Genomic DNA, 576,716 nt, shown 5'->3' with positions numbered 1-576,716 from the left:
TATGAACCCCACAGAGTGTTACAAGTGATATTGGCCCCAGTCATCCTCTTTATTTAACTTGGTTTACATCAGGTCAGCAAAGCAAAGAATTCTAGTGCTAACCTGCTCGGCACAGTCTATTCAGCTGCACGTGGAGGCTGTTTATTGCCTGTACACAGTTACTTTAGTATTACTGACATAAAGAATATAAACAGGAAGGGAGATGTGCCAGGAAAGCTGCTGTACGCTTCAGTTGTCCCCAGAAAATGGAGCAATTTTTCAGTATCAGTCCGAGATGCCCTATGAAGTGCGGAGCAACCGTGATCTTCCTCGATCTACATGAGCAGGATGATGTGCTGTCTTTGCTCCGTCTTCCCATGTGGCATGTCCTGGTTTCCCTCTGTGCCCCCTGGCTACACCATGTCATTTGAGGCAGATTCATACATCAAGCAAAAGGATATTTATGAACTTCTGTTAGGTCATTTCCCTTTATAAGTAAATGTCCACAATGTTTTGTAGGCCAAATAGCGTATTTTATATGGTTGTCAACAGCATCCCAGAAAAAGCTTTTGTCAGTTAAAGGAATCTATTGTCACAGTACAGATAAATATATACTTCAATTTCTTGAAAGTTATATATCAGAAAATATTTTCCAGAAGAATAAAAATATCATTCTCAAGGCAGATAGAAAAGAAATAAGATAATTTCCTTTCCATCAAATAATAAAAGTATAGAAAAGCATTAAAGTATTTATGTCTGGAAAGACATTTCAATATAAAAAATTTACCCATTTTGGAAAATCTATAGGCGTGGAATATATGAAACAGGAAAGAATTACACTGTCTTGAACATCAAATTTAACTTTCCATTAGCTTATGTTGATGATTAAATTATGCTGATGTGAGGGTTATTGTGCCCTTGAGCCAAAGTTTAACAGTCCACTTACAGTCTAGTAATAGAGATTTTAAGGAATGATGATTCTGTCATACTGCTGGTGTTATAATAGATATATTTGGATGGCTGTTCACACACAAATGTATTTAAATGAAATGAGCATCATATCAATCATGATCTGCAACACATCTTGGATTTTTTCTGGCACTTTATCTATTCAAATTACATCTAAATTATAAATACTGTGAACATCAGCAGTTAAAGTAATATTAGCCTAACAACAAAGGACATAGCAGAAATATTTTGTTATTTCACTGTGACCTCCAACATCATTGCATTTTATGATGTTATTGCCAGAACTTGCCTCTCCATTTTCACGTTGTAGAGATTTCTGCATTGTTCTTAAAATTCATTACACTGCAGAAGCACAGACCTTTGTTGAGAGGTGACATATCATGTGCCTCAAAACATAAACTTACTGACTGTATGGTCTTATAAGGCCCTGAAATCAGGTGCCCGATATTAATAATTGCCAGATAATAATAATAATAATTCAACTTGAACATTACAAGGCTTTTTAAAGTTTTTTTTAACATCATAGATGTGAGGCATTTCATTCACTTCACTTGGTTTGACACTTCACCTGTTTGTATCCTTCCCTAGTGATGTTTCCTTAAACAAAGTTTTCTGAGGTAAAGTGACGATGACTAAACTCCAAAACTATATGCAGTAGCAGGTAGATGCCTTGAAGTAAAACTCCTTTTTTTTCCTAAGGACATTTTCTGCTTTTTCCCATTTCCAAAATTATGAAGGGAAAAAAAAAAAAAAAAAAAAAAGTTCCTTCAAATGACAAAGACTTTATTAACAGAAGCTGTAGATAAGTAAAAATGATTCATTAACTAAGCTTCTGAAAATCTGTCAGATGAAATATAAGTGTTTCCACATACGAAAAATCATAAAGTTTTTGGAGTAAGCCAAGCTGTTCCTCTTATTAAGTGTAACATGATCTGTGCAACTCAGCAGGGAGGATTCCTGGGGAAGAGTACAGGAAGCATGACCTGTACAAAGTCATCATTTCTGGAAAAGAGTAATTTAGTACCTCGAACCAGAGGTTGTGGCTGAACCATAATGTTAAATGTTCTCCAATGGAGCTCAACTTTATGAATTTCTTTCTGAACCCATTTATACTTTGACCTCCATGAGACCTGTGGCAATGAGATCCACAGTTTAATAATGGAGAAATAGTGACAAACGGTTCCCAGTTTACCTTCTCCACACAATATATGCTTTTGTGAACTTCCATTGTCTTTCCCTTCAGCTGTCTCTTCCCAGTCTGAAGACTCAGATGCTTTGTCTGTCTTTACAATTCTGCTTTTACAGCACCCTGTGGCAATGAGTTCCACAGTTAAATAAATGAGAAAACAAAATAAAATAATTCCCAACTTTCTTCTCCACACTATTTACAATGGTACACACCCTTATGTTGTGTTTCTTTAAATTGTCTTTTCTAATCTGAAGAGTTTTGGTCCATTTTACAGGTAAGCTTCACTTTTTAATAGGAGTTTGCTTCAAGCCTTTAATAATCTTTGCTACACTTCTCTGTGCCTTTCTTAGTTCTTTGTTTCTTTTTGATAAAGAAAGACTAGAACTTGCAGAAGTTTTTAAGTTAAAGGCATGCCATGGATTCTTAGTGGCATAATGATTGCTCCATTTGCTTTTCATTCCTTTTCAAAAAATCATAAACAGTCTATTTGCTTTTCTGACCATTGTGGAGCATGTGATGAGCTTTTCAGAGAACCACACAGTAAGATCTTTTTTTCTGAGTGATTTTAAGCAGCTTAAAGTCTATCAATATGCATATATTTTTCCCCATGTGCATTGCTTCTCACTTACCCACACTGAATTTCATCTGCCATTTTTCCACCTAATCATTCAGTATTTTGAGACTGTCCTGTCTCTCTAGGCAACCAGTTGTAGCTTCTACTATAAGAATATTGTTTCAGAGGCAGATAACAGGGGTCAATCATGCAAACCCGTTGTCATGTGAGAGAAGCTAGTTATTGTCTTTTCTGACCTGTAGTCAAGAACCAATGATAAGGTACATACATCTATCCCCTTTAGATATGTATCCTTATGGCCTGATTGATATAAAATACAGATTGATACAAAACATACAATTTTATTCAAATTACACTTTATAATGAAATGTACACAATGAGTTAACAAAGCCAGGGTGAGAAGGGAGGATTTACTTCTTGCTAAGGCAAAAATTGTTTATCAGCTAGCAAAGCAGATAAAATGACATCTGATTTAACAAAGACACATTAGCATTTCCAAGGATGTGGATTAATCCACTTCTTTGGATTAAGAGACATGACAAGCTGTCTGTCTCTTGCAGAAGGAAGACATAAAAAAAGTTTTGGGGAAAGAGATTATATGTCTGGAACCTTGGAGGATTTCAAAGGAGAGATTGGCTATAAAAGCTAACATGCATCACCAAGACAGGGTGCTCTCTAATAATGCAACATGAGGAGCATGATAAGCAAAAATAGAAAATCCCTGACAATCACCTTGTCTGGACAACTTATCACAAATCACCTATATATGAGAAAAAGGAAGAAAAAGATAGCTGTTTCTCAGCTGTTAAAGCAAGCAGGTTAAGCACAGTTTTTCTTTCTCTCTCTCCCCTCCCCCCACCTCCCACCTTCTTTTGTAAACTTTTGTAGCTGTTTTGCTTCTTTTCCATACTGTAAATAAACCCACTTTTTCTGCATTTTACTTGCCATGGTTTGAGTTAGATGTATGGCAGAGTGAAATGCAACTGCTAAGTGAGTAATAATAAGACATTCCTCACACAAATAAATCTATTAAACGAGCTTCCTAAGATGTCCATGACAGAACTCAGACCCCCAGGATCTTATTCCAAGTATCCAAAGCACCAAAGCGTGTGCTCATTTTCATCTACTTAGAGCAGATGAGGTACTGAACAGCAGAGATCTGAGCACAAAATCTTGGGTATAACTTTTGCACCACTGAGAAAACTGCTGACCTATCCCCGCCTTATGTTTCTTATTCTTCAGTCATTTCTAATCCTTACAGGAGGGCCTTCCTTCCCTTTTATGCTTTTTGAAGTCTGTTTAAACCCAGGTTGAGTATTTCACGTGCATCACTTGCCCACACACTCACTGACCCTTTCTGATACACCTGTGTAGTGTATTTTACTTCCAGGTCACCGGTTCCACAGTGTGGAATATTTTTCCATGTGTTTATTCATCCTGCTCTTTATTATAGTTTTTAACAAGCTGCCTGATATGGAAATCTGGTCTATAATCCTGAATTAATTCTCCAGACACTTTTCGAGTTTAAAAATCCTGTTTTTCTTCCTCCATTCTTTGAATCAGGTTTGCTATAAGCAGTAGATTATACCTGTTAGAAATTTCAGTTTCATTTTTGAGTGTCTCATGAACTTTTGACTAAATGTCATTAATTCCATCTTTCTCTGTTTTTGTTTTCAGCAGCTTCACAGAGTCTTAAATATTTGAGATAAGAGTCACAATTCTGGTCAGAGTAGAGATCTCATGAGCTTCCTTTTTGACCACATCTTTCAGGCTAGTTCCTGACTAGATACATTCAGTGACCAGAACATTTGTGTGCTGAACTGTAATATTTTATATTATACACCACGTTGTCTGAATAAAACAAAAATCTTTTCAAGTGAATTAAAATGCTATCTTAATATAAATTAAAGGAACCTCCTTTTCAAGCTAAGTGAAGAGTAAAAAATAAAGCTAAAATATCATCACCAATAAGCAGAGATTAATTAATTACTTCACTAACTGTTTCTACATATGCATCATCCAAAGTTGTTAGATCAACCACAAGACACCTCAGCAACAAGCTTAGAATGCCGTTCTCTTTCATGTTCTAAAGCGTCACCAAAAGATGTTCAGTCAAAAATCTGAATTCACAAAAATATCAGCCTTCATTATGAAAGCCTAGGAAGTTCAATCTTTCACTACAGAAAGCTATAGATGCTTCTGTACGGTGAGTTATTCTGTTTCTTGTTGTAGTAGAACTGTTTCCTGTGAGAGGACATAGGCCTCTAATTTCTCCATCTTTTTATTGCCATCCTGAGGTGAGACAACAGGGTTGTTTAGGAAATTCAGGGAAGGGGTTAATTTTCCTCCAAGCCTGAACACTCAAGAATATTTTTGTTTCACCGTGTCTCGGTCTTCTTACACAGCAGAGAAGACTTTGTAAATTTTTTATTTTAGTCAAAATGACACAGTTACCAAAAAAATAATATGGTTTGGAGATGAGTATATAAGGGTGAGTCACCTTTCCTAAAATGCATCTCTGTTGCATCACATTTTGGAGGTCTCTATCTCTCCAGTGAGAGCTTCATTCTCTTGAAGAAGACTTCAGCTGGCTTTGTCTAGTCACTGAACTTCCGACTCAAGTGAGATGAACGGTGTTCTGCTCACACAGTGCTGATGGATAAAATGACCACTTTAACTTGTCTAAAGTATGCAGCAAGAGCATTCTCTTCTGGCCATATGTGTTCTCTTAACACCAAAAAAATCATTTAAAGATGGATGAGATGAACTGTAGATTGCATAGTTGTGTCTTTATTAACTAATAGAAAAAAAAAGCTTAACATATTCATGAAGATTTGATGATATTTTGACCAAATTAATTCAAACAATAATCCTTTCACTGATTGCTAACCATAGATAGTGGCATAAACTGAAAGAGATTTTAGAATTAGTATAAAAAGAACATTTGTATAGCAGCTTCTTGCCAGGTAAATGGGGAGAAGTAAAATGGCACGGCAAATTGGCAGAGAAACAGCCAGATTAAGTGTGAAAATTGAGGCTTTGTAGAACAGTCCTTAGATGAGAAGTTATTTTCTCTTTTTTTTTTTTTTTTAAATGAAAAATGTTAATGAATTTCTAAGCATCTGAATCAAATACAAATATAATGATTAAATATACAAAGCAACCAACCCCTCAGATTAAAAGCGTTTTAGCAGCCAGCCAAGACAGATATAAACAGAGGCATTATAACTACTGATGTACTGAAGAAAAAAGTACCTAGTTTCCACTTTTAAGGAGGTTATATAATGGCATACGAAACTGATTGATGTGCTGCACAAGAAGCAACATATCATCCTTCTAAGCAGAAGGATTTTTAAGCATGTTCATGTGTTATTTTACAATGCAATCCATCCAGAGCCATTGTAATTCTCAGACCTGCATGAATTTTTACTGTAAGGCCTCATACAATTTTCTGGAAATCCAAAATTATCTAAATAAATTATTACTAGCTGATCTTCCTCTCATCTCAAAACTCAAAGTGCAGTTACTATACAAGTGATATTTTTGCTTCTTATGCAAAATAGCTAAAATAGAACAAAAAAGAACCAATATAGATATGAGCTAGGTTTCATTGCTCTAATGTCACAATGTAAAGATACAACTGGATCCAAGCTAGTAATGTGGTCAAGGAGAGAAAGAGGAATTATCAGAGAGTAATTCTCTTGGCTGAGGTGGGTATCTAACAAAGGGCAGCTCGATCTCCCTTTGTGGTATCCATTTCTCTCCAACAATTATACTGGTAGCCTAAGGAAATTACCTGCCTCTAGCTTTTAGATATCTGAATTTAGGTGAGATGAAGCATGCCTTTATTGACTGTTACACAAAGGCATTGTAATTAAATGAAGCGAACAGATGAAAGTGGGTCAGTGGGGACAAAGAAGATAACAAGAGTCTAATTCTTTCTAAGGTCATTTTACAAATAAAATCAAACAAAACAAAAAAAGCAAAACAAACAAACAAACAAAAAAAAACAAAAACAAAAACGCAGACTACACTCCAGTCATGGGACCATGTTACTTACCCTCTATACATTTTGCACTGACATGATGCCTGGTCTGCTTTGGTTTTTACTGGTGTTGCACTACTACAAAGGTGTGTTGCCCTTCCCTTTTCCCCACCAGCAGGTGAACAGTAACCCTCTTCGTGCAGAGATTATGTACAGAGTGTATGGTAGTGGGCATGTGTTGTCAGCATGGGCTCACCGACTCAGCTTCCAGGTCACAAGCAGGGAACTAACGGGGCTTGCCTAAGGCAAAACATTTTCACTGCTTTGCTTCTCGGGGGAGAAAGCTATTTATCATTGCATCCTCAGAACAAAATTCTGTAACATGGGGAATATTACAAAGCAATAATTTATAAAATAACCTTCCTGACTCTTCTCATGTAATTGCATACTCCCCCTCTCTAAAGAAGAAATTGTGTATAAATAGATTCTACTGGTTTAGCCACGGATCTCCATTTTATCCAACACCGTGCAAACCTCATTCTTCCAGCTGCAAAGCTCCCCTTTTCTTTTGATCCTTGCACTTTGTCTTTGGTCACTTATCTCCCAAACCTTGCCCCCTCTGCCTTCCCAGGTTCCCTCAATGTCTTAACATTACAGCTACAAGGAGATGGAGACTGCAGCTGGAGAGGGGATAGGAACACACAATTATACTAAATGTTCAGTACAGCTGGTATTTAGACAAAGAATTTGCCTGCAGCCAGTAGGAGAACGAGGTAGATTAAATTGGTTTGAAGTTGTAAAGAAGTGAGTGACATTTTTATATTTTAATTGAGACTAGCAACTAGGAGAGGATAGGAATGCAAGAACAGGGAGGAGACAAAAAGAAAGAAAATAAAACAGTAACTTACAGGAAAACTTGAATAAATAAGATTACTTTTTAGGTTCTGTATTGTAAAGCAGGAGATTATAACAGGATGAATATGAGAATTTGAAGCTAACAGGAAACATAAGCAGGACTTCAATTATAATATGTTTGAAATGACCTTTTTGTCCTAGAGTCTGCAACAGAGAATAATCTGTCAATCAACAAAGCTAATTTTAAAAGGACATTCTGGGTATTACTGTTATTTAATGTACCTTGTTTAATATCCTGGTTTTTCATCAGAAGTGATATATCATGGGTCAGATTCCATTTCACTGCACATGCTGAGTAGTCATTCCTTACTCATTGAGTAGTAGTCATGCTGATTTCAAGGAGACAACTTAGCAAGTAAGGTGCTACTCACTAAAGCTCAGACCTGGCCAAATGTTTTTGTCTGTCCATCCAGTCAAGGTGCTAAATGTAATATAGGAAAATATTTAAGAATTGTGCCTCAAAACCTTCCAGTACCCTATTTGGCTTTTTTATACAGAGGCACTGGTGTACTCTGAGGTTAAATCACGGAGATCGTGGACCAGATTATTTCTATCCAAATTTAGCCATGTACAGGAGATCACTGAGAAAAAAACCCCTAGCCAACCAGAGCTTCTCCATTACTCATGGAGGGATGAAGGTTTCAAAAGGGCTAGATTCATATCCAGTGTACCAGTTGCACCTCTCAATTTTTTCAGAATGATAGCGCAAGTTCCCAACTATGCCAAATGGTGTCTGTTAAATGTCCACAAAGGTACGCTCTTTCCATTTAGTGTGTTACGGTTCTGTGTTGTTTTTAATACAAACTTTTCTCACATATCTTTGACATTTTTAATATCATAAGCTAATGCTAAATTTTATCCATTAAGTATCCATAATATTAATGCTGAAATATTCTATTTGCCTAACTAGTTTGTTATAAGAAGATCCACCACATTTAATTGATGTTATCAGAACATTATGCACCTGGAAACTAAGAAAGAAAAAATTGCCTTCTGTGACTCTCACTACCTGAAGAATAAACTTAGATGGCCCCTGTGGTGAGTTGACCCTGGCTGGACATCAGGTGCCCACCAAAGCCGTTCTATCACTCCCCCTCCTCAGCTGGACAAAGGAGAGAAAATATAACGAAAGGCTCATGGGTCGAGATAAGGACAGGGAGAGATGAGTCATCAATTACCATCATGGGCAAAATAGACTTGACTTCGGGAAAATAGACTTAGTTTATTGCCAATCAACCAGAGTAGGGTAATGAGAAATAAAACCAAATCTCAAAACACCTCCCCTCCACCCCTCCCTACTTCTGGGGCACAACTTCACTCCCAGATTCTTTACCTACCCCCCGCCCCAGCAGCGCAGGGGGACGGGGAATGGGGGTTGGGGTCAGTTCCTCACACATTGTCCCTGCTGCTCCTTCCTCCTCAGGAGGAAGACTCCTCACTCCTCCCCTGCTCCACCGTGGGGTCCCTCCCACAGGAGACAGTCCTCCATGAACTTCTCCAACGTGGGTCCTTCCCACAGGCTGCAGTTCTTCCCGAACTGCTCCAGCGTGGGTCCCTTCCCCGGGCTGCAGTCCTTCAGGCACAGACTGCTCCAGCGTGGGTCCCCCGCGGCGTCACAAGTGCTGCCAGAAAACCTGCTCCAGCGTGGGCTCCTCTCTCCACGGGTCCTGCCAGGAGCCTGCTCCGTCGTGGGGTCCTCTCTCCCCGGGCTGCAGGTGGAGATCTGCTCCCCCGTGGCCCTCCCTGGGCTGCAGGGGGACAGCCTGCCTCACCGTGGTCTTCATCACCACGGGCTGCAGGGGAATCTCTGCTCCGGCACCTGGAGCATCTCCTCCCCTCCTTCTGCACTGACCTGGGGTCTGCGGGGCTGTTGCTCTCACATGTTCTCACTCCTCTCTCCCAGCTGCCATTTCCGTGTGCCCCACAACTTTTTTTCCTTCTTAAATCTGTTCTCCCGGAGCCGCTACCACTATCACTGATGTGCTCGGCCTTGGCCAGCGGCGGGTCCATCTCGGAGCCGGCTGGTATTGGCGCTGTCAGACACAGGAGAAGATTCCAGCAGCTTCTCACAGAAGCCACCCCTGTAACCTCCCCGCTACCAAAACCTTGCCACACAAAGCCAATACAGCCCATTATATTAAGCACCTAACGTGTGCATTGAGTCTTACATTATGAGGGTTTTGAAGTCTCCAACTTTGACAGCCATACAGAAGAAGTAACTGTGTATAGCATTTAATAGTATCTGACAGATTTGTCAATGGGCTTTCTTATGACACAGGAGCTTTGGAACTTACGTAGTGTGGGATGCACTTTTGGCAAGAATGGCCACCTTCTGCTCTTCATTTCATCCCTTATTATCACTGGCAATGCAAAGACAACTTCATTGATCACCACTCTGACCAAAGAGGTACTGAAAGTGCCAACCTTGCACTTTAATTGATCTGACTTTTGTCACTCCTTCCTCTTTTCTAAAATGCATTTACATCCTGTAATTCTTATTGCAAGTCATATCTCCAAATGATTTCTTGTGGTTGGAATCTTAAATTCAGACATTCTGCTTTAGTCAGAAAATGTGTTGACTTTGGCTCAAGTCACAGTGAAATTGTCATTATGGTTTTGATGTAAGCACCACTAGCTAGACTGTAAACACTACAAAATTTTCTTTGTACCTTTATTGTATATGTTAGGTGCAGAGATAGAAATAATCTTTACTTTGCAGTACTCAGGTGTTTCAGGGACTTTTTATCTGAATACTTTCCTCAGCCAGAATAGGCATTCTTATTAACAAGATTATCAGTCTTTCTTTTTCAAATTATCTTTAATATTAGTGTCTGAAGGTAGAAGCAATGGCAAATATGCAGATGCAACTATTTATCATACCCTACCACTACGTGTTTGAAAATTTCTCATCTAGTAAATCAACATAGATTAAACTACATAAAGCAAAGTGTATTTATGAAGAAGATTTGACCTTGACACATTGATTCCAGAGTTTCCTAAGGCAGTGAAACATAATACTGGTTTAATGGACTTAAATAAAAACATATGGTGGAGGTTCATACATATAAAAGAATTTGTGACAACTGACTAATAGTGGCAATGTTTTTTAACTAACATTGTTTATTTCCCCAGCTGGTGGATTTTTATCCTTGTAATCTCCACAGTCACACATTGTGTCTGTGTGCCTGGCTTGTCCTCACAGGAAGATTTCTGTAGAAATCGGACGGTGTGAAGTGCTAATGGCTTTCCGATTGACTAGACTTGTTTGAAACTAACTTTTGAAGTAATATTGGAATCCAAAGTTCTTCCACCGCTGTAAGGTAGCATTAGTGCTTTTTGCTGGGCTACAAGCATGTGATCATTTGAATATTTCTCAGTTAATTTGTAAGCTCTTTGTGGCAGAATTGCCCTTGTTTGTGCATATCCACACAAACAAGCAAATCATCATAGCCATTTGTTATGGAGGGTTTTTTTCCCCACACTCTTTTCTAATTACGAAGTGATGGCAATTGGTTTTGACATGGTGAAACGTATTAGTTCGAGTAGCAGCAATAACAAAGGTGTTAAAAGTATTCTTCTGTATGCTCAAATGGGGGTAAGGCATAATGTTTTACTACTCTGTAGGGAGTTATAACATGCATTTTAAATGTAAAGCTGCAGCGAGCAGTTTAGCAACTATCTGAACTCTGGAGAACAATAAAGTGCTTGTAAACTCACTTGAATAAGTTCACAACCTAAAGGGAAATAGGGAAAGTGAGAAAAAATTTTGAAACATACTCCAATTACTACAATTCCTAAATGCTCACAGATGTTACTTACGTTTAGAAAGTCAGTTCACCTTACCCATGCCACCTAATATACTTTTTAGCCCTTTCCTTTTAGAATCAAAGGAATGCAGACAAACATTTGCAAACACTCGCACAATTTGGAATGTAATCTGATACATCATGTTATAATCCTCTGGGACAATTCAGTGATGGAAGAATCCTACTACAGTGCATAACCTGACTGGTTTTCCCCTTTTGATCAGTGCGTTCACATATAGGACAGGAAATAATTGTGTTGCACAGGCACGCAAAGAGTTTGTTAAAAGCTAAAAAACTAATTGTTGTGGGTTATCTCCTGTAGGCAACTAAACGCTGCAGTCTGCCTGTGTCTTTCTTGAATTGTGGGGGCCAGAACTGGACACAGTACTCCAGGTGTCGCCTGGTGAGCGCTGAGTAGAGTGGGATGATCACATCTCTCTCTCTGCTCGTAATGCCCCTGATATGCAGCCCAGGATCCAATTTGCCTGCGTTGCTGTAGCCCCGCACCGCTGACTCGTGTTCAGCTTGTTGCCCACCAGGACCCCCAGGTCCCTTTCAGCAGGGCAGCTCCCCAGCCCCAGCCAGAAGCCAGCCTGTACTTGGCTGTTTGGTTATCTTGTCCCAGGTGCAGGACCTTGCCCTTGCTACAGCTGAACTTCACACAGTTCTTGCTCGCCCACTCTTTCAGCCTGCCCCGGTCTCTCTGTAAGATGGCTCTGCCTTCTTACACGTCCACCTCACCACCCGATTTAGTGTCATCAACAAACTTGACGAAGGTGCTTTCAATCCCAGTGTGCAGATCATTTATGAAGTTGAACAGCGTAGGACCCAGTGTTGATCCCTGGGGGACCTCACCTGTGACAGGCTGCCAGCCTGAGTAAAAACCATTGATCGCCACCCTCCGAGTGTGGCTGGGAAACAGTGTTGAATGTTTTGCTGAAGTCCAGGTAAACAATATCCACTGCTCTCCCTATGTTGCCAGAAGATGTTATTTTGTTGTAGAAGGTGATCAGGTCAGTTAGGCATGATTTGCATTTGGTAAATCTGTGCTGGCTTTTCCCAATCACCTGCTTCATTTCACTTCTAATAGTTTCTAAGAGGACTCATTCCATTACTTTCCAAGGGATCAAAGTAAGACTAATGGGCCGGTAGTTTCCTGCATCCTTTTTGGGCCCTTCTTGTAGCTGGGTATGACATTTGCCCTCTTCACATCATCAAGGATATCCCCTGATCTCCACAACTTTTAAAAGATTAAACACAGTGGACAGTTGCCTTGCAAAAAATGTCAGCCACTTCTCTTAATACCCTGGGGTGAATTTCGCCTGGGCCCATAGATTTATGTGGGTTCAGCCCTTGCAAGAGGCCACAGACCAGCTATTCCTCCACTACTGCTGGGTCGACACATGAGTTGTTGTAGCTACTTGATCACATGAGCTGGGGTCCAGCTATGCCAGCAAAGGCAGAGGCAAAAAAAGGTATTGAGAACCTCCGCCTTGTCAGTATTAGTAGTAACTAGTTTCCTTGCACTTTTTAGCAATCGGCCTATGTTTTTCCTCTGCTTCTGCTTACTGCTCGTGCATCTTAAGAACCCTTTCTTATTGTTCTTGACATCTCTGGGCATTTTCAGTTCTAGCTGAGCCTTAACCTCCCTGACGGCATCTCTGCATGGCCCAGCAAAGTTCTTGTAGTCCTCGACGGGACTACAGAGAGACTACAGATTCTTAACACTTAACCATGAAGGCAAAGAATCACCTAGTTAGAAGTTGGTCCAGTGTCTCTAGCCAGCCTATTATCTTGTCTATGAGGATGACTTGTTGGATGAGTTCCTGAACCACTCATGGAATTAACAACTTAAAAGCATTGGATGTGTGTACAGGCACAATCTTGATACCCAGCTATATCACAATTACAACTAAGGAACAAACTTGATTTTCATACTTATAACTTAAATCCCATTGCTCATCACACTTGTGTAATCCAATTTGTATACAAGATAAAAAATGGCTTTCATAGAAGCATAGCCTCATACAGGTTGGAAAGGACCTCTGAAGACTGTCCAGTCCAACTCCTATTCAGATCCAGCTAGAGCAGGATCTTCAAGGCCTTGTTCAATTCTGTTTTGACTGCCTGTAAGGATGGAAAGCCTACAATCTTTTTGGCAAAACAATGCTTGACTTACTGATGTCTAATCAGAATTTCCTGTGCTGCAACATTTGACCATTGCCTCTTTTCATTATCACTTTGTCCTTCTGAGAAGCGTCTGGCTCGTCTTCTCTGTATCTCCTCCTATGTAGTCAAATGCAGCAATTAGATCATCCACTTAAGTTTTTCTTCTTAAAATGGAACAAAATCTCAAACCTTCTTGGTCGTCCTCCATGGGACTCCTTCCAATACGTCAAAGTCTTTCTCGTACTGAGAAACCCCAAACTGGACAAAGTACTCTAGATGCAATTGCACAAGTGTCAGGGTGATAGGAATAATCACTGCCCTTCCTCTGCTGGCTACTCTCTTGCTAATACAGGCCAGTATGCAGCTGGCCGCCTTCACCTCAGGGGCACACTGCTGACTAATGTTGTTTGCTGTCTGCCAACACTCCGCAGCGATCTCCTACACAGCTGCTTTCTATCCCATCAACTCCCAGCTGCTAACATGGTTATAGCTCTCCAGGTGCAGGAGTTGGCATTTGCCTTTGTTGAACTTTCTGAGATACCTGCCAGCCCATTTCTCCCACCTATACAGCTCACTCAACACATAGTAAACCTGCCCTCCAGCGTTATCATCTACAAACTTGTTAACATCCTATCCCGTTGTCCAGGCCACTAACAATCATGTTGAATGTCATCAAACACAATATCAGTCCCTGAGGGATGCCACTCCTCATGACTAGTCAACAGCTGGACTTTGGATCCCCTATCCCAATATTTTGATCCCAGAAGTCCACCCAGTTTTCCAGTCAATATTTCATCAATATGGCTCTAAAGATACTATGGGAGAACATGCCGAATGCCTTGCTAAAAGCAAGGTAAACAGCATCCACTGCTCTCCCCATGTCTACAAAGTCACCTGTCTCATCACAGAAAGCTGCCCTCATCATCAGGCTTCTTCCATCCCTTGAAAAGGCACAAACCCACAAAGAAGTCTTCTGCTTACATCTTTGAACACATCTTTCAGTGTTCTCCAAACTGATAGGCAAAATTTGATGAAAAACCACTGATTTCCTTCACTTTCCAATCACTTTGTTTTAGTTAACTGCCTTTTTATGCATAGACTCCTACTATGATATTGGCAATTATGTCATTAAAAAGATGTAAGTAAATTATAATATGTGAACTATTTATTTAAACCTCCTAATTGAAAAATATTACCATTATTTCTACTAATTATAAAACATGCAATTAGTCCTGTAAAACTGATTAGTAATATGCCAAGAAAGATTAATGACTTTCAATATCTTGCAGTATTGAAACAGATGTGACATTACTATATTCAGCAAATTTAGTTAAATACTTGCTACCGTCTTGGAAATCATTCACACCAACCATTATTGTGTTATCACATTTTAATGAATAAAACAACTTTAGTTTTTCTATCTTTGTGTGTGCAATAGCATTTTCTCATCATTTTATTAAGTTTTTAATCAATAGTATAAGGCTAGTTTTGGAAGTCAGGACTATTATTCTCCCAATATGATTAAAATTCAAAAGCTTCCACTCTATCTCCATTAAGAGAAAAAGGTTTTTGTAAATAGTCACCTTGCTAAAATTTTGTGTTATCTTGGACTGCCCAATGTCTTATAATTTGCATTGCCTAGTGTAAGAAAAAATGCATAGGTGTGTCTTGGAAAGATAGCCAACCAGCCAGCCAACATAGTCAGTGAAAAATGATGGCTGAGCTTATTTCATAGATCTTTAAAGTCTGGCTTTTGATAATTATTCAAAGCAGCTGTAACCCTAAAGGTCTAAGTTTCAGGTGGAAACAGAAGCCATTTGCTGGATAAGAGTAACTGGAAAAAAACTGTTTGGGCTAGGATAAAGAAGGCTCTTTCTAAAAAACAAGCCATGTTCTTCAGCTTAACCAACATGCTGCCAAAGGTGAAGATCAAGAAAATCTGAATAAGGAGGACATATTGGGGCTTTTGGTTATAATGAAAAATAGTAACTACTCTTACAATGAAAGATAGGAAATGATAGATCTCTTTATTAAAACTACTGTTTTGTATGGACATTTTGCTACTAAATATTTCATGTGGAAATTTCCACATACCTAGATACTATTTTGAAACAAACTGAAACAGATGGATGCTGACATATCCTTGATAATTATCTTGTCTTTAAATATGTAATTGCTTGGTTTGCTTTGCAATAAAGAGCACCTTTTCTGTTATCCAGTCAACTTCTAAATGTTAGAAAAATTTAACAAATGGCCAATGGCCACCTGTGTTAATTTCCCATAATTTGTTTGAATATCTGCAGCAGTGTTGACTGATAACTTCAGTAATGTCACTGGCTACTGTAACAGTTTTCCTTGCATATATTCTATATAACATACATTAAAAAATCTAAATATCAGTTATTTGAAGGTACATTCCACAACTACTGCTTTTATTTTCCATTAACTTGTGTTGGCATAGGGTTTTGTCCAGTTTTTCTGGTTCAAAAATCACACTCAATGTATAAAATTTCTGGTTTATATGACATCTCTAAAAACCTATGATTTTTTTTATTTAAAATTTTGTCACTTTCTGAAAATTAGAATTTGGTAACAGCTCACTGTGTGTGCACATGCTTAGCGCACTTACTATAGAGTTATAGAATTTCTTTCACAGTAAGTAAATTTGCTGTTACTGTTCTTTCCCTCCTTCACAGAATGAAAGTTATATTCCTTTGCAGCCATATAGAATTCCATACCTTTATATACAGGACATCCGTTCTTTGATTTAGAAGTTCATTTTCATCCTAGAGCTACTTCTTATTTAATATGCTGCACTTCACAGAGCTTTTTAAAAATGTGTTTCCAGCCCATGGTATATATTTTCAGGTGAAATTATATTTCAGCTACCAGCTCTGTGAATTCATAAAAGGCAGAGGGCTTCCTAATGCCATAAATACATAAATACATGTACATGATTTAGCTGTTCAGATTGCCTGAAAGGAACAGGAAAAAGCTATTGTTTGCTGGGCAAAGGTTGAAGCGGTTAAAATGCATCATGTTTCATTGAGGAACCAGATGTACTTGTAAACACATTTACACTAAAGATGGAACCATATTTTGAGAATTTTTGTGTACACTTGAGCTTTATGAGCTTGAGATTTCCTAAAGGAATTGAACTACAAAGGCTTGAAATATATTAACAGCAGTTTCCTTTTACTTCTGCAGTGGTACTCAGTGAACACCAGAGGGGTAGGAGAACAAGGGCAAAAAAGGGAGAACTTGAAACAGAGTAAATTTTTGTTCTTACATATTTGTTCAAAATAACGCTATAGATTTGTGTGGAATAACTGCTGACGAGGTCAATACGTGTATGCTCTTTTGAAAATTTCCTCCTCTTTCAGAATATTTTTCTTAATATTTCTGCTTCCAAACTTTGTATACATAGTTAAAAGAGAAAATAGGCACATTCACTATGACACTCACACACACTCACTCACAGATAGAATATATATATACACACACGTGTGTGCGTGCAGAGAGATAATCAGGGAGAGACAGACAAAAATTATATTGAATGGTAAGTGGAGTTAGTAAAACCACCTATTATCAGAATTGCTCAGCTTTCTGCAATATGATCTGAAACCAAGGTACAGCTTTTAGCAGAGCCAAAATTTAACCCTCAAGCTGAATTTCTACAATGTGTTAGGGATTTTGCTTATTTTACTTTTGGTCATGCAACTGGACTTTTCAAAGAATTCAGGGAAAATATACATTTTTATACAAAAAAAAAAAGAAGTAATTTTTACTCTAAACATTATTTTCTACACTGTTTGAAGCAACAACTTGAAGGTGACAGGATAGTTTTGTTATTAGGGATGTTGTGTCCTTTGTTTATTCCATGAAAATATTCCCCAAGCTGGTTAAACATTAGGACTTTACTATATACTACATGACCATTCAAATCAGAAATCCAGTTTGGAAAAGTAGGGTAGCCTTCCTTGGTCTTTCTTTGTTTATTGGAAGGAAAAAAATCTAAAAATGTTTACAGAATATTCTGACCACTATTTATTGTCCATCATCCCACAGATCCAATTGTCTGTGACTTCAAAGTATCCATATAGTTAAACAAAAGGAATCAAATATATATGATTTTGTAGCATCAGAAGGAATGATAATAGCACCCTCTGAGATACCAAGTTAATTATCCTCCTAGATTTCTAACAGGTTCTGCTCCAAGAACTTGTAACTTTAGCTCCAAAACAGTTCCACTTTATTCCCAGGTGGCAAGATTATCTGCTCTGGGGAACTATAAACTTTACCCTTTATTCCTCCTTCCTGATGATTTTATTTCAGGAAAAAGATTTTTGATTATTTTTTTTTTTTTTTAATAAGGCAAAAAAACCCAACCTACAAAGTACAACTGTTAATGAATATTGCATGTCAAAGACTGAGATTTTTAAATCGATTTTGGACAGGATACTATCTCACACTGAGACATGTAAGCCGCTTAAAGAAATATTTTCCAGAAATACATGTCAATACACATCAATAATCTTTCTTTCTTAATTACATTTCTTTAATTATTATTATTGTATCTTTCCATCTGCACCAAAACAAGTGTTTGTAATAGATGGTTTCCAACAAAATACAACTCTTTGGAGTCACCTGTACTACTTACAAAAAAAATGACTAGATAAGGAAAAAATTTTTCTCCCCAAGCAAATATTCAAAAGTCTACTGGTAAATGCTTATCATGTACTTCTTCTCCCAGATGGGCTCTCCAGTTTCTTCTCTCTTTCCAGTAGCAGATTTCCATATACTATGGCTTTAACTGTACTTGATTTTCACAGACTTCTAGGAAATAGGGTAGCTTAATGGCATCTGATTTGCCACTGTGGTGAACAGGAAGAGGGTGGATTCAGAACAGGAGATCTAAATTTAGATATGCCTGTTGGATGTCTTATACAGACAACAGAGGTATAAGATAGCATTATAATCAGTGATGATCTAGTCAATACATTTAGTAGAGCCTATAGGTAGATTCAGTTCCCGCTAAGGTGTGCACAGGTATGAAAAAATAAAGGCATGTAGTGCTCTCTGAGGTGTCTTAACGTAACTGAGGGAACCACATGATTCTGCCAGTTACGGCAAAGGCTCTACAAGATACCTCCAGCCTTCTGGCAGAGCAGCTGGCAGGCAGGCAGGGTGCCCTGAGCCATTACAAAGGAAGCCAGAGACCTGCACGTAGTCAGTTAAACCCAATCTCACCAGTTGATAGAATCTTTCCATTTTCTAGGGCCTCTGTTCAGTGGCCTAAACATAGGCTGTAGTGTCATTTGAGTCACTGCTGGCTGTCTACAGATGCTGCTATATAGCAGAGCAGGTTTCACAGAATCACAGAACACCCGAGGCTGGAAGGAACCTCTTGAGATCATCTAGTCCAACTCCCTGTTCAAGCAGGGTCAGCTAAAGCCGGTTGCCCAGGACCACATCCAGCTGGGTTTTGAATATCTCCACAGATGGAGACTCCACAACCTCTTCAGGAAATCTCTTCCAGTGTTTAACCATTGCCAAAGGAAAATAAGTGTTTTGGTTTTTTCAGACGTAATTTCACGTATTTCAGTTTGTGCCATTACCTCTTGTCCTGTTGGTGGGCACTACTGAGGCAAGTCTAGCAACCTCTTCTTCATTGCCTCCCATCACACATTTATAGCCATTGACAAGATCTCTTCCCCTTCTCTGAGCCTTCTGTTCCCAGGCTGAACAGCCCCAGCTCTCAGCATCTCCTTGTACAAAAGGTACTCCGGTCCCTAAATCATCTTCTTGGCCCTGTGCTGCACTTGCTTCAGCAAGTCCATATGATTCTTTTACTGGGGAGCCCAGAACTGGACACAGCACTCCAGATGTGGCCAGTGCAGAGACATTTCAGAGAGGCATCCAAGCATGCTGATTCCCCAGCATAGACCTGAAAGATTTCTCCATAAGGTTTCCCATAATCCATTTCTGCCAACCCATCCAGATATCCGGGATACCATAGGGCATAGAAGCATAGAATCATTGAGGTTGGAAAAGACCCTTAAGATCATCAAGTCCAACTGTTAACCTAACACTACCAAGTCCAGCACTAAACCATGTCCATAAGAAGTACATCTACATCTACACGTCTTTTAAATAACTCCAGGGATGGTGACTCAACCACTTCCCTGGGCAGCCTGCTCCAATTCTTGACAACCCTTTCACTGAAGAAATTTTTCCTAAAATCCAGTCTAAACCTCCCCTGGCACAACTTGAAGCCATTTCTTCTTGTCCTATCTCTTGTTACTTGGGAGAAGAGACTGACGCCCACCTCACTACAACCCACTTTCAGGTAGTTGTAGAGAGCGATAAGGTCTCCCCTCAGCCTCCTTTTCTTCAGGCTAAACAACCCCAGTTCCCTCAGCCGCTCCTCATACGACTTGTGCTCCTGACCCTTCACCAGCTTCGTTACCCTTCTCTGGACACGCTCCAGCACCTCAATGTCTTTCCTGTAGTGAGGGGCCTAAAACTGAACACAGGACTCGAGGTGCGGCCTCACCAGTGCCAAGTTCAGGTGGACGATCACTTCCCTGTTCCTGCTGGCCACACCATTTCTGATACAGGCCAGAATGCTAATGGCCTTCTTGGCCATCTGGGCACACTGCCGGCTCATATTCAGCCAGCTGTCAACCAGCACCCCCAGGTCTTTTTCCGCTGGGCAACTTTCCAGTCACTCTTCCCCAAGCCCGTAGCGCTTCATGGGGTTGTTGTGACCCAAGTGTAGAACCCGGCACTGGGCCTTGTTGAACTTCATACAATTGGCCTCGGCCCATCGATCCAGCCTGTCCAGATCCCTCTGTAGAACATTCCTACCCTCCAGCAGATCAACACTCCTGCCCAACTTGGTGTTGTCCACAAACTTACTGAGTGTGAACTCCATCCCCTCGTCCAGATCATTGATAAAGATATTAAACAGGACTGGCCCCAATACTGTGCAATAATGGGCAAGCCGCAGGTCTGTACTTCCCCACTGAGGAAACAATGCCAAATGCATACAGTTTATGCCACGAGTTTCCATAAAGTAACTTGATGTTTTTTCATGAAAGACAGTAAAAATGCAAAAAACCAGATTGTCTAGCATCTCAGGTAATACTAAGCTCTCATGCCTGAGCAACAACAATTTCAGATCTCTTCTCACTAACATTGGAGGTGAGAGAGCTGAGGTAGGATTCAATTCTCTAAACACACAGCTAAGTTGGTTGCCCTAGGATATCCTACCTGGCTTACGGTTGTGTCTCTAGAAGCACCATGTGTCATCCGTAAATTCATAATTGTATATGTCAACCCAATGCAATTCCTTCAGTTAACATGGATCTCAAAAATATCTCTGCTTAGCCAAATTAATTTTGTCTCCCCGCTTGTATGTAGACCCCTTGTTTCTTTATCTCCCTCAATGTTTAGTTTAGAAGTCATCCTCGCATAGCCATCTAGAGCTATAAAACACAATAATCAATAAAAAGGTATAAGGAGACAACTGAGACTTGGCCAAAGTCAGAAAAACTAAAAGGCAAAATAAGTATTACATAGGAAGGATAAATTCTTTGAAGTTGTCATATGTATACACGCACTGGAGTTTTGTACATGAAAGATAACACTGCAAAGAAAAGTGAAATTATACTAACAACACAGCTTTAAGGTAAGCTAAGAGTTATCTGGGAAAAAAAGAGGCCATAAAAATATTGATTAATTTTATAAGCATATTTTCATACGGATCCTTTTCAGTCTGCTTTATATTCAGCGATAGCACTTTGGAAAGGTAGGAAGATACATGAAGAAATGCAATGCCATTGAAACTGAGCATCAGCAGAGTTAGAACACTGATCGGGGACTTAAGTTATCATCTATGGGGTTGATTGAGTCACTAATTGTAGTATCAAGTGTAGGATGTGCTTCTAGAAGTACTACAAATTCCCTCCTGCTGGCTGTTGAAGAGACTTAGAAGTCTAGCAGTCACATTTGGCAATGCAATCTAAACATAAATTGATGGACAAAAAGAAAAGTATCATTTTGAATACACTACTAATACAATGCACTAGCAGGGACATTTGTGTGAGTTTTTGTGGTGCTCCTGAGACGCAGACTAAAAATGCATCTGCAGAATGTAGTAAGTATGCAGAAAAAATATTAAAGGAACGTTACTTAACTTCTACTCAAGGTCATTCAAAGTATACGCTGAGATATTCAACTGTGTCAAAGACTTCTTTGAACCCAGACCTTTGATGACGATATAAACACTTCTTTTACTATCAAAGTTATGTTAGAAAGTAGCAAATCTAATGAAGAAATTTGTTTCTTCATTTAGAAAATTCTTCCCAGAGGGTCTGAGATTAAAGACAAATTGTGTGCTTTTTTGTCTCTGTAATACACTTTCCCCAAAAACAATACATGCAGTACATGCTTCAGTATAATCTGTAGGGTGTTTATGCGTAATATATGATATTGTTACCAAATAATGTCTTAACATTTGAAAAGAGTGTTTTTCAAGTTCTTTGAGCTGCTGAATGTGTCTGAAAATAGTCCCTCCTTCTCATGCCACACAGCAATAAAATTCATTGGAGAAAAACAAATACATTGATGTTCTATTGAAAAGAGAATGCTGTGTGATCCACATGAGGAAGCAGTCTTGAAAATATATTCTGAATTATCCTATGTAGCACTCATACAGTTGCATAGTCCATCATCAGACTTTATCTGGGAAAGACAGGAGCTGAAGATATTAAAATTTAAAAGGCACATTTGCAGAGAATATGTAATGAGTTCAAGAAAGATGATTGCAGTCAACTATTGTACAGAACATGTGTAATGAAAAAATCAGGACATATTTCAGGAAGAGATAGAAAGAGTAAAATCTTTATTAATACTCATAAAATCTAAGTGTCAGAAAGCAGCATAGAAATCAATGAGATTAAGCAAAAGTCAAAAGGTAGATGTCAGGGATTTCAAATGCAGATACTATAGCATAAATGGAAGAATGTGCAGATTTTTAAAGCAAGCAGAGCAAGTCAAGCAAAAAGGTGTATAGTGCGAATAGTTGGCAGCTGTAAGTTCGCAAGGATAGGGAGAACAGAACTAAATACTGTTCTTCCCACACATAAATAAGAACTTCTTATATGTATTAACTTTGGGATAAGGGGTAGGGAGAACATGGAGGTAATTAATAAAAAGACATATTTAAATAGAAAAGAAATACATTTCTTAATACATTCTTAAATACAATTCTAAAATGAGGAGCAAATTTCTACTGTAGACTGAATGTGTTAAACTAGACCTTTAGTATGTCAGTGTAGTTCCATTACCTGCATTAGACCCAGGCGCTCATGTGGAAACAATGTGGCTGGAGAAAAAAGCAGCTCTTTGCTCACCAAGTGCTGTACAACACCTGCCAGCTTGGCAGTACAGATATAGCATGACAGTTCCCTTTGCCTCTCTATAAGTTCATACCTTATATCTCTATAAGTTCACGCTTATATCTAAGGATCTGTTCAAAAAAGCTTCATGTATCTTGAAAATAATGCAGTAGCATTAAAAGGAAGATTTCACGCAAAACATTAAAAAAAACCCAGAACAATAAAAAATTATCCAGATGGTAATGTCAGGAAAACCAAATTCTTCGTTGTCCGGAATTGGCAAGAACAGACTAAATAACATCACCTTAAAGTTTCTTTACCTAATGTAAAGCATAGAGAAACTCAGAATTTTCCCCCCAAAGAACAAAGATTTGACAAATGGAAGAATTTTAGAGGGCCAATGTTAATATATGTAAACTTATTATAAAGAATAATATATTAAAAAAGAAAACAGCAAATTCATGAAAAGAATAAACAAAATGTTACAAAGCAGTATCAGTGAATAATACTGCTTTTGACTGGGAAAATATCCCAAGGGCTCTGCCTAGTCATAAATACTTCAGCTGCTTTCATCTTTCTATGATACTTGAAATGGCAGAATGAGTGCATTGGCTGCATGCTGTTCAACAGTAACAACACAGGCAATCCATAATATTCATCCAAAGGACCTGGCAGACCATATATTTAAGGGTAGATTTTAAATATGGACAGGCAAGCTGGGCCATCCATTTTACTGGGTCAGACCCAGTTCTAAATGAAATCAAAGGATAAAAGCCCCTAGTGTTTACTAGACACGAGATCAGGTTTGCTGATCAGAAGAGCCACAAAGATCAGAATAGGAGTCTCTTCTGTAGAAACTATTGATAGACCGGTGCCGTTTCCTGCACTGCTGGAAAATGGTGTCGCACTAAATTCCCCAGTTCACAGCTTCACCACCAAAGACCTTTCTATGTCTCTATTATATTTGAGATATGATACCAAGGAATGAAGGACATGAGTCCTTCTTTCACAAATGTATTTCCAAAAATATCAAGATAAATGTGTAAAAGTGTTCTTCAGATTTGCTTAGAAGGGGCACTGGAAGGTGAAGATCAGCTTGAATTTAATCCAGTATCATACTGACAACATTTTAGGGAATGCTACTCAGTAGATGGGCATAAATGATATCTACTGCAAGGATGTGTAAGCAGTAAATTCACACTTGCAAATCACTTCAGGATCTAACATTGTAACACCAAGTGATAAAGTAAAATGTCAAGTTTCACTAAGTTCAGAGCTGCAGAACAGGGAAGTTCAAAAAGGTGTGCTCTGACCCAAACATTATTTTGATTTTAACATATTCTGAGTTTCTTGTTCCAGTGGGAGGTGAGGTCCCTAATATCATAAGAAAAATGAGATCTTGGGAAACAAGTTGAACACGTGGCTTGACTTGGTTTGAATGAAATACAATTCATATAGCCATTTCTAGAGAATAAAAGGCTCATTTCCAAAATCTTGGTCCATGGGGATAACCTTTAATAGAATGGAATTCTATTAGCTCTGAAACTTTTGCTCACTTTAGAAACAGCCTGTCATCAACCGTCTCTCGATTAAAATCAATGGAAAAGGCTCAGGCTTTTGTGCATGGCCTATAGGGGTAAAGGTTGAAGGCCTTCTCCACTTTTTTTTTTTTGTGTGTGAATTTAATTTGTAATTAGAATATAAATTCACTGGTATGTTTTAGTTCTTTCATGCTTCTGCAGGGACACAAAGCAACTTTGAAACCACCTGCATTGACAAACAGCCATAAACTTAGTTGAAGAGGCAAGTCATGGCACGCTTGCAGCTGCTTTTGTACTGCTGAAGGACAGCGATAAGTCTCACCCTGCGTTTCTAGTCATTGTGTCAGCCCCAGGAATTGTATAACAAAGGCTGAAGAGTATATATTCAACTATACCACAACCTAAGAGATTGTGGTAAATGTCAGAAATAAGAGCATCTGGGAAAAAAAAAATAAAATCATTTAATCAAGTGTTATGCAAAGCATAAAGAAATATTCTCTCCAGTTATTATGAAATATATACAGGCTTTCCTCGCTTCTCCAGTTTTATCATCTGCACAGCTACCTGACGAGTTTCTGTTTCTTCAGAAGAACGTAAGCTAAGTGGTACAAAAACATGCCACATGAAACGGGCAATGGAGCCGACTCTTATCTCAATGTCTTTGACAGGAAAACTTATCGAGAACTTTAGAAATTTTTTCTATGAATCAACGCTACTTCATCAATAAATGGAGAGGGTTCTGCTCAATAGCAATTTTTAAAGTACTTTTTTCATTATGATTCCTTAAACTAAGATAACATTTATAAGCATTGCATTAATAATGATTCCTAGAAGTAAGCTTCTGAATAAATTGTCTCTGTTATAACATGTTGCAGAGAAAATTACTCTGAAATACTCAATAAATTATTTAGTAGCAACCTTTAACAATGTGGTTGAAGTGATGACTTTTAAACAGCTTTCAGTCAGGAAAACTTCCTTTGCAAGTGGAAATGCCAACCTTTGCAAAGATCCAGCCTTTGCATATAGGTTTATAATGTATCTTGTGGGTGTGCACAACTAACATTTGCACACACTCAAAGCTGGAAAATAAGTGGTCTACCCAGGATAGCGTGGCACCATGCCTGCACCAGCTGAGACCAGATGCACTGCCACACCACTGCTCTAGGAACAAGTTTTTTCAACCCCAAATGCTGTCAGGTTGAACTAATGTGTGTCTGCTATATAGAGCAAAAATATGCCTTTTGTTACACAGAAACCATATCAGATATGCTACTACATATCCCTACTACATTTTTTTTAATTTAAAAGCATATACATTAATTAGTTTATGATTTAAAATTGGTTAAAACCTTGGGGCCTTTTAAGAATTTTGGCATCTGTGTCAGTCTTTATTTTGTCCCAAACGATCATAGAAATGGAATAAAACAGATGTTTAGGCTTTCTGTCATTAACATTCATTGAAATTTTTTGCATAAACTATATTTGAGGAAATTAGGTTGTAATTTAGCTTCTCCCTCATTGTTATGATTACATAAACTGTAGGCAGGTCAGGCGAACAGCACGTGTAACTCATCAGTGTGACTACTGTGGCAACGGAGGGAGCAGCTAGTCACCCTTACCCTCTTTTAAAACTAATTTGCATGCAGTAATTCAATTTGCTTCAATGAATGACTACTATTAATGTGCCAAGAATTCTGATCTGTAGGTTTTTCATTCAACTGTTGCTGCTTTTTAAAGGTTCTGTGGCCAATTGCTTTTTGGGCACTTGGGCATGAATAACACTTTATAGCGCTGCTGCCTTGTCAATACTGCTTAAATTACTCAACGTCAGGGAAGGAACTGAAACAGGAGTACAGGGGAAATCTTTCGATGCAAGAGACAATAAACCTGTCTGCAGAGACATTAGAACTGTCTTTGCCCTCTCTTTAGACTATAGACTGCCCTAAAAGCCTGGAGAAATAATATGAGGACAATAAAAATGAAAAATCCGATTAGTCCAACTTGGGACTACAAACAGTAAAATAAATTGGTGGCCTTTTTTTGCCACTACTGCAGGAATTAGTTAAGTGACCACTTCCAGGTTATAACATGCTTGATTTCCTCTAAAGGTCATTAGGTTTGGCATAATCATAACAGCTGCCCATTAAATTAATGATGAGCATTTCCATTCTAAGTCAAATTTTCATCAAGTTTTGTTTCTTGAATGATATGGAATAACACAGTATGTTAGATTCATCATGTTACATGATTTCGTATTATTTTGTGGTTTTTTCACTGAATATTTATTTTATATATCAACTTATTATGCGTTATATATAGCCATTTGTATTATGCATATGTGAATCCATATACAATATATATATACTAGGTGAATTCAAGCTGCAACCAAAGCAATAGTTCAAGATTTTTCTTCTATTCAGTATATCTATTTTCTTTGAGGAAATTTTTACATTTAATTACATTTTGAAAACTCAGAGTTAATGAAATAGCTATCTGGGAGACTCAGATGAAAAGGCTGATGATTATATAGTTGTTACTGCTTGATAGTCCAGATGGTGCTATTAATTATTATTAATCATCTATATAGTACTATGAACATAAGTGCCATTGTATGAAAGATAAATTCTCTGTGCTCTGGAGATCATAATAACAAGCCACACAAAAGAAACAAAGACAAAGCATGGGATGCATGGGGAACTGTAGAGAGAGAATAGTGAGGAGTAAAATAGGAAGATTGCCTAGAAAAACGAGTCCTCCGAAAGGATTTGAAGGAGGAGATAAAGGTATATGGTCTTTTCACAGGGCTGCCAGAGACCTTTTAGGTCAGCTCCCTGCAGACAAATCAAACATGAAATCACTTTCATAAACTCTCCAAGTTCTGTCTTTAAAGCATTTGGGGGTGAATTGCCCTCAGTACTTGTGCCTGGAAGACTGACCCAGAACTGTGCTCTGGGAGTTAGAACCCGTCTCCTCATTCCAGCTTCAGCTTACTCATAGCCAGTTGATAGCCACCTGTTCCCATGCCAGCCTGATCTTTTACCTTAAAAAATCGTTCTCTCTCACATGCTTGCCCCCGTGACATACTCATATACAGTAACAATATCTCCCCTCATGTTTCATTTTGCTGGATTAATCTCTTTTCCTGAGAGATACGCCCTTGGTTCTCCTGAAAAACCCTACATCCCTTTTCTCCAGCTGTTGTGACTTCAGTTCATCTTTCCTTAATATGTTGACAAAAATGGAACATGATATTGGAGTTGAGATCTCACCAGGGCCTTTAAAATGAGGGAGAGGTTTCACCCTGTCAGTTCAGCTCCTGGGAGCACATCTCCAGATACACTATAGAATCACCACTGGATTTTCATGGTCGTTTCTCTATGATAGGAGATAGCCATTCTGTAATCCTGTCACAACTAGTACAACCAGTCATTCCCCGGAGAAAGTGTATATCCTAGCAGAAATTCTTCTTGTTACTCCATACATTGGGCTGCTTCAGCAAGTGGACAAAATCAGCCCACAGGAATACTGTCCGACACTAGTCACGCTATGGTCCCCAAAAAGCCCTAAGATCTGGCTGACTTCTTCCTCTACGTACTGCACACAACTGCAAGAACATGGATGATTCTGCTACCTCATCCAAAAGCGTCATCCTCAAAGGGCAGTAGGAACTCAGAACTAAATAGAAGAATCATCATATGCAAATTCTCTTAGCACAATACCATACTGATCTGGTTTTCCTGACTTTTTAGTGTTGAGATTTCATTGTTTGCTAGAGTCCAAGCATTGCTTTCACTGTGAATCCTTCCTTTCCGTTGCAGGATTCTCTATTTCCTCTCTTCTTTCTTAAGGAAATGTTTATTTCCTCCGTTGGGTCTGTTCCCCTTCTTTAGGAAGTTGTTGCCCCTATTCCTTAAAGAAACAGATTCCCACATCCTTAATCCTGTTCACTTCAATAACCAGTTTCCCTCAGTGTATCTCATCATCTCGTTTAATATTGAATCTCAGTTACCAGCATGTTCCTCTAAGTCTTTCATTGGATTTGCGCTCAAATCCAAATCTCATTGTAAGTGCTTTTAGCAGTCATAGCTTTATCACAGTAAAACTTCTATTAGATTTTTACACTGTTTCTTTCCGCTGTTGGTTTCTCAGATTTTAAGCTTGTTACCTAAATCAGCTCTGCTGCCTCATTCGAGGGTAGCAATTAACTGCTTCCCGCACTCTCTCACATGCTTAACTGCTTCTGTTCTACTCACAGCATGGGAAACCTAACAATCCCTGCAAGCTGTGAACTACAGCCACCCTATCCTTACAAAATACAACCAGGTCCTTGGGTCTCACCCTCACAGTGGAAGACACAGAAGGAGACTGGACACAGCGAACAAAGGAGGGTACAAAATTCACCACAGTTCCATGTCCATACATCGAGTTCTCAATGACTTTGTCACGTATAAGAAATCAAGAAATGAAGAAGAGTGGAAAGGGAAATTCTGTGTGGCTACAGAAGACGTCTAAGAAAACACCTAGAGAACTGAAATTGGAAGCAATTTGAGGATCTCGCACAGAATGTGGTTCTTTCACATAAAATTCAAATTGTCATAAGCAGAAGAATGATGTGGACTATGTCTATTTATGACTATCAGTGATCTCTCGTTTACCACTTTGTTCAGGTTGTCATTACATACATATTTAAGAGTTGCTTACATATGCAAATACAGAATCCCTCCGTGAATAAGTTGTAAACCCTCTAATGAGGTCTTGATTTAGGCAGAGCATTGCAGGAATTTGTTCCAACCAACTTCAGTGTTGTAAGCCACATTTACACTTATTTATATAGCTGCATCTCTGGTGTATCAGAGCCTTTCTCAAACATTAATGAACAAACCTTTTGCTACTTCTCTGTAAAGACTCTTAGGTCTCAGCCCAGTGCCTTAACCACAAAGCCTTTCATAAATCAGGTTGGATTATGAAGAGCTCTCTCAAGCCTTTGATTACAATTCAAAATAAATGGGTCATTTAAAAAGCATTAAAAAGATCAGTTAATTTAAATGTTTTATTCTTTGCTTCCTTGTTTCAGTTAAGGTCAAAACCAGAAGCACGAAATTCCTTAAAGAAACGTTGTGATTTTATTCACCATTTGATTAAATAAGTTCCTGACATGCTACTTATACAGTGTTCAGTGTTTCCTATTAGAAACAAGTTAGTGGTACATGCACATACTGTTACTGATTTTAAGGGTTAGCCCTTGCTGTTAGATTTATCTGTGACTTCCACTGGGCCATCCAAGGGTTATAGCTATATATTTCAGAGATTTCTAACAGCTGTCTTTGAGACCTGTGCACTAGCATGTGCTAATTTCTGCTTTACATACAGAAGAGTACTAAATACTGGCTCCAAAAAACTGACTTTGTTTTGAAAGTTTGAAACATATATGGAAGAGTTTTTCCTTACCAAGCATCAATGTATGTATGTAGGTATATATCTATACACCTACTTTTATATCTAGATGGCACTGCCACCACTCTAGCCAGGGGAGAAATTCATTTAGGCTTCCCCCTAAGGACCATTCAAGGGACACTACTAGGGAACCTGCTCCCTGAAGAATGCCTTAGTCTATCAGTTCTTGGTTATTTTAAGGGAAGAGACTTATTTTTCCAGGGGATTCGGGAAGAAGACAGACCGATGGTTTAGGCCACTGTATACAGAAATTTGGGTTGCTTTTTATTTGTTTGTTTATTTTACTTTGTCATAGGTACTTCTTTAATAAGTAGCTTGTGTTTGATCCTTATTAAGACCAGCAATGGCTAAAATACAGCCACTTCTATAAAGATTATGCTTTCATTCATTTATGAAGATCAGGCTTTGTTTGATTCTATATTCATGGTACTAAGACAAATGCAGAGATTATGTTGTCTCTGCTTCTTTCACAGACTAAAATGTCAGGTATTAGGATGGATCACTGGCAGTAATCCTTCTGTACCTATTATTAGCTGTTATGCAGAGTGGTCCCAGGAAGCAGCAATACAACCGTTAAAGCAAATCAACATGCTTTTAGTTTCATGGTCCAGAAATTTACAAACTTCTAAATTTTTTGTGTGTTTTAGCATTTGTGAAAATGTCAGTGAAATTTTCCTGGGCGGTTTGCCATGGAAGAGAAATATCATAGATAGCACAGTTAAAACATCACTAATAATGACCGAAGAGCTTGGTACAGCTTGGCCCCTATGTTTGAGGGTCTTCCTGGTCTAGCAACTAGTGACCTGTGTTTTCCATAGAAAGCAGAGGAAATGTTGCCACTGTGAATAACATGGCTGTGAGTGAATGCTAGTAAAATGTTTATCACACCAGCTTTATTTTCTTTCTCTTTGTTTTGAAATACATAATTACATTTGGGTGGGTGCACACACCGTCATGCAATTTTAAAACCTTTTAAGAAATGTTTACACTCTCAATAAAGGCAAAAGGTGTGATATTAATTAAATTTCTTGTTGCTATGTGACAAAAACATAACTGACTTTTTATTGTGGTGTTAATATATAGTGTTGTGGCATTTCAGTGGCTTGCATATAGTTATCAGGTATTAATTGCCATCTGTGAAAAAGTAATTTTATTTTGTAGAAAAATCAGTCAGTGTATCATGTCACACTGTTTTCATTTCTGAAGTACATTGTTGCCACCAACTTCCAAGCTGAAGTAGTAGTTCAGTAGGAATCTTCTGTACATCAAAAGAAGTGATGACCTTGCATTGTTCAACATCAGGTTATTAGGATTCAGCTACCCAGATGAACTGGAGATGTCAGTTTGGAGACATGTTCAGGTGTAGTAATACAAAATATATTGGTATTACAAGAAACTAACATCAGTATGACTTTGTAACTCAAAAATGAGTGCACAGTCCATGAACTTCACAGCCAGGCAAGGTGCTATATGATCATAATAAAAAAGTAATTACTTCTTCTAGAAACGGTGTGCTGCTATACATTTTTATTGTAGGATTTTAAGGAAAAAAATACTGTATCCATTATACAGTACCATTCAGTATAAAAATGACTCTCAAAAATTATAGTTATATTTTATCATCAATAGTTAAACATGAAACAAATGAATATATTTTTTCTGTGTAGAAATAGAACACTGTTTTCCTTCACTTACTCTTTCCTCGTGATCATTTTTCACATAAAAGCTGCCATTTTTAAATCAAGCTCTGTAATAGAATGGCTTTACATTTGACATAAAACTGCTTTTTACCTATTTTACACTTCTTTTTTTTTTTTTTGAGAAAAGGCCAAAGCCTACAATTTTGTCATTGTAACTCAAACAAAAAAAATCTTCAGATGTTATCAAAATAGTACAGGTAAAATTTTGCATTACAGTACTGCATTCTTCATACATTCATGGACATGATAATTAATCAAGGTTTTAGAGATATCTGGACTTCACCTTGAGGTCTGTGTTTGCCCAAAACACTGTATTACACAGTGATGCTACCCAGAGTTTTCAGTAACTCCAGTCAAAGCAGCTGTGTATAAAATGTCAAATTTATTTCTGCATGCACAGATTGACAGCACGTATATGATTCATCTGTGTGTGGGCAGTAACCCTTTGTGGTGTGTTGCCTCTGGTTGGACACCAGGTGCCCACCAAAACCACTCTATAACTCCCTTTCCTCAGCTGGGCAGGGGAGAGAAAATATAACAAACAGCTCATGGGTCAAGGTAAGGACAAGGAGATCACACAGCAATTACCATCATGGGCAAAACAGACTTGACTTCGGAAAAAATAAAAAATAATTGCCAATTAAACCAGAATAGGATAATGAGAGATAAAAACTAAAGCTTAAAACACCTTCCCTCCACCCCTCCCTCCTTCCCAGCTCAACTCAACTCCCGATTTTCTCTACCTCCTCCCTGCCAGCGGTGCAGGGGGACGGGGAAATGGGGGCTGGGGTCAGTTCTTCGCCCCTTGTCTCTGCTGCTCCTTCCTCCTCAGGGGGAGGACCCCTCACTCCTCCCCTGCTCCACCGTGGGGTCCCTCCCACGGCAGACAGTCCTCCATGAACTGCTCCAACGTGGGTCCTTCCCACAGGCTGCAGTTCTTCACGAACTGCTCCAGCGAGGGTCCCTTCCTTGGGGTCACAAGTCCTGCCAGAAAACCTGCTCCAGCATGGGCTCCTCTCTCCACAAATCTGCAGGTCCTGCCAGGAGCCTGCTCCAGCGCGGACTTCCCATGGGGTCCCAGCCTCCTTCGGGCATCCCCCTGCTCCGGCGTGGGGTCCTCTCTCCCCGGGCTGCAGGTGGAGATCTGCTCCCCCGTGGCCCTCCCTGGGCTGCAGGGGGACAGCCTGCCTCACCGTGGTCTTCATCCCCACGGGCTGCAGGGGAATCTCTGCTCCGGCGCCTGGAGCATCTCCTGCCCTCCTTCTGCACTGACCTGGGGGTCTGCAGGGCTGTTTCTCTTACATCTTCCCACTCCTCTCTCCAGCTGCAGTTTCAGTTGCACAGCAATTTTTTTCCTTCTTAAATCTGTTCTCCCCCAGGTGTTACCACTCTCTCTGACGGGTTCAGCCTTGGCCAGCAGTGGGTATGACTTGTAGCCGGGGAGGCTTCTAGCAGCTTCTCACAGAGGCCACCCCTGTAGCTCCCCCGCTACGAAAACCTTGCCGTGCAAATCTAATACACCCTTCTTTGTGTATTTCTCATGTTGGACACTGGCCCCAGATTTAGCTCTATAGGACAGGAAATACCACATCATTCAGGGTATTTAGCAATAGTAGCACCAGCTGGGAATCTTGGGGATCTAGAACATCAAATCTGACCTATAAGTAGAACATATTGTACTCAGTACCATAAAATGTCATGCTGAAATTCAAGCCATTTCATTCAACTTAATCCCTTTCCCTTTCTCAAATTTATCCCTCCCTCAATGGATATTTCAAATTTTGATATAGGAACTTTACTGGGGTGGAGGGGAGGGAGTGGGGGGGAGTGGCAAAGATGAAGCTGTGAGACAAAAATCTAATTCTATAATTCGCTGACCTAAAAACAACTTTTATTTTTTATTATACACTTGCACTTTTGTGAGGTTCCTAAATATGGAGATTCAGCTTTTATGGGTTACATTTCTGACTTTTTTTGCAGGCTTCCTGTGCAAATAATTGAATTTGAGTCATCTTCTGCCAAATCTTTAATACATGTATTTGAAAGCTGGGACATTAAGGTTTGCACATTTTTACAAAGGTAGATACTAAACATTGCAGATATGAATGTAGGAACCTAACATAAAACTAACATTTCATGCTTCTTGCTATTTTCCATTAGCTGTGATAGTTATTTTTCAGTAAAGAAATGTGTTGATTCAAAATTCCCATCTTCCTATAAATAATTTTTCTTCTAAAGAAGATGCCCATTTTGAATCACATCCTTCCATCATCCCTCACTTCCCTGTTACTGTAAAACAACACTAATACAAGTCTGGGGAACAAACCAACCAAGAATCCTTTGCACCACAGCCCTTCCAAGGAACACTGGAGAGAGACCAAAGAAATTTTGACAAGATTGTGTTCCAGGCTGCTTGATCCCCCAGTTCAAGCAAACAAAAATATGGGACATTTCCAAACAAAATAGCAGCCCAAGTTTTTTCACCTCCATTTAGGACTGCACTGTGGACCTATTTGTACGGAGGGGTGCAGCCTGATTCAAGTTAATGCAGTAAACTGTCCATGAAACTGCTGCATGGCAAGGTCCACGTTTGCTCGACATGAGCCCGCTCAGGCTCACGGCAGTGCAGCTACATGAGGTATGCTACGGCCAATAAGCTCTCCACAGAACAGTGTTTTCCTCATTCACTGAAGGGCCTTCTCAAGAAGAACAGATCTTTCCCAATCCTCCCAATAACCATGTGTGTTCAAATTCATTTTTGGAGTAATATTTTTACTTTTGAAAGTCCATTTTATAGTAATGTTATTACTGATGTAATTTCCAAGTTGGCAAGAAGAGAAAACATTCCTTCCCGAGGAATTATTGCTCGGCTGATGTAAATGGTATTACTTCAGTGATTCAAAGAAACTGCATCAGTTTATAACAGTAATGGCCTACCTGCTATGGTCAGCCACTTCTCTCCATTTCATTTCTTCTTTATTTGCATGCTTCTAATTGCAACTAATCAATGTGTCATCATTATTTCTCCACATAGTTCAAACTGTAAATTCCACCGGTCCCGAAGCCTTTCTTTTACCTACAACTCAGCTGTATTCCTCTTTTTATTTTTAACCTCTGCCTTTCAGTCTGATCATAATAGTTCTTAAAGTGAAATTTATGATTTTTATACCATGACGGTTTTTATAACTTTTTGGTTCAGTCTGATCTAGAGACAACAAACCTAGTTTCCAGCCAATGACAAAATATTTTTGTTGGCATCCCTTGTGTTGAATTATTCAATAAAAATGAAGTTTTTAATATAATCTTGTGGGAATTATTCTCATGTTTTGTTGTGTCCTGCAAGAGTTTGTACAAACCAGCCCCTGTATAGTTAGTAACATTATTTGGAGTCAACAGTGGCTAACATCTGCATTTTTACCTCATTTCCACTGAGAAATATCTTTAATCCCTCAGAAACAAATTGTAGATCATTAATCATAAAACTGACTCTTCAGAAAAGCCATGCACTTTCAAAGCCAAGACGCTAAACTCTTTCATCGGACAATATGACTTCTGTCCAACTCATCTGAGTAAAAATTTTGCTAAAAGTACATTGCTGCTCCTCCTCCATAAGGCATCAGAGCCTCCTGCCATGAGGGGCAGTCTGGACCTTTTTCTGGTGGGTACCAAAGAACAAGGCCCTGTTGCCTAACTCCTTGTGGATCAGAACCAGAACATTTTAATTTCTCAGCTCTTTAGATAATTTATTACAAAGGGAACTGAACAAATCGAGGGACACCACACTTATCTAAAAATCCGATGAACTTTAATGTGGTCTGAGCTTTGCCCCAATATGCCCTGATCCTCCTAGAGCTCAATGATGGGTGCAGCCTACTTCCCTAAACAATATAAACTTTACATCCCCACCATCTCTTGCAAACTAAAGCACCTTGCAATACGATTAGAAACATGAAGCCCGTTATATAAAATAATAAGGCTGGACAAATTTATCAAATTGACACTATTTCTACTTAGTTTCAGTACAACAGTCCTGCATCTGTTCATTGCTTGTGCGATGAAAAAATGACTATGTTTTCTTGAATGCTTTTCTCTAAAGAGATCCATAATGCTCAGACAGCACTTTTGTTTGGAGTAGTTGCCATCAAATCAATTCCACCTTCATCGTTAGTGATTTTCTTGTTGCATCTTCAGATCCAATTAAACCAATCATGCCTTTTCAATTAACTACAATTACCTTAATTAGATGAGAATAACAACAAGAAAAAAAGGAAAACAACTTCCAAAGTTAATCAAGTTAGTGTATTCTTATTTACAGACTGCAATCAGGCCTCTGCATGTTCCAGTCCAGTTTCCAACTTCAGCATAAACCGACCTCAAAGAGCTTTTAAACGACAGTAGCAACATACAGTCAGCTCAGTTCGGAGAGGGAAGTCATGTGGGTTTTATTAAACTTAGAGATGAAACAGTGTTCCCTGACACGTAGATGTAAAGCAGGTAACTTTCCCTACCCAGCCAGTGGCAGGTACCTGACCCCAGAGCTACAGCCTAGGCTCTGGAACCTACTATTTATCCCGTTGGCAAAGATGAGTGGCATATCCAGGAGGATGCCTCATTTCATTTTAGGCTCAGGTTAAAGTTATTTAAATCTTTTGCAACTATGAGAATAAAACTTATTTCAAATTAAAGTCAAGAAGTCAGTCAAACTCAACACCGCCCCCCCAAATCTTGGCCATTTACTCCACGTTCATAGCTTGCATCACGCAACTCTTCTGTCAAACCTGCTCTGTGAATCCGGCACTTCCTTCCTACTTTTTTATTTTCTTTCTACGCATGCATACCTTTCTCCTTCATATCCCAGTATTCTTTCATATAAATTACTGCAATATCCTCAGCTGTCTTTTCTTTCTGCTTTTCAAACACCTAAAGCACTGGTTTGGCTTCTCTTGACAGTAGCTTCCTATAGAATATATAATCTGTCTTCTACTGACTTGCCCGGATCAAGTTCCCTGGAGCAAAAATTACTTCCTAAACCTCTTCCAGGAATGCTATTGATGACTCCTGTGTTTTGTCACAATAAAAAAAAATTAACTCAGAGAAGATTTGCCGCAGTAGAAGACAGACTTTTCCTTGGGGACAAATTCAAAAGCTGTTGAATATTTCCAAAATTAACCCATTATCCAAAACTGTATTTTTCTTCCCGTGGTAAGGTTTCCTTCTTCACATCAGATCAAAATGAGAACAAGGCAATTTGAGGAAAAAAATGAAAAAGCAAATGAAATTTTAATAAAACAGCCTTTGCCTGGAAAAAAAAAGGGTGCAGGGGGAGGGGTGAAATAAAGGAAAAAAGACCCATGCTAACCAATGGTAATTACCGATGATAATTACAAAATATACTGTGGTCACATAGACAGTACATAAATTCATACCAGATAAAAAAAAATGCAGGCTGTCCAGCCCCTCTTTCAGTAGATCTATGTAGAAGCTCCGAGGTGTCAAGAGTCTGTATATGAACTTTTACCACTAAGAAGTTACTTCTCTGCAGTTTGAGATAGCAGTAAGAAGGGTGGAAATTTATATGAAAATTGAAAAATTCTTTGATGCTGATGAAAATGATTCTGAAGAAAGAAACTGTAAGGAAGATACAAGAGACAGACAAGTGTAGCTAATATAAAGGAAAACATTCACTCTTCTTTAAAAGATAGGCAGTATATTTTAAATGAGAAATCTGGATTCTCTGAACAAGGCAAATATCTCTAACACTTAAGGTAACATGTTAAAGAAAGAAGATTAAGTAAGCACAAGTTGATGGCTTTGTAAAAAATTTGAGATTTCCATGTGTTGCTATAAATTGGTATTGTATTATTTTAGTCTTTATTTTAAACATATAATCGGACTCTTTTTTCCCTTTATAGATTTCACATGACTGTAAACTCACTGAAACAATGGAAAATAATAGGCACTCAGTAATTTTGGAAAACCTGATAGTTCTTTATTTAATAAATTTAGATAACTAGATGAGGATTTGGACATAATTTTTACATTATTTTTAGGAGTAATTTCCATAGAATTGAAATAATGTCATTTATACTCAGTCCTAAAGCCAGTTTGTTACAGGTTCTGCACCCAACATCATGTATGTTGTTTGCTGTTTGCTACTTATATGTCAGTTTACAGGAAAAGAAAGCACAGTTCATGTTTTCTTAAATGGCCACCGATTTCTACGGTGTATTTTTAATGCAACAGGAGTTAATAAAGCCTGAGTCTTCATCACTGTCTTGGAGCACTGCTGTTTCTTGTGAATACACTCTGCATTCACTGACTATGAGTTGATCCATTTTGAAGGGCAGTTCTGAAGTACACAGACTAGATCCCTCTTCAGTGGATACTAAACTGGAAGCTCTGCTCCTGAAATACGTTAAATACTTCCTAACTCCCAATGTGGAAACATAAATATCCAAAATAACAAATGATTGCCTTCAGACAGCTTTGACTGAGAGGCAAAGTGTGCTGGTTTTAGCTGGGATAGAGTTAATTTTCTACATAGTAGCTGGTACGGGGCTGTGTTTTGGATTTGTGCTGGAAACCGTGTCGATAACCCCGGGAGGTTTCCGTCACGGCTGAGCAGCGCTCACCCAGAGCCAAGGGCTGTTCTGCTTCTCCCCCCACCCCACCAGCGAGGAGCCTGGGGGGGCACAAGGGCTTGGGGGGACACACAGCTGGGACAGCCGACCCCGACCGACCCGAGGGAGATCCCAGACCGTAGGACGTCACGCTCCCCATCTCGAGCTGGGGGAAGGAGAAGGACGGGGGGACGTTGGGAGCGATGGCGTTTGTCTTCCCCAGTCCCCGTTGGGCGTGATGGAGCCCTGCTGTCCTGGGGGTGGCTCAACTCCTGCCTGCCCAGGGGGAGCCGGAATGGATTCCTTGCTCTGCTTTGCTCGCGTGCGCGGCTTTTGCTTTACCTATTCAACTGTCGCCGTCACAGCCCACGAGTTTTCTCACTTTTACCTTTTGGATTCTCTCTGCCATCCCACTGGAGGAGGGTGAGTGAGCAGCTGGGGCTCAGCTGCCTGCCGAGGTTAAACCGCAACACAAGATGACAAAAAATATTACATACATGCGGTGGGGATGTTCAGTTCATGAGACTAATCTAAGCCTAGGCTGGAGCACAACCCCCAAATCATGTATGAAGCAAGAGGTGGGTCTCAGCACTGACAAATTCAATACAGGGATCCAGTGAACTGCACTGGATCACTAGGTAATGGAGACATAGCCCAAGTTTGGGAGTATTTGGGCTGATGAATTGGATATGAGATTGTCTCGTTCCCACAATAAGCTGAATAAAGAATGGGAAGTAATATGAGATGTAATCCAAACTAATACAGTAAAGCTGTAACGCGTATTGCTGTGATTATGATGAGACACGCTGACGTTCGTGCGTATCCATCTTCTTCTAGACTATCCATTTCTCATGGTGGCCTTTGTCTCCTTTCTTTCCTGGAGAACATCAGCAATTTTCTTTGATGGCGCTGAAGCTGTCTGAAGTCAAACAGACAAACAATGTTTCCCCACATCTTTTCACCCAGGATCATGTCCTTACAGCATGTTCCATTAGCCAGTACTAGGCAGATTTTATAGCACAGCTGGTAGGATAATAAAGCTGCAGAATTTTCAAAAGATTAATTTGTTACAGTTGAGATTAAAACAATTAGCTTCATACTACTACCGGCCCAACTAGTATGCTGCAAGCATGTAATTTCCCTCCATCAAACATAAATCTTGACAAAAAAAGTAGATGCAAGATTGAAAATATATGGATGCCTTTATGAACACTAATAAGTGGGGAGAAAGCCTATGAAAGATGCATTCTGTATTCCTGAAATATTTCCTTCATTCATGTGTGTAGAGAAGTTTTGCCCGCCTTTCATTTTAAACATTTATAGCTCACTACCAATTTATAGTAATTTATAGCCCAATGCCAAGTACCAATTTCTTTAATAACTCAAATTAAATACAGTTATCTTCAGGAGTTTCTTCCAAATTAGTGTATGCTTTACTTGTAGGCATTGCTTATAGAATGGGAGGAGGAGGATGAAAATCAGTCCCTAGCCTGATTTGAAGCAATTTCAAGCAATTTCAAGAAGCCCGTTCTTTGAAACTTTCTTAGAACTAGCTTGTTGGAATTACTTTTATGCACTTATAATTCATTGAAGGAAGAAACTTCATTAACTTTCAGCCAATTTTTACTTTTCTATGCATCTAGACTCCTTACAAGAATGGCTAGGAACTGATTTAGCCACTCAGTACTCCCACAATGTAAATACAGGGAAAGAGAAGATTGGGGGGAGGGGGGGGTGGTGAAAAATTGATATAGATACATGTTTTCTAGTGAAGGGAAGGAAAGGATTTCTAGATACTTTCTGACCTACAAGGGTGGATCCTAAACCCAATTTATTTTGCAAATGTTATTTTTATTTGTTTTTCCTCAGCTCAGGTTATTCTGTTAAACATGACAATGAAGAATTAATAACACTAGCTAGAGTCACTGTAAAATTTATGCCCGAATCTCTGCCATCAGCATTCAACACTGAATTGTTCTTCATTTTTATTTTCATTCTTGGCTTCACCTGAGCAAAGATGAGTAAACTCTGCCAAATTTTATGTTGATATTGGATGGAAGGCAGATGTTCATGGGAAACTAAGTTGAGACTTCCAGATTTATTTTGATGGAGAATAAATTTCATTTTCATTGTTTCCCCAGAGTAATGGTCCACTGCAAGAGTTCAATCTATAATGTCTCCCTTCCTCTTTTATAAGATATATGTCTTGATGGTGATATTTTAATATAGAAGTGTAAAATATACCTTAGCAATGACTCGCACCATCAAAAACTGAGTAAAAAAATTTGGATTAAGATACATAACAAGTATATATGCATGTTTTTCTGACAGCATAGCTTATGACAGAGCTGTAGAGGTGAACTTGCTTTTCCAAGTTTCTTTACAGCCTCTGAGAAAAGGTAATGTACCATGTTGGTTGGTTGGTTGGTTGGTTGGCGAGTTGGTTAGTTTTCTCCAAATACACTGCTTCCACAGATTTATTTTGTGATACTGCATGCCTTGCGCTGCATAAGTGGAACCTATTTTAAATCTACTGAAGGAGCTCAGAATCAAACTTTCTTTTCTGTTACACAGTAAGGAACAGTATAAAATCCCCTGACCTATGAATGCTACTTCCATAGCATCTATCTAAATTCTCAGCCTAGCAGGCACCATAAAAGAAATGTTCACTCCCCAAGTGCCCAATCAACCCAATCTGATTCCAAAAGTAGAGGTCAAAAAATCTGAACAATTTTTTTTCGTCTATCAAAGTAGAGGAATGCACATGGTGAGGCAAGCATTCAAGTAAGACAAACAAGGAATAATATAGAAACCCAAGGCCATGTAAAAGACTTATCTACACTTTGTGTAGTACAGGTTTGTGTACTTGAGCTATTATTATTATATTATTTATTATATAGCTATATTAGCTATTATGTAGCTATTATTATACTACACTTTGTGACATTTTACATTGCCACATCCATTTAAGCTGACAGGAACAGACAGCTCAAGAAAGAGGGAGGCACTCTGGTTTCAGTTTAGAACATACATACATAAACACAAACACACATCTCCCAAAGCTAATTAGCGGTGTGACTTCTCATCAGCGTCACAGAAATCACAGAAGTACCTCCCCAATGTGTATGTGCTTTGAAAGGCAACAAAGCCTCCCAGGTGCATAAGCGAGTCTAGACAGAAAGAACTGGTAACTCAGAGATTTGGCAGAATTAGCTCCTCAAATCTGTAAAGCAATGAGTTATCGATCACTCAAAATTAATATCCTCCTTTCCACCCCTCCTTAGCTACACCTGAAACGAAGAAGTGCAGTAAGTAACTCAGTGAAAGAAAAGGGCCAATTAAATCACTAATTCTAGGTTTTGGCTCAATCAGACATGCTCTCTACAAAATGTCCCTGCCTCTAGGTAGGTTTAATAATTCTAATATCTACATGTTTCTTCCTCTGTTCTTTCCCTGCGTAGATGAAATGCATGGACTGTTTTCCTCCAAGGACGTGCATATCATAGTTTCCATGGCACTGTTTGCTTAAAGTATAAAATGCATTTGGCCACACTTCAAACAGCATGTCATGTATTTCATCTTTCAGCCATTCTGAAAAATGAAGTGCATGAGGTCTGGTAACGATGAGGATGTTTTTGTATATCACTCATTCAGGTGAAAACTGAAAAGGTGAAATCAAGTGTATAGCAATTAGGAAATGATGCAGCAAGTAGATGTAATCAGGCTGACAAAATGTCACACCTCAGACCCATTTTTGGCTCATTTAGAGATCAAAGAATGGCCCAGTGCAAGACATGACAGATAATAAACTAAAGCACTTTGACTAGTTTTGACTGGTTTGCAATAGCTAAAGATTAGAAATCAATTTTTCATTGTATTCTCTTTTCTTTTGATTCCAATTTTTTTTCTCAGCGTCTGCCGTTTAATGCAGGCTGTGTGCCAAAACCGTCTTAGAAAGTCTGCTATGCCAGATGTCACCCTTTTGCCCTTTTGCTCTCTCTGCAGATTTTCTTTTAACAGCATTTGAAACTAAGTTAGTGAGCATACATTTTCCAGTAAAAGAGGCATTATGAATAACACCTTTTGTGTTTCTGAATAACACCCACAAAGTGCAGAACACATTATACGTCAACTATATCTTTAAAAAGGTTATTCTTAACTCTTAGCTATGTGGAATGTATCTTAATAGTGTCATTCTTTTAAATATATATAACAGCTACGATGGAAGCTAATAAGAAGGGTTAATAAAACCCACAGAGACAGATTTTACAACATTAATTTGACCTGTGCAGGGTAAAGACGAGCTATTTCATTTTACATACTTGTAAGATTTTTAGTTTCTTGTATGCAAGAGGTCTATTCTGTTATTTCCAAAGGAGAAAACCCTTCCTCTTTGAATTCCTTGTGTAGGAATAGGACTGATTTTCTAAGGGTTTTTTTCCTTAAACTGTGAATTTCTAGAAAGTAGAAGTAAGTGCGCATCGCTTCTCAAGTTATAGGCATGAACAAAACCATTTTATTTTCATTAAAAGAAAATGAGACACATATAAACCCTAATTTTCTCAGGCCTCTCCCATTCTTCAAGTGTCAGGCACTAATCAAACAGTTAAAGACTGTTTTAATATGGGATGGGGGGGTGTGTTCTCTCTTTGTAGAAGAAAGAATGTTAAAAATTTGTTTGAATTTTTAAAAAATCTCTAAATATTACTGTGTACCTCGTTACAGTGAGGACTCGGACTCACTTGGTCTGGTGACTGCAAGATGACTGTTATGTGTTGTCATGAGGAAATGCATGGGCTGTTTTTGTTGTTTGGGGGTTTTTTTCAGTAAATGTTGGGCAGAGATTGACTGCTGTGGGTCACTCCTTCTTTAGGATTAACGATGCAACAAAACAAAATGAAACAAACAAACCAAAAAAGCAAAAAAAACCCAAACCCAGCCAACATATCCACAGGCTGCTTCACTAAGATGAAGGGACTGTAATCTGAATAAAATATCCTGGTTATACATACAAATTGGTGGACGAGAGCCTGGAGAGCAGCCCTGCAGAAAGAGATCTGGAGGTTTGGGTTGATGGCAAGTTGAACACGAGTCAAGAGCGTGCCCTGGCAGCCAAAGGGGCTGACCGTGTCCTGGGGTGGCTCCAGCACAGCATCGCTGGCCGATGGAGGGAGGTGATTGTCCCCCTCTACACCACCCTGGTGCGGCCCCACCTCGAGTTCTGTGCGCGGTTTGGGACACCTCAATATAAGAAGGACATCGGACCGTGAGAGCATGTCCACAGGAGGGTCACCAAGATGGTCAGAGGCAAGACTTACGAGGAGGGGCTGAGGTCACTTGGCTTGTTCACCTTGGAGAAGGGAAGGCTGAGGGGTGACCTCATCGCCGAGGGGTGACCTCATCGCAGTCTACACCTTCCTCACGGCGGGCAGCGGAGGGGCAGGTGCTGATCTCCTCTCTCTGGTGACCAGCGACAGGACACGAGGAGATGGAATGAAGCTGCGTCAGGGATTGTTCAGCTTGGACGTTAGGAAAAGGCTTTTCGCTGAGAGGGGGGTCGGTCGCTGGAACAGGCTCCCCAGGGAAGCGGTCACAGTTCCAAGCCTGTCAGAGTTCAAGCAGAGTCTAGACAACACTCTTAGTCATATGGTTTAATTTTAGGCAGTCCTGTGAGGAGCAGGGAGTTGGACTCAATGATCCTTATCGGTCCCTTCCAACTCGAGATATTCTATAATTTTATGAAAATATTGAAATAGTCAGATAAATTAAAGCCACTGAACTGTAACTGTGGTATTGTTCACACCAGGTCATGGAGCCAGTAGTCTGAGCTAGCTGTCCAGATTCCCTTTACGCTCAGTGGGGAGAAATAGGCAGTTTAAGGGCATGCTTTATCTTAGCTTAAAATCTCATTACAAAACAGAGCAGAAGAATTATTCCTACACCTTTTTATGTCTATTAGCTAAAATGAAACCTACACTGGTTAGTTCAGACATAGCCATCTACACAGTAAGTTCCAAAGCCATGTGTGAAGACATTGATTCCTGCCCTGGGAATCCCACCAGCAGAGGAGCACGAGTCAGCAACACCAGTGACACACTCACCAATACCAGAATTGAGGTGTTTGTTAGGGAAACTTCACTGCCACACATATATGTACCTGGAGAATTTAGGACACCACAGGGTTCAGAATGGGTTTGCACACGTAAATTTCTGGGTAAGTGCTGAAAAACAACAAATCACCACCTGTTTCTCTTTATGCAAACCATGTATGTTACCCTCCATTGACGTAAAAAGGTGACTTTATACTGACTAATTTCAGATAGAAACATCTATACTGCAGGTGTCTATAGATTAAATGAATCCAACTCTTGATGTTTGAGTTAAACACAATGAACTACCTCAGGAAATTTTTCTGTATTGACAAAAGCAGGAACCTTATTCTACTGAATAATAAAGTATGTGCTCTTCAACCTCTGCTAATGAAATATGAACTAGTGTAGGATGATGTCCAATGTAAGGCCATCCAGAGTGTACCTGAAAGGATGCCATACGGGCATGTGTAAGTCTCACCTTGTTATTTCTGTCACTTTGGTTTATTTTTTTTTTATATATTACATTTTGGTGGATTTAAGAGAGCAGTGACATATGGAATAGATATGAAATAATATGTAATTTACACAGTGTTTGAAGACTGAACCTACTTCAGGGAAATAAAGCCAAATTTAAGTTCTAAATAGATAGAATGCCAATATTTTTATGTAAAGTAAAAGGACATGTTATTAATGACATTATCTGTAAAACAGTCTCATTTCTACAACCAACTATGATAAAAATTGTCCTTAAGTAAACATGTAGAATTGCTGACTTATGTAAATTTGTATTTATCTGTAAATCAGCACTCGTTTTTCATAGGCACACGCACTCTCCCTCATCTTGAAATTGTTCAAAAATTTTTGTGACAAGCTTTTGAAAGTTTTCAGTGAACTCTGCTTTGAAAATAGATGTGATAATTAGCTCTTGGAATTCATGTTTTGAATCATGAAAAGCAGTTTAATAGAGCAACAAGTAGTTGAAAATATTTTTTGAAAGGTCAGATCACTTCTGTGTCTGCTTCGTCTTTCTTTTTTGTAAGGATATTCCAAAAAATGAAAGGCATTAGAACACTATTTACTTTGCTAAGAATAAATGTCAAAGTCATACCTAAAGGAAGAACACTAAACTTTTTACTGAAGGCCAGCTGCCAAAATGCAAATTAACACCTACAAAGAAATATTGGAAAATTCCCTTTAATAGTAACTAGACAAATATGAACTTAAAGGTTGATGTCACACAGAATGTTCACTAATATAAACTGATACATGTTACATGGGAAGGCACAGAATTTGATCTTCACAGTGGGGAAAATTCTGCCTTTTCAACTTTTAGTATTGTTAATTTCTTTTAATACTTTGCTAGATTTTAACACCAGTGCTTTGTTTTCTGTAAACCTGTCATATTCAAGACATCTAATACTGGCCAGCTGCCAGAATGCAAATTAACACCTCCAAAGAAATATCGAACCATTTCTCCTCCCCTTGTTATTTCGCATTATCACTATGGAACAATTTTGAATTTTTGCCTGTCCATTAAATTTCAGGTCATCATTGTAAAAAAAGATTCCTTTTGACATAGTCCTTCCCACACCACCTTCTCCTTCAGGAATTTTTTCTGCATCAGCTGTAAGTGAATGTCAGTTTAAGGATTAAGACTTTCACACACATATAGAAATCTTGTTCTCTTACAAACTCAGTAACAGATTAATAAACACTACCCTTTAATTATAACTAAAAAGAACTAAATCTGAACCCAATAACCTTTGTTGAAAAATATAGTCATTTCCAAAGTTCAGACTTTCTCCAGCAGGACAATTTAAAAATCTCTCTCTGGTTTGCAACCACAGTAGTTTAATTTGAGGTATCTTGTATGCAATAACAGCTAGTGAAGGAAGCTTTCTTTAAAATGCTATCAAATTTCATGGTTCCAGTGTGTGCTTGTGTGACATGCTCTACTGCAGAATGGAAGATGGTTCCCTTTGATAACCAAATCTCTTAATGCAGTATATTATTGCATTACCAGAAAGCTAGCAAAAAGAGAAAAGCATGAAGAACAACATTCGACTGCCGTTTAGCAGAGACATACTCATGTGAAGTCATGCGGCTAATCGTTCCACATGTTACTGGGATGTGTCTGAAAACAAATTTAGTGATTATTTCATGGGATAATTTAATTGTTTGGACACTTTTTTCTTTTCAGGCACTAAAATTTAACTGCAAGCATTGATTTACCTAAACCTGTATTCTTATCCTATAATACATAAATCTAGCATAGCTTTGTGGCTTTTTTTTTTCTTTGTTGTTGTTCACATCACACCTGTGATGTGAATTTCCTGGTAATAGGGAAAATCACACTAACCTTCCAAATACAGAGTAGCATCCCCATGAGGCCTACTTTATATCTTTTTAAAATTACTATTAGTCTCAGTCAATAATCTGGAATTTCACATTCAGTTAGAAGTCCTTTCTATCCAGTTCATACAAAAGAAAAAAATTTCCTTTTGGGGGGGGGGGGGGGGGGGGCGGGGGATGGCTAGTGGGTGGGTGGTAGCTTGATGATACATTTTTAAAATCCATTATTTTAATTACTAAAAAGCTTAATTCTGAATTATTCCTTCATATCCCTGAAGTTGAGATGCATTTCAAGGAAGCAGGTGTCAGAATTTAGCTCACCTAAGACTCTATTTCAGGAACATACTCTTATTGTACCTACCAAAATAAAGGTGTATTTTCACACCATTCTTTATTTCTTATTATGCTATATCACCTTTGCTTCTAACATTAGTAATTTTTAGCTGAAAATATTGTTCCAATTTTGGCAAATCATAGCTGAAGTTTAATTCAGCTTTTGCCACCCCTATAGTAAGACACAAATAGAAAATAAGACACACATGCACAACAACCCCTACAGCAGTTGAGAAGAAGAGAAGTGGGTGCCTTGGGAGATTTTGGGGAAAACAAACTTGTTCAGCTATTTGACTAGTTGATTATTTATTTAATATCCAGCTCCAGTACATTAAATTTATAGCATTAAGTTTCACAGTATGATGTGTTCAGTTATACACAACAAACAAACAAAACCAAAAAAAACCCGCAACAAAGCAACAACGCTGTAAATTGACTAAAGGCAATCAGATTAATGAGAAGACCAGAAATGGCTAGTGTATAATATAATTAAGCACTTTTTTACCAGGGAAATGTAAAGAGGTTACTTTAACACTACACATATACACAAACACATATTCAAACACACACAGTTGACAGATACCAAAAATGTTCTTCTCCAAATAAAAATAACAGCTGAAATTAAGGAAGTTTCATTATGCTGTGTTGGGTTGTTTGTGGGTTGGTTTTTTTTTTTCCCCAAAGCTACAGATGCAGCATTTAGGCTGAAGCTTGTTAATGATCGACCTTCAGTATATGAGTTTTTTAAGCTTAATCTGTATAAGATGTCATACAGTGTTGCAGAAGCAATCTAAATTAGAACACAAGCCATCAATACATTGACTGATTGGCAGTCTACAAGCATGATGATCTCACTCCATAAGAAAAAGGTCTAAAGCTTCAGCAATGTTAGTAAAAAATTACCACTGTGAAACAGCATTCAAAGCTAACTGCATTTGTTTTGCATTCAGAGACACAATTTGTTCTGTACAGCCTTTTTTTTTTCCCTTATGGCTTTCTTTTTCTCTCTTTTTTTTTCCTTTTTTTCTTTTCTTTATAGCAAAAACTGGTAAAATGCCAGGCGTCTAATTGGACAGTAAATACAAATAATAATAAGATGTTTCTTCTAGAATATCAACTAATCTGTTGAAGCTAGATTTAATATTTCCTAAAATTCTTTCAGATGCAATGACTAGCAGAATGCTAAAAATGAGATTAATTATTTAACAACTCAGTGGGAGTTCTTCATTAATTAACTTAAAGACATCTACCAAAGTCTTCATTTTCAACCTATACTCCCATAATACATATGTTTATTTGCATAAAATACTGCAAAGAAACAAAGGTACCTCAAATAATAACCTTGCATTTGTTATTCATGTTGTTATTGATGAAATCATGTTATGGAAAGTTATAATCACATCAGTGACTTTTGGCATCAGTGGTATTCTCAAACTCACTGCCGAATTTTGTCGATACCTAATCCTCCATTTGAAAATTCCCCCAGAATTTATAGGTCTCACAAATGAACTCTATAGCATCATCCCAACAGCAGGCACCCGCTCAGCACTTGTCTTCTGCCTAAACGTGTACAGTACAACCAAGTCCTTCATTTACTTATATTTCGCCCCGGCAGAAATCACTAGAAAACACAGCTGGAAAAGGTGGAGTCGGCAGCGGTGCTTATGATGCTCCAGCCTCACTTAGTCCACAAGTTTAAAGGTTATAGCATTCATGAGGGATGTGTCCAAATCACCCCTGCCAAAAGGAGTTTGAAGCCCCACTCCAGGGAACGGCCTCACCAGTACCTGCGTGACCTGCACGGCTCTGTCTGCTCTTCCTCTTGTGAGCGATCCACTTGACAAGGAGGAGACATCAAAATGCAAGGAGAGATCATGAAAGAATGATTTCATAGCCTGGTGGTAATAGCTCTGCTGGGAAGAGCAGACCTAAGTCAAAGTCAGTGCGATGGTGAATACGGTGTATTTAATTCCAAACGGCCCCCTGGCTGCATTTCCCTATGCACTAAAAGTATCTCGGCATCAGTCACATCATTTTCCTTGTCACTTCCAACCAGTTAATTCCTCTCAGCGTAACAACTGTTGAGAATTTTCTACACTTACTGTAGACCCAAAGACCTAAATTTTCTACACTCACCGAAAAGGAAACCCGAATTCTTAACACCGATAGTTTGGAAGGAGGCCTAGCAACCACGTGTAGCATTATGAATGTCAACGTCGCCGACCTAACCTCCATTTAGTGAATCACTCCTGAAGAGATTAGTGAGACAAAAATCAGGGCCAAGATGCACCCTAGCAGACCCAGAGGGTGCTGTCTTTACATCTTTGATAATGACCCTGGAGATGACAGCAGTGGTGCAAAGCTGCACAGACTTCCGGGAGGGAAATGTTGGAGGCTTTAAAGGACAAAAGAGCCCAAACTGTAGTAAATAAAATCATCGAACGTATCTCACTGCTAAGCTGAATGCCAGTTGTGGCTGTTGTCCTTCTCCTACCCTGAGTACCCATTCCATCTGAGAAAACACCTACTTCATATTTCTAATGCTTTTGCTTCTCCATGGCAATTTTACAGGGAAACTGGGGTGATCCTGGAATCTGACTCATGAGCCTTTCGAAGTCCATCAGTCATCGTGGACAAACTTCCACCACAGGAGCAACGCTCCTCTCCTATTCTTCCTTTGCAAGTTTTATCGGGCCGCGTGGAACTATTCAAGGCAAAAAGTTCCATAAACCTAGAAACATGAAAAAGTTTGTAATATGATTTTTCAGTATCTCTGTTTAGAATACATTGAAAACTGGAAAATACTGTATACAATTCTTCAAATTTCATAGTAGAATGTAATGAACTTTTTAAAATTTTCACCAACAGCCACCCTGAAACTCCAGGATTTGAAAAAACCACGAATTAAAGCCCTAACCTCTTAATTTTAAATTCTGCAATAGCCTTTTTTTTTTTTTTTCAAGGCAGTCTTTTATTTTGAGGCAATTTTCCAAAATTAATAAAAAAAATTTTTAAAAAAACAATTTCAAAAAAATTACTTTGTAAGAAATCACTTCTTTGATTTGGCACTTAGAACATTATAATATTCAAATGTAATGTTTTGATAGAGAATTTTCAAAATAGTACTTGTATGGGATAAAAACAGGTAAATGCATTAAAAATATTTTCATTCATAAATTTTTATATTGGGTAAATACACCACACTAAACGAAATGAGTTTTACCTAGCAAAGTTTCTAAATGAAATACTGAAGAAGTGTTCTATTTATAGTACAAAGATAAATATTTCTGATATGTTTAGACTTTTAAAAACGTTTTAACTTCTACATTCAATGCTCGATATCACTAACGTGATAGAGGTTTCATTGCTCATTACAAGCATTCATATATTCCTTTGGCAAATATCAACGACAGTTCTGGGAGATATTAAGAGAAACTTAAAGACCTACTACAATATTGATTGTATGCCTGCCAGTCAATAAACGTGACCGTCCCACTCGGCGCTCTGGGAAGGCTGTGCTGCCATATATCCTGCCATACCACTGCCAAGGTCACCAAGCTCTGGGCTAGAGCTGACAGCTAGCTGGCTAGCAACTCCTTGGGAGGAGCGCAGGCTGCAAGAGGTTTCTTATTAAACTCCAGAGACATGAAAGTTTCCATGTTACAGACTAGCCAGGTTTTTGTGATAAATTATTGAAAAAAATTAGATTTAGCCATGGAAAAATACTTCCAACTAAGACGGATCGCTAAAGCATCCAGTGGCAAGAGCAAGGCTACCAACAGCGTACAGTGTACTTAAGCTCATCCTAGATCAAACCAGGGAGCAGAATAAATGACGCGCTATGCAGAATGACATCTCCGTGTAGGTACACCAGCAAACAACTACTTCAGCTATCTCTTCATAATAAACATGGATCCCTACAATCACAATGTTCTTGTCAGTAACCTGAACTCAGACTGGGTTCAGGCTGCCTGAAAGTCCCGCATAGAAGCTAATGTCAGGGCATTTTTTAGGAAGGAAGGAGCTGCGAAAGTTGGGAATCCTCTGAAAGAGTTACAGCTGGCTTTTCTGCCTGATTTTGACTTTGCTGTTTGGTTAAATGAGCTTCACAGAAGCAGCTAAGCCAGCCTCAAAGTGATCGATGCAATCTTCAAGTGCAGATTAGGTGTCATGCCAGAAATTGTCTCTCCTCTCCTCTGGCATTACCAGCGAATTCATCTCCAGACCAACGCTGAAGGTTTGCCAACATGGTGTGCAGCTGGATTAATTTATCACTGAACATGGTCTGAAAGCAATTCTTGTGCTATGTTGTAGCTAAAAGATGAAAAAGCAGCGCTATCTGTCATCACTGGAGATGCAGAGGTTTTCAGAGAAGTGAATGTCAGGTGTAAGTTAAGAAAATCCAAGATTTCCCATGAGATACACTCCGGAAGACTGCAAGCTATCCAACTATAACTGTAATACGAGATCAAAGGTGAGTTGGAGTCTAGCTGCGATGTATTTTCAACTACTACTAACAACAACCAAGGAAATCAGACCAAATTTATTCAGAGCAAATGTGTTAATGACTTCAAATGCCAAGAACGTGTCAAATGGTAGACTTAGATAAATTTGTGGCCAAAAATGGAGCTGTCGTAACCAGACAGTAAGGATCTCCCAGGAATTAAAATTGCTAATGGCATTTTTGTTGAAATAGAAGTAGACGTCAAGGAAGAAGCAATCCAGAACCACAATAACAAACTGAAACGATTACTAAGCATGTTCCAGTAACAGCTTGCATTCTGACAAGCTGAAACTGAGGACACCTGAACTCTTCTGTTTTGGTTATATTGGTACCTAGAGAAACTGAAAGACTGAAAGCTGAGACACATTGTAATAAATAAATAAAATTCAATAACTTATGGGAATGGTACAATATTTTTCCATAGTCTACCCATCCATCATATTCAAAAGCATCGGGGAAAAGCCACTGCTGAATTCTCTAACTCAGCCTACAATGATACAACGAAAAGGTAAGTCAAAGAAAAGTGCCGTGAGCAGATGGCATATTGCAGACCAACACAGAGATGCTTTCCAGACAGCAGTACTGTAGCACAGGAGACAAGCTTTATCCATGTGGTACAGTTGCTGTGTGTCTCTCCAGATGGCACCATACAACCCAAAAAGACTTTGTTATGAAGCTGCTCCATCCATTGAAACAGTGCATACTCTAGAATTTAGCATCCAACATTAAAGGCAGTTATCACCTACTGCCAGCTTATTTGTGGATGAGCTGTGAATGCAAGACAGCCCTAAGCAGTAATGTAGGAGCTGACACTGAGACAAGCAAACATTTCATACTTAACATAAAACAATATGCACGGAGCAAGCCAAAAGTCATGACTACAGGCCATGAATTTGTTGAAGATGTATATTGAACAGCACGAAATGCACAACTGTTCAGACATCATAAAACTTTCCAACCTCATTAAATCACAACTTGGTGCTGAAACAACTACGGCAGACATCATTTTTACAGGCAGGAGTTCCACTCTATGTTTAGTAAATGCTCTTATTCCTGAAAGGTTCTCATGGACTCAGAGTTGGGAACCAACTGAGAAACTTCAGGTACATTTTTCAAGTGTTTGGCATAGACATCAACAACAGAAGAAAACAGAAATTTGTAGCTGCTATGTGTGCTTCAAGATAGCTACACTAGCACTCACACAAAGCAACGATGAAAGATTAATTCTGTGCATATAATATAACTAGAACTCAGGGCAGAGGAAATGAAATCAAGTATGCCTGCAGAGCAAAGGCGGGTCAAACGCCAGAGTGGCGTCAGTGGTTATAAACTCAAACAGTAAGTTTTAGGAAATAACAGTAAGTTGTTCAGTAAATACGAAGAACTGGTGGTCACGCCAAAATAGGCTGCTGATAAAGGCCGTGTCCATATGATACCATATTTACTAATCACTTCTTGCCCCATCAAGTCAGGCAACACTCACAGAAGATACAAGGCAACTAGACATTGCTAAAATAAGAAGGAGTACCTAAGTGAATGTAACTTGGAAGAAGGAATCCAGGATGAAAGGCAGCAACAAGAAATCAGCCTTGCATGCACATAGCCTGAGTGCTAGCTGCAGTTTTCACCTCTCTGTAAAAGGTTCTTTCATAAAGAGCATATCCAATTCTAAAAAAAGTGTAGAAACATGAGGCAGGACACAGGCTAGTACTGGCTGTCTGCTAAAAAGGAAACAAACAACAAACCCCAAACCTTAAAGAAATACTGAATGTATTACTATGAATGATATGAGCATAAACACAACGTGAAGTAAGCTTAACTCGGTTTGTAGGTAAGCTATTATTGCAGCATAATAATTGTTGCTATTTATTATTATACCACAAAGATACTTACTGGTTCCTGCGGAGATCAGAGAAAGGAACAGCATCATTCCCAGAATGTTGAAATTTACACTAACAGCAAAGTATTTTAACATGCATTTTAGCTAAAGCCAGCAACTAATCCCCCCTTTTATATTTCTATATTAGGAACAGTCATAGGGGAGAATTACATCATCTGTGACCAAAACTGTTACTATAATCAATGAGCATTTGGATATTCCCTGGCAACTGCACTGTGCAAGTCTCAAGACACTCCCATTTGTTTACAATAATGTGTGTGAAATTACAGTGAGGAGATAGTCATGCTTAAATTTTCCTTTTTAAGCAAGGTTCATTAGGATTGGGTAGAAGAATGTGAAAGTAAAAACTTGTGGGTGTTAGACAATAAAAATCATTTGCAGTCTCTCGGCAGCAGCTTGGAAATAACAATTTCTGCAATACCGAGTCATGTCAAATAATCTACCATCCATAAAAGACACAGCACTGAATGCAAACTTGCTGAATCTGGGAACAATTAAACCTGTCAACTAAACCTCACACTGCAGGCCTGAAAGGTACAATGCGCTCCAACACGGAGCACATGCTCTGCAGCTTTTAATGTGCTCCCTCCAGATGGATTTGGTCAATTAAGTAGAAGAAATGGTCAAAGGCTTTCACAAATTTGGTCGGTTCCTGGATTGCAGCCTCCCCACTGGAAAGTTCAAATAGTCAGTGTTTGCTACTTGTTCATCAGATAATTGAGCTCTATAAAAGGGCTTCTGTCAATAAAACATGCTTAAAGCTGGCAGCAGTCCCTGGGTCTAAGAAATGGAAGTGAAGAAAAATCCAGTTCTGGGTGATCATTTCTAGAAGCCATGCCTCAGGATGTGGAGAGGGGGACCACCAAAAAGACAGGAAAGTTTCACAAGGATTTAGCAAGCCTTGGTTAAAACCTTATGTAAGGTCCTGATGAATCTCCTAGGGATTTCCATAACTGCACAGTAAAAAACAGTTCTTTTTGAAAAAGGTGCTATTTTTTGCTATGCTACCAGCCTAATGGACTGCTTATCATCTCTAATCTGGGGGTTTTTGACAAGTAAAAATGTTTACAAAGTTGTAAACTACAAAGAAAGTTTCTATTGGAAAGAATGCTTCTGAAATGGGGTACCTGTAGCTTACAACAATGATATGTTACCTGATAGTTTATAATAGCAGGAGTCCAGAAATTACAAGCCAGAGGAAACATCCCAAGCCTAAAGTCTGTTCTCCTGTTTTGTCTGACCCTACACAATGTTCCCCATGGGAAAAAAATGTGATTTGAAGACACAGAGGCTGGCTGAGGGCTGGGAAAGAAGTTATTCTCTCTGGCTTTATCTCTTTACAAGAAGAATTCATTCCTAAAGAAGAATTGTATGAGGGAGTATCAAATCATGCCCTGCATTTTCAGAATAAGCTATAGCACAGTTTAAAATGAAATGTATAAAGTGGAAAACCACAGGCAGCCTAACCTACCTTGGGGCTGGTTCCTTCCTAAAAAAATCCTACATGCATGAAAATGGGAGGTTTTTGGAAAATTGTCATCTGCTCCTCCTTTGCCTTGGCAAGAATAATGAGAAGATGAATAATTAAACCTGTCCTTGTCTAAGCCTGTGAGTATCATTATGAATGGGGACAACTCGAGCCTTTCTAACTACATTAGGCAGAAGAGCAACCCGAGGCAAGCAGATCTGGCTCTACCAGCTTGTGCTTAGGGGAAGCTCCAACACTGAAGAAGCCAGATATACCAGCAGAAAGATGTGACCTTATTGGAACGGAGATCAGTTGATTGTCCCTGTTAAGCCTGTTCAAAGCCATTTCCAATTACAATGTTCTAACCACTTTGCTTAATGAAGGAAATAACAAACATTTCTGCCTAGTCCTTGGATTGAATCAAGCCATTCTGCTGGGAGTCATTCAGATCTACAGAAGAACTTCACCTCATACACAAGAATATCCACATGGCCTTTTCATTTCTGGGAGTGGAGAACAGGATAGAAAAACACTATGAGAAAGGCTGTGCTCAAGGTCTGTCTTTTTGATCTTACCAGAGGAAGCAAGTATTCAAAAACAGGCAAAACCAGATCTCTGTTGAGTTTTCCTAGTCTTGTATATTACCATTGAACTCAGATTATCGTGTCCTGTGATGCAAAAGATACAGAATTCAATGAAATAAGCATGAAAGAGATTAACTAGTTTGAATCTCCCATGCATATACTGTGATGATTTCTGCCTATTGAGCTTCCAAGTTGAGGAACAGTCAGCTGTCTGATGCCCTCAAGCAGGCTTGGCAATCACGGATCATATATTAGGCTATGTTATGGAGATGAAAGTGCCAGGTTTCAAAGAAATATCTGTGTGCTTAACTGCTACTCACACTAGCATGAAATGCTTGCAATAGAAATGAAGTCACCAAACTTTTTGGGTTCCTTAAGGAAGGGCATGACCTGTAGAAAACTTGCTTATTGTTTATAATTTTGAGTAAACTTAGAACAATTAATTTTCCTCCATTGACAGCATTTGACATTTGTAGTTTAACACCATTCTGTTATGAAGCTGGATAGTACCTGACTGAGGTGATCAAAATCTTCCTTCCATTTAAGTAAGAGCACCTAAAGGATGTGAACTGATATGGGAAAATATTAATACCAGGACATAGTAATATAAAACCTTGGGAGGCAAAACTGCTGACTGTCTTCCAGCTCAACACTTTGATCAGCCTGAAATGATGCTTTAAAGTTAATGCATCAGTCATGTTAAGATTTAGTCAGATTTATGATATTCAAGCTTTCTTTATTCCACAAGAAGAAATTCCCTTTTCTCAACATTTTAGATAGATACAGAATTATTGTACAAGCTCTAAAACTTCGTTTCTCTTTAGCAGAACCATGATAGCATTAAACATGGCATGAAAACATCATTTATGGTAGACTAAAAGGTATTAGATTACAGATGTGTTAGTGCCAATGAAACGACATAATAGAGCTTGGCAAAATGAACACAGTCATAACACACATCTTCCACAACAGTTTCCAGGTAGCGGAGAAAATAAATCTATTTTAGGGTCCTTACTAAAGACTTATAATAAATAGGTAAATAAAAAGTGTAAGAGTAAATTTTTTCTGGAGGCAATCTCTCCTTGTATTCAAAGGGGACAGTGAAGAAAGAGAAATACGATGGCTGGAGAAACAAGCCCTGAGAACCTCACATTATGAACATTTATGGCTAGGAAAACCATTTCTAAAAGACAGCTTTACTTAATCAGCTACCTGTGTATCTTTTCATGCTGCACATAACATTTCCATCAGAAAGATGCATCAGTACATGTCAGGAAACCATCCTGTGAGTCCTCACAGATAACATTTCCTGACCAGCTCTAATCCTTTTAGTTCCATGCAGAATGAGTTCCCAGCAGGCTTAGGACCACTGCAAATGTTATGCTGGGTACAATGGAAAGAGGCAATATGCAAGTGTTCTATGATGTATTTCAATTAGATCACAATTATTGCAGTCTAAGTCCTATCAGGAATAATTTTTTATTTAAATTATTCTCTTATTTACATCTATATGATGAAGTGCCCTCTGTTGATGTTAACACTTTCCCTTTCATACATGTACTTTACCCAAAGTATCCATGACTACCCTGTGAAAAGGGGGACACTGCAAAGTGACCTTGTTGATGATACATGTTTAATTTTATTATTTCTACTACTCAAACAAACTCTAACAGCCCTTCAGTTTCAACTGAGACCTAATTCAAGGCTGTACTCATGTTCACCAGCCCCCACTCGGTTGGGTTTTAATCCAAATTTCCCATTTATTAACCATTTTTAATCCATAGGTATATTTTGCAATTTCTAATAGTAGAAGACCAAAGGGCTGGAGAACCTGCCCTGTGAAGAAAGACTGAAGGAGTTAGGTCTCTTCTCCCTGGAGAAGAGAAGTCTCCGGAGGACCTCATCACAGTACTCCAGTATTTAAAAGGCAGCTAGAAAGAGGACAGAGGCGCTCTCTTCACAAGACCTACATGGAGAAGACAAGGGGTGACGAGTACAAGTTGTACCAGGATAGGTTTCATCTCAGTATAAGAAAGACTTTTTTTACAGTGAGAACAATCTTTCCCTGGAACAGCCTCCCCAGGGACATGGTCGAGTCCCCGTCACTGGAGGTTTTCAGTATGAGATTGGGCAGGGTGCTAGATAATCTCATCTAGGCTCCCTTTCCCATGAAAGGTTGGACCAGATGATCTTTCGAGGTCTCTTCCAACCTGGGCTTTTCTATGATTCTGTGATTCTATGATCTTCAATACAGGTTTAAAATGGAATGAGTTTTTGAAAACACGGTAACAGACACATTATACTAATATTACAAGCAAATATTATTGGTTTAGCCTTCTTAGGCTAAGAAAGCTGCAATAAATTTTGATTGTGGTATGGGAGGTCCCTTTCCTTTTTTTTTAGTGTTTCACCACTAAATAATAGTGTTAAAGGTGCCATTATGTAGCACTGAATCACTTCAGAAAAAAACTCACAAGTATGATAATTCCTTAATGTAATGGAGGTGACAGATTTTTTTCAAGCAGTTCTATAAGGATCAGAATTTAATCCATCATCTTTTTAGATGACAATAAGTGGCAATTAATGCTATCATTTTTACCAACTAGTTTTAAACATATGCATAGATGTTCTATTACCAATTTAGAAAAAGCAACTTCACAGTTCACCCAAGATTTTCTGCCTGCTCCTCAAGAAAATGAACATAATTTTCTTACATTCTGTAACTTGTAAAATACATGTGGTGGCCTTCCAAAAGTTTCCATCTGTCACTGATGGAAGGTTTTTCATATATATCTGAATAGATATACATTATTCAGCCAATAATTTAGTACATAATTATATTAAATTTAAAGAGGAATAATCTCAACAAGAACAAGAAAATAGATTTTTGTCAGACACCTGTTATAACTGTCTGTAAGTCTATACTATACAATAAACTGTAGAGGAGACCAACTTCACCCAAAATGGGTGCACTACTATAGGATTTATAAGTGACAGACAATGATGAAATAGAACACTTTTTCCCCAAACCAGCTGCAAAAGCACCTTGTAAAAGATAAAAACATCTTCTGACTTTTTCAATTTAGGTTGCATTTTTTATAATTCTGATGAGTTATTTCAATGTGTTTGTATGACTCATGCTACAGTTGATGGAGTTCACATATAATTTAAAAAAAAAGTACTTGTTAGAAATTGGAGAAAATGAACTATAAAAGGACATTTTGACAAGAACTTTGGGAGTTATTGCCTTTGGGACAGAATAAAAGAAGTTCCTGGGGATATTAACATTGGAACTGACAGCGTCATTCAGCAATATGGAAGTTATTAAGCAATCTTTCAAAAGCTTGGGTTTTTTCACTGGAAGCTGCATGAAAATCCACAAACTAAGCTTAGCAAAGAGCAAGAAGAGAATAAAATCTAATTTGAGTGGATAGATGTCAATGAAACCTGAAAGAAATCAGCATGGATTAGATGACTGTTAACACTGAATATTAATGCCACATTGACTTTCAAAAGGAACATAACACAAACAACTTTGGGATAGATTAATATAGTCACAAGGTATTTTCTTTATATCCTTGTCTTTCTAAACCTTCTATAATACTACATACTTTAGCAAGGAGGAAAACGCAACCAAAATATAAGACAATCTGATTCTGGGGAGAGACTAGACTGTGTGTATGTCATTTCAATAAAATAGTATCCCACCGGATCATAAAAATGTTTCAGGTCTAATTTAGATGACACAACTGGTTTCACATCAGCAAACAAGATATCAAGTAAAAGCAAAAAGTTAACTCTATTGTTAACATAATTCATATGTAAAATTTGTAAGAGTAGACTAATGAACACTGTTGAAACCATATAAACGGGACACCTTGAACAACCATTTATCAGCATTTTTTCACTAACCTAAACAGTAACAGCTTCAGACAACGTGTTCTAACAGACTTAGTACTCAGGAAATGTCACCAAATTCACAGGTTAGCCAGAAAGAAGTAAAGATAAAAGGAGGGAAGCAATCTAATGCACACCAAATTTTAGAGATCATAAATCATAGCGAATGGGGTTCTCTTTGTTCTTCGCTTATCAGATGTCAACTGACTACCAGGTCAGACTGCATAAATGTGTACGGAATGATAAGAACAAGGCTAGAAGTTCTGTTCTTCAAATAAGGTAGCTATTGCAAGAAAGGGACAAGGTGCGTCTTATGATGTCATATTCAGTAACACCTCAGAACTCAGAAAGGACTGCAAAAACTGTATTTCCTTAAGAATCAGGTCCCATGGACTTGTGCATCTCGTTTAAGTGTTGCACAGCCTGAGCCTTCCTCTACCATGGGTAAGGTTTCCTTTCTCCAGAGTTTCCCTCTAGTCTCAGGGGCCTGGGATTCCTGAAAACAAATCACACTAGTAAAGACTGAGTAGAAGAATGCACTGACTACCTCAGCCTTTTTTTTGCTACCAGATCCCATTCAGCACTGTGCTCCCATTTCCCCCAGTTTTCATTTTCTGCTTATATACCTGGAGAAGCCCTTCTTATTTCCCTTCATATCTCTCACCATATTCAACTCTAGATGAGCTTTGGTTTTCCTAACCATCCCTTCTCTCTTGGACGGTATCTCTATACATCTGGGTTACCTGACCCTGCTTCCACTTCTCGTATGCTGCTACTTGATAGTAGGAGATGTCAAGGAAAAAGCTGGGCCTAGGATTTCTAACTCCAAGACAAAGATTAAAATATTCCCTCAAGTAAGGTTTCACAACCCTGAATCAAGAATCAAATGGGATGCTTATTCCATGAAATAAATTATGGTGTAAAGGACCTTGAGCTAGTTCTACTTAGACTGGCATGAATATATAGTGGAGTGCAATGCCATGCAGAGATAACAGCTTGAGTCCCACGAGCATCATAAAAAATTAAAGCAGCAGCAAATGAAAGGTTGAAAACCCTGCTTCTAAATACAATTAAGTAGCTTAGGTGCCATGTTGCCTTCATATGCATATATTGTTTCAACTTTGGGAGTTAGCTCCATTGGCACTAGCTTTGCACATATGCTATGTTTTGGTATAAATATAGTACAAGGCAATTACTTTTTTTTTTTCCCTTGCACAAAACAAAAACAGAAAAAAGACAAATTTTCATACATACACATCCTTTTACCCAATGCTTAGAGGACTCATTTGGTGAAAAACTCAAGCTCAAGACTTCTGACTTAAGTGATTTGGAATGAGAATTTGATCCCACATGCTTTTAGCATGCCCTAAATACTAGATTAAAATAGACAACAGGGTTAGGTTTTTTCTAAGTTTTTCAGTTATTGCTATGTCAGAAGAAAAAGAAGTAGTTCAAGCCTGGTTTTGAGCAGCTTCTAATAGCACATCAGACCACTTCAATCAGCTTGAAATCTGGCTGCTGAGAGTGGTCCCATCCTAAAAATTCTCTTTCCTGATGCCTCTGTTCTCCTGACGCTTCCTGCCACACTGCTGTGCGAGTGTCTGACCAAGGAAAAAACAGACTATTGTTTTTAGGGATATCCAGTGCCTTCATTAAGCTCAATGTCTAGGCATAGTTACAGTCACTGTAATCTGGCATAAATCCATCCTTCTGCCAAGTACAGAAATGCCCACAATGGCCTAAAGTAGCTGTTGCAGCCAAGACGAGGAGCAACTACCCAATGCTATCTAGGTGAGAGGCGTTGGGGGACCGAACACCTCCCAGGGAGACACCTGTGTGTATGTTTCTTTATCTTCCATAGGATATTCAGACTTCCAGCTGACTATCAGGAGTGTCCAGAAAGAGGACTCCAGGCTAGAACATAGCCTGCCTCACAGTGAATGGGAAAGAAAACCACAGTTTCGCCCGTGGGAAGGGTCCTTAACTCACAGCAAGTTAGATTTACACAGAAAACTCACAAGCCTAAGCACTTCTTGTTGTGCCTAAGACCAACACTCAAGGCCTCAGCAAAACACCCTTTGCATATCATAACTTGATGGTTGCCCACATTCCTCTCTTGTATTGCCTCTACATCATTTCTGCTGCTGCCCATTCTCCTATGTATCATTAACCACCTAGACATCTAGCTTATTTGAAATGCCCATCCACGGGCTTGGATTTTTTTCTCCCTTCCTCTTTTAAGTCTGTAGGGTCTGATCTGATAACTCCACAAAATACATCATCGGGGGAGGGAAACTCATTCATATACAACACAAACAGCACTGAAGGGATTCAGCTGAAAGAGAAAGGTTTCCAACCTGCTCCAACAGATATTTAATACTCACGTGTGAAGCAGAACTTCAACAGACAAGATCCATATGAATATACGTCACCTACACAATACTCACTAGTTAGATGGAAAAGCTGGAGTCTAACCGTTGCTACAAATCAAACAGAGCTGGGGGTCGCACGGGGTCTTCTGCATTTCATAGCACTCTAACTACAAAGAAGAAAATTTGCTCTCACAAATATATGCAGCTGCTAGTACTGTGTGTGAAAGATAAAATATAGTTTAAAACTAGCGTTGTAAGCACTTCTAATGCAAACACTCTCACTGGAATTTTTTACTGCTTTGCTCTCTGCGAACATTTGTTGGAGCGCGTATTTACCTCCCTAAATGACTGCAAATAAAAGTGGTGGTGAACACCACCTCCAGCAAAACAAATTACCAGCTTGCATGTGGAAGAATCACTCCGCTGTTGCATTTCCCAGCCCTTTGCCACTTCTGCTTGTAAAGACATCACTGTTCTCACTTTTCTAGTAATAAGAAATTATTATAGAGTGTACACCATAGTGCAGGAGGACTGATTGAGTAGAACTGCTGGAGAGCAGAACTTATCAATAGGCAGCAGTGACTGTGCCACTTACCTGTCCGCTTTTGAAGTCTGTTAATCTTTTCACGTAATGGGAAAAAATGTTATCGAAGTACTGCTAGTGCATATACACAATTTCCTTCTCTTTCTCAGTCTCAATCACATACACATGCGCAGGCACACGTGCACGCGCACGCACACACACACAGAGCATTCCTTTCTTTGCTCAACTTTGATTATGACAGCTCTTAGCTGAAATTCTCCACAGTATTTCCCCAGTTAAAGGCTTTTCAGGAGGAATTTCATTTGTACAGGCTGAAAACTGGCAGAAACTGTTGTCAGTTGTCATCCACAGAATTTCTTGGTCTTGCTCATTTTTAAGCCATTATTGTGAAACCAGTTAAAGGAAATGGAAAATCCCAGTCTTTACAGTTCTTCACTGCTTTTTATCTAGTCATTGGTCTCATTGGCATTTGCTACTTAGAAATAAATGCTTTCATTAAGAGGGAATAGATTTTTTTAGCTGACTAGAATCTTTCAGACTGTAATTTTAATGTACACCTTTATTCTAAGAAATGAGTTTCTTAAATAACATCTATTTGCTCTCTGAAAGCATGCTAACAGTCTTATACAACACACTCCATTAGCATGGAAATGGATTTTTTGTGTGTAATTTACTTTTCTGCCACTGTATTACATTATAGCTGCAGTTATCAAAAAGAGACTAGAAAACTCTTGTTGCACTTTAAAGTGTGTAAGATTCCAGCTGGTTTTTTTATTGTACTTCTAATGTGTGTTTTGACTAACAACATACTTTGTAATAAGTATAAGTGTATATGTATAGCAATACCCAAATATATTTAAATTTTTCACATTTTAGAAACATTTTAAGAAATAAAAAGTCAAAATTTTGCAAGAAGCATGTGAATATAATGAGCATTTCAGACAGATTCATTAGCATACCATGAAAACATTAAGAATTAATATTCCAGGAATGATGATAGGATAAAATAATAGTAGCTAAGAATGACAATATTACTGTGTTCACCTGGAGCTATTTATTGCTAACATGAGTTCTTAAAAATATACATCATGGGAAACAACTGGCAGTAAGCATTTGTCCCCGCTGACTTTCCTGGTGCTACTGTTGGCTGTCCTCAGGTTTATAGAGGCACCTCCAAACTGGAGCTATTCTCTACATCAATGACTCGCTCTCGTTTAGAACCACCTACAGATTTGCTGAATGTTGCACTCTCTGACATCAACCTGGTCATCAAGATGTTGAACAGCGTGAGGCCCAGTACTGACCTCAAGGTACAATGCTTATTCACAGCTATCGGATGGATGATGGGATCCTCCAAGCCCTTTTGAGCCTGTGTACAATTTTCAAGCCACTTAATAGTTTATTCTTCTAGTCCAGTACATTGCTTCCAGCCTAGCCATTCCAGCCCAGTTTCCATGCCATCCTTATATTGCTTTGTTAAATTGAGGCATCTAAATTGCACATGTACATGTGCAATCATTATTTTAGATTTTACTGCCCGAGTCAACTTGCTATTTAGGACTTTCAAATTCCTATGCCACTTCTGTCTGACTCATAGGCAACCCTGATCCTTAAATTTGTGACATAAAACTGAGGTTATGGCATTTCCATGTGAAATACTGGTGAAATACCTGTAGAAAAAAGATTTCATCCCTATTCCAAGAGATTACCATCACTGAAGAGCTATGGGTGTAAACAGTTCACTGCTTTAACCTGCCTTGTACTGAGGGGGGCATACCTACCACACTTCATGCAGCAATTATGACAAACGATACTGCTTCTGAATTTTCCAGTAGCTAAGGCTTTAGTTAGATATATGAGGATTAAAGTTTATGAGATACAGCTACTACCTGCAGATTTGTGAAATAAATAAATACCTAAGATAGAAGACACTTCCAAATACCTGGTCTCACTGTAAGCAAACATTTCAGCGTTGGGGTTTCTTACAGTAAGCAAGGCATCAAGAATTTCCCCACTCTTCACCTTTAAGGAGGACAAGTTACTGCATAATGTCTGCTGAGAGCTTTGCATAGGATTTAATAAAAGCAGAGTCAGGCTCCTTCTGTATGAAATGTTCAGCAGCTGGTAGGGAGAAAGTGTTCCAGAATGGTCTGCTTTCGTTGACATTCCTGATATTTCTATTTCTGATACATGTAAAGTTGCTGTGTATACATTGTGTTTGTGCCACAAGCACTCTTAGGAGACGGAGCCAGAAGCACACTCTCAAGCTTCATACGCCAACATGAGAAAAATCAACTCAATTCCCAACACCTTGTAAACCTGCCAAGGTCAGGAAGACCTTGAGTTATATGCTGCTGTGACAGTTGCATACGTTAAAGGTGTTTGTTATGGCAATACATATTTTTCATTTTCCGTTCGTAGAGAATAGCTTGTCCATATAAACAGAAGGTGAAAAAAATATTAAGTTAGCATTCTTACTGATCAATATTTTTCTTTGCTCCTTCTGCACCTTTAAAAATTAATTACCCTTGAGCTTGTTCACCTTCAACCATATGCAAATTAATGAGACAGAGGCAAACGTAACAATTGTTTGTTGTTCTCTAAGCAGTGCAGAGTACTGTACAAGCCATAGCACACACCTTTTCAGTCCAATTCTCTATGCAGCTGCAGATTCCTCAGCGCAATGTGTTTTGAGACTTAGAAGCAGAATAAATATTAGTTTCAGTGAAGCATCCCCTTTAGCAACTTCAGAGGGTAGGAACTGTGTTAGAAAGGAGAATGTGAATTTTCTTCTGACACCGACGCAGAGCGGGAGCATCATCAGAGGAAAAATCAGAAGTGAGGCTTGCTTGGGATGAAGTCATCTTCATCAACCAGGTCAAAAAAAAAAAAAAAAGACGACTGAGACTCAAGTATCTCTGGATCCAATTGCCTCATCCCTGTTTCCTCTCCTTCCAGCTCCAAGATGGCTAGCTCTTCACCTGCGTCTCTACCACACTGGCCTGGAAGGGCTCAGTAGCTTGGGTTCAGCTTTTCAAGTGTGCTGCTTTCTCTCACCACATAGCCCATTGGGAACCTCTGCTCAAGGCAGCAGCGGTTGACCCCCCGAGTTACCTACTTCTGCCCCACCAGCACAGTCCCAGTCAGGATCCAGAGCAGACCCATGCCTGTGCCTCCACACACGAGTGGGTTTCTGAGTGAGAAGCTCAGCAGGAGCTCTGGGAAGAGCCATCTCTTGTCCATCCTTTTTCTCTGGAGGCTAGACACTAGAGTGAAGAGCACCTGCAAGAGGAATTAAAACCAATCTTTTGATCGCAGAATCAAAAGGCAGAATGTCTTTAGCCTTTTGGCATACTCTCCACACCATGTCCCAAAGATGGAGCTGCACAGCCTGTTTAGAAATGGGCTGCAAGCAGCCCCGTAAAGTTCAGGCACTTCACAAACCAACCCAAAGATACCGAGCTTTTTCTTGAATATAACCTTACAGACTGACTAACACCGCCTTAGGCAGTCTGCAGTGATTAAAACACGTCCTTACTGCTTCAGTGTAGGGCACTGTAGCAGTCTGCAAATTTTCCTATGGCTTCAAAGACTTTTTTTTTTTTTTTTTTTTTTTTGCCACGTACTCCATCGACTGTGAGTCCTGTTCTACGCCTGACAAAGGCAAAAGGCCTCACCGGGCAGTTCATGCCAGACCTGGGGTTGTGTTTAGAGCCCAGGCATGCCCAGGGACTGCGGAGCCAGGCAGCGCTGCCAGCAGCCCTCTGACAGCGGCGGAAAGTGTCCACAGGATGCAACGGGAGAAACCTCCAGCCTGGGAGTGGGTGACCTTCGCGGTGTTGTAGTGGTGACAGGCAGAGCGGGTGGGGAGGCTCACACCGTGGGAGTGCTCCTGCAGAAAGACATATAGCGGAGAGAAAATAACTAATTTGTAACGCAAGGACTTCGTAAGGAGGTGAAGACAATAGCAGCAAAAAGAGAGCATTGGCTTGAGGGCCAGGTCTCTCGCTTCTTTAAATCAACACGTCTCCATAGATTTCAGTGAAACGACATTGGTTTACCTCTCTTGGGTACCTAGTTATTTCTACAGTAGAAGAAAGGCTTAATAAATATTATGGATTGTATTCTCACCCTGTATAAATTGTTACAGTTCCCTTGATAGCAGTGGAACTACACTGGATTACAACAGACAAAGGTCAGGCTCAACCATACCGAAAAACATTCACCGGGTGCTTACTGAGCTTTTGTGGTTCAGCTTCCCTGCATAGGCACTCTCACTGCATAAAGCGCTTTGAGGAACTGGGCTCCCTACATGAAAAGGGGCTAACATAGTCTGCAAAAGGCATTTTAGGATCTTTATGGAAGCTTGGTGCAGAATAGATGTTGTTATTTACTTGTGCAAATGTAGATGTATCTGCTCCATGTAGAATGCCCTGAGGACTGAAGAAGATATTATTTGCATTTAGTTCATTGTGCCTGATGTAGAATTAAAGAAAAAAAAGAAAGGTAATAGCCAGTTTGTCAAAGTGAAATTTTGTTACAGCTGTCAAAGTTTGTAAACTACATCAGCTGCTCAGTTTGAAAAAGCAGCAAAAGGCTATTTGCAGATGTGCCTGGGCTCAAATGTTCATCCCTTGTGACGTTATGTGAGCCTGAACTGTACTGACACAATCACATTTTTCCATCTCACTTCACAGATACATCTGCAAGAGTTAGGATCATTTCTGTAAACTTATGAAAACTGTGTGTTCCGCCTTGAGATATTACTTGAGGAAGTCACTCATATATTGATTCCTGATGTTGCTGGTTTTAGCAAGATAAGACTTCTAATCCATCTGCTGAATGTTACGCTGCCAAAGATTAAACAGCTGTCATGCCCACCCCCCCAAATTAAAACAGAGAAAAAAAAAGAAAAAAAAAAGATTAGTGTGTTGGTGGATTAAGGAAGGTTTATTTTCAGAAATAAGCAAAAAGCAACAAGACATGCTATTTTCTGTGTCAGCACCAACTTCTGAAGCTTTAAAGACCACTTCTGTCTACAAAGAACAGAATGGAAAAAACCCAAGCGTGTGGCATCACTGCCTATAAAACCAGCAAAATTTCACTCAAAGCAAATGAAGGGCTTTACGCACCCTGCTCAGAGGTGCAGCCTGTTACCTCTTTATCCCCCTCTGTTCTGAAAATAAGAATGTGTATTGGGTTTGCCTGGCAAGGTTTTGGTACCTGGGGGGGCTACAGGGGTGGCTTCTGTGAGAAGCTGCTAGAAGCTTCCCCCATGCTCGACACAGCCAACGCCAGCCGGCTCCGAGACGGACCCACCACTGGCCAAGGCTGAGTTCATCAGCAACGGTGGTGGTGCCTCTGGGAGAACAGATTCAAGAAGCGGAAAAAGTTGCTGTGCAATAGAAACAGCAGCCGGAGAAAGGAGTGAGAACATGTGAGAGCAACAGCCCCGCAGACCCCGGATCAGTGCAGAAGGAGGGGAGGACATGCTCCAGGCGCCGGAGCCGAGATTCCCCTGCAGCCCGTGGGGATGAAGACCACGGTGAGGCAGGCTGTCCCCCTGCAGCCCAGGGAGGGCCACGGGGGAGCAGATCTCCACCTGCAGCCCGGGGAGAGAGGACCCCACGCCGGAGCAGGGGGATGCCCGAAGGAGGCTGGGACCCCACGGGAAGCCCACGCTGGAGCAGTCTGTGCCTGAAGGACTGCAGCCCAGGGAAGGGACCCACGCTGGAGCAGTTTGTGAAGAACTGCAGCCCGTGGGAAGGACTCACATTGCAGAAGTTCACGGACAACTGTCTCCCACGCTGGAGCAGGGAACGAGTGAGGAGTCCTGCCCCAGAGAAGGAAGGAGCAGCAGAGACAACCTGGGATGAACTGACCCCAACCCCCATTCCCCTGCACTGCTGAGGGGAGGAGGTAGAGAAAATCAGAGAAAATCAGGAGTGGAGTTGAGCATGGGAAGAAGGGAGGGGTGCAGGGAAGGTGTTTTAAGATTTGGTTTTATTTCTCATTACCCTACTCTGATTTGATTGGCAATAAATTAAATTAATTCCCCAAGTCAAGTCTGTTTTGCCCATGACGGTAATTGGTGAGTGATCTCTCCCTGTCCTTGTCTTGACCCACGAGCCTTTCGTTATATTCTCTCTCCCCTGTCCAGCTGAGGAGGGGAGTGATTGAGTGGCTTTGGTGGGCATCTGGCATCCAGCCTGGGTCAACCCACCAGGGAATGATACTGTGAATCTGAAAGTCCAGTTTGCTCTAACTAACAGCTGTGAAAACCCACAACACTGTCTGATAACAGTGAGGTTGGGTCAGCCTGAAACTAGTATAAGTAAGCACAGTTTTGCTTGTTCTTTCAAAAGGCACTGAAGAAAAGAAGGTGTTTCAGAAGGCATAGTGGGATCTCAGGAGAGAGAAGGAAGAGAGAAAAGTGTTACTTGGGAGCCTGGGAAGAGTAAGGAAGCATCCCCAGCAAGGAATGTAAGAAATTTTAAGTATCCAAGGTAGGGAAGAATGTTCATTATCTTTGTCATATTTGTTTCCCCAGTGATTATGGAATGGAAAGTAATGTGATCAGATTTCTCTGTCTAATGAAGTAAGCAGCTGAAATGAGCTCGTGTGATGAATTTGCAGTAACTGATATTTATATACATAATACACTAATGTGTTTTATGCACATATATATTTTCTTTGCTGACACTAGTTTGACAGAAATGAAATAAAAAATGCACAATTGTAAAAGTAAGAATTATACACAATATATAAAGAATTACAAAATAGCTGGAGTTTCAGATCTGTTCTAAAACTCTAAAGACCTTCATCCTCCTTGGTCACAAGTACTTGTAACTATTAATATTTAGAGATATAAACCTTGTCATATAAATATAGTTGCCTTCATGTAGAATGAAAGTATATGTGCCCAGAATTACTGACACACACACTCATGCATATACAAACACAGCATACACACTAACAAATCAGAGCACTAAAAATTAAAAAATACCCCCATACTCCTGAGAATATTGCCTTTAGTCATTGGTGATGAAGCTGCATGCATATAGATACAGGTGAATGACCAGACAAGCTGAATAGACCAATACATACTAAATCAGTAGAAGAGTTCCTATTGACTGCAAAGGTGTGGAACGGATCCATACTGTGCGTGCAAGAGAAGCCTAGCAAGGTCTTCCAAAACTTAAAACTGGGTATTACTAACTCATCCTAGCTTTTCCCTGGCTTTGGTTTTTCACTTGTAAGAGGTTCCTTTTTAAGTGCATCCATGTCAAGACACAGAAAGAAACTGGGTTTTTTCTTGGTATCAAAGTCTGTTCCATCATAGAAATTCTGATATAAAAAGAGATGCTACTGTGGATTCATAGGATGGACCAGCATTTCCCTCTGCTGTTTCTGAGGACCTCTCAATTATTAATGGGCTTTGACATCCATCTTTTACCCTGGAGCGGTAAGGAAGTATTTCACAAAGAGCGATACTGAGACAGCAAACTGAGCAGCTTGTTCAAAAAAAGGTCCGAGTGAAGTGAATATAAGAATCCTGGTCACCTGTCCAGTGTCCAGTGCATTATCTGGGTATTATAGCCTAGATTTCAGAACTAGATTTGGCATCTGAATACTGACTAAAACTTAAGGAAGTTCAGACCGAGATGGAGTTTGATTGTTTTTTAAGAATGCAGCACCTTTAGCCTCCAGGATCAGACACTGAAGAATGGAAAAGAAATGCACTTATTATATCTATGCTTTATTGTAAAGATATATGTTCCATTTTCTGCAAGTTCTTCTGGGTATAAGAGAAATAGAAGTTAATGGGATATGTAAGCATAAGTAACTGCAATTATACATTAATGCTTTAGAAAGACTGTATGTGAAGTCATTGCATTAATAGCATCACTTAACCTGAACATGTTTCATTCTCCTACTTTAACCTTCAGATGTGTAGATTTAATATATCCAACTTTTTCAACTGTCTCTGAGGTCCTACTATAGTTTTCTTGTAGACACGGGAAACTGTTATGACCCTTTTAAGTCGTAAGGTAATTTTCTTCAGACCAGATTATGCTGAACAAATTATTCTCTTTTTTAACATGAATAACTTTAATAATTTCAGTGGCACTGCACTGAAACTAGAGTGTAGCTTTTTTAATTTGAACTACAATTATCATTTCTTTAATATAAACTGAGATAAAAATCCAAGGAAAGGTGAAATCTTTACATCTTTTGATTTTTATTTTTTTCCCCATTGGTTCAAGCCTAGGGGAACATTTCAGATTGTAATTATTTTGTAGGGCACTCAAACATTTCTATTGCTTGAAAAGACAGAAACTCATCTTTCCTAACTATAGAAAGCAATGCTGCAGTTTGCATTAATTAAAGTCTGCTGTAGTTATGCACTTTATAATTAGTCTTTGTATGACTCACAGAGTTTAAATTTCCATTTTTGTTCTGCATCCAAATGTAAAAAGTCCCAAATAACACAATACTCTAGTATTCTTTTTAGATAGTAGCACCCACTTGCTAAAATTCACTAATACGAATTCTGCTTCAGGACTAAACTTGGCCTTTCCCACATTCATATTCAAAGCAAGAAGACAATAAATAAACAACAGACAATAAACCCTCTAAAGCAGTCAAGAGTGATCCCAGAGGGACTTGTGGTGAACATCCCATTTCATACTATTACAGGGGAAACAAACTTTCCCTTGTCATCAACATATGAAAATCTGCACCAGACTTCCAAAGTTTACTCATGAATTCTAGGATAAGCCTGAGTCCAGTTGGAAGGCACAGTACCCTGTGGACGTGTTACAGGCAAAACCTGGGACAGCCTCAAGGCATCTGTGAATTGTGTGCTTTCTGATCTTATGTTTTTATTGTGTTCTTATTTTCTTCTCTTGCTCGACACTGAAGATTTTTCAGCTCAGTGTATGAGCAGCAATATGTATGTCCCTCAAGGTCATTAGAATTACAGAAGTTGTTGCCATCAAAGTTTGTCTTGAGATACAAGTTTACTTTACATGCTTTAAGATTAGCCTTGAGATCATCTTCCTAATGTCTCAGCCACCCAGCTCTGCACCTTTATCTTTCTATCAAAAAAATGGGATGCTCCCCTCCGGCACATGAACTATATGACTTTGCTGTCTCATCTGAGATATGATAATTAGAGTGTCAATGTCAGAGCTTTTACAGACCTGCACAGCTTCAGTACTAGTTATCATATTTTGCCACTTGACACTAGGTATTTGCTAAAAACAGCATAGGTGGAAATGAACGAGGCATTTACATAGCAATCTGTCCAAATCTTGAAGCCATAAAACTATGACAACAGCAGCATAATATTCCCATTCAAAAACTAATTTTGAATTCAGTCAGTGGCTGGCACTATAATTTACCAAAGTACTGCTAGCCCTGTTGATATACTTTGCGATATCATCAGCAATCACCTCATTTCATTACCAAGATAACAAAACTTGTTGGCAGCCTGAGTCACACGTTATCAGTGGACACTACAGGGGCTGTTACAAAGCTGCCCTGTCCTGTGGGAAGCACAAAGTCTGGGCCTTGGGGCTTTTTGATGGACTGTGAGATCACAATGCTTTGTAGCAAAGCAATCACTGGTCAATAGGATATCTGCAGGATATGAGCCATTTTTTTTGCTTTTACAAGTTTCAAGAATATGGAGTAACACATGCTGACAGCCATCCTTAAATTTGTCCATCAACACTGCATCAAGCACAGTGCTCGGGCCAATATGAAGTCAATTTAACTTATTTGAAAAAGCAAAAAAGATTTCAGAAAACAACTTTGCTTAATAAGATGAAACCTTCTTCGTCATATAACGGAACCAGATGCTGCTGATCTACTAATCAGGGCAGCCAAATGGACTGTCCACAAATCAGAGCAATTCATAACATCAAAGACTTTGGAAGGATTATGAAAAATCCCTTAAAAGTTTTGGTTTTCCTCAAGGTGCTTCATTTGAAATATCCGGCTAGCAAAGAACGTCTGTCATGGCACAGTCAGAATGGAATCCATGCTGACTTCTACATGTCTTTCAACTACTCTGCAAATTAACTAGTCAAACAATTTAACAGAATTGGCATGCATCATTCCAGCAGCTGCTGGATTCTACCACTCATCTGAGACTGATAATCTCCGTCCTTCATAAGCCAACCAGCTGGATAGACCCTTTTTTTGGAAAAGGTCAAGGAAGGGACAGAGTGGGCATCTGCTTATTCATTCTAAACTAGTCCAGTTTAATTTCTGTCAAAACGGTGACTTTATTTTGCTACCACTGTTCTAAAATGTGTCCTGAGCTGGTATGCGTACAGGGCCTAGATCCTTTGTTTAGAGTCACGTTGCCCTTAGCCTTGAGTCATCTATCCTGTAGTGGGAGATGCCACTAATCTATCATATTTGCATATGGCGTAACAAATGGATACAGATATAGATTAAAACCTACAAGATTAATATGTTCAGTTCCCCTCTAGAGTAAAGGGCTATTTGCAAAAGTTATTGTTTGCAAGCCTTCTATCTAATTAATAGATTTGGGGTCAGAAAATGAAGTAGATGCTGAACCTAGAGAGTCATCTGACCTGGTAGAAATCTGTTCAGGTTCAGCTATCTTCTACTGAATTGTAAGCAAGCCATGCCTTTATGCCCACTTGCAGGGCACTGATTAACAGGACTCCTGTGGGAAGCCAACTATACATACTCAGTATTGATGCTCACAACTACTATTCCTACAAAGAATGGGGAGAAGACATGATCCCAGGTTGCGGTTTGTAACTGCTGGAATGCTAAGTGGGCAACACCCAAGGCAGTAAATAGAAACCCCATTCTTTCGTGCAGAACTTTGGCTCTTAGACTTTTACTTCTGAATTATATAAAACTGGGGTACAGTGACCGATAGTCTCTTCATGGCTAAGGCAAGGAAGAAAGCATGAGAGAAGACCTTTGATTAATTTTACAGAATTTTACATCAGATGTTCACTAGATATAAATCTGAAATAATTTACAGAGCAAAACACTAGGATTCCTGTTTTGGAACCGAGTCTTTTGCAGACAGACTGCAAAGTTTGTCTTCCTCTTGGTCCCGTACAAAATTCTGACCCTATGAATGTTGTGCTTTTTGTTATATTTATTTATTATATATATTTTTTGTTATTACAACAAGTAGCACAGGTTTAGGTACCTAGGAAAATCATTGCTTGAAATATTGAGAAGTGAAGGTGTCTCAAACACCTAGGCATTTTAGGCATGGTTTTCCTGCATTGCTCTCTTGAACTCAGTTTCCCAATTTCCATCTAAATGTCAACTCCAAGATCCTTGGCATTTTCTTGAATAAGTCTCCTGAGCTCCCTATTATCATGTTGATAAAAGATATCTGTAAACATCTTTAAAATGTAGTTAAGCTTATGATGATTGTATTTATCTAGAAATGAAGATATAAGTATCTTAAAATTAAAAGTTGAATGATCTGCTCGCCGGAAAATCAAAACTTATCTAAAACGTCTCTGCAGCCTCATTTGAAAAGCTTGTAAATTCAATCATATTAACTTCTTAAGCTCAGTATGAAAAATAAACCTGAGAATTGCAGACGTGTTTAGCCTACAGAAGAGAAGGCTCTGGGGACACCTTACTGCAGCCTTTCAATACTTAAAGGGGGCTTGTAAGAAAGATGGAGAGACTGTAGCATTAGGACAAAGGTTAATGGTTTTAAACTAAAAGAGGCTAGATTATAGATTACGTATAAGGAAGACCTTCTGTACCACGAGGGTGGGGAGACACTCGAACAGGTCACTCAGAGAAGTTGTAGACAACCCATCCTCAGAACTGTTCAAGGCCAGGTCGGCTGATGCGGCTGATGCTTTGAGCAGTCTGATCTAGTGGAAGATGTCCCTGTCCATCCATGGCAGGGAGGTTGGACTACATGATCTTTAAAGGTCCCTTCCAACTCAAACCATTCTGTGGTGCAGCTTTATCTTATGGGATTCAAGCACTAGAACTAAAGGAATGATTTCCTGTTCTGCTGAAATAGGATAAAATAATGTTCAGAGGGAGATCACTGTGCCTTAATCACATTCTGAACATGTTTTCTTCTCCCTCTGCGTGGATGTCAATGGCTTATAGTTTCTTGTGTTCTAAATAAAACTCCATTGTATAACGGAATGCTTTCAGAAAGTTACTTAATTAAAAAGTACATTAACTTTAAAATAAATGTCATTAATAACCTTTTTCGCCTTTTAATCTCACAGTGAGACAAACATTTTAACACAACGAATGTAAAAATATGGAAAGTTACAAGCTCACAGTTCTGATTCTAGAAGCAGTGCTGTAGGGCAGCGACATTTCAATTTAAGGAGACAGCTATAGTGACACACTGTAGGAGGAAACAGGAGCTCTAGCACACTTACTTGATAAGCAAAACTTATATTTATATTTACCATTTCACTTTTATCTGACCAATGATAGGCAAAGTACTCTAGGGCAAGAGAGGTGCAGTAAACTAAAAACAATAATACAGACATGCTTTGCTTATTTTTCTTAATCTTCCCTACATTTCAGATTTAATTTTGCTTGTCTATTCTTATATTAACTCACCATCCAACTCTGTAAATCCCAAATAAGCACTAGTAGCAGATGTTCAACATCTTGCAGGTCAAATTCCCAATACAGGAAGAAATATTGACAGGGTTTCAGTACTTTTTCATGTGTAACCCCTTTATAGAAGTCCTGGAACAGAGGTGGAAAGAAACAGCGCTCAACTAATCCTCTTTCACAAATCAAAGCAAAACACTTCTAGCTGACTTGGCGTCAGTGGATAAATTATGACTTGGGAACAGACTTTAGCTAGCAATCAAAGTACGGTGCAAACTCTAATACTGATCATACGCTTTCTTCTATTCAGAAATTTGTATAATACTACTAACAAGAACACAGCTTGTCTCTGAAGAGTGAACAGTGGTTACACACCTACAAATACCAACGCAGACACCATCTTGTAATGTCTCCCAGAACATGTATTTTCACAATGTTTCCTAAGAATGAATTGGGTGAAGTGCAGTTTCTTGGGAAAATAAATATGGATACACATTCTGATTACATCTGTTACTCCCTTTTGAGTTGTAATGGACATTTAGCTGGTAGCAGCAAAATGAGCTCTGGAATAAAAGGATTCACAGATGTTTGCAAATAGTTTGGTTATTTTGCCTAATTGCTCCGTATCTGAGCTCTTAGCCTTCATACAGTCTAAACGGAAAAAAAAAGTTAGAGAAGCATTGCAAAGGAAAAGAAAAAGGCATGCATGTTTTCTATACTAGTATCCTTCCAGAAAAAACTAAATATGAGCAGTCCCTTTACTCACACTAATAAAAGAATCATTTAAGCAAATACTGGTTAGTAGAGTCTGACTGTGAAAGAGAAAATATGTTTTGATAAAAATTTATTTCCACATGCAGTTAATGAAGAGGTACATCCATTTGTTTATGCAGATATATTGCCTGTTCATTAACCTTCAGCTCCACTTCTTTGAACTTTAGCCTGCAGAGTCTCCATACAGAAATCATTCTCCACATTGTGTTTGTGAGAAGTTCCCATATAGAGTGGCCTCTTGGGCATAACTCTGCTTATGCGTTCTTTACCTGCAAGTATTTGCGTATCTCTAAATTAGCTAGGCTTTTTTTGTTTTTCTGGATGCTTCTTTCATGGACATGATCATGAGCAATGAGATTTATTTTTTTTTTAATTTCATTAATTATTTTTCATTAGAATTCTTAACCCATAAAATAGTTATTCTGTATGTGAAGAGTTTCTTTACTATTGCTTTCTTTAAGTACACTACTACGTACAGGAATGTCATTGTTCAATATACCAGATATGATCTCTCCATAGAGAGATTTTTAAACTAAATACATAGGTTTTCAGTTATTCATTTTGACAATCCAGTGACATTTCAGTGACAAAGGAAGTTAACATCATGAATATTTTTTGTATGCCTTGCAATATTGTCCACCATCCATAATAGAGCACTGAGCATTGATTTTGAGCGCTTGTAGCCCAGGGATACATATTTTTCAAAGAAACTACTTGGTCATGTTGAATAATTTCCATTCTACCTACAGTATCTGATTTGCTTTAGAGGCACTTACAGCTCTGTCAGTAAAACTGAGATTGATTAAGACCACAGCATAGGAATACACAAGGCACGAAACCATGTAATATACTGAGTCTTAACCCTTTTATCCTTCAGATTGTTTTCTTTCACTTAATTTGTTCTCATCTAGATAAAAATCAAACCAATCCATACAAGACCCCTCTTAACCCCAAAGTCTCATTCTGCCCTCCAATTAATTCCTTCTTCAACAGTTTATCTAGCTGACTCTTCAGTTAATTTAAACTTCTTGTTAGCATTCAAATCTTTGACATGTTCCATATTTCAACAAAGTGTTTATAGACTGACTTACAGGTCAATGTCCTATTTAACCACATTGTATGACCTTTTGGTTCTAACCTAGTCACCGATTCAAACTGCTTTTCTGACAAGCCTGTTCTCTTAGTCTCAGAATTCAAACCACTTTATGCCATTCTAATTAGCCACTGTTTAATTCCAATCATTAAAGGCAAAATGTGTCAAACAAGATAATTTACCCTCAAAAAAATACCCCAAACCTGTTGCAGTTTTTGCGCTTTTCTTGAATCATTTTGACAAGGTGAGAGCAAAAAAAGGGTGATATTTAAAAAAAACAAACCCCGAAGAGTCTTAAGTAGAAGGAGTAGATACACTTGAAGACACAGTTCACCTTGTTTATGTAAGGTATTCATCAGTGGACTTCTTCCCCCCCATCATGTTCCAACTGTGCTCTGAATCTCATCTTGCTTTGCTGCAAGTACCACATGGCTTATAACTTTGCAGCATTTGACTTTATGATACACTAATACTGAGATGAACAATGTCAGGTTAAGTTCATCATGTAACTAGATAATTGTGTTTTCTTACATGGATACACAAGAATTAAATTTAAAAATGCAGTAATATCCACAGGTACCAACACTGTGAGAGAAAAAAAAAGGAAACAATGGTTTATATTTGTATTTTGTTAAGAATGATTATTATTATTATTTTCAAAAAGTTGAATTGTATAATAACATTCTTGGAAAAGCTGAAAAAATATTCTGAAGACTATGAAAAAAATGAAAACTCATGGATAAGGAAATAATCTGGGTGACTGGCTAAGCAACAGAGTGAAAACTAGGAATAGTGAAAATAAAATTTAAAAAAAAGGGAGAGAGGCTTTTACACCAGTGCCAGTGAGAAGGGAAGTTTATCATGATCAACCTGATCAGTAGGGTGAAAATAAGAATTATGGACTGTGACCAACAAAGAAAAACTAGCAGAAAGATTACTAAAATAAAACAAGTAGAAGCTAAATACGGGTGTAAGGAGTTCAAAAGCTTTAAGTGGTCGAAAAGCATTTGCTGACTGACTTGCCATATTGTTTTGTTTCCAAATAGGTGACTGAATTAGTTAAACTATGTATTCCAAATAATCATAGATGAACCAGTCATAACAAAAGTGACTGTCATGACACTCATGCTTCTGGGCACACTTTCGAACCCCCTTACTTACCGATTTTCACAATACGAACTTGTTCCGTCTGAAGAAAAATGAAGTGCTGCCACCTGAATTGAGAACCACTTCCAACCCTGACTGCTGCCTCGGGTCTGGTTCCCTGAGCTTAGGGAAGGTGCCAGGTACTATTCCCAGTTTAAATTTTTTTGGTGTGCAGTGTCAGCCTCGTTCGTTTGCGGTTTTGGTTTCCATTCTGCAGGGAACCACAGCTCTCTAATACGCTGTCCTCAATCAAGGGTGCAGCCAGCTGAGCACCAGTAGCTGAAGTCCAGCTCGGCTGAAGAGTTAACTTCTGACCGAGCCCAAAGGCAAAAAGAAAGTATAGATAAAAACAGAAGCGGGACTAGGCTATCCAGAAAAATATAAATAATTCTCCCTCCTCTTCTATCATTTTGGTGGGGGTTTTTTGGTCTTCCTACTTATTACTTGTCTCAGTATTCATTAACTGTGTTCTATAGAAATTTCCCCATTCCTGATTTATAAGGGGGTTGCGTAGTGCAGCCTTCCTTTTTCCTTTGCCTGGATAATCTCATACACAACGAGTAATCACCACAGTCTCTAAAAAGACAATTTACAGACCTGCCTCTGTAGCCCAGACCTGTCTGCTTCTGTCCATATTAAATTTCTGTCCTCTTCCTCTAGTTTTCTTTTGTGGGAGACTATCATCTAAAATTGGTGTAATCAAAATAAAACATTTAGCTGTTTTCCCTCCAAGATAACCCTGTGATTGGCCTTCGTATGGACAACTGAAGCATCCTTTGTCTGCACTGTCAAATCCAGGTTCTCTTTAAGTCTTAATTTTTATTTTTTTTTTATTTTTAATGTCCAACCACTCCCTGCTGGACCCTGAATTGGATCCTATGTTTTTTACCAGTCTAGTTTAAATCAAATTTTGTTAAATGCAGATGGGACATATGGTCTGTTAAATACAATTTCTCTGATGCCATAATTAATTTAACCCTTCTAATCATTGTTAACTGGAATTTTACCTGAAGTTAGCAAAAGCTGCTTCACTGTGAATTGTCAGCATGATAACCTTTGGAAAATCAGAGAACAGACCAAAAAAAAAAAAAAAAAAAAATCCATCAAAACTAATTAACTTATTTAAATAAAGTTATAAATATCCATTTATGCCATTTTATTTTTTCTTCTTTTTGAACGATCCAAACTGCAAAATTTTAAAACCTGTGTTTTCCCCTAAAAAATATTTTTGTCTGAAGTCCTCAATGAAAAAAACCAACACCAGAATGGTTTTTCTATCAACTGCTTTAGTGTCTGGGTTTGTTTGACCTGAGCAAAGGAAAGACTTACTGTTCTCTAAGCTTGGGTATTAACCTATTCTTATTATTTCTATTCACAAGAAAAAGTACTTTAGAACTGTAGGCCAACTACAAAAATCTTACTTATTAATTTAGTAGCTGCTCTGCACTGTGAGGTACTCTACATCTAGCATTACAGTCATGCATGCTGGTGATAAAGCTTGTTCATGATATTTATCTAAATACTCTTTGCTTAGATTATATTTCAGTATCCAGAATTTGTTTTTCCTTTACAAGAAAATCCTCTTGAAGTTACATATCATAAAGCAAAAACTCAGCTTAAATTCAAACAAGATAAACTGAATATAAAGAAAATAATCTTAAAAACAACAGCAACATTGTCTAACACACTTAGTCAAGATCAATACTGTAATACTGTGTGTGCTATTACCGACAGACAATCCTTCAGCTTTATGTAATCCATTCTCTATTCTTCCTTTTTTTTTTTTTTTTTAAGCTATTAACATGGCAAAATTCCAGAAAGTCCATTTCTTGTTCCAGATGCTTCATGTCACTTTCTCTTCATACTTGATTTATATTTACAATACCTTCATCTGCCGTACAGGTCTCTCTGTTACTACCATGAGTTACTATACCCACTGCTATTTCTTTCTATTACAACATAGCTACCAAGACAGAATTTTATGTGAAATAAATTTTCCTCTCCAACATTCCTCAGTAATTTTCTCCTGGCTCAACCACTTCCTAAATCTAGCCTTTAGTATACATGGAATATTTCGTCTCTCTCAGGTTAATCTGTCCAGGCATTTACCTTTGTCAGGATCATAAAGTTTTCTGAGATCCACTGGAACAGGAGATACATTCACTCCTGAACTGTTGTACAACATGCCCAAATGAAAAGAAGGTAAGAAATCTGGATATCTCTTCATTACTTTCTCTTTTTTTCCCTGCTGATTTTTCACATACTTCTTTTTCACAGTGGTGGGATTTAAAATTGCTTTCCTTTTATACCTGAAATACGCGTCTGTCTTGAAGAGTGATGGCCACAGTAGGAATATGAAAAAATATGACAAATGAAGTGAAGGACAAAGAACCTAATAGCAAACAATGTATTTGATATGTTGATATACCACAGTCCACTACACAGCAAACACAGAGACAGCATAGTAGAAAGTTAATGAGCTAGCAAGTGCATCTTGTATTGGCATCTCAAACAAGAGCACTAGTCTGAATCAAATTTTTCTCCCAAGGTTTTAAGCAAATAAATTTTAAATGCAGTTCTCTGTGAGAGCATTAATTCTTGCAGAGTGAACTATCTTTTTTTTTCCACACGTTTCAGCAAGAGCTGGGCTCTGGCCAATGAAATATTAATATACCTTATAAAAAGACAGTTTTACAAGTAATTAAAACTAATAATTTCTCAAATATATTTCAATGGGATTATATTAGATGTAATATGTGGAACAGAATAGAAGAAAATAATGTGTGTATAGATACATTGGTTAGCCAGGGACCTGCCTGAACTTGAAAACCTGCTGCCTTCAATGATACTCAATAGCACGTGTGCCACTGGTGAAAACGGACAGTCCATACCCAGTCTAAAAATGCAGAAAAGAGCTCAGTTGAAAAACTTCATATGAAAAATCACAAACAACAGCTATCAAAAGTTGACTGAATGTTACAGACTCAAATATTAGTGTCTCACAGTCTTCTGAGCTTTTGTTCCCCACTAGGCACCATGAAGATCTGATTGAAGACAATCTCTTCACTTCTAATTCGTAATCTTTCCTCTCCATAATTTTAATTGGAATAAAACACTGCAATCTTTTGCAGACGAATAAACTTCAAGTCTTTGTATATGATTACATTTATTTGTTAGAATTGTGTGTCTACTGTTTTAATTATGTGATTAAGAAGTAAGGTAGGTTTCATTAGACAAAAAGAAACACTATTTGTTAAATGACCCCCACCATTTTCTCAGCTAAACGATACACATACAAATCAGGGAGTTTGTAACATTTCATCTGTTCTGACTCTCACAGCTCATTTTAAACAGAATTTTACTAAATACATAGTTCTATATATTCCAGCACAAATCCTTGGGGAAAATTTAATTGCTGAAAGTCATTAAGGATTTGAAAATTTGACTCAAATTAAGTAATAAACCAGAACAAACTAGACAGAGGGCAAACTTTTTGTAAGAAATACATGTCTATAGTTTTCAGAAAAATCATATTTAAAATGCAATTTGCTAGGTAGGTAATATCCCAACGCCATCCTGAGCAAGGGAACTTCTTATATATAAATCTTGTTATGTTAGACTTACGAGCTACGTGACCGTCAGCACATTTACATAATTGATCACGTGAGCTGTGCTTGGGTTCCCAGTGACTATCTGCCGAGTCTTTTCCTTCAACACTGTGATGCGGAGAGTTAAAAATGAGAGCAGACAACACAGTTGCTTTAGGGTGAAAGATCTGAGAAGTATCAGGAAAAATATTTCTTGAAGTTAGAGATGAGCATATAGAAGACTATCTTCTCTTACATTAAAATTGTACTACATAATTTTCATTTCACTGATCACTTCCACAGAAACAATGAAATACTATGTCAATAAAGTTAAAATGTTTAGATTTGAGTTTCGAAAGTGGCTCATATTTTTCAAAATATACTTCAAAAGATTTTGTTACAATCATAAAGCTACAATTCAGACTGTTTATCAGAGTTATTTCACATGAACAGACTGGGATAACATTATTTGTTTAACTAGTTTGCGCTGGTTGTTTCTTTAGCTGGAATGATGAGATCAGGGCAGCGGGAAACACTATCGTCCACCTGACCACTCAACTCTTTCAGCTGTTATTGCGTTGAAATTGGGATTCTCTTGCCACCAAGTCTGCAATAATCCAAATTTAAAATCATACCTAATGCAGATTGTTAGGTTGTTTTTGCAAAGGTAAGTGTGTATTCAACCAAGGTGGGATTAAGATAACTATGGGATTTGTCCTGTCATTCACAAACTACCACGGCAAAGTTTAAATCAAGATTTAGCACTGATGGTAGGCTTTTTGTGCCCAGTGAACCCCCGTGAGCACACAGATTTGGTAGTGAAGACAACAGCCAACACATGATTTCCAAAATCACTGTTAAGCACAAAAAAAGGAATAGTTGGAGGGAGCGCATGCAAAAAGCTTAAGATTTTAACACTTTGCCTCTAATTTACATGCTAGATGTAGCTAATTATTGCCAGAGGTTACAGACTGGTGAAATTACAGAAGAGATGTGGTAAATGGAAAAGACAAAATGAGAAGCTGTACGTGGGTAATGAAGAGACAGCGGTAAGCCAAGGCACGGGATGAGGCAGTGAAACAGCTCCCCTCCTACACACGGCCTTCAACTACTCCAGGAGGTAGGCCGTTCTCCTTCTGACGCGTTAATATTGTTGCCAACAAGCAAAATAAACTTTCTGTGTCTATCAACCCTCCAAGCCCATCATACGTTGCCCTTACGATGCCGGGGCTGGCCAAGGGGTGCTGGTGGTGAGGACAGGGGCACGGGGCTCGGGCAGCCGGGCAGTCCCTCACCCTCCGCAGGCCATGAACAAGCTTCAAGCAGAAGCATTGAGGGGTTTTCTTTATTTATGGGGTTTTTTTGCAAGCGGCCATAACTCCACTTAAGATTCCAGGAAGTTTAAAAGTTTTTTACATTTTCAAGATACTTCCATCGGACAATGTGCGCTATTCACCAGCCCATGCTTCCAATATTGTAGTTATCGTGCCCTGAAACATCTCAACATAACAGGACAAGGCAGTCATCTTGTTCAGTAAATAAGTAGCAAGTATGTAGATGATTTACATAAATATTGCTACATTTATGGTACCATTGCTTTCTGATCATGTTAAACATGAGCTAAATATATGAAATTTCTATTGTGCATCTCCCTGGGAGACACAGACTTAGGAGTTTCAAAATGAAACTCAGAAAAAGCATGAATTCTTACCTGGTTTATATTTTGCGGCTATGAAATAATGATTTCTTGAATGCGCATAACAGAATTACTCACAGTTCTGTAACACTGCAATCTTCTAAAACTAAACACTGAAAGTAGGTCAGAAGACATGTCTGTGACTTGTCATAAATATCTATATTTTCCTTACATCAGGAAAAGAAAGCTTCTCTTTTCTATCATTGCAGCTTTTTCTCTCTAAATAGAATACTAACTATCTGCATTAAGGGAATTGTCCTATTCCTACTCAAGCATTGGCAGATCTTGTAATATGCTAAACCTTGGATGAGGCCCATCAGTTTTGATTGCAACGTAACAGTGTAGATTTTCCCTTGGTAACTAATTAGTTTTATTCATATACACACCTTTCATGCATGCAGATAGAAATGAGTAAAACATGTATTTGAACCCATTCATAGGCTTAAGGGCAGATTATTGTAAATAAACACTGCTCATCAGTTCAGTTTCTTCGATTTTCTTAATAGGCTGATGTTTAAAGGGCTGGAACAGCATCAGTGCTGAGCGTGTGCTTTCTTAATTAATTATAATTTTAAACTTTGCAGTCTATAATTAAAGAGTTTGAATCTATATGCTAATTTAAATGACATATATTTTTATATTTCCATTCTGAAAGGATGTGTTTATGTTTCAGACATCAACTAGGCAGCACACAGTAAGTTTTAAAAAACATAATATAAAAAATTAGAAATTCCAAGATGCTGACATATTTCATATTGCATTTACTTCACGGAGACGCCCCCAACAACCATGGCAAGCCTTCCACCACATAGCACTGAGGGGGAAAGAAGGACTCTGATCTGTTACTCAGGTACATGCAATTCACAAATCTGTGGGACAAACAGATGTTTTGTTTCACCAGGATCTGCTGGGAAATTGCAGAATTGCTCCTTTGACCAAGGCTCTCTTCCATCTCTACCTTGTATGAGTGCTTGATGTGATAAATAGTGTTGCTTTCTCCAATATATTTTCTGATTTTTTAAAGCAATGTTGCAAAGGCTTCCAAGCCATTACAGCTTTTACTTCAAGGGTGTTGCTGACACTGCTGATGAGGGAAACTGCAGAGACACGCACTGTTCATGGGAACGTGCAGGGGAGGTCAGAGGACCTGAGGCAGCAGCGGGCAGAGGCTGCCTTTTATTAAAAACACTTGCATTCCTCCTCTGTGCAGATACATCCAGGCTAGAACTGTGGGGTTTGGGTTTGTTGGTTGTTTTGTGGTTTTGGTTTGGTTTGTTTTTTTTTTTTTTTTTTTTGGGGGGGGGGGGGGGGGGGTGTCGTTTGGTGGTTTCTTGTTTGCTTTGTTTTGGTTTTTTCCCCAAGGAAGAGAAAAGAGAAAAATAACCCCAAAGGAGGGAGGGTAGAGGCACCCGGAGCAGGTTAGCAAAACCTGCAAATGCGTAGATCAGAGAGTAGGAACGGCTTTGTCCTTGTAAACCTCAGGAAGGTTTTTGAAAGGCAGTTGTGAAGGAAAAGGACAATGTCATTGAGTCACTGAGGAAATACTCATGGGAAAATATTCCATATTGATTTTTAAAAGTGCAGAGATTAAGGAAATTCTGAGAAAAACAGAAAGAGATACTTGTACTAAAGTAAGGACAAAAAAAGGTGGTATGAACACAGGATCAAATGCACAGATCATCTAGACCAAGACCCAAGAGCCTTGTGAAAGCCATGAACAAAGTTTCTGCTCAACTTTTAAAAGATGACATTGGTTTTTTGGACGATACAGGTTCACATCCTTCCTGTGGAGTAGATACTAGCTTTTCTGCAAAACAGACAAATAGTCTAACAAAGGAAAACTGAAGCATAAGTAGGAAGCATGGAAAATAGCTGTGTTTAGCAACTGATTCCAGCAGATGGTGCAAAGAAGAGAGAGGTCTCCATACCCCAGAAGAGAAATGGCTACCAACTGCCTTACGTTTTATCCATATAGGTAAATGAAGTGAGTCTAGGACCATTCATTCCCTGGTGTTGATACCAATGGCCCACATTCACACTAATAAATAGGTTATTATTCCCCAAATTAGGGTCACTGCATTCAAACTATCTAGAACAACGGTCAGAGGCCCATGTAAACTGAACTCTGGGTGTTGCTTGAAAAAGTATTAATTTTCCTGAGACAAAACTATGCCTGAGACTCTTCCCAGGCACTTTTAATATACTAGGATTGATGCAATCTTAGAGACTAACTTTCCTACCTTTGTTCAATTTGGGCATTTCCTTGTTCAGTGCAATCTGGAAATCTCATTCTTCTTATTTGTTGAATAGGGAGCCTGGGTATTCAGACTGAAGATGTTAATTCACTAAAGAAGTAGTGTAGCACCTGAAACCTTTTGTGAATGTGTGTGTGCAAAAGAAAGAGAGAGAAACAAATGTGCAACAGAAATTAGACTCACTGTGCCTAAATGATAGGCTAAAGATCTTGTGCTGACTGCTAGATGCCTAAATCACTCTTTGGATTTATCCGAAACTGATTTAGGGTAAAAAGTTCCATTAACTTTCAATCAAGGTAATGCATTTGCTTGTGCATTTAAGCATTTTAAGTATTTTTATAAAATCCCACCAGATGTGTTCAGTGTTTTTTAAAAACTTTCATCTGCCTGCCTCTGAGAAGGGTCTGTTTCAAAATGCAGCTTATTAATAGAGAAAAGCTAGAGGAGGTAATTTTCTTTTTTTGTTCAGTTAGCAAAAGAGCAATTATGTTCAAACTTAGTGTCACACCCTTGCAGTGATTTTCAGTAGTGGCTAGTGATTTCACAAGTCAAGCATTTCATTTCAGATGCCTTAAAAGAAGAAAGACCTGGTTTTCAAAAAGCATTAAAAAGTCAAGCCCTGAAGAACAGGCCATTCCACACGTGGCACACAGTTATTGAGCACTCAACACCAGACTTGGAATTGTGCCATAAGGCAATCCAAGTAAGTTTAACCAACTGTAGAGAAAGAACAAAACCCCTTATTTTTGTTGAACTTGCTAGGCACTACTGTGTTTAGCAAGGATTAAAAAAGATTTCACTTACTTATATAGTTAATTCTGGATTTAGTTGCTAAGATCTAGAACAAACATTTTGAAATATTTTCTGTGAACATTTAAGAAATGAGAAAAGTACATATCGTTCCATTTGCTCACATAAAACTACTAATTTCAAGAGTAGTCAGCATGAATGGGATCTCTTAATGAAAAGCTAACAGTAATCCACAAAAGAGCTAAGACAAAAGACAAGTTGCCTGGACTGTGAACTTTATAACTCACCTGTAGACTGATGCTATTCAGAAGTTTTCCTTGTATAAAATGTGATGTAATCAACAGAATTCTGTATAATCCAGCTGATACATATGAGTTAAAGCAAAATATTTAAATCTTCTTTTCAACATTTCTGTGAAAAAATCGACATTAGGTTTGGTGGAAAATATTTTTTAAAATCTTAAAGGCATTGTCTCCAACTGTGAACAATCTGTCAAGAAAGAAATCAGCACTTCGGGAAACCTGCTACATAATTTTGTGGGATCAAACGGAAGTTCAAGATCAGTCTGTGTAATAAAATTCAAGCAGAACTAGGAGGTAATTTGGCCTTGATCTTGACTTATCTAAGTTTTTTGATAGCAATCAGCTGTGCAAAGTACTAAATCATGTGAAAAAAATCAAGGCTCAGATTCACGGAACTTAACTGAGGCAACCAAAGGTTCTTATAGAGTCACTGTAAGCACTGAGGTCTTTTCTGCTTATAGAGCAGGACTGTCTCCAAGGGGCAGTTATTGTTATCTTTTAGGAGAGAAAACACACATTTTTATTGTCAGAGAGTGTTAGTCTCTGTTTACTCAACACTTTATGTCAGCTAACACATGAAATGGACGATTAAAAAAAAGAAAAAAATGAGAGAGGAGAAATTAATTTTATCCCAACTGTTCTCCAAACATCAGGCACAGAAGATATCTTTTTTAATATTATTATAACCGTGTGAGAAGATAATACCCTTAACAGACATGTTTTTCATGAAGAAAACTTGAAAGATCATACTGCGGCTTTTTTGTTTACCCTCTGTCACTCTAGACCTCTGGCAGGAGGAAGAAACATCTTGATAATTGCTCAAATAAAGTGCAAGGCATTTTGTTTAAAGCCTGAAGTGGAGGTTTCCTTAGTCATAATTTTTGTCAGCATTTGTGAGCTTCTCTATTTCAAGCTTCACCTTGCTTCTATTTTTAGACATAATTGTTCTTTCCCTTTGGAGACTTAACAACCTTCTTTTCACTGAAAATAAAGCCTTAACAATCAGCTGACCTCACTACTAGGCGTTAGGTAATGCTATTATAGATTCTGCCAGGCATTTACAGAAATTTATTTCCCGTTGTGGATATTCTTTAAAAAGGTTTTTATCTTATCTTGGCCACAAGTTGAAAGAGTCTGTAGTTGAGAGCTCTGTGGCAAAAGATATTTCAGCTTTCCTCTAGCACTTTGTTCCTCAAGTTTTTATGTACTTCCCTGAATATTATTTCTACATACAATATCCACTGCTCTCCCCTCATCTACCGAATCAGTCATTTCTTTGTAGAAGGTTATCTAGTTGGTGTCAGCTCTTCAGGCTTAGGAAAGCCTTAAGCCTGCACGGTGCTATTTTGTAGGTGAAAATACTAGCCATTCAGCTATCATGGAGCAGACAGTCAATCTCAGCACCTTTTTTGCCTCCGCCAACTTAAGCACAATGAATCCCTGTGCACCTTGCAGGGAGTCTGCGTGGCAGAGGTGGCGGAGCCCATTTCAGGGCCCGAGCAGCCTCAACATTAGGGCTTCATGTGTGTTGACCACAGTCACTAACTTCGCACACATATAGCAATCTGCCACCTGAATCTTTGTAATCTTTAACAGTGACGCTCATAAAGTGTAAAATATCATCATAATAATCATTAACGTTGGTATCAGTCTTAATGGTCATTTCTCACAATGTTTTATGAGGGTGATGTTTTTTCCTCCTTAGAGTAAGAGAACTGAAAGAAAAACATTTCCATTTACCAGATTTTTCAGACAGATACTGTGGGCCAAGCATCCCACAGACAGGAGCAGCCAACAAAGAAATAATTGCTCCCAAAAACATAGGGTATAGCACAAGTGAACAGAAGTTAAGGCTAAACATTTCAGACTTTACTCAGCTGTTTGCTATTTACAAACTGAGTCGTCTAAGATGTTGCTGTTCAAGTGAGCATTAAACATTTGTATAGATAATGAGAACATTCAGTTACATTAGAAAGGATGTAAGATAAGTACGGAATTTAAACTTTCATGCCTCAGGGCACAACACTAACATTAACTGCCTGGGGTTGGAAAGTAATTTCCCTTATGGCAGGTTATTCCAAACTCTTCATTATAGGAAGTATAACTTACTCAGCCCTGTCGGGAACAGGTTACTGGACAAATGGACTTTTTATCTGAACCCTTAAGATATTTCATGTCAGATTCAGAAGGCATCCATTCATAGTGAGGGAAGAATGCAGGAGAATAAAGGAAATGCATTTCCTTAACTACAGGCTCATCAAAAGCAGGTTAAAAAGTTAAGTACTATAGCCTGATCTTAGATCCTGAGGCATCACAGTCCTACAGAAAACTCAGGACCATTTGTGTGATTAACCCTTGTAATCAAATGGATAAAACTACAGGGAGTGCTAAAAAAATGCTGTTATATGTTTCATTTATTAATTGAAATGTGTATAAGAAAAAAAAATACGAGGGTGGTACATTTTAGCTCTCAAAGGATGTAAAATTCAATTCTGACATTTAATAGAAGGATATGAGAAAAGGTTAGATGTTAAATAAAATGCTGAGACATTTGTGAGTGGGATGAGGAAGATAGTACATGGTGCGGTGGGATAATACAGTTCCAACAAGTTACCACAAATGAAACATTTTTTTAAATTAAAGTTTTTGTCGCTGTATGATCAGGATAATAGATACAGCTGCTGCATTTTTTAAATATTCTACACCTTCAGGTTTTTAGTTACTAAATCATCCAAAGGTAAGCCACTCATCCAATAATACTCTTAATAAATTCCAACCAAGAAGATATTTGGATGGTGACATAGTTTGAGTATTGGCAATATTTTCTGTGTAATGTTCTGCTTAAAAGTCTCCTGAGGTGCAGTTACATAAAGCAGCTTCTGGCTTATCTTTTATTTCACAAATTAAAAAACAAACAAATAAACCCACAGCATTCAGGGGCATAACAGATAATGTTAGAACTTCCACAATAGGCTATATGATTTTTTTTTTTTTTTTTTTAATTCAAAAACACCGGAAAACGCTAGGTGAAATTAAGTTTGTAGTTGTTGCACCTAATTTAATAATCTACACATTTACTTCACACAAAGGAATTACTGAAAAGGAGTACAGATGCAGGGGTGAGGATTTCGGCTCTGCTGTCTCTGGGGTTCCTGGTCTATTCCCTGAGCCACCGCCATGTGGTTTTCTTGCAGCCTTTGTCCTCTAGTTTTCTTCAAGAACTTTAATTTATTTCTGCACAAAATCACAGCCTCAATAGGATGGTTAGAAAGTGCTGCTACATATTTTTTACACAAATCCAGTCTCTGTGGCTGAAATTGGCTATTTATGGAAGAAGAACATTTTCTACAGTATTTGCCATTAGTATGGCCTCATTACATTTTTTTACAAGCCTATACTGCCAGAGGAAACCTTTAGCTCTAAAAAGACTCATCTTTCCCTCCCACCATACAGTGGTGGAGGGCTAAGCTGTCTACTTGGAATTTTCGTTTTCACTGATCTTTTTCTTTCATTTAGATTTGTATTTTATATCACAAATGGTACATTTGTGCATTAATTATGAAAGACAATGAATGATAGTGAATGACAGACAATCTTGCCACCAAGAAGGTAGACTGTGATCTAAGAAATCCTGGTTTTCCTCCAAACCTATCATGATTAACTTCTATGACCTTGGACAAGATGCTTAACAGACCATGATAAGAACAACAGACCGTGTTGATGTGGGGAGGAAGAAAGTAATAATTTTCTTGATCATAAAAGTAATGATAGTAAAATATTCCAAAGAGAGAGGATTATTCCATATTAGAGCACAATACCAAAGGATCACCCAAGTTACACAGGAGCATGCAGGTTCATCAGCGGCTAGACTCCTGAGCAATACGCCTACAGAATGATGCCTCTGACAGCTATTTTACTTGTAATATCCTGGAAGTGTTCAGAGCTCTTTCTGATTTTAGTGTGGTAAACAAACCTAAAGATATGAAAAAGATTTGTGAAAACCAAAATTCTGCATAGCAAGAACTGGTATCTGTCATCACTTGACTTTACTATGTTACTTTGAGTTCCTATGACTTAGATGAGATCTTTCATTTCTGGTGTTTCCTTCGTGTTAATACTTGAGGAGCCAGGCAGCGTAAACTGTTTACTACCATGCAATCTATTGTCTTGGCTTTACCTTCTTTTCCTTGGATAGTTCTGCACTAAATTATCCATTTTGTAATGGCTTCACCCTGAACAGCTAGTGCTTTGTGCATGCCATGACAGATTGCTTGTCTTCATGTGGCACCATCCAGGTATGTTATCTTAAAGGACGAATAGATGGAAGAAACGAAACTCAACAGATCTTCTGCTACGGTGTTTCTTTATCACAGGAAATCTGAACACCTAATTGAGGATCCTTATATGCATTAGATGACCATTCATTCCTTGCACCAGCTTTCCACTTTCTCAATTGGCATTTTGGTTTTCTGTATGAGGCTGTGATGCTTAGACATTGCTGAGGTACATCATAGCTTTGCTCTATCACTCTCGCAGATGCAGTTCCTCATGTCTGCTAAGAGTACCAGCTCCTGATCAGCTTACAACATCTTTCCTTGCTCTACAAGTGCAGTCTGGCACCCACTCAAGACAATGATATGTCTTGGGCCATAGGAAAGGTATTTATGTGACTCCTCATACATTAAAAAATCAAATTTTAAAACATCCTGTCATCCTTTCACTTCTTAATGTCCTACTTCTTGCTTGTGCTCATCCTTATTTAACTCTTATGAAACCAATTCCCTATTGCATTGCAGATGTGAGCCAGCACCAAAACACCAGAAGGCGTGTTGCTGAAAAGGAAGATGCTGACTTAGAAAGCTAATCGTGATGACTTGAGTCCACAAGAATTTTGCCACTGATTTCATTACTGCCAGAAGAGGCTTCTCATTGCATGTTTCGCATCTGAAGGTTGGAAATCAATTATATCAATAAAATAATACCACCTTTAAATATGTGGTTGTGTGTGTTATTGCCGCTGCTTGGTCCTTTCTGCTTTGGGAATACAGGTTTGCTCTTCATGCTCTGGATACTGAATGATCTGTTACGTTATCTTACTCAAATGCTTATGATTTCATTGACCTATTCCCATTCACTGAGCTATGTGATGATGTAAAATATCATGCACATTAATCTGATGCCAATATGTAGCAAAATAGCTTCTTTTACAGGAACCAGGTTCCTTAGATGCTTATTACAGGAAAGTAACATGTAAATGAGGCTACTGTAATATTGTTAGGTTTGCATATAAAGAATCATAAGTCTGAAGGAAGTAGCTATTGATGTAACTGCCTGCCTGCCCGGCATCAAAGGCACCACCAAGTTTACTAATCAATCACAGAATACCTAATCAGAGAATGTATAAAGCAGCTGATGTGGATCTCAAGGTCTAGTTAATTCATCCCTCTGTCTCAAAGTACAAACAGGCCCTGATGATAAAAAATTGTAAAACCTTGCAATGAAGAATAATCTATTCCAATATTTTATTATTTCTAAAATTCAAATGTTTCTTTCGCCACGTCTAACCTAAAACTCTTACTGTTGCATTGCAAGTCTGTTAGTTCTCCTCCTGCACATGATGGACTTGGAGAACCAATGATTCTCTTCCACTTCACAGCAACCTTTCATGATTTTGAAGACTGTGCCGCAGACTCTCCAGACTAAGTGATAAACCCAAGTTCTTCCAACATTTCTCATAGGTCATATTTTTCTGGTTTCTCTTCATTTTTGTTGTTTCTCTCTAAAGACTCCATTTGTCCTTCATTTCTTTCTGAATCTGGTGCCTAAAATCATATTGTAGATGAATGAAGCAGGAATATTGTTTCCTGTGTTTACAGTCTGCACTGCTGGTTACAAAGTGTGCTATTTTCCTTATTCACAGCAGCATATTGTTCATTCATGCTCAACTACAATCCACTATGATCTCCAAATTTTCTTTTAACTTAATCCAGCATGTGTATGGGTAATTATTCCACTAGTCTCTGCTCACCATTATTGAATTCAGATCACTGCAGTCTAATACCATTCTCCAAAATGATGGCAGTCTTTACAACCATTGTAACATCTTCAAACTGAATAGGCATATTCTCTATTCCATCATTCCATCATGAATATCTTATATATCTGCATAAATTCATAAATATTTATAAATACATGTATGCAAATATAGATGAACAAATATTCCTTGAGGCATGTCACAGTTGCATACTTGGGACACTTAAACTTTCATAGCTTGTATAAGCTTATGTTATAAAGAGCTGGGCTCCACACAGACAAAGGAGCCCAGGGGAGCAATGGCAGCTGGGGGAAACCAAATAATACCACGACTTAGCTCCACCGTGGCTATTACAGGAGCCAACAGACTGTGAAAGTCCCAACCTCACTGGCGTGAAGGAGCACACAAGCCCCTGCACCAGCCCCACGGGGGACAACCAACACCAGGAGTGAGTGGGGAGGCTCTCTGGGCTGCCCCACAGACTGGTGACACTGCCCAGGGGTACGGGGTTTGCTGTGGGGTGCAGGGAAGAGCATTTCAGTACTGCGCAAGACTTGTTCTGGGCTGTTTAGGGGACCAAGGTCAGAGAAACGAGGGTGCTTTGGGGAGGATCAAGTGTGGGAATACAGAGAGAGAAGGGTATGAAAGGAGCCAATTTCACATGAACAGGCGCTGGTCTGTCGCCGCCTGAGCCTGATCAGAACAGTCTGTCTCATCTTCTCATTAAACTCCATTTCTAGCAATTTTCCTGGGTGCAGAGCTCCCTGGGCTGTCTGCATGTGCGGGCAGGGTCTGAGTGCCAGGCACCCACTGGAGGTGTCTGGGGGCTGCTTTGTCTGGGTGCCAGCACATGGGGAGACTAGGATTCTGTATACCGGGCAAAACGGGTGTCTGAATCTGGGGGCATCCACACTGTATATATTTCCCACTTAGGTATTTTCATCCTGATCAGCCAGCAAGAGGAACAGGATGAGGTCACCGGTGCCATGACGTGAGTACCCAGTGGGTTTGTCTATGTTGATGTGCATGGCCAGTCGTGTGTATATGGATGTAACATACCGTGTGTGTATGTGTGCGTGTGCGTGCCCGGGGGAATGCGTGCTTGGCCTTGCTGCTGGATGGACGGGGGAGATGGAGCTGCAGCAGTCTCACCTCTGCCGGGCTGCAAGATCTGGCACCGCCTAAGAGCTTGCACCTTGGTTCTACCTCATCTGGAATTCTGTTCTCGCGTATCTCTGGATCCTTCTTCTCCATTGGCAAACAAGGTCCGCGGTCCTAAGGAACTTCAAAGAAACTTTTTGGAAATGTAGCTGATGCAGACACATTTGGCTGTATCTTTAGACAACAGGAATAGAAAAATATAATTAAGATAATAACCGAGGAACAAATGCTTTTGTTTTTTGTTGATAACTCTCTGGCACTGGTTTTGCAGAACACATACTTGTGAATCAGAACAACCAACCAAATTTTCCAGCTTGTCAGTATATGTAAGAACTTCTGCCCAGTTGATACTCAAGAGGAGGGGGAGGGAGGGACTGAACTAGTGGAAAAAAGAGAAATTAAGACCTGAACAACCGAGAGAAATAAAGCTGATCTAATCTGGTTTTGTTCTCCTTCTTTTTATGTTTGTCTCTTTCTTTGTCCTTTCATGTATGTGTGTTTGTATCTTTGTCACCAAAATTAATTATGACTGCAGCAAATTTCTTGAACTCATTTCAGTTTTCTTAATTAATTTGGAAAAAAAAATTGCAAACTACTGTTTTCAATCACCCTATGTCAATCAAAATAATTGTGAATTTACTGCAATTAACACCCAAACGAACTGCATTAGTTTTAACTAAGATGAGTTCAGAGACCTATGGAACAGCTTTCTGGAACAGAGAAAGATCATGGCACATGTAGACAGTAAAGTGTTCAGTTAGTCTACAGAGCTCGAGCATTTAAGAAGGTGGTTAGAGAGTAATAGAGAGTTTTCATGGTGATTGAACCTATCACCTAACCAATACACAGATGTGTGTCTTCAAAGAGCTACGGACTTATTTTCACCTTGTCTGAAGTTCCAATAATTGCATGGTTTTAGCTGAAACGTTTAAAGGTCTTTTGCGTGATTTGTTAAATTTTTAAAGTACTATCCTATCTGAAGTAAAATTCAATAAATATGAAAATAAGCTGGCTCATATTAATCTGCAGCTGAAAATGAGTCATTTTGCAAGTTGTTTTCACTTATAATGTGTGCAGAAGCTTTACTGCATATTCACGGAGCGTATTTATAATATTAATTATATATTTATAGTATTAATTGTACAGTATTTATTATCGAATTACATAGTTTCAAAGAAATGTGGCAATCAATACTAACTACTATATTGAGAAATAAATGAAACATTGTCTTCAGATACTGCAATATAATTTGTATATTTTGACCGAATATCTACTTCAGCAAGATATACAAAGAATGTTTATATAAAACACTTCTGAAAGAGAAATTAAAAATAAGTAATAAGTGCTCAGTTTAATAATAAACACAAGCTGCATTAAAAGAAAAAGATCTCATTAGCTTTTTGAAAAAAAATTATGACATATACGATTAACTTTTCAGCTGCTGAATTACTGATTCTTCAGTACTAGAAATTATAGGACAATCCAAAGCATGTTACATAGAAGCATAGAATCGTTTAGGTTGGAAAAGACCTTTAAGATCATCGAGTCCAACCATCAACCCAACACCACCATGCCCACCAAACCATGTTCTGCAGTGCCACGTCTACGTGTTTTTTTGAACACCTCCAGGGATTGTGACTCCACCACTTCCCTGGGCAGCCTGCTCTAGTGCCTGACAACTAACATTTCTGGGTTTTTTTTCATATCCAATCAATGATAATAATAAAGGTTCTGTTCAGTCAGTAAAACAAGCTGAATGTAAAAGATTAAAATATTTTATTGAAGGTTTTAATAATTTCTTATCCAGAGAAGGAGAGGTACAGACATAGTAAGTCAAGTATTTTACTGCTCCCGGAAATGTTGAACATTCAAACCTTCTACAAACAATTATTTCAAATCAAAATAATGCACAATGCACTACTGTTTGAGATTTAAAAAAACCCCACCAAGCAACAAAAAAAAACAGAAAAACTTTACAATTATGGTGGCATTTTAACATGAAGATGTTGCATGTATTTGCTGACACGGTACCTGATACTAAAGAACACTTGGCAAAGTTCTTACAGGTGATGGTATGACCACTGCAACTCTTCCCAGTTAAAATTCACTTCAGTGTTTTTCTGTCTGAGCATTTAGATCACTCCTGCTCTCTCTGGAGTGGTTTGCGCTCTGGAGGTAGCATTGGCTGTAACTTCTGCCAGCGTTGCGGAGGCCAGAGGATATGAGTAGCTCGAGCATGTAGAAGTCCAAGAGAAACCTGCAACGAAAACACAAACCAGAGAGATTATTGAATGCTGCAAATAAAATAAAATGCAGGAAGTACAAAGCACATGATGATTTGTCAGAGCAACGAGAGAATACAATGGAGAGAACTTTGCATGCACGAGGAGTGTCTCGTGCATGTAATGAGAGGAAAAGAAAAACTGCTTCAGCAACAATTTCTTTTTATTGATAAAAATTTCGTGGAACTCAGAATAGCTTGCTGAAATGCACTGGCTGTAACAAACATGAACTAGGAATGTTTTTTCTGGTCCAAGAAGAACAGTTGGTCCAAACAGGTGAGGCGTTCCATAATCCACCTAAAGCTTCTGGTTATTAGTTATTCTGGGTACAACAGAACAAGGTTCAAGTATTTATTCTCAGTAAGTTAAACAGAGCCTGTGTCTCAGGTTTGAGCTATGTACACTAACCACACCAGGACAGTGGCTTTTCTAAACATGCTGTGCTTTTTGTTTATCACTGTCCTTCAAAATTCCATTTTGTCTCCAAACAAAAATGGAAATTACTGTGAATCGTAAATATTTCCCCAAGGATGAAAATGTTTTTCTGATAGAATTACTTGAAACGTATCTACAAATCAAATATTTTTGAAGTTCTAGGACTACTTACACTTCATTCATATGTTTTGAAAGCATGTTTTACTGTCTTATTATTTATTATTGTTTTACTTCAATAATTTTACTTCACTAATGTTTTACTTCAATAAATCAAAATAAAAGTCAATACTGATGTTGCTCACAAATGAATCACTTACAGGTGGCATAGTTTAGAAAACTGAATTGCTTAGAAAACCTTCAGAAAATTACAAACAAGGCTTTTTCCAAATATGGTATGAAATGACTAAACTAAGAATAACAGAATAGAACAGTCACATTTTCAGATTGAGATAATAAGATAGGCCTTCAATGTCCATACTTATCACTGAAATTAAGAAATTTGGTATGGAGTTAATCTCACTTAATTTGAAAAGCCTGCAGGATAGACTTCTGCATCTTAAATTATTTGTTTGGACTTGTGCTGGAGACAACAGTGAGTAATAAGCTTCCCACCAACTATAAAGTATCCAGTGCCAATAGAAAAGTTACAAACAGGACAAAAACATGGCTAGAAATAGTGGAATGTCTCTATATGTGAAAAGATTAAACAATTCAGACTCCTGAAGAGACAACAGGGTCAGAAGTCTATAAAATTATGAATGGCATGGATAAAAATGCCGAGGCTTTATTTGCCCATTATGTCATTATTTCTCATAAGAATGAGGAAACATCAGATGACATTGTCTAAAAGTATTTTTAAAGCCAACAAAAAGGAAATACTTCTTCAGTGTGCACGATTACATCATACTTGCATACATTATAGAGGATACTGAAGACACCAGAAAAGAATAACAAACTGTTTCAGAAAATAATAGTAGAAGCAAAGTCCATCACACATAACTGAACATGAACAAAGTAACGGTGTAGTCTCTATACTCCACATTAGGAAACACTGAGGAAAATCCTATACTTGTTTTGTTCTTATGCTGCAATCATCTGGTATTGGCTGTTGTCAGAGCCAGGAGCTAAATGCATTTCTGGTTTGAACCTGTACGTTTCCTGCTTAGATTTTTTTATGTAAACTCAGTTCTTCAGTTCTATCCCATTTCTCATCACAAAAAAAGTGATTTCAGTAAGCAGGTAATTCAGCATTTTATGCAAATAGACACCAAATAGGCCCCTAGGAATATCTTCAGCTAATTTTCTTGATTTAATTTCATAGGATTAATGTATATTCACCAGTGTCTCTCTGTACTAGATAATCAAATCAGTGAAGCTGAAGTGGTCTATATCTAATTCCATATTCTGTAGCTTGATGAAGCAGGTGCTGAATTACTTGAATATAATTTGGTTACTTAATAACCCACGATATCTAAAAGAATCTGAAGTAGATCACCAAAATTGCAGTCTAGCAACATATTTCACTTGCTTGATCCTTTGCAGAGATCATTTGTTTCCCAGATCTGTTGCAGCTTTTTTCCTACATTTAAGCAAAGGACAGGCTGCTAAGTGACAACTCTTTTTTGATGGGATTTAGCTACATTTTTTTTAAGTCTTGACATACTTCTGTGTACTTTGTTGGATATTTATGGAATTCACAATGTCCTTTATCTTAATTATCCCATAAAGTGGTCTGCAAATGTAATATTACCATGGGGATTTGTTCCCTGAGTATACAGCATGATGGCACACACATTACAGGCTGGTGCCAAAATATAAAACCACAGCAAATCCCACCACTGCATATAAAATGTGACAGCATTAGTGCAGAGAAAAATGTTAAAATACTCTTCTCAAACACAAATAACATCCCATTTTCAAAGCTCTGTGTTTTTCTCAGTGCATTGCTCGTTACTGATGTCAGTAGGAGGTCTGCACACAGATTGAGAATATAATAAATGAATCAAAACTTGTTTGAAACTGAGGCTGGGAATAATTTTGCCCAGAGGATTACTTCTACTGACCATCATCTGACTTGAAACTAATAAAGAAATATCCTTCCTATAAAGCTGATTTACAGGACAACATGACCAGTGTTAAAAAGGAAAAATGGGTATTGTTGGGTGATGGAAGTCTTTACTAAATAACAAATGACATTGATGCTATAGGGCTTCTTTTATAATAACTTAAAGGCTCACTTTAAAAACACCTTGATGTTTGACTTCTGCAAACAACCTTAATAACTTTTGTCCATTGCCTATTATTATTATGTAGTTACCACAGCAGCCATGAATTTCACGGAGGAAGAACAGAATCGTTCGCAGAGAATAACCTGCCCTTGTTAATGGGCTTACCCTTGTCAAGGTTAGGTATGGACAAAGGGTGAACTGAGAGGCTACACTTTCTGTTGCAATACTGAAATACTGAAATAATCTCTTAAAAAAGATTAATCAGTTCCCTTACAGTCATTATTTACTCTCTTTACTTAAGAAAATAAATTTACCAGCCTGAAACACCATAACTATAAGAAAAATCAGTACTTTACAGGCACAGATTCTTTGAGGAACGTATTTCATTTACAGACATGAGTAAGAGATGCCAGCAATCTAAATAGTTGATTTTTATTTCTACATTATGATCTATTTGTTATTCTTGCTGTAGCAACAACAGACGCTATGTTGAATTCAATCCATACTATTCTGCCTAACCTGAGCTGTTTGGGCGTTAATTCTATTTTTTTTTTTTTAATCTTTGAATACTTAATTGAACAACTGAGAAGTCATTCTGTAAACACAGCAATTTTATCTGCAAAATAAGTTTTGAATGAATAATACTGTTTTGACACTGTTACTGTGATAAAAGCATATTTCCTCGGAGTCTGCTTGTTGTTAGTATGTTAGTTGTATGGAGACTGATTAGTTTTGGCACTACATTAGGGAAAGATAAGCCTAAGCTTGATAGTGCTATCTGCAGTGGTATTTACAACTATCTTGCTCATTCTGTCCTAACAGGTTGGGATAAATGCACCTTTATTAGAATAGAGACTTATATTACTATCACCTCCCCCAGTTCCAAAATATGTCATTTTAAAATACTCATTGATTTACAGACCGTACTCGCCACCTCTTCTTGTCTGTTTGCCATTTGACACCTTCACTGTCTCTTAGCATGATGCCTTTTCTAATCCCAAATCACAATGGGAAAACCAGCATGCAGACCGTGCAAGAATTCTGTACAGATGTAGTATGCAGTGGCGCACACCAGAATTTCTACGGAAATCCAGGTCTTCAGCTCGGATTTCAAGAACACGAAAAGTCCAGATTAGGATGTGACCCTAACGAGAGTATTCTCAACTTTCTCAGGATATGTGAAGCCTACCCAACCTGCTAAATTCAGGTACTGCTGAGTTGTGAGTTCACTTTACATTAGGAGCATTCCCCACAGATTTATCTTTGCTGCTTTTTTCCTTGAACCTTTGGTGACTTTGCTCTAGCTTAAACAGCCAAGATTTCAAATTCCGTAACAACATTAAACCAAGAAAGTACAGCACCACTGAATATAACCTGAGAAATGGCAATGCAGAACCGAAAACACCCAAGCCTTTACAACTTTTTCTAAAGTTAAACATCCTAACTAGTCAGTTTGCTAATTAGAAGTAATAATAAAACAAAGAGACAAAAAACAATGCAAGAATGTTAGTTCAGCTGTTATTGTAGCCCTGTAAGCCAGTATTGCCATTGCCAGTTACACACTGCAGACCTTGTACCAGCTCTGCAAGGCCTCAAGATTAATTCCTCCGGCTTTGTCTGAACTTTCCTTGCCTGCCTGGAGTTTTGATTTAGCTTGTTTCGCTGCAACAATTTTTCTAATGATCAGGTGACTACTGACTAACGTGTTACAGTTTTGCTTTTATCGCTTATATTTGTTTATATTTGCATAATCTTGCGGTATAATCAAAGTTTTCACATATACAGTAGAAAGTAATTATTCTGTGTGGAATGAAATATTTACGACTTTAACATAATAATGTGGCTTACAGGACTATAGGCATGGGATAATAAAGACAGGCTTATAAAAAACCTAGCAATGGTCATTAAAAAACAACTGACTGGGAGCTGGACAAAAGGGTTTTAAGGCTACCAATGAGGAAAAAAAAAAAAAGTGGAGAAGAACAAGGAATGCACTAACATATGTAATAAAATATATAATAAATACAGATAAAAAGTGATGCTGCCCATCAATAAAGCAAGAACAAGGCAAAAAAGGAACACATTAGAAAATATGGAACTGATAGTGAGGAAGAAGAACAATCAGCATCAAAGCCCTCCCAGTGAAGAATTCTGGATGCCAACAATGCACTAAACCACCCTTTTCCCTTCTTCTTGAGGACGGGTGCTGCTCACTTTAGGACCTAAAGGGGCAGCGTAAACACTGAGAAAAGGGTAGATACTTGAAAGTGTCTCTGTGACATTTTTAAACTGTGTTTTAATGAGACTTATTGTGCATTAATTTGATAATTTGGAGTGCAAATGGTAATAAATATCACTGTACCTAGACTAACCATATTAACAGTCTAAGAAAAATACTGCAAATTTACAGTTTTAAAGCAGCTGTGAATCAGTGGCTTCCCGCATCAGGTAAGTATGCTTTTTTTCATACAACAAAGTTCTGACTGTAACATTATGTTACTGCTGGTTTTCTAACCGAGACTACATAAAGTCTTGTTAAGTGGTGCAAAATAGAGAAAAGTTATCTTTCTTTTCCTCGCTTGATATTTCTTTTCATATTTTTCCTAAACAAAAATGGTGATTTTGACGAAACCTTAATAAGCATATTTTGGTTTCACTGTTTCTTCTGCTTCCAAAAAAACCCCATTCAAAATCAGAAAAAAAGAAAATTAAATAGGCTATTTGATTATCTCCTTGCAATGTATTTTGGTCTGAGGGGATTGTGCCTGAAATTTAACTTAGTTACTTCAATAAAAACATGGAATATACATGAAACATTTACATCTTTGTGATAGAAGGTCCTGTGATAATCATATTACAGAATGTAAAATAACGTAAGAAATCTGGGAATATCTAGATCAGTCACAGAAGATAATAATAAGCAAATGTAATAGGAAGATAATAATAAAGCACAGCAGTAGTCCTTAACATTGGATCAACACAGCGATCCTCTCTGAAGGTGTACTTGAATAAGTACTTGAATACAAATATACTTCTTCTGAAGAAGAAATACTAAAAAATACTATCTGAAAAATGATCTTGTTTCATTATGTTTAAGCCTAGAAAAATTTCAATATTCATTTGTATTGTTTCTCCTGGTCTCATTAATAAATGTTGAGATTGCGCAAATCTTCTAAAATATCACTGGAAGAGAACAATAATAGCTACCCAAGGAATGACGAACAGAACTAAATTACAAGTGCCACAGATTATGACCTGGGTACTTGAGAAATATCATCAACAGCCAGAAGAATCACAATTTTAAAGGCATATATCAGCCTCTGGTTTTGAAGAGTCACTTTTGCTTTAGTCTTTTAAGCTGAGTTATATTCTGGCACTATTGCACAGGCCTTCCAAATGCCATGGCCAATGATAAAACATGCAAATACAAAAAAATTAATGTTCTCTCAAACCAAAAAGAGAGAAGAAAATACGAACAATCACAGTGTTTCAAATTATGCTTTCTATTCTCTAAATTAATATAGTCTCATTACATTTTTTTTGTTCATATGCAGGTTAGTAAAGAAGCTTTATATACAGCCTTTCACATGCTCAACACTACGGAACATCAGTTGTACTAAAAATTTTCTTCTCAAATTTACTGTTTCATAACGCAAAGTCATTGGGGATGGGAGGGAGTAATTCTGTAGCAGTAGAGGTCTGTTCAGACTATATTTTGCTGGCTGGATACCTGCTACTCCCCACAGAGGTTCTGAAAGGTGCCAATACACATTAGGTGAAAAAGCCTCTAATAGGGAGAAATCCTAGGTGATTTATAGATGGCACCATAGGAGCAGACATATAGCTTTAATGAATTTTTCCAGATCTAGTAGTTCATAGCGCTGCTACCTATTTCCTAGTAGCTAATTAGCTGTAGTTTGACTATACTGAAATTCTGGAAGATTGGGAATGACAAATTTGCATGGAGGTTGAAAACTGTGCATAAAGGGACCAGGCTAATGAGAAAGGAAAGAAGAAAGTTCTTAAATATTCCAGCCCCCAAAATCTCAAAGAAAACCTCAGGATAGAAACACTTAGGCAACTATGCAGTGTTTCAGCTATAATACTAACAAAAATATATAGCGTGGGATAGCTATCTCTGTCAAATTAGATTGCTTGTCTTTAAGAAAGGTTGTTGCATTGGGTTTTGATATTAGACTGTAGGTGTAAAATGGTCTCACAGAGAATTCTCCCAGTAAATTAGTCTCCTCAAAAAATCTATACTTTAATAGAAAGTAAACATGATTGCTATTACATTTCATTTTCTGTACATGGTTGAACTTTGAAACAACTACTATCAAGTGCAGTAGCAGGAAAAAGGCTCAATAAAAATAAAATCCGGTGGATTACAGTAAAATCCCAGAGAAACCACTTCCTCTAGTAGAAATATCTGGGATAATGAACAATGGCAGAAGAAACAAATATCCTTGACCTCCTTCTTGTATGAATGTAAGAATAACACAAAGATGAGAATCAATAGATTATTTTGTAAATAAACCCATACCACAGCAGATGTTCTTTAACTTATAGCAGCTCACTGAAGGTTAGCATAACAAGATGCTAACTAGCTCATGCATACAAAAAAAGTGATAGATTCCTTTCAACTACATAGCAAAAAGCTAGCGTCTTCATCATTCTTTCCTCTCGTAACTGAACAAATCAGACCTAATGGAGCCATACAGATCTAGTGACAAAGAAAAGAAAGCAGCCCATTAATTTTGTTAGTAAGTGTTCCATTATGGTTCCATTAGTTTGATAGCTGAAGCAGCAGCTCCAGCTCCAGATAAAACCTCCCATATGTGTTTTCTTTCACAGAGCTACTGTATAATCAGTAAAGGTCCTTATAAAGTTATCAAATTCAGAAGTGTTCATTTAGATATAAAATATATTATAAAAAAACCTGAAAATATATAAATTACAATTATTTTAAGAGTTTTAAACAGCAAAAATAGATACTCAAAAAGACAGATACTACCCATATATGCACAGACATAATCACAAAATAAGATGTAAAAGAGGGAAATATATTTCAAATGCAATGGATGATTCCCAGAACGAATAAAATTTGCATGTTAGCACACAGTAGCTATCTGAAATTAGTATAACAATTGTGACTGCTCCAATCCAACATGGTTTTGCAATTTAAGCTATTCATATCAGAAGATGTGAGCACAGTCACTGCATTGCAATAAAAGCTCAGGTTATTGATTGAATTGAAAAAAATGTAATGTATTAAATATCAAAATAACTGGGTTGCATTCTCGTTTGTTCTATCATGTCTACGTGCCTACGTTAAACCTAAAGTTACAAAGAGGTAAAGGAAGGAAATGATCACTGAAAATAGAATGTGTTTCACGTATGAGATTTTTCTACAGTTAGGTGTGAAGACAGAGACTAGTTAACGTTGAACCATAATTTACATTCATATAAGTAGTGCAGATTTACAGGAATTCAGTATAGTGTATTTTTCATTCAATTCATGAAGAAATCAGCTGTCAATGCCATTGACAATTAAACACAATAACAGGCTTGGTACAAGTATTCTCTGAGCTGAATTCTATCTTGATGCATTTTCTTGGAATTGTCAAGGATATGTTATTGAAAGGGACACTACAGCTAATTAACTTCTTCCCTCCTTCCCAGTTTCTTCTGTGTTTTCTAAAGACACCTTTTTAAATTAGAGGTTAGCATGTAACACAGCACTACCACTCTTTTATCTTCAGTAAGTATAGCATACTTAGAAATTATTCTTTCTTGCTTATGATTAACAGAACCATTATGCTAAATAGGTCTACAAAGAGATTTACAAACCAATCTATTATTTATTTTAGATTTCTAGTAATAAAAATGGTGAAAGAATTTGCTTAGTGCACAGTATGATGTGCTTTGCATGCTGCATACACATAAATACCATTTAATAGTTAAAAGCTTTTTAATATTTCACTGGGTGATGCACAAAATTCCTAGACTAAATAGGATTGTCACCAAGTCATGTAACTCAACAGAAGAACAAAATGCGCTAATAGCTTTCATGAAAGAGCCCCACATTAAAAAGCAGTAATATATTTGCAATTCAGTATTTTAAGAATTGATAAACCAAGTGGCAGGAAACAATTATTAAAACACATTTATTATCTTCGCATAGAAAGTATTAGCTATATCCCAAATCTATGCATATTAATTATTCAGGAATAGATAAAAGCCTTCAAAGTGAATTCCTGTTCAGCAATGTATTGTGTCAGTGCCAACAGACGTTTTTCAGCTTACCACACTGATATTGACTACGTGCGTTGTCTTTCTTGACTGAGTACTTAGCGCGCTATGCAGAAATGTTATACGTATACAAATTAAGTTGATCTCCAGTTTTGTTCTGTTGCGCCTGTCATTAATTCAGAGTTTCATTCTAAAGCTTTGGCAAACGCAGCGGTGGGTGCAATACCGTTTTGGCAAACGGTGCCACAGGCACAAGGGAAGGAGTCGCAGAGCGGCTCCCAGAGCTCACACGCTACCCGGGCAGGGACCGCACTCGTCCTCCCACTACACCGCTCCTCCGCACTCCCAGTTCATCGCCCCAGACCCAGTTCATCGCCCCAGACCCAGTTCATCGCCCCAGACCCAGTTCATCCCCCCAGACCCAATCCGTCCCCACAGACCCAATCCATCCGCCCAGCCTGGTGCTCGAGCAGCCAGAACCATGCCCTCTGCTCCGTCAGCCCTTCCCTGCCATGCTCTGTGCTTCCAGGAGAGCCGGTCGGAGGAGGCGTCCCGGCACTGCTCTGGACACGGAGATTTACTGCGACGTTCTGTGCAATACTGGGGAGAGCCCCGGCGGATTCCTGCTCTGCTTCCACCGCACGCTCACGGATAAAGCGGGCCCTGATGATGAGTGGCAAGTATTGCAAAGCTGAGCAAACAAGCTAAGATGACAAATCAAATGCCACCGAATTTTCAGAAGTATGACTGTGCCGGGGATCATATGCACGCAAGCTGGGAGAGATGATATTTCAGACTCATTCAAGGTAAATAAAAGGAAAGGAAGGAGTCCTACTGTCAGAAGGAAAGAGTAGGCTTCCATTTCTAGATACACTCAAAATCAAAAGCAGAAAGTGATGTGAAAACCCCCACGGATTAGTTACCTCCTGCTTCTAATTTATATTCTTCATACTCTTTCCAAAAGCTCAGAAAAACACCTGACCTCATAGGTCAAAAATCAGGGCTATTTATGAACATACGGAAGTATCGACACTAAGCGATGTCATGGAGAACATCCCATCCCGCTGCTGCCTCGTCCGCGCTGGTAGGAGCAGCTCCGGCTTGAGCGGCTCCATCAGTGAGCACAGTGCTGGGACAGCGTTGGGAGCAGCAGACACCGGGAGTTTGGGAACGTTCCTTACCTTAAATTTTACGTGGCTGATACCTGGCAGTCAGTCAAGATCATGTTACAGTAATTATCAAATGCTGAGGTAAGAAAAAAACCCAGAAGACAAAGGTGGCCAGCAGTAGCCAGAAAAGTTAATTCAAGGGAATACGTGAGAAAATACCTTTTAATTAAAACAAAGTGGTCCAACACCTAACGAAATTACAACTGTTACTGGGCAAAGCAAGCCTTTTCTAAAGCTAGAACTGTTCAGAAATTTTCAGTGACGATAGCTTGTGTATGTTCAGCAAACAGATCTGTCAGCCTACTCACAGCTTCTCCATTTTTTATCAGACATTTCAACAGTTTTAGTCTGATACAAGTGAGGTTGTTGCAATAATGTTAATAAAATATTTTTTATTTTCTCATACCTTAAAAAGACGCCTGTTCAATAGACTATTCCACTTAACTAAATATTTCAAAAAATCCTGCTGCGAGGTTTGCCTATATTTTCTTTTAAAATGGCATACAAAACCAGTTTGACTTACACAAAATATGCTGTTGGCAATATGAGCTATGAAAAGCAATGGGGAGTAAATATTCAATGAGCAGCTAGGATATCAAAATGTCATTAAATAGCTGCATGATATGTTATTAAAATTATAAAAGACTTTTTAATAGAGGTCTTTGTGTGAGGATGGCTAGAGCTCATCTAAAATGGTAAATTTCATCAAGATAATTGTGTATACGTAATCTCCCTGAGTTGATTTACTGGAAAAAATCTACATAAATACTTTAAATACATACAAAGATTTTTCTCCCCCTTATAGCTATAATAATAGCTATGAATTTAAGAATGGTTAAATACTTCCTCTCTTGTCTTTATCTGATTTATTCTGAATTTCTGTTAAAACTACGGAGAAGAGATTAAATGTACCAAACCCAGCTTTTACTTTACTTGAAAAAACTATCTCCAAACATTCTGTTTTCCCTAGTAAATCTTACAATTATTTAGCATTCTGTGTTTTTATGATACTGTGACATTTGTCAAAATACAAGGCTGCTTGGTATAATTCAAATCATACAGCTACTCTTTCACTTCATAACAGAAATTATGATTAAATAATTGACACTATATACTTATGAATATAATTTCCACATCCTACATAACTAATCCTCTTCATATTCACATTTTTTTTTTCTTTAGTTCACTCCTGATTAGCTTAAGATAATGGCATAACAGGTTTTGCTGCGGAAAAAAGCTTCGCAAAAATAAAGCAGAAGTATAATAAGATTCATATCCTTAATCAAATACTGTTGCAGTTCTTCTACGCAATCCTGAGTCTACAAGGTTTGCACACCTCGCATGTGAGATGATTGTTTAATTCTCCACAGAAAACTCCCTCGGTGGGGAAGCATGCATGCTTATGGAGAAGGCAATTTTACGGAGAAGTGACATGATGGGTCAAGTCACCAGGCCTGGCCCCCACCTGGCAGCCCAGGTAGTCCGATCCAGTGGAGGGGCAGGGGACCAGCAGGCAGGGTGACGCAGCTCCCCTTCATTTTGGGGACATCAGAAAAACTAGGAAGGACAGGAGGAGCCCATACATAAGCTTCCTGACCATTCCACTAGAGGTCCAGTTAATTGGTCTGAACAGAGGTACCTTCTGCCATTTGAGGTGTCCCAGGAAACCTCTACAGGCCACGGTGCCTCCTCATTCAGAAGGGCAGAAGCTTCTTCAAAGTCCTGTGCTATACCTTCCAAAGGCACAAAAATGTCTCAGATTCACTAAGATGCAGGAAAAACTTTTGTAGACAGCTGGAGTTCTCCCACTGCTCTCTTTGAGACCTTTGGTATTCTCCTTGGCATATGCTCACCAATTTTTTTTCAGTTTTCCCCCTTCTCTCTCGCCTTCTTTAATATATCTTTGCATAATGAGACAGGATACTATAAACGAAATAACTGAGCCACAGGCTGCATCCTTTCAAAATAAAAAGTTACCTTCCTCATAAGCTAAACACTAACCAGATGTGATGGGTTGACCCTGGCTGGATGCCATGTGCCCACCAAAGCCACTCGATCACTCCCTTCCTCAGCTGGACAGGGGAGAGAAAATATAACAAAAGGCTCGTGGGTTGAGATAAGGACAGGGAGAGATCACTCACCAATTACCATCATGGGCAAAACAAACTCAACTTGGGGAAAATTAGTTTAACTCACTGCCAATAAAATCAGAGTAGGAAAATGAGAAAATAAATCCAAATCCTAAAACACCTTCCCTACACCCTTCCCTCCTTCCCAGCTCAACTTCACTCCCAGTTTTCTCTACCTTCTCCCTGCCAGCGGCGCAGGGGGTTGGGGAATGGGGGTTGGGGTCGGTTCCTCACCCGTTGTCTCTGCCGCTCCTTCCTCCTCAGGGGCAGGACTCCTCACTCCTCCCCTGCTCCACCGTGGGGTCCCTCCCACAGCAGACAGTCCTCCATGAACTGCTCCAACATGGGTCCTTCCTACGGGCTGCAGTTCTGCCCGAACCGCTCCAGCGTGGGTCCCTTCCCCGGGCTGCAGTCCTTCAGGCACAGACTGCTCCAGCGTGGGTCCCCTGCGGGGTCACAAGTCCTGCCAGAAAACCTGCTCCAGCGTGGGCTCCTCTCTCCACGGGTCCGCAGGTCCTGCCAGGAGCCTGCTCCAGCGTGGGCTTCCCATAGGGTCACAGCCTCCTTCGGGCATCCCCCTGCTCTGGCGTGGGGTCCTCCAGGTGGAGATCTGCTCCCCCGTGGCCCTCCCTGGGCTGCAGGGGGACAGCCTGCCTCACCAGGGTCTTCATCACCACGGGCTGCAGGGGAATCTCTGGAGCACCTCCTCCCCTCCTGCTGCACAGACCTGGGGGTCTGTGGGGCTGTTTCTCCTACATGTTCTCACTCCTTTCTCCGGCTGCAGTTTCTATTGTGCAGCAAGTTTTTCCCCTCTCTTCAATCTGTTCTCCCAGAGGCACCACCACCATCACTGATGGGCTCGGCCTCGGCCAGCGGTGGGTCCGTCCTGGAGCCGGCTGGCATTGGCTCTGTCAGACATGGGGGAAGCTTCTAGCAGCTTCTCACAGAAGCCACCCTTGTAGGCCCCCCAGCTACCAAAACCTTGCCACACAAACCCAATACCCCAGATTTAATCCACTCCTTTACCATCAAGAGCTATATTTATCTCAAGGAAATATTAAGACTCGCTCTTAAGCTATACAGTATGAGCAAGAAAGTAGTGGAAGATTAATGAATTCAGTTGCCTGCATATTTAATAAAATATTCTCTCCTAGTCGTAATCAAGCCATAGTTCAGCAAAGCATGTGCTGAACTTTAAATATTCAAGTAAAACACTTGAGCACATTATTAAATTTAAGTAAAATAAAATAAAATGAATACAATCTCCAGCTGATGATCCAGATTTATTAACTCTTTAAATTACTCAATTTTTCAGATTAAATGTAGCTATTAAGCTATTTTAGCAAGATATAACCACACAGGACTGCCAGGTCATCAGTACAGGAAAAGGATTAACACATTTAGGATCTGAAAGATCTAAATGTTAAAACTTAACACCACTAAAACTAATTCATTACATGGAGCTCTTTCACTTCCAGTAAGAAAATCAATGTAATTAAAATTCCTTCTAAGTGCTTACCTTTGTAACACAATCTCATTCAAAATATGTTGCAAATCCAACAGGTATTTTGTACCTCAGTGTTTTGGGGGACAGAAATCACATTTTTGGTCAGCAGCAGACAGTATATCCATCACCATTGCTACAATGCCTGGAGATCCAAGTACTGTCTCTGAAATTAGCTGAGGAGACGGCAGCAGCGAAATGTGCAGACAGCACAGTCTGATACATTTTCAGCAGTCTGCTTTGGAGAAAATATAGTTCTGTATGTTTACTGAGCTGCTTTTTCTGCTTCAGGATCTTAAGACTCAAAGCAGATGAAAATAGTGATCCATATTTTAATGAGACCATTATGAATAGTTCATCTTCTACCTTGTTTTAGAGTACTAAATTTCCGTCAGCTATAGGTAAAGCGATGGAAAGATGGCTTTGCAATTGTTTTGCAATGGAGGTCTGGCAACATCCTTGTAGCATCTTTGCTCTCCCACTACTGCACAGCTTAAGCAACCCATTCTGAGCTTGATAAGAACTCTACATTCTTGTTTCCAAGATATTTTATGTATTTTCTTGTTGAATGAGTCTAATGCTTATTGTTTTTGAACAGGCAAAACCCACCCCCAAACCTGCAAAGAAACGCTGCCATGCTTTCTTCCAAATTTCCCACAGTGACCTAAGTTTTCATGCTGTCTGGAGTCACATACAGCCAGAGGTGAATCTGAAGCTGCCTTGTCCTCCAAAGTCTCACCATCTGGTGGTATGACCACTAACCCATTTGAAGAGTGAATCAATCTCAAACTGGAGGCTGCCACACTGTATGTTTGTAGACATGAGGATGTGATTTTAACTATGAGTCAAATACATATAATGAGTCAAAATCGTGCTACTCTAAATGCAGCAAGAAGGTGGAAGTTGGTCTCTCATGATAAGGCAAAGTGTGATTCTTATGAAAAGTGAACAAATGCAGGGCCAGATTCTCAAGAGAGCTGGAAAGAAAAAAAAAAAAAAGGAAGAGGTAGATAGCACCAAAACTTTGGATGGGAGTTTAGAGTTGCTTGAACAACTTGCACTCTGTAATTAGAAGACTTTCTCCCCAAACTTCAGTAATGGTATAAATTCAGTGAGCATTAGCTGCAACTGGAAAACATTCCCAATTAGTCCTAATATATTAAGTAAGAGGGTAAGAGCTTCAAACTTATACTGAGCAAGAATAACCTTTAGCATCCATTGCAACAGCACACTCCAATGTGGCAACTGCTATGTTCTACAGCAAGGCAACTCTCTCTGCAATCTCAGAATACTTTACATCACCTTTCTTCATAGTCTCTGCCAGGTCTCAGCAAAAACTGACTCACTGCTATTGCAAAGCTCTCTGGTACATGTTTGTGTAAGGAACTTTTTATGTACAGATCGTATCTGGATAGTATCCTGGTGCTTTCTTCCCTGGTAAGTCTGGCTACAACTCCTGAGTGAATTCTCCTCTGATGCCATTCTGGCAGTCCTGTTACCCTTCCCACGTTTGTGCCAAGAAAGGGGAGGACCTCCAGCTGGCCTCAGTTATTCATCTTCAAGGCTTCCTAGTTGCTGGCTGGTAGCATCCCCTGGTCAGAAGATCCCACCAACCTTCCTCCACTGCTGGGCAGAGCAGCACCCATCTCTGGTTCCCACTCTCTGCTGCCACGCTCCATTATACAATGGGAAGGGGATCCCTTATAAATCCCCAAATACTTCAATGACAAAGGGTGGAGAACAAGGCATAATCACAAGCAGAATCTGGATGACAAGGAATACAGAAATCATTTCCAAGACAGATTAATTTCCAAGTTCAGCCAAAAGGTGAATTCTCCAACAAAAAAAGGCTAAATTCTGTGGCAACTGAACAGATATTTAATTCTCTGGCCACAGAACACCACCCTAGATTAGACCTTGATTGAGATTAATGGGGCATGTCCTATCTCCCTTGTTACTTTTTTAAACCTCATCTAGATTCAGGAAAGCCATCTCACCTGTCTGATTGCAATGAAAGCAAATTGCTATGGTCATCTTTTCAATCATAAAGAGTAAGGCTTTTTAAAGACACCTTGAGATTCTCCTCAACAGAGACATGAAATAAACATGAAATTTGTAGAACATATATTGCATGTACTCTAGCAAATATCCTGAAAATATATCAGAAAATAGAAAACAATAAAAGTGGTTTATTCTCAGGGATAATATTTCAGCTGGCCTCAGTTATTAGCTTTAGTGCTTAAAGAAGCTTTAATGCTTCTTTGTTTTTCAAATGTTGAGGTTATAATACACTCAATTTCTGTTAAGTAAAATTTAATCTTGCCCAGACCCTATGACTTTATGTTTATTTAAAGTTCTTACTACCCTGTGCTATGGCATTACTATCAACACTTCTTAATCACTAATACTCATTTCTGAAAATGCTAAACCAAGCCCTCGAGCTGATGAAAATGCTAGACAGGATGTACATCGAAATATACGTACACAGAAATCGAGACATTCTTTGAAAGTCAACATCTTCTCAAAGCCATGACAATCAAAAAATAGTTCAGTCTCCACTTACCATTCTTTATTACATTATACACACTCATTTACGGAAGTACGAAACATACGTAAAATGTTCCTTTTGTTGAGCGTCATAGACATGAAGTTACTAAGGAAGAGATATCAGAATGTCTAGTATGTCAAATTGCATCTTACTTTAACTAAATTTATTGCTGCTACACAAACAAGGTTGAGCCTATTTGATGATTATCATTTGAGATCTCTTATTTAGAACCATGTCAAAATTAATCCCTATTTAATGAATTTTTTTGAAAAGGGTTTCAAATATCAAAATTCTGAAACATGCTAATTAGAACTATTTGTAAGTAATTAAAAATGATAGCTTATAAATAAGTTGTGATTGGATCCTAAAGCCATGTCAGAAATAGTGCTCAGATGACAACCTGTCAGATAATTTTATGCTTAATACACGGGCCCTGCTGATCACTAGAGAGTGACATTTTTACTATTCTCTTAAAAAAAGAAAGTTAAAATTGCTGCCGTCACAAGTACTTTTTCCCTTCCTTTTCCCTCCTAGTTCACAACACATTGACATCATCCACCTGAACACTAGAAAATCATTAATTACTCAGTTTGTGTCCTCCAACTTCTCCATTATCAAATGCCACTGTTACAATGTAAGAGAGCCATACATTGAACACGTTCATGAAGCCTTAATTTTTCTCTGTTTGACAGAGACACTAACATGATGAGCTATGGCATTTCTGTGTAAAATCCTTTTTGGATTTGGACTGTGTCACATTGTATCAGTCAGGAGTCAACAAGTTTGTCATGACATCTCACCCATAGGGAAAGCTTGGGTGTGAGTTCTTGTTTTGTTTTGCTATTTTAAGAGTATGGCAAGGATTACAGTAAAGGTTCTGAAAACTCCTCAGCCTTCAAAGTATAGTATAAAAACTGTCTTTAAAATAGATACTTAGATATATGAAGTGCCCTTTATTTTTCATAAATAAGCCACTTGAAGCTCAGAGTGTTTAAAAATGTGCTTTCTAACAAAAACGTCAAAATTATTGTTGTTAATAATATTTATTTTTTATTCTACAGAAAGTCAATTAGATGAAAATAAAACAAATTAATATTAAATGTAGAAATAAAAATAAGAGTATCTTTATGAAACAAACCAGGGACAGTGATAGAAAAATAAAAATTAAAACCTGGTAATTTTTTTCAAAATTGCTTGATTATTATTATAATGTTTAAGTTTTTTTAAGAGACTAATTCTTGCCATTGGTGTCTCTCTCTGCTACCCAGGGCCAATAATATACATCTCTGTTCTTTTTAAATAATGATACGTGTTGCATATAAAAAGCCACCCTGAGCTGTGAATTTCTTAATGTCTCAGTTTCAGATGTAATTTGAACATCGACTGGAGTCCGGAACCTTTCCTCAAACTGATTAGTAACTTACTTGAAAGCTAGTTGCCGTAAATTTGAGCAGACTGTTCCTGTAAACCAGTGCTATTCGTCATGTATAAGGACACCTGAATCTGACCCTAAGATTTATTTCATTTCCTCTGTAAAATGAGAGATTAAAAAAAAAAAATTATGGAAGATTGTAAAATATGTATATGTCAAACTTCACCTCTTGAATCTTACTGGTTTCAACTATTAATTTACAGAGCAGCGTGAGCAGCAAGGCTTAACAGTATTATTACTCTGACATAAGTATATGACAGCCTAATATTGCGCTGCATTTTGCTTTTGATGAGGACTATTATTTCCAATAGGCATAATATGTAACAATACCACAGCTTGTCATGACTTACCTGAGAATCATGAGAGCTTGCAGCAAATACATGAGATTTATGAATGTCACTAGTACACAGGCACTGTTTTTCATGGTACTTAGTGAAGTGCTAGGTAAACATAGTCCTATTCATCAGGAAAAAAAATAGGAGGAAAATATTTAGTGGAATTTTAGGTTTTCCAAGAAAAAAAAAAAAATCCCCCCGTCAAATATTTTGATTTCTATTACAGAAACGTGAATGCTACTAAAAATTCTTTTCAGCATTAAAAAGTGTTGATGACCTGAGGGACTTGTTTAGAGAAGTTGTTTATCTACCAGAACAAAGCCTTATGCAAACAAGGAAGAACACTTGTTCCCCCTGAAATTTCTGAATCTCCTGTCCATTTATATAAGACAAGATATGAGTAGTGAGCAGCCAATTGCCTCACAGGCATTAGACTCAGACAGCTATTAGAATATAGTGCAGACTACTGTAAAATTTACAAGCCTGACACAGAGCTTATTAGATTTAAGGGATATAATTGCATTTGTTTCAATGGACACTGGATTTAACCCTACTGGTATGATCCAATGTCTACTGAAGCACATGGAAAAATACCTACAAAAGGAATCATACGCAGGCCCTATTCAGAGCTCCTTGGGTGGATGAAGAGAGAGATTCAAAGATTTTTACCACTATTATCCTTGGCTTATACTGTAGCATTTTTTCCTAATTCAAGGATACTTGGTTTTACATAGGGAAAGTTCCCTGGCAATCACCAGGGAACAATTTCAAGTAATTTATCTGCATTTGGAATACATACTGCAATCTCACCTTCTTTAGAGAGACTGCCTACATGAACATCGATCTGACCCAAAAAAGAGGTGCTTGCATGCTGGAGGGATAATAACTCAAATACCTTAGGGTTTTTGATTGCCCCTAATTAACATAATTCATGTCCTGAAGTGAGACATAAGAAAAAGACTCTTTTAACTTGACAATTATTACTCTGTGCTGAAGTGCTCTGATACCCAAAACACAAATGTGACAGAGCAGTGATTACTGATTATAGTATTAACATTATTTGGAGAAGTTTAAAATACATACTAAATTTGGGAAATTAAAGTTAGAAAATTGAGTTTAAGAAAAGATCTAGGTATAAGACTTGAGGTTGAATGAAGACTGAATTGTTTGTTTACTAGACCCTCTCCCAACATACTCTTGAAATCCTGTGAGAACTTCAGCAAGCTTGGATTCTCCCACCTAACTCAATAGCCTAAACTGAAAATCATGCTAAGCTCTGCAGACAACCAGTGCAAAGACAGGAGGACCTTGACACAGTGATGTAGACCTGTAGTAAGCTGTACCAGTCTTCCCCATTTGTCTCCATTGACTGTAGATGGAGGCTAGGCAACTGTGCTATTAATTTGGGTGTCTCTGTTCAAGGCTTACAATTAGATTAAAAGAATCTGGGCTTTTATATTGACTTCAAAATCATGTAATGTTCTCCATTAAAAACCATCTGTTCAAAAGACATGCTCAAAATAAATGCAAGACATCATCTGACATTAAATTAGCTTCCTAAATGACTTGATACTAAATTTAGAGCGGACAACAGCAAAGCTCCCTTTGGACTTCACTGGCCCAGGACCAGTATATAGTAACTGATATTGCTTTTCCCAGTTTCATGAATAATTTGTGGGGTTTTTTTGTCAGAAAAATCTCAGAAGTTCTTCTTTTTAAACTGCAAGCTAAAGAACAGTAATAACTGCAGGTGGATTACTGAGTGTAGGTTACGGGGTTTGAAATCTTAGTGACCTTGAGTAGAATCAGGTTCCAAATGCAATTCGTTAAATACTATTATATTACATGACAGCTCTGGGAGTGAGGGAATATGAGAATAGAAAAAACCAAAGTCCCTTGGGGTAGTCAGATAAAATGTAGCAGAACCTGTCTAAATAACACATTTGTTATATCTAGTTTTGTTGCTTTAAAATGCTTTGCTCAGGAAGCTGCTAAGCTCAGTGGAAGAAATCACTTCATCTCAGCCATCACAAAGGCATTGTTGTATGCTGCCTCTGTTCTAGCCATAGCAACGTACTGCCACTGAAAACTAAATTTAAAAAAAAATAACAAAAATCAGTGGTGCAAAGCTAGATTAAGAATATTCATTTCAGAATTAAAACATGACACATTAAAACCAAAGAATTCTTGGCTATCATGAAATCACCCAGTTTTCTCTTTTTTAAAAAACTGTCAATTTAACCTCAGTTCCCAAGTTTTCTTTTTTAGATTCCACTTCCATTGCAGTAGATACGTCATGTTTTCTCTGTGGGACCACATCTGAAATGAGTCAGTCGCTCTATACTACTCACAGTCAAAAGAACTTCATCTAAAAGTACTTTAAGATTGGATCTTTTGTGTGAAGCCTAAGCAATCTGTAGCCAGTGAAGAATAAAAATATATTGAGGATTCACTGGCAGAGATGCAATCGTGAGATGCAGAAATATTGCTGGAAAATATCAGAAGCTGGTGTGCCAGGGAAAGTTTGGGTTTCATCTGCTTTTAGAGGATTCTGTCCAGCCTACGTACTAATTTTATATGCCAGGGTACATAGATAGGAAAAAAAAGTATCATACACAAAATTCATCAAGGACTGTTCTAACATAAGAAATGGCTAATTTTTTTATTTAAAAAAGCATGGCTAATAAAGATATATTTTTATTTCATTTTTAGATACATGATAAAATCAGTGTCAACTTCCTAGTTGACAATGGAGCCTAGTTTTACTCCAGGTTAATAACCATGTAATTCTTGTAGTCATTCATAGTTATAATTGTTGTATATGCTTCTATTAAGCTAACAGGGACTATAAGTTTCATTTTTCACAATATATGTTAGGTTTAAGTAAACTAGAGGTTTCTATTTTCAGTTTGAAATAGAAAAATCAAGTAAAACTGAGAAAAAAAGAAGTGGTTATACTTAAAGATTTATGGTGGAACTCTGTTTCTGCAGGTAGTACATGAATATTTTCTCTGAAATGAAGTGTCCTTGATATACTCTTCTTGCACTTTATACTGTTCTGTGAATTATAGAAGAATCCACAGTGGCTGTGTATGTTATTTTGGGAGAGTTACTACTCTCCTTAGAAGCAGACTGAAGTAAGGAAAACTGAATCATCCAATCAGTAGTCATTTGGTACCATCATAGAGTTGCCCAAGGGAAAAATGAAAGTTCAACTTTAAAATTATCTTGAGAAATAAGCCTTCAGAAAGAGATGTAAGCCAGGTTAAAAAGGATCAGGACATTATTTCTACAAAAGCAACAACAATGGTCAAGCAGACCAACAGCTGAGACTTTTACAGCTAATTGGAACAAATGATGAAGTTCCTAGAATACTGTAGCCTTTCCAACTGAAGATCAAAGAAAGGCTTGTACCAGCATGTATTAAACATAGGTTCAGATTTTCAGGTGATTTACTGGTTTTTTACTAAGTCACGCATCAATATATGCAAAAATTCACTCCCCCCCCCTTTTCTTTTTAAAGAAAAAACTTTAAAAAAAAATGTTCCATTTAATAGGTCACTAACCTTGGTATCTACAGAAGTCGTAACATTTTTAAAAGAGTAATAAGAGCTAAGACATTAAAGACTGTAGAAAGGCTGGCACTGACCAGAGGATCCAGTGCAGGTCTTCAGAGTTCCTCAGCTGGGGAAGCCTCAACTTTTTGCAAAGAGTAGACTGCACAGCAAGGCAGCTATCACGTCTCATGCATCAGGGAGTTCTCTGTTTAACAGTGCTACTCATCTCTTCAAGGAGGCAAAATTTTAGGATAATTTGGAAATGTTGTTCGATCTGCAAATTAAATTGCACTTCCTATTTCACAAATACCAAGAACTAAGTAGAAGTCACCTTCACTTTTTCTTTTTCTATTTAGTGTTACTTTTGCTGCAAGAGGCATGTAATCCACAGCTTTCTTGTGCCTGACCATTTTTATTTTTTGATCCATTTTAATTCACTGTAATAATCAGTCTATAAAGACCAGTTTCTTAGAGTAAAGATGACGGGCATCTCTAGACTCAACTAACCTAAGCCTAACAAACTGCATGACTGCAAACTCTATAATTTCCTATGTACCTCCATGTCACCCACTTTCATGTTGTCCCAGCCTGTACCTTCATTGGGAACACAGCTTTGCTCTTATACAGAGGAAAAGGTAACAGTAAATTCAGGAGCACATGAATTCATGGATCATTGCATGCATAGTAAAACAGAACTGAATGTAATCTGCTGTCCAGGGAAAAATATGATTAAATACCTTTAGCTACCATTTCTCCAAGAACAATCTTGGAAACTTTTGTGTCTCTCTGGACTAAACAAACCTTCAGTTTCACAGAAATTCTGAATGTCCCTGGAAACCCTAATAAAATCATAATTTCTATTAAGCAAAGACAAGGCTTAAGTGATATCATTCCTTAAGAAATAAACTAAAGCTAGGATTAAAAAAGAAAATGACTGGATTCTCCTTTAATCTAATCTATTCGTTTTATCTGAGTCATTGAACTACGCACCCTTCCAAACCAATTTTAAGTTTTAAAAATAAAGCACTGTTTCAGTAGATTTGCTAGGTTCAGATTCAACACTTTTATGGTAAAGTGATGAAGAAGGTCTGTGTGTAAAAAGAGGTTCCATTAGAAATGTTTTCTCACAAACATTTAGAATATTACCTCGCACGTCTATACCTAGAGGCAAGAAACAGTAGCTATTACAACGGGTAAGTCGTAAAGTATTATGAAATGCACTATATTAAGAACTGTAGCAAGCATTAATATTTTCATTTTTATTTTAAACTATCACGCAAAGTTAAAACTCTTTTTTTTTTCCTAAACTGCAAAAGAGATCCTTTACCTTGTCAAAGCAAAGCTCCTTTAAATAGTATTGTAATATTGAAATCCTAATGCCAGTGTTGCTAGTTTATATGCAACTGGTGGCCATCTGACTGAAGCCAGTTGCAATATGCCTAATAAGGACTGATCAAAGTTTACTACAGTTTCCTGAATTATTTGTATAGAAACTGCAAAAAAAAAAAAAAGTATTAAATTTCCAGAATATCTGTAAACTCTAACAATATGTTTAAAAAAAACAAACCACAAAGCTATGCAGTCTGTCCAGTACATCCAGCACCCTCTAATTTCTCATTTAGAGCAGAGAGAGATCCAATCGAACTTGCTGGCTGGAGAGTGGATTTTGCAACCATGTGGCCATGAAGGAATCATATGACGCTCAAATGGCTGCTAATTGACAGTGTGGGATTTAATTTAATATCTCAGGACTTTTTACAGTCAGAAGCGAGCCAATATAAATAAAAAACAGATAATCAAAGTCAGCAAGACAATAAGAAACTGATATTGTCCCCATTTGGTGGCCTCTAATATGTGTCCTGAAGTTTCTGTTCTCTAATAGAATAAAAAGAACATCTTTTTCTTTGCCTGAGACACTGAAAATGACAAAGTGGAGCAAGCGAAGAAAGAGCATGAAATAAAGCAAATACAGCAATATATGAAAGAAGATAATTTCTCAAGTAACAGTATGCAATCTTGTGCTTTTGACAACTCAAATCATTTTGAAGAATGAGTAATTTATGGCCATGAAAGGGCAAGCACTTTCCTTCATTCATTTATTTGTTTTATTCCCCGTAGGATACAGCAAATAAATAAAATTACTTCTAAAAAGCCATTTTCCATTGCTATCATTTACGCCTTGGGGAAAAGAATTCAGAAAATCCTTCAGCTTATGAGCAAACCCACTTACTGTCATACATTCCTCCCTTTTCTCACTCTTTGTAATAAATTCAACAATTTTTTGTGATGTCACAGATGTTCTGAAGAAAAGTAGTATTAACAGGTTTATTGTGGCACAAATTTAGATTTTTAAGATTCTTTAAATCATTAAAGCTGGGGCATTTGGACAGCAAAACAATAATTATTTCTCCTATTTGGGGAAATACATTCTTCTCCTTCTTGATTTGGAAACAAGTCCTGTATATCCTGGAAAGCAGGATCAGTTCAAAACATTAAAAAAAAGGAAAAATCTTGAAAGCTATTCAAAACATTAAAAAAAAAGAAAAATTGTGAAAGCTATTAAAAAAGTAAACAATTAGCAACTTGTATATAATTCAAATTATGTAAGTTTAATCATCAGAATCCAAATGTAGAGCTATTTCCACAGTGACTTACTGCATATTAATTAACAAGGTTGAATATTTGGTATTTTATTTTAGCAGCATCACAACAAAGCATAAGCAGTGCAACCTCGCACAACAGTCTAAACCCATTTAAAGCATTCAGGAATATAATTTCATAATTTGACCACCCCCCCCCCCCAAAAAAAAAAACAAACCCACAACAAAACAAGAAAGAATGTGTGTGTTGCAGCTAACTCTAGGCACTACCTACTTAGTCTTGACTCCCTTTACTGTTAATGGCAGCAGAGGTTAGGGCCCTGCTGAATCACTGTCTACAGAATCCCTTTATCTTTCTCTTTTTCCACTGACCATAGATGCACCCTAAAGGGATTATCCTAAAGCTAGCCTTTGGGAATACCCAGCAATGCCTTTTTTTAGCCAATTTTCCAAGCAGGTGATTACAGCCAGAGGTTCAGGAGTTCCTATACATTGCAATGCAAATGTAGAAAAGACAAAAATATATCTTGTTAAAAGAGAAGTTAGATAACTGCCTAAAAAATATACTATTCCTAAACATTGGCTGTGGTCATAAGGGACTAGATGTCCAGTAGTAAGTAAATTGGACCTGCTGGGTTTGGAAGAAATAACGGTACTGCTTGATGAATGCAGGTGTTCAGGAATTAAACTGTTGATCTTCATCTACTTATCGTTAGTACACATCCCCACAAACCCCCTGTGCAGGTTCTGTGACATTCAGTAGTTCTTCTGTGCCAGTTTTCCCTAAAGCTGATTATTTCCCAAGTATTGTTCATCTACTCTTCTATATCAGGCTATTATAATTTACCATGTGTAGGCCAGTTCTTGAAGATCATTCAGAAGCTAAAATGTGCAGAAACCATACATGATCCTTACATGTAGCAGTGGATTAATCTGAAGTAAATATGTTCTATTTTCAGTCTGTGTTATCCCTGGGATCCTGTTTATCTATCAGTGCAGTTAGAAGTGTGGGTTAGCATTCATAAACCTAGAAACGATCTTGGGATACAGCAATTTTAGCTGCTGCCTCTCCCTACACTTCTCACAATTGTTGCAATTCATTGATGATTTTACCATCTGTCTCAAAAGCTAAAATACTTGGTTTAAATATATAAAAGCGAGACAGGCAACTCCATTATTACATGCAAAGGCATCTCTAGCGCTGTAAACACAAGCTTAAAACTTCCCACCACCTTTGCAGTTCTACCTGTGTTAACAATCGCGAGACTAGAACAGGCTCGGCACCAGAATGGCTTAATCTAGGCTTTGTTGTGGCAGTGCAAATTCCTACAAAATGCCTCCTCGATTATGTTAAGGTTCTTTCCAAAGGAACTGCCTTACTGGTTGGTACATCCCTTTGAAACATTTCAAAGAAAAACTGGGAATTAAATCATCAGTTGCTATCCATCTCACTGCTGATTAATCTTTGGCTGAATTAAGAAAAGATGCTGTGTATGCAAACCCCTTTGCTGCTGTCCCATCTAAGTAGGGATGTGTCTTGTTAACGCAGTCCTGTAGGTCGGTTAAGTTAAATGAATCCTTATCATTACCTTCTTATTCCTATATGTTGTAGACAAGATTTGGTCAATGTAATATCTGACAGTCAATCTATATACTGAATTTCTTTGCTTTTGGATATTCGAGACAAAGTTGGTTTCTTCTTTGTTCCTCCTTCTTTTCTTTTTTGATGATGTAATATACCATTTCTTTTTCTGCTATAATGTCCTTCATTCCCAAATTTTACCCCTACTTCCTTTTATTCAGTTAGTGAAAAATATTAAGGAATAGGCGTATTTGCATTTGATGATATTAGCACATTTTACTGGATTGTGTGGTCTGTGTTACTGCGATATATTTAATTCTTCTCTATTATCTAAAACATGATCGTCATGCTTTAAGTCAGGTAAGTATAATCAGAAAAGAAATCAAAGGAACATGCTAACGTGCAAGACCCTTGAAGTGTCTTTTCTCTTAACAGCTCTTTTCCATGCAAAATTTCAGTGTAACACTGGGCATTAAAGCATGCATAATTTTTATACATCATATTACCACATGATGGGCAGTTGTGATGCAGCGTGCCAAAAAAAGAGGGATAACACTGTATGAAAAATATCTATAGCATTTTCAGTGATGTTGTTCTAGCAGCACAGAAATGCAATCTAAACTCCTACATCACAACTTGACAAAAATACATTCAGTTCAATTTTAGAATAAATTGTTTCTGGAATAAGATTATCTGCCACATTTCAGCTCAGAAACATTTCTTGATATCTAAATTCCATCTTTTCACAAACGCATTCTGAGAAAGTTTGGCAGGCTTTTAATTACAGAAGCACAGATATGTCTCTAAAATAAAAGTTTGCAGTATTCAAACTTCACAGGGACCACTTCATTTAAGACTCTGAGGGTGATATCAAATCTGAAATGACAGTTATGATTTTCAGGCATATTTCCCTCTGTAACACATACATTCTTCACACTTTTAAAAAAATGAAGGCACAGTTACAGCTGCTGCCTACTGATCTGTGTGCATGGAGCAGCACATCAACATATTCAGCTTATCGGAACTGTTTGCAAGAGCATGTTTGTCAAGCAAAACTATCTCAGAGCATTAGGGAACTGACGTCTCAGTTGGATTACTTCACTAACTCTTCTATAATAGCGTAGAAGGGTTATTTTAACTGAGACTATGCAAACAAAACCAAAAAATTCTCACAGACTGTTAAGCGACTTGGAAACCTCAACACTGTGAAACCTAAAATCGTTTCAGGCTTGAGATTCAATATGCAAATAAAATCTAGAGCTAGTCAGAATACAACAGCAGGAAGAAAATTATAAGCTTTGATACTGGCCTGTTTCCAAAGTACAGGCCATATCTCAAACTACAAATGGGTGTTTCAGTGCAGAATAAATACAATAAATTACTAATAATTCCTATGTTTTCATAGTGTTATTCCTCAGTGAGTCACAGTGAACTTCATAAGATGGTATCCTTATGCTCACACTGTAGGTGTGGAAATGGGCACAACAGGGCTCGCCTGAGCTTTAAGCAAGTACGTCTAATAATCAGAAAACACTGATTGTTGTGTAGAGACCAGGTCCGTTCATTTGTCACACTAGCTTGGCTCCAGACAAAATTGTCTCCTCATATATGACTTTCAGCCTGAGGGCAGCTGGAGAACAAATTCATTATAACAATGATCTCTCTGTTGGTTAACCTTTTAGACCTCTGATGCCTGAACCTAAAATCCAGCGCACTAAGGGCTGTGCTTGCCTAAGGAAGAGACAGCTTTTCCTGAATTGCTTTGAAATGTCATATAAGCACAGGCAAAATGAATAGACTGGTAATCTCACTTTTTACTGTGTATTGTTAAAAGAACTCGCAGCATTCCCATGGTCTGCACCACAACAGAACAAGTGACATATCTACGAAATGTTTTATATTAGTCTTGTCCACCCCTTTCTGACTAAGCTCTGCCTAGCAGACCAACTCCTTTTTTCAAATTTAGTAGTCAAGCAAGATTAAGAGACCTCGAGGAAATAAGATGAGGCATCCAGAAAAATAAAAACAGATTACTGGAAGTAGAGAATCTAATACTCTTAGCAATTATATGATTATACAATTCATTTTTGTACACTAGAATATTCCTAACACTTTACAATGCATTATAAATATATTTGTATACAATGCATTATATTTGCATTTGTATATAAAAATATAGATAAGTAATAGAGCAAACCAATGACAGAAAGCTTCTCAGAATGCATGATTAAAAGTATGAATCCTCTTTGCAGTGGTGTGTGTGGAAAAACTGAGCAATTTCAGTAAGGCCAGGCTTTTGCCAAGGTTCAAAGGAGGCAATCGTTTTGACTGGACTGTGACCAAGTAAAGTGTCTTGCTAACTTGTATGGCACCAGCCAATTTTACAAGGGGTAAAGCAATTGACATTGCCCATTTAAGGAATAAAAAATGTGAGGACAAGGACCCGTATGAGTTCACCTTTTTCCATGACTGCCAAGTTCTTGTGATCAAAAAGTATCTCAGCAAAAGCTTCTGCACTTCCTTAAGTATTTGAAGCCCCGCAGCTGTGTCTCTGGTTGGCCTTTACTTAGCACAAATTACTCCAACTGTTGTACTGCCATGTAGAAAAGATTGGCTCCAAATTAGTCTCTTCTGACATGAGATACCAGCAAAATCGATTGCTCAGTGCATTCATAATGACCTCCCGCTCCTTTGAGCTTTAAAATTCCAAAACTGCCATGAATACCTGAAGGGTTTTCACATACATAAGGAATGCATTCAACCACCCTATCGCACACATACGTAATTCCCAGTCGAATTGGAGGGCTGTATCATGCATGTTATTAAGAAAATAATCTCATGAATATTTCAAAGGGCCAGATCCCCTTCTCAGAGTAGGCAGCAAATAAAGACAGCCAACAGAAAACGCTAAGCCCAGGAGCTCCTGTACCCCTGTAGTAATTAGAAACCTATGTCTCAGTGAAACTCAGGCAGTTGATGTCAGAAATAAAGATACCTAGAAAGAGATGGAGAGACGCATAGACGTGCCTTGTACATAACCCCTGTATGTGATGAGAGCCCGAGCCCGGGAAGCAAGGTGTCTTTGCGCAGTCAGAGGAGATTCAAGCTGCATCGAGCACTTCTTGAGGCATTCCTTCTCCAAAGGGCTAACCCACCGAAAGTGAGCAGCACTGTAGAAAGGTACAAAGATTCCCACAGCCACAGGAAGAAGTCCCTGCGAACCTGCCTCTGAAGAAGAGACATTAAACTGAAGATTGGCTACATGAAGCAGCGATACCGCAGAAAGCGGGGAAGAGCAGCCAGGATTATGCAGCACACTTGTGGGAGCTCTGCAGCCCCACGTTATGTCCGGGCATGCAGGTGGGAACATCCGCATGTCCCACCACCAGAAGTTTTTGGAAGAAATCTGCTACAGCTATCTCTTATGTGGCGTTTGACCCTGTGGAACAAGCCTATCAGGTCATATTCTTCATCTGTTTTCCAGATTCCAAGAAGACTTGAGCTGGATGGTGGCACTGAACTTCCTAAAGCAGAGTACTCATCACTTACATACGGCACTGCAGGAAACTAGGGACTTCTGGTGTCAGAAGGGGAGGCTTCTTGAAAGCTTAGGGACTTTGAGAGTTAGGTAAGCACTAGCCAGCTGGTTTTATATTAAAATTGGAGTTTTAGATGCCTGAAAGTCATTTATTTTCCACCTTAGGGATCATTTTTAGGACCTGTACCACAATGGGTAAATATACTTTGTGCTTGTTATGAATCTGAGAAACACACAGTAATTTCATTTTCCCAATAAAATTATCAGTTGGGTAAAAAAAAAAAAAAAAAAAAAAAAAAAAAAAAAGATATAATTTATGATTTTTTTTTAACAAAAACCAGGACACAACAGTATGATTTGTGCAGATCCCCACCAATTTCAGTAGGGCTTCCCATATTGGCATTTATCTACCTGCTCAGAGTAAATCACAAGGCCGAGATGCAACAGTCTAAACAGCTTCACTCATTATGCACATATTGCAAGTATAAGCACAAACAAAAAAGTGGGAGAAAACATGCTACCTATTTCTTTTCCTACTAATCTTAAGCACAGTCTAAGACTAGCATTTGCAGGGAGAAATTTCATTTTGCAGACTATAGTGAGCTATTAATGAAGTTTCCACAATGATTTTAGGCAGCCCTTTTCCAATACACATTGTATTATAATGTGGACAATAAATGCTTTTATTAACAAGCAGATGAGGCTGTCATTCCTATGCCAAGTAAGGATTCTCTCATAATTAGAAATTGCACATTCCCTAGAAGCAAAACTCTTACTGAGTACACAGCTGCAGGGAGCCTCTGTTGCGGCTGCACCCTGCTTCCCTCAGAAGAGGTCTCCGTGGTGTGGAAATTCTTTCCAGCAGTGTTATAGAAATAAACGCAGACTGGATTTTAAATATATTTCTAGCTTTTATCTGGAAACAAGTTATGTACTGAGAGCGCACTTACAAACAGATTCCACCCATCTCTTCCTCTTTGGCCCTAAGTTTAGCAGCAGGATGTGCGATTGAAACTTAAAGGGGCAACTGATGGAAAAAGCCAAAGAAACCATAAACCAATGAAAATATGTTTGAATTAAGGTGGATGCAAAGCACTTTCAAGGATAAGGACAAGTTTTGTAAAAGATATCTCAGCATACGGTGATGGCATTATAACTAATGGAACAACCTCAGGCAAAAGCAACCCTCCCTTCAGGAGGGTTCTCTCGAAACTTCGGCCCTCCCGCTCTACCAAACCTAGCAATAACTCTCTCATAATGTCTGCTTAAATAAAGTCCCTCATACACTCATATCTATCTTATCTAACAAGAGCTACAACAGCTTCTTTTTTTTTTTCTTTTTTTTTTTTTTAATGAAAATTTGCTTCCAAGCTGGTATGCGAAGGGGGCTTAATAGCCCACAACCATTGCAAAAGCTTTTTGGGAAAATGGTCTACCTAAACTTTTCTAATATCCTTCAGGCCAGACAGACCACCCTGGCTTTTAGCTAGAGATTTCTGCTTTTTGCACCCTATCGTGTTTGCAGCTCTCCAACACCTTATTCAACTCCCACTCAGCCAAGTGGCAACAAAATGCTCAATGTTGAGACAATCTGGAGATTTTCCCTTGCATGTCACAAAGTTTGTTGAATTTTAAAGTGTAAATCCTTCTTTTCAAACACTTGGGAAACTCATCTGATTTGCTGCCCACTGGGGTCTATCTCATTATATACAAATGTCTATTTATAGAATCTAATGTGAGCACATTTGCAAGGTAACATGTGAATCACACAGAATCTACAGCTATACTTCTCTATTCACAATGCTGTCAACTTGAATTTTATATCAAGGAAGCATGCTGTGAATATGATCAAGAAGGTCGTCTGAGGGCTGTTCTAACATTTATTTTAAGGCTATCAGAATTTGAGGTAGTGTGCAAAGAAAAAGATAGAGACACACAAACTAGTGGCTTAAAACTAGTACTTTATTTACCTACTTAGCTCCCAAGTGCTTTTTTCAGCATGCACAGCATTGATTCATAATCTATGTTAAAGATAGTTGGGTCTTCTATATTACCTTCTCCAGAATATGTCACTCTTCAAAGCAGAGTAATCCCTTTACTATCAGTAGACCAGGGTAGGCAAATGAAAAATTCTAAACTATCATGTACTCAATATCATCTCAAAAATTGCTCAGCTTTTTACATCCGAATCAATTTTTCTGTAACAAGTAATGCTGGCCCAAACACCAAGGTTATCATCTGCTTTCTGAATCTGTCATGGCAACAGCAACTTCTACCCGTACTGTCATCAGTGACTGCAAAAGAACGTTTCTCATGCCAGTCTTAAGAAATGCTCCTTTAGAGGTCAATTAGATAACGGAAATATTTTCTTCTGAAAACGCTGAGACGCAATCCTCAATTTTTTTGCAGGCACAGACAGTCAGTGAACAGAAATATCTGGGTGAAATTTTACTGTATTTTACTCAATAAATTTTAATCAGATATCTTAACCTAGTCGATACAAATAATAAACTACCTTTGTTCATGTAATTTGATCATAGGCATTTATTATGGTATTCAGTAAGGAATAGAGATATTTACTGTTTAGAACTACACCTCTACTTTAAATATTAGAGTAAAATAGGCTACATGGGCCTTTTTCTCTAAAACTCTTCACAGAAACAAACAAAAAAAATCAGTTAACTCATAGCATCCAAACACTTTTGCAGACTCCAGTAGGTACACTTCCATTTTCAGTGCAGACAGCTACATATTCAGGAGTAAGAATGAAAATTTAAGAACTGACTGAAAATGTGAACCTCTCTTTTTCAGTAGTATTAGAAAACAAACTACCATCAAGGAAGGAAATCTGATTTACCGATAGAACACAGTTGAACACATGGCAGTTGTAGGTTTTTACTCTATCCACACAAAAGGCTGAAAAGCTGCCCATAACATAATTAATGGAGCTTAGCGGCAAGTGAGAATTCTGGCCTCCCTTTTGTGTTTATTGGTATTCCTGTCAGCATGTTAGTTAGATATATACAGTTTTGTTGTGATATGCTGACAGATTTGGACTGTATATATTGCTCCCAGTGGTTGTGGGCTCAGTTTGCAGAACATATGCCTTCACAAACTGGATTTCGTCTAAGGAATAAATGAAGGGCATCCAGTATACGCTATTGTCATTATTTGATAACTTTTCCTGTAGTTCTAGTACTCATAACAGTTACTCAGACATTATCACTGTAAACACCTACAGCAAATGATGGAGAATTCCTGGTAAAAGGGATTCTTTTTTTTTCAGGACGTATGAAGGATCCAAGTAGTAAGTATTCAATAACGGATTCAATTATAAGGACCCTCCACATACATCCATCATCATTCTACCAACCTTATATCATGTTTTTCTTTTGGTTTCTATCAAGGACAGCCGTGTGTGACAATTCTGCACTTTCTGACCACCTGCAGTATGGGCTTGGAGCATTTCTTGACTTTGCGTTCTTTTGGAGGGCTCACGACAGCTGACCCACAGTCCTGAGAAGTCTAGGACACACCAACATTACATGAAAGGTGAAAAGAATTCTAAGAAACGACTGGAAATATTCAAAAGCATTTAATCTTCATTTATGTATCAAGTTCAATTCAGCCCTTTCAAGACCCTTTGTTTATCTTGCCTGTCTTTTATACCAAGAGACAGTCAAAGCAAGGAATATTTTATGGCCCGATTCAACAAGATATTTAAGAATATGTCCTGGTTTTGGCTGGGATAGAGTTAACTTTCTTTCTAGTAGCTATTACAGTGCTACATTTTGGATTTAGTATGAGAAGAATGTTGATAACACACTGATGGTTTCAGTTGTTGCTCAGTAGTGTTTAGACTAAGTCAAGGATTTTTCAGCTTCTCCTGCCCAGCCAGCGAGAAGGCTGGAGGGACACAAGAAGTTGGGAGGGGACATGGCTGGGACAGCTGACCCAGACTGGCCAGAGGGGTATTCCAGTCCATGTGACGTCATGCCCAGTATAGAAACTGGGGGGAGCTGGCCTGGGAGGGATCACTGCTCAGGAACTAACTGGGCATCATTTGGCAAGTGGTGAGCAATTGCATTGTGCATCAGTTGTTTTGTATATTCCAATTCTTTAATTAGCATTATTGTCATTTTATTATTGTTGTTGTTATTTTCTTTCTTTCTGTCCTGTTAAACTGTTTTTATCTCAACCCACAAGTTTTACTTTTTTTCCTGATTCTATCCCCCATCCCACTGGGTGGGGGAGATATGAGCGAGCAGCTGTGTGGCGCTTAGCTGCTGGCTGGGCTTAAACCACAACAGAATATAAATTGTCACACTTGCGTGAGGTGGGGGGTTCCCATGGTTTAATATTTTCTGGATCACAGTATATTTAAGTGTCTTCTACAGTGCTGGGGAAGACATTGGAGTTTTCTGCAATAATAATAATGATTCAAAGTGAAAAAAATTAGTCCTACACAACCGGACATAGATTTATAACATAGTGTCCTTGCAAATATACACCTAAGTCCACTATGTAGTACTAAAAAAATAATTCAAAATTACATACGTCAAAATTAATTGCCAATTAAACTGAATGAAGCATTCTGAAAAGTGTATTTAAAAATACACAAAATACATGTCAGATTTTGCAAGTAAAATAAATCTGAAAAGGATCTTTTTCTCCTCCTATCTCAAATATGAAATGAATCACTTTGAGTCTCATACTTTCCAGGTCCATTTGCCATGGTGTTATACAATGGTAGTAGAAACACCCTTAAATACAGTCAAGTTGTCAGACTGCTATCAATCTGTGTTGGATCATTATTTATTTAGCTCCTTAATTAAGATTTTTTCCATTGTAAATCCAAGTAAAAACTATGTCTTTCCTACAGTAAAGAACAATGCAAGAGAAGGAATCTAAAGCAGAATATTTGAACAATTACGTGATCAAAGATTATTTCTTTTATTAGCTAAATCATATTTTATTTTCTTCTATTTTTCCCTTTCAATTATTGGATATGAAGATTTTTTGCAACCATTTTAATCAACACTTATCCTACTTGATTGTATTCAATGGAGCAACCATCCTTTGTGTATGGTAATATCTCCATGGAAACAGATTATAAAACATAAGCACAGGATTGTGATCACTATTTAGAAAAAAAGGTGTTTGAACATGAGGAAATTACACTCCCATGTAATTTTATTTCCTTGGGATTTCAGCAACAACATTTAAGGACTGGAATTCACTGTCAAACCCCAAGTTCAATTAAAGAAATAGTAATTAGGCAATTTATATAAATTTATCCTATAGAAATAAACCACAAAATGAATTAATATCTTGTTTTATCATAGTCCTTATTCTGTCTTTAAGGTAAGAACAACCTTACTTATGGTTCACTGTGAGCAAAATCGTGCAAATAATTTCATATTCCCACTGAAGTCAACTTGTCTGTGGGACCATTTATGCTTTTACGGGGAAGCACCTATTTCACAGGATGTATGCCTTTAAAGTGTGCTGCATATTGTATTTTTGATCTAAAGTACAGACACACAAAAGAAAGCAGCAGAGGTACCTGAATCCACCTAGCTTTTTGAGAATGCATGAGCAAGGAAAAGGGTCTGATCAGACCTTCCCTTAGTTACAGTTACGGGCTATTAATAGGAGGAGACCAAACACAATATGACTTCAGCGGACTTTTAGGAAAATTGTCTTTATGTACGTTGCTTAGGTCTTTGGAGCATCTTTCAGCAGGGAGAAAGAAAAGTGTCAAAGCTTTCTCTTCAATTCATTGCCTCTCATCTTCTCTTGTGAGAAAAGGACCTATCATCTTTTCCTAACTCTGCACTAGAAAACTGCTGGTGTTCTGATCAGTGATATCTAGTCCCCTTGATCCTGCAGAGCACAGATTACAAGAATTACAGAAGGAATTATTTAGATGAGTTTGCAGGAGGAACCTATGCATTGCGCCAGTTCAGTTGACTTTTAGGAAAAATGTATTTAGATATATCATTTACATTGAACGAAATAGTCTGAGTGAGAAGTTTAGACTAAATACTAACTATCAGATGCATGTGGCCAGATGAAAGACTCTGTCGTCAGAAGTCAATTCATACCGTTGTAGGATGTGTCCGAGGTAAGGAGGACGATTTACGAACTTCAGGAGTGACTCCTTTTCTCCACTGGCGGTAGAGGGAGCCGACACAACCGGCTCGTTTTACAAAGCTTCGAGTTACATGACATAAATTCCAACCCCAGTTGCACTCCCGTCTTTTCTTTATTTACAAATAAAAGGGACTTGCTTGCAGAAGATGCATTCCTCCCTTGGCACTTTCTGACTGAATGAGTTTGTGTCTAAATATCTGCTATTTTGTTCCTGCTCTCTCTGTTTCCCCACAGACCCAGAAGTATATGATCATTGACCAAAGAGCAGACAGCCTACCTACATTACATTTTTCTTGCTGTAGCCTGCTTGAATTATAAGCAGTTTGAAAGATGCGCGGTTTCAAACGGTAGTTTATTTGCATTACTTGTGAAAGTCCTCCAGCTAAATTTCCACACAGCACGCTGATTATGTCCATGCAAGTGTGTCTGTGGAGCTTTTAAGCTTATTGAGACAAATAGTGAAAGTAACAGACAGCGAGAGCTTCCTGTACTGTGTATAACTAGATTTCCATCTTGCCTTATTCTGAGCTCCCTCAGTGAATGATCCTTTTAGGCATTTTCATATCATCCTAAACTCCATGTGTCAAAAGGTTGAAGGGCATCATTGCACTGATTTAAAATCTCTCATTACCAAAAAATATATAGTCTTTTAATTCAATTTCTGGTAAAATTATAGGTATATTATCAGTTGTAATCTTAGATTGAGGAATGCTTTGGGCTTAACAAACAGTAGAAATGATACCACAGCCTGCGTTGTGTACGTCTCATTTTCCATATAATGAAATAACTTTTCTTCTCTCTAAAAAGCATTTGTGATCTAGGAAATAACCTGTCTGAAAGCAAAAAGATCCTTGGGCAAAATTCTAAGGACTTACTATTCAGAGATCAGACTAAATGATCCAATGGCCCCTTCTAGCTTCCATGGAACTTAGAGAAACTACATGAACGTAATGACTGAAAGTGTATGTATTTAATACTCTTTAATAGATTCACAGATTTTAAAGATCATTATGATCATCTGCTATGACCTTCTACAGTAACCACTTACCAAAGCTTAACTTAATGAGCTATAGAAAAATTCCTTACTAAGAGACATACTGATTTTAAGACTGCAAGTTATAAGAATCCAGTACTATCAGGCAAGCAGTCCTGGAGGTTACTGCCCTCCATCATTATTAATTTTCTTTATTTTTTCTTTTAATTTGCCCAAATTCAGCTTCCAATCACTTGATCTCAATAAGCCATGCTTATTAAACCCTCCCTTCTATCAAAAATCTGTAAAAAAAAAATTATTGTATATAAAAATCTACCACATTCATACTGTTCAATGAGATCACACGCTAATATTTTGTGATTAGACAGTAATTCCTCCATCTCCCACTACGAAGGAAACCCAAATCACGCCCAGTACTTTTCTGAAAAATTCCAAGTTAACATCATTCTTCTTAAAAACAAAGTTACAAATTCAACTCACCCTTCATCAGCTAGTTCTCTAGCATTTCTATTTGCAATAGTTTATCCATTTGCATAGGTGGCTTTTCTTTTACTTTGTTCTATACACTGTGAGCATGCATGCAGACACATATATGTATGTGCATGCATACATACATATATTTATATACATTGTGCTTGCAGGGTCTCTTTGCACCCATTTAAAGATGTACAAATAAATAAACCCAAAAAGGGGCCATACAATTACTGTCAGACGAAACTAAACTGCAAGATGTATCTAGAGTTCTCCAGGTGCAAATGGTCTGTGGGATCAGACTAGAGATAATTCCAAGATAAAAACCACTGCAGTGTGTATCATGTGAGTAAAAGGCCATTTAGGGCTTTCTGCATCACTGTTTAGATCAGCACCTGTTGGTCCACACTACTTTCTAAAGCAGACATAGTCATTAATTCCACCATAATCGACACTGTTCATAAACCTTTCGAAATCTACGTGAAGACCCTTTGGCTTCTCAAATTTGGGAATGAGCAGTACAAATACGGAAAGGTCACCACATCACTCATCAGGAAGAAATCAAACCTGTTGTTTCTCTGATTGGCTTTTGAGGTCTGAATTGACAGCAGTTTAAATTCAGGTTTACTTGTAAGGAAGCTTCATTTTAGTTTTCCTCTTCATTTCTCATTCTCTTTATAATAACTACTTCCCACCTTTACATTATTATCAAAGCTGCCCACACTTAAGGAAACTAACTGTCTGTCTTCAAATTCAAACATCCATCTGGACTGAACAATGAACTGTAAAAAGACTCTGGCATCGCTTCCTTACTTTTTTTTGCTGTGTTTTTCAATAAAAAGCTTGATAGAATTGAAGTTTTCAAAGCTTGGTGATACACTTTTTAAGTAAAACTTTATGCTTTCCTTTTGAAGCAAAAGCCATGCAGACTCCTGAGTGCAGAGGATCACATCACTAACAAGTCTAATTGTACTGTCACCATCTGCAGCCACACAAGAAATAGGTGATGGAACCAGATTGGCAAAAAAGAGACAAAGAAGAAAAACAGACCAATGATGAAGAGAAAAGAAGCGTTGAGAAAATAAAGAGTTTTTTACTATCAGGAAAGTGGGAATCCTTATTAGCTGTATTCATTTTCAAAGGTGATATGTCTAAGTGCAGAGAAAGCATCTGGCCACAGCTAATTAGCAAAGAGAAGAAACAAAACGTAATTTGTATCTGTAAACACAGGAACATAGAAATCACCATGCTAAGTCATTCTTGATGTCTGTTTAGGTTCAACTGTCTGTGAGGGTCTCTTAGATACTTCAAAGGAGGAGGATGCTTACTGTGTACTGATTGGTAGCTGTACTGACTGTGGACCTCTGAGACCAGCTATGGATGAATAAAAATCTATAATGACTATGATTGTGTAGGTAGCTGCAATATGGGGGATCAAACTCTTCATGATGTGACCTCCCTTCCTAGCAGACGCATTGGACGCATACTTTTCCAGCATGTCTGAGTGCAGCAGTTAACGCGAGTTAGGCCTGGTTAGCACAGCTGTTAGCGTGGCCCCGTAAACTTTAGCCAGCTTTTAGTTTCAATAAAAGCAGAAAGATTTAGGAAACATTTTGCGTAAGTAGAAGCAGACAGATTATATGATCAATCACCTGTCCCAAACAACAGCCTGCACAGTGAATGGTTTTTGTGTGCTCAAGTAAGTAGATAGCCAACCTATGCCAACAAACTGTCGACCACCAAGAAGCACCAAAGCACTAAAGAAATGCCCAGGCTGTGAACGCCACCAGCAGTGACAGCAAATCAGAAACCAGCAGCACAATTTGAACAGATAAATCAACAACAAGTTATTCTCTATTCAGCCTAGTAACGAAGAACGCTTAGTTGGGGAACGTACGTTGAGGTTAGACAAGAGTTTCTCAAAAGACTCCGGGGAGGGAAATCTCATGACCTTGCACCAGCATCTGGGACCGCCAGGGAACAAGGAAGATCCCAGGGGACCCTGTGCCAGGACTGTGCACAGCCTGACTGGCACTGCTCACACCCCCGGCTGCTCTGCAGGACTGCAGCATCTCTCCTACGGAACAGGCAAGTCGCGTACAAAACCGCTACGCCAACATGGCCAACTTCTCCGCCTCACCGCACCGCCTCCCTCGTCGCACAGGGAAGTTGTGCCGTTTGTAAAATTGCATATATCTGTGATTAAAGTGCTGTGGTATCCAAATCCATTTAGCCTCCAAGTTTTCATTTGGTCTTCAACCGTGACACCAAGATGGCAGAGCAAAACATTTGCCTCCTAAGCCTCCAAAAGTCTTGTTTATTTTTCATAATTCTAGTAATAATATATTAACAGGTGCATATTGCCTTGACTTTCAAAGGGATGTGTGCTCCTATATCACACAAATCTAAAGACCTTGTTATCATAGACATACATATATACATACACATGGATGAGAACAAGTGTTATCTTTTCTGATTTCCCTAATACTTCGTGGGAGGGCACCTGCATTTATGTAAATTCATTACTGAGTGAATACATTCCTTCAAGTGCAATATGTCCCTCAAAGTAGTGCCACTTGTTACTGCATATGTAAATACTCCAATGAATGTTAATGTCATTGAGGATAATTAGGGGTTTTTTTGTAATTGAAAACAACAGTGATAAAATATTTAACAGGTGAATTAAGTTAATAATGTTTTCAAAAACAATCTTGTGCTATCATAATACTCTGCTGCTTATGCAATAGAGATAATCAAAATTCCAAGTGAAGGATTAAAAAAGGGAGAGAAAGCTTACTACCCAGTCTTGTCTAAAAATTGGCAGCTCTTACTATTTTATGCTAGATAGCTGACCAAAGTTTTCCAGTTTGCATAATCATTTGAAAAATGCAGCTGTATCCAACTTGATCAACCTTTCACATCAATAAAAAACTAATAAAATATTCAGTAAAACCAAATTCTCTCAACTTGAGATAAATAGGTATACATCTACCCATGTAGAATGAGCTTGATTTCCATCACCTGACATCAACGCTGTCTTGAAACAACCAATTAATTTTTAAGTAAGATTATTTAGGCTATGTCTGTTACTGGACCCCAAGACGCATCCCAGTTTCATTTCAGGTCTGGAAGTACACCTAGTCATCTCCTGACTTCTTTGTAAGGTAAGACCGAACCAACCACCAGTCTTCCCCCAGCCCTGGGAGAACTTGCCATGGTAATCTTGGTGCAGCAGGAAATGGTTCGGAAAGTTTCTGATTGTGCATTTTTATCATTTTAGAGTATACTCAGCTCCAATTTTAACGTCTTCTGTAACTAAAATGTTCCAATAGTTTCAGGGGGTTGTTTTTCTTTTTTCCTGAAGAATTACTTTCAGCACAGTGGGCTGAGATTTCTTCGTTGATCAATCAGAATGGATAAGAACCAAGACCCATGCTGCTGGAGGGCAACAGAAAACCTCACTGACCTCAGCCTAGAAAAAGTTTTTTGGGAGCACAGGATGATAGAAGGTATTCTGAACACAGGGAGCTAACCTGCAGCAGTGCAACACTTGATTAAAACACATGCTTGGGGGCTTTGTATGTCCCAAATCAAAAGTTTAGTTTCCTATCAAATTAAATCATCCATATTGTCTTAAAGTATGTTTCAGTATTTTTAGTATAATAAAAAGAATTAAAAAAAAAAAAAAAAAAAGATTCCCTTTTCCTACATAATTTTTCAGTTCATCAGCTGAACTAAAAGTCAGTTATTCATACAGTCCTATCTGCAAATTCATTAAAAATATTGGATTCCATAAAATCCATTATGTTTTCTATAATCCCCAGCTGATTGGCATTATTCCAGGCAGACTAGTTTAAGTCTTTATTTATCAAGCTTTGAACAGCTATTCCATTATTTTGACTAGGATCAAAGTTAGGCTGATGGGACTAGGGTTAATGGAAGTAGCAAGGTACACTGACTAGTGCTGTATTTGGTTTTTTAATCAAATTTTTTACTTCATTTGATGCTAAAATAAATAAAAATAGATTAATATAGCATGTTTCAGTGAAACCGAGAATAAAATTGTAGATAATTCAGAAGTATTGGGAATTAAAAAGGACAACATTTCTATGCAAGATTTGGTAGCCTACCATTGGGAATTTGGTAAAACTGTTAGCAAAGCTGAGGACTTTATCAGACTGAGTAGGAAGCTTAGAGTTATGCTTAATGATTCTATTCAACCAACCTACATTTTAGTGTTTAAAAGTTGGACTTAAAGGACTGAAACACGTATTCCTGGCTTCCTTTTTAGTTACTCAGCCCAACCAAAAGTTATTTTATCCTGAAATATGTCATCTCACTTCCAATATGAATTTTCATGTGGGATGCCTCTTCTTCCTCTCTGATTGGACAGCCTTGAGTCACTGACTCAGACATACACATCTAATTCTTGGATAAGATGAAACCTAACCTAGGAGCTTAAATTTTCTTTTCTTTTTTTGCTAAACTAGTTTGTCTTTTTAATTATTCAGGTCTAAAGAAAAAGAAGTACATTCAGGCCAGCATGCCTACAGTAGCTACACATGATGATGGTGTCCAAAATTTTATCAGTTTACATATAATACTATTTGTGCAACAATGTTTTTGAAAACACAGATTCTAAATACAATCTTTTAGTTATTGTTAGCAGCTTTGCATCTCTTTACGGACAACTGCAGACAATTTTATGTAAATGTATCATCTGTAACATTAATAAGAATAAACCAGAAAGGCTCTTTTTTTTTTTCCCCACAGAAATGTATTTCATTTTATATTCCTAAGCCATTCAAGGAATATATTTACTAACTTGACAGTTGAAGAAAAAAAAATCACCCATTCCTTTTTCTAAGAGCATAGAACTTCTATATTCTTTTGGATTATCAATGTGGGTGAAAATTCTTTGCTTACTCTCATATATATTTCTACAATGTTTAAGTATTATTAAATTGTAAATGTCAAATACATTCCTTACTAGGTCTTTCAAAAAATATAAAAGCTTACTCACTAGATCAGACTACAAATTCTGAACAAATTCATATTGATTTTTACCTTTGAGACATGTTTGAAAATAATGAAAAGAAGTGCAAAAAATTCAGTAAGGGTATGTGCATTAAAGGTGGTTTATATGTAATACTGCTCTTTCTAAAGGGAACTTCCTTGCACACTTCCTGCTTATACATATTTAGTTAATGAAAACTTCGGCCTTTTTAAAGGAAAAGCGAAAAATGTGGTTGTTAGAGCAGAGATTGATTTGCTATATTGGCAATCAAGGTTCAAAATGGATTTGCCTGTATATAAGATCTTTTTTTTTTTTTTTTTTTCCTTAAGAACGTATGCTTAAAATAAAGTAAAAAGGAGAAGACTTAGGACAGTGGGTTTTACTTCAAGAGCTATACTGTGGTATGTGTTACACAATCAAATCATGGGAGCAAGGGGGAGAAAAACACTCCTTACACCACTCAGAAGTTCATTAACCTTGGTACATGGGCAGAGAGGTGTGTGTCATCAGGATCCTTGGAGGCTCCTTTTCACATTAATGACAAGTAATAACAGGAAGTTCTTAGCTGTGTAATTGCAATTTCACAACAATGAATGGTGGAGGCAAAGCTGAATGCTGCCAGGAAACACACCTCTCTGGGGGGTAGGTAAAAACTGGTCAATACGCACTTATAATCCAGTTTCCATAAGAATAATTCTTTTACATTTAATTCAAATGCTGCTTTCAGTTCTTCCACCTTTTTCCTTTGCTTCTTTTTCTCCTCCTGTAACATTTTTCCTAAAATTGTTCTGTTTCTATATTCCACCTTCCTTTCATCTGACCTCTGCTTCTTTGTGTCTCAAATAAACAAAACCGAAGAAGATCAAAGAGATCAACAAAATTCTTAGTGAAGCTGGAAAAATTAATTTATAAGAGAGAGATTCAGTTTAAATAGCACATAACTAGCAGGATGAGGAGATAAGAGTTAATAGTGTATGAATTTTTAAGCAGGAAACAGTAAGGAATTAAGGAGTAAGACCCAGCAAGTGAATGGATATGTGAAGTATGACTACAGCTAGCACAGAGCTTAGGAAGACAACCTTTTTGGAGAACAGAATAAAGGGGATCTGGACATTCAAAGCCTGTTGCGTGGGAAGCATGTTAGATTCAGACTGGTGAGTTAGAAGCAAGCACGTGCAGGTGTTTTAGGCATCCAAACGCATTCTTGTACCCTGTAGAACAGAGTAATATCTCAGAATGCCACAATTTGAATAGAACAAAAGTAAATTGCACAACTCTATAGCAATTTTTCGTAAATTTACTAATTTAAATTGTGACACAAGATAGTTCACCGAGTACCTTTTATTTTATATACCTTTGACCACCATTTTTTCTTAGCTACTTTTCATAGCTACTGAATATGGTTATTTAGCTTTTCTATTATTTTTCTTTTAAACTCTTTATCATGCTCTTTATTCTAGCCTAGCTGTTCCTCCCCTTCCACTCACAGACTGTTCCAGTTCTTAATTGTGCTTACTTCATGCTTCCATTCAGGCCAGACTGTGTGAGCCACTATTCCATCTTTCTGTCAGTGTACTATCTGTCGAGAGAAGGAATCTCTCTGCTATCCCTTCCACCTACGGCTGACTTTTTCTCACTCAGAGTTAAGAGAATGGAGGAGGTAGCTCTGAGCAAAATTCTGGAAAGCTTTGGCATCACTGTCTTTTTTGGATGTAGTGCAAAAAGGATGGCATATATAAGGGAAGAAATTGGGGCATGATAATGGAAAATTCTTTATGACAGTGAAAGGGTTGGATTTGAAAAGGTTGCAAAAAGAGATCATAGATGACTTTGAATCAAATTATTTCACAGGTTTTTTACTTGAAAAGAAATGTGTCAAATCGTTTTCAAAGTATATAGCTTGAGTATCAATGAAAAGACAGTAGGAGTCAGCCTACATTCATAAACATGACAATGATTTTAGGTGCTTCAGTTCCAAACTGCTCAACAATATACCCTAAAGCGAACTTTATTCAAGTAAACAACAAACATCCAGCCATTGAGCTACAATTCCTTTATATTCTTCAGTTGGGTTTTCAAAACCAGAAATACCAAAACTCAGTTACTTCCTGGAGTGCAGCCTAAAGTTTATGTAAAAATATAAGACCTAATGTCCTATATGCATATATTAACTTTACTTGTCAAAATTTATTACATCATTACTATTATGTATCAATATAAATCTTCTGAAAAAAACCCTATTAAATAAATAAAGCATGTAATCAATTTTTCTTAAACTTTGTTAGGTTGTTTAGTGTATTTAACTATAAAGCTGATGAGTTCTAATGAAACTGTCGGGTTGTTTTCAGTTCAACATTAATTGCCTGGTATGTATCTTGTAAGTTAAATTAGATCTTAATATTGACTGATAATGAAAAAATGGATGACAATAATAATAACAGGAAAGTCATTATGATAAGATTAATTATTATAATCATTGTGTCTGTCAGTATTAAAATCATGCAATGGTTTTAAAGTGCTACTATATTAAGGTCAGCTTTATTCTCTTGCAGAAGTCTTTGTGACATGGAATTTAAAGCAGTGGAAAGAACGTAACAGTGAAAGAGCATGTCTCATGGACATAGAATGTTTTCTAACTAAGAGGTAGCTGGAGATGAAAAAGTGACTGATATATATTTCCTGAGCATTTTAATACTTAATTAATTACTCAACAAAAGAAAACGTAAGGGAGAATCTCTTCCAAGCTGCAGTTGTCCTGTCCAGAGTCTCTGAGTTGCTCAGACTAAACTGAGTCTCATTACACAACATACCTGTTCAGGAAACAAGAGTACCAAGGTGCTCTTTAAACTAATTGCATTTACAGAAGACAGAAATTTTCTCTGAGTAACAAAATGAAGCTTTATGAGGTAAATCAGACTGAGACAGCAACAGAGGAAAAAAAATCTAGTTAGAAGAAATGTCAAAGAGAAGTGGTTGAAGTAGTAGGCATGATCTAAACTCCTCCAAATGGAACCGTTGCAGCACTACCTGAACGTCTAGAACAAGGTAAGCAGAGGAGAGCATATAACTTGACTTTCACTATGGCTTTTGAGCCAAACTACCTTCTACCTGCTGTTGATACTATTTATTTTCTTAAATAGGTCTCAAGTTTATTTCAATCAAATCTATAGAGAGCACAAAACCAATTAGGAGTCTGAGTGCCATCTTGGAGTCAGTACCAGATTTTTTTCCAATCCTGCACCCTTCATTTTGTAGGCAATGGAATCCACACAGTCCGCAAGTTTATTAGGCCCACAGATGATAGAGATATAACATTGGTATGGGTCTTTTTCCCTTCAATAATAACCGATGGAGCTGATGGGGTACAAAGTGGAGAGCATACTGTGTCCTTCCTGGGGGTTCTCAAATACAACTGCAATGTGGAGCTCCACCAGTAAGGCACAGGTGAGCCTCTTTTGAGTATATTTAGAGTAAAAGTGTGATTCATTGTTTGAAAGATTTTTTTTTTTAAAAAGGGGGTGGAGGGTGGTTCCCACAATACCATTCAGTAACCATTAGATACCCACAATGCAATACTGAATTCAGCTTTTAGCATATAAATGTAGCATAATTACCATTCATGCAACATTATGAAAAATAGCTACACAGTATGTGAGTAAAGTATATACTTCTTCATATTTCACATAGGTTAACAGTACAACAAAAGCAAATTGGTTGTAAAATAATATTACAAATTAGCAAGCTGTGAAGATGTCTCCTTTAAATCTCAGCTTAAGGAAACAGAAGATACTCCTTTCTTATTTCAGTGAAAAAAAGACACAGTACTGCTGTAGGACCTTTTGTCCTGAAAGTACTCTGGTCCTTTATTGCTTTTAGTTAAACTCAGTGTTAAGCACAATTTAAATATATGATGTCCCATTGTACTTGCATTACAGTATGCAAATATAAAATTACCACAAATTGGTGAACAATTAATAAGATTCGTTTCAGGGACATTTCATCACTAAATGCTGTTTCCCTGCCAACCTAGACATGAAGTATTTAATTCTAAATGACACCACCTGCTCCTACCTATAAGTGAAATGAAAGAGCTGCCAAGGAGCATGTTGGGAATTAACTTGCAGCCTTCCATTTAATCAGGCATTCCTCCATAACATTGGAAGCCAGCAATCTCATGGAATGAAAAATACCACCGTAGTATACGTCTGCAATTCAATTTTGAACCTTCATGGTGATGTCTGACTTAACACATTTTTTCTTTACTATTTTTCTTTAGCTGCCAGGTGGGTTGCCAACTACCTGAAGCAAAGACATACTAGATAAATGCCAACACCCCATTCTGACAAGGACAGTACAGTTGAACAAACATTTATTAATGAAGGCTCCTCTGACTTTAGCTGGTTTTCATTTCAAGGCCTATACTCAAACTTTCACTTTCAGAAATATGAGACTGCAAGGACACCAATGAAAGAGGAAAGGCATTTTAAGAGTTAAAAAACCATACAGTTCAAAAAATACATAGGAACTTGCTCATACAAATGACTTCTGCTTTGCATAGCAAACGTAGCTTTGGGCAACAATGTGTAAGGCTGGTTTTGGGGGACACTTTTGTTATCCTTGTGCTTGGATGTTCCCTTTTCCCCTAACAAACTGCTAATAAAAAAGTAAAATCCAGTACACAGTTGTACGTTTTGTTCTGTGTCCTTAATGTCACATTTGAGAATTAGTCAGACTTTTATCATCACATATAGAACCGCCTTAGCAAAAGAAGTCGTCACCACACAAGCATTTTGCATGATAGAAAACAGCAAGATAACAACTCTTTCACCTTATGATTAAAAACCCCTTGTGATTCTATGATTACTAGCAAGAAAAGCCATAGTGATGTTTTTCAACAAGCCTTCAAAGCCTGTTTATATCTGGCTCTCCTTGCTGAAGTGGCTACGAATACTTTAACAGCTACAACGAAGTCATTTGCACTGCTAAAGTTCCTCATCCAAACAACCACAACAAGTTTAGCAGGTGTGCTGCATGTTTAAACAGCACGCGTCCCGGGTTTTATGCCCAGTATTTGTTCATGTACACAGTATGTGTTTCTGATAAACTCATAGCCCTTTGTGTCATAAACGTCACGCTGTTCTGCACTGAAGTGAAAGGGAAGAAGGAGAAAAAGTATCACCCGCTGAGGAATTAGAAGAACGGGAGTACAACCTTCCTCTTTTCCTGAAACAAAACACAGTCTCCTCTGCGAAGGTTGGGTTCGCTCCCTACACATGCTGTGTTTTCAAATTTCTGCCATTAAAAGTGTTATCCGCTACCTCAGCACAGTCTCCCGATAAATTATTTGCTAAAGTCAACGGCTGTTTTCCCCAAGAGAATTAGTACTAGACAGAATCAAAGAGTCTTAAACCTGACCATTCGGATGCTGTGCGATATTATCCTACGTGAATATTTCCATAGTTAGACATACTGCTCAGTTGGGTATACAGCAACGATTCTTTTGCTGCTGTGTAACCGAAAGCTAATAAAAGACTAAATTCTGGATATCTCAGTGCTTCTTCAGAAAACCTTATTCATAATAAAGTAATAGCAAAAAGTGGGACAAATAATTCACTTAGCAACTCCATTCCAAAACCATAGGGTTTTTTGTTTTGCGTTTTTGGGGTTTTTTTTGTTGTTTTTTTTTTTAATGTATACGCAGGCATTCATAAACATGACTTAAACGCACAGGGCTCTCCCAGCAAAATTCACAGTACTAACTCACTCACCTATAGTTCCTCCTAAAGGCACAGAAGAGAGCTGGGTTCCTAGACTGTGATTCCCAAGGGTCAACGTGCTGAGCACAGAAAGTCTAAATCACAAGCAGGAAAAGGAAAAGAAGGTATGGTGGGAGTTCTGCCTCCTGCATGAAATGGGACAGCCAGTCACACTTCTAAGACTCCACACCTGAATTCCTGTGTTTTAAAGCTCAGTTTTAACCCTCTTCCCATACTTTAATGCCAGCTTTTACTTTTCTGGCTGTGCAGAGGCCCAGACAGTGGGTGCCTTTGCCCAGAGTAGCTCATAGCTCAGCAATTAAGACACTCACAAGATGTGGAAGCAAAGCATTTGAATCCACTCGGGCTGAAGAGAGCCTTGAAACCATTGATAAGTGTTTATCCTAAGTTAGACATGCTCTGAGAATTTAAAGAATCAGGAAAATCAGAAATTCTTGAAGCCCTAGACAAAGGGAGCACAGCTTTAGGTATCCAAGGACGTTTTTTGCTTGAAAAACAGGCACCAGTAGTGTCTTAGGCATCCAAGCAGTTTAAAGAGGAGTCTTTTAAATCTTCCTCCTCCACTCTTATGGCATCTAAACACATTGGATATCTGGTGCTGGCCAGAAAATACCCTCAGGAAAAGGCTAATGTTCACCGTTGTCACACAAACTGTAAATGATTTTAGCATTCACCTTGTCAAGGGGACAGATGCTGCCATAAACAAATAAGCACTGGAGTGCCACCAAACTTGCAGAACATTTGGGATTAGGAATAATTGAGGAATTTGTACCAGTAAAGACATTTTATCATTAAGCAGAAGTTGCATGGTCTCTCGAGGTGGTGCATATGCACTGATTGTATCTCTCCCTTAACAATCACTGACAAAGTATTAGAGCACTGGTACATTACATAGAGCTCATCTACAGTAGCAAGAGGCAAAAAAGCTCAGGGAAGTCAAATACTGAAATCACAGAAAATGGTATTAGGTTGAAGAGGTGGGGGAGTTGAAAACTGATAGCTCATAATTCAGGGTCAGGCACTTCTTATTTTTAACCTACGGGCTGAAATTCTACTTTATGTCACGGAAAAGATGAATAGTTCCTTCGGGGGGTACCTAAAAATTGTTTACTGTTCTCATCACTTTGCCACAGTTAATACTCACAGCACATAATATATTACCTAGCAGTCTAGAATTATTGCTTTGCAGCAATTTCATAGTGCTTACTTCAAAAGAAAACATGATACATGCCACATAGAGGATGAATGATGACAACGACAAATAAAAGATATATTAGTGGTATTTTGAATTACAAAAAGTTGCAGTCCACTCTCTGTTGTCCTGCACTTGTCAATAATGTATTAAGGCCTCTTTAGTAATTGCTATTTCTAACAATAGAAGGCATTTAAAAGGATGACCCACCATACTTTAAAGCATTTCAATATTTTAAATATAATTATGCTGAAGACATATGAAAAATGGACATATAGACCCATTAACTGACCTTCCAAAGGTCAAACAGAAAATACATAACAGACCAGGACACTGAGTGCTGCTTTTGCAATTCCTGTTTTGGAGCTTTCTTTCATCTGCCTTTACTGTTTGTTACTTTTCTCATTTTCCCACTTCTTACCTTTCAGCTTAGAATTTACCTTTCTCTGAAAGCAATTATAAAAAGATAAAATCATATGAAATGATTGCAACAAGATTCACAACTTAGAAATTCAAATAATGAAGTTGTTCTCTCAGTGAATTTCACATATTAAAAGATACCTCCAACACTTAAACTCTGTTTAAAAGAGCTGAAGTGTTTTAACACTCTAAGCTCTTTTTTTAAAAGAACAGTCAGAAAGCAGCCAAAATTCAATGTCTTATCTAATTTGAATCTTCATCAACATCATATGGCATGCTTTGTGCAAAATAATACTTCACGGAAAGAATTTCATGTTGATATTAAGAAAAGAAAAGCAATTAATCATCCCCTGTATGAAATGTTCTGCAGTCACTGTCATATGCAATTTTATCAGCTGTACTGAAGCCAAAGTACATTCTGAATTTCACACTTCAGGGCAGGAAATGGAGAACATATACGGCTCTCTGGATTACGATGAGCTCTATTCTGATCCTTTGCGTTCCAGTAAAGGTTTTAAAACTAATACATTAATATAATCCAATCATTCCTGATTATCAGTTTCACAGTTTGTTGCAGTTTCAAACGCATTGATAAAGCACTGGAAAACCTGGGAGGGGATTTTCTGATGGCATATATAGTCAGACTTCCTACCTTTCTGATACCTCTGGTTTATAGGTTCAGTTTCCATTAGGAATAACATCTAGAAACCGCAAGTAAGTAGGGTAGGATATTTTCAGACTTGACAGAAAAATCCATATAATGTCAGATAAACTACAGGCTGTGTTAACCAATATCTCTGATCACCACTGTTCACATATCTTCTGTCTTACGTGTGTTATGTAAGAATAGGCCTAAATAACATTTGGACAAGTAAAAACTACACAGATAAGTATAGCTAAAGCACATGTTCAGATGTCCTGTTAAGACTCATTTTTTTTCTAGTAGAAGGACAGTTCATTGTATTAACTCCTTTTCCTGAAAGACATATACAGACACATGAACAGAAATGGCCAGCCTTTAAAAATATCTGTCGATTCATGAGCCTAAATGAAACACCAGCATCTCAGGTAACTGCCTTGCTATGAGTATATGCTAACTCATATATATGAGTTCATAAACTAATTCACAGTTAGTAAACTCTATTAGAAAGCTGTGTTTGAAGTTTGGGCATTTAGAATTTACAGAAAAGTTACTGATTTTTTAGGAACTAAAGGCTTAATTTATGATACAATATTCAGGCAAATAAGGAGTCAAAGCTTACTTTCATTGAAGTAATTTACACAAACTTAAAAGTACTACACTGCCTGTCCTAAAGGACTATTGAAAACATCCTATCCAGTGAAGAGAAGGTGGCAAAATAGCCACGAAACAGAGGTCATGGAGTGGAGTGTGAGAGGACGTACTGGTTTGACAGCACCAAAAGGAGATTTGGACTAGAGCTGTGATAAGACAGGCAGGCAGGAGTGACACCACAACTGGGACAGGTCTCCCACGACTGTAATTACATCAAGGACCTCAAAGTAACGTGACACTGGGAAATATATGAAAAGTCTTAGAACTTGCCATTTCTTAAACCCTTGTATTTTGTGTTGTGCCTTCTAGTTCTGCAGTACAAATTTCTACCCATCTGTTTCATGCAGGCAATTATACCGTATATAAAGAAAGAAATTTTTTCTCGAGAGATGCACACTCCATGGCCATGTATTTCACAGAGGCAACTTTACCAAAGCGCTTGACTATGAACTAAAACTCTTTTTAAGGTATGCTGGGAAGATACGCATATCCAGACTGCATTCACAGTGAGAGGTTTTTCCCCAAGATATTGTTGGTCCTTGTTAACTACTTTGCTGTTGCTTTCCTAGTAGCCACGGTGCAACCACAGGTCCTTAGAAAACACTAAAGACACTTCATGAATGTGGGCATTGTGGACACTTGGAAGTCCCAGGTTCTACAGCGGCAGAGCAGATCAGGGGACTGGACTTGGAGAAGACCATTACTTCTTTCTAGCCCACTCACCACACTTTCTGTAACAGAAGACAGGGTAGGAGGGCTGAGGATGATGTACATGCAGGTCTCATCCAAACATCCTGTTGGGATGTGGCTGGGCACACACCCAACCCTATGATCTGGAAATAGCTGGCATCCCACATTCATTAAGTGACTGCCAGCATTCAGCCCTTCTGTTGTCTAAACCTGTCCAGATTATATCTGTCTCACATGGAGCTTAAAATGCCAGTGGCATCAGGAGTGAGGTTATGCTGGTGCTAATTCTAGTGAGCTGCTTCAGAACTACAGACAATATGAAACTGATAATGACTAGGAAAAAAAAAATCAGGGGAACCTAATAAAAGTAGGTGAGTAAGCAGCATGACAACAGGTAAAATACTGTTTTGACACTGGCACAATATTGCCCCTTAGAAGGAACAATGTAAACTACTTATATAGAGCGCCTAGTTCTAGCAACTGTAATTACTCACAGAAAAGACAATACAATTGTAATGTAATAAAAAAAAAAAACCCAAAAAATTGGCCTGCTGAACTCCTAGTACTGATAAGGACATAGAAGCAAACAAGCCTTATGTCCTCAGAGAATAGTTTAAGTCACTCTACTAAGAAATAAACTATGTTTTTAATGTACTAGGTGAATGTATTTGATTTCAAAATCACTATACATAAACAAGTACAAAAAGACACACTTTTACAGGTCTATATCTACACCACAACAAAATCTGTCCTTAGCTCAAGTATTAGCTAATCAATGTTGAAATGTTATTGGTGTAGGGTATAAAAATAATTGCATTATGAAAGGGTGAATCCTGCCTTATTTAGAATGGTGTCATCTCCTGTCTGGTCTCCTTACCAAGTAGCCACTATTTCCATTTAAGTACAATGTTGCTATTAAAGACTTGGAAAGGGCCTACTGATTTGCAGAAATAGCATAGCGATAATCTACTGGGAGATCTGTGGTTTTATTCAGTAATTCAAGTTAAAATGAAGACAGATCCATAATGACATACCTGCTGAGAATGAAAAATTGCTCATAGGATTAACAAAATCACCTGTCAATTGTAAAGAAGAAAAAAAAAAACAACACAAGAAGACAGGAAACCAGTAGCGTATCATTTTCATAATGCCTTCAAAATCTATTTCTTTTGTCTCACAGCTACTTCTGACTATGTTTTAAAAAAAAAGTCTGCATGTCCTAAGCAAAACATGCCAAATACACATTATATGTTTTGGACATACTTTTTATCAAATCTTATCTAAGCACCTTTTCTGCCTCTGGGCTAGGTCTGAAATAAAGAAATGTTAAAGGACCTTTCTCTCATATAGTGTTTTCAATTTGCTATAATTTGTTTCGCTTTCTAATGGAGCAAAAAATTTTGATAAAGTCCACAGTGCTCTTCCCAAATCCAACCTACTACACTCCCAAATCCCCAGTGAAATTATACAGCTTCTGTGCATTGTAGTGCAAGTCATATCTTTCATCTAACAAATGCAAGCGCACCAAATGTGCAGTCATAAAATTTGAAGACGTGCAGAGTTTCTGTGCACTACTACCACAGACTACCTATAAATTTCATAATTTTTTTCAAGCTTAATCACACTTCTAGACTTGTGACTCTGTTCACGCATTTTTTCAGACCTTATTTTCCTTTTAATCTCTTTAATTGGGACAATATTTGATTATTTCATACTATTCCATATAGCTAACTAGTTCTCATCCAGGCAAAAATATTTCCTCTGCATAGTTCCCATGAGCTACTACAGGAATATAAGATGCCATGTCACTGTAATTGCTATTAAAACATAGAGTTGTTTTTTAGTTACCTATCAAGTAGAGTGCACTCTAATAGAAAATAATGACAACAACAACAATAACAACAAAAGTTTATTAACTTAAGCACAACTAATCATTTAATATTGCAGGAGCATCTGTGTGTAGTCTTTTCCTGCAGCCATATACATTTAAAACATAAACAAAGAATCCTCAGTTGTGCCTGGACAACGTAACTATGGCAGAAAAACAGATTCCACGGTGTTCAGCAGGTTGTATTATAAGAAAGAATTTGAGATAAGCAAATTGCCAGTTTTAGACATTTGGATTGTCTTCGGTGTGTATACAAGTTCAGCGCTTCCCTGAAACTTAACTAAATAAATGAGTCTATGGAATCTAATTCTGGAGTGGAAATCTCACAAGGATATGTAGCTTTTCAAAGCTGTACAAGTTGGCTTCTTGCAGTACAGCCAGCCATAAAAGCTAAGAACAGCCTCTCAAGCAGGACATTTTAGAACTGTTGGTACTAGTTAGAACTGAGACTGTGAATCAGAAAAAGTAAAAAAAATAACATGAATGCATCTGAACTTTTTCGGATTACACAGAAGATTCCTTGCAATTTTATTTTGCATCTGGGGCAAGTTTCATGTAGTTCCTGTTCTCACCATGTTGTTTTTTACTTACAGAACTAAATTTCAGTTTTGGAATAAAATCTGAACAACAAACCTGAGTTTGTAGATCTATTGTATATTAGTAGTAGTGGTTAATAAATACTTCTCATTTATTCAACACTTAGTCTAAAAACCAAATTTCTTTCTACCTTGGTGATTTCTAACTCTCACTTAATGCCAAAAAGAATTCTGTATTGATGGGAATATGTAATGCTCTTGTGAAATTGAAAGATTACGGCAAGTTTAGCCTGCATATGACAGTATTGCCAACATTATGCCCCAAACTCATGACTAAGATCCTGAAAATCAATTATTAGTTCTTATATAAGATAGTCCTTTGTATTTGCCTTCTGGCTTTTGAACTGTATTTCCAACTCCTTCACTGTAATTATGAGTGCTATAGCTTTCCTCTTGATAAATTTTATTGCAGTCCTGTGAATCCCCTCTTATTTGTCAATATCTCTCTAGTAATATATAGCCTGAAGTAAAGAAAATAATGCTAAAGTAATATAGATTAGGTTCTATGAAGTTGCATATAGTATATGTAGCCTCAAAATGAAAATTATTCTGCAGTCATAAATTGGATACTATATTCAACCAAAAATGCAGACGTATTTTATCAGCTTCACTTCTAATTCTTTCCCTATAACTTCTATTTGACATATTTCTCTCTAACAATGTATATTTACTCAATGGTTATATATCCTCTTCTGCTTCCATTTTAAAGCTGAGTTTAATTTTTTTTTTTTTTTCCTGACTTCTTCATCTACCTTTGCAGCTTGTCTTTGGTGATGCAACTTTGGGGAATCAAGTATCATCTGCGCTGTAACTGATACACTCTTATAATTTCTCTCTCACACAATTAATGAAGAAAACAGAAATAGTTTGTGGGGCTTTTTTTCCCCAAGTCTTATTACCTTTTAGAAATGCAATAAAGAAATACGTGATAGCATCAAAACCAGTTTTTAAACTTGTCCTCTTGATATATATATATATGTAGTACATACTATTTCCTTCCTTCTTAAGTGAATCTGAATGTGAATCAACCTCAGTCATAACCAGGATTTACCAAAACACTTCTCCACAGTGAACATTAACAGAGTTGCATTTATGGGCAGATAACAGAAGTAACACACTCATGATTGAGACCCTACATTTTCATTATCTCTATATAAGCACATTTGAATTATTTGCAAATGAAACAGAATTCATGGAAGTTTATTTTTCCCTTTCAATTTCTGTTTAATCCATTACCATTCATTTAATAGTTTTATGTGGATTCTATATAGTACAGTGGTATCAGTGACGCAGACCACTTCAATGAATCTTTCTAAATGCCCTGTAACTATGAACTATTTCCAGTTTTAAATTGCAATGCATTCTCAGGATGTGCCTGTTATTATACTCAAGTACAGGTCTCTTTAGCAAGCGCTTCAAAGGTCAGTTCTTATTCCCATGGAAACAAATTAAATGAAAATGTTAAAATTAATTAACATGTATTAATTTTAATGTGTAAGCCTACTGTTAAAAATCAGAATTGTTACATTGCTCATGCTTTTTGAAAGTTATTATCTGTGAATCATATTTCTTTACGGAATTTCCCTTTATGACACTGACTTTTTTTTTTCCATTTGTTGATATCATTCACTATTTTCTGTCAGCTAATACTTTGAGGTAACTATCAAAAACTGATGGGAATAAAATATCCGGAACATGAGAATTTGTGTCACAGTGAGATTCAATGACTCAGCAATGAAGCTTGTAAGAGAATGGGAGCACCGTATTCTTAATAGCCGTTCTACATCTCTGAACTCCCCTCTCCCTAGCTATTTCCTTAGGAACTAACCTGCCCAAGTTAAGAAATATGCGAATGGTCCATATGCTGATTCAGATGAACAATGAAACCCAGGATCATGACTAGTCAGATACTAAAGCTTGTCTCATAGGTATGGCTAGTAGGAAAGTTGTAGATTTTGCTCCCAAATCTGAAGAAATGTTTCCATTATTGTAAAAATTGAGTTATAAGGAATGAAATAGAAGTAATGTGCCCAGCAGATCAAAGCCTGATGTCTGGATGATTGTATGGCACACCACTATCCCTCTATCTTAGCCTGCTAATGTTACTCATACAGTTTAAGATACAAGTACCTTGAATAGCTTGGCTTGCAGACAGACAAAAGGAACAGTAACAGTGCAGAAGCAGATAGCATCCCAGAGGGTGGAAAATAGATATGCAGAAAATGACTCATTAAAGGATGCCTGAACCAACCTGTTTTTCGAATGCACAGGGAAAAATAATAGTCAATTCTTTGGTCTGTGCTAGGCTTGGAGAAGATGGCAACTTCATGAATCACATGTTTACAAAACTCAACTCTGGCTATACCATAAATAACACTGGTGGATTACAAATATTAACTCATGACCATTAGTAAACTTTTGTGTCAAGACTGCAATTAATGAAGTATACATTAATTAGCCATCAAAGCAAAGTGAAATAAAAATTTTGTTTAAAAATAGCCACTTTTTTCACTGAGAACATCTTGGACAATTTGCATCTTGGGAAACTTATCTTACTACCCTTGGACAGACTTTTCCTTTAAAATGTATGCACTTTTCTGGGCATAAACAGAACTATCATTGTCAGGCTAAAACATCTATCACCAGGTCGGGTGGGATGTAGAAGAGCTTCACTGAACTGAAATGTTTAAGACAACTTGAAATTTTAATTTCCTAATCTATCCTCAGAATAAGTATTTTTTCTTTTAAAATTCTTTCAATTTTTGGTAGACTAATACCAATGACAAATAAAAGCAGAACAATGGGGAAAACAAAAGCTTAAGAATGCAAAGGGTAAATATGGGCTTTATGCTACCATCATCATCCTCTAGAAGGACATAACAGGGGAGGTGGCTACACATTTTGAACCCTGCAGTGCTGAGAGATTGAAAAGGAGTAACAAAGAGGGGACACTGGTCCAGGCTACACCATGAGAAAGAATTACAGTTAGCCTAGATTAATATAGCATGCTATCTTTAAGAAATGTGCCGATGTCAATCCCCAGTGGGTGACTAAGAATATCCTAGATTAAAGAATATCCTTCCTGGCCAATGGCACTAAGAAAAAAAAAAAATCATTAAAAGACGAGATGAAACACATCTAGGCAATGACACCCGACCCTCTTTGGAATACAAAATTCACGCCTTCAGTATTTTCTTTTGTGGTAAATGAATTTTATCACTTACCAACATAGACTCTGTTGGCTCTATATGAAATTACTTTGCCAATAATAAATCACAGGTTGTTGCTAACATTTAAATAGAAATGTTCTGGGTTGCTATGTACTCTTCAGTAACACAGAGTGAAAAGTATAAAATTTCTTTGATACGCCATATTAGTTGTCTTAATAAGTCCCTACCTACAGGGAGTAGATGATTGATTGCCCCCTTGCAAGTTTGTGAGAAGTATTTGCAGGACCTACAATGTAGGGTTCAGCAAAAGCACCAGGATTACAACACACGCTGGACACCTGGCACTTGCAAGATGTGTGTATATGGCTGCATATCATCTTGAATTAGACTATCCTCCTGGCATCTGCGGCTAATTCAGGCACACTTGGCTTGTTTCAGAAATATCTATAAAAAATAGCCTTACCGACGTGCTGGTTGAGAAGATAATCTCTTTCAGTGTTCTAACTGGGATGGATACACTGGGATCAGTTCCTCAGAGAGAACACATGCTGTAAGAAGCACACAGATTTCAAGCACATTTGTTTACATCTCAGATAAAGCCAGTAGTCCCAGGTGCATTTACCTCACTCTGCTGGCATCTGATCTTAGGTCACTTGCCAAAAACTGGAGAGAAGCTGTTTTTTAGCGGGCAGGCTCCTGCCAGCGGGGTATTGATCATACCTCCAGTTAAGCATCTGCCCTGCTGGGGAATGTATTTTATGTACTTCATATGTGTCCTTGTAATTGTCACTGAGGTAATGGAAAGAATGCAATGTGAAGTTATCTCAGTCTTCTTTCAAGACCTAGATCCGATTCAGGTAGGCATAGATTCCTTCATTTATCAAAAGTGGTGACAAAAGTGCAGTGCCACCATCCATAGGTACCTATCAGCTGGCTTCTTCTGTAAGTTGGCTGAATAACTTTAGGGTAGAATGCAAGTCTTGCAACTCCGGAGCTGTAAAACTCTTGAGAAGGTTGTTGACAGATGCAACATTGAAGAAAATCGCCATCATTTTGTATCTGAAACAGATCTTAGGAAAGACTCTTTCAGGGCTCCCCTTTGTCTTAAGAATAAAGAAATCGCTGAGAATAAAGAAACTCTTCCCCTGAAGTTTAATAAAATCTCTTCTATCAAACCTAAAGTAAAAAAAAACATTCACATCTTTAAAAGGCTTTCATGAAAACAAAGATGATGTTAGATGTTGTGAGATAAAAAGTATAGCTGGGTTGCTACCATACATAACTTCGGCTATTCCATCTAAGAACTGATTGACCCCTCCTTTGACCCCTATTTCATTTCCTCAGTAAAGCCTCTTAAGCTCTACTTGCTCAAGAAAAGGTCTTACAAGCTTCGATATGATGAAGGTCTGGAGGACTGGCCCATTGCTAGATGGACAGAGCTTAAAACATGCAGAACACAGCAGTAAGATCCATATTGAAAGAGGACTTTTAACTAAAAGCATTAATTTCAAAGAACTGGAACATTTGATTGTGACTGACATACAAAAAAGAAGTTGTGATTTTGTTTTCTTTGATGCAGTAAGGCTAAGCTTGAATGACCACTCTCCACGTGTGCAGGGCAATTAACATTACACTGCCACATACACAAATAAGTAACTAATGTTTCCATTACTGTACTGATAAATGGATCCAGTTTTAGAAGATCTTAACACCAGCTGTCAGACCATGTTAAAATTTTAGTTTTCTTGAAATCAAAGTAATTTTAATGAGAGTTCTTTTGAAGTTTTTGCTTTTCAATAAAAGTTGCAGGATCTGACCATAAAATTACAGTGCAATAATTCCTGGGAGAAACACATGACAGATTTTAAAACATTCAAAATAAGTGCAGTTACTAGATATTCAACTATATTCCCACTGATTATTTTAACAGAGGCATCTATTCCATCTGTAAGATTTGTTTTCTAAAATGCAAGCGACCCTCCCTGTGCTACCCATAGCTGTCTAAAAGTCTAATTTTCAATTTGTCATTTGGTAAGATGCAGCTGTACATTTTACTTCAACACTTTAAAGCCTTTTGGAGGTTAAACCAAAGGCAGTCTAAAATCAAGTCTAAATATCAAGTAATACTACCCTCATTCAATTAGTATGATATTCAGCAGAGCCTTCTGTTTGTCTGGATCTTCAATATGCTGCACTGCTTTGACACAGATTCAAAAGGTCTTCATAAATTCAGTGAAACTGGGCAAGACACATAAAGGGGCTGATGGAAAGGGAATCCTGCTCTATATTATGCAGCGGGTCTGTCTTAAAAGTATTAACTAGTTGCAATATTGAAAACGCACAGGAATCTTCTCCTTGGGAGAGGAAGCAAATAAGGTGTATTGATATTCTGAAATGTTTTGTGACACAGAGCCTGTTCAGACACCTTAGAAGATCAGGTTCACACTGGGAATGCTCTCACTCATCAAGAAACCAGTCACTCCATTACAGTTCTTGTTCCTTTCAAAAGCAATAAATGCACGTGTTTCTATATTAGTAAAGTTATATTGCAGTAAATGATGTCTTTCTAAACTATTGGCTTTTGCCTTAAAGGTTATGCTCACCTGTTTGCTTGATATCTTTTATATAAATAGTTTCACACAGTCAGCACAGGATAGCTGAAATCTCAATAAACAAGGGTGGTGACCTTTCGTTACTTGTAAACATAAGGCAAACTCTATCAAATATTCAACAAATTCTCTTACAATAGCACCTGTGTTCTCAGCCCAAGAGGGAATTTGAGAGCAAGCAGATGGATGAGGTACTCATATCAAAATACAGTCCCAAGAAAGAGATCAGTGCAGAAATGCCAACTGAGATTTTATTTACTGTTCACTCAGTGAGTTGCACAGAGAATAGGAAATTGAAAATACAGATGTGATGGGAATTATACATGAAAGCACCCAATGAAATGCAATATGTGATGTACTCAATTCCACTTCTGTGTATGCTTATAATATACTGAGGTATCAGCAGCCTCAGCTTTCTTCATATAGTCTGCCTATCAAGAATAGCTTATACGCTGGTTTCATCATCAGACCTCCTCTTTGAAAATGTCTCCTTTCCAACAAAACAAGGTAGAATTGATATAGCTACCTCTGCAACAACTAGCATTTTCATTCTCTTTTGGCCTCCTGTCATTCTAAGCCATTCTAAATGAAGAGAAGTAAGAAACTTCCTCTAAGGTTCCTTTTGATGTTCCTGAATTTCAGTAGGGACCTTCTGAACTAAAATTGGTATGGTTGCTTTTGGGTGGAATATTTAGAGCCCTTTATTAAGACCAGAATTAAGAAAAAAGCAACCTTTTAAAATACATGGTTTTACTGGAAAACCTCCTCTGCTTTTGCACTTCAAGCCTTGCCCTAGATAGCTCTTATATGGTAGATGTCTCAGGATTTTTTTCACAGGCAGTTGCAGAACCCTGTGAATCCAGCAGCCACTAGTGCTAAAAACAGCCTCAACAAATTCAATATCAGAGTTTGTGCATGCAAATATTAACATTCAGGTTTTGTCCTCAGACTTGAACTACATAAAAAACATGTACTTTGTGCTAAGGGGAAAAAAAACCCACAAAACTTTCCATGTAATAATTATACTTCAGTCCATGTCCGCTAATCAACATCTTCAAAGAACAAGGGCAGACAAAAAAGGTTTTATACGAAACCTCGTTCAAGAAAAAAAAAGTTTGCAAACATAAATGTCAAAATATTAATAAGGCAGCTCCAATGTGTTTTAATTTTCTTATATCAATTAAAAAAATAATTTCATTTTCTTCTGAAGCAGTGTGGGCAAATTCACTTTTAGAACTTTAAGCTCAAGAGACTACATGTGTTCCTGGCCTAACTCCAGTGATTATGATGAAACTTTTAACAGAAGAAATTTTTACATGAGTAATTTTTGCTTTTGCATTACTCTAGATACTCCTTAGAAAATATTTTGATGAACTAGGATACTTCTCCTATCTGAACATAAACAAGAGGTTGAAGCCTTGTGGGAAAAAGCTCATAATAATTTATATAACGCATATAAATAAATACTTTCTTAAAACAGGATCGAGAAGATCATGCGATGTTCTGTCTATTTTGTTCACTTAACGTGATGAAGAGCCTCTCTGAATTGGCAATTCTTAATCAACAGCTCATTCCTGAAGATATTTTCTACTTTGAGAACCCTCACTAAAGACAGTGGAAACACCTGAGATAATTTCAGTACTTGTCCCGTAGATTACTACTTGTGGGAAACCCCCCCCACCAAACAAAAAACCAACCCCCCCTCCCAATGTGCTTTCTCACAACTCAGACTGTTCTGATAAATCTTGCTTATAATACTCCATTAGCATTAACATAGCATAAAAAGAAGTATATTTATAATATTTGGGGCTGATAAACACTCTTCAGTACTTTTGTAATGTGTAACTGATCTTTCAATTACTAGCAGAGATGCACTCAAGAAGGCAAAAGATTAAGAGAGGATTAAAGCCAGCACAGCACTTACGTTCTTGAGCTGTTTCACTTAAATAAAGTGCAAATTTTATAATTTCTGCTTTTCTTAGCACTCTTCAAACCCTAAACCATTACAAAACAAGAAAAAAGATAAATACACAGATACATTGGATTTTCTGCTGAAGAGCAAATGTAAAGGTTGTGTCATTGCAGCTGCAGTACAGATGTTTTTTCTTACACTATTTCACTGAATACTAAACAGATACTCAAAATGTTTGAAAGCATGGTAAGTACACAACTAAGTCTAAAAGCCCTCTGCATTTATCAAATAGACACATTCAGAATATCTGGATACCTACCAGATTTTAAAAGATGAAAAAACAATAAAGCTATATTCAGGAAAACACTGAAAATAATGATTTTGACATTACACATAATTACATATTTACATTCTTCCTATGATTAATAAAAAAGGCAAGAGACTGACAGAAACCACTGGGGGAGAAAAATGGAATGAACAAAATCTTGTGTGTCCTAGTAAAAGCGTTTCCTAGACTGCAAAAGAAAATGAAACTGGGATCCTACCTTTAAAAATGTGCAAGACTTGTATTTACTAATAGGTCAGAAAGAAAAGAACTTCCATTGAAATTCACACCAGAATGAACAGATGAAACTTTTGTGAATAGGCATGTTGAGCTAGGAGTGTGGTATCTCCTTCTTCCAGTTAGCATGGATGTTTCCAAAACAGAAATGGAAAGTTTGCAATGTAAGTGGCCTATCGTTTGACAACAGTTAGGCGCTGCATCAGACTTACTCAGTTACAGAGTTTTAGCGTGGTACGATATTGTCACACAAAGGCAGCAGCATCCGAAGGTGCAATGGGGTGCCACATGTTCTTTTGACTTCTCGTGACCTTTTAAAGCTTTTTAAGTAAATGATATCAAGTTATAAGCATTCACTTATAACAAAAACCTGATCCAAATTCCGCTCGGCCCACTGTGGCTGTCAGAAAGAATGGACTGTGGAACTACAAGTTACTTAAAATTTCTCATTTGACATGACAGAAACTCAGCAACAAAGTGTGTACAAACAAATGTGGTTCTATTCTATGCTTCTGGCATACGAGCATCCACGACATTACACGTGGTAGCTCAGGCATGACCATTAGTTATCTTGCAACGCTTTTCAACATTTCAAATTTAACTCTTTCTTGAACTTTACTTTTCAATGTTCAGAATCAATCAAATCATATAGTATTTTACTATACACATGTAAATGATTTCTCTTGAAGGAAAAAATATTCCCTCAGTAAATTAGTGGATCGTTAGTTATTGCTGTAAATAGTTTTGTTCTTCCTTAATGCTCCCTTGGTATAATTTCTTCAATACTTGTAATTACTATATTTTTGAACAATCTTCTGGTGTATTCTTCCTTCTTTTGCCAGAGAAATTATGCATCTTATGCACATGGATTATCATAGAATCATAGAGTGGTTTGGGCTGGAAGGGACCTTAAAGATCATCTAGTTCCAACCCCATTGCCACGGGCAGGGACACCTTCCACTAGACCAGGTTGCTCAAAGCCCCATCCAGCCTGGCCTTGGACACTGCCAGGGATGGGGCAGCCACAGTTTCTCCAGGCAACCTGTGCCAGTGCCTCACCACCCTCACAGGGAAGAATTTCTTCCTTACATCTAATCTAAATCTGCCCTCTTATCTTAAAGCATATAGAGTCTTTTAGCCACTGATGTAAGGAAGCTTTAATTTCTTTGGGGATTCTAACTCTCACAAGGAGTTACAACTTCAGAGCAAGTTGAAAAGGGATAATTTCTTGTCAGGGGAAATAACGACCATCTCATTCTTAAACAGTGCTGGCATTTTGCTGGTGCTTTGAAAGAAGACAGATTGCTTTTTGCTGCTCCTTGTTCTTAAAGGCTTTGCACAACTAACAGCCTTTCACTTGCAGAGAGTGTTTGGGGCACAGGGATGTCTAAAGATTATTATCACATCCCTGTTCCATATTATGTAAATGACTGCTAGAAAACTCACAGTGCCTTTGCTGTTTTCTTCAAAGTTTTTGAGCCCACAGAGCAGGGCAGAAGATTTTTCCATGCATATAAATTTACAAGGAAAAGAAAAATGTAAAATTTGTCAGATAAACATTTTCTGTTCTGAAAAATGTTTATTTTGAGCCATCTTGATAAAATACAGAAGAATCTAAGGACAGGGAGCCAGCCTAAGTAGAAATGAAAAGCCTTGAGTAAGAGGGAGTGTGCAGGCACTCTGTCCCAGAGCAGATTAGGAATCAAACATTGACAAAGGGAAACCCTTTAACATCTCTTACCCCCGGCATCAAGGCAGATTTAACCTACCTCAACCGTATAGTAAACAGAATTTATTTCCCTCTCTGTTCTACCGCAGTTATACTCACAGCTGCCCTGAACAAGGCTAAACCAGGTTCACACACGCTCTACACCTCTGTGCAAGAAGATTACCTGATACCAGAGGGACTCCTGAACTACCACAGACTATGAATGAAGCATCGTGTACAGCAAAGTTAAAAGGCCCTAATCAACACTGCCTTTCTCGTACAGGCAGAAAATGGCCTTCAAATGTGCCCAAGGTCATGGGTGATGTTGCAGAGGCCTTTCTGTCTGAAACGTCTTTTGAAAAGCAGTGCTCTGGCAGACCTCAGATGTGCTCATGATGTATATTCCATCTGATAATAATACATGTAGCCCTTTTACTCCTATCACTTCCATTCATACTGTATAAACAACGAGGAAATATGACCTAGGAAATAATAAGGTAATAAAAAGAGAAACAATATCTGCAGCTGTTCTTTTTCCAATCCCTAAATTATTTTAAATTATCCCGACCTTTACATTCTATCTACATACCTCCCTTTCACATTTCTGTTCAAACAATACTTTTCTTTTCTTGAACATGGAGCATCCTTATATAATGTTAACAACTAGGAGCAGGGAAAAAATGAGCTTCACAGCATGACATAATAACTAAAATTACTCACTTCAGATATGTGAATTGCACAGTCTTTCTAAAATACAGAGGAAAATACTAGAAATTCTTCCTGGACTTTCTACAAGTGCAGTAAGGCTCTATAAACACCAGTTGTCATTTTGCAAATATTGGCATGGCTTTAATGGCTGATAAAGAAAGTGTCACAGAAAAACATGGAACTTGAACCTACAGTGGTTTATTGCACGGTATTATTTTTGCGAGAAATGTGGTAAAGGGTAATATAGTCATAAATTAAACTAAGAGGTAACAAATTATAAGAAACAGCTTTTTGCAATTTTAACAGAGTCCTGGCATGAATAGAAAGTTTTAGGCAGAGTTTTCACTGTTTACTACAACGCTTGACCTTGTTTGGTTACTTGTGTGTAACTGCAATATATGTAGCTTTCTATTTGCTGTGGTATTTTTACTTGCTCTTACTACTTTTAAAAATTTACAAGAATACAGTTTACATATAAACCATTTGAGCATTCTAACATGCTTTGAGAGTAGTCTTGGCATTGGCATTACTTTGCAGCCCTGCAAAGTGGCTGAATGCTGTAAATGGTCCTTCACATACTCAGACTCAAAACAGTTGAAGAATTTCTTTACATTACCCTTTATTTACAAAAAGAAAACTTCAAACACAGAAGACTTTCCTTCACCATCTCCTAGAAGTTGTTATTTAAAGACAGAAAGAAGATCTAAAAGTTATAGAATTAAAAACTAATCTGTGTATTTAACTTTTTTCACTATTTCACTTTTTAGAATAATAAAGGAGACTTTAAGCAAAGCCCATACAATAATTCAGTTAAGATCCTCAAAAGGCCCTTTCTCCTCCATAAAGATCCAAGAAAATACAAAGAAGCACAGTAAGTATGTTGCATCCTTGCTAGCTATTAGGAGTTGCATTACACTAGACCTGGACTGGAGGCACCCACACTGAGAAATCGTTTTCTCTCTGTGCCCAAAACACAAGTGAAACCTGCAAGTTGCCCCTGAGATTTTCAAATTCCAAACATGCACATAAAATTATGTCACTTTAAACTACTATTCAATGTTTCTCCTCTCTCTATTCAGCTTAACAAATCTCTTACCAGCTTTAACAGATTAAAATAAAATTGAGGTGTTTTCCATGAAGTAAATTATTTCAAATTTCTCCCGATACTTCACATCTGTCCACGATTTTGAGGCAACCGCACTACAAAAGAAATATATAATGAAAGACCTGTTGGGGTAGAGACAGACTTATGCAGAAGCTGAAGCAGCTTCTGAAAAATGAGTCCTTGCCAACGTGGTCAGGACTGTTTGCATTGCGTTAGCAATTCACATGTCTACCTGTACAGATAAGCTGTGGCCTGATTGGATATTCCAATCATTCAGATCTGTAATTAACTCTTGGAGAGCAGCACAAATCCTATTTTGTGTGTATGCTTTAGGGTTTTTTTTTTTTCTATAGAAGACCTGGGGGGAAGGAATCTGAACCTCACCTTAATATATTGCCACGGTACAGCCAAGGTATACTCCTTGACCTGAGAACTGGAAAGTAGTCCAGGGCTTCACCATTTACTGTGACTGAAAGAAATTTTCAGGACTTTATGTCACCTACTTTCAAACAAAGGCTACAGCAATGACATCATCACCTTGTATAAAATCTCAAACTCTGAAGTCTTTTAGAATATCAGCATTGAACGTATTTGCAATTGCCATTGTTTCTCACAAAAAGCACTAGTAAATGGAAGTTCTAGTTGTTTTGAACTCTGTATCCAGGCACTTTTCAAGCCCGTCATGTTTGCGTATATAATAATTAGGGTATGGTATAAAAGGGCAAGCAGAACCCTGGGACGCTCCACTTGTGCTACTGCAAGAATACAACAAGCTCCTGATGCAGCCCAACATTATCATTCTTCTGGTCACTGCAACAACTGATTGCTTCTCTTTGGCCACTGGATTAATTCATTTGTTCAAATATTATCAATTAACTTTATGTCATCCTCCATTACTTATCTTTCCCTCCTGTATTCACCTATTTAGTCTTCCTGCCTGTGCCTTGCTTTTCAGGTGCCCAGTAGTACACTCTTCTGTTATCTATTTTTCTCCTTCTGACATCTTCTGCTCACATTTCTTTTTTCTATCTTTGAATTTCCACTTCAAAAATGTACCCACATAGTACAAACAAAGGACCTGAAAACAGGATACAAACTATATTTTTACAGGCACACCTTAAAAAAAAAAAGAATTATTATAAAATTTGAGATAGCCAAACTGTATAATTGCAAGGCACTATTGTTGCACATTTCATTCTCCTACCCACCCTGCATGAGCTTACACTGTCACCAGTAAGATCAGACTGTCAGATGTCCCTTTTTTGTCTAATAAGTGCCCAATGACCATATCTAGTGCTGTATAAATACAAACAATTAAAAAGATAGGACTTCTGCCTTGAAGATTATACAGTGAGGAATAGAAAAGAACAGAAATGAAAGCAAGATGAGGGGGAAGAGAAGGCGAAACATGAATTAAACACACAGGGAAAATATAAGACACATTTCAGTGGCAGCTGAATAGTACTGATAGTACTTTGAAACGAGAACAAATGGGGGAGTAAATAAGACCGAGCTGGAAGTCTGCACTGGAAAGAGAGAGAAGGAAGTGGATTTTGCAGGAAGAGATTGACGATGTTCTAAGTGTTTTATGAGTCTGGACTATGAAGTTTAAAGAGGATTTTCTACAATAATATAACTCCCAGCTGGGCCAATTTTCTAAATTCATGAAGAACATTCCTGTCAGATTGACTGTGTTGGTCTCGATGAAAGCTTTTTTCATCAAAGCATCCACCACTTTACTGCCCCCCCACCACAAACCATGACCACTAAAAAAGGCTATGAATATTTCAAAGAACTAAATGGCATGGATGGATTAATATTTTAATTCAAGTTATGCTTGTCTTTTATTGAGATGTAACTTTGAACATAATAAATTCTGTTTAAAGAACCAAAGGCTTTCATATTCTATATTTTGCATCCTTTTTAATTATTTATTTTAAGTTCTTTCTAAACACTGGAATGTTTATGGACATAGCCAATGGCATGCCAAAAGCAGAGAACAAAACTAAGATTGTATCCAGCCTAGTCCTCTGATAAATTTTCAATCTAAAACAAAGAAGAAATCTGTTTTCCATTGCCTACTGTAAACATTTGTGCCATAACTTTCTTTACTTCAATTGACAGATCCATAAAAAGAGCACTGTACAGTATTTACCAGAAAAAATATGAAGAACTATTTTTTGAGACTGGCTGCAGGCAACAGCAGTCTGGCCAGTGAATGCTACTGGGAGGTTTGACAAGACTAGAATTCAACAGGACTGAGCGATTCACTCACTTCCAGTGACATGATCACATTTATTTCAAGGAATTCATTGATAATAAAGCGCAGGTATGTCATCATATAAAAACAAAGCAAATTGAAAAAAGCTACTGGCCAACAAAGACTTTGCACTCCAAATCAATTTGGACACCCAGCCAAAATCTCCTAAGCTTAACAAAGGCAAAATTGAACTGTAGGGGCATGAATTCTGCATTTCTATCACGGAAAGTTAATACTTCTGATAATAACCTTCAGAGAATTTCTCCGTACTTTTTTCACTTAGTAGCTCTTTCAGTTTTTATTGGGTTCACTTCATTACATCATATTGGGTTCAGTTCATTCCATTTGCTCATTGGTAACCTGGGCTGCATTAAACAAAGTATTGCCAGCATGTCAAGGGAGGTGATCACAGAATCACAGAAGGGTTGAGGTTGGAAGGCACCTCTGGAGGTCATCTGGGCCAACCCCCCTGCTCAGGCAGGGCCACCTAGAGCCGGTTGCCCAGGACTCTGTCAAGACGGTTTTGGGGTATCTCCAGGGATGAAGACTCCACAACTTCTCTGGGCAACCTCTTGCTCCCTTTGGAAGCACACCAACAAATCTAGTAAATTCCAAGACTTGGTTTCTTCTCTCCCATGTTATATACTTTCCTCCTTTTGTTACGTTGCAATATTCTATAAAACCTAGATATTTTTCTGTCATTCAACCCAAATTCTTACTTCAGGTAGAGGTAATGACAAGATAAATGTGAAGCACAGACCTCAATAGGGCTGTGGAGATTTGTCAGCAAAGAAGATTCTGATGGTACTTTTGAGACCAAGTATTATACTATCACTATATAGTATTTCATCTCCTCCTCAACCTTTTTAAACTGTGAAGTCTGTGCTAGAGATACTACTTCTGTGGATTTTAAAATATATTTCCAAGCTGATTTGATACATAAAACCTCCTGTTTTAAAGAACATACAGCACTGACTTCTTGTTCACAACAGTGAATAACAGATATTCTTGCAGTAAAAGGTACTTTTAGGATAAGAAGAGAGAAAAAAAAAAAGATAACCTATTTTATCTGACAGTGCTAGATTTCCAAACAGTCATATATGCCTGTAACACACTTAGGAACCTAAACTGTAACTGATTCATGAATTCTTTGTCTTTTTATACTTCTTTGCATAGCAACAGAAACTCACAGATATTCTGGGTTTGCTAGCTGTCACTGTTCTGTTATTCTGTTTAAGACACCACTGTGGTTTGGCAGTCTGAGAAACTGAGTGTTAGAACTTGCTACATGGTACTAATTAGCGCAGTAAGGTGGGTCGCAATTTGGTTATGGTTTCTTCTGTCTTGTTTTTGTTTTGCTCAGGCCTCACAAGTCATTAGACTCACAGAATTAGATGTTTTGCAAATATGGGCCCATGACAGACACATCTGCACATTGGAATGTGTGGCAATATGCCCCAGTTACGCCAAACTGTATGACAGAAGAGGGCTTGTGGCATTTGAGGCTGTCAGGGAACATGCTATCACAAGATATATGCCCCAGCTTCAGTGCATTGTTGCTGCTTTCTTTCTACTCTGGTGCAGTCTTCTGGCGAAAACTACAGGTAGGTCCTACGGTGGGAGAAAAAGTATGCATCTCATACCCCAGTTGGCTTCGTAAATCAGGAAGACCTTAAGATCCTCATTTTGTTTTGCTGGTATTTAGGAGTAGAAGCAGTACTTTCTCCCATTAGACGTTATTCAAGCTGACTGTAAATTCCAGTGTCACCTTTCTAAATACAAAGGTGCAATATAACCATTAGCATCTGCTATTTGTGTGGAATACCTTGCCAGACTGCAGAGAGTACAGCGCTGACTACCTCTTCTATTACAGCTATAAACTATTGTCTGAAGGTCAGACTACAAAAAATACAGTCATGTTCTCACGGCTCCCCATTCTGTTACAGTTCTTCCTGCACTAATCAGGTATTTACTTTGCTACTGAACACTGAAAGGTCATTTAGAATTAGGCCTCTACTTTGAAGTAGCTCTTCAGCCACTTCAGCTGATGCAGAACTGGGCATGGTCTCATGCAGTCACGGCCAGACTCCTGCCAGCCCTGTTATCTCCTCCATCAAGAGCCCAAAGCAAAGAACCCTTCCACACCCTTCGATGTGGAATCCCTGCATGAGTATTGCTTAGATGCCAGAAGAAGGAGGGTAGAAGGCTTGGCTTAAATATCAGTTGGTCATAGCTGTCATCTGTTTATTTCAACAATCTTAATTAAATAATTAATATTGTTTACTATTTGTATACTAATCTTTCTCACCACATTTAAACAAACACAGGGTGTGTTAGCTTCTCCCACAGTCATTTGAAAACAGGTGAGCAATAACGGCACACGAAAGTGCTCTGACAGCTGAAACAAGTTTGAGAAGCACAAGGTTTAACACTAGGTTACCAGGTTTATCTTCAATAAACAGTTAACCTGTGTTTAAAATTAAATACAAAAGGTACAGAACATTTCATTTCTTCTTGCGCTTTGCTAATTTAGAATAAATAAATGAATACAATAGAATTCTAATCTAATTGGAGTGCAGCCCTCTCATTCATGTTTCAGATGTAGCCCATGAAAATATCAGGTAAAGCGGGAAAACCCTGTATTTTCACCTGCAATACAAGCATTTCCTCCATATTCATCAGAAACCTTTCCGGCATAGTCTGAAATTAAATGACAGACAAGTCTTTAATGTACACAGGACATGCACATTAAAGTTGACTATGCAAGAGAAAATCATCAAAATCCCCAAGAAAGGGTCTGAGGGTGGCAGTCAATGACAAGTTAACACTGTAACACTTGCAAAACAGCACACCTCAATTCTTGTCTGTTTTAAAACTGGAATTGTGTGTGACACACAGAAGCCAGTAATTTTTCTCTGTGCAGCACTCATGAGGCTTCCCCTGGAGAAATGTGCACTGTTTCATGTGATGCTAAAAAGAAGCACATTAGTTGGGAAGGAAGTATAGAGTAGATGACCACAAATTATAATTTCTTCAGGACTTATGAGAAAGTCTTGAAGGAATTGTGGGTTTTAAATTTAGAAAAAAGAAATCTGAGGGAAATATAGCAACTGTATTTTAGTAACTAAAATCACACACAAAAAGGCAGTGACTAACTCTTCTCCATCTCCACTAGAGGAAGGACTAGAAGAAATCAGATGACTGCAACAAAGATGATCTTGGTTTGTGCAGACAAGCTAACTCTAAAAATAGCGAAGGACTTGAAAAGACAAGGAAATTGTTAGATCTCCTTCACAAAGCAGGTTAGACAGGTGTTCAAGGAGGTCTGGGTATACTTGGTCCTGTTTCTGTGCAGGCAGCGGCCTAGGTTGTCACTGAGCTTTCAAGCAGTCCTGCATTTCTGTGCTGCTTTGATATCACAAATTCAAAGCAGAAATATGTTCCTACATCTCAGCTTTTTAAGGAGAACTACATATTGGTTGGGAAGAAAAAAAAGGAACTTATCAGAAACAAAATAGTATAAACAGTAACACAAACAGTAACTTCAGTTCAAAGAAGTCATAAACTTTGACTCACAAATATAAATTCTGTTTTGCAGTATGCAATTTTATCTGTGGTATTTTCTAAAAGAACACATTATCTTTGTGTAGTTGTGTTTGAAAAGAAAAAAAAATAAAAATTTATAGAGCAAACAAGCATTTGTGTATTTACAAAAATAGCAAATGAACTGTTTTGCCTGGGAAACTCACTATGAAACCTCACAGCCAAAACTGAAACTCTACTGCTACAGGACTATGTTAAAGCACTGGCTGTGAAAACCTCTGTAAATGAACCGTACCCAAGATATTATGAGTACTTGCCCATCTATAAACTCAAAAGGATTGTAATTCAGGACATACGGAGAAATCAGTTATGCTGTATGTGCTAAATAGTCTTTTCAATGCTTTTCAAACCACTCTTTATGCACATTCTCCTACATCTTTGAATCAGCTGAATAGGGACTTGCTGGAGAAAACATTTCCACAATTAATTTCTTGTTTGTTTGGGTATAATAGCATGTCATGAAACACTCACTGAACATAATTAGCTCCTTTACACTACTAATCCAAACCTTTTTGGATGAGAATACTGGCTTGCCAGATGGTGAGGAACAGCATGATCTCACCAACTGGGAAATCTGAGTTCAGGTTCACAGGCCACGGGACAGCAATGGCTGTGTATGACGGGGAGGATACAGGAGGGTCCCAAGGGTAGGGAGTGAAGACTGCCAGTTAGATGGCTTTCACTAAACGAGACATACAGTTCTTTCCTCTCTCACAGTAAAGAGTTATAACAACATGAGGAATGCAGTCGGATAGAAGACTCAAGCAAAGGCACCCAGCAAAAGAAGAGGCTCAGGTTAAACTGTACTCAGCTCACAGAGGTGACTATCACAGGTCGCTTACTCTTGCCTTTTTCCTTTTTTCCCACTCTTGCTTCCCTCCCTTTGCTCCCCCCCATCCTCTGCCCAGCCTACCTCTCTGGTGCTACTATGGACAACCAAGAATAGAACCGCTACACAAAGAACCGTTCGCCTAGAGGTACGCAAACAAAACACAACGAAATAGAAAGACACGCAAAGTATTTCTGCTAAACTGGCAGAGATCAACAGAAGAGAATATATTGCATTGCATGTTCATTCATTTACAATTTTGAACTATGTTTTTTAAACAAAGGAAAAACTTTCTGTGAGCCATTTCGTTGTCACGCAGCCCCGTAGCTGAGGTTCTGTGCAGTGCTCAAGGGAAGGCAGCTTTAACTGAGGCAGTTGGGAACAAAACGACAACTGAAAATCATTATGTTTGTCCTGCAAACTAAAACTCCTCACCAAAGCAGGACACTGAGCTTAAGATGTCTTAATTGGATTCTGCAGCCAGAAATTAGAAAATCTAAATCAGGAGGGCTGAGTCAGATTGAAACTTTCTCTGAAAATCCTTCTACCAGTATTTTCTGTTTCTGTAAGTTGAATGTTATTTTTTAAGGCAGGTAGGAATAAAACTGCTTCTTTAAGAACGGTGAGACAGCTCTGTGAGGGAACGGAGAGGCTGGCTGCTTCCAAAGGGGAGGTGAGCTGGAAGCCAAGGCAGGCAGCACCGTGGGTGGGGGGTCCTGGTGAGGGTGCTCTGGGCCAACAAGTGCACTCAGGGAACCGGCAAACCCCAAAATACAAAAGCCAGCATAAGACCTACATATGCTGCCTCATTTAAACAAAACTTCAATCACAGATGGAAACCAGCAAACATATTGTTCCAAGTCGTTGCAAGTCCTCTAAGACAACTAGGAAAAGAGATCTCAAAGGGGTTCATTTTATCAACTTAATCTGAAAAAATAAATTCAGAAAAACATGCGGTGCAATGAGCTGCCAAAATTCTGAGCAGAGAGTCAGCGTGGCTCCTGGCCCAGGCCTAATTCTGGTGTCCCCTACGAGCTGATGAAGTCCAGGTCTGCACCGCAGTGCACACAGATGCACATTTGCATCCTTGCCCGTGGGTCCACTGCCCACCGCTATAATGAAGGGGCACCCGTCATAAACCTGGAGCAGATCACGGCCTTACTATGTCTGTCTGTGAAGGGCTTCTTACACCTGCGGTGCTATTATTGTAAGGACAATAACAGTAATAATAACAATAACATGGTTTTGGACATGACCAATCTTAATTTTAGCTATCATAAACCTCCCAAAACTCTTGCTAGAGCACTACATTTTGCTAGTAGAGAGCAGTACTGTCTGTTTTCCACACAGTGACACCATTTAACTCACTTCCACATTTAATCCTTTATCTCTTCCTACTATTTTGTATTCTATCACTGAAAATGTTTTTTTCTCCAGCAAACCTGTGGTGAAGAAGAATGTAAATTCTGCAGCAGCAGTAGCAGCAGCAAGTAAATTAAAACATGGCAAGTTTTATGAATTAAATATGAAACTAGCTAATGCAATCAGTTCTGTACTATGTACATTATTTATTTTATTAAATTAATTTGACTTTAGCTCAGTTTCCAGGGTGCTAAGGTTTTCATATCAAAGACACAGTAGGGCACTGTAAGAAAAATGGAGGAGAAGTTGATGATTTTAGAGCTGAGCAGAGTGCATTTTGGGATCTGGCAAAGACGACTGCTTGGCATTTTGGGATACACACATTTTGGAAATTCTGGCTACCTGGATAGGCAGGATCATAGTTTACACTGTTGACATTTAATCTGTGAGCATTGGGCTACAAAACTAAAAGCTCAGGGAAGAGGAGGAACAATTCACATTTTCTCATGTCATGATTTCAGTCTTTCTGTGAACTAGACATCACTTCAATGGTCAAATAGCATTTCCATTTTGAAATCTCCTTTTGACGTACTATCCCCAAGGGATACTGTAACAGATGGCTATTCAACAAACATGCAGTCTTCCAACCCATACAACTTTATCCCCAGCTACACTTCAGAAATCAGTAAGGGAAAGTGTAAAAAATTACTGACAGTCCTTGTCGTGGTTTAACCCCAGCCAGCAACTAAGCACCACGCAGCCGCTCACTCAATCCCCCTGCACCCCATGGGATGGGGGAGAGGATCAGAAGGAAATAGGTAAAACTAGTGGGTTGAGATAAGAACAGTTTTATAGAACAGAAAGGAACAAGCTAATAATAACAATAATAGTAAAAGGATTGGAATATACAGAACAGGTGACACACAATGCAATTGCTCACCACTCGCCGACTGATGCCCAGTTAGCTCCCGAGCAGCGATCTGTCCCCTCCAGCCAGCTCCCCCCCAGTTTTTATACTGGACATGACATCACATGGTCTGGAATACTGGCCCCTTTGGCCAGTTTGGGTCAGCTCTCCCAGCTGTGTCCCCTCCCAATTCCTTGTGCCCCTCCAGCCTTCTCGCTGGCTGGGCATGAGAAGCTGAAAAATCCTTGACTTAGCGTAAACACTGCTTAGCAACAGCTGAAAACATCAGTGTGTTATCAACATTCTTCTCATACTGAATCCAAAACACAGCACCATACCAGCTACTAGAAAGAAAATTAACTCTATCTCAGCTAAAACCAGGACAGTGCTACACCAGCAAGGGTTGTACAATTCTGCTCCTAAATGAATACAAATCCCCTTCAAATTATTTTTAAAAGCATTCTACTCAGTACATACTCACTGCTTTTTCAAGATTATCTTGCAGCTGATATTTTTCTGTTCTTTGGAGATTGCCTATTTCTAAAAAAGCTACTTACACAATTAATCTGCTGACTGTCTATCCATCCTCCTCCCCCAAACATAAACTTTTCAAAATGTATTATATAGAAAATATGAAAGTCCCATTTCCTGTTAAATAATCGTTGCTAATACGTTGTTCATATTTCTTATGAGGACTAATGAGACTATGACAGCATTTCTCCTTCCAAACAGAGAGGTCAGCTTCTTCAAGCAATTTTCAAGGAATTGTAATCAGAATAAAAGGTTTTTCAGCAGGAAACAGACTGGCACAGAAATATTTGAAAAAAAGTCCGCTGTGGGGAATAGAAGCTAAAGAATAGATGGCCGCAAGTTAGTATATTTTTAATGTGTAATGGGTATCAATGTACTTATTTCTAAAGAATAAGGATCATTTTCGGTGACCACAGCATGTAGAGTATTTGAACACTCTTCAGAGGAATGCATCAATGACGTTAAGTTTTCTGGGATTCTGGATAGATTTGGATAAATTTATCCCAGTATATGATACAGAAGTGTATTTCTTTTATAATCAATTAAACAGAAAGTTTCTTGGAGAGGACAATGATTTTCTTTGTATTTTTACAGTACATAGTCTAGCAATGACATAAACGTAATCTGACAGAATTAAAAGTGTATGGATAAAGTGAAAGAGCTAGCTCTAAGATGTTTGTAAAGCATGAGAACAGCATCACACTAAAACTATTTCAAATCGTCTTGAAAACATGACTTGAAAGCTGTCTGAAAAATCACAGACAAACTGTATTATTGGATGGCAGCACATCCCAGTAGGGGAGAGTGCTAATGGAGCCAGGAGAGGCTTCTGCACAATGGTCCTCCAGCTTCTGCTGCTGGGAACCTCGGTGAAATTCTTGTGTGGAACTGAGGACCTCTGCCTTGTACAACCACTGACTGCCATTCTATTTACACTTACAATCCTTCCTTTGTAATAACGTCTTCTCTAATTGCTTGTTTGTATATCATTTATGTATTTTTATAATTATTCCTTAATAAATAATAACAATAATTATTCAGCAAAAATAAATCATGTCCCAGATCAGAATATTCCTCCAAAATAGCAGCTAAGATTCTAACCAAGAAGGAGCCCCTCAGCTGGCTGCTGAGAATATGGAAGATTATCAAACCTGAGATCAAAGGACATCTGATCTTTTAAAAGGTCTGCCCTTCAAAGAGAAAGGGGAAGTTGTCAGCCGCAACTGGCAGGCACAGGCTGAAAAAAGCGTCTGCATACAGTGGAGAAATGGAGAGCACTTAAAAAATCACTGGGAAATCCTAAGCACAGTAAGAGCAGGATTCATGCATGTCTCTGTATTTTGGCTGCTGTGGCGCTAAGAGTAAAAACTGACAAATTGTTACTAATAAATCCTAGTTAGTTAAGAAAAAGCTGCTTCTGTGCCCCCATGCTACTATCAATCCCAAGCCAAATGACAGGGGTCAACTCAAGGGACTGAAAGATAATTTTGAGTCTTATGTCTCAGCTGGGAGATCTGGGCACTTTCCAACCTACTATTTCAAGGCACATCTAAGATATGCAAAAGCCCATTCTTATGGCCATGGGTATATAGACCTCGAGGAAACAGCAACAGTTCACACACTGGATGATCGGGAGACTAGGAGTACTGAAATGCCCCAAATTCCAGCTCCAACCTCAGGCCACAGCACATCTGAAAGCAGGAAGAGTCATGTTTCAAATCAGCTCTCAAGCTACTTTGTGCTTTATTGATTATAAAGAATTCCCAAGTGTGGTCACTGCTTATAAAAGACGGCAGAGGCCTTGAACCAAAGTTTTGTGTTCCAAACTACACATTGGTATTAGAATTTATGCCTAATATCAGTAGTTTTAAGTTTTATAAAGCATAGAAGATGTGTAGAGTTTATAAACGATGCCATCATCTTAATTTTTTGTTTTCTGTTTCATTCTTTCCTAGTTAAAAAAACAGATGGTGTTTTTGTAAGGCTGAGCATAAAACAACATAATTTGATTAGGAGTCTGAACAGACAAGGCAAAGATTTTGCCTGAGTGAAAAGAGATCCCAAGGCAGAAAAGAAGGCATAGCAGTACAGAGGAAGGAATGAAATCAAACACTGGAGCTGCACAACTGTGAAAAACAGAGGTAGCTAAAGCTCAGCAGCATGCAGCAAGAGCAGAAATGGTACAGAGTATTTTGCACTGAAAGATGAGAAGCTCTGACTTGACGAAGGAAGAAAACACAGACAAGCGGAGATCAAGCGTATTCATTCCATATGATGTAGGCTTCAGTTATTATTTTGTAATATTTGTTAAACCGCAGCAGTGGTTTAACCAGACTCAGGATAAGATATTTGTTCCTGACCTTTGATGTTTGCAATTATAGAAAAGGTTAACCGTGACTGAGACTGCAAACAGTATTAACTGAATGAGTTCAGTTAAGTTTTGCAAGGGCAAACGGCTAGTTCAGAGCCCTGCATAATCTAGGAAAATTGGCCAAATACAAGAAAATGTGGATCTAACCTTAAAAGTGCATTACATTTCCTCTGAAAAACAGAAATAAATACTTCCAGAGAATAACCAGGAAAGTGATAATATAGAAAGGAATCTAGAATTTGTTTCTGTTAGCAAATTATATTGAGTTCACCTAAAATGCAACAATGCCAATACAAGTTTTCAATTTTGTGCGTGCATAAATATCCACCTCTGCAGCACTTAACGGGGAGACCTCTTCCCCACTTCGCTTTAGTATAAGAACTGCTAGAAAACTGGCTGCAGGTGTAAGCAGCTTGCCAGTGGAAAGGCTGACAGTGCCATAGAGACGGGATTCCTCTCATCTGACGGGAGCTGTCTAACCTATGTTAGTCACTGAGTGTCCTGTATTCATGGCACTTCTGGAGGATGATTCACCCATTCACCTAAAATCCGTTTTTTGATGGGATGAATCACTTCCTTGAGCTGTCATAGGTGACAAGGCGATCCTAGATGACTAGTTGAACTTAGCGTTCAATCTCTAAACAGCCAAAATAATGTAACGTAGACAAAGCAGAAGCCTGTGACACCTATAAATTATAAACTATAAAAAATAACTCAGGATATAATTCATATCCTTTGCCCTGAACCCAAAAGTAGTCCAACTAAAATAGTGTAACCAGCATGTCCTGGTTTCAGCTGGGATAGAGTTAACTGTCTTCCTAGTAGCTGGTACGGTGCTATGTTTTGAGTTCAGTATGCGAAGAATGTTGATAACACTGATGGTTTCAGTTGGTGCTCAGTAGTGTTTAGACTAAAGTCAAGGATTTTTCAGCTTCTCATGCCCAGCCAGGGCACCTGACCCAAACTGGCCAACGGTGTATTCCATACCATGTGATGTCCCATCTAGTTTTAGGAACTGGGAAGTGGGGGGGGGGGGGGCATTGAATTGCCGCTCGGGGACTGGCGGGGTGTCGGTCGGCAGGTGGTGAGCAATTGCCCTGCGCATCATTTGTACGTTCCAATCCTTTTATCATTGCTGTTGTCATGTTATCAGTGTTATCATTATCATTATAGTTTCTTCTTTTCTGTTCTATTAAACCGTTCTTATCTCAACCCAGAAGTTTTACTTTTTTTTTCCCCATTTCCTCCCCCATCCCACTGGATGGTGGGGAGTGAGTGAGCGGCTGCGTGGTGCTTAGTTGCTGGCTGGGGTTAAACCACGACACAGCAACAGTATATAAGTCTTTTGCGACTCTGTGAATGTATAGCCAGACGCAATGTGCATGCATTTCACATATGTATGTGAGCAATGTGACTACCAAAGGGGCAAACAGTGGACATGGGAGATACCCAAGTGATGCTAGACAGGACAAAATAAGAGCAAAGGACTGCAAACAGGCAACCTGCTGAATAGACAAGAAAGATGAATGGCAAAATCAAAAATAAGACAAGCATGATGGAATCTCCCTTTTGGGAGCAGGACAAATGTTTCATGCAGGGAGGAAGAAAAAAAAAAAAAAGATTAAAACTAGTGTTAATATTTACTTGGACTAACAGAATGTTGTGCAACCTCACCTGAACTAAAATCAAGATTCTAAATAGAACAGAATAGAATAGACTATTTCAGTTGGAAGGGACGTACAGTGATCAGCTAGTCCCACTGCCTGACCACTTCAGGGCTGACCAAAAGCTAAAGCACATTAAGGACATCATCCAAATGCCTCTTAAACACTGACAGGCTTGGGGCATCGACCACCTCTCTAGGAAACCTGTTCCAGTGTCTGACTACCCTCTTGGTAAAGAAATGCTTCCTAATGCCAAGTCTAAACCTCCCCTGGCGCAGCTTTGAACCATTCCCACACATCCTATCACTGGATCCCAGGGATCAGCACCTCCCTCTCCACCTCCCCTCCTCAGGAAGCTGTAGAGAGCCATGAGGTTGCCCCTCAGCCTCCTTTTCTCCAGACTACACAAAACCAAAGTCTTTGACCGGCTGGTTATCCTGTGTTTGATGTCCCCCAGGACGGGGTCTGCCCTCTTGGCTCCCCGGGTACACACTGCTGGCTCATGTTGAGCCTTCTGCCAACCAGTACCCCCAGATCCGTTTCTGCAGGGCTGCTCACCAGCCACTCGTCTCCCAGTTTATACTTGTGCGCAGCATTACTCCACCCTAGGTGCAGAATCGGCATTTTGACTTGTTAAATTTCATCCCATTAATCATTGCCCCGTGTTCCAATCTATCTAGATCCCTCTGGAAGGCATCTTGTCCCTCAAGAGAGTCAACAGCACCTCCCAGTCTGACATCATCAACAAACTTGCTAATGGTGCATTCAACTCCTGCACCCAGATCGTTGATAAATATATCGAACAGAAATGGCACCAAAATTGAAGCCGGAGGAACACCGCTGGTGACCAGTCACCAGCCAGATGTAGACTCAAAATAGCACAAAACCATCAAGCACAAGGAGGAAAGATGGAGAAGGAGGAAGACAAGCCAACTAAATGTAAGTATGAATACTCATAGTTTTGTATACTTAGCGCTGATGATCATTAATGTGTAAACATGAACCATTAGCATGAAGTGTGCTGTTAATGAATGAGTTAAGTAAAGTTTTGTTTTAACGTTTAAAACTGGCCTGATGTGTCAGTCTTAAAAATACTCACACCACAGCAATCCCTAATTCCCTGAAGAATATGGACATACATACATATATTTGAATCTGGACATGTATTCAGTTGGAGCAGTAATGTGCATTATGCTAGATGACTAACTAAACTAAATGCTCAAGTTCTTAACAGCAAAAGTTGCATACAAGCTTACCTTACTGAAGGACTTGATAATTTTTTTAAATATCAATATATCAGTGTAAGTATTCAAAACACTTTCAAACTCACAGTCTAAGATATCACACTTCCTTACCTTCATCCTTTTTACACAGTAGGAGTGGTAGCAGTCCGATTAGATCAGTGTATAAAATTTCACTCTATGCCAAAGGTAACCATAGAATCATAGAACATTCTCAGTTGGAAGGGACCCATAAGGATCACTAAGTCCAACTAAAAGTTAAACCGTGTATCTAAGAGCATTGTCCAAATGCTTCTTGAACACTGACAGGCTTGGGGCCATGGCCACTTTCTTTGGGAGAGTGTTCCAGTGCTTGACCACCCTCCTAGTGAAGAACCTTTTCCAATCTGAACTGCACCTGATGCAGCTTTAAGCCATTCCCTCACATCCTATCACTGAACACCAGAGAGAGGAGATCAGCACCTCCTTCCACTCCTTATCATGAAGAAGTTGTAGACAGCAATGAGGTCACCCTTCAGCCTCCTCTTCTCGAAGCTGAACAAACCAAGTATCCTCAACTGCTCCTCCTAAGTCATGTCCTCTAGTCCTTTAACCATCTTTGTTGCCCTCCTTTGGACACATTCTAATATTTTTGTATGGTTCTTATATTGTGGAGTTCCAAACTGCACACAGTACTCGAGGTGGTGCTCTACCAATGCTGTGTAAATTAACATTGACGTGAATTTGCAACTATAAGGAAATGTTAAGGTTTGAAAAACATGACCAAAAATTATTCCTAAAGGTAGATAATTTTTACAAGACTGTATCTCCCATAGGCACTTTTTCCAAAGCATGCTATTGATTCTTTTTATTTGTTTAAGAGGAGGAATGTTTGGAAGTTTGCTAAACAGAATGGAGAAAATGATTGTAAGTTATACTTCTCCTTTGAAACCTCATCTTACTCAAAGGCGTAAGCAACTCTGGACAGAATTGGCTATGTGCAAACATCTACAAACTTAACTGAGTTTGGACAAATCTCAAAAAAAATCTCAGAAGGGTTTCAGACAGTCCTAGGGAAAATGCCTTTTCTATCAGAATTTACTTACTCTTATATTTATAGCTAAAATATATGTAAATTAACAATATCATAATAGATTTTAAACACTGTTTTATAAGATCTTCCTTTTAAAACTTTTAGAAGACAAACAAAAAGCAAAAAGTTGGAAATTTAATATGTGATATTTTACTAAAATGTTACTACTACATATCTCCAAGTAACAGAATTTTTGCAAAGCTTCTTAATATTTATATCAAGCAACATTGCCTCTCTTATGTTTTCATTCTGCTAGGAACATACTTTTTAATTCTAAACTGAATTTAAATAGGAAACATTTTCCAATATATGCAAATCCAGCATTATCACAGTGTGCATTGTTAAATAATGTTTCAGTAGATCTTGTAAAACTGCAGCAATGGCAGCATAATCCTCTTCCATACAACTGAGATAAATAAATCTCTGGAGAAGGCAGAATATTCTTTTCTATTGCTGTAAATATGGGAGTGTATTAAACTTCTGAACTGAGATTTGGTTTAGGAAAATGCTAAGTGCCTACTTTCACTATCAGCTAAGATAAAGGTTTAGTATGAATCATGTGCACTTTAAACAGTACTGACAAGAACAATGTATTATTAAGCATTGAACTCTGCCATGGCAAATAATATTTATCTGACAAAATATAACTAGTGACTGACATTTTCTCTATTAATGTCATGTTTCATCATTTTAGAAAATGTATTTTCTTAATTCCTACAGAGTGCCCAAGGTGTATGAAGCTTTAGCAGATGTGTGAACATACACTCCTTGTTCTGAATATCTCACAGACTGACTCACATTGGAGAATATAACACTCGGGGAGTCAAATGTAAGTGATACAGAAAAAGTGGAATTAAAAAGTAGTATAAATATCTGTAATGTAAAGTCACGATATAAAGCCAAAAAAGCGACTCTTCAGAGAGAATTTAGTGGAACAAACTGAGAACCATAGGCAATATTTGAAAGTTAGTCCACAAGCCCCCCGAACCTCTAACAGCCCAAACTGAATTCCTAATCATGGGGTCTGAGAACTGCTACTTCCATTAGGAAGAATGAGAAGTGTTCCTCAAGGGACGGTTAGACAACCGAGTTCCCTTTCTTCCTGTGGTTCAAAACATGTGACTGAAAACTGGCTGTGCTTCCGTTTCAGCAATTCAAAGCATGGAAAAGAAAAAAAGAAAAAAAAAAAAAAAGAAAAAAAAAAAACAACAACAAAAAAAGGAAAAAAAAATGGCCGGTGAATTCAGAAAGCTGCTTACTAATAAAAAAGACAACTAATGCAATTCATACGATTTAACAAAAAACCTGACATTGATCTCTGTTGAGAAGACAAGAAATACATGAAGTTCATTGTAAAAAAAAAAAAAAAAAAAAAAAAAAGTATTTTCTTTTCATGCTGGGAAAAAAGGGAGAAAAAAGTGAAGGGAAGGAGACAGAAACACAGGGAAAAAAGTAAAATGTGAGTTAGGCTTTTTTATAAATGCAGGATTTAAGAGTGAGTGGGTCTTAGGTTCAGACTTCATTAAATGCCCTGATTTTCTTTGGAAGACTCATCAATGAAAAGAATGAGGTATGCAGCATTACTGAAAGTTAGACCTCTTATTAAGTGCCTTCTTACAAATACTAATTTAATGCACACTTTAGCTTACCTCTCCATTATTTATAAAAACTTTTTGTACAACATTTTTTAGAAATGGCATTTTTGAGCTTTTGGGTAAGCATTCTCAAGCATTTTTACTGTATCAAGATTTCCATTCCTACTACAAAAATAGTACATATAAATTTCAGATGCACGGCTGACCACAGTGCTTGCCTTGGGACAGTCTATTAGCTTGCATTTGGAAGTGAACACTAGGAATTTGACAAATGTGTCAGAAAAACCAAGAGTGAAATCGTTAAATATATAGATATCTGTATATTTAATGCCAGACTAATGCGGAGGAAAGGTGCTAATTTGACAGTTGTCAAGTGTCAGCTCCACAAAAAGGTAGAGAATATGCATTAGCAATGCCAAGTCTATATGGACTTTATACTCTGTAGAGCATACAGAAATTGCCACATTCAGTAATGAAAATTAATTCAGTATCTGCAGTGCTTTACTTCTTTGCCTTCTCTGCTGAGATGGCTAACAGTGCAACACGATGCTAGTTTTGTATTTTTGGTGATCTTGAAAGTTTTATATGAACTAAGTTGAGAGAGCAGGGGTTATTTAAACAAGAAAATATCTTCAGCACGAAACATCTTGCAATCATATAATCTTTTACATCTTTTATACATGAGGAAAATGTTTTAAAACATGCTATGCCTCTCACATAGGTTTTGATGGTTTTGTCTGTTTTCTTGTTTTCCCACAGTGAAATCCCTTGCACACATTTTCACAATCCTTTCAACATACCTTCTGTCTTTATACTAGCTGAAATGGCTTTGTGCTGTTACTAAATACGCAGTCCTGAAGGGCTGCTGCAACTGCCTACTCACACGCTGCGGTAGCATTGAACTCAGTCGGGATGTTTTTTCAAGTGCTTTGAAATACCTTGAAACAGAGAAGGTATTACAGAAAGCAAACTCTTTCCTATTTCATCCATGTAAACAGAAATCTATAGTGTCTTCTGCTGTGAACTAACAAAGGCTGCTGGGTGTGACAGATGAAATGCCTTTCAGGAGACCTATCATGAGAATGAACCCTTTCAAATGTATCTAGGGTTGCTCAGATGCTCAGGAAAAAAAGTGGCCATGAGTATTCATGCAGCTTATTTCAAAAAAGGAAGAAAGTTAGGATGAGTAAGACATCAAACTAGATGAGATTGCACGTGGCCTGAAAGACACTTTTGTACTTAATATCAAACAACTCTGTAATCCTTACCTCAGTCTGTCACTAAGCGTGAAGGAGTGTATACCGATAGGACTGAATTAAGAGTGAAAATGTAACAAAAAGCCATAATCAAACTGGAAAAAAAATAAATTAATAATTACAAATAAATTTTCAAAAATAAATAAGAAGCAGCATTTATACTAAGAGGCTCTCTGTGAGTTTTATTCAGGTAGCCTAATATAAGTTGTTACTATTCGCAAATATTTTTTTTCCCTTTATGTAACTGGATTAGCAATGCCACACTGAGTGTATTTCTGGTTAATTACCCAGAACCCTACGGGACTTTCGGTTTACTGTTTCATGCTTCATATTGTAGTTATAATCAACCAAAACAACTGCAAATGCATTTGTAACTTGCCAGCTGTTTTCATTTTCAGCTTGCGATGCACAAAAGGCTGTGAATTATAACAGTTCAGAAACTACAAGCGTTTGTGACGTACACAACCAAAAGGACGCTAGGGAATGTATTTCACTTGTGGTATGTAATCCTTTTTCTTACTGTAAACACATGTGCAATCAACTGTGAGTTCTAGAATTAGCCCTAAGTACTGGGAGATGTTCCTCACCGGCAAAAGGCTACCTCCGACTTCGGCAGTTTGAAGGACAGGTGCTTACTATACAAACAGGAAGATTAGTCCTTCCTCTACGTATTTAGCATTTACGTGCCGCAAATCAACATCAGAATACCAGAGGAAACCTTTAAATCCCAAGCAAGAACAAGATTCTTCTGGTGCATGACTGTGTGACAGAGTCGGGCTCTCCTTCCCGAAGACTCTGCCAGCCCTGGGCCGATGGAGCGCGGCAGGGGCCGGCGATCGGCGCGGTGGGGCGAGCTGGCGAGGGTCCGCGCTGCCCCGAGCCTGCAGCACGGCATCACCGGGAAACACCTGCTCGGGGGGGTGTGACGTCATGACCTCACTGAACTCTCTGGCCAAACTCCCGGTTAGGCCCACAGGGACAAGGTTTTTCCCAAGTTTTTACTATTTTAACATATGGTACAAACCGGACACAAGATCAACCCATTCTAGCTTAAAAAAGGATTTATTTAGTTTTTCACCTGACTTGGGTAATAAAGCTATTGCGAATGTCCCAGACCTCAACAGAGGTAATAAATTCTTTTTTAAAGGGGAATATATCTTTATATAGGATTGAAAAATGCAATGCAAAATTCTCTAAGAGTTTGCTCAATGTCATTAGTACACCACCACTGAAAATCCACTTAACGCTGGAGGTAAATTTGCACTTTTACTGGAATTTCAAGATGATGAGAATACTGTGAAAAAGAGGTACCTTTTGTCCAGTTCCAAATGTAACGGAAAACAAATCCTGAGTTTTCCTTTGGTTGCAGATAAGGGATGAAATCTAAAGCTACCAGTCATTAATGCTATGTAACACTTATTCTATGAAAAGTTTAAATTAGTCTTCAGAAAGCTGGCACCATTTGATTTTAAAGACATAATTTAATTTTTTATTTCTAAACCTATAAGGAGCATCTCTGTATTCTTTTTTCATAGGAAACTTTGATAGTTTTGGTCCCTTATGAATCTCATTTGAAAATACATGCATTTAAATGCCGATTGGGACTTTCTCTAAAGAGCTAGGAAGAAAGGCTTTAAAGTGGAACTCTGACAGAAGAATAAACTTAATTTTTTTTTTTATTCCCAAGATAACTGAATCTTTCCAGATATCACTGGTGTCTGCTACTGTCTCTACGGGTAGACAGAACTATTTCTCCTTAGATTATATAGTATTCTTTTCAGAAAAAGCACCAAGCTGTTCTGACAAAAATAGTCTCTGAATAATAAGCAAATCCCATTTTTATCAAATGTATCAATTCTTTGTTTCACCTAAAGGTGTTATACTATTGTTAGTTTTGTAGCATTAGCGTGTGTTTCTGCAGCAAGACACTATCGAGAGCACAAGATCATCATAATCAGTAATGAAACCATCATGTGCGACAGAAGGCAGCATATTATTAAGTCCTGTCGAAAAAGGAGTATCATTTGAATAACATACAGATTTATAATATTGATGTTTACTAAGCTTATTCTACTCATATATTTGTCATTGAGTTGGAAGAATTTGTTCACTGTTTTTTTCTAGATGGTAAGTGTACTAGTTCTTTAATTACATATAATAAAGTCAAGTCAGATTTTCAACAGATCAATCATCCCCTTTAAATCTTGGATTCTGTTAAAAATACTATGTCTGCTACGACCTCACATAATTTGACAAGAAAGGCAAAAATTCAGGTTTGCAAAACTAGAAAAGATTGTAATTCTGCCTTTCTGAGTTTATAAACAAGAGATATAACTGGACTTACCTGGAAGTAACAGTACTCAAGGAAAATTTGCCATTTGTTTAGCAATTACTTTATAACTTATCATCTGTCTAGCTTATCTCAACTTTTCTGTCTCTGTAGAAATTATCACAGGAAAAGATTCAAAATGCCTATTATTTTCTTGGTTTTTTTTGTTTCAGTTTTAATTCTTTTTTTTTTTTTTTCCAAAATCTTTGTGCAAAGAGTCATTGAATAAGGTAAGTGGATGTGCTCTTTTCCTGTGTTAAAAAACCCCTGCTAATATGTTAGATTTCTTCAGAGTATCAAGAAGACAACCTCTTAAGAAACACAGATTTATGTTAGTAGGATAAAAGCTAGCTGAGAGGTTAAGTTCAGTGTCACCGGATTTGTCTCTCAGGTTATGATTTCAAAGGCCCAGTATGCTGTTTGGGCCAGAGCTCTTTTTGATGGATAAAACCCTAATAACTTGAGACATAGCAACAAGGGTAAAGCTAAGGTTATTGTGTTGTTCTAGTTCAGGTAGTGTGAGATTCACTAAAAAATCTGCAAGTCAAGAAGAATGTGAAGGCTCAGCTGGCAGCCTTTTTCTTTTTTCTCTCTGTGAAGTCTGCAGCTTTTTTCTATATATAAGCAATCTACTGCAATGCGATGAAGAACTAAGATTTCATACACTTAAAGACAACAAGTGATAAATTGAAATGACATGGTTCTGTTGCTAGTTTACTGCTGAAATAATCCAAATACCTTTTTAGTTTTTGTTACTGTCAAATTAATTTGTGTAAAATGTGCCAGGAGAGAACTCTGAAAGCAAACCAGAGAATATAGATATCCTATTATATTTTTCTTCTTTTTTAGTGCATGACTTACTTCAGGCTGCTGCATTTCCTAAAACTTCAAGCTAAAACACAGATGTGAAATAAGGCCTTCCATATAACCCACACTGTATGTAAATGCAAATATAAATGAACAAGACAATATCTTTACTATTTTCATTTTTAAGGATATAGTTCAAACATGAGATGAATGCTACAACAGCAATGCAAGACTTGCTTCTGCTATTATGTGAACCGTACTTTACGCTACTCAATGAATTTACCTTAAAAATAGGTTTTGATTTGGTATAAAGAATAATGTTAGAAACTTCCTTGAAATTAGCACCTGGTTTTCTTAGCCACAGCAATCCCTTCCTATCAATACAAATAAAACCTTTCTTTGGTACTACCAGGAAGGGAATTATAATTAATTCTGTATTTATGGGCGAGAACTTCAGTTTATCAGTTCAGTACCTGGATAACTTCTTTGTCCTGACTCAAACAGCAGAAAACAGAGAACATCACTGTGATAAAAAGAACAACCCAGAAGAGTGAACATAACCTCATATGCTTAGTAAAGATGTTTGGGACACCACCAGAACATTTCCCAGGTGCTAGTTTTCTCCCCCGAAAACAGCCTTAGAGGTCATAAGGCCCTGCACAGAGTTAAAGACACTCCCTAGAGGAGGATATACAGAAATACACTGGTAGGCCATGGGCAGCAGCATCTGTCAAAGAGAATGGCCTAAAAGCATACTGATACGGCACGGTCTGCTTTGGTCTATGCACAGCGGAAAGTAGACAAAGCTTACTTTTGAACAAATTTTCAAGGGAAGACTGAATATTACGTAAGCAAACAGATGTAAGCTTTATGGTACAAACTTCCAAAATTCACTCCGATACTACAAAGATTTTAATAGCTATCAGTAACTAGGAAGAGTAGAGACACTCTCTACATTACTTCATTCACTAAGTATAACCAGTTCTTAAGTTAATTAGGGAGTGTTTCGAGTTGTGAACTTATGCCTTCATTGGAACAAGTAAAATTGTGAGGGCCTCCAAAATTACTCTGACAATAAGTAACAGCTGACAATGTGTAAAAGCATATACAGCATATTTCAGTGCAGATCTCATGTATATGAAGCAGTTTCTTATTTCAGTACAGATCTCATGTATACGAAGCAGTTTCTTAAGTCCTGTATAGAGGGCTTATCAGAAAACAATACACACCCAAGTGAAAACAATATATTGAGCTTGGCAAAGGGGAGTGTTTTACCTGTTTGCAGCCTGAGGATACAGAGAACACAGCGGCTGCAGCAATATCAGGAACCTTTTGGGGAACATGTATACTTCTGCTCCAAAGCGCATGCCCATTTTGTTACGATTCAGACTGGAAGAGTAATACAGGCATTTCTGGTTTATTATGTGGAAACTTCATTAGCAACATTTTGAAGAACGGATTGAATTAGTGGCCCATGGTTGCGACACTGTTATAAGAGTCTAAAAAAAAAAAACCACCACCAACACTTGGAACACTTCTATCTAATCACTAAAATTGGAGAAATCACCCCCTGGTGTGTTCTTTCTTCCTGCCCAGGTCTCTCAAATGTGAAGCTAGCTATTACAATAGGTGGGGCCATAACCTGCCAAGGAGCAGTCATGGAGAATTTTGTAGGCAGTTACTTCTTCCGATCCCTCTCCTTTTTCAGTGTATTACACCTTGTTTTGGTCATAGGCTTCCCCTGGCTTTCATTAGATATAGCGTGTATATGGCCAAAATCCAACGCTGGATACCAGTTTCACATCTGTTGCGGAGTAGTCCAAGAGTCTGTTATTTTGGCATCTAAATTATACAAATCCTGGTTTTTAATAAGTTGCAAATTAAACCTGAATTTTAATTTGTATAATGGGAAAACATGTGAATATGATCAGGCATAATAGAGAATTAAAAATATTAAACTGCTAGCAAGTTAGGATTTTTAGACTTTGTTATTTCTTTGGTGCATTTTTAGTGGGAGGAAACTGAGGTTTTGGCTTTAAAACTTCTGACTGGCTTAACCACAAAGAGACCTGAGTCCCACTAAGGTGATCCAAAAGTAAAATTGGGCAGGCTTGTAGCTCTTCAGTTTCCTCTCTCGGCTGTGTACCAAGTCAAAGATATATTCTACAAACAATAACTCTGGCAACATTGACCAAAGGTTTTAATAAGCTCTAACAATGTGCGATATTGCATAAGTACCATTTTACATACATTAATCCAACGTCTGTAAAGCAGTGATTGCAGGGACCATTTACTATGCTCTTAAGAAACACAATGCAGTGACTCATTAAGAAAATACCTGATAAGTCATTTTACCATCACAAAATACTGAAAGGCTTTTTTTCCTTATTTTTTGACTGATGCTGCACGGATTTCCATTATTAAAATTGCAGGACTTCTGACAGAAGTGTAAGTGTTATTGTGTTCTGCAAAATAACATCTACAGTAGATTTTTTTCTTTCTTCCTCTTTCTTTCTGATTATTGATCCATTATTGATCCAAGATCCATGCTTGTAAAGTGGAAATTATTAATCATCTTCAGATTTCTAGCTTTGGTAGGAAAGAAGTATCAGACCTTACTATCACATCTTATTAACTACTACCTTGGTTCGGTTCCACTCCGACCTCATATCAGCAACTGATATCTCACAAATTTTGGGCTTACAAGTTAACATTTCCTAAAACTTGTAATCTGGTCTCCCAGCTTCAAGAAGATATATTGCAAGGAAGAAGAGACACCATTGGTATAAGCTCTAATACATACATATTTCAGAACAGCATTAATCAAAATCATATTGGGACAGATGCACCAGGGGAAAAAATTTGCAATTAGAAAATGCAATACTGAGTTACAGATCTTAAAGCTTGCAGGCATTGTTATGTATCAGTGGTGTTCAAAGGTTTATACAGGACTTGTCCTCGTGACCAGAGAGAGCTGTTAGTCACCTGACGGGAGATTTCTGTTCTGCATCAAATGCAGTTAGACATATTTTCAGTATTTATATGAGAGCAAATATTATAGTTACATAAATGGTACATAAGTGGAAGAGGAAGCAGTATATATTAACTAACTACACAGGAAGTACCATGGAGTTATTGCTATTTCATTGCTACTAATACCAGTTTTCATATTATATACCACTATTTTCTAAATTTCAAGGTTTACAAGAGAAGAATTAAAACAATTGTACTGGTTCCTGGATCTGACATTGAGTTGCAGTAGCTCTTAACTGAAACCTATATAAAATTTCAAACCCTAATAAAAGCTAATCTGCAGTGCCCGAATCCTCAGAGCAAGTAAATTAAAACAACTATACCCAACTTTAATTAAGTGACATTGTCTCAAATAACAATCAAGGGAAATTGTTTTGTAAACATATTTACTCCTCTGTTAGTTGGCATTATTACTCTCTGTAAATGTAACATTCTATGGAATTTACCTCTAAAGAATTATTCTGACTTGTCTCCTGCGGTGAAAGGGAGATCAAATAACTTTAAAATTCTGCTATCAATCTGAAAGTTCCTCTGGCAACACCATGATTATGTTTGTCAGAAAACTATACTTTCATAGTTTCAATTCTTTAAAAAATCATAAATAAATCTGTCCATTCTATGCTATTTTTATAAAAAACCATACAGTTTGGAAAATGCTTTGATAATAATCAGGAATACAATTATTTTTTAAAAAGTTATGACTATTTAAAAATTTAAGATATTACTGAAATTGCTGTCATCCTAATGAATCACTAAAATCAGTAAAACAATTCATTTTAAAGTGGGGTGCTTTATTCATTACGTCTCTCAAAATAAGAGAAAGAGAAAAGAAACAAAGGAAACAAAAAGGGACAGTCTGAATCATGCAGTCCCTTGACTTTATTAAGAAGTACTTGTAGACATAAAACTATATATATGTACACGATTGCAAAATCAGGATGGTAGTGGTTTAGCCCTAATTAAATATATCTATTTGTTCAATAACACACCTATGGAATTTGAGGTGCTGCTTCAAAAAAAAAAGTGTGTGCTGGTACTATATTAATATAGTATTTGAGGAAAATTTTTCTTCTCTGCCCAGGCTGAATTTTAAACACGGCAAAGCTAGGGAGATTCATGCTACCTAGTATACTTTCCAAACTCTTCCTTTTAGAACAGAGAGAATACAGGTAAAGGTTTGCAAAAAACATTTGCACAATCTGAAATGAAATTTGATACGCTTTGTAATCCTCTGAGAGAATGCAACAATGGAAAAGTAGTACTACAGCAGATATATTTACCATTTTTTCCACTCTTGATAAATGTGGCTCCATCAGTGTTAACACGTAGGATGGTAAACTGACAAAAATTTGCTGTCCTATGTACTAAATAGGACAGTTTACTAGCAAAACAAAAAAATGCTTTCATAGATGCGCAGAATCATATAGGTAGGAAGGGACATCTGGAGGTCATCCAGTCCAACCAGAGCTGGGCCAACACAGGTTGCTCAAGGCCTTGTCCAGTCAGATTTTTTTTTTTACTGTCTCCAAGAATGGAGATCTTACAAACATTCTGAGTAACCAATGCATGACTTCTCCCATAATGAAAAAAAAAAAAAAAAAAAATTAAAAATATACTAATATCTCTTCAGAATTTCCCATGTTGTCACTTGTGCCTATTGTCTCTTGTCCTACTACTCTGCAACTCTGAGAAGAGCCTGGCCCAACCTTCCCTGTACGCTGTGCTGTAGCTGAGGACAGCCGTGAGCTCTCCTCGCCGTGAGCTCTCCTCGCCATGAGGTCTCCTCGCAGCCTTCTCTGCTGAGGGCCGAACCAGCCCCGCTCTCGACCCCTTTCCTCCCCATCGATGTGCTACAGCTCCATGGCGGGGGCCCTTCGCTGCTCTCATTTCCCTACGTCACTGCAACTCTTGTGTGGGGAATCCCCAAAGCACAGCAACCCTGACCACACAGGCACCAAGCGGGTGGAAAAAAAATCACTTCCCTCAAATAATTTATAGAAGTATTGGTAGTTCTATTAATATTACTCATCATATTTCAATAATGTTTTGCTCCTAAAATAAATAAACATACACTTCTAAATAAATAAATATGCATTGGTTTGCACATTCACTGCCATATAAATACACATTTCTAACCTCCCAATATGATGTGGAATCCTGTAAACAGGGTACTACAGTCAAATAGTGTTATTTTAGGATTGGGAGATTTAATGAAATGAGTACTTGTTACACCAAAGCATTTATATCTTATCCAAAAATGGAATCACACAGATAATAATTTTCTATAATTCTGCAAACTAAAATTTAGAACTTTATTTCAGTAATCAGTGACTGAGCTTTGACAATGTTCATGTCCAAGGAAGTAAAAATAGAAACAAAAACATTCAACGAATTTTTAAATGACGTCCTGGCAAACGTTAATATGAATGACAGCATGAATCAAAATTCCCTATACAGTTAAACCATAGTAAAGTCAGCAAAGATCCCTTTGTGCCTCAATTCCATTAAAACACATAATTTATGACAACCTATATAGAGAATATAATGCTATAAATTCTGCAGAGTGCTTATCAAATACAAGGATATTTCAGGCTGTAACTTGAGAGAAATAGAATTATAAGGAAACTGATGAAGAGGTATACAGGCTTCAGCAAATGGTTATATTTGAATGCAGAGCGTTCAAATTAGTTAATTACGAATGATGGTATGATTCTGACGGCTCTCTGATCCCTTCTAATATTTCATTAAATCAATCTAAAATTGTTTCAGCATTTTTTTCCTTGCTTATTTCAAGGTAAGCAATGTCAAAAAGAGGTGTAGACTCTTCAGCCTACCATTGTTTCCAATGTGGCTGGAAAATCCTTTAAAAGTACTTGCGTTCAGAAATATTCTCCAACTATCTGGATTAATAAGTCATTGTGCTTGGGGTTATTACATAAATCTTGTTCCATAAAAGCTTTTTGAATAGTACAATTCTAAATAACAGTAACACTTCCAAGTACAGTAATAAAGAAAATTAGCTGGAATGCGTAAAATGTTTAAGATCTGACATGACTAAGACAAAACCCCAAACTTTCTGCTACTTTACAAGTCCTCATTAGCATTCCATTGCTAAGAAATAGAGTAGACTTAATTGAGAGATTTTAGTCACAAAGATTCAAAAATCTTTCTATTCTGGATGTGCTTAGAGAATATATCGTATTTAGCATCCTATTTACATTAATTGAGTAACAAAAAGAAGGAAAAGCTTTCCGAGCATATTGTCAGGAACGCTTCAGGTAGGTAGATATGGTACAGAGAGAAAGTCCTGTCTGGATTGCTGATAGCTGGGCTGCTTGAAAGATTAATTTTTATGCATTGGTTTAGACTACAATCAGGCTAAATATTTTACTTTCCAAGAGAATTAGGACAGCCACAGAGGACTTTTTTATTCCCTACACTTCAAATTTAGTTAGTCATGATAATTTAATGGACAGTGAGGCCACACAATCTTATTATCAAGACTCCCCTTCAGCAACTCCTGGAGTGAATTGTCATTCTCAACAGACAAGCCACCATCCCAATTTGCATCTCACATAAAATATTCTCTCAAAAGGGACAAGCATATTTACCCTTCGAGGTGTATTTATCATCAGTCATAACACATAATGTCCCATCCATTTTATTCATCATAGACTTTTACAAGTTCAAGCTGTGCATGCACGTTATTTACTACTGGTAACTTCATGCTCCATATGCAAAGTCTTTGTTCTGATTGTAAACTCTTTTACCTATTTCATTTTTGCCAGTGGCCAGGGATAAATATTATGGAATGTCATTGATTGCATATTTGCATTACACCTCTTGTACAAACACAGCTTCATTTCTTCTTTAATACCCAAGAGAAAAAGTAGAAACGTCACCAATCCTATAAGAGTCATGCTACTCTCCAAGGCTACATTTATACAGAAAAGTGAAGGTGCAAGTCCTGGTGGCGTGGTTTAACCCCAGGCAGCAACTAAGCCCCACGCAGCCGTTCACTCACTTTCCCCCCCACCCAGTGGGATGGGGGAGAGAATTGGGAAAAAGAAGTAAAACTCGTGGGTTGAGGTAAGAACAGATTAATAGAACAGAGAAGAAGAAACTAATAATGATAATGGTAACACTAATAAAATTACAATAGTAGTAATACAAGGAATGGAATATGCAAGTGATGCACAATGCAATTGCTCACCACCTGCCAACCGATGCCCAGTTTGTCATGGAGCGGCAATCCTCCCACCCCCACTCCCCCCCAGTTTCTATACTGGGCATGACATCACATGGACTGGAATACCCCTCTGGCCAGTTTGGGTCAGCTGCCCTGGCTGTGTCCCCTCCCAACTTCTTGTGCCCCTCCAGCCTTCTCGCTGGCTGGGCATCAGAAGCTGAAAAATCCTTGACTTGCTGAGCAACAACTGAAAACATCAGTGTGTTATCAACATTCTGCTCATACCTAATTCAAAAACACAGCACTATACCACCTATTAGGAAGACATTTAACTCTGTCCCAGATGAAACCAGGACCACTGGTCACAGTGGCAGCAAAAAGAAAGCAGAAGCAGCTGCAACATCAGCTAGCAAACTGATGCAGACAAGTCCCCAGCACGTCGTTCCCAGCCTTCACCAACTACTTTGCCATCACTGTTATCCTCACCCACATTAACTTTATGAGTGTAAACACAGGTGTTTTCTTGCTAAAATCACACTTTTTTTTGGCAATGCTTTACTATCTCTTCTTGACTTCGGTCTAAACTAAGAAACGTAGGGTTTGGGACCCTGCTATTGAAACTATTTGTCTTAAGCCTCTCCGAATGGCTGGTTGGAGTATGGGGACACAAATGGGGTCACGGGGTATTTCAAGACCTGGCAGAATTCTCTGTGGGAAGAGTGTGCCCTGCCTACATACCCTACTGCGCAATTTTAACAGTTTAGCGCGCTACTGCGAACTGTTAAACCCTTCCCACCTTTTGCCTTAGAGGCTGCTCGATTTCAGGGGGATATGTGATTCTTGCACTAGTTCACAGCTCAGAAATGAAAAGCTTCAGCAGATGGCAAGATCATCACCAAGATGATGTGCGCTTTTAGGACACGTGGCATTCTTTGTTTGCTATTACGTAAGTAATCCAGAACTGCGGAAAGATGTCTGCTTCTTCCTTCAGCTGCCCGCTGAACCTCTCTTAGAAGAAGACAGAGCATACGAAGCAGAGCGAGACTTACAGGCTGCAGACCTCTCGGTTCAAGTATGTCCTTCACCAGCAGTCACGCCCTGCACTTCACTAAAAGTGCCTTACTCTCTAATGAACTTTTCATATTTTCTGGTTTTGACTACTCGTGTTCACCAACAGTAGTTAGAGAGAGAAATACTGGATCAGTTTAAGAAAATAATTATAATAGGCCACACTCCATTACAGTTATTAATTGAACTTGCCCATTGAGGGTTAACAGTTAAACCATTTCTGTCTCATGTCTGAAAGAGATGATGATAGCCTTTGAAAAGTGAATTAAAATAACTAATGAACTCAGCGTATTCACTTATTTTGAATGTCATTCTAGTCTATAGAGTTTTCTAGTCACAGTCTACAGGTTTGTGCTGCTGAAAGAAAAAAACAGTTAAACAGAAAGGAGTGGTTTTCAGGTAGTTTATTGCATGAACTTACAGGACAGAATTGCTTATATGGACAATCATAAAAACGGCCCCTACAGTAATGCTGACTAAAAGCAATTTACTCATTTGAAGCTTATGAATGTTAAACAAAAAGCCAGGCTCAGGCTCAACAGGATTTAGTTTTGAGAGCAAACACATTAAAACAGATGTATTTTTAGTAAAAGGACTAGGATAAGGACCTGGCTGAGCCAAAAAGATGTTTTATGACAAGGTACTCAACCTACCTGTGTCTCAGGTTTCCCGGGAAGATAAGGAGGATAATAGCCTTTTTGCCCTTACACAGGATTGTGAAGCTTAACTTATAAAGAGCCTTATCCAAAGCCATTAAAGCCAATAGAAATCTCTCATTGACTTTAATGAGCTTTTGTTCAGGTCCTTTACAAGACAGCTGAAAGACTGCCATTGCCTTCAAGCCCTAATTTTATAAAGCTCTTTCATATCCTCAGCTTGGAGGCATTTGGAAACATTGAAATGTAGTAATGAGAGTATTATATTTACCAAAGAAATACCCATAAGATAAAATTGAACATTTTTTATTTTTTTTTTCAATTCTGAGAACACTATTCACTACTGCGTGCGTGTACATCCAGAAGTAAATATATACATACATCAGTTATCGTACGCATTTATTAATAACTTTCTCAGATACCCTTACATGTTGGTTGCATTACCATTTCTGCACTGCTGGATGCCAACTCTACACATTCAATCTGGACAAAGTACAGTTTATAATGACTTTTCCCGTGATTTAGCCAGAGTGTCAGATCCAGAATATAAATTGTCACTTTGTTTTTATGCTGGTGTTACCCTGGCTGTGCAAGCAAAGACAATAACTGATCTAGCATAAAGTTAACCTTTTAAAATCTTTAAGAAATTTGAAGCAGCAGAGGAGTTTAATACTTGATCAATTCTTTATAATGTGTCTCCTACATTTCTGATCTAAGAAAGCAGAAGCATTGCCAGGAACAGTACTGGTATATTTCCTATGCTGTCGAACTACAACCTCATAGTAAAAAGGCCCCCCCAAACAGGAAAATTACCAGAACTAAACCCAAAAACTTTAGAGGAACTTAAATAAGTGGTATCATAATTATTACATTCCCATAGTATGCCAATCAAGCAATGCTAAGCTAATATCATAAAAGCTTGACTTCATTCTAGAATAATTTGAAAACAGTAACAGCCACTCGAGAAGAAATCTCTATTCTAGTCCAGGTAGTTGAAATAAATTTCCAGCGATATGTAATATTTTTATCCCCTCAAATAACAGTAGAAAGATGCAAGTTCTCTGACTATTTATTGGCTGCTATTCAAAACAGCTATTTTCAGCATTATGAATGGCTGACATGACATATTTCCAAACCTGAAACACCATAGTATCAAAGCAATAGTATTATATAACACCTGCCATTCTATATTACACAAATAATTTTTTTTTTTTTTTTAAGACAACGTAAAATAAGCATGCACTACTTAATTTAGTCCAATATTCTGGAAAGATAATTAATATTTAAGTTTTGATCATATAGAGAGTTAACAGCATTTCTAGTTCAGCCCTACACACAGAGTTCCTGTTATTTTTGTAATATCAGTTAAGGTATTAATTTTATTCAAAGACTCAACTAAACAGAAAGAAAATATTAAACCTTTACAAACCTTAGTTAAAACACTTTGCTTTTATCTACACACTTCAGGAGAATGTCTCTCTATGCCTTAACATTCCAATTTCAGTCCTATAAAAACCATGCAATAACAAGAGATAATATAATTTATTTTATAATACTTTAATGAACTAAGTAAAGATAATTTAATCTGCCAAGGTTTTACATTTTAGAAATTCATATCTCTCCAAAGGTGCATCTAATTTAGAACTTGATTGGTACCAGGGTTTTTGCTTTATCAACCTAACCCATTAGGCCATTACACATATTGGTATTCTCCAAGAGAAAAAATGATTCTAACATCTGTTCTCAATCTGTTTTTCCATAATTTCCTTTTATGCCCCATGTAACTCATTAAGCTCATCTACAAAACATTACTGTGTCTGTCTACACTATATACACCTTTCTACTATAAGACTGCAGGAAAATTAAAAAAAAAGGTAGCCTACAACATAATCCACTTTAAAAATACACTATTTTTACTGAATCTTTTGATCCGAGAAAATATACCTGGTATTGCAAGTCAGAATTGTGACACACATAACATTTAACCTAACCTCTTAGTGACATATTACAACAAACTGAGCAAAATAGGTTCATGTCTCACCATTGTGCAGCTTGTTCCTTATGACTGCTGCAGTCTTATGAGAGGAAAAGTGTTTAAGAAGAACATACCTTCTGAATGGCTTGAAGAGAATGATTTTAATATTTTAATTCACTTGTGCAAATGATCTGCAGAGTACGGCAGAAAGAGGGGTAGAAAATGTCCCAGTAACCTAAAATCTAACTTGTGTGTAGAATGGAAAAGAACCTGGAGTCCGGTGTGTCCTTCTAAATACACTTCAATTTTTTTCTTTAGATGAAAATTTTCTATAGTTTCTTATTCTCAAGCTAGTTTCCAGCCCTGTGATCTCTTCTGCCCCCTTTTGCCTGCATTCAGTGATTGCTGCTCTAATTTAATTTCAGAGGAAAATACCTATTTACAGCTGACTTGCCCATAATGTATTCATCAACACAATAAAAAGATCATTCTTCCTGCAGAAAGCTAAAGAAATCATTGTCAAAAACTACCTTACTAGCTCTGGAAAGGTGCCACTGCTATAAAAAAAAGTGACCTACTATCCAATGTCAGCTAGCAGCTGATGACTAATGTGAGGTCAAAGCCTAGTGAAGGGGACTTTCTAATATTTATAAGCATCAGTGAATTGAGTAAAAATCTGAGGGTATTTAGATTTACCCCAACATGCTGTCTTGCATGAAAGCTGCGTGGTGCCTACCTTGAGGATTTTACCTTGTATTAATTTCTCTGTGAGTTGTTGCAAATCTGAAACCAATGCCCAACTGCTAAAGTTTCCCTATGCTCTGAGTCTACGCTGGCAATGTATTTGTAAGTGAAAAGAAGATCAGTGGCTTTACAACTAAGATTTATCTTGGGAACAGAGAGTGAGACAGAAAAGGAAAAGCCTACTAGGGGAAGAGAAAGAGACCTGCACAGGATAGACTGAATTAAATCCTACAGGAAAGAACCCCTAAAACTAGATGTTAGAAGTCTTAGAAGATACTGGCAGGAAAATAGTAATGAAAAACAGCAAGAAATACAAGCACAAAAAAAGTGAGACAAACCAAAAGACAGGCGATGGCATCCCATACTCCAAACCAGACAGTAGGCCTTTTTTGCATTTTTTTCCTGAGAACAAATTACTTCACGTTAATAATTGGGCTAAACTTCTCAGAGTCAGTGGGGTGACTTCTGTGTGAAATAGGTATGAAATGCATAAGAGTGGAAAAAACCCAGCCTTGACAACTCCCCTGTGACAACCAGAGGTTTTTTTATAATATTAGAAGAGCATTCTCTCTTAAAGACACGTCAAAAACCTGCATATGGAATAGGGCAGAAAGGACCTATATTTCCACAGCACGATGAACAGTTTATGCAACTATTTCCTATATGCCAGATTAAGTTAAAACAAGAACAGGAATCTACACAAAGTGTAACAAAACCAAAATCAAACCAAAACTGGAGTGCAGAGAAAGCATTTACTGTCTTCCTGATCAACAGATGCACATTTTTACTAGTCAAGAAACAGATTTTTCAGGTCACATTTTGTCTTTATTCAATATGAAAATGGCCCTATACAAAGAAAACTTAAATATTTATTTTTGGGAAAGTTTTGAAATATCTCTACCATCATCCACAGACCTGTTTAACAGTTAGCACTTAATAAGCACAGTTACAGTTTCCTAATTCTTTATCCCAGCACTGGCACTAAAGCAAGACCGAGCTCCCAGGAGGGAACCATTCCAAATTACATCAGCTGGCAACATGTCCTCGGGGAGCATCTGTCAGCTATGGGGAGCTGGCTCACCCTCTGCCTACTCCTCCAGTACATCCCTCCAAATTTAAAATCTCTACCACTTCTCCTCCACGTGGGGGAATGAAAAGGAGTCTTTATTCTTTTTATAATAGTTAAGAGCAAACTCAACCTCTGCTGACCAAGACACTTTATAAAGTCCAACAATGCTCACAAAAATAATAAAAATACAATCACAGTCAATTCATACTTGCTGTGTTGCACAAAGGACCCAGGAGACACGCACTGCTTTTCAGTTGCAAGGTGTAAATGATATACAGAGAATTGACTTACCGGGCCAAAAGCATTGCTGTCAAAGCTGTGTCCATGGTGATCACCTTCCACCCAAATATGCCCATGTGGAACTTTCACATACTTCTTTTTGTAACCAATGGTTCTAAAAAGAATTGCAAAAACGGCTCATCAGTTAAAAAGAAAAATTTACAGTGTTTTGTTAGGAAAATTCACATATTTATGGTTTTGGAATTTGACCTTGCATACCATCCAACACTTGCTTAAAAAAATCTGCGCTGAAGTCTTTTAGACTTCAACAGAGCTACTCGAAGTCAAAATATATAACAATTTTGTATGAGCTAGTTGCACTATCAGGGCCTGTTTACTACGTTGTTTTGGCAGAAATCACATCACAACAGGGAATGAGAGGCTTTTCAGTTAAATATAATTAAGGGATTCTTATTTCCATCTCTGTAGTAACAATTCTTTGAACCATCAGATTTTATCGCAGGCAAATGCCAGTGGACACATGTTGCAGACGCATAAAGATATTGTATTGAGAATGCTTTTCTTCTGGGGTAGCATTAGGTACTCATCATAAATAGTCTGGCATATCTGAACTGGTCTCCGATTCGGAGCTTGGATTCCTGTAATGCTTACGACCTGGGGGTAGGATTTCTTCAGCTGTAACAAGCTAAACAGGATAGACTTAAAGGAAACCTCTAAGAGAAGGCCAAGGGCTGCAAAAAAATGACATTGATGATTCAAGCCATTCTGCACAGAAATTCACACTGAAGCAGTGCCTCAGCATGTCCTGATATTACAAAAAATGACAAACTACAGGTAAGTCCTAAAGCTGAGGCGCAGAGTATGCAAAATTCCTGTATTTAGTTCCCCAGTAGCTGTCATTTTCACAATTCCAGTCTGCCTTTTACCATACACTTTTGCTTTCTTTCGGATGGCATCTGTTATTGTGCAATTATTCATGCAGAGAAGTGATTTTATCATGCACACTGAATTATTACCACGATGAAGCATTTACAGACAGGACTATGGATAGCGATACCTCTTATTTCGTTTTGGATAACCAAGTCTGTCCATAGACAGAAACAGACTTTTGATCTAGCTTGTTGCCTCCAGCTGCTCATCACTTTTCACTGTCTGGAAGATATGCCCCTAAAGCAGCAAGCAGAAGGAGCACACTCCAGAACTAACGAAAATCAACTGAAGAGAGAAAATCGCCTTCACCAGGAGATTCAGCTGAACTGTGCAACAGCACTGAACAGGGATGTTCACAAATCAAAAGGGGAAAACTGGTTTTGATGAGTGGTTTTTGGCTTGGGGGGGGGGGGGGGGGGTGGTGGGGGTGGTGAGGATGTTATAAGGACAAGCTAATTAATAACCTGGAGACCATGAAATAGTAGAGGAATAAGGAATCCTCAAAAGTGCAATTTATTAACTTTATTAGTCAAATAAAAATAATTATTTACTTTGCAAGACACAAAATCCAACCAGTGCTTTTTCAAACAGCTTTTTGTGGCAGCTAAATGTATGAGCATGCCAGAGCTATATTCTAATGGAGGTTCTTCCTGTACTTTCACTGGAAGCTGAAAAGTTTTCATCTTTCTTTAGAACGGTTTCATATTACACAGTATTCAAGACTGAGTTCCTAAACTGTTAAAAAAAACCAAAACGCAAAACTTTCTTGAGTTAGTAAATATGTGATTTCTTAAACACAAAGAGTAGTTCTGTAATAATTTAATTATGCAATTCCTTCCTCTTCCCCCCCCCCCCCCCCCCCCAAAGAAATATGGCATACAGTCTGGACAGGGAAATTATTTATGTTTTGAGCTTCCATAATGCTTTGTCCTACTGATAATTTCTTTTATAACGTACCATATGAGACTATATTTTACTAGAAACATGTTTTAAGATATAGGTTGAGAGAAGCTGGCCATTAATTCTGTTCTGTCTGATTTGACACTCTGAAAATTATTAAATTAGTATCTTCCATCAGTGATAAAGGCAAACAGTAGCTCCAAAAATCTTTAGTTTTCTCTTCCATTAATCTTCCTGAATATAGGAGAGTAGATTGTGATAAAGTTTTCTACCTTTACAGACTTCAAGCACAAGACTGAATTTCACCAGAAGGGTGAAAAGATTTGAAAGTTAATTCTGCTGACATGTTTACTTCATAAATGTCAGGAAAATAATATGGTAAATGCCAGTCAGCGACTCCATCTCAGACCAGACACAATCTCCTACCCCCAAATAATCTCCTCCTTTATCATGATTAGGAAATCACTAATAGGAAGGAAAAAAAAAAGAAAAGAAAAGAAAAAGAAAAAGCTTTTGCAGTAAGTACTTAGAAACAAAAATGGAAAAAATTTGGTCTGCATGGATAGGTCTTGCAGAGGTTTGCAGAGACCCTGTGAAAATAGAAAGGCTTAACAGAGGTCTATAGTGTCTTCTTTAAGGCCTAAGGCAAAAGGAAAAAGATTACAGAATGCAGTGATTATCAGTGGTTCTTTTTATTATTTCTACAACATAGGAAAATACATATTTCTTTACTACTCTTGAAATAACCGTCATAAACCAGAAAAATTTCTACAATTATGCAAAAATAAAGTCTCTTACAGTGATTAAAGAGGAATTATGTACGAATTCTCATATTGAAAAAGCAGATGATTGTACACAAGAAGGTTTGACTCAGAGGAAATAGAATTAAAATTGATGATGTTAATAAATGTATTAAGGGAATAGGGGAGAAAAAAAGAAATGGAAAAGAAACAGAAGCAGCAGTTCTAATTACCTACTTTAATAGATAGGACTGATACTGCATGGATAAATCCCTCTGTAAGCTCAGCAGATAAATGTAAAACCTTCTGCCATTTCATGTATAGGGTATATAAATCATCAGATTTTTCCCACATGTAGGTCCAATAGAAAAAAAGTCAAGATACATCATAAACAATCAGTACCTGTATACCCATGAACAAAAGAGAGGCAAGAAAATCTATTTTTCTAAGACAATTCCTTCAAAATATGACTGTAGTATTTGCATAGGACAGTTATCTAGGGACTTTGCATTCACTTTAGCAATCCTCCTGCAAAAAACTGTCCTGTGGAATGCAAGTGAATTTTAAAAACAGAGTTTTACTTGAGGTTTTACCTGCATGAATCAGTAACGAACTGCAGCAATAAGCTCATGTTACAGTAAATTGGATCATCCATTACTTAATATTGTTTTTAATTTTCAAGATAATTTCATTGTTGAATTACTTCACAACAGATCAATAAACCATTCATGCAAGCAAACCAGGCTACAGGCTTCAGAAAGCCATATGCAGTTAATGACAGTAGGTTATTTTTAATTACTGTTGCAAAGACTATGTTGACTTTTTTTAAGAACAAAAAAAGCCAGACTTGTAGTTTCCTCTCCTATGAAGAGGGCACAAATGGTCTCATAATCAAAATTAGTCAGTAACACTGCTCCTCTCTCACATGAATCTTGCAGAAACTAAGCACTTTAATCTCTGACTTAAATTGCAAGGAGGAGACCACGTGTGTGTGCTATATTGGCAATATGGCTCTTGCTCTAAATGTACAAAGTACCATTCATTCATTTCACTAGCTAACCATTTTAGCTAGACATGCTGAAAGAAAACCATTACCCATCTTTTTGTGCAATGCTACAAGGCCAAATTACTAACACAAATTATACAACATCATTTCTGATAAGAAAGAGAAGTGTTGACTCAATCCTTTTTCTTAAGGAAAGCTTTGCAAGCAACTGCCATCCACTTTTTAGATTTAGGACCATGTAAATATTTAACAGTTTTAAGTGTAATGATTGATACTTCTGTGAAAAATTAATACAATATAAAGTGAAAAATGACTTTGGAATGCTACTAGCACTCTTCAACAATGACAACAACAAACCCTAAAATCCTCAAGCCAAATATCAATTAAAAGCACAATTAGCTCATCAGGAATTTTACATCAACTCCTTCTGAGAGGCTTTTGCTACAAAAGAAATGCAGTTAATAATGTACTGTATATTTTGAAAGTAATGGAAAAAAATATTTTTCTTTCTTAGTCTCACTTCTCTGACTTTGCCTGTAATCTTGACCTCTTTGTTAGCTCTCACACATGAAGTATTTAATTTAAATTAGAAGATGTCTGAATGAATTCTTAGGAGAACGATTGGTGCAAGTAATAATTAACTTAGTATTTGTTAATTTCATATCTAGTTCATTAGCATGAGTTATAATTACTGAACAATCTTCCAAATTTCACAAAACCTCTACTATTCAAGAGTAGTCTTTCACTTTCTGAAACCTACTATCTTTGAAGTAAAAATAAATAAATACTGTTTAAATCTCATACCCTTCCCATTTTAAAGGTTCATTTTAGGAATAGCATAGGCAAAGACATTAAAATACCCAGGTTTCGATACATAGTATTCTGATAAAAAAACCTATTGGTGTGTGCAAAAAAAATATTTCAGGTTTTACTGAAGTCTTTGACAGGTTAGTAATAACCACCCATGCTACTGTTGCTCGAACCGTAGTTAAACTCTCACTAGCTTAAGAACAGAGTCTATGAGAGTTGCAATAATTTTCTTGATCAGAACGTAATGGAATTATATTTATCTTTTTAGTAATTTTTACAGAAATTGGTCTGAAATTCTGATTTATTTTTTTTCTTACATCTGATGTACATTTTGAACCTTTGCAAGGTTTTTTTCCTCCATGATTTAATAATTAACAGATGTACTTATATCTATCCTTGGCTAAGAAATAATTTCAATCTTGACAGTCAAAAATGAGCTCTATATGGTACTCTAACCACCTGCCCACAAGCAAGAAAAATCTGCTTTTGTAGGATGTGGTACCAGTGCCAAAGCAAGCAACTTGGCTCAGCTAAGTTGGATGAGCAATGATTGCCTTCAGTTTGATTTGACCTTGAGAAATCAGAAGGTCTCAGCAATCTGCATACCTTTTGGTGTCATTAGGAAACAGACACTCTAGATAATTTCCTCTGTTTGCACAGGAGAGAATAAACAAATACAAACTCTCTTGTAAAATAGGTCGTCTCCATCATACTTCAAGAGCAACTTTTTCCACACAACATAAATTGCTGTACATGTAAGTTTTCCATGTACATACATCTTCATCAAATTCACAGAATGAAAAAATAGTAAGATATTCAATTTCAGGTGACACCCAGATCCCAAGACATGAACCTTATTGTAATATATCATGTAAATTGTATTAGTATCACCACAGGGAATCTTCCATGTGACACTAAACACCTTCCAGCCCCTAAGAAATCTCCTTTTTCTCTTCCAACACACACATACAGCCATCTGTGTCTTTTTACGTCAATCCTTCCCTTACATACACTATATTCCTTTGACCACAAGCTGACATTTAAATAAGTTGCTTTTAGAAGACAGGGTTATGTACGTGAAGCAACTAAAATTTTTTTTTCTGAAGGGCAGGTTAACAGACTATGCACAAGAGTATGTCAATAGGTTAGGGAATGTTCCCTGGCTGTGTGCAGCTATTAACTTTTGCCTCAGAGCCGAAACATGTTTTCCTTAAAAGCTGCAGATCAGTCAATTATTGAGAGGCCCAACTTTAAAACATGCATCCGAGCTGAGTACTGGGAAAGTGCTGGAGCGGACCTCATGCTTGGGATGCTGCTTCTGGAGCACTGCCAGATCTGAAATATTGAGAAGGGAACCCCAAAAAGAAGACCCACCGGAATGACAGAAATGACAGAATCTGAAACCAGAGACTGACTCAGCGAGATTAGGAGCAGCCGTTAAGGAAGCAGAGGTTTCCTTTGCCTGTACTTGGGCGAATTTTTGAGCAATTTTTGAAACCTTGTCGGTTTCACCTTTTGCAAGGAAAGATTTTGAAGTTTCAGAAAAAATGAAGACTAATTTACTGGTGTCCTCATTTGAACAGAAATACGAAAAAAACACAACCTTTTGTAATAAATAAGCTAAGCAGTTAAAGCAAGCAAGATGCCAAACTGCAAATGGGATCTCTTTTTTCCCAGCTAAAGCATTCCTACCGAACTGATGCCCCAGTGCAGGTTCCTATGACTCAGCAGTCCTAAGAATAAGTAGAAGTCTGATATGGAAAGTACGGGAGATGTTTGTAACGCTGTTTTATTAATTAGATAATTTCTCATAAAGCATGTCATTCTAAACAAAATAATTATTTAGCCATTACTTGCTTCACCAGCTTCTTCAAAATAGCAGTTAATCACTTTTAAAACATACAATATTCAGGAAAGTTACTGGCTTTCAACTTAAATTAAAAAGCAGCCTAATCAGATACTGATATTTATACTTTTTGCCAATTACCTGCTGTGTGAAAGTTAGTTAAATTTTAAAAAGCATGCATCATGTATTGCATCAGGTAGCTTTTAAACTATATTTCTACCAGATGGCTATATCACACTGAGTGAGGTATACAAATGTGATTATATCACTATTTTGTAGGACAGTGCAATGTGGCCAATTACGCCATAACATTTTGAAACCAGAAGAAATGTAGTCATGCAAAATTTTGTATTACTAATGCAGCTGTTCTTTATATGAGTTGATAGAACCTAGATCTCATTTTCAGTAGGGCTTTCTTTATACCACATTGGCAGAGCAATGAGAACTGAGAATATTAATTCTAAGGCCAGAAGATACCAACGTGATGACCCAGCTTGAAATATGGGGAAGTACAACCTTTAGGCTTTCAAGCAGTAATTCATGCAGTGATTATTGAATAATTCACTATTAATTGACATCTTAAGCATGCACTGTTAAGTTAATTTAGAGTTTCCATTATTTTATGTCAAGATGTGCTTTATAAATTATACTTGCATTACAAAATATTTGATATTTTTATTATGTATTATAATTACTACATACTGCTAGTTTCACAGACATATGACTAGGCAAAAAGAATTTCATGTGAGTAAACATATAAGCCTAAGTTAAGTGTTCTAAAATGCTGCCATCCAAAAAGCACTCTGCTTTTATAAAAATTGGAATGAGGATTACTTTGATGCGCACATGTCAGTGATAGGGAGAAATTATTTATAGTGCCACATTACAAACAGGTAGAGAAGCTACTCTTCAAAGTTTAGCATGATAAATTTATCTTGTCAAAGACTTATCTCCCCCCACCAAAAGGGAAAGTTAGGAAGGTATGGAAATCTATTCTGTACATCCACTTGTATATTAATAGCTTTTTTTTTTACCTATGACTTCATGAACCACTTATTCTCTGCAAGCTTCATTCTGATCTATCTATTTTTTAATCTATTTTATATATACAGTTAAATAGATAGATGAAAATACACATCACCCGCATCACATATACATTAAAATAAAATCAGGTTTCTTAAACTATATGACTAACTTCTGACCCCATATATTCTTCCTCAATGCAGTCCTCTGCTACCTTTAAGATGGATCTCATTATTTATGTCATCTCACTTTTTCTTAAGGCACACCAAACTACCACTTAATTAAACTACATCAATTAGATTAAACATGTTTGTCTACATACCAGCTAGCTATAGAAACAAAAATTGAATTAGAAAAACTTTTAAACACTTCATAAAATATATCTGATAGTTCATATAACAAGATTTTTAAGTCAACACTATTTACAGTTAATCAAGTCCAGACAACACATTATTTATCCTTGTTCCATTTCACAGTATATGGCACCATTATTGTTACCATATTTGGATGAAAGTACCGCAAATAATACAGATTAATGTACAAGATTGCCTACCAAACTTTCCATTTTATTAATGAGATTCATCAGATTTTGCCTTCAAGTCTTTCAGTAACTGAACTTTTTTCTCTTGTAAAATAATCAGTCTTTTGTTATTGCTAAATCTGTAAATGAAAATTTGCCAACAACGTGTTGTGGTTTAAGCCCAGCTGGCAACAAAGCACCACGAAGCCGCTCGCTTGCTCCTCCACTGCTGGCCCCAGTGGGATAGGGAGGAGAAAATACAAGGAAAACTCATGGATCGAGACAAGGACAGGGAGGGATCACGCACCACTTACGGTCACGGGCAAGAGACAGACTCAACTTGGGGAAAAAAAAAATATCAATTTAATTTACTACCAATCAAATCAGAACAGGATAATGGGAAGTAAAACCAAATCCTAAAACACCTTCGCCCCACTCCTCCATTCTTCCTGGGCTTAGCTTTATTCCCAAATTCTCTCCCTCCTCCTCTCCGGCGGCGCAGGGGGACGGGGAATGGGGGTTGGGGTCAGCCCGTCGTACCTTGTCTCTGCCGCTCCTTCCTCCTCAGGGGCAGGACTCCTCACTCCTCCCCTGCTCCACCGTGGGGTCCCTCCCAGGGGGCACAGTCCTCCATGAACTTCTCCAACTGAGTCCTTCCCCGGGCTGCAGTCCTTCAGGCACAGACTGCTCCAGCGCAGGCTTTCCCATGGAGTGGCGGCCATCTTGGGGGGTAACCCCTGCTCCGGCATGGGCTCCTCTCTCCCCGGGCTGCAGGTGGGCCTCTGCTCCCCTGCTCCCTGCCACGGGCTGGGGGGGACAGCCTGCCGCCTCACCAGCAGCTGCAGGGGCATCCCCTCCTCCAGCACACTTCCTCCCCCTCCTTCTTCACTGACCTCGGTATCTGCAGAGGGGTTCCTCTCACATTCCAATCCCACTACTCACTGCAGGTTCCCCTTCTTAAATCTGTTCTGCCAGAGGCACTACCACCATAGCTGATGGACTCAGCCTTAGGCCAGTGGCGGGTCCAACTTGGAGCCGGGGAAGCTTCTGGCAGCTTCTCACAGGAGCCACCCCGTGCTACCAAAACCCCGCCACACAAACCAAAACACAATGTTTAAGGCTTTTCTGCAAAACTTCTTCCACCACCTATTCTAGCCGTCTAATGAAATAAATGTACGTGCCAGTATTGTGCATATTTATCTAAAATGATAAAATGATTGAAGGGACAAAGAACAAGGCAGCTCATCCACTAGAGATATTAGCCTCATTTCAAGCCTGAAGTTCTCTTGATTACACCCCATTTTGTACCAGACAGAGCACTGTAACAGAGAAGAGACTAGAAATAATTATAAGAGAGAAAAGATGAGAGATCATTGCTTATGAGAATCACAGAATTTATGGGATCATTGCTATGAGCAAAGGTATCCTTGACAGATCAGTTTCCCAGCAAAAGATGTTAATCATACCTTTGAATCCAGATATATTTGATGAAAACACACCAAAGACTTAGACTGCAAAAGGAAGGTGGAATCATTGCTTCTAACTGTCTTATTATCACATAATTTCGCAGATAATTGCTCAAATTTCTGTTCAAGGTTAATTTAAACACAATTCATTTTTATGTTCTGTTTCTTCCTTCCTTTCCTGCATTTTCAAAATATCCTGAAAACACTCAAATTTTTTAATGAGTAAGCAGCTATGGAGCTGCTATTGCTTTGTACGATCAATGTATATGATACAATATGCTCTTTATCTCAACGTACTTCTCCTCCATATATCTCTTTCTGGAGATGTTTTTAATTATTTCCACAATTCACTAAGAATTTTTCCCAAAGCTATAATTTCATTTAATCATGACAATAACTATATGAGGTCATAACATTTCTAGATCGTATTTTACCTTCTTTACATATTCTACTCTGTGCTTTAAAGATATGTTGCATATCAAGGGCCAGGGTTTTGCTCCTCATTTGATACTTTCACCTATACGTATATATTCACATCACTGGGTGTGATTATACACATCTGGACTCGATGACCTAAATGATTCCATGACCACAAATGTCTGTTACACAGGCAAGCATTCTATGAGTTGAGTTGAAAAAGCTACAGGTACCAGAAGTTATTTTCTAGGTCTTGTGAATAGTAGAGCTGCAGCAGCAGTATCGACCAGCAATGCCAGGCGATCTGGATTTTGAGGAAATAATTTCTCCTGAGGTAGAATTTCTTTGTATTCATTTGCAGTCAATTTTTATGATTCCCATTTCCAGCCTCATGTTGCCCTTCCGTATTTTTTTCAACTTGTCCCGTGTCCCTTCAGAAACTATGGAAAAGACCACTGCAGATCACCATGCAAATAACACTTAGCGCAGGAATTTCCCTCTGTTCCTGAGAGTTTCGCTTACATAGTCAGGAGCCATGGGGCTACCTCAAGCATTTAATATTGCTTGTTCCTGCAAAGCAGAACTCATTTTGCTCCTACTGCTAAGAACGATCAACTAGCAGTAGCTTCGGTCCCACAGATGACATTATCCCTTCTTCCTGTAACATTTGTGTGTGCTTTTGTTCTTGGGTCTTCTACACTACTCTCTTCATATTGTGTGCCACTTTATTTTCCCTGCATGTGTTTCATCTGTTCTAGTACTAACAGCATTCTCATTTTATGATCCTTTCCACAGCAGCTCTCCTTAACCCTTTTAGGAAAATGTCATTTTGGTGAATTTTTAATGAAACTATGGATGATTTCTGCTAACCTGTGTTTGAAATCACACAGATAAATTCAGAATCTGGTCTTCCTTTTTTTTTTTCCAAATTGATCAAACCTATAGCAAAATACTGCGGAGGTGATACTGTGGAATACCTGTTCAAGGACCATATTCCTTTGAAGGTCCGCATCATAGAATAGTTTGGGTCGGAACGGACCATTAAAGATCATCTAGTCCAACCCCTTCTGCAGTGAGCAGGGACATCTTCAACTAGACCAGGTTGCTCAGAGCCCCGTCCGACCTAACCTTGAGTGTGTCCAGGGATGGGGCATCTACCACCTCTCCCAGCAACCTGTTCCAGTGTTGCACCACCCTTGTCATAAAAAATGTCTTCCTTATATCTAGTCTAAATCTACCCTCTTTTAGTTTAAAACCATTGCCCCTTCTCCTATTGCAACAGGCCCTACTAAAAAAGTCTGTCTCCATATAAAACTTGTATTACTGCCTCTAACTGTATTGAGAGTATTTTTATTTAAAGCAAGTATTAGAAAATTCTAAATTTGATATCAATATATATTTTGCAATTTGTTCAACATTGGATATTATCTAAAGACAACTGCATATACAATATGTATGTGAATATAAATATTCTTACATACTTTTACACAAATCTGTCACTCCCATTTGAGATACTGAAACTACTGCATTCTTTTGCTCCACACATTCTCTTAATCAGAAGAACCATAATTATTTTCAGGGTAAATTAAAACAAAAACAAAACAGTAATTTTGTGTTGAAAAAAAGAGCAACATCTCATCTGTTGCATTCACTTCATTTAAATGGCTAACTAGCTTACTGATTCAGCAAAAAGAAAACATACGATATCTTATTTTTCTCTACTGCAGTCTTTCACTTGCGAATCTGTCTAATTCCAACTGCCAACACTGTGCCCTTTCAAGTTAAGATTATGAAAATTATTCAGTTTGCTTCTTTTGATAAAAGTCCCATTAACCAAATGAGTGTATCATTTCATTACCTCCTCACATTTCTCTACTAAATTATATTGATAATTAACATGACAGGTTTTTGCTAATATCATTAAGAGCTATTAACAATATCATATCATATATTAGATGGGAATCATTTGTTAGATTCATTATCATTAGCTTTGTAATTTCACCAAGGTAAAAACTTACTAGTTATTCTAGGTCCTCTAAGTAAAATTACCAAACCCCACCATCATTGTCAAATTGGAAATTTTGTACCTGTAAGAAGGGGAGGATAAATAGAGACCAAAACCTACTGCTATCAGAAAGATTAATTCTTGCACCCCACATCCTCTTTTTATTAATATTGAATCAGCTGGGAAAAGCTCTGGATAAAATTTTAGCTTTAGACATGTTTGAAGGAATGGAAGACAATTGTTTTGAAGTGAACAGCTGAGACTTACAGTACTGTAAACAAGACCAAGATTTCACCTGATATACATACTTGATGGTTTGGTCTTAATGGCATACTGCTGCAATACCTTCTTTTTCCCTGTTTCAGTAACCGATGTAGAAATTTTCCTCTCAGTAACACGCTAACCTAAGAAAGGAGATGGTCCAACTTTTTTCTAGATGAAAAGTTGTGGAACTTGGAAGTTGACTCAGCAGTTAAACTCCAGTGTGCAGAATCTGCAAGTATTAAATAAAGCTCTCTATAAAGCTCTTCTTGCTTGAACTCACTTTTTCTCCTCACTCAACTCCTCTCCCTTAGCAGTTCTGCCACAGAAACTGTCGAGGGAGAGGCTGTGGCCTGACCTTTGGTTACCTGTCCTGTGTGTTTTGCCAGCCTCAGGGTGGAGGTTGCTGGCCATGCCAGGCTTCCAAAAAATGTGCTCTGTGCATGTAAATGTGAGAGGAGGAGGAGGGGAGGAGAGAAAAAAGTTTTTAAAATTCTTTGTATCCCAGAGGGGAAAATCACGGCATCTACTGCCTTGGAGAACCCCGTTGGCCTGTTCCTCTTCTGAGGAAATGCTGACTGGGGAGTAGCCCTCTTTTTTCGAAAAGTGGTGATAGAGGTGGTCACAGCAGCAGTGCCTCTTCATCACTGCTAGAGGTTACTGGGCTAGAGGTTAAAACTCCTGTATTCTGATTCCTGGATCCTCCTCAACTTAAGGTTCTTTGAATCCCAGCCACTCGACATAGGCAGAGGACGAAGAGAGAAGTCAAGCCCAACTGTTGAGGCTAGATAATTGCACAGCCAGGGAAAACTATGCAATCAAGGACAAAAAGACTTGCTTGCATAGCGGTGTCATTCTAGACTTCTGATGTAGGTACCCATTTTATAATACGATATTACTGCATCAAAACAGAGACAAACCCTTCTGGGTTGATCACAGATCAGGCCTTTTTCCCCCTCCAGCAAGGGTGCACTAACAACTAGACTAGAACTACTCTCTCTGTTGCCTGCTCTCCTTCCGAATCTCTTCCAATTAAATTTCAACCAGCTCTTTCAATCCTTGCCTCACGTCCTGGAGGCGAGCACGGGGACACAACGTCACCACGAGCACTTACAGCTTGATGATTATGGCATTCTCCAGCAATAAGGAGGAGTGGGGTCAAACCCCCACTCAGACTTTACGAGACGTTAGCGGTGTTCTTGATTGCATCTATTTTGGTGTCTAGGCATTGTCTGCTAAACTACCTGGCACTTCTGTCCACAGGCAGCTGCTTATCATAAAGTAGCAAAGAATTGTTGGAGTACCAGACCTCTGGCCGGGACAGAAGTGGGACTGATAGCAACAAGTCTGCATTTAGCTGAGATTCAGATGGACTGGATTTTACTGAGCCCACGGAGCCTCAAACAGGGCACCGCGCTGTACAAATGAAAGTACTATTGAAGCACCAGATAGATATGTTAACATTCAGCACAACCTAACCCGTCCTCCTAAGACTGACAACATACTTGCTCGCTGATGTAAAAGGGCCTTTCAAAATACTTTTTGTGAGGTATCTACTCTACAAAGACTCTAGAACAACTTACTCGGGACTGAGAAAAAACTAAGATCCATTACTCTGTAGAGCTTATTTAATAAATAGTGAAGAGAGATTTTGCAGTTTCTCATGTCAGAATGGCATTTGCAAATGCTAAAAGAAGTTTTAACACATCACAAAGAACAATACTCCATCTGGGGTTTTTTTGGAACCTTGTAAGAAGATCAGCATTGTGAATAGCTGTCTCAGTTAAAATCTGATTCTTGTAGACTTGTGACTGCTAAAAGAGTCTGGCAATATCTCTGCCTAGCTCCAACTGTAAGAAATAATTCCCCACCCACACACCTCTCACACAGAAGCTAATTGTTATACCTTCTTTATTGCTTAGCACTAACTAAAGGTATTAAAATTTCCTAATCTGCTTTAGGCAGCATATACAAAATGTGGAACCTTAACTTAATAAGTGCTTTCAGGATGTATTTTTTTTAATTTATGGAAAGGGGAGAGTTGTTATTCCCTGTACAATGGAAGCGTGAAACTTCACGTTTCCTTCTATTAACATTTGTTAGAAAAAATACGAAAAGATGCCTTTTATTGCTTTTCCTTTAAAAGTGCATTTTCTTTTGTAAAGGACACTACTATCAAAGATAAGTGAGAATCTTGCAAGTAAGCCGTAAAAATATTAACTCTGTATTATTAAATAAATGTATATTTTTTGATACAAATTAAGATTATGAGTTTTAAAACTCCCAAATATGTCAATTTTTAAACCTCAGATATGTAAGAAAACTTATTGAATAGTAATGAAGATGTGTTAGAAATCAGCATGATACTTTCTGCTGAGAAAAAAATCCAAAATAACTGATGGAAAAATGAAGGGAAAAGAGTTACACAGTCAGAATAGACTTTATAAATGTAATGTGACACTGGTCCTAATTTGGGAAATATAATGGAAGCTAAGAACAATATGAAATTTCACGTAACATTCATCACAAGCCTTCCTGAAATTTTAAAAGTAGACTAAATCCAAGAAAGAAGGGGGTTTAATTATTTATTTATTAATTTATTTTCAGTCTTTGCCTCCTGCAAGAATAGTTATTGTCATAAAAGCTTGGTTTGGATTTAGACTTGCCAAATTTTAACCTGAAAAACTTGCTTCAAAAGATCTAAGAAACAACAGGTTTCATATGGCTTCTATTAAAAGATATGAGCACATCTGTGTAGATCAGACTGCAGAAGACACCTACATTGGAACCGGTGATGCTCTTTCAGACTGAACTTTCAAATTACAGTACTGCAAGACTCTTCATCCTTTGAGGTTTCCCATCTTTTGTATAGACACAATGAAATTCAACCTCTGTTTATATATCAACCTTATTTTAAAGGATATTTGTATTCATGGAAAGTTGAAGTGACCTATAATACAATCTGCAATTGCCAACAAATTTTTTTTTAAAGAAATTTCCAAGCATGACTTTTTTCAGCATTACCAGTGTGTAACATAGCATAAATTACTACTACTGAAATGCCTTGAAACATGGTGAAAGTAGTGCCAATCAACATGCAAATAAACCCCAAAATATAATAAGACAATTGTAATACAGACTTCTCTGAAGCGGCATTTAAATAATTTCAAAACAAACTTTCAAGTGAAAAAATATGTCACTTTCAGGAGCCTTTATCATGGAAGTCTTTACAAAAATTATATTTTAGTTTGTAAAATATTTCAGCTACTTTTTTCCTGACCAGCCCTACAAAATCATGTGACTGGAGAGAGGTTTCATTTTTATTTTTACTGGGAAACATTCAGTGAAAGTTACAGGTCAATTTTATAAAAAATGAAGAGTGTTTAGCATCTTCCCCATCATAGCTACATTAACCAAATTTAATAAAAAAATCCCGAACTGCATGTTACGAGAAAATGTAAGCAACCAGGAATGGGTTACTGCCTGTCCATAATAAACCTGCACTGATAATATGTAATAGTTGCTGGACAAAATACTATATAACAACGTGCTCAATTCTCATTCACTGGACATCCAAGCTGTCTTCAGCTCACCGTGCTATCTGACATGACTCTGTGTCCCTATGGACACCCGATGGTGCCTCAGGTTCTCACTGAAAATGCCCACAAAGCACGTGGCAGACTAACCTTGATTGCCTGGACATCTCACCTGCCCTTGGGTATGGAGCCTCCAAATCTCCCAAGAACGCTCCTACTACCACATGGCAATAAGCCAAAGCTGGGTAGTAACAACTACCTGGGTCCTTGTATGTCCACCTTGCTCACAGTACCTGGGTCCACCTGGGGAGCAGTGAGGCGTCGTATTTTCTTTCCTTATCGTCCGCAGACCTCATTGCAGTGTCGCACCCAAGGTAATTTTGGTCTAGAACAAAAACCCACGACCTTCCACAAATTGAAGCGTTGAGGGATTCATGTATTCAAGGATTATCCAAGTTGAATTCAAAGTGTGTCTGTTCAAAACATTTTGTTCAAAACTTCAAGCAAGGCAAGGCGGAGAAAAGAGGAGTTTTGCTTGAAATGAAAGCCTGTCAATTTACTTGTGGCTGATATACACAGCTCCAAAGAGACCCCTGAAATAATTTCAAGTAGTAGACATAAATTACTGAATAAAAGGACTGAAATAATACCAGTGCCTTCAGTTTTCAAATTTTAAAAAGGGTCTCTCTCTCTAAGCACTTTTTTGTAACTAAAGTCACAGGTGCCTAATTCCATGATTTCTTCACAATTCTAATTAAACTCATTAAATAAATGATGTTAGTGCCTTCATGCCTGACAGTTAGTATGAATAAAGAATGTAGAGATCATAGCACACAACAGCTGGTTTTAATTTCTAGCCAACTGTCTAAACATTAATGCAAGATTCAGGTTCTTCCTCCTATTTTTAATCTTAGCTGGAAGAAAAATGAGAGAAAAAACTCTTTTTCATATTTCAAGATATTATAAATACAGGTGTGCGCATGACCATCTGAACACATACATGTTTATTCAGAGGGCTAGCATAGCCACCTTGAGCAATCTACGTGCTGAATTTTTCTAATATTTCCTTCCACTGAAGAAAATTTTTGTCTTGCACTACAATCCTGTAAAGCAAGTGAGTAATCAGCCAGGGTGACTGGTGATTTCTGTCCCTTATTGCAACTGGATGATTACTTTAAGTGAAAAAAGTAAGTGATAAGCATGAATGAAACAAATATTCAAGTATTTTTGTTCTTAAAAGGAGACATTTTCTAGGAGGTTTCTACTAAGAATTATTATTACTGAAAATAAACAATTATAATTTGAAGTAAGCATCATGCAAACTATTTTCTTGATATTAGATTCATATCTAAAATAGATACTAATATTTCTTGCTGTTTAAGTTTCAGATAACATTACAGTATATCCAAAAAGCATACTCATCATTAATCTTTTATGAAGAGTATAAGAAATGCTTTATTTCTGGGTCTGAGCAGCAGTCCACATAGTCCTATAGTCCATCTCCAAACAATTGCAAAAGCAGACTGTGCATGTTAGCCTGGGAACTCTCCATGAGCATCGAGATTTATGGTACCAGAGATGTTTGATCGTACATTGTTGTCTACTTCTTTTAGCATCCATGTATTGATCTGTTATCCATGATTTTCTCTAACCCATTTTTGAACCTTCTAATACTGTCTGCCTTCACAGTCTCCTGGGGCAACAAATTCCAGAAGTTCACTATCTGCTGTATAAAGAAGTATTTTCTTTTGTCTGTTATGGACCAATCTCCCACCAGTCTTGTCAAGTGCCCCCAGCTTCTCTATTGTGGGATTTGGTGAACAATTCAGCTCATGCACTGCTTTCACGGTTTTGTAAACCTTAGGTATTTCTCCCCTCAGCCTCTGCAAACTGAAGATTTCTCATGTTTTCAGCTGCCAATGTTAGGCAACTGCTCCATCAACATTGTTTTTGTTGTTTTTTCTCTTTAACCTCTCTCCGTGTCCATCTTTAAAATCAAGTCTCAAGAAGCAAGAACTGACAGTATCCTTTAGGGGGTTTTTACTCCTAGCCTGTTAAGGCAGATCTATATTTGCTGACTATTTTGTTAGTTTTTCAGCTGTGGTATTACAATTTAGATCAACAGTGGAAACCTAATAAACAGAAATGCTTAATTTAGGAATAGTCTAATACTTTCCAGAGCAGCCTACTATTTGCCACAAGCACCCGTTTTTAAACATTTTTTCTAAAAGAGCTCAATTACACACAGTCCAGTATTGGACAATAGTAAAGAAGTGCTCCATGGAGCCTAAAATGATTTTGAAAGGTGATCTTTGCTCTTAGGAGTAGATGTTAATAATAGCTTCTTTTTTTCTCACAACACAGGAATTTCATATTGCTTTGTTAACAGGAAAACCCTGCAAAGCAGTAAAAATTTCAAACCAAAGATCCTCAAAGAAATAATCAGAATCACCTACAAAAGGAAAGGCCATTGTCCTCATTAATACTTCCACAGCATTCAATAACCTCACAGCATTGAGTCAATTGATGTCTCATTAAACTGGTGTATTTCTCCCATTCTCCTTATCCCCAAGTATGTTTTCCATTTAATGTTACTAAACCAAGAAAATGTTCCTTCAATATTAATTCTTAAAAAAGCCTTCAGAATTATTGTTTGACCATTTTAAACACCAGCAGAGAATCTAGTCCTGTGTCTGGTCACAGCAGCACTTTCTTGTCACTGCCTTGTATGTCAGCAGGAACACAAGTATGCTGACCACTTCACTGATGCTTGTATCGTTAAGAAATACTTGGCAAGTAAGGGAAATTCTGTATTTCTTTTTTGTCACAAACTGCTACAGAGGAATTATTTCTGATTTTGCTTTACATAATCTTGCAATATGAGAGTAGGAGAAAATAGATATATTTTTGTATAACAACAGAGAATCCCAGCATGCTGTATTTCTGGAAAGAAAAGTGCTATCAGCATGATCAGATGGTTCGAAAGAAGTGTCCTGGTTTAACCCCAGCCAGCAGCTCAGCCCCACGCAGCCGCTCGCTCACTCCCCTCTGGTGGGATGGCGGAGAGAATCCAAAAGGTAAAAGTGAGAAAACTCGTGGGCTGTGACGGCGACAGTTGAATAGGTAAAGCAAAAGCCGCGCACGCGAGCAAAGCAGAGCAAGGAATCCATTCCGGCTCCCCCTGGGCAGGCAGGAGTTGAGCCACCCCCAGGACAGCAGGGCTCCATCACGCCCAACGGGGACTGGGGAAGACAAACGCCATCGCTCCCAACGTCCCCCCGTCCTTCTCCTTCCCCCAGCTCGAGATGGGGAGCGTGACGTCCTACGGTCTGGGATCTCCCTCGGGTCGGTCGGGGTCGGCTGTCCCGGCTGTGTGTCCCCCCAAGCCCTTGTGCCCCCCCAGGCTCCTCGCTGGTGGGGTGGGGGGAGAAGCAGAACAGCCCTTGGCTCTGGGTGAGCGCTGCTCAGCCGTGACGGAAACGTCCCGGGGTTATCGACACGGTTTCCAGCACAAATCCAAAACACAGCCCCGTACCAGCTAGTATGAAGAAAATTAACTCTCTCCCAGCCAAAACCAGCACAAGAAGTGAGAGTACAGTGACAGGAAGCCACAGAAAAGACTTCTAATCATAATAGCCTGAGATAGATACAAAACTCCAAATTCTTATTTACAAACCACAGAAAAGAAGAAAAGAAATCAATCAAAATCAAAACTGTTTCTACTTATGATGGCCAGAAGAAATGTAGAATTTAGGATCAAAACATAACAACGTATAGGTTCCTAAACTTATTTTGAAATGATAGGTATCAGGCTCTGCCTGCTTTAGCAAAGCGTAAACAGTCGGTCATCACCAAAAGCTGAATTAGAGGTACATGAAAGAAGAAAAAAGGATGAACATGGAATGTATCACTCCTTGAACATTACTTTGAACGTTGACATTACCTTTGGTCAATATATATTTTAAAATCAAAATTTTATAGGCATCATGCAAAGCAAAAGGATCAAGAATAAGACTTCTAGTCTAATGACGTGTAGAATTAATCTATTTAAAGATTACAAATTTCAATTTTAGATTATTAATATCAGATTCCATAGGGTGGTGACTCAACCCAGCAGAAAATGTTTTCATGTCCCCACAGAAAGTCTGCTATTTCAATTGCCTTCCCATTTGCATAAGGATGAAACAGATGTCTTTCACCACTCTGAGAGTTGGAGAACGTTAGCCATGAATTACATCCATAGTTAAAATTTCATCAAAACCAATATATATTTTATACAGCAAATCATGCGGAAACTCTGCATTTCCTGATTTAAAAAAAATAATTATCTGAAAATAGCCTGAGTATCCCCAGTGATTTCAGAGGGGGTGGGGGAAATGGAGACTCATTCAGTCTGAATAGTCTACACTTCAAATGGATCTTTTGATAAATATAAAAATTGTCTGGGACAAGAAAAAATATTTCCCCCTGACAGGTTTCTAGGATCATTCAGGGAGAGACTTTGAATCCTTTATTTTGGGTTAGCAACTACAATCAAGTAGAAAAAACTGACATTACAAAAAGGACTCAGATGACCTGTACCAGTTCCTGGGTTCAGAGAAAATGTCCATCAGCCATAAGCGCCTACCAGTTAAAGGTGATAGACAAGAATAAACGTATCAGTGAGAGAGGGAGATGGCTAAAACTAGTACTGATAAAGCAGTGAGTTGAATAAGTTGCAGCTGCCCGTTATACTGTGGTATGTATTTCCCCTGGCACTTTTCCTGGAAAGCATTTGAAAGGGCCTTGATGTGAAACGGGAAAATCACTTGGAAGTCTGGGTTACTCCTTCATTTTGTTCCACATGCAGCAAGAATGGTAACACTTGTTCCCTTTACAGAGCAAAGTGGTCCTAACCAAAATGAGGGTCCTCATATGCTTGTCATTTTGTTCTGGAAACAATATAACTGACTATAATATAACTTCTGTGTAGACTTTACTATCCATAGAAACTGGCAAAAGGTAGGGAAGAACGAGCACTATTGTCCATGTTTAATATACCGATCTAAAATGAAGAATGATGGCTGTTCAGCAAAACTTAAGATTTCCCGAGTGCCAGACAAGGCCATATCTTCCTTACTTGACCACTCGTATGGCTTTATTTATAAAGATAGTTTTTAACTGCAGTTTTTCTCTTGAGTTTTTCCATCAATAGCTGTTATTACTGTTACAGTAAGAAAATAATTTGTATACACTGTTCTAATAACTTTACTGTACAATACCCCATCCCATCTGTTCGTGTTTGTTCTTCAACACTGGAAAAAAATCAGTTTTGTCAGAACCAAGGGCAATGGACCACGAACAGAAAAACAGAAATACTCATATTATTATTAATATCAATGTATTTCCACAGGCTTCTTTCTTCAAGGCCATAGATGAGTGGGATTTTCAGGGATTTCTCCCACAGGAACAAAGGCACATCACAGCAGAACAGGAGGTAGGAGAATAATAACGTGGTTTTGGTGCCACAGACACCGAGCCAGTCACAAGTATTAGCCGCAAGAGCTCCTACCTCAGATGTTGGCCCTCGCTCTCCTCTTCACTGCCCAGAGAGAGATGCATTATGGCCACTGGGAACGCATCTGCCTGAAGGACGAAGTACCGGCATATACCAGAGGAGCAATCAAGGGTCTGCATATGCTGCTGAAGGGTAAGGCTGGGATGGGGGAGGCTCCTATCCCAGCTGCCATTTAAAAAGCACATACCTCTACTCCCCAACAGTGCCAGGGGAGCCAAGGGAGCCAACCTTCCCCGCCTTGCTTTCAGATGAGCTGCTCCAGCACAACTCCCCATCAGTCATAATCTGACACTTCCCCTGAGCATTAAGACTGTAATTAATTCCTCATGCCTAGCTATGCAAGGAGGTGGGACTGTATAATCCCCAGTGAGACATTCTCCCTGTCATAGCAGAGAATCTTTACAAGAGAAAGAAATAATCTGACAGACACGTGGCAGCTCAAAAACCCCTGTAAACATTTGCTTCAAAACAGAAAAGTGCACACGTGAATTTCTTTAGAGGACAACTTTAGAGCTCTGTTCTATGGCACTGGCCTTTGAGAGAGAGCAAATAGGGAAGTGTTGCGTAGAAAAGTGAAACAGAGCCGCTGCCAGGTAATTGCCAGCTCTTCCTCCTATTCAATGAATTAGTTAATATCTGTTTTAGGAGAGGGACAATCATACTTTCTTATCTCCCACTGGGAAAATTCCTCAGACATAAAAGCACGTTATGTTCTTTTCTCCTGCAGTGCATACCCAGTTCATTCTTCAGCTTCTCACCTGATGAGCTGCAACAAGCGCCTCACTACGGCGAGTCAGCAGAAAGCAATAACCAGCAATACAGCTAGCTGGTATGTCCGAAAGAACCCTCATATCTAAAAAGCTACCTGCTATATCACTGTGGAAGTACTACAACACTTGCTCTACAGAGAAAAAACAAAGTATTAGCAACATCAGAAGTAGCTAACAGGGGAGTTACTGAGGAGGAAGAAGGAAGCAGGATTTCTATCCCAGCCTTTTGCACTGCTAGTGCAAAGGAACTTCCCAGTTATATACCAACAACAGCTGAAAAACAGCTATTGAGAAACCTGAAAATAATCCAGATTAAATTCACAGCAGTCAAACCAGTCATTTCTATTTCAGATTTTTGTTGCTTTTCAGGAACGCTTTAGTTCTTTTTTTTTTTCTTTTCTTTTTTTTTTTTCTTTTTTCTTTCTTTTCTTTTCTTTTTTTTTTTTTTTTTCTTATTTTTGTCCAGGCCTTTATACTTCCTTTCATATGCTTCTCCCCTTCCTTTATACTTTCTTAAGGTAAAGGCTAATAAATGCTAGACCTGTTCCACAATGGCTTTTAGGTTTCTTGACAACCCTAAGAAATACTTTTAGAGACAGCATGAACCTAATAAGGGTTGAGTGGAGCCAGTCCAATAAATTCTTAGTGCCCATTCAGATCGAACACACCACAAAACCTTGCGCACCCCTTCACTGGGATATAGCCCATCTGTAGAGCCATACTCTTAAGCTCCGTGTCACCTCTTCTCTTTTTATACAATATCATTTACTCACAACAGCCAGCAAAAGATTCCTCCATACCTCAGAGACACAGCCATTCCAGGCATTGGGTTGCAAAGATCTGCTTTGTGAAAAACACATTAAAACGTGTTCTTTATCTGCAAATTCCTCTGCCAACACAGCTCTCTGCTGCTGTGCATACCTGCTTCTCTGGAATGACAACCTTGCAGATAGTAAATATGGTGGCTCTGAGAGGACATTAGTAAAGGCTCCAACAGCTAAAAGGTAGGTGATAAGCCATTAAATTGGCAAGGGCGTTGGATTTTTCAGGCTGAAGATATTAGGAAAATGAAATATTTTTTTCAGTCAGGAAGGTACAACTCCAGACTTGCTTGGTATTTCTGTGGTCGGAGACGATTAGGAAACAATACATACACGTGCATGATGCACATACCATAAATAGACTTAAAGTGCAAAGCAATGGATGGCCTCTTTTGAACACAGTGAAAAAAAAGTCATGAAAACACTATTAAAGCCTGGAATGGGTAATTCACAGCATAAGCTACCAGTAAGGGAACATGTCCTGGGTCCATCACATTAGCATTTATCGCCACTACTATATCACATTAAAAAAGTAAGTACAAAACATAAGGAAGACAGACAGCAGCTAAAAAAATCAAATACTTCAGAGTGAACTTTCTAGCTCTACATTAATTGTAAGAGACATGATATTTTACAGACTGGTCAGTAATAGGAATGGACAAATACATAATGTTCTGATCTACAGAACATTTGTATTCACTTGATACTTAGATGATACACAAGGTACAAATACAATTCTTAGTTTTCTGTAGATTTCCATGACATCAAGTTTTCTTAATGTAACAAATCGCTTCTGTCTCATACTTCAATTTAAAGCATATATGGCAGTTATGAAACTCAGTACTCAGTCTGTCAGTCTGAGTGCTGTAGGTTCTGAAGATGGATCACATAAAAGTCTTCAGTCCCTACTCAGAAAATACAACATATGAAATGAAGACTATATATTGCTTTAGCTTTGCAAAAAAAAAAAAAAAAAAAAAAAAGAAAAAGGAATTAAAAGAACAGGAATATAATTTCCTCCATAATAACCAGGAAGCATTTGGGAACTATTTCCCTCCATTCCTTACAAGCCAGCAAGCAAACTGTACTCTGCTCTACACCGCTGCTACAGGTAGGAGTCCCAATAGGTGCATTCCTATGAACCACGGTGTTATTACAGCTATCCCCTTATGAACAAATTTGGGGTTCAAGAATACTGAATTCAGTGAGAAGATTTCCTCTCTTATCAAGTGTCTAGCAAATGACAGTGTTTCCTGTACATTTTTGGAAGTCCAGAAAAGGGTTCTTTAGGACTTGGTTGGACCTACTAACCTGCTAGAAGCAGGAGTGGCAGAGCTAAAGAATTCCTCATTAGTCCTTGTGTGTTTTCTGCACACATAATACTTCACTAAAAAAAAAATCAGACAAATACTTGGCTAGCCTGATTATTAATAGCTAATACATCTTCAGTTAGTAAACCTCAAGAAAATTCTGATTTTTGTATTTTATCACCTCTCATATCAGCTCCACATTTTTATGCCTGTTTGATGCACACTATTAATCAAAGAGTTATAAGAGAGAAATGACAGAAAGAGGGAAAAAGATAAACTGAAGAAATACCACGAATATAAACAGGACACTTACTTATTCAACTAGATATTATCTTCATTTTCAGTATTGTCTGTACATGCTCAGCAATGTACAAATACGAAGACAATATCTTTACTGCAATGGGCTTAAATCTTGTACAATAATATAACTTCCTTGCAAAGCTGGATGGCTCAGGAACAGAGAATCTTCTCATTTCTAAATTACTGATTCAAATTTCTCCTGACATTACAAATTTAAATCTGGCCTACTACTGGTCAGAAAATACTTTTGGATATTTTTTTCTCCTCAAAAAAGTCACTACCATGAGATGCACTCTTATCAAAAGTCTTATCAGCTACCTAAACCTGAAGAAGCATGAAGTCTAAAACATTCTTCAGATTATTGCCTTATCTTCAGTGTACTAATGGTCATGGGATATGGGATATAAAAAGAAAACAAGATAGTGTTTACTCAACCTTAAGAAAAATGTTTTAAAAATACTTAAGGATTTAAATACATCAAAATAAAGAAATTCAAAGTTTAGAGACCACAGAGCTCCTTCTCATACATTACATATTGAATACTTTTTTATTACATTACATGCTTTTAAAGAACTGACACCTTATTAGAAATGTGCAATGTGGCACAGTTATTGTTGCTATGGGAACTATAATAGTAAACTTTCTGATTTATGTACGCACATTCTCAGATATAATGCTGCTTTCATGTAATATTTTGTAATAAATTTTCTCTTTCCCCACCGGTCTTCTATGGACTACTTCCTCGCAAGACGTAGATTGCTCTCCCTGGGTGAACTTTTGCCCTTTTTTAAGTCAATGGGAGTTCTACTGTCAGCTTCAGTGGGGGCCATCATTTCATGCCAGACCTCTGCACCAAATACAGTTGCTTAGGAATATGCCCTGAAGATCTGATTCCGATCTCACTTACGCTGAACAGAAAAGGGGAGAGAGAGAAACAGAAGAAGCATGAATGTAAGAAAGCAAGACAAAGCAAGAAAGCAGGAGAAAGCCATGAAGCAAGAAGTCAAGAAACCAAGCAAGTCTGCTGTTCCATTTCAGATTTATACGCCTTATATGATTTTTTTGGCAATTTTCCCATCATTCAGCTTAACAATATAAATCCAAATGTAATATAATCAGGATAGTTCTTATGTCTCAAGAACTAACTGGCCTGGTTTCTGTCAATGACCCCTTGTCTCTTCTTTTTAAAAATGAAGTCAGACATTTATTAAAGCTCTAAATATAAGTTCGGATGTGATGCGATAGCTGGGCATATGTAGAGGAAATAGTGTCCAAACAGAGAGCATTAAGGGCAAACATTTTGACATCAAAATTTATGGGCCTGTCTGCTTTACTTTGCCATTTAGACTCTGACATGGAATTTCTCTACTTCACTTGAGCATTTTAAGGGGCTTAGTCACCTTCCAATTATCTGTGAGTGCTGTACAAATGGAGATGCACTCAAGCTTCAGGAAGGCATGCTCAGCTCTGATAGGAATTCTCTATCTAGCCCTATAAATGTGTGCGTGTGTTCACATATATTCCAATATATGCACTCCTGGGTGATGCACAAGAATTACGTATTTCTTGGTTATCCCAGTCCCAAATAAGCCCAACCAACAGATAGTTCCCTACACAATAAGACAGAGGTCTCCGAATTTGGTATGATTTTTTAAACACAGTGAGTTTTGTAACATGAATGAATATTTGATTTGTAAACTCCTGCAAGTGACTCTCAGAAGACTTGACTATGCACACTTCACAGTCGGCAAGAGCTCTAGATATTCATCACCCTCGAAAACTGAAGACTATGTCAATCTCCAAATGTCAGGCTTCTTTTTCATGTATTTGGTTTTTATAGATCTTTTAAGAGGAGAAAGATGAGTTTTGGGGTTAAAGTAATGGATAAATGAGAATGATAAAAGTCCTACTCTCTCAGCCTTATCTGACATACATAAGAAATGGCCTTCAGTAAACACCCTCCTGGAAGACTGGTGTGCCTGCAAAACACAGTAGAGCTGTGGACCTTAGGTGGTAAACTCTTTGGTGAGCTCTTCCACATATACTTAAGCAGTATCTGGCAAAAGAGGTATTTTTTATATTCCTGGAACAATCAGTGAAATACATACAGTAAAGAAATAAAAATAAAACTGGAATGGTTTCAAGTAAATAAGCTTATACATGAAATTGATTTTATTCTTCCATAATGTTTACAATGCGTAAAGCCTTTAAAAAGCAACTCTTAGATTAGAAATACTGAAAAGCTAAAAATTAACCCCGTTATAAAATCTATAATGAAAGTCAAATTCTTTTTTTAACTTTGTGCCTCCTGACAATAATACAAATCTTTCAACCTTCAAATATCCACTCCTTTTACATATAACTCACTAACACTTAAACTGCTTGAAAAGAACAGATAAACACATCAAAGGACTAAAAAGCTGACAAGACTACATTATCTAATGCATGTCATAGTTACTAGTATTTTAAAATCTCAGTGTCTGTAGTTTTCTATTGTACACTCAATAAACTAGTCAAAGACAGCTCTTAGCACAGTTCCAGCTGGCTTCTGTTAGATCACGCTGCTTTTCCTTTCTGGATAAACCCAGATGATTCTTTATTAAAATTCTTTAAAACTTACTTTTAAAACTTAAGTATATTAACTGCCTTTTTTTGTTATTCACTTAAACATTTAGGCCTGATGTATGGTAACGGATTCTTTCTTTGTTTGCCTGATCTCTCACACAAACTGACTTTTGTGCCCACTGCCTGAAATTAAATTATATGGTCCATACTATATGATTTTCTTTTGATGACATGCATATGATGTCTCTAGGTCAACGTTCTAAGAACTGATAAAGATATAGTATACAAAAGTGAGATATACTTACATGCAAGCAAATTACAGCGTACCAACATCTCACTGTCCTGATGGTATGTCCTGACACATTAAATTCGTTCTCACTATTACTCTTCAGAACCATTAAATGTTACATTTTTCTCTCCTTTTTTTTGTGCATGAATTTGGGCCCCGGCTTCGTCCCATCACCGTTACAGACACATACCGATACAACTTCCTCAGCCCCAAGCACCACCCTGTTGCACGATCCATCTGCTTACCCATCCGTACGCCAAAGTCCTTGCATTTTATCCACCAGCAAAGCAAACGCTGAGCTGCCTCATACCAGCCAGCATCACAGAGCCTGTCCTCAACCTCTTTGCTGAGCTTTGACCCTGCACCTATTTCGTTCCTCATCCTCGGGGCTCAAAGTCCTCCTGCCAGATAATAAGACAAAAGGCAACAGACAAAAGATTTTCAATGGTACATCCTGAGTCACTTTGGCCACCCAGATCCCACTCTGTGGACTTCAGATCCCTGTCCGGGATAACCTGGTCTTCTCCTCCCTTTGCTGGGAGGGAGGCTGGGTTCTACAGCAGGGAGAACTGGGTTCTTAAACCCAGCTGATGAGCCACTGGGTTGAGGCCCGTAGTACAGCTGGCGGTAGAAATATAGTTGTGCATAATTTGTGTCTGAATTAGAAAGTTTTCACGATTAGAAAGTCAACGTTTAATCATGTAACGCGGTTTAGGGATTTGTAAACAACCCATGGAAATTCTGCAGGTATCCAGACTACTGTTTTCTGCATACCACTAAAGTTTGCTGTAAGAAAGTGCACTGGTGATATTCGTCTCCATTCAAGGTTTTTCAAAATAATGACTGCCTCTGAATTTATATTTTGTCTTGGAAAACTGGGAGATAAGTGGTGTAGGCTGGCTGCAGATGTACGTCTCCGGTGATACAATTTATTCTATTACAGTCCAACTCATCTTGTCACATTGCACCAATATCTCTGATTTTTGCAGCACATGCCTGGCTCTTTCTCAGACATTATCGCATTTCATATGCCAGCAAATTTTGTAACAACTGACTGAAAGGTGAATAGTATATATTTGGCATATACAAAAAATATCCTAACACGTTTACTTTTCATTACACTGTGGTGCTTGACATGCATTTTATGTAATCAAAATCCATAATTATTATCTTTTAAAATTTGTTCAGTATTTTGTCAGGGTTATTTCCTTCATTATGTTCATAGTATCAGTAGCAGCATCAACTGCTAGCCAGCAGATCAAATACTGACAGAATCTTTTCCCATTGCTGTGTATTTGATAAAGATTATAGCCTTAAAATACATTTTTAACATTTAAATTTTTTTATAAAAGGCTTATGTAAATATTCTCCCCCAAAAAACCTTTATTATTGCAAAGATTATTATTAGGTAACATCTTACAGGAAGGGTCATCACCCTCACAATGATTAGATTCCACTGTGATTAGTTTAAACTTATTGTACTATGAAATTAAATAAGGCTATATTTTAAATAGCTGTATGAAAGAGGAATTTTACTTCTAGGATTATAAATGGTGATATCTTTTACTAATTATCTGCTCAGACCCACAGTCGATGACCCTTAAACCCAAGATTTTCTATCCACTGTATGTAAAAATAAAATTTATGCATTTTACAGTTCTTGTTCTCGAAGATGTTAAAAGCAGCAATCGAGATTGGAGTCCCATTGTTAGATACTGTATAAACCCATTAACTGGGATTCCACTTAGCTAAGTTTAAAGGTTACAAACCTATTCTAAACTCACTACTATCAAAGGAAACACATTCAGATGAATTACCACTCATTGCCTCTACCTTAGCAACCTATTTTATGCAATATAATTTTTCACATATCAAAAGTAGGAGGTAGACTTGTGATTTTTAGAAGCAACTCTCAATAGGAAGGGTAATTGGAACAGGAAATTTTAACTCCTCAATCAACAGTTGTGGCAGGAACAGGGTATCTCTCTCACACACATTCTACCAAACTCTCAGAATATGGTTTTTGTTTCATACAAGAAATCAGGAAGGAAGGGGGCACAACACTCTTCATTTAATTCTGCCTTCTAAGGAGCAACTCATTTTAAAACTAAAAATGAAATATGTCTTTATGAAAGCGATCAAGAAACAACGGAGCATGCTTTAAAGATAGCAGGAAAGCATCACTGTTTTACAGAAAGTGGAAGCAAAGGTGTAGAAAAAAGAATAATTACAAAGGAATAGCACAAATTTGTAGGCTTAAAATCAGTAAGGGTAAAGATTGAAATGAGCTGAAAGAAGAAAGGCGCTTAAAAGGTAAAACCAAACAGTTCAATTAAAAAAAAAGGGGGGTGGGGGGAGGGGAGAAAGCATAGGAAAGTGTACTTCAGTTACTTAACAGTCATTATATTTACATAGGACAAAAAAATATGATTTTTTGTCTCAGGGCAGAGAGAAGGCTGAAGGGCTCAATACCTTATTTGCACCAGCCTTCACAAAAAATAATTCGTGACCAAACACTTAATTAAAGGAACTAATTTTAATGATGGGCTAGGATGGTAAACCAGAATACAGAGAGAACACGTCATATAAGATACAGACTCTGGAAGTATGTAAGAAGGTAAAGTAGAATGAAGTTCCCTTAGACTAAGGCAGTCCATGAAACAACAGTGATTATCTTCATGAACTCACACAGGGAAGGACATATTTCAGAAGCCTAAGAAAAGCAAGCACACCACCTATGTTTATATCATATTAAAAGGAGGATCCAGCAATTATTCAGCAGTGGGTCTAACTTCTGCATCCAAAACTATGCCAGAGGAAATTATGATTAAATTTGAAACCATCTATACAATGATGAAATGATAAACATCCAGCCAGGATTTTAAAGAGTAAATTGTGTTAAATTGATCCTTTTTTTTTTTTTTTTTTTTTTTTTTTTGACAAAATACCTGACCTACCAGACATGGGAAAAGCAATAGAAGCATTATATCTTCATTTTACTGAGGCTTTTGATGCACTCCCCAAAACACCCTCATAATGCTCAGCTAGGAAATACAGCCTACATCAATGTGGTCCTACTGGCAACCCATGACTCCGATGCATTCTCCCAAAGCAATGTATCCATTCATCAGCAGTTTCTAAGGAATGTGTGATTTCTGGGTTTTGGGGTGGGTTTTTTGCAGACATGGGAATAAATCTGCCACATCCGTATCAGGAATGCAGCAGTGCTGACTGTAAAGCACCAAGTTAAGAAGGGTAGGAATAGGTCGCAGTTTTTTTACAGCTTGCTATATCATGCCATACCCTTTTCTAGATTCTGTGAGGGGCAAGAAAAATGCGGCTGCACTGAGATTACTAACCTTTCCAGAGCACCAAAGAGCACAGTTTATATTCTCTGGGATGGTTCTGCAGAAATTAGCCTCCCCTGGAGAAGCTTAGTGCCAACTGGATGATCACGAAGTTGTAGGCAGACCCAGAGTTACTGTGCAGTTGAATAAAGCTCCCTAATGCATTCCATAGCATCTGGGTTATCTGTGTTTCCAGTGTCTTTAATATTTCAGCTAACAAAAGGTAATTATGCTCATCCCACAGAAAAACTGGATGGGTAGAAGACTCTAAAGTGCAAGCTTAGTTCTTCTTAGGATTTTTACTATGGAAACAGGAGATGGAATAGAGTACTCTAATGACTGAGGAAATAAAATTGTGATGGGTTGTAAACACTTTGAAGACAAGTATCAGCATTTTAAATTATTCTATTACATTTTTAAGATGGTCTAAAACACACCACCATGAGATTGACTGAAGATGTACAAAATACCGTCTTTAGGAAGGAGTAACTGAGTAACATTTCTGCAACCATTTTGCAGTAGAGATTTTGGTCATTATAGCTGATCACAAACAAAATGAGAGATAATGTTGATGGGAAAAAAGTGTATTTGAGAGATGTAATGCAGAGATGTATTAAGAGATGTGTTGCATATAAAACACTGGGGAAACGGGCAATTAATTTGTTCTTCTATCAGTTGCTGAGGTCCCAGATGGAGTACCACATCAAACTTAAGAAAAAACTACCGGAGAGAATCCAGGAAAGAGCAAACAAGTGATACTAGGTTTCAAAAACAGATGTAGATGTCAGTGCAGGTAAAACAACGCTTCTGGGAGAGGAAAAAACACCCTGTCCTAATTTTATGCACACAGGGATGGGCTTGGATCTAACTTACCACACAGTAAAGGTATAATTGGGAAAATTATTGGTAGTTTGAACAAAGATCAGCTCAAGGTCTATTAGCAGTCAAATCCAATGTCACACATTGTAAGGAATAGAGGAGAAAAAACAGAAATAGTCATTCTGTTATTACATAAAGCTGTGGTGTATCTCCTCTTGAATACTGTGCGCAGTTTTAATATAGAAAAGATCTTGATAGAGATTGAAAATGGTGCAGTAAAACTGACAAAGGTTTAGAGAAGACCAATACATCTGTTAAGCAGACTTGGATTATTCAGCCTGGAAAAGAGATAATTGGGCAGAAGAGAGTGATGAAGAACTAAAAAAATTGTGAACAGCACAGGGAAGGTAAATAGGGAACTAGTTTTCCAATAGACAAGTTTAAGGAACTTAAACAGTGCACAGGGAAGCTCCAGAACTGCTTGCTCAGCACGTTGTGGATGCTACGAATTTCAAAGGGTTTGAAAACTGATCAAACTTATGGAAGAAAAGTCTAGCGAAAAGTTTATTCAAAGACATCATCAGCCTGAAGACATTGCTCAAAGCTAGGAGAATATTCTGGAGAAGTGTCCCTATGCACCTGCCTTCTCTTCAGATTCCTCTCTGATGTGGTAGGGTAATCCTGTGATAAATAAGATCTGTCAGGAAAAATAGAAGGCCGTTAGCTTTTTTAGTCCAGAGAAGCTAGACTAAGTGCGAGAAGTAACATAAAAACTTCAGTGCTGTATGAAGTTTTTCAGAAGAAACAATGATCGATTTCTTCAATAACTTTAGAAGCAAAAGGAAAGAATTGCTTAATTTTCACTAACATAATTTACTATTATGGATTATTATGAAAAATATTCTGGCTACATAGTAGCAAAGCACTGGAATAGGCTTTCTAGGAAGGCTGTAGGATGGCTTTCAGCAAGGTTTAGAAGAGTAAGACAGACAAACATTTGTTAGAATATAGTTGATCTGTCTTCTTTGCAGGAAAACTTATTAGACCATTCTTCCAGCTTCATTTCTATTTTATGACTACAATTTCCACCAGAGTAGATGAAAAAATTAAAGATGTATTTCAATAAAAGGTGCCCCCTTAACTAAAAAAAACACTTCAAAGTTAATTAAATTAATTAAGTAAAGGTTTAAGACAAGGTGCTTCATTCTTGCGAAGTATGTGATGAACAGAACTGAAGATTTTATAAGAAGAATGTTCTGGCTCTTTTTTGTCATTTTAAATCTATTAGATAGGAAGAGAAAGGAAGCCTGAGTGATGGAAAATTAAATATGAGCATAGAACTGTGCCTCAGTGGATGAGTAGTAGCAGAAGGTCACCTCTTGAAAAAAGAGAGAATAAACCCATATATAAATTCCTGTTATCTTGTACGAAGTCAGTTTTGTGGCTAAATATAGCATACTTTAGACTCCAGGACAACCCAGGCAGTACTTTTCAGCTGAAAAGAACTCCAAACACCACCAAAACCTTAAACGAGAAAGCATTTTTCAGCACAAATCAAATCTAAATTTTTAATGAGCGAAAACAAAGAAATACCAGTTTTGTTCATCAAGATGCTAAGTTCAAAATCTTCCCTTTTGTTTAGAATAAAGCTTCAAAACAGGAGGCAACGTGAGGTCCCTTCAGAAGCACTGTTCTCTTTTCAGAGTGGGAATAGATCCACTTCCCACAACTTCCTCCTGTCACCCGACTGTTATCAGAAGGTTTGTCCTTTAACTGATTCCCTCTTTATTTTCCCTCTTAATCTCACTTTGTCTTCTCTGTATGGAGTGGGATGAGGGATAAAGATCTGACTTCCTCTGTGACTGCTGCTGTAGCAGCCTAGTGAAGCATGATGCCAGGGTATGTCATATTGCTACTTTTATCCTGTTTATTATGGGATGTTTTCAAAACAGATATAGTGCAAAGAAAAAAAAAAAGTACACAATTAACTTTTACAAAGAGTAATTATCTTTCTTATCATCACTGCATTGGTCTTAGAGCTTCCAAATCACTAACTTAAAAGTAGAAATTGGTGAGAGCTAAAACGCATACACGCACAAAAAGATTATTCAGTAGATTAACATGTACACCAATGAAATCTAGGTCAGGCTTAATAACCTTCACATTGCAGCTGACACAATGAATATTAAGCTAGTCAACCATGAGAGATGCATTCATGAAGCCAAACGAATTTAGGTTTTTTTAGAAGAAAATTCATTACAACGTACTGATGTTTAAGTGATTTTTCCCTGTACAAATGTGTTTTACCATTTCTAGCAAACTCCTCACAGATAATTAACAGTGGATCTCTAGTAGCAATGTTTGTAAATACTAAAATAATCTATCAAGAAGGCCTAAGTTAGGTATTTTTCCCAGCACAGGTTTTTACCAAAAGATGGAGAAAAGAGGAAGGAAAGGATGGAAGGTAATTGCTTTCGCTTCTAAAATGTAATTGGAAGAAGACTTCTAGTAAATTGAGAGTTAAAGAGAATTAGCTTCCGAAAGTACTACTGAGCAAAATTTCCCACAGAAAAGAGGTCCAAAAAAGACCTTTGTTAACCATTTTCTAAATTCAATATATTTCAATCATGTTTTCTTTATCCTGTGAAGACAATATGTTTATTTTCTGGAATATATATATATGTATACAGTACTCCATTAAAAAAAAAATAAAAAATAAAACGTAGCACTAAGCAGCATTGAAGTTGTTGTGGAAGATGAACTGGCTTGATAATCTGTGGTTTACACAGTTCAGTCATAACCATGTTACAAAATTTTTTGGAAAGGGACAATGAAAGAAGATGACTAGTCCTCTCTATGCTGGGACCTTGTATAATACAATAAATATAATACCTGATCAAAAGTTAACAGTGCTTCAAACAGTAAGTACTTAAACGCAGATACCTGAGCCTTAGAGACATTTTGTCTCTAACCCCCCCATCAACACCCCCACATCCCTCTCTAGGATTCCACTTCATATTTCATACCCTAATGGCCCATGCCCAGTCCTCGCACCTGATAATTTTTGCAGAGATTTCATAGAATTGTTCATTCTCACAGGATACTGTGGCTGCTCCACAAATATTTCAATATTTCTCTGCTTATGGGGATGGGCAACCTGCTGTAGCCGACTCTGCTTGGGCAGGGAAGCTGGACTAGGTGGTCTCCAGAGATCCCTCCCAACCTCACCCATCTTTGTGGTTCTGTGATAATCCAGTTCTATGACCTCATGAATGGGCTCAGAAGAGATTTATTAAGAATATTGAGATTTGCAAAAATGTCCCAATCTCTGCTTCCCTTAAAGACCAGACAGAAGACATGCTATTGTTCTAACCATATTCCCTCTTCTCCTCCCCTAGGAATTTTAGGAAAAGGAAATTATATTAAACAAAACAAAAACAACAAAAAAATCCACTGTTCAAAATGGATTAAAGCCTCATTAAGTAGCAACCGGGACTGATGTTTTCAGTCAGTATGATTTATGAATTTTGTTTGCTTTGTGCTGTACACCAGCAAACAAAAGAACTGCTCTGGAACCATTCCCTGGGGGGGGGGAAATTGTATGCAGAATGAGTTCAATTTTAAGACTCTCAGGCTGCATTTCACAACAAAACTATGTAAAAATATTAAGTTAATTTTCATTGGATCTTAACTGAAATAGTATGATGTAATTATTCATACTTACTGAAGTGTGTACGTTCTGCCCAACATTATCTTCACTAGGTTTTGAAGTTTCGCCAGACTGATAAATTTGAAAGCGAAGAATTTTCAGAAAGCTTGTTAACTAAGCAAGTGGTTTCATAAAAAAGTCTGCCTTTTACATGCAGGAATCTGCATCAGATCTACTATTCCAGCGCTGCCTGTGAATTAATAAAGGTAATGCTAGCTCTTTAAATATTTTTGTGCTTTTTTATATAGAAGGTGTTATGTCATCCATGGACCAACTTTAAAATCAAAATATTGTCCTCAGCTTCTCTCCTACACGTAATGCTAAAATAAACACAATGTTAAATGAGTACTTGTCTTCATTTTAAAACAATGAAAATACCACCTACTGTACAAGAAATCAATACTGTGTATCTTAACAGAAATAATTCACATGTGCATATGCACTATCTTAAAACTGTATACATTGACCTGAACGCCAAAAGTATCTTCTGTTAATGTGAACATAAGCAAGGAGTGTTCTCTTTTGGAAGAGTGATCAAAGAAATGGCTATCAAAAGGGATATTTGTTATTTAGAACCCAATTTATCTGGCTATCAATATACAAAAATTCTGCTTAAAAATTCCCTGAAGCTACCTTAAATTCTGATTGTCCTGACAACTCTGATATTCTTTACCAGAAATATGGTCCTCATGTCTTATAAGCCAACAATTAAATACAAAATGAATGGTATTGTTACCATCTCATGCAAAATGTATCTAGTCATTTGAAAAAGGCCTAAGAAACTGGTGACAATTCATATACATATGACATGATTCATCTCATTCTACCTTTTGCAATTAGGCTGGATCTACATTATTTCTGACAGATAATTGTCTACCCCCTTTCTTAAAAACCTCTAAGTATTCCTATTATGGGAAGGTTAAACTTCTTTCTATAAACAGTTACCTTGAAAGATTGTATGAGGCTGGATCCAGGTTTAAACAGCTGAAAGAGTAATTATAAAGGGACTAACTAGATAGCTGCTAGACATTATAGAAGGAAACACAGCTTGAGTTCTGTAGTTTATAGTGATGAAAACTTTTTTTTTTTGTTAAGAACTGCTGCAATAATAAATGATCTTCTGCACGGCATTTGATGGACAGCTTTTCTATGAAGTAGAAGAATGCACCTTAAATTAAAACAAAGATTTTATATTTTGCATATGTAAACATCACGATTATATGTCTAATTAGGCATGCAACCATGCTTTTAAACTGTAACAGGTGATACCTAACAGCAAGAGAATAGCTGCATACTTAAATAACAGCCTAGAGAGAACTGGATGAGCCAGAGGCACCGGCATCTATTTAAATATGCTATGCCATTTTCAACATAATTAGTTATCTAATTGCAAACCCAAACTTAGTCAATGCATTTGCACATGTAATTAATTACAGTTTGTTTAAAAGCACTTCATTTGTAGTGCTTTATTCTTCATTTCCTGCAAATCACATTAACAAAGGATAGATTTGATTTTCAAAAACAACAGAGACAAATACATAAAATGAAGAAAGGCATTAAATAAAAGAAAGCACTATAGGGTAATATACCATTAGTGCTATCTAGAATTTCAGAAACACACCTTTTTTTCCCCCGAAACTACTTTAATTATTTCAAGCTGCAATATATCTAAATTCTAACAGTTAAGTTTTAAAAAACCCCTTAAGCTTTCTACACAAACAGCATCAATTATATAGGTCAGATTCACATTGTAAACTTCATGCAGGCACATAATTGTGACCAAATGAAGCCCTTATTTATTGGTATTTATTATTTGTGTCATACTAGAATCTAGAATCTCTAGCAACAGATCCGGAGCTACTATGACAGTTTTTCTACCATTATGTCCTAAGAGGTTTACAATCAAAGTATAGAAGTTGCACTGGATGCAAATCAGTATACAGGCATACAAAGAAACAAGGAGATCAACACAAAGAGCAACACAAAAGCATCTTCTGTAAACTTGCAAATATTATAAGGAGTGTCAGAAGCAGCTAAGCAAACGGATTCACAGAGGTTTAGCTTGCTTTTTTTTTTTTGGTGGGAAACATCAAAGCAACTAGACAGTATTTACTTGAATTATTACATTAGTGCTCAGAGGAAGTTCTTCAGGCCTAGAAGAGGAAGAAGCCAAGTTCTTTGTACTACAAGTCAATGCAGAAAATAATAAAGGACTGAAAACAAAGAAAGAATTGAGTCTTGAGAATGATGATTTGCTATTGCTTCTGCTACAGGCATTGCCCAGATGTAATACAGTGGTTGTGGAAATGCTCCATACTGTGACACATCTCCAGAGCCTCTTCCAAAGAAGAGCAGAAAAATGACATCTGCACCTATTATTTGTAGTGAGTTGTGGAAATGTGTCGGGTTTTCAGTCCCTCGTACTGTCATTGTTGTTGAGCTTTTCCATTTTCACAAGGACAAAATTACAAGTACTGTTCCTGGGAGCAGAGAAGAAACAGCGTTTGCAACAGGACGGAGACAACAGCAGCACATTTTCACTTCGATTTTACTGACTGGAGGTAGTACTTTCTTAAATTTCTGTGTCTCGGAATAGCCTTGTGTCAGTATAAAGTGTGTCATAATTTCTATGATAACTGGGCCATAATTTTTCAAAGCCAAAAGTGAGATTTTTTTCAAAACTGTACTGACATGTCTTGATCAAATAACCTATGAAAGCTTGGCCAATGACACCTCTCGTTCAGATACCTATTCAGTAAGTGTCACTCAGAAATTCCAGTGCTTACTGTAATACAGAACTGTGATCCACAAATCACTCAACTCAACAGAAAGACTTCCATTGATGTAAATGATTTCAGATCAGGTTTTGGTTAATATTTATATTAACAGCACTGAGAGATATCCTTAGAGATGTTAAACTCCTTGGCTTCCTGTGATCTCCTGTGCATGAACACATTTCTAGTTTTACAGAGATTCTTTTCAGAGAAGATATTGATTAGTGGCACTGAAGAGCTCAAAAGAGTTTTGTTAGGTGTTTTGTGTTACAGAAAGAACAAATAAAAGGAAGCGGTAATTATTCTTTGCTGATATGAGGAGGAACTGTCTTCCGCAAAACTAGACAGCTTATTTGCTTTCATAATTTTGTGGTCAGAGTACTTGTTATAAAAAATCCTGGTCGGGTGATCAAAAATCCACTGAAGGTTTTAAAATTAAAAAAACAAAAAATGAACTACATCATGTGTTCATTGAAAATCAGTATGATTGTTACTATAAAAAGAGCTTGGAGAAAATTACAAAACACAAGGTTGTTAATTTTTTATCAGCCAATATTCTCAGGAATTCTCATTAGCTTGAATGCACATTAAATATTGCAACTTAACAATAATTTCCCGGTATTTATGTCTACATACATTTGGCCGCCTTTAATTTTTGGTGATGGGTCCCCTTCTTCTTTTTGACAGTCTGAACGTCTGGGTTGCAGCACAGGCAGACAGAGTTTCATGATAATGCAGTTCTTAACTAGATTTTGTGTGTCTGAAGTGAGCTGGTTTTAAACCTACCCAGGGCCTTGATCTGCTGCAGCCAATAATGTGATACTAATGGGATTCTGATATTATGCTGATGAGAGTATGGTTTGGTGACTCATGTAGTCAAGACTTAAAGGAACTTTTAAAACAACATTAAAAGTAACTGATGGTGATTCGGTCAGCAATTGAGACTCGTTTTATTTTAAATATTCAGAGATGAGTATAATCGGAACACGGCTGAGATGCAGATACACCTGTGTGAAACTGGAACTCCATTCTGTTTAGCAAACATGATTTCTTTTGTGAAGCTCCCATTTGAAGCACAGGTTTTATTTCGGAATTCGAGATCCACGCTGTATTGCATCTTCCATTGGGGACTACAGACTCCACTCGGTAATAAGATCTTTATACCTAACTTAATTACAGTATCTGAAAAACTGACGGGGAATAAACATGACTAATGATTCTGATTATCTCTTAACTGCTGACCTATCCAACAATCTCTCTGCACAGAACCTCGCAGGGTGATCACAATTGATGATGTTTACATGTCTGACATTAGAAGTAACTATTGTAGCAAATCACACTTGTATCTGTGCGATACTTCAAAATTGAGGTAAAGACTGAAAATAAAATAACTACATTCAATTTAATCTGAATTTAAGGGGCAATTTCTGGCAAATTTCTCATTTTCAGAATAAGTGAAACATTTCGTTCTCTCTGCAGATCTACAGGGTTGCAAATCATGTTTTCAGAGATGTCCTGTTCATGACAATATCTTTGTTGTATAACCTTACCAAACAAAGCCCAACAAGAGGGAAAGCAAAACAATTTAAGTTGTTCAACTTAATTTGTTTTCAAATTTGCATTTACTGCCAGCCGCTGTGACTGTCAGATGGAGAGATTCAGGTACTTGAGAACACCAGCTTAGCAATCTTTCCTTGTTTTAAGTGACATGAAGTTTATTCCTCCAATCTGGTTCTGTTTAATCTAAGCAGAATTTGTCTCCAGTGAGTAACGGATGTTTTGAATTTCTTGTAATTAAAGTCAGTGTGTTTAAGCATATATTATACACTTAATTTATATTTAGACTGAAAGCTTCAGTTGCCTGTAAAGTGACAACACAGAATCTAGGTTTGAATAGCTGAATCATGATTCATTTCAATCTATTTTTCAGTTCTGTTCCCAGCAGACCTATCTTACACCTCTTTATTCTTGACAAATTTGGCACGTTTTTTTTCTCATTCATGTATACATCACAGATACATATTTATAAAAATACATTTATATGATTAATGTGTATATATATATATGTATTCTATAACCAAATTGAAAATCCATGTACACTATATAAAATATTTCGAAGGGCTTATAAATTTAGCAAAAATAGTGCCTTATCACTTTCTGTCCTCACTGTAGGTTGTCACAGCCAGTGCTCTATACAAATTTTTTCTCCAGAGCAAAGCAGCTGTCCCAGCAATCATATGTTAAATAATGTCTACAGGACAATTACACTGGAAGCTGGTCACACACCTTAACATCAGGGATACTCTTCTATTATTGACCATTCTTCAAATATTAACTAGTGAGGATACTTGGGAGACAAGGAATGATTCAAATACAAATAGTTTTCACTCATTGCTGTTAAAGTCGTACTCCTTACACTCCAAAGATGTACACCATCCTTAGGCTAACTTCACATACATATAAGAACATTTCAAAGAACAAAAGGTTGCTGGATGTTTGCCAAAACTTCAGCATGATATTTTTAATTGCTTCTCATGAACTGTTTAATTTGTTATGAAGAGTGACTTGTGTGCCTACACATAAGTGACTGGTGCTATTTTAGGTAGTCTACTGAGACGTCCTCATGACAAGGGCAGCTATAACACAACATTCAAGAGAATTGTGCCTTTCTGCAGCTGTGGCTTGTAAGACCAGACAGGATAACTAGGACATCTAAAATGCCACTAGACAGGTATGTTTAAGCAACTGAATCCCACCTATAAAGCCTGTAAAACTTACAGTTTTCCTTTGGAAATTAAAGGTTGTACAGAAAGACTTTTTTAATTCATCACTCCGCTTTCAATGGTTTATTATAGAAGACCTGAGATTCAAAAATTTCAAATATGAATTACATGATTTTCTTTCAGCACTGAATATACAACATGGAAAGTGGCCATAGCAGAAAACACTTAATTTCAACAGCTAAAGAAGCAGCCACTAAGCGAAGAAGGAAAAAACACCCTTCAGCAACGACGCTAATACCTTGCCCTTGTCCAGGCAACAAGTTAGCATCTAACAGATAAGTACAGCAGAAAAGAATTGAGCAGCTAAAAGATCAAACTTGCCAGAAACTTCTTAAACTCTCGTAAAAGACAACTGTGGGTCAAAGAGTAGTCGTCCAACATATCTTGGCATGTTCTATATGATCTTCACATGCCTTTGTATGAAGCAATAGTGTATACAGATCTCTAAATATTTCTAAAAGACTCCTCAAAATCTGTTATGTACATCAAAGGATACACAGGGAAGAAAACCACCATTGCCTATGCAGACGCTCTTACAGACCGACTTTAGCACTGGTATAAAGATGTATAGAGGATACATGAGCACCAGGAGTGAGGACAGGGGGCGGAGAACAGAAACATAATTTCCTAAAACGTTCCCTAAAACTTAAAAGAAAAGGAGGGTTATAGGATGAGTTATGCTACACTGCACTACACTAGCTGATTAACTGTTGATGCAGGTATTTCTCCTGTGAATGGTTAGTTCTGTCCATGTAGAATATTTAAGTCTTCACATTAATGAAGTCTCAGATTACCTACAAAATGGTTGGGCTTTTCTATTTCATCATCATCATAAAAATTCACATTATCCACAGAGAAATGTAAGGTAGAGCTGTTGCCCTGTGCTTTAAGGTTTGTCAAATTGGGGGCTTCCCCTTTACAGCCTTGTAACCTTTCACTTGTAGCACTGAAGTCTGCTTTTGACTTTGTAGTCTTTCACTGACATACCCCAAGGTTGCTGTGCCAATAGGTTTAGCTTGTACTCCCAAATGCTTTTGTCCTCATGGCCTTGTGTCATTGAATTGCAGACTTTGATACGTGTCTGACGTTGGGTTTCTCGTGGGAATGGGTTAAGACTGATGTTTAAGTCACCCTTTCTCCTCCCACCCCTCTTTCACCTCTCATTTCGTAACTTTTGGTTTATAATGTTATGGTCAGGAATACGTAGAGCTTGGTAGATAACATTAGTAGATAATTATTATTTAAATAGCCCAGAAGCAATATCCAGAAATACGCATGCACAGAACTTCACTACCAGTTAAATGAGTGCAACGTCTGTACCTGGTCAGTGTGCTGCAGTCTGCACCATCAGCACCAACGTGTAAAAGAAACCACCTGGGATACCAAGGTGGTCCTGCTGCAACTGTGTAGTCACTGTGGGAAGTGTTCAGGGGAATATCTGTGGCATTGGAGAAAAGGATGGGAAGAGGAGACTTGCCTGGAGTAGAGATGTCCCAGTCTCTTCCTTTGCAACTGGCCACTGGTTTCAATTCCCTTTCTTTGTCTCTCTTTTTTTTTCCTTTCTTTAAATTTTCAAAGGAAGTTATTTTTTTTCATTCATAGTATGTATACCATCAGCTATGGACGTCACAGGTAAGCCTGTCTGTTCGGCCCTTGAGTAACACAAAGAATATTCCAGATTTGAAGAAGCCTTCTACAAAAATAAGTATGTAGCATTCCTGATATATCTGCTATTTTTGCCCATGTTTGGGTAATATCGAGCATGAATGATGGAAAGATTAAGGATGCTACTAATTATAACAGTGAAACAGTTGAAGTCTACGTGGCCCAGCCAGAAGGAAAGTAATTATGAAAAATTTGATATTAACTATAGTCTTATATTCTCTGAAAAAAAAAGGCAGTGTTTGAATTGACAGAGGGGAAGTTTGGTTAAAAAGTCCTCAGGCATTAGTTATTACTGCAAAAATTGAGTCAGATTTTCAGATTCTATGTAGCAGAGGTCCCAAAAGAACATATCTAAAGCTGAACTAACTGAACCTGTTCAAACATCATCAATATTTCCCAGCAGAAGACGACAAGAATTAGGGATCTCTAGGTAACCTGTCAGGAAACTAAAGCTTTCTTTAGAGAAATACAGAAACTCAGCTGAAGAAGCAACATCCTAACAGGTTTATCACATCTCTCAAATAATTAAAAACGTTCAAGACTTTTTAGATAAATAGTTTGAGGAAACAGAAGCGCAAACACTGCAGCCAAACATCAGAAAGTGTTTTCAATTTCACTATCTAAATCTGACAATGTAAAAAAACGTAGTTGAATTTTGTCTTTATATAGAAGGAAATGTAGCGGTTCACTAACTGTCTTCCATACATATGACAAAATTTAGCCCTCTTCTATCCCATGTGAGACAGCTCTTGACAGAGACCAGCAAGTACTCCATATTTACCTCTCGCTCCTTGAAAAGAAATTAGAATTAATATCAGCTAAATCAAACTTACAGGAATGAAACATGATCTGGTACCTAAAACTTCCTTATGTCACTTTGGCCCTTGTCTTTTCATAAGTTGGGCTCAGAGAGTTAATTGTGCTGAAATAAACATTAGCATAATGCCTAAGGATACAATTTTTTACCTGGCTATGGAGTGTTGGCAGCATAGATGCTGAACCTAAACTGTAGAATAACTCATTAGGAAATATGCAATAGCTGTGGCAAGATTTACTACAAATATGCTTGAAGTGTTTTTAAAAATTAATATTATGCTGCTATGCTTGGCTTAATTAGCTTTCTTCTTCATTTACAAAGCATATCTGTCTGGTTTATGAACTTAGTCTCTATTCCCTATTCTTGAAAACCTGTTTAATTAAAGTTTTAACTACTGCATAAGCTTTAGAAACAGTAGAATGACTTTTATTACTAGAAATCTAAATCCTTCTTTTAAATATTATCATACCTACATATAATGTATCGGAAATATGGCGAGACATGCTCCATAATACTCCTGAATAGACACATGACACTGCTACTTTTAATTAGACATCATCCATTTCCACTATGTTGCATGTAGGCAATTTGGGGGTTTTTTTGCACAGAAAGTTGCACTAGCAGTGGAACTGTGATTAATTTAGCCAATCACCAAGTCAGTCCCCTGAAATCCATTAAAGGTCACCTTTCTTTTTTAGGTACGTACCCATTTCTAATCTGTTCATTGATTTCCTCATCCATTATTCTATTCTATCTCTTTTAGAGGTCCATCACTTATTAGACTCCCACCTCTACCAGTAGGGCACAATGCTTTGGTTTTCAATTATAGCAAATCCTATCACAATCTTTTTTAGCATTTATCACTTGCTCCCCTTCATGCTATAATAAATGATTAAATACTAATTTATTTTTGCTATATATACAAAATTGAAACCTAGTCATTAGAAGTGCTATCTGGGATATACCTGAAGTTCTAGAAATACATGACATACAGTTTATCATAATATATTTTTGGCTGCATATTAAAAAGCTTGTGGCATAATGGTCAGCAAGCAGAAATTATTTGTGCAATCACTGCCAACAGACTACAGTAAAGCAGAAAATGTTTTTGGCTCCCCTATGCACAGCTGCTGGAGACCCCACTTAATGACTTGTTACCCATTATACCCAAAATACACTACAGTTTCATCACACAATTTACTCCACAGAAGCAGAATGTCAACAATAGTCAGTTCTACAATAATGAAAAAAGATAATAGTCATTTTCCCTCCTATTCTCATTTGAATCTCATAACCACTGGGGTGATCAATTTCAAAACCTTATTAGTTCTGCTACTGTGAACTATTCAGGCCCTCATTTCAAGATCAGTTTGCAGTGCAAAACTATGGAGGCAATCTTTTTAAATGAACAATTTACAATTAATATTTCTGCCAACATATATTTGCAAGCTTTACATAATAGCAAACACAATAATTTCAGAATTTTCAAATTAAAACATGGACAATTATTCCGTATGGCTGACAAACAGTGCTATAAAATACACACTGGCACTAAAAAAACTGTCAGGCTGTAAATCTAATGAAGAAAAGAAGCAAACAAATGGGAAACTTCATGCTATACTAAATTAGAAGAAAAAAAAAAAGAGAGAGATAGAGCGTCATCAGTTCATTCTGTATTCATTACTCCACTCAATGGAAAAATATGAAATGCATAAAATCAATTCTAAATCTTTGAAGCAGTGACATTTTTTGCATTATTTACATATGTTCTTATCCCCCAAAATGTTTTCTTTATATATGCTCTTATCCCCCAAAAATGTTTTAACCAGATTTTTAGTTAGACTAAATTAGCCTGTTTCCCTTAACATTAACAGAGCTAAGACGGTTCATACCAGCTGAGACGCTGATCCTAGGAGAGTATGTTCAGATGATCACAAATGGCAGTGTCGGTGCATTTTAAGAAGTTACTGTGCTTCAGCTGGAGTTGATAAGCAGACATGTGGTCCCCGTCAGCTCATTGCAATGCCAAGTACATGGTGTTCACTTAAGCTGCCTTCATGGTTCCAAAAGGGAGCCCAGGTGAAAGCATTAGAAAGATGAGCATTTAGGAAGAACACTTTGCAGGCGAGCTATGCTTTTTTTTTTTAATCTACAGCATCCAAAGTGATGCGACTGCTGTTGTTTCCTTACACGTGAGCAGAGATGGAAATTAATCTTCTTCATTAGGCTGGAGTGGTATCTTGCACGTGGTCAGCTTTACAGGAGACGCGTTGAGGGAGCAGTACCTTCAGCCGTGCGGGATGGAAGGAAGGAGGGAAGAGCGTGTGCACGTGCGTGCGCGCGTGTGTGTAGAAATGGAAGGGGAGCAGAGAAAAGCTATACCTTTTAAAACCACCAACTCACTTGCAGTTACCTGACCCTTACTTGATTTGAAACTAACAGAAAGTCTGCTTAATTCTTCCTTCAAAGGAGACAAAGAAATTCAGACAAAAACAAACAGACAAACAAACAAAGTCATCATTTGGGGCTCTGAAGCCAGGATAACGATACAGATAATGAAACAACCCCGTACTGAGTCTAGTTCGCAAGATAGTTTTCTACTTATTGGTAGGTGGATAAAACTCTTTCACTATGTCCCTGGCTGAGTTCAGTACCCTAGATATATTCAAGATAGAGAGGACTTTTTTGAGGCTGTAAAATGAAATAACCAGTAAGATTTATTTACGTTATTCAGAGTAGACTCTTCTGTTTCAGCATGTTTTGCTTCAATTTGCAAACATAACAATATCCTGGATCCTAATACTGCTCAAGCTAATAAAAATTGTCCTTCCGATTTACAGGAGGGAGTGCACAGAATTACCAGGTTCTGAACCTTTTTTGCCTTCCAGTACGCATAGAAAAATGTGCTGCTGACAAACACATGAACTTACTGTTTATTTTCTGGGATGAGGATCCCAGGGAGTTCAGTTAATGGCTGTCCCACACGCTTTTTATGTGAGCATAGGCCTACAACATCTTTCATCCTAACTTCCTCTTCTGTAAAATGGGTTTAATACTATTTCCTTCTTCCTACCCCCATATTTGTTTTGTCATACTGAGCTTTTAATGTGATATGTATAAATGAGCATCACAGTTGAAAAGGAGCTCGACTATCCAGAAACTACTTAAGCAGACTTCTGAACATTGAGCAAATGAAGTCCTAAATTGCTCAGGACAAAGACCATTTTTACTAAACACACCCTTTATTCTGATGCCTAAGTATGGATTTCAGTGCCAGATTTCAGACCACCAATGACATTTGTGTCCGTAGCTTAGAAAGCAAAAAGGAAATAATTTGTGAAAATTAAAATACAGAAAAACATTTTATTAACTATTGGATTTTTTAAATGTTAGTGCATTTTGTTCACTTGCTGCTCACTTTTAAAAAAAATCTTTATAAAGACAACCTATTGAGCTTCCCATTGAGATGATTATGCTTGTATGCATGTCTTCTCTAACCATCTGATGTCTTGGCAGCAAATCAACTTTCAGTGAAACAGAAATCAAATGTGTTTCTTTAAAGAAAACTGCCTACAAAAGACATGCTCTCTTAAATGAGATGAATACACTGCATCTGTTTAAGCTTCTAACAAAGATAACATTCCTCTAAATGTGACATAACGTATTTGAAAATTAGTATCAGCTATCGCAGAATAGTTCAGGTTGGAAGGGCCTTCAGGAGCTCTCTAGTCCAACCTCCTGCCTAGCCCAGGGTTAGCTACAGGATCAGGGGAGGTTGTTGAGGGCTTTACCCAGTCGGGTCTTGAACGCCTCCAAGGGTGGAGACCGCAGCTTCTCTGGCAACTGCCCCACTGCCTGACCATCCTCATGGAGAAAATTCTTCTTCCATCCGGTCTGAACCTCTCTCATTTCAAGTTAGGTCCGTTGCCCCACTATGCCTGGCTCCACCTTCTTGCTAACCTCCCCACGGGTGCTGGGGGCTTGCTGTGAGGTGACCCCAAAGCTTCCTCTTCTCCAGGCTGAACAAGTCGCGTTTCCCCAGCCTCTCCTGACAGGGCAAGGGCTGCAGCCCCTGGCCAGCTTGAGGGTTTGGGGCCCTCTGCTGAACTTGTTCCAGATTATCAATGTCTTTCCTGCCCCAAACTGGACATAGAAGTCTGTGTGTGGTCTATGAAACAATGTGGTTGGGGTTTTTTTTTCCTAAAACAGCTTTTGTGTGTATCCCAGCCCTGTTCATACTGTATGTGTTTAAAACCTACCAAAAGGTTTCATAATGTTTGTGTTTAAAACCTACCACAAGTCCTCAACATCCTAGACAATAATTTTGTAGGAAATGAAGACCTGCCTATTAGTAGTATTATCCATCCTTACATTGGTCTCTACTCAGTGTCCAGCACATGGAAGCCAGTCAGGAGAAGTAAACTGGTTACCGTAACTCTGCTGGATATTTCCACCGCAGAGAACTCCACAACTGACCAATGACGGGATAAACCAGCAGAAGTTAGACGCGCTCAGGTGCTGGTGTAAGCACCGTGCAGACAGGCCATGATACTTCAACAGTACTTTTCCCAACTCCTCTCCCAGATTTCTGTTGTCCATCCTTGTAGTTTTCAATGATAGAGACATAAAGTGCCTGTCTGCCTCTTTTCTCTTAATTCTATAATCTATATTAGCACAAGACAGAATGGTACTTCACACAGCTACAGCTAATGCCGGCAGTAAGAGTCTGCAGACACAATTCCTGCATATACTAGAGTATACTTCACAATAACCATGGGCTGCATAATTACAGGGATTTATTGAAAGTCATGAGAAATGTTACTCCAAGGTGCCTACAGAGCATTTAAAAAACTTCCCCACTGTTTATTACTCTGGAAGATTAAAATAGTCTTTGAACACTACCAAGACTCGTTATGCACAGTGTTCACGGATATGCCATCTTAAAAGAGATGCTGCTTTTTTGCATTTTAGAGTGCTGCTTCTCTAATTAAACAACAACAACAAAACAAAAAGAAAATAAAAGGAAAAAAAAAAGAAGAAATAATAAAACCCCCCTTTCTCCCTCCTGTAGATGCAGCTGTCATTTGTGTCTTGGTTCAGATGCACACTAATAGAGAGTAGCTGAGTACATATTGCAATTGCATACTCAATTTTCAGTACTCTTGGGTTTAGTCTGAATAGTAACTCTGTGAAAACTAGTGTTCTTGATGGTATCTCTTTTATTGCCTCTTAGTGTTGTCCAAATCAAACCTCCTCACTTCAGAGGTAATAGGATATGTTGTTTCTTTTTTCTATAAGCTAACGTTGCAAATTCTGTACAATCTCAGAGAATCATATTACATTGTCTTTTTTCCTTTAATATTAAGAGTTCCAGAGGTCATACTGGGTCTACAGTGTAACTCCATTGCTTTCAGTGAATTTTGACAAATGAAACCAACTGAAATATCAGAGAAATGGTATTGATGATACACACCATCTTTTAGCAATCTTGTTGCTGCTATTTGTACTCTTAAGAAGAAAATATGGCTTTCAAATATTATGGGTATTAAAGGAATGAAGACCTTACTGCATGGAGCAATGAGTAAATAGTGCTATAATATTAACAGTCACACATTCCAATGTGGGAAAAAACCCATAAAAAATTAGTCTGGAAAACTATGTCTTCTCACTTTTTTGCATTTTCATATTTTTTGCCTTTATGAAAAATTATTTTACCCTATATTTTCTGAAAACAAAAGGTAGCACATTTGTACATTTTTTTCCTGAAGTTCAACTTTCCATTCTTATTCTTTCTGTCTCTTCATGCACCTTCCTCAAAAATTAGGCAACCACAATCTAACACAAAGCAAATAATTTCTCCTTATTTTATGAGTATGAAGCCTGCCAAATTTTAGAAATCCAGCTTTGCAGACCTTCATTACTGGGCCTAAAGATCCATAGAACCTTAGAAATTCATTATGGATACAGAAAATCTTCATTCCAGGTTTGTCAGATTGTTTTTATAGCTTACAGACACTGTACCAATATACATTCCTATCATTTGCGTTTCCAGAAATGGAGTCCAGTCATGCAAGGACTCTGCATATGGAAATGGAATCAAAATCAATGGAAACTATTTAGGAGACCTGCAAGGATACGATCAATGCTGAGGAGTCATGACAAAGCAGTATAGCTGGAACCTAATAAAAGCTTTCATTGGCTTAAAAAACCCCATCCAGTACCTAACAATAAATACTGCAAAATAAACTGCATAAATCCTATGACATACGCATTCTGTGCATATGGTGACAAAAATCTTTTGGAAGACAAAGAGTTTTTCACCTAAGGGGTAGTTTGACTGCTACTACAGCCTTTAGATACATAAACTACAAGGACAGAACAGTATGAAGACTGCAATTAGTTAGACAAAAGGAAAGATGCTCCAAAGTTTGTAATCTCTGAGGACAGTGCTGTGTCTTTGTAGAGTACAGGCAGTTCTCCTCTGTCGATCTCACTGGCACTCCTGTCGATATGGATCCCCACGCTCACAGATCTATACTCACAAAGTCAAAGACAACGGACTTTGAGGAAGAAGGCGATCGGATACAGCCATAAACATGGCCTGTATCATGATCTACTGTGATTCCTAGTCTTTTGATGCCTTTTACTGATATTCCATTTTTCTTTTCGAACTTTGAGCCGTGGCAAGCAGTACTTACCACAACACCAGCACCTCAGCATAGCTGCCAGAGGATTTGTGTGTGTCAGGGGTGGCGGGGATGGAGGGGGAACAAGAAGACTCTTACTACAGCACTAGCGAACTTAAAATGATTTCTGTGGGATTAAATGGCAAAGGTCTGGATGCAATTCCTGCCAGGTGGTTGCCCTGAAGATGTTACATATAGAGACATTCTTATGCCACAGCACTGGCAAAGTCTGAGTTTTTCTGAAGGTTGTTCTGCTTCCTAGAGGCTGGCAGTAATTTTATGGTATAATCTAACACAAGTCGCTATCAAGTAGTAAAGTCTCTGCATGAAGAGAGCTGTTTTGTTGGACAACTGTCCTTGATCCTCAGTGGAAACAAATAGCAGCCACAACTGTCTGATGAAATTGAGCTGGTTCAGTAAAAAAAAAAAAAAGTAAGAAAACTTGTTGATTGTCTTTTTTCATACTGAAGGGATACTGGACACCACCTACTCCCCGAGAAAAAAAAAAAAAGCAACCAAACACCTGCATGGAGTAGTGAACAGTTTGTTTGAAGCTGAAAGGGTTCTCCAACAAGTGGACAGAATGACCAGATTTTGGTTATATTTTAAGGCAGCATGGCTTATAATCTGAGGCAGCATGAAGTCATACCACGACTGCTGCATTTAATAGCTGCTGCTGAGCTTTATTTCTATTAATTCACTACTTCTTTTTCGAACCCCTTTATATCTCTGTCCTTCCTGACATTCTGTGGTGATAGTTTCTGCAATTTAATGATGGACCTTGCAGTAAAAGTTGAAAAATTACTGAAGATTGGTTTAGGCCTACAGCCTAATAATATAACGATCTATCTCTGTTTATCATGCTTTGAGAAGCAAGGAGTATTTCCCTATTCACATTTTCAGAGCGGTTTTGCAAGATGCAACACTTAAATGCAACATCATTTTGCTGAACCATTCGGTCCTCAGAACACTGACTCCTAAATAGGCTAACAATATCCCGGGACAAAACTTTTAAAAATTACTCTTCCTAGGGGCTTGCAAATCATTTCTAAATCGGGTATAGTATCAAAAAGCAAAAAAAAAATTATACGAAAGAAGCAGGATTGACACATCAAGCTCCTGCAGACCTGTGCAACTGTGACAGACAGAAGGAATACAAATTAGTTCAGCACGTTACTGAACAGACTTAATTTTAAATGTTACTAGTTTAATCCCAATTTTGGCTTACTTCACATGAGCCTTCATTTATTTGTGTTACTGAAAACATACCATAACTCACCTGTGATAGATTACTATAGATTTTTGAATTTCCACTAGTGCATTTAAGATAAATGAGTTTTAATAAGCTTAATTTCAAGTTATTCGAAGTGTTTTATAATACCAACATTAATTTTTAACAAATTAGACTATATTGACTTCTAAAATAAGGCCTCCTTTGGAAGAATTATCATTTAAACAGTCCTCAGGAACCATTGTAATGATTTCCTACTTAAAGTTAATTCTTCTGTGAATCCGTGGAAGACAAACCAAAACCTGATCTATGAGAGCTACACTTTGCAATATTGTCTATATACAAGCTGACCTATAGATTCATTCTCAAGGGCTAAATGGTGATCTTCTGTCGAGACTTTAAATTCTTTTGAGGAGGAAATTCTACTAGCTTATCCAAATTAAATTATCTGTTACAGGTTTGTGGCATGTACTACACGCTTCTGGGATTTACAAGACACTACCAAACTCACTTCCCTTGGATTACCAACTAGACTGGAAACGAGAATAGAAAATTGAAATGCCAGAATATTTATTCAGTGAGTTTGTAGCATTTTTCAATTCCTTAAAGCATATTTCAAAAAGTGATGTACTATGTAGTCCATAATGTTAGACTACCCGAAAAATACAAAATGAAAGGTCAAAATGGACCTATTAGAGATATCTCAACTACATTGCTTTTCAATGTCACAATTTTTTCTTATTTAATGCTTTTAGAAATGAAGAACTGAAAACCAGGATTTTTCTGCTGTGGAGTCACAACACTTGAACTCAAGTCAAAATATAAGGAATCTTCCCTACGGTACTAATGGCTCTGCTTATTTGATTTTTCATTACTTACAGTAATTAACAAAGAGTAAAATGCTAACTAACTTATTTTAATTGGTAACATGAGAAAACACAGCATTCATGTGACAAATTATCCCTAATCATGCACCAATAGATTGGATAAAGAGAATTAATTCATCTGTGAAAGCGTAAATACAGACTCACAGGCCATATTGTCTACCACCTATCTCATGGAGCACTAAATGAAAATACCTTCCAGCTCACAATTATTTGCAAATCTTTCTTTTCAACAGAATACTGGAAGATTCACCACTGAAAGCGGGTATTAATTAATTCTGTCATGACACCAAGCAAAATTTGCAAAGCAACAGACAGACTTTGTACATTGCACTGACCTTCCAGATAAAATATCCAACACAACTCCCTGTATAACCACCACTCTCTGCAAAACCATTGCACCCACAAACAGCCCCACAAGTGCTAGAACCCCACCATATCTAACTGATGATTCCCATTTTTCTGCACCCTGGAACTGAAACAACTGCTCTGTAGTGAGACTGGTTGTTTTCTCAGCAAGAAGGAATTCTGATGGATCAATGGAGCAGCAAAAGGCTTGAAGAAGTAGGGGTTTTTAGCATGCAGGCATATATAGTCCATTTCAAAGACTTGATATTAGGAACAAGGATGTTCAAATATTCCTCTAAAGTCAGTATATATTAGTTGTGCATCATGTTTCACCCACACCAAAAAAAAGAGTCAGAACATTAGGGAAAAGTCCCATACTTTCAGATACATTTTTGTACATGATCCATGTTACGTTCAGTTTCATTCAGAGCATCATTTTATGCTGACCAGGAATAATTCAATATACAAAAATATATAGACAAAAAATCTTAAGATATCAAACCCATTTTTTTTTGGTTTATAATAAAGACTGTCTTCAGATATCAAATAGGAGTTGAAATCTTCTATTTATGTTTTCTATGCATGCTTTCAGTTACCAGTTGTCTGTTTCAGTCACAAATATCCTAGTCACATATCTGCTTGCAGGATCGTTAGAAAAATAATACATATTTTAGAAAAACCTTGCCAGCTTTGCTGTTTTATCTTATTACCTAAGCTTTTGCTTTACCCTAGTGCTATGAAAAGTGACAAGTATTACTTACATTTCCTACACATACACAATTAAGGGATGATAATATGTAATAAAAACTTAGTAAGTTATAATAGTTGAGTAATTTATTCTTTAGCTAAAAACTAGTTTCTACAGTTAAAGCAAAAAGCTCTGGGACAAGTTTCACACGTTCAAATAGAAAGAATGCACATCTGAATTACTGAGATGAATATTTTTATCAATAAATTAATCTAACCTGTTTTACCAAAGACCAATGAGGATCATCGTACAGTCTTCTGTGTCCATGAGTGATTCACTAACCTACAGGCTCATCAGTATTCTGCACGTGCTCCCACAGCTGTTATACCCCACACCCTCGTCCATTTGGCCAAGAACACCCACAGAAGTTAATGAGAAGTACAGAGTCTTACGGCATTTGAATGTACAGCATTATGAATTTCCTACAGCTGGAATTTAAGTTATTAAATGTCTTTTGTGTTATCAAAAACTACATTCAGTTTCAAAAATTCAGACAAATATGTTAATAATATAGAACAGTGAAAAGTAACACTTGACGTTCCCTCGTATTGCTATCTCTTTCTGACGTTGCTACAGAAATGAATAGGAATCATGAATACCAGTCTTACAACTTATATGAATTACAGCACTAATATCAACTACATCAAGGAATAAGTGCCTTCTTAAGGACATAGGTATGTAAAAGGCATCACTCAGTAGCACACACTACTCCTATGTTTTTAGTTCTTTAAAGTGATAGCTAGTTTTAGCTGTAGATGTCCATAGGTTTTGGATATCAAATTATCTTCTTAGTGTCTGTTATTTCGGGTATTTTGCTTCAATAGACATGTCAGAATTTATTTCCACTTCTCAAACTGAGATGATTCAGAATTTTTCAGTAAAACAGAAGTTACATTGACTGCAAGAGGGAAAAAAAGAAAAAGGACACAGACATATTCCATAGTGCCCAAAAGCCCACCGCCGCTGCTACGAACCACAGCTCATTGAGACCACACTCAAATCCTTGAATTGAATTGCAGCTGCCAAGTACTTCTTAAGTATTCACTACACCAGAGCAAGAATCATTATCTAAATGAATTGAGTCTCAGTCTGCCATATTGTCTGAGAGCTCCCAGGGTCATTCATACCTTAGTGTGGGAAACTAGGGATTTACTCTCCCAGCTCTATGCCAATTCTAGTCTATACCTGGGAAAACGAAACCTTTTCAAACAAGCATTTTCATCAAAATAATACTGTTGCCACAAAAACTTTTGATTTACATCTACTAGTAATTTATTTCCACCCAGCCCCAGTAGGAAGGTCTATCTGTCAGAGTAAACCAAGTCTTGAAGTACTCTAGAGTCTACTCTTGCTACAATTTTTTTTTTCTGATAGAATAATTTACTCCAATTCAGTTCCACCATATTCCCCACAGATTCCTACACACTACAGTGAAGACGGTCATCTATGAGGGTTCTTTGTCTCAAAAATAAAATAAAATAAATTTAAAAAAAACCCCAACAAACCTGAAACAAACAAACAAAAACCTGAAAATCCACCCTATTTTTATTTGCCAAGCACAGTATGAAACAGCATCTGGACTCTCTAAATGAAAAATCACAGCCCTATAATCTTATTGAAAAAATGCTGTACAATTGCCTGCCTTGATATATGGCAGGGATATTCTAAGAAACAAGCATTATTTGCACCCATGTACCTTTCATGAGAGAGTGAGCAGTTTTGTGTAGCATTTCTCCTCTCATTAAAAAGGAGACAGGTACAATGCTGACATCCCTGTTAAGAATAGATAGAAAGAAAATACTAGAAAGTTCTCGTTGTCTAGGATACTGATTTAAAATCCCCTGAAAAGCTGCACTATTCCTATAAAGACTCAGAGATTAAGGCTTAAAATACTTACTTGATAATGTCTCCTTCAAGAGCAATCACTCGTTTAATGATCTTCTGTTCAGGGTTTCTAGGAGACCTGAGACAGGGGATAAGGTTATACAATCAGTGATGTTCCCATTGTTTTAAGAAAATGAAAAGAAATTCCACAAAGAAATAGACATTATTAAAGTCATTAGGAGATTCCATGTTCTCCTTGATATAGCATCAATCATGATGTTCAACACTGAAGTGAAGCTACTGTAATCATTCTCCTTGCAAACCACCATGGAAAAGCAAATGCTGAAAAATGGCCTGCTTACAAACACCGCAATAATCAACATACCTTTTATCATGAAAAACACGCTCCACAACATTAACAGTAGAATGTCCCTCTAGCAATAAAGAGGGTACCTTTGCAAATAGATTAATGTATTAAAACCTGAATTCTCCATTATATTGTGTTCAAACATTTATGTCGTTCACTCACTTTGGGAAAAAGGTCTCCCTGTGTTATGTTAATCTCTGTCACTAACTTAGGTAAACCTTGCCTCGGAAATTGTGGAAGCTTAAAAAAAGTCGTAAAATTTTCTGAAAGTTTCAGCTTTATCCAAAGCTTCTTAATGCAATACCATGCTTTCACTTGAAGTTATTTTCCTATAAGCATGTTTTATTGAATGGATTCTGATCACACCTTACATAGTATTATATAAGAAAGCAAAGCTGAACTTGTATGCCCCGCCTGAATACTCCAACTTCCTCGATGGATATTAATAGATAGGACTATTAGAAGTGTTATTCTACCACAGTTTTGACAGGTTAATGTAGACATATGTGCACTATAAAATTTCTTCCTTTTCTATATACTTTACCTCTTTTTTTCTATTCTTCACTTTTAATTCCTTAACTATTCAAACTTAGTAGAGCGTTTTCATGTTATTTAAGTAATTCTTTGTATTTGCTGCTTGTATATAGGAGAGTCAGGGATGGAACAAATGGGTTTTAATTTTCTGATGATATTAGACTCCAAGTACAGCCTGCTACATGTGCAATTGCAAGAGCTTTATATTACAGTTTTCATGCCTAAAAACATTGGCCATGCCATGCTCACAACAGACCAGTACCTTTGAGCTCATCTCTGGTCAACTGGTAGCACACTAAGATTACATTTTCTTAAAAAGCAGAGCTGAGACGAGTCTGGATGAAAAACTTGCCCGCAGTGCTGCATGACTAAAGGCATTTTCAGTTGACTTTCAGTTCCAAAAGTTAAACAGAAAAATAGTTTCAGGCTTAGTTAATTTTTTAATATGAAGCCAAAAAAGTATTCCAAACATTTTAAAAGTGGTTTGGGGTTTTTTGTGTGTGTGTGTCAATAAATTTGAAATATATTTATATTTCAATGCAATGAAACAGAATTCAAGAAGTATAATTTTTAATTTCAAAATATCAAACAGTTTCACTTTACAGTTTGCTAAGCCTGAAAACCTTATTTTCACAAAGTAGTGAAGAGCAGTGAACATGAATAAGGACCATACTTTGATTCCCTAGTCATCACTGGAATTTTCCAATCATCATATCATTTACAGTAATATTTTATTTAGCATTAATTTTACCCAAAGAGTTGTATATTCCAGTTCAGTCTTGTCTTTCATGTTCTTTATCAGGCTGAGAATACACATTTTTATAGTTTTTTACATGTCAGTCTTGGGAGGAATTAATCAAGTTTTAGATGCTCATATGATTTAAATATATGGAGTATCCACAGCACTTTCTGATGCTGCTCCCTAGCAGGCTTCAATGCATGCTCATTCAAGCACCAACCACCTCTTATTCTCAATGAGTGCACAGTCTAAGAAAAAACAACACACCTTTATTATTACAAGCTACTATAAATTAAAAATATTTGCAAAAATTACTTTACTGTTCCTTGATTTAATTTTTAATTCATTTAGGCTCAGACTGCAATGTTTTCATGTAAAATTTAAGTAATGGAAATAATAGTACATAATGTGTCTGATGAACTCTGCATTTCTTAAAGACTGAATGAAAACAAATTTTAAGTTTGCTCTTTCGAAATTCTCTTCTGGTTTAACACCTTACTTTCAAAGGTTCTTTGAAATCCCCCATGTAAGCATTTTCACTTGATTAGTATGTATGTATTGTAATGTAATTACTGACCTATCCCTTAATTTGCCTTCCTTGTGAAACAAATTATAATGACCTTGAATAAACATCACTCTGAATCTGAGATATGAGTATTTTTTTGGAAGAGTAGTTACTTTTCTGCCAGTAATGACATATTTAACCAAAACACATAATTTATCCGAAAGAATTCAAGGACTTCCTTGTAGATAGTTACTATAACTCAGGAATATTTTTAATATTTGAAGCCCAAATAGTTTAACAATAAACTTTAAACTAATGTTCTGATTATAATTCATGAAAATGACAAAGGACTGGTAAGAGAGGGAGCAGGAGGCTTGAAGTGGCCAACAACATGGGCACTTTTAGACCAAGGATTTTCAAGAGGCAATCAGATTGTTTTGTTCAAGAGTACAATGATTGAAGTAAGAGAGACTAGTTCTGAAGGGATGGATATTGATGCCTTCCTGAAAGGTGTTTAGTGTAACGCTGGGATTTCATTGATTATGGAAATCACAAAAACATGCAGATACAGGAAATTTCTGTCTCTGAAATTTTACAGCAGGTATAGAACAAATTAAAGAATAGAGGGGAAAAAAAGCCACAAATATTGTAAGCAATAACTGTTTAGTATTTCTCTGTCACTGATATCTGGGTGAGGTAACAAGCAATAATCTTTGGAAATGGGAGTCGTTCAAAACAGACAGAAATAGAAACTGTTGATTTACCTGTTTGCACGTCTTCTAATTACACTGTATTTTTTCATTCTCCTTATATAAAAGGTCATATTCAGGCATGTCCCTTTCAACTGATATTGTGTGGGAAGAAATGAGATTTCTTACACACAGTGAATATTATTTTGTCTCCCAAAGATGGCATTCAGATGATACGAATATCATTAATATGAATTAATAACAACCATCCGTACATTTACCAGCCAGGTCCATATCTGATGTTTCACAGGGGAGTCACCATTCCTTCACCATTTTCTAAATCAGCCTCTAAAAAAATTAAGCTTACATGTTCCTCATCAGTAAAAATATTTCCTCGTCTACATATAACCATTTTTAACAAGGCATGAATTAGGGACACCAGTGCAAGCAGAAACAGTCAGAATGACTATGAAAATCTCAAGCACGTTACAAATAGTAATGCGCAAGTAGCATTTAGCAGCACATCTGGAATGCGCTATGAAAAACATCTCTGGAAACTAAATTCACTTCTTAAATGCAGATTGAATTCTACTCCACTCATATTCACTTTTCGCTTTTCCATGAAGAAAAGTGGAAAACAGGCAAGTTTAGCAGTGTGTCCCTCAAGGCATTAGGTATGAGGATAACCCATTGTTACCAATTTCTCTTTAAACAGCAGTATTCTTTATTCAAGCACCTCAGGAGAATGACCACTGCATAATATAAAAAGAAAGTGATGGCCTGTGTAGTGTCCAAGACTGATAAATACTTTTTATTTCATCTGTCAAAGCAATTATTTAAACTTCACCTACAGATCACCTGATGGCTGGCTGCAAATAATGGAACAAAAAAGCAACATCCTCTCCGTCTGAAATACCTTCTGACAATGGGACAAGTCACTCTGCCTTAGCAACAACTTCTAATTTGTTCCAAACTTTAAGTTTACGCACAGTGCAGTACAGAAATGCCAGCCTCACGCACAAAGACATGAATCATGACGTAAAAATCCAGATTCAGAGTTTTCAGATAAACAATTTACCAAGGGAAAATTAGACATTTGGTATGTATTTGTTTGTGGTTTTCCAGATGCAATCTTAGCAACTCAGCATAATTAACCTGCCACAATGAGCTTCTGGTAATGATCCTAGCTCCTTCTCCTAAACCTGTATGTTTGTCTTATTCTGTATTGACTTTCAGCGATATAGTCCTCATCCACACCCAGCTCTCATTAAAAACTAATGAGCAATTCCACCACCATAAAAAAAGAAAAACAAATGCCCATGTCATCAAGACATCGTTAACTTTGGATTAAAGCGTCTCACATTTGGTCATTAGTTTGAAAAGGAATTGAGAGAGAAAGGTTAAGTAGAGGGGAAAGTAGATCATCCCAGTGATTAGGGCAGATTCAGATTCCTTATTCACCCACAGCAAGTACTTCAAGATACAATATTCTAACCTCCAGCCTACCCACTATTCTGGGGCAGGTGTCCCTTTATCTATCTGACTGATACAGCTGGAAAAAAAGAAAATGCAGAATCCATAGGACACACACCACCACCACCACCCCACCCCCCTCAGTTCTAAAGTTAAAAGATACGCTTTAGCAGAAGAGCACTAAGGAGTTCAATTTCCTTTTTAGCCCAAAAAAAAAAAAAAAAAAAAAAAGCTTTTCAGAGCCGAAGACACACTGCATGTTGTCATGGAGAGAAAATATTGTGAGAATGAAGACTGGACACAAAGCTTCAGCTGGTTTTTATCAGTGATGCATCCCCCAAACCACAATCTGAAATAAAGTAATAACTGACAAGTTCATAAGAAGAGGTTGTTTCTTCAGGAGGGACAGAATAATAGTTGAATCTCTATTAGAAAGTGGCACTTTATTCTATTTTAGGAAAGCACTGACAACTTTTCCTAATTTTTACCTCAATATAGCTTCTCCCATAAAAAATGAAACATTTATTTATGTTTTTATTTTTAATTATATACTCTTACAAACAACATACATATATACATACACACACACATAAATTTATACAAGCATCCATTCTTCTATGTTCGACACCGTATTGAGCAGTGTGGGATTGCAGTACTAGAAAACATGTTTACCAGGAAAGACGGGAGGAACAATACAGCCTGCAGGAAAATCCACTGTTTAGCAAGCGATTGTCAGACAAAAATGCTGACAATTCTCTGAAGGTTTTCTCCTTTCCTGATAGAGCAACTGAATACTTCAGTCACAATATTGCTCCTAAACTTTTCCCTTTCCATCATTTGGATTATTTATTTACTTCAATGGATACTGCTCAGCACAATTTTAAATATCTGCTCCATGAGCTAATTAACATTTGATGAATCGTGAAATTTCCATAATATTTCCAATTTTTGTATGTGTTATTTGACCCTTCTTTCATTCTTTGAGTTGTCTAACTATATTCTCCTCAAGAAGTGCCCACAGCAAATCATGCTTAAGAGCTTGAAACAGAAGTTTCTCCAGGCTTTGAGAGAGAGAGAGAGAGAGCGCTTTTTAGGCTGTATCCTAAGATGCCAGCAAGATAACTGAAGGAAGGCAGTTGATTCATTTCTACTCTCCAAAGGGATATATTAACATGTATCACCAAATGCTGTGAGATACCATTCCCTGCTGAGCATGCAGTCTCCGTAATAAATAAAAAAAGTAACCTACTGATCCTGGATAATGATCAAACACAATGTTTGATGCTCAGACACACAGCAGACACACCAAAAGCAATTATATTTTTCAACAGGTATTAGCACAACAGCTATCACGAAAAGAAGGAAGAAATTAGACCTGAGTAACAGTAAAGTCCAACTAAATAAATGCTACAACATACTTTTTTTTTTTTTTTTTTTTTCCTTGAATAAGTACTCAGATTTTTCTGGGTGCATGCATTAGAAAGAGAAGATAAGACCTTATAATGTGAACTCATAATGAAAAAGCAGCTACGGTATTTCAAACAGATAGCTTGAATTAGATACTTTGATGATCTATGTATGTTTAATGTTATCCCATCCCTTATCCTAGTCAACCTGCATGGGTTTTGTGATCACTTTTGAAAATCATTGGAATTTTGATACTAACTGAGCATTTTCTAGAACAGGACAAATAACAGGGATTTATTAAAAAGTTGCAGTGAAGTGTGCCTGAAGTTTGCACTGTTTATATGTATGTACCTATGTATATGCATATATATGTATATTACTGTTAGCATATGGCTTTACTTTATATGAGAGAGAAGCAAGATGTTTAGGCAGCAGCTGGACATTTGCCTTGAGATTATTCTCAGTTTACTTCAGATTGAGATTTATGTGATTTGATCATCATTTACATGGAGGCAACTGAAACAATGAACACTGAGTTGTTATAGCATGAACAGACTGAAATAATGAAGGCCATCTTCTTCACAGACATTATTTCTGCTTTTATTTATGTTGCTAATGCCAGATACTGAGAAGCATTTAACTCCATAAAACAGGATAAGGGGGAGATTTTGAGATCTAACACTGTGATCCAAAGCCACTCAGTCAGTGACCTCTTCATTTCCCAAAACTAACTCCTCTCTGATCAAAAATACCAACGTAGCTCTGGTTTACACTTCTGGTAATTTCCAGAATTGCTGCAGGATGAAAAATTAGTTGTTTATCTCCTTCTTGAGCCTTTTGGGGAGCCAGAAAATAGCCAGAACAGTAAGTAAAATGTAGATGGAGCCCAGAATAAATGGCATTAATATACCTACAGAATTGGGAACCTCAAAGTACAGTTTTGGTGGCTTTACTTTTAAAACATGCTTGAAAGAAGAGGAAATAGGGAGGCAGTGGAGCGCTCTCATCCTTATTTTCTGACCTTGCTTAATAAGATAAACAGGGAGTTTTACATGGCTGCATCATACACTAGGTAACGACGTTGACCCTCAAAAAAAGTCTTGTGCCCTTATCCTATGATGAAGGACCTTCCTGGTGCCAGCATAGTAGTTGATGCTCAAACTCTGTACAGTAGGAACTACGTAGCTATATCCATTCTTTCATCTCTCCCAGTACTATAGCTATGATAAAACAGATCCAACATAGCCAAATCTAAATGTTGTATAAGAATGCAAATTTGCTTAATATATGCACATATTTTCTAAACCAAAATATTTTTAGTCCGTTTGTCTCACTTTTTTCCCAGTCCATAATGTTTATCTAAATTCCATACTTCTTTATGCAGATAATGAATCTGATAATAAACATAATATTCAATTAATTACATCACAGGTTCTGAGACAATTTCCATATTGTGGAAAATAACAAACACTATAATAGCGGAGGGAAAAAAAATGATCACCCTTAATTTATTCTTTTTTGTTGTCATTCCTGTTGCCAATTTCTATTATCTAGAATTGCTGCATTATATGTATCCAGTAACCAGGTCCAATATCTGTGTTCAGTTTGGACCCACCAGTACAAGAAAGATATTGACAAATGGAGAAAGTGACGGACCGCCAAAATAATAGTAACAGAAGAGTAACGTAACAGCAGTGGCTAAGGAAATTGGGCTTGTGCAGATCAGAGATGAGACAAAGAGTTCGATTACTGTTGTCGTCTACCTAACTGGTGATTAGGGATTCAGACTTTTTGGAGAGGTGCACAGCAGACGGAGGGAAGGAAACAGCATGAGTTGCAGCAAGGGAAATTCCAGTTGGATACCAGAAAAATTTTCAAACTGCGTGAGGTTAAGCAGTGGAGCAGGTTGCCCGGAGAGGCTGGGAATCACAAAGATACTCAGAGCTTGACCAGACAAGGCTCTGAGCAGTCTGACCCAGCCTCAGAGTTGGCACTGCCTTGATTACTTGGTAGGACCAGATAATCACCAGAGGTGCCGTACAACATAAGTTATTTTTCACTTCTAACTATGTGCAGCCTTTAGTCTTATTCAAATATATGAAGAATCATGATGTTGATACCTTAAAAAAAACCCATATTTTGTCTGGGATGCAGCCTCTGATGCCAGAAGAGACCATACTGATTACCTTAATTAACTGCTGTAGCGCACAGATACATTTTTTCTGTCTTTTTGGATAGTACCTAATTCTATTGTAAAGTATTTTTAGAGAAGGTTATGATATCTTGTCTCGAGCATTCTAGCGACAATGATTCTAACATCCAGAGAAATTACTCCAAAGTTTAATTATCCTTGCTATTAGGAAATTGCATCTGCATTCAAAATTGAATATATCCAACTTGAATTTCAATTTCATGCCTTCTCCTCCAAGGCAGAAAACCCCTCAACATCTTATTTCTTCTTCATGCAGAAAGACTTAGGCACAACAGTTCTTTTTAAATTTCTCTTGGATTCATTAGCTAGGAGTCCTTAAACTTCTTAGCATACAGTTCATTTTCCAAATCCAAGACAACTTTTGTGACCATACTTCAAACTTCCTCCAACATTTCCATTTTCTTCTTGGCAAACAGACATGAGAACCTAGTATTATTCAGCTTGGATTATTACTATACAAGTAGAGTAGTCTGGTATTATGCTGGCTCAGTGAAACATCTCTTTCCTATTTCTTAATATTCTATTTGTTTTGCATATCCAGGCAAAAAACTCATTCTTTTCATCCTAGGAGCTGATGTTGAAAGTACACAAAAAGTGACATCTAAACCCTCCTCTGAGTAAGCTGCTTGCTAAAACAGTTAAGCAATAAGGTTTTGATTACTACTTGCAATTCGCATTCTGGGAAGCAAGTTTTTGGACAGCAACCATGGGATTCAGGTCATGCTATAATGGCAGGGCCGCCTTAGTCCTTATTATTTACTGCCCTGTCTATCTCTGTAGTGTTTGCAAGCTTAACCAACGATTCTGAAGACAATCGACAAACCCAGTACCTAGCTTTGGATCACAAAGCAATCTGCTAGAAATGTTACCACCCACAAATGTCTCTCCAACCATACCTACAACTTCACAGTTGAACTGAGCCTGTTTGTAATCTGCCTAATGTGGCCCACATGAAATCCAGAAAAGGCAGGTTTCTAGAACAGGATATTATGTGGTAGTAAAAAGAATTGTTGAAGAAACCAAATATACTATATTATTGCCTTTATCAAGATGAGATTTATCTAATTGTTTTGTAATTCTATTGATAAAAGATACTAGGATGGCTTGACAAAACCTATTTCTGAATTGATTGACCTTAACCAATTTTTAGATTCTGCTGATAGAATGAGAAATAAACGGTTCCGAAGGACCTTCTCTTTTTTTTTTTTTGTTTTAAACAGTGAAAATTTATTGCAAGTCTTGAAGTCATTTGCATTTTCTCCTTTGTTTTTCTTCCCCTTCAACTGCTAAAGAGGCATTTTCTAAATGGTATTTCGTACTACAAAAAGTGCTTGAGTCCACGCTTGCCTGTAAGTAGCAACGTTTGACCCAGTTTTGACTTTAAATAGTGTTATAACTTTAAAAGAAGTGACATAGATTAGCAATTTTTTCAAACAGAAACGTTATACAGAAATTGTATGTAAATATGACAATGTTAGCAGATAACGAGAGCAACGGAAAACATTCTTCAATTGCTCTTAGATTCCCTCTGGGCTAAGTTTGAGGAAGCAGGCCCCAGTTCTAATAAATACTGGTTTAGTGAACCGTTTTGAACATTCACCATTTTTCATCCATAATTTACAAAATAAGTACTTCAAGACAGCAGTTGCACCAACTGGTTAGGCATAAGTTCCAGTGATGCTTGATTTGCTCAGCAGCTCCAGTGGAAAATATGTACAAAGATATCATTAAAAATATGAGGAAAACTGTACTTCTAATAACATCCTGTAATTCTTAATTTAACTCCACATTGCATTAGCATTTCTTAGTCAAACCTCTGTTAAAAAGCAGAATCACTCACTGCCAAAAAAACTATTTTATTTTTACTGAAAGTAGTGTTTTATAATAATTACAGATTGCAAGCATGCACTGTTGGAAAGGTAGTATTTTATTTTTATTAAATTTTAAACACTTTGCACATAACCTAAAACAATGCTTCCCTGAAACTTCACGGGGAATTCTGAGCAATCTCTATACAAAAATAACAATCTGAATATATCACCTGCATAAAGCCTCAGTAAAAGAGTCATACACTTTGCCATACACATGGAATAATTAGAACACGTAAACAATTCTCTCAAGCTCTGCAGCTCTTGAATATCCACTCTTGTTCCTTCTCTCCCTTTCTCACGGGCCCCCATTCCTTAGCTCCTCTCTACGTTCTGATTTGGTCTTGAGTCTTCAAACAGGGCAGGAACGTACCTCTCCGAGGGTAATACACTCAGAAGAAAACTAGCTTCCATGGCAAATACCCATCTGTAATGTATCTCCTGGTACCAGCGGCTATTTAGCAGAGTTCTCCTACACTAGGATGAAGAAATTGTTGGAGGAAAAAGAATAAAGATCTGCATACTTTCAAAGCAACTGAGGTTTTTTCCCCGGTATATCTACAGCACGCTATATAGTTGTAGCCTCATTGTTAGATGAGACATCAGCAGTAACAGATTTTCAGCATTTTTCATAGATGTTGAAAGGTTATCACGAGTAATTTGGATCTTTGTCAGTGGATAACTATGGACTCTCCCCAGTGGAAACTAGATGCATAAGTGCTACATGACAAAATTAAGCAAGCCTGTCTACACTTTGGATCCAGCAATCAAAATCATGTATCTGAAAAACTTTCAAAATACATACAAGACAAAGTCAAGAAAAAGATAAAACACATCTCCATTAGAGTTACCATTCAAAAATTTCAGCCAATTAGCTAAAGTGAGGCAAGGAAAAAATAAATTAAAAAAAAAAATAAGAGGAAAATTGAAAACTCTAATTAAAATGTTTCACTGCAGTAAAACTAATTGGTACTGCAAAACTGTATGACAAGCCACTCTGAAAAAAACTCAAAATACTATAGTAACTCAGAAGCACAGCTAATATTTTGAAGTGAAATCTCATTTATTGGTTCTCAGCCTTCCAATCTAACCACTTTGAGGTTAAACGACTCAGCCGCTTGTAATGCAGACTGTGTAATCACAATAGTTATGTGCACTTGACCTTCTTCCTGTTAACAGAGACTCAATTAATTACTTGCTGTTTTAACTGGCCATTTCACCTTATCTTCACCTTTTCCAAAAGGGTTGAAAAACTCTGTATCTTAACCTTTGACTTTGAGAGCATACATAGAAATATTTATCTACCAAATAGGAAATCAGCACGATCTAGGAACGAGAGTATCTGGGCTTCTATGCTTAAGTCAACAACAGTAATATATTCACTGTTTCATTAACCAGTATGCTGTAGCATAGGAACCATATTTCATCTTTACTATAGCTGCCCAAATATCCTACTCTGTAACGGAAATAAAATATGACTGACTTCTGTTGCAACAGACAACAGAGTGAAGGGAACAGAAAACTGCAAAATGTAATCCAATGCTGGAAAATCAGTCTCAGGTTGCCATATGGGATACTAGAGAGAAATAATCTACTTAATCTATACATAATCTATTAGTATGATTCTTAAAATTATGCTTATTTTTAAAGAATCTCACATGCTGCAAGATGTACTTCTATACCTTCGTTGATTCTGAGAGAAGACCTGTGTTCAGTGGCAACTCTTCTAAGCATACAAAATTAAATAATCAGCTGCTGTCATAAGAATCTAATTGTCACTACAATACAACACACCGTGCAGCAATTTTGAGTCATTAGTCCTTCCTGATGGGGTTCCAGAAAACTTCTCCAGTTAAATAACATCACCACAATTATTGAAAAAGGTACAGAATGCATATGTAGATGTTAAAAATACCTGTGACTTAGGAACCAAAACACTATCTCAAAAGAAATGTAGATGTTAAGAAGCCTGGGTCTCACATTGTCTCTACTGGAGGCCAAGTTAGCATCTCAGATAGGATTAACACAATATTTAGGAAACAAAATTGTGATTCTGAAGAACCCAAAGGTTTTGTATATCTCTGAAATCACCTAAACTCCAGAAGCACACTTTTTAAAAAATTTTTCTAAATGCTACTTCAAGCATCAGTTGAGAAAATCTCTCTTGATATTTTTGAGTAGCTTCATACTTTCTCAAATTTAACCGCTACTACAGTCAAGAAACTAAGCCTTCTGGACCAGTTAAGTCTGCTATAGTCAGTGCGCAGAAGGTAACAAACAGTTACAGGGGGGTGAATCACCTTTTGGAGGAGAATCTCTCTCCCCATTGACTACAAAGGAAGCCAGACATCAGCTTAGTCTAGCCATCTTAATATTAAATGATTAAAGACAAACTGCTTAAAAATATTCTTTCATCTACCTTATAAATACATGTAGCAGTTTTTTTTTAAATAACACAGGAAAGCAAATAAAGTAGTAATGGTGAAGGAAAGGGAAGAGCAATAACAACATAATATATACTTTTAAAACAGTTGTAATACACTTTTAATGTGTATGAATGTAAACAATCATTTAGTTTAAGAATTGAGACATTGTGTCAATGTAAATTCACAGGAAAAACATACCCAAACCAACCAAACCAATCATCAATTTAAAAGATCTCTACAGAGGCCAGTAGAAGTCGGGACTTTGGAAGTATTTGTAATTATTTTTGTAATATAGTGCCACAAGCAATATAAATACTTGTTCCATATTTATGGCATAGACAATGAAAATAAATTATCTTCCAACCAATAAAAGGTAAAGACAGAGGTTTAACCAAGAAACAATTTTGCATCTCTATTCATGGCTATTAAAAAAACCTGTCTGTAGGGCATAATCCTAAAGATCTCTAGGAGCTCAGTAAGCACACAAAGAAATAAATCATTCCCAGACTATCTAACACTAAATTAACTGGTACTTGTATACAGGTATAGGTTAAATAACATTTGGGAAATAGAGAGTGATGCTGAGGATAACTTATTTATGTAGCTGAAAACTTAGTATTTGTTATAATAGAGTACAGAAAAAATTGAGAACCAACATTAGCAAAACAAAAGATGGGAAAGTTACCTACATATTTTAAGCCAACAGTTATGAAATGGCATTTGCTAAAGTAACAACACATGCTTAAAAAAAAGAACAGTAATAAAGACAATTGGACACGGCTAAAAAATCTCACAAGGAAAAGAAACCAATCTAAGGTCTGGGTTTTTTCTTCACAACTTCTGCTTTTAGCTTAGATAGCATTTGGGGAAAAATGCCCACAATAAACTGGAGGTGTCCATGCTGCAGATGAAGTCAGGCTGAATTAACCACAGATGGGCTACTGTGGCAGAAATCCTTGTAATAACAGGAGTTACGACCTGCTCATGAGGATTTGGCAAAGAGCAGCAATGGGAAATTTAATAGGGAATATTTTTTCCACATGATATTCTTTCTCAAACCCCGATCTTCTATGTCAGCAGGTCATCAAGCATTGTGCTCCATTTGGTACTAATTGCATTATCCTCTGCTTGTGTTCTTTCACAGATAGCAGAAGGGACCCTGCACAATAACAGGATATTGCTCTAAGAGACTTTGATCACTTGAGCAGGCATGAAAGAAGTTTGAGGAGTTTGTCAATAATAAAACCGTGTCCCGTGTTGGTTTTTGCCATGAGATTTTTAGGACTCTGAGCTGCAAGACACTTCCTCTCTTGTATGATGACAAATATATTTATTTAAAAAATTAAAAAGGGAAGATGAGATAAATCAGAAGCATCACCAACAGTGAACAGCACGAATGAGTAAACCAGCTATACTTACAGATGATTTTTCCCTTCACACAAAGCAGTTTACAAGCTTTTTAGATAGTGTTCCCCTTCTCTGTGAAGGCCAATCTGCTCTCCCTCTCTTCCCCAACTGTACACCCAGCCTCAGGCTTTGGTCTGCACACTTGCTTCCCAGCTCTTCCCACGTTACAGTCCGCTCTGGTTATTCCACCCAAAATGAATTCTTCAGTCTCAGGCAGCAGCACAACCAGCCGTAGCCCCATCCAGCCTGTCAAACCCCATCCTGTGTGACAGTTCCCCACAGAAGGTCCCTGTCACCTTTTTCTCCAAGTAAATGATATGCTGCTCGGAATATTGCTCGAAAAGGGAGAGACTGGCAGAAAAGGCGAGAAGGGAGGGGATAAGGATGAATTAAACTTCACCGACACTTCTTACACACTCTGAGGATGCATTCCTCACTCTCCTCCCTCTATCCATGAGCCAAAAGTTCAAACAAGCTATTTATCATTTTTGTATCTTTATTATATTTTCAGAGTGGATCCATGTTAGAACAAGGTGAATTCCAATTTTACTAAAGCTCCAAATGTTTGTGCCAATCTTATGGGTTTTTTAACCCATCAATCCTTTGCTTTATTTTTTAAAAGCTTTCCCTTTTTCTGAAAATTTTCTAAAAAAAAGAAGAAAGTTCTCTCACAGAAAACAGTCAGAAGGATAGCAAAAAGAAAAATGCAAGCTAGAAGGACTGACGATACAGACTTGTGTCAGAAACTAATAAGGACAAAAGTAATTCTTCAGTTTTTAGTGGCTGGAAACGTTTGCAGTATTGGAGGCATGAAAAGCTGGAAGGAAGAAATGCAAGATATGGTGTGGGATTAAGAAAACTTTTCAGAAATTCTACTGGCTCTACTACTGAATCTTTTAAATATGTGGTTCACATATTATTCTGTATGTTTTGGACAGTACTGACAAATTCTGAAATGTGTTGACACCCACTGTATGTACCGGGCCTTGCTGACACAGAATATCAATCAGAAGCACAAAAAGATTAACTCGGCTAATTCAAACTTGGCATTATTGTCTTTGCCATTCTAAACTTAAGCCTCTATATTTTCCTGAGAAGCGCATATCCAAAACAGGTGTGAAACGCAAACTTTAATGCAGCTGATTTTGCGAGAAGCCCTTTCACACCCTTACCTTACAGCAATAACAACACTGCCAATAACTGGGGTTATAAAGAGCTGAATATCAAGAGCAAAAATTGTGGAAAATCATACAGATTTGCAACACTCATGCCTACTGCATCACAAATTCAATCATTTAGAACAATCTAACCTTCTCATTTTGATTCTCTTAGTAACATTCTACTATCCATTCCCGATAGCTATTTGTTGCAGACAAAGATCATAAAATACATACTGGAATATATTTAAACTGTATGGTGTAGTGTTTTGGGATACTCACTGTATACTTCTGGCTCAAACTCTAAAGATAGCTTTTGCATATATGCTCTAAATGATGCATCACTACAGAAACAGTTACTAAAACAGTCCCTTAAAACTCAAGCTGGCAATATGTTTAGCAAGTGGTATAGTAGTAGGGCTGCAGGAGCCGTGACGGTGCAAGTATAACCTTACTTCTCTGAAAGAAACCGTACAAGAGCATAAAAAGGTGTCTACAAGTTTTCATTAAAGGATTGTATAATTCAGAAACCTCAGGATTAGGCTATGTTTCTTTTTAACTGAGAATTGGCAATACTAAGGCTCAGCACTTACTTACGTAACTCTGTAGAAAGCACTAAGTGACAATACTACTAACATTTGTGACTGATAAAAAGCTACCAGTGCGCTCGCCTCTGCTATTCAAGTCCGCTGTGCAGACAGTATGCAATGCGGCTAATCTTTACAAATGGATAATTGGAACATAATCAAAATGTTATTTAAAAAAAAACCAAACCAACAAAAAACCCCAACAAAAAACAGTTGTCACGTTTGGAATAGAAGATATTTCCCTGCTTTAAGTTGTGATCAGTTTGAGTTGGCAAGATGAGTCACGAGCAGCAAAACAACTAGCGACAGGCGAGTAGTGCTCAGCAGGCACGGATGTTTGTGATACAAGTCTGTCATATAGGAACAAACTGGGAATCCCTCAAATTCCTGCCTGTTTATCAACTCCTCAGAGGAAAAAACGAAAGCTCTTCTTACTTTAGGTTTTCACAAGCGTTGTCTTTGCTAGGATTAGGCAGTATTAACTCTCTGAATGCAGTGAATAGCAAGTACCCCGACCCCAGTCCCGCCGCGAGAGACATCCCAGTTCATTCGTGGGGCGAGGAAAGTCCCACTCCCAGATGTCTTTCCACAAAAGGCAACAGCTGCTACCTCCACAGCTGAGTCAGTCCAGCCAGCGCATCCACTATCTGAAATAATAAATATTTTTTTGAACTTTCTTTTTTATACTTTTATTTTATAAAGGAAGTATGGGGAATTATACAGAAAAGGAATAGTTGCAATACCTCCCCAATATCATTATATGTTGTCTTCAACTGAGAGAAGAATGTACATGACAGAACATTTTATACAGACCTCTTTAACCCACTGATAATTAGTTTATACATTAACTGTGACCGCAACAAAATCACTGCTGGTTGGAGAATGCTGTAGCTAATTTGTGCTTTTTTTCAGTTCCTATGTTTTATAAAGATAACTCTGCATCATTTCAGGAAGGATTTTCTTCATGTGGTCTCTACCATGTGCATACGTGTCCTGAATCCGAACGGCAACTGCCATGAAACAACTACGTTTGGTAATGCACCTGTAGGCCTGAGAGTTCAGGTCATAACATTTCACTCATTTAACTTGATATTGAGCCTAATAACTTGTGTTTGATTAAAACACATCTTGGCATCCTACCTTCATTTGAAGATTCTGATGTTGCATTTTTTTCCACTGGTTAACCGCAGTTACCCTTGAAGTGTGGCTATTATTTTCACATTTGAAGTTGTCCAACACCCTTTAAATTTTTCCTCAAGTCCAAGGTTGATGTACAGAATAGGGCCAAATGGAGAAACTTCCACTGCCCATGTTTATGCATGACAAATTGTGGGTATAACTGTGGAAGAGCTTCTCTCTCTCAAGATGTGGATGACAAACACTTAAATTCATTTTACATCCTGAGAGTCATTAGCCACTTCAAAGACAGATGCACGATCTTTTTGCTTTTATACACTTACATACTGCCATCACCATGACTATTTTCTGAATAACTTAATGCTGTCTGATAGAAAAAAATTAACCAGGAGACAAAAACCTTGCACTCTCCTCACATCATCTCCAGTAGTCATTCTCTATTTCTTTAAACTTTCTCCCCTCTTCTGCTCCTCTAGCTTACATTTGCTGGCCTGAACCTTGGGTGAACTGGAAGAAGTGGTTGTTTTAGCCAGAGGAGTACCTGACTTCAAAAAAAGAAAAAAAAATGTGTAAAAAAAATAAATCACAGTGGAACCTAAAGAAGTGGTGTAACTATTGTTTGTGTTAGTGGGAGTGTGAAATCAGGAAATTAGTAACGCATTTCTCTCTTACTGACTTTCTTGTTTTGGTACCTTGAAATGGTTAACTTGTTTGAATTTATAACTTTGGAGTCTAAGCAGAAAATTTTAAAAAGGTCAGATAGACTAGTAGGAAGCCTGTTTAACAGCATATGACCCAAATGAACAATAAAGCTTATGAAGTAAAAAAGCATAAATCAAGAACTATGAATTCATTTAAACAGTCACAAGAAAGGAAACGCATAAAAGAAGTTTTCAGACACCTAATAGCTCAGCGCTGGCCCATCCAGCTGACAACTGGCTGAATAAATGAATTTCTACAACAAACTTGGTTGGCAGATCTCAGATCACATTTGTTCTTTTAAATATGTTCTCAACTTTGACAAGATGATCTGTAGTCTGGTCTTCGCAAAAGTCAACAGAGTTGCAACTATGCTTATAAAAGTAAAAAATATTTCATAGCTTATGGAAAATCCCAACCTACCTCCATAAAATGCTAAATATAAATAAGTAGAAAGTATATGGATTACATTTAACAGTAGTTGCAACAGTGTTCACTCAAGAACAATTTTGTAAGTTACAGTAACAGCTCATAATCACACTATGAACACAAATGTATTTTTCCTTTTCTTAAAATATTAATGACATCATAGAGATTGGGTTTGGAGATAAGGTGGAAACCGAGAATAAAAACTTGTATAAGCTAGAATTTTTACTGCCAAGTTCATTCATGAATAAATGAGTTTTAGATTGCTGGCAGCAGTTCAATGAGACACCACGTACCTTCCAGAAAAAATTTAGGCTGTAAGTATCTTAATGAGACAGATGCAGTCTTCTCCACAATTGCTGATCACAATTTCATCATTCATGTAGTGGAGCAGAAAATGTAAGAATGAAGTTAGAAAGACCTTCTCCATTTCAATACAACAACCTCTAAAAGCATAATAAATTTTGGAAAGAAAATTAGCTATATAAATACTAGTGCGTACTGTGTATTTAATGTTTTTTATTATGTGTGGAAATGCAGCCCTGTATTCAATTGATCAGTTTATAATCATACATAATTTAGAAAGTACTAACATAGTCCAAATGAAATTTTATAAAATGAGCAGGGGTACTGGATGCCCAGCTTGAGACACCTGAGGACCTCATTATTTCCTTGGTTAAGAGCTCCTTTTCTGCTTAGTTCAAAGTGGGTACAAAAGTCATTAGGTATATAGAAAAAATTTGAGCTTGTCAATTGATATCTATCCGAAGGACCCTTAACAGTGAGCTATATATAAGCTGTAGGAGTTTATATCACTCGATCTTGCATTTGTGAATTGCCATGATCTGTGAATGTGCATTCAACAGGAAAGACAAGGATGAGATAATTATTAGATCTCTGATTAGCCAGAGATATCATCTCCTTTGCCCTCAGGAAATGCTACAGGACTTTTTTGGAATGCTTTACAGGCAAATACATTATTTTCTTTCTTACAGGATGCTGTGAGTCCCGACCCACAAATTTGACTTCCTGGCTTGACCTTGTACCTGCCTCACCCCTGGAGACTTGTCTGGCAACCTGGACTCTCAGCTGCCCCAACCACACCCCTGGCCTGGTCCCACACTGCTTTTCGTAGGGTCATACAATATCTCAAGCTGGAAGGGACCCGTAAGGATCATCGAGTCCAAAGCCCTGCTCCTCACAGGACTACCTAAAACTAAACCATATGACTAAAGGTGTCATCCAGACTCTCCTTGAACTCTGACAGGCTTGGTGCCACGACCACTCCCCTTGGGGAGCCTGTTCCAGCGACCGACCCCCCTCTCAGCGAAGAACCTTCTCCTAGCGTCCAAGCTGAACAATCCCTGACGCAGCTTCATTCCATCTCCTCGTTACCTGTCGCTGGTCACCAGAGAGGAGATCAGCACCTGCCCCTCCGCTGCCCGCCGTGAGGAAGGTGTAGACTGCGATGAGGTCACCCCTCGGCGATGAGGTCACCCCTCAGCCTTCCCTTCTCCAAGGTGAACAAGCCAAGTGACCTCAGCCCCTCCTCGTAAGTCTTGCCTCTGACCATCTTGGTGACCCTCCTGTGGACAAGCTCTCACGGTCCGATGTCCTTCTTATATTGAGGTGTCCCAAACCGCGCACAGAACTCGAGGTGGGGCCGCACCAGGGTGGTGTAGAGGGGGACAATCACCTCCCTCCATCGGCCAGCGATGCTGTGCTGGAGCCACCCCAGGACACGGTCAGGCCTTTTGGCTGCCAGGGAACACTCTTGACTCAGGTTCAACTTGTCATCAACCCTTTGGGCTGGACACCCAGATGTTTTTCTGCAGAGCTGCTCTCCTGCCTCTTGTCCCTCCCAGTTTGTACGTATAACCAGGATTACCCCATCCCTGGTGGAAAATCTGGCACTTGCTCTTGTTAAATTTCATACGGTTGGTGATTGCCCGGCTCTCTAGTCTACCCAGATCTCTCTGGAAGGCCCCTCTACCCTCGAGGGAGTCCACAGCTCCTCCACGTTGCAGTACAACATATTCCCATACAAGTAACGCATACGTTTGAGGGGACAGAGCAGGGCCTCACATATTCTTTTAAAAGCTCTATTTATGGTGGAAAATATTTTTTTCCAGGGGCTGCAGGCCTGTTCCCCAAGGGGTGAGGGACTGCTCAGCCACCCCCTGTCCCCAGCTCTCTGTGCCCCTTCTCTTCTTGACTGCTCCTCTTCCTCCCTGAGGGTTTTCAGTTGCGACTCTTTAAGCAGTCAGGCCACCCACTAAGCTAGAATGTCTTTGTCTTAATTCATATAGCACTAAAGCTCTACAAGGACCTGATTAGCATTGACAAAGTGGCTTCAACATAACTAAAATAAATTTTTAATTACTTTAATTAAACAAATGCAAATTCCCAAATGTAGATGAGTTTAAACCAGTTTAAAAGCTCTAGTTAATTTCCACGCATGTTCTTGATTCTTCTCTTTATCACAGAAACAGGTATCCCTTGAGGATGGCAAATAAATGAAAGCTTCTGGGTGTTGAGTAAAACAATTGTGCCTGCCAGCTGGTAAGATCATTCCAAAAACTAGATGAGCAGCTCAGGGCAAGAAAGGAAATTGCTACTTTAAGCAGGAAAGGAGCTTCAGAGGTTTTGACACCCGTGCCAGACAATGAGCAACCACACGCTAAAAGGTGTGCAATCTAGCCTGTCTGTGGGCAGGACACTAAGCTTCACTAAATTGTGGAATGGAACGGGTGGGTGAACACAAGGACTGAAGGACAGAAATCGTTTTATCTTGCAGAAACTGGCAAAGCTGGCACGGCTGGGCGATTACAAATGGGGTGGTTTAAGATGTCACCAAACTTCAGGGAGAATCTACCAGCTTTGGTTGGAAGTCAGTAATTAATGGCATTCACAACCCTAGCCACAAAAATGTTGGTGGGGTTTTTTTGAGCTTTTTTTTTTTAATTACCACTGAGAGCAGCAACTTCTGTAGAGTGACAGTAACTTTTTTAATTGCTATAACTCAGTTCCTTGTAACTTCTTGATTGCCCTCAGACAAACACAGTCCTTGGTTAAATCACGTTAAGCAAATTTTAGGTTTGGTTTACTCTAGTTGGCGTGCAAAGTTAAAAGTGAACAACTTTACTAAAACCCAGAGCCTGGCATCTACCAAGTGTAGTTTCCTCTGCGGCCATCCCGAGGTGCGATGGCCATGGTAAGAGCAGGAGGAGGAATGGGTCCTGAGAGCCTCCTGCATCAATGCCTCTGTGTTCATCGTCATTTGTGTGGAGCTTAACAACACTCTGTCTCAGATCACCAACCCACTCACTCACCCAGCTACATTCCTGCTATTTTCAAGTACTCTGCTTCATTAAACCTTAAAAGGACTCTGATTGCAGGCCACAGTCGGGAAGTGGTTATGCACTTCTTTCCTCTCTGTAATTAATACAAGGAAGTCTTTAGAGTCGTACTCTCACACTTCCAAAGTAGTTTCATTTCAGGTTGTTTTTTTTTTTCTACGAGGAACGGGCAATTCTTGCTTTCTCTAAGTTGGGTAGAGATTTGGTCTGAGAGGTCTCTCTGCCCTTAAATATGGGAGTGGGGATATTTTACACTATTTACTGTAGCAATAAATGGCCAGTGTGGCCACAGGTGATTTAGCAGATTACACAAGGCAATGAGACAGTTCTAAATAGATTTTCTCACTTTGAATAATACTTGCTGAAGTCAAATCCTGTAGGAATAAGCAGATTTGACAGATAACGGATATACATTATCCTACTGCACAAACCTATTGTTTACACACATAACTGCATATTGGATTTTTTGACAGTTGAAAAATCACATAAAGATATCTGCTGTTTTCAAGTTTTTGTAAAATAGAGAATATCAAGCTACATTTAAATACTTATAAGAAACAAAGTAAGCACATCATTAAAATTTTTAAATAAATTATCTAGTAAAAGTGAGGGTCGGCGTAATATTAGGTTTCATTGAAATGGAAATTTCAGAGATCTCTGCAATTAAGCACTATTTATACATAAGCTCACTTGTCAAAGTGACTCGCTAGGTATTATAGACCAAGTACACTTTTCACGATGTATTCAACTGTGCAAGTGCTAATAACTCTGTCTCTCTTCCAGTAAAGGTACAATCACATAAATAGGCCCACTGACATCTAGGGCTGATGAATGACCTTCATATTTAAGAATAAATTATCTGCCCAGCCCCATTCCCCTTGCACAAAAGGCACCAGAAATGATTCTGTCCTTCCAGCTGTCTTTCTGGGAAGTTCCCGTGTGACCCCCAAGCAAGCATAAAGCTACAGCACCAGCACACCAACCCACTCCTCCTCTGGAGCGACGAAAAGAGCTCAAATGCAATATGCTCTGCTTCTCCTCAGCTAGAAGGCAATCCCTATAGGCCTCTTATCCGTTAGTACACACAAACCATCTCCAAAGACGGGCAAAAAGCAGGGAGGCTGTTAGCAGGAGCTATATCTGCTCCTCGTCAAGTAGAAGCTCATGTACGTGGAATATGACTAAGCAATTTATGTATTCTAAAACTGAAACAGTGGAAGAAGCTTTCTATTCTCTCTTGTTCTTATTTTATTCCTGACAAAAGATATTATTCAAAACCTATCTACTTATTTACCCACAGAGTTTTCTGACACTAATCTCTGCTGACTACTATCTCCCAAAAAACTCAACTGTGATTCCCTTTCAGAAGCCTCTGTCTGCTTCTTCCTGCATCATCTTCAGGACTCCAAGCTATCTGGTAACATTTGATATCCAGCATTTTAGCAAGAGCTCCACAAATATTAACTGCAACTGAAAACGGGCGAGTGATTTCTAAATAAAATTCTTGTTGAGTAACAGCTTGACTGCATTTAGTAAAGGGATTGAGCATGTGAAAATACTGAATTCTGACCAAGTACGTCTTTAAAGTGGAAGGGTGAAATGGCAGCTCAGAAGAAGTCATACCACCTAACCTTGCTTGCATCATTTAAGACTGTCCTTTCTCACTGGGGTTTCTTACAAGGCTTCTGATGAAAATACTTTCTTTTGCAATGTAATGTTTGTTTCCTTAGTTTCACTGCAGTAAATATCTTTTTTTTTCCACATACCAGCAACTGCCTGTACTTTTCCCTCTTCCAAAGATGATACATACTGAGAACTTGCATTCAAATCAGCTTGTTACTGATTTTGAGGTACAGTGGGATACTGCTAGGTAGAGTGTGAAACAAAAGGACATGCTAGAGACTGACAGACACCAAAATAATTATTTTGTAATACTGAAAATATTTGAAATTGAATTTGCAACTTGAAAAGATTTTCAACAACATATGAGAACACCAGAATGCACAGAAAAACCTAATTAGCAATGTTACAAAGAAAAATGAACAAGTCTTTTCTTTTGTTAATTATAAAGGGATCGGGAAGACTAACAATGGGAATTCTGCCTCTATTCCTGAGAAATTAGCTGCTCTTTAAGAAATCATAATCAAACAACATGAAATTATACAGGCCCATTACCCATGTGAACTTTGGCTCCTCAACTCCAAATAAGCAGGTTTCTACTGTTAATGCTAAAAGTCAAGGTCAATTTGCTTGCTTCTACAAAAAAAATCAAACCAATATACTGTTCTTTTTTAGGATATATCAAGCTAATACAAACTAAGTTACAGTACTTGCTTTGGCTCCCACAGAAATAAATGGTAGAAAAACTTCCCCTGATGAAGCTAAGCCAAGACCGAGCCTCTAATTTCCAACTGAAATCCTTACAACTAGAACAAGGAAACCTGTAAATAACTATTGAACTACAACCTATGACCTTGTTTTCAAATGCAGCTCGAGATTTAAAGTTTAACCAACCAACTCATGACTTTTAGAGTCTGGTATACTTTGTTGTTTGTTTGTTTTTTTTTCTTTCCTAGGATGTTTTCCTTTGCATTCAGAAACTGAAAGGCGATTTTCAAGACAAACTTTGACAAAAATAAATCATATGAGTCCCGGATCAGACTGCTTTGAAAGGAAATAAAGATACTTTTAATTGCTGCCTTTTCCAAAGAAGATACTTTTAAACCTCCCGGGGATCTACCTGAACACACACAGACACAAGCAAATAGCACTTGATTAATTTTGCCAACAGAACAGGAATACAAATATGTTATGGCATTTGAAACCACAGACTTGCTAGTTAGTAATAAGCAGGGGAGTTATTCCTTCACTATTACTTGAAGTATGACAAAGATGTTCTATTGTCATCCAACAACATATCACAGCAAAGCATCTTTAAGGCAACCAGCCACCACCAATGCCTTTAAGAATGACATTTGAATAAAACAAATATATTCTTTTTCTGTGAAAATAACTTCTGTCATTACACCTTTCTTATAGTTAATTGCATTTCTAAATGTCTTGGCAAGGATTTCATAGTATACAGCAGATTCATTAGGCAGCTTTAATAAGATCGTTCAAGCATTTGTTCATATGAAAAGTTCATCCGAAAGCATCAAAATTATAAGCCAATATCAAGATATTTATGATTAAGGCATACATTCAGGCATACTACTACTTTTTATATTTATTCAGATTGCCAGCTTCACAGTGAATATATTAGTGTTGTCCTTGTATGTCACTTGCATTCAATCCCTGGAGTTAAATTAATTTGGCTAACATCCAGCTACAAATCACTTAGTTAAAATTATCATTCCCTTGGTGAATATTCATTGGATCAGAAAGGAAATGTAAAATGAAAGATGATTATAAGCAACTTGTCGCTACTTGAGCTTTAACCTAACCTTGTTATCCACAAATGACTGGTTATTTTCCATTCAGGGGCAATAATCTCTGCACTATTATTAATTAATATATAAATAAACATTCTGTGTAAACTAAACGATTACTGAATGATACTTTGCAAGCCACGCCCACTAACAGCTGTGAGTGAATTTTCAAAATTCATTCAGTGAAAATTCACTGAATGAATTTTAAAAACAATCAAAAAAATAGCTGAAAACACTGTGACTAACAAAAAGAAAGGGAGAAGGAAGTAACAGTCTCTTGTAAAACTCTCAAGGAAAACGAAAAAAGTTTTTAGTAAATAATTTGTCAATTAAATATGTAATCTATGTAATAGCAGCTGAAGAAACAACAGTAAGCTCTGTTAGCCTACTCTGTCCTTAATTCAAATTTTTTAAGTGTCTTCATTTCTGAATTTACTAAATCTTATCTTCTATTTTGCTCAAAAAGCACAAATATTAGTGACAATCAGGCAGGGGAGTACAAGAAATTTAGCTTCATGTTGGATGCCCCTGAGAGTGGGTATATTGCAGAGGCAACGCCCTAGAATTCTGAATTCAAGAATGCCAAATACTGTCTATTTCAGATAAAATTGCATGAATGCGTGAGATGGAATTCCACCACTGCTACTGGTAAGACATGTGATTCCTGTAGCATATTAATGTGAGGCTTCTTCAGATCCAGGCCTAAGCCCACCTCCTAGAAAATACATCCCAATGAAGGAGACTGTTAATCAATTTCTTTATCATTTTAGCTATATTTAAACTTCTTAAACAAATTGCTCAGAAACAATTTTTATCCTGAAAGAAATCTGGTTACTTTTATATGCAGCACTATTCTGGTGAAAGACATTTCAGGACTGTAATGAATAATAGCTATAACTAAGAAACAGTGCTGGTATACATTTTACCAACTTTAAGAGATCATCTTTAGCACACAAAAACTCTACAGATATTCGTTTATTGGTTCTAGTTATTATTTGTGGGTTGTTGGTTGTGTTGCGGTTTTTGTACTTTTTATTATTTTAATAACAGTGTATATTTCTGAAGGACTGAGGAAAATATGTGACTTCTTCAGTTTACACATCTCATTTCTGATAATGAATTTAATGTAGGTCTCTGTACTGATGATACTGGTGAGTGTGGATTAAAGACTTAAAGGTAACAAAAAGAAAAAAAAAATTCTAAATCTTTCACCACAGGGTGGGTAATATTTCTGGATAAGTTTTCAAAGGCTTGTACTTATATAGTGAAAAGAAGTGAAAAAACAAAATGGCAGTACCTATGCGCAGCACCAACATCTTCATCAAAACAAACCAGTGATGACTCAAGGATTAACTCCCACACAATTTGAATTAATTTCATCATGTAATTACATCTAGGTACTATTCTTCCCCTTCCCTTTCTCAGCATCTTCATCTCTTTTCCTTGCAAAAGAAGAAGAAAAGCTGAAGTCCTAAATACCAGTTCCATAGGTGTTATGAGCTATCTGAAAAGGTTAGCAAAACACGTAGAAAACAATTAGCATGACAGTGAATTCAGATCTTTGCCAAAGGAAGGTATTATATGGGTTACAAAGGTGGTAAGGATAAAACAATTGTTGAAATTAACAAAGCTAAAATTCTATGGCTTTTGCAGAATCTGGTTAATACATAGATTAAATCTCACAGTTTTGAACTTTTCTGCCCTTCTTGCAAGCCGATACTGGGTACAGACATTGTGGATGGGACATTACTAAGTGCTAAGGAAGTACTGGCAGGCAGAAACTTGATATATACTGAAAAATTTCCAAAAAGCATTAGATTTGTCATTTCAAAACACTAACATTTTAATTAGAAAATCAGACAGCCCATACTTGTAATATTGTGATGTTCAAGGGAACAAAGATGTTGTCCCAACGTGCTCTGTCATAAGCATTTCTAACAATAAAAATCTGCTTGGCTTGAGACTCAGCATTTATCATTATTATAGTTTTGTAAAGGAAGAATTATTGTGACTCTTTTCATCTCGCTTTTCTCATTTATTATTTTTTCTTCCATTTGTGATTCTTTAGTGATTTTCATCATTAATACCATCCCTCCATATTAGCTATTACAATGTCATTTATTACCTGAACTGCTCACCACAATAAGTAAATACATCATTGCACAATGGCAGCATTTACCTACTCTAATTCTGATACAGGCTTATGATTTAACACTACACATTTCATACGACAGAACTGTCAAATCACAAGGCACTCAGAAGTGGAAATCACACAGTTTACAAAATGATTATAGCAGTACTATTTAGGCTGTAGCCTTCATAAGGAGAGTCCAAATGTACTAAAATATATCTATATTTTGTTTTTAACATTTGCTAAGTATAACTCCGACTGTCATTTAGAGATGGTTACAGGTTTAAATATTTTTGTTAATTTTTCTGATGGTTAATTAAAGAAATGGAGTTGGTCACATCTCATTTGGGTTCAGTCAGTTTGGCTTCACGTGTTACTGAGTCTTCAGTCTATTTATTTACACAGAAATTGCACTTTATTCCAGTATCTAAAATCTTCTTGTCTAACTCTTCCATTCTAACTTCTTATGTGAATGAAGAGGTATCTCATGTGGATAGAGCCAACTGCCTTTTTCCATGCCACCTGAAGGGATAGGAGCTACCCTGAGTGCCCATTTGAATCTCTACCAGAGGTAGGCCAGAAATTAGATTATACTGATTTATAACACAAAAAAATAACATTTGTTTACATAGTTCAATGGAAATCCCACATTCTACTTAAATGCCTATCTTTCTGTTGATCAGAATTAAATTACTCCACTTCCACTGCTAACAAAATTATGATGGAGGAGAATCTTCCATCTTATTCTCCACCATACCCCGATTAATCCAAATAAAGGCAGTGTTTATTACATTTCAAGAGTTTTCATAGGGCATTGGAAAAGGCTGACATCATTAAAATCAAGCAATGCATAGCTCCCAACTTACATGTTTTTCATGCCTTACACTATGATGTTCAAACATGTATGAAAATGTGATGAAATATCACTTCTTTCTGGAAACTTCTAAATATCTACAGGTTCTTTGGTAAACAACAGAAGATATAACCACTCAGTGATAGCACTCATCACGTTCCTTTGCTGAGGCTCACTTTGCTCTAACTTTCTCCTTTATACTCTCCTTTCTCCCCACTCACCCCATTTCTCCCTAGAATACCTTCACACGTCCACAGTTTCCACTACTTCTTCTAATCCTCTTCATCCTGATCCATTCTCTTAATCTTCTTTCAAAACACAGCTAGGTATCTTATTCTCCTTCAAATTCCAGTAATATCTCCTCCAAACATGCCCTTCTGCTCCAAACATTTTCCTGATACCATACGTCTACTCTTGATTAATAGCTCTGCTGTGGTTGTGCCAGCTGACAACTATCCAAAGCCTCTACATACCTCATTCTTTCCAAATTCTTGCCCACTCCAGAGACCTGGACCTTTCAGTCTGATATCACCTCTTTGCTTGCCTTAACTTACAGAGGCCTCCCTCCGGAAACAGACCACGAGGAAGATCTGTTGAGCTTCTCCTTCTTCAGAGCAGCTCTTGCCTCCATTATCTCTTCTTCTGGAAGTGCGCAGCAGTGACTTCCCTTCTCTTCGTTGTCTCTGCCAGGCTCTTACGTTCAACTGTTCACTATCAGCTCCCTCTTGTTTTCAGTTCTTCCTTCTATATATTCTTCTTCTCATTCTTTGCTTTAATTTCTAGGTTAATGAATCATCTTCTCCCTAACCTCCTCATGTATTTGTCATTTCCTTGCGGACCCGCTTCAGCTGTTCTCCAAACTCAGAAAAAGTTCAACAGACTTGATCTTCTCAAAACACTCTTCCCTCTCCAGTTATTCTGTTGCCGTGCCCTGTTTGCTTGCATCAACACAAGGTCGTAAGGCCCTTACGTTACCTCCTTCACCCCCACATAGGATAACGTTTGGGACTCCCTCTTCTTCAAAAATCTTCTCCTTCATTTAAGAGTTTTGGTTTTTTTCTCTTCTTTATTTCTGTTACCTCTGGAAATTCATACATTTAAAACCTCCAACTGCACACTCAGCATCACGTGTCTCATTTGCTGCAACATCAGTTTCTCTGCCCCTTAGCAAACGCATTCTTGTTCCACTCATACCTACTCAGAATGCTGCTACAAAAGAGATTCTCGTAATTTGTCACTTAGATCACGTCAATACTGCTCCTGCTGTATTGCACCAAGCGAGCTATTGCTCTAGATTTTATAGGTCTCCAAAACAGATACTAGAACTGTATGTTTTCAGTTTAGCACGTCTGTACTACGAAAGGGGTATGGCCGGACAGCAGGGCAAAAAGCTGCTGGGTTTTGTGGTGGTGGTCACTGCACGCTGACCCAGTCTGAACTCCCTGAAAGGAGATTTTCCCTCCCTAAAAACAACTGGGTGTGCCAGGAGAGAGACACTTCTGGAGCGCTGGATGGGGTCCTTCCTGCAGCAGGTCTCTCTTACACACAGACATCGTGTATGAAAAATAACAGATAAAACCTTTTAAAGATACAGACGGTGCAGGCAAGCCATTTGTGAAACCTTGGGGCTTAACCGGGGCAGCGACAGGGGTTGGGGAACAGATGGGGAGAGGGAGAGGAGTGTGTGCCGCAGACTATTTTGGGGAGTCCCTGGGAGGTGACGGTGAAATGCAGGCTTATTTTCAATAGAGCAGAAGCACTATTCCCAGGCCTACACTTCATCAGCAAATTGTAAAAGGCTTTTAAATTTTTAAACGGCAGGAAACGACCGAGCTACCCAATTGCAAGTTGAGCGTTCTGGGTTCCAGGACACACCTCAGTGACCTGGCTGCAGTTACTTAAGAGTCTAACAGGGTTCAAATGAACGCTGTAAGGTAAATAGCATTGTTCAGTGAAAGTCAGGCAAACAGCAAAAGTAACTTGAGGAAAATCTTTTTTACATACATGTAGGACTCTCAGTGCAAATTGAAAATTGCGTGGTTTGTGAGCAACGCAACAGGCACTGAAGAGAAATTAAAAAATAATCCTCAACTTCATTCGGGCACTGTGTCCCTGCTTTAAGGCAACAATTATTTTTTTTTTTAAATATTCTTTCAATCGCATAGGAAATTAAGAATAAAATCTCAATATCACCACACCCCTTATTAAACCAGCTATAGGCTGACTGGTAATTTACCTCTAATTGAACAGTTACAGATTTAACCATATCATCATGACTCTAGCTTCTGAAGATGGGTATTCAAGACATTTTCCACGGATGTAAGTTGCAAAAAGAGAGAGAACTATATCTATTTTTGGTAAAGGCTAGATCCAGCACAGCATAAAATATCTCAATTCATATAAAAACAAAAGCCTACCACAAAATCACACAATTACTGTTCCTTAGTTTAATAACAGTCTCTTTCAACAGCAAAAATAAAAATAAAAATAAAATAATCTTACAGGTGTGCTCTTAAAGGGTTTTCAATAGAAAAATTACTACTCTTAAAAGTCTACACTGTTAAAAAAAGATGTCCTTAATAATATTATACAAGTTATAAAAATTGTTGGTTTTAAAATCTGGTCAGTAACCATCAGTTTGTTTGCACTTAAGGATGCACAGGCTTTTTTATTACAGTTTATAAATTATACATGTTTACAGTCTTATCCTACAAAACACAGGAAAGAAACAAAATTCTTACTTTTACACCTATGCAGGAAGAACATACATCCCCAAATTACAAAATAGCAGAAGAATGAAATGTAGCATAATTATCTGTCAAGGTGACTACAAGGCATCACCATGATGCAGCTGTGAAGGAGACCCGTGTAACCTATCTGCAGTAAAGAACAGAAAGTATCATTTTGATACCGCATACAGATCCAGCCATCCATTCTGAGGCAATTCAGAACACACGACAAGGAGAGGTAATAGTGAGACCAAAAGTCACACTCTATTTCACAAAAACGACTTAAAGACTTTGGTTTGTCTGACAAAGCTAAGACAGAAGACTATGCAATATTTCTCTCTATATATACTATGGGGCAGAAATTGAAGCAAAAAGTTAAAAGAAGTGTTTATTGCTCTTTTTAAATACTGCGAGGATAGAAAATGTTGACACGGGGGCGATGACCATAAAGTTATCATGAATAAACTTAGCTTGGGATTAGACGAATGCTATTATCATTCCCAAAGAAGAGCCCCCAAATATGAAAAAGGCAAAAAAAGAACTAACCATTTAGAGGATAAAACTTGAGGCTTCTTTGAAGTATATGATGTTGACGCAGGAGATAGCCAGAGACAGATTTTCCTGAAGCGAAGGGTCTATTTTAGCCTCTTTTTCCCACGTGTGGGGAGAGAACTTCGTACTATTGCCCTAGACATGCCAGTACATTACTGATTAACACACTTTGTGATGGTACCAAATTGCATTCATTCTCATCGATGCCTTGGAAATGCAGATACTATGTTATTTGATGAGCACAATTTCAGCTTCCCTAAATGCTCTATTCAGACAGGAACTTAAGGAAGAATATTCAGTTATTTCATCAAATAGTAGTTCATCTGCTGGATTCTCAGATAAGTGAAAATCAGCTGAAATATTCTCCATTTTAAGAAGTGGAAGCAAGTTTTATACAGCTGGCATCTCACGTAGCAAACACACAAATAACGAACTAGATACAACTGTCACTCCTGAGTCACCACTGTACGCTTCCCACATATTTTTAGACACTGCTGATTTACGATACGATAGGCTAACATACTGCAAGTCACAGAGGTAGCTGTAGTATCTTCCTGTAATCTAATCACATTGGCAAACTGCAAAACCTTTATCAATGTTGATGAGCAATTATACTTGTCTGCCCAGTGAAATCAATCTCCCCTGAGAATGAACACAGTAGCATAAGCACTGCACAGCTGAACATAGTCCTGCAACTGCAGTGCTAATCTGTCATGTGTTTTTGAGCAAACGGAAATGTAACATAACTCTATAATCACTTTCATCAAAATTTCATGGTTTTTCCTCCCCTTTTTTTTTTATTTCAAATTAACATCAACTAAAGAAAACATTAAAAACATACTGTGTGTGACAACAGTGGTGCTTTTCTGGTCCTGACTGTGAACTTAAGACTTTGGGGGAAAAAAATAGAATATAGTAATATATATTGTGAAAACAGATTGTTAACCCCCTACTTCCATTATTGAACATATCCTCTCCCAAAGAGTCACTTTTAAATATGTGAGAGCATCCCATGGAGTTTACCAAGGGAAGTCATGTTTCCTACTTGTTTCTTGGCAAGTAAGCATTTACAATTCATATGGCCCTACAAAGGAAACCAAAAACATTGTCTGAAATAATGCTTTTTAGCCTGACAGAGGTAAGTTCTGCACAAAAAATGACCTTGATGTTAACAGTTTGTTTTTACTGATACTATCTTCAGTGTGATTCGACTGGATATTGAAGTTGTTACTTTTCAATATTTATGCTGAAACCTCCATATTTCATCATCTGCCATTTCAGTTTTCAATCTGAAGGGAATGGACATGAATTATACAAATGCAATATATGCAGACATCAATCTTGCAACACAGATTGTTTATTTTAATCAATGTCACCTAGTGATATGCCCACACTTGTCAGCGTGGCTCTTTTTTACCAGCTTCAACCCTACTCCAGACACCTCTTCATTATATCCTTGCTCTTTTCCTACAGTGTATACCCTGATTAACACCATTGTATTTCCAGGTTTAGGAACATCTAGCATATGTTGTATGGGGTCACATATAAAAAATAACTGGTGCTACAATGGGTCGGCTATTTTAATTCAGGCTATCACAAATGACTGTGACATGCAATTTTATTCCCCGGGCACAGTCACACAAGGGTTACAAAAGCTTAAATCCCACGACGACAGTGGCTGACACACACTGTCTGCTATTACGGTCACTTTGGCAAGTTATTACTAACTGAAAGATGTCTACTGATAGCACAAGGGAGTAAAGTTGGTATTTACGCATACGGTTCCTCTGTGACAACTTCACGTAACAAAGCAGTACTTGGTGCTCTTTGCTCTAGCAGAGAGGCTACCAATAAAGTACTTGCAAAAACTAAACAGCCCTCAGGGATGAACCCAACTGATCAAGGCCACCATACACCCAATCCAGCATTAGTGATGCAGTGAATAGAGAAAGACAGCCTCCAGTGATGTCAATACTCTTTTACAAATATTACATTTACATACACACCAAAATTATGAAAAAAATGTATGTATAGATAGTTAAAGTGCACAATCTGACTTGCTCCTTTCAACTAGACAAATACAACAAATTGAAAGGCTAACCAACCTCAACATATAAAAGCGACTACAATTATTACAAGACTACTTTGCATCAGAATATAAAATAACAGACAACCTTTCCCACTTACAGATTTATTTTTATGCTTGTCAGATCCAACTTTGATCAAAACTGCTGCAAAGAAAAGACTAGTAAATCCACGGTCCATTGAAAGTTATTGAAATGTCAATTTATTTCACTTGCTTAGTTCTATTAATTATATTCACAATACTAATGAGGAACACTGAGCTCTTTTCTTGGGATAACTCCTTCTGTATTTCTAAGTGAATGCCTATGCAAGATAAAAATAAACTCGCCTCATTTGAACTTATTTAAATTTTCCTAAATTTTAAAGAAAGGGCAGTAAAAATCTTGACTCATCCACATGTTAACTACTCTTCCCAAAGCTTTAGGAAATATGAAAAAAGCATGATATTACCCCACAGCATCATTATAGCACTACAATAATTTCAGTAGCTTGAAGTATAAGGTAAAAATAACATATTCCAGTGGTGACAGCATTTGAGTTGTTTCCAGAATGATTCCTCTATTTATAAGCAGATCTTGTAGAGGATTTGCAGGCCTTTTTATTTGACATGGTAGACTCAATACCTAACTATACTTAAATCAATGGTTTTCTGTCACATTCTTCTTTGCCCTAAACATTCAGGAAGTCATGGATCCAACTAGCGCTGATATAAGAGGTCAACCTATCTGCTTTTATAACCCACAGAGATTTCTAAATGGGCCTTTAGATGCCAATTAGCAAAAAAAAGCAGCATGCTGGTGCTCTCTGGTCAGCTTTAACAGCCTTCCTTTGCTATAAGAAAGGGAGAAACGATACCGGTCTCATCTCTCTGGAAGATCTCTCTAGCCTAGGTGAATTCTGAGCTGCCCTCTTCGGGCAGCTTTAAAGTGCGCTGTGCAAGACCACAGAGCGAGCTGCGAGATACACCCCACTATTACTAAAAACGTTCAGTAAACCTGTGCAGTCTGTATTACGTTTTATATATATATGTATACATTACATTAATTTTAAGAACTATATAGATACGGATATAACGACTACTGCATTTCAGAGTTTCTGCGCAATTTCCTTGTGAGATGGCAAACTTGTATATGAAAGCAGAAGCTGCTCAGGCTTATGTAAAGCTCCCACTAAATCCTGAAGTCTAAAGTGAATAGCTTGCATGTAAAAAAAATACATAATACTCTAAGCTTAAAGATGCTTTGAGGGTCTCGCATGGCAAGGAAAGGGCAAGGGCAAGGGCAAGGGTGAGAAAAAAATAAAAGAAAAAAGGAAAAAAAAGGAAAAAGAAGAAAGAAAAAAGGAAAAAGGAAAGAAAATTAGGAATTTGTTGCAGACATGTAAACAGATTACCAGCTTGAAAGCTGATGATTCATGAAGACCAGCTCATGCAAGTGTTGAGCTAAACAAGAGACGACAACTAACTTCAAATCTCACAAGGCCAAAATTGGTGGGCTTTTTTCCTCTCATCTTAGTTATGAATAAGAGTTAAGTATTAAAATCCTAATAATAATTTATAATAAGAGCATCATAGTTGGTGACTGAATGTTTTGCTTGACTTTAATTGCAGTGTTCCCAAGACATATCAAAGACTTCATAGGACTAAAATAGAAGAAATCTTATTCATCAGAGAGCTTAAAAATAAATTATTAAGATTTGGTTTCTATCACTACTGTGGTTTGTAATTTTTTTATCTTTAAACTACCTATATATTTTTCCTTCTTTAGTATTTTTCTAAAGAGAAAATCATTGGAGACTCTTTACTCTGACACATCCTTTCTATATTTTCTCTATTTGAATGACATACATCGAGTTAGCCACTCCTGTATTGCCTATGTAAAATGAAATTACCCCCACAATCCATTTGTTTTGTGTAATGTACAGTTAGTCCTTATTTGTAACTTTTGCCAATACGCTATAAACCATTCGACATGCAAAACAAAGGCTTTTCCTTGCTTGAAGGGCTTGTAGTCTCCGAAGAACCTGGGATGATTTTGACTGTGAAGGCCACAAAAGGAAAACTGAACAACGATTAATACCACCACCCCAACACGGACACAGACACAGACACACACACACACATTGCAAAACCAAATCCTTTAGTGCCACTGAAGCAGTAAAACGACAGGCTGTCTTTTATTTAAAGATATCACTGGGAAAATGCTTTCTGCCTCAGGTGGAGTAGCTACGCCTACTCCAATACAGGATTCCAGACAATGCTGGAAGAAGGAACTGAGGGCAACTTCGAGCATATGAATCCGCTTTCTTTTTTCCTAAAATCAGGCAGGGAAACAATCTTCTCAGCCTACACTACAGATGCAGATCCATATGTATCTTTCCTCAGTATTTGATGAGTTTATTATTATCTGGTTTATTATCAGACACAGAGACGGGCATATTTGGCACGCTCATTACGCCTTCTGGTATTCCGAGCAAGACTGACAGGTCCTGACCGCCAGGTCTAGAGCAGGAGAGGTGCCCTCCGCAATGGTCCCGAAGCGCCGGCCTCCCGCTCGTCTACAGCTGGTGACACGCAGATGTCCCCTCTGGCACAGGCACCCAGGTTTCCTTTCCAGGGAAATCAGGACACGTCTGAAATAGAACGGGGATGTGGCTGGGGTGCGCGCCTGCGTTTCACAGTTGGAGATAGTCCCCATGACTCTCCTTTAAGAACAAGATTGGACTAAGAGGCACGGCGCGTTGCAAGTAGAACAGATTGTGACTATGCAAATAGTAAGCTGTTGAGTCTTCAGCAAGAAATCAATGTTGAAGGATGATTTTGGCCCTGAGAAAAATTGTGCTTATTGGCATTAAGAGTGGCATAGGACAGAAACTGTGGCAAATGGAAGGGTAAAAATATTTCACTAGGAAGAAGAAGAAGAAAATATTTCCATGCAGTGAAGGCTTCTAAAGATAGTTTTATGGGTTTGCTTGCATTGTAACCTTCACAGCACCAAATGCGTTTATTTTAAGGCAGTAATGAAAACATTTATTTCAGCGCGCTGAAAGAGCAATCTCATACTATTACTATACTGTAGTAAAGTTTAATCCATACCATCCTCAGCTGTGGTAGTTCTGATAATACACAGAAGTATATTATCAATGCCCGGAAAACAGCAGGGAAGCAGCTAGTCAAAATAAAGCATGTCAGTTCTGCAGTTTATGTACAAATACAATGGAATTCCTTTTCCTATGTTATTATAACTGCTCTGCTACAGCAATTGCTCGGGTCTCATAATGGCAACATGGGCAAGAAAAATGAAAAGAAAATTGAATAAAAGCAGGATGACCTGGTAAGAAGAAACATAAAGCTCCTTCTCCCTGTGACTAGAAGATGATATTTAATCAACAACTGTGTGCTTTGAATTTGAGTCAAACTACCTCGAAAGGCCCTTCACCAAAGAAAACGACAGTCACTGAACGGGAGTTACTTTATGCAGTTTAGTATTTTTGACTCTGAATCACTTTTCTATTCACCCGGAGGCCAATAATTCTATATTACAATAAAGTGGTAGTAATATCATGCTAAGTACACTGGCTTAAGGCCAGAGGAGTTCAAGAGTAAGAAATGTTCCTGCTTCCTATTTACCTGGCACTTTGGTTAAAGCTCTGCATTGTGCATGCTATTCAGCTCAGATAACATATTGCGACTGCACACTAAACTAACAGTTCTATTCTGTTTCCACTAAAATTCTCTACTACGAAGAGGTTCAAAATTCATTCATGAAAATATATTCCTGGGAGGCATTGGGTCTCATCTCAAGAATGGATATTTTGATCTTTTCAATGGAAGGATCTGAGGACAAAGTTAAAAAATCACCTCTGAAAACACAGAGCGAATGAAGCCTCGATTTGAAGAAGGTCAGTCCGACAAAGGAGTCCTCAGTGCGGGGCAGAACCTTCGCTCACTCCAAGCACTCACTGGGAGGTGGCTGGAGTCCCGAACAGCAGCAGCAGCCTTGGCTCCTGCCCAGTGCAGTCAGAGAGCCCCGATAACACGTCTGCATGGCAGTACAGATGGATCCCCTTCAAGCATATGTCCCTAATGTGAAAGGCTGCAGTCCTCTTATACTCCAACATAAGCTTTCCACATCCTGTTCCGTTCTACAAAGAGGAACCAGATTTATTTTGCTTCCTTCTGCCATATGTGCTTCTGTAGAGAAAAGAGGATTTGTCCTAGTAAACGAGCACATCATACAAAAGGAAAAATATTAGTCTCGTTTCTCTCTCTCTCTCTCATGCACAGACTTGACAGAGAAAAAAATAATGAAATATCAAGTGTTTAATGTGGAATCCTGCTTCTGATTTTATTTTTTTTTAATACATATTCATGCTTAAACTTTCCAAGCATTTAATACAAACAATAGGATTTTGTAATGTTTTTTGTCCATTTTCTAGCCATCTTAGGCAACATAGTGAAGGAAAAGCAAAATACTTCTGATCCATATTCCAAAGCCATGTTCTTGCAGCTTTTTCTCCAAGGCACCATTTGAAGCCACATTGTCATTTCTCTTTAAGGTTTATCAAGCATTGCAAGTCTCCCTTTGGAACCTAAACATTGTTGGAGGATAAGTAATTACAGAAAATGGCTCCAACTGCTGCTATAAGGAACAAAATTTTCCTAGTCAGAATAATATTTTCAAGTTTGTATTGGCAAATAGTTGCATGTGAACTGCTGCTATAGTGAAGCATCTTTGAGACAAGTGATTTTGATAGATTCTCGTAACAATCCCACGGCAATAATCTGTACGTAAACTCAGTTATTTCCTTAGTTTCTTGTGAAAAGGGTAGGCTCCAATGTGAGGAAACTGAAATGCACAAAATTATCTTTGCATTCTCTTCGTCTGCCCATGCTTGAAGGCAGCTTTAACTTAACTTATATTAGAAGAGTACCCTACGTCAAAATTGGTGTCAAAGAGCACTTTCTAGCCTTCTTCATGGGACTGCTTTCTCATTAAATCAAAAATAGTGACAATGTCAGGGCAACAGGTTGGCTTTATACCATGGGAAACTCACTTCTTGACCTAAAAGAAGTCTGCTTGGACTGATTAAACTAGCTTTAAGGCCAGATTGTACAGGTGTTTGGCACAAAACAGCTACTCCACAGGATCTAGCTAAGAAGGCTTCTGTGGGAGAAAGAACAGAAGGTAGTTACCAGATTGATGACAGAATAGAAAAATGTCTCCCATGGATAAAAGTCTAACAAAATTTTGGCTATGCACTATTCAGAGAGGAGCGTGCATGTTTCCGTGTTTGAAATGCCAAGCATCTATCCAGCCTCCAGAACTATCTTTTGTGCAGTCTCACTGACTGCCAAATCTGGCACAGTTTGTTTCACAAGTAAGTACAGGAGCTGGAATGTGAAACACCAATTACCAGAACAGGAAGATACCCTTGGGAGCAGTTATTAAATATGCATGTATATTCATGAATACTTCACACTTCTCCACTGACCACACTACATGAACATTCACTAAAATATGTAAGACTTCATGAAAACTGCATGAATGACAATGAACATCAAATGAGACATTTTGTATCACTTTTTGATATGTGACATCTAGACCTTCAGGGATACCATCTCACTGTCAGGCTCTTCAATATCTAGCTTAGAAGCTCTGAACTACTCTCTGCAGGAATCTGCATTGTGCCTTAACAGGCTGTATAGACAACACGCAACACCGAGGTTACAAGCTTGCAATAGGTTAACATAAACACACATGAACCTGCATACACCGGCACAAGGCATCATCCTTGCAGTCAACATTCAGCCAATCGTTTCTCCAAAAATTTCCCATTCTTTCCCATGCTTTTTAATCAAAGAATACTCTTAAATTAACGTATTCTGAGCAAAACTCAACTTTTCCACTTCTCAAAATGTAAGTAAAGCTCCACTATTAGCAATAACACAGCATTTCCACCCTGTTATAGCATATACATGAAGTATTTATGAATAACTCAGCCTCTTCCTTGCTGCTGACTTGGCAGACTGCTCTTGGAGTTCCTCTCAACCCCGTGCTCCCTCCTCTTAGGACACGGAAAGGCACTAAATCCACTAACAGTTCTAAAAGAAAGTTCATAGACATGACCAATAAAACAACTTGAAGTGACTCAATAAAATGTCTCTTTGCATGGTACCATCTGGAAATACAGGTCTCCTTAACTTGTCTACTTTTACGTGTATTCCGAGACCTGAAATTGTTTTCTTGTTACACTGGTCTTCCTCCATCTACTCTCTCAAAATTATTTTTCAGGCCATCTACACCCAGTGCTCTTCCTAGACAAATGTAGTTGACTTGTCCATAACTTCCTAACAGTAAATATAAAAATTACATTGCGGTATCTATAGATAAATCACACAAATTAGGCAACTGACCACATTGTAAACTCATTTGCTATAGAACAGTTGCGGTAGATTCAAATGTGTACATAGGGAAACTTGCACTAATCTAACTAAATTGATTTAAAGATAAATGTAATTTAATTTAGATCAGTGCCACTTCTTTTTGAGGGCAGGCCTTAAATAGGCATTTCTTCCCATTCAACGTAGGCACTCTCTGGATGTAACATACGACTTCACTGTTTGTAGCAGCAGAGATATCCTTTACGTAGGTTTGATTTAACTCCACCAAAGTGGGTGAAAGCTCTCCGCCGACTCTGAATAACTTTGAATTAGTTCTGTGGTGGCAGATATGCCTTTATGAGCTAAATACAAAAATATTACATTCCAAAGTTATTTATCTGTCTGATGCACAATATACTGTTCTTGGTCTCTCATCTCAAATAAATCCCAGTCATCCTTCTTTCCTCTTCCTATGCCTGTTTAAAGAAAACAATTTAAATCCTTTTTTTCGTCTGCATTTAAAAGCTTATTTTCTGCTCCTTACTCAGTTGTTGTGCCATACCTAACACTATACGCTATTTAAAAATAGCTGTATTTAATCCTCAAAACAAAGTTTCTTTTCTTCTCTATTATTACATAGGAAAGTAATGTTGACAGATGGATCAAACTGTTTGCCCTCAAATGCCATTATGAGTGGATAATGAAGAAAAAAATGCGCAACTTAGATTAGATTACTGGGCTGAAAGCAGGCTATTCTAGTGGCAATTACAGAAAACCTACTTATTTACATATAAATAGCTAAGAAATTTCAACGGAAAATGTACCTTAAGACATAAAATAAGAAGTTCAGTAAAACAAGGCTTAGGTGTATCTCAGTGCTTGGTGAGGCGATTACAACATCCATACATCTAACAAACATAAGATAGATAGAAAGCCATTATAAAGTCTTTACCGGAAGAGAAAGAACCATGGATTTTTTTAAAAAGTACTCCCACAACAATCAGAGCTCCAATATCATGAATGCCTGACTCTCCAAGCAACTATTTTTGGAAAGGTTCAGTTCTAATATCACTCTTATATAGAGAACAACATTGAGAATATAGTTTGAACACACCGTATCTCTACTTCTGCCTAGGAATACCTTAATTATAGCCCAGGGCTCAGTCACCTGGACACCTACGACTTAAGTCAGTGGTCCCTAACTTCTTGTAGATTCGCTTGAGTAAGATGGCGAAGATGGCAATAATCTGAATCTCTCCAAGTTCAGTTCCCTCCCCCCCCCCCCCCCCCATCTTGAGACTGTTTCTCCTCCTGCCTCGGTCCCTGTCCACTCCAGCGCAAGGAGTAGAAGGCACAGAACCAGGGTAGATCCAGCAGTATTTATACATGTGGATTCCACGCTGTTTTACGGATTTATTCCATACCATTGAGATGACTTCACCAATTATGAACTGAGCTAACCTGTATGTACTGTATGTAAATGCTAAACATATTGAACAATGTTACGTGAGGGAGGGCAAAGAGACGATATCTCGCTTTACATATGACAGATGACTCAAAGCTGCTCATCTCAATCAGAAATAAAATACTAATGCTGCCATTATGGTATTTCTGTTTGCCTGTTTTCTTCTAATTTTATTAAAACTGGACTAATTTTTCCAGATAGAAATTGTATTATGCTTTTCGTTTTGTTTAGTAAGCCCTGAGATTTGTGGTTTAAGAAACAAGACTCCCTTCCTTTAAGAAGGAACAGCCCTGAGACAAAGAAAAAGCATTTAGGGCATATGGTCTGTGAACACCCAGACTGAACATTTCCCCTCAAAGCCAGGAAGAAAGATATTTTTAAGGTGAGTGAATTTGGAGAAAACATTTCATATCCTGTTCTCCAGTTTCATAAAGTTCGTAATTCTACCATGGCTTTTAGTGGAGTAACATCATTCCATATTCTTTCTGAAACCATTGTCGTAGAAACAGGAAAATAGAAAAAATTATTGAAAGGTCCTGTAACATCCCACTGTATCTGGGTATCTTTAATCCACTTCTGGAATGCATAAAATAGCAACAACTCTTAAGGACAGGTTATTTTCAGTGACGTTTTGCTGGCAAAGGAAATGAGCCCTATTGGCAATAGTGAATAATGTCACCAAAAATGCTATCATTTAGCAGCAAGGTTTCATCAACAGTTGTCTCTGCTGAATCATTCCCTCACTCACTGATCAAGACCACTCAGTTGTCAGAGACATACATGGGCTTTGCAGACAACCCAGACTGCAGACATGACAAGATGCCAACTCATATCTGTTGTTTAATTACTTTGAAACAAGAGTCTTTAGAGACTGATGCTGAGTTCTGTCATCAGGAACGGGGTGACCTGTCTTTGGAAGGCATAAATACACTAACAGTGACTTGATACAATAATTTGAAAATGAATAGCAACAGAAAAGGTCACAAATGTAAAGGAGCGGAATATAAGGAAGAAAAAGAAAGCCCGAGTCCCTTGAAAGGAAAGATTTCTGCAACTAAACTGCCTAAAAAGAAAGTCGGAGAAGAAAAAGATTTTCTATAAATGTGAGGTATTTTTATTCACTGTAACTAAACTCCAGGGAGATTTATCTAGATGAGCTTCACAGAGTGTCAGGCTAGATATGCTATGCAAAACATTTCTTTTCTTCTAATCTTGAGCAGCTTCTGTGCTGTTAATAAATCCTGGTTTTAATTAGACCACTTGAGTCTCAGACTTTTATAAGGAAAATTTCATACAGGTTGTCCCAGAGAGACAAAACTTTCAATCACTAAAAGGTAGTGGAAGAAAGGTGGCCGACAGGGATTCCCAGTCAAAGAGGACAATTTTGCACTTCTTTTAGAGAGGTGTATTACTACTGCAGGCCTAAGGTCATAGGCATTCTTCTTCCACTGACCAAGAACAAGAAGCCAATTCAAAAGAAACAGCGAAGAACAGAACATTTATGCCCTTTTTTCCTTCCTCGAACTTTAAATACCTAGGCAGATAAAAGGAATGGTAAGTACCTGCACTACTACCAAATGACAAAACCCCAAATACAAGATTGTTATTTCAGAGACTAGAACTGCAAAGATTTTCAAATGCAACTTCTGATTTTATCAGCCTTATTTTTTTTTGTCCCAATATGAAATGAATTAAAGGAATCAGCTTTTCTGAAAGCATTGAGAATGCTTATTTAGATTACATTAAGATTAAGAGTGTCAGTTCAAATAACAGACCTACAACAAACAGGAAAAGTACAGAGAGATCTGCAGTCAATAGAATGGTTAAATACATCTGCTTTAATAGCTAATGAAATGTAAAGTGAAAAAATTTGAAAGGTCAGGAATTTAAGAACTTTGACAAAATGTGTGACAAGTAGCTAGAATGCTGATGAAAGTGTTCTGTACAACCACTCTCTAATCTCATAATCTTCCTTCCTGCACAATCGTACAAACAGTCCCAAGGGAAAAAAATTAATGTTTAATATTGTTTGATAATAAATTACTGAATGTGACTCTTGAAGTACATCTTGTAAACACAAAAAAAATACTTTGCCAGCTATAGTAAATGTGTTATTTCTACTGCTATAACAGTTGCTTTCTAGTCACTCCCTACTTTGCATACAGTTCTGAAATAACAAACACTAGCAGCAAGTAGTATTACAGCAAGTAAACTGTCACAATATTTCTAGGGCATATTTGGTCTGCAAATTTCACCAACTAGCTGTTGCAATCAGCATAGAGGCATTGCAGCTGCCACCAACTTTGAATCTGCTTAATAATTACTCTCTAAGAACACACAAATAAACCAACACCAGTAATTAACCATAAAATCCCCATGCAAAGAGAGCATTTCAAAATACATCTACAGTATTCTGCAAGCATTGCTGTAACTAGTGACTGAATAGAGGCTCTTCCAAAAGGAAAAAAACATTAAATACTTATCTCAAATTTCCCACGTGCATCTCCTTCTCTTCGGAAACCTTCCTAGGTTTTGGGGTTTTTTTCTTTTTAAAGATAGTAAGATCATGTGTATCAGTAACATAATTATTTTTTTTTTTCAATTTAGAATTTTTTTTTTTCTTTACTTTTGAACTGCACCTGTTATTTGACACGCCGCTGTGGCAAAAGCTGTGCAGAGAAAGGCTGTAAAAGGCATGCCCAACATGAAAGACAAAGAATGGTCTAAAATGGGAAGTCAATGACAATAGTCTGACTCAGTAAAAAATAACTTTGGGTTGAGGCGGGGGAGGATTAAGGAAAATCAAAGCTTTTCATGTATTTTTCTCTTGACCTGAGAAAGAACAGGTGGGGTGCTTAAAGAGTCTTATTGTAGCTAACGAAGACCTTCATGAAGACTCTCAGGTTCAACTGAAATAGCAATCCGGTTGAAAAAAAAGCATTCGTCCCCCTTTTTTCCCCACTCTATACACAATCTGGGGATCTAAAGACTGTTTCTTCTGTACCTGTTTAACCAGGAAAGATTGATATGTAAAATATATTCAGCAAGTGATAATGAAGAAACTAAACCCAAAAAGTAGGGTATGATGTTACAGAGATACCATATCACAACTGTAAATCAGGAAATGACTGAGGTTATGAACTGAAAGTCATTGATGTGCCCACGATATTTTGGCAAATTTCAGCATTTCAAAAGGAATTATGTAGGAAAGTTTAAATTATCTTACCTGAGAGTTTCAGGGTCTAGCCCAACTTTTTTTTTTTTTTTTTTTTTTTTTTTTTAAATTCAGTAACATATGTGAGAGAGTCCACGTGCAATGAATACATGGCTTGAAAAAAACAGTGACACAGTAAATGTCAATATTCAAATAATAATGCCTCCAGCTACTCAGGCAACACACTTCTAAAATAGAAGCGTTAATCATATTGTGAAAACACCTGAATTCACAGGTTAAGACTACTCTTTTGAAGTTATAATTTTGCACCCACGTGAACATTATTTGTCATGGAAATAAACCAGATTTCAGTGTCTTTATTTTCACATTTGAACACTTATGATATATATAAATATATAAAAAATGTAACTATTCATATTTTTTTATACCATGAGGCTTACCACTTACAATATGATCTCACTAAAGACTTGCACTGTATTAAATCAGCTACTTCATTACTTTTAGAGACCAAAACCACTTTATTTTTCTATTTGTACTGCAACATCAATCATTTAAAGTGTATTTTCAATTGTGTTTATATTACAAAGCACATGAGGAAATATATTGTAAATAAATTATTATTACATTACTAGATAGCAATAAAGGTTGAAGGCAAGGAAGAAAAAAAAAACAAAGCACATTACTCTCTGATGGTGAGGCTGCAGCAAACGGCTTAATCTATAGAGACAGGACAAATGTCAAAGTAAATTCCTGAGCGGGACTATAGAGCTCCAGGGAAAGATATTGGCATAGTATGCTCTTCAGCTTCTAGGTCACAGCCTGGCACCCGGCTCAGATCATTCCTCTTTCATGCAATGATCCTCTGCTCGCATACACAGACGTCAGAGTTGTTGGTTAAAGGCACAGGAGGAACCCCAGTAATAAAACTCACCACTTTCATTTCTCATAGCTTTGTCAGTAACTCACAGTGCAAGCCAAACGGTTTCTATCGTGTTCGAAACCCAACCACTAGCTAACGGTACAGGCACCAACTGTAAAAGTTTGAGCAGGTACGAGACTGCCGCTGGAAAGAGGAACGCAGATTCACCCCGGACACCTGACGGCTGCCTACTGGCCCATGTGAAATGAGCGCTTGACACACTTTTTCCTGGTTCCCGGTGGACAGATAAGAAATAATACCCATGGAAATCAGTAACCTTGGCAGGACAGCCAAAAAGAACGAAAAATTCTGTCTTTCTCATAGCACCTAAGAGTTGAGACATGTTGCTGGAATACAGACTAGAAACACGCGCTATCACCAAAGACAACACTATTGTGATACGAACTTCAGTGTCAGGCAGTGGGTGCGATTACAGGCACACTACCTTCACATTCAAATTAGAGGGGAGAAGCAGCTCATCTTCACTGCTGCTAGAGTACAGCACGGTACGGAGAATTTTCACAAAAGTGTCTACTGATTTCAACGCTCAAGTATGCTCCAGAGAGGCACTAGAAAGAAGTGTTTTATCTGCTAGCAAGACCTCTATAAAATATGTTATACACACCAAAGAAACTAACTTTTCCACAACTATCAAAATTCTTGAAAGAGCATTTCTGGCAGTTTCTAAACACAGTTGTACTGGCCAGAGTTTCATAAAATAGGATTCATGTTCTAGCACACACCTGACAGCTGTTGTTACTACCATTGCTGCTAAGGTTGTTAACTGCTGTCATTGTCAATGGCAGTAAATCCCTAATTAGGAGCGCCCTTGATAGGAAACTGTATGGGTGTGCTCTCAGGATAGAGCAATACACTTTGAACAAGTCACAATAATAAAAATTCTAAAAAGAAATTGACATGAGCACTGGTGTGATGAAGTGGAGGAAGATTTTTGCCAGCCAGCAGCTAGCCAAACCCAGCAAAGCACAAGCTTTAGTGAAAAGACCACACGCTAACTAACAGGAAAGGTGTTGGGAAAGGAATACAGGAAGAGGCATAATGGCCAGCAAAGTCTTCAAAATCTTGGATGGCTTTTAAAAAATATTACATATTTTGTAATGATTATATAGTATCACTTATATTTTGTATCTACGGTTGAATAAGAGCTAGAAAAAGGAACTGGGAGAAGAGCTCCTCTAGACTGGGTATTAACCCCAAGAAACAAGCTGGTTGAGAATGTGACGGAGGGTGAAAGGCAACTTGGGTGAGGTTGATGATTAATTTACAGAATTCACATTCCTTTAAAAGGGGAGAGATAAACAGCAAAACAGAGCAATGAACTTCAAAAAAGCAAACAAATTTGGATGAATCAGGGGAAAGACAGAAAAAAGAAGTCAAGAAGAGAGGGACAAAGAGTAATTTTTTCCAATGGAGAGAAAGGCTGGAATTCCACTAAATCAGAGCTTTCATTGATCTTAAACAAGAATGAGGTAGGACAAGTAGAAAAGAACATACAGTGACAAAATAAGACAAGCCAACATACATTATGGAATACAAATAAGAAAAAGAAACAAGATTAGCATGAAAAAAACCTGTAAATACACTAGCAGTGAGAGAGACAAAGAAAATATTGACCTGCCATTCAATAGAGAGGAAAGGCTATTGACAGAGAGAGTGGTGAGAGAGGGCCAAAGTATTTAATAACCTTTTCCAGCAGTTGTCACTAAAACAGTCAATCATCGCAAGCAAATGGCCAACTCAGTTTCTACCAAAGACAAAAGAGAGCTCAACTCTTAACACCGGTCAAGTTGATCTGAAGATGTGGGCTAGAATCATGCCTGTCTTGACAATCTTTGCAATCGTTCAGCCTCCTAAGGAAGGTAGGTTAGGGATATAACGGCTACTGGTAAATTTGAAAGTGAGAATTGAGTGGGAAGTGCAGTTGGGATTCAAGTGTGAATATTTGGGGAGACTTGTTTTTTTTTTTGCTTTATGTACTAGGGTACAAACAATCTTTATTAATAACAGACCAGTGTCCAAATCACGAATAAGGCAATGAAGAACAGTTGAGCCATTCTAAAACTGTGAGGAGCATCTGTTCATAAGAAACATCTTTGCTATTACAGAAGCTGTCAACTGAGCTGAATCAGATCAATCTAAGCCATAATTTTAAAGACATTTTTAAAATGGTTACGTTTCTTCTCATCAGAACCCAGTAGATGCTATAATGAAAGAAAAAAATATTATTTATCTCCCTCAAATCCGTAGTGTAAGCAGAAAAATTCTTTATGGAGCAATCACTCAGATTCACTATTCAATTTTTACCATCATTTCTCTTCTTTGTTCCTTCCTGGTTCTTTATTGCACATTGTCCCTATACAAATTAGTGGTGATGACACAACTGACATAGTCAAGACAAAATGAAATTAATCTTCAGATACCCGGGGTCATGAGATCCACTGAATAAATAGTAGTCCAAGTAGAGGTCTAAATCTCCACTTCTTTTTACTCTTCGGGGTAAAAAGTGAAAACAAATATTGCTAGGAGAAAACATGAGACAAAAGACCTTAGAGTAAATACACCCAACTAAACACAAGAGTTCAAACCTAATTCTGAAATCTGACAGAACAATAAAGCTTAAAGAGTCTAACTCCAAGACAAGAAGAGCTCAGTCTCCTCAGGAGAGAGCTGCAAACATGAACACTGCGCACAAGAGATTTGCAGGGAATTCTTAAATGTAAAATGCCTTTATGTTACAATGTCATAATCAGAGATCTATCATGCTGGCAGCTGCAAAGTTTTTGTTTAGTCAATGAAATTACATTATAAATATCCCCCCCCATTTTTTTTAAATTATTAAAAACAATACATTTTAGATCAGGAGAAACAGAACATTTTTTTCATAAATTTTATAAAGAATACAGATCAAAAAGACTCTCGTGATTAATTTACAATCTACATAAATGAACAGTCTGAATTATACATTTGTACCACCCTCAAATAAGAAATACACAATGTGGGTTTTGCAATTACAAAGAAACACCTATTTCTAAATGTTACTTGTGTATTTACGGTGTTTTGCGGTAGAAAAAGTATGCATGTAGATTAAGTAGAAAGGACCATTAATGAGTACTTACAGGTAGGAAGCACATATTTAGCTTTCAGCTAATAACACTGGGTCCAGGTTGAGTCAGACTGAAAATGATTATTATTTTTTTTTTAACATTGGAAAACTTAATTAACATTTTGCAGTCATTACGCTGTTCTGCTGTAAGCTGATTTTCTTGATCAAGCTGTTAGTTGCTTTAAAAGACTAAGATACCCTCAACTACTACACAGAGAACAGAACATTAATCATATTCCTGACATTTTCAGATCTGGGTGGGTCTGTTTTGTTTTGTAAATACGTGCTGTATCAGATGCATGTGCTTCAGATTGGTTTAGAATACCACCAGAAGGATACTGAAAAATCACAGAAGAAAGAAAAGGAAAACCACATGAAATTGGAGAATCATAAGATGTAATTGAGGCCAGAAGCAGAAGCCATTAATTTCACACGAGAGCTTTGGATGGTATAAAAACCCACTTCAGTTGCATTAGTTGGATATCATTTTCCGTTTCAGTAAGAGTAAGATCAAATCAACGCAGGCTCATAGTAAAAGGAATCCTACAGTTACACTCTGCAAAGAGGGGTCATTTTAATTTCAGGGTCTTTTATTACACAGCAAGATAACTGATTGAACTGTGAAATAACATTTACAGCATAAATAAATTCTGATGTCCTCTCTTTAATGCATTTAGAAACTACAGAAGTATTTGGGGGCTTGTGTTTGCAGGAACTATGATGATTCTTCAATTACTTTCGCATAACTTCAAAATATGTATATGAAGGCTGTATTATTGCTAAATCTTCTGCCACTGCTCAATTTTGCACTAATTATCAAATTAACTTTTTTAAGGGCTGTGATGATTTAATATTTTCAGGGGCTCAAAGCTCTTGACCAAGAATGAACTGGTTTGCCATAAACCCATTACTTTTTTCTTACCTCTGGAAGCCTTCTTCTAGAACAAAATACTGTAACTCAAAGCAAGAAAGTGGAAAATGATGGGCATTTCTATTACAGTAAAAAATTACTCAAAATAGGAAACTATACTTCTTACAACCTTCCAAGGATCAGCTGTCAACAGAAAGAGAGCTTGATACCTGCAGAAGTATTTCCAAAACCCTGTCAAGTAGCTTTGACTTAACATGCAACTTGTACTAATGCATCTACAAAGGTGGTTTCAACAAGCACAGATGTTTCAGGGTTTATAATGTGCAAAGATTCTGAAAAACTCAAAGATACTAACCTGATCTGGTTTTTGAAGGCATATTCCTTTGACAGAAGATGGTACTGCTTCGGTTCAATTTTCAGAGTTCCTTTTTTGCCAAGGACATCAAATTAAACTAATAGACGGGAAATCTTTCAAGGGTAACAGGTACTTGTACTATTTCTATTACAAATATATGGAAAATAATTTTTTAAAATAACAAATGCAAGAGCCTGCTTAAACTGGTGAAGACAGACAATACCACCAGGAAACATTCAGGCATTAAATGACAATCAGCATCATCTGTGCTTTCTCCTCCTTACAGACTGGTTGAAATCCTATTCCCCTCAGTTATAAACCCACTGGATATTAGCTATCTGTCTGATTAACCAAGGCCTAAGGTTTGTTTGGGTTTTTTTGTTTTTTTTTTTAAATATTCTCTTTAGATAGATAACTTAAAAATAAAATGTCAAACCAAGTTTTACCTAGCGTAAATCTGAGCATCTCTGTACTGTAGCTGATTGCAAGGTCTGTATTAATCCACGTCAGTGGAGATCTAGCTTAAATAGTATAATTTTACTAAAATAGTTTAATTTAATATATGCTTTATCATTTTCTAAACCATTGTAATTTTATGCAGTTATATAAAGTGTTAACAAGGTTGAATAAATTGTAAATTAACACACAGCTTGTATATTAATTAAACTGTAAATTCACACACAGCTTCGGTTCACTAAAATAGCATTCATTCAGAGAAAATCTGAAGTGTGTGTTTACGATACTCTCATTCTGGCTAAACTGTGTATTACATCCAGGCATTTGTATGAAATTTTTGGGAAGATGAAGTGATACTTATTCACATTCAAGGAAAATGAAACTGAATCACTTTTATCCCAAGACTCTCGAGTTCCTGTCTGTAAATTTCTAATTCACCTGAAGACAATACACGGCTTTTTGGAATGGAAAAACTCCCAAGTTTCTCTGATGATGATGATAATGATAGAAATCAGTGTGTACTGTAATGGCTTAGCATCAGTGAGGCTCCATCCCTCTCCAGCTACAACCACACTAGTCTGCGCTAGGATACTGATCCCGGGTATTTTTGGCAGGTATTACACTTCTTGGAAACTTTGCTGAAAACCTGCATGCATAAAACATACTCTATTGTTTTTATTTTAAGGTCGTAGCCAAGTACGTGGAACACCTCTCACGAAAGATTATCTATCAATGCATGAATATGTGCTGAGACACTACGCTGTGTGCCAGCAGCTTAACAGTTCTGAATGTGCTTAGCAAGACACATCTTGACACTTTTATTTACATGCTACCAAAAATACCTTCAGGAAAATACATAAACATTAAATGAAATGCAAATTTGGCATCTGTCAGTTCAAACTTACCCACTGCAACTTTGAGTCACACAAGTTGGCTGAACTGAATATTCTGAATCCAAGTAACCTCATCTTTAGTCATAGACTCATTCACACCTCACCCTCAGTGCCAAACCAGCACTGACTAAGGGACAGATTTGTCTACCAGAAGAATAGCAGATTGTAGGAATGAGGTTAAATACATTTTGCTGTTACCATAAGTACTTACAACTAACAGAGCAAGGAATACATTTATTTTGCAGTTGAGAAGGAGTATTTCTGGACTACAGCAGGCAGTTACTATCCAGGTAAGAGAAGTAAAAGTAAAATACTGTGAATGCCAGAGTTAGTAGATACGTTATTTTTAATTTTGCAAAGAAGACGAAAGAGGCATCTGAAAACTTTCGGTGCGGGCAAAACATTGCAGTATGTAGATCAGCTATTGTGTTTCAACCACAAGAATAGCGATAATGGTAAATATGCTTAGATTTTAATTAAACTTTCCTTAGACTTGAGCATATATATATATCACTAACAGTATTTAAATTTCTTAAGTCCCATAATATTTATACATCTTCACCACTCTTCCTTTAAGCCATAAAGGACTATGCATAATCAGTGCTTTTCCCCGAAGGAAAGAACTATCTGTATTATAAACAACTTTGATTATATTCCATATATAATTACAATCTACACTTCAAGATTATTGTGGCTAGTCTGGATCAAATTATTAGCATACTCTAATTCTGAAGTCTTTATTATCTTCAGACATATTACTGAACTTTGAAATAAGAATTCCTGTTTCCTGCTTTAACCCAACTTGTTTTCTCCATGTGTTTGTAGTGATGCTCATATGTCTTCATTTGAAATAGTCCAATTTACTTTAATGTTACCCTAAAGGCTCTTTAATCTCTTCAGTTCTCTATGTGATGATTAACTATTTCACTGGGTTATAATACTTCTCCAAGGTTTTCACTGTAGATTTTTTTTTTTTTTTAATTCTACTCTAGTCCAGTTTTAATTTGCATGTAGAAATCATTACTCATTCAAAAACACCCAAATATCAGAAAGAACCGTTTATATTTTTAAATTATATTTTTAATAGAATGCATCCATTATCTTAAAAAAACTCGCTCTTATCAGAAGCATTACATTCTTCTTTTTTAACGTTTTGATCTCAGGACTACCTAGCTATGTATGCCCAGAAATTAATCTTGATTTATGCTCTGGAATTCTCCAGGTCATTTCATTTGGCTATAGGAGAACACATGGCAATTCCCAGGAGAGTTTTCCCTACTGCCCCTTTAAGCCTGGGGGGCAGCACTGGCAAGAATAGCCACGTGTGCTAACGTGGAATTATTGCTAGTCAAATAAATTTTTGAATCAGGATAGTTGCATTTACATTCAAGGGCTCAGATGTGTTATCCACTTGCTAAACCACTTATGCTTAAGAGTAACATAATTAAGCCCAAACTTAAAAAATAGCAACTCATCAATGACGGAACAGTCACTAATCAGAAGAGAATATGATAATCTCCTCTGCTATTCTATTTATGCAGAAGAAGAAAGGATGAAACTCAGTGGAAACCTTTTTATTTGTAGTTCCTAGTTTACTGTTAATTACTGCTTCTGTTAATTAAGCTGTAGTAAGCAAGCAAAAGAAAATTTTTAAAAATCGGATAAATTCTTAAACTTAGAGATCCAGGTTTAACAGCGCCTTTGTGATTTCTCAAGGAAGATTTGATTAGATATTATTGCTGAATTAAGGAGGACCACCTGCCAAATAAAGCCCAATTTTTAGTAAATGTTAGTTCTAGATGAAAGTCCGCAGCAGACACAGAATCAACTCTGTTGACCAGCTTAGAGAAATACCCTCTGAGGTTCAGAAGCTGAACCTAACTCGGTTACTCATATGGAATTCTATTAGGAGCAAAAGACATTTAAAATCTCCTAATGTGATTCTTCTTCCATTTTCTAAGGCAGTTACTCACTGACCAGCCATTCTAAAACACATCATGAAGCCATACTCTACAGAGATTGAATTATTTAATCAAATGGCTAAACCAAATTATGTGGCAACCATAATTGGACTATACTTTTGTTGAAACTGCCTGTACTCTGCCTTGAAGCTTTATTTTTCCCTCTCACCTATAACGTACCAGATAGCACAGCTGGATACTTAAGATCTAAAAAGAAAACCAAAAGGTAAAGGCTGAACTGATTTGTCAGGGTAAATGCAACAAAGAGGAATATTGCTCCTACTCCAAATAACTATGAAGACAGTCTTCTGAAAAGGAAGAAGAGATGCCTGCAAACACATTTTTGCACCTTTCCCAAATATAAAGAAGGTATCAGTACTGTATGATGCTGTTAGGCAAACACCTTACTGGATCTCAGCAATAGCTAGTGGGCCCCAGTGTACCCAAATACTTGCCTTACATCAACAACTTATTGACCTACTGAAATCAATTAAACTTCTCATGTGCTTAAGGGTACATAAATTGGTTTAATCTCTTACCGAATCATAACTTTAATTAAGATATTCTTTGTGCAATCCCTGTAGCCTCTTTTTTCATGTGCAGTCTCAGTGACTTCCATTAGCTCATATTAAAATATCTGTATAAAAGCCACATGAAAATTATTCCTAAGGTTCTAACTCCATTCAAAGCAAAGCAATGCATTGTGTACATAAATCGTTTTTTCCTATTCCCCATCTTATAATCTTTGCCTCTGTGTTGGGAGGCAACAGTGCTTTTCACAGTCGGGAAAGTACTAGCATACTGGGTGCATATTTGATTAATGCACATGAAATGAATGCTGTCTTTTTTCTACATTACTTCCTTTTCCCAGTACACCCTTTTAGAATAGTGTCTATAGAACAGGCCTTTTTAAAAAGTGTTGCTTAAAATCTGAATAGGAAAAATAGAATCATATGTATTACAGATAAAAATGCCTAGTAGGCCAACTATTCTGTCTCTGCACTAGAGCAAGATTGTTCTCCACGGTACATTTGCTAGCATTTTACCAGTAAAATTTTTAATGGGCTAAACAACAAGACTTTTACCATTCCTCTTGGGAGATTATTTCCACTTAATACATATTTCTGAAGAAGCTTTTTCCAAGATTCTACCTACATTTTCTGTCTTTACCATACAATGTCCTATTGAATGCCCTACGTATTCCTTTGTCTTTGGTCTTTATATTTCACAGGTCACCTTCCTCAATCCTCTCCTAAGCTCTTAGCTGATGTATAAACATTTACTTTACTGGAGAAAAAAAAATAGAGAAATCATATATAAATGCAATTTGAACATATGTATAATTGGAACATACATAATTTGAGCATTATCTATGTACACACTCATATATTCACACACACACAAAAACACATGTATGTATAATATAAACATGGATTTAATGTTTCCCTCTTAATACAAAACTTCCATCATCCTCACTTTTGTTCATCATAGAATCATCCTCGACAACCTTTTGGGATATTGATTTATGTATGTTTGAATGCCATTGCATCTACAGTCTGATATGAAATGTCTTGATTTCTACCATGCAAGAGTAAAAATTTGTGTCTAATAGACCTACATAGCAATGCATGCAGCATCTACAAAATACTAAATTATAAACTATCATCTCCATTATATAGTAGTCTGGAATCACAACAGATTTTGCCAGAAAAAACAACTTCTTCTTTTTTCTTTTATTCTCATTATGGAACAACTCTAATCTCACTCTTAAATGTTAACAGCAACTGTTACAAAAAAAAAAAAAAAGATAAAAGATTATTCCATGACTTAATGAATTTAGACTTTTGGTACTGACTCCTGTGCTATCACATAAGTAGATTCAGGAAATACAGTCTAGCTTAAACCACTCAGTCACTGAAAGCTATTAAGAGTGGTTTAGGTAGAAAACTGTCAGGTATAATTTAGATAAAGCTGGTTCTACATTGATGAGAGGTAGCTGTATTAGAAGCAACCTCAGGAGGTCAGGTAGTCCTGTTTTCTGTGGTTCATTTAATGAAATTATAACAACTGTAGCAATTAATTCTAAATCATTAAAAAGTTGATGACTTAGTCTCATTAAGTATCAGCAAGTATATGTATGTGCTAATCTAAAGAATAAGTACAGAATTACTAGATATACAAACACAGAAATCAAGATCTACATTTCCCATATACACATACAAAGTGATGCCTGGTATTAACACGGGAATATTTGTTTTGGAAATAACACAGACAAACATTTTATGCAGTTTCTATGTATTCTTACTACTTATCTTAGCCGAAACCAGACTACCTGAATTCATATAAAATAAGTAGGTAAGAGTTCTTAGAAACATCTAATAATTTAACTATTTTTTTCCTCTTCAAGAAACATTTACTGTTGTATATTAGACCACATTAGGGTATTCTTTTCTTTCCTTAAAAAAATATTCTTCCTCAACATTGTTTGCCAGTCAAACTGTTAAAATTGCCATTTCACAGTCTGCTTAACAGCTCAAGCCTGCTAGAAGTTAGTGTCAGATACATTTCTAATCCTGTACAGAATTCTGGAGATCTCTCATATCACGTAGGAGTAAAAAAATGCACAACAGCAGCTACCTGTGGAACAGACCCTGTACAGTATTAGCCTGATAGTAGATAAATTGCAAATTACCCACTACAAAGCCAAGCCGAAACACCACAATCTTTAGCAGACAGAAAACACCTGGTTTATTCAACTACAAAAATTACCATATATCGATCCACTATATGAGTGATCTTATGTCCAGTTAAATATTTCCAGATTTCAGACAGTAAGGAATGTGAATAATTACATTATCAAAATCCGTGGAGGCTTAAAACACTTCAACTCTACTTAATAATATAACATTTGGTATCCAAAACTTAAAGTCTTCACAGCTTCTGATGTAAAGTGATCTAAAGGCATTTCAATTTTAGAGTGAAATGAGATGTCATCTATGGATCTTTAGTATCAGCAAGAATCAATGAAGTGGCAATTTGCAGTAATAGGCAAAACCTAAATATGGCACACCTGGGAAAGAAGCAGCTCCAAGGACTAAAGCATACTCAGCCCAACTGTCTTTGTCAAGCTCTCTCACTCCGTTAAAGTTTTAACATGCAATAAAATTAACGTTCCTCTACATATTGATTTTTCACTTCATAAAAATGTAACACTCTGCAAAGGAAAATTTCATCTCATTGCAAGTTTTTGCATTTGTTTCTTTCTTTGGCCTAATTTCAACTGGCAGCCAAAGTGCCCCGTTCCCAAGGCTGTCCCAATGACACTGATCCCTCTCTCATGATAAAGTAACACATTGCAACTGCCACGTTGTTGGCATATGCAAAACCCAACAGCAAAACTCCTCCTTTCAGTGAAAAGAAGTCAGTCCAAATGCACGTTTAACAAAGTACAAAGGATAGTTTCAGTGGGGTACAGTAAAACTGCTTTAAGCCTGTGGGACTCCCCACTCCGGTTTAACGACGATGGAATATTACCTATTGAAAAGGAATATATCATAACTTACCCGCACAGAAAAGCTGGTTCTTGTCACTTTTCTGCCTTTTGGACAATACTGGATTATTGTATGCATTCTGGAGAATTTTGGAATGTAAAACAGGGTAAGACAGTAAAAATAGGATATGAAGCCTGGAGTATCAGCAAAGGGATCAAATAACTACAATGAATTCAGACGTGCTGCCTTGAGATGAAAGACATCCCACCACTAAACGTAAGTAGTGAGATCATTCTTAGAAAGATTCCTTCAATGGAGGGGACATCTAGGAACAAAATAAAACATAGTGACCTCTGCCTCTACTGTAAGAGACATGGAGGATTATCAACCCCAGTTTGGTATCTTCAAATACAAGCTAAACTAACTGCTCTTTTATAATGAAACTCAGGCACTAAATAAAAATGTAAAAAAAAAAAAAAAAAATATACCTGGTTTGAATTTTATCATAGTTGGCCAAAAAATGTGCCAAATCTAATGAAAAGGAAGAATTACAAATTATTTCCTCTGTCTCTCTTAATCTTTTACATAACTATTTTTATGGTATAAATATTTGTCCTAAGAAATCCATAATACAATTTCCATTACCATCTTTGCAAAACTTCGGGGTTTTGAGTTTGCTTGCTTCTGCAGTTTCTGTGGCCTGTTTTTCCATTTGAATCTTAGTGAAAGGTGAACCTTAGAACTGAATTGTTTACACTTCATATTTTCCTTCCTCTATATAATTAAAAATGTTTATGACAATTAATTTTAACAAAAGCTAGACCAATATAATATAAGTAGGCATGCTTAAAATCCTACACATCTTAGCAACCAATTTGCAGAGAAATAAAACTGGAAGAAAAGATTATTTCTATGTTAGAGATTAAAATTTTAAAGGTCCAAATTGATTAAGACATGAACAATAGCTGACATATCACATGGTGTGCATAAGGACATTTGACCAATGCTCTAAGTCTCCTGAACACGGTAGCATTAATGCAGGTGGTCACCGAAGTCTTACTCCCAATGGCTCAGCCTCTCTTACTACCACTGCTGGAAACAAACTCAAAATAGTAGGACAAGACCCTAAACAAGCAGACAAGGCCTTTCACCGCTTCCATAAAGCAAAGTGTGCCTCTCAGTGGTGCATCCGTATTTGCCAGTGTTATCAACCTTAAGAATTTTTTTTTGAGTTACCACAGAACAAACTTTATTGTTTTATGGTCATGGCAATGTGGCACTGCGTTTTGCAATTCAATTACTTAGCACCATCTGAACTGAAATCCTTCTTTCTTCGTTTAGTATAAAATCATTTTGTCAGAAGCTTCTTCTCATCAGCCTGTTGTCTAATTGCTTTTGTCTTCAGCAACCAGAGCATTCTCAGTTTTTTAATTATTTGTTTGGGTAGGCCCTAAATCACTGCAACAGACGTGGACAGGACAACCATCATTTCCTTCCATGGTAAAGAAGAACTGACTGTGGCTAAACACTGTAATCTGTAGAATTTACATAAACACATTAATTAGCCTTCCTTTGTTTCTCTCCAAAACCATATTAAAATACCAGACACAGCTGCCTCTACGAGAGATTAAATTCATGTCCTTTCTAATTCATGATGGCACCCCAGTCACAAGCAATTTCCAGTAGTTTTACTTTCAAAAGAAAGACAACTAATGAAAACATCACTATAAAATTTTACATGTGTAAGTTGTGCAGACATTCTACAAAAAATTTAGTATTCATTTGAGACCCCTTTCTCACACTACTGGGCAAAGATATATAGGCCAGCATTCCTGAAGCTAAATCGAACTTCACTTCCAATAAAATAGGCAGCTATTATGACATGAGCTGAGAGCTTCATCTTTTATTTCTATTAGACTATTGCTTTCTCACATACACATAACAAAATTACTTGAGAGAGTGTAACGCTTAAGGATAAGCCAAGTCATTGGGGTTTTACTTTTTCTGATAGGGGTGATCAGTACTAGCAGAACACTTTATGGCAGTTTACCATATGCAAAGTACCATATGAATTTATGGAATAAAGTAAATGGGTTGATGTGATGGCCAAAAGGGCCTTTCTAGTGTTTTACAGGAGACCGAGAATGAAAAGTCCTCAATCTGAAGAGTCACAGTAACATTAGAAGAGTCAAAATGAGTAAAGTTAGAAGACCTTATATTACGAAATAGGGATACAAGGAAGGCCAAGGACTGCAGCAGCAAGATCATGGAAAACTGTGAGTGTCTGGGAGCAGAATGAAAGGAGGAATGAGGAGCAGATATTTACAGTAGTAAGCAGCTCTGAAGACTGCCGTGTAATATACACAAATTGTGGCTCCTGCATGAATCCCACTTTTTGACTCTCAAACATATAGGCTGGTTATGAGGACTGCTTCTGACAAATAAGGACAAAAAAGATCTATTATTTTATTGTTACTGTTATGATTTCTGGCACATCACAGTCAATAAGCTTGTATCTACAGTGCTTCAACAGATAAGGACTAAAGGAAAAGAACAGAGACAATGTAGAAAGTCCATTGTCAAGAGACTGAACCCACACGTCCTAGTCAAGTCCATATCTATTAGATTGTCTTGAAATGAATATAATTCTCTTTATCCCTTACCTAATGTTAATGAGAACATTGCACTTAGAATTAAATGCCACTTACACATCCTACAGCACTCTTGACCGCAGTTAGAAAATTTAAAAGGTAAGAAAGCCATAGGATTGTGAACACACTTTTTCACCTATTCCAGTATAATAGTATTTTTCAAGAGAAACAAGCAAGAGAATGTTCACAAGTGAGAAAGAGAATTAAAACAAATTATTATTACCAAACTTCTATGTATTTTTGGCATAACGTAGCTTTAGGTCTTTAATCTAATGAACCAAAATCTCTTTACCAATCAATAGTGACAGGCCCAGTACTGACAACACTTACAAAACAAAGGATGAACACCACACAAATATTATTCACATCAAATTTTCCCAAGACCAGGCCTTAAGTCTCTGTCCACAGACAGTTACGTTTGCACTTCTGCGCTCAGAAACCAACCCTTAAAATGTATACAAAGTGTTTATTATACTATACACAAACGGTATAGTCAATATTATCTTTCAGTGCCACTATGGAATTGTGAGTCTGACCTTGCTCTGGAACGGACCCACCTCTCTGTCTAACCTCCAGAGACAAAATATTGTCCAGCATTGATGTTTAATTTAAACAATTAGCTCAGCGGTTTTGAATGCTTATCATCAACTAATGCTCATTATAAACTAACTTCACTGTGCTGCCAAAATACATTTTAAATACGGAAAGACAGCTCTAATAAAATATTAATTTTAGAAATTTAAATGCACTGCAGCAAGAGGAAAAAAAAACCCAAAAAACCAGCCTTGGTCACCCAGCCACCTTTATACCTCCACACTTTAAAGATACTTTAAATTACTAGCTAGATGACTATTACTAGGTAACCGTAGAGGTCCAAAATGAGGCCTGGGGCCCCTGAACGAAAGAGAGAAATCATGCAGTGCTCTGAACAGCTTATGGGTTAAAGGAGCTGCTTTGTAAAAGACTCCTAACTGCATGCTAGATTTGTAGCAGTAACTGCATTAAGCAAACCTATCAACTGCGGTGAAGGTAGATGAATGTAAGTAAGAGTAGACTATTGCTCATGACACACGATGTTGGCAATCTGCTCCAACTGGCCATGCTTCAGCAAAGCATTTAAGCATGTGCTAAAGGGCTCTCTTGGCTCGGAATACTTTCTTGAATTGAGCCTAAGTGCTCTGTGGAGTTAGGGCCAGATAAAAACATGCATTATTCCTTTTTGTACGCAAAAATTTTCAAATACAGAGGGCTTAGAGAGCAGATGCATTCAACTTTTCTACCATTTAAGAGAAAAAAAGAACAGGATGAACTTAGCAACTATAAGAATTCATGATTTTCATATGCACTGATAGTCACACCTGAAGCTGACTATGAACTTACTTGGTACAGACTGTTCTCTGCAAGGCTGGAGTGGTGAAGATGCAATGATGCATGTTGGAATGACTGTATATTTATAAAAATGAATGTGAGAAGCATATTTTTATTATAAGTAAAACCTTAGAACATGTATGGTTTGGTGGAAACTTTGAAATGCAGAAAAGCATGCAAAGGCATGTTTGCTTTTTTCAGGAAGTTTTTAGAGGAATTTATGTATTTCATATGGATGTTCTTTATGCTGATCCCTTCTCTGAAAGCAACAGTCCACGTACTTAAGATAAGGAGAAAGTCGTTCAGTGCTCACTACTCTCTCATCTTTCTTCCTTAGAAAAATGCCAACACCTCTATCACCAACACAAAAATATTCTGTAATAAACTACAGAAAAGACTTATTTTTGTGTGTAGAGGTGTAATCAATTCAAAACCCGAGAAGATATCAAAGGGAACATGCATTTCCATCTTTTTTTTTTAGTGTAACTATTAATTATTAATTGAAAACAGATATATTGTTCATATTATCAGTTGTATAGATGCTATGAGCTCCTGAACAAATTGAAACTTTTTATTTGTTTACAGCTCTTTAGGAAGACTACATTTCTCATTATAGTATCCTCACATAGCCTGAGTTTTTGTGCTTCGAAGGCTTAAGAGAGGAATTACTGCAATATACAACTTTCACTCAGAAAAATCTGTCTTTCCTTTCATTGGAAATGAACATCAGCCTCACTAAATATAATAATTAGAAGTACTATAACCAATTGTTTTCCTCTAATGAAAGAGGCATGTTCCTAGTTCCTTCCACTTTACCTCTATCCTCCAAAATTTCTGGTAATGGGAGGAAAATATTTTTTTTTTTAATTTGGAAAGAAAGAGCCTTTTGATTTCTAAGTCTAGTTTCCAGCTTTTACAATTATGTATTTCATATATTCCATGTGACAAAATGGCCAAGTTGTTTCCTAGTACTAGGACAAAGAACCAACCCAGCACATTTACAGACTAATCTAGAATCTCGCTCCCAGATGGGTATTGTCTCTCATTTCTACAAAATAAGTCATCACTGCCAGCATATACACATTTGGTCTTCTGTTGACATTGTTCTACAGCTTAAACAGACATTCTCGCTCTGCCAGTGCTTTCCTCTTTGAGGAGAACGAAGAGACAGTACAATTTCTTTATTCTGCAAGGATAAATAACGAGAATTTTCTATAATACCTGTGTAAGACAGAGCCTCCGTTTCCCCAACTTTAGCTACCTGACTTGCACCCCTTCTTTTAGAATTCATGTTTCGATCGTAAGTGACCAGAACTACGAATAGAATTCCAGATGAGATCCTGCTAGTACTGCGTACATTGCCTTTAATATTTTCTTTTCACTCCTAAAAATGCTGCAATACATCCTGATATATCTTTACACTTGTCTTTTTTCATTGCCATATCACATTTATGGCTTTAGTCACCCTGAGACTAATAAAGCCAGATCTCTCTCTTCCTCTGACACTTTCAATTATAACTCCCAGCTTATAACAGAAAAATCTTATTAGTTCCTAATTACACTTTGTACTACACAATTTTGTTTCACTCACCCTTGCTTCCCTGACTTTCCCGATCTGATTTTCCCATCTTCTTCTATCAGCCAGTTTCCCAGCCTTTCTTTCTGTACTTAGAGAAATATTTCCTATTGCCTCCAAGTTAAGCCACAGGTCGATACGAATTTCTTTCAGCAGTAGCACTAATCTCAATTAAACTAATCCAAGGGGTGGTGGGGGGGGGGGAAATGCTTTTTTTTGCAGGCATATCGGCTCCCCTACCCAGTTTATCATACCAGTTCTTCTGCAACAGTCAACATCAGGGTGAAAACAAGCCGAGGAAAGGAGGACGTGCCTCCTTCGACAACGATGTCGTCTGCAGAAGCGTCAGCCTGCCCCGGCGGCATTACCCGGCGGTTCTTCACCAGCCTCAGCCTGTCTAACAGCTGATTGCCACCATCTTCTCCTCGCTGTTAGCCTTTATCCATTCCTAGCTCCAGCACTGGTTGGATCCATCGCTCCTTGCGCTGCTTCGGGATGCTGAGGAAGCAGAGCGCCGTCTGCACGCCGACAGGGCTGAGCAAAGGGGCAGAGGGGGAGGAGAGCCCACAGGGGGCACGGGGAACGTGCTGCTGGTGGCAGACAGCTGGAAAACCTGCGGCCAAGTTCATCTGCAGAGGTCGTTTCACAGCCCAGCACCAGACTGGCGAGAGCTTGCTGCTCTCAGAGGACCAGATCTTTTTTCTCCTTGTCCCTTTCCTTGCTATTGCTATTCCTCTTCCCCGCTCCCGGCCACGTGCTCGTCCTCTGGGTGTTTTTTGGCCCCTTTGTGAACGGCTCGCGCCCACCTCAGAGCAAAGAGCTGCCTGGAACCCACGGAGCGACTGTACGCACGTACGCGGTGCGACGGGAACACGCAGCAGGGAGGAGAGGGGCGTGCAGGCAGAACCAGGCGGCTCTTTTCTTTTGCATCTCTTCTCCCTTTCAGCTGCTCTATCTATAGACTTTTAATACAAACTAATAATTAGTAGTATTAATAACGAATAACTAAGCAACGTATTTGAGTTGCTGGCTATAAACCAAGTGGAAGGCGACTGAGTGTTAAAACAATATGCCAATTTAAATGCTTGAAAGGTATTTAGAAGTTGGGAAGATTTCAATCGTTAACTCAGCCAGATTCCACAATGTGAGTTCATGGTAATTTTGATTGCCTGGGGAGTCAATTAGAAAAGTTTGGGGAAAATTGCACCTTTTCTTCGGAAGAAGCCCAAAAGAGAAGAAATACGCTGGGACACCACCCTGCAGCACTGAAATAGACATTCACCATCTTGTCGCATTAGAGTGCAGGCATACTTGCTGATATAGAAATATATCATTAAATAAGGTGTCTTGTCCAAATATTTATGACTTAATTACTTATTTGTATAAAGACAAACTTCTGCTTTAAAAAGTCATGAAACTTTAATGAGGACAGAAGGCAGCAGAGTGAGAAGACTTGTGAAACAAACCCTGTGTTTATCTCCAGGGTAGCAACCGAGAAAATGTCCCACATTTATTACATGACTTGAGAATGGAGAACAGGTTCTGACACAATTAACCTTTTGGCCATATAGAAAAGTTATTAAAAAAAGTACGTGGTGTTTTCTTGAAGGCCAGAATTTGTACACCTGGCAAACTCCACTCCCATCAGCGCTACCCGAACACTGATAAACACACAATGAAGAGCGGTTACAATTAGCTTTTCTTCTCAAAATAAGTATTAGGAATACCAAAACATATTCTTAGCCTGCACATAAATATTCATTATTTGGAAGAATAAGACAAGAACAGACAATATGTGCCAAATACTAATACAGGAGCAGATGACAGATAAAACAGTAACAAGGGGGAAGGTAAGGGACGGAACTTCTAGAAGTAACAAAGTTAGTTTAGTCAACCTGGCAGATGCAGTTTTTGTGCTCGTAACTGAATCTTCAGTTACATGCAAAGTATTGTTCGTTGCGAATCTGCGAAATCGATTCCAGGATCAAGACTTAACAAATTTATGTCCTCCTGAGCCACCTAGCATTGTTATGAAAAGGTATATTTCTATTTCTGTTTTAGTGGCAGCATTCTACCTTTGTGGAACATACGCACTACTATTGCTGCTGCAGGTAATTGTGCAAATAGCAACCAAGGGAATTTTTGCCAAGGAAAATGTTGTTGTTGTTCCACTGCAATTTAAAATATTTTCAGCACTTTTGCTAATTTAAAATTCCAGTTAAGTACTGCAACTTTTCTGTTCTATTCTGAGGTGCTTTCTGCTCATGGTTACTTAATTGTTTTATGAAAATAAACAAAATAATTTTATTCACGTTAAAAAGCAACTCATTATGGGGAGAAGATCAAGCAAGCAAAGGTTCAGACCTGAAGTTTAAGTGCTGACAACGTATAAATACTAACAACCGAAGACAGAAGTCAATTAAAACATCCAAAATTCTCAGCTAGAGTAACTTTATGTGCCTCAGCATACTTTTCATCTTTTACATTCCCTAACTATTCACCTGCTTTAAGTATTCTCAGCAGTGCTATCCATTTGTCTTAGCTGTGAACCCCAAGTAGGGTCAGAAAGAAGAAAAGCTTTGCTATCCTATTTATTTGTCCATTGTTCTAGGAAAATAAGCACAAGGCTGTTCTCTAATATAACGGCACACTTTGAGCATTTGATTCTGTAAATTACAAGTTATTTGTCTACACTGAATGTGTTCCTGGTTTAGAAATCAGATTCTCTTTTTATATATATATCTGACTCAATTAGCATTCTCAGCTCACACTGTAGCTCCATCTTTAGTTTCTTTTAAAAGAAATTTGATAAGTTGCACAGTAATTCTGGAATAAATTCTAGCATCAGCTAGAATACATATTGCATAATTTTGTTGCCTTTCTCGATCTTGCCATTTTTTACTAGCTTTTTCACATTTTTGTAAATAATTCAGACATTAGTATGCAACTTACCCTTCGGAACACTTTATCACAACCTATTATTTCAATGTAAATTAAAGCTTTCTACGAAGTCCATTTTTAAGGCATCAAAAATATAGTACTAAACCCAGTGCTGTAGGTCACATGTTGATATGTTAACCAAAAGACACTTCTAGAATTAGAAACAAAACATATCAGGAATTAAATATCTGATATGCAGTGACTATTATATCATTATAAAATATTGCAATTTTACATAAAAAATAACTTTATCTGCTTAAAGATTTTGAGTAATATCCATCAGTATACAATACATAATAGTATACAACCTACCTGAATAAATTGCCCTGTAGTCGTAGTTTATGTCTCTCACTTTTAACTGTATTAGTTTAACAAGACGTTCCTTAGACCTTCACTAAGTTCTTGACTCTGCATGTAGCATTTACTTTTTGTGCACAAGGTACAGAGCAACAAAGCAAGCTAGGGAGATAGGTTATATAAATCTTTTTTAAGCGAAGCAACGTGTGCGGTAAGAAATCTTCAGAATAGTACTGTAAATAACATTTTGTCTGTATGTTTAGCCACATTAATTGTTGGGACAGTATTTTTTAATGCATATTAAAAAATATTGCTGTTTCAAATAGATGAACAAAACAGAAAAGACACAAAAAGACTGGTCTCGTAACCCATCTCCAGAAAACTTGAGAGTCAGGTATAGAATAATATAGAATCAAATTTCACATAAGGAAATGAACTGCAATAAGAAACATAAGTGAAATGAGAAGAGTTTCAAAACTGTCTACATTAGGTGAAGGTAGATTTTTCTTTGCTGCACTAAAAATTACAGAAAGGTTTCACTGACCAGATTGGCAAAGAATGTTACCCCAAATCACCCTTCCTCAATGAATCTTCCAAGTCTGAAGAATAGCCTTTTCACCACACTGAATACAGCATCTCAGTGTTCTGACATAAAAGTAAGGTTAGAAATGGAAAGATAGCTAGAACACATCTGCCTGCCCCCCCCCCCCCAATTCTTTCAAAAGGAATTTTGTATTTTGAAATAAGATTCACCAAACAAAAGAAAAAACTGCAATTGCTTGAATAAATATATCATAAACAGGGTGAAAGCTATAAAAAAAAAAAAAAAAGAAATTACATGAAATGAACTGAACACGGATTTTAAATACATAAGAAGGTTGGTGCTAATGGCCATAAGCCTGACACTTAGCTACTTGATTTTGTGCAAAGGTGGCATATTTGTGCTCTAATCGTGGCATAGCGTCTTTTGTTCTATAATATATTTAAAAACAAATCTTAGCACATTATTATTATCCAACAATATAAGCAGCACTGTAGATGGCCTGAAAGCCTAAACCTAAAGCAAGTATTTAATCAGCCATTTTTTAAAATAAAAAGATTCAAACTCAAGAGAAATAATCATCCATCATGCAAAACAATATAATTTTCTTTCTTTTGCCCATGAGGCCAATGGCTCTTTTCATAATCTGATAAGTGAACGGCAACATGAAACAGCTGGAAAATTTGTGAGTTTATATGCCTAGGAAAAGGAAGTTCATATCACGTTGGAGCTTAATTTGAAAGCACCTTGTACAATGCAGAGAGCTACGATTCAGACTCAGAGCCTTACTGCTGGATCAGTATGGTCTTCCTTTCAAGCTAATTAGAATTAGGCTAATTAAGTGTTTTCAAAACCCTCTTTTGGATGTAAGGTTGTACCTTCACATGGTGTTGCACTGTGTTGTATGCATTTACCGCTACTTGGAACCAGCTTAGAGACCTGCCTTTGGGGGAATGAAGACATGCTCTAATATACATACATCTACAATTTACTTGTATTCATTTATATATATAAGTATTATATGAAATCTGTTTACATACTTATATATAAAATGTGAGGATGACTGACAAAGTCTAGTATCTGACTCAAGCTCCCAAGCCACTGGAAATAAGCTCGTGTGATAATAACGTACGCTGTGGGAGCAGAGAGCAGTAAACAGCAGAATATCTTAGCCATAAGGAACTAAATTCTTAAGGTGGAATAAATGCAGATAGCAAAAGGATTTGAAACTAGAGTCGGGCCAAAGGTTCATCTAATGTCTTTCGTCCAACATGGGCTAAAAGCTGACAGAAGGTAGGATCGGGTCATCCCATCAGCCAATACACTTGTGTTATCTAAAACCAAATTCACTAGAAATCCGTATGCACACACAGACGTGCATGCACACACACAAAAAAAGCAGGACAAAAGTAGATGCAAAACCAGCATTACAGACAATTCCATCCAGGAACATATACAGTAAATTAACTGTTAATGAGCTGTGTATCTCAAAAATAACTTCCTTCCTTTTTTCCTCTTTCTGAAATAGCTTGGTACTAGTATTGCTAAAGCCAAGACATGAAATTCGGATCACATTGAAATCAGCAATTCGTAAAACCAACACTTTACCCAGGTTTTCACTTACATATGTTGCTCACTGTTACTTATTTTAGCTTAAGGGTAATTTGCTTTCCAAGCGTATAAAAGCAGAGTTTACAAAAGGCCTTGGAAAAGTGACCATGGCATATGCAGTAATCGCTCCAATGAAAGCCACCATTTCACATTTTTCATGCCTTCAAGAAAACCAGTAGTAAATTTCCCTTCATGTAATTTTAATTCTGAACCCCATAATGTAAAACATTTTATTACAACATTTATCTCATTCCCTACAAGTATGTTTGGGAAAGATTTGTCAATGAAAGTGAGAATGATTCCGTGCTTCCTTGAGATGTTATCAATAAATTACTGCAAATTAGCTACCAAATAAGCCCCATGTTGCTGTTACTAAATGTTTCATTTCCACAAGCTCTTTAGAGAGCCGGTGCATTATCCCACTGAACTACTGAAATAGGGAATTATGTGGTATTAAAGGTGAGGTATGAGTTTATAGAGCCTATTGAATGCTTTAAAAAATAAAGACCTATAGCCTTTCATTGTTTAAAAGCAGTTTCTCTCTTTCTTTAAACCCTTTAAAAAGCCTATGAAGATTTTCATATTCACAGGATTTACACACAGGTAAAATAACAGAAGTATGGTTCTCAGAACAAAAAGATTTGCCGTGTATTATAGAGCTCTTTATACTGGAGCTCTTCTGAATGGGTTGATTAATCATACTATTTAAAGGTTGTGACACATTTATGCTCAAACTAATACAGGCAAAGCTAGTAATTCACAGTTACAAACCTGTGCAAGAGACAGCCCACATGTTGGGACACTTGGTTTTAAATTCTGGACCTTTTTGGACCCTGCCTGTTGCTTTGTGTTGAAGCCAGTGAATTCGCTCATCTTAACTCTTTAGTGATTTGTGTGTTAAAGGGAAAAAGAAAAAAAAAAAAAAAAGGCCTAATTTGTTGTTATTTGGATTTGCTCTGAAAAGCCTATGTCATTTAAGTTGACTCAGAAGAACTATAAAAACTGTAAAGAATAAGGATAATAATTCATATTGTACTTCTCTTTAGCCAAGATCATAAAATTTTAGACTCACTTTAAAAAAAAAAAAAAAAGCAATCTGCAGAATATTTATTTAAAACACAGAAATAGGTGTTGACCATAAATATACTGAAGCTGTCAGGCTAATTTATAAATAAATATTTAAACGGGTTTTAGTAAATTCTGGACGTAGATCTTCAAGAGCTTTATAGAGCTAAAATTTATTCAAGGCAGAGCGGTATGAAAATTTGCATAGAGAGACACTGGATATTTGGTGCCATCAACACCCTAGAACACTTGGAGTACGGTTGTGCCGATCGTGGGCAAGGAAAAGGTCATACTGGCCTATGCCAAGTAACAGCCGCTCTCAACCAGCTCGTCCAAGCCACCATACCGACCTTGCACTTTATTTGCCTTACAAGCTTTCAAAGCATCTACCCATGAAACAGATGCCTTGCTGCATCTCTTTCTTCCCCTCCCTTCTACCAAGAAGAAGAAAAACGGACTGCGCCCGTGATTTCCCCTTCCCGCAGTTTAAACGGAGACGTGGGGCTGCAGCCGCTGACTCGGGGAGCGTTGCGGTGAGGGGGGCAGACGTCGGTGGGGCAGCACTTAACCTACCCCTAAGCGTTCCTCCTGCCTGCCCCGTGCGCAGTCTGGATTGGGAAGGAGGGAAATCCACGTAAGCGGAGTCTATGAAGCAGGTCTTGGGCTGAGAGCTGTGTCCTGGGGTCAGCTGGGGCATGTGTTGAGCCCTACTAAAGCAGAGCACTTCGGAGGGGTCTTTAAACCAAGAATACAGGAGGTTTTCTGCAACAGCCAAGGGGAGGAATAGATCCCACGCAAGCAGCGAGGGCCAGCCCTCCCTCTGACATCCTTGAAAGTGTCCGACGCATAAGACACCTTGAAGAGGGAGCAGCGGACTGAAGTCTCCATCCCTCTGGACAGAAGCTTACAAGGACAAAGATCTCAGCAGTCAGTGGGGAAGACTTCAGAGAAAAGAAAGGTGATCTGCTTTTTCTCAAAATTAGGAGCGAGGTGGGAGAAAGCAATTGCGTGGTTTTTGCGCAGCCACAAAGAGGAGGGAAAGACTGGGCACAGGGAAGATGAATCAGTGGAAAGTGAGAGTCAAAGCCGAAGGTAATTTACAGTTAGCTCGGTTTGGAATATTCAATTAAAGGCTTTGAAATGCAGTGTGGGCAGCCATGAAGAGTTTGGCTTCTCTCCAAAAGTAGCTGCACTCACACCCAGGACTGGGACAGTCTCAGGAGGGGCTAGTGGAATTAATGGAATTACTAGAATCTCCTCTCCTGGTCAAAAGTTAGTGCTCCTGCCTGACATACCAAATTATTCACCATTTAGGTTACTCTTGAGGCACATTTGTAAATGGCAATATTGAGTCTCCTTTATGTTCGGTTCAATATTCTCCATTTGACATAACAGCAGCCATGATAAAAATATGGGGCCTGAGAGGACAGTTAGGAAAATATGAGAATGAATCAGCAGATTTGATTTCTCCCTCTTCGACCCACGCATTTTGACTTGTTGGGTTTCCAGTTTGAATGTTATTACTATTTAATTAAGGTCATAACTATATGTGTTCCGGTTACTGAAAGCCTATTTGGCATAACTTTCAAATTAGCAGTAATGAGAAAAACACGCTCTTCCATCATCAAGTTTGTTACCTTGATGAACATCTCTCTGTAGGAAAATATGAAACGAGTCAACGTACCTGCCTATTAAAGCCACTTCAGGAGATGGCTGAACATACAGGTGGCCTATTAGCTGAAGAGCAATTCAACCTAAGGCCCAAGGAAGAAATATAGATGTATCTAAAAAGTGGATTCATTACAGCTATTTCTTACAGCTACTCATAGAAAAAGTAGATGTCAGCAAAATTAAGAGTGCTAAAAGATCACACTAAAAAAAGGTAGGCAATTTTGGGGCATTTCAATTTTGCATATAAGATGATAGGGAGGCTTATATGCATTTTTTGTGCATATAAGGCTTTTTGTGACTTCCTTGTAGCTGAGCTTAGATTATCTGTCACAGTAACCAAAAAAAAAAACCCCAGGGGAAGATACTGAAAACGTTACCTGAACAACAGAGTGAGTTTCTATTCAGTGATCAAAGTCACAGATGGGAACAAAACTTTGGGTGAAATCTAAGGCCCCTGGATGACAATTTGTTACAGAGAATATTATCAAGGGAATCACTATTTCCAGAACTATCTAGAGAAGTAGAAATCAAAGATTATAATATGAATATTAGTTGCCTGTTTTCTTCTGAACTTTTTGCAGTGCCACTCAACTATTAGCATGTAGAGATAACTAAACCACTATTTTATAATGGTAAGTAAATGTAATTACTAAAGTTATATTTGCTTTATTCATATTTGCTGGGGTAAATATTGAGAAAAGCTGTTTTACCGCTGAAAAATCAGTATTCCCACCAGTTGGGGAGTTCGAAATTCCCATGCTTACAAATATTCAAGAGTATCAAAACCATGTTAATAGAATTTAGAACATAGAGATGGGGACTGGATTTATACAGAAATCCGCTAAGTGGGGTTTATCTTTGATAAGCTAAAAAGGACTGGAAAGATCTTCCTAAAATGTTATGTCTAGCTCCTTCTTTTATAGGCATGAAGCCAGCTGTTTGTAAACACACCTCTTTTATAAATATACCAATCAGTATCTTTAAAGAGGTTTTTTTGTTAGTGGTTGGTTTTGGCTGGGTTGTAGTTGTTTCGGTTTGCTCTCGGTTTTGTTTTTCTGCCTAAAGTATTACCGCTGGAAACTTGTCCCAGGATGTGATGACTCAAACATGAAGAAAAAAAAAACATTTTTTTCTAATTTCCAGACTTAAATTTAATCACAGTCACTTACACATTTTGTTCTTCTGCTAGCTTTACCTCATTGTGTACCAGCAGGATGTATTTATCAGCAGGAATCTTATTTTCTCCCTGACTCTCCTACACTATACAAGGCAAGGTTGTATAAACCCCTCTGTAATGTGGGCTCCGCTGTCATCTGAATACTATTTAATTGCATGTGTTCCAGTTGGAGTTCACATTTTTTTTCGAGCACAAAACCACAACTGCATGAATTATTCTAAATGAGGTGTCCAAAGTGCTACTAATTCCTTACTGCTACTGGAATAACTTTACTGGTGCATCCTAGGATCATATTTGCTTTTTTTTCACAGCTGTGCCATGCTGTCAGCTCATACTTCTTGATCGACCAGTAATAGAGAGATATGTTCTCCTCCTCAGTTATTTCTAAGTAATAAGCCCACAACTTACAGCAGAATTGCATGTTATTGGCTCCAAATGACCTTTCATTGTACACTACTTGGAGTATAATCCCATTTCTATTATTAAAGTTCAAACAGCCTTTCTGAATGATATTCCTATGTTCCTCTGAGCTGCTTATCATGGGAAAACTTCCCTCCTTCTCCTGTTCCCACTGTCCTTTACTTCCTCCTCACAGTGATGTCACCATAAAATTTACTTGGCACTAAACTATTCTATTATCTACTGCATTTTTTATTAATTTTTTTACCCAAATATTTAAATTAAAAGTTATTTTTAAATGTTGTTTCCGCTTCTCTAGTAACTAGAACTACAAATTCAATTATTAACTCTTCACTGCCTCTCAGTATCAAAAGGCCCTGGTCCTCACCAGGTAAATTGACACTCTTGTATCATAACAGATGTTAGCTTTTCCTGACAGTACCCATCCCAGTTGTCTTACACAAAAATTACTGATTTCATCTCTTCTGTGATAATACTGACGGGAGTTGGAGGCTGAATACACTCTTTTGGAAACATACCAGTTACACCGTAAAGGAAATTGTCAGTATTACCAAACACTGAGGACCTTATTTCTTGCTTCAAGCATAAATTTAAGGATAATGAATAGCAATGCTTTTAGCGTACCTTGAGACATGTTGTGAATCCTTGCAGTAAGACAGTAGAAAGCAAACATAACCAGTACAGGATTGAAACAACACAAATACTCTGGAATATTAAAAATTGATATTTCTTAGCTGAGACAAATGAGTTCTTATATCTCTGTGTAATCTAAAGACATTTATTTTATTTCCCCCCAAAGTATTCAACTAAGTCAAGCCAAGGACATGTCAGCTTTACCACAGCTGTCATTCTCCCTCTCATTTAACAGTCAAGGAGTTAAAGAAAATCTATATGGGACTGGCTGCTCATTAATTGTGCACACAAACACATACATAAATCCCTTCAAAGCATATTAGCTTTAAAAGTAATCTCTTGTCACCCAAAATGGCACATGAACTATGCAACGTATATTAAGAATAATTATTCATCAGACATATCAGATATCAGCTGCTGATGATTTAAGGGTGTTCATTTCAAAATAAATTGGCAGTAACACACACACACACAAAATATAGAATGTATTTCTATTTTCAAAGGAAATTAATTTCTGTAGTACTGGTTTTGTTGTCACGTGACCCTACTGAGTCGTGGGGTTTGCCGGCCTTAAGTATGGGAATTTCCATCTTTGTCTGTGGTTTTCTATCCTGTTTGACAGAAAAACTAACTGATATACTAATTTATATATTGGACATGCTGAATAAGAACACTTTTTGGCCACATACTTAATTTCCCTCCAGCTCTCTGGCAATCTGTTAGATTTCTACATCTCTCTGACACTTCCAGCTTATTCGTGAACAATTCTGATCTTTAAGGAACAGTTTGGAATCAGCTCCAAGTTATTTATATATTTATACTTTAAAAACGTATCCCCTCAAACCAGATTCGTCTGGCTCTACTAAGGCAACCTTTTGTTTCTGAGCATATCAGTTGAGCATACGCAATTGCTAATAGAGGGGGGTTTAATTCAGCTGTTAATACAAGTGTTTGGTCAGCACAGAATACACGTACTATTCACGCTGGGAAAATGTGCTGCCCCTAATATAATGTAAGGACATTTCGGGGTGTATTTGCAGTCATGTCTTAAGCTAGGAATCTTGTCAAACCAGACTCACTTTCCAAGCAAAGGTTTGGTCAACTGTTGAATACGTAGCCATCCTCGCAGCCTTGTTTTAGCCATTATCATTGGATAGTTACTTCTTTCTACTTCAATCTAATACCACGTTTCATTTCAGCGAATATCAGAACTCCTATTTGATACCACCTAAATGGTGCGCCGGATTTCTCAAGCGTCCTTACAATAGAGGCATGCAAAGTGCAGGACAAAACAACATCTGCTTTCCCTGTTTTACTTATTAATACTTTCCTTCTGGTTTTAGTAGGAACAAAACAATCAAAACGCATATATATACATCCCTCAAATAGAAAGAGATGTGTACATTTTCATAAGCTTGTCACACAATACTCTTAGGCTGTATTCCTTAAAGATGCGGTGGTTTTAAGCCTCTCTTGTTTCCTTCGCCTCTTTCTCAGTGCTATAATGCAATCCTCAGCGTTTGAGCACCAGACTCCAAATGAGAGATCTATTCAAAACATGCACAGACAAAATAAGTGGTTTCCTTAGTAATGGGAACTATGTGAAAGCCTCTGAAACAGCTCCTCCTCCAGTAAGTCATTATGTACATGATCCTTTCTACCCCCAACTTATTAATGTAAAGAGAACTTTACATTTAAAGAAAAATACCTAATGTGCACCCACAGTTTTTGGCAGTCAAATTACACAGGAGAGGGGAAACATTTACTGCATTCCTAATTAAATAGTTTGTTTTTTCATCAGGAAGGATGTTGTATGTCCCAGTGATCTTTTAATTAATTTTCTAGATCTGCAAGTTGAAAAAAATTAAATTGTGCAACTCACCTACTAAGAATTGCACTTCGGTACCCATTACACTCCAGTAGTTTAGTGTATTTGATTTAAACTATCATTAGGTAACAATATTCTGAACGCACATTGCACATATCCATGCTGTTCCTTGTCACCACCAAGATAACTTCATGCTATTGATGGCATGGGAAAATTACTACAATACTTCTCTTAGTCTCAGAGTAAAAGTAACTAAAAGCAACATGACGTTCTAGTTTTAATATTTAGCTTAGTGACTCTGTTTGTACAGATTTCTAAATTGGCAATATAGCTCTTGTGCAAATAGTTATGAAAGGCAAATAATCTAGAATGGCTATTGTTGGCCATCCGTTTTTAATATTAAACGACAATAGAATGTAACAAAAATAGCAATTGTTTAGTTTCATCAAAAAAGTTAAGAAATTCAAGCTGAGATTCTGCCCTTGAGAAACACATGGAGGCTTGCCATATATAGTTTAAAAAGAAATGTGACATTATCAGGGAAAGTGGCTAAATTAAAAAAATTGATTTGTGGGAGAAGGAGGTTCCCTCTCACTGATCATGTATTATTTGCCACACCGCACAGTGTTAACAGAAAAAGGGTAAACCTGTTTCAGTTAATTCTCCACAGAAAGGGAAATGGATGTGAGCAAAGAAATGGAGAAAGTCCTCTCTGTAAGGATAGAAAGTTCAAGATTTACTGCCACCCGTAAGAATTACAAGTCACAATCAGGATGAAAATTCTAGGCCTTATATTCAAATCATTACTGCCACTATTTTCTTCATCAGCTTCAGACACGGATTAGCTCAAAGAGCCACGACACTAAAAGGTATATCCCGTGCACATACCAGGTCCCATGAGCAACAGGCAGATCCTTATGAAATCAACAAAGGCATCTCGGTCTTAAAGATCTACCATTGAGAAGATCCCGAAAAATGATAACCGATTGCTATAGGTTACAAAACCCGAGATGTCACCACAAGTAAGACATAGACGTACTGAGATGAACTCAGGTTTAAAATGGAATACATACACTGAGCTTGAAAACCTCTTTACAGTTCCCACATTTCATCACCCTAATCCAGCTGCACCTAAGGATTCTCTAGCTGCATTTCACTACTCCGTCTTAATCAAGATTCCCACGTGGCATAGCGAGGTTGTGGTTGCTATGCGTGACTCACTTCCAGCCTGCAGCAGATGCTGGTATGCCAGAGATTCTTCCCTATTAAAATAGAGCCAGGGCTGAAAATTAGACGACACCGCTCTGAGTTGGACCCAATAGGTATAAAACTTGTTAAGATTTCTCAGACCTCAGGCCGTTCCTGAGGAATGCTGACTATAGCTCTGGGACCTATAATGAGGAAAGCGACTATAGCTCTTGCCTGGGACCTTCTCCTTTCTGTTTCATAGAACACAGTTGCTACATGAATAGACGAATTTGCTGGAATATGCAAAATCCCCTTGATCACCAAGATAAGCATCAGCTCATCACCACTGCTTTCATTCATCCCCATCACACAGGATTGAATTTTCCTGTACTATATGGCTCTTTTTACTACCCGGCTCCAGATTTTGCGAAGTCAAATAGCACCTACTACCTACATAGCCTTTAATGAAGTAACTGGTGCTTTGTGTAGATGTGAACTTTTCCTTATGTGAAATTCTTTACAGGGTCATGGCCTAGATTTGTTTCCATCTGCTTTACCTCTATCCCATCGACACTAACTCTGAGGTCTGATCAAAGAAAGTTGGTAGCAGATTAAGTAATTTGAGCATAACCCTTTCCACTATGAAGTACAACGGTATTTAGAAACCTGAACTCATTGTTGGCAACAAGCCTTTCATCTTCAAAACAGACAAAGAACTAGAGCTACAAATGTTGCTTTTGCTTATCATTGAAAAAAATAATTCCGTTTCAGAGGGATACACATTAATAAAAGTTACTCCTTGTCTGTATGGAAGCATAGCCCTTAGGAAAATGTCAATAGTTAGTGGCCATGATATCTAAAAATGCACATGGCTCTGTCAGGTTGACGACACTGCACTGAAAATGCTGGCAGAAGGGGGTTACATGAAGTGGTGGCACTTTTTTCTCCCTTCCAGGCAAATCACGCAACTTCCTATAATTAATAAGTCAGTTAATAAGTTAACTGATGATGCCACAAGACACGTTTCTTTGAAGCTGAGCAATTCTGGACCTTCACTCTGAAAGGAACACCTCCCCACACCTCACATGGAACATACACTAAGGGTATGCTTCGCAGAACTGGTGAGAATTAATCTGTCAAACACCAGCTCCTCTCTTTCTTTACTCTAAGGCCTACAAGAAGAAAGTGTGAAGAGCCGCCACTCAGCCCTCTTCCTTGTAGTTATGGTGCCTCAGAAACCAAGACAGGGGCACGTGTAGTTGCAAGCAATAAAGATATTCAAAAAGTGTCAGCTCTTTTACACCTGGACATAACCTGGATGGATACACACTTAAAAAGAATTTTTTTTAATTGCTAATTTCTGATATAAAGTGTGTCACCTTAGAATTTAAATCAAATACTTGTGGGTTTTTTACTTTAACTGCATAGTATTTATTTCAGTTTTTAACTATACTTGCTGCATTGTAAACACAGCTTTGTCCTCAGAGCCTAAAAATACTAGAAGCGGTCACTGCTAATTCCCTGAACCACAACAAGCCTACAGGATATTAAAGCCCAAGGATGCTCCTCTTTCTGTGTAATGAAAAAAGGAAAAAGTTTTTAAATCCTCTTCCCCTTTTGAGAAAACTGCAGACACAGAACCACTGTATTTTAATAGCTAAGGTTTTTACGCTTCGTATTAATTGTCCATTACAAACAAATAATTACTTAAGTTTATTTTCATGTGCGCTCAGTAATCAGATAAAATGCATGCTAAATAAATACCTGGAGTTAGCCTACATTACTTTCATCATCTCTCTTATCAGTCTAAGACATATTTTTTTTTCTATCCTGTAACCTAATAAGCTATATATATAATTCTGGTGAAATAGATTACATTGCTATTGTAAAACCACCAAGCATCATCGTGAAATCAGCAAGAAAATAACTTAATGAACCTTAGTCATCATAATTGTATTGGTTGTAAAAGATATTTTTCTCCTGCAGAGAGTTTGAAAAAAAACTTATTCTTTAGCATTAGCCAAATTAAAAAATTCAATTATTTCACTTTTTTATGAAACAGAACTTTATTATGATATAATAACATTTTAACTAATATGTAAATGTATGCCTATCAAGGATGTACTTTAATTGCATATATAGTCCATCACAAGAACTCACTTTCTTTATGCAAGTATACTTTAGCTGATTTAATTATTTAGCCCTCTAATTACACAGTCCATACCAATCAACCAAAATGAAGCACTTCTATGGTCTTAATTTCACATGTCAAATCGTTGAATATGTTTTTGCATGATTCTCATGTTAACTAGAAAGCCAGATTTTGAACGAATGACAGTGAGTACGTGAGGCTGAGGTTGAAACCCAAGAAAGCTTTCATGGAGGGCCATGGTAGTCCCTACCTATTCCCCTTTCTCCAGATCTTCTGTTTCTCCATCGGTTAAGATAAGCAAAAAAGCAGTATGTAGTTGGTTTTAACAGAACGTTTTCCTATTTTTAATTCTGCCCGAACTTTTTGAAGTTTTCTTCTCTCTTACTCCACCCACCGTCCCACCCCTGTAGCACAGGTTTCTATGTTTTCTTTGTGATAGGTGTGACTAACCACACAGCAGAGATCGGGAGGGATCTCCATTTCTCCGGGGGTGGGGCTAGCATGGCAAGAAGTCTTACTTTTCTGACTTTGGGTTGTGCTTCCTCAACACGTCCTGAGCGTTGTCCCATCAGACACGGGCCGTGATGCTGTGCGGCAGGGAAGGCTCATAGGTTCCCTTTGGGAAGTTTACAATGGTTTGTACTTGCAGCTCATGGTGGCGAACATTAAGTACTATCAGAGGCTCCCTGAGCCACCTCGTGGGGGCAAAGGAGAGACAAGGTTTCACCAATGAGCCCTGAGGCTACAGAAAAGTGATGTGACGTCCTTCTGGCTTGAGGCGTTCCCTGTCCAAACCCCAGGTAAGAAGACCTGAAAGGTAACTAAAGATGGGTCGGCCGCAACTGCTTTCGTTACACCTCCTTAACTCACGCTAGAAAAAATGTAAGGCCCGTAATAAGAGAATGGGAGAAAATGGAAGGGCCACACAGCCTTCCTCCCACCCTAGAGTATCTCACGGATTTGCAGCCTGTCACTTAAATGCCATTATTTCATATATGAGACATTATCCTACTCAGCTGTATGAAAACTGAACAGCAGACGTCTTTAAAAAATTTAAAAAGTTGATCCCTTACTTAGTTTAAATGCAGTATTCAAAAACTTGAGGCAGAAGGAAAAAAACCTGCTTTATTACAGCCACAGCAATGTAAGTACCAGTAAGTTAAACAGGACTGGTTTTGCAAAATTTGTCTTAACCAATTATAACAAACTGAAATTTATTCAAGAAGTTGGCATTACTTTAATTCACTTTTCATAATAAGTGATTTTATGAAGTGTAAAATCATTTTCTTACAGAATAAAAACAAAAATAATGCAGTCCACGATCTCGGACTCAAAGTGAATCAAAATGATATACAGTATTCATAAAATAGTAACCATTTTATAATAGAATTCTAGTGCTATTGCTGTTGCAAAAAGTACATTAATTTGCATTGTTTGCTAATCTTCAGAAATTTTTCATACTATTATTAGACAGGACGGCGAGCCTTTCTTCAAGGCAGAAGTGTGAAATGAGAACCACATCTCCCTTCAATCCACTAGAGGGTGGCCTGCCTCACTCAGGGCTGTACTACTGAATTCACGAAGACAGCCAACGTTTCCTTCCGTCTGACCTGTTGATAACCAACTCTGTATTTCACTATTGTTCATCTTCTATTACAAAGTAATTTCCTTTATAAAAAACAGTATGTATGATTAAAAAACCCTTCTCCTAACAATATCTATCTCATTTATTGTTTTGTATACGTGGGAGAAGGGATGATGTATTTCAGAGTATAGTTCCCTTACATTGATAAAAAAAAACAACATAACTTACAATTTTTAAAACCTTCGTAGTTTGCATGTCTTTTGTTCATAGGTACAGAATAAATAGGAAAAATAAATTCTTCACCAAAGAGTAAGACACAAAGGAAGGAGGGAGAAGGGAGAAAGAAAAGAAGGAAGGAAGGAAGGGGAGGAAACACCTGTGCAGCCTATTGTTTATATAATTCGATGACCATAAAAGAGAGAGTCAAGTAGACAGAGATTGAAAGAAACCGACTTTATTTAACCACCCCCTTGCTCAGTTTATTCCAAATTTTTATTTCTCAGGAAGATGTATTATTGCTCTTAATTTCTACTGATAAACATACGCAATAAAATTTAATATTTGATAAAATCTGGAAAAGGAGGAGTGTGAAAAATCCTTTACTTTCTTAAACATAAAAAAAAACAAACCACCGAGCACCAAAACTGGGGGGGGTGGGGGGGCATGACACATTTTTCCTGAATGGTTTCAACATGCAGTATCCTCTGAAGTACAGCAGCCTTTGCAGAACTTCAGTGATCTCTAATCAGTTGTTCTGAGCACAGAAGAGATCCTTATATACACTTAAAAAAAAAAAAAAAAAGAAGTAAAAAAAGGGGCTTTAAACCTCCCGAGCTGTTCTGCACAAGCACAAAGCGTGCCCTGTAACTCCCACAAATCGGAAGAGCTATCTGGAAGCGCGCAAAGGCTCGTTCCGCGTGTCCGTGCCCGAAGCAGCAGTGTCACGTAACAGACAGCTTCCCACGGCCAACCAGGCTCCGCGGCATCTGGGCACGCCGAACCGCCGGCTCCTCTCCGGGGAGCGCGAGGGGCTCAGTTATTAATGACCGCCGAGCAGGCAGCACCATGTCAGTGTGACAACCGAGCGGGTGAACGATGCGCCGCTAACCACCATGGAAACCAGGAGAAAGGAGAAGAGCTAGCGAGCATCTCCCTCTCCCTCTCCCCCCCCCCCTCCTTCTCTCTCTCTTCCCACTGGATTGCGAGCCTCAGCCAGCCAGGCAGCAACAGCGCTCTGGCAAACGTAAGGGATCTCAGCTGGCAGCACAGAGAGTCTCTCATGTTGTAGGATATCAATAGATACATCTTTGCATTATATACCGTTAGACGCGCGCGCGCGCACCGACTCGCACGCACGCACGCACACATCTATGCACATCTCTTCAGAGTCGGGCTTTAATACAAGTATGTGGCTACCTGAACTAAGGAATCAAAATTACCGAGATGCAAGAACTCCTCCGGCTCTGAAACTACTCTTATTATAGGGTAAGTTCCTCTCTATTTTCGATTTTATCCTGACTTCTATCTTAACACGCAAACTCTTCCCCCTTCCCTCTCTTCGTAAAGTTATTTTATTAGCGTATTTTCACATTTTACTTTGTGAACGGAAATGCAAATGCAATTTGCTTTTTGTGCCAGAGATAATCTAAATGTGCTTGCAAGAGTATCAGATTCGTGCATTCGCTAGCTTGGAAGAACATCAAAGGGTAAAAAATTAGAAAGGGAGAACGTTTCCCCCGATGTTTCAGATGCAAAATCAAATTACACAGTTGCTCTGTGTTTTGAAAGCAATAAAACAAGATACAGGACAGTCTCCTTTCTTCTCTCCAGTGCTAGGATTAAGGGAAATGCTGTTTATGTCAGGACCTAAAAACCACTGAGCAGTGAGGCTGAATGAGCATATCGCAAACAGTTATTGAATTTCTGCCAGGCTACATCTTAAGGATTGTGGCAAATGACTTCGCTTAAAAACATCCCCTTTCCAGTCAGAAGGGACAGCGTGAATGTCTGATTACCGATGCAGCTGGAACGGACGCGTTAGGTAAAAAGGATCGCATTAAGCAGAAGAGTTCTAATCTTCTTTGGTAATTAACAGGATCACAGCAGGGTGCCCCTAAAGTATATTTTCATGTAAGGAGACTGTTCCAATCCATCACGGTAAAAGCTTTGCCTGTTTTAGTACAGGAAGGCTCAGAACTGTTTGTCTTTGCTTTCCATGTCTTTGTTTTCATATGTCTAGTTGGAGTTTTTGCCCAGCACTGCTGTTCAGAAAGGGAAGAACCCAACACAGGGGGATGGAGGGGGCAGTCAATGCAGGGGGCTAGAAAAAAGACAGTCGTTTTCTATTTAACCAATTTAAGCAACATACAATTCCATGCTAGCACTAGCCTTGCCGATTGTGTTTCTGCATGTGTGTGTCATTTCTTTCACGCAGTGTAAGAGTACCTCGGTCTCCCTTCAGATGAAAACACGTTCAGTAAAGTCCATCAGCATGGATCTCTGATTCATGCATCAGTGAAAGCCAGAGAGAGATTTTACTTTACACCCTGAAAAGACAGGTTAGCTCTCTAATGCATGCCTCAAAGTGAAAAAATCCAACCGGCATCTTCCTGCATGTTTTTGTTTGCTTTTTAGAGTACTATTTCTGTATTAAAAACAGCTCAGCATTCAGATCGCCCCCTTTTCTCCCCCCACCCCCTCGCTCCAGTACACCTTGGAGAACATCCTAAGGAATCTGTTCCTTTGCAGCAATGCAATTATTTGCTTGCAATTTTAGAGTTGCTGTGGTTTGAGAAACAAACGTTGTGGAACAACCATCAACAGATAGCCAATGGCTGTAAGCCTGCTGCCTTTCCATAAACGTCAGGAAACGGGTAGCTTAACAATATGTATGGTAAGAAGTCAATTAATTCAGGTGACCTTTGTAAATGGTGACAATAAAGCAGCTCTGACAATATGCCACAGCATTCGATATTCCCTCTGGAAAATGAATGAGCTTAAGAAGAGGTTTCCTTTTCAGAGTACAAAATGAAAGGTATTGAAGCATTAGCTCCTGCTATTGGCAAGCTTGCTTCCTCTATTTCAGATGGTCTATGAAATCTGTTTAAAGCAAGCTGGCTTCTTTTATTATGTGAACCACAATCTCTGGTCCAGTTGATGAAATACCCTGTTTTCACTCACATTGCACGTGCATTTTAGTTGTTAAAACAAGAATTTCAAGCTACCGGTTTGGATTTTTACAGGATGTGCTATACAGTAAGGAGAGAAAGCCTGATTCTGATCTCTTCATGCTATATGCAAAGGAGTACTCAGATGAAACTTTTTCTATATACCACGGCACCTGCTCAGCTTTTCTGAATCTTTATCCTTACTCATTTTTAGTGTAAAAATCAAGCAAATATGAGTAACTTTAACGCATACTGGGTTTTGCCACATACACTCTAATGCGCTACTTTAAAATATTACATAGATACGTCAAAGAGTTGCAGAAAAATGTGGTCGTTCCAATCCTACGTGTCCAGGGAAAATACGCTGGAGCTGCTCTGTCTCGGCACACAGCACAGACGTTCTTAAGCAGCAAAGCAGTCAAAATGTATGGCGAGTGTATTTTGGTTTATACTCCCTCAAAGCTCCTGCGATAATGTTGTAGTGTCAGACAATGACTGGGTGATGTTGTCATGGCAACCCCGAAGTACCGCCTCTCAGGGTGGGAGAGCTGAGCATGACATCACAGCGTGCCTGCCCGGAGTACCCACAAGTAGGTGAGTATTTCTCTTTTGCACCAGAATTAGACCAGATCGACCAGGCAACGTTGCTACCCGTAATGCAGATCCAAAATGCCGTGTATAATCCTTGTTAACTGATCAAGAATGGGCAGCTTATGAAAATACTCACATCCTGCAAGTCACTTGTGATCACTTGTCCCTTGACACCAGAGGACAAAATTAAGTGTTTGCAAGTGAGAGCAAACCATTTAGCAGTGTTGGAGCCACTTTCTTTGACTATTACTCCTAATCTTTAATCATATTAATAACGATTCTACAAGCAAACCAAAAGCTTTGCTGCTTGGTGACGACCACTCTAACTTTAAATGGCTGGTGTTTAACAGCCAACTTTTAGAGCATCTAAAGCAATAGCAGAAGAGAAGAGGTAGAAAACAAAGAGTTTTTCAAGACAAGCTCTACCTTACTTCTGAAAGAAAAGTCACCACAGAGAAACAATTAAACCTTTTTTGAACTACAGGTGTATGTTTTTAGTGCATTATGGTACATCAACGTTTTAGTTAATTCATATATCCTTCCTTCCTTAAAAGCTGAAGGAAAACAAAACTCTTGAGACAGACATTGTCAGAAACTATCTTAGTAAACGCTTCCACTTCAAGTCCCACAAACTCTACTTAACATCAACCGGCAAAACCTGACAATGAAAAACTAATTTCACACATAGAGCTCAAGGAACTACTTTCTGAAGACCAAAAAGCAGGCAGCTTCTAAAATTTTTCTGAAGACCAAAAATCAGACAGCCTCTATTTTTTTTTTATTTTTTTTTTCCAGAATAAGTCTTCAAGCCCTCACACTACTTCAAAAAGAATATTACTTCTCATTCTAACAATACAACAACCAATTAAAATCCTTTACTTTACTGAAGGGAAAATGCCAGTAGAATTTGAGAAGAAACAGTAGTGACAGATGTCATTAGAAAGGTCTTTAAACACATTAGTATTAAGAGAAAAATCAATACTTCTCATTACAACCGTAATGTAACTGTAAAAACGAATTACTGTGCCTTCTACTTATTCAACTGACCAGTCCACAAACTGTTAAATGCCGTTATTGTGAAATGACGTTGTTCATAAAGAACATTCCTTAGTATCCTTGATGCCAAAAACTTCATTTAAACAAACAGTACGACCTTCAGTATTACACACAAAATCTATAAATGATGTCATCAATGTTTCCATAATAAATTCATATCCTTGGCTGACCTGAACCGATAAAGCTTTATTAAAACACTGCATGGAACTATACCCATCTGCACCAAAGAAATAGCCAATATGGATGTCAATAAGATTATTCCACGTTGGGTTCTTTGTGGAGTAGCTGAGTGTGCCACCTGGTCAGAAAGAGCATTTTCATGAGGGCAAAATAAAAACTACTTTCAGAATTTTGCCTGATCCAATTACCCTCTCCCCACAGGATTTCTTATTCTTTATACATGGAAGATGGTTCTGTATAATAAATCAACCATAATAAAAAGAATAGCAAAGAAATAAAAAAAAGATAGTCAACATGTGCACGTTTTCTTAATATTTAAAGATATGTTCTAATCATATGGGCCAAAGGAAATAGAATTTGATAAATAGGATTCTATTCATCATGCTCATTTACTTCTATTTTATGATTTTTTAGCATTAATTTACAAACTGCTTGGAAGAACAAGCTACAGATATGCTTTCACCCCTAGCACTCCCAAACCTGCTTACCGGTTTTCTGTGAAGCACAAATAAATGCAAAGACGTTAAAACGAAGGGAAAGTTTAATTTCATAAACACAAATTTATACAGCGTATCCTTGAAACAATTATCCTTCATTCAGAAATATTTCTTCTTCACAAAAGATTTCTCTCAATGAAACTCACTCTCTTGCACTTTGCCTATTCGCTGTAACCGCTTGGCCACAAGCAGTAACGCTCTAATTCAAAGGAAATAAGAAGTAAGATCTCTGTATTCCCATTATTTCTAGTCAGCTGCTGTATTTTTGGAATTCATTAAAACACATGCCCCAAATTTAATGGTACCTTAACTCTACTGACCTCTGAATTAGAGCAGAAAAGAATTTTTGTTTCTTTACTGCTCTCAACTCCCACAGTCTCAGTCAAACTGGGAAATTATTTTTGACAACATTGGCACAAAAGAAAGAATTTAGCAGTTTCCTTTCCTGCATAAGCATCTGTATTTAGAGGTAAACACTGCAAAGCTGAATAGATGCTACAGGGAATATTTTTTCAAATATCTACTGATTATTAGTATTTCCCCGAGAATCTTTTACTAGAGGCTTCTTGTCATGCAAATAACAACCACTCTCTAAAACATGGGATAAGAAAGGTAAAAGTCTTAAGTTTAGCTGTACCAAAAATTCCCTGGACATCCAGCTACGAGTATCGGGAAAAAAAAAAAAAAAGGAAAAAGAAGAAAAAAAAAAAGATTTTTGTATACAATTTGCTGCCTTGGATCAGATAGTTTCAGAAATTACCTGTTAAATTACAGAATAATAAACCAGAAAAAACTTCAGGTATTAGAACACACAACGAAGATCAAAGTTGTGCACTGAGACATTTTTAATATCACCATAGAATAGCCCTCATCCTGGATGAGAGAAGATGACTCTCCCAGTAGTCTTTGCAAAGGCAATATGATGGTCAGATATTACTCGGGCTCTTCTAGCGTGGTCTTGGGAGGTTAGAGGAAACCACGGCTGACAGTCAGGTTGGTTAGCTTTGTCATCATGGTGCTAAAACAAAAAGTCATCCTTATTCGAGACAGCCAAGAAATATATCCCTGACTTGGGAGGCACTTCAATAAGTGCAAATGTTTATCCTTATTCAGGGAACAAGTTAAACACAAATGTCTCCTACTTCTGCTTTACAATAGGGGCACATCCCTACTGAAAATGGAGATATATACGTGTCGCTATTTATTTCATATTTATGTGATTTATTCTGGACCTAAAGTCCTAATAAAATTGTTCATCTTGACAGGAATAATTTTTATGCGGAACCAGAGACTTTTCTCAAAGATTTTAGCAAGTGTCACAGTAGCTGTAAATCGAAGGACTAGAGACATTCGTTTCTTCACCCCAAGCTCTTTCCTGTTGCCAAGTTCTCTCAAGTCCCTGAACTTCCCCTCCCCTCTGGAAAGCTGCTTTCTCTAGAGGTCACGTCAAGCATCAGCAATTTTTGCAGATGACACTTAACAGTGAGTGAATTCACAGCGTTTCCACCAAAGTGCAGAATTACCTGCTGAGTTCCCCACGCCAGCTGGCTCCATGTTGAAGGAGCAGAGAGGCTGGAGAGCCCGCTCCGGCCAAGGCTGAGCCTTCCAGAAAAACCTCTTCCCTCCGTAACAACAGCTCCAAACCCACCGCACAATATGAAACTGCTCTTTTTCATGTGTCCTGTACAGAAATCAGGCAGTGCTTTAAACATTCTTCCTCCCTCTCCACTGCAAAAGTATGTTTCAGAAACAACACGATGAATTTATGAAGTACTGTATTTTCTCTTCCCAAATTCTAAACAAAGAAAAAAAAGCCTTTCGGTATAAAAAATAAAATTACAGTCAAGTGGTGCTTCATTACCACTCTAGCTTCAGGGACATTATCTGCACAACTCCCATTTAATGCCAGTTTATAACAAACCAGAGTTACTTAGGTTATTGTCTAAGCATAACACTACAAGTTTATCCTAGATATATTCAATGTATTACACCTTTTTGAATATATTTTTTTTTCAGATGCACCATGTTAACTTTCAAAAAAGACTGCTGAGACTGTACAGCAACTATTTCATGACACTGCCAGAATACAGTAATTTCACTACTTACTTCAGTTAAATTTGTTTGGCCAGTGACTTGCTGGTAAGCCCAAATACAAGTCTAAAACTCTACAGCACTTCAGAGAAACGGAATGATTAATGACCATTATACCAGTTTATAGAGGTATCTTTATGAGGTGAGAGAAGACAAAATGAGGTAATTGCAAATATAATGATCTGTAAAGCTGGAAATGTTTATCTGAATAGCAATTTCACCCAGCACGTATAATTCAGGTAACATATTCTTCTCAATGTTGCTTTGATATAGATTATCCAGTCATCAATATTGTGTCAGACAAACACATTTTCGGTCATTTCGTTTTTATTGTGCAGTAAGAGACAAAAGGGATATTCGGCATGTTACTCTAGGGTTAGACTCTAAACTCCAAACTCCAAAGACACATAAGGAAAAGTACTCTGCCCTCCGAGAGCAGCAGCTGAGCTGCTGAACTCTCTCTTTCCTGAGCAGAAAGGACAGCCAGCCGACCTGTGGAACTGCACAGCAATAGTCCTGCTTTTTTCACTTCCACAGACCCAAGGTGATTTCCATGTTTGCACACACACCATACAAACCCTATCCCCACTCCGATAGGAAGAATCCCCTTAGGTATTAGTGCATAGAGTAATTTTAACACGATGAACCTGCCTCTACGTTTCAGTAGTGTTATTTGTAAACCAGTACATTTTCACACCTAAACTCGCTATCAAGAACCCATGGTTCAGTAGAAGTCCTAGTATAGCTGGACCATATCCTCACCACTGCTCTATTTCAGCAGCAGTCAGGAGAGCCAATGCATTCCTGTTGTTCACACTGGTACAAGATGCTTCCATGCCTTTAAAGCATAATAAAAATCAATTATCAGTTTTCATTCCGTAACAGGAACACTTTCATTTTATAACACACATTCTGTTACTGCTAACCACACACACACGCACAAAAAATAAAAGGTGCAAAAGGTATATTAAAACAACTTTAAGATATAAATCAAAGAAAATCTAACTATAATGCACACAATATCTATAATTTTGGCTCATTAGCCACAGATACTAAAGCATAAATTGCCCTCTCTTGTACTTCTAAAGCTGGTGATACTGTGTATTTTTGGTGATTTCTGATGTGTTCAAATACCTCAGTAAAACCAGACTGGAACAAAACCATTGTGGGAGCCTCAACTGAAATTGTTATCTTTTATCCCTTCTTGATTTTTTTCTAATTCTGTTTCCACTTTCCCGTTAACATTGTTTTAAGAGAGTTCTGTGTAAAAGCAATTATAAGAGAACTATCAGCTAAAAACAAACAAATGAAACTACTACCATTAAAATTTCCATACTAGATAGAACAATCCAGAAACCTTTCACAGATGGTCCTTAGAATTGCCATCTTCGAGTGCAGTTTTACTTCCGTTTGTGGTAAATGGCCAAATTCCTATTGATGTCAACAGATGCAGAAGGGATTTGTAAATACTTTCTCTTTGTTTTTTGGTGTTTTCAGCACTTTTCCATCTAGAAATACAAAATTCATCGTGTTGCTTCATTTCCACTCATGCCACAATGTAAAAGAAAAAAATAACTCCTTGAGAACTTTTCTTCTTGTTTAGAATAGGCCTAATTATTATACATGTTATGGTACAGCCTCTTTAAAACATCTAGATGGAGACCCAAAACTTACTGAAAAACAAGATTTCCAATAAAAGCAAATCTTCCTAGCTAGTTACAAAACAACCTTGAAATCACAGTCCATATTGCCTAGACAAGCTGGTTAGGTAGTTTTTAAAGTACTACACTCTGAGAGAAAGTGGAACCAAACCTAGTTTTCAACTCCTGGTCAAATGGAGTTTAATTAAACAGAATCATACCGAACATTTGGCAAGTATTGTGCATTCTGGTTTGCCCGTGTGAGGAAAGAGTAATATTCAGAAACACTGAATAGCATATCATCAGTCTTGATGAGTAGAAGCAAACCTCTTCAATATTTAATATGCACCTTACTTTGAAATATAACTCATAGACATTAAAATGATGCTTCAAAATGGAAACAACATGGTCCTCACTGTAATTTTTTCCTCCTATTTATATTTCACTTGTCTGTAGTAAACATTTTTGTGAAGAACGTCAGTGTTTACATTGCCATTTTATCACCTGTGAGTAAATGGAATAGGATTATGTGTATTTTAAGAGTTGCCATAATTAATTTATTTAGTCAAAAAACCAACCAACCCAAACCCCAAGCTAAATCTATTTTGTATTTCTATGGCTACTTGACAAATTAATGAGGAAAGTAAAAAGTTTTGTCCAAACAGCATGGACATCAAAGGTATATTCCTATTCCTGTCATTAGTAGCAGTAAGAGTATAACTTAATTCTCCCAAACATTCAGAGGAGGGACTTAACCATAAAACTCTGGCTTTTTACTCTTCAGTTGTAACAGTTAACTTGCAACTTATAATTTATTGCAAAACTGTTCATGATTTGTGTCCTATTTGCTCCAGTTCTAGTCTAGACCCATGTACCTTTCTCTTGTCCATTAATGAGTTATATCTCTTGGAAAAGAAAAGAATATACTGTGATCCTCTGATACTCAGATCTTCACATTTGCTGCATAAATCCATCCTCTCCAGCCTACGAAAAAGATGTCTAACATTGGCATTTGCTTAAAGAATGCTCCATTCACCTATAGTTAGCATGTCTCAATAATTCTGTTCTATTCATGCTCATTACTGTCACACTGAGGAATGAAAAGGAAATATGGGGGGGGGGAGGGGGGGGGGAGGGGGCCCAAACAAAACAACACCCCCCAAACCCTAGAATTATTACATTTACATATTTTGACGTGTGCTCTCAAGCTACAAGCCCAGATGTCACTGATGTTGTGGAGAGAATATAGTATTTTCTATTAAATTTTAAAAAATATATTTGAAAGAAACAGTCAAACTTTAACGTCTACATTAAAGGACATTAAGGACATTTTCAGTGTTAATTACAGTAGTGCTAGATTCTTTGTTGATCCATTTTAATGACAGAAGTTATAGTACTTATTCCTGTATGTCTTCCTATGGTTTGGTATAATTTCTAACTTTTATACTCACTCCTAATGCTGTTCACAATTACATTTAGAAGCTGCTCTAGAAAGGATTGTATTATTTAAATGGTTCACCAGTTAAAAATATGTGATTTCATTGGAAAAATATTGATTCAAATAGAATAGAATGCATTCTTTGGTAACTATGTATTTGTCTTAAGGATTTTGAAAGTGGAAGTCAGAGAAAGGTTTTTCAACTTCTATTTAGGTACCTACATAAAAGAACTTCCTCTAATAAAGCTTACATTTGAAAGTTGATGATTGCCAGTGCTCCCACTGCCTTCAGAGGCTTCTCAATGCAATCCAGATCCAGGTGCCTTTTTTAGGCATTTAAATATTGCCCTCAGTAGGTATCATTGAACAATAAATTATAACTAGGATAGAGAAGTAAAATTACAAGAAATTTCAAAGATTTAACTGCCGAAATGTTAAATTACCCATACATTGTCCAAATTCTCAAGTACATTCAGGGTCCTTGGTCATCTCAGTTGAAGTAAAGTATATAGAGCCATGTACTTGGAGTTGGCATACTTGGAGTTAGGCCAACACAGGTCTTGGCCTTCTGTTCCAAACTGAAATACCTTTTGCTCTTTTAAGGGTTGGAAAACCCATAAAATTTCTGGTTTTCAACTGTTATTCTTCATCACTGCTCTGACAGTCTCTGAGGTTTACCAAAAGTTCACAAAAAGCAACAAAAAATCTTTCCATTTAACTCAAGTGAATGTGGATTAAGTCTTTGTAGTCTTTACTTTGTTTTAAATTTGTTTTATGTTATCAGCTCTTCAAACAATGCCTTGTGTTGGAACATCACTATAGCAGCCCTAGCAATAGTACAAAGACATAGAAAACATTACCATAAAATAGAGACAAATGGATAAAAGGTTTATATAAACACACACCATACATGCCTGACGCAAATATGGCAGGGAAACGGTAGTAGTTATGTTGAGATTGTAGACTGTCTAACTACAGCTACTCAATGGTAAGCATATAAAAGTTGTGATATAAATCCACTATACATGCAGAGGTTAGCCAAACTTTCAAAAAGTCCGAGTAAATTTTGTAGAAGTCATCTACTCCATCTTTAATTGAAATGTAGATATTTTAAGAGAAGCAATAAAGAGTATTCACTACTTAGGGCTGAGGAAAATGTTCAGTTCAATAAAAAATAAATTTGCATTAGCATTGCTTAAAAAGAGACGTTGCTTGGCATGTCAAAGTACAGTATTGAATCCATATGGACCAAAATCAACCATGATCTATGTGAAATGGGATGGTCAAAGGACAAGATTAATTAAATCCTGCATAGCAACAAGTAAGAAACTCCAGAGTTTGATTTTATCTTCCATAAGCTGGTCTGACATAACAGCTGACTTTGGCTCGAGCAGGAGGTTGGACTAGAAACTTCCTGAGGTCCCTTCCAACTTGACCATCCCATGATCCCATGATCCTTCCAGTAGCGGGGCTCGCTCCTTTGCCAACATTGTCTTAGGTGATGATCTACAGCACCACTGCCCTCATCAGGGCCGGCTTCGATGTCTTATCAGGACTACATCGGAGGAGAGAAATTAAGATATTACCAGAGGTGAACGGCACTGTCCAATCTGTCTTGCTACATGTTTCGAGTTTAGTCGCTGAGCCAGTGGTATGGAGTTGAAAATTTTGAGAAGGCAGACAGTCTGAGAGACTGCTAGCAGCTATAAAGGAAATAAAACTCCATGTAGTCACGAGGCAATATTTGCTTTGCTGTTACCTACCAAGAGAAGGGTAATTTGACCACAACCCAGCAGGATAACAAAAATTGTTTAAATGCCCTCCTATCTGGTTTAAACTTTAAAAAAAAAAACACGCTATATTTATTCAGATAACAGAAAACAACTATTTTCTAGTAGGAGAGGAGAACAATTCCCTGAAACATTACCATCTTAATTTGTAATCTGTGTATTTCTGCTCAGCCAGGTGTTCAGTGTACTCCACAGGTCTGGGGCTGAATATACTACAGTTTTATATACAGTCTTGAAAATCACAGCATTGACAATCGTGAATTAGAATTAGCATAACAACCACTTCATATTAAGCTCTAAACTTTGGCTTTCACTTCCTAGAGTGATATTTTACTTCATGTAGTGAACATACTTAAACTGTTTCACCCTTTTCACGATATAAACCTGCAACGAGTTTCACGAGGAGCGATTCTGCTGAGAAATCTTGCCAGTTTGGAGCTATTACTTGTGCTGAGTTTCTCATAGTTATCTCCAATATCAAGATTCATCCAGTAATTACTTCTACCAGAGTAATTTAAGAAACATGAACTGGTCAATTAGAGTCGCCTAGAATTTAGAGTACCCTTATACAGATGATTAAATGAACACCATTTTTAGTCCTAATCTTTGAAAAAAGACAGCAATGTGAAAAGGATGACAAACTAGAACCAAGCTATAATACTGTCTGTAACTTCACTGAAGCCGTGGAGTGTAAGTCAGGGCAGAAATAAGCTGCAGCACTAAATTCCAGCATTTGCTCTAATGTTATCAGCGGATAACAGCCTTTTCAGTTCTAAGTTCTGAACGTGCATAAAATCATTGTCATGAGATTTACTTAGTACTAAGTTTAGAGGGAGGATCGGGAAGCCCTTAAAGTGTTTTTCTCATATTAGAAACCATCTTGTGCAGACAGTTTGTACTTCTGTTCTTAAGCATAAGTAAAAGCTATAATTTGATAATGTTTTTAAAGAAAAATGTTTCTGAAAAAGATAAATTATATTGCTGATATTAATCACTGGTATTATATCTACTATCAAAATCAACATTCCAACACAAGCATATTCTAAACTCAAAAGTCTGAAGTACAAAGAAGTTTTAGAAGTTCCAAGCATTCCACCAAAATAAAACCAACATAGAATTATAGACTATTTCTTAGTTATGATCTTTACATTTGCCTGACAAAATCTGCTTGTTGCCATTCACGTGGGTTAAGTATTTGAATGCAATTCAAATCAAAATGTTAATGACACCTCATACAATTATTTCCTCTTATAACAAGGATGCACTTCTCATTATGCAACAACTTGCAGAATTCATTACGAAACGTTTTCCAAAACAAGCACAAAAAAGTTCGTCTTAATGTTCAGGCCCTAAATTGGAGTCTTGTGTGAACAACGAAATCTTGTCTTTCTAAATGCCTGCTGGCTTTTCACTTAGACACTCATATTCAAGATAGATGCTTAATGGCATTTGACCAATTACAGGAAGTCATATTTAAGTGAAAGGACAACTTTTAAAATTTGATTTCATTTCTGCTTCCACGACCTCATAATCACAGCCAGCAAACAAGATCGGCACTTACAGCAACCACAGCTATATCTTATCGGCAGTAAATATAGACAGTTTGACAGGGCAAAACCCGGTTTAAGCTTAGTAGCTGTAGGCTTAAATGACTTCCTGAGCCATGCAAAATACAAGTGTATGGGAGATTCAAGGTAAAAGCTGAAGCAGATCTAATTCATTGTTACGTAAATACTACAGAGGAAAACCATAAAGAACAAATTGAGAATATGAAAGTAAGCAGTATATGATACTGCTTTCCACACTGCCAATTTACATGTGTTTTATTCTTGGACTTTTTCTGCAAAATGCAAAAAATGGTTACCCTAGCAACTGCCACATGTTACTCAGTTTATTTCTGAGGTACAGAGCAGCCTATAAAAGAATAATATTGTGCACTTTTATCAGGATCTCTCAGCACCACAGAGAATTGGGAACTAAGTGTCACAACAGGTACATGTATTTTCTCAAAGTTTTAAGAAGGCATACTAAAGAAAGCGTAGTTCTATATATATGGCATGTATCTTTTTCCAAGCTCATTTTCTGTATTGCTTTATGTGTAAATTAAAAACGAAGAGTAAGAGTTGTATGGAGAAAAAACGTATACTCTGCCCAACCTGACAGTTGTTTTCTGCATTCCCTTGTTATTACAGTTCTAGTAGACTTCTATACCAAGCCAGTAAAATTTTCAAAACTTCTTTAATAATGTAGGAGATACGGTCTTCCAAAGCATAATCATAAGGTAGATCTCCAATTCCCTTCATCTGTCAAAGGTTAAGGTTTAGTTCAAGACAAGAATTAAAGCATTTCACAGTTAATCATTAATTATCTCCCCTCCCTCCCCAAAATGAAGTGAACTCTTTGTTACCTGCCTAGGCACTATATGATTTATGAGGAGATGTCTTGCAACAGTAGTACAAAACAACCAGCATGCTAAAAAGGGAGGCGACTGAAGTTAGCCATTAATGAACACACTTTAAGGAAAACTCTGTCATTCTTTTGCTTTTGAAGACTGGAAAGAGGCCTCTCTGTCCACCGGAGATCCACAGCCCAGGTCCTGTAAACAGACCTTTTTCTGAGCAGTCAGCACAGGAATCAAGCCAGGACTCATAATTCATAGTTTATATGTAAAGCTAGGAATCTTAAGCTTTTTTCCCATCTCCCAGTGCATTTTCTTCTGGTTTCTACATGGAAATGTTTTTGGATAGAATAGAGGAAAAGACTTGGTTAAATCCTGACTCTTCATTGCAAATACATGATTGTGCCCATTCCGATAATACAAATATTTCTAAATTTGTACTTGAAACAGAATAATCAAAAATTAAAAAGTCTTTGGTTTTAAATAAGCACTTGTACGTTTGAATATTCTTCCTGCTAGCTATTTTCACAAGCTCTAAGAAGGAAATGCCGCTCTGCCTATTTTACTTGTCTCTGCCGATTTCTTCTATATCATCACGTACCTTAGAAAAGAAATAAAAAAGCTGAGGAACAGCTCAACAGAAGAAAAGAAGCCCAGACACATTTTTTCTGCAGTTATCAGGGATGGGGATTTTGTAAAACTTAGGAAGAATGGCATTTGGCTAAAACTGCAAATTGTAGTACCAGATTGACAAGAAAAACAACAGCACATGTAGAAGTCCTGAACAGGTTAGAAGTTTTGAACAGGTCTAGTAGCATAGGAACCTCTTGGACCGGGAGGGTAAACTAATTAATAGAGGTTAATTATGTATTTAGGCTTTGGGAAGAATTCAAGCTAAAAGTACCTCAGACATTAATGAAGGCTTATGGTATGTCTCTGAATTGGACTAAGAGTAACACATTAATTTCATATACACCACATATACCTACGTATGTTGGGCAGTCCAAATGCTAAAAGCACATGCTTTCCTTTGGAAGCACATACACTTCAAAAAATTATTACAGATGTATAAAAATAAACACAATAAATTCAGGTGCAATGCTATGCCAGTCCAGAACACACACACCCAAATAAGTGATTAGATTCTTACAACTTAAAATAATTTACCTTTAGTAATAAATAAAATAAATTATTCTTTTGATGCTTAGTTTAATCAAACTACAGAAACAGAATAGCAGGGAACATATAAGCCGACTTTTTTTGCATTCCCTTGGGGCACAATATAGAGTAATCAATTGTGAATTAATTGGAGAAAATTTGTTTTGCATACCATAGAGAGGCAAAACATTAATTCAGAATCATTTGCTTAATGGCATTTCTAATATGTTATGCATGTATGCAGCCTGGTTCTTTATAGTGAGATGCAAAACAATTACCAAGGATGTAAATACCAATAAACTGTAATCTACATCTCTATTAAACAAGTAAAACAAGTCAAAATACTCGATAATCTTTAATTTCTACCAAGGAATATTCTGAGCAGTTATTTGAGTGTATCAAATCCTTCATCAACTAATGAGAATTTGTAACCATTTTATTACATTTGGGCACACTCGGTACAGATATGCAAAGCCACTCGACAGCACAGAGGTTGCATGTTGTACAACCTATCTGTATGTAAGCATTCAAGCCAGCGCTAGCTCTCCATATGTTACTTACTTTAGTTCTTATATAAATTTAATACCTGCTCTAAGAAACCAATACTGGGTTTTAATGATATAAATATATATGCCTAGAAATTGTTGTCTTTATTTTTCAAACAAAATACTGCCTGTGGTTTGTCTTGTATTGGTATAGATACATAAATAGATAAAATAAATATGTGAAATATATGAGATAGAGAGAGAGAAAGGAAGTTTTTTAAAAGCCACTCTACGGTTACAGTCCTGAAACACATGTCTTCAAGGGAAAGCACAAGCACATAAAGTAATAAAAGAAAAATCTGTATAAAAATAACAAGCATTTTGCATTTTACTGGCCTTAAGAAAACTAATTTTAATTGGTGACTTACTGAATATGAGATTCAGTAAATGCCATTCTTGCTCTGATTAAATGTCAAGGCCACAGACATGTTGTTTCAAAGTGAGTGAGCAATAATTTGGTGTGTATAATGAACCTTCCAGATGATTTATCTGTGCAATACTTTTCTATTCTTATCAATGAAACTTCACGATCTGGTGTCTTAAACTGTAGCTTCTTTATTATGCTGTGTTTTGGTTTAATAAAATTTCATTTTTATTTTTAACAATAGAAGCAAACTGATGCAAACCTAACCTGACTGTGACTAGATCTCTGTCAGTAGGCAGAGAGGCAGGAGCAGTCAGATGTCTTATTGCTTATATGGAAAAGAGTGGCTTGAGATGATTTTTCCTTTTCATATCATAAACGAGATTTGAGAACCCCATATTCAAGATCCTGTCCTCATATCCACCGTTTCCACAGCCAGAGGCATTCTAGGTCAATGTGGTTATCTTAGAAAGATAAGTTTTTCGTGACTCTGTACAAGTCTAAGCTCCAGAGGCACCCTAGGCCCATGTGGTTATCTTGGAAAATGAAGCTCATCACCACACTATTCTATAATCTATGCCTAACCAGACACAATTGAGCCCTCAGGAGTTAACAGACTTTTCTAAGTGGCATCAAAAGCATCTCTCAGCAGAAAAAAACCACTGTGCACTGGGCCATTCTGTTCACGTTCCTTGCATATAAGAATTCAGGAAACAGTTTACAAGTATTTCTAGAAGTACTTCTGGAATGAGATAAGATAAGCCTGGGAAAAAAATGCAAAAAATATTTGCAAAGGTTACTGAGACATTCTGAAAGATATTTTAGGACAATATTTGCATCTTTTTTTTTTTTTTTCTTTTCAAATTTGTTTGTCCGAATAAATCTGTGTTCACACAAAAAGCTGTGCAAAATGAATTTTGGGTCTATTACTTGAAATTGTTCAGCTGCAAAGCAAATTCTGCTTTGGATTCAACAAAGTTCATAAGCAATAGTTTATGGAAAGTGAGTCACTCAGATAGTAACTCCAACAGAAAGTATTACACTGAGTAAACAGTAAACTCAAACAACAAATATGAATTATTTATCCAAATTGCTTAAATGCAAAAAAAAGAAAAAAGTACATGCAGTTAAATTCTGTAATCTGGACCTGGTAAATGAAATCTACTACATACGACAGCACACTGCAGGAAGCAGGAAACAGTGATAACCAAAGAGACGTGGAGCTTAGGCTAGAATCTGAGATCTTTCAGTTTATGTGTGATAAAAGCTGAGCTCTTGTAGCAGGTTGATAGCATGGTAATTGCTGGTTTCGCTTGTCTCTTTTGGGACAAAAAAGGAGTGAAAAGTCTAATTCTTAGCACATGGGTCCCCAAACAGCCATTAGACATATAGCCTTAGCCTGAGGAAAAAAAAAAAAAGCCCTCAAAGGACAAAGCAATGAAATGTCTTTTTTTTTTTTTTTTCCCTGTGAAGTGCTGGAATTCACCGAGTAGAGCAGAAGTAGAATTAAGTTAGCATCAATTCAGTTTTACTTCCAACTCAGTTAACTTCCGAAGATGGTGAGCAAGAGAATGACAAAATAGGACAAAAAAAAAAAGGAAAAAAAAGTTCCTTTCTCTTTGCCCTCATCTTAGTCAATCCTGTCTGCCTCTAGCAGACAAAACCTGTTATAACTCTTTGTACCTATAGTTTTCAGAATCAATCAACAGTTTAATTTATTATAATGATATAACTCTAAATTGTGCTCAGAATTCTAGCCATCAAGAAGGTTCACAAATTCCTTCTAATTCCACACCTATTTTACAAAGCTAAGCCACAACTGAGATGACCAAATTAAAAAAAAAAAAAAAAAAAAAGAAAGAAAGAAAGAAAAATCATAGTCATGCTAAAGAGTTTGATAACTTTTCTTACCAAATAGGTTTCTTTTAAACTCTGAAGCTGACTGGGAGGAAGTCTATGAATGCTACATATCAGCATCCCCCAAATCGGGACAAGAAAGGCTGGGAGATATGGATGAAGCTACCTTAAGCTGATTTCCAATCAATAAGTACTCTGAATATTTTCCAGTCACAAAATTAAATGACACCACAATTAACCTCAGCTGGATTCTAACACATGTCCGAACTGCAGAACACTCTATCTGTATCCTCTTTTCCTACAGCCAATCTCTGCAACTTTATTTTTAACTCTACTGACAATGTCTCTTTTATGAAGAAATAGATGTTGTATTGCAGCGTCAGTGCCCCCGTTAATATTGTCACATCAGACAGAAGTCACTGAAATTTGATGATAATGATTTTGAACATAAAAAAAGGATATTTAATAAGGACTGCATGACAACTGTTGCTTTAAAAGTATGTTGTCCGATAGAGCCAAATAATTACCTGCATTTGTCTGGCACCTATTTGTAAGATCCATCTAACCCTGCAACATTCTTTCTATAACGTGCAGAATGGAAGCCTAACACTTCTAAACATTAAACTATCAAACTAGTATTTGTAACCTCTGGAATTAAGGATTTTTTCCAATGAAACAAATTCTGTTTCATGCTTCTTACCTAGTGTTATTTTTAAAAGAGAAAGCTATTGGTGAAAAATAGCTTCGAGAGTGACTTTTGTAACAAAAATATGCTAGACTCAGTAGCGGCAAGATAGGAATGAGGCTGTTCCAAAACAATCTGCCTAAACTAATTACCAAACTAATGAAGGCTAATCATTTCAAACCTTAATAACAGCTTGAAAAATATGCTATTTCACAATTAAGCAAATGAAGCAGAAAGATTTTTTTCCACTGGAATGTGCAGATTTATCTTACCAGTACATTTCAAGGATCACATTTGTATATAATCTACTATTTTATCTATACAGTAAAGCTGACTACATCAAAACAAACCTTCCCATTCACCAAAAATAGTTAGCGGGTTATAAGATTCTTTTACCTTCTGCAACAAGTTCAGAGAAGAGAAATGTTGCCTCTCTCTCCTTAACAGTTCTAGAAATTGAGTCCATATATAGGGAAGGAGTATTTGGGGGCATGAATAGCAGCCTTTCTGCTTTAACAGAATTCTTACTTCTCTGACACAGTCGCAAAGGGGAGGTCCTATAGCAATTCCTGAAAGAATTAAAACCCTGAAAATGGCTTGGAAGACCGGAAAGACGAACAAATGAAACTCATCAAGGCTCCTTCACCTTAACATCTCCTAGGTTATCAGTCTGGCAGGGACACAGTATTAAAATGAGATCATTCGGTCTAAGTAAAGAACAACTAGGAGTGCTTATCAGGTCAGCATAGTTAATAGTTAACATTTTGATCTGCAAACATTAAGTGAGCATTGCCTATACCCAAAACGTCCTTGATGCCAACTTACTTATTAGATCATCATCCTGGATAACCACGATAAGGAAAAGAATGCACAATCCTGCTGGAGATACATTCAAAAGATAAGTTAACTCTCAACAAAACAATCCATTTCAAAGTAGGAATTCCCTTGAAAAAAAAGAGTTTGGTAATAGACCAAGTCACTAATAACACCACCTGCTCGATCTGTTGGGAAACCTTTTTGAACTGGCGCAGATCACTACATGACAATTTTCAAAGGAATACCAAGCTTTGCTTTATCTTCATCAATATGTAACAGCAGTCTTCCATTTTTATTTCTTTCAAGGTAATGCTAGGGTTTTGTAACTAAACACCTGTGTCTCCACCTGCAGTACTGTTGTGGTTTAACCCCAGCCGGCAGCTCAGCCCCACGCAGCCGCTCGCTCACTCCCCTCTGGTGGGATGGCGGAGAGAATCCAAAAGGTCAAAGTGAGAAAACTCGTGGGCTGTGACGGCGACAGTTGAATAGGTAAAGCAAAAGCCGCGCACGCGAGCAAAGCAGAGCAAGGAATCCATTCCGGCTCCCCCTGGGCAGGCAGGAGTTGAGCCACCCCCAGGACAGCAGGGCTCCATCACGCCCAACGGGGACTGGGGAAGACAAACGCCATCGCTCCCAACGTCCCCCCGTCCTTCTCCTTCCCCCAGCTCGAGATGGGGAGCGTGACGCCCTACGGTCTGGGATCTCCCTCGGGTCGGTCGGGGTCGGCTGTCCCGGCTGTGTGTCCCCCCAAGCCCTTGTGCCCCCCCAGGCTCCTCGCTGGTGGGGTGGGGGGAGCAGCAGAACAGCCCTTGGCTCTGGGTGAGCGCTGCTCAGCCGTGACGGAAACCTCCCGGGGTTATCGACACGGTTTCCAGCACAAATCCAAAACACAGCCCCGTACCAGCTAGTATGAAGAAAATTAACTCTCTCCAAGCCAAAACCAGCACAAGTAGATTCTCCATCTTTCATTAAAATGTTAGACTAGTGAGTATCCCTTTTCTGTGTCCATATGACTCTATAAATCACAAGGACATTAAAAGTGATTTAGACATCCTGACTGTAAAGAAAACTCATCTCAATAATTCTTCAGTATTTTGTTCCAAGGTAGGCTTTTATTAACTAACTGAAAACGTTTTAAATGTTTTAAAAGTTGACTCTTGAAGAATAATTATTTGTAGAAAAAGAGCAACTAAACAGCAAGTTTAGTTGTAACTTATCAATTATCATTCAATTCTAACGTTTAACAGCAACATGGGAAATATAATAAAACTGAAACCCAATTGTCAAGCCAAACATTTTTATGGCCTTTAGGGTATTTTCCTTACGGCTTGTAATGCAAGTTGTGATCAATCCTAAAAGCCTGCTCCTGAAGGACTGCCAAACAAAGCTATTTCACCTCATAACTGCTGTAAGTTTCTGCTCATTACTTCTATAACTTTCAAATGCTACTTTGTCTTCCCCGGATGTGGCTCACATTATGGCTCACATTATCTCTCATGAATGACAGGAGACAGAAAAGAGAATTCTATCAATCACCTTCAGGGAAATGTTTTCAGGATTTTTCAAGTTCTCAGCCACTCAGATGTGCTGCTTTGCCTATTCATTTAATTCCAGAACAATCTCAACCTCTAACCAACTGAAAGTTACCGGATGGATTCAAAATTGGACTTTCAGGAATACATCATGATCGTTCACCACAACCAGTAGCGGAAACTGAACCTGATTGGTAAGGGTTTGAAAATATAGGAGTTAGAACGCTCACACTGTTCTGCACTCCCTGTTCCAAATGATGAAAGTTCAACCTGGATTTACTTTCAAAAGTTGCAATTCCCGCATACATTAGGATACCATGATAAAGACAGTTTAAAGCATACCAACACAAACTTAACAACTGGTATGGATTTTGAACTTCAAATGCTTTCCATACTTTGTTTTCTTTGTATTAAGAACATTAAAGCAATTTCAGGTGACATTTCCATGCTCATTAACAGAGGACACAGAGTCATTTGCAAGGAGACAGACAGGTGGTTCATAATTTCCATCATTATAATATTGAACAAGGTGACAACTATTGCCTGAAGGAAGGATAATTATACTATAAGAGAACTTAAGCTATATATTCAGTTCACATTTATAAGAACCGGCAGAAAAAGCCACAGACCAAAGCTAAATTGTCCTTGTTTACCTGTTTAAATTGTGGTTGACCAAATTAGTCCTCAATGCACTTGCATTGGTATTGGTTTGTGTATTGCATCAGCTAACCCCATCAAGGGAATTGGGTATTTTCCTTCAAAAGTATCTGCACTACCTATTACACTCATTATTGCAAGAAAGTAGACCTACTTATATTTTTAGAGAAACACCTTGTCACCTGAATATCTTTTTTGAGATGGTAGATCGAATGCTCTTGAGACGCTGTCTGCCTGGTTCTAACATACTAGCTGAGGAAGGACCAGTTAAGAGGTAAATCAGCCCTTCCAAATGTCAGAGAGTTGATATGTGTCCTCTGCTTTAAACTCTTCCATGGTATATGTGTACTTTTCTTCTCTGAACTATAGCAGCACGCATAGCTTTAAATAGTGCAAATTACATGGATGACTTCAAAGAAATTCAGGCAACTTTGGTATCCCAACTGCTTTTGTTTCTTGTGGAGAACAGTGGAAAATTGTAAAACCCTAAGAGCAATTTCTGAGGAGGTTATTGAAATATCCATATCCCTAAAAAAAAAAAAAAAAGAAAAAAAAAAAAAGACATCATTCTACCCTTCTGTTTCTACTTCCTTCTATTACATTATGGGATGTACTCTAGAACTGATGGTATGTATCCAGAAATCTTATTTTCTCCAAATGCTTCACAAGCATTTACATAGGACACAAAGTGTTCTTCCATTATGTTTGCCTGTTATGTTTTTCCGTACATACTCCTAGTTCCTTTCCATACATGCTAGTATGTATTTTCCATTAGTTCTACTTAGTTTCCATACACACTCCTAGTTAACTGGGGAGAACAGTTTATTAGTTCAATGAAGACCAGCAGCAATATGATGGGACAATTTCTGAGAACACTTTTAAGAACTGGAATAACATTTTTGCAATTAAATCTTCATATGGCCCTTCTTAGTTGACATATTTCCTTAGAATTATCATGTGCATACATGGAGAGACGCAACTTCACATTTTTTAATGTACGTAACTACTCCTCATCTACCTGTAAATGATAGATCACTGTACTTAATATTTGTACAAATAACTAATAACTATTTCTCCTCTGTTGTCAACAAATCTAAAATTGTTTTACAGAAGAAGCAACATTCTTTCTCCTAGTTTCCGTTCAGAAAATTTACCATCATTTTCCTCATACTAATTGACTTTGCCCTAATTCCAATTTATTTTACTGAACCTGAGTGACCAGAACCATAAACAGCGTTTCATGAGAGTTCTTACCTGTAGCTGATTAATGAAACTCACGGGTTTTGGCATATGCTAGGTTCATATTTGCTGTTTCACAGGCATTCTAGTGCCAGTGGTCCTCCTATGAATAGGCAAGCATACCATGTCTTTCTCCTTGCTTCTGATATTCCCTCTGACGTCTTCCAACTTTGAAGCAGAAATTACTACTAGACCCTGAAAGCATAATTTGTCATTTCACACTATTGAAATGTCACACTACTGAAATATCTATCTTTCTTTACTTATTCCAGTTGTTTTACTGCCAGAAAAGTGAACCATGCCATTGTCTGAAAGCAGAAAGGCTGAAGTCAGACTTAAAAATAAATGCCTTAAAATAAAAAAGCAGGTTGCTTCGACTTAACATTATCGTTATTACAAAATTATGCCTCGTTCGTCTTTGGAAGGACAAACTGGAAGGACAATTTTCCCGATTTTCTCCCCCATCCCACTGGGTGGGGGGGGGGGGGGGCAGTGAGTGAGCGGCTCCGTGGTGCTTAGCTGCTGGCTGGGGTTAAACCACGACAACCACTGAAAGGATCTTTTCAGTATCTTAATTCAAAATTATCCTTTGTTCAGTTTGAAGAGCCATTGTCCCATAGCAAGATGCATTTCATTGCACAAATATATTCGTGCATCTCTAACGTTCTTATAATAATATGTGAGATAGCGTTCCTACGTGTCTTTACATATGCACTTACAGCAGATATGTCTATCCATAGCCTTTGAATCATAAGTAGGAATTACAACAAAATTCAAGAGAAATTATGTTTGTCAAGGAAAATCTAGTGCTAGCTTTGAGTGCAGTGATCACAATCTGGTTGATTGACTTGAATACTTGAACGGTAAATACTGGTCAAAATTCTCTGGGAGATCAGAACATTAATTTAACAATGCTGTCAGATTTGGCTTCCGAAATGCAGAAAGGTAAAAGGATGATAGATGCTGGAGAGCTAAGACAGAAATACAAAATCAAGATGTGGCTATATCATGTAAATTTCATAATCAAAATAATCCTGTTCAGGAACATGCTAATGAGCCAAATCATCTAACATTAAGGGATTGAGTAAATTTTTCACTTCAGACAAAATACAAAGCATTCTTTTAAAATAACAGAAAACACCAGAAGGATTGTACATTGGGAAAAAATGGAGCGGGGAAGATGACTATGAAGCTATACATGCTGGAGAGGCACGACAGCCTAAATAAATCTGCAATTTTGAAAGGAAAAGAAAACCACTTGAAAGAGGATTCAGTTACTGTTCCAGGAACCATAAGATTATTTAGCTGTAGTGCTACACACAGTAGAAGGGATACTGTACTTAAGTGTTGCTCTTTCTTTATCTTGTATTTATGCTCTTTCTTCTGGTCTTCTTTTAAAAAGCAAATCATAAAAAGAAAACAAGATCAGCATTTTAATGTATTCACTTCTGGGGAAATAAGAAATGAACCATGATAATCCCATAGCGTGGATTAGAGCTGACGAATGGGTCATAAAAGCACAAGAAGCAATAATTTCAGGTCTAAAAATAACAGTAGTTTTGAAAAATCCCATTAAAAAAAACCTTAACAAGTAATGTTATTAATGAGATGCTCAGCTGAGCAAAAACTGTAATTAAAACTAAATACAAACCAAAATACTTTCTGCAATCAGAAATCACAGTATGTCTATGAGCTGGTAATTTATGGGCATGCATAAATCACTCCACATGATATAAAACAGAGCAGAAAACAGAACTTTTATTTCTAAATCTGTACAATAATCTGTTTTATGCATTGTCAGTTTTTGCATCCTGAAATTCTTTTTTCATCAATCCAGTTCTTTACACTGCCTTGAGCAAGATTAAAAAAAAAAAAATTATCCATTTCTGTTGAACAATACACTGTGAACTTGGCTCCACAGGTGGCTCAGAATGAACGTAATCACTCAATATATTCATATTTATAAAGTTAAAGCAATTCAGCCCATTTTGCTAGGAAAAATCATGACATAGAAAATACTATCTCATCCACTACGGGCACCTCAAATTTGTTTTGTTTTGTTTTGGTTTGGATTTTTTGGTAAGGATTTTCTGCTTACTATAATGACAAGCAACAAGTTTTTTCCCTTCATGGATCTCAAACCACATTCCATGTAATATGTTATAAGTATACATCAAGTACTGGCTGGGACTGTAGCAGGATGTTCCTGATATAACTGCATTCATTAAGCCCTTTTGTATCTTTAGATTATTATAGTCGATAATCAAAACAGTGCACGCTGGAAATGATAATTTTATTTTTTTTAATTATTATAAGGGCATCTACCTTGATGTGACCATTTCCCAAAACAAATCATAAATATATCAAAAACTAAAAGGTGAATTCACTAAACATTAGAAGTCTGCCATTAAAGACTGACAATTAAAATTAATTTAGGTCTTTCAAGCCTAAATCTTGGTTATTGAAAAATTACAGAATAGAAATTGTAACTCTTAAAATTATCATGTTTATTATTATGCTAATTTTATTACACTGACCTTTTTCCCATGATAAATCAAAAAAAAGATAAATTAATAAATTCCCAAGGCTGTGCTAAGTACAGCCACTGTCTCTCTCTGTATTACAACTACCTGAACACACCTAGTTCTATGTTTTAGGCATGTTTAATATTTACATTTTAAGAGCCACAAAGAAACAAAACAACAACAACAAAAATCACAAACTGCAGATTTTGCCAAAAGCTCTGCTGGATTTTGGCTAGGCTTTTTTACTAGTCAAGTCTACTATAGACCCCCAGAACTGGTATGGTAGCTTTCTAGAAAATCAAGCCAAACCTGGTCTCACTCATCTTTAGTTCTGGCCATCTGCTTGAAGCATCTGGTAACTGGGTACACGCACCCACATCCAGAACGTGACTGCTCTCTTGCCAACTATGTGCCTAGGTAACTGCCAATATGGGCTCCTCCACTACTAACACGACAACTGTCAAAAAGAAGTTGAACATGTACGAATAAATCTAAATTAAGCTAACACATTACTTTCCCAAGTTCCAGCAATAATTTTTTTGACATAATTGCTGGATAATGGCAATGATAAATAAGTCGCTCACTCACACAGTGAAACCTTTCTGTGGCTAAGAACTATAACAAGGATACCAAAGATCTAAGTACTTCGACAAGTTATTTTTAACATTTAATCCTTGCCATTTTCTCTCACAACTAGGAAATATGTATGTGCAGTTATTATTTAAGAAAAAATCAAAAGAAGTAATACTAGCAATAAGTTAAACTTTTGGATAAAAACATCAGCATTATAAATTCAATATCTGATCTAAGAAAAAGAAATAAAGAAAGAAATCAGTTCAGATTCTTTTCACAGTTTCCTTTACAACTAATTCAAGCGTATAAAATTATTAGATGTAGTCTAACAGCCACACATTAAAAGCATTGCAAGAGTATTTGGAATGCCATATTAGAAATTAGAACATAAATGACAGATTAGAACATAAACGGTAAAGAAATGTGCAACTTCCATTGAAATTCATCCTCTTGTAACGTAAAAATAATTTTCTAACATCTCCGCTCACTCAAAAAGAACACCTAAAAATTATTTTGTGCACTTCATATTAGGAGAAGAAATTAAAAAAAAATGAGGTCACTAATTACCAAAATGATTAATTCCTTTCTCAAGTATCATCAAAAAAACTTTCTGTCTTCCTTTGCTATGACATTTGTGGAAAGGTCAGATGCATTCAATGGCTAGGCAGTGTGCGATTAAAAGTTAAAAGCACGTAAGAGAGAGACCTACAGACAGAAAATCTAAAATCAAAGCTTGGAAAAGCAATCCAGGATCATAATTGTAAACTACTAGACTACAGTTAGAGGACAAGAATAAACCCGAGGATATTCAGAGATTGTCAGAGTGCCTTCTTTTTTTTTCTTGCCCTGTCTGAATCATCAGTTGTCCCTCCTATTTAAATGTTAAGCTCCATAGAGTAAAGCTGACGGTTTTGTTTTGCAGCAAGTTAGCACACAAGATGGCGCGGTCCTTATCCACCACTACGGCTCCAATGCACAACGCTGCTGCTGCCACCAAATTAATAGTAGCAAAATTATATACTATTTCTACTGAGTGCTGTGATTATGATTGACAAACACCTTCACATGCAGGTGGTCCCATAGTTGTCTGCCACTCCATGGTCAGTCATGGTAATCCAGTTTAAAATAGGTTAGGAAACAAGTGCTATATCTTTTCCATCCTCCCATTTTAAAAAGAAGGTTTTACTAAATGCTCGTTTCAGTCCATTGAAAAGTTATTCTAAAATAGCGTATGCAATAAATTATGACCTGCCATATTCTTTTGGCTTCCGTTTTACTTTTTTATTCTCATCACATCTATTTTAAATACTGTATTTTCAAAGCTTTACAATTTATTATATTGCAATGTTTTCCAAAATGCCGTAAGGCAATTTTTGATTGAATATAAGAAAAAGAACTACAGGAAGTTCTTAATGAATTGTACGTGGTGATAATTCATCCGATATCTGTCAAATTGCATTAAGATACAGTAAACAAGAGCACAAGGACAGTGGACAGTAGACCAGACTCAATTAGTGAAAGAGAAAGGGTAAATCTCATGTCAATCTAGCTGATCATAATGTTTTTCTATCTTTATTTGTAGATTAAAGTAACCTCAAAGCACCTGATGTCCATGGATATAAAGAATTTTTAACGATGTATAAAACCTTGTCATTCTTACCTTGTAATGGTCTAAGTTGTGAGATTTTGTCTGGTTTGAAAGTCATATTAAACATTTCAAGCTTGTGGCTTTCCCTCTGGCAAATTTATTCCAAGTAAGGAAAAAAACCGAAAAGGAGGTGTAAGAAGTTCACCAAATAAATATAAACACATATGCTGAAATAATTACTCAGACACTGCAAATTGTTTCTAGGGTTAAATACATGTAGCTTTGCCATTTCCTTTACATCTTGCACTTCATGCTATTCAGGGCCAGCCTGAAGTTCTAAGAATCAATCATTAGGAAAAAAGTAAAGAAGATTTCCAAAATTAGTCAGTATCCCAACAGGAAGCCCTAGTCAAATTTTGCAAACATATCCCGATATTTCAGATAGTCGCTTTCAAGGTTTTCAACCTAAAACTCTAAAAATCCAACTGTCATCTGATACTGTCAGCTGCCCAAGTTGAACACCTCAGAACTGAGATTGTCAGAAACACACTAATTTCCAAAATTCCTCATTCATGTTTTAATGTGAGACTACATGTTAGCTATATGTGAGAATATTAAACATTAAGAGCATATTACAGTGCACTGTTAATTTGTATTTGGAAAGAGAAGCAGGATTCTGCATAAAACTCTGTGCTCCAGAGAGTGGAATGAAAGCAAGACTACATACGCTAGCAGAAATTCTCTCCATTTTTACAAAGCCCATATAGTTTCCAGCAACCGTATCAGACCAGCTAGTAGAGTTTACTTCTAGAAATGTTTTATTTCAGGACTGATTCTGTTATGAAAATCTATTATATTATCTTCTTGTGCTTTAGCCTAAACTTGTACTCTTGCCTCAGTCACAAACTTTTGGTACATATTTCAACAAAAACAGCCCACTTACGTTTTTATAGAGGGGGGGAAAAACCCCAGATTTTTGTGCCGATTCTTGAAATATGTCAAATAAATAAGGTTTTGCATCTTTTTATCAATCGTTCTGTAATAAAAAATTCCCCAAAGAAACAATTATATTATTTTTTTTATTTTGATCATAGAACGAGGAGAAATTGCCTTACAAAATTATCAGAAAGATACTAAATGTTCAAACTTAAGTACGTATATTTCCATAACTAACACAACACCCCCTCCCCCCAGCCCCCAAGTGGTGTAACTACAATCAAGTGAGGTATGAAATGTCTCATGCCCAGTTTTTGGTTAGTGACATTTCCAGATTTCTGTCCATAGAACTGCTCAAAGTGGTTATAATGACAAGAATTGAGAAGTGGCTCTTTCAGTTGATGTGTTTGAAAGGTAGCTTTGTATGAACAGCTGTGTTTTCAAAATGCTTGCCACCTCTAAATTGGTCCTTGTGAAGTGAACTGTTTGCCTTATTGCCAGCAGGGCACATTGCAGCGTAGCTGCTGCATTTTTAGTTTTTATCACTGTCTCTCTAACTGCTGAAGTGGAAAAGAAAGATTGCCAAAACCTGACGTGTTTCTTTTCCTTTCTGCCCACTCTGACTTGGTTCTTAGCTGTCTGTTGCTTCAGTGATGAGAAACGTTGCTCAGTTTATTCATTCACTGAATGTCTTTTCCAGCTCAGATAATGGTGATACCCTCTTGTAAACCAAGGCTCCAGCTGTCAATAGCAGTAAATGAAAGAAACCTAATTAAGACGTACCAATCATTGTCTACACAAGAGAATATTAGGCTGCAAAAAGTCACACACATCAGGGTGCATTTTTCTAAGAGCAAGAGGTAATACCTTAAAAGCAAGAGGCACACCATATTTAGTAAGACAGTAAGTATGGATTGCAACAGAGATGGACTTCCAGAAGAAATAATCTGTCCACAAAGATTTAAACAGTTTTAGGACAGAAGTCCTAGTACGGGGGGGGGGGGGCGGGGGGGGGGGAGGAATAATACTGAATATCATTACTAATAAGCAATACTAACTTTTTAGAGGCAGACTCTATTTAGACTTTTTAATTGCAGACGTTAGGAAGCAAACCATACCATTTTATCTGTACGAGGAAATACATGTACAATCAAGAGTGCACACAAACATTTATAAATGCAGCTGGGGAAAGAATTACATCAAAGACTCCAAAACTATGACGCACAGCTACTGCTGCTGCTTGGGTGAAAACACTTATCCCACAGCTCAGCTCACTGGTGCTAAGTTGCTGCTGAGCCTCATCTCTACAAGCTTTTCTATTGGGCACCATAGTAGGTCCAAGTTTTAAGAATCGCTTGCATCACACCAAAAATCTTGAGACGTCACCAAAACCCTCTAACAAAAGAGCTATAGTAAAAATAGTATTTTTGCTTAACAGATAATGATGACATAATTACATTATTTGAAATAACTTTTTTTTAAAAAAAAAAAACAACCTACTTTTGCACAGAAACTTGTGTAAGTAAATCTCAGATACTTTAAATAGCACTCAAAGGAACAGGACAAATAACCTTCAGGTTCTCTTTGTCCTTCTTATTTGTACCTTTGAAACCGGACATGTGAAATGCAAAACTTTCACATAAAACTCCAGATGGTACAAAGCACTTGGCTTTAAAGCACTGGAACCCATTAATAAAAATTCTGAAAGTCTTCATTTAATCTTTATTTAGTGTATATATTTTCTATTATCAGTACATTAATGAAGAAAGGAAACCAATGCATTCCCGAAGTTCAAAGTATCACAAAGCTCAATGCTTATTTTCCAATACAAATATTTACCTCTGTGATGCTACATTCTTCAAGGAAATTGAACTTCAATTACAGTTTATAGTGTTGAGTGCAAGTTATCAATTTACTTGAGGTTTATTTTGCTACAGCAAACTGCAGCTCACTTCTCAGTTCAAAATGGTTTGTACGCATATCAAGGTTAGAAATTAATTACATAAACACAGACACACACACATAATCAATACAACCAGTTGGCATAAGCAAAGTCATACTGCATAACTTGAATCTGAGTTTTGATCTCTTCAGGTGGGACCAGAAAATTTAACATCAGCAATCAATCCACATTTTCTTACCTCCTTCGTCAACACTGTATCTCAGAGGCACGCAATAATACTATTATAAACAAAAAGACCAATAAAAATGTTTTGCCACTCAAATGATTCTATACAATTTTTGCTGTGCATTTCACTACTTCAAATTTTTTGTGTACTATGTCATATTGTGTGTACTACAGTCATATAATTTAGTTTTAGGTTGTGCTATGAGGAGCAGGGAGTTGGACTCGATGATCCTTATGGATTCCTTCCAACTTGAGAAATTCTATGATCTCATAAGCCACCATGGATGTCCACACTACTCCAGAAACATTCTTTTATTCCACACCTTGAATGACAGTTAATACCAAATAACTGTCATGTAAAACAGTACAGAGATATGCCATTATCTAAACCAAAAATCTTTATGCAGTGAAACAATGTGTTTTGGAATGATGACTCTGCAGGCTGGGAGAGAGTGTGAAAGTTATTCTACAATCTGTTGTTAAAGGCACTCAACCCCAGTGAATATTTTACACAAGGCAGAAGCATTTTAACTGGAAAAATAAGAAAGATTTATGCTAGAACACCATATGAGCTTGAGCTGGTGGCTTATTAGCTGGAGCATTCACCAGAAAAAGACAACAGATTAAATCATAAAGAAGAATTTCAACCTGGATCTCTCACCTCTTCTTTTTTGCTGCCTTTTGCAGAAAGCCCACTCTAATATATATGACAAGAAAATGTCCACCGGTGCCCTTGGTTTTGGCTTGAGAATCCCACAGAAGCTGATGCATAAACTCAAGAGAAGTATAAACTCGAATCCAGGAGGATGTTGGCTTTATGTACACGAAAATGTAGTAGTTTACATGCTTTAACTGGTAGAGCCTTTCAGGTACCTGGGACACATATGAAAAGTCCACCTTGGTCCACATCCTATCTTTCACAGTGGCCAACAGCAAATGTCCAGGGAGAAGCAGAAAAGCAGGTCAGCTATGTAGTTATGCTTCCCCAGAAAACGTTCCCAGTACCTCTACCGAGCATCTTAGTGGGATCAAAATGCTGAGATTAGGTATCTGCAGTAGCAGTCTGTTGAATCTCAATTAGCTTACTATTCAGGTAAGATTTCCAATGGCCTTTCAATTATTAGAAGCTTACATTTTGTATTTGCCACGCTAATTAATATGCAATCCAAATAAAATTCCAGAAGTCAATGGGACGTGCTTTTGAATGCATCAAGAACATAACTCAAAAAATTCCCCCCCCCCCCCCCCCCCCCGTAGCCATCCTCTTTTCTCCCTACATAGTAAATTACATCTGTGCATTTGGCACAGAATGATTTCTACCGAGATCTTTAATAAATGGGACAGTACTCCATATAGGTGTACCACCCTGCCTCCTGGTGGCAAAATCAAGAGCTATAGGCATTAACTGTCCAAAGCAAACCTTTATTTTTCTGCAAGCCCCAAGTTCATCTCAATTCTCGAAGGAACAGATTACATTTTTATGATTTCAGTCAGTATGTCTTTGCATTTCAGTATAAACTGGGGCCATTTGCATAAAAACATATTATTAATCCTCAAAACAGCAGAATGTTTTCTGTATGTTTATCTCACACATTGTCTCTTCGCTTCATCAATACACTTACATGTTAAAATAAAATATTAAATGCCCTTAAACAAATATAACACAAACAGTCGCCTCAAAGACTTGTCAAATGGATTTCATATAGGCCCAAAGCTCATGTCACTCAACATGGTCCAAACCTTTCCTCTGAGCTGATACAGAATGTCTATGTGGTCAATATGTCCAATCCTCCTGGGCCTGGAAAGGAAACCTAAAATCCAAATGCTTGACACTTGACTTTTGCAATTCCGTCTATCTATACCAGCAACACCTCAAAAGTTATTTATCAATGTCAATGAAGCATTGATCTTATCTTACAGTTTGTAAACAATGTCACCGTGAATTTTAACACTAGAGGCAAGGGGAGAAAGGGCATAAATGTGTACCATGACAGTCTTCTGAGACAAAGTCTGGTTAAAGTTAGCGTGAAGTCTCCATTCTGAAGTAAATGCAGCAGTTACTGTGTACTACTTCATACATGAAAACACAGAAGCTTTTGAATTATATGGCTTGGAACACAATGTACAGTCAAAGTAGGATTTTTTATTTTTTTTTATTTCTCTACAAAAAGCAAGTACACACAAAAAATCTGGAGAGGACTCAGTAGATGCTTCAAGATGCTAAGGTTTCAGCCTTTAGTATAATTTGGGACATGAAGACAACCTGCTGCTTTATAGCAAAATTCAGACTCTTGCAGAGCTACAGACCAAAGAACTAATTGCTAGTATAGATTTTTTTTTCCTTCTTATCACTCTACGGACACTTTTCCGTTATTATTATTCCGTGCAGTTGAAGTTATTGAAGCCAAAATAAGCAAGCCAGTAATTAGGCTGAATTTGCCAAGATGACAAGCTATTTATTATGAGGTACATACTTCTTTCTAATTATCGCTTTAAAGAAAAAAACAAGTTTTATTCCTAAACAGCAGCTACAAAAAGAACTAGAAAATGATAAAACCTGTGCATTATCAATTTTGTATATTTCTGTATAAATATCTCACAGGCTTGCCTAAGAATGTCATCATTAGGAATGTGTATTAATCCAACCGTTCCGTTTTCCTTTGATTACACATAAATTATGTTCTTTTTATTTATAAACTTCATGTTCAAAAGTTAAATATTCATGCTCTGTAGGATTTTGATCAGTGTTTACATTTTCAAAGCCAAGAGAACTCAGTCTGCTTCTAGTGATAACTGAGAGAGAAAAAAATATTTTAAAGGAACATAAAATATGTAGAAAAATCTCACTGATATATTTTGCTTAATACTTTGTGGATCTTCATCTTTCTGTAGAGCAATGCTCCACTGGATGTATGACAAGCTACAAGTCTGAAGATATATTACTATATTAACTTCATTTATGCTATCTGGATACCACTACAATACTCTAGGCACCACAGTCATTTTCTTTTCTTACTTGCAATAATTAACATTAGAGAGCAAAAGATGGCTAAATTAATTTATAACTTTATAGTTTCTTATACTAATTATTTCCTCTTCTTATATTTTAGGTCATCCTGTCATTCCTGCAAACACTAATCAATCATGGGATTTGAAGTTAATACTACTAAATAAATGAATTGCTTAATCTCCTATGACCATCTATACATACTTCATCTTCACAAAGCTTATCAATTTTATGTCATCAAGGACAGAGTGACCTTCATTTCCACAAAATGCCTCTTACTACTGGACAAGTTGGTTACAAATTTATCACTTACCCTCAGGAAGAAAGTCCTTCGCGATCATCATTTGACAAATGCAAGTGTGCGTTTTATCAATTGACCGGGTCATACTGAATTCCAAAACCATAACTGTGGAATACTAAAGGGTCTGTTACTTTCCTGAACATTTGAGCTAAGATGAAGGACATGCAACTCAAAATTAATTTTCTACTTGGCCTAGTTATCACTGCACTAGTACAAGCTGTAGAAAAAAAAGCAGACTGCCCAGAGTCATGTATATGTGAGATCAGACCATGGTTCACACCCAGGTCTGTGTATATGGAGGCTCCAACAGTGGACTGTAATGATTTAGGCCTTTTAACTTTTCCAGCCAGACTGCCTGCCGACACACAAGTTCTACTCCTACAGACTAACAATATTGCAAAAATTGAACATTCAGTAGACTTCCCAGTAAATTTAACTGGTCTAGATTTATCTCAGAACAATTTATCCTCAGTGACCAGTATTAATCTTAGAAAGATACCACAGTTGCTTTCAGTATACCTTGAAGAAAACAAACTTACTGAACTCCCTGAAGAATGTCTCTCTGGACTCTACAATTTACAGGAGCTTTATATTAATCATAATTTGCTTTCTGTGATTGCACCAGGAGCTTTCATAGGCCTCAGTAATCTTCTCAGACTTCATCTTAATTCAAATGGTCTGCAAATGATCAACAGGAAGTGGTTTGAAGCTACTCCTAATCTTGAAATTCTCATGATTGGAGAAAACCCAATAATCAGAATTGAAGATATGAACTTTAAGCCTCTTATCAATCTGCGCAGCTTAGTTTTAGCAGGCATAAATCTCACTGAAATACCAGATAATGCTTTGGTTGGGCTTGACAATTTAGAAAGCATCTCCTTTTATGACAACAGATTTGTAAGAGTGCCCCACATTGCTCTCCAAAAGGCTGCAAATCTTAAATTTCTGGATCTAAATAAGAATCCCATCAACAGAATACGACGAGGAGATTTTAGCAATATGCTGCACCTAAAAGAGTTAGGAATTAATAACATGCCTGAACTGATTTCTATAGATAGTCTTGCTGTTGATAATTTACCAGATTTAAGAAAAATAGAAGCTACCAATAACCCCAGATTATCATACATTCATCCAAACGCATTCTACAGACTTCCCAAGCTGGAATCGCTCATGCTCAACAGCAACGCGCTGAGTGCCCTGTACCGCAGCACCATAGAATCCTTGCCTAACCTCAAAGAAGTTAGTATACACAGCAATCCCATTCGATGTGATTGTGTCATCCGCTGGATTAACATGAATAAAACAAACATTCGCTTCATGGAGCCGGAGTCCCTGTTTTGTGTAGACCCTCCTGAGTTCCAAGGCCAGAATGTGCGACAGATACACTTCCGGGAAATGATGGAAATCTGTCTCCCCCTGATAGCTCCGGAAAGTTTTCCATCTACTCTGGACTTAAAAACCGGCAGCCATATTTCCTTACACTGCAGAGCAACGGCAGAACCAGAACCTGAAATCTACTGGATAACACCATCAGGGCACAAACTTTTGCCTAATACTATTTCTAATAAATACTACATTCATTCCGAAGGAACATTAGACATAAGTGACGTAACACAAAAAGAAAGTGGCTTATATACATGTATAGCAACGAATTTAGTTGGGGCAGACCTAAAGTCAGTCATGATTAAAGTGGACGGCTCTTTTCCTCAGGACAGCAATGGATCTTTGAATATTAAAATAAAAGATATAAAATCTAATTCTGTTTTGGTTTCATGGAAAGCAAGTTCTAAAATTCTGAAGTCCAGTGTTAGATGGACAGCCTTTCTGAAAGCTGAAAACTCTCAGGCTGCACAGAGCGCTCGAATACCATCTGATATAAAGGTATATAATCTTACACATCTAAATCCATCAACCGAATACAAAATTTGTATAGATATTCCCACTATCTATTCACAGAATAAGAAACAATGTGTCAACGTAACCACAAAAGGACTGGACTTGGCAGTGAAAGGCTATGAAAAAACCAACATAATAGGATTCCTTGCCTGCCTTGGTGCTCTTCTGGGAATCATCTCTGTGATATATCTCTACAGCTGCCTCTCACGAGAGATGAACTATGACGTTGGACACAGCTATCTAAAGAATTACCTGAAGAAACAATCCTTTTCACTCAATGAGCTTTATCCTCCTCTAATCAGTCTTTGGGACATCGGCAAAGAAAAAAGCACAGCAATGGAAGTAAAAGCAACTGTTATAGGTGTGCCAACCAATATGTCATAAATATGTCATTATATCACTTAATTTCTGAAATAAAAAGCACATGACTGCATTTGTGCTAAATAAAAAGGCAACAAGAAAAAGTATTTCTTTTAGGAACTAGATGCCTGGACTTTGCTGCTGCCGACAAATCGGAGTATATACTGACTCAGCATAAGAGAAGAATTTTAACTAACTGGCTTCTAAAGGTATTCTACCAACCAAATACAATTAACTTCATTTTCTAGAACTTTCATGGGACTTTTAAGTCTGGAATACAGTGCAAGTAGCCAAGAACATTTTCTGTATTTTTTTTTAATTATTATATAAAAGTAGTGGAACTGAGCAATACCTCCTCCTGTGCTGTATTACACACACTAGCCACGAGTTTTTGCAGTGAACAGATATACTAGGATTGACACATGGTGTAATGAATTGGACAAATTCTGTAGAGTAGACACAGTGAGTATGTGAATTTTTTTTATGAGGAAAATACATTTTTGATTAAAATCAAAAGAGTTTTTGGCTTGTTTGTTTCTACCAAAAAAAACAAAACAAAAAAAAACAACAACAACCACACAAAAAACCCCCCACAAACATTCTGGGAGCTCTTGTCTGACAATAAACAAACTAAAGTCTGATAAAATACCTCCTTACACATTCTCCTGTTAAAATGCCAATTTGAGCACATAGGATATTTTTGCTGGTTTTAGGCTGTATAACTGCAATAAACCACACAATGAATATTTTTATAAAGTACTTACTCATAATAATAACAACCATATTTTACACATTGCTTATTGTGGGAGGAAGAAGAGAGAAGGAGGGTGGGAAGGAGACATAAGACTGATAGAGGAATAGACTGTTAGCTACTAGTATCTTCAAGTTTTGAGCTGTTTTGGTATTTTCCCAGAAGCCTAAAAACTAAATGCAATGTTTAGACTCAGATAATATAAATCCAATATTTTGTCTTCAGTCAAAAGGGTAATTCAGTTATTATTAGTGTCTAAACTTTAGGCTGGCCATACAGGGAATTCAGATAGCTTGAACAGTTTAAATGACATTAAGGTTTTCTCTCTGAACCTGCACACTTCTGTTCAGCAATAATAATTGGCTAGTTTATAAACCTCCTCAGCTTTCACAATGTAACAAGCAATAAATGACTGACAGAAACATTATTAGTAGAAATGAAATGAAACAAAACAAAAAGAGAACAATGAATACCTGACTACTCATATTGAAGCTCAATTTCTCACAGGAGTAGGACCGGGCCCATAAGCAGCAAATGTGGACAAGAAGCTGCTGATCAGAATGTTGATTACAAACTAAACCAAATTCTGTTGGGATGGAAAAACTGACTACTCCTAAGCCCAGCAGAGAAAAGACAACTGACTAGTAAGACACCTGATATAAAGATGTGGTACCTCCTGACAAAGAAAGCAACAGTACATTTTTTATGTTATTTTGGTTCACATATATGAAAACAAACAGGAAGAATGAAGAAAAAAGTTATCATCACTGAATATTGTCCTTAATAAGTAAATATTTACAGAATGCATAAGTAGCTTGAATTACAAAGTAAAAACAGGAGTAACAAACATTTCTTGTAAGTCTTTAGTAGACTTTAACATTTTTTTAACTCTATAATAATATATGTGTTATCTTTCTAGACTTGGCTGAAGTAAACATTTCTGTGGAATTGCTGACAGAATTTTTGTAGGTAAAAAAAGAAGAGTTACTTCTTGCATTTAGACATTACCAGAAGAGTTACTTCTTGTATTTAGACATTGAACCTTTCCACTTATTTATAGTTTGCTGCATACTTTTGAAATATTATTGGCCACTTATATCATGAAAAAATAACTTCATTTTACCTAGTACTAATGAATAACTTGCTTTCATGTTAAAGATGTCCTTTTTTCCAGTTAAATCCCAGGATTTTTTAAATTAAGTAGAGGTAATTTTCAAAGTTGCTAAAGACAGAAAGAAGAACATGACCCTAATTTTAAACCACTGAAACGTAGGATATTCATAGAGCCGGTAAGTTTCACGGGAGAAGGAAGTTTACAAACCTGACGAATCGCTATCGCCCATAAAGGCCCATTGAAATTGGGCGGAGAAATGCGGCGATGGCGTGAGAGCTGTGTCAGCACCGCGGACAGCTCCCGGGGCCCCAGGACCGGGGATCCTTCCCCCAGCAGATACAGGGCTCGTCAGCAAGAACCTGCAGGTTTCTCTTGGATGTTTGCCTTTGGAATCAAGCTACATTTAGAACTGACAAGTCTTAGAGCTTAGAAATGAGAAACTAATTTTTTTTCAGGCAAAAACATCTCTGCACAATGTTATAAAACGGCACACGAATACAAATCTAATGGGGAGCGCTCATAAGAAGACTTTCCCCTCACAGAATAAGTACAGGCTTTGCTTGCCTTATTTAAGTATCTCATTAAAAGTTTTTGTTGACAGATAAAATGTATTTTTATATAGAATAATTCTCATACTAAACTTTTGAGAGCTGAAATTAACTAGATATATCTCACAAATAGTTGAACTATTCTACACTTTACTCTGATTATCAAATGAACATACCTTACATTTTAAGAAGTAATGGATTATCCTGTTGCTAATCGTTAAGATGTAAATGATTTCCTCTATATCCCCCAAAAGAGAAATATAACTGTATTTTCTTAAAGTAGCTTTGCCATCCTCCTCTCACATGCCCTTGATTAAGCCATTTTACAACTTTACACCTTCTGTTCTCTGAAAGTATCTCTGAGCTTTTGTTTTCAGCATACTAACAAGATGCATCTTTTGTAACTAACCATCGAGTAATATTCTTTATTTGTGAAAATATGCCTTCACTGCTATCACTCAAAAGTGAAACTTTAAGAAGTACCAGTAAAATGTCCATAAGAACAGGGTCAACAGTGTCTCTACAATAGGTTACAAGATCACAGAATTTTTAATGACTCATAGAATAAAACATTTGTGATTTGGTAGGGTTGCTTAACTGATGGGGTACAAAGAAGGAATACAACTGCAATAATGAGAACACGAATATCCCTTCAAAGGGTTCTCACTCTTACCAAAGGATCTGCAGAAAGAAATGCTTGCAGATTTAGATTAGAACTTGAAAAAGACAAACTTACTAGCCCATTCAAGTTAACACCAACATCTATTTATTCATAAACTTATACGTCAACAGCATTACAATTCTTCAGTATTCTACTAAGATTTTAAATACCTTTAAATTGAAACTTGACATGTTTCTAACAGAAACATAAGTTTAGTGATATTTTTTGATCAAATTCTATTTACTGAAATAAGAACATGTTAAAGGCAAAAAGCATGTTGCAGGTGAGGCTGTTTAAACCCACTTAAATTAGATTTCAACATGTTTATTGATTAATGAATGGTTGTTTGATCCTTCTATTATATACACTTGTGTGTGTGTGAAGTACTTGTTCTATTAGCAACATGTTAGCCTGTCTGCAGACCTTTATTTCAGCATAAGTGTAGTCCATTATGTTATCTACTATACAAAAGTAGTACCTTGTAGAACACATAGCAATGCTTTCAATGGCAGTACTGTGAACCACCTACTATCCATATAAACATAATATCTTTAACACATACTCAGAAACATCTCCATGATATTAGCCTAACAAATCTCTAAAAAGATTCATTATTTCTCCATGACCAAAGATGTTCTTCATGTTAAAATCCCCACAGATGCTACAGGTGAGCAGTGGGATTCTTGTGTAGCTGTGTGTAAAAATGGAGAGCTGTTCCATCCACAGATATACTACTCTACAAACCTGAGGGTCCTTAGGAAGTAACAAAACCACCTTTTAGCTTTAATAGCTTAGTGTATATTTAACTTACATCACTTCACAGGCATATGCCAAAAAAATCTAACAACAATTATTTCAACAAAGTAGAATCTGTTAAAAAAGTATAGGAAGAACTTCCTAATAGTGGTATAGTAAACTTACTAATAATCTCTTCATTTACAGGGAGGTTGGTTTTTTCCACACAAGGCATAGGGAAATTTTTCTGTCTTTTATTAATTGGGATGTTTACTGTATTTAATGGAGATAGGAACTGACAATGAACTATATTTAATTTCCTCAGAAACAGAGAAAAGCATTGCTACACACCTGTGTTTCCATTTATTTAATAGTTTTCTCTCAGGAATCCAATGCATTAAAAGCAGTACTCACTGATTATTCAAGCCAGAAAATAGTAGCTCAGAAATAGATTAACTTTATCTTGGCATTTGACAGCAAACCTCCTTCTGAAACATGCTACTAATGAAAGAGAGAAGGCAAACATGAGTGTTTGAAATGTCTGGCTAGGCAATACTGAAAATGTAAGACTGAAAAGACTTTTTAATTCAATCTTTTAATTCAGTTACCTTACTTCTTTCTATGAGCTACTAGACTGAAAAGTAGTGTTCTATTCATAAAAAGATTAAGCATTTATTTCTTGGTGAAACTTTTACAAAAATCAATTCCAATATTCCATCAGAAAACACAGCCAAATGTTAAGTTACGTTTAAGTTTCTGGTTTAGCTACAATGATGTGAAATCATAACTCCAAATAGTAGCTAAAAAACTTAGATGAAAGATCACAGAATAAACGTTGATTTACATCCTCAAAGGAAATTTTCATTTCCAAAATTCATTAATAAAATCCATTCTGCTTCTGTAACCTTAAGCAGTGACCTCAAGATAACTTTAAAAAGAAATGGAGAATCTTCCCTCAGTCTTATGCTGGCCAGTAATAGAAGAGACACAATGACCAACAATAATCTTATAAAATATTCTTTGTTATCTGAAAACAGAAGAGACATTTCAGAAAAAGGTTTCCATTTAATCTAGAAAATAAGTTCACATACCAGACAGTACCAGAAGAATTGAGGTTTAGAGAGAAAAATGAGAAGTATCACTGTCAGACTTAAGGAAAAAAAACAATTCTTATTAATGAACTGAATGGAGTAAAACCAGAGTGGAGGGTGTGGCACTGACAAGACAAAAAACTTTACATAGCGGAAAGCATACAGTAAGTATGAAAAGTTCAGTATGAAAACTACAGAAGACATTTTGAAGGACATAGTTAAATGGAATACAGAAGATAGCCATTGAACACAAAGCACTAGAGACAAACCAAAGAAAATGTGAAAATGTGCTTGGAAACAGATTAACAATTGCATGCAGATTTTTAGAGGTAAGAAACAAGATGACTAGAAACATATCCAGAGTAAAAAATTACTGGTGTTCCCTACTGAAGATCATGAGACTTCATCACAACATAACTTACAGAAAGACATCTTGAATAAAATTGCTGGGGAAGTGACAGATACAAGTGACCTTTTTACAGCACCTTTGGGTCCCACGAGCAACAGTAGAAAGATGCTGGAATAAGCTGCTAGGTAGGGAAAAAAATATATGCGTCTTTCTGGAATACTGGTTGACCTTCCAAACCAATTGTTTTGGTAGTTCAGTTCATTGTCATACCAAATGTGTAATTTGAATAGCTTCCAGTTTAATACCATTGGAAATAATGGGAACCATCTTCTCAGGAAAAGGTTAAATAGATACTCAGGGGAAAAGCTAAGCTACAACAGAAAAAGTGAAGGATTATCAAAACAAGAGAAAGATTACCTAAACATTCAGTAAACACAAAATCAAGACACTGAGAACAAAAATCAACCTAGATGCCCAAGTCTGTGAAGATAAAAAAAACCCAACAACCAAACATCATTTACCCATATGACAACTCTAGAAGTTGGATACTAAACAAGAGAATCGCAATTACTGATTTATATGGATAAATTCAATTTGAGTTACTACTGAAACTTTGCAAGATTTGCATGGTTCGAATATTAAAATACACGACGATAACCCATCTAGTGAGAACTGTGCTTTGAAACTGAGAACTGAGCTATTCACTTCAGGTTCAATAAAAATTGTGCAGGAGTTGAGTCCTCTTCAATGTTTGTATTATAGGGCAGTGTGAAAGGAATATAATGTATCAGATTAAATTCTGTCCATGATTAGCTGCACTTCAGTATTCTGAGACAAAATGTACAAGCATCATTTGTAAATAGCATAAGCATACAGTAGAACTAGTAATGAATAATGAAAACTGACCCTATGATATGTGACTGACTATGGTTATGTTACTGTTTTGGTTGCATTAAGTAGTGTTTCACTTCTATAGCCATGGTTTTCAAAAAGAGATATAAGGTTAAGCTAATTGGACAACATGTTTAAAAGACTTGTTATTTTGAACACTCAAGAAAAAACTTTAAATAAAAATAGTGTACATCTACCTACTTGACTACAATATCCTCAGAGAGATATAAAGCTGTAGTTACATTGAAGTGCCTTCCCATTTTCAATTTTAAAAATGAAGTGGACTGACCTTCAAAGAAGCCAACTGTAAAAGAAAGACTGCAAATGATCATAAATTTGGACTATTTTCTTCAAATAATGGACAAATCACTGTTGTTTTTAGCTGCTTAAGAAATTATGAACAATTGTCAAAGCTACCAAACATGTATGAAACAAAAACTATGACCGTGTAATTTTTATTTCTAAGAATTACAACTACAAAAATCGTGGTTTTTTCATTTAATTAATGCCAAGAAAATAATACCAATATCTTTTTTCATAAAAACCTATGAAAAGTCTATACACTTTACAGCTAGTTATACTATTTATTATTTGGCTAACCATTTAAGTAACCTGTAAACTGTGATGATTAATGACAAAAAAAGCTGTAACAAGACACAAATATCCAGTTTCATTTTGAAAGCTTTTGGGTGCATCCCTCCTGACTTTCAGTTGTTGCTCCAAAGGACACATGTCCTCCTAGCTCTCGTACGTCTTGTCAACCCTATATGTACATCTCTGGAATCCCAGGGCATCAAAAAAAGAACTCTAGATGTGTATATTTAGGAACGTAACTATGAAAGAACAAATCACATACAGAAAGAAATTCCATTATATTCCAGAGAAAATTAGGTATTTGATAGGAACTGATTTTTACCTAAAATGTTGTTTTACAGTTAATGAAGCTCATTCCTGTTTAGAAAAAAGGGGGGAGGGGGAGAGGGAGAAAGTTCCAGTGTTCTCGCAACATTAAAATGGGTTTATATGATTTCTTTAGACATTTAGGAAGAAAACCTTCCATTTTCATTTACCAAATTACGGTGACAGGACAAATACAAGTATTTACACAACATGAATTAATAAAAAACCTGAAATGAAATGCTGATATGAAATGTTGACATTCTTGTAGAACATTTGATATTCACTGAACCAATAATTTCAGATTTTAAAAAGTTCCATTGGAAAATGTTTAATTCTTTCTAAAGCTCATCCCACAAAGACATTCAAGTATAATGCTCATACCACAAAGACATTCAAGGCTATAAATCAACAGTCTTGAAAGAAACTGAATCTTTTATTAAGTCATTCCTCCCTTCAGACATAGCTGAAAACTAGAAATTAAATTCCTCTGGCAGCTAAAAAATGCTTTTTACAAATCTCTCTCACTTGCTTATTTTTTTCTCGTCCCTCAGCTTCAATTATTTTTAGACGTTTTTTCCCAAAGACCTTCTCTTTGCCTTGATGCAAATACTCTGTTCCTCCCCCTTCCATGATCCCTGTGGGTCCTTTGCTTATTTCTTGCTACTGTTGCCAGACTGTCACATCATTTCCAACACTGCCAGTAAGGACAGATGTGGTCTGACTTAATAAAAAAAAATTATCAAGCAAACATCATATTTGGAGGCAAAATATTTGAACAGCAAAATATAAATATTAAAGAAAGACCTGGAATACTTAAAGAAAACCCTGGTGTAAAACTAATCAGCTAATGAGAAGAAGTACCTTTCAAGGAAACAAAGCATGAAAATGTAATGACATTCAGATGAAAATAATAACAATAACATGGGAGTAAGATAAAGCTGAAAGGGCAGGCAATTTGGGCAGATGGCCTATTCTGATCCTAAAATAGCTGATGATCTTTTTAACATTACAGTTTGGAAGAGTGGAAAACAACTCCATCTGCCTTACCCTTACGTAGCTATTGTTCGTTATTTGTGTTGATGACAATTTCACGCTGTGCTCCAAATAGTCATAATGCTTTTGGGAATCACAAAGCTACATGCTGTATGTACTCAGGTGTGGAGAGCAATTTAGAATAAATGGCCAAAAGAACAAGATATTAAATACCGTAATAATTGTAGCTTCTTGATCCAAGACCACTTACATTCATAGTTCTACAAAATATACCCCCCTGACATGGAAATTTGGGATTTCCCTCACAAGTTGAATACACTGATTCTCTCCTACCTATTCAAAAGTATACAGTCACATAACACCTCAATCACAAACCAGTATTTCCTTTAGTAGGAATTTTCTACTAAAATAGAGAACGAAAAGCAAGGAAAGTATATGGAAAAATACTTCCATACTGAAATAACTTCTTAGAAGAATGTAACAGCCATGTAAATAATCATATTGTTCCTTCCAAGAATTACCCATTAAAAAGACTACCAAAGTCTACAGATTATTGAGTTCTAAGCACTACTCTGAATACAGGACTGTTCTCATTGCGTGTTCTCGCTAGAGCTCAAGTAAAAACAGAAGTGCTGAGGACAGCTGTACGTAGAGGAGTTAGTCTTCCGTAGCTCAGTGCTAAATTAAGGGTCAAGGAAGGCTATAGCTCCTGTCCTAGATACTGCTTTCTGCTTCAAAATGTCCACACATGAGACAAAACTACTTTCCAAGCCATCCTCATGAAATATACTGGTTGATTCCTTTTGACAGTCCAACCCAACTTTACTCCTCATCTCCATATGTCTTGCAGATCTACTCTCTTTCCCAGGACCAATGCAGGGATAGGATCCCTCCATGACATTGGCATAATATATCACCCTGAGACTGCCTGTCAGTACTTGCACAGTGTGGATTTGATCAGACAACACTGTTGCTAGCCAGATAGACAGCTCTCAGGTTCACACAGATAAGGAAGCAAACATGAAGAGTCCCACGTTAATAAGGTATTCATCGGTGATCCCTTCAGTTCAGACTATTGCTACAGATGTAAAAGAAAATAAGAATTAGACTCCTACAGAAGCATGCACTTATTTCACTCTCCAGCACTTAAGATGACCTGAGAGCTGGGTGCCAGAACAAGGGCCAGTAGGGCAATAAGAGTCTCTTCTAGCAATAGAAGACAGAAGGCAAGAAAGAAATCGAGATGCAAAGCTGAACCTCTTTATGTTCTTTTCTAAGGTATACACTCACTAAATATGGCTTCTAGTGGCGTCACAACAGTGAAAGAATTACCTTGTTCGCCTTTTTAAGCCTAACAGTTACACCACCTGGATCACTAGACCTTGAAGGATAGACAAATAAATGGGAAGATTCTCTCTGCAAGACAAAAAAGAAGCAAGGCATGCCCAAACTGAGGTGTGCAACAGCATGGACAACACAAAACCGAGTAGAAATTGAATGCTGCTTTTCAAGCTAACTGAATAATTAGGAAACGCAAAAACAAATCTCAAAGCTTTCCTGATAATTAATTAGCTGTGCTTCAGAACCTCAACAGAGAAGAAGGATCATGCTCCTTTTAAAAGTAGAATAATCATGGGGTTTGCAGTAGTCAAAGACAGACAAACTTCAAAGAGAAATATCTAATACTAATTTTGAAAAAGCAGTGATGATAGCCTTCATCTATACACCATTTCTTCCAGTCCAGACCTAGATTGTATATAGAAAGCATTTTAGCATTCATATACTACAGTTTACAGGTCAAAGAGTTTACAGGTTTGTCATTTAGCATGTGAGCACAAGTCAGATTCCTTGAGATGGCTGTTGGGAATAACATTTGAGGGCAGAACATTGTCATAAATTCTTATTTTTCTGGTATAAAATTGTACTCTGTGCTGTTAACATTTATAATGTCTTTTTGTTTCTGTCTCTAGCATGAATTTCAGCTAAATTTAAAAACATACAGCTGAATATTTCATGGCACCAAAGAAACTGCGTTACTGTCTGAAGACTACTGAAGACAGCTAAAAGACAATGCTTTACATAACGGTGGAATGATTTTATAGACACAGAACCATACGATGAAAATCATCTATTCCTATATATCCTAACATTTAAATGGAAGATAAAAGGGCTACAAATAGAGTTCGAATTATCACTTTTTAAATGAAGTGCAAAATGTCCAATAACGACACAAGATAAAACCCACCCATTTAAACTTAGTCTCACTATAGTAAAGCAACTACCATCATTAAACGACAGGTAATCACCTATGTCTTTCTTTACATATCAGGTAATAAAAGGATTAAATTAAATCAAACTGTTGCTATCAATTCTACTCTCTTAGATTAATTCAGTCTTACCTTAACATTTACTAAAAAATGGAATAGGTGAATATATATCACTTAGATAGCTATTTAAAAAATGCATTTTTGTCCAGTTAGCCAGACTATCGTGTAAATGGCAATACAATGATAGCTTCTGAGAAAAATTAAGTTATATAAATACATCTTATATTACTTTGACTCGACACACTAAAATGCAGTCATATACATTTTACCAATTCACTACTGGTTTTGTGCTTTACAAAAATTAGAGTGTTTACCAATCTTAAGTGTTAAAGTCTTATATAAGTTATTTCATAAATGCTCTGCAGGTATTCATGAGAGGTACATGCCATTTTAGCAAACTAAGTGCCATATTGAATATTCATGTGCCACACAATATATTCCAAAATATGAAGCAATACTTTCTTTTAAAATACCTGCACAAGTTCGCCTACCTATACCTAAATTATATAACACATGCACACCACTATCTCAATTCCATTTCTTCCACAGCCACAAAAGAGGATTTCAGTACTCAAGCTAGGATGAAGTATAACCCCCATGACTTCCAGGCTCCCAGTTTGACAAGTCTAGAGGAGCACTGTCCACTGTCACAACACTTATAAATGTATATTTATTTACATTATCATGTCCAAATCACCCTGTTGCCTTTCAGGCTGTTAGAGTCCCATTCAGAATTACTTCTTTTTCCTCCTTCCAGGAACTTCAAACTCGCCCTCACCCATCACATTTCTTCCATTCATTTAGAATTAATCTACTGTTTGCTCTTACACAAAATCACACCACTGTGGGCATGCAGCCCTCCTTTTTAACTACTTTCTACTTCATTAACTCATCATCTTTTTCCCAGTCTCCTATGAAATGTATTTCTAGGGTATCCTTCCCTATGCTATTTGTTATCATTCTACAATTTTCAATTACATGAAAAAAAAAAGAACAGAAAAAAGCTGAATTGTTCTGTGGATTTGAATCCAAATTTCAAGTGTAGCCAGAAGAAAAGTGCAACCCTGAAAACTCTGCAGTGTGTTCCCCTACGTACTTCAGCAGTCAACTCTTCTTAAATGAGGTTATGTTAACTAAAGCTCACTTTCTCTCCCTTGGTCTTAGAAATGCTGATTAAAATGGAGGACATCCACTACAGCTAGACTAATTTTAAGTTATTTCTAGCTTGTGTAATGTCTGGATTATTAGAAAGTGAAAACAGAAAGAGAATAATCTTATTACTCGTCCAGCCTTTTGACAGCATATTGCAATTTATAAGCATATACCAATAAACACACTACACCAAAGCACATACACCAGAGAGAAAAGCCCCCTGCTGCCCTGAACACCCGTTAACTAAAAGTTTAGAATAAAAGAAAAAAAAATATATTGCCAAAGAGTTGTGGGTTTTTTCTCTACCACATCAAGAGGTAGATTAGTGCCCACCAGTATGTCCTCATACAGCAAAAGCATTTAGGTGCGTAACTTCCACTGGATTTAACAGATACTAGACTCTGACCTGTTCAGGTGTTTTGGACATTACAAAGCATGCCCCTGGATGATCAAAAGCCTGGCCCCAGGAACCTATCCGTCTGACTGGTGGCCCTCAAAAATTTGCATAGGCATGGCTCTACTAAAGACAGTATAAAAGCAGTGTACATCATTCATTTCTTTGAAAACATTACATATATTTTTAATAAAGACAAAACAGGAAAAGAACATTACTATTTATTTAAAATGCTTAGAATAGAATACTTTGTGGAGAGCATCTGTTTCAGAATTAAATAATTCAATATCCATCAAAGAAATATTGGATAGTCTAGAATTTTAAGTACCAGTACAGGAATGTTCTGTATGTTCAGATATTATCTAATTACAAACAAAAGTAATATGCCATACAATATATTCTAAATGACTTTATTTTAAGATACCACAAATAAGGTAGGTTTCCCACAGATTCTTACTCCTCCTGACCTAAAAAGTTTGCAAGAGCCTGCTCCTGCTATTCATCTCTAACTATCAATTATCTTCCTACAGGATTTCTTAGGCTTCAGCTTTTCTTCCTCCTCCTTTTGTCTCCTTCATTTGAAAATTCCTTTTTGCTTCAATTATCTTACACGTGAAAGTTCCCTGTCTTTGTATGTCATGCGACATCATTCTCCCACTATCAGCATCTCTTCTTTTGTTTATCATTTGGCACAGAACTCTACTTTTCCCTTCCCAAAATTAATATTCCATCACACTGGATGTGTATAAAATAGTCAAAATTCTTCTTGCTAAAACTCTTACATTAAATATGCCAAACTGTATGTATAATAAGATGACTTTCCAGTGAGAAGGGGCTTACTTTAATCAAGAGTGTGGAAACTCTCTCATAAATATTCAGAAAATAGAAAGTCTAAGCAAGGAAAAAAATAATATTTAAAACAAAAAATGGTAGATTACAAACCTTATCATATGTTGCTAACAAATCAAGTGCTGACTATGTATTACACATAAGTGAGGAAAACCCAGAAACTGTAGATAGTCAGTGGTAGATAAGTCACTGGTAAAAAACAAATTGTAAGATAGGATGATAGAAATATTTTAGAACAAACCAAACAAAAGAAGAAAACAGGAAAAATGTGGCCAAAAAGGACAAAATTGCTAAAAGATCAAATTTGCAACAGCATCAAATCAATTTCTCAATTGAGAAAAAATAAGCTGAATGAACAACGAGGTGCTACAAGTAGTTTTAATGATGGTGAAGGAGGAAAGTAGGGTAAAGTACAGGAAAGATTGTTGAAAGGAAATGAGCTAAGACACTGGGGCTAACAGCCCATCCTGACAATAAAAGAATTAGAGGTAGGAAGAGACGAGTCAGTAGCTGTAAGCAAATTTTGAACAAGATGAAGTGACAGTATTATCCAAAACTGAGAAAAATTAATGATAAAGAGATGAAGGAACAGCCACAGAAAACAAGTGAGCTTTAAGATACCATGAAATATACACATCCAGAAGTTTCAAATGAAGACAAGACTTAACAAGAATGGGGGAGAAGGACAAGAGAACAGGACTATGTGCTTTGAATTGGCCAAAATATTTAGTACAGACAAAAGCTGTAAGCCTGACCTTATGGATATTCTGAAATCTACAGGAAACAATCATGCTTAGGAGACAAATTATAATTTCTGTACCTTAGGAGTCATAATTCACCAAGTGTCAAGGAAAAAGTTAGAATACTAACCGTAAAACAAGGAGTACAAAAATATTTATTAGAAAGTGAGAAGAAGTAAATGCTTAAGCAATGAAGAAGAGCATGCTTGGAAATTCTGGCTAAACCGAAGAAGCAGATACAACAGGTAGTGTCATTTGGGAGGTTTCATCCAGAAGACAATGAAAGCTGATAACCCTGTGTTATTAAGCAAAATACTTTCATAAAGAAATCTCAGAGGGAAGGAGACACTACTGCCTCTAATTAAAGACAGAGCTCAAAGTCTGGGAGCTGCTTAACAGTATCAATTATAATGCCACTAATAACCAATTAAGGTTTTTGATTTTTCTAAACGTTACCAGAATCACAGCAATTTTTATCGTTGCTTTTAAGAAGCCTTAAAATTCCTTAAAAATAATTAATTCTAAAGAATTAATTCAAAAAAATCCATTTAAAGGCAATAACAAAAGACACTGGAACGTATTCAAGTTTGTTCTAAATCATATTCTAAGCAAGTGTATTCCACTAAAAAAGAAGCCAGTCATTGTCATACAGAATAAAAGCTTGAAGAAAAAGAACAGGGAAGAGCAGGAGTAGAGGGGAGAAAAAAGAAAACAAAACCAATAAAATTAAGAAGAGGAAAGATAGAAGACAAGAATGATTCCATTCAGTATTAATTTATACAAGTTCAATATATTGAAATTACATACGAAAATATTTACTGCTGCAAAAAAGGCAGACAGAATACAGTAACACAAACTTTTTAAAATAAAGGATTTTTTTAAACTCGTTTTAAAACTGTTAGTAAACTGAAAACTCGGTGAAAACTTGAAAGTAGGAGAGACTGAATAAGCCAACTAGGTGTCTGTATGTAAAAACAGAGCTGATCTGTTGAGTCTCTGAGGACACACCTACACTTAAAGGCGCCTCTCAGATGCAGTTTGGAGAGATCTGAATTAGCAAGTCCATGAAGTGCTGCACAGCACTTCAAGGCTTTTACTAGCTGGGGTCCAAGTGCATTTGAGCATTATTGGTCTGACAGAGAGGCACATTAGCTTAATATCACTCCCACTAGCCCCGATTATCTTGGAAAGACCTCACATTCACATACCTAGGTTTTATACACCAAGGTGCTAAAATACACAGTACTAGCCATGGTATTTCGGACACCCCCGCTCCACATTCAAAGGGTGGTGGTTAATGTTTCGTGCTGTTTAGAGACCAGTCACAAGTGGCGTTCCTCGGGGATGGTACAAATGATTGACACAAACCTGGCAGTGCCTCACTGGGGAGGAGCTCTGCTGTAAAAGACCTGGGGGTCCTAAGCACAGTAGGTTAACAGAATACTGGGCTGTATTAACATGAGACTAGGCAGTAGATTGAGGAAAACAATCATTCCCCTTTAATCAGCGCTTATCAGACCGTGTCTGTAATACTGTGTCTAATTTTGGATCCTCACCTACCCATACAAGACATTGATTAACTGGAGCGAGCTTAGCAGGAGGCTCCCAAGCTGTAGGGGCTGGAGCACTTGCCCCAAGAAGAAAGTCTGAGGCAGCTGGGCTTGTTCAGCCTGGAAAAAAGAAGGATTGGGAGGAGTAAGTAGCAGCCTTCCAGTATCTAAGAGGTGGCTACTAAGAAGACAGAGCCAGGCGTGTTACTGAGGTGCACAGCAGAAAAATCAGCAACAACAGCCATAAATTGAAATTAGTGGGGAGGGGCTTCAACTAGATATGGGAAAAATAATTAATTATGAGGAAAATAATCTGGGGAAAAAGTTGCACAGAGATATTATGAAATATCTGTTCTTGGAGGTTTTCAAGACCCAACTAGACAAAATCATAAGCAACATGATCTGATTCATAGTTGACCGTGTTTTGAGCAGGAGGTTCAACTAGATGACTTATCTTCCAACCAGAATAATTCTTCAGAGGAACTATATCCCCAGAGATTATACATGTGATGTAAATTGCTCAGAGAAGCAGAAATATTTTAGCTGAAATGACTCCAAAGTTTTGATCAGGATTATCCTCTCACTCATTTTTAAATGATTCAAAGAGTTATTCTTGCAGAGATGCTATTGTTTGAGTAAGTTGTTAGGGCTCTTAAGTTTCTAGATTTTAAAACTGTATTCATAATGCAGACAGCTATTTCCATACTTTTGCAATATGTGGCTGTACTTTATTGCAAATATACGTAGTCTACTTATTTGGACTACATTCTTAGGAATTTCTTACATGCCTTTCCTCATATTCTATCATTTTCATTATGATGTTCCTTCTACATATCTGAATGGCATGATTTTGCATAAATGTAGAGCAACAGACTGTGAAACTCAATATAAGAATGTTTTCTTCTTTTTTTTCCAATGCAGACATCAGTAACTAGCTATAACTAGCATCCATTTTTCTGAAATATAAAAAATTTAGAATAAATCCATCAACATGAAAAAAAGATTCAAATTACCTTCCTCCTTCCAAAAAAAGTATGAAACTGATGATCCAGAAAAATCTTTCCTCTTGCACTGCTAATTATTTCAAAAATTCATTTCTTTGGGGTATGGTTTTGTTCTATACCTTCAGTCCTTCCTTCTTAACATTTCACTTGGTCTTCAAGCTTGAAATGTCAGTTTGATCAAGGATAATTATCTTATAAGTAAGGTAATGTCCCAGGCTGTATACCTAAACATGCAGTTTCACCACCATGATGTCAGTGCCACAAAATTTAAGAACTTGGAAAAGCACAGACTACTTTACAATATCAAAATATTCCTAAAGTGGTTCAGAGGAAAAATTCAGCCCCAAAAATACCTTGCTCAGAGCTTTAGACAATCCACTGGAAATGCTGTGATTAATAACAGTAAAATGGACAAGTGGAAAAATAAGAAAAAAAAAAAAAGATACAAATAAGAACAAAAAATGGAGACAGAATCCACCTATTCCTTCAGTACAATTACTGGAAATAAACATGGAAAATGCAGCAGAAATTAAGACATTCAGTCACAAAGGAGAAAGCTGATAATAAGTAGAGCTTATAAATGGATATGAGATAATACCATTGGCTAGTGGGAATATGGAACAGATTAGAAAATAAATTTTCTGGTAAGATAAGCTACAGATATATTAAGTTGTGATTATTAAGCAATTAACAATCAAGTATATACATAGGAATACAATGATAGTTATATTCAATTCACAAGCTTGCCTAGCTTGGTATCTTGTCTCTGACAACATTCAACAGAAGATGCCTAGTGAACAGCATAGGACCAAGGTGACTTTCCATGACACCTTCCCATAACACACGCTACCATCTCCTCGAATTTCCAGACCTGAGGGACATCCGCACCCAGGGGAACCTTCATGTACCTTCATGTTTAACAGCCTTTCATGGGCTCTTCTCTCATGAATTCATCTGAGCGCTTTTTTAATCTATATGTGTTTAGCATTCAAAGCACCCTCTAGATAAGCCAATGAGTTCTAATGATTTTTTAACAACATGCTAAGGAGATGCATGATTTTTTTGCAGCCAGATGCAATTACCAAGGCTTTTATTTTTTAGTAACCACAGAGAGGTCAAAACATTTTCCCTTTTAACTAAAGAGTCAACTTTCTCAAATATTTGGTAAAACTTATGTTAGAATACTAATATAGCAAACATGCTAATAGGGATAGGTGGAGGAACCCTAATAAACTAATCTCTGAAAACAAAGCCCACTAAATCAACACTCTTGAGACCATTACAGAAAGATTAGACTGTTCTCCCTGTTCTGAAACCCACCAAGGTGACTCAAGGAAAGAAAATGTCTCCCCAAACACTTTGCAATCTAAAGGTGATTATTACCTGAAGAGGTGTTAAGATTTATTCTGGGACAGAGAGAAAAAAGAATTTGGGGATTGTGTAAAGTTTACTATGGGATGTTTTAAGCAGAAGGAGGAAAGGCAGGAGGAAAGAATCAAGGTGGATTTGGTAGGATTTGGTGGCTGAAAAATTGGACAAGACCTGGCAATGTGCGCTCGCAGCCCAGAAAGCCAGTCGGATCCTGGGCTGCATCAAAAGCAGCGTGACCAGCAGGTCGAGGCAGGGGATTCTGCCCCTCTGCTCTGCTCTGGTGAGACCCCCCACCTGCAGTACTGCATCCAGCTCGGGGGTCCTCAGCACAGGGGAGACAGCGACCTGTTGGAGCGGGTCCAGAGGAGTCCACAAAGATGACCAGAGGGCTGCAGCACCTCTCCTATGAAGAAAGGCTGAGAGAGTTGGGCTTGTGCAGCCTGGAGAAGAGAAGGTTCCAGGGTGACCTTATTGCTGCCTTGCAATACTTAAAGGGGGCTTATAAGAAAGATGGAGACATACTTTTTACCAGGGCCTGTAGTGATAGGACAAGGGGCAATGGTTTTAAACTAAAAAAGGGTAGATTTAGATTAGATATAAGGAAAGAATTTTTTACAGTGAGGGTGATAAGACACTGGAACAGGTTGCCCAGGTAAGTTCTGAATTCCCCATCACTGGAAGTGTTCAAGGTCAAGGTTGGACAGGACTTTGGGCAACCTAATCCAGAGAAAGGTGTCCCTGCCCAAATCAGGGTGGTTGGACTAGGTGATCTTTAAAGGCTCCTTCTGACCCAAACCATTCTATGATTCTGAGTCCGGAAAACATAAGGAAAAAAGGGGCCATTCACATGTAAGCCTGTGGCTGGTCAGTGCATTTGCCTGGCCAAGTGTTGTACCTGATCACCACAGTCTGGCCTATCTCATTAAACTCTAGTCCAACTATTTTCTGTGTAAGTACCCCTTCCAGTCTGCATGTGTAAGTACATGATCTGCTACAGAACATCAGGCTGAACTGGAACCTCTGTTGGATGAGATTTCTCAGTGCCAGTCACTCAAGAGGGACCGCAGGTCTGCGGAGCCCCACAGCTCTGGGTGCCAATAACTGTAGGAAACTGGGGCCTGGGGCACAGTTCTGGGTGGAATGAGTGAATGTCTAAAACCCATTTGTTGCGGATGGGTTTGGATGTGAGCAATACCAAACTCGAATCCTGATCAGTTGGACGAGGGGAACAAGATCAGGCTATCCATGCTGTTCATGTTTGTGCACTTATGCTGGTGCTGGAAAAGAAACTTTTCTGTCTGCGTCGATCTGTGTGGCCAGCCAAGTGTGTGTACTGCACGGTGTGCGCATCTGTTATGCAGGATGTGTGCTTAGCCATGCCACTGGCTGGACCCCTGGGACACAGAACCACAGTGACCTCACATTTATCGCACCAGGAGAGGAGCCCCCCCCCCCCCCCCAGGTCTTACAATCCACCAAAGCTGGCTCTAGCAGTCCACAAAACCAAACATCCCTGCATCCTGAAGTTCATAGGATCCAGTATCTCTAACACAATTTCTAAGGTTACCCTATCAATAGAAGTATTTATCATGAATAATAATATCTGAGGTGATGACTGGTTTAATCTCACAATCACTATATATGTAAATGTGTGCTATTCTAGTTCAAAAAATAGCTTCTAGTTTAAAAAGATTTCATTACAAAACTTTCCCAAACTATTTTCACATTTTCTTTCCCCTTTAGAGCACAAAATAAACTCTCACTGCAACATCACCACCACAGGCAATAAGAATTGATCAGGGGTAGGCTTATTGGTTCTGACGTATGCTGACAAACACTTTGACTAGTTTTCTCTAAGACTTCAAACAGACTACACCACTGAAATAATTTGGGGTTTGTCCACAGGCAAAAGAACTCCCTGTTACTAAAGCGAACAACCTTTGCTTTTACCTCTGGGCCAAAATCTTATGTCCTGAGGAATGCATTTAGGAGAGCCACACCTTAATTAGTCATGCTATCTTTGGTGAGAGAGCATTCAAAAAAAAGCAACTGCTTTCATTTTACCTTCTGATGTTATTGTGGTCTTTCATTTAAAACGATAATTAATTACATCCACTTGAGCTTGGTATCCTTCTCTCACAAAAAGCCACTTAAGTAATAGTTTCTCTGACTACTAGCTCTTTCTGCTGTGTTATGGCTCATGCCTGCGATCTTGACGTTCTCTCCTAAGCACTTGCCAAATTTTAACCCAGTTACAGTCTAAGTTCTACCTTTATCCATGTGCCTGATATTTTCTTAGCTTCCCTCAGAAACTCTATGGAAAATACTAGATGCAGGGACTTAAGTTGTATTTAGAGCATCTGTTTCTTTAAGTCTCAAGTCATATAGGTCCCCATTAATCCTTGCTCCTCAAACCAACAAGTCAATCATGCTATAGCAGCAATAATTCCTTTCTTTTGTCAAGTTGCTAATGATGGAAGAACTTGTAATATTTAAATTCATTTTTATTCAAAATTTTCTGCTTGTGTAGTATCCTCCATAGAATCTACTTTTCAATTCCATGGTAAAGTATCAGATAGGTAAGAGACAAGGAAATCTCTATTGTCTTTGCAGCTTCAGGTTCTTCCTGCTCCATACTAGTCAGACCAGCAAATACAACTTCTTTAATGTAATTTCATACTAGTCATGCATTTAACTGCATCATTACCTTGATGTCTTTCCTTGATTCAAATTTCACATTCGCCTCAACTGCGAACACGCCATCATTTCTTCTTTTGAGAGCAGCCCTGTTGAGAAGGACTTGGGGATGCTGGTGGATGAAAAACTGGACGTGAGCCGGCAATGTGCGCTCGCAGCCCAGAAAGCCAGTCGGATCCTGGGCTGCATCAAAAGCAGCGTGACCAGCAGGTCGAGGCAGGGGATTCTGCCCCTCTGCTCTGCTCTGGTGAGACCCCCCACCTGCAGTACTGCATCCAGCTCGGGGGTCCTCAGCACGGGGAAGACAGGGACCTGTTGGAGCGGGTCCAGAGGAGTCCACAAAGATGACCAGAGGGCTGGAGCACCTCTCCTATGAAAACAGGCTGAGAGAGTTGGGGTTGTTCAGCCTGGAGGAGAGAAGGCTCCAGGGAGATGTTATTGCAGCCCTTCAGTACTTAAAGGGGGCTTATAAGAAAGATGGAGACAGACTTTTTAGCAGGGCCTGTAGTGATAGGACAAGGGGTAATGGTTTTAAACTAAAGGAGGGTAAATTTAGACTAGATATAAGCAAGAAATTTTTTACGATGAGGGTGGTGAACCACTGGCACGGGTTGCCCAGAGAGGCTGTAGATGCCCCATCCCTGGACACACTCAAGGTCAGGCTGGACGGGCTCTGAGCAACCTGGTCGAGTTGAAGATGTCCCTGCTCACTGCAGGGGGGTTGGACTAGGTCACCTTTACAGGTCCCTTCCAACCCAAACCATTCTGTGATTCTTTTTTTTTTTTTTAATACTGTGAAAGCTTGAGACACTGATATAGCAAAAATAATATCTCTTAAAAGTACAGACTGTTTCACATTACTCTAGGAAGTATTCATAGCTCTTAATTTATTTAAACACAGTAAGGCAAAATATTTAGCAATTTCTAATATACTATTTAGTTCACCTTTATAGAGATTTCAATTGATTTGGAGATACTGGTAAAAAAAATCCTCTTCTGGAGTTAAGATGGTCAAGTTTCACTTTTGAAATATTTTCCTATTAAAACAGCCACTTCAATGTGAACTTCATATATAAATTTTCATAGTGTATAGTGCAATGAATGCACAAGTTTCCAACCCAGTCTACAATACTGTAAAATCAATTGTTCTCTGAATGACTGCTCATATCCACTCAGCATGAATTACTGCTTTATGAAGTACATGGATATTTTTCCCTTGTGCACAACACAATATACTGTATCTAGTTAGAAAAGGAGTGAAAGATTCATATTTTCTACTGCTTATTCAAATTTTCTGTACTAGATATCTCATTTTTCTAATTGTCTTACGATGTTATACTGAACAATTCTCCCAAACAATTTTTATGAGCTACTAGTTAGCTCATACAGCCCTGCTTTCTTCCTTTTATTTAAAAACAAAGGATTCCCAGTAATTTCATAGTAGAATGAGTCATTCATAATCTCTAGCCTACTTATTACATATAAAAAAATTATAGATCCATATATCCTGTAGCATATATTACTTTTACTTATAATAACCAGCGACTACTACAAATGGCAGAAATTACAAGGTTGATTTCCACCTTAAAAACAACAATAATCAGCATTTAGATTACCATTATATTCTTAATTCATATAAGGACATGTTTGCAATTTTCTAATCTTGCAATCCTTGAGTTTAAGACTAGATACTAGAATAAAATTTAGCACATACTTAGGCATATAAGTGCCTATAAACTCAGACCCAGAGTGCTGTGGTGGTTGCATCATTTGCTCTATCAGCTTCTATTCAGAGCAGGAATCAAGCACCACTATATTCAGTATAAGATATTCAAGCATTCAAAAGATTCTGGGTTCATAAATGCATATGCAGTGTTATCAACAGAAAAACTTACTAAATAAATGTCTCATTCCTAAAAATCACGGAATGCTCTATTCCACACACACCAAGAAACCCTGATTTACTTTAGATAAAAACTTCTTAGATACTAATAAATAATTTGCAAATACTTATTCCACATGTATTGCTAGATTCAACATTAACATTGAAGAAATAATAGCTCTTATATTTACAGTCAGTTAAGCTACCATAAAACACCTATTTTTTTCCGAGGTATCAATATCATAGCATGACATAAAATTTCTGTATAAGTAAAGGACAAAAAGCAGGAAAGAAAAAATGTCCATATTAGAAATTATTTAACTGTAATTACATTAGAGAATGGAGATTTTTTATTTTTTTTTAGATTAGAGAGTTTGAGAAGGTTAGTAACATGGCTAACAATGATAATTATAAAATTAACTGCCTTAATTACTAGTCTAAAATGGAATGCTCAAAAAAAGCCTTGCCTTCTGTAGAACCTAAAAGGATGCTACAAAAATTGAACTAGCCTTTGGAAACTATTTAACTGAAATTTAACTCCAGAAAGGTATGAATTTAGTGGTATGAGTTTAGCTATCAATATGCAAGCTAAACCACACAGACACATTAAAAAAATGAAATCTACAAAAGAAGCAATTTCATGAAACTTTTTCAGCCATAGAATTAAAATTAACTTAAGCCAGAGGCAGATTTTATTTTGGAGAGAGTGAGGTTCAAACCCAGCAGAGTTTTATAAATCTCCCTAAATTCTTCCTCTGTTGTTCTGATGCAGTAACATGCAATGGCTGCATAATACAACAGAGGTTTAGGAGAAGAGTACTGCAAAAACCCCAGTGCCTATTATTATCAAGGTGACACAGAAAGATAATAATATTTGTTTGTTCGTGGGGATGGGTCTCAGTTATCCTTCTGCATCTTCAGCATTTGTTTCATTTATTTATATTCACAAAACGACTACTTTTTTTCAGAATCACTATACAGACACTACTCATCATGAAATCAGATTGCTACCTTTTGTATAACAGGGAAAATCAATGGGAATTTCTTGCTAATCAGAGTTTATCTTTTATTTTAAATCATTTTGTTAAACCAAATCATTCACACACTTGCTAAGGACTTTATATTAATAAATAGCACATGAATTACACAGCAGATGCACTGAGAAAACACCCCCATATTTACCACCTAGTATGCATTTAATTTATTCTTGCTTTCCTCTGACAACTGGCATTTATGCCATATCAAATGTGTTTTTACTAATTCTCTCTATGTATGTTTAAGTACACATAGACTCAGATGCAGCTTCAATTCCACACGGGAGCTACGCAGGCATAACATCTCTGCTAAAGGCCCCGTACTTTACAGTTGCCAGTATATCTGCACTTGATGCAATTTGTCCTGGAAAAGAAGGCAGGAAGAATAAGCAAATATGGTATTTTATATCTGAGTAATTCTCTTCAGTATGTGATGCCGTGTGTTCCAGAAGTTAAGTATACATACTGTGAAAAGAACAACAAATTTAATCCCTGTGGTGTTCAGAATTTTGTGGCTTTTGAATTTCTGAAAGGTATCTTTGCTCTTGTGTTTCCAGAAGCAGCAATCAGTACAATTCAATTACCTTCCTTGTACCAATCATTATTTCTTACACTTCTCCAGAGAACGTTTTTATTCATATACTGACCAAATGAAATAGTTGCACGTTTTTTAAACCCTCTCTTCTCAAGAAAATCTCTCCCTGTATTCATCATCCTACCTGACTATATGGTAACAGTAAATTTACTTAATTCACTTAGGAACTCTTAGGGTAACTCAGCTTACTACTTCTTCTGTTCATCTGTTACTAATGAATTTTACATTCCATTAGACTGCCTATTCACCTTGGCTGCTTTTCTGGAGTTCCTCAGTCTTCCATGGTACTACCTCGTTCAAATAATTTGATGTTACATATGAAATTTGTCTCTTCTCCAATAGTACCATTCATAAACAGCCCGAACGTTAGAACAAGATATTAATTTACTAGATTTCCATATTAAAAAGGGCCCCTCAACCTTACTCCTTCATTTATCTGATCTCTCCAGCCTCATCTTAGAATTACTACCTCAGTATCTGAGTACCATCTGTACAAAATCAATAGCAATAAGGCAATTTTAATGGAGTCTGTCACATGTACTTGGGAATACTTAAGGTGTCACTTAGTTCTGACAAAGTCTTACTATAGGGATGCGTCTGTTATTCTTCTCAAATAATGTCAAAATTTAGATCTACTCTTCTGGAAGATTAAAATCTGCATTATTCCATTTTTCTTAATTTTTAGTAATCTCATAACGTTTTATTATTTGCAATGTGTGCATTCATACCATTTGTGCTGGCCTGCTAGCTGCATCTAGCAAAAGGCCAAATCTTGTTTTTCTGCTCCAGTGACAACTATAGTTATTCAAAGAACCTTTTTTTTTTTTTTTTTTTTTTTTTTATTAACAAGGAAGAAAAGGGATTTAGAGTATCAAAAGAGGAAATGTTTTTGATGAAGAAACAAGGAATTATGACAGAAACTATTCTGCAACAGTAAGTAACATGAAATTAGTACTCCAATCATAAACTAAAGCCATCACTATTGTTCTATTCTGTCACTACTCTACACAGCAATTCATAATACAAAATAAGATGCAGTATGTCATATACCAGTGTCATGATTAGAGCAATAAATTTTAGAACAGCAAATGATGTATACATCTCTTTTATTGTATAGAACAGCTAAATGAGAAAAAGCATCTGATGAAGGAAATAAATCATGTGTGAAACTCTTGTGAGAAAACAATCTACTTGCTTCTGTAATGTTTGTTATTACTAAGCAGCCTAACCAATTACAGAAGCAAAAGGTGACCCCGGTTTACAGCTGTCACTTTTTGATTAAGCCAAAATATGAGAAAAATCCTTTGTAGGTGCTATTAAATCTCAACTGTAGTAGATATTTCTAGCTTAATTTCCTGCAAACTTTTCCCGAATCCCCCATTTTTATTACAGGCTTATATATGGTTAAGTTAACCCCAATATAAATATTTTAATTCAATCACTAAAATGGATGTTGCCTCAGTGGAAAAAAAATATGAACTTGTTCTTTTGATCTAAATTTACTGGAAATGAACCTTGGAATAATTTTGATTGGTAGGGACCTGTGGAAATCATCCTTCTCAAATCATTGCTAATTTCATAATTTGATCAGGCTGCTCATGGCCTTCCCTAGACAAACTCTGAAAAATTTATGAATTTATTGTATCACATGTCTTCTTTGAATCCTTTATTCTCATTTTTATAGTCTTCAGGCTACTTTGGACCATCAGTCACAGGACCTTCCTGTATCATACCAGTACACAACTTGCTTTATTTTTATATATATGTATATGTATATTGCCCTGAAGGAAACAATTGTAGATAAACTAAACTGTTAGTCACACTAATTTATTTTTCTGTGCATGGGAAAAAGAGCCACCTTCTGTTTGAAAGTACCAGAAAATTCAGAATTCAGCTTACATTTTTCCAAAGTGTATTGCTAGTTGCCAATTTTTATAGAAAGCAAAATAGAATTCTCCTCCGTGATGCTGAGAATACAAAAATATTACAGAGCATCACCTAGCTTAAAAAAAAAATAGCTGTGGATTTATTTATTTAGGTCATCTAGTGGTGAAATCTAAATAGCAATGTGGCTATTTTTATAACAAATTTCACAATATCTCAGGGAAATTTTCTCTCCAAAAAGCCATTTTAGCTAAGTAGATTCAGCTCCAGTAGGGGTATTTTTGTTATTGAATTAGGTAACCCTTCTCAGATAGTAGTAATTAAAACACTAAAGCCAGCATACTGTTTATGTGCTCCACTTCTGCTTCATGAATGAAGACAAGCCAGTAGTAACAAAGAAGGAAATGTTCGAGGCGGGGGAATAACATGAGCTAAATCTAAGGCATAACTTCCACATTTATAATGCCCAGTATCCAAACGTGTTGGCAATAAGTCTTAAGAGACAAGCCCTTCTCCAGCATAGTCAGTTCTCAGTCATCCATAGGGAAAAAACAAATAACCTATAACCTAATCTGGGTAAATCTGCTGAGGTTCCCCAATTATTTGTTCTCATTTCCTCACCAGGCATTGATGAGGGCAGTGAACACAACCTGAAGCGAGGACGCTGTAGGATACATGAGGGACAGACATTTTGCCTTTTGACTCCATGCCAAATGAAAGCAGCGCATTTTCAGACCCAAGCAGAACTTTAAAGTCATACGGACATGTTTTGGCAGCACTGCATATAAGATAATATTGCCCTATAGTCCCGAGTTGTTTGTGCATGGAATGAGCTTGGTGATTATCTTACAACAGTACTAATAGATTTTCAAAGTGACATTAAGTTACTGACATAATCTAGTGTAACCTCCAACAAATCACACAACTTCAGTCCCTGAGCTCAATTTACTGTTGAACTAGAGCATATAGTTCAAACAGTTTAATTTTTTTAATTAAAAAATTAAAACATGGAGAACCTTCTGTTTCAATGTTATAATGCAGAGTCGAAAGGCTACAATAAAAAAAAGGGGTTGCATTTTTAGTTTAACTGATTGATGCATATGTTATGAAGAAAAAACTAATGCAAATGACCTCCAAACAATGTCTGCCACTATCTGTGATTTGTAACTCAGCAAAACGTCTCACTGAATAAATTTTAAAAAATAAGACAACATACCTTTTGAAGAAAACAAATTGAGATTTGTATCTAGGAGGGAGATTTAGAAAAAAGACTAACCAAAACTTAATTTAGATTTCAACTGTCTTAAAGTACTACCTTGCCATATATACAGAATTGATTTGTGTTTTGATTTATATCTGAGAGACCATCTAAGACACCACATAAAATGTTGAAAGCCATTTTTCCTTTTTTTAATTTAGTGGGCAAGCTCATAGAAAACCTTTATTAGATAGCAGCTTTCTTGAAAGACTGACAAACAGAATCAAGGACATCCATTATCAGCAGAAATTCCCTTGCTTATTTCTGCCAGGCATTTTGGCTTTTGTCTCACTCATTTTACTTTCAAACGCTCTTTTCATCCAAGACAACTTCATTAAACAAAAACATTTAGACTTTAAGATAATAAAATCAACAGAAGTTTACCTCCTTACCATTATAGTAAGAACTTTTTTTATTTATATCTAGAAAGCAAGTGAAAGGAAAAGTAGGAAGGAGCTGTCTCTGTGCAGAACCCATGCTGTTTCAGGATTCTGTCAGAGAAGATCCTTTCTTCTCTTCATTTTTCCTCTACCTGAACTGTTGGTCTTCCTCTTCAGCATTCTACACTCATTTAGCTGTAAGTCTAAATTCCCTACGGGTCCATTAAGTATGTTGCTAGGCAAACAGTCCAGTAGCAACTGTAAAACAGGAGGTTTGGATAGGAGCCAGTTTTATAGGTCACTACACTGTAAACCTTCACATCATTAAAGAAACTAGTCTTGCTAACAGCAACTATTAGGATTGGTATACTTTCATTTCTCTGAAAAGATTGAGAGTCAGTCGTACTACACTAAGTTTTCATTAATGGGTATTTCTTAATCAAAGGCGTCAATAAGTATAGTATTTTTCCATATACTAGAAAAGTATAATCCTCTATTTACTGAATGTTTTAATACTATCTATCAAGTGTTTAGAAAAAATAGTCACAGCCATGTTAAACATGTACAATTACCATGCAACAGACTTCTAGCTTACTAACTTGAAGAGCGCATAAAACACAACAGAGGACTTAACCCTAAGCAAGCAGTATGTATTGTGTTTTCTTTCTTTATTTTAATGACAATAAATCAAAGCAGACCTATTTTCACAAAATTAGCCAGCTACCACATTATCTGATTCAGGATCTCTTAGACTGAGGTATTGTTTCTTTGCTGTCATGTATCATTATCTTCAAATTGAGCACATAAACTTTTCAGAGTGAGCCTCACATTAATTCAAACACAGAGCAGTATCGGAGAATAGAAAACTGCAGAGTCCTGCCGATGTGACCACACTGCATTACCATGTGGAAGAATTGCTGCTCCAATTAGTAAGCTCAGAAATAAATAAATATGGTCCCAGAAACTAGAAGATTTCAGTACCATTGTTCTTACAGACTAGAAATGGAGCAGTGAAAGAAAGCAGCATGCAAAATTGACAAATCAAGGCAGAGCTGCAATAAAAATGTATGGCTTGGACATGTATATGTTAAGGTTTCTTTAGTTACTAGTTTGACGCTAGAGCACTTCTGAGCTGAAGGAACAATGTGAAGCAGAGCAAAATAAAAACATTTGTTCTGTGAAGTTTATACATGTAGTGGAAAAAATATGTGTTAAAATATGTATTATTGGAACAGTATCATCACCAAAAAAAAGTCATTCAGAAAGCAAAGCAGTCATGATATCAACTAGTTCTCCAAGTTTCTCTGTCCTTGTTTGTTCTTTATCAGTAACACTTTAATTTATATGGTAGTAGAAGTGCACCAATAACCTCCAACCATTATGTTTTCAGGTACAAGAAAAAGAAAAATGCTTTTGGATATAAGAAATGGAAATGCATAAGCTGAAAGATCACCACTGTCAAAGGTACAGAGATCTAAACAATGACAGTAATATGCCAGGGATTTCTCATCACTATCAAGTGCAGGGAAAATAGTGGCAACTTTTTTTTCCCCAATTAAGCCCTAGATAATCTTCTGTAGCCCCTAATTTGTTGGTCCTTGTATGTTTTTTTCAGTCTTAACAAGATACTCTGTATATATTTACTTCTCCAGAAGTGCAAAAAATTTTCAAGCAAAGAAATTGATTTTTATAACATTACTATAATCTTGAAAGAAGGTTTAGATTTCTCTACTTATCCTGTCAATTCTGGGGCAAAATATCATCAGAGAAAGCTATCAGCGTTATTTAAAGTCTTTGATGCATGTATGTTTGGACTTGAACAGGCAAGATGGTAACTTACGCTTCTAGCTTTACAAACAACGACTTCCTTGTGTTATTTGGGCTTTTTATGAAGCAAGATTAGCAGAAGTAACTCATGACCTCTTACTGATTCTACTCAAGCAAATTCTTATATCCATCCAATCTATGTACATAAACAAGGATGCCGGAAGGGCTCATTAAAAGAATTCCTTTTTACAAAACCCTGAGTGCTTAGAAAACCCTGCTGGTACTAACATCATGTTTTTTCAACTGCTCTTAAAAATACGGCATTATAATTTGCATTCAAAAGACAAAAGATTAGGTACCAGTTACTAGTAAAACCTACGTTGATGTAAGCCTCAGAACTACTAGCAAATTGTTAAAGTGAAGGACAAAGCCTGGTACCTGACATTTGCTAGTTTTATGGGAATTCTGTTAAGAAACTTGATTTACATGTTGTGATGAAAAAGCAACATGGCATTTGTTTCTTAACAAACGCAGCCACCAGCCTGCGAGCGGTGATTTTATTTTTTGGTAGACAAATGTCTGGGCCTCGAGGGGCCTTAACGTCCCTGCTCGCCCCCCCTAGGGCTTCCCCCCACCCTGCCCACGGCCCAGGAGCCCCACTTCACCTCAGCCTGGGACCACCAGCCCTCTCACATGGACAGACTTTGGACCCCCACCGTAGCCCGTCTCCAGCCCTCTCTCTGCTCCCGTCAACTTTTGGTGCTGACGGGACTCCTGTGATGGCCGCGGGCCCTGGCTCATGGCTTGCTGGACCGGGGGGCTGCCGATAGGCCCCAATACCAGATCCTGACTCTGCTCCCGTGTTCACACCCCGCAAACAGGGTCCCCTTGGCTTGACCCCTCGCAGACCTGCCCCGCTCTCGCTGCTCCCCAGCAGCGGCTACGGGAACATGCTTGTGTTACTTCATGATTTTACGGGAATGACGAAGGCTTTGCTCTCAAGCCTGGACGTGGGGTAGATCTTCCCTACCACAGTGGAAGCTTGCAAAGTTCATATGCAAACGGCAAACAGGTGCCTGCCTTGAACTGAACCAGATGCTATTTTCTTATTCATGCATTTAGGCACCAAAATGTCTTCTTAAACCTGGCCATCAATTATTTCCTAATTCACGTTTTTTAACTGACTAAATAATATTAAACACTCTATTTGGCTGAGTTTTCCTAATAATTTCACAGAGATATTTTCTTGTTTCATCGATATTCTTGTCTCCACTGTTGCTGCATCAAGAAAAAACCAAACAAAAAAATTTCATAAACATGAATTCATGAACAGAAGTTAGAAGTTGTAATGAGGCAGTCCATTTTTTCAGAACTTGAATAGCCTGAGAAATCTGTGAAGTATGTCCTCATTGAAAATCATACCAATAACTAAGGAATTAAACACTCATTTCTGCAGATACGCGGTCTACTTTCTTTGGTACAACACTTAATACGCATAGACAAACCCATATCATGAATTTTTTGCAAGTGATTTTCTGCTGTCAGTGCATCAGAGAGATGCCTGAAGTACTTCTAAATGGGCTAGCTCGGTTGCTGAGATAGCAGAGTCATGTTAGCACAGAGACTGCATAATGTACTCAGACCATTAGTTGTAATACATTTTTGAAGATAGTGGTATATTTAGAAATTATTTTTTATAAGCTATATGAACCTAAAGAATCTCGGTTGCCTCAAAAAGGCAATCCCATTTTAGAACACAACAGGACAGGAAGGAATACGATTTGGACTTGTGTAAAGAAATAGCTATATCTTCTGTAGACAAAAAGGATAATAAGGAAAACATACTTTAATAAAGCATAATAGATGTGAACCTTTGCATGCTGCAACAGTAAATGGAGTACACTGCTACTGTCTAGTGTTTGCTGCCTAAATCAATAGAATTTAGAGGAAAAACAGCTTTCTAACAAGAAACAGTAAAACACACTTACCTAATCAATATCAGAAGTAATGAATTTACCATGCTCCTCATATTTCTACAACGGTCTTTATGAAAGTTTAGAATTATTATACACTTTAAATCAAATCACAACCTAGTATTTTCCCCAAAAAAATGTAGGTAATAGGTGGGAAGACTGAAGATGCATTAAAACAAAAACAATGCACTCAAAATACTCAAACCAAACACCGCAGTTTATACTACACAATTACATCAATGGCCCCATCATTTTACAAAATTCCTTAAAGATGCTACAAAGAAATTTAATGGAAATTTAAAGAAAAACAATCCTGTACCACACACACTTTTGTTGGTAGTTAAGAACTGCAGTAACGTTGTGCTTCATGTTCTAAGGAATATAACAGTCTCTCTTCCTCAATTGCATTTTTAGATATTTCCTCCATCAATCACAATCAAATCAAGAAAACACACAAATTTGTTTACTGTGTCTGCCCATCAGAAAAGCAAACTTCACTACATACACACTACTCACTGCTGATTAAACAGTTACATTTTATCTTGCTCCTCTTCGTGACAGGCCAAATTAAAATCTTCATCTCACAAATGTTGGCCATGTGGTAATAAGAGGAGATAAGCCCATCACCAAGTGCTTCTACTAACAGATGCAGCTCTGAAAATCACAGGGATTAAGCTGAGTTAAAAGTTGGAGACTTGTAACCACATTTTATAAGTTTCAAATCTCACCATAAATGAGATTTTTAAAAAAAATATGTTTGCTACATGACATGATAAAGGTGGCATATCAGACAGAAGTTATTTTCAATCTGTGGTTCTCTTCATTTGGGGGCATATTCGGTGTGCTGTTTTATTTTTTAAAAGACAATTTTTATGTTTACCAATATCCATATTTAGTAAAATGAAAACATAGCAAACATATTTATTTGTAAAGCCTTGAGGTCATCCTGACTTTGCCAGCTGCAAGAGAAACTTAATCCAAGCAAAAACTGAAGTGCTTTTAAATGTAAAATGTGCTTGCTTTCACATGAGCAAGCAGCCCGCAGGTAAAAAATGCCTGCCATGGACTCAAAAGATAATGGTGGGATTTCAAGCTCTCTTTTCAGAATATTTGTAACTGAATTCGTTGATCAGAAGTCCACTGAATATCATAATGAACCATATTATAATATGAGATGGGCACAGATGTGCGATCTAACAACAGGATGCCATTTTCCTGCTCACATTTTTTTTAAATTAAAAAATGTGACCATTTCCTCTCACAACCGATGTTATGTTGGATAATTTATATTATGTGAAAATGCAGAAAAGGCGGGGGGGGGGGGGGGGGGAGGGCACACAACACACACGACAGAGAAACTGTATCGCATTGCCTAAAGAATGTTTTTGGCCTGAAAACATTAAGATATTTTACAAGAGTTGCCACCATCACCGTGAGCATTGCTGGCTTGGACTGAGCATTTCTGAAACTGAAAGCTGTTACCATGTAGATTTTAGCTTACACAAAATTAGACTGAGTGCTACCATCAGCGAGGAGACAGTGTAGATAAAAGCCTATGAAACTTCTAACTTAATTGAAAATATCCAAAAGTGCCGAATCTTTCTAGCAAAGAGATGGAGGCAGAGGTGTAGCAGAGAGACTATACGGCCATTAGATACTGACAGGCTTTCCTTCTTTTCTGTGCTCAAGGCCTGAACATTGTATGATATTGCATTTCCAAGCCTGCATCACTGAAAGACTTCAGTCCATAAAAATATAACTTTTATACCATTAAGAGCCCTTTTAACCTGCCAGAGTAGCACAGACATTTTTAGTGTATAAACGCATTAGGCTTCACAGATTTGGACTATCTAAGGGGCTTGGGATTTTTTCTTGAGCTCCAGCAAGGAGATACTCTAAGGTTTTCTTAGACTTTTACTAACTCTTATCTGAACTTGAGAATTCTTCGTTAATTAATTTATATTTTAGCATCTATATAGTTGGTTGAATAAAACAGGAGTCTGATATTTACAGTGTCATATTATTTTTGTTCATTGATAATGGGACAGCCACGAGGAATTAGTAGATGCGGTTGCAAATCAGTAATTTTCCAAGAATTAACTCATTCCATAAGTCCTGTTAAATGCAACTGCTAGAATTATTTCACCCGTAGTTCTTTGTTATTTAGCAGATGTCAAAAAATTCAAACCCTAATCACTGACTGAAAATGAGTAGTAAAAACTATCATTCGGATAAAGAATGAAAACACACAGAGAAGTATTCCAAAGTACACTGCTAAAAATATTTAAGTATGTTTTTAAACTAATTAATTGTTTGAAATATACACCTTCATTTCTGGATACCAACCTTTCTCCTACTCATTTGTTCCACCTAGTCAAACCCAATGCTGGGAAACTGATCGCTAAGCAATAATGCACCCAGGTAGAAACACACTACATGGATGAGTGTGTGTTTCACTACGCTAAATTCAGGGTTAGTTACGTATGACTGAGGCATGAATTCCACAAAAGATGAAATTTTTCTCGCCATTGATGAGAAGGAGGATAGCACGTAATTTTATTCAGGATCCTCTCTATGCACTTATACTATTGAAGCAGTATATTTAATTCTTGCATGGTTGAGAAAGTCAGAGACACACAGATGGAAACTAAGCAGCAAGACAGAAACAGTAAAATATCAAAGGTACACTCAGATTAGATCACAGTCTTCTATAGATCTTTACATTCTACACAATATGTAAGAAAAAAAATCTCTACCAGGTCAACATTTTCATTGACTTCAGTGGGACAGCATTTCATCCTGAAAAATTAATATTAGAGGAATATACAGTGCTCTGGTTCGGTAGCCCACGTTCCACACACAGATCAATCTCCCCTTGGCTACCATTCCCTGTTAGTCATGCCTCCTAGCCAAGCCATCAGTAAAAATGTCAGAAACATTTCACTTACTCTGCCAAAATAATTCAAAACTGGATCTCTCTTCCCCAACCTGTCCAATTCTTCACACTCTCTAGCCTCACTCTTTCCAGCCCAAACAGGCCTCAGCCTCCAAATCCAGCCAATCCACACCAAAGAGATTTGCATTGGTATTTAAAAAGCTGATTTCACCCAAACCTTAGATCATATGAAAAATGAACTGTTTAACCTTTTCGTAGTAGGTAATGGCAGCACAGTAAGAAAGTTTATTCTGCTTGACATATGTGTACTATGACTTTACCAGAAATCAATTTTCAAGCAAGACTTCAAAAAACTGTTGCTATGTAGGTGTGCAACAGGGAAAATTGCTATCAGTTCACTCCCTAAGATTTTTTCTGTGGTTACACTGTGTAGGAATCTGGGTATTGAGAAACTTCACGTGAAGACAGATATGAGTTCAGTTCAGATTACAAAGTTCAATTTTTTTCAAAAAAATACTAAACATACTGAGTATTTCTGCATTACAGACTACAAAATTGATTCTGATCTAAATCTAGGTATAGAAAAAGCAAAAGAGGAATATGCCTAGTCAGAGTGAAATTTGTCTGACTTCAGGTACCAGAAAATTATCCATATATTCATGAACATCATTGTCCTGGCAAACTTAAAACTGTTTGGGTGAGTTTTGTAATCCATTCCAGATAGTCTGCCAGTAAGGATATGTTTTCAATAAAATCCCAGGGAATCAGAGTTTCAAATCAAATATTTTCCTAGTTTTTGCAATCCTTGCATGAAAAGCAAAAAGGACTATAAAATTAAAGCTTCATAGCCAGGAAAAAGGATCTCTAATATTCTGTTTTCATTTTCCAATCTGAAATAAATATAAATATGAAAACCCAATAAATAATTAACAAAGAACAAAACATAATACATCTTTGGCTTTTAAAACTAATTTATCTTTGATGTTTTAATTTTCTTCTTAAAAGTTAAGAACAACAAAAATATTTTAATGTTATCTTGCTAGACACTGTGTACTCTATCAAGTACTGCAACACACCTGCTGACAGAAATGAGACTCCAGAGGTCACAAGTAAAGAGAAAATTTGCAGTATGTGCTATCCATAAAGGTGTAATCAAAGAGAATATTTTATACAGTCAGAAATAACTTCTTAACATTTTGCACTCAAGCAAAACAGTCTAAGCCTATATTTTCTAACCTTCTAATGATTTCTGACCAGTGCAGGTAACGTTACGAGAAGATGTTAAAGCTACTGTATTTAGTCACTTCAGTAGAAGTAGGAAAGAACACAATCAGAGTAACAGTTAAGGGTAGCAGATTAAGCGAATTTTTATTAGGTTACCTCTTCTTGTTTTCTTTTATAGCGCACTATAATATTAAAATAAAATAGAAAACAGAAAGAGTCCCCAAATGAAATTTCTCATGATACCTCTCTACTACTGTCATTCAATATTTCCCCCCTGTGATTGAGAGAATTAGCAGATTTGAGGGGGTTTTTAACACTAGCCCATATAAATGATTAACACAAATGATAAAAACTAGCTTAAGTCTTTTCTATGCAGTGATCCAATATGATTCTCATTACTCTATTTGATTAAAGACAAATACTTGAAAAAAACCTGAAACCACCACCTGGGGGGAAAAAAAAAAAAAAAAAAAAAAAAAAAAGGCATTTGAGATGCAGCATACTTGGTAAAGCTACCTATTCCACCTCTACATCAGTAAAGAGCTGTTCTCTTCTTAAAGACTTCTCTTTCTTTTAAATGAGGCCTTCCAGTCTGAAGTAACCTCAAGAACAAAAGACACAAGTGAAAATGCCTAGAATAAACTACTTTCTCCAAATTGTTTCAAATCCTTTCATGATTTCTCTCCTGACTCAGTTATCATGCTATTAAAATTAAAATGTATGTCAACTTCCAATGAGAGAATCGTTGAAGCAACCTTTTATAATACACCAGGATAGTTTTTGGAAACTGTATACTATCAGGTTCCCAAGAGTAGAAACCAGTTGTGACGTAGCTCTGCATGTTAAGAATAAATTTCAGATGAACTTGAGTAGTTCTTTCATGGCGGATAGGAAGAAAAAGCTCAACAGTCCTTCCTGCCACAGATCAAGATTGTTAGCTTTACAATTAATACCATGTAAAATCAGAGAAGTCAGATAGCAAAAGATAAGGAACCTAAGACTTCTTTATAGTGTTTCAAATATATCTTGGGAATCACACTTGCAACTTCTTCTCTACCCTGACTAGACTAACTGACGGTCAGATGACAAGACATCTGTATGAATATCACTAACATTATTTGATCTAGAGAAAAATGATACCTTAAAACATACTACTTCAACAATAGCAGGAATTGACTTGTTAGCAAGGGAAAAAGGGTAACATTAAATATTCAATGATAATCATTGTATCTCTGATATTTTTTTTTCTAGCCACTGCCATTATTTGGGAGAAGGAGATCCCAAATATCAAAACACTGTGAAGCGAACATGCTAAATACAGTTAAGACATCCTCATGAAGAACTTCTTGGTTTTCAAAGATCTTCCTGGAAAAAATATTAAAGAAAAATATTAACACAGTTAAAGTGGAGTTGTTAGAGAAAGGTTTGTTCAGCCAAGAGCAGGCAATTTTTCAATATGTTTCACATTTGTAGAATACAGAATTTAAATAAATAAATCTAAATAAATAAAATAAATATTTTAATGTGTCAGCTCCTTTGGGCTACCATACGTATCTGTTTCTTTACACTGAAGAGTATAGCCTTCCTTAGAAAGAAACTGCTTTTGTTTAGAACTCAGCAAAAAGGAATTTTGCTTCAAGACTGGGATAACAGGCATCACCACAATATTAACATCAATAGAAATACTACAGGGTGGTCCATCAGCCTTCCAATATGTCCTGAATTTGGTGGGTTGGAGAAAGAAACTATAGGATACACAGGTGCTTTGCAGATTAGCCAATATAAAAACTAGATAATTGTCCATTTTCAGAAGATAAATTATTTAAACTAAATAATGAAACAAGAATATCAGTTTTAATTGCAAAAAAAGAAAAATCCATTTCTTCTCATTAAAAATAACCCACCAAAACCCAACAACTTTCGTTGGGAAAAAAAAAAAAAGGCATCCTGTATCCTTCAGGAAGCTAATTTCAAGGTTCTCCAGGAGCATTCATGTGATTTTTGAACGGTCAGGGCATACAGTATTCTCTCAATTAGCAGAAAGGCACAACAGATTCTGATTTATGGCTTATTACTACTCACTCTATGGACTCTAACAAATCAAAAATGAAATAATCACCCGCATAAACATTTACACTGTATAGACGTTTAATCTCTGTATGTTAGAGGGCTGCTAAAGACAAAACAGAGTCCAATAAACCAAAGCATTAAAACTCCCTAAAATCCTTTTTAAAAAGTACAGTTGGTGATTTCTTATCATCAAATTATTGTTGTTTTTCCTTTTTTTAAAAAAATTAAATCAGCATCCATAGAATTTTCAGATGTGTTGTACCTGCTATTTGAATTACCGTCCAAATTTGCTACCTGGATGAAGAAAGTACAACACTTTAAAGATCTGGATATTGTCTGAAAGGAAGAGGAGAAGGCTACAAAGTCTCTTCCTGCCTTGTGATGTAAAGCAGCTGCAAGCTAGAGCAGAAATAGCATGGAGCAACTTCTCCCTACCTCTGCACACCAGCATGTCTGCCCTGCAAATACAGCTGTTTCAAGAAATACAGAGTGGACATTTGCAAAGCTAAGAACACTGCCAATGTAATGAGGTAATGAAATATTTTTTTGGTTTTCCTTATATACAGCTAAGCAAATTATTTCAGAGAATAGCTTAAGAAAAAAAAAAAAAGCCATTATAATAAGGATGAACCACCTTCTGAAAAGCAGAGCTGAAAAAAATGTTGTTATTTGCCTGTCTTTACCACCAAAGTAATGGTCTCTTCCATCCATTAGAACTTAAATATGTCTGCAACCTATCAATATGGAAATTCAGGGAAAAGAAACATGAGTGAGTAAAAAAAGCTTGATAAGGTTAAGAAAACAGAAGGAAAAAAAAAAAAACAAAGGAAAAAAAACGCAAACTGATATAAAGATTTCATGCCAACTTAAGTATCTGGATGACTCAGTATTAGTTGACATCATACTGCAAGTGGCTCATCATTTATAGTTCTGGCTCCCTATATTACTAGTACAAAACAATAGACAATCATGCAGCAACAAACATGCTCATACCTATTTACAATGCATATCAGCAATCTAGCTGTCAGGTGGTTTTTTTCCCACTTAGTGAAATTTATTTCTAAACCATCCACTTAATACTTGAACTGGATGCTTCGACTGCTGCATTTTCACATACGTCTGACCAGCGTTATATTTAGCCATCATCAAAGGCGGCCATTACTCGGGCTGTCAGGCTAGTAAAGACAACAAAATATGGCAGGAGGAAAGCAGGTCCGAAGCATCGCCCTCCCTAAGGAGGGCACGGTGCTGACGGTAATGACGCTAGCTGGCAGTTTATGGGGCACATGCTTGTGTAGCTGCTTTCCTTTAGTCCTTCCGTAGCCCGTGGAGAGAGATGTGGAGCAGGCAGTGAGTGTCCCAGTGGTCTCAGGGACAGGGTGAAGGACCTCTGTGTCCTCTTCTAACCAATGTCCCTACATGGTTCAAAGGCACGGGGTACAAACACCTGATGTTTGCAGAGGCTGGGATACAGGCGAGCACACCTGGCTTCTCGCTGGGGAAGCGAGTTCACTGGAAAGAGGCCATCGTGCCAACAGGCAGGGGAGGGAGGACGGAGAAGAGCAGCTGTTCTGCTTCAGCAAAATTTTACTATTCGTTAGATGAAGGCAAAATAAAGCGTTTTATCTTTGCTCTCAAGGGGGCAAAATTCAATTTTTCCAAAGCTGCCGAGTACTGCTAAGATGTGGCACACCTAAACTAATGAAGTCAAAAAAACTGTTGCATTTTTAAAACACACATTATCTACACTTGGCTAATATCCTACTCAGTGATACTTTGTATCACTGTATAATTACAAACCTATAAAATCTCCATTAAATTCACACCAGTAAACATTTCTTTGAACTGAGTGAAATAAAGCATTTTGATGTATGCTATTCTCAGCATTTATCATAGATATTAGAAATATATTCAGCAGACTAGATTACAAAAAAGTCGTAATTCCATAAGAATCAAAGTAACAGGGTGCTTAAGTGCCTTAGACCAATAAAGGAAAAATGATGGCAGAATCAATTAAAAATATATTAAACAAATGTATTTTAGGTGGCAGCACCCCACCTTCATTTTAGTGAGTATTTCCTTGGGTTTTATGAGCTTGCTAGTTTTACATCAGAAACTGTGGGATATGAAGAGATAAACTACAGTCATTGCCTTATGGATTCCAATATAGGCTAGAAGGTAACACCGGCCAAAAAAACCCAAAACCATAAAATATAGCATATACTTTTTGGAGTTGATAAGATTTTTTCCTCAGAACTATTTTCCACTTTTTCTGCACCCACAAAAATTTTGATTTTAAAAAAGTCGTCTCTAAATGAGAAGCAATGAAATGGCTGTTTCCTAAAGCAATGAATATTTAAAATGTTCCTGGAAAGTCCTGATAAATGACAGGGATCATTTGTGAGTGTCACATCTTTCTCAGTCTCTTCTGCTTTAGAGACCTCGGAACCTGATCTCTGAATCGCCGTATGCCAAAAAAAGGCCTTATGACAGGCATAATGATCCACCCAAACTGCCGCTAGCTGTGAATTAGTAAGAACAAAGAGAAGTGGAGGACTGAGGAAACCTGCCTGAGCCTTTTTGTAATTGGGGCACAGAAAACCTTTGGTTCTGTACTTTTCTTGAACAGATGCGGAAAGGCGTTCTAATTTCCCAGAGGATGTCAAGTCCATGGACCCATCTTCATTGTGTAACAGTCACAAGCTACAAAATCTCAAAATTCTGGCAGATCTTTCTCTGATATGCTCTCTCCATTAAAATATTCGAGACATACGAGATGGAACATTAAGAGTTTGTGCACAGGGAATACCTGGAATCAAAAGGCTCCTCACGTATATCTTCATGGTATCAATGACAGATGTCAACTTCTAGCTTCCAAACTCTCATTTACATTAAAATTGAGGAAATTTTTTATTTTTTTTTAAAGCAAAATAACATGATAATTAAAAAAAGAGCAAAAATTATATGTGAGAATATTATGTGTAAAAGTATAAACATAATTACAGAAATACACATTCAATCAATAAAGGACCTGTAACATTATCCAGTAACAATATATCTGCAAAATCATGATTTAGTAGCCCAGCACAAATATTGAACAGTGAAGACTAACCTTCACAAGGAAATATTCACAGATAATTTGATTATGTTGTTTTATTAAATACATGTAGGAAAAATAATCAATTAAACAATTGGTATGTTTCATGAGCAGGAAAAGAGGCCACATTTGAGGGAGACGCAAGTATTCCTGAACTATTCATATAAACATCATTAGAATTTAAAACAGAAAATACCAACATCAAACCAAAAAAAAACCATGAATGAGCCCCAAAAGTGCAGGGAATCAAACTCATCCATCTTGTTTAAAAGACCTTACATTTAAGCTAAAGGGAGTCAACGCAAGACTTTCCAGCTTTCTTGAGAAGAAATACGACCATTCTCCAAGCACATAGTAGTCTGCTCCCTTCCTTCTCTCCCTCCTCTTCTCTCACACACAGGCACACAAAAAATTCTACCCCGAAAGTCCAAATATATTCTGGTAGTAAATCTTCTTAAAAGATAAGATTCTGTCTGAATTCAGTGTATGTAACGCTGCAGAGGTTTTCAGCAACCTATGTAAAAAGTTTTGGCTGCTGTCGTGGCGTGACAGCTACTGGCTCAGCTGCCAGCTACAACTTCCTAGGTCATGAACAGGTACGTTGGGTGTCAATCACAGAAGACTGATGCCTTCAGGGTAACGTGTGTCCAAATATCGCTGTACTGCTGTTGACTATTTTATAGAGCAACAACAGTATCACTCCTAGCACAAGAAGGCCATTTGCTCTTCCAGCTAAACATCAAGGAATGCAGTTGCAAGACAGAAAGGGGCAGACACTATAGAGTAGATAGCAGTCCAAAGCATTATGGTATATAATGAAGAATATGGTCTCCTTGCCCTTTACTATACAGATATTGAACCACAGAATTGCAGGCTATCTCCTGCTTCTTACCAGTAGGTGAAGGAAGGAACTGCTTTTTTTTTTTTTTTTTTTTTTTTTTTTTAATATAAAAATACTTTTCCTTCTTGTTCTAAAAATGAATATTTTTTAATTAAATTAAGATACTTCAAATTTACAAAATTACCCTCAAATGTCAACTAGAAGTAGTAGCATTAGATTTGGATGAATACGTTCATAAGAACATATATAATTCATGCTATAGCTGGAAAAATAACGGTGCTATAAAATATATATATTCATTGTACATATATAATTCAGTTTTCCAAGTGTAAATATTGCAACAAGATGTTTTATCACTGATTGCTGCTCTAATAATGTACCAAATGCCAGCTTGGAAATTAAACATTCACAAGAATACAATTAAATGAAACTCCCACTCCCAAAATAAAAAAAAAATCTGTGATAAATAAATGAAAAGAAGTATTCCTGCTGCCTTTGTCCAATTCTTTTTTCCCATATGGTATCTTATTTGTCATATGGAGGCTGCAAAAATACCCTTTTAGAGAATAGATTAGAAAAATGAAGCATAAACAATAAAGCCTGCTCAGCAGTCATGTTTTCCAGTGCTCTGTAGGGTAGCTGCAGGAATTTTCCATGCTGTGAGTGTTAATGAGACCCTCCATAGGCACCATTAATACATAAAAGCAATCACCTATAACTCACCTTTTCAAATCTGTACTTCTTGAATTTAGTAACTGGAAGCAAAATAGGAAGCATCACGCAAATACTATCCTCATTTACTGATATGCAACCATTAGCCAAAAAGGGGTTGACAACAGAAAAGTTACCGCAATACAGAAATGCTTCAATAATCAAGCACATAGTCCAGAAACACTTGGAGAACATGTACAGTTTTGAAGACTACAAAACTGTCCCTAAACATATGGTTTTCCTGACAGAAGAAAACATAGGAATTACTAATTAGCTAAAACTGGCTGGATGCAAGATACTTAGGTACTTGGAACAGAATGGGTATCTGACCAAACTTTATAATGACAGTAATCTGGCATGAAGAAAACTCATACGAATTTTATACACTTTATTTCCAAGTTGTGGTTTATCCTTTATAACATTTATTTAAATGAAAAGGGGGACAAAATGCAAGTTTTCCACGTGGATGCCATGAAAGTTCTGGCTAACAGTTGCCAACATGAGGCAATTGTCACTAAGAAGTATCTCACACAAGCACGTTTCCAAACCAAGCGTGGGACTTCAGCCAAAGAGAGCCCCACCGGCCTGTGAAGGACCTCAAGCTTTTGGTCAGAAGTCCCTCATCTCTATTCCATTTCTGAACTGCCCACCCCCTGGGCAAAGACACGTCTGAGGTCTGTCAGTCCCTAATACCTGACGAACTTTCAAGTGAAAGAATATTCATGCATTCTGCCAAAAATGCACAGCTTAGGATATTACTCGCTATATTTAGTGACAGAAACATGAAACAATAACATGCCTGATAGCTATCTTGCACTCTGGTCTGGGTTCAAAGTGATTTCTCTGTTCCAGTTACTGGCAAGTTTCTACATAATTTGAACAGATACCCAGAAATGAGATGCAGTTTTTTCAAACAGGACTCACCTCTTCCACAAAATGAACACTGACTTGTGGTAAAAGCTTTATTTAGGTCACCCTTTCTCAGCTGCATTTCTGCTTCTGAGGCCGTAAATTAACCCTTGGGTTTCCCACAGTTCTCATTACCAATAACTGATTCAGGCAGGACGTCCTGCATCAATGAAGTCCTTTTTGGTACAGTGCTATCCATCGCCAAGTAAAAATACTTTTTTGAATAGTACTACCTGCTGGATGAGCCCAAGCATGTAATTTGGGCTGCCGTTCTAAGCTGAACATACCAAATACATATCAAAGATAGCCCTCAAAGCCAGCTTTGCTAGAGGTTAGTTCTGGCCCTTCCCTATCCTTTTCCTGGCTTTGATGCCCATCAGTGAGTAATTTCAGCACGCTAAGTTATCAAACGGCACTTTTATTTTGGTGGCCAGGTTAGCTTCCTGATGCCTTAGTGTGCCGCAAGAACTCAGGCGGCATCAGATGCGAACTGAAGCATTTGAAAGAGAGTAGTAAGTGAATAAAGGTGAAGAAAGACAGCAGCCAACAGTTAGAGGGCCTTGGCTGCTACCACACTTATTTACGCAACGAAATGCACTTCCTAAGTGCATTTCACTTTCATACAAATGAAAAATCACTGCGGCTGTACACGAGAGTTTCATCCTTAAACTTAAATAAGATGTGACTTCAGAAATACTCATGCAAACACATAACTGAAAATAAGAAATACACCTCATAAATAGCTCTTCATAGAGCCAAAACATGATGATGGACAAAATTGAGAATGGTAATTTATTTCAGATAAATAATCTGTAAATGTGACTTGCTAGAACCGGAGGCACCATGACAGCAGGCATTTTCATCTAAGACTAAAATTTCTTTTGCTTCCAGTTTTAGACTGGAATATCACCAGCAAGGAGTCACATACTGATATTTGGTAGCTTCAGTGAGTGGTTCATATAACTGAAATGTCATTTCCTCTCATCTGGATTCCATCAAATAACTTAGAAAAAAGTAAATTCCATCACTGTTCATGTTCCCAAACAGCAGTAGCTGAACTGCAGTTTTCAAAGGCAGAAGGCTTTATACACTATCCCAGTGGCATGTTAAACCACCGTGTCAATTACTATTGTAATCTACATCATCTACTACATCTCCCTCACTTCCCCCCCCCCCTCCCTCCCTCTCTATTTTTAATGAAAACGAAATACTGCTGGTGCCTGCCAGACAGGAAATTAGCTCAACATTAAGGACAAGTAAAATTGCACTAACACTCACTAAAAAGAGCACAGCTATTTTCTGATTTTTCTTATTGCTTTTCTACTCTGTTGCATAGACATTTGACTAAACCAATAAATAAGCAAAGTTCAAAACGACCTGATCCAGAGCACAGCAAAGTCAAGGGAAAATGTCTCAACATATTTAAATTTAGACACGTCTGCCACAAACTCCCATTTCAAAGCAACTTTGAATTACTGTCAACATCAGTGGTACAACTGTTATTACCATGAGAAGCTCATTGCCACAAGATGTTTTACAGACCAAAAGTCTGAAAAGGTACAAAAGGGGTCACCAGAATTAATGGAGGGCAGATATTAAATTAGATCAGAGGTATTAAACAAAACAATATAAATGCAACCTGTGGCTTAGACAGTCCCTGAAATCCTGTCTGTTGGAAGCAAGATTCACGAAGGGAAGAAACACATGATTCTTCTTCCACATATTATGGTTTGGGCAGATTGATGGGAGTTTGTGTTGTTTTTAAATACTGTTTATGTCTTCATTCTGTCAAGAAAATTCCTTATTTCTTAAAACCCACTTACTGCAGGGAAAAAATAAAAGTAATCGAGGCTGACAAAAATAAATGTGAACCCCATAAAATGCAACATTCGTGATGCTTTCTTTTTTAGTTACATTGGGTTTTCATTGATTGTTAGTGATATGGAACAAATAAATGGGGCGTTCTGCTAGTAGTAGATTATTTTTTTCCCTTGTAACAGATTCAGTAAATAATGCTCCACATATTGTGACACCAAAAGAGCTGGTGCTCTTCATCTGTTCTAACATTGTTTCAAAGGATTATACTCAAACATCAAAGGTTGTTTTTCTCGACCCAAATTTTGCACAGATATAAACTGCTATGGTAGATTAACCTCAACATGTCAAGTTATATACATGAATCGTTAGGTTTTATTTAGTGGACATTTCTAAATCTCAGCTTTCACTGAGGTCTGTGCTGATAATTTTTTCCCTGTAATTACCCACTGAATTTATTTGAACTCATTTATTGCTAATTTCTCAAAATAAAGAATGACACTAGAATCAGCAACTTTATGCAAAACTGTACATTCATTTAACACCTACAAATGCTGACCACAGAACTATATTTCTTGTGTTCCAAGAAACCATACCGGGGTCAGTTTCTTAAGACTTCAGTCTTAAAAGGACCATGGATAGCAATATATGTTTAATCTCCCTCAATTCACAGGTATATAATATAAAGTTTATAGATCAGACATTACTTTTCATTTAAATTACGGCTCCTGTGATGGGCATGACCTACTTTATTGTGTGTTCTTAATTGCCTATTTTGTCGCTTCAAGTAGAGTGAGTCAGATAAAACCATCTGGAGCCAGGAGAAGACTGTGCCTTCACAGGGACCAACTGAGCACCAAGGGACAGAAGGTCCCAAAGGCGGCGAGGGATGGCAGAGCAGGGAGTGCCAAGGGGAGCAGGACACATGCAACCAGGCGTCAGAGAAGAAAGAAAATTAGTAAGGATCAGAGGGGACGATTCAGAATTTTCTTCATCCCTGAAAGCCACTTAGTAGTGAAAACCAAGCATGGGAAGAATGAAGGACCTACTTGCAAGGACTCACTGTACATGGAAAGGGTAACATCGAAACCCTGTTTATTCTGTTTTGCCTAAGCTAGCCATGTGTTTTTTGGGTTTTGGTGGTGTTTGTTTTTTTTTTCCTCTATTTAAAAATAATTATCCAGTATAAACTGGTTTTATGAGTTTAAAAGCCTTTTCATCTTTTTCAGGAGCTCCCCATAAAGAGAAGGTCAAGGCAGATCCTCTTCAAAGCTCTGGCCTTCCCAGGGAGCCACGACAGCTTGCTAGAATTCTGCTATCAAATTTCATTTCATTAAGTCGTGGTTCAACCCCAGCCAGCAGCTAAGGACCACGCAGCTGCTCACTCACTCCCCTCCATGCCAGTGGGATGGGGGAGAGAATCGCGGGGGGAAAAAAAGGTAAAACTCGTGGGTTGACGTAAGAACAGTTTCATAGAACAGAAAGGAAGAAACTAATAACGATAATAGTAATAATAATCAAATGACAATAATAATAAAAGGATTGGAATATACAAAACAGGTGATGCACAATGTATTTGCTCACCACTCGCCGACCAATGCCCAGTTAGTTCCCGAGCAGCGATCTGCACCCCCCACCCAGCTCCCCCCAGTTTCTATACTGGGCATGATGTCACATGGTCTGGAATACCCCTCTGGCCAGTTTGGGTCAGCTGTCCTGGCTGTGTCCCCTCCTCCCAATTTCTTGTACCCCTCCAGCCTTCTTGCTGGCTGGGCATCAGAAGCTGAAAAATCCTTGACTTAATCTAAACATTACCTAGCAACAACTGAAAACATCAGTGTGTTATCAACATTCTTCTCATACTGAACCCAAACCATAACACTATACCAGCCACTAGAAAGAAATTAACTCTATCCCAGCCAAAATCAGGACACATTAAAATTTCAGTATTATATTTAGATACATTTTGTAGATTTATAATTTATAGATTCACACAATTTATGGAGGTGTGCTTTATATAGAGATTTAGAAAATTTATAAAGATAATTTTATAGATCTATAAAACCTTCTTGACATAAATGTGAAAAGACTCTTTTTATTTATCTGATACCTAACACTTATGCCAGCTACACTTACCAGGAAGCATGAATTTCCGTTTATATTAAATTTTCTCTTTGTGCAGAATTTGCCCAGTAAGGATTATGTCTATATCTGGTTTAATGGATCAATGCTGAATGCCAAGAAAAGAAAATATATAGTCATCCAAATTTCCATTGTATTCAAATGAGATATTGTTAAAAAAGATTACAATTACTCTCTCCAGACAAGATATCACTCAGATGGAGAAGAACCAACATGAATGCCACCTGAAAGCTAAACAGAGGGGCAACAACAGTCTACACATACCACTCAAAAACACATAGCAAACATACAGCCTCTAAAAATGACAAACTTACAAAGAGTGAGCTATATCTGGTGTTCACTGAAGAAGGAGAACAAAGTATGAGTGCAGGTCAACTTTCTAGCTCTAGAGGAAGAGTTTAGATACTCAAGGAATCTTCAAAGTGAATCTGAATCTACAAGGGCATAATGTGGGAAAATAGGTTAAGAACAGGCAGTATTACTATTTTTAGGCACAAAGGATATCTAAGAATATGCGTACATGTGAATCCCAACAGAGAGAGAGTAATGTCAAAAAAATAAAACAGACTGAACACGCAGATAGAATAATGTTTTTTGCCAGTATGTGAAAAGACTGAGAGCTACAATGATCAAAAAAGCTCTAAAAAATATCCCGTAACAGAAAAAAACACCCCACAAGCTAGAAGGACAAATAATCTAATAGGTTTTTTCCATAATTTGCATTAATGATAGAAAGTGCTGAAAAAGAGAGTAATTTACCTATCACACTGGAGTTTTTGTGAAGTGTGCTTATTGTTCACAAAGTGTTCCAAAGTCAAAAACAGCTGCTCAGACACTCATACTGTTATTAAAACGCTTCTAACAGAGTGAAATAACAAAGCGGTTTTGAAGGCTTTCAAGTCAGATGGCCAGACCTCCTAGTATTGGGGTCAGTCTGAGAGTCCAGTCATGTATGTATTTGTAGGTTTTGGTACTAGTTTATGTACAATCTACTCATCCTGTTCCGTTTCCATCCCTCTTTTCATTGTATTTCCCTCATTCTTTAATTCTGCTGATCAGGGGCCCAGCTCTAACAGAGTAACGTACCACACAATTACATCATTTTTCCTATCTGTCCACCGGCCTCCTCTACAATTTGTAACACAAAAAATTCTCTGATTTATCAATCGCCTTGTAGTTCAGTTTAAGAAAGCAAGGATAGTCCACCTAAATGAGTATCCTGTCTGACAATGGACAAAAAAGTATGTTTAGGGAAAAGCATAACAACAGAGTAGCTGTGCATTTGAACTACCCTTGAAAATTTTTCTAGCTTTGAGTAATTTTCAGTCAGGAGAATCCTGAGCCAAAAGTGATATAATTATATCTTGGATTTTCTTCATGAAGTAAAAAAGGAATCGACTCTAATATGATTGCATTGCCTATCTCCACAGATCCACCTCTTTGAAAATTTCCTTTTAATTTGTTGAACAATTTTCACCTAATTTAGCACAGGAGTATGAAGTGTCAATGTATTAAGCTTCACGGTGTTAAGTTTTTGCAAATGTAAGGGAAATCAGCAGCAGGGGAAAGGAGACACTTAAATTAACGTTCCTCACGGGAAAAGACTATAGATTGACCATAATCATTCTCTGTTCCACATGGCTTGTGCTGTGGCTGGAAGAGCCGTGGCATAGTTCCTCCCCTTCCACAAGCCTAGGTGGGAATTCACAACACAAGGGCGGGTATTACGGGATGCGTTAGATGGCAACTAGAGGTACTGTGGGGTGACCAAGCCGTGGCAACCTGGGGAAGACACGGCGTTATTGCTGTGGGAGACGGCAGAGGAAAGAAGTGAGCATAGCGCGGTGGGAGGGGTAATGTGGGGAGATGGGGAGGAAGCCGAGATGTCCAGAGGGGATATATCATAATTTTGCAGGAAACCTGGTTTCTAGCTCTGTGAGACACCTGGGTGCGACAAAGACAAAGGTCTTGCACTCAGTCTACAGTGGAAAAAGCAGAAGACGTCAGTGTTGAAAGGAGAAGGGAAGGAAAGCAAAATAAAATGTAGTAGCAGCATAATGGAGAAGGCAAGCAGTCTGTACAGTTAAGAGAGTTCCAGAGATACATTACTATTTGAACAAAAAGCCTGCAAATCTAAGTGGATGGAAGAGAAAAGTATTTAATAGCCAAATTCTTCATGGTAGGATTTTCTGTCTATTGCAAGGCTTTAGCGCTACTTTGTGACAAATTTTAGAATAACAACAAAAAACCCTAAAATACCAGCTAAAATAACAAACCGTCCTCGTATTTTATTGTGCAACAGCTGCCTGTATAAATGGCTTCCCCAGCACAAAAGGTAACTATAGCACAGATGATGATAAAAGCTAAAATATCTCTCAGGATCAACTTCCAAATTGCTATCAGAATTTTTTAGAAAAAAAGAATTTCTGTTGAAAAGACATTTCTAACATTTCATAATTTGTTTTCATTCAAACAGGAAAGAATAAAAATTCTCACAGAAAAGAAATTCCAAAAATATTTCAGTTATAAATATAAAAATGTAACCATTTTGAACCTTTCTAATAAAAAAATAAAATTAGCCCAGAATGAGATAGGCTCAGCAAATTTATTCTAATCGGAAAATGCTATATTTTGATATAAATTACATTTTTCATTTTTTTAAACCTTCTCCTAGGTTTTAGAAAATAACCCCAGATCTGTATGCTATAAGGGCTACACAGGGAGTTCCAAGAGCCTCCAGATACTCTATGCCAACAGTTTTTTGATGATTGAACAGTTCTTCCACTGCATAGAGGTGTTAACTCTCTTCATTAAAGGGCACAGTACAAAAATTTACATTTGTACAAATATGTACCAAAATTAGTGCTTTCTTTCACACTTATGCTGCACTTGTCAAGCTTCCATACTGCAGATGTTTGCAAATACGCCAGTCGTCTCCTGAACCGCTGCTTACTGCAGGTAAACAAAGTGTTTGGGCAGAGGAAGAGTCTTGGGCTGCCAAGACAAGGGATAACTCGATCTTGTTGCCTAACTGGCTCCCCTGCCTGCTCCTGAAAACACTGTGTGGCTCCTACATAGTGCCAGACCATGCTAGAACGTATTTATTGCCAGCTTTCAGTACTCCAGGGAACCTGAAAAGCACAAGGTTGAAGTGGAGGCAAGAAATGTTGTACACTGTAAAAGGTAGAATTTGGATACAAACTCCTTGATGGGCATTGCCTGTCAAAGGCATGAAGGGTTTGTAGCCGAGTAAGAGAGAGCACAGACCCTCTGCCTTCCCACACAAAAAGCTAGGCACCTCGCAGTGCTTCTTCTAGAGCATTCAGAAAAACAGGCTAAGAAATGGACAATCAATTGCTAGAAAGAGCAGCTTGGAGGAAAGGACATGCATCCCGTCTCGCAAGACATTGAGAATCATACTTGCTATCATTATCATAGGAGGTCTTGTCCCTTAGATGCGGGCAGAATTCCTGACATCATGCTTTTTAAACTCCATTACTACCTATATTACTCGTCCTTACACTATTTTCCACAGCTGTAGATACTACGCATAGCCCTGTCATTATCTTTATTGTAGTTCCTTAGCCAACAATTGATTCCAGACCTCATAGCCCAAACTGCTCAATACAACGTTTAAATGTGATCCATCGCTCTCAGCCTCCTATTTCACTTCATGCCAATCTGGTTTAACCTTTAGATCCTCAAGAGAACAAATCAAGTACTAAGCCACAAGTCACTGCACCGTTCTTTTTAACACATAATTGCGTGCATCTCTTTAAATTATGCTGGGTTTCTGCCTTTAGCAGCACATATCCAAAAGCCAAGAAGGACAGAATTTTCAGAGTACAATCTGACTCACCTTAAAGATGCTTAATTTTCAGAAAGGGCTACTTCTATACTGAATCACCTCAAAAATCATCCGTCTCTTGAGAACGTTGTCACAAATTTCTCACTTCACAGTTAACACTCTTAAAATGATTTCCAAGTTTTTTCTCACATATATGAGAACTTTAAAACAATGTGATGAGGCTATCTTTCTCATTTTCTTGAGTTTCTGTCAGTTTTATATGACAATAATAATCTATATGTGAAATATTATAAAAATAGTAACGTAAACTAAAAGTGATACTTGTTTTGCTTTTAACTTCTAATAAACTATATTTTAACAAATTTACAATGTCATACTCAATTTACGAAAGGAAGTTAACGGTAGTCACAAAGCTGTGTGTTCCAATAAGAAGTGACTCAAATTTGAAATATCATCTAATGAAAATAGAGAATTTCCACATAACAACACTAAAAATAATCACTGATTTAATGTTGAAGAAGCTAATGATCCACATTAGGAAATGAAATCTAAAACAACACTTTAGTCACAAATTTTTTGAGGTTCAATAGGTACAGCTGATAAATTTTAGATAACTTCCTTTTCTCTTTAAAGAACCATGAGTATTTGTGTACTGAAATGATCTAAACATAAATTTTCTTTTATCTGAAAGAGGCTATTTTCCTAGCCAGCACTTGTTAAAACAAATCAGTATTTGTTATTCGTTGTACATTAGATTTTTAAACTTACCTGTGCAAATAATTCAGAGTTTTACTCTTTACACTTACTATGATGTACATATCAAAGGTGCTTTCATTACAACTGTCTGTCTGAGCTTATTTACTGTGATTTTAAGTGATACAGACAGGAGGAAGTGAAATCCCATTATTACCTATGGAATATCTGATGCATTTTGGAACCCTGCCTGTATTTCATCTGACGGCTGCTACTGCTCATCTTGTACAAACTGGGCTGACAGAAAACCAACTGATTCTGAAGACTAATTTTGTGACAACATCAAGTTTCTATAAATGTTACAAGACACAGCAGATAGATAGTTTCTAAGATCTTCTGATGACAGAAAATGAGTACTATAGTAATTAATGATAATAGACTCAACAATTTACCAAATTTCTGATCAAATTTTCTTCACCTTTGGTCACATGAAAATGCACTTTTACATTATTTAATCCATTATTTAATTGGTTTTAAATGATAGTTCTGCGGTTTATGTTTGCTTGTTTACATCATGTTGAATTGACAGAAAAGCAATTTTATTCAAAAACAGCATGTAGAACATACCCAGTTATTTGCTGAATTTCATAATGAACAGCAAAGCAATTCAATATAGGCTAATTAGTAGTCCAAGCTTCCAGTTTCTGTGTAATTGCTGCCCATTGGTGACACACAGTTTCCTTTGGATTTTTGTTCCTATATTGCTCTTTATAGATAATAAGGGTCTTTAAAAGAATGTGCTTGTTGTAAGCTTTACAGGCATAAGTACCAAAACCAGAGAATAAGGTCCTCATGGATCACAACTGGTGATGCGGTTCTACTCATTGGAAAAACAGAGCCTTTCTGCTTTTCACGTTATGTGGTAAACAAGCAGGTCAAAAAGCATTTTGCATTTTTTCTTTGGTCATTTTATATACAGCAAAATATTTTAAAATGCAGCTTTCAGTGATATTGTTTGAATGCCTTTAAGGGAAGACTTCTGACTACTTAAGCAGTATCTGTCCAATCACTGACACGGAAAAGAACCGTCGGCTGATACACACTTTTGCTCTTAACTTTCTGTGCTTTTCTGTCTTTTCAACCAAGAAAAATGTCCTCTAGACCCAATTCTTCTTCCTTTCATACCACTATAGGGCTGTTTGTACACAGCGGTTGACTCGTTTTCATTCTCTGTTCCACCTAAATGAGTCTCCTCCTCCCCATCGCTATGCTCTGTTTTCTTTCTTTCCTTGTCTGTCATTATAACTTCATTATAGCTCAGTGAAGGTATGGGGATACTCAAAGGGTTAAAACTATTCAATGGATTAGCTCAGCTAGTCATATGAATGACTACAGACACTGCTGCTGTACTTACCAATTACTGTGATGATACAATGCACTTTATTAAACACGGACAAAAAAATACTGGTGTGGATTTGATATACACAAAATATTTTCACATTTGTAATCAGTTTCACCTTTTGTAATTTGACCCGACATTTATCTGTTATATAGGTATAAAAATGGTTTCACTAGAAATACATTTGGAAATGACAACTTTTGTTAATATTAAAATCCCTTACGTTAAACTTGAACTTAGCCTTGAAAGACTGATACATTATAAACAAGAAAATATCTAGCATGGATTACGAAGCAACATGGATATTAAATATGAACTGCATTACATGTGACCCAGAGACTTGGTAAACAAAGTGCTAATACATTACTTCCAAAAAGCTAGGGCTTTCTCATTCATTAATCAAGAGACAAAAATAATTCTGTGCCAATACAAACAGAGGCAGAATGATGTTATGAAAAGAAGATGCTCCTGTTAAACTGAGAGTCATGATCTTACGACATAAAACCCCATCTATTAATATTCACATTAAAACCATTGATCTAATTTCAGGAGACCTCACCTTAGACATAAACCCCATTGCAGGACATAAAATGTCACTGGTTTACCCTCTAAGTAATCCAGCTCCATCAGGAAACTGGATAGTAGTTTTAATAAAATGGGACTCATAAGTTTTTATTACTTTTATAATGAATGCTTTTCAGTTTTATTGGCTCTTGGAAAGAGTAATTTAGCTTCTCTATTTAAACATGACTTTTTATCCTTCACAACTTGCAGGTTTCAATGTTATGTTTCTAATATTATAAATATAAATGCAGATACTGAGGTTTTAATAAAGGTATGAAGTTCTTTTCACCAATACCTACAATATATGATTTTGAAAATCACAGGAAAAGGAAAAAAGATTTAATCTCTTCTCTAGGCTCATACAGCTAACACCATTTTTGAGAATATAAGAATATAAGCTTTACAAAGTGGTTATCAGTGATCATACTGCGTTAGGTAATATATACTGTTATACATCAATTTCGGTGCTTCTCTCGCTCTTCAAATTTTCCTGGAAAAAGCATTCTAATATATTTCCCACATATGAATATCATGACCTTTACTGACATCAGTGAGAGTTTTACCATCAATTTCTTAGATCACAAAATGGAAAGATAGGACATCAACGTTCTTCTATAAAGTGAACTGGGAGACTGATACTGATTTCAAGGGGAAGAAAAAAAGGAATTTCTGTTCTCTTCTTATTTTTTCTTTTACCGTGGCTTAAATAGTTTGGCATCAAAAATTTTAAAACACAGCTCCTGAAGTGCTGTCTAATTTTTTTCTGGAGTTTTGGACCAGTCAGGGAAGACGTGCTGTGATATCATAACAATGTGTTTTGTTCCTCTCTGATTTTATTTGTTACAGAGGAAATGGGAAAAGAACAATGTATTTGTATAGTCTGTTTTTAAAATTGTGAGAAATCTTTAAAAAGTAGTGAAATTCTGGCATCACCAGACATGTCCTAGTAACCAATGGACTGAAGTACATTGGCAACCTGAAATTCTACTAATTAATTTATAGAAGGCAAAGCTGTCAGGTATAGTCTTCTGGTATAAAAACCATGAAAACTTATTTTTTCCCTTGCTCTTTCCTGTATATCTGAGTGGCATTATGTCAGTAAAGAGTTTATACTAAGCTGAAGAAAGCTGAAGCTTAAGCTTTAGCTTTAAAAAACTAAACAAAAATTTCTTTTTTTTTTTTTTTTTTCATTTTGTTATAACTAAAGGGGACAAGACACAAAGAAACAGCAATTTTCAGCAACTGCACGCGTCCCGCTATTTTTGCAACACAGAGGTGGCAATAGACTGGCTACTTAAAGACATAAATTAGAGCAGCATTGACAACTACACAAGTTGTAACAGGAGTTAGCAATGGAAGGTGATGCATCGATGTCTGCCACCTCCGAAATGATGGTGAGCAGCTGCACGTGCAACTTCCGTACAACACATCAGAATACTCTGGCATTCATGTATGACCTGAGAGCAGAGGGTCATTTATAAAGCACTCATCAGCTGGTTATGGAATTTCTGAGATTATAGAATGAAAAAGTACATAACAAAGAAAACCATTACAATAAAAATTTAGTAAAGCTTCACCCTGTTGGACGTCATGAGGAAATCCCGAATTTCATACTTGCTTTTTTTTTTTTTTTTTTTTTTTTTTTAATTGTAGCTGGCTGTAACTGAAATTTGGAGGTTGCTAATATGTTATCATTACTCAAATAATTAAGCTTGGGAGCAATAGATTTTTTTTAATTAGCTATCTCAAAGCAAGTACCATTATAATCATCTAATTATCCTTTGAGGCAGCTTTATGCATAAATGCTTTAAACGTTCATTGCCTTACTACTGGGGGCTATGCCTCAGTTTATATGCTCTACAAGAAAATAAAATTAGTGTTATGCACTGAAGAACATGCATGAACAGAAATGTCAGAATGCCGAATGCTGCAATTTTAAGTCTGTTCTTCTTTCAAGACTTTCTAAGGCTTAAAGAAATAAACCAACTTGGCCATTTAAATTAAATATTTTTTAAAAAAACCCTCTGTTTTTCTTTTTGATTTATATCATTTACACTGTCTACACCTGCTCCTTCCCCATAAGCCTGGAATAATGCCACTTCTCAAATGGCTGAGTTACACAACTGTTAATGAGTAGCCTTTAAGATTTTCATATACATCTGTCTTCCATTTAATAAACCAGGCTTTCAGCAAAACTACAGAAAAAGCCTCTTAGCTGTTTTTAAGAATAGTTGGTGTGTCTCCCCAGAAAAAAGAATGTTGGACTGTGGCATGGGAAAGCACAACCTAGCTAGAGGGGGTATCAACAGTGAAAATGCAGCAGCAGACATTAGCAGCCAGCCTGCTGCGGACTTGGTACGTGGCGGGGATGCTGGCCAGTGACAAAGCGTGTGCCAGCATGTTTTTATTAATACTGCTACTTTCAGCAGGTTCAGGAAAAGCTGACAGGAATCTATTCATCAGTGTGGCAATCAGACCTTCGTGTTGCTACATACACGCCCTAAGACGGCAAGTTTTACAAAGTCTCATTTCACTTAACGTTTTAGGTATGTAACCTGGATTACCAAGGATTAACACGCACCTGGTACCTGTTTCAAATTAGTAACACAAACAAATTAACCCAAATAAGTACTTTAGTACTCAATTTGTGTTTTTATAGACTACATCCAAAAACATCTTTACGAAACTATAATTTCACACAGCATGATCATTTTTCTATACTAAATGTAATACTCTCTATCTTTGTACTTCTTTCATACATTTTAAAAACTCCTGGAATTGAGATACCAGTAGATGTTAGAATCATTTAAATATTCTGTTTTAAGATTAATCATTAGATCCACTATCACTATTTTTGATTAAAACATCATCTAAATATGAGAATTGTCTTTAGTTTAAAAATACTTTCTTCCTAACAGGTCAGTAAAACAAGGCAAATCTTCCTGAATAACAGATAAATTAGGATGTATGTTTTCTTGTTTTCAGATCACCCTCATTATATTGGACTTTGCTCACAAAATATTTGCATTTTTTTCTTATTTCTTTACTTTTCACCAAGATCCAGCTAATGAGTATCTCTTCCCCACTCCTAGAATTTTGACAGAATTCATTCAGATTTCTGAAATTACATTCGTTTGCAACCAAACTGCCTCATCTGCATTTTCTCTAACTACCACTCTTGTGTCTTAATGCTAACAGCATGTTTTAAGAACTGTATAGGGTACCAGATACATCTCAGATCTCCAACATGCTGGTAATCAAAACTAGGTAACTACTTTTTCTTACTGGCTGTTCTATCTATTAGAAGGCCCTCCCCAGAAAAAGTCTGGTCCAAAAGATACATTCTGAAAATCTCAGCACTATCAGGTTTGGAAGACCATAAGCAAAAATTAATGCCCATTAATGTCTTATCTGCTATCCTCCTGCAATTTAACTCTGAGGACAGAAAAATAATCCCAGTTTTATTAGCTGACATATAACAGCTCTAGAAATAAAAGAGACAGAATTGTGATTTGTGGACAGACAGTTGATAATACAGGTGATATAAAAAAATCCATTAAAATGTCTTTACTATAAATGCCTTTTCTGCCTAATACAATTTTATTCGTTACGTATATTCTATATAAAGGAAGGTGAACACTTCACTGTAATCAAAGAACATCTCAAATTTAAAAAAAAGGCCTATCAGAAAAAAGTTACTCAGAAGAGAGATCATTCAACTTCAGAATGCTTAATTTAAACTTCTGATACCCAACCACTTAAGTAAGAAATTTGAAAGTACATATGGAGTCCATCAAGTAATGCACTTGTCTGGTTTGTTATTTTTGCAGAGAAAAATATATTTTTTACTTAATAGAGACCAATCTTCTGCTGTTATTATTTATATCAAGCCTTTATAATATTGATAAACAGGTGTACAGAAATTGCATTTGAGAAGCAAGTAAAGAAAGTCAAAACTACAAAAGTTATTTATTAAATGTGATTTTGCACGATAATTATGTAATTTCTGTATTGAGTTAGAGCAGTAAGGTGGACAAACGTGCACAGCATTTCAAAGTATTAGATCGATGAAAACATTTCCTCACCAATTTACCATAGCACCAGAAAAACTGATCTGGATCTATTCCATGAACGTACAAGTCTTCTCTTGATTCAATTTGACAGTATCTTAAAAGAAGTAGTTTGGATGTAGCAGGAACATGTTGTTGACATGTTCTATCTCTGGATTTTCAAACAGAATAACAAAATAAAATCAATAATAAACCGCATTGTGTTCAAGAGCTCAGGGTGTAGACAATATTGCTAGGAAAAAAAGAGGAGAGAAATAATTCATATACAATTCAATTTAATTCTAAAAGATTTGTAAAAGCAAAACAATGATCAAAATCATATACCAGCATCTGCAGCTGATTTTTTTTTTTTTTTTTTTTTTTTTTACTTTTAACTATATCCAGGTGATATTTCCTTCAGATATGTAAGCAAACCAAGTATTCTTAAAGTTTTGGTCTCCATAGTTTCATCTCTTTAATGAAATAAATGTCCAAAAGCAAACATTTGTCAATGTTCTGTCACTTTGCTTTTTTAGCAAAGAATTTTTTAAAATCCAATATTTTGTCTTATGCTTTAATTACCCAGCAGAGACAGTAAAGCTTATATGTACATCCATTTACATGCAATCCATATACCTGTCAAGGTACTTCATGAAAATAAACTTCTTCCTCATGAGAGAAACACAGATTTGTTGAGGCTGTGTCTAGAAGGCTTATAGGCTTTACTGTATTTCCTAAATTCTAAGAAACAATAGAGGGGTGATTCTTCCATCAACATGTGTACAGATATCAGAATCTGAAAACTAACTCCCTTTTGAAAACCAAATAGAAATGTTTTTCTTCAACATCTTACAACAATTTTACAAAACACTGTATCTCTACTCAGCTAGACTTCCAATACACATCTCAACCCATGAATGAGGACAAATATCTAATTAAATAACTTCATTTGGGAGTTAAAATCTGCTACACACAAATGCCTGAAAACTGTCAAGGTTGGATGGCCAAGGTGCATGGAACAGGAAATAAAATAAAAGTCCTTTTTTGGCTCTATGAGATGCGGATGCAATATTAGATGTGCCTATTTTCATTTAATTTTCCAGGTAGCTGTCGTATATATAAAGACAGAATGTATACTGAAGATTAAAAAATATCTTATACAATTCTTATTTTTATTACATGTATTTAAAATATACATGAATACAGAAAAATAATGTCCTGAATTCTTTTTTTTAAAACGAACTGTACAATGTCCATGCGATGCATACTTCAGAGATTATTTTGTTGCGAAAGCTCAAATACAAGTAACTGAAACAGCTGGAGAGAACACAAATGTTGTAGTTTATCGTGAGTTTGCCTGGACTGAAGAGCTTCCAGTGACTGAAAGCTAGTTCTTTTCACAGCTAAGCATGCCTTTCCTCTTGATTAATTGAACTCGGAAAGACAGTACTTTGGAGGGGGTTTAAAGCCACCTGCCTCAGATACCTGTTCGAGGATGGGACCAGTTGCCCTTTGGGTGAGCCCTTCCTCTTTACAAAGCAAACCTGGATGGTTTTCTTATATCACTTTGGTCACAAATACATATTCAACCAGGTAAGGAACAGATACATCGGAATTATTCGGCTACTAATTAAAACCACTGTTGTTGTTAAAAGGCAAACCCAAGCATCGGGGCCTGGAGCCGACCCACAGGCTCTGCTAACACTTTCCCCCTCGTACGGGTTTGGCTGCCCAGAAGCACGTCCATGGCCGCGGCCAGCTCGGACGGAGTGCAGCTGTGTCACCGAGGGTCCCCCACCTGCGGGAAGCCTTGGGGGGGGTCCCCCCTTGTCTGCCCTCGCCAGGGGCTGGCTGCAGCTCAGCCTTGTGCCTCGTGGCTAGCAACTCACCCAGCCCCATGGGGCTCTTCGGAGTGCTGAAGCGGCCTCCTTTCATCTTTAATCAATGCAGTAGTGTTTGCTTTAAATGGGATTCCTCACATGCTTACATTTAGCATTTGTTAAGAATTACACTGGAGATGCACTCTCTGACCAAGCTCAAGCAAGGTTTGAGGTCGCAGCATAAACCTACAACTCATTAAACTGCAAAACAAATGGTTGACTTGGACTTCTTTTAATATTTTTACCAATTTTCCTCCTTTAACAATTTTCAGTGTTAAGATTTTCATACGAACCTGCCATTGTACTTCAGTGATTTCTTCCATTTTCATTAAATCCATACGAATCATCCAACTACCCCACTACCTACTATTAGTCAAAGTAGTCCCAACTAACTGACAGCTTTTTTCCAGGCTGTACGCGTTTCTGGAAGCTTTACACATCATGAAGTGGAGATTGTCCTTATCGCCCTCACTGAGATTATCTACAAGCTGTGGGCTATTTGTGTCACCAGCGCACCACAGGTTAACAACGACAACCACCACCAACACTCTCCTGATGGATTGTCCTGATGGATCATTTGGGACCTCCTTGAGAGAGCCAAGGGCAAGCTGACAGATAAAAATCAGCAGCAATTGGTTTCCAGCAGAATCCTGAAAATCTGAGACATACATCTTACTTGTCTCTTCAGATACACAGACCAGTGTTTCTCCTAGTGTGCACTGCAAAAGAAAATACCCATGAAGGACCAGTGGATTCACTCAATGCTTAAAGAACCATGAAATGCTATTTTTTATCTTTGAAAACAATAGCATGCTGTGTTACCAGCTGTTTCAACCCACCAGTATGTACCCGAACTACGTTAATTGAAGGTAGTAACATATTAAAGGTTTGACCTTTGAAAACCGAGTATTTCAAGTTACTTGGGGATTATTCACACCAACTACTTTATATGCTTCACTTGCGTTTGTATCCCAGGCTTCCTATATAGCCACTGAAGCACAGTTGCTTCTGTCTTTAAGCAGTACAATCACATTTATTATCAAGCCAAATGTATTTGACCCTTACATGGGTGTTGAGGGAGAACAGGAAGAATTTTCAAAGTTAACCCAATGGCCAACTGGTATTGCCTTGAAGAGAGTAAAGTTACAGCAGAAGATGGCAAACCTGCAGCAGCATCTCCTCACGCAGTGACAAGTAGCATGGTGAGACAGAAGACATACACTTCATAAAGAAGTACTCAGCAAAAATTAATTTTTAGAAACTCAAATGCTAGAGAATGTTCCCAATAAGATGTTGCCTTGTACTACATTACCATCACATGCTTCATTGGCATAATTTCGACATTAAAAATCAGAATGTTAATTCTATCAAAACCAGAAAGACTGCAGGCAAAGAAATGTTAATGCCTACCTATGCACTTGTAATTTTTTTAAGTACTCCAGACTGTTTTACAGCTTGTTTCATAGTAACTGTAGGAGTCTAACAAGCAATCACTGTTCTATGGCATTAAAACCTCTTCTCTAGTAACTGTTGAGGCTGTTAAAAATACTAATAACACCCACTCAGCAGAGAAGACTCAGCCTAATTGTAAATCCTAGAAAGGAGTTCATTCCTGTTCTTTAAAACTAAAAGTGATAACAACACAGTCAAGAAGTTTCTTGTGTTTTTTTCTACCTTTAAATGTACACTCTAAATTCATGTTATATTTCCCAACATGCAAAAAGGAAACTAAATTATTAAAAAGGAAAAATGTCTGTGAAAACTCACGATAAAAATCTAGAATTGGAACTCTTAAAAGATATTTCCATATAAAAGTTATATTCTTCCAAAACAATCATTCATAAAGAGAAAAAATTCTTCAAGATGTAGACATTTTGTTATCTTTGTATCTGAGTACATATTACTCCTGCAATAACTGCTCCAGTAAGCGATATCATTCTCTTATTTCAGTTTAAATCCTAAAGTTTAAAAAAATAACATAATAAATTCAGAAATCCATGTGAGTACAGGCACAAATATAAAATATATTTTCTTCTGTTGTCTTCTGTTTAATAATGGCTTTAATAATGTCATGAAAAGACATGAATTCAACTAATTGTGCATGCATGACATTCACATGATATAATACTTTGTTAGAAACAGAAACCACACGTGCTCAACTGTAAGAGCTCTAGATGGAAAAAAAAAAAAAAAAAAAAAAAAAAAAAAAAAAAAAAAAGAAAAAAAACTAAGCCAAACTGGTCGCCCATGGAGGGCAGACATAAACACTAACAGAAGTAACACAAGACGAGGAGCCATATGCAGAGGCTCAGGCAGAAAGCTGAATAGAGAGCTTCCTAGCGTAAATATACTATTGGTGCAATCTTTAAAATCAGGAGATTGCTTTAGATAAATATCTAGTATCATGGGATTTGACCGGAGGGAGATAAGAAATGGTCAACATGCTATTAAGAGGCCTCATAGATCAATTTCTACTATGCTTGTAGAAGTCTAATATTTATGACCCTGCATAAAGTTTCATAGTAACTAAGGGAATTGAGCAAAAGGCTCTTAATAACATTCAGCCCATTTGAATAACGTAACCAGGTGAGATGCCCAATTCAGAAACAGGCATAAAAGGCTTTAAATGGCCAAGTGAGAGCATAAGCTTTAATTCAAAGACATGCCCAAAGTTAAATCCCTCTACAAATACCTATTTGCAGAAACTCTCGCTTGCCACGGCCAGTAAAATACGGCACAGCTGCTGTGCCAGGTCTGCGCCACGTACCATGGCAGCCTCCGAAAGGCCCAACAGCCGAGGCACCTTCAGTGCTGACGTGGAGTTTAGCTGATGGGCAACAGTCAGAGTATTGAGAGGTTTGGTTACTAGGGCAGCGAGAAGCCTTCATAATGGCGATTTCTCAGGAGAAACTTGTCCAGGACTGACTGGTTTTGTAACTGGGCTTAAGAAATCAGATGGATGATGAGGCTTCTGTAATTGCGGCCCCACTGTGGATATTGAACAATTTCAAAAATCCAAGTTTGAATTTGTACTAAAGCAAAGAATGCAGATCACTATGTAAAGAACATTGTTTATACAACATAAACATGCCTAGAATGTAATGTAATACACTACATTACAGTTCAAGAATGTATTTATGCCAATAAATAAATATGGGAATGCTATTAATGTCAGCATAAGCCTATTCACTAACACATATTCAGTGTGAGATATCAACAAAATTATTGCTACTATTTCCATATTTCTTAACTCAGCTGCATTGAGAAGAAAAATCCTACCATTAAAATAACATTATTGCTTAAAGGATCACAGGTCTCTCCCCTTCATATTCTTATAAAATTATTAGAGTACTGAATCTCCATTAAAAAAAAATATACACAATATGAAGCTTTCATCTATCAAGTTACTATTTATTTCAACACCCCCTAGGAGCCTAGGAAAAAATAGAAAAACTACAATGATGGGGAAAGCACAGAGGATTTTGAAAAGATGTTTAAACTTACCTAATATAAAATGGCCAGAGAACTATACAGCAGCAAGTTAGGGTGGCCAGCCAACATGCAAGTTATAAACCACGGTACAAAGAAAACATAATACCTAAAGAAATCACTCTAAAAATCGCCATAATGTAATTTTGCATTTATTCATTTTGCTTCATATTTGAACTCCACATGTTACCTGTACAGTTACAAGTTTATATTGTAGAATGTTCCAATAAACCTAAAGTTCCACCAATACAACATTGCATGGCTAGAAAACATCAGAAGAAAAACTCAACCAGAAATAAATCTCCTTGTAATGTGTTGCTCCTTTTGGGGTGGTTGGTCATTAATGTTTTAAAGATCTCTGTGTTCAAGGAGCTTACACGAAAAGTGAAATTGATACAACTTTTTATAGAGAAGAGGATTAAAATATTACCAAATATACAGTTTACACAGACATTCTCTAAAGCACAGGAGGAGATGTAGGTATGAAATGCATTCTAGAATAGTGGCAGGAAAAAATGAACAGATATCACACAAAAATAATGACATTAGATCAGAAAAGCCTGGTCCTTAACAGGGCAATACTTACATTATATCAGTTTCATGTGACAGAGGTAAAGAAATGCAGGCAGGGTAATCTTGGTCTACTATGGCGGAAGAAATGTTGTTAGAACAAGTAAAGCACAATTGCTGAAGATACTTGTTCTGCTCAAGAGGACTGAGAAAATTCAGCAAATTTTTGCAAGACATCCAGACAATTTGAAGGCAAAAATATCACATTCTCACAGCGATGGCATAATGAGCACCAACAAAAGAATTTTCAGGCTTTTGCTGTGAATAAATTAAGTAACCTATCTTATGGTTTGACTCATAAGGCAATCTTCTTTTCTCGCTCATTAAATAGGTGAAACTGAAAGAAGTGATACCAGTTCATCTTTTTTTTTCTGAAAATAAGGTATTTATCTGTTTCCAGGTACTTTCCAAAAGAGAGACATATGATTACAGAGAGCAATAACCACACCAGAGCCCCATATCAGAGTAGGAGAAACGAGTACGCCACTGTCCTTTTTTTAACCTCATAAAATCTGAATAAAATATAATAACATGAACCTATCTGAGAAAAGGCAGTAAGCTTTTCACATCAATTGACTCAAAAGCCTATTAAAATTAAGTCACTCTTAGTCGGCTGTCACTACCCATATTGTACAGGTGAAGAAACTGAAGCAAAATATCGTCTGTGGAGCTTCATAACGACATTAAGGACGAAAGGAAAACCAACACTGAACTTGTTGACCTCAAACCCTACTCCTCCAGAGCATTTTGGCCATCTCATCTTAACACACAGAAGAGTCAAAGACCTTTACTGTATATTAAAATACATTTTAAAATTATGCACATAAGAGAAGAAGTCTGATACTAAATATCATGGATATTTAGTATCCATGATATTCAGTACAAAGTAATTCATTGTTGTTACCTTCAGTGAGCACCGTAAGAATCATAAGCTGCGTGAAGAAAATAGCAGTATGTAATGTTCAGAACAAATTTTTCGTTTCTTGTTAATATACAGAATGATTAGTCATAACCACATATAACAATTTTGCAAGGTAGTAATACGAATAAAATTAAAATAATGTCTGCAACATATAATTGAAATAGGAAAAAAACCCTTTTTGTACCACATGAATAACACAGCAATCCCTTTTAAAAAGTTCACAGTGGATTTTTTAAAACCATCCTGCTTCTTTTTTTCACAATAACAGAAAGATTTTTCTCTATGTAACGTATTTACCTAATTAACAATATGTACTGTGCAGCATTTTGTTAGCCTATGAAAAATCCACTACACTACTCCTCTGAAATCCTCTACCTTGGATTCTATATTTTCTATTTAAATTTAACATCATACTGTGAGTAAAATGATGGCTGCTTGCCAGTTACACTAAAGCACCCTGACTGGAACCCATCATTACTTTAAGTCCACTTTTCAGGGAGGAATAATTCAATCATTTTATATTTTGCAGAGCTCTGGATCAATTCAAACATGTAATAAGAACATTTTTAAAAGGAGTTCTTCCTTCAATTAGGAAGAGAAACTTTATTTAGAATATTTCTTACACTACCACTGAAGAAACAGAACTATGTGTGAACTTCAGTTAGATAAAAAAGAAATTCCCACCCGTTTCCTCTCATGCTTCAAACTAGAAGACACAAGCTTTAGTAAGAGAGCCATAAATACAGAAAAGTTATTGGTACTCTGCTACAAAAAATATTTTTTCTTCTGATAGGCTGCTGCTGATGATGATAAAGCAGAGCTTGGCCCTCAACCCCTGTTCTTCTCACTCTGCAGTGACTGTGAACACTTTCCTCAGCTCACACAGCTTATAAAGCTATCTACTGATGACTCGGAAACCTACCTGTCACACCAACTTATCTCCTATGCCTCGTTAATACTTCTTAGGCATGCCACTGTCACTTGAAACAGATGATTCTCCCACCTTCACTTTCAAACTCTTTCTGCCCCTTTCTCCATCACTATGACGACTATTATTCTCTTAATGTTTCAAGACCACGGGCTATATTTTTTCCCTTGTTCCTTCTTCTCTATCCCCTCATCAGTTATCCAAAATATCTCTCTAGTACCTATCATTTTATTTCCATACACATTTCAGCAAGCACTGCCACTCAGCAACTCATCACTTCACTTCTATTAATCTGGCCCTGAGCTATTCTCTCACCGATCCTTTCTGTCTCAGTGACAATTTTTGTCCAACAACACTGTTGTCAAACCACATGGCTTTGACTCTGTCTGGCGAGTCCATCTCTGCTGCCATTGCAAAATTTAAATTCATAACACTGTCCTAAAATTTTTGAAAACACCACATTTAGCCTACTTTGCTCCCCATCCAATCCACCACAGATTGGCCACATATCCTTCAAATCCTTTTTGTTAAGCTCCTCCATCAAGGGTCTCTTCCTCTTTGCCTTCAGGTTGCTCTTTTGTGAATACCTACCTTCAGCCTACGTGCAAAACAGCCAGCTGATTCAGTCTGACAAGTATATGCGCTTAAATCCAACTCCACTTACACTCATGTGCAACCTGACACAGCTGGTGAGACTGTTTATATCACAAAAGCAACCTGAGCTATACAAAGTGCAACATGGGAGAAGAAAGAAAAATTATTATATATACTGCTTTTTTTAGCTCATTTACAGTGCATTCATACTGCTTGTAGTGATGAGAGTAGTTGTCCACTCTTGCACTCATGTTCACATGTTCATACACGATGCATGACAATTCCACTACTTCTGAACTACTGAAATACTATGGTATAAACTAGGTGCAGCTGATAGGTAATCTCTGTGATCACTGGGTGATGTGGGAAAAGTACCATTTCATCTGACTAGCTGCTACTCTGCTACATCTGGTACTCATCCGCAGCCTATCAATTGGATTTATATTAATTACTTTCTTGGTTATTTTTTCCTATATGCTGTTCTGCAGTGAAGACACTTGATATTGTCAATTAAAAGTGCACATTTGCATCCCTTCAACAACACATCACACACCTGATCAGATTTGAGACGGGGAGAAACTGTCTCATTAGTTTTCTAAATGAGCCCCATATACATTTTATGCATCAAACATTAGCTCAATCATCAATAAATGGTTCCGCTATTCTGTTATTTTAGCATTTTACATAAGAATTAGACAGCATACTATTCTTCACTCTCCTTCTATATATTGGGGTTTCTTTTCAGATGAGAAATAGATCATACGCAAGACACTCAAAATATGAACATGCCATCTATCAAACATGCACAATCCCCTATTTATATGTAAAGATTTAAAGCTTGCTGCATTGTGGGAATCACTCAGTTCCATTTTTATCATTGAGATAGTTATATAATTCCATCTAAAAGAAGTATAATTCAGACCGCTCAGGACGATTGGCCGTGTGCAGAAATGGCTAGATCAGAACTATCATACTTTTGCAGATGTTGCTCAACCCATTACACAACCTGCAGAAGGTACCTTGGGAAAAGGCAGAGATTACATTATCGCACTGCCAGCACCCCAGCCATCCCAGCCACAGAGCTAAGGAGTTTCAGTTTGCTTTTGAGAAAGAAAGGGAAAAGGGTACACTGAAACGGAGAGCAAACTTCTATAACAAAGCAAAAGAAATAGCTGTAAAATTTATACATGAAAATGTAAAGGACATTTCCTGCAGCTGATAAAGACGTGCTGTTAAAATTTCAAAGTGGCCTACTGAATGTGAAATATGAGTATTAGATGACCTGACCATGGAAAACGCCCTTAACCAATCCATGAAATGGCTTTCCTCTCCAGATCATGAAGATATATGTGCCAAAACAGCTGTGTATCATAGAGTTGAATAAGAAAAAATTGGGACAAACAATGAAAAAAAATCCTAGAAAATGGGCTAGTAGTTTCTTTGACCATAAACTTTGCTGAATAGGCTTCAGGGAAATAGAGATGACTACAACACAGGAGAACAAGGACAGGTGCGTGCTGCTCCGTGATCATTCAGCTGAGCAATAACTCAGTGCCTTTAAGAAGCTATGACTCTAACGTACAGCTGAAGTACATCAGCAAGGAGAGAAATCCAATCTCCTCAGAGATTATTTATGACAAAGTGCACCTAACTGAGGCCCAATTTGTTTGTGGAATTGCAGTCATTCCATTTCAACTAAACAACAAATGAATCTGCCTTGCAGAGGATTGGTTCAGGGTATAAAAGAAAACAAGGGAGAGAACAGATACAACACTTCATTTACACACCAATTTACAGGCTCACTTACAGAAATGATTGATAAAGCAGATTTTTGGAAGCAGAGAACTATCTGAAACAGAAGGCCTCTGAATCACATCTCAAATTTTTCATCTGTAGAGTGAGCACTTCTTATTTCAGACTTATTAATGTATGCTAATTGGCTTAAAAGTCAGACTTCATCTCATTATTTTACTGTTTCCCCATTTCCTTTACATGGTTAAATTGCAAGTTTTGTCAAACTAAGAAAACTAACATAATTCTTGTCTTATATAAAAGTAAAACACAGTCTAAGATCATATTTCAAAAGGAAAAAAAAAGGTCAGGCCGCGGTGTGGGCTGGCAGCTCCCTGTGGGCAGAGACACCGGGAGTGCTGGGGGCTCCCCAGGGCAGAGCTGCGTAGCCACGGCTCTTCCCAGTGCCCCCAGTAAGGGAGCAGGGCAGCTGGGGAGGGCAGCTGGGGGCAGCCCCAGGCATCAGGCACCTCCACAGGAAGGTGTTTTTCTAATTAAGCATACTTAAATTTTATTATACATGCGTTTTGAAAGCACTCTATTTGAAACAGCCCACATTTTACACTGGAGTTGCTGTGAAAACATTGAAATCGCACAACATCGGCTAACATATCAATCGACTTGGCTCGATTTTATTCAAAATTAACTTTAAGTACATTCACTGAAAATTAAAAACCGAAAAGGAATTTTGGTCACCAGTTACAATTATGGGTCAATTTCTGCTTCTTTTCTCATCCTTATAACTCACAGCAAGACTTCTCATTTCTCCACGCCAAAGCTCACATGAGCATTACCCCAGTCACCAAAAGCGACCACACATCAAATAGCAAACAAAAATATTCAGGGAGAAACTGGGCAACATTACAAGAAAGGCACTGCTGCAGTCTTGAAATTAGAGTAGGAAAAACCTGACGTTGTTCAGAAATGGTAATGAGTGGGTCCAGAAAAACACCACAGGTCCAAGGAAGAGGGGTAGAGAAAATAGTGCTCACCAATTAAAAGTAAAGCTATGATTTTACATGCACCTAAAGTGAATTCTCAAATTACAGGTCTTAAAAACTACCAAAAATGGCAAAGCACCAGTGCACATGAGATCAGCTTTTCAACAGAAGTACTGAAAAAAATACTTCTTAAATAAAAAAAAAAGTACTGAAAATACAATTCAATATCTATTTCCAAACAGAAGAGGCAACAGTTATGGGAAACAGTTAGACAGAAAAAAGGCAAAAGGTCAAACACAGAGAACTAGACAATCTAGAGAATCTGTATTTGAAATACGATAAACTAGCACCTACTGAAGAGTAGTGCAGAATGTTTTGTAAAAAAAATATACAAAAAAACCCAGTAATCAGACTCTGCTTGTCCAAAAGCTGAACATGAAAAGAAGAACCTCTATCAAGCATAAAAAATGGTTTTACTCTCCTGCTGAATGAAAGCAAAAGTATACAGGAGAGAGAAGCTTGTCTCAGCTTCTTAAATGTGTTATACAACAGAATTAGAAGAGGTGTATGGTGTTTTTAATTGAGAACCTCCAAACTTCAAAAGACATACAATGATAACTGAACTTTGGCAAAAAAAGAAGGGAATCTTCTGTGCTAATAATGCAACAATGAAAGTGGAAAGCTGTTTGGAAAGAATACAGAGTTAAATGAAGTCAAAATAGAGAGACAGGACTCCCAAGACTGACCTGAATGTGGGAAATGTGCATCTATGTTTGTAACTAGCTCCCCAATATCTTATTTTTAATATTGTGATGCTTATCAAAATATCTGCTTTCTACACAATGCAAATAAAATGAATATTACTAACACCACTCAATTTAAAACAGTGCAAAAGTAAAAACGGAGCAGCTTATGCCAGAAAAGGTAAAGGAGTGACGAACCTGACCATCAATTTAAGTAACACTATGAAAGATGGTTTAACTTAATACTTCCTTGTTTCGCCAATTATGCAAAATCTTTTGACTGTGTGATTATGAAATATTGTGAGAAGTGATGTGTGAAATGGGATTTCCTAGACACACCATAGACTGATAAGCAATACATGTCAGCTGTAGGGAAAATATCAATAGATGTGACAGGACACTTTAAACTGAGGAATATATTTGCCAAAGATGTGTACAATTGCCTTTGGTTTAAATATGTATGTCTACTTAATAATGTGAGACTCACTGGAGGATTTTAGTCAAAGAATCAAACATGGACGTGTCATAATCAAATTACAGTATATAAATTACACGAACACAGAAGAAATTAAATGTTACTAAATAAAAACTAGCAATAAAAGAAAAACATCAGCAATTAATGATGAACATAGCTCCAATATAATGCAATTACTAAGCCATTAAGTGAGAAGCATTAACAACAAGTGATAAATTTGGAATATTCTGGATATGTCATAACCTCTAAGGAAAGGTGTAAACTTGAATGCTGCATACTGTCCTGAGCAGGAGGCTTGATGATTCTGTATATATTTGTTACATGTTTCTGTATAAAGCTCTGTGAAGCTCACTGTGAGCTCAAGTTGGGAAACTACTTGTTTCTTTTGAAGCTGACTGTTTTTCTGAGTAAATTCTGATTTTGAATATGGGTTTGAAAGTCTCATTGATGGCGTAGAGACTTTCAGGATTTGATGCTATCAAAGACTACTATAGATACCTCAGCACATAAAGAGAATCTCTTAATGTTTATTTCTGAATATTATTGTAATCTTACTAAAAAAAAAATTACTCTAAAAAGGAATTCATACTTGTTGAGAAACAGGAGCTCTTGAAGAGTATCTTCTTGGGCTTCAGAAAAAGTAAACAGAATCATTTTGAGACTTTGTGTTCACTGTATACATGACACCTACCTCAATGGCAGAAAAGGAAGAGCCCTTCTGAGTGGCATGAGTTGTCATCCTACAACATCTGTAACTGTCATCTCAGAAAAGTCACATGCAAATGGCATGATCTCCACTAAGTAGCAATATATTCATTTAGAAGCATGTAAGACTCTTAGCCAAGAAAATAATTTGTACTATCAGAAAGACAGAAATATTGCCTTAATAACATGAGGAAAATAGTAAGGCCTTTGATAAAAGCTACGATTTACTATTTTATTTCCAATAATGCAAGGTAATCACTTTACCTGACTTCACGTTTTTGTCCTGCTATCTCCCCACCTACACTCTAACCAAATACATTATTCGTTAACTTCATCAGGAAAATATTACACACTTGAATTTTTTTTAACATATTATGTATAATTAGTGCATGTATTTCAAAGGGATCAGAACTTCTGTCTCTCCTGGTGAATGCTGAAAATGTAAATGCTTAAGAGACTTCTACCAGAAATGCCAGTTCTTTGAAGATCTGCTCAAACAGACTTTCTACATGTCGTCTTATATTCTCCTTTTCTTCTGCCTTTCCCTTCCAAGGCTTCTTTTCATCTTATATTGCCTCTAAATTAAGGATGGATTTTTTTATTTTTTTTTTTTTTTTTTTAATACTAAGCATCACGGTTAAGTGGTTTATGAGACCAACTTGCTTTGGAAAATACAAGACACATAAATATGCTTCCATCACTAGCTCACCCCTGTTTTTTATCAGACAGCATAAGTTTGCCCAGTAATAATGCTTTGGAATGTATGAGAGCAGTGCATGTATCTTGACAGCCATTTGGGGAACAAACTAGAAAAGAATATGCCGAAACAGGTCAGGAAGCAAAACAGTCAATAAATTTTTTCACTTTACTGGGTGGTACAGGGTTTATCCACTCTACATTTATACCAAAAAAAGGGCTTATCCACTTTTGGTTTTGAGTGTAAGGTCCAACTGACATAAGCAACTCTTTGCAATATAGTGGTTCTGGTGAGAGTTATTTCAGGTTTAATTTTATTGGCTAAACTATAGCAATTTCTTATTCCTGTCTCATCTTTCCTGAGTGGAAAAATAAAATTAAAAAAATTGGATGTAGTGTGGGATATGTTTGCCAAAACAGATCAACATCTAATGGCTACTTAAAATAAAATTAACTGATAACTTCTTTGTGAAGCTGTGCATTTGGTGTCTTTGGAGAAGTACATCATATACGCCTAAGGAAATTCAGCTGACTAGCCTGGTAAAGATATACAGTGTTGCTTTGTATTTTTCTAGCCCTAATGCTGTTAATAGCACATCATTAAATTTCAGTGACATCATAATTCAAGTTTGCAGCAGCAAGTATCTTCAGAATGGGGTAACTCTACAAGGAATCTATTAATTCTCCATTGCAATTGGAAGTAATTCCAAAACCTGCCCACTGAAACCCAGTTTTAAATATAGTTATGTCCCAAGGTTTCTACAGTAATTTTATTTCCATGCTAGTCCATATAGAGCTTATTGGGTTTGTATCATTATAGTCTTGGATTATACCAGGAAAATGACGTCTGAGGAAGTGGTGGTGGTGTCCCTACATATTACTAGTGTAGTTATGCCTTCTCAGGAACAATTTTGGCTTTACAGTTCCCTTAAAAATCCAAAATCCGTTAAGGAAGGAAAACTAAATAGGATCATGCCTATATCAATAATAGAAAGTGAATTTAAAATTAACATCCTGCATGTTTTAAAATACAGTTTTGCATAGTATTGCATTATCAACACATGCTTACAGGCACACGTACAGAATTCATGAACATATGAACATTTTTTGAAATGAAGAATAGCAAAATTACATACTGTCTTGCTGTTACTTAAATCTATTTACAGATTTATCCACATCAGGACACTGTTTGAAAAAAGCTCGGTTTTGTAACATGTAGGAACTTAAATGCGTATTGTTTTGAAATTTCCTATTACACACATTGATCTTAACACATACTATCACCAAGATCCTCTCAATGATTCAGTCTTACGTGTATGTAGGTTCTTAAAGTTTGCAGGATCTGAGCTCCCTCGTGCTTGGTCTTGAAAAGTTCTTATAGAATATGCCTGATTTAGCGTATGTTTTCCTTCAGTTGTTAAGAAGTTATATATTATTTGCTCCCCCCCGACCACCCCATCAAATTTACCTTTCCTGTAACAAAAAGTCCAAAGAAAGAGGCTTTTGACCTCTGCTAGTAACTTGGCCTTTTGCCTGAGGTCTACATGAGAGGAGTAGAAGGGCTTCCCAAATGCCCTTTTGGCAGAACTCTGAACGTATGGTCCCCAGGAGACTATGCTTCCTCCAATTATCTCCTGTCTCTACAGTCACTCTGTTCTGCTTTTGATCCATGTTTATCTAACTCAGAACAGCCTTTCACTCCACTTGGCACTTACTCTTCACCAGGATTCTTTGCTCTTTGGCTGCATTTATGACACACCTAATTCACCGATCTTTGCACTTGTGTTTTTCTTGGTGCTTCACATGCCTGTTCTGAGCTATTTCTCAAGGGACTTCATTTCAAGCCATAAGCTGTGCAGACTGTAGTCAGTCTCTGGACTACTAATCCCAAGATTTGTTTTAGTTTTGGTAGCACTTATCCAGCTGGTATAATATGACAGAAGAATGTGGCAGATATCACAGATAAAATTTCTTTTAAATAAAAATTTATAGTATACAACATCTTTCAGAGACCCTAACTTAAAAAAACATGGAAGACCATGGCTTTAACAAAAAAAAAACCCACAATTAGCCCCCACAAAGAGTTTTTCTTAGTATTTCTTAATATTGAAAGCACAGCGGTAGTTAACAGATCTAGAATAATTTACACAGATAAGACCAAATATACTTGCTTGCCAGATTTGTATCTCCTGCCTCTCTCTCTCTTTAACTATAAAGCTATCTTTTCTTGTAGGATTGTTATTTCAGATCAATAACAAATAATTTTAACCTGAAATAATATTTAACAGGAGTGGGGTTTTTTAAAGGTTAATTCTTTAGTTCATATTTGTATTCATTACTGCAGAACCAAATGCACGTACAGATGAAATGTACTGCAGGACAGCATTAAGCAGGATATTGTTGAATCAGTATTTCACTGAACTTTGTGACAGACTGCTTTTAACATCTTTTCAGGTTACAGCATTTAAAGGGCTCATAACATTCAACTACAGGATACAAAATATTCTTTTTGGAAACCATAACTTAAAAGACTTTTAATAATTTAATGTTCTTCTTGATATATATTCAGTTTTAACTACTCTTACTAATCATCTTTTTATGCAGTTTGAGTAAGAAAATATACAGCAAAAACTACATGAAAAAGCTATTTCACAGATGACAGAATTCTTTGAAGCAACAGTTATAGAAACAACTTATTGTATGCAAAGTAAAACAAATCTGTCTTCATGGAGGACTGTCAGAATACACAATAACTTACTGATTAGATAACTGATGAGTCTAACATATTGACATTTTGTAGCAACCACGCAATTCACTTACTTTGCTCATCTAGAAATTGGCTAGTTCTGTATCAATGAAGAGTTCTCATCTCATCTGGTGTTTTCTAAATTGGTTGTGGATTCTTCAAATAAGACGATACATCTTCCATTCAATGAAAAGTAAAAATAATCTAAGAGGCATTTTTTCGACAGTTTTGTAAAAGAAATATGCTCCAATTATCTAGAAACATATGAAAGTTTAAAACTATTCAATACATCTGCCTTTCCTAGGACTACCTCTTCCCTAAACAGTTCTTCCCTAGACAGGTCCTCTTGTGTACAAGAACTGACAAAAGTAGTTATAGTGTAAGAAAATGGCTTCATTACGGCCAAAACTGTAGCCCCACATTGTAAAGTGGGCATCAATGAATGAGGAGAGCGCTGAGTGATCCGAGTACTAAAACATCTCTATGGCTATGACTATGGCTCTTCTGACAAACTCAGGAATTACGTCAAATATATTCTTTCCTGCACTCCCGGCTGAGGACAACACATAATACTGCTGCTGCTCTGACAGCCAGAATACTGTTAACCCAGTCCACTTAACCCAGGCGGAGAGAAAAGTTCTCTAGAATAAAAAGGAGATGGAACGGACACAGCCCATCCTGCATTAAGCAAGCCTCTGATTAGGAGTATATTTGGCAGCTGTTGGCCAACCGTAGGAAGTATCTCCGGCAAGCGTGTCTCAACGAGCCTCTGAGATGATGTTGTGCTACCACCTAAAAGCATAAGTTAGTCACTGCTTTTGCAGCCTTGCAGAAAAAAACCCCTGCATAATCTTCTTGATTTAACTTTCCTCTATATCCTCTGAATCAGCAGCATTTGGTACTTAAATAGTAATTAATGAAACAAATGCTAACAGTAACACTAAGCTTCATGCTTCCAGCAAAGCTGTGAGAGATATTTTTCCTTTTTATTTCCTCACGAGGCATTAAGATAGCCTATTAGTAGTCAAATGTACAAAGCTTATTCCAACGGGTAAAATAAGTATGTACTGCTGAAAATTACAGAACAGAATACATAGGCAACAGTAAGACAAAGTTGATTTTAAATATTAAAAAACATGAGTTATTGATTTATATAGTACTTTGCATTTTCTTGGAATTTGTTTGCAATTAGCCTACAAACTCACAAAATAAAAATCAAAGACTTAAACCATTTAGAATGAGAAATGGCCTAACACATTGATCAAGAGTCCTTTAAGTGGAAAAAATTATGGTAAGATTGGCAATTATTCCTCCAGGAATTTCAAAGTTCAAATCTTCAAAGAGGAAAAATAATCTTTACATGATAAAAACTTACATTTTGAACTTACAGTAAATATCTGTGTTCATTTGGCAAAATCTGGGCTACATGTCATTTCTTGTTCATTCAAGAATAAGGCTGCACATAAACAAAAGAAGTTGTCTTTCTTGAAGAATTACCATCATTTATTTTAAAATTCTGAGTCCAAATACAAGGAGAAATGCCTTGATTGAAAATACTTTCTTCTCCTCAGCATCTTAGCAAAATAATGAAAGGCCCGCACCATAAACAGCATACAGAGGTCACAGATCATTGAAGAGTACCGTGGCTGAGAACACAAGATGGAGAACGTAAAGTACGGAAATCAGTGACCAAATCTAATGGAGATCTACGGTCAGAAAGGCCTAAGAAAATGTAAACTGCCAGCCACAAAATTTATGTGTTCAATGAAATAGGAACTAAACAAGGAGGAAAAAGTGTACCATGTATCAAGAATATGGCTGAAAGTATCACACATATCACTGAATCTGCACCGATGAGAATCAAAAGCAAAGGCTGGACCACATCAAAAAAAGAACTTCACATTTACAGAAGAGACAGTATAGCGATCATGAAAGTCTTTTGGACAAGGTGATTATTGGTTACACTCTTTGTTTTTAATTCTAAAGCAATTCTATCTGGTTGGTAAGTCCATAGAATAACATTCCTTAACCCATTTGAACTGAGGAATTTATTAACTAACTCCACGTGTCTACCCACATTTCTATCTATGTTTTCAGCATTCTGTCAATTAGTGCTAACTTCTCTGCTCTTAGTGGTTATACTTTTTTTCAGGTAATAGATGCAGAAGTTAACTTCGTGGAAACTTAAACCTATTAATTCTGAAGTTATTAGAAAAGTTCCCAGGGACTAAATACAGGTTTAAAAACTCTGTTCATACATGAGCATGATCGAACAAATCATACTAATACCTGCTGAGACGTGCAGTCTTTTCACCGAACACAAAGTAAAAGCATTATTTTTTTTTTTTGCTATAATAACTATTAAATTACTTTTAAGTAAAAAATAATTAAAAAGGCATGTCATTCTGCAAAACAGACCTATTTAAGTCATGTATAAATTCCACATTGCCACCTCCACAACATCTCACTACATATGATAATGCAAATTTAAATAACCCAGTGCCTTTATTAGATCAGTCACCCATTTTGTTATTGTTTATAGCAACCTGATTTAATACACAGTAGTTCAGGCAGCACAGATTTCAAATTCCACAGAAATATTCAATTTTAATACAATCACAATCTTTTGCCCAACAACAGCTTGTTCTTTTGGGATTTTAGTGAAGCAATTCTGAAGTTATTCTATAAGGGAAATTCTTTCAAGTTTTGTACCTCTCTTTCACATCACTGATTTACTTCTTCCTAAATTAAAACCTCATTGTGTCTTTTTTTATACCATATATTTCCATAAAACACTGAATGAGTACAGTGAGAAAAAAAAAAAAAAAGCAAGTATACTCATTTTTTTAAGACCATCTTCCTGCTAATGAAACCACACTTTCCCTCCATTTTTCTAACACTTGGAAAAATGCTTCAAAGTTTTAAAAGAAGGTGGATAAATGGATTGCTTCAGCTGTAAAATGCATTAAATCCAAACAAACTGAACAGAGAGCATCCCTTAGAAAGTTGGAACAGAAACTACTACTCAGCTGTTTTCTCCTCCACTTTGTAGGCAGGATCACATAGATTTTTACTGTTAAAAAAAAATAAAAAAAATCAAAAAAGAACACCAGTTCTCTAAAACTTCAGTTTCCTAAAAATAGGGCTCTTTATACACTTTAAAAAAAACCTAAACAAACAAACCACACAAACAAAAAACACCCCCCCCAAACCAAGCCAAGACATGCAAAGCAAAACAAAACAAAACAAATTCAATTGTGTTTCCTGTCAATTTGCATGGCTTGTTATCCCTCTTGTTTTTTCTGCCTATTTTAAAACTTGGAAATCTGCATGGCCTACTTTCACTGCCATTTCAGGCAGGATTCATGTCATGTACTTTGGAGATGCCTGTATCTCAGCTAGTCCCCTTATGCTCTATATAGTGAACAGAGAGAAAATGGTCACTTTTAGGACCCAATTTGTGTAACTCATTTTAGATGTCTGTTTCAAAATGAGATGGTTTACTCACCTGGGAGTGCCCATTTCTCTCCACTGACTGTAAGAGAAGTCTAAACAATAAGCTTAGATTTAGACACCTCCATTTGGCCAGATGAATCCCCGGCCTCCAGTTCTTCCAGACACAATCTCTAAATCACATGCCCAACAGGCTATTTTTTTAAAAAATCCTCTGTAACAGAACCCAATTTCCTGATAGAGTTCCACTGTGCTACTTGCTGAGCTGGTCACTGTGGTAATTTGCTTCTGAAGTCTGTAAAATATGGTATTATTCCAACAGTGGCACTGTTTGCTTTGTCTTGTCTGTATGTTTTCATTTCTGAAAGCAGCAGAAGCTATACAGCATTGTACAGCTTAACTTTCACCAAAATTCAGACAGACCTAGGGCTAGCACTTTCCCCTCATTTTTTTTTTTTCCAGTTTCCAGAATTTGTATGGAAGTTGGTGTACTATTGATTGGTGCGTTGTTTTTACACCCTATCTAAAGGGCAACCCGTTTGGTTTTATTTCGTTTTTTCATTAGTTTCAACCTCTGAGCTATACTGCACTTAGGATAATTTTAGTATCTTCAACTGTAGGAATGTCATCCTGAACCACATTCTCGTCTGTACATCGCAGCTTTTTACAGCTCCTCAATTTAAAAAATTTCTTGCAATCTTCTTGATGTTAAGTGTCAACAACTTGGTTTCCCTACAGTTTAGATGAGATGACTCTCTCTTACATAGATGCCCTTTATTTGGAACAGTCCTTCACATAATGTTTCCTCCACAAAATGTTAAAAACTTTTATATATGAGCTTGTGAGTTTAAACATCGGGTTGATGAGCAGAGCTAATAACCAAAAGCAATAGCTTTATATTTCTTTCCAAATTTCTAACTTATTCTGGTTTTTGGACAGGCTGCTTTTGGACTCATTTCTACTAAAATAATTATTTAATTCCCAGAGTAGCATTTGCTAATCCCTTTGCAGGACATAGAAGGTTATCTACTATCCCTCAAAGGACGGTCAGACTGTTACTAACAAGCATTTCAAATTAAAATTACTGTTATTTTGCAATTAACAAACAGAAATAAATCACTTGATACAGCTAAATCCCAGGAACCAGAGGTGAGGATGTTCAAGTACACCACAGCTCTTGTTTTCTTAACAACTCTTTGACAACAATGGACTCAAAAAAGAGTTTTAAAGCAAACAAATATTTCTTCCAAGGGCTAGGAACAAAAATAGAATAGCTTTTCTTGCTTGATTCCCAACAGAAACAGACCAGCTATTATTGTTTAAAGGATTAATGCTTCACAGACATTAAAGACACCAACTTCTCCCCATCAATATGTAAAGCACTTGCACTCTATCATTTGCAGCTTTGTCTGCTTGACATCTAGTTTCATACACCAAAACCACAAAACCAAGGGACAAAATTGTTCTTCATTTGCACTGATACTCTAAATTTGAGGTGCATCAGAAATGAACTTGGCATTCTTCCAGTTTATTTCAATCTGATCACACTAGGGAAAATGTGCTTGGTTTTTAGCATCCTAATAATTCTCAAAAGAATCAAAGATATCTCTCCAAATGAATTGTTAGCAACAAAACTCACTATACAAGGTCAAAAAACATTGTGGACAGCATATGAAAACTTGTAAGGAAGCTCACACACAAAGACACTAACCTTGATATTTTTCACTGACCTGCTTTGAGAAATCCCTTTTGGAAGATCAGACACTTAGTACTTAGAATTATATTTTCTGCACACTAAGACATACATAGTAAATAAACTGCATTGATTTCAGCCAAGTTTTATCAAGCAAATGATCTGATAATTTCTTTCTACACTTATGCCATTGTATTTCAAGCCTAATTTATCTACATTAATTCCAGTGTTACACCTTTCTGGAATATAAAGTGACAATAAGTGACAAGGAAGGGACTATATTATTTTCTTCCTCAGTAAGTTCTTATCATGAAGTTTCCTGGAGAGAACCCTTAGATTTCCTGGAAAGAAAGGTCAGCTTCATTGGGGAGACACTCAACACTATAGACCCAGAATATACATAAACTTTACATGCAGAAGTGAGCCTAATAGAATGACAATGATGACCTATTCATGGCAGTATAGTTTCTGCAGCTTTAACTTCCATTATTACCCATCTCTAATACTTTGATTTATACATAAAACTTCTGGGGTTTCTTCCAACCAGAGGTTATATAGAACTTGGCTATTTATACAGTGGTAGTTCCTCTGTCATATACAATTTTGAAACAGGAGAATTAAAGCCCATGAGTGAGGGTGCCAGGTATGCTGGGGTTCCAGGTGAAGTCTGAGAGCTGTCTCAAACTTGTCTCCCTTATAAGGTTGTTTGTTTGGTGGGGTTTTTTTCCTGTGACTCAGCACCACTTGTGTAGAAACAGACAGTGCTTCATTGTCTGAAAAAGTTGTTTGGAAAACATTCACAAATTTTAGTGAATTTAAACTCATTAAATGTAATGATGTTGGCTCTATGTGCATTTAGATGGAAAGCAAGGTGAAACAGGTACATCCAGAATGGACCATGCTTACAGATAGATGACTATGGAAATGATGAGACAGAAAAAGAGGACGTGGGCCATACCACATCCATTAGCCAAACCCTTGATAAATTACAGGCATCAAAAGAAAGCTGGCAGTGGAAGCTGTAACTTCCCACTTATCCACTGTCAGTCATGGAAAAAAGTGTGTATCCAGTACTCCCAGTGCTGTCCTCCCTTCTTGAGAAGCTAATGGAGGTTACTTGTGATTTTGTTTCCAGAACTGCCAGAGATCTTTCAGAAACTCGTAGTTCATGCAAAAGTATTCAAGGAGCATCATACTGTTTCTTTATTTTCCAGGGAACAGAAACTTGCCCATGGCCCTACAGTCCTGCTAAGTGTCTTCTCAAAGTGAAACTTATGGTGCCAGCACTGCTGAGAAGGCAGTATTTTGAGAAAGCAGCAAAAGCTCACTTTTATGTAAGTAATGCAACTGTCCAGTGAGCAAAATATGCAAAAGGTTGTTGCTGGAGAACAATCTCTCTACTACTTTAACGCTGAAAAGGCCTTCAAGTGAATCTAAAGACTATGCAGTGTCTTATGTTACATTAACTGATGCTTCTTGATCTTAACAATAGCTCATGACCTGTTGTGATAGCCGATTATGATTTGGTCATGCATTTTAGGTTCATTTTCTTTACTTAATTTAGATTCCATGAGTTAATACATGATGTTCCATTCTCTAGATCAATTCCTTTACACCCCTTCATAATTTAGTTTCTTCATATGCTGTGGAAAATTCAACAGGATGGAAAAATCATCATCAGTATTTCTAGGCTACAGTGCAATGTGTCTAATGAGAAACTTAAATTCCAGTTTCTCAAAAACTAACATATGTAGTACTAAAAGTCCTTGTCAGTGTGTAACTATAATTGTACTCTGCTCACTTCTAGGACTGCCTAATTAGTCATTAGTCACATTGACAGAATGCATCCCCTATCTCCCAGAATCAAATATGACACAGCAAAATATTTTAGGCTTGTGTTGCTAACTATGTATTTTTGACATACTGAATATTCCAGGAACACAGCCATCAGAGACCAAGAGATTCTGGTCTAATTTGAAATTGTCTGGAAAGACGGAAAACTTTAGAATGAATCTTTTTATTGTCTACATCCAGATTAACAGATAAAAATCTACAGCAATGTCGAGCTCAGACTATTCACAATTAGAAATAGGATTTCTACCCATTATTTCTTTTCTTTGGATAGTAAATAGCATAATGAAGAAATTAGCATGAATGCTTATGTCTGGCATCTAGCAGGGCTGAGTAATTTGGGGAGTGCAGGAAAGTGGAGACTGGCTGATGGGTTTAATTTGGACTTGTTTTTACACTAATTTAAAGTAAATTTAGCTAAATTGTTTTGACACAAAAATCTGAATGTTTCATTTTCAAAATGTTTAGCTTTTTCAGAACCTCTTACTGTTTTGGTATAAACTGTTACACAAATAAAGATTCATACATAATATAATTTTCTTAACAGACGCAATTCTAATGAATCAGCTATTTGTCCATTAGTAAACTTTGTTTTGAAGCAATACAATTTACAGCCTAAGACTGTGAAGTTCTGAATAATTTAGGTATGTGACAGAAACCAAGTTTACCGTAAAAGGTGGCCAAGAAGCTTCCTGCCATGAGATGTAAATCATACTAGCAGACTTCCAACAGTGTTCCCAGTACTGTCAAATCTCATGTAATTTCAGCATTCCATGTACCTTTGGATCTTTCATACAACTTGTATCAAGGCACAAGAGAGGTAACAATCTTTGCAAAACGAGTAGTCCTTGTAGTAAACAACAAAGACTGTCCTACTCCCAAAACTTTCCCTTAACTTCCAGCAGACTTCTAAAAACCTGTGGTGGGCATTTACAACAAGCTTTCACTCCCTTCAGACCACCTAATTGGTACAGTTTGCTAACAGCCTAAGCCTGAAGATTTCCTGGCAGATCTCACTCCCTCCACACAGCTTGACTAGCATAAAAAGATATCGCCAGCATTTAGTTTTCCTAGATGCTTATGGAAAATTGTAAGAATAGGGAAAACATAATTCATGCTGATATGCTTCTGGCCACTGGTCTAAACCAACATGAGCATTTTTACATGTTTTACTATATCCTTTTGAAATATAGTACCTAAAACTACAGGCAGTCATCAAGATGTAGGAAAACCATGGATTTATACAATCTTGCAATTATATTCTCTGTTTTGTTCCTGTTCTTTTGCTGAGAATTCATAGCATTTGCTCTGCTTTTTTTGTCTGCTGTTGAGCATCTAGCTTTTGAAGAATTACATGTCATAATCCCAGGTTTTCATAGCCATGTGATAATGGTCAACTCAGACCCCGTAATTTTATATATGGAGCTAAGACTCTTTTTTTCCCCTCCATGTACACCACCTTACATTTACCTATACTGATTTTCATTTGCCATTTTATTTGCCAGACACTCACTTTAATAAAGTCCCCTGGCAAATTTTCATTGTTGGTGCTACCTTAATTATCCTGAATAGTTAGTAAGTCAACAGCAAGTAGACTCATATCGCTGTTTACTTCTTTTTTTTTTTTTTTTTTTTTTTTTTGCATATTATTATGAATATACTGAAAAGCCTATGTTCAATAAAGGTCTTGCAAACTTCACCGGAAACCACCCTTCACTGATCAAAGCACCATGCATTTTAATCAAGTATTTATCCTTGCAAACCTTTCCACTTACCCAATAACTATTTGGTTTCCTTTATAGCCTCCGGTAAAGGACCAGAGTGAACACCTTTTAGAAATCCCAGCCAAATCTACTAATTAACAGGATCCACATAACAACTGATTCTCTCAAAGCAGCACCGTATAGCCAAAAGGCATATCATTTCACAACAGCCATGCTTGCTCTTCCAAAAGCATATTGTATTTATCCATTCATTCATTAATTCTATTATCCATTCAGTTTTCACTAATTTGGCCATGTCCGTACTTCTCCTGGTGACCTCCGAAACCCTTTTTTTTTTTTTAAATTGCAATCACATTAGCTACTTCCAGACCTCAAATTCGAAAGTAGTTTTAAGCAAGAATAATACTCACTGAAGGCCATCAGAAAAATGAGTTCAGTGCATTCTAATCCCAACTTCAAATGCATTCATACAGTAATAGGAAGAGGTTTTGTTTTCCAATCATCAATTATACCAAACGATGGAGGCGATTGAATGTTTTCCTTAGAATAACAGAAACAGGATAGATATAGCCAAAAAGTGTTTTATTTTCACACTCAATTTCCTCAGTCTGTATTTCTGCATAAAGATTATATCAGACATTTGTAACAACTGCATAAATGCTCTGCATTAATGAACAGACATTTCAGTCATTTATAGGACTGCTAATATTTTAGCCTATGAAATCATTATGTAAATTAAACTCATTTCCACGGCAGCCATTCAAGTTCAAACAGCTGCACAAACCAGGATTTTTTCTTTTCTAAAGAAAACTGCATACCATTGCATTTTGTATCACAGTTATACAGCACCAGTATTGTCCTTTAATGGAACAAAACAGACCTTCAAGCCATGGTCTATATTTTAAGCGCTGCTGTGATGCTCACCTTACCATCTGTTCACATTAATCTCACGAACAAATCTGCTCAAAAGCGTGCCAAATACAGTCAGGTTTACAGTAAAAAAATATTCGTAATTAGGGGCAGAAAGAAGCACTTGGTTGCTAGAAATGGTGCAGTTCTATATACATCTAGAGTCAGTCACCTTTCAGCTTGTATTACCATAACTGAGAGTCTTTCTTCTTTTGAAAACACCCACTTAACCAAGTGGACGAGATAATCATGCGGCTCCATTAGCTCAGTGGCTATTCTGACCAAGTCCCCTACAGAGGCAGAGCCAGTCTTGGCCTCTCCGCTTGCTTCTCCTTCCCATCACCCACTGCAGCAGACTAGCAGAACAAGCTACATCTTTGGAAGGAATCTTAAAACGCTATTACTTAATGGATACAGTTGAAATAAACATAAGGAGTCCCGTGGATTCTCAACACCAAAACGATGGAGAACGACACAGGGATTCAAGCAGCAGGGAAGAGAGGAAACGAGAAAAAAAAGAGGGCTCCTGTCCTCCCAGCCCTTTAGAAGCCACCGCTTCTCTCACCCCCTGAACACCCTTAAATTGCCCTTCCTAGCTCTCTCCCTCCTGTCCAGAACGCACTCTGTATCATTATGAATCTGAATTTTACCTATCTCAACTCCTAACTATATGTATTCTGAGGTTATAAATATTGTGGTTAGAGATGAAAAAAATGGGGAGAAATAGAAAAATTTGTTGAAGATACAGAAGTTGAAAGATAAGCAGGAACCAAAAAAGCTCAGTGAATGATGGCTCACATGTAATAGTTATCAAAGTTATTAGTCTATTATCTGTTAAAAAAAAAACACCCAGCAAAGTAATTTTTAATTGAGGAGCAAGACATATGGCAGAAAAATATGACTAAGCAGAGACCTATATATGGGCATAAGCATGTGTTAAACATTGGTTATATTTGGCAGAAGCATACATTTCAGCACCTCACACTTAGCCAGATGGATGAACACGAGCAGGTGCGGATTAGAAAGCAGGACACTATAATACCAAAGTCACATTTAGAGATCATACAGATACAAATAGCCATGAGGGAAATTCTCTGTCTTTAGATGAAAAAAACAGGTCTCAGTGTTTACTAAACTTTCTGATATTTGGTATTGCTTCTGATGGATTCTCAAACTTTGTACCACCTTAATTTTCTAATTACAAAACAACAAAACGGTAAGCACATCTAACAGGAAGATTACCTTCTAAAATAGAATATGTGTATATGAAGGGGCTAAATCTACATACAAAATCACAATTAGAAATAATAATTAAATTGTAACACATGCGCAGGTTATCTTATTCTTTAGAATAGTAATTTATATGACACATGGTGCAAACAGTATTTCCAGCTTGTAACTTTTGAAAATATGTTATGGTAATCAAACGCAGATACCCAGAGAATCCACCCGTTCTCTTTAAAAACTTACGTAAAAGGTGTGTGTGTGTCCCCACCAAAGAAAACCCCCAAAACAACAACAAAAAAAACCAAACCAAAACCAAAACTAAACCAAACAGAAACCCCCCAATCTTAGCACCTTTACTTGGTGTTCTGTGGGATTTTGCAAAGACTTTCTGGAGAGATGTCCTCATTTTCTAGGTATCCAGTGGAGGAAAAAAAAAGAACAGCTCTTGAAACTCAGACTTATGAAAAAGCATCTTAAGAAGTAGAAAGCAAATAAATGGCTCCTCCACAACCTTACAGTTAGTTTCACACAACACAGCAAACACATGCAATAAAAAGCATAATAAGATGTAAATGATAAGGACACACTCATTCTATTAGTTGCCATATTAAAACAAATCATTCAAAAACAATAATTAGCATTTAGGAAATACAGCTGCTAAAATGGATTTAAGCATCAGAAACTGTTTGGATTATTATCTTAAATTAAAGTAATGAGAGGATGAAGAAAATGTTAACAGACTTAGGAGTTTTCCTTAAATGGAAATCTACTATTTCAGTCATGGGATCAGATATTAGTGTTTCATACTAAAATTCATCTGATGGAGACAAAAAGGGCAGGAACAATTTTTAAGAACAGAAATAACTCTAAAACATATCACAGCTTTTTTTTTCCAACCCAGACATTAAACTTCCCCACCTATGGTGGCCTGTATTCAGCACTGATTTTTTTAATTTTTTCAATTCTGTTGTTGCTGTGACAATTATTTTCTGCCTATATATTCCAGGTACTTGTGACAACTATCTTTCAAAATTCAGTTTTGGTTTTTGGCCTTATTAAGTGATGAAAACTTGTCAGTAAAAAATGTGCAGAAAATATATGCATTAGAACTATCAACTGAACATTATTCTTCCTATTACACTCATGCCATTTTGTTTCAAACCTCTGTTAATCGGTGAGCTACCAAATGGTAAGATGGATGCTTAATCATTGACTAATTTCCTCAATCCACTCATATAGGTGTGTAATTAATGCCAATTACATTGATTCTTTTTGTAACTTAAATATTTGTCCTGCAGGAACCAACGAGCTACAAATTAATTCTATGCACAATATTAACCAACTAGTAATTATTGATTTGGCCAATTCAAAATCCTTATCAAGGCACCACATACTGTAAAGATCTATGCGTAACTTGCACCATAGGATTCCTCTATTTGGCAGAAGCCCTGCTACAGTCAGACCACTTCAGTTAGTTTTAAGGCAGGGTACAGTATGATCTCTCATATTGCTTTTAACGTTAAAGGGAAGTTTGAGATTATTTTACATACCCACACAAACGTGCACTAGATTATTCAGTTAATAGTACACTATGCAGCTCACCAAGAAAATCTAGAGATGATGATGATGACTGGCAAGCAGACACTTTGGACTGCCAGCACCTAGGTTAATTTTAATTTTGCATAGTAAGGAAAACAATTTAGGTTTGGAAAATATAATATTATTTATAACACTACTAATCAAGACACACTACAGCAGAAAAAAAGAAGCTTCTGCTTCAATAGTTTACTTTTTGACTCTGACAAGATATGTTACATGAACAAGTCACAAACGAAGAAGATAAAGCCACAGTAAATTAAGCAAATTCTGTGTAGTAAAAGGAACATTGTACCTGGTACGTGTTATTGCTTTTCTTGAGATCTTGTGTAAAGAGACAAGATTTGAACTCTGATTGTTACTTGGGAAGAAACAAGAAGTGCCTGACACCTTCACATTTCATCCTGTTCTTGCAAAAGAAAAAAGGGACTTAAATCTAGTAAACAGGAAAGAATTTCTTATCCAACACCTCAACACATTTTGACAGCAAACTGCACGTTTGCCATCATGAACAGAGAGAATGTTAAGACAAAAATCATCCTAATGGTTATCAGTTGGGAAAGGGTAAAAAGTGCTAACACCTTATGTTCATCCATTTCTCTTTCTCAATTAACAGTCCTAGCCTATACTACAATCAACAGGTTTAAAAATTTTATTTGTATAAAAAGAAAGTTCTGGATTTCATAGCACAGCTATACAGCCACGTCAAAAAGCATGACATATTTGCAGCAGGTTTTTAAGGCACCATACCATCCAGAACAGAGCTCTCCAACCCATGTTCATGAAATTAATGCTGCACAACATATTGCTAAACTGGGCCTATACCTATTTCAGGGACCTCAAATAGGTCAACAGACAAGGCCGCTTTAAAACTACTTCCACATCATCTATCTTTATCTACTTGGCCAGCAAACTCAAATGCAATTCAGAAGGATGATGAGTCAAAATATTTCATTTAGAAACAGTACTCACTCCAAACCATTTTAGAAAGTAATCTATATAACAAAATAAAGGTCAAGCGCCAATTAGTATTCCATGCAATTTAGAATGTTATATTTTAAGAGAAGGGACTAAAATGGACTTGATTTATTTGTGATAGCTTTTCTCAATATGTCAAATTGCATGAATAGAAGGATAATTATAATGAGCAGGACCAGGCCTCAAAATGATCACTGTACAAAGCCCTCTACAATGGCAGGTCTGCCTTTGCCCAGAGAGCTTACGATGCAAATACTATCATTCTTTGCGAATAAAATATAGAGAAGAAGGGGAAAAAGAAAACAAAAAACCCCCAGGATTTAGATTGCTAAGAAGCACTCTCGGCTAAAGATGCTTTAGGTATCCTGTGGTAGTTTCCAGAAACGCTAAGCTCAGAGTGATCCGATGTAGCACCTGTCAGTGAAGGTATTTCACTCCTAAGTGAGTCTATAAAACAGACTACAATGATTCAAATATTTGTGTGAACTGTGTCCAAACTATGTCCACGTGCGTGTGGCTGATAGCTTCTTACTCTTCCAGCCCGGCAAGCAGCATACGAGTGATTAACTGAAATTATCAATCTAGATTTACCACTGTCTCTTTTAAATATCCTGGTCCAAACCAATGAGACAAGTTATCTGAAGCACTACTGCAGTACCATTTGCTGCTGCAAAGGCACTATAATTGGCTTGTAAATTGTTTTAATTTGTTTGATTAGCCTCAACAAAAAGCAGGTCATCTGAAATATTTCTTCCCTGCTTTGATACCTAAATTACTTTCTCCTTAGGATCATTACAGACAGCAGGTACAGTGACACCTATTGCCTAATCAGAAGATCCAGCTTTTATAGTCTCTGCTATTCAGACTAGAATTTTCCATGCTGGGCGTCTATTAAAAGCTGAATTTTTGTGTGTGTGTGTTAAATTTCCAATTTAAATTGCTCAACTATTATGGGAAACCAGGTAGAGGTAGAATATATTATTCTGCCAATACTATGAAATTCTTACAATGATTTCCTTGAGATATTTTAATGACCCTTTCTTTTGAACCAGAATCTTCAAATCAGTCCACAGATTAAATTTCTATGTAGTTACAGTTTCTTCTGAGCCCACAAAAACCTATTTAAATCCTGCAAAGTGACAAACCTTTGAAGACCGCTTTTTGCTTCTACGCTGTTGAGGTCACCTACTTTACCCTGCAACAGTCTTGTTTATACTGAGTATATTCATTCCTCCCATAGAGCCAGCACAGTTCATCTACCTCCAAAGGAAAACCGGGCATGTCTACCAGCTTGACTCATTCTCCTAATTAAACTAATCACGCCAGAAACTCAACTTCTACTCCTTGATTCAATATTTTCTGTGAATCCTACACTGAAGACTACGTGTGTGTCATGCTAAGCAATTAGTATCATGATCTGCTTCAGGGCTATCAAGCATACAAGCTTCTTTCTGCAATTGCTCCCTATGCCTGGTATTAGATGATGCAGAGGTTCAGCATGAGAACCAAACCGAGCAGAATGTTCCTCCTGTACTTTCAATAGCTCTACCAAAGGCATCTAGGGAAGTCAGAGAAAATAACACTAGCTGGTCTTGCTGGGAGCTGAAAACAGCAGCAGAGTAGATAATAACCTAGAGTAAAGGATGGGAGACAACAGAAAAACAGGATGAGATAGACACACAGAAAATTGTCTTTGCAACTCTACATATTCCTTTTCAGAACAGAACTTGTGCTTGATGAGTGTAAAAACTAGTCTTATGTCACCAAGTAACAGCAAAAGCCACTAGCAAAGTTGATGTCTCATCCCTCTCTGCTGTTGGTTATATAAAGCCTAACAGTAGCTTGCTATTACTAAATAGCTCAATATTCTTTCAACACAATAAAAGACAGTAACTAAAACACAGGCTTGCATTTGCATGTACTTCCTCTTTTTCCATAATCCTTTCATACACAATAACTTTTTTTTTTTGGTGAGAAAAGTCAACTAGTTTCATTTCAACGGTTATTTTGCTCTCCTCAATATTTAACTGTGGTCTGTAAAATAAACAAAAAAAAACCCGAAGAGAGACATCACTGTATCTCTCTATTATTTCAAATGCTAATGTTGATTTGTTCAACCGATTAGCCCATTTGTTTAGACAACGATAGTATTAAAATAATTCTTTTAAAAAAATGTATTTTTCATGTGTGTCTTAAATAATGAAAGCATTGTTATTCTGAGTGTCCTTAACCATGTTCAGTTTATTTTAATCTTGAATACCATCTGATTTTGCTGAAATGTCAGTTTCTGGATCAGGCTTCATCTTTCTTTCTTCCCCAGACCAACCTGAAGCTTGTGTCTTTTCAAAATATCTTGTACCCTTCCATCACTTGAGAGGTTCCTGCTTCTTGAAAAATGCACTGCCCCAGTGGTTTCATTCTGTTTTGAGGGAGTTTTCCCACATCTCTAATCATTTCCCTTAACATTCATTCCTAGGCTGTTTTTCAGACCTACATTTGCAGGATGTATCTGTACAGGATGATGGCATGTCAAGATTAATCCAGAGCTGTAATAGTAAGTACACACACCATCTGTAAAGGATTTTGTTATCTTTTGAAAAGATCACACTTTCTTGCTTGCAGGTTTGATTGATGGGAGGTTGTCTCCTTTTACAAGGAAAACAGTAATCAGATCTCAGACTAGGAACAACCACTGCTCGTATCAGAGGCACTTCATTTGGCAGCGTTCCAGAAATTTGAGATGAAAATTAATTTATGTTCGCTAATACTGCAATGGTATGATCAAATCAGAGCATTTCAGTGTTTTCACTGTTCCCAAGAAATTATTGAAATACACCTACTTTTACTGATACCGTACCATACTGCAATTATCAAAAAGAAAAACAGAACACATCGCTTCTGGAGCTTGCAGGGTCTTCGTCACTGGAAGTTTTTTGAGGACAGGTTAAACCATTCCTGGCAGTGTGTTACTTCTACTTGGACAAACATCTGAGGCACATGAGGGTGAGAAGGTATCGCTGTAGACAGCAAGTCAAAATCCCACATCTAGAAGTAGATGATTCTATAACACCGTTAATGTGTGCGCATGTGTGCATGGCTCAACCCAGATGACTGACTGAAGTCCGGAAACATCCAGAGAATAAGGAGTTTTGATTCCTCTGCTTATCCCACTGGACACAAAGCTGCAGACTGCTCGTCCTCCCTTCTGCAGGCAGGAATCTTGCACTGAGTACCCAACAGCCGGTTTCATCGATTAGATGAAGGATTCTTCTCCCCAGAATGGTGGTTAGAGCGCTGGGGTGAACTACACAAAGCCTTTTTGGCTAAAATAAAGCAGAGTTTGCCTCCTGGGCAACTCTGCTAACTAATAAGCTACTATGCTGAAGCAGGTATTACCTAATCCTCCAGCTACATTCCATCACAGATTTCATGATCTTTGCAAAGTAAAGTTATATCACCCAGTTATAGTGATCTCCACATGAAGAAAACATGCTCAATATTGCAAATAATTTATAAGCCTTCTATAATTTTATGCCACTTTCTAAAGTCTCTGCCTTTCTTATAAGTTAATTTCTTAATTTATCATCGGTGCTGTGGCCCCAATTTTGATATTTATTTTTTTTTTTTACTATTCCTCATTGTTCACTATCAGTGAGTGTTATATCATACTTTTTTTTATTTTTTTATTTTTTTTACAACTGGAGATTCGCTCACAGAAGCATATGAGAAAAAACTGCAACAAGATGAATACAGCTATACAACATCATGTAATTCTATAGCTAGCTCGTTTTATGTATTAGTACCCATTCCTGATGCTGGTCTGATTCAACCATATTTTGTTTGAGTGGTTGTAATTTTAGAACTTAAGAGATATTCCTAATAATTATTTAGGATGTCTTGCTTTGCAGCTATCCGGATGAATTTCTGTTGCAATCATGCCACTCAACTCACTAAGTCAGCCTTGTTAAAGTACTTCCACAACCTTCCCAATTTAAGTTGCTGAAATGGTGTTGTGTCTTCTGCAAAATTTTCTACCTCTCCGTCCATCCTCCATTTTCTGACTAATAATAGCACATTAAGTAACATGAGTCTTAGCAAAGAGCTGAAGTACATTGCACTACTAACATAAAACTTGAAGATACATTCTTACTGCCTACTTTCCTTCTGTCAGAGACTGTCCATTTGAGAAACCTTGCTTCTCCCCTAACATCTTTGGTTCTGCCTAGGCTTTTCTACAGAAAAAAACTGGAAAAATACTGAAGGAAAGTAACAGACATCCTTGTGTAAATTTCCTCGTCTCCTTTGCAGTTCATTTTGGAACAGATTAAATGTTTTCTTTCTGATATTTTTTCCACCTACTATAGCAGTAAATATGAGAAATACTATTGACAGCTTAATTATTACAGAACAGCTTGATTTTTCTTGGAATAGCTGTTAAGATAAGCCTTTCTCCTTATCACAGCCTTTCTCACCATTCAAGCCTGCTTATAGCAAAAAGTCCTCCTGCTTAGACTGTTCCTACAATGCTAAGATACAGTACACAAGTATAGAACTTGAAAAAACTTCAAGAGAAGACCCGAAGTTTCAGAATCTTCCTAAAGTTCCAGAATTTAAGGAAAGAGTGAATATTTTTAACAATGCTTCGTAAACTACAGAAATGTAAATTTAACACTCCCCAGGACAAAGACTGTAGTCTTATCAGGGATATTACACAAGAAATATTATTCATTGTTAATATATTCTTTATTATTTAGTACTCTTAGGTAAAGTTTTAAATTTTCACAGCTGAAAACAGAATCTGATAAATGTAATAATATGCACCGCTGCCTTTATGGGGTTTACTCTATATGCCAGATTAATGCCAGTAAAATCAAGAGTCATAGTCTGGTTATAGCTGTGAGGATTTAAGGATATAAGTAAGTCAGGGTTTGGAGGGAGAAGTACAATCTTTTATTAAATAAAATCATATAGCTAGACTGCTTGCATTTCAGATCTGGGCTTGTATGCTCAAAAGCCTGCCTTTTTTTCCTGACTGACAAAAATCACTACCCGTCTCTGTAAGTCTTGCCTTCCTGATAGGGGAAAAAAAAAAATCAAAACAAGACGTGGAGCACAGTTCTGAAGAAGAGCTTAGCTTTGGAAATCTCAGCAAACTAGTAGCACACATCTGAATGAGTTTCCTGGCTGCTGCTTAGAGGGAATAAAATAGTACTTCCTTGTTAAATGAACACAGAAAATAAGGAAAAAGTCGTCCCTCGGTTGCCTTTTTCACAAATCATGGTGGAAGCAGAAAAATCTTTCAACACTTCACCACATAAACTTACAAAATAATTACCTTTTTAAAATATTGGTATATTTGGTGTTTTACAGGCGGAAAAAGACCTCAAGAAACTGCCAGTCTAATAACAGTGTTCAGAGTGAAAGAAAGAAGAATACAAAGGTATGTTAACTCAGACATGCAAAAGGACTTAAAATTTATACCCACAGGTGACAATTCAGTAAATTATTTACGTGCATCAGAAAATTTACAGTAGGGATCTTAAAGCACAGAACACAAATGCTTTCAGATAGACTGAAAAAGGTATGTACAAGGGAGTAGGAGGGAAGATACGGAACATTAGGACTAATGAATGCTAACCTTGAGAACAAAAGCCTGGAAAATGATGGTGCTCAGAAGAGCAAGTACTGCGGGCTGCTCGACTTTGTTAAAAGATAAGCTACAAACCAAAATGGAGAACACATAACTGAAATAAAGAAACTGGTATGAAATATTTTTGCAGGCACAGAAGAAAACAAGAACAAAATAAGTTAAAAATTGTCTGAGGCAATAGGTTTTTCAGGTACAATATACCCATGGCACTTTACCACTTGGTATAATTTACTGTTGCAAAAATTACATTTTTAAAGTAATTATTTTGTAATTTCATATATTTTGAATCCCTGTGGGGTTTCTTATTTATTACAGGAAAGACTGTACTTAACTGTAAAAAACATTATTATGGGTGCTTAGCTCTAGCGTCAAGCAAATAGATCAGTAAAACGTGACAAAACTGTTTTACAGATCTGGTTTCTACAGTATTGTAAGCAGTCATGTCCCTTTATAGCATGTAGAGTAAGAATGGGCTCTAGTGACATACAAAAGAAACTCTTACTTTGATTACACTGGTATTAATTATACAATACAATAGCTCCTCTGAGATCAATAGAATCATTCTAGCCTGGTGAAATATTTGAGTATCTTTTACTACTGAGAAGCATTGCAGAAGTGTAATAATTAAATTAACAAATTAGAAGGACTGCCAAGCACTTAGCATGATCTATGTTTATGGATAAGAGTGAATGAAATAAGATTAAAAAGTAATTTCCCTTTTTAATCTGAGACCTTCTGCCATATATGGAAACAAGCATTCTAGGTGTTTGAAAATTCAGTCCCAAATTGAGCAAGTCACAATGTTGCAGTTTTTCCTGTTGTTGTAAAAACGTAACAAGGTAATCCCTGTCTGCAAACCTTCCCTCTTTCATTACTGTCTACATCTTACTGCGGACACAGCTTACGTCACATTGTTGTCAAAAGGTAAATCACGTTTTCGTTAACTATAATTCTTGTATCTTCTTAAAGTAATGTGATCCTAAAGTATCGTACATTAATAGTGCTGAAAAGAAACTTGTTCTTGAAAATACTGCGTTTGACTGCAACACTTTTTTGTGCGACTTCATTTTGTAGTTACGCATTTGTTTTGGCCACACATATGTGGTTTTTAACTTCTTTGTTTCTTCTCCTGTTTTCATAAATGATTAAAATGAAGTAGTAGCAAACCATATTCAATGTTGCATTTAAGAGTTCAATTAATCAGGAAATTTAAACTTTTATTTATGTGCTCTAAAATGACAAGATGCTAAGTGATAATGGATTTATTTCTTTTTAATTGAGAATCAAAATAAAGAAAATCCCTGAGAACTTTTTCAGCATCTTGTCTTATAATTCTTCCGATCTCTTCTGCCAAGTTTTCTGGGACACATTCTCATCCCCAGTCTATGAATATAGAGCAAGTACAGCGCTCACATAGCAAGTAACGTCTCGGTTATGTAACACAGTGCGACACTTCAAATAAAAGTGAAAGGATGCACAGCAAGATGAACGTGCAGTGGAAACACCTCAAGAAGCAAAAGCAGAATCTATTCACTAGTGAATAGAGGGACTCGTGATGATCAGGCCTTTCTGAAAATAACTTGTTGATTCGAATCATAGAGAAACGACTGAGGTCACTTAGACTGTGCATGAGAAAAGTTCAGCTGATGAAAGTCATCTGATGAAGATGGAACATATTTACTGTTACCTTTTTAGAAGTGAAAAACCACTCATATAGTTCGGGCTTGACTGATGGAGTTAGGGGAAACAGATGTCGTGTTCTCCATTCTCGTATTTCTCCTTCGAGCAATTTGTTTCCATCGTACCTGTGGTTTTGGTGGATGAGCTGCAAACAGTGTACTCCTGCAAACTAAACTGCCATGAGTTGTAGTGGCTAGTTACTTAAAAAATCTCGAAAAACAACACCCTTAAGAGGCACTTCTCTTATCTTTCCTCATTTTATATGATGTAAGCATTCTAGTAGTTTGTACCTGTTTCTGTCCTCAAAGATCTGTTCCTGAGCCCTCATATACACAGCAGGAATAATTTCCAGGGCCAGGAAATAACTCATCAAACATGTTTCCATCAAAAAAAGCAAACGGTAACTGTGTGGTGGTCTGTCTCCCTCGCAGCTCTAATGAGAACATGAAGATCTCCGATTCCAAAGAGTTACTCCTGGACCCGGTTCAGCAGCCTATTTCCTAATACCTCAACCTTGCACTGGACAAATACGAACCACCTGTCTGTTCTGAAGTTGGGAAACGCAGAATGCTTTCTTCCTTCTCTCCCCTACATTTTCCACAGCAGAATACTGTGGCTTTTGCAACAACAGTTATGGGCAAGATGCTGATAATCCTTTGCCCCAATTTTTAATACTCCTTCCCAGTGAACAGGTACAGTGTACATTACCATTGTCATAGCTATGTTTCTCGTATTTTTAATTCTAATTACTATTGTCATAGTTATATTTCTAATACTTTTAATTCTAATTTAATTTCACTAGTTACCAAAGATCTTTTCAGAGAGAAAACAGGGACATCAGCTGTTATATCAGCACCCATTTAGTACATATCCTTTGACAGAATAAAGAAATTATTATATAAGCTATAGAAGTTACTTCTTAAGTAGCACTTGTTGAACAAGGAGTTCTCCTCACCAGGGAGCAAATAAGTGGACTTTTCCATTTTTAATTACAAGTAAAGGAACTCAGTTCTTAGCTGTTTATCTACTATGCTGTGTAATCGTTTATGATGTTAAATTGCTCAAAAATTACTGTCTTTCAAGCACAATTCCATTATTGCAATCAATTCTCCCAGAAAGAAGAAAAAAGGTCGCACAACTAGCTGCTGCAGGTCATCCTAGAAAATTCCCTATTGGCTCCTGACTTTGAGACAGTATTTTGTTTCACAAATGAAGAGAAAACAACTGCAGAACAAATATAGCCTTTATCTTTTTAGGGTGTAGAACACAGAAATCCACTAGGGATGATCACAGCTATTTCCTTGAATCATGTTTTAAATTAAAAGGGAAGATCTGAATGAAAGTGCAGGTTCTTCTTTTTGCCTCAAATTACTTCCCTATTTCAAGAGTTACTAGCATTACAGTGTACCAATTACAAAAGCATCAATAAAAGTAATAAACATGGAATCATCCAGTCCTGGTTTTGAATAATCTCCAAATATTGACCTAATAGAAAAGGGTGAAGTTAAATCTGCATAAAGGGCTTGATCTTTTGAAACGGACAAGAGAAAGCGTCATGTTGTTATCTCTATACATGGAGATGAAGGATGCAAACATATGGAGGCTGCTCGAGTTTGCTGCTCATTATAATTCTTGCAATGACAAAGTTGCATTTCAGATAGCAAAAGGGAGCAAAGGAAAAGGCTGCCCACCACCCTGGAGGCATTTTCATACCTGCGTTGCTCTTTTCTACCAACATCAATGAATTTGGGGAGCAGTTACTGTAAATTATATCCTTCTTATGCAAACCACCACAAAGGCAGGTTAAGGTGTTTCCCCTTTTACAAGGGCATTTCTTACTTTGGTATCTACGTGATTAGCATGACCATTTCTGTATTTCAGTATCTCTGCAAAACACATGCTGCATATAAAAAGTCATCTGGAATATTTGAAGGTAACAATCTCTGATATTTCAGTCTGAATTATTTTATGAACATGCTTCAGGTAACAGGTACTATATTTTGATATCAGTATTATTTTAGAAATGTAGACTAAAACTAAATGTTTTGCAGAAAGCCTAACAAATTATTGAATGCGGTGGGACCAGATTAACACAGAAACTGCCCTTACATTCTTCAGTCTTCCAAACAATAAAACACCCCACAATTCACGTGACAAAGCAGCTGGATAAATCGGATTTAGCTGTCAGATAGAAATCTAGATATGACTGAGATCAAAATAAGCAGTGGAAAGTAACTCTTCAGCAAAGCTTTCCATCACAATGGATTCCTTTTAAGAAGTGAAAAAGCAGCAATTTCTGGTGATTATATAGATGCATACTGTTAATTTTCTCCCCACTATTTTTAAAAACAATGTGAACAAAGTCAGCCTCTTCTTTGTGAGCAGATAAAAAAATCTTTTATTTTTAGTTTTTACAGACTTCAGCTAAATTCAAGATTGGCATTAACCCCAAGAAACTGGACTAATCCTTCTATACTGTTAACAAATGTTCACTGATTTAAGACTTCTATGATATGCAGGAAAATGAAAGTGTAAAAATGCATCACATTGTTAGTCTTACATGTCAATTCTAAGAGCTTTGTTTGGTTCACATGAAATGAAGACTGGGAAGGATATCACTGCACATTAAAATGTATTAGGAAGGAAGATACTAGGAAAGAAGAACTATTTCAGCTGAAAGTAGTAACAGCAGAACAAATATAAACTTAATATAAACACACATGTAAACACCCATGTATGTATAATAATCAATTGATCATCAATAATTTTAGGCTAAAATGATAGTATCTGATCCTGCAAGAAGAGATTCTGGAACAATCTTCAAATTAAAGCACTGGGTACACAAAGTGATGAAAAATATTATGCGGTGTGATTGTTTGTAATGGGAAAGTACTGGCTGAAGTGATTAATTGGCAGGAATCATTAATTTATTCTTTCCTCTCTTAATAACTATATATTCTACAGCAGAAAACTAAGAGAAAATTCCTTGAGTTCTAAATCTCACCATGATAAGTCAAGAAAAAGATGTCATATTTTTAATTATTATAAAATAAAAAGATTAATAGTACTTTTCAATAAAGCCAACTTTCAAGTAAAAAAAAATCTTCAAAAAATGCATTGGAAATGTTGACTATAAATTGACTACTCTCTAAATTAAAGGAACAACAAAGAAAATTCCAAGTGGATTCAGAGACCCAGCTTCACTAAAGGGAAAATTTCTTTCCTGGAGGAAACAGGGAGTCAACAGAAAAAAATACACTTTACAGAAGAAGTGCATGTAGAAATAAGCTATTTTTATTTCATTGAAGAAGTGCATAGCCATCATTGACATCAAAATTATGAGACTCAAAATGCAAAAATGTTTTAAAATGTTAGAACTAGGCTAAATAGCATAAATTCCTCCAGCTTGAAACATGGAGGAAATATGTCAGTCTGAAAGGTTTCTATTGTATTTGCAGAATAAAATATTTCCATTTTTAACAAAGTGTAATTAAAAACATTAAGTAATAGCACAAATCAATTTCAAGGTCCCGTAACCAGAGAACACCTATTCTGGCCACAGAGTACAAGAATGCAGGGCAGCATGCAGACTTGACACCTGTTTTCTAAGTTCACAGTCTAAATAGGATCACATAAAAAAAGTTTGCTTCTCACGGCAAGAACAATTTACATACACGTGAACCACTTAGTATGTTATATAATTAAACCAATATGGTACTGTACTGAAATTCCAAAATTTCATATTAAAAAAAAAAATCAGAAACATACCTTATAGGACAGTCAATGTCCTCTCTGGAGCCAGAAAAATGACTTACATTTAGGTACTAAATTCTTGACTGCTGTTTTACGTTCAACAGAATACTTTTCCAAATTTAGACAAAAAGGAAAGCCAATGGATTATAGGTCAAAATGTCTGTAAATCCGTATTTAATTCCTTTTAGTATCCAATTATCAGCTTTTTTATATTTACACTCTCTTTCCATTTGAAGATATATTTTTCTAGAATCTAATTATGTTTTTGGCAGGAACATTGCCCAGAGCATTCTGGAGTTCTGCAGATTCTTAACACCAGAACTCCTGGCAGAATCTCTATATAGCAGATAAAATTCTAGTAGAAAAGGCAAGAAAGAAAAAGCAGTAAAAATGAAAAATCTCTCCTCATCTCTTTCATAACCAATGTTCTTTGAGCTTACGTTGTCCCATTTGGCCAAAAGTGAAAGGCTATAACAGGGCTCAAAGGTACAATTTCGGGTAGGTACACTTTTCATTGGAAGCAATCTGAAGTTTCAGCAGTCAATTGTTTCAATTATTTTTTTCATACAATAAGAAGGATCCTTTGAGAGAAAAAATAAATTAAAAAAAAATCATTAAAAAGTTCTAGTATTTCATTACTCATGTATATAAATTCTATGAGAACGAAACTTTAGTTATAACCTCTTTTTCCCCAAACTCAACTCTAACACATGGAAATCTAACAAGCGTTATAGAAAATTAAACACTAGAGGCAGGAAATAGAAAAGTTTATTTTACACTGCAAAGAAATGCAAAGGATTTGTTAAAGAACATATGAAAAGAATTTGAAATATTCTCTCTCTTGATATCACTTCCACCGTACAAAAGAAAATGGTATTATGAATCACCAGCATGGAGAACGAGTGAACGAATGAACTACTACTGATTTCTCCCAACTAATCTTCTTCCCAACTAATCATCCCACAAAAAGAGAAAATTACTTAGTATTCATGAGAAAAGAACATCAGAAACACTGTACCTCATATTATAATATAACTTTATAAAGGAGCTTTACAAAGCCAATATAAGTTCTTCAATGATAATACAAAGTATTCTTAAGACGTATATTCCTCATTTCTGCAACTTGTTTTGCATAGACTATGGAACATCATTGCAGAGAAAGCCTAATGCTTAAACAGAATCAGAGAGAATAAAGGACTTTGAGAGGTCTCCAAATTCATCTTTATGCTCCAAAGCAGGTGCATCTTTACCTACAGCATTCCTGACAGATACTTGCTGGTCTCTTCTCACGCGCTGCCAAAGTAAGAGGACCTACAACTTCCTTAGGCAATGTAGACCGGTGCTTTAACTTTACTGTCAAAAACGGTCATCCCATGTGTTTTCTCCCTAATATCCAACCTAAAAATCCCTCACTCTTATCTAAATTTACAGTTTGAAAAGCAAGTCAGCATTCCACAACTGGGATCATTATGCTTGAGTTAACTGATTATATAAATGGGTGCATTGTTAACTTTACAGATGATTCTAGGAGTTCTAGCTGCAAATTATCCTACATGGTAACTCCAAACTTCTTTGTGAGATTTTCTTCAATTTAGCACTGAAATTTTAAAGGAAAATATCAGAAATTATTTCCTATTTAAAATATTCGCTGTGTATATATACACATCTAGTATATGTACCTCTAATAATCCAGTACATACCGAAATTACAGAACTAACACCTCCTTAAAAAAAAGGCATAAATGTTAAACTTCTAAAGAAAGTATAGTTAACAGAAAAAATAGTTAACCTCTTGAAAGGGAGGAGAAAAAAAATCATAACTTACTTGCTCTGAGTGTCCAAATTACATATTCTGTGGCCCAAGAACATAGAAAAAAAACTTTTTAAAATCACAATGAATGTAATTTAACACAGTTACCACAGAGAATCTTATATTGGGTGCAAGGAAGTGATTCATATGATGTAATTATTCCTAGAAACATCGTGGCCATTTTGGGCACCAGCACAGCATTGAATTCAGAGCTTGTGAAGGTCACAGGAGCTCAAAAGAAAGAATATAATACAATCCCTTACGAGGGCAAGGAACAGGTTGAAAAGATGAAGTCCCATTCAGACTTAACGTTCTTTGATGCGAAGAAGGAGCAAAGCAAAGCAGAGATCCTGCTGAAGAAGCTTGATGAAAAAAGAGGTTTAGATGTCAGGAGGAGTGCATTTGCTGTTCATTGTTATTATATTCAAAGAATCAAGACTCGGATTAAAGAATTTGCAAATAAACATGGTGGCACACAAGACATGCATAATTAATTTGATCAATTCCTCTACCTTCTGGAAAGAAGCCAAAAAGGCTTTGAGTATCATCTCACATCTGTAGGAGAATAATATATTCAAATCATCTAAAACCTTACAAGAATAAAAGTTTTTTCTCAAAAGCTTTCGAATAAGCTCTAAATACCACAAAATGCTTTTTAATGAATGACCCTTCCTGCTGGATTCAGTTGGATGAGCATTTATTGAAGCACTAATTGTCACAACTACTTTCAGATCTCCATCAGTTCTCATAAATGTCCATATGTTCTTTGGTTAAAAAGTGCAGCTTCATGACACAGGAAAGTGTGAACCAATTTATCATCCTCCCTTAACCTTTTGAAAAATAAATTAGTTTTTATGAGAAACAATCCCTGTAAATAAAGTAAAAAGCATTTCAATTCTATCATAATATGGTGTCGTTTTGCATTAAATCTTGATGCAATTGCTTAACTTTAAAATTATTTAAATTGACCATTATTTTCTTCCCCTGACCTACATGTTTAGTATCTACAGAAGGGCAGAGACACAGACCAACTTTGCAAACAGCTTTGTATGTTTAAGATGAGACTACCCACTAGATGTTTATACATCTGTCTCAGCTGAGCCACATTTCTACAGGACAACCTCTACTTTCACCATATTTATGCTAGTAAAAAATTCTTTGTGCTACACAGATTTATCATCCCTTTGAACACCTACACTCATGTAAAGGATTTTAACCAGTATAACTGAATCCACACTAGAGGGTGCTACTATTTTAATTGTAAAAGGTTTTTACAGTTAACATTGCAGTTTCAAAGCAGTACATTTTACAGTGTTTCAGAAATGCTTTGTTGCTATCTGGGATAGCAGACTGCTACCAAATGAGAATTAAACATGATCACAGACATGCTTTCATGGTGAAGTTAAAGTTTCGTCATGTGTTGCCCTAGCCAACTGTACACAAAATAAAAGAAACCTACTATCAATTTCACATGGTACACTGGAACCTGTACTTAATGCTTCAATTGAACTGTTTTATCTTCAAAGCAACAAAGTTCATAATAAACACTAGAGAGCATTTTTTTCCCTATCTGCCTCACTATAGACCATCAGACACATCACTGGTACACACCAAGTCTCATTCCAAATCTAGAGTTGTTTATTTTTTGCTATCATAATTGCAAATCAGTGCTTGTGTTACATATTTGAATAAATCAGTTAAGAAGAGGATGAAGAATTTTACCATCAGAAGAACAATTTATAAATGAATACTGATATATTTGAAACTGCCCAAAATTGTACCAACTCTTCCGAAACAAGAATATGTACTTTTCCCATGTTGCATTTTTTGTGAAAGGGAATAATTAGCTTCTACTAAATAAAAAAGTGAGGTTCGAATCTTCAATAGCCTCTGAGACAAAGTAATCAGTATCTTAAACACATTTATCTACTCTTTTATAAACAGATTATAAGTGTTATGGAGGGTCAAATATCGTTCCTGTCACAAGGAAAAAGAATTACTTAAATGAATATCATTTGAACCTACTAAAAGGCTCTTTTCTCAAAAAAAAACCCTTTTTGCACTTTGCAGTTCACCTTGCTATGTGATGGTCACTGTTATTCCAATAAAGTGTTTTAAGTCCATTCTCATAAGTTCCCTTCACTTCTGAGAGTTTTCACATGTTTAGTAGTAAATCACTGAAGTACAAAGAAATGAAAAAGAAAGAACAGACCAATGTAGAGGGAAAAAAAAAAGAGATTAAAAAGGAAAACCCACTTTACAAAATACATACAATGTGAAAGCTTCAAACAGAATTTTGCCTCGGGCTGCAGAATAGCCTTTGCAGGAGCTGGCTTCCATACCAATAATTCTCCATCTTCCTTGATCCATACGAAGCAACAGTAAGTAACATGCTGCCTCATATCTGATCTCCTTACCCACACTTTGCATTTTCTGTGAACATGGGCATTACTGGAAGGTCTTAAGTGTATCACGTCAGGGCCCATTTCTCCTGGTCCACATTTCTGGACTATAAAAAATTTTACTGCTGTCTATTTCCATCGCTCACCCAATACCAAACCCACTCCAGAATGCACATTATAGATCAAGAAAGAAATTGAAGAAATAATATTTTTTATTTAGCTTTTACTTCCTCGAAGATTTCTGTCTTTCTTACCTGCAGGTTCTACGCAAAGAATAAGGGGGGAGGACAAATATTACTCTACTTTCTCTCTTCTACCTTTTCAACATACAAAAGGAAAAGATTTATAAATGCACTAAAGTGAAGGGAAAGATTTTGTCTGTGACATGGTAAATAACAAGCATGATGCCACAGAAGGATCCTGTGAGAAAACGTTCTGCGAGCTAGGGGGTATAAATGCAGGCGATCTGAGCTGGACTGAAAGGAAAGAAGATTTTACTGTAGTCCCAGTTCTTCTGCAGGAAAAAAAAAAAACAACAACTCACAACATAGGAGACTGGAGAGGACAAAAACATCTCAGCTGAATGAAATGCAGTAAATGAAATGAGTAAACCTCAGAAAATTATAATAAACACACACACTCTCATTAAGGAGTACTATGTACACTGCACAGTGAAACACAGTACAGACTGGAAAAAAAAAAAAGCCAACACCCCCCCAAAAACAACTATGCAAGTTTTAGGAGTCTGAAACAGTTCTAAGTCTGCTTGATTTCAGGTCTCTCTCCCTGCTCTCTTTCTCTCTCTTCCTTCCACACCTTCCCCTCTTCCTCTACTCCCCGCCTCCCTCTGTCTATTTTTCTAGGAAAAAAACAGACAAGGAAAGTGCTTCATTAAGTTGTCAGAAGGATATAAGCACTATTTAATTTTTTCAGGTGCATCTCCACTTTGAAAAGCTTAGCTTATTCATCCAAGGAAGAAGCCATTAGTTAAAACTTGCAAGAAACAAATCGCAAACATTCATATCAGAATAGTTAGCAAATAATTTATTCTAGAAACCACTCATTTCAAAGATGTATTAAAGATTTAAAAACAAAACGATACATTTGTATAAAATAATGTGCTCTGTTTACTGATAATTCCGTAGAACTATTATAATCTTTTTATAAATACATATGGTAAACTGTTTGCATAGCTGCAGGAACACCTATAATGGTTAAAACTTCAATTTTTTTCTGAGACTATTTAAAGAAAATAAGATTTTCACATCTCATATTAAGATTACCAGTAAAACTTTGATAAACAAAACTAGCCACACACTTAACTGGTATTAGGCTTCATAGACTTCTAAACATCCCATAAAACAACCTATTTCTGGGCAACAGAATGCAAAGGAAGACCAACATTAGACCCCTGAGGCCCTATTTCTTGCCCACTTTCACTATTCAACAACATGGGTTGAATGAACATGAGAGTGGACAGGTTATGAAAATTGTCGCTTGAGGCAACTAAAACAATTATTTTTAAGATTATCTCAAAAATGAGGAAACTTTAAAGAAATGCTTTCCTTTAACATTCTACTCTCTCTCACAAAGTTCATGGTAAGGTTCTTGTTTATTCCATGTACAAATGGAGACCCTGATTTTTAAGAAAATCTATCACTGAACACAGATTTGTTATTTAACTATTTACAAGATAACAAAATACGTTTTACCATTTCATAGTAATTCAAATGATATTCCTAAGAATAGTTTTAGAAACAATAGGTCACTTAGCAATTCTCTCCACCACTTAACGAGAAGCCCCATAATAATACTGTAAAATGTTATCAATTAATATTAATTAATTTAATATGCATAATATTGCTAACACATATAATCTGTACCACCCAAGGCATTCTCTCTTTCCTGCAAGAATAATGTTAGATATCATAAAAGCTGCATAATACATATTTACATGGAGAAATACAAAATATGTGTGACTAAAGCTGAGAACAGCCTTATAAATGTACCATGTCATTACTGAAATCTTTTCCTCAGAATCTACTTTCAATGCAGTAGGAAAAATTATGTCCTTCAAAACTTGCTCTGGTTATGAGCAAAAATAATTGTGATTGCTATTTATTTTCTTCTGGTCTGTTTTTCTTAAATTTGCCCTTAACTTTTCCCCCCAAACACTTGAAATTTCTATAGGCACAAACTTTTATCACCTTTGCCTGATTCAGACAGCCTTCTGAGGACAACTAAAGTAATCTTCCTCATTTTATTTGATCTGTTCGCACAGACTCGTGTATACTGATGTCATCTGGGAAAAGGACCAAATGGCTGATATAGAATCAACTAGTATGGCTAAGTCGATCATTTTACAGCTCTAAATACAGATTTGGGTACAGTTTGTGTCTCACCATTTGAGTATGCAATGTATTTTTTATACAAGAAAAAAGATATTCTCTGTGTATAATAACGGAAAGAGTACAACAGAAAGAGTAGATAATACTTCTGGGAAGGGGATGCTGAGCTAAGCAGACCTTGGTCTGAGCCAGCATAGTCATTCCTGTACTCCTAGTTAATGTCGCTTTGGAAAAAGGTCAGTTCCATATGTACATGAAAAAATACAGTAATGATAAAATAAGAAAGCATGCTTGGAAAGAAAAAAAAAAAAAAAAAAGATTTAAAAAGGGAATATACCTGCACGTATGAAGCTTGAATTTTACCTTCCTTTCACTAGTCATTATAGACATTTCCAAGATAATTTCAAATAATTCTGTACATAATATTTCTTAAATAAACCACAAATTTTGATGAAGGCTGCAATAATTCAAATACTATTATCAGATTACAGCTGCATTAGGACACGACGCCCCTCACCACATTGCAAATCTGGTATCCCTTTGAAAAGGGCACACTCGGGGAAAAGCATTTGTAGGTGTATTGTCACAAGATTTCACTTTCTGTTCCCATTGCCACTGTTCTAAGCAGCGAATCATTCTAAGCATTCAGGATTTACTTCTAAAAGCATTCCACTTTGGTAAAAATAAACTGAAATACATAAAGTGTCTTTAGATTTGGCGAGCCTCTGATTCTTCATTTCCAAAATCAAGAAAATGCAGCCATTACTAAGACACGAGGATCAGAGTTGTACGACCGCACGCTGTGCTGAAAGCAGTATTTAAAGACATATTTTACCTGCCATGGGACAGGTCCGAGGACCCGCAAAGCACAAAGCTGGGCACAGGCTAAGCTATAAAACCAGAACAGAAATTTATCACCATGAAATCGAAGAGGTCAGAAGAATGTGGAAAAAGCCATCTCACTGTTTCATTCTATCCATGCAGAAATAAAAAGAAATCTAACTTGGAAACGCTTTCTTACCTAAAATCTGTCTAATCTACATCTTAATGCACATGTAGCACTGAACCAAGATTGTGTTTAGCTTGGAAATTGCTAAAAACGTTTAGAAGTGTAAGCAATTACAGCTAGTGAAAGACACAACAATCAGCTAATAACCATCCTACTGGAATATATATAGGTTGGCACTGTAAACAACTACGTGAAGCTGAGACCATCCTTTCTGGGTAGCCAGGAATGGGTAATACCTGTAAATAATTAGCAAAGGTATGGGCTGGAGTAGACAGTAGATACTCCTTGTTTCCAAAACATATCCTGAACCATTTTAGCAACTTCATTAAAGCACTTTGGTTTGTATCAGTATTTCAGCATTATTAAACAGTCACACTGAAGTTTGTCTAATATACTCCCTTGCCTAAAAACTTCCAAAAACATTTTGCTTTTCGTTTATTTTTATTTTGACCTAGACATGGAAATTATCCAATACTTCTTTTTTGAACTTCTAAAGTCAAAGTCAATAATAAGATATAACACAGAATAATGCAAATTATATGTAGTAAAAAGAGATGAGAAATTAAGTCATCTGAGATTCCAGGGGGAGAAGTTTATTGCCAGAATTACAAGAAAGAAAAGAAAAAAAACCAAGCATGATATTTCTACACAAGTATACAGATACAGACATTGCAGGTTCTTCCTTGAAAACATTAATGCTAAACACAATCTCACTATCCAGACTAACCCTGTCAACAGTAAACATTTTATGGCATATTTCTCCCACAAAGGCTCACAACTCTAAACAAGCAGGACATTTCTTTCCCAGGATCTAGGATTACATGTATTTGAGTAGTCATGTAATGCTAATACTCCCATTAAGGAAAGAAATATTGATTTCAAAGTTATCTGACATTTACGTACCATTTAAATTAACAGCAGGTATTCATTTTTTAACCTACTAGAAGTTTTTGAGATTTTTTTTGAGTATCAAAGTAGGGACTATGGTATAGAATGAAAGCATACAAAATCCACTGAAAATTATATTTACGTCTCTGTAACCTAAAATAAGTACATCTTGTACACACAGAAATGTGTGTTTCACATTAGTGTCCAACTCCACAAAGATAGCTTTACTTTCTATTTATTGGTATTGTCATAATATGAAAAATAAATACCATTTGTTAGCAAAGCAGCCGTTACACAAAATTAACAGACATATTCTGCTTCAGGGCATGAATACAAGAAAATTGTCAGACATTAATAATGTAGACAGAGCATTTTCCTGGGAAAATGAGGATCCAATGGAACAACAGATAAATCATACCCAACTGCTCACTGTTTGTTGTTTCGCAATCTGTTGTATTTTATCGAATATGACTAGTACAAGTCTGTTACAGCCATAAAAAAACATTAGCGGAAATTAATATGTAAATTACTGTAGTGCTTGTGTGGGATGCCATTTCATTAATTTGAATTCACTGACATGACTGTGTAATCTAAATTTATGAGTTTTTCAACTGCCACTCCACGGAGAATTTTGCATTTATTGAATTTTGCTTTAGAAGTATTTTATGCATTAAATAATATTTGCATGGCAGTAACGTACATGAATGGCTTGGAATTTAATATATATAATATATACGAGGCTTTTTGCCTATGAGAAGACATATAACCTCCAGTGCAAAAAAAATGCACGTAGATATTTCCTTTTGAAACATTTTTAGACAGCAATAAAAACAAATTATTAGAAGAGGGGAAAAAAGCAGGTTTTGATGTTCTCAGTAAAGTAAATATTGCTCATCATTATTTTGTTGAAACAAATGCAAATCTTCTTCTTGTTAATACAAGAGCTTTATGATGCACAGAACTTCTTGTGTCACCCATGACAGTTTAAGAAAAAAGCACAGTCTAAATGCACCTAAATTTGAACAAGAAGCTTTATCAATACATAGGCCAGCTTGAAGGTTAAAGCTTCAATATCAAGTTTTGGAAAAAGCCAGCAAGAAAAGAAATGATAAAATTCTTTACCATTCAACACTTTTCCTGAACTAACATCCGGACACTAAGATAGTAAACGCTTTGCATAATCTTGGCTTTAATTTCCTCTAGTTTCCTAGACTTAAAATGGAGTATGCAAATAACACAATACTATCAAAATGTTTCTGAAGCAAATACAGCTAATAAAATGTTCACTTTCTGAAGAAACCACACCAAATACTACAGAAAAGATATAAAACTTACTGAAAACACAACAAAACATTTACTCAATTATGAAGATCTAATTTTAGAAATGTGAAAATGTCAGGGTTAAAAAAATATTTCTATGATCAAAAAGTGGGGGGTTTTACTGATTGAGACCATTGAAAAGTGGGGGGTTTCCCCACTGTGATTCTAAATGCCTTGACATGACCGATTTGCTGGTGGGACACGCTACCGGGTTGATTAATTTGCAAATACACAACTTTGTTAAGCAACAGGATTGTTTCATTACTATGCCTCATCGAAGTATTTATCTAGGAGCATCTATGGTGCAGTTTTACCCCTAGACACTTCAGTCTTTTTCACCCCTAGACGCTTCAGTCTTTTTCACATTGAGACCCGTATCCACAAACAAAATGGGGTTTTATGTATCACCTAGCCTTTGAATGTAGAAAACCACTTTGAAATGGGGTTTTGGGGGGCGAGGAAAGGGAGGATTTGGTATTAGATTTGTTTAACCGTGAGACAACAAGGAGCATATTCCCAGCCAGCAGTGAATGTTTTGCGCTTGTCAAATCCTCCTGTCAGCATCCCCTACAGCTCTGCTGACTACCGGCAACACCTGTCTGCTCCAGGGTCACTCGGATTCAATGTCACCTTGCTCTGAACATACTCACACACGATTCGGATTTCAGTATCATCTTGCAGGGAATTCTGATCTCTCTGAATTGATAGGATCTTATAAATCAGAACCTTGAATTAGTTTGTCTGGATGGCAGAGAAGCATGCACAGATGTGACACATAGAAGCATGTACAGACACAAGTGCCTGTTAGATGCGATGGCTACAGTTCATTTATTTATATCAATTATATGGAGATAGCATTTTCATATGTATCATTCCACTGATTTCCTGCTAAAGGAATCTTCTTTTCTTTTTTCCGTTTTTTTCCAAAATGAGGTAGAGAGATATTTTATAGGTAAAACATCATCTGTTTCTGCGTCCTAAAACATTTCTACCTACTTGCTATTTAGGAAGCTACCTATTTCATGGTAAATACTGCAGAGCCTTAAAAAAAAAAAAAAAAAAATTGCTGTCTTTCCTAATATTGAATACTCATGCAAATCAAACAGCCATCATACGCCCACAGACCTCCACTCAGGTGTAAATTATAAGAGCAGGTAAGAACTACAACAAAAGTCTTTGTTTTGACTTGACCTTGGCATTAGAATGAGTGTAATACATAACTTCATTCTGGTCCCCTGAGTAACTGTAACTTTTATTACAATCCTATCCTCCGGTTGTTCTGAGATTGAAACTTTCTCTTCATGTCTGTAACTATCATTTTCTATCCTAAGTTTTGTAAAACATAGCAAGCAATTGTCAGGAGACACACATTCCTCGGCAGCACTCAACCTACTCTACCAGCCACCTCTTCCTACACTCAAGTCTTCTAGAGAAACGTTTCCTTTCTGCTATCTCATGTTAAACCATTCTTTTCTCCTATCCAAAAAAATGGAATAACAGATTTCATAGGTCAGAAAAGGGAATGATTCAGCTCTTCAAATGACCAGAGGAATATCAATGCCATTGCTGTCCCTCATGGAAAAATTCCATTTGTCACTGCAGAAATCAGCAAAGAAGTTTTAAAGACCCACTCATCACGGATCTCGTGGAACTATCTTTTCTGCATTTCTGTAAGGAAGCCTGGTTCTGCATATGCAAAGACAAGTATGTGTCTAATGCAAAATGACAAGGCTTTCTACTGGAATAGAAATAAACACATGCAACCTAGTCTTAATCAAAACACAGCTAAAAAGATACCTCAAACATGAAAATCTGCTAAACCTTCCCCATGTGTTGTCAGTACTTTTGACTGTTTTCATAGCATTGGCTAGCATTTTATTAGCTCTAGGTTATTTAACTACTGAGAGTCAATACCAATCAGAATTATTAAGAGTGCAGATATTGAAAGTCATTACAGAGGACCAGTCATGGGGGGTATTGGCTTCTGTGACTCTAAGATGCTTTCCAGGTAGACCTCTGGAAAGTGGCATCTGAAGTCTTGCTGCCATGGCTGCCTTAGGACTCCAGCACTGACCTAACAGAGATACCTAGGTATAGGGTCTGCAGAGTGGAGTTATTTCAGTAAAAAGTGATCAAGTAGATGGATGTTTAATGTCAGTTCTTTCTCAAGTACCCTTATAACCTCATTCTGTAGTCACCACCCCATTTTGCTCTTGGCAATCTATATACTTTTTATTTAAGGTATCACAGCTTGTTAAAGTTTCCACTATAATTGTCTGAAATGTACTTCAAAAGTTATTCTTGTTCCTGGACAGTAATGGGATGAGGAAAGAAAATAAAATCAACTCCAAGAATTATTTATTTTGCCCATGTCTCACAGTTTCTTTCCCTCTCAGTTGGAATCTTATAATGTGAAGAGCTGAACAGCTAATCTTTCAGATACACAAGTCCATCTTCATATCTGATCTCTCTCCTCGTAAGCTCATCTTCTACCTGCTGATTTAATAACCACAGCCAAGGACTTCATATATTCTCTTCAGAGGGAGAAAAGTGGTGGTGATGGCTGGTTTTGATCGTGACTTCATCACTCATTCTTCTGTTGAAGTCAACAGAAATATGATATTGTAATTATAAACTGCAGCAACAACTGATTGACCCCACCTGCTACCAGGTCTTAACAGAGACACTGCATCCTGCTTCACATTATTGACATCAAATCCCGTCCTTACGAGCTCCTAGAAAAACAGTATAATATGTACTGTCACTCACAGACCCAGCATATTTAAAAACCACAAGGAAATCCTATCACATTTCTATTGCATGCAAGAGAATACTCTCACTGAAGAATCAGTGGAATTCACAGAAACCTTCATCAAGCCTCCAACTGCTCAATAATTTAGTTTTCTGGGAAACACAACAAATTTCTTGCACACACCGAAAAAAAAAAAGAAGTAAAAACACCACCATCTTGGCCCATCCCACAACAGAAAATCATGGTCTATCTTCAGTAAGAACAAAGCCAATACTCAGACCTCTTGCCTAAATATAAACTGCTTCCATTCTCATTCATAGCTGCCAATACTGACTGATCCACAGCATGTCAGGTTACAAATGAGACATTAAACGTAGCACCATTTCATTATTCACACAAAATACACAGATAACATTTTTATTGCCTGGACTGCCTCAAATTTCTATGACAAGATTCAACAACCGCTACCTCTCCATCAAACTGAATCTCAAATACAACCTGCAGCAGTATCAATTTCTTAGCCACTGTACTCAACACAAAAAAGAAAACCTACAAACTACTTGTCCTGGTTTCAGCTGGGATAGAGTTAACTGTCTTCCTAGTAGCTGGCACAGTGCTACGTTTTGAGTTCAGCATGCGAAGAATGTTGATAACACTGATGGTTTCAGTTGGTGCTCAGTAGTGTTTAGACCATAGTCAAGGATTTTTCAGCTTCTCATGCCCAGCCAGGGCACAAGAAGTTGGCACAGGACACAGCCAGGGCACCTGACCTAAACTGGCCAACGGTGTATTCCATACCATGGGATGTCCCATCTAGTTTAGGAACTGGGAAGTGGGAGGGGCAGGGAATCGCCACTCGGGGACTGGCAGGGTGTCGGTCGGCGGGTGGTGAGCAATTGCCCTGTGCATCATTTGTACATTCCGATTCTTTTATTACTACTGTTGTCATTTTATTAGTGTTATCATTATCATTAATAGTTTCTTCTTTTCTGTTCTATTAAACCGTTCTTATCTCAACCCAGGAGTTTTACTTCTTTTTTTCCTGATTTTCTCCCCCATCCCACTGGATGGGGGGGAGTGAGTGAGCGGCTGCATGGTGCTTAGTTGCTGGCTGGGGTTAAACCACGACACTACTATACATAAAAAACATACAAACTATCATAGCCATCATTATAAAACCAGGTGCTTCTTGAAACACCCCAAGAAAGCTGTAAAATACAGTAAGCCCTCAGACACCACTAACATTCGCTGTGTATCACACTCTCACAATGCCCAGCTCAGCAATCTCAGACCCTTAACTAAATAAACACACCACTCTAGAGAAATCCGTCAAATCTTTCAGAGTGTTCTAAACCTCTCAGTTCTGATTCTGAGGGAGACTCAGAGAACGCAGATGATTCTGAGAGCTAAAACATAAACTCCAAAGGGTGCTAAAAACACAACAGAGAACATTAAGATTCTGATGCTTTATAATTCTCACTCATCCCTAACACAATGCTTCATATTCATCTCTCTCTCCCTGCCTGAAAGGACTTAATGACTCTACTGTCTCTTCTCTGGGTAATATCCTTTCTCCTTACTCCAGCCCTGCTCCACAGATACCACTATTTTTTCTTTCAGATGATGCAGCTCAGTAAACAGGTTAAACTTGTACAGTTGCACTTCAAGACCCCTCCTGCCATTTCAGACTTAACGAGGCTCACATGCTCAAAAGGAGGTCTATTTTCCAGTTATTGCAATTAGTCTAGGACATTATTACCACCTCCTTACAAAACCTGTAAAGCTTTTATTCTTGGAAAATCATAGCTACAATGCTATGAGTGCATTAAAGTATTTGTTGTTAGCATAAAGACTTTTAAGTGCAATGTCTAGGGAGATAAATAAAACAAAACTATGCAGGGCTTCAAGAAGCCTGATTACAATGTTCTTTTGTCTAAAGCAGAAAAAGTGTTTCTACACTGAACATAAAATTAAGACAATTATCTAGCAATTTAATTTAAGGAAGAGCATACAGGCCTCTTACTGCAGTAACAAGAGCAATTACTTTTGTGGTAAGTTAAATATTAGATTTGGAATGTTTTCAAACTAAGCATAATAATGTTGTAGCAGCAGTTTACGCTATAAAAAATTCAAGCAGTGTCCTTTTACGCATCTGCAAATTTAATTTTTAACGTGCTAAAACTTTACAGGTACCACAGTATAGAAAGGATGTTAATCAGCATTTAACAGGTACAGTAAGTATACTAAGAGTTATATTACCATCTATGCAATTATTAGGTATAATTTACACATGCATGTAAATTACATGGTATAGATGTATAAAAGCAATCTATGTAGTGATTCAGTTAGAGGGAGAACTGCTTTTTTGAAATATGATCTGTTAGTGGTTTCTATACCTGCTTTCATTAAGCTAAAGATAATGCAAGTATGGTAACAAACTATTAAGATTAGCTTGCTAAGAGTGTGTGTAGTTTTGCATAAGTCTATTAAACTCACATTGTATCTATTTTATTATGCAGGCAAACAATGTTTCTTATACTTTAATAATTTTCATTTGATTGTTTACAAGGCCAGAACCAATTAAAAAACAAGCTTACTAAACTGTCTGGTTTTCATGTAAGAGATCTCAACCACATGAGAAATTCCAAAATATACAGGCAATACTAGTTGAGTCGAATACTATGAGACATCTGACCTACGCACCCACCACATCCTTTGAAATACTGCTTTTTTCCCCTAAAAATAAAACAAGCAACATTAATTCAGTCACAGGACAACAACTCTGCCCGTATGGAGTGTTTGTGTGCTACACACAAAGTGTAGCACTATGAAGTGCTACAAAGACTTTATTTGAATATATAAAACCTACACAAAGTTAAAAAAATGTAGCTTTATCCATATAATACTAAAGAAAAATTATTTAAATTGGAGAAATTGAGAGATCTAATATTAGACTACCTCCTCAGATAAACTATTTATTGCTTAATCCAGAATATTTAAAAAAAAAAAAAAAAGAAAGAAAAAGAAGCTTTAGTTATTTCAGATATCTTAGTCATCCGTTAATAGTCAGTATTAGTCCCCCATTTTACTTTCCATGTTTTGGACATAAGAATTATCTTCAGGCTGACATTTGGTATATTGTTCAAAACCCGAATCTTGGAGACCTACAGCAAATTAAAGGGGAGGAATCAGATTCATTTTTATGCTCATTTAATTTAAGAACAAAAAAAATCCTGAAGGTACTGTTTTCAAAGTCCTTGTTATGCCTTCCAGAATTCTTCACAGGCCATTAAGTCCATAATGTGGACTATTGCCTTTGGGTATTAAAAACAACCTATTAAAAAAAATGCTACTTTATTTACCAAGGTAGAACCCACAGTAATGTTCTTCAGTGAAGATTTCACAAGATTTTGGTATGTCATTTTAATATTTCTTAAGTAGCTAGATTAACCTGATAAACCCAACAGCCCAGAGACAGCCATCACACTCCAGTACTTCAATAATAATCCATGAAATGAAACATACTGATTCAATGGAATACAACTCATTATGATCTGTCAAATTCAACAGGGGGAAAACACAGACACACAAAGAAATGTAGTATAAATGCCCTAAAAAGAAAGATAATGTTGATACAGAGACTTTCAAAGGAAAGCTACAAAGAGGTTATCTAGAAATAGAGCTCCTCTATTAAACGAGGCTTTCCAAAGCAAAAGTAAACACATTGATTTTTTAAAATGGTTGGAAAAACTGTTGGAGGGAGGGGACTGGAATGGTTTTGTACAATTTTGCAAAACCTGATTGTTTCCACACACACTTATGTTCTGCTCAGTCTCACAGTATATTCCACCCAAAGCAGGAGCCCATCCAGCAGATGGGCTGGCCCGTCTCAAACGTTACCAGTTATGTCACTGCAAACATCGTACACACCGCGCACACCTACGTCAAAGCAGCTAGGGTTGGCAACTTGTACTACAAATTATTAAACCACAACTCCTCTTATTCTTGGAAAATTAGAGGCGTTTCACTGAAACAACTTAGTATATGGATTTTTTTTGGAAGACACGCGACTTTATTGTTGTTTGGTTTTACTATTCTAAATGAACAGAATAGATGCGAGGTAATTTCTAACGATAACAGCTAAAGACTGGACCCGTATTGCAACAGAGACTCATTGCAAAGGGCAGTTAAGGCTCCACCGTTCTCCAACAATTCTCTACTTGTTCTCTTCATATTGCACATACTGTCTGCCCAGCATCCCACCTCACACAGCCTTCACACCGCCCTTTTCTTCTCTGTAAATAAGTACCAGCTGCTTTGCATATGTCAAAATTGTTTCTTGGCAGAGATTACAATACCAAGATCTATCCAAGGCTGTGGTAACAAGGATCCTGAAACTCCAAATGATTTCACAGGATATAAAAATGTTTATCTGAAATTCAGCTTGTAACCATTAGATGTATACCGAATAATTAAATTCAGCAACACTTAGTTCTTAGTCATAATATATTTACCGAGTAAAAAACCAATTTGCTCTTCCAATATAAATAATTTTCCAGCAGCATTATTTTAAAATTGCCCAGAAAAAAAGCTGTTTTCTCTAAGAATTTGTAAGCATATTTTATACCTTACTCAAAACTATTTAACCCCATGTAACGATACACATTTTAGTTAGAATACAGATTAAAAAAAAACTTCTCTCAGGGACCATACAATTATAATGTAGCTTTTTTTTTTTTTAGGTGGTCTACAAATTAACAAACAACTTAAATTAATTTTATTAATTATGTATGGCATTACTGTATTACAACATACCATGCATTTTCAAAAATCTACAATGCTTTCCTAAGTATGTGGATAAAAAAGCAATTTTACCCAGTAGATACAATATTTAAATACAAAACTTATGCAGTTTCAACAGGAATGAAAGTAAGATACTATATCATTCTTCAGTGTATTTTCTCCATCATCTGTAAATATACCAACTGAATGGAGGAGACATTTTCAAGTACTGATCAATACCCCAAGGACAAAAACTATTGGAATTTCTCATTTCTCAGTCACTTCCTTTAGCTACTTTAACACAAATGTATCTAAAACAAGCTACACCTAAAATGAAATCTCTTATATTATTTTAAAATATTATAAAATATTTTAATTTTTTTTCCTCAATGTGTTACTTTCATTATGAAAAGATTCTTATTTCTAATAGAGAAAGTTAAAAAAAAAAAAAAGTTTAGAGGAAACTACGGGACAACTTCTTTAAAGATTAAGAATATTCGGGTAATTTTTTCTGCATAATATTTAATACGATCACCTCTTTCAGGTAACTCCTGGTTAAAGCAAGAGAAAGAAAATGAAGGAACTATTATTTGAAAGGCTTTTCAGACGGAACTTAGTTTGCCTGAATAAAGAGGACAAAAGGATCTCTTTTGCTCTAATCAGAGGCAGCGCCAGCCCTTTCTAGCTAGTGTGGATCTCAACAGTGTGTATAACTTCTGATATTTTACCTGGGACTTTCTGACTCTAACTGTAATTTAAAGAGAACATTCAGCAAATTGAAAAGGAAATTCATATTCAGGAATGTAGTTCAAAGAGCACTACCCACTGCATCAGCAATCTGGACAAGAGAAAGCGAGCATTTTAGGAGACAGTTAACATCATCTTCAATATACCTGGAAGCAATAAACCAAATCTACAGTTTGTATTAAGCAGTACAGCTCCATTAATTTCAGTGATAACAGGCCAATTTGCTTGACCTGAGAATCTGACCCAAATCCGTTAAGAGTTTTTCAAGCTTTAGTTTTTGACATATAACTAGCTCTCAGAAGAGATGACATATGAGTTGACTCAAACATAGCATTTGTAATGGTAGAAATCCATTAAAAGTATACAGATCTGAAAAATTAGTTCAAGTGCTAGGGTTCCAAAATCTACGGCTTAAAGATAATACACTAACTACTTATAAAAACACCAAAATGGAATACTGTAAAAAAAATTGAATTTTTTTTTTTAAACTAACAGCAATTTGTATATGCATAACTTCATAGTTCCTTGTGTACTCACAGGGGGAGAAAGTTAAAGTAAGAACACGGGAGACAAGGCACCTCATTGATTTTAAGTCCAACATTTAAACATTTCTGAGGTTCACAAAGCCCTGCAGGCACGTCAGTTCACTCAGTGCCTAAGATTATGTTGCTAAAGCTTGTAGAAGAAAAGAAACCTTAATTCCAGAATACCCTATGGCACCATAGTCATGGCATACTCCCGGGTGTTAAACCTCCTCTGTCGGAGAATGGGTGAGCCACAGCCTGCCCAAGGCAGGGGTCCATTAGTGAAAGAGGAAAGCGGTACTACTTCACTCCTTTTTTAGCCATCCTTCTTCCATTTTTGAAAGGTGGACTCTTCTTTAAAAAAGTGAAAAGTTTAAGGCCAAATTTTAGAATCTTGAGAAGACACAGAGGTTACCTTGCTGTTTAGTCTAGATGCCCAAATTCCCAGGAGTTAAAGGCTTATGTCGTTACTGACCAATTTAAATCCTTGCCTACCTACTGTGCTAGAATTTCTTATCTCAATCCTGGTCCTTCTTCACATACACTGTATATAAAAATTGGTTACTTCATTTCACTTGGCAAAGGGTATGTAAAGATTATAATTTAAATGCACATTATAACACTTCAATCATTGTCTGAATCTAAGGTAAGTCTTGCAAAGATCTGAATATAGACTTGAACATTCTGGAATACATTCTTTTTTTTTTCATTGACATGCTCCCCTGGCCTTTCTAAAAAATTGTATCTGAAATTTTCTATTGAAATGGAATTTAATCACAATGCACATTTATATGCCTTACACTGCTGACCAGATTATTAACCTAAAATATTAATCAGAAAGCAATACCTCATAGTTCTTCTGACATGTCAGAGTCCCAGATTGAGCCTCCTATCTCCAGCAGGAATTGGAAAATTGCTGAAGCATTTACATGTCTCAAAAGGAACTCAAAACTCAAAGACTCAAGGACAAGGCAAAGCCTTCCCAACACCCCAGCCCATCCCTGAAAACCCCAAGCAAACAAAAAGCCTGGAGAAAACTACAAGCAGTACTGCATGTATCTATGACCTGTGTCTTGAATCAATACAGATAAATTAGAAGTATATTGCTTCTTGGATTAGATAAGAGTTGGATTTTGGACAGAATTCATGTGTGTTGGGGCTGGGGGGGCGGGGGGGAGTGATGTGGATCTATATAATATTGAAAGGCCAGAACAAGATATATAGCTTGGGAAGTGATCTGTGTAACTGTTTATCATTAAACAGTGGAGAAACTACTGCACCAAATTCCCACATAACTGTTTCATTTGCAACTTTAACATGCCCTTCAACTTGCTTTACTTATATATTTATCAAAGATGAACTCTCCCCAACAACAACAAAAAAATAATGCGCAAGCACATACTCACTGATTCTGCCTGACAGACTGAGAGGTATCCCAAGTGGCGGTGTATGTTATACCTCAACTAGACAGCAGAATGAAGTTTAGAAATTACCCAGAATTATATATTTTGCAAACAGATAGAAATGAGAGATCATTATCAAAGGGAGCCAGCGGTTACAAATTTCCTTCATTTCCTGTGGCAATAAGACACATCACATTTTTAGTGCCTGTTTTAATCAACAGAAACCTAAATTTTTTCTAATAATTTGATGTGCATAATTTGTTTTATGTCCTGCTCATGAGGCAGCACAAATCCAGTCAAAACTATAACTCAGGTGTCACTTTAAATAGAATCACAGGAAGGATTCAGTGTCTTGGTCAGAAATAGAACTCCAAAACATACTGATTTACATCCAGTCTCCAGTAAATGTTTAGCTATGACTTATTTCATTTTCTGTGATTTCCATTTCATTATACTCATAAGATAATGAAGACGGGGCTTTTATAAAAGGACTAATGTACTGGTTCTATCTGAAATCTTTTATCCTCACACCTTTCGGAGTATTCAGTAAGCCCTTAAAAAAAAAAAAGAAAAAAAAAAAAAAAATCAGCCTTTATTATCACTCTTTACTGGCAAGCAAAGCAGCAGCAGAAGATAAAAGATATCATCATGCCAGAAGCAATAGTAAACAAGTATCACATCCTCAGAAGTTCTCTTGAGTCCAAGTTCTTATTTCTTTCCTTCTTCATTATGTGTAAGAAGTTCTCAGTAATGAGCAAGCACTGGCTGCAAAATTACCCTGACTGAATATGTGAAATTTTCTTTTATGAATCTACTTGCTGTTTTAATTGTTAGAAGCATACTTGAAGAACAGTTTATTTAGGATCCATCATCCTTTCTTGTTCACCACACTGAATTTCTGAAAAATAGTAACAGCTAATGTGAATTTAAAACTGGAGATAATAATGTTCTTTAATCGTGTGAACTTTCTGACCAAATACCCAAAGCTCTCACAATCAGAATATTCCCAGACTATATAGAGAAGATACTGAAAATGTCCTTAAAACTGGCACACACAAAATAGTGTATTCTTTAGAAGTTTACATTTTAATGTTATCAGTAAACAAAAATATTTAGAGAATCTGTTTGCATGGGACATTACTATATAAATATAAATCCATAATCCCTCTTTAAAAAAATAAATGAATATAAACTTCCTCACAATAGAGATGTTTATACTATAGCTATTCTGGCTTCATGGATGGTTTGTAAACAACAATTTCTAAACCACACAGGGATTTACCTCAAGTGACCTTAAATATCACAGAAGTCGACACATTGTTTATGCTGGAGATCTAAATCCCCTCTTCAGTCAGTGAAGAAAGAGAGAAATACCTTTGAAATGATTCATGCAGCTTTACTTAGCAATCTTACAGGCTGATGAATTAACCCCTGAAGGTGGTATTTCCTCTCTGTTGAGTATTACAGGAGCCTAGATGACTACTTCTAGATGTCTAGAGATACTTAAGATGGATCCCATCTTTAATGATCTGAATGTCACTGCCTCTAATACATCAGCTAAGAAAGACTTCTAATTATTTGAATACTGATGGCCACTGGCAAAACTTGCTCTGAAAAGGCTCAGCAAATAAGATAACATAGAATGATTTACCTTGTGCTCCAATAATGCCTGGAAACACAACATTTATATTCTAAGAAATATGTTTATGTCTGTTTCTTTCAGACCATACTTTCAAGATCTTTCATACCTACAGTCTCTTCTTCACTGTGGTATTGTGCAAAAGCTAAAGTATAAATTCTCTTTTACAAAGGAGTGGGTGCCTGCCATCAGAGATTAGAACTGCTACCTTCCATTTGAGCAGAAATACTACTTCTCTCTGCAATGGGAAAAACAAAGCATTTGGGGCAAAGAGTTTTATAAACTAAACATGAATCAGCACTGTAATGTTGTTTTAAAAAAGAAATATATTTGATCCCTTAACAGGGATATTTTGGGACATGCTGGTGAAAAACAAGATGATCTTGGGATCTAACTGCTCACACAGTTGACAGACATCACAAATAAAAGGGTAAACCATGTGAAATGTCAAGGAACATAGTGATAATCAAAGAAAGGAAGTGAAGAAAACTCTCCAGAATGTACTACGTTATAACATACTTGTCAGACGTGGTGTCATACTTGTTAGAATGAAGGTGCCATCCTTGTTTAAACTCAGGAGAATAGTACCTTACTAGCAAAAATTGTTCCTATCAATAGTAGAGCTGGGTATGACCATCAGTTATTTGTCTTACCAATAGCAACGGACAATCTCTTTTTTTAGATTATATATAATCTGTTCAAGGCCAGGTTGGATGGGGCTTTGAGCAACCTGGTCTAGTGGAAGGTGTCCCTGCCCATGGCAGGGGGGTTGGAACCAGGTGATCTTTAAGGTCCCTTCCAACCCAAATCATTCTATGATTCTATAATGCATGGAGCAATTTTTCTGTTGTATTCAGTACTAGTCAGTTCTTAAGTGAAATATTGTGTCCTATTTTTGACACTACAATTCTGGAAAAATTTGGACAAACTGCAGAGAATCCAAAAGTGCAGAGAAGAGCACTGAGAACAATCAGAGGTCTAAAAATATGATCCACAGGAAAATACAGAATTAATTGAGTTTGTTTAATATAACATGGTTGAAGACTTAAAGTCTCAAAGTCTTCAAAAAACCACAAAGGTACTGTAAAGAGGAGGGTAATAAACAGTCCTTCATTTCCATTGCAGATGGGATAAAAAGCAATGGGCTGAAATGGCACCAGTGGACATTAAGACAAGAAACAGAAAAAAAACAATTATATTTGTAAAAAATAAGTAAGGTTTGAAGCAGCATGCCTAGGAAGCTAAGGGGTCATCAAAACAGCATATTTTTCAAAGTAATTTAAAACAGCAGTTTACAAACCAGCATAAGCACTGGCCAGGTCAGATCACTTTACACCACCCATCACCTCAATTCACCACCTTTTATCACTTGCTGCTTCCTCCACCACCCACTGAGAAATTCCTGCTTCTATTTCACCAATTTCATTCCAAATCCTTTCTCCAGATATTGTGTCAGGCACCATCGCTTCTACAGCCCCCTCTGTCCTTAGTTTCTTGGCTTTTTTCTTCTCCCGTCTCTCATACAAAAAGAATTGGTGTTCGTTATGCCTCAGCAGTGTACAATGTACACAGCTCAATATACACAGAGTCCTTTGGACTTGGTGAGGCACACCTCATAGTTTCAGTAACCCTTAATTATATGTTCTCTCTGTCTCTCCAGATATATTTTGCTACAAATCTATGAATGCAATTCCACCGATGGGGTGACCTTTCTTTCCAAAGCCTCCTTGTGGCTGGAAGTTGAAAGAAACAGATTTTCCTCAAACATGCATCAACGTATTTGATTGATGTCAGCTGATCTACTGAATTTTATATCCAAACCTTCTGTACAAAATGTGAAAGCATCTGTAAAATGTCATACAAAATTGCAGGCCACCTCAGGCCATCAGTATACAAAAGTCTGTTTAGATTTCCAAGCCTTTTAATAACTGCCAGACTTCCTATATTTGAGTTAATTACATTAATTCTTTCATATTAAGATCAGGAAGCCTTCACAGCCATTCTTTATCTTCATTATGTGCTTGTCTTCACTGATGCATATCCTTAATTGTGAACCAACCGATTATATGAAGCAAATACCTAACTCCAGAAACATCTAGGTAGCCACATTCATAGTATACTTTATCTTGAGACTGTTTATTTGGGGAATTCCATTACTCAAACACTTGCACATGTAATTCACTCCCAATAACACACAATGCTAGTAACCGTTGTTCAGATAAGAATTAGACTTGGAGTTTTAGTAAGACATTCTCCTAGGTATTACAAGAAACACATAAAATGCTTTAACTGTGAAAAAAGTAATCCTTCTTTGGAGAATATAGACCTAGGGAAGTGACCAATGATTAGAATTAAGCTTTTCCCTTTTCCAGCAGGGTACAGAAGCTCTGCCCACCAAGTAAATCAGAGTCAGGAGTACTCTCCTCTTCTTGGCTATGGTCTCAAATAAAGGGACATGGACAATTTCTGAAATAAATACTCCTAGGATGTTGCCTCAAGCTGAGGAGTGCCTATGACCCCCAAACTGAGCAGATCATCAACTTCCAAGCTACTATACAAAACACCATCTCTGCTTATGTTTTGGATCCAACAACTTTTCACTAGACTTCAGAACAAATATGCACGCTTTCTGAATCCTTAATACCATCAGATGGAAGACAAGCACATTGCAAGTGAAGAATTATGGCATTACTAGACATGTCTGATATTACATATTACATGTAAAGCCCTGTTTGTTAAATATGTTTTGCCCTTAACTTCTTAAGCAGATCATTGCTTACTTAAGATCATGGCACATGATTTCCTGAATGTAGTGTTCAATCCTGCTTCAGGATTTTTGGCCACCAAACCCTTTCTTGAATTTGGCTCTTATCTCTTAGCCCCAGTAGAATACCAGTGCAAAAGGCCATGTATTGTACTTTTTTTTTTTTTTTTTTAATAGAATGAAGGTATCAAGTGTCAGCATATTATTAAAACCTCGAATAATTACAGTCTCTTTCAATTCTGTGTTTATTGTTCGCATATGGAAGCATAAATTTAAAATCCGTGAAATTCACATATTTAATTGGATTAAATCTGAAAGGATGTATTGATAATTTATGCAAAAATATATTATAGAAATGCTGCTATTTTCCCAAAACCAAGCAAACTGAAAGGAGAATATTGCAATTAGACAAATAATTCCATTCATTTTGTAATGCATCAGTAATATTTGTTATTATTCTGAAGTAATTCTCAAAGTTATTTAGCATTATTTTAATGGAAAATTTCAATTGCAAGAAATATATACAACCGCTGTACATTAATCAGTTCAACATTTGATAAAATCTAACAGTGCATTTTTGAGTTGGATTAGCACTAAAATACAAAACCGCTATGGTTATAGATTTGTAAAATTAATATAAGGTATCATGTAGTTTCCGAGCTGAAAGACGTCTTGTGAGATTGGTCAAGTACAATCTAACCAGATAGCTAGGAAGATTTGCCACCCTAGTCCATTCTTAGCAGGTGATGATGATGACAACAAAACAAGATAACCTTACCAATCTGTCATAAAAATGCTTCTTTCCTGAAAAATTATTTACTGTGTGCTATACATTTGCAACATTGCCTACTACTTCTTATTGCATATTGAGCTTCACATAATGCTCCTCATGTGCTACACATGAATCAAATATGAAAGGAAACAAGACTCTTGCTTCAAAAAACTGATACAGAGGGTCTATCACTGCATCTCATTTCTGTAATGTACTGGGATGATACTGAGTAACTAATTAATTTTCTTGGAGATCCTTTGAAGTCAAGAAGTGGTAACAGTTCATGCAGTAATCAGTCCTCTAATTCAAAACTTCCTGCACCTAGAATCACAAATTCAAGAGTTTACTGTATCTTTGAACAATCCTACTTTGCTCCAGTTCAACAGTAATAAAATTGCTTATGTGACCTGCACCTGTGCAACCATCTTCAAGGCAATCAGTTTACAGTGGGTTAAGCGCTTACAGGTAGTTTAGCAAACAGAATCCAAGACCTGATGATGCACAACCACAGATTAGCAGCTAAACTACAAACTGAGATTTAAAACACAAACAAGAAAGTTGCTGTTTGTGGACACAATTTAACTAGTGGATTGGAAAGGGAGGGGGGGAAATGTCATCTCCCTGCTGAAGTCAAGTCACAGAAGCCTGCACAAAAATACAGATATTTCATCAGGCAGTGTGTTCAGTCTGGTTAAAAACACAAACATAATTTTTTTCAACTTCTTGCGTCTATTTAAAATCAAGAAACACTAAGAAACATATGTGATACAGTTAACATTAAAACAGATACACTAAAGCACAGAAGTTTGATATGTATCACAATTAATAGTTTAAGGTATCTTTTATAAAAGAGAATAAATAGACTGATTCACTTATTAAAGAACAAAAAAAAAAATAGCAGCAATTGCTGTTCTGACTTGAAACCACTTTAGTTTTGTCTAAAAGATGAAAATCTAACTGAAAAGGCATCCCCCGCCTTCCACATCCATAATATCAGTCAGGCTAGAAGAGTTCTGCACAGATTAAGCATATGCCTGAGTTAGCACACTAAAATAGAATTGAATTGGACTGTACCTTGAGGTACAGAACTGCCACCTTGCCCTCTATCCTGGCCTCTTGTTTCTGTATGCAGGCAACACAGCCAGCTGTGTAAGATTACCAGGAAACAATGCTTCAAAGCACAGCTATTCCTGCCAGGTCCCATTCAATGCCCAGGGAGAGAAGGAGATGGGTTTGAGATTTATCGATGCTTCAGGAATCCCTGGATGTGCCTGCCGCCTCCTCGGGCCATTAAAAACCAAACTAATTTTGTCTTTCCAACAGCCTTACTGATCCTGGAGGACTAGGTCCATACATTGTCAGAAGCCGGGCAAAAAAAAAAAAAAAAAAAAAAAAAAATTCACTGTATCTTTTCATCCCAATGAAGACCCAAAGTCTCATAATAGATTAAAAATAAGTTCATTACACTTAAAAAATGGGACAGTTTTAGTAACATTCTTAAATTGATGTGCCATTGTATTACACACCTTTTTGGGGGGACAGGGGAATATTTTTCTGTTATCTTTTGTTCCTCATGATTCGATTGATTTTACAGGTACCAGTGATCCAAAATATTGGCCTTCGATAAAATATCACATTGATTGACCGAGTATGGCAGCATTTCACTTTTATTTACAGCTGAGACATTTACCACTGGCTGCAATGGCATTCTCTAAGTTTTAGTATCCTGGTTGTTTTACAGGTACACAGTTATAAAAAAGTTAAAGTAATTACACACTAAGAGAAACATGCAGCTATAGAGATTTGTACTAGAAACTGATGCGAATGGAGAATTAATGGGAATGCAGGGGACTGGAAGGAAATGACAAAAACAAATGACAAAAGAAGGCCTGTATGAATGCATGTATTGGTGAAAATTACATTAATAGGCCTTAAAGATCCTCCACACACAACTTCATAGCACACACCAGTTAGAAAAAAAAAAAAAGAACAGGCTAAAACGAAGGACTGTCTACTGCAGATTAAAACCATTAAAAGGTGATGGTGGAAGGTAAAGAACGGCGTTGGAGTCACCCAGGTAAGGAGACGAGATAGCGAGTAGATCCTAAGGACTCAGAAGAGGGATAGGATGGAGAGACAAAGAGATCACAACCACTTTCAGCTCCTACAGAATACAAAACGCAAATCGCAAACCAGTACATGGTCACTAACCTAAGAAGAAGCAGCAGGCATGATGAGAACTCAGTAGTTAACAGTCAGTGTTAGTATAAATATGACTACAGTACAGGTGTACCAAAGCTAAATTGAAAAGCATTAAAGAAAAATGAAAAAATACTTATAGTTTAAAATATTTTCTCACTTTTTCAATCAGAGTGACTGATGGTTCATGAATTCACATTCACGATATTCATCTTTATTTTCTTCCTGTCTTTTTATATCTGACCTTTTAAAACAGCATGTAATGTATACTCCTTTCAAAGAGGTATACAGATATTGTATGCTGGTGTACAGACTGCATATAAATCACTGAACTTGAAACAAAGCCTTCTGGTTGAATTTCAAAGTCCTGAACTCCTTCTATATTACTGCATTGTACTAATAAAAATTACTTTTTAAATACCTATTAGAGTATCTCTGGCCAACTCTCATTAATTTTTAAACCTATAATGTTAAGGTATGCTTACAGCAAGAGATACCAGTTTTATATTGTAGTTAATTTAAAACTGGAGTCTGAAACTTGGCAGATGGGTGGGTAGAAGAAGGGAAAGTAAAATAGTGCCCAGTCAGTCCTGGGGTTTGCTTCTGAGTTCGCAGTTGTCACAGTTCCAAAGCAACCCACACCCCCCAATCCTCCATTCAGTCTTTCCATAGGAACCATTTTGCCCCATCCCTCCTTGCAGAAAGTCTGAATTCCCAGGCAGTAACAGCCCTGTTCACTAAATGGACTCTTAGTAGATCCAACTGCATTTCACATCCTGCTAGAGGTTTCCATTCCAGGGCACATCAGTCCTTTCAAATGGCTATGACAGAGAACACGTTGTGGATTAAAAAACCCCACTTCTGTATTTTCTAACACAGAAAAGAGAAAAAGGATTAAGATACCAGATGATACTTAACCGTAACTTTTGCACTTCCTTACAATTTTTGTGGATCGCTTTTCTCCTGGCTTACCATGTCACACAGTTCTAGAGAAGATGGACTGCACTTTGCCCGTCACTCTCATGCAGCGTTTCCAGTTTACAAATCAGTCTCTCCAAAGATACTTCGTGCTGTTATGCCTGCACTTCATAAAGCTGTTTGATTCCCGTCTCCGGGAATGCCGGTGGTAGACTTTCCACAATACATTTACATTTCAAATCAGGAAGTGAACACAAGCCATTTTCTGACCCTTTTCACTTGCATTTCCTCTGACAGGAATTACCCACCAGAAGAAGGGCACCCCATTGAACCCCTTGTCTTGCCATGCTCCAGCCAAGGAGAGAGAACCAAAATACCAAACAGCGGCAACAACACAGATTGGTGTTTTTCAATACCTGATTAGAAGTAGAAACTCAGTTCCACAGACAAGTTGTGCAAGGATACGCTGCCTAAACACAAAATCAGGTAAGAAATTTTCATATCTAGAACATCGGTGTTTCTGCTCATCAGTTGTCCAGCATGTTTAAAATACACAAAAAGAAAATAAAACCTCTTTTGCAATTAAACAAAATGAGGAAGGTATGACTCTTCAAACAACCATTTTACACCATTTTTCTCTGAAATACTTTAAAACATAAGAACGGCCATACTGAACCTGATCAAAGATCTCATCTGTCTTGGCATCCCACCTCTGAGAGCAGTTAGAAAAAGAGCTGCCTTCGAAAGGGTTTAAGACAGGGAAAGCCTATATCATGCTTCTCTCCACCTTGACCCCACATTCTCCCAGCCTCCAACTATTTTTGTCTCAATGAATTTCAGAGCCAGATGTTTTCCTAAAACTCCATTCAATCTGTAAAACATAAAGCAAGTGTTGTGTTTCATCACACTGATGTCTTGTCATACTGATTTCATCCTCGATCTCAGAAGATCGAATACTTTCACTGTCTTAAGCCAAACAACCAGCCAAAGGAAAAGCCGTTTACGGGTGGGTTTTTTGTGTATTCGCAATACCAATTTACATGTAACAAGAGGATTTTAGTTGTCAGAATTAACAGCTTTAGTTAGGATTAACTTGACAGAAAATTAGCAGTTTCCATCTGAAAATAAAACCTGAAGCAGTTATAGTTTTCAATAGGTGATCAAAATAAATACAAAAATTAAGGATCACTCAGGATTTAATCGTGTCCTTTGCGCAGCTGACAGTAATTGTAACCATAACATAAATAATTTGTGTATACAGGCATATAAAGAAAGCACTGATGAGATCCACTATTAAAGTATTTTGGTTGCACTTCATTTAAAGTCAAGTCCAGACTGAAGCACGCTTCAGCCTATATATGATCATTTTATATCTGGACATCAGAAGCATATTCTGTGGTCCACTGCTCTGCAATAAACAGATGTCTGAATACACCCTATGGTACGGATAACATTAAATTTGCCTCCTGGGATTTACAGGACATTGGTTCCTAATGAGAAAATTTAATACTATGGCAAAGTACAGAATGTGTGAGATAACACACATAGAAAATAATGCGAAAGACTATGATTATCCATGCATCTTTAACTATACTTAACATTTACTATGGACTAAAACTATACCAGGAAGCAAGTATTACAAAGTAAGCGTGTCTCGCTGTTACGTATTATAGAGCACTAGTCATGTATAAAGGAAAAAATAAAATATGTTGGCTACTTTAAAATTGTTATTTTCTTTACAGAAAAAAAACATTTTAAATTATGCATGAAATTCACTTTGAGGTTATAAGGTTATTAAATTACAAATAGGTAAGAGGATCAGCAATAAGAAAAGTAAGCCTTTCAGCAGGAATAGATGAGACCAAGGTCCTGTTAAGACTGTGTACTGTAAGAAAATAAGTGAATCTCTGAGCTTGGAGTAATGTTCACAGCCTACCTGAGCCACTGGCAAGACACAGCAGTGTTTAATCTGGCCTTCCCCGACATCCTGCTCAAGCAGTCCCTCAGCCTTTTTCCAGTGTGCAAAATCAGGGATATAACCAGAAGTAATTTCTTGTGTGTTTTTGAATGCATCTTCAAATAGTATTTGGGGAGTTTTATGGGGTTTCCACAATAGCGTGAATGCCAGATTTAGTTTTTGTTTATCTAAATTAGAATTAGTGCAAGAATGTTATTGTTTAAGATTTGTAAACATTTTTTTTCAAAGCCACACCCTAAATACATGGCTTAACAATAGTTTCATATTATTCCAGACTGCAACCAACAGATAAGTGCGACTGAGAATAATATATATATACAGATATCTGCACCACAGATCCAGAAAACATAACTAGCATCCAATATGATGAAAATAACACTTTTTCAGCTTTGGGCTTACAGATAAAAATGTTGTTTACAGAACCTATAAATTCTTATTTGTTAAATGGGTTTATGAAATTCAAATATTAAAGCAAGTAATTTCTATACATATAGAATGAAAGCATATTAAAGTCTAATATACAGTTATGTCAACAATATTTTAGCTGATTCATTCAATATTTTATTACATTTTTTGCTATATAGTCTAAGCGAGTGAAGAATGACAACTCTACCTCATATTTGTCAGAACTGTATCATACATCCATTATACACCATTTCATACTTTGCAGGTTTATGTCTTTTGAGAAAGCTGTTACACAGCTCCTCAGTATATCTCATTTGATTTATTAATATTAAGCAGAATGTGATTAGACTACCACATCTCAGTGAAATAATGTTCAAGTACATTAGCACTAGTTTCATTTCAATAAAATGAAAGTTGACATGACAGCTTTCCTTCCGTCATGTCAAAAAATGTCTTTCATATCTGCACATATTACTGTTTTATGCTCTTGCCTACTACATCTGTAAAGCACTCTCCATATCGCTCTTCTGCATAGATCCCAACCCTTGCAAGTGTGATTAATGTGAATGCAGCATGCAAGGCTGACTACAGTCATTTGTGTACCAGTATCATTGCTGCTATATTGCTCTGTATTCTACATCTCCAAGGATGCTGTGATTAGATTTGAGTTCAGAAAATCTGTTGTTAAAATCTGCGCTTAGTTAGCATTTCTTCACGTAGATAATACTCAGAAACTTCATGATGTCCTAAACAATGAGGACTACTGTAACATAAATATCCTACAATGGGAGTTGAGGAAACAATTTCATTGCATGGATATAATTAAATTGTAAACTAGAGTGCAGGACTTCAGTGGGGAACTAAAACTGAAAATGAGGGCATGTGTCAATTTATTTCTGTTTAACTACAATTCAAAATTCACATTGAGCCCCCCCGATGGGGAAAGAATATACTGATACTCAGTCTATTCAGAGAAGTCCCAATAACCATCTATAGGGAAAAAAGTTATTTTGCCTTCAGATTTGCCAGTATAAACTGCAGTCAGTCAGATTCAGTGTCTAGGTAGGAACACAAGACACTTCATTTAGTTGGGAAATACTTCTGGTGGATAGCCAAATTAATATTAATTGCTACCTGATTTCAAACCTTATTGTTCTGACCTCATAACCACAGTTTTAGAACATGTGAATGCAAAAGAAAGTAGCCAGTACAGATCACTGCAAAGGACTGCGCGGACTGTGGCCAAACAGAACCACTACAGGATGTCACAGAGTATTGTTAATCATATTGGAAAAACAGTTTTAAAAAAAAAAAAAAAAAAAAGCACAGTTATTTCATTTAAATGTGGTGGACTGAAAACATTTAAAAATCTATCAGGATGACTACAGCAAACAGATGACGGATCACTTATAACAGTTGGGGCTGGTGAGAAGCATTCTTTTTGTAGACACATTTATAGTGTCTGTAGATAACAAAACCTTTTGTTTCTATTGTATTTTCTGATTTGGGTAATTTCCTGATGCAGTTCAGTAGCCTACCTATTGCCTCCTGAAATGGAGCTTTTGATGAGAGATTGGTCCTGAAAAAGAGCAAAAGAATATTTATACACTGGCAAATGTAATTAGATAAAATGGCAGTTCTGAGAGCTGTATGCCTGTTCCTTGTAACAGCTCTTGCCAATGTAGATGTCTTTCTGTATCCAACCTACCTCTTGGCTCTCTGGTAAGTATTCAGGACAAGATTGTTTTAACTATTTCCATGGAACAAGGCAACTGAAAATTAGATATGGCCCATTTCACCCACCCACCCTCTTTGTCACCTCAAGGTTGCACTGTCTGTATTTTAGAGCCATGAAGAATTTACAGCTAACTTACAGACTACAGAACACACATTAAAATGCTGTTAGCTGATCTTCTGACTAAGGGTGAACTATGGCTTTAAACTGATAGCTAAATTTGTCCTTCTGAACTGGTCTTTGCTAACACTCTAGGGCTTTTATGAGATATTGGTCCAACCAGAGCCATATGCTGCAACTGTCTTATCAAATGGGACCTTTAACCACCATCTGACGAGAAACCCAATCATGGGCAGTTTCCGACTTGTTACCAACTTTCCAAAGTATTCAAAAGACTGCTTACAGTTCAAGATATTAATTAAAACAAAACAATAGAAGAGAAAAAAATTAAAAAAAAAAAAAAAATTGCAAGTAACATAATGGTACGTAACATTACAACAGACTTCTCTGAATTGGAAGAAAGGGGGTTTTTGTGTTACTAAAACGATTAAGTAGAAAATTTCTTAGTCTAAACACTGTGCTTCTCTTTGGGTAGACTACTCCTTTTTGTCTTTCCAAGGGCACATCTTTTATATAGATTGCCCTTTTGTTATAAAAAAAAAATATCACACAATTAAAAGTTAAATTGATGATTTATTTGCTATTCAACTCCTTCAGAGGCTTTCTGTTTGATTGTTTTTTTAACAAGTGTTAATTACCCTTTTCCTGATTGAGTCACTTCCCACTTTGTTCCTGGCTCCCTTAGCCTAGCCTAGTGCAGCCTACCCTTGCCTAGCCGTAGTAACTAGAAATGGTTTGCCCTGATCTGGTACTTCATCCTGGACACAAACTCAGTATGTATTTCTCATAGAAAAATGGTAAGCCAATCATTAGGAGTAAGTATACTTGAGTTTAAACTCTGTATACAAACATTTTCATGGTACAGGTCTTATGGTAGAAATATTAGGTTAACAGCAGTTTCATATACATTCATAATTGCATTGTCCTCTTGTAATCTTCCAAGCCGTAAAACTCAAGGTATTTTAGAATTGTAGAATGATACTGTTTGGAAGGGACATCAGGAGGTCTCTGCTCAAAGCAGGTTCAGCCAGAAAGCTCAGGTTGCTCAGGGCTTTATCCAGTCGGGAACTTCCAAGGACGGAGACTGCACAACCTCTCTGGGCAACCTGTCCTACTGATGAAAAATATTTCTTGCTTCTATATTTTCAGGTCAGCATAGCCCGTTTCACTACTCTCAAGAAAAGCTGCTTGTCTTAATTCTAATGAATCTCAGATACCCTTAATAAATCCTCAGTTCCTGGAGTTCTCTCTCAGTCATGTGTATAAATTAATCTCCCAAATTTGCAGCAGTTGATTATCTTGGCAGAGCCTCCTACTAAGCCTACCCTGAGGTAGAACATAACACAGCGTCTGTGCCCTCTGAGGTTTACCTAAGGCTCCTACTACCTCCTTGCATTTGTTATTGATTTATTTTGCAGATACCCCATATAGCTTTTTGAGAAAGAAACAATTAATAACTCAGCAGCATTAAGAGAAAGAACAGAACAAAAACAAAAACAAAACAAACAAAAAAAAAAAAGAAAATCCACCTCAATCTGCCCTTCTAGAAAATTCTCACAATCTAATTGTGACTACTGCAAAAAGAGTTTTCTTAGCTACTTTAAGAATCTTCACATAGCACTTCTGTAAGTTTTGATGCCTTTCTATAATTGAACTATGACAAGAGAGGACTGGAAGCAGAATGCTTTCAGTAAAGTCTTCACTTTTGAACTGCTACTGCAAACTCAGCTGATGTGTATGGTTAAGCACACTAGTGTGAAGAGATACTTTTGAAGAAGAGGGCTAAAGTAACTTAATTTTGGTATAGACCCTAAAAATAACACAACATGCACTTGAATAAACCAATTTTCAATTTTGTTGCATTAAAGTAAGGGATAAAATAACAGATCTTAATAAGGAACAAGATGCGCACCTAGTAAATAACAGAAATGGAAAATTTACCATTTTACCATTGTTAAAATAATGCAAAAAGACCCTAGAAAATGACTAAATTGTGAGGCTTAGCATATATTAATTTGATACAAGACTGAAAATGACTAAAAATGTTTAAAATTTGTGAAAAACTGACTTGTAACAAATAAGTTCTACCTATTTTTTTAACTCTGTCCTGCACAGAGACTACTTGGGGCACTTTGAAGCTCTGAGATCGGTTTACAGTATTCTTAGTGAATTCTTCCATTAATTTCAGCAAAACCTGACACAGCATGAAACACTGTTTCCTACTAACCAACAATACAGACCTATCTATCCATAACTGACAGTGAAATTCAGTCATCCGTATCAAATTGTGCTGACCATAAGTTCCATTAAAAGCTTGCTAATTCATGTAGCTTCTAACAATGCTTAATTGCAACATTAGAACAGTAAAAAGCTTTCAGTTTGGATTGCAGAACACGAAAAAAACAACTTGCCTGTTTAAGTCCATTTTCTCAAAACATATTTTTCAACTTCACTTTATCGGTGAGAGTTAAACTGTTTGGTACCAGAGGCTCATTTGTATACTTGCATTACAAAGTTTAAATCAATTAGCATAATCAAGTCCTACCAAGCATTTGCCATCAATTCATCTCAGTTGAATTCTATTTGCTTATCGCTGTAGATGGTTTCATCACTTTGTACTACTTTGAATCTTAATAAATTCTTAGTTTTATTTCAGTACTGTTTGTCCTAATGTTTTTACACAGGGATCCCAAATATATGTATGCTGATAAAGATACATAATCTATCCTAACTTTGGTAATAAAAGGAAAGAAAGGTTAGGTCAGCACTGTTATACTCACAGTCATCAACAGTTTCATACAGGGTATTTTACCAAAATGTTTTTTTGAGAGAGATGAAGTGCACGAGATACTTGGCCCCTTCTTCCATATCCAGATTATTTAAATAACCCACCCCATCTTTTTTTTCAGCAGATAACATTATTTTTTAACTCTAATTTTTCCAGATGTCTTTAAATTTCAAAACAAGATAGTCACTTTACCTTTACTTTCCCATTACCTTGACACAGAGAACAGAAATGTTCCTAATGAAAATGAGTAGTACCCACTGCAGACTGTAAAAAGCATTTAAAATGTCTCGTCTTTCCCAAAGAAAATATCATGACCACTAGGAATTTAATAACTGATTGTTACTGGCCATGAGATAGGGTAATCAGTCATGATCCAAGAGAAAGAGCAGCTAGATGCATGAGCTCCACAGCCCATTAATGTGAAAAAGAGAATTTTATCTTCACGAAAGACTGAAAAAAGCCTTAAGTGACAACAAGGCAAAAAAAATTATTGCCAAAAAAATAAAAGCAAGTTTTCTGACAAGGGAAGTTTCAAAACCTGAATGCAACATGATACTAAAGTGGAAATCAAACTCAGGAAGTATAAAATAAAAACCATACTGAGAGCAGAAACCTTGATATTTCAGCGTGATGCATACATTTAAAAGGGTCAAATTGTTCTTACAAATTGAAGAAAAAACAGGAAATTAAATAAATCAGCTGGAAGAAATCCATAAGATAGTAAAGTTTAAAATATCAGAATTAGAGTTTCCAACTTTCCTGAAAGCAATAGTTTACACAAAGCATTAAAGAATCTGTATGAATTTTGTTAGTGCACTTTTCATTTCTATGTTTATAATAAAGGAAAAATAAATATTTTTATAGCTCATTTTATCACTCACTTTTGAATACGCTAGAGATGATAGAAACTTAAAGAGGAAAGGGTTTCTAATTGAGAAATACAGTAACATGATGTTTTTAAAGGAAGAAAACTTCCAAAAACTTTATTGGAAAAATAAATCAAGGTGGAAATTTTTAGATACTGATTGACATGAGCCATGTCCATAACTGCAGAAGGTATTCTCTAGAAGATCAAATACTAATCCAAGTTAACTGGATGGGAAAAAAAGAACGAGCAACATTTTCTGAAAGGTAATCTGTTGCATTTGTTGTAACCAATATCCACAAATCTTGAGCAAAAAATCCAGTATCAACCATACCAAACGCTTTTGTCAGTAGACTTACGTGTAACCAATGCCTAGCAGAGCTATGGCTCAAAATTCAAACTCAAAAGAATACATCAAGCTGAATATTTCACTACAAAATAAAAACCTGTTCCCATAAAGCCTATACAGAAATGCATGTCCTTACACTGCACAGCGCGCGCACAGGACGCTCCATATTGTCAGCAAGTACCGAACCTCCGACACACACATACGCATATATGCGCAAGTCAAGCGCCAAACATCTAGACCATCTGAAATGCAGCAGACTTGTACTGTGATTTCAAGGACAGACTACACTAACATCACCCAGCACTGCATCAAATGAAGAAAGTGTTCTCCACACCCCGTGGCTCCTTGCCTTCACCTTCTCCTTCAACACCCCATTCCAACTGTGTCAGAGCATTTGTAGAGCTCCCCAAAGACCTGAATTATGGAATTGATCTGGTTTACAATGTTCACAGAAAACAAACAAACACCAACAAAAAAACCCTAAATACAGAACAAAACATTCCAAATGGCTGCCAGTTATCCCATTCATCAGTGTGATTTACTGGGCAGTTACATGTACACTGAGCCAAGCAAGGAGGATGCCTCCTGCAGCTGCAATGTTGACTGTCAGGGAAACTGCAGTGTTAGATGTACGTACAGAGCTCCCGCACGTGCAACAGAGCTGACACTTCTGGAAAGTACTGATCTACTGCCCAGGGACGACATGACTGTGTATCATGTTCTAGCAGTCCCTGCTTCACTCACCATGTCCTACATGAATGCATACAGTTCTTAGAAGTCCAATCTGCAAACTGTTGCAGATGGGTATGGGAAAACCATATATACAGAAGTCTAACCAGACTAAAACAGAAAGAAAAATCGATTCTGAATAAAAATGTTTGAAGGTAAGTGTATGGATTTTTAAGAGATTTTAACTGAAAAAATGTTTTAGGTAGTTTTGAAAAAACATTACATCCATTTTTATACAAGAAACTACTAGCAACAATGCAAATTAAGGAAGCTGGGTTTAATGATATTGTAAATGTATGACTTTCAAAAATGGACTGGATCCCTTGCAGGAAAAGTGAGAAAACAGAAAGCTATGTAGAAGTTTTCTCCAACCTCAACATATCAGAGCAAGAAAAAATAATGAAGTTTTTACTAAGAGTTAGCCCACTCAAATTAAAATCCTGGTCAACCCTGGAACACTGTTTTGAACACAAAGATTCTGTCAGATTACCGAATTTGAGAAGCACATCCCAGAGAACCACTTAATGCAACCATGATTCAAGAGTCCTTATATTTGATATAATTCCCATTCCTGTACACTTCACATTCTGAAGCAATATTCCTTTCATGATGTTGAGCTCTACAGATATAAATGAAAATTGTGTGACTAAGTAACAACAGATGTTCTCTCTTCAAATTGTTGACTGCCCATTTTGGATTACAACTGCGTAAACAGAAAGTGTTACAGAAAACTCAAACAATCCCTCTTGAAACAAAGCTGTCAAAATACATTTAAGTTAGCTACTTTTAAAATACCCCTATAAGAGCAAAAGGTTCAACACCCTCTCTCAAACCCAAATTCAATTACACACCTACATGACTTTTCAGCAAAAGAATAATGATGTTTGGCACAGGCCTTTTCTGAGAGAAAGACTAAGACACTTCAGTTCCGAGTTCAGAAAGTCGAATTCAGGTGTTTACATGTAAGCATCCATCTGCTTTCTAACCGCTACTGATGGTCTTGACTAGATGTCCGTTGCGCATCACAGGACTTCAAACATCTAACTTCCTAGATACCTACAAGTAGGTACTTACATTTAACCATCAATCTGCCAACAGAATTCTAACTTTTAACTACTGAGCAAAACCAGGTTTTATCTAAGCTATAAATGACTGCCAGCAGAGAATCGACTTTTTTAAAGGTAAAAAAAAATGCAGTAACAGAACCTTGCAGCTGTATTTTCTACTGTATTCTGGTGCCAGTGGCAACTCAGTGATAAAGTCCTTAAAAGGGAGATACTTGAGGATTTCTTTGAAGTTACTCTAGGAATTTCATAAGATGTACAAAATGGACTACCATCAGAAAAGTCTGATTTGTCTAACCATATTTATTAGTTCTCTTGACTCTCATTGTCACTGTTAGAGTACAAAAGCCACTTCAGTGAGTTCATCTGAATGATTAAATCAACACAGCATGGAAATTAGAGAGGCCTAGAGACCAGTTCCTGAAGCAACATGCATAACAATTTTATTTTAGCAGCAGATACAATTAACAATATTGCAAGAACAAGTATCCGGAACATAAAGAAACAAACCCATGCAATTATAGAAGCTGACATATGTCTCATAGTGACACAGATGACTATGTTAAAAAAAAACACATTTGAGGAAGGCTTTATATGCGGGTAGGCCACTTTACCTATTTTTGTACCCTTCTTCGCCTAAATAGACTTAAAATTAGTCTTCTGAAAAAACACCTGTATTTCTCCCCTCTATTACCGCATCCTGTTCATCCTTAAATCAATTACCACCTTAAATTTGTGTCACTTTAAAAGGATGTTGCAACCAAAAGTATAAAAACACTGTAATGTATCTTGTGGTAACTTTGCCATATAGACAGCTCAGAAAGCTCACGCATGACTTGTCTAAAGCCCATGCTTGCTTTCTCGTGAAGAATTTATGTCCTAAAAATATCCTCCAAGATATCTTGCTCTATTAATACACATTTCCATTTCTTACAAGAAAATAAGCAAACTGTTTTGCTAACTAGGAGCTGTGTCTTGCTTTCAGACTATGGAAATGGTGTTAACTATTTTTAGTTTTTTCACCCAATAATCCTATTTGCACAAATATGAAAGTTTAATGTTGACACTATCCAAAGTGCTGGGTCAACTCCCAAGAAGGCTGTACGAAGTTTCTCTTAAAGTTAATAGAAGACAATAAAAAGTTTAAACAGCTGACAGATCAGGTCAAATTAATGCAGACATCCATATGAGATATTTATAGCATTCTTATACAGACAAGCTAGCAGCCAAGCCACTGAAGTAGTAAGGAAGAAAAAAATATATATTTTAAAGTGTACAGTCATATAACTTTCAGAGTAGACTGCATATATCTGAGCACGTCTCTCCTACACTGGTTCTTCTCAATCTCCATGATTCTTGTAAATACATAGGAGCAACAATATACAGCATGAAGGCTTGATCAATAAAAGGAAGGTGGGTGGCCTCTGGAAAATATCTGGGATATCATGGACAGCCTGAAAAGAAGATCTGATAGTCATTACTTACAGTGATTTTAATCCCAAAGAAATAGAAGGTATTTTCTGAGAAGCAAAGGTCATAATATTATGAAAAAATAGTCATCACCCTCCCTCACACTTAACAGGTACAGTTGCAGATTGCTTCATAACTGTCCAGCTTTCAACCTGCAAATGAGAGCAGAAGCCTAATGGGTTTTCTGTTCATTTTTAGAACTAAGCGCATAGTCCCCACCAAGCCCTTTTCCTTAGGAAATAACTGACTCTGCAGTCCTCAGAGGAAGAAACAACTAAAAAAGTCTGCCTTAGCAGATTCCTGTGAAAGCGTTCCTGAAAAGAAAGATGGCAAAGACAGAAGACACAGCAGCTGACCTAGGAGTTTGTAACAGCTCAAAATGGAAAATTCCAGTAAGGGAGTGAAGAGGGAAGCTGGAGGACAGAAGAAAGAAACTTAGATCTTCCATGTTACTCAGAAATCTAAGTTGTTAGAAATTAATTAAAGCCTTTTTCCATCAACTGCTAATCTTTTACAAAATTGGTACTGTTGATTCCCTTTCTCTGTCTGTGTGTACATATGTGTGTGTGTGTGTGTGTATATATATCTATATCTCCCAATGGAGGCTCAAAGACTGGTAAGACTGAGCAGGAATACCCCTCTTCGCTAAGCCGCTCTTCAATGAGGCATAAGATCTGGATATTTACACACTCTTGCTAAAAAGGGAGGAGAAAATTCACAAAAGACATGCATCAACGTTGAAAGTATCAGAAAGTTTGGAAGCTCCAATCTGAGAATCAAACACCACTTGAATTAATAAGCGTCCAAGCATGGCTGTCATGTCAGCAGACCAGTCCGACTGCACCAAAATGGTCAGGTTTCTGGTTAGAACAACAGGCAAGCAGAGTTTCGTAGTCAAACTCGCTTTCCTATCCTACCCATGAGTGCAGCAGAAGAGCACAGTCCCCTTCCCAAAGCCTCCTACCTCTTACATTCCCTGACAGCAGCAGAACTGAGATACTCCTCTCTGAAGCCACCACTATCATAAATGGTTTTCAAAAGAGCGCAAAAGCGGAACAACTGCTGTAAGGGGATTCTGATAACAATGATTTATTGCTATCAGTGTGAAAATCCACAGAAAGGAGTACTCTGGATGAAACAAACTGAACCAATATGTCTGGTTTAACTGGCAAGACCTTGTGAAATAGAATATGCACACAGCCCAATGCCATTTTGAGATTGAAGAGGTTCAATGTAATTGGAGTTCTGATGTCACACACATGAAACACTGATACATCTCTCAAACTTTAAGCCACACACACACACACAAAAAAAAAAATAAAAATATAAAGGCAACTTCAACTATTGGTAGCTTTACAAAGTATTCAACAGAAAAGTACTTTTTCAGTGAATTAAGCTAAAGTTACAAACTTGTAAGTAAATGAAATTAGTAGCTCTTTAAGTACAAGGAAATAATGTGTATTCATTTCTAAATAATAAGCAATGCTTTATAAGTAAAATATTTAAGCTACCAGAAAGATTTCTATGTTCATACTTTTCAGAAATCCTACATAATAGTATTTTATTATGTACATTTTGAAGGTTAACAATTACCTTTGCCATAAAGTTACTCATTTCACACTATACTACAGATACTACTGGATTTCATGAACTTTAATAACCAGTCCTAATATAAAATAACAGACAGACACACACAAGATTGAAGGGAGACAGGCAATACAGAACTGACACGTCATGTTCTAAACTGTGACCTTTTAAGTCCAAATGAAGACTCAACTACTTCAATACTTTTGCAAATATAAGTGATTTGACTGAAGTTCCTAACTCCTTTATTAAAAAATAATGGAAAATAAAGAAAAATAATATGAACAGAAATCTATGGGCAAAAGAGCAAAAGACACTTACTTCAACAATGAGGTGGGGGGATTTTCGGGGGCAGGGGGGTGGGAGAAGAAGAATAGCAAACTAGGCTAGTATCAGGATTAAAGGGAACATTATCAATGGACCTAAATCTAAGATAAAGCATGAAATTGAAAAAAAAATACTTATAAAAATGCAGAACAGATAGATGCATGCAACATGTATGTTCCTCTGCAGAACAGCTGTTGATGCATAACTGTCTAGATGCAAGACAGCTGAAGCAATCTAAAATATTTATTACCTAAGATTTAAAATAGAAGTTATTTTGCTTCCTATAGCTCTCATGTCACTGAAAAATGAGCCACTGTGCTTTGGGGGCCTTAGGAATTTAAACTGAGGATAACCAGAGGTAAGAAAAAACAAAATGCTCATGTCCCCTATCTTACACACAGATGGTGACACAGGAGTGATTAAAAGCAACACTTCAGAAACTCTCTAGCCACTTATGCAAAACACTTCTCCCCCTCCCCCCCCCCCCCCCCAAGTTGGAGAAATACATATGATCTTAGACAACAAAGCACATGAAATTGAAAGGTCAGTGAGAAGGCTAGAAAAATTCAAACCCAAGAAACAAGATTACAAACCATGAAAACAAAATGCAAAAACACTTCTAGACATAAAATCTAAGTTTTAAGACTCTAAACATAGTCAAAGACCAAAAATGGGTGCCACCTGCAGAGTATTCTGCTCTTTCTGGTGGTCTTTCTGAAACTGTCTGAAAGCATGAAGCAGGAAACAGTGAAAGCATGTGGGATTTCTGACCCTAAAATACACACAGTGGGATCAACAGAAGATATTAGTTAAACACTTAAGTAGACAGTATGTTAAGTAAAGTACAGTGAAGGGGATGACAGGTCTCACCTGATCAAATTCCAGGCCCTGGAGATGTGTAATTGAAAAATGAGTGTCATATTTTCTGTGTGGGACACTCTGCAGACAAAAATTATTTAATATTCTATAAAATAATTTGAAACGTCATATACCTGATGAGTAAAGGGTAAGCTAACAATTTCTAGGGCATAAACTTTTATTAGCTCACTTTAGCGTTCCCCATTCAAGTGAGGTTTTTGAAAAGTATATGTATATAACAAATCTAGACAGTCATGTATTCTTTCCTCCCACCTGTTTAATGCTTCTTTGTATAAAGCCAAGGCATAGCCGTATGTACTCATTATCAAGTCTTCTCTATGTACACCTTAGAGATCATTAGAGTAAGCAATGAAAACCTTAATAGAAACTCTGCATTTGGCTTACTCACAACGTATCACCAAGAAAATCTGCGCAATGGGAGGACTGTAGTCATTGCCTTCTCTCATCAATGTAAATTCCAGTCTCATACAGCTCCACTACCCCCTTTTTCCCCCCTCTCTTTGTTTTGCCTTCTCACCTTTTTTTTTTATTGTCCATCTGCTTCTCCTTTCCCTTGTGTAACTCCCCATCTTACTCCTTAGCAGTAACATGTGGGGCAGAAACATTTCTTCTTATAGGCTACTATGAAGATATTAAGCCATTCCAGCACACAACAGCAATCAATACTCCAGCAGAAGCAGAATACTGAACAAAATACAAAGATTACTGAACACAGAAATATTGATGGAAACCAGGAATCTGCACAACAATGAACCTCTTGCAGCCTTGTTTCATTTTGCCCATTTTTATTATTATACTATTTGGATTTATTGGGAATATGAAGTCTGCAGATACCAAGAGACTGACTATTAATGCTGCAAAATTATTAATGGATCAATTTTTATGGAAATAGATGCATTCTCTCATTCCTTGATCTTCCCAGCTGTTACATAAGGAAGCAAAATATCAACTATCTGGAAAAGGAAAACAGATGGGGGAGGAGGCAATATATAAAAACATAATATACGCTTGAAATAAAGCAAGAAAAAAAAATCATCTGACTCCCCTCCTTTCCCTCACTTCTCTGTCCTGTGGTTCTACAGATTGAATAGACCTGACCCATCGCACAAAACCCAAACCAATATATCAGTAAAACCAATCAAAGATTGCACACTATGAAACAAAGAATTTTTTGCCAACCTGTTAACCCAATCAGCTAGTACTTAAACAGCCTAAAAACTTAATCATTGAAGAAAGTAAAACAGAAATAGATGATCTGTATACTATTACAGTTGTTTGTAAACTGGTATTTAGCTCAAGTCTGTGCCAATATAATAGATAATAAAATTGATCACACAAGATTAAAAAGTTCTGTTGTAGTAATACCGCCATATTCAACTACTTCTGTGATTCCTTCATAGCAATTTGTCTTCAACACTAACTAAAACCACTAAACCAGCATGAGGTCACCTGCTCTCTTTAAAATTCTCATCCCTGCTCTTAAAAACTAAATGAGGGCTTAAAACATTTCTGATTCTATTCTCCCTCTAATAATCCCTCAATACCCTTAATTACTTATATTCTACATAGTAATATTATTCCTGCAAACAATCAAGCCTACTTAAAGTTACTGTTCTAGAAATAACTAGAAGCTATGATCCAGGAGAGATGCTCGTTTTCCTTTACCACACACCAGCAATTAGCAATTCAAATGTTCCTTCATTGTCTGCCTTATTATCCACAGAAATCAACAAGTCCCTTGCAAGTTAGTATATTATTCTTACATCTTGGTGAAATTTTCTGAAATGCCTCATCTATTTTACATATTATTGTCTCTGTGGGATTTGCATACGACTGCCTACATAGAGCTCACTCCTATTTTCAGATTGATAGTAGAATCCATTATTTTGTTCACAAAAACTTATACACGGTGCAATTATTATCCCTCAGAACAACTTGCAGTTATTCACTGCTTGTGAAGTAAGTATGATGTAAGTATGTCTGCTTGTATGGTACTCTACATGTCAAATTCATCATGCTTAACTTCACCTATCTAAAACAGAGGTTTGTCTAATCTAATCACTCAGATCCTCCATCCAACTCATTGGGACAGACAAGCACAAAAAGAAGACAATTCATCCCATCTATATCAGACATCTTTTAAAATGGGATAAACTGCTCTCTCGGGGTGCCTGCTTGCCCGGTTAATTATAAAGGAAGTCTAGGTGACTACATTTTATTAAAAACCTCATTTTTAGACAGATACATTTAAGTAAGATATAATCCAGCCATTACATGGCAACAGAAGGAGTATTTCTGATAGCATAGTTACATCACCTCCTCAGAATGACACAGACTAAGCAGACAAAAGGTATTTGCTGTCTGCAGAGATGAATTCAGACTAAGAGTTGTCTGCACAGCACTTTAGCTGCTTTGCTGTTCTCCTACCATGACCCAGTACAGCTACATTGGCAAAACTCCATACAACAAGCTTGGCCTGGAATGCAACTATAAGAAAGCTGAGTCAATAAATTAATAAGCATATTAGTTGAATATTATAAAAGTTCACAGCCAAGTATGATTGCTGAGATGAAAAGAATCCTGCTGGATATGAGTGCTTATTCTGTGCATGCATAGTTTGTAGTCTTTTTTAAAAGAGAACAAGAAGTACAGTTCACAGCAAACATTAAGAAGCATTCTGAGAAATATACTGAAATACAGAGCAGTGTGTGCTGGAACAAATTCGGGTTTAGACCAGTATACAAATATCGTCCTCCAGGTCTGGGTAGTGTGGTGGGATAGTAGCAAAAAACAGCACAGTAAATTTTCTTGTGAATTTAAACAACTCACTTTGTAAAGCCAGACCTTGATTCTGAAGTCAAAGCAAGGAAAGCAGATTCCAGTGTTGGCTTAACTACCTGTTCATGTTTTCATATGTTAGAAGTTTTGTCCTCACCAAATGTACTTAGAATAAAAATCATAACAGGTATACTCAGGCCTTTTAAAAAGAAACTTATCTGTCCAAACCAAAATAGCAAGAACAACAAAAGCTTTATTTAAACCTAATACTTATCAGGCAAACATGGCATGAAAAGACAGTAAGAAACTTATGCTCTGCCATGCCTACTGGACTCGTAAATACTGCTTTTTCTTGCCTCCTCAATTCTGTGATCAAAAGACAGAACACTCACGGCAATAATACATTTAAGATTAAAGAAGAAAAACAAAAGAAGCCTGGAACAAAAGAAAATTGTTGCTGTACAGTCCGTATCAGAGTTTTTATTAAAACTTTTCAAGGAACAAATGCTCCTGGTCCAGAAGAAAGTAAAATATTTTGGAAAGGAATTCAGAATGAAAATAAAGCTATAATGACTATATGCAACACTCAACCTATGTTAGTGCCATAATGTATTAAGTGTTAAAAAAAAAAAAGCTTCCTTTGCTCACCTCACATTAAGTTAACAAACTACTGAGTGTTTAATTTCCCATGCCTCTTCTAAACTTTTTATTCATTTTTTTACAGAAACACGCTTTTTCTGCTGTGTTTTTGAACTTCTGTTTTCTGCAGTTTACAAACAATTATAAGTAGTTGGAGTTAAGGGAATTAGAAACATTTCCAACACGTATGAAATTTCCAGAAAGACAGTATGAACATCCGATTCATTCTACTGGTTCATACGCAATGGTTTAGATAATTTGTTGCAGACAGAGCTGTTTCTCACATCTCATATACGAATCAAGCACAGCTTTAAAGTATACAAATTCTAGAATGGATTTATTAAACTTGTTTTGATAACCAACTTTCTTAAAGCAGGCCAGAAAAGCCCATACTACTAAGAACTTAATTAAAATATGTATACTGAAAATTCAAATTTTTCTCTATAGAAACGATAATAGCTTGTTCTTTCTGTAACCGAAGAATTTATACAATTCCTGCTTTGGTACCATCACGAGTTATATACATGCCTCAAATATTAATGAAGATGAAAAACTTTCCTGCTTTTTCTGTCAGCTACACTAATAGATCTTAGATTTACGAAGACAAAGATGAGATAAAATATTTAAAAAGTTTCCTCTATAACAGTGACAAAAGCTGTAGGTTGAGTTCAAACTAAGATGCATCAAGACACGTAAAACATTTGAACAAGGATTGGTATTAATATATCAATGTATTCTTCATATCCAATATGAAATACTTTAAACCAATTAATTAGCAGAGACTCATCAGAGACTAACATATGTAGTTGATTTTTAAATTTGTATAGTATTTATCTGAATTACTGTAGCTTTCCACAGTTATGTGGCTGAACAGGAGCAGTTTTGTACATTTGCAATCTCCATACAACCTAAACATTTTGGTTTTCACTCCATTTTATTACACTGCTCCAGGCAAGCAGATTGCTATTAACCAACAAAGACTATATGGTTTAAAAATTATTTCTAAAAGCAAAGAATTCAAGATGACATCTGCCATGTCTTCTATTGGAAAATAATTTTAACCACAAAATCGGACAATGAAGATTCACCCTGCCCCATACATTGAGTAGTAACAGAAACCTATCAACCAGCAATCAACATGCACCTCTCCATTTCAACTCTCCAGGTTAACTAAGGCGAACTACCATCATTAGCAAGAGCAGGACTTAAGTCTATCATCAAAAATCAATTTTGATCTGTCGTGGTTTCAGCCCAGCCGGGACCAAAGCAGCCGCTTGCTCACTCCTCCACCCCCTCCGGTGGGATGGGAAGGAGACGGAGGAGAGAAAAGAAAAAGAAACTGGAACCTCGAGAGTTGAGATAAAGGCAGTTTACTGGGACAAACACAAAGAAAATTACAACAACAACAACGGCACTAATGAAAAAATATACAAGAAGAGTGATGCACAGTGCAACTGCTCACCACCCGGGACCCGACGCTCCACCACTTCCCCCACCGAAAACAGAGCCCACCCCCCGGCCCGCTCCCCATTTCTGTACTGAGCATGATGGCACATGGTATGGAATAGGTCCTCGGCTAGTTCAGGTCAGCTGCCCCGGCTATGCCCCCACCTCCCAGGTTCCTGTAAAAATTAACTCTATCCCAGCTGAACCCAGGACAGATCTTAGACAATGATGCAGTTCTTTTAGATGGAAGAGCAAGGCAGTGAGTTATGATCAAAGCAAATTAGGTCTGAAAAAGAGGGAGATGATTCAGTCAGGCCTTCTTGCACTGAGGTGGAACCAAATATACTTCATTTATTCCTGGCAGAACTTTGTCCAATTTGCTCTTTACATCAAGAATTCTATGCTTCCTCCTCATCTTCTTTTTCTCCTAGACTAATTAACTCAGGTTTTCTGTCTTCCTTTGCAAGGTTTTTTTTTAAAAAAATACAAGCCTTTTTTTTGTTCCTCCAGAATCTCTCTAGTCTACCAATGTTACATAGTTTGAGTTTCCCACATTCTCACTGGAACACGTGCAAGGATAACAAAAAAGTAAATCAATCCTCCATTACTTGAAAACACTTGTATAGTGATAGGAGGCCACTTGGTTTCTTCTAAATTTTGTTTTCACAGAATCAGAATGACAGAATGGTTGGAAGGCACCTCTGGAGGTTGTCTGGTCCAGCCCCTCTCTCAAGCAGGGCCACCTACAGCCAGTTGCCCAGGACCATGTCCAGATGGCTTTCTGTAATTCAGAATTACCTTCTCCATTACTTCACCTGTTTTTTACATTAACACTTTTTTTTTTTCAACTTCAACGTAAATAATAAATCATTCTAAATCAGCACAATGACATCCTAAATCTGAATTTTATGACACTTACGTGCAAAACTACAGACTTGATTTCTTTACTACTACAGCAAAGTTAAATTCAATATAATCAGGCTAGCTGGTTGATTGACCAGAGATCTTAGAAAACACATCAATACAATGGTGTGGATTTGTATTTGTATTTTGTGGGTTTTGCTATTGACAGATTTATGTCCATCCACCACCATAGAAAGAATACGATCACATTACTGTGATAGTACAGTAATATTATGGCTCAATTTCACTTTAATTTATACTATTGCTTAAGAAATGGCTAATGAAGCAGTTTTCAATATGGGAACTAAACAATATACATTACACAATAATGGATAGCAAATTACCACCGGGGGGGAAAAGTATGGCAAATGATACAATTTTCATTTATTAATTTTTCAAAACTCCAGCAGAATATTTTTATTGGAAGCTTGTATGAACACAAACTCCGCGGTTAGCTTGAGTAACATACCATACTGGCCACAAAAAAGACCTTTGGATTTTTAAGAAAAACACATTTCAACTCTTTAACGAGGTATGCATCCCTCCTTCTTTGGGTCACTTTGTTCAAGCACCATTACCTGTGGGCAAAAAGTCACTGCAGGCAGAATAAGATTTAAAACACCATTAAAATACTACACTTACTTAACAATAAATATGATATTTCAAACTATTTATTGGCTAATGTGCACAAAGTATACCTACAATTTCACAAGGTAACTAAGCATTAGTATTATCACCACCCAGGCAAGACACACAGAGCCCTTTCCCATTAACTGCTATCACTCATGTTGGAAAGGGCCATCCTTCACTGCTACCTGGAAATGATCCTTAATGGTGCTGACTTGACATCTCCTACTGACTCCATTTTTGCCTTTAGGTTTGTATACCTTTTCATGCTGGTGTTTTCCAACTCAAGTTATTGCTAATTCCCACCTCAACAATATAACCCACATCTCTCAGTTTATCTTCCGTACCTTGCATTATTCTACTCTGTAGACATTTTCTCAGCTCTCTCAACTTAGCAGTCTCCTCAGGAACTCAAGCCGTGGTTATACGTGCCATAGCAGGGAAGGGGCTTGGAGCCTTGGTCATGGCTGAATACAGAGGGAAAGGGGAAGAAGGGAGAAAGAGAGAGTTTTGGCAAGTTGCTTTTTCCTCATGTAGAATGTGCCTCTGTATCCACTCTTCTGTTTCTATAGATAGGATGGGAGTAAATTTCGGACCTGCTGCTAAGGAGTGCACTCCAAGTGTCTAACACCCAGAAGAAATGCTGTACCTAAAAAACCTGAAACACCCACACTGCAAAACCCGACCTGCTCAGAAGTATGAATGAAGGCAGGCACCAACACAGCTCAGCAAGCCCAGCAGTCCATCCTCCAAGCAGAACTCAAGGGATCCAAGGGATTTAAGGACACGTATTGATAAAAATGCAGACTTTCAACACGTTCCCTGCCCAGAGCCAAATATCTTGGTATCATAACACATCCCAAACAGTAATTTCAGGCATGTATAAGCAATGAAGAATTGGACAAATCAGAGAAAACGTTAAAAACTTCTGAAAAGTCAGCTAAATTACCCCTTTGTGAAGAATGCTAATTAAAATTACTTTAAACTATGAAAGGGTTCATTGTTCATGTAATGAAATATTTTAAAATGTATTACTTGACAAACATTAAAGTATATTTACTTGACAAATGTTTAAGTACATTTAAGGCAAGCACAGACAAAGAAAGCACATTCTTCTATTGAACAGTGTCATAACATTTGTTTGTATTAGCACTAAGAATCATCATCAGCTGACATATATGCTTAGTTTCAGATAAAGTCTTGGTAATTTTTTTTTTTGTGGCATTTAATTGTCACCTTATTATCAACAGTGTGATTATTTGTTTTAATGCTTACCTAGCCTCACATTTTATTATTCTTTCCCCAACAAGTATTCTAACTTGACAACACTTGAAAAAACAGTATTTACTTACCTAACTCACAAAAGTCTATTATATTTCAAAAGAAAATGTACTCATGATGCTAATACTTCCCTTTAAGTCAAAGGGGTATAAAAGAAATCTGTTCAACAAAAACCTAGGGGAGCTAAAATTAATTTGTGGTTGCTGGTAGAATTTAACAGGGACACACACACAATTCCAGAAAGGAGAGACAAAGGCAACTAGAATGCTACAAAAAATACATGGTTTTGTTCCTTGTCTGCAGAGCATTATGTTTTTTTAAATAAGTGCTCGTTCACTTGAGATAGAAAACTGAAATACCTAGAATGTTTTCTATTCATATTGGAAACGAAACGTTACTGATTCACTTCATTTAAAAAAAAAAAAAACAATACCTTTTGTTGTAACTCAGTTAGTGACTGACCTAAAATAGTCATTTTGCTGATACAGCAAAATTATAGGAGAGGTGATAATTTACAATTCTACCAACAGGGTGATAGCCTTCTATTTGTTAAATGCTGTCCTTTATAAATATATCATAAGGAGGGTAACTATACAGGAATGATGTAAACTATTAGGCAAAGTTAGTCCTTTGGTTTCTGATGTATGTTTGCAGCTAAGGAATGACCACGTGTCAGTCTGCAACCTAGGTATTTTTGTGCACTCCTACTGAATGACGTACGAACCTCGTGAAGTTCAACAAGGACAAGTGCAAGGTCCTGCACATGGGTCAGGGCAATCCCAAACATGGATACAGGCTGGGCAATGAGTGGATTGAGAGCACCCCTTAGGAGAAGGACTTGGGGTATTGGTAGATGAAAAAAATGAGTAAGAGCAGGCAATGTGCACTTGCAGCCCAGAAAGCCAACCGTATCCTGTGCTGCATCAAAAGAAACGCGACCAGCAGGTCAAGGGAGGTGATTCTGCCCCCCCACTCCACTCTCATGAGACCCCACCTGCAGTACTGCATCCAGCTCTGGGGCCCCCAACATAAGAAGGACATGGACCTGTTGGAGCAAGTCCAGAGGAAGGCCACAAAGATGACCAGAGGGCTGGAGCACCTCTCCTATGAAGACAGGCTGAGAGAGTTGGGGTTGTTCAGCCTGGAGAAGAGAAGGCTCCAGGGACACCTTATAGCAGCCTTCCAGTACCTAAAGGGGGCTTATAAGAAAGCTGGAGAGGGATGCTTTACAAGGGCATGTAGTGATAGGACAAGGGGTGATGGCTTTAAACTGAAAGAGAGTAGATTTAGATTAGATGCAAGGAGGAAGTTCTTCCCTGTGAGGGTGGTGAGGCACTGGCACAGGTTGCCCAGAGAGGCTGTGGCTGCCCCATCCCTGGAAGCGTTCAAGGCCAGGTTGGATGGGGCTTTGAGCAACCTGGTCTAGTGGAAGGTGTCCCTGCCCATGACAGAGCGGTTGGAACTAGATCATCTTTAGGGTCCCTTCCAACCCAAACCATTCCATGATGCTATGGCAGGATTATAGGCCAAAGAAAATAAGTTAGAATCCTGTTACAAAAAATAAAAATAGCTAAGAGTGAACCATTGTTCAAATAACGTTTTTCCCCCTTTTTAAAATTTGCATTTACTGAAATGTAATTTCTTTAACCGCTCTTCAGCCACACATCTAAGTATTAACAGAAGACTTGCCATCATTACCATTGCAAACAGATGTTTATATGCCTTTTTTAAATATAAAGTATGGAAAGCCAATAAAGAGGAATCAAGCCTGTTGATATGCAGCAGCAAAATGACTACCTTTAAGGTGCCTCAGTCAGAGAACAGAATCCAAGCACAAAGGCAGAAATACAAAGCCAGGCAAAAAAATTCCTTTCATATTCATTTTCATGAAGAAAAGCAGGTGTTTCACAACAGCAGTCCAATAATCTGCATTTCTTATTTGTTACAGTGACAAAGCAAAAAAGGAAAATACCTAATTAATTGGATAATTAGGTGATCTCCTGGAACAATTTTTCTTCAATAGCTACTGAATATTTTAACAATATGTATGCCAGTGTTTATGAGGATAATAGAGAAAGGTTATGGTTTTAATGATAGTAATCAAATCTAGAAATCTGCCTTTTGTCTGTGATTAACTATTCTTTTAATAATTTCTAGAAGAAGTAAGGAAGTACAGGAAGACAGAAAGCAAACTCAAATTGAGAATTCAATTATGAGTCTTCAAATTTTTCTTTAATATTCGTAATGTTTATCTGCACAAGTGTTTTTCCCGTTTCCCAATTTAACAGAATAAGCTGTAAAATGACAAAGGTATTTCTGAAGTGCCAGAAGAAAAAAAGTTTCATTCTTAATTAACTTAATATTTCCAAACTTCCGATAAATTTCATCATTTCCAGTTTGTTATGATTTCTGTCCCAAGATTACCTTTTTACTGAAATGCTCCGTATAACTTCTCTGTCTTGAGGCAAACTTTAAAAAAAGGAAGGAAAGCATCAAGAAAATAGATTTACTAATCTTTCAGTTCCAAGGCTAAATGCAAAAGCAAAGCTTGAAGAAGAGAAATCATCAGATAATCCATTCAGTAATTTCACACACATGGAATCTAGCCACTGAACAGAATCTGGCTGTGTATTTGTTTTTAAAATTTCAGTGAAAACTACAAACAAGTCAGATTCACAGAACACACATCCTAGATCTGGAATATTGATTACTAAATCAGTCCTAAACCTGTTTTCATCATTTTGAAATGGAAGTATCATCTCCTTGATCTAGGTCTATTTTATAGATGGACAGAGACGTCAGATTTCTATATATTTCATGGATTAATAATAAAGAAACAGCAAGAGGTGTGATATTTTGAAATACGGAAAACCAGACCTTCAGAAAAATGCTATTAAGACTGTGGAAGCAACCAACCATTGACAAACTGTTAAAACTCAGACAATAACCTTGAACCCAATCTGCCAGGTATGGCATTTGTCAAAAAGGCTGAAACTTTGTACCGATGAGACCCCTTAGTCACAATACACCTCAGGAATTAGACCAGATACTGTGAGAGTTAATGTTATCTGTCAACAGCTTTCAAAATGAATGCCAGCAAGTGAAACATACATACATATTTTAAAGCAAGTCACAGCTAACTTGATTTAAAATGTCCATCACCTCAGTATTAAAATAAGGTACAAAATAAAAAATAATATAAAAATATAACCCACCCACTCACCCCAAAAACCCCCCTGTGAACTCCACAGGTAAAAATTTCCCGCATATACCACTTCGCATAGTCTATTTTACATTAAGATTAAATGTATGTGCCTGCAAACTGCTACAAGAAAGTAAGTTTCTACATACAATGAGGTTTCCAGAGAGTATTTAGCCAACAAATTCAACACTGTCCTCACAGCACAAAGTAGTTGGAAGATAGTTGCAAAAGCAATCACACTGAAAAGGCTTTCTTTCAAGCATTTTTTTCATATCACTACAAAATGCACACATTTTCTTTCTTTACAATAAAAAGAGGAAATTACAGGATATTCTAGTATGCAAAGCTGTATAGTGATAAGTATGACTTCTAAAGAAGCTGTCCCAAATAATAAAAAAAAAGAAAAAAGCTTTTGTGTGGTTGGTAACAAACTTCATATTAGAAATGTACTGATAGTTTTACAGTATTTCATAGTATTATGTGACATTACTAATAGTTTTTACATTATGTGTATCCACACATATATATACATATGTATACACACATCACGCATGCTACTTTTTCTTGCTGTTGGGTGAAAAAAAGCTATGAAAGGTGTGGAGGGAATACAAGAAATACTGAGTTCCTTGAAGCTGTCTCAGGCTCAAAAAGATAAAGAGCTGAACACAGTGTAGTTGATTGAATAAGTATGATTTTTTTCTGACTAATAGTACACACAGACACAAAAGCCTTTAAGAAGAAAAAGAACAACTATTACTTACAAGGTGTATTTGGAAGTTGCACAACACTTCTCAAAGCTATACAATATATACAATCAAAAGTTACATCAAGACCCAAATCCTCAGGTTTTCTTCTAGGCCCATGATAACACATGCTAACTACACTCTAAAATAATTTTGTATTTCCATTTGGATTTTCTTGCCCAGAGCAGACAGTCATTTTCCCCCTCTGGTGTTACTCCTGTAACAAAACAGGAGGCAAAATGTACCAAGTTGCAATTTCCATAATTTACCAAAACAGAGAGGAGCCCTACGTCATCCTCATGGTGGTGGGACCTAAATGAAGAAAACAACACAATTTTTTCCACAATACAAATGTAATTTTCCAATACTTCTCACTACCACTCCCTATCCTGAGAAATCCAGGTGCCACGCAATAGTGCAAGCGCTACCTGACACAATGCTGCCTTGAAGTAACAGTCCTTTTTCAGTTACACTGGCAAACGATGGTATTTTTGTGATGCAATAGGTAATGCATAAAATCCCAGACTACACCAAGCAGAATGATTTTTTTCTAGGTTTTGCTGATCGTGCTTAGAGTTTAAAATGTCAGCCTTCAGATTTCACATTATACAAAATGAATTCTACACCTTCTCCTAATGTAGTCTTTAGCATTTTCTCCGAAGAGAAGAGAACCTATCAAGCCTTGAAATCATGCTACCTCCTACAGTAGTTCCATCTGAAGGGGAAAGGAAAAGGGAGAGAAGCGAGGGAGAGGAGGGAGGGGAGAGGAGCAAGGGAAACCACAAATCAAAAACACAACAAAAAACCTTCTAACAATCATGCACACATGCATCCTAATGCAATCATTTGATTCCTCATGTGCTATAAAAAAAACCCACACAACTAATTTACTTGAAGTTATATAAAGAGTCCAGTGTTCTACTCATATTAAAACCAGCAAAGATGCTTACAGATGCTGATTACTGGCTTTTAAGTAAAATAGACCAAGTCCTCCATTTAAAAAACGAATTACTCTAACCACACTATTACACTACATATTGGTTACCAGTATTTGAAGTCTTCTTCATAGATCAAAACTTCATTTTAAATAAACATATTTTTCAGTTTGGATTTTTGCCAGGTCATCTGCAGGCATCCAATTCAGAAAACATTGGTTTTAAAAACCTTCTGCTAAGATTCAGAAATTCAAGCAAAGATCAATGAAGAAAAAAAACCAAAACAATCACAAGTATCTCCAAGCCAAAGCAATAGTTATCCTCTATTTGACTTCACTGAGTTTAGGTTAATGACTTTGTAACTTAGTCATCTACACAGGATAGCTATTTTGACTGCACTACAAAATGTATTAATCTAATGTATTATACCTGCAAGTCTTACTAGAATAATATCAAGTGAAATTTTTCTAACTCTGGAAAAGAACATGAAAGTCAATACTGGTCATGCAATTTTTCTTGATTCTCACAAGGAGCACTGTCTCTCACAATATTCTTATATCCATGTCAGGATAGGTAGACAATCAGGGGTTTTTTTTGAAAAAAAAAAAAAAAAAAAAAAAAAAAAAGGTTGGATGATCAGGCTCAAAGGGTAGTGGTACTCTGCCTGGGGGCCAGTAACAAATGAAGTATTGCAGGTATCTGTCCTGTCCTGTTCAACTTTATCAGTAACTTTATCAGTGACCTGGAGGTGACAGAGCGCATTCTCATCTACTCTGCAGATGACACCAAATCATGGGGATCAGTTGATACTCACAGACAGGGAATCTAAAAATTCTGTCTCTAGTTTTGAGCCCCCAAGAAAAGGAAAGATATTGGTAAGGTGGAGGATGTTCAGCAGAGGGCCACCAAGCTGGTCAGGGGCTGGTGCACTAGCCCTGCAAGGAGAAGCCAAGGGAATGAGCTTGCTCAACCTGGAGAAGAGACAGCTCCAAGTGGACTTAGCAGCATGCCAATACCTACAAGCTTATCAAGAAGACACAGGCAGGCTTTTCACACTGGTACATGGTGAGTGGACAAGAGACAATGGGCATAAAGTTGAAACAAGACAGGTTCTGACTGGATATAAGGAGAAACTTTTTCCCAGTAAGGACAGGCAGGCACTGGAGGAGACTACCCAGAGAAGTCATACAGTCTCTATCTTTGGAAGTCTTCAAGACCCAACTGGATAAAGCTGGTCTGACATCATAGTTGGCCCTGCTTTGAGTAAGAGTTTGGACCTCCTGAGGTCCCTTCCAACCTGAATTACCCTATGATCAAGGATGTGATCCTCTGATCTATGTCTTCCAGTTTAGTGAAGATATAAAGACATGGATACTTGCCTTAACAAAATGCCCAACTTCTTTTAGGTTTCTTATACATAGGCAGGCTTATGCTCAGAGTATGGAGTATTTTGAGTAATTTCCACTAACTATAGTAAAAAGAATGGTCAAAGAAGTGGCTACTCTCCCCAATTCTTTGCCTGGACCTTACCCCTAGTACAAGTCAAAGGTGTCTGCAGAATTGTTCTTTACTTTCAACAGCTGGAAAGGCTGTCTGAAATATATGGCAAATAAGTCTCAAGGCATCATTCTCTAGACATAAAAGGCAGATCAATCCTTTTAAGCCAGTATCTCAAAAGAAGAAAGATAAAGAAGCCAGTCCAAAAAATTTGCATCTGCCGGGAATTCATTCAGAGCAGGCATATCACCAAGAATGCTGATAAAATTCTCATGTAAATTCACTATGCAGTCTGAATAATACAAAGAAAGCATTTCCCTCCTACCCTCTGCTTCCCTCAACTGGTGTCAGCTTTTAACCCATCATTAACCATGTCACCCAAAAAGATATAAACCAGCTTTTAAAGTTGAGCATAAAGTAGTTTATCTTGACATGCTATGGTGCCATTAAAAGCTTCACATGCAGATAAAAGCTATGAAATCAAACTCTAAAAAAAAATGAATGATCTCTGACAAAAAATGTAAAATTAAAATGAAAGATGCATTATTAATATAACCTCTCACTGGAGAATGCCAGAATGAATCTTATTCAAGGACACAATCATACAAATTAGAGATGTGAATTGGAAAAATACCCAATACACTACAAAGTCTTTCTTCCTGCTGCTAAAAAAAATATTCTATACCACATATTACCCAGTGTTTTATCCTAGCTAGTTAAAAGTAGATTAACTGTTTTCTTAGTATGTTTCCTGTCACTAAGGTAAGGATTCCCAGTTCAAGAGTCATGGTTCAACAGCATCACAGACAAGTTTCAGAGGGTTACAATCACTGTGCTATGTTAAGTGAAAAAAGTCCTACTGTAAGCAGAGAAGCATACATACAGGAAAAAAAAAAATCTTGATATTGAAAAGATGAGAATGATATGCTGGCACACAATTCTGCTTGTAGAAACTCATAGCATTTTCACAATAAGTGATTTGTTAATTCTGGTAACTTCTGCATTAGTACCAAACGAATTTTAATTTTCAAGTAGACAAGATGATGTTAGAGGGTTTCTATAATGGACAAGGGGCCAAAGACAGCAACCCTGCTTTCATAAACCAAGTATCACGTTTCACAATTCTACAAAATAAAAATTACCATTTTTATAAACTTCAGTGCGCAAGGAATATAGACCACTTGCTGACAAGCCATTAAGTGCAGCACTGCTACTGGGCAGCATTATAATTAACTGAAAAGCCTATTTTATTGGTTAATTATCATCTCTTATCTACAGTGCTTCATTTTTGACTATTTGACGGAAACAGAATGCATGCCGTATTTCAGCAAGTTATAACAAATACCAGTATCAGCCTGTAGATCTTTCCAACCAAAAATCACTTACACACATAGCTCTGGATAGCTTATCTTTGGCTATTTCTCTTCCAGCATTTAGTTTCTCTGTCTGGACTAAACTAAGCTGCATCCATTATTAGTACTTTAACTCCTATTTTCAGTTATGCAAAATACAACAATCAACCACAGTTGTGAAGTTTGGTGCCAGGAGTAAGGACACCAATCCCAATTTTCTCCTGAGAGTTAAATATGCAATGCCAGTAAAAAATCTCTAGGAAGTCTGCTTATTTCCATCTATTAGAATTTAAATGCTAGAAAAGCATCACCTGATTCATGTTAAGCTGGTTTTGTACTAAAAATGCTTTCCCTTCTAAAACACTGAATTTCCACATTTGTGCGGGAATGTAATATAAGGCTGCAACTTACAACTCCCTAAGGGAATCATGTCAATTGGCATTTTTAAAATTAATTCAGTGACCTACAATAATAGGAGTCTCTTATGCACAATATTTGTCAGTAGGCAACATGGGAAGTTCAGAATTCATTTAGAGAGCCCAAGCTTTATAAAGGCAAGCAAAAATATTCTTGAACTGCTTACTCTAACTTGGTAAGTGTCTTATAGTGAATGTCTGTAATATAAAAACAAGGAAAAACTGAGTATGTGAAAGGGATCTGCATGCAGTATGGTTAATATTTAAAACCAGAAGGAAAAAGGAATAAAAATTCCTGGCAGTATATGCCCATCAAGCTACATTATTGACCTGGTGAGACATTCTGAGCTTGTGGAAATTTTGCAAATCTTCTGGAACCTATAGCATGGTAGGTCTCATACCTGCTTGCACAGTTCATTTTTAGTCACTATGAAGAATATTTGCAACCATAAGCAGGTCTTTGGGGATGGAAGTCCCCATCTAAAAAGGCTTAATATCTAATTATGTCAGCACTCCCTCCTTCTGGTCTTCCATTTCACTGAAATGTCGGAGCAGCACTTGACTGAATGGCTTGTATAAATGAACCAAGCACAAAGAGTTGCCTATTGTTTCCCAGGGTCTCCTGTAGTACAAGTTATCTTTAGAAACGGCTTTTTAAAGTTATGCCCGCTGTTTCCTGAAGCATGTTATACTGTGCACATGAGTTTGGTTTATCAATAATAGAGAGTTAAAATGGGATGGAACTATCAAAATTAGGGTTTACGTATAAATGTATATGAAAACTGAACATGTTCTACGCAAGGATGAGATACTCACACAATAATAATACATTCAAATATTTTAATATTCAATATACCCAACACTTACAATGAAACCAAAACATTATAGTTACATGAAGACAGAAGCAGAGTAGTCACTACTGAAACCTTAAGGAAAAAAAGTTTCAACTTTTAACTTCAAAATCTTGCTTATAAAGTTACTCTCAAACATGACACAGGCAAGAACCAATGTTTTTTTGTTGTGAAATCATAATAGCTTACATCTGAACTATGTAAAATGAAATACCTACAGAAGCAACCTGCAAGAAGTGATTATTATTCCATGAAAGGATAATACAGTACATATTGTCAACTCCCCTATTTTATCACAGAGCCTGAGGCAGCAAACAGTTCAGAAAGTGGTTCGTACGCAATTGCCATCTGTCCTTCAAGGATAGTCTTCATTTCCAAACAGTACTAAAAATATTTGAAATGGTGGATAGGAATGCTTTTCAATTCCTACACAGCATTCATTAACTCTCCCTACTTATCACTGGGCAAATGTAACACTTTCTTCCTCAAGGAGGTAAGCACAAAGCTTCCCCACTCAAATAATATTCTGCACTTTTTTCCAGACTATACATATATTTTTAAATCAAGGAGCCTTTACCATCCCACACTGTATCTCTGCATAACACCAATAATCAGTTGGACAAATATGTAACATCTGACTGATATTCTGAAAATTAAGATTCCCAGTAACATTAAAATATTTGAATTCAATACACCAGTTTAAATAGAGCAAAATGGACACTATCACAGAACAAAGAACTTAAAAATCTAATATAGTAAGATAAAAAGAATACAAATGGATTGATTTCCTACCAAAGATTAGCGGGATTTTTTTTGGTTTTGTTTTTTAAATATGTTCTTTACATAATGGTCAGGTTCTGGCTGTTCAGTTTCTTTTACTCATGGAGAGTTGTATTTCTATCAGCGTACCTACAGTTCCAGCAGAATTACTGTCACTTTCTCTAGTGTCACATCATTGTAAGCATCTTCAGAAATACGTACCAATCCTTCTTGAGCAACTAGCCAGGAAAATGAGGATCTCCCTACACCACAGACTCTCAAATAGGGTGCTTGAACTTCAATAACACTTGCTTTTTTAATACTTTTTCTGTTTGCCTCTTAAAAAAAAAATAATCAACCAACCAAACATGCACACATCACAGTGCTACATAACACCAAACTGGAACTCACACAAGACTATGTGATCTTCATTACTGGAGATACTCAAAATGCCTGGTTAAGTCCCTGCACAACCCAATCTAGTATTAGCTCGGCTTTAAGCAGATGTTTGGACCACAAAACTCAGAAGTTGTAAGTCCATAACTCCATACTTAGGACTCAGAAGTTATAAGTCCATAACTCCATACTTAGGAACTACAGTACTTTATGATTTTCAGAGGAGGACCCCCTAAGAATGATGGAGATGAAAAACAGTAGTGCAGGAACGAAAGGCCACTGACAAGTCAAAACTAGTGTTACAGTGATGAACGGTAGGAAGAAAATCAGGTAAGTATCTGACATCTGTATGGGAAAAGTTGGAATCCACCTGAAGAAAAAAATAAATTTCACTGATAACCACTTTATTTTTGCTGAACCTGTACCTACTGATGAGTTAACTGGTTTCCAGAGCCAGCTTAAAAGCACAAGATCTGAACTGAAATTGCAATAGTACTGAAACCCCCAAAAGAGATACTTTTGAAAGATTGCAAATGAAACTGCAAAAAGTGAAAGAATTTCTTGAAGAATCTTTTATTCATTTTAAACTAATAAGTCAGACTTATAATTAAGGCACTTGGCAGTTTTCATTATTACAGATCAGATGCTAATTCAGTTCAGATATCCAGAGCTGCAGGGTGGAGGGCGAGGGGCAAGGACCTAACAGAAGATATGACTTCACACTTGGAAAAGAGTGATACATGATATGGCAGGCTGCAGAAACTACTCAGGACAAAAAGAAAATGCCCAAAGGAAAAAAAAAACCAAACCCAAACACACACAAATATACTTACTTCGGTCATGGAAGAAAATAAAAAAATGGAAGAATACAAAGTAAAAACTTAGGAGAACCCTCACGAAGGAAATACTGCTAGAAATAGCATAAGACAAGAAGCATATGGGATGTAGGGCCGCACATAGTATTTGCGAAACAACGTACAACTACAGGTGATGCAGCCAAGAGCTGCCAATTCAGAGTAAGGAGAAAAAAAGTCACATCTAGCAAGCATACATGTGCACAGTGCATCAAAAAAACAGCATACACAGCACTACAAACCTGCTTAGAGGTGATGCCTGCAAGATCCAACCTGGAAACAGATACGTCTTAGAAATAAAAGAAAGCTCTTATGAATTTAGAGCATCTCAGGTAAAAGTTATTACTGGAAAATGTTTTTAAAAACATAACTAAAAGCATTGATATAGAAGACAACTAAAATTGAGAGCTTAGAGTAAAGAATTAATGTTAAGGATTATATGACTCCAAACTAAGATGACTAAAACAGAACTAGGTAAGCTTGCTTTTTTTTTTTTTTTTTTTACTGTCATGAAGAACAGAAATAATACAATCTTTTACAAATTCTAAAGATTTAAATCTTGTTCAGTAAATACTAGTACAGAAAAATATAAAAGTAAAAACCTGTGTTGATATACAAAGATTCTAGTGACCCTTTATTTTAAAAATATGTTTTCTCAAAACTAGCATTATACCCTCTACTAATTCCACCTCCGGAAAAGAAGAGTAAATTGGGATGAAATGTATCAAGAGAAGTTGAGGGGTATGAGAAGCTCCAGAACAAATTCTGTCTTTCCTTTCCAGGAGAGTAATGTAGTATTTCAACCAATGTATAAACTGCAAGTAAGACTAGAGACTGCAACCTCTTCTTCCACTGTCCGTCTCATTAAACCTAGGCTGGGTTGTCCTGAAGCATTTCCCTTGCTGTGGGAAATGGAGAGCTGGGAAAGGCCTGAGCAATGCATCACACCAGCTGCACCAGACACAGTCCTTCCTTCTCCTTGGAGATCAGGCTCAGAGACTAGCACAAGGAGCAGTCAGGACACAAGGAACAAGGCTGTCGGGAAAGGAGGGGGAAAACAGTTTAGGAAAGGAACCAGTAGAAACAAGAGGAAGGTTCTTCCTTCTGTGCTTCAAGTGCCAGAGACAAAACTATTTATCTGCCCACAGAAACAAAGCGCTGGCTAAGAAAAAGGGGAGAACTGGAAGCCCATGCTGAAAACAGAGATACATGATTAGGAGAAGGAAAAAAGGGTGGATTGGCTGGACATGATCACAGGGAGGTAGATTTCCTAGAGTATGAGATACAAAGGTTATTGTGTTGAAGAGGAAAAACAGTTGACTGGTTTCAGAGTAGAACGTCCATAAACAAGGCAAGAGAGCTAGTTCAAATTCTCTGAACTTCTGATGGATGTTCCAAAAAAGCCTAATGAAGTGGACCCCATAGGAAAGTCGGAGAGTATCTAATTCATTGAACTTGACCAGGTTTAATTATGTGCAATGAGCCTTTCAGCACAGAAGTTTCAGGTGATAGGGAACTTTCACCATGCTACCAAATGTGGACATTCCCAAAGAAGCTTTACTGATAGAAATTAAATACCAAGAACATTTATATAGCAACAGGATTAGATGGATCTTTGGAAGATATATTCTGGACATAAGTGCTACAACAGAAATAATCAAATCCATCAGCAGCTCTAGATTCCTCTGTTAACATGTCAGCTCTAGTAGCACTGTGTAACCATTTAGTATCATACTGATTTCTCAACAAACGACTTTGGTTTTTAACCTTCATTGATTCTACCAACTTACATCAACAGCAATGCAATTTCACTTTTCAGTCATTTACTCTCTGCATTATATGATAGTGTATTATACTGCAGGTTTTATTTCAAAAAATAAGGATACTGCCAAATACAAGGTAACATGCAAAATTTAAGAACTCCTTGATAGTTTTGAAGACTAATTTGCATAAAAGTAGGAAAAGAGTAGCATCACCTCACATCTCACCAACTTGGATATTGTCTTCCAACAGAGAGTTTATTTTTTATTTGATGTGGTGATTTTCATTGTTTGGGGTTTTTTTCCCCTATAGAAATTAAAGACTGGCTAAGTAAAGTTACTGCATACACTTGCCACTGTTTCCTGACTGAAACGCCTTTCTTCCAGGTTTATCAAACCTTCCAATGTCGAAGTATGGAAGTTGAATCTTCCATCATTCTCAAACCTCAAATTCTTGGAGAAATTTTAAATCCTGGTTCACGTCATGGTAGCAGACATCTGAATCAAAGGATTACATTATTTCAGTGCCATCATATAAAGGTGTCACATAATGAAAGAAATAATGGGGTTATGTTTACAGGTGGGGGTCCTTTGAATTCTGTGTTTAGAAGCAAATTTGAGCCACTGCATAATGGTGTCTGTCCTCCTTTATAAATCCTCCTATCAACCACTGCTTGGTGGACCAGAGCCAACTCATCTGTCATAGATATCAAATTAGATGGTGTGGCAAGAAAAATGCTCTGAAAAAGCTTAAAAATGTCAGGACAGCAGTAGGAGAGTATGGAGAGGACCAGATGAGTACATGCACAGTGCCCAGTTAGACTGGACAGCTTTGTGTTATTTGAATATCTAAAGTATTCAGCATATACTCCCAAATCTATGCAGAGTTTTAGCCTGTCTATCACCCAGGCAGAATTCTTTGGTGAATTTGGTGACTTCTCTGGGGCACAAACCTCATCTTCAGAATTTCTGTAAAACACTATATTCCCTGAAGCAAACTGTAAGAAATTATGCCACTCTCCAGAAGACAGATGTTTCTTTCTTCAGCAATTACTACATACCTTCAGAAAATTCTTTACACACACAATCACGTATTTCTGATACCAGCCTAAAAATTTCTTTAGTAGAGTTCTGCAGCTACAGGTATCCTGAATAATTTTAAAAGCTATCACGAAGGAGATTCTTACCCAAGAACAAAAAATCCAAATTATGGTACATATTTTCCTAGCACTTGCTAGACAAACAGTGAGCATGTAGCTTTAACCAAGTAGCTAAAACAGCCTAAGATGGCAACTGCTTCCTTCACTTCAGAGTAAATACACAATTTCAGCTACACATGTATACAGTAACAAACCAATTAAATGGAAAATTCACATGAAAAATAAAAACTAGATGGATGGGGTGTTTCTTCTGGACAGAAACACAGCTTTGACACAAAATGAGACTACAATTGGGAAATAATACTGACAGAAAAATGTTTCCTTTATACTCAAAAAAGATACACATCATTTCATGTCAACTGAAAAAGTTTATAGCAAATAGTTCTAAAGAAAAAACATGGCTTGAAATCCTCCAGGATAAATCTCTCTTTGACGAGGAATGATCCAAGTTCATTAAACTGCACACAGCGCATTCTTCACTGCAAAAACAACACAGAGAAAGAGGAGAGAAAAAAGAGAGTGCATGGGGCAGGGGGGAAGGGGAGACTGAGGGTTTTTTTAATTCTGAACCAGGATGTAATTCCAAATATAAATTAAGTCAAAATAACACAGCAAAGTTTTCCTTATTCTGCCAGCAGAGGTAGTTTCTTTCTTCCTTTACTTCTTGTATCAGTATTGTGAAAGTGCTAAAACAGCAGCTGCTTTTTACAGGGTGGAAGTGAAATTAAGCAGGCTCACTTGGCAGCTTAACTGCTGATTAGAAAAAAAACCTGCTTCAGTTCATAAAAGATTTTGCTCTGCATCTTAGTGAATCAGCCTCCGTCCAAACTTCACGAAGACCTTTGCTGGCACATAGCTGATAAGCAATCACCACTTAATTTTATTTTTTTTTGCCATAAAGCATTTTTTTGTTATGGTACTTATGAGCATATGAGACCACTAACTCATGCAATATTCACCTCAGTACTTAATACAAGCTAAAAACAAGCTGAAAGTATATTTTGATAGTATGGTATATTGTTAGAATAGAGATGTAGCCACAGCTGTCAGAAATATGTTGCCAGAAATATTTCTGTCAATTGAAATTCAAATGGTAAAAAGGTTATAGATATTGTTTTCATTCAGAAGGTATCTTTCCATATCTATATGCAAATCTATAATTATAAAAGCCTTTTTTTGTATATGCTATATTTACAACATATATCTGCTTTCATATAGAGACTCCAGTTTCCATTTATTATACTTTAAACCAAAATGTGTCTTATTTAGCAGGAAATCAATTCTCACCCTTAATTCTATCAGAGTGTGAGTTGTCTGCCTAGAAAGCAATACATCAACTGTAAATTTATGGTTCAATACAGATACCAGCCCACAGCTAAAAATTTGCAGTCTATATAAGCAAGCACATTAAACAGTCCTCCTGGGTAACATATAACCAGAAGTAACTCTCATAATTCAGCACACACTATGGGAAGAGCTATTACAACCACGTCTGTTCACCTTTTTTGGTCCAATACATTTTCAAAAGAAGCTGTGCATATAGTCAACGTAATGAATGAAATCACAAGACTCCTTATAAATTTTAAATGTCCTAAGGGGTTTCTTCACCTTCATGTGAAATCTGAGTACTGTATGCTTAAACTGGTGTGTTGTGGGGTTTTTTTAAATTAAATTACGCATTTTGATGAATGTGCCCTTTTATTGGCTACATCAGCATTCTGCAAAATGCCTGAAAGTGAAAACATTCAGCAATATTATAGCTGTGTTTTCTTAGATTAGTCCTGTTTTACTGTAGAATCCCTTCAGACTGCACTGGTTTTCATTACAGTAGAAGCTCTTCCCATATATCTTCCATCATGCCTTAGAGATTCTATTATTTATCTTAGTATGAAGAACACTATAAAAAGAAAATGTTTTTTTAAATATACCATGAAATTCCTTAAGGAAGGGGGTTTTTGTATCATTCTAAGAAAATAATCTCTGAATTCTAGTAATAGAGAAAGAGCATCACTTCATTGTAAATACAGGATAAGAATACCGCATGTCTTCTGTTCTGTCAAATGTAGTAACACAGAATATATTTTATTCTTTGTAAAGCAAATGTTCCCTAGAATAATCCTGTTATAGAAGGAAGCTTTGCTGGGTTATTTTTATAACTGAACTAGAAAGCAACCAAGTGAGTACGTCAATGTTGGTCAGAGTTTGGTATATTTAGTAAAACAAAATCTTTGTTCCTATTGTGCAGCAGCCTTCAATATTGTCATGACGTTCTTTCATCAGTAAGAGGAAAATACTTGAGTGGCTGTGAATTTCTAAAGTTAAACCAGTAACTGTAAAAAAGGAATCCATTGTGCAATGAAAAGTACAAAACCAGATTTACGTAAGTTTAAAGACTACCATTTTCTTCAATACACCTTGCTCCTCTCCCTCAACCATTGCTGTTTCCACTAATTTTAACACACAGCAGAAAGGTAGCACAGCAGGATTTTGTAAACAACAAATAAAAGTATTAGATACATTATGAATCATTAGCATGAGAAATAAAATAAAGAGCAGCACAGGTGTGGAGGTCTTTGAGTTTTCTGTCATTTGGGAAACATTATTTTTTGTAGGATTCATAATGAACTTTGAAGTTTGATAGCAGAATTTGAAACCATCATAAAAAAACCTACATAAAACCAATACATCTGGCTACAGTCACATTTCTTACTATAACACAGCAGTGAAGTTTAATTTTGAAAGTACCTGAATCTTTCTCCTGCTTTTTTATTTTGTATGGATTTCACAATGACAGTCTTCACAGATGCAAGTTGGGAGTGTAAAAAAATGGCAGAAGTTACTAAAAATCAAATAAATATAGCTCATTCTAAGAGAACCAGCACTAATCATGGATATGAAGAAAATTATCATGGCATTCATTTTCTTCTTCCAGAACTACTACTTCAAATACATCTTGATAACACTAAGATATAAATTTAATACTAGATACAAACCATCTAGCTTGGAGCTAATGATAATGGAAGACACAATGTTAATGTTGGAACTCAATGTCTGGTCTATGGATACCTTCTTACAGTATATAAAGTACAGAAACCAGAGATCATCTTTGAGTATTTCTCATTTTGCTACAATATCCCTGCAAAGGAAGGTGAAGTTTGAGCAAGAGATACACACTCTTCACAAAACTGGCAACTTATGTTTAAGAACAGTGAATCTGGAGAGATTCTTCACTTCCAACTGATACTCTGAAGACAATGCTCAGAATCCCATACGTTCCAACCAGGATTCTACATAGCGACCTACTTAGATATGCAACACTGGTACAATTTTCAGCTAAATCTGAAATCCAAATTTGAAACCTCATACTCAGATGTGTGGATTTATGATATTCCCTGGATGAAGAACAAAAAATACCTGATAATATTTGCAGTTTGTTACCACAGGAAGTTGTGGAGAGAGGTAACATTTAGCAGTCAGCTGTCCCTGAGTTTGTTTAGTTGTTTAGTTTATTCAGGGACTATATTGATGGAAAGAAGCTTATCCAATGGCTGTCAATGCTGTGGAACTACAAGAGGAATGGACCACAGATAAGGAAACCACATAACACTTGCCACCTTCTTTTGCCAGTTTTGGAAACAGATGCTGGAGTAAATGTTTTCTTTGTCAGAGATTTCCAGTAAGTAGCTTCAGATTTCAATGGACTTAAAACATCCACATCCCAGTTTCTGACTGTCCATCTTATTTTGGCAATTGCTGTGCCAAAACCTTAATTTATAAATCTGGTTTAAAAGATGTCCCAGCTTCTTGCTACCAGAGCCCTCACCGAAGGACTTCATTTCAAGATTTATTGTGGCTTGCAATAAGTTGGGACTAGACCAGCTTTCACCTATTTGTTCCTAGTTGAAGGTACTGCTCCTTTTAAACCTTCCACACTTAACAAATATAAAAATTATTTTGTGTTTTAAAAGTGTTATGAATTTTTACTTCAATTTTATAATCTCATTCTAGTGCAGACTAAAATGAAACACAAACTTCTTTCTATATGGTGAATGCTATTTCTTGGTAATGGGTTTTTTTCAAGTAAAATCTGTCAAGTACTTCTAAGATGCATACAACACAGTGTCCTTACAACCATTTACCATATTTAATGGAACACAAGCCCTTATGTAACACTGACATCTCCATAAATTCATATTAGTAATTTCATTAAGTTTTTTCAACTTTCTTGCATCATGTCGTGGTAGCCTGAGAAAGGAAAGGACCAGGAAGAAACCAGGAAAGAAGAAATGAAAAGGCATTATCTGCTCTGACAGATTCAAAGATAAGTGATTATCCTAATAACCTCACTCACTTCTGAAACTGTTCCATACACCATGTTAAATGTAGGTATCAATAAAGGAACTAAGGGTCGGAAGTTCACATTATAGTCAATACTATCAATGGAGCCTGGATTTTGACGTCCCACTTCTGATGCGTCTGCTTGAGTAGAGCTGAATCTGTCTCTGTTATACTAATACACCCAGCGTTAATGCAGTATACCATCAGTATACTACCAGTCAAAGATGAAGTCTGGGATTGTACAGTGGCCAAAGCCCCTGTACAAAACACTGTATGCTCTTTCAAAGCGCAAGAGCCTAAACAATAAGTATTTAGTTAAATATATATGTATGTATCTAAATGAAAATATTTCTTTCAATTCACCACTTGTGTGAGTACTTCAGCATTCTTTTTTAAACTCTCATCATAAAATACTGCTTGAAAATCCTCTTAGATCAATGTGGCGAGAATCTAATTAAATCAAGTTACTGAACTGTATCCATAAACAGTGGTTTTAATTCTGTCAACTTAGTATCACTAATGCCATCCATAAATTTTGTCATGTTTACAAAGAAACCATGAAAAAGTCACAAATTCACTACATAATAAGTTATGCTCTCTTGTGTGACTTTAATGGGCTCTGTTAAGATAACAGCAGCCAGCCAATTTAAAATTTCAGGCTTCATTTTGTCGGTATCTGTGATCCAAGGGGTCATTCATTAAATGATGACCTTTTTTATTCTGTGTGGTTTAACAGAGAGGAAGGAAGGGAAAAAAGAAAATACTGGTGTAAATACAGGAAGAATAAGGAAGACCCCCAATATTATTTAATTACCTGCAAGTATAACTCATTAACAGATGCTTTATCACAACAGGATGAAAATTTGACTGTAACATTGAAGACCCTTGTTGGTCAGCTATTACCATCTCACAAAAGGCATCTCCAAGATACGTACAGTGAAGAGTAAGAGATGTCACTCTGTAATTTAAGATGTAACATGGAAAGTATTTTTTCTTAGCATAAGTAAATTGCATGTAAATAAACCTTAAAATTGTATGGCGAAACAAATTCAAATAATTTCATTACTATTTGGTCACCTCGTTTAGGGACAGCAGTGGAAAATTCATACAGAAATATGGTTTTAATCTAAACTAAAATCCATGGCATTTATTTAGCCCATCATTTAAAACAAAATGTCTAACGATAATTGATAAAAACTCATTTCTGGAAGTGCTCATTTTTCTCCATTGACTAGAGAAAAATTCTAGTGTGTAGGCTTGATTTATGATATCTAACTATTAAAACAATAGAGATAATTGGAGTAAGTTTAAGGCAGAAATCCCCCTTGAGGCAACAAAGAAATCTATGTGGAGTTTCTTGAACAACGATGCTCTTGTCCAAAATCAGCATCCTTAGGCATGACAAAATACAAATAAGAATAAAATAACAGCCTAGAGGCTTCATCCTTAAGGCTTCATTAGAGACTCTTCAAATGAAAAAAAAAAAACAAATCAAAAGATGTTATGAAGAGAGGAAACAGATTTGCTTGCTGGCCAAACTTTAACAGATGAACTAGTCTGTTGCAAGCACTGAAAAAGGAAAGTATTAATGTAACCTATTTGTTTAAGGAAGTCTGCAATGATAAAACAAAATAAAACCCAATCAGAAGTAAAATGAAGATATCACACCTTCTTCTCTAGAATCTTTGCTGAAGAGACTCCACCAAAATGCAGTTAGGATCAACAAAGCCAGACCCATCTCCTGACGTGTCGATCATATAACCTTTTTCTTCACGACAGGCCTGTTCTCGGCTTCCTTATTTTCTCTCTGATGTTTCTGTATGTATTTATTAGGATTGATTTAAAGTCACATGATTGACATCCTAGGATTTACACACTCAGATGGAGTGGGGGTTGAAAAGCAGTTCATTGTCCAGTAGCACACCATCTGTGGCTTGGGTAGGACCTCAGATACAGATGCAATCTAAGCACCAAAAACCATTAACTGGAGACAAACCTAAATATGTGGTTCTTTAGCATCCCTCTGTCTAGATCTCATAATCACATTGGTTGCAGTGCTACAAATTCCCTTCAGCTTATTAGTATCCTCTGGAATATAACAATCCAAAGACAGCCAGAAAACAACTTTAGAAAGAGATCTCATTTGCCTGTAAACAAACAAGTCAGAATGATTATTTTTTTTAAACCTAAATTGAAAAAACCCTCACATATTTCCTATTCATTACCAAGACACTTAATAATCCCCATATCCAACTAGAAGCTTACCATTCTATGCGGAGGACCTTCAGCTGCTGCACACACAATCTGATTAACAAGGATTTTGTTTTCAAATACAACACTGTGTCATTCTAGGATCTAAAAAATTTTGTACACCATATAGACCATAAACACATCTATAAATCAACACATTAAAAGAGTGTAAATACCATTCTTTAATCTTTGGGGGTTTAATAAACTGTAAAATAAATACATTTAACATTTTCCCTTTTTTTTTTAAGACTTATTTTTTAAGTCTTCTGATTTTCTGAACTGGTTTAAAATATATATTGGATTTGGACCCTAAGGAGAAAAAGCTGAGAGTAATCTTTTGGGCTGTAGGTTGGAAGAGCAAGACGGGGATTATACTCTCTCTTCTCACAGGCAATATGAACCTCATACGCTCTAAGGAATTATGACTACAGGGATTCCAAATCCTTTAACAGTCTGGATTCTCAGCAGCACCAACCATTGCTTTTGTTCCAAGTCACCCAGGGAAAGGAGAAAATGACTGACTTTCATAAAGAGCATACACATTTGAGAACTTTTGCAATGGGTGTGAGTGATATGCTGCAGTCATTCTGCGACTGCATGCCAACTGTTTCAAAATATGACCTCTATGTGTCCATAATTAAAATTTCCCATATTATGTAATCTGAAATTAGTCTACAAATATTAGATACACATAATAAGCATTATTAAATTATTATGCAAGCCTCTTGTTTGCCAGAATGTATATCACGTATACTGGTTTTTGTAATGATAATCTCACCAATTCACATCTGTTAATAATAATATTACAGTTCACGAATTCCTAGTGTAGCTAATTGTCTTCCTAAGTTAAAGATCATTTTGAATATCAGCTATTCATACTAGTCTGTATTTGTTCACCTTTTATACTTGGATCAAACTTTCATAGCAATCCCCCAAATCAGTTTATTCTTAGAAAACACATGGGAGACTTATGAGGAACATATGAATACGGGAATCGTAAACCCGTTGTGTTCAAAGTATTTGTTTAAAAAAAGGGTTATTCATGAGATATAACATGAAAAATTGTCTGACTTATCTTCATGTAGATGAAGCTCACGACAAAAGTAGTATTGACGTGCTTTATTTGTTTACTTTGTCAACTGCAAGTATGAGACAAAGAGAAAAATAGTAGAATCTTTACTGAGCCCATTCCAGTAACAGCCATATTACTATTAACATATCATAAAGCAGGAGTGTAACTGGTAGATTAGAGATACCAAAATGCATTATTTCTAGCCTGGAGTAATGCTTTGTGCTAATAATACTAAATGCTCTGTACATGTTGTCTGAATACCAGGGGCTGACATGTTTGCTAGCCCTGCCGCTACCACCTAGACAATGTACTTGTTGCTGCGATGTAATACCTCATGAGCCTCAGCAAACAGTATACAGCTGCACACAGGAACTGAAACAAGCCACACAGTAGAGCTAAATGTAGTTGCTAGCAGAAATTTCTAGAATGGCCCAGGAGGCCTTTTACAAATCAGGACATGAAGAGTCCCTTCAAATTTAAATTTCCCTTGGCAGTTAACTGTGCTGCATTAGCAAATCTTGTGAACTGAAAAACTCTCCTAAGTTGCCTTGCATATAGTTATACCACTGAAATCCTAACTTCAAGTATTAGAGTCTTTGCAAGCTCTAAGTATTTTCAAATGTGTCAATTCATTCACGTACAGACTAGAGAGATACATTGTATCATACCTGTTCACTAACCACAGCTAAAGGCTGATTAAAACAAACACACACAAAAAAACTGTTAAGTGTTATAAAGAAGAAAAGAGGAAACTATTTAGAATAAGACAGCTGGAAAAATGGTGGCAGATTTTAGAAACCTGGGAGACAACAGCTCCTAAGCTGCAGACCACAGTCCTCTGGTTTTAAGGTAACACAACACAAAATCAACTATTACATTCCATAAATACTTCCATAAATGTCAACCCCCGTTATGCATTCACAAACTCTATAATGTCTTCAATGGCCACAAGATTACAAATGAGAACTGACCAGAAGAATAAAATTGGAAGGTCAGCTACTCAAAACTCTCTCAAAGGTAACCACTGAGATAATGCCTCAAAAAGGACAGACCAAAAGGGAAATAAAGAGGAAATATTCTATACAAACATGCTCAGCTGTTTCAATTATCAAAACTAAGAAGCATCTAGACAAAGTTTCAGCTATTAAGATGCACTTCTTTTCTGCTAAATTTGGGTTCAGACATTCAAAGGCCCTTTGTTTTGCTAAATCAGGTTTAACTTAATGTTAGCTAACACATTTTCACAACATCATAAATTTCTCCCAGTAAAGACTTATCCCAACACTGCACCTTCCCATCACTGTTGGTTTTAAAACACATGGAATGAGGTGCCCTCTCTCTCAATTAAGCAGTAGTACTGCAGTCCGTGCTGATGCACGGTCCTTTTCTGACCACAGGAAAGCATAAGGTTTCATGCAGTAAGGGTGACAAGTGTTAAGTCAAATTATTTTAAAAAAATCTAACTAACATTCAATATTACAGTCCGGATATCATGGGATAATGTAAAGGTCAAACATTGTCTTAGAAGGTCACAAGAGGCCCATGAAAGATTATTGTTCTTACAATTTCCTGTCTTTGCAAGGTATTAAAAATATGTCACAATAAACATACATTAACTATACCGACAGCCCCCTTCAACTCTCAAAGGTGTGCATGCTGTTCCTATGAAGTAGTGGTTATATTCACCTAGAACAAACTATATTCTTTGTAAGTTTTACAAAGAAATCACAGCTCACAGTGAGGGAAATGTAGTTAACAACGTCAGCATTTCACATTCTATGGAAGCTATTCCTATTTTAATCAGAAATCTGAAAACATCTCATCAGAAGCTGTTTGGAACAATGAAGCTAAGTCTCCAATTCTGTCTCCTGGATTCAGCTAAGCTATTATCAATTAAGGATACGGAATATAATTTGTAATCAAGTTTCCCCCTTTAATGTTAAACAGATAAGCCTTTGAACTCAAGGGAAGTGCAAACTAATACAAATTTGCTGTAGAAAAAATACTACTGTCAGCGTCCTACAGGACTGAGGAACACACTGTGCATGATCACGCATTTAAAAACCTTCCAACAGTACCTCTTTACTAAGGTCAAACTCAGCACCAGTTTAAAAATAGACTGTTCTGAGGGCGAAGGGGAACTTATGCAGACGTGAACATCACAGCAGGCCTTCTGGGTGTACAGGATGCTATTATCTTTTGCTTGCTGACAGTATACTTCCCTTTATATGGCAAGACCACACTTCTCTCATTACAGTTGCCCTAGTTCTTGAAACATCAAAGTTATTGTTCTGAGAATGCCACTAATTTGTCCCTTAAAGCAAACATATAAACCAACATATAACACAAGAAATATGCTCACTATGTATCTCTTTTTTGCCTTAAGATATATACTATTAATTACCGAAACCCTAAATGGCATTATGGTTTTACATGACCTATAAACCCTTAAATGGATCATGGTTTTACATGAACTATAAGTTTTTACTTCTACCTTTTTCCCTAGTCCAGATTTCTGTTTATATACTACTTCTTTACATTTCACAAAGGTAGCCATGAAAGAAAATACCTATACTAGCAGGGAAAAACTGAGCTGCATGGCTAGAAACCAGCATGCTAGATCGTTCTGCTCCTCATTGGCAGAGAACACAGGTCAAGTTCAAATCGATTTAAGTTTTATTTACGAAATAAATTAAAAAAAGATTCTTGTAGATTCTTCCTACATCGTCATTAAATTACAGCCATGACATTAAAATTTGTAGGTAACCCCCCTCTTTGCTTTCAGTTTTCTATCATATTAATTTTTTTGCCTTTAATTTAGGCATCTTTTATACTTTATTCCTGACACATTTCTCCCCTATTTACAGTCAAAATGTTGACCCTGTCCCTTATGAATGAATCCGGTCAGACTTAATTGAAAATTTAACAAGTGAGCAAACAATTACTTGTGTACTTTTCCAGGCTCCTCTCCTCACTTGGGAACTGCTCTCCACGTACATTTGCAAAGCAGTTCCCTTTACTATAGTATGTTAAACATGACCCAATGTTCAGCCATCTGCATGCAGACTGCCACCCACCCCACTGATTTCTCACCATATGCATCTGCCTGAATCTACTCATTGTTTCTCCTTTAGAGAATTTACAATCTAGTTATAAAATCCAAATTCAATCTTACCATTCTCTGTATGTTCAGCTATTAACACAACAGGCTCCCAATGCATGACTGGCTCTTTTAGAAGCTGCTATAAGACACGTATCACAACCACATCTACAGAATAAGAGGGTTTTAGAAACTCCACTTCCATGCTATAAAACAAAATAAAAACATCATAATGCATATTATAAACATAACTGGTAGTGCTGACTTCTAACTTTGAAAGGGTATAGCTATTATGTCTCATATCTTAAAAGTTCCATTGCTGAAATTCCACCTGATGCAGACAAACAGTGTAATTCAGGTTGAAAGGGACCTCTGGAAGTCACGTACTTCAATTGCTGGCCAAAACAGACGCAACTGCAAAGGTAGATCAGGGTGCTCGGGCTTCTGCCAGTCAAGTTTTAAATAGCTCCAAGGATGAAGGTTTCATAGTCTCTCTGTCTAATGACTTAGCCATTCTAATTCTGCCCCCCCCCCGCCTTTTTTTTTTTCCCCTTGTATTTGGTCAGAATGCCCCTTGCTGCAATTGTGACCATTGTCTCTCATCCCTTTGCTGCGCACCTCTGAGAAGAATTTGACCTCATTTCTCTGTAGCTAATCAACAGATAGACAGTTGACAACAGCAGTGAGGTCCCCTCTCAGATGAACAAATATATATGCATGTATTTAAAGCTAAATTTTGTTCAACTGCACTTTCCAGGAGCAGCTGATTGCACATAAAAAACTAATGTTACATTCATGAATATAGCCTAATATAATTTCCCTAGAAAATACAGTGATGATGAGGTTAATTATCATTTTAAACCTGATAATTTGCCATTCCCTTGTTTTTGCCTTTGCTAACAGGCTGAAAAAACAGAAAACAAGGCCAAGACTGCTTATTACATGCAAAAATATTCATGTCCACAATATACTCAGCACAGGTCAAGACCCATGGTTTTTCTTCCAACTTCACCAATTAGATTGGAAATAAATATTTTTGATGTGTAAGCAGAATTCACTTTGTCAGCATATGTATAGTTCATTGAAAGATTCCTAGAAGTAACATTCTGTAGTTAATATTTATGGTTGCTCATAATACAACTGACTAAACTGGCTTAGGGGAAGTTATTACTAAAAGATATAAAGTCAGCTGTGGCAGTATTTAAACTATAATTTGTCCAAGAACATGCTGTATGAAATATCCCATATAATATCACCTCAGTATTTCCCAGATTGTACACAAAATAAAAGCAGCCTAACTGCACAAAAGACTAAAATGTCTTTAGATATCTTTTTGTGTACTCAAAAACTACAGAACCAAATTTCATTTCTTTAATAGCTTATGTCCAGGACTTCAAAAAAAAATAAAAATATCAAGATTCATCACTTAACAAAATTACTGCATACTAGGTTTCAAGCATTGCTGACTCACATTACAATACCCTACGTACATTTCTCTGTTAAAGCTTTCATACTATTGCAGGTAACAGAACTTAGCACTGGAATATGCAAGCCTTGATGTTAAAGAAGGGTAAGCTGATCTCCAGAGTTGTTCTACAAAAGAGATTGTCATTACTCCCTCTCTTTCTAAGTATAAAAAACTTCTTCACAATAGAAGTTGATACAGCATCTTTAGACCCAAAATGTGTACCATTCACGATTCAAGTAAAGCAATATGAAAGGTAAGATCTTAATCTAGTGAGAAGTTTATCTTAAACTGAATCTAGTATTTCATCAATTCAGCACTCAGCATTTCATCAGTTCAGTGGAACCTAAGTTTAAGTCTTTGATATGTTATCTTCTTCAGGAATCATAGGTGGTGCATCGGCTTCCTCAAGTTATTTACCTTCAAGGGAAGGAAATTACTTTCAACTATCAGTTTGCCTTCAGTTTAACCATCTTTTAAAGCTTCAAGCTATCTGTTCAGCAGATTAAGTACACATTCAAAATTTATGGTCCATCTATACTTATCATAATCAAAAATACACTTGATATTTTCATTGAAGGATAACCATATGAATAACTGTGACTTTTTTCATCCTATACCATCACCAATGTTCAGTCTGAATTTACTTAAGGAGGTGTCTAACCTGAATACCCTGTAGAGAATGACCATTGGATTCCCCATTAGTTGCTGAAACAACCATATTTTCTGCCACTTCCAGCAATGAGATTGTGTAGACTGTTTCACTGACTTGTAAAACCTTTCCTAGCTCTAGGTACCTACAAGCAATGCGAGTCATAAATAACCAGTATTTTCTTCTCAGCAGTTGGAAATGTACTGGGAAAAAATATATATCAAATATTTCCCTATCAGAGTTGTCAGATTTTCTTACCATTAAACAAAAAAAAAGTTTAAGAAAAATATACCGTTACCCTTCTGTACATACATCACAGCATGCATTTATATCACCAGATTCTGCTTAAAGCAAAGCAAGTTCCTAGCATTTAAATTATAAGTATTTCGGAAGGTGAAAGTGACATTTTTCTAAACCAAGGCAGGTTTCAAGCACCTTTCATTCAACGTGACCTTCGCAGGGCAGTCAGCCATCACACTGCAAGGCAGAGCGCTGCAGGAGCAGAGACGGCTTTCCAGCCAATCAAGTCATGGCTGTGATTTCTGCAACATTTCAAGCAGCTCTCCATTCAGACCCAGGTTCTCCAACATACTATGACTGCCCATCATCAAGAATACTAGAAAAACCTATTCTATGCCATTCCCTTTTCTACTGAATAGAGGCAGGTAAAACTTACTTCATTTGTTAGAATAGGTTCCCCCTCCCCCTTCTCTTCTTCACATGTCTGATCACTAAAAAGTAAACTAAACATAACTGAATTGAGTGAAAAAAATAGATTAATTTTGGTTTGAGATTGAAAATTACTGTTAACAGTCCTCCTTCAGCAGAACATAGGTCCTCCTCATGCATTAATTTGCTGCTAACACCTTATCTGATCATCTTACAACAGAACCACTTTTTCCTCCCATCTTGCCTTCCAAAGAATCATATATATATATATATATATATATATATATATATATATATTTGGATGCAACTTCAAATGTAACTTGTTTTTATTATTCACATCCTAATCTGGCTGAGTTGCAACATAACCATAACTCACAGCTATTCCAGTGTAAATACAGATGGGCCAAGAAACAAAATACTTAAAAAAAGGAGTACAGACCTGTAGATGATCCTGTATGGAACAGCTTTAATCTTGATGCTATTGAGTTGGTACTGAGGTTGGCAAGGTCGTAACTTCCCTCCACTTTCACCAGAATACGTCTTAGAGAAATTTTATGCTACTTATCTCAGCAGTAAATTCAACCAAATATCACAGACTGTGCATCTGATTTTAATTATTTTTGTCAAGTCTCTCAATGCTGCATTTTAAATGAAAAGCAAAGACTATACGCAGAAAAAAAACCCCAAAAACAAAACCAACAGCAAAAGACACGATAATAGTGATTTATAGTTTTTCCAAGTCACACCCTTCAGCCACTGTAAGAGCAATACCTCAGAGAAGAACTAATGGAATTATCTTATTAATAGTATTAAGATTAAAATATTTTCTAACTAATAGGAATTCACATTTTAAACAGAATTTCTGACAATCATACTGATGTCCATAAATTTATTCAAGGGATGCTAACTAGAATCAAAAAACTGATTCAGATAATGGTCTCCTGTTATTAAATCTCAACATTTGCTTTTAGAGCCAAAATTGCTGATCTCATAGCAAGGTTCTAGATCCACTTATATCCTATCAAGTACCTGGTGTATATTTAATAATTTTATCTGATTTACATTGCTGCCACAGAATGACAATTTCTTCTTTTTTAATTACCCATTGGCCACATTCTTGTTTATGTTAACTTAACATATGTAAGCTTAATGTTTGCTTTTGTCTGATCACCTTAACTCGGTAATCAATGAAATAGTTTTTATTAAACTTGCAATGTAGATTCTAATAGATACTCTAATAAATATTCAACAAGCAACAATTTGTTTCTTAATTCAATAGCAAGGTACTTAATGCAATAGCAAGGCTGATAAAAATCAAATCAATCAGAACACGAAGTTCTCACTGGTACCACTTACAACAATACATTTGTCTTCCCAATCAACTAACACCTCTTTTACAAATGGCCCAGGCCATCTAACTGACTTCCACATCATCAACTGTCATTAACTTTTTAGAAAAGAAAATATATTTAATTCTCCAAATTACAATCTGACCACTAAAGAATCTCTAAGCCATAACATCCACATATGTTACTTTTTGGTCTAAGGATTCTAGCCAGACTGTCTCCAGCAATGGTTCTCGCAATCAAATCTTGTAGACTTCCTACTCATATGCATAGGCTTTAAATTAAGTAACCATAAATTTAACTACAACTTCTTTCCTTCACAACTGCTCAGTTTCCACAGTATTACAATAATTGCCTACTTAAACCTATCCTGAGCACTTCATAATAAAACCAGGGATCAGGTATAGTATCTGAAAACTTTTCTGGAAAGAAAATGGATTTTACTTGCTTTATAAATAGAAGATGCAAGTCTTTCTTTCACAAACAGTATTAACACACTCATATATAGTATGATATCTACTCTAAGAATAGATTGTAACACAGACAATAAAAGTAGAACTACATATTTGATTTTTATAAGGAAAAGACATGGGGGGGGGGGGGGGGGTCCCAGCTAAAAGAACAGAATAGGAAAAGATTTTCTGAGGTCACTGAGGCACAGAAAGTAAAGTGATTATTTAGCTTCTATGTCAGCACAACCTTCTTTGCAGTGTCCTACCTGCCAAAAGACAGATGACTTGGTACAGGGACCCAAGTACAAACAAAAATAGAATAGAAATTGGAAGACTTAAGAAGGTCAACCAGAGGTATTCATAAAAGGTTGTTCAGTATTTTAGTCAAAAAGAAGCTTCCTTAAAAATAATACAAGAACCATTAAATATCCATTCATGTTACATCTATCAGAATTTAGTAGAAAGTCTATTCATAATTACAACTACTGATTCAAATTCAAGGCAGCTCCTTCAGTAAGTACCTTCTTACTGATTTTTATTTTACTAGGCTAGTCTTATTAATGAAATTCCAATTAGTGATGTTTTATGAACAGTATGTGTTCACTTTGTACCATTTGAGAACTTTTTTGTTTCCATCAACTGAACAGGACCGCATTCCTCCAAAATTTCGATTATTCAGATTTGTGTGAATAGGCTGAAACTTGTTGAACCATCACATAAAATCATCATGGCAACTATCTTTTCCAATCCTCATTTCTGAACAGATGTCAGTGAGTGACACAGCCGCAGAGACAACCTGACATGCAGTACTTTGATTCTTCCTCCAGAATGCTGATTTGCACTGAATTCTTCAGAACTCAAACACACATAACCTTACACAAAAATACTTAGCAGTTACCAAAAGTAAGGAAGTTTGCCGAAAGGTCTGAACATAATCTTACAGTCAGAGGAAGCAGTGACAGAAGCCACTTGCTATCCTTCATCAGGACAGGAGATAGGAAGTATGTTTTTTTTTTTTAAATGTCGAGGAATTTTCTAGGTAAAAAGTTGGTTTTGTACTTAAAGCAGTTATGCTTCTATATAAGAACTCACAAGAAGCTAATAAAATATACATTTATTTCCTTATTATTCTAGCTGACTTCAAAAGCATGTTTTTAAATATACTGCCCATTTTCATTTAGCTATTATACTTCAAAACTTTAGAAGCATGTTACCATTCAGAATGTACAGAATAAATAGCATTGGTTCTCAATCTTTTTCCAGATTAAATTAGCATAGCTATTTTTATTTAACACATAAGCACACATTCTAAATTAGAAATGGAGGGACACCTGACAACCTACCCAGCAAGTAGGTTCCCACTCTCAATCACACCTTGGAGAAGGTGTTCTCTCTATTACAGAAGTAACACAACCTCCAAAGACTAAAATTAGTATCTGTGAACATTTACAGCCTTGAAATTTCATCATTCAAAAATCTAACAACCAAATTTATAGTGCAGTCATTGTTAACTCCTTTGCTAAACACCTATTAACCAAGTAAAGAACAAGACAATGTCCAAACCTTTATTTATCTAAAAAAACAATTAAAATGTCTGAAATAATACTGTTGCATCTTCATTGCAAAAGCTTCCTTAAATTTTGTCATATCGATAAAATACCCATTTTACATACACATGCTAATTTTGCTATCTTCTACATATTGCAACAACTTTTTTTGACATTGAGAGGAATTTTGGAATAAAAAGAGGGCATGATTTTACAGTCAGGATATAAGGTATTCAGCAGAGACGAGCAAAATGATTCCAGACCTATAAATCCCTCTTTGGCAACATCTTTTTTACAACAATGCTTGCATTTGTACACAGTAGAAACCAAATTACATATAGGTAAGTTGGCAAAAATGTCCATCAATATGCAATAGAAGAGCACTATCCCCATTAGTACCAGGAAGTGCAGCTGCAGAATATATTCCCAAGGACCTGCATGAGTTGCCCAGTCCCACTGTGATGCACACTGCTACAGCTACAATGCTGTTGGCACTCAAACTTTACAGAGTAAAACCAGCTGGGAGAAACCTACTCATATTATAACTCATTCTGCAGTATCTGATAAAGTACTACATAACTGTTGGGATCTACCACAGCAGAGCTCTTACAAAACAAAATGCCTGTTCCACCACAAAAGTTATTGCAAGATCAAGGGCTGCCAGGCAAAAATATGCATTATTTATCTTTTAAGGATGACCTCATGTGCCACATGACTACTTTCTCTCTTTGAAGACAAATAAACGCATTTCCAAAACAAAGAAAATAACACACTTCTTTTTGCATCTGTTTAAGACATGCAAAGGTAGTATTCTGGAACACATAATGATGGAAATTATTTAATTTACTGAAAAATATTCCTGTTTTGATTTTTAACTTATTAAGGCCCAGTAACATAGCGGTATCTAAATTAAGCACTCAAGCAAGTGATCAAATTAAGGATAATAATTTCCCTTAGTTCTGAGACAAGTTAAAATTGTGAGTTCAAAAGTCAGAACATCTAACATTGGGCTCTCTTAATTCTGGTATCAGGAAGGATGAGTTCAAGCTGAAAGGAAAAACATTAACTTAAAACATCTTCTAAAAAGCTGAGGTAAGATTTAACTGTTTGTAAAACCCTGAACTGCAAGTAAACAAATCATTCTTTGCTACCAACTATTCTCTCCATTGGTTTTATCTGACTCTAATTTTATACTTTTAAGGACTAATGCCATTCTAAATATTATGTCTACACCCAGGTATATGCACATGTGTGCACACACACTGGCTAATTTCACAGCTGTGGTTGTGATGCATAGTTACTTCTACATCAGATGCAGAGACAGGGATGACAGAGACACATGACACAGGTTTCCATAAACGTGCAGTCATCATACCTTAAGTAGGCATAAACACCACTAAGTGCTTGGGGACAGGGTGCTCATTCGTAACCAAAGTCAGCAAATAACAAAAATATATATGTTCATCAAGAACTAGATTGGACAAAAGAGGAAAAATTTTTGAATCTGCAAGGAGTATCACAAGCATAATCACAGGCTGATTGATCCTCCCTTGGGGCGTCCAGGGCCACCAAGACCAACGCATCTCTTTGCTCCAAGGTTTGGCTGTTGGCCATCTACTTACATTGGACTTTGCCAGTTGGGATCTCAACGATCCTTTTTAAGAGTTGTGATAGAAAGAGCACCCATGCAGAATGACACAGTATTTCTGATGGTATGAAGAAAGTAAAGAGCCTGGATGGCCCCGGTCAAGCAATATTTGACCTCAGCTCTTGTTCTGCAAAAGACCACCCTCCCACAACCTCATAGCTATTTTCTACTATGACTTGGCAAAGAGGAGACAGTGGATAAATGCTAAGCAGCCAAGCAGGATATGAAAGCAGGTTTACATATCCATCTGCCTATCTCAGTCACACCAACACTTTCTCATCTGAATTTCTGACAGGAACAGAAAAAGCAGCAGCTGATGGAAGACTGGCCTTCCCTGTTCATGCCTTGCCTAAATCAGCCAAATCCTCTGAGGACCCCTGAGTAAAATTCATGTGTATACATGGGATATCTATTCACTAGTGAGTTACAGAAATCATAGGTAAACAATCAAAATGAAAAGGATAAAAATATTAACCTGTTTACACAATAAAAGCCTCATATATCAAAAGTTAAGTCTCAAACAACTCACATTGGTACAAAATCACATCCAGATACTATATCCTGCAAGGCTTTACAACACAATTAAAAACTTCACATTACAATAAGCTAGTAGGCCAAAGCTGCTTCTAACAAACCTGCATCATGAAGTACTTAAAAGTTGTTACTGATATATAAAATATCCTTCAATATTTTCATATCAAAACTACTCAATAGATTATTTTTACATTAACTTCCTTTGTATTGCTCTTAACGTGCTTTTTGAATTCTCCAGTCTGATTATTCAGTGTACTTTTCCAAAGATTAAGAAAAACCTCAGTACAGTGCATAAATACAATGTGACTTCTTCCATGTGGGTGTATATGAGCTCCACCAATAATAGGCAAAATTTCCAAAATATACAAAAAACCCACAGCATCTAAAATATTAGTTATCATGCCCAAACACACAGCAAAGTGAAAGCAATGAATGCAAATGGCTCAGATGGTAGCACAAACCTTCAAGAAGTATAATAAGAATGAAACTATTCATTCTGTGTTCTGATCAGACAACATGCTCATCTTCTGTTCAGTCTATTAATTACTAATCAGTTACATTCACTGTTCTAAACAATCACCAGAGCATGACTTGGGCAGAGGGATGCACACACAGGCAGAATCAAATTTTACAAGCAGTCATTAAGTGACCTGAAATTTGTGTCCTTTTGCAATATTAGGTGTTGCAAACATGAATTAATGCATAACTGCAACTAGACCATTTACAGAAACTCTTACATGCCAGACAATAAGACAGACCATAAAGTAAATTTTAAGTTTCTAACCAAAGACGACTACATGAGAGAGTCTGCTTTAAGAGCATACAAATTATCACTACAGTAAGAGGTAGGCAAAAAAATGGGACAATCAGAAGAGATACATGACAAAAAGGAAGCCACATAATATAGTTTCCAAAGACAATTCTATTATAATCTACATATTGTGCATTTCACTTACAAAACTAAAACTTTAAGCTTAAACTATCCAAGCATGGAGGATGAGTATGTATTGCATCATTGTGTCAGTTATGCATACTTTGACATTCCATTTCTATATTACATTAAGGATGAAATGGAGTTTCTGTCCTCTGTTAGTCTTGAATTTTTTCAACAGCGAAACACTGCCACCTTTAGGCTTGATACATAGACCTCCCCATTACAACTTAATTTTTTTTTTTTTTTTTTGCTACATTTGTCCTTTATGGAGATGGTTGAATTCCTGTGATCTTATTTAGAATTTTATTCAGTAGTCAGATTTCTCCAGAGGAAAAAAAAAATAGTATTAATCGGTAAAGAAACACTACTTTTCTCACAAATATGAGCGCATACCCAAACAACTTTAAAAAGTATACTCCATTAAGCCACATAATGTTTTATCTATTTTCTCTCATCTCACAGCTCTTTTTTCTTAGCAGTTTCAGTACACATATATACTGTATCACATAATATCTTACACTGCATTCCTTTCAAGTAAAAACTTGGTAATGCATTCTTTGAACATCTGAGTTTTGAAAACTGATTACAGGAATAACAATAATGCATTATTAAAAACTTTATGCTCCTTGTTAATATACATACTTACAGTATTCTAGATTAAATATTAAATACTGATGGCTCAACATTTATATAAGCATGTATTGAAATGTATGCAAAATTACTTACACCAATGACACAATGTCCCCACGTTGTACATCATAATTTCGAATGCTCCAATGGTTTAAGAGCACTACATCAGATGCTTGTCTTCCCCCAGGATTCAAAGAAGGCTGAGAGAAGGGGAAAAAAACAAACAGCTTTAGATCTACATTTCCTCTATGAATCTTCTACCTAACTCTCATTCCATCAACAGATGAAATCCATTAAAATCAGTAAAAACGGACCCACTTACTATAAGAGGACCAAGAATCTTATATTCTGAAAAATACGTTTCTTTATTAAATGCCACGTTAAGTGTCATTAATTTATGACAAAGTGTTGTTCACATCTTTCAATGCACTACTCCATGCAAATTAAATTACACAGGATACATACTTACGACACGCCTGATGAAAAGAAGTGGTTGCCTTTACTGCGTATCATTTCACATTAAAAACAAAGGAGAACCAAGAACGCTGATTCCCAGAAAAAGCAAACTTTCTGCAGACATCTTACCTCTTATACAAGCATAATGCAGTAAAAATGAAGTACATACTCGTAACAAACTAGTCTCAGCACCCATTGCAAAGGGAAGAAACAAACCCTGCACCTACAGCATATACTGACACTGCCAGTAAACGTGGGACTTCCATAACAGGATACAAAGAGCATGAACTCTCGCAGAACCATACAGTGAAATGAAACTGTTCACTAAACTCAACATTAAAATAACCAAGTAATTAATTAGTACAGAGTATTGGGAAGTACATAGAACTGTCCATAATTATTTTGTGTGACGTGGTACAAAACCAGGGTACCTGGTCAATGCTGGCTCGCAGTTAACCCATCAGAAACAGCAGAGGAAGGAAGTAGCCCATCACAGTACTGTCTTCATTGATTTTTGCAGGGGTTATTTCAATACAAATACTCCTTTTACCAGACAGAAAGTATTTAAGACTAATCCAGTCTAAAGTCTTTTGATAGCTCATTTCTCAATCAGCTTTTTCAGACTCTTCAAATACAATTACGGTATCTCCAAGTTGGCCAGCAGATGACCTCCAATTTAGACTCTAGAGTTGGGTGACATATGTAATAAAGCAGAGCGTTGAAACTAGGCAGCCCCTCATTTACCAGTATGATAGCTGCAATATTTGCTAAAATTTGATTCATTTTTTTTTTAGGACAGGTTTTCAGTGTTCACTGTACAATATAACTTGGCCCTCCACATGTACCACGAGACTTTCACTGCTGAGATTCCCCTCCCCAGACTGATTGTACCTTTGATGAGCAAACCAATCAGGGTATAGGACTTAAATTATCTGTTCTCAGCACAAGTAATTACACAGTGTTAAATTCCATTCTATTTTCATTCAGTAAAACTATGTTCCCACACCAGGATGGACACTTAGTGTTTATTTTTAACTTCAAAAGCGATTTAAAAGTGCTGATTTCTCTTTACTACAATTTCCTCATTCATCTCTTCTTTGCTAACCAGATCAGTTGATAAACACCTACTTCAAATGGGACTTGTGAAAAACTAGCTTTGTGAGGTGCAAGAAGTAGTAATGTGATGGGGTCCTGAGTAGGTGTAATTCACATGAACAGCAAGGAATACAATAGGTAAAAAGAATAACTATGTCAGGGTGGGGGCAGGGAAGTGACACAACAGATTTAGTTAAACAGCAAACGAGGCTAGTTAGATTTTGAGCCATGGACTATAGGGCAAATTTCTAGTCAAATAAGTCTGCGGGTCAAAGCATATCACCTTAACATCCACAGAGATATGGTCCAAGTTTAAGCTATAAATATATTAACACTCATTGCTATTTTATCTACTAGAGTCTATGCATTGCAAGAGTCAGATAAATGAAAACCAGAAGCTGATTAGCAGATACTTGATTATTATTTTTTTAATCACGATTTTCCAGAATGATTTTCCACCTTCATAGCATCTTCCACCAAAGGATAGTATCTTTACATACAAATTATTTACATACAAATTCACAAACAATTCACAGTCATACTTATTTTAGCAAATGCAGGCACATATGGGCCAGAAGCTAACAACAATACTAAATATAAGGCAACGTGGCTGATCTTACAAAGCAGGAATCATACTTATGGTATATTCTCACAAAGTAAAATGCTTGGCACTCAAAAGTATCTACCTTAAAGGGCCAATAGAGAAGGTCAAAACGAATGGAAATTTTAAACCCACTGCTCCAAAAAATAATGTATTTCACACCTGATACTTAGAAAATATTTACATGAGTATTTACAAACTTTTCCTCTCAACTAAATCCACAGCAACTTCATCTTACACAGAAATACACCAGGTAGTTACAATATTGCCATAGTTGCATTATCCCAGTTGACTCTTACTGTTTTCTGTATTTAAACAAAGGAAATGCTTTAGAGTTTAAATACATTTAGATATTGCATAATCTTTTTAACTTAACTCTAAATGCAATACCACATTGCTTGCTATTTTTAACAATACATTGCTTATGTGGTTTTGACATACACAGTGGATATCCAACTCATTACACATTAGAATTATGTTTGAGACAAATGTGACAATGTAGAATAGTTTTTTTCTTTCCCACAAAACAACGTGACATATTCAAAATGCACAGACAAAAATAGTATTTTGGCAGAAGAAATGTAAGGAAAACTGGAAAGAGACAACTTCATTTTACGACAACAACTACATTTTTCCATTAAAAAAAAAAATCATCTAAATCCTTCAGCAAGTCTTTCTCTAATGTAAATAACATAAATTGTGATTCCACAACAAAAAGTATATAAAGAATTTAATGCAGTGTGTTCGGAGACAACGTATTCCCCATGACATTTTTACTAGTAGTAAGGTCTCAGGTCTAGCAAAACAAAAATACAGCTTCTGGAAAAGTAGTCAACAAATAGGCTCACAAGGGCTCTTTATGTTTATAAGAAACAAAATAATATAGGGGCTTCTTCCTTTCTCTAGCTTGAAGCATTATAACTTGTTTGCCCAAGTTCTTGGCAGAATAGCCTGCTACAAATGAGACACACAGGTCTTAATTTAGAACTGTGGTGCAGAAGTCACAAAACATTCACTCTTTCCAATTACTAACTAATCTAATGCTAAAAGCATGCAAATTGAGATCCCCAGCCATATGACGAAGCCTCACAGGACATGAGGTTCCATAAGTAGGAGGGTAAAAGCATGCCCTTTTACTATAAATAATGATTAACTTGATAGTTGTTATGCTGCTAGTGAATACCAGAAGGTCACAACTTATTTGCTTATAGCTTGGGGAACAGAAAGAATATTCACATGAGCTCACAGGCTTATGTACAGTAATCCTAATAATAAAGTTAGAAGAAACTGCCACAGAATAATTACAACTGCTGTTATGCATAATGGAATAGAACATTCAATAATGTTTGCTGCTGAAACAAGTGTGCTTTGTCAGAGATCGTTGGTCAGGCTACTTGCTATAATCCTTCGTATTGAACTGTTTGCAATAGAACTTGCATATAAAGTTGCACATACACTGTCATCTTCCATCTCACTTGAAAACAGCCCATTTGATTTAATGAATTTACAAATTTATAAATCCAGGGTGTCCCTTTTCCACATCATTATGTATGAAGAGTTCGTAATACCAGACAAGCAATGAAACTCAATAGAAAAAAACATAAATGGATATCAAAATGTCCATATGGTAACAAATATTTTAAAGTATACAACCAGCATTACAAGAGGAATCACCAAAAAATCCACAACAGCCAATTAAGAAATCATATTACCAGTTATTTGTGTCACTTAGATTCAAAGTTGTAAACAGATCACAACTCACTTGAAACCCACTATTAACAAAATGCTAGATGTGTACATCAATCTGTAAAATCCTAAGCAACAAAACTACCCCACGTGAGGATTGAAAAGAACAGTCATTCTGGAAAGAAAAAAGAAGGTAATGAAACAATTAAAAAAATTGATAAAATTATAAACTGCAACAGTTCATTGTTATTCCCTATAGGTTACAGTTAATACTCATATACACTGAAGTCAGCACAAGTGAAAGAATTATGACAGGCTGAAAGCACCATAGAAACACAGAATCAGCTTGAGACAATGAAATGCATGAAGTCTGTCTTAATTGATTGGGAATAAATCACAAAAACTGTATTTTCATTAGAACCTTTATTCAGCATGCTTGCCAGGGTGTCAAAAAGTATTACCATCGTCAGTAACTATGAAGCAGCAATAAGGCTGGTCCAAAACAATAACGGAAAGTGAGGGGGGAGAGAGAGCACACCACAGAGAACAAGAGTAGGAGAGGAAGCGTGACACAGAGAAATTTATTCCTTGCTTCTTGTCAGAACTTTTAATTTCAGGCTCAGCAGGAGCCATAATGATGAGTACACAAAGCCAGCTAGATGTTTTAGAGGTCTATTACAAACAAATTCTTAGGAATCATACCATGATATCTTCCAATTGACATAGTAAGCTGTCATTGGAAGCATGAGATTGATAGATATATAACTACATGCTGACTGAACTTCACTCTCCCTCATACCCGTAGCTTTCAGATACATTCAACATAGATCACTCTTCAGAGAACACAGTAAATAGAATTGCAACGCGATGACCAATACTCCTTCAAGCTACTCTGCAAGAGAGGGATATATTCCTTATAATTATGTCCCTGTCAGACTTAGTTAGGTGTCTAATAAATTTTGGCAAGGAAATTAGTATCTTATTAAAAGCACTAGGAAGTATTTTTGTAGTCTGAAAAACATCCATATGCACAGAACTTTAAAACAAACTTCTATTTCAGTGCTATAGTCCAGAATAAAACCAGAGACAGAATTTTACAGACACTGAGATGTCAGTAAAATTAGAAATGTCAGCTTTCAAGCTACCCATACTTCCATCAACAGAGGGAATATTTAGTCAACAGCACATCAAGGGAAAATTTTTTATTTTAATCACCCAGTGAATACATATTGCTTTCCCTAGCCACTACAAAGAATGCATATCTTTCTTCGTCAGGCTGAATAAATCTGAGCAAATAACTGCAGTGTTTTTCAAATCTTCCATGGATAAACCACAGTTAACTATATGCCCTTCAAGTCAGTACAGAGACAACACTCCAGAACAATACCAGAGCTCCTAACTACAATACTCCCTAACACTTGAGACTGACCTCAAAGGAAACATAGAACTGAGGTCTTGACCAGAGGGGCTCAATTGACTTGTCGAGTAGGGAAATCTAGAAAATTGCTTTCCAGCTACTGAGCTAAAACTATCCAAACAAGAATGGATATCAAAGAGAACATTATGTTGGAGACAGAAAAGACCAAACAACAAAAGGCCATGTGGCATGCTAAAAAAACAACGCCTCAAAAATTAAATGCTCAGGTCACGCTTACTAGTGTGGGGGGAAGAACAAACAAACAAACAACACAAATGCCAAAATCACAACATCCAAGATGCACCTGCATCTTGAATGTTGCATATGTGGCTCTGGATCCCCTTTAGCTAATTTGACCATTTCTTGTGATCCTGTGCTAGCAGAAGTACTTGATAAAAATGACTCAATGGTAACAGTTCAGCTAAGCAAGAAGCAAGCTTTCGTAACCAGAGAAAATCTAATTATGTATTTCTGCAAAATAAAAAAACTATCAACTCAATTGAAATAACCAATTATAGACCATTCCAACAGAGGCAAAAAGTGAGGAGATGGAAAATGGGGGAGTTGTATTCATCTGGCTAATTTGTACTTGTCTAGATGCTGTGTTATGTATTTGTATTCCTCCTGTCCGAATATAGTAAAAAGAGAATGAAACTATTTTTCCCAGTTTCCAACTCCTCTCCTCCTTTCTACAGCAAATTTCTGGCTCTCCAAATTAAAGCCCTGAGATTCTCCTACCTTTGATCAGTTATCAATTATATTCAGAATAACATAAATGAACAGGGCAAAGGTAACTGATGTTACACCTAACTTGTGGTCTTAGACTGTAGAATTACTGGAGTATGATGATTTTACTTTGGTCCCTGTTCCTGAGGTGAGAGCTGCCTTCTAGACCAGCTGAGGTTTCTTGACAGAGATTAAACACCAGATTACAGACTGCCACAAAAAGCACAATGCCACCTTGCCTTTCCCTCCTCCCCACCGCATACTTTTTATAGCATTAAACACATCAGCCAAGCTCAGGTCCTAGCCCAAGTTTTGTCTGCATGAATGCTGGACAATTTAAACTCCATCAGCTGGTCTTGATTGCTGTGAAACCTCTCTTCAAGGTTCTGAGCCTACTCAGATAATGAGAAAAGAGGGCTTAGTCTCTGCTAGTTGGAATGTTGCCACGTTGGAACAAAGTAAGTTATAGTTATCCATGGTGATGCACAGCAAGACACAGTGCACATGATTTAAAATGCAAAGTAACAATACAAAAATTGGCTAACTACATTACAACATATATTTTTCAAGTCCCAGTAACAGAGGAAACAAAATAGCTGTTGACAATCATGAGTATTTATTTATCTTCTAAATGTTACAGAGCCTATTTATATTTATCTGTTTACACTGTATAAACATTCAGTATTACCAAAGTAAAAACAGTGAACTGATACTTATGTCCTGATAAGCATAGGTATTAATATTAGATTCAAGCCATTTTCAGTATTCTTCACTGAAATGGTGCCATACTTGTTCATCAGTAAGAGCAAGTATAGCAAGAACTGGTTTGCCTTACAATTACAATGATACAGCTACTAAAAATTAATAAAGTCTCTTTGTAAGTCATCAATTCAATCCCAAGAGACAAAGGGTAGTGCTCAAAAACCAAATCTTTAAATGACTAGGAAGATACTAAAAAATACTAAAATGCGGTCATTTAATAACAACTGAAAAAAAGATTTTTCTTCCACCTTGCTATTGTCAATGGACAGTCACTTTTTAATTTCCTGACAGACAAAAGGTATTTCCAGCAATACCTGCATTGATGCTCCTTCTACTCTTGCTACACAGGCAACTCTATCCAGGAAAGTCACGGTTACTGGAACAGCAACAAAGAAACCTTTAAAAAAGGCTTTAACGTATCTCTTCCCCAAACCTTGAGCCTGTGCCATAATCTGAAAAATATGAAGAAAATGGAAAAAAAGTTGTTATAAAACAAATTTTAATTAACAAAAACATTGTAGCAATCCAACAAGGCGAAACTGCGAATAAATTAATTATATTATCTGTTAGGGCCTCCCAATATCCACAGTGGGAAAGAAAAATGAATGTGCACATGAGAATGAAAAAGAACAGAAATCTTTATCAGAATTTTAAAGTCTACTCTACAGAACAGAGCTCAATACTTGACATTTACCCTTTAGCTAATTTGACCATTTCTTGTGATCCTGTGCTAGCAGAAGTACTTGATAAAAATGACTCAATGGTAACAGTTCAGCTAAGCAAGAAGCAAGCTTTCGTAACCAGAGAAAATCTAATTAAGTATTTCTGAAAAATAAAAAACTATCAACTCAATTGAAATAACCAATTATAGACCATTCCATCGGAGCTTACAACCAAAATTCTGTAAATAATTTTCTCTCCATACACTGGTAATCATTAATTTGTGACCCCCAAAGACAGACTGTGTTACGTAAGGAAAAAGATGATTATTTGCAACACATTACCATTTCTTTATTAAACATCTTCACACATAAAAATGTATAAACGCATCATTTCCACACTTCTGGTAACCACAAATATGTAAAATCAATTCAAATTGTCACGTACATCATAGGGACACAGAGTAACACAGTGACTCCTTGTTCACTACTACATCAGAACATTAAAAGCATATTGGCAGACTAGGCAGCTAAGTAATGACACACGGGACTATTCCACTCCAACTTAACATTTATTATGCTGTCTCCCTTCTATTTATTTAGCCCTGAACCAGTGAACATTCTTGAAAAATACCTACAAAGTACACTGAAACATAAGTTGTTTGATCATATTAGTTATACTGCTGAAAAGCAAGCTGAATATCCAGGTACAGCTGCAAAGGTACAAGACTATTTTACATAACTGCAGCTTCATTATAAGAAATGCTGCCCTTCACCTATTGGCAAATCCAATTTAAACTTTTGTTTAAATCCCTGGTAGACCGCACAAAAGATCAGTTTGTGGAGTCCCTGCTCCCTCTATCATGACCTAACTCCAACAGACAGTAATAGAAGGAGAAAACAGATTGTACCCCGAACTTTTGAGTCTTTCGGTGTGTTTATATTCAAGAACACAGAATTATTTTTCAACCAAAATAATGGAAAACATAAATGCATGCAGTTTCATTCAATCCTCTTAAAAACAGAATCTTTAGAATTTCACAATATAATCATTTTTTCTTCGTTGCATTTTCAGAAATGTGGAAGCGATGAACTATTTGTATGCAAAATACAAATTCAAATCACTCTGATCAAATAATACTGAAAGCAGTATTTCTGTGACAGATACGGCCTCTTAATTCCATAAAGCATTACACTTAAGAGAAGAAACCCAGTTCTACAAAGTAAGCCATCAGCATATTCTTCACTAAAATTCTTTATAGATATTAATAGCTTTGCAATGACATGATCTGTCTTCTAAAAGACAGGAACATCTTTACTGTTACTTCTGACACTCACCTTCACAAGGTTTTAAATCTCTTTTACATTTATATTTTTTTTAAGTGGAAATATTTCACCATCACCTATAACTCTTGCTCATAAGTTTAACTAGTAAAAAATCTAAATGTCCTTAATGCTTGTAATTCAACTGTATCTTCTTTCTGCACGTTTCATGAAAACATTTTCAATTTGCATCAACAGCTTTCACAAAGAATTTGAAATATGTTGTGAAACAGAACAAAACCCTCATCAATTCAAGACAAATGTTAAAATGCTTTACTTTCAGCTTATCATTTAAGAATTCATTATTGGAATCAATCCACCAAAAGAAGCTATTGCCTCAATTGGCACAGTTTTACCTTTCCAATTATTCCACATAAAAAATAGAATCTCTAAAAATCAGGTTTATCTGCCATTTAACAAACTATACCATTTTGTACACCTTAACACCCTTCTCCCAACCTACTGGTTCTGAACTTTGCCTCTCAAGTTTTCTGGCTAGAATTCTGCGCCTCTGCTATGAGGTCTGGCTTATCTCAGACCTCCTCCACTCTAACAGCAATGTCAGCCTCAAAACACAATTTTGAGACCTTGCCCACAAACATATCCACCATGTTGTCTACAGTCACAGCACAAGCTGAAAGACTGCCTGACAGATCACAATATGACTGATTTAGGAATTTTTTTAAAAAAACTCTAAGAAATCAGACGAATTTACTTGCTTTTTAAATTCCTCATAGTCAAACCTATTTTTAATTAACATGAAGCATGAATGTTCACCCCATCCCTTCTACTAAATCCACTGCCAGATCTTGTTATAAACTTCTTGCAAAAGCCCCATGCTGGTATCTACAGAAAAATCTAGTATCTGAAGAAAAGTAATTGGTCAGACAATCCACAGGAGACTAACCATATGCTCCTGGAGCTACAAGCTAATTAATAGTGACACAGAATCTAGCAGGCAGGTTAAAACAGTTAAGACAAAATGGTACATTCTCAGTACATGATTTGGCCATGGCAACACTGGGAGTATTAAGCAGCTGTGGACAAAGCTGTGAGTTCAGGTCCTACTTTTGTGGTTTTGGACACAGGCAATATTACAGTATTACAAGGCGCCAAATGAATAAAGATGAGGGGAGAAACACCAACAGCACCCCTACAAGCAATACATGTGCAAAGCCACCAAAGCCAACAGCAGCTGTTGCGCTGAAGGACTTCTCCGCTTGCCCTGAAATATTTTTTTTCTTTCCTTTCTCCCTACCATCCCTCCACTAGGCAACTGATCAAACCACTGGTCTTATCCTCCATCCACACCAAGCTGAATCCTTCATTTCCAGTCAGACGCTCCATTCTGAAAGTTTCCTGGGTGCCCACCTCCCACAGCTTTTCCCCAGGACACGAACTGAGCAGGTCTGTAGATCAGTCTACTGCAGAAGCCCTTCTTCCCAAAAGATAGTAAACATATGCACACCCATTTTAAGCAGTTTCAGAAGAACAACTTGAAAACAAATCCGTCTTTGACCTGAAGTCCTTCCAGATAACAGAACATTTTTAACACAGGGGTAAGAAGTTACTACATGTCAGTATCTCACTGAACAGCGTGAACATTTTTGCCAGCTCTGTTTCAATAAGCTTTCCCCTCCAAAAAGCACAGACAAGCATTTGCCATTGGGTAAGTACATGCACATGCAGAGTTGCTATGCAACTGTTGACACAATAGTTCATCATCCAACTGCCAGTCAATGGAAGGTTACCCATCACTCTTTCAGCAAGAGGGACTTCAAGTTGTCTTCCACTGCCACAGGGGAAGAGCTTGAACGTAGGCAGCACAAAGACAGTCTGCGGCACTATCTTCTACCAGGAACTGCACACGTGAATGGATAACCCTCAGCTGATAACTACTGTTCTATTCACATGTGCAGTCTTTTCTTTTCTTATACTTAGGTGGTCTCAGGAGAAACGAAGGGCAAACAGTAATGACATGCATTTACTGCAATCGCAAGAAAAAATTTAGGGTAGTAAAGGGTGGATGCAACAAAGACCCTTACAATTTTTTTTTTAAAACCAAAGAATTTTCTGGTTGGAGTATTTGTTTAAAAATAAAGAAAACATTAGATAGCTATCAGTCCTGGAGATAATAATTTATAACATCAATGTGCTCCAATTAACTATTTTCTTAGAAAACATATTCAACTTGAGAAAATATGTGAAAACTACTAAAGGAAATATTGACATCACTTTCTAATATTTCAATTTAATATATTTTTCTCTCTGTTATAGAGAAATTTTGAATTTGTAGTATGGAAAGTTCCTAGCTTATATTCATTTAAAATTTATACTGTAGAAATATTAAATATTGTATATTTCTAACAGAAATATATTTTTCTATATCAGATTGATGTCTAGGTTCAAAAAAAAAATGCATAAATGTCACATGTTCCTGTCATTTATATATATAAGAATGCTGATGTCCAACGTTCAAAGTGAATTGCAAATTTTAGCAAGGTTGTCATTACGCTTTCCAAGTCTCTGATCTATTTTATTTTTAGGATGTGAGGTTAAAAAGTTATTTCTAATGCTCCTTTAAATAAACATTTTAATTATTCTTTAAAGAAGAATATCCTCCAGAATGGCTAGTCAACTCTCAACAGCTTTAAATCTAAGCATATAGAATCTGAGGAAGTGTTGGACAGTAACACCTAACAAAAATGTTAAGGGCAAGAAGCTAATTATTTCATGGGTACATGAAGATAAGCTAACAAGTTTGAAAGACACAACATGATTTCCCAATATATAAACAAGAAAATATGTTAATCATATATACTATTTTAAAATTGTAAATTAATCCAAGTAATAAATCAGTAAGTAACAGTTGGTCTGAATGCTTTCTAAAAATAAGATCTCTGTGAATTATCAACATTTAATGATACCGCATGGAGCACTCTGGTATGTAAAATTCAAAAGATTTCTAAAATATCTGTAGATTTTAAGAGCACCATGTTTCCGGAGTGAGACTCTGAAATCCAGTGTGGTGTCTGCTTTATGCTGACAGCAGGTTTAAATGCACGTCAGTGAAGCAAGCAACGGATTCTTTGCTGAAAAAAATAGTTTCAGCAACACATATTTCTGGATCTCTGCCCAGTCAGTGACACCTTGAATACGATCAACAAATCACAACACTTAAAAGATGGCGCAACAAAACCAAACATATAAAACATGGGGAAAAAAAATTTAGAGATGCACACGCTTTTCAGCATTTGTAAATTACACTTGGTTTAGGAAAAAAAAAAACACAGAACAATTCAGTGGAACTGAGAAACTTTAAAGCAGCAACCTTGAAAACTTGTTTGAAATGGCAACATGGACAAGAAAAATCCAAGATCAAAAATGCTAGCATATAGCAGGTCAAAGCATTAAGAATTTCATATTGTGCAGCTCGGAGATTAAGGCAGATGGAGCACAGCATTATCTGGACTGAAGTATCTGGTGCACAAAAGGTCCAGGGATTATAATGAGCCTCTTGTGGGTACTACAACATATGGAGCAGAGATGCTATTTAGATAGCTCTCAGTGTATAAAATGTTTATTTTTTTTCTTACACTTGCCTGCACATTAGAAGACACTGTTTATCAAACAGCCTGCAGAAACTCATCAAGTAACATTCAGAAAAGCCGCAGGTTACAATATATTTGCAAATCTAGGTACTTAAAAATTACCCACAGAAGTATGATAGGAAAAATAGCTGTAAAAACAAGGCATTAGCAGTCATCCACAAAGGAAATAAAATGGCCCCCGATGTGCTTCTACAAGAAGGCATGTGAGGGAACAGGAGGGAGGGAATTACAACCTATATGCAAAACAACTACCCAGCCAAGACTGCTATGCTAGTTTGAAATGACCTATTTGATCTAGTTCAGAAATTAGTAACTATACTATATACAGCTCCATAATCCACTGAAATAACCAACTTCTCTGTCAATCACAATAGGCATTTTCCTATAAATCGCTGGCATCACGCTAGAATTCAGGCACATACGGTTTGAAAACAAGGAAGACTTTCGTAACAGAAAATAGCAAAACACATGAATGAGCCCAATTCTCTTGCGTCCTATGAAATATAAAATTGAGCACAACAGCTTTTTGTTTTAAGGAAGACTGGTACAACTCGAAGACAGGGTTATACCTGGTCTAACAACCATGATGTACAGCATGCTGCTCGGTATCAGAATTTCTGTGATTTTTAACACATGCCTTTTCTACAGTCTTTCATGATACCAGGTCAGAGGGAACTACTGCCATGCAGCCTGACCCTCATTTCCCACTTCAGTTGTACATTTCAAAAACTTTTACATTACAGTGATTTTTGTAAGGGTACAAGCATGCAGGCTTTTCAGTAGGCTAATTTAATTCATATATATTTATCCAAGTATAGGCTGAAGCACACAGATATGATGGTGATGAATGCCACAGAAGAATCAAAATAGGTTAGTCCATGTAAGTTTTCAGTTAAAAATAATCAAAATAGATCAGTCCATTTAAGCTTTCATTTTAAAATATTGTCTAGTTCCAGAACGAGCTCTCATTTAGCCTTCAATACAGACAGCTCCATCCTGATATTATTCCACCACAGTGGTGACATTTCTATTCCATTAATGCATTTATACTCTACACACAGGTTTTCCTCACAGTATTCCTCCATCGTATTAATCTCCCTGCATCGCCCTGGCTCACAATCATTAAAGAACACCACTCTATTGCGAGTTTGGAAATGTCACAGATCATGGAAATGACTGTTTTATTACTGAAGCAGCAAACCCTAACGTAATCAGCAGTTTCGGTAACTACACATGTATGCTCTGTAACACTCTGCTGTTCTGTTTCTCCTAGGTTAGTCATTTTGTCCCGATACCTAGATGTTTTGCTTGTTCCAAATACAAAGCAGTAGATTTTGTTAGCCTCAACTCCATTACATACCGTTTTCTTATGCCTTAGTTTGAATTAAACCAATTATGATTTGCATGTAATAGCTCCCATCACTATGAAATATGCAGAATTTTTTCCAGTATACAATACAGAAAAGCAACAATAAAAATCCAGTTTTGTAATCTTCTCAGAGCTGCAACATACACAGAAGTTCCCAGAAGCAGACAACAACAGACCAACACAATGAACTTTCAGCTTACAAACCACATCAAAACAAAAAAGCTTCAACCACAACAATCAGCAACCTAATCTGTCACAGAATTATTACTGGGGGAAAAAAAAAAAAAAAAATCAGTTTAATGTGGAGCTGATTCTTCTTTTAATCTAATATTACCATATCCCATCGGTGGGATCTCTCTCTTGTCCAAAGGCTCAGTGCACATGTTGGTTGCAACTGGAAAGAAATTCATATTGCTTATTCTTACAAATTAATGTCATGTCTCAGGGACATGAATTTTACCCTCATGGACAATCTTGTATTTCCAAACAAAACATTTCACTCTTCAAATGTAAAGCAAAAGCGGAAGAAAACGCAACTGTAGATGAAAGTTACTCTCACCAATTAAAGTAACAACTAGTTCAGAACGGAGAGTAATCGGCCACCCCTCAGTTCTGACAAGTTATTCAAGACTCCACTTTACACACGTAAGCAATCAAGAAAAGGAACAGCATTACGATCACTTTTCTATGGGTATTGCAATACAAAAAGAGATCCATAATTGTTATAAATTAGATATTTTCAGAGCTTTTAAAGGTAAGATGTAACGCAAAGTCTTCAAGTACTATCACACAGGTGACTGGCAGAGTACAAGTTGTTCTAACATAAAAGATACAATAATTGTTTTTACTCATGTTTCTGTATTTTCAAAGAAACTAATAATCATTGACATACATTGTACATAAAGGAAAGTACTAAATTACATCAATTTTGGAACACACTTAAGCGAACAACATAACACATATTTAGCTTCTTGCAACTGAAAGTTGTGTCTTGCCTTTCAGCTTAAAGATTCAATGCATGCAAAGTAAGTTAATTTCATAAATTGATTTGAAGTGCCCTTTACAAACAACTACCAGCTGCTGTGATGTTTTGGTCTCAAGTAGACTGCGTAACTGAGGTGTTGCTTCCAAACTCACTAAATTTGTAAATTACATCTACAGTAAACAATAGCATTGTTTTTTAATTGATTAAAAATTGATTTTTAATTCATTTGCACTTTTATCTAGTCAACTCTACAGAGTCTCTCAAGTACCACAAAACTGTGATGTTAGTTGTGGTTATCCAGAAGAATCAAACTTAGGCAAAAACAACAACAAAAAAGGGGGAATACTGGGTTTTAACCAAAATATATAATGTTAAGTATTCATATAACACTCAATAAGTGGCCTAAGAATAACATCATTCAACTCAAAACATGAACATTGTCAGAAACAAACTCTTCTAGAAGTTTTTGCATTTGAACTAAGAACCAGTAAGCTTAGTACAGAACAGGGAAGTTTCTTCTGGCCTAATGGAAAATCGAATGAGTACGTACAAGAAACAAGCTTCTCGGCTACAAATCTTTCAAGTATGCAAGTGTGCACTGAGTATATAAGGACAGAATAGTAACTGTCAATAATACTTCTTATGGCATGAATAAATAATTCCAAAAGAAAGAGAGAATGTATTTCATATCTGAAATGTATGTTCCATTTTCAGTGTACTTTACAAAAATAACTAGTTCTCCCACAACTACCGCAAAGGCTTTGTGCATACTTGCTCAAAACAGGAGGGAATTAGAACTGACTCCCCAACAAAACATTCCCGTGAAACCTAGCAGTAAGGCCTGATGAACCAACTACTTATTACCTACTGTCTGTGGCATATTAATAAACTAAATGTACAAACCAATATGCAAAATTGTGCCTTTGAAAAATAACTTCGTTTATTTCAAAAACTCGGGTTTTATCCTTGAACATTAGAGGTCACTGTAGGACTTTCTAAGAGCATACCTAGTGTACTTTGGAATAACATTCACCACCATATTGATTTTGAGTCTGGGAGTTTTGAGAACTTCAGCTGCCATATAAATTTCTCAGGTTTGGAGAAATAAAAAACTACTAAGCCATAAGCATAAGGATCCAGGTGTTCCAAAAATAGCTGGAATCTGTGGCACACTGGTCAACTTACAAAGATCTCAACACAAAATTCCAACTCGGTGAAACCATTTGAATCTTAAAATTATTGTTCAGCATGACCGAAATATTATTCTCATGGATCTGAATACCACCCACTGTTATACCATGTGTATAGCTATCTCCCATCAACTCCAGGAGCAAATCTATCTTGGTAACAAAACACAACTTAAACAGAAAAATCTGTAATTTTAAAAGAAAGACTCTCAGAAATCTCCCAATCATGGTAGTTAGATACGTTACATTTTTTACAAAATCCTTGCGGATGCAGGTACAAAGCTGCATACTGAAAAACCCAAACCTAGTTCTAAAGTCTTCTAGAGAAATTATTTCATTTAACCTGAAAATCCCTATGAGGTTTTGTCTTCCAAGCATATTCTGTTGACAAAAAATGTGTATTTTCTTCCTAACTGAACAATGAACAAGTACGTGTGATGTATGCTTTTTGGAGAGAAAAAGCAAAAAAAATGTGCTGGTACAAGAAAGTTATCTAGAGAGCCGTAAAGCAGCTTTCCTAGATCACCTCTCTCCTTCTTTGACACCTCAGTGTACTCAATTAATTCCAGTTCAATGCAACAGCAGCGATAGGATACAAAAATTCAATCACAATGGAATACTGGCTAACTAAAAGATACTACGAGGTTAAATTCTACCTGGTGTTCAGCTGCAGATTTTCTATCTAAGCTCTTCAGAAAGATTAGTTTTCCTTAAAAAAAGGCAAGAACACCACCGAGAAGTGTCTAGGAACTGGCTGAATCTCTTCAGCTTCAAGCGTTGTGGCCTTTACACAGAGAAGCACGAAACTAGGAACAGACTGAAGGGCAAGTACCAGACATGGAAAAGCGGCTGCTTTAAGGTAAGTTATGTCATTATAAACCAACGCAGTAATTTCCTTCTCAGATGTCCAAGACGTAGGGCAACCGGAGAGCCACTCCATCAGGAAACCAGAGAAGCACCTCACAAGACAAATACAAGATCCGATGGAAACTGGGTAAAGCCGTGTGAAACGAGAACTGGGCCCAGTCCAGGCCCACGAGCAGTCCACAGCACAAGTCCCAGCGCCGGACAAAATGCGACTGAACGGGGGGAAGCACGACCACGAAGCCATTTCCAACCGCTCCGCTCCCTCCTACGCAAGCAGAGGCCGTCCCTAACTGCTTCGCTTTACCGCTCCTCTTTCACCCGACACCCCCCCCCCCTCCCGCTGGCAGTTAACGCAGGGCGGGCTCAAAGGAGGGCAGGACGACGGAGGGCACGGCAGGGCCCCCTCCCCCCCTCAGCGGCTGAGGGGACACGCGCCCGCCCGCTCCCGCCGCCGCCGCCGCCGCCTCCCGTCATGACGCCACGCCGCCGCTGCGCGAGGATCGTCATCCACCGGGCGGCCCCTCCGAGGAGGAGGAGGCCGCCGCCCCGCCCCGGGACCGTCTCCGCCGCCTCCCACCTCCCGCCCCGGCCCGCTTACCCTGTCCTCCCTTCGGGGCGGGGAGGGCCGGTAAAGCGCGTCCGCCGGTGGTGGTCACGTGGGCGTAACGGCTGCGTTGGCGCGGGAGGCGGTGTGAGGAGGCCGCGGGCCCCGCCGGGGCAGGGCAGACGGGTTTCACCCCTCCCCTCCTCCGCCACAGGAACGGCGGCTTGGGGCTGTGAGGCCGCGGCGGTGTGAGGGGTGCTGGGCTGCTGAGGCTGCGGGGTGGGGGGGCGGGTTACGGCCCGAGCGGTCGAGTTTACCTTCTGTCAGCCCTGCGGCGGGCTGGGCCCTGGCTGACAAACGGCAGCGTGCTCGGTCTGATCTGGGTTGGCCGTCTGCGTTTGCAGCTGGCGCAGGACTCCCCGAAAACCTGAGGCCGTTGGATGGCAGCAGCCGTGGTTCCCTTCGGCGAGGACGGAGATCCAAACGCACGAGGTCCCTACCGTTCTGGACGTGTTTTGGCAAAGGGACAGAAATCAACTGCCTTCAGCGTTCATGTGTAACGCCGGGAGTTCTTACACAGTATTTCGGTGCAAACCAGTTCTGTAAGCTCCGCACACAAAAAGGCAGGGTTTGTGCTTAGCCTAGCCGACGAGTTTCCTAGTCCGTACCAGACTTCATCTGGACTGATGGCAGCCGCCTCTGCTGCGCATCAGAACTGGCTGCATTGTACTTCCAGTCCTGCGTTCATGAACGGAGGTTGATTTTTTTTTTTTTCCAGTCTAGTGCAAGTGCATACGCTAGGGTTTGTGATTTCACAGTCAGGAGTGTTTGGTTGTTCTATCAGCTGCCGTAACAAGTGCCGGTGCCAGTGTAGTCTGAAGCAGGAGGTTTTTCCAGATAGTTCATGTACCCTCAAGACTGGATGGGCAAGTTCACAGAAGAGAAGTCCATTAAGGGTTATTACGCACATAGAAACTACCTCGGGCTCTGGGGGGGGCTCCTTAACTAGATCCTGGGAGATACTTGTACTAGTCAGGCCACTGTCAGACACAATGTAAGATGACACCTCTGCCTGACTCTCTGCACTCAGTTATTTGTAATTTATTATTAAAATGTTCTTTTTAAGCTCAAATAAAAAATTGTTTATAATTGAAACTATCTTGACTTTGAAACTCAGTTATGAAACTATGAACACATAGTTGTCTGTAGTCTGACCGTGTCTTCTTACAGAGGTAAAATACTCTTTCTGCAGTTTTTGAGATAGGACTCAACTGTCTTAGAAGGCAATACCTTAGAGTACTTATTAACAAACTGAATTGGAAGACACACTCTAAGACCATTTTTTAGTACAAGGCTCTTGAATTACGTATGTGTAATCTATAGAATTTCTTGTTACACCCTATTCCAAACACAGCACGCCCAGCATCTTGTCAAATTTGAACCTTTCAGCAATGCTTACAGCTTTTAGTGCTTAAAACAACATTTTCTGAAAAAATACAATTAGCTTTAGTGTGATTTTGTTTGCTGAAATAACGATGTGATGCCAACATATTTGTTACCTAGTGTAAACCAGTGATTGTTACCCTATTTCTTGTTTTCCCGTGACACATTTTTAAATAAGCATGATCTTTACAATCAAATAATTCTTGCTAACTTTGGTGTCGATTACCCTATATTTAATGCATTATTTCTTTAACCCATTTGAGTTGTGTGGTCACTGTAAGATTCTACAATAAGATTTTCAGTACATTGCATGGAATAAATACAGTATTCAGCCGCTGGTATCCACCATCTTCATTTCCATCACTCATAACGTAAAAACTTTGGGAAGTCTTCATAAAATGTTAAAAAATACTGCTACAAAACACAATATACTTTCAATTGTTAACATTACGGAAGCATCTTATGGGAATGTGCCTCAATATTTCCATGCATTTGAAGCTGATGATATGAAATATTTCCTACTGAAACTCTTCTCTGATTAAAGACTTTTGCTGTAAACCTCTCAAGATCAAGTGATGACTTATCAGCAGTTTTCTTCATTTTGAAATAATGCACGTGCTAAGCAACTAGCAGGAAATACCCATTTTTATTCTGCATTTATTTGTAGATAAAGTGATATTTATCAAAGCTGATATTAAAGTTACCAGCTGCAGATGATGCATTACCAATGTTTGCACCATTTTATTGGGGTTTTTTTTATAAGTATTTGTACTGCAGCTGCATTGCTTCCTAGGAGTAGAGAACAGTTTATTTTGCTTTCAACTCTAACAAATAGCTAGTGAAAATGTTTTGCTGCTTCCATGCTTTGATGCATCAGTGGCTGAAATAAAGAAAAAGCATGTCCTTTTCACCCCCCTCTTCAACTGCTTTTCAGTTGAGAGTACCATTAAAGCATTCTCGGCAATCCATAAAACTTTTGTGCCACAGTATCCATTAAAAAGACTCTCAACAGGCTGCGGCAAGCTTTATGCTGAAAACGCATTTAATTCAGTTTCCCCTAGCTTAATTTCATTCTGCATTTTGAGAGCGTGGAAAGTCTACAGGAGATACCGAAGACCTGCTTTGAGTTAAAATCAAGTACCATACATTTGTGAATATAACTATCTGTAGTGTATTTAAGGCCTGTTTATCTTCTTCCATATAGTAAAGGATGAATGTTTGAGTGGTGTTGAGTGTACTGTTCTGAAGAGGTGCGTTTTGGTTGGAGGAGAATATTGGTCTGGATCCGACAGCCTGGGAGCACAGAAAAGGTGCCGTGAAAAAAGGGCACAAGCACTGAAGGCACAAGATCAAGAAGCCTGATTGCTTAAATGGATATTGCAGATGAACTCTTCATACCATCCAGCTGTGGCTTGAAGGGCCTGTGGCCCAAGGGCAGCAATGAATGGTGTGGCACAAAGGAGAGCAATAAATCTTAAACCTGCTATTGTAATGGGGAAAAAAAGTGATAGTGGCATCTTCAGTGTTATTATATTACGACACATCTCCATTTTATTACATGACTAGGCACCTAAGCCCTGCTAGCTTCTGGGCTCCGATAATGGCTTGTGATAAAGGATTAGACACTTATTTCTGTGGTTTTTTTCCCAAATGGAAGTTTAGATTCAGTGGGAGTTATCTACCCTCATATATATAATGTAGCTAGCTATATATGAACTATTTGTCTCAATGCCCTATGTCAAGGAGGTGACGTAGGGCCCTTCTAGGACAGGATTAATCTCATTCACAGGTGGATGTTGCAAAGAAATCCGATAAATCACATTTTAGAAGAGCCTGTTTCTCCTCGGTTGCTACTGTACGCATCCTGATGACTCACTCAGGTGTAGACAGATACGGGACGCTCGCCATGGGAGGAGAAGCATCCCACCCTGCCTGTGCCGGAGTTCCCAGGGACCCAGCTGAAGGCTGGTACCAAATACTGACAGAGTACTGACCAAAACTCCCTGACTGATGTTAGTACCTGTGCACGTACCTGTGGTTCAGTGCTCTTTGCTTACACAGAGAAAGAAAAAACCTGGTTGGGTTGATTATGACGCTGTATGGAAGTCACCATAAAAAGATCTTTGAACAAACATTTCTGTTCCTTGGTGTTGATACTCCTTTGACCATCACATATTGTTTATGTTATGCCTTGTACATAGTGAAACACAACCTGGTCAGAATAAAGTAGATTTTGCTTCCAGTCGGTCAGGCAGGCAGCAGAGCATAAAACTGTAGTAACCTCTCCATGAGGGAAAAAGAGAAGAATTGAAACACAAGGAAACTATTCCTGAAATCCTACCATTGGTCAGTGAAACTGGCATAATCTTTGAAGGGCAGAAAATACATAAATAACTTACAACAGTCAACTTAATTGTGTGGGCTTTCCTCAAGGAACAGTTGCTACCCTCAAATTCTTGTCATAGGAAAAAAGGAAGCAACCATGATCTGCAAAGTCAATAGTCTATTGTTAGTGTAGGTAACATCTTGACAGGCTAATGAAAGAATTATGAGTCCAGATCTAGTAATTACAGAAAATGAAAACAGTTCTATTACAAGGGAAAAAAAAAAAATAAAATCTCAATAATAATACAGTTAAAAATCTTATGAAAACTTCGTAACATCTACCTCTGTCTCTGGTGTTACGCTCACTCTTTTGTTGCCTCCGCAGGTGCCAGGGTGGTTTGGTTCAGTGTGGTGGGAGTTGTTTGTTCTCTTTGTTACCCCTAGAACCGTCTTTCCCCCACTCCCAGGTCTACGTATTTTTAACTGAGCACCAGTGACTTGTTTACAGCCCTGAAGCTTCCAGTGTCATCTTGTGTCTCCCTGCACTCCTGTCATTCCATGACTGTAATCCCCTGCATTGCATTATTATGGTAAGTGCATAAACATTTCATTCTAACAAGTAACTGCCTGTTACCACATATTATGGTTGTAGCACACAATTATATAAAATTACACAGAAGTAGAATATAGAATTCATAGAATATCTCGAGTTGAATCGGACCTGTAAGGATCATGGAGTCCAACTCCGTGCTCCTCACAGGACTACGTAAAACTGCACCATATGACTAAGAGCATCATCCAGATGCTCCTTGAACTCCGACAGGCTTGGTGCTGTGACCACTTCCCTGGGGAACCTGTTCCAGTGACTGACCAGCCTCTCAGTGAGGAACCTTTTCCTAATGTCCAAGCTGAACTATCCCTGATGCAGCTTCATTCCATTTCCTTGTGTCCTATTGCTGGTCACCAGAGAGAGGAAATTGGCTTATTAGACAATTACCACCTGATCATTAGAAAATTGTTGTTACAGGTAAACAAGGTAAAAGAGAGTTGCAGGCGTGCTAAAGCAAGCTTGGTAAAGCCTGACAAGTCCTGAGGATTTGCAAAGTCAGTATGAAGCTCATGTTCTGCTGCTAGCCATAGCAATACTGTATGTACTGAGCTACCAGGCTACATGGGTCCTAAATATTCAGAAGTGTGAAAGTAACTCAGCCTAATATTACTTATCCCTTGAGAGGCTTCAATATATTTAATCAACAGCAACATTGACAGTAGCATTCCATTCTCATCTGTAATGTGTAAACCCTTACCTTCCTTTTAAGTGGGGAGTAAAGGTTACAAAGGTTAGTAGCAATAAACAGGTGTAAAGCGATCATTGTAGATTAGCGGTTATTAAATGCTTAGCATAAAGCAGCCAACAGTTACTTTGCTATTACATACAGTACATTCTTTCAGCACTGTCAAATTTAAAGGGTTAAATTTACCTGAGTGGAGTCAGTATTTCTGTGCTGTCCTTTCTCATTATAGAAACTTATTTCTGAATCATTTCTCCTGTACATGCATTTTAAAGGTGTGTAATTAACTGGTTGCAAGTTGTTAGGCAGCTGATGAAGTGTGAACGGGGCACTGATTTGTTTTCTTTATTTACATGTTTCCCATAATACTCTGATGAGAGCAGGTTATTGAGGCTTTTTAACCCATTGTATTATTCCTTGCTTGTTTCATCAGATTAAGAAGTGATTTGTGAAGCCATTTGCAATTCCTCCGATTCCATTAAAATTTAGCATCCAGGGAAGCCTTAATCAAAAACAGAGTAAGTGCTAAAACATGAACACAAACAGCACTCCTGTCACTAACTCAAATAACCAAGTTAAGGAAATGCCCGCTTTTATCTGAAGCGTAGCAGTACATCTGACTGCTCTCAGGCTGTCGTTTAACAATACACTGGTTTCGAAGACCAAGACGCTTTAGGAACTTTCGGTTGTTCATTGCTCAGTCCTCCCCCACCTCTTCACTTTTAAGGAGAGAGCATAAGTGTGTGGGGCAACCCACCCTTCAACCGACCCACAGGGAGGGAGACATTTTAAGACGGCTTCATCACTGTGGTCTTATGAAGGCCACCATTGACCGTCTCCCCTTGTCAAAAGTGTCTACCCTTAAGTGTTTGTAGCCACCTTTATTTTAGCATTGTTTCTCGCAAGCATAGTAAATAGCTTGCGCCCTGAAAAGTCCATCTGCTTATGCATGTACATTCCTTGCTTTTCCTGGTCCTCATTTTCCTTTCAGTTCCTGAGCATTGTTCTCTCTGCATTAGTAGCGCAACATGGTTTGCAAGACTGTTGGCATCCAGATTGCCTCCAGCTTGCCCCACACCCTTTTTGTCTGCCATGAAATGGTTTCTGGTGACACTTCTTCTGAGTCTAGTCCCTGATCCCACAGGACAACTGACCTGATAGGAAATCAGAGTGCCACGAGTCATTCTTAACCTGTAGTGCTGGTGCCTCCCATCAGAGACTATTACCATTTTTTTTACACTCAAGCCTGTATTATTCTTCCTGTCATCATTTCATCAAATATTAACTTCCAATTTGCAACAAAAAAAAAAACCAAAACAACAAAAACCCCTTTCTGTCACATTTTTTCTGTATTGTATGTCAGAAGAATGTCAGTGTCTCATCACACTGGCTGTATCAACCCTGCCACTACAGCTGGAGGAGGGGGAATGAGAAAGCGGTTTGTTTGGTGGGCGTCTGGCGGCCAGCCGAGGTTGACCCACCCCAGTCCTACTGGCAGCCCCGGTGAGCGGACCACGGGGTTGAGTGCTCTGTTTGTGTTCACACAGTACACTTCTGGTGCACAGCCCAGCTGCCCATGTCCACGCTACGTCGCTACGTCAAGGACACAGTGTCCTCAGGTGTGAAACGTGGCCTCCATGCCCTCTGATACCCCGCAACACGTCTCCCCTAGGTCTCCTGTTGTGCCCTGCTGCCGCCTCTACATTCAGGCCCAAGACCCCCCCACCTTGTAGCCCTTCATAGAATCATAGAATCATTTAGGTTGGAAAAGACCTTTAAGATTATCGAGTCCAACCACCAGCCGTGCCCACTGCATGAAGAAGTGGCTTCATGGCTGATGGCAGAAGTTGGCACGTGTGTTGGTGATGGAAAGGTGTAGGTGCAGACCTCCTGTCTGGAAGGTGGCCATTCCAGGTTCATAAAGATGTGCAGCATAGCTGCTTAAATAAAAGCACCTTCTGCAGTTTCTGTAACATTCGTGTAAGACCACGAACCGGCTAGTTTATGCCAAAAAAGACCACCGTGGTCAAGATGACACAGCATGCCCAGCTAGCTTCGCAGTGTGGGCAGAGCCCACGTTCTTCCCCTGCGTTCTCCGAGAGGGCAGCGATGACTGTTGTAATCAGCACTCTGGGTCGTGCTGACCACGGCGGGTGGCTTACGGCTGCTGAGAGGTCACGCTAACTCTGGGAGCGCCAGCCAGCGTTTCGGAGTACCCGTTTACTTTGTTTCAGCCCGCTAACGTTTGCCCCGTGGGGTAAGCGGGCACTGTCTCTACCCCACGCGGTACGGACGGGTGCAGCGTGAGGATTGCTGCGTCGTTAGCTCCGTGCTGCAGGAACGTGTCTTCTCGAGGGGAAAGATGGATGTGACACGATGTGCGTGTGCGCAGAGTTGCCTTCTCCTCCCTCCTTCCTAGGTCAGCGACTGCTGCCCCATCTCTCCTGGAACCAATTTCTTTTCTTTTTCTCTCCCACCTGTCTGCAGCCGTTCAGACAAATTTCTCGACCCTTTCCTCTTGCAGCGAACATCTCCCTCTGTTGCCGTAACAACAGGAGCAGCTCTGCTTTCCTTTCTCCTCCCACTGAAAACAGTCCCTCACGCTTTGCACCTATATTCTTTACCATCAGCCTAAAATGCCGATGGCAAAATGCATCAGTCTGAACTATACCACACGGTCCTGCCCTGCTAGAAGGCCCGTACTCAGAGGTGAGCTGCCTTGTAGGTCCACACTAACACGTACACTGCCACATCTGCTCAGTCTTTTTTCCAGCACTCAAACTAGAGCAACAGTGATGAAAAAAGGACAGAACAGAGAGCTGATATTATGCGTCGTAGCTAGTATAAAGGAAAGGGGATCAGCTGTCCACCTACTAAGCCTCTAAAGTTGCTCAATGGCTGCCAGTCACGAGTTTCCCAGCTTTCCTTCCCCTGCACCTCTCCTGACTTCAAAGCTAGATTTTACTGCGTGCCCCGAATTCTCGCATCTTTTCTACACGTGTGACTTGAAGATGCTTTTTATCTTATGAGAGGTTGTCAGCTTGCTACAAGTTGAACAGATGTCACTGGCCCATGTCTTCATAGCTAGGGATGTGACACAAGCAGGCAGTACTTGAACCTCTCAGGGTTTGTTAATAGGAAAGGGAATAATAGGACCAAGAGCCTCCTGATGACCTCAAGTTGCACAGACACGCGGGAGCTATATTAGGAGATTCAAGCAGACCCAGGGGACCCTGCAGGCTGATCCAGCCAGCTGTGGAGTAAGAAGGTGCCCTACAGAGCTGCGTACTCCCAGGTTTCTGTCTTTTCCTTTGCAGCTGCCAGTCGGGATGCCACAGGAGGTGCTCCAAGAGCTAATCAGCGTCAGGAGGACAGGGAACGGGCCTCAAGGATGCACCCGAAGCGGTGGAGGGGCAGCTGCTATCAGAAAGAGGTGATAGTTTTGTTATTGACATTGTTTGTACACACATAGTTACAAAATCCACGGTTTTTTAAGTAATCATACCGAGCAAGCCAAAGCCAAATCTTTCCCTCAGTGCTAGTCTTCTGTCTTTGCCGGTGTTTGGGGTTTTTTTTTTTAAGACAAATTTGTAGGTGATAAGGGCCTCTAGGACGGTCCTCAAGCAATCACAAAAATAGTCCATACCAATCAATAAAAACCAACCCCCAAACTCCACAAAAACCCCAAGTGAATGGACATTGTTTGACTCATCACCAGGATCTTAAAGTCTATTCACAAGCTTTGATAACATCCTGTCAAATTTTCCATTCTGGTCTATGGAAAGTGACGTTTTTCCCTCTGAAAAACCCTACCCTTAATTATACTGCATTAAGTAAAATCAGCACAAGCAGTTTTCACTGAGAGAGTGGGAGCTGAAATGGAAGTAGGGGAGCAGGCTGAGAGCTACTGAGACAGAAACACTGAATAGCAGACGCATGAGGAAATTAAACTGAGGCGCGCATGGCGAAGTGTATTGAAATGACAAGTAGGAATCTGGAGGAATTGGTAGGGGACAAGCGGGCGACAAGCAAGCAGAAATATAATAGAGAGTGTGGGTGAATGTGAAAGACAAATGGCAAAAACAAAGAGCCATTTATAACAGGCAGGAGCAATTAAGCTGTGTAATTACAAAATCCTGCTGCGACCGAGCTCCTATGCAATTACTGAATGGACACGTACCCCGAGCGCAGCACTTTGAAGGGGATGGCAACAGTTTCCCTCCCGTGTCCGATCCCCCCCCACCTCAGTCAGCAGCGGCATGTGCGATATCATTGTCTTCTGCACGAGCAGCGGCAGCGCTGCTGGCCACGGACAGTCACAACAGCACAACGCCGGTTAATCAAAACCTTCCCGCGAGCAAACACAAGGCTGGAGGGGCAGTTATAATTAATTCCTAGTCAGCAGCGTGGCACTGGCAGCGGCAGCATCAAGTCAGTCTTAAAAGGTTTTCTTTCCTAATGCTACACGGAACTTCCATTTATTTTTTTCTGTTTATTGTTAATTTAGAAAATGTAATGCATTGTTTACTAATATATTTGAAACAAGTGTGTGACACAACGTTACAGGAGAACAGCGGGTGTCACTGTTAAGAGCAGTTGACATCTCCGTTTGCCTCTAGTATGTATTTTGGGGGCCTTATTACAGGTTGTCAGGTCACCATGTTCTGAACACATCTTGTTTGCTGGATCAATTTTTGCTTCTAATTGTATAGCCTGGGCTGAGTTAAAATGTTTTTTAAATTACTTCAG

The 576,716-nt window shown here is 37.2% G+C and overlaps 2 protein-coding genes across 4 annotated transcripts; one reads left to right on the top strand and one right to left on the bottom strand.

The window, feature by feature from the left end:
- Window positions 1–93,868: 93,868 nt before the first annotated feature.
- On the bottom strand, window positions 93,869–567,965 carry IMMP2L (inner mitochondrial membrane peptidase subunit 2). Of its 3 annotated transcripts, XR_007507694.1 has the most exons (7): window positions 567,225–567,965; window positions 556,677–556,814; window positions 549,716–549,819; window positions 251,206–251,271; window positions 196,477–196,579; window positions 95,796–96,021; window positions 93,869–93,886 (listed from the first exon to the last, which is right to left on the bottom strand). XR_007507694.1 is itself a non-coding variant. In XM_049814274.1 (6 exons), the coding sequence occupies exons 2-6, from the start codon at window positions 556,809–556,811 to the stop codon at window positions 95,902–95,904; spliced, it is 528 nt and encodes a 175-aa protein (XP_049670231.1). In that variant the 5' UTR covers window positions 556,812–556,814; window positions 567,225–567,965; the 3' UTR covers window positions 95,524–95,901. The 3 variants fall into 3 exon arrangements, 2 of the variants coding, with proteins under 2 accessions (XP_049670231.1, XP_049670232.1); XM_049814274.1 differs by lacking the exon at window positions 93,869–93,886 and having other exon boundaries at window positions 95,524–96,021; XM_049814275.1 differs by lacking the exons at window positions 93,869–93,886; window positions 567,225–567,965 and adding an exon at window positions 566,962–566,989 and having other exon boundaries at window positions 95,524–96,021.
- On the top strand, window positions 330,651–367,195 carry LRRN3 (leucine rich repeat neuronal 3). The gene is made up of 2 exons (XM_049814273.1): window positions 330,651–331,182; window positions 364,259–367,195. Exon 2 carries the CDS (start codon window positions 364,610–364,612, stop codon window positions 366,734–366,736), a length of 2,127 nt encoding a protein of 708 aa, XP_049670230.1. The 5' UTR covers window positions 330,651–331,182; window positions 364,259–364,609; the 3' UTR covers window positions 366,737–367,195.
- Window positions 567,966–576,716: the final 8,751 nt, after the last annotated feature.

This window comes from Accipiter gentilis, chromosome 11 (genome assembly GCF_929443795.1).
Source record: "Accipiter gentilis chromosome 11, bAccGen1.1, whole genome shotgun sequence".
Taxonomy (NCBI): Eukaryota; Metazoa; Chordata; class Aves; order Accipitriformes; family Accipitridae; genus Astur; species Astur gentilis.
The sequence above is the reverse complement of the archived record's forward strand: the minus strand, read 5'-3'. Positions and strand labels throughout refer to the sequence as shown.

Coding starts and splice junctions, on each gene's coding strand:
- LRRN3 (XM_049814273.1), top strand. CDS start 364,610: ATGAAGGACATGCAACTCAAAATTAATTTTCTACTTGGCCTAGTTATC.
- IMMP2L (XM_049814274.1), bottom strand. CDS start 556,811: ATGGCACAGGCTCAAGGTTTGGGGAAGAGATACGTTAAAGCCTTTTTT. Junction 251,272..549,715: donor GGGGACATTGTGTCATTGGT/GTAAGTAATTTT, acceptor CCCCTGTCTCAG/GTCTCCTAGAAACCCTGAAC. Junction 196,580..251,205: donor CTTGAAGGAGACATTATCAA/GTAAGTATTTTA, acceptor AATTCTTTTTAG/AACCATTGGTTACAAAAAGA.